The following is a 549,237-nucleotide window of genomic DNA, read 5'->3' as shown; positions in this document are numbered from 1 at the left end:
TCGTAGATGGTTCGCTTTGAACGTGTGTAGGTGTCGGATCTGCGACGGCCAGTTGAATGTTCGACGGTTCTCTGTACAATAAAGAGGTTATGAGTGTCTGAATAGGTGCTAAGGTAGAAGTTTTCGTGGTTGTTATGGCTGGTAAGGCGATCGAACTTCTCCTCGTACTCGAAGAAATCGATGTTGTCAAAGTGTTTTGCACATGCTCGTGACTTGCTACGATAGTAGATGTAACGAACTCCGGAGCCAATCCTATTGGATCTTGTAAGAATCGAAGAATAGCCATGTTGTCTTTGTTTATTGTTTGAAACGATGCGTGTGAAGGCGATGCAGTCAATATGCGATATAGTTAGGTATGCCTCTGTAAATTGAGTTGATAATGCAATGTCTAGTTGTAGATTTGTGATAGTAACAATGCGCAGAATTGAGAAATATCAGTATCCAAATGTGCGGGTTTGTGAGGCAACAAGAGAGAGAAAGGAAAAAGAGATGTAATGCTTGAATTTTAATGCTTGAATATTAGAGGAAAGAGCGATCACGAGCTGAATTGAACTGTCAATGATGAGTTTGGAAGCTGCACCTCATCCTCCGACTGACTGCTGCAGCTTTATCGACACTGCTTTTTTGAATATATCATTTTGGATCTAACGACCTAGCAAAATCTAGATCTTAAAGTTTAATCGCCTCTTTCAAAGTTCTTTCCTAGACTTTCGAACCTAACATTACTTGAGCTTCTTTGGGAGGCGCGATTTCCCAATTTCCAATCCATGCATCCGCGGGGGTTTGGATCTTGCCAGTATTTGAGAGCCGATGTTGTTCAAAAGGCGCACGGCGAGCTCTACTTATACTGACGTATAGCAAATAGTTTCATACTGACATAATCCTTGGGCTTGCTGTAAATACACTACTTCTCTGCCATGGCCAATTGACTATTAGACCAGCGGCAAAACTTGCCGGGCAACTGAAAACAACCATCTCATACAGATCTCAGATCTTGCCAAAAGAGGGCAAGAAAATAACAATAGACCTGAATTCAAGTCGTCGAGAAATTCAAAAAGAGGAAAGCGAACTCAAGATGAGACATCCCTTGAGTTAATCAAGAAAGGGGGAAGCCTCTGCAGTTCTCGCTTACAAGATTCATGACTTTGAGAAGTGGACTGGCAAGGTCAGATAACAAGCATCCATAGGTCATTTCAAGACCATTGAGATGCAATCAGCTATTTAAAAAGGCGAGCTTTCAATCCCCATGTTCTCCGGACACATATTATGTGTGAAGAGCATTTGTAGTCGACTGTACCTAGTGGCTAAGTAGTTTAGGTTGATCTTTCCCCCTTTGTCAATAATTTCCTAAAATCAGTGCTGCTGATGAAATAAAAACTGTCAGTTGACGTTCCCCAGTTCTGGATCAACTAATCCCTTGACATTGTACAACGACTACAACGTTTAAACTATGTTGTCATGTTATTGAAATACAAGAACTTTAAGTGGTTGGCTGACAAAGTTGCTATCTTGGTCAGTAAAGCTACCTATAATAAATTTGGCGCGTCGCGACTTTTCCACTTTAGCACGCGTTACCCCAATTCAATCCGTACATACATAGCAGTGAGGAACATTCTAACTTAGCATTGGGATACAATTTTGAAATAACGACAAAATGATACGTCAAGACCCAAACAGATTCTCCAAGAGACAAAAGCCAGACTATAGGAAAACTCAATTTGCAGAAAAGCCCGCCTACAAAGATCTCAACTACCCGCACCGTTTGAATTTCTACACGATACCTCCTACGGCTGATATAACTCTGGAACAATTTGAGCAATGGGCTATTGATCGCCTGCGAGGTATTTCAGCAACTTAGTCATCCTGCGAATATATAATAACATAGAAAATAGTTCTCGCAGAACTCGAAGCATGTTCCTTCAGAAACAGAACCCCTGCCGAGACAGCAGCCCACATGAAGCCCCTTCTCGATAAATATTTACCACTTTCTGCTTCTTCGTCTGGATCTAGCGCACTACAGGCCGAGAGACAGAAGGATCACTATAGTCATTTTATCCTGCGGCTTGCTTTTGCTTCTACAGAAGACTTACGAAGACGATTTTCTCGTGTGGAGTCTATGTTATTCCGTTTGCGGTTCCAGGCAGACGATTTAAGAGAACGGCAATCATTTGTGGAGGGCCTTAATCTAGATTGGGAGACGGTGAGTGAGGATGAGAAAAGAGACTATTGGGAGCAATTGAAGGGTGCAGCCGGCAGAGATAAGATGAGAATTGAAGAAGAGAGTTGGTTCAAAGTAGACTGGGAGAGAGTGCCGGAATTAGTAGAGAGTCGGAGAGTATTTTTAAAGGGTGGAAAGGCGTATGTTCATTCCAGGGAACAACTATCGATGGTTGTTGCGGAATTTACAGGCAAGCTGGATAAAGCTTTGGAGGTTTGTTTGATTTTTCTAACTCCTTATTACGAATTATTCTAATCGCTCACTCAGATCACATCTCGCGCACTTCCTCGGCTCGATGAAGATGATCGACTAACACCAATCCTCACACATCTTTCTCAAAACTTTACCACACCGGATGCAAATTACTCCAGCTCAGCAACTGCAGTCGATGGAGCTGACATATCCGCCCGTAACATCGATGCACTCTCCTCTTCATTCCCTCTCTGCATGCAAAACCTCCATAAATCCCTCCGCCGGGATGCACATCTCAAGCATTACGGTCGTCTGCAATACACCCTATTCCTCAAGGGTATCGGCTTGAACCTGGAAGAATGTCTCGTATTCTGGCGTTCTGCGTTCAGTAAAATTACAGATGATGTCTTCAATAAAGAATACAGATACAATGTTCGTCACTCGTATGGTGATGTGGGAGGAGATTCGAATCGCAGAGGCAATGGGTATTCTCCGTTTAGTTGCCAGAAGATATTGACGGAGCATCCTCCGGGACCAGGAGAATCACACGGTTGTCCTTATAGACATTTTAGTGTGGACAACCTAACTTCATTATTGCGCGCCGTGGGCGTGAACGACCATGAGGTTTTGAGGGGAGTAAAAGAAGACAAAGAGAAGCAGAAGTTCCATCTTGCTTGCAATAGGTATGTTATGCAAGAAATGCTCCTTTGACAGCTGCTAACAGGTAATGTCTAGAGTCTTCGAGTACGCACATAAGCAGGAGATTAAGAAAGTAAAAGATGATGGTACATGGGGCGCAGCACAATTAGAAACCATTGTACACCCCAATGAGTACTTTAAACGAAGTTATCTACTCAAAAATATGGGCAAAAACCCTGCTGTAGGGGAGGATGTCAAAATGGATGGTTAAGTAATGTATGAATTATATATGACATAGGTTAGTACTGGCGTTACTGGTTGGGAGTAGAGAGTGTCTTTTACGTCCTGTATGATAAGATACCATAATCAAGACTCAATGTCCTCTTGTTTTAGTGAGGCAAGCAATGCATACATCAAGAGTACACCTTGACTCTAATCACACTTCTTTCTTCTGAGCCTTCTCGTTCATTTTACACTCGTCTATTCTTCCTGAACACATAATGTTCGCACGAATTTTCCGACGATACTCCGTCTCTGCTGCTGTTTCCTGGCACTTTCTTCGACCTTTTTGGTTAACCAGACACTGACTTGCTCCGATAGCTTCAAGAAATGGCCAAAGAATCAATCTTCCCCCTTGCTGGTTTCTAGACAATGTGCATTCTAGATATTTTAGTAATCGGTATATTTGGCCAAGGATTCGCACCACAAAGTCAGTCATCTCTCGCTATTCACTCTATTCAAGTGCCCCACTCCACATTACGATTTATATCAAACAGCAACTTTGCGCTAACACTTTGTGAAGCACTCACTCACGCACAAACAGTGCACCAAAAAACACTCAACTACTACCCATCTATCCAAATCTCGAAATCAAACAGTCCTCGCCCTTTCAAATAAATGATTTCAAGCTGAAATGGCTGCCAATTTACACACGGAGTCTGCTATAAGCCGAGAAGGATACACACCCTCAGAGCTTCCAATGCTAGCCTTTGGTTTTGGTTTGGGTGCCATCTTGGGATTTGTCGCTTGGTACATCATGTATTTCTACATGCTTAATTTTGTATTCCCTCGAATTGATGGAGTGTCGGCTCAAAGGATTCTCCAGAGAGATCGTAGGATCTCTGGAGTCGATGATTAGGGACGAGATCTGTTGATGTAGATGGTGTGAGTCAGTGGAGACTGTGAGAGTACCATCGCGCAACGAGGTATACCTCTTAACGACGAAGGTGGTATGATATCGGTGTTTGAGACTTGAGGAAGAGCTGCGGGTTGAGCTGAGTCAGGTCGATCTATGTTGGAAACTATACACACCATGGCACACTCAGCTTCAACAATTTCGAGTTCCATCACCGGAAAACGACGACAATCAATAAATCAACACAGTAAATCCTTCTAGCCGCAATTGATACTCTACACTTTATGAATTTTTCTTCAGTGGATGCTGAGAGAAGATTATTGGTGCTTGGAGTCAGAAGCTATATGGATTTTCTTCCTCAGCAAGTACGGACGATCCTCCAACCTCCAACCTACCGCCCTCACTAGCTAATTTGATTATTTGACAGACTATAGAATTTATATCGCGCTCACTACCCTACCTGTGACGAATGCGGATTTCACACATTCCCATTCCGGTGGTTAATCTCTTGGGGCGTTGTGTTTTAGATTAACTAAATCTATTTGATTGCAAACATCGATTAATAATTTCACTTAAGTTGCCATGATAAAATGTTTTCGTTTCGTATTCAATTTCAAAACGTAAATACGCAAAGAATTCTCACGTTTATTTTCCTCATTCGAATCGTCAAGTGCAATTCTGCCCCCCAAAATAGCCGAAAACGGCAATTTCCACATCATTTCCCAATTAAGCTTTTCGTACACTTTTTCTCAACCTCCTTCTATATTCACTTACTTCCAATAAATAATACATGATGCTCGTATTTTTTGCTTTACAAGATTTTCAAAACTTTAGATAATGGGAAGAACATATAACTTACACGGGTCAAGAAATAAGAATATGTTAGATCTCCACCATCTCAACGCAGCGACTGTCGTGTGTGGATTGTTTCTGGGAGTTATGTTGGCGCTAATCTTTTTCATTGTTACATTTAGGGTGGCGGTGGATCATATGCAGGAATTGGAGGGACCAGGGATTGTCTAAGGGGGGATGGGGGCAAGAATCGAAAAAGATGCTTCTGAGTTGGAGATGCGTATGAGAGATCAAGCTAGGCCTGTGAACAATGCAGAGAGGATGAAATATCTACTTTGGGAGACTCTGCGTAGATCTATTACTAGCCTTCGAGGGGGGGTGGCGTGGGGTGAAGGTAGAGACAAGGTCTACAGGACCATGAGTATAGGTATGAAAACCCTGGAGTTGTGAGTATGGTATTTAAGATGGTCCAGATAGTTCCTTTGGCTAGATACTAATGGGAACATTCATATATCTAGATTACACAATTTACATGGCAATATTCAGATTCACCGCTATAGTGGCATCATACAATCAGAGACTATTAATCTTATTTGGCTTGTTATTTATCATATTCACTTTCGGCGAAAGACTAGTACGGATGGCAGATTGCAAGGCTGTAGCTTGCTCTGTAATTGCTATTTATACTCCTCCAACATGTCGACAACATCAAGGCATAATTTCATTATCGATACAATCGTCAAAATCTGTACGTACCAGTCTCTCTGTTTCCCCTTGCTGCAGCTAATTATCACCGGCCAGATCATCCAATTTTGCGATCTGGTTTCGTAGCAGAAGACATCATAATCGAAGGTCAAAGACATTGAGGAACAGAGGACTAGTCATTGACAGATACTCTTTGCATATTATCATCGTGGTTCCACAAACCCCTTCGACTACAGCCTCGATCTAGATCCGTAGATATTTCCCAGATACACGTCATAGAAATCAAGATCCGAAAGCTTCCAGCAATAACATAACATCAACGACACAACACCGTTTAGAGATCCAATCAACGTAAGCAAAGAATCGAATATTGAAACTATGGAAAACCTGTCTCTTTTCTCAGAATTTGAGCATTCTGGAAGTGTCAATGTTAGCGAACGGGCTGTCGACAAGACTGCAGCAATCGTGATGTTCGTTATCGGGATGTTGTTAGGACTATCCTTCTTTATAGTTACACTACGACTTTTCGATGAAACCATCCGACCAAAATACTTCCCATCACTCCCAAGCTTTCGCAGTTCCACAGAAAGAGTTACTACAAGCTCAGGTGGCACAGCTATCACACCGTTAGAGAGATATGGGGGATTGATTTAGGTGTGGGTTGAAGGATTGTATGTTGGAGCTGTGTGGGTGGATTCGAGTTGATTGAATTGGGAAATATCGATTCTGTTGACAGAAATCATGGGTGGCGCGACTGGTTCAAGCTTTCGGGGTTAATCATGTGGTCATATATATCCCCTTTGCGCATTTCGAAATTAGGCAATGGTAAATAAAGAGCCCCGGTCTCATATTTTGGTATATACTGTGTCTTTCTTATTCGTTAACTGATTGAATATTTTTCTAATGTCTTTGTTATGCATCTTTGTTGTGTATGGCTCGCGATTGATATAAAGAAATGCGGAAAGATACTGGATTATATTGTTTGTACTTATTTATTTTCAATCACTATCTTCATATTTTGGTCGAAATATTTTCTGTTACTAATCATGGCAACGCGAGAAACGCCCTTTGCAGGGAAATATGGACATCCTCGAGGCCCAGGTCACGAACTACTCAAGGAGTGGCTCCCTTTGAAGAAAAGTGGATTGACACCGGCCTCACCAAGTGTAGTCGATTGGAGAAAGCTAGTGTCAGCAGATAGCCATAAGGCATTAGAGAATTACCAGAGAACGAGATTTTGGGGTAAGTGATCAGTTATTTCATGGAGTAGCCAAAGCTAACTTGTGACAGGGTTCACTGCTCGTGAATTAGAACAAATTGGAGCACTGGCAGATACCAGGCCAGGTAAATGGGATTCAGATTCAACGACTGGACGAGCCGACCTTGACACAATTCCGATACACCCTATCTTTGAGAGGAAACACTGGGAAAGAGAAGATGTGATCCCATTACATTTTCCTAAACATCCATATGGAGATGGCAACAAACTCTGGGAGGTAAGTGTAGGACTATCAGGTTGCAGGAATTGGATTTACCAGTGGAACTAGATCAAAGGCAACGACGAAATATGGGAGGCATTACAGCCCGCTCTCAAAATTGTTACTCTTGTGTTGTCAAACTTTGCTACTTGGCAGTGGTACCACTCTCGATTTTATCTATTGTCGTGTTACTTTGCTGACAGAAGAAGGTTCGATGCACTACTCAATGGCATGTACGAGAAAATACCTGATGATGAACTACCTGCAGAAATCAGAGGGTCTGATTACTGGCGTTTTTATCCTTCAGAATCTCTCAACCATCAGGAGCGAACAACTGCGTTCGGTGAATTCTTGAATGAAATAGTAGGTTCAATAAGTTGGGGCTTCGGAGTAGGACAAGTCTCCTTGGAATGTTTTCCCCAAGATGGGTATGTAAACGAATTACACCCTTTGGTGTCTTTCACATGAAACTCTGTATCCCAAGCTCAAGTCTTATCCTCTATTTGTCTCATGAACATCCAATGTAATTCCTAATTTAGCTTTCATTTCTTATTTTCCCCGAAACTATTCTTGCACGGGGAACACTGACTCCCCTGGCATGAACAGGACCTATACGAACGGTATAACAGTTGGCCCTAGAAACTCACTATTAAATCTCAAGGGTACTGCCTTCATTTTAATTGCTCATGATTTAGTCGAACCGCTGTTGAATCCAAACTTGCTGCCGGAAGATAGAGCACTAGACACCTTTCAAATCGTCTCTGTGGTACTACACGAACTCACGGTTCGTGACTCTTCACTATTTTGGATGAAAAAGTTTCATTGCTGACTCGAAAAGCATGCAATGGTTACCTATCTATCGGCGAAAATGAAAGATACAGATTCGAGATATGACGGGGAGCCTTATTTCATGGACGAGCCGATTGCTGAGACGTGAGCATCCAATTGAGCTCACTTGTTGAATCCAACTAACGTATATATCTCAAGTGGATTCTCCATGCAGACATCCGTATGTTGTAATACAACTTTGTGTATTGAATACTAATGTTATTCAGGTATTTGGAGGAATCGACATACCACTAGTCAGCGGTCTGGATCTCCCGGGCAAGTCTTGTGGAGGAATGGTTCAGTAAGTGATTGTTGTGTCTTACATCTGGCTAGCAATGCTCACTCGGAATTCAGATTTAATTTCCCCAGTGTGTGGTTTGGTGGAGTCTCAGGAGGTCCTGTGCTTTCTCCGTCAGAAACTCAGAAACTGTGGGATATCAGAGCGTCATATCCAGTACCTGTGGATTGGTTTATGGGGCTACATGATCAAAACTTCTGGAGTTTTTACTTACGAGCGTAAGTACCATGAACATATCACACAATAGACTTTCAGGGCTACGATCTAAATCATTCATTATAGTTTCGGTCCCAAGGCCACACACATGGGTCCAAAGATTGTTGGGCAATGGAATTTTAAAAGCGATCAACTATATGCAACAGCTCCTAGAGGCGATGAAGACATCACTTCTATCGATGTGCCATTGTTAGCACGAGAATCTGAGATGGTATCGGTTTATATAGAAAATGCGCGTCGGAGAAGAGTTGGAAGGATCATGGAGAGGGCTCAGAATATAAATCCAAAGCAACCAGGGCATTATCGCTATTCGCAACGAGTAGCCCTGAAAGATAAAGCTCCGTACTCAGGTCAAGCTGTGGGCATACTTTGTTCTTTAATCCTGCATCTTCTTTACTCAAGGATACTCTCATCATATGTGTTTTTTCTCCCACCAGTTCACAAGAAATTTTTTATGGAAGATTTTCTCTTATTTCATTACATGGCCAGATACTGACTCGCTATTACTCTAGTGTCCAAGATACGACGAGATTAAGAAATATTTTGAGGATAACAAAACCGCTTTGGGACTAGGAGCCATGAAATTTATCATACCTTCACCCTTATTACGAAGTTATGTTATACGCCACGGTGGAATCAGCCTCACAAATTCAGAATGGACCAACTTTTTTGTAGTAGCGAATGGTCATAAGGAAATGTTCACGTAAGGATCCCTCTCATATATCTAAGGCGTTTTTAAACGGCATGATATACTTATAGACGAACAGATATAGTCACGCCGCACATGGAATGATTGGCTTACTCAAAGATGGCTGGAGGAGACCGGAAATCCCAATAGGACCTGTACGTCAACCATCACTACTGCGTCGAGTATCAACTAGACTTCAACCTTCTGCTTCAACGCCCAAGCGTGATCAACCGCAGCCGCCAAGCGATAAACTAGCAAAAGTATTCGCAATTGTGTGCTCTGCTGTACTTAAGAAGGTTGATCCCCTAGAAGCAACATTAGATTTCTGTAAGAACAATTTTCGGAAAACGTTTAATGTTGCCTGGGGTTTAAACAGGGATCTCCTCCAGAAACAGGGTTATGAGATCTCGGATATGCCGGATGGATTTCCAGAGGATTCAAAACATCTTGATAGATGCATATATTACTCGGAATTGTTTGATAATGAGGCTCCAAAAGGAATGGTTAGAAGAATGAGATTTGAGGCACCAGCGCTTATAGAGCCAGAACTACGTGGCAGTAAAAAGTTGCGGAAGAAGTGTGTGTTTCAAAGTCAGGCTGTCAGGTGAAATTATTAAGATTGAGATGTGGGATTTTATGTTTACCTCTGTATCTATTTGTTTACTTGTCCTCCGTTTTTTTCATCACTAGTATCAACTCTCGGCCTTTATAGGATTTAAAAATCAACTATAGAGAAATAGGCGCCCCCAGATTATTATTCTAACAGCACATTGCTGTTGAAGAGACCGATGCGTTGATATGCACATCATATAGGATGAGGCGTTTGATGAGTATGGGCAACCTGAGGTAAATTCATTATCCAGTTCTGTAACACTGCGTCGCAAGTATACATTATGTGATTTGCATTCATTTCATAATCAAAGTAGTATATTTGAGAATGAAGGGGCGGTTTGTGAACTCTAGGCTGGTTGTATGGCAATCGTGTTTCCTATTTCTGGCAATAGACTTGTTTCTGTAGCCTATTCCTCTAATCGCAAGCCAATAGCCTTGTTAGTTTCATATTCAATGGCATACTACTTGCTTCCAACTTGAACAATCTCTTGCTCCCTCTCTAGAGCCTGTAATCACATCTTGGCCTCCTCAAATCCGTGTCCTCCAAGATACTTCTTCAAGCAAGCGACTATTCTCCTTGCAACCCTGCTCTATCCTTTTCGAAATCACACACATGATATATTATCTTCCATTGTCATACACATCCGGCAAGTGTACATGCTGATACCCCTTGAAAAAGACATAGCTCTGCACTATCTAATTTCCAACAACGTCCTCGTTATCAAGTATTCTGATCAATTTTGTCGCCCATAAAGCGGGTATAGCCTTCTCATTCGTCCACTCCGTACACTTCCAGAACTTTGGTACTTCCTCCTCATCTCTATACGGCGTCCCATCTACTTTACAAGCTTCCATCTTCATGCTTTTCGGATTAAACCATCTTTGTCTTGGAGGCGGTGGAATACTCTTCAGAACTCCTGTTACTTCCTCTAAATCAGACACAGCGACTTCGCCCAAAAGAGTTCTTTGATAGAATGACTCGAAAGACTCTGGTGGTGGTGAAGGGAATTTTAAGTAACTCATTCCGCTAGCTAAGACAATATCTCCGTTGACTTCATAGATTGTACCAGAGCCATCTGGGGAGGTTTCAATAAAAATATTGGTGTGGTAGCGTATAGCTTGAGGCATGAGAGGATCTTGCATCGCGAGATGCCACTGGATTTTGTAGATTTTGTAGGTTTGTAAAGCCATCTTTTCGTGCTGATATTGAGTAAGCATCAAAGAGTTGTCGTCAAGAATTGGTGGGGGAAACCTGGAAATCAATCTATTGGCTAATCCTGATGCATACGGGGCTGAGGCTGATTTGCTGTAATTCAAACATCAAACTACTGGTTATGTACGCAGTATATTGGGTGAATAGCGCTAGCTCAAGGACTTAAGACAATAGTCGTCCAAATTAGCACGAAGGGTCACATCCTCAAAACCTATTCGAGAAAAGGTAAAAGGAATAAGAAGATGAAGACTACAACAACCAAGCACAATGTTGCAGCTATAGTGAAGAATCGACGAATCGCATCGTGTTCATATCTCTGTCGCGGGGGGCCAACCGTAACTGTCGTAATCAACGGAGTACGTTCGTTGCTCTCCATCATTTCATCGAGGAGTCCTTATTAAGTTCTACCGAAGCTGGAGTCATCTAGACGATGAAGTTCAACCGAGAGATTTTGACTAAGTATATTGAATCGAGTTTCATACGCGTCATGGTATGTGGGACAGAAATATAAATCTATTGAGCATTTCGTCTTATTGTCATGTCATCGCCGACGTCGACTTATTGTTATTCGTAGCGGGGTGTCAATAACACGCTAAACACACTCCCGCGGCCGCAATTCCGAAAATGCGGGGAGATTGCGACAGCTCTACAATAATAAGTCGCTTTCACAACTCCAATATTTCTTATGTTTCGAACAATTGTCCCCTATCGTTTGATGAAATGTCCCCTAGATTAATGTATCTTCCAAGACGACTGTTCATAAGTCTGCGAAGTCCCATATCAAAACGTTTCGAAACAACAATAACGCGCCAACCAGATGCCACTTCAGATTCACGATGGCTGGGTACGATCAAAGCTAGGATTGGAAAATGTATAATGTTTGGAATGAGTCGGGAACAAGCACGAGATGCAGGAAAAATACTCGAGGTACTGGGGCGAGATTGGAGGGAGTTGTTAGCTGGAAGACATGGTTATTTGGTGGATAAAAAGAGAGCTGGTCTAAGTCGACATAAGGTTGTCTGGGGGAGATGGACTGCATGGTATATTCCCCTTCTGGGCAGAAGGAATGGAGAATTGTACCTTCCTGGACGCATTTTGAGGTTAGTCAGGTAGCTAATTTGTAATGTACTACAGAAACATGTTAACAACGTCATGTACATACGATATGCAGAGAGTGCAAGAGTAAATTGGGCTCAGAATTATGCTGTCCATATCGATCCCCAGAACCAAGAAAAATGGAGACAAATGTGTACGCCAGAGGGCTACGGAATGATAATGAGAAGCATAAAGACGATGTATCTTTTTGTGAGTCTTTTTTGTATTACATTGCCCAATCAGATCGTTCGTATATTGTTACATTTTTACTAACAAACATTAGCCTATGACATGGCCAGATCACATTTCCGTATATCACAAACTCACCCATAAACCCAAAAGTAAAGACGAATTCTCTTTCAAATTGGATGTCTTAATCGTATCGGAATTACACCAGCGGGTAGCTGCAAGATGCGAGGAAGATATTGTGACGTATGATTATGTAAAAGGAAAGAAAGAGGGCTTACAACCATGGCTTTTGGATGCGTTCTCGAAGACTTGGGACGAGCAAAATGCGGCGATGAATAATGCACTGAAAAAGATCAAGGATATAGAAGAGAAGGTTAGGAAGTTGGAGGTTGATACCTGGGATAGGGCAGACGCGGTAGAGGATATGGGAACCCCGAAAAAGACTTGAAAGGCGAGAGCTAAGGCACCAAAAGTGATTGATATCGATAGTTCAGCACATTTGCAAGGGCGGTAATCAGCTCTAGCTACCGAGGTATGCCAAAATGTGTGCCGCAATTGGCATAACTGGCTCACCAGTACTGACTCGGCAGCAGAACGAGAAGTCATCCGCGTCTGTAGATTTGGATAGTAGAGTAAGGCTTTTACTGGGAGATTAATATTGCATAGAACGTCAATAATGAATGATAAAAGGATATGTAATTGCGTATAAAAATCTTCCGGACGACAAAACACGTGCCCCAGTGCATGCGGTGGATACAGCCATCTCTCGACTTACAAAAACCATTGAAACAGAGTTGTTGAGATCTCCGTAAGCAACTAATCTCAATCCCAACCATCTGCCTCTTCCCTCCTTAAATGAACCATCATTCATCCGGACCAATTCAAGCTCTCTGCCTTGCGTTCTCTTAACTCATCTTCTGCAAGATCTCAGTAGACAGTCCAGCATCCACTCTCATCACTATCAATGTCAAAACCATCTTTCATTCCCCGTCAACCTATGCAGATACACTAGCGAATTGAGATCAAGGAAGTAGAAACTATTCTTTTCTGCATGGTGGGAGTGAAAAGAGGGCATAGATTCAATGGCTGGGCACGTTTGTGTCCTTCTAACTTTATCGAACTCACAGCAATATCAATTTTTGGGGGCCATTTTTCACATGCGAATCATTCATCCATGAGTCGAATCGGCGCCTTCGTCCCATATCAGTGAGATGGGATTGTTCATTTCTCACATTCTCGCGAGGAAAGTTCTCCGAAATATTCTAGTCCCAAACGCCAACAACGTTTCCGGGGACCTATCCTATCTCTACTAAGATTCTAATTCAAGACACAACCAAGCTCAATCAAGATTTCTTCTCATCCTCACACTGAGCACAATAAGAACCCCAATACATCTCAATAAGCAGCCCCACAATTTCCCACCACCCCAGCTGCACATCTCCCCTCTTCCTCCCTGGACACGCGTAATGAAAATCTTTCACCATTTCCCAAACTCCCGGCCCCAAAGTCAAACTTGGCTGATATCCCCATTCCGTCCCGGTTTTCGTCTTCCTCTCCACCAGATACCACACCGTCCCATCTTCCTCTTCCTTAGAACCCCAGACTGCTTCTATCTTTCCCAAGCTCCCCCCGTTTGTCCCGAAATTAACCGGCCAGAATACATTGACAAAAAGGGTTTTCACGCATCGCAAGACGATATCGAGATAAACAAGCCCTGGTATCGGTGCTTTCAGTACAATCCGTCCCCACCACGATAGAGTCTTCGCGTGCCGTTTTGCTTCTACATCTCCCATATCGTAAATATCTCCGGGAATACCAGTCGGACCGGGAAGTTTATGCCAAGCCATAGGTGTATACCATCCATACATTGGCTTCTCTATCTCTTTCTTGTTTCCTTCCGCCGATTCTGGTTCCGGATCAGGCCGCCAGTAAAATTCATAATTCATCGATATTTCACTCATGCGCAATTCAGTAGCTTCTCTAATATCCAGTTTCCATCTAGAATCCCTGAGCTCGGTAAAGGTAAGAGAAGTGATGTCGACGAGGGGTCCAAGTTTGCGACTCTTTACCGTGTTGAGAAAGCGTCTGAACACTCGTTGAGTGCTGTATTCATGTCAGCATAAACAAGAATATACATCCTCTCATCTCCACTTCCAACTTCCAACTTTCAAGGAGAACAAACTCACCCTCTCCCATAATTCTCCCAATACCCATTAACCTGCAACGGTGCGCTCACCATTAAGCCTGGCACCACCAACTCTAACAACCCCCTATGCCAAAATTTGACATGTTTACTCGTTGCAAATAGAAATGTGTCCGGCGTCACCACATTTTTCAATTCGTGGTAATATCGCACGATGTTACTTTTATATCCCAATCCCTGCATGAAGAGTGCTTCGATTCTGCTCAGCCCGCGCGGAAAATAGAATGCTATGGCGGTGTTGGGGAGTGCGAAATCTTCTCCTGAGTTGCGTGTTAGTTTTCGTAGAGCTATATACGATGAATAAAACATCACATATGATAATTGAATCTAGCTATAAGCAGAACCAAGCCCCCTAGAAGCACCGAAAGTAAACAGAAAACACTTACTCAAAATCTCCACCCAACATTGAAACATAACCAATTGACACAATCCCTTCAATCCCTTCGCACCATATTCCACATCCAACTTCCATTCCTCTCCTTTCTCATTCCTCCTCTCCTCTCCTCTCACCCGCCACCCATCCATTTTCCCAATCCCAACACAAACCGCCTTGGAAACCATCAAATACCCCAACGGTAAAATCTCACTCCGTATAAAACCCACCTGCTCCGCATACAGCTCCGACGCTTTCCAATGAGCCTTCAATTTATGCCATACCGCAATCATCTGACGCATACGTAGCAGATCCTCCTCAGGCGGGATATTGCGACGTGGAATTGGATTTTTGACAGCAGGTTCCGACATCTTGGGCATCTAACCAAAACTCTCTCGCGTGTCAAAATCAAGTTGCAAATTTGCAAGATAGGCGGGTATCAGAATAAAATATGAACCTAGGTACTTATATTTTGCAAACTTTAAATGCGCTGACATTCATAAACAAAGCGGAATCTAAGAACACACAGCCCAATGCAGATTGTTGCCAACCATGCATATATGCATATCGCACTTCTTTGTCAACAAAACTCTAGGAAGGTCATGCAAGACCGAAAATTAGGCACGCACAAGGAACTAGATGAAAACAGAAACGAACAATCCAAACAAGAGATATCTACCTAGTAGATCACACGAAAAACGCTCAAGTTCCGGGCGAAGAGTAAGTTAACTGATTGATGGTACCAGTACCAAAGAAACAGTGATTAGTCACAGCCTTGAGTGACTGTATGCCATATAAATATCGATAGTTTGTTTATGCTGTATTGTAGTAGTATCGTATGAACATCACTCGCAATAAGATCTTGTTCAATATCCAAATACCTATGTATGTCATCATTCACCAAATCAATCAAAGTAGTGGAAATGAATTTGAAAAGGGGCAAAACAAGTGTATCATGTTGTTCTATACACTAACATGTATCTTGTTTTGCTTGCATATATCTCATCTCATCTCACCCTCGCATACCCATATTCATCCCTTCCCATCTCCCACGCTTTGCCCGGTCAGATCTCACCCTGACACGGTCACACCATCCACCTCTGAAACCTAATCATTACATGAAAACAAAACCCGATAAGAAGACCGCAAAAGAGAGTGTGAAAAAAGTCGGTTCGAAAATGCATACAACGCTCCACGCCTGCCAGTAGCCTGCCAAACCACCAATTTCCAAGCCCATGGAATAAACACAAGAAAGAAAAATAAACTCCTCCCCTTTCCGTTCATTGAAATCCATCCTTCTAGCCATTGAGCTTAGAAGTTGAAGCTTATGCTTTTGCTCCATGTATATTCTAATCTCTTCGTCGATCATGGTGACTCGACGGACCGAAATCAGGTGGATCTTGATGGGGTTTCTTGGTTTTTGGCATCTTGACATTGAATCGGGCTAAGAGTGCTAGATGATCACTAGGGAAATGGTAGTGTGGTAAACCGGGCACTGTTCTCATGTACTCTTCATCTACAGGCCCCAACAAATCGGTATTTTCGAGTGCGTTAGTCGAGTACCAGATATGATCAATGTGATCAGTGAAACCGGGTGTATAATTGGTCCATGTTAATTCTTGTGGACCGTCAGCTAAGTTAGTATAGGCAGAACGAAGGGAGAAAGGGTGTTCAATTCCGTCTCTCGTGAAATTTCCATATTGATAGTTGCCAAGGTCTGGATGATCTGGAGCAACTCTTCCAGTAGCTAACAATTCGTAGACGCTGGAATCTGAAGTAGAATTTAAATCACCACAAACAATAAGCGGTATTTGTGTCTTATTCGTATATTCCATGGACGGGGCAGGTTCTGGAGCAACTTCCACAGGGGCATCAGGATCTGAATCGTCCGTAATAGTATACGCTTTTTTATCTTTGCATGCTGGGTGTCGTTGATATTTCTCAGCAAACTTGCTGATGCTCTCCATTAGAATTGCAATTTGGATTAGTTTGACATCAGCATACGCTGGATCCCAGAATATGTGTGCATTGGCAACAATAACGCGTGATCCAGTGAGGCGGTTCTCGAAGAAAGCCAACACTGCAATGTGGTCCCTAGGCATGACACGATTGAAAATGTCATGTTGATTTTTCATATCAGGTCTGTTAATTGCGATGTTTGCAAAATCGATAAGTTGCTTATCGAGCAGAATGTATTTGTTGTTCTTATAGAAGGTTGCGCAGCCATCGACAGCCTTTGCGGCTGACTCTGACATAGTCTTGGCTCGTGATTTTGGCCACCATACACCTTTATAATCTTTGTATGCAAGTTTCACACTGAAAAATTCGCGGAAGTTTTCAGCATCAACTTCTTGGAGACATACAAAGTCCGCATCTCGTTCTTCGATTTCGCGTAGTATCTCGTGCCTTCGATGCTCCCAATCCAATGCTTTAGACGGAACGTAACCGTATTGACCGGGTCCCACATAATTATCACATAAAATGTTGTAAGAGAAAACAGTGAACCGCTCGACGTCAGGGGCAACCGTTGTGCCATTCAGTAGATCAATCATTTCTCTAGGGGCGGGAGGAGGAGGTACTTGGACCAATTAGTCACGAGATAGAAATTGTAGACTTATGAACTCACCTGGAGCTTCTTCTTTAAGAGTATGGATAAGAGCTTTAGTTCCCTTCTCCATGATTTCACTTCTAATGGCAGGATCCATTTGTTTATTGCCTTCAATGCCTAACATCTCGAGTTGATAGAGTGATCCAAATGATTGTGGTAATGACGTAAGTTGATTATCGAACAGTAGTAAATTCTTCAGATATACACACATGCCTAATTCGGGGGGTAGAGTCTGCAATGCATTGTTTGAGGCATCAAGATGACGGAGGTGTCGCAATTGACCAATGGCTGAAGGTATAGATGTGAGGGCGTTGGATGCCACGTATAACTCTTGGAGGAAAGTATAGTGGAATACTTCAATTGATAATGCTCGTAGTCCAAGTCCGCTCATATCCATATTATGCCAATCTTGACGCTTAATAGTATCCGTATTCGAGGGCCTGTTTCGACTCGCATTCTCTGATTCTTCCTCGGTTGATATCGTTGTGGCTTTATCAACAGTATTTTCCCCTGCTTTGGATCTAGCAAAATAATGCGCACCACTCTGTTTTGCCTTCTTTCCTTCCGCATACAAATCCAATTGTTTCTGCCAGTGTTCATTCATTACCTGAGCCTGAGCACTATGTGCGTTTGTCGTATGTCCATTTTGTAGGTTTGGAGTGAAAGTGGAAGCCGAATTCTGCATGCCAACAGAGGGGAAGTTCGCATGATGGTTCACCCCGTTGGAATTGTGTGCATTATGGTCTTGCTGAATATTGGCGTGGTGTTGATTGTGCTGAGACTGATGTGTGGGAAAGTGAGGATATGGCATCATGCTTGCCATAGCGCCTCGTCCTGCGCCATTGACACGCCCATGCTGCCCTTGCTGATGGTTAAACATACCGTAAAGACCGTGAGCGGGAGATTGAGGATCGGGGGTTCGACTTGGGGATGGAGTATTCGTGTTAAAGGCAGACCGAATGTTATTTGGAGGTGTCCCAGTGCGTATCAAATGTCTTGGATGGTGTGTAGTTTGAGGGTAATAATAGTTCCCAGCGCTCTGCTGTGAAAATCTGTAACCATCTGCCATTAAAACCACCGCAGATAGAGATCTAGCGGAGGCGTCGGCTCAGCTTTGTGAGCGCAAGCCGTTGAAGGAGATGGGATAAACCGAGGACCGGTTAGACTGGTGGTTTCGAAGCTGGAGATCGGTTTCTTCTTCGTTGGCACATAGGTCCCTCGAAAATATCTTCTGGAATATACCACGATATCAAAGTTACCAGTGGTGGGGTGCGCTACTGTGCGCGAAGCAATCGATGTTGGAATCAGATGGATATGTATGTTTTCAAAGTTTCGGTACGGTGAATTGCGTGCGGCGCGTATTCGGAGTATTTAATCGACCTTTGGGCTTTCGTGAATGATCTCGCAGATGTAAAGAGTGAACCGTTCAAGTTGTAAGTGTCGGGTCTATTATCTTGTAACTGGTAAGTGGCTATCTTGAGATGTGAACACTGTTGAAAGAAAAAGAATTTGTTCTTCCACTTAAGAAGCAAAAGAAATAGTACTACCTTGGAATCAAGATGAAAACCTTCTCATACGTTAAACACTGCGAGGAAAAGAGGATCTTGTAAGATTGAATTCGCTGTATTGATGTTATCGTCAACTTCCTGCTTAAGATGTGGTTCACCCACTAAAGCTCCAACTAGGACTGAGCCGAACCTCAACATGGATGAGAGCTTAGCGCCAAAAAGTGAAATCACGTGAATCTCAAGCGAGTGACTCTTGGGCTTCAATTCAAAGTTCTCGATGGTATAGGATTGTCAATTCTTAGACGAACTGAAACTATATGTTTTGTCTTTGACTTTTTAACAAACGTTATTGAAATCATATGATAGTATTACCTCCTCAATACACTTCAGGTTCTATGAAATGGGCTCGGCTATCCCATTTAAAGCATTGAGGTCTTGTTCCAGGTATAAACAATAAGTACTGCTAGATAGGTACGTACTTGGTATGTATGACAAGACGGTACTTGGTTGTCTTCTTACATCAATTAACTTTGCTCTTGGAACGTTTTCAGTCTACCTTGTTTCATGTTTCGAATCCATTGACCTATAAGATGTTACTTGAAATCTATTCGAAACAAGTAAATACTCCCAATCTTTCATGCTCCTGTCCAACTCGGTTCTGATGAGGTAACATCCGTCCTTATCTAGGACGACTAGAAACTGTGCTATATGGCATATGGAAAACATTTGTCCCATGTTATATATGCAAGAAGCCTTTTGTCCTATCTTTTGCTGCATTTTAGATTCTCGAGTCCCAACATCCTGCAAGACTTTATTTGGTCTGGAATTCTAGATTCATCCAATCATCAATATTTCATTTAACACGATTAAATTCATCCTTTCAACATAATCTCACAAGTTGCGGGCGGTTGGTAAAGTCGATAGGATTTTTACGCACAACTCCGGATCAAACAGTTGCTTTTCAGACGGTCCGGAGAAGTCACTATGTCTGTCTGAAGGAGCAGCCACGAATCCGAAAAGAACACTGTTTAGTTGTTAAACGACTACTCGTGTGTGAAACCTGGGGTACGACGACACGGGGGTATAACTCAAACTGGTTGAAAGCTAACCCAACCAACATTAATCTCGGGAAAACTTTCAAAGGTACAAGTTTGTATCACCAATCGGATCATGATTTAGGTTGGGTGGTGATTGGAACTTCCCATTAAGCAGGGTACATCTGCGAGTGAGCGCGGGGAAAACTACCAATGCTGAAGTTAACCCTCCGAGCCCTCCAGGAAATGCTCGCTTCCAATGTATTGGACGTGGAGTTATAGGTCTTACTGCATACTCAATATTTTCAATTTCCCTCAATGAATCGATCTTTTCTTGAACCCCCGGCATTGGGAAATATGAATACGACCGTAGATATGACTTCCCTTAGTTGTAAGATGTATGATCACTCCCAACGAATTAGTTGTCTAATTTGATGTTCAAAGTGATCTGATGAATGCATGATTTGTCTAGACTTAGCTTTTTTATATCATAATATAAGGCTAGAATTTCCCCCTCCTTTTCCCCGGATTTTCACAATAAGGAATTGATACTCCGCCAAAATCGATATTCATAACAATTTAAATGAATGTAGTTAAATATCATTATCAGCATCCGCATCACAACATTACGAGATATCAATTTAGAATCCTCGAGATCTTCGAAAGTCCTCGCATCATTGGTCTATAGGATACGGAAGTACTCGTACAATATTAGAAAACCCTTGACGCCCAAATGCCACTGGGTCGCTCAATCCGATCGATTTCTAGGATTTGCTTGTCTTTCTACCTGGTTTCCCGCTTGGATTTAATGCATAGGAAGGACTTTTCCACGATTCCACGTGCTATCAATCTGTCACTCGAACATACGAAGCTATATAGTTTCCAGCCTGATACGTATTAATCTGACTACTCGCCTTACTATCTTACTGCTTCTGTACATGGTCAAGAGATCACCTGCAATGCGGAGAATTACACAAACTCTACTCGTACCTACTTAAATACTTCATCAAGCACTGCATTCACGAGTCACAAACATCTAACAGCGTCACATTACCGATACATACATATCTACTACTTTCATCAAATTCTTACCCCCAGCTTCCCCATTTTAACACAGAAGGCCATTCGTTGTCTGGAACGCGAATACTTCAAAGTTCATCACGATACCAAAAGTTGGAGGGGGTTTTCAATTAGGCAAAAATATCAACGGATTTCCTTGGGTACTGGACCGAAACCTATAGCCATTATACTCCAGGAACTCGTCACCTATAACGATGATTTATTAGTTTTTAACTTGTTCGCCAATGAGGCCTATTCGAATAACATAAAATTCAAGGAAAAGAGCATCATCATATTCACTCATCATGTCTGAAGCAGGCTTCTTTTATAATACCACGGTCCAAAAACCTGATCGTTCCAAACCGCCGTCAGCACATACAAATATCTCAGTACATTCACAAGCACAACCCGTGAGACTATTTTCCAAAAGCAGATCCCGATCCCAATCCAAATCCAATTCACAGAGAAATGAATTGTCATTACAATTAGATTCGGATCATCCAGTTCCACCACTAAATCTGCAACAAATTCGCTCCTCTCCTCCCACTCTTGTTGGAACTCCTACATCTAGAGGCGATAATCATAAGAATAACGATCCATTTTCCGAGGTATTGATCAACACGAATACTGCAACTAGCCTGACTTCAACTTCGGGTGTTGTGGGTGTGGGTATGCTATCGACCCCTTTACTCGATTACAAACACTCCGCAAATCAAACCAACAAAGCCCGGGCCGCTTCAGAAGCGAAAGCAAAGCGCAAATCATCATCGACTTCGGGTCATTCTTCTCACAGCATCAAAAATGCAAGCGGAGTGGAACGGTATGCCTCCACCAATTCCGCCGTCCACCAGCAGAGAGGAGCTTCCGATTCCGTAGGAAGATCTAATAGCATTTCAAGTACCACTGGTTCGAGTTCCATTTCGAAAATAAATTCATTGGAGAGGGATCGTGATCGTGATCGTGATCCATTTGGATCATCATCACCAGAAGCTTTCATGGCACAACCATTTACGAAACGAAATGGTCGCCGATACCTACGGGATCCTTCATTGGCATATCCTCTACCATGCGATCTTCCAGAAATCCATCGGCAGACTCTACGGACTATGTTGTTGTGTCAAGTCTTCAACGGCCCTACATGTTCATCAGCTTTCAACAATCGTCCTCCCAAACGAGTACTCGAAATTGCTTGCGGCACAGGCTTTTGGAGTGTAATGTGCCACAAGCATTTTTCGCACAAAGGCCATTCTTCGATACAATTCACGGGTATTGATATCGCACCGCTAGCTCCTCGTATGGATGCAGACGATGATATGAATTGGCGATTCGTTCAGCACGACTTGAGAAAGACGCCTCTCCCTTTTCGCGACGAAGAATTCTCCCTCATTATGGTCAAGGATTTCAGCATGGCACAATCTACTAAAGACAATCCGCAACCCTTAATGGATGAATATTTACGAATCTTAAAACCTGGAGGTGTACTAGAAATATGGGACGGCGATCATACTATCCGAATGCTCTTATCACACGCACCACCAGCTGCAAAGGACAAAGATAACTCTGTTCAAGCTCACAAACAAATACACACTAATGCGATGGGCGCATATACCATAACACCACAAACCCCATTAGCAGCACCACAAAATCAATATCTCATAGACTACAATACATGGATATCCAAGGCCCTCGACACCCGAGATTTACCTACCATGCCATGTACCAGTATTCGACCCATGCTTCTCCAAGAAGCTGCAGTCCTCGAACAAATCGAAAGTCGAAGATTAGCAATTCCCCTTGGTGAAGTACGTTGGGAACGTGAAGGAGTCGGCGGATCTGCCACCTCCCTCAACGGACTCAATGGATCGAAAGGGAAAGCTAAAGAAATTGATCGCAAACACCTTACGCCGGGACAAGCGGCTCTTCGCAGAACAGCATTAATGAGCATTATACAAATGATTGAGAGTTTAGAACCATTATTGAAAGAAGCGAGTGGGAAAAGTATGGATGAATGGGATCGTTGGTGTGGGAATCTGATGACGGATTTATTGAAGAACAATGGAACGTCTTGGGGAGAGTGCTTGGAAGTCGGTGCTTGGTGGGCAAAGAAAAAGGATCCAAAGTCTGATTCGAATACTTGAGAGGTGATCTACTGCCTTCGAATCTATCTGCTCTTTCTCCTCCAATCTTCTCTTCTTCGTATGTTTATATTGCCTATTACCATTTCGATTATCTCCTCGGCTCGCCTCCACTATATCATATCTCCTATCATACATCTCGCGTATGCGAATAGATTTTCCACTTCTTCCTCGTCCTAAGATGTCTCGATTCCGGAACAGATATCCCTTCTCATCCTAAAACATCTCGACCCCGAAATAATCCTCTCGATATCGAAGTATAAATCCTATTGGACATATTACCAATATCATATGTTTTCCGCAAGGTTTGTATATCTCCCACACCTGTATCTACGCCTGCATTTGCATCGGCGTATGCTATTCATGATTGGATATGATCGTCATCCTTCTTTGTATCTTTGGCGCAGCGCTCGATACCTTTTAAGATAGTACCTGGATATACCCAATATGTATTTAATCAGCTTATGTTTCTACGTGTGTAAATTTGATACTTGTATTCTTGTGTGAACCTCCCACTTTCATCTTCTCGTGCTCTCACAATGGATAATTGAGTTGCGAAGAGGGTATTTGGTGATGTGATAATGTGATAATGTGATAATGTGGTAATGTGGTAATGTGGTAATGTGGTAATGTGGTAATGTGGTAATGTGGTAATGTGGTAATGTGGTAATGTGGTAATGTGGTAATGTGGTAATGTGGTAATGTGGTAATGTAAGTGATGTGATGTGATGGATGGATGTAACGTACAATGCTTCAATCTCTACTCTCCCCAAAACCATAGAATCATTAGCATATATATTCAAAAAAAAAAATTACCCGCGTTTGTCTTCTTTCTCCTCCTCCCCTCTCTTCTCCTCTTCTCCTCCCCTCCTCCCCCCATCCCCTCTCTCCCCCAATCCCCATCCCCATCCCCATCCCATCCCCTAAAATCTCAATTGCACCAAAAGAAAAGATCAAAAAAACAAACAAACAAAAACAAACAAACAAAAACAAACAAACAATAAAACACAGAATAAAACAGGCACCTACCCTTCCTCACAAACTCCGCCCGTTCAATCCCCGCGCGTATCTCCGCCACAGTCGTCAAATGCGCATTACTCATGAAGGCGCGGTGTAAGCGGCTGCGGAAATAGGTGTAACCGAGGGGGTAGGAGTGGCCGAGGTGGAGGAGTTCTAGGAGGGGGGAGGGGTGTTAGTTGGGGATGAGGGGGGGATGAGGGGGGGATGAGGGGGGGATGAGGGGGGGATGAGGGGATGAGGGTAAAGGGAAGAGAAGAGAAGAGGAAATACATACCTTTATAAAGTCCAATTACCTCTCGCCTTAGACTTGTTGAAGAAGACATTGTGTAGGTGGGTAGATATCTAGATAGATACCTATTATATATGAAGGTAGGTAAGGTATGTGTGTAGGTAGGTATAGCACCTAACTATTTCCTTTCCTTTCCTTCTTTGCCTTCTTTGCCTTCCTTTGCCTTCCTTTCCTTTCCTTCTTCGCCTTCTTCGCCTTGCCTTCTCTCCCTTCCTTTCTTCGCCTTCTCTAATTCAAGCTACCCTACCCTACCCTACTCTACCCAACTCAACCCAACCCAACCCTACCAAAACATTAGCTCATCAGCCTATTCCTTTTCCTTTTCTATCGTCACCACCATCGTCACCACCATCGTCACCACCATCGTACCCACCATCCCCATCACAATCTCTCCTTCAATCCACATCAAGAGTACGTGTGTGCAGGTGATACTCACAATACGTGATTAAATCGATATACAATCGAACAATCGAACAAGTGAACAAGTGAACAAGTGAACAAGTGAATAACCACTTAACAGTAATCAATCGGTTCAGATACCCAGGTCCCAGGTGCGTCGTCAAGAATTTCGTTCGTGTCTTAACTTCACTTACTTACATTCCTGGGTAACAAGCGAACAAGCAATCAATGACGATATCTTATCCATCGAATTTCTGTTGTCATGCCGAGGGATAAGAAGATAGGCGCTCGTCTAATTTTTAATGTAAGATCTTACGTAGTCTACGCTCTAATGTACCTACCGAGCAGCCGAGCTACCTAATAATACAAACACTCTCTTGAAATTCTCTACCAAATCACTAATCGCATAATTCATCAAGCTCAATTATTTCATTCTCGTTCTCATTCTCATTCTCATTAACGTACACTCATTCATATAAAAATGCCAATCATACCATCCATCGTATCGTACCATTCACAAACATGTATACTTCTCTCTCGTCCAAATAACGCCTGCCTGTGAATCCCCCCTCCTTCCCCTTTCCACCCTCGAAACCTAAACAACAAATCTCTTGCTTCCCTCCACCAACCCATCCATCAATTTAACAATACTTGTCCAATCAGGACTAAACCTCCTCGCTTCATCCAACGCAGGAATGACTCCCCTCTTATTAGCATCACTCCACAAACAAACTACTCTTCCTGTTCTACCCTCCTCACCCGGTTTCATATCTTCTCCTACCGCCCATTCCACATCTACCTTCCATTCTTTATTCCAATCTCGACTCCACAACTTGATTTGATCACTTCCACTATCCGGTACATCATCCCATCTCTCTTCCGTTTTCGCTCCACCATGAACTTTGAACTCCGAGAATGGATCGTCAAATCTCAGAATGCAAGCGCGAGTTTCCAGACCCGAGATATGGAATGTAGCTTTATTTTCGTTTGGAACTCTGGTAACATTATACGTGAGCCAATCTGCATATCCCTTCTCAGGTGGGACACCATCCACAACGTTATCAACCACTTTAGGAGCAATGCCTTCGTAAGAGCAAAATGAAAGTCCAGAACGAATTCGAGGATTTTCTTCACAGTTGATAGTTTGACCTGCTGCGCTTGGTATAGAGGCAATGATTTCGCGAATATATTCTTCGATTCCTACAAGCGTAACTTTATGAAGGCCAGTATCAAGGTCGACGGTTTGTTGGAAATAAGCTTTGTATCGATTATTGGGCGAAAAAGGGAAGGCGACAAGATTATAAATGAGAGTTCCAATGAAGACCAGGAAAAAGAATGTTGGCAGATGATGTGTAAGTCGATGAATGAAGGGTGTTACTGGAAGTAATAATAGAATGGAGAACACAGCAACAACAAGGTATGGTAAAAGAAGTGGACTACCATCAGTTCCCGTTTGATGCAGAGCAGCTACTAAGAATAGACCAACTTGTCCAACAACAATTAGTATGAATGGACCAACAAGGAGATATTGAATCAGCCATGTCCATATAGGTAATTTGGCAGACCAGTCCTGTTCACCCCCATAAGGATGTTTCTTATGACCTTTTTTATCGTGATGATCAGCTGGCCCATCATAAGCTTCTGGGACAACATGTCGGTATCGGTTAGCAAAAGTGGTGCTAACTGAAGAGCGCTGAGTAGGTGCTCCACCTCCAATAAGTGGAGTTGTCTCATGAGGAATTGCCAATCCGTTCACACTATCTTCTGAGTCTTCTTCTGGTCCCACTCCGTGGTCAGCATTAGCTTCATCGGCCCCATTAGCCCCATCATTACCCATTACGGCTTGATGATGAGAATCTTGATTGCCGTCATGGTCATGTTGAGCATTCTCAACGTATGTAGATTTTTTAGGCAACGCAAATTGTTCACCAATGGCGATCAAGGTAGCAAGGAAAATTGCAGCTTCGTAAAACACGAACAAATAACCACCGCTTATTTTGAAGCGATCTTCATATACTGTAGCAGCCACAAGAATAATCCAACCAAATACGAACAACCACATGAAGGCATAACCTCTTTGAAGTGCGGAAGGTCTAACAAAATTGCAACCAGCCATGATGAACCAGAATATCGAGAAGAACAAACTCGCAGACATACTCCATACAGAGTAGGGAGAAGAGTAGACAATCATAGGATTGATTTTGTTAATCAGCGATGCACAACCAAAGGTAATGGTACCGGTAATGATCAGAGTGATAGGGTAGCGAAAGGCGCCGCGCCATCCACCAAGAGAAATGGGTTCGTCTTCAGGATTCTTAGCCTTGATGGATCCAGCAAAGAAGTAGAATTTTTCCTGTCGATTAAGAAGATATGAAACGGCGAAGAGCATCAACGGGGCTGCAATGAGTAGAGTGAGTGACCAAGCAAAGAGAGTTCTCAGCTTAAACACTGCAAAAACGGTGCCAAATATATCGAACCAAACACCATCAGAGCCTTTTCCATTGCTGACTTTTCCGATTTTATCGTCACCACGTGGTCCCAAAAATGTATTACTAGTATCCTTGGTAAGAGATCGAGTAGTAGCAACAGATGCTGATAACATGTGCCATAATGAGTCTATCGATGTGTGTTTAGCATCATCTTGATCGGTATGGTATTGAGATCTTGGTTGCCAAAAAGCAACGTCCAATCCACGATAACCTTCTGCTCGGAAAACAACATAATCGGTTTCACTTCTCACATATCCTAAGGAAAATCCGTCCGAACTAACAACTGTCCCAAAAGGATGTTTGGCGTGTGCATAAGCTCGAGTGACCTCGGAATCTGTACTCCGGAACAAGGTAGCTCTACCACCAGCCCCAGCGCCTTCCAGATTCAAGAAAGTATGAACAAATTTTGCCATTGGATGCGACAAAAATGCTTTCGCACCATATAAACCATCCTCCTCACCATTATTAAACAGGGCAACAAAGCCTTTCTGTGGTCTATTTTCCGGTGTCGTGAAATAGCGGATCAATTGAAGTGCTGTAACAACTCCTACACCATCGTCTGTAGCTCCAAAGCCCGTCGAGACACTATCAAAATGGGCATTGACCATAACACCGCCCTTGCCATGAATTTTTCCTTTGGAATTAACGGATCCAGTCTTCCACCACTCTCCCTCTTCATCATCACTACCTCGGATATAACATATGATATTATTTCCTTCAAAGTATGTGCTTATCCCAAGCTTCCGTCCTTTAACTCCAATACTGGTGAGAGCATTGCTGGAATAATTTGAACGTAAATCATTGAATACAGTAACCGCAGGCGATTCTTTACGTGTTCGCAGATCCTCATGGTAATATTCTGCAGAATCGTCATTGGGATTACTGGGACTCGATACCGACTCGGGAGCTTCTGCGTCGAAATCGGACTTGATCTGAGTTTCAGAGATAGTGGCGCTGTCGGTTTCGGTAGTATACTGAATCTGATTGTGATGAAGTATCTCATCAATCCTCTTCAATAACCAATCTCGCACATCGTCATTCTTGCGACTATTGAAAGGATGATAGCCATCACTCAAGCTTTGAAGATCGAGCCATGCTTCCGTAAGATTTAAGCCATTGTAAAGAGTGGGATCATCAGGAGCTGAAGGTACCGTCTCTTGAATGATGAGGAGAGGTATGAAAACACCGAGATAAATTATGACGGTTACCAATGTAACCGCCATGGGAACAAACGCAGATGGGTTGTAGCATTTCATGGTGAGTCGCACAGAGAAGAAGAATGATAGGTTTCCAGGTATTGTTTTCGCTCGAATTAAGAATTAATTAGAACCAGTCAAAAAGCCATCTTAGGGTATCGCAATTGAGAGATTGGATTGTAGGTATGTAAATCTTACAAGACCTTGTAATTTGATGTACAATGTAATGTAGAGAAGTCGTGAAGAGTGGGAATGATAGAACGATGGAAATGATGAAATGATGGGAATTGATAGAATTGATTCGTTACAAGCTTAAAGCTTTGGCTATCTAGGTAGGTACTAGCTATGTATGGTAGGCGCGGGGTGTAACGGACCAGAGTTTGACCGGCGTATCACACTGATGGCATCTAGGTTGTTAGGAACTCTTACTAAAAAATTTATACGAAGATCGATAGCCCTTATATATACATCAATGTAGCTTTTACAGTCCTCGTATATGGCGACTTCTAAAAGTATAGATATTGTCATATATGTATAACTCTAATAAAGCTACTAGGTAGGTGATAGCGTTTCAAAATAACCCTCACAATAGATTCTAGAACGATGAGAAGAGAAGGATATAGTATTCATTACCTTTGATATCACAAACATCACAAGTACAAGTTATTGAAACTTTGATTGAATGATTCTTTGCTTGGTTATTTTGCTCGCGCTTTAATACAAAGCAAAGCATTAAAATGAGTTGGATTGAAAATTTAATCTACTTTCCTTCATTCTTCCATTTCTTTTCCTCAATCCCTATCATCTTCCCACATCAGAATAATGTACTCGACGTGACTTTCACGCGTGCCACTACCTTCCTCTCTTTCGCAAAGAATCCAAATAGAATCCCTTCTCATCCATATCTACCCCATCAGAAAAAAAGAATACCCCAAGCCTAGCTCCAAACCATACTTAAAATTCCCATCCCCAGATGTATTACCATCCATCCCATCCTATATTCTTCCCCCCTGGCCTAGAAGCCCAAAAGTCTAACCTGCCTACCAACTTGGATATAAACCGTCGTTTCCTCTTCTCCCCCGTCTCCCCTTCCTCCCAATTTCCCCAATAGCAATCAGCATCCGTTCATGCAAACATGCATCCAGCAAGCACCAAACCAACCATCCATTAACATAAATAAATAAAAGAGTCGAACGCCATCCACACCTTTCAAATCGATCTGGAGGATTTGAAACCCATCCATCTTCCATCCCCGTGCCAGAAGAAGAAGAAGAAGAAGAAGAAGGTGAAAAGAAAAGGAAAGAAAAGTTAAAACGCCAATCCCGTCTTTGTTTTGAAGAAACCCATAAACACAGAGGTATTTTATTCCTCGTTTACCCTTTGAGGTGGCAAGATTCGAAAGAAATACCTCCAAAACAAATGACCACATCGTGTACAATGTACAGAAACAAATAAAATAATCATACAAACAAGAACCTGAACAAAACATCCCCGATTGCCGTACCAAAATCTTAATCTCATCTCAAAACATTATCGTCAGTGAATTCGTCGAGTTGTGTATTTCATTCTCGTGTTACTCCTTTTCTTACTTCGCGTCAACCCGCAGTCCCGTCAGACTCCTGCTTATCCGGCATCCCGGCTGGCATTGGTGGATTACCATTTTTCCTCTTCCAGAAATGTAATCCGTTCATTCTGAACCGACTGGGTTTCTTTTTCAAATTTCTCCCCGTCTCCGCCAAGACTTTAAGATCCGAACTCGCTTCGGGCAAACTCGATCCATCGTTTGTAGAGTGATTTGATTTATCATAGCCTGTGGAAGAATGACTCGAACTATTAATTAGTGGGGATGCATGAGTAGGTGTGACCGCTCTATCATTATTCGAATCTTCGCTCGCGAAGCTCGTCGCTTGAGTGCTAGGTGAAAAGGGGCTTTTGTTGTTCGTTGTTGCACCTGCAGACCATTCTCCAGCGGAACCTGAGTTGCTACCCTCAGTTGTAGTTTCACTAATTCTTTGGTTTGACGGGATGAATTCTTTCGGCGTAGGTGGATCTACCACTACCACATCCGTAGAAAGGGATGGTTGAACTAGTACGCCATTGATTTGTCGATCTCCATTGGCAAAGATTTCTACGTCCTGGCTAGGGTGATCGAGAAGTCCTGGTGCACTTGCGGTTGCGTAACTCAGTTGAAGGTAACTGGGTTTGGATGATCTTCGATCAGGCAAGGTCGCTGACTGGGGAAGTTCTATTGTTCCCTGTTTCGTACCTTTGGGCGATTCATCATTTGAATATTGTCGAAATGGGCCTTTGTTAAGCATTGCTTGGACACGAATGTTTGAGGGTTCGCCTGATCTCGAGGTGACATCTTGGCTAGCAGATTCATCTTGAGATGGCTGGGCAATACTCATCGTGCGGGGAGAGCGCATGCCTGAGTGCATACTGTCAGGAGGCCCTAAGAACCCGTCTTCTTGTCTCATTCTCTCTTGTTCTAAAGCTATCCTGCTCTCCCAGGCAGCTTTATTTCTCTCCAATTCCTCAACACAAAATGCCATACCAGGCATGACATCAGTCACACCACCAAACAATGGTATGGCAAACATATTCATAAAACCTATTTGAGATTTGCCAAGTTCAATGACTTCTCGAACAGGAGCCGCATACAGGGCCGTTGGTATACCCAAATCTTGTTCCATAGATGCTTGACGAGCGAACTCATCAGTCAATATTTCGGTCCATCGAGTTGCGGTATCAAATTTTCGTGCCTGCACTCATGTCAATGATTGAGTTTCTTTGGTAGTGTCCATTTAACATACCACGTTACTTATGTCTGCACATTTGATTAGTAAAGAGCAGGCGAGTGTTCGTTGGTCTTCGATCGTTCGACCGTTCCAACCGTCAGTCACACCACCATTTTCATGTAGCTTTTCCTGGAGATAGCCAAGCTTCTTCATGTAATCGAAGTGCAAACCCATATCTGTTGCCAAGATTGTGCTTATCATGAGATGTCGCATGTCACGCTCCTCGAAAGCCGCGAGCCAATGACGACGCAATATTTGAGAGTAAGCTGCGCAATGGAATGATTCAAGGACGGATCGATCATTGTAAAGTTGAGCGAGTGGTGCATTCAGATGTACAAGAAATGCATTGTTGACGCCAGGGTGACCTACATCGTGGCCAATGGCAGTAATCATCAAGGTAAGAGCATCAAATGGTCTAATGAGTTCGGCAATTGGCGATGATTTTTGACTGGTCATCCCATCTGGGCTGGGTGGATATTCTGGAAGGTTACCTAACCGGACGAGAAAGTGAAATATGGCTTGAAGAACATCGACGACATGACGGAAATTATGATATGGCACAAAACTATTGTATGCTTCTCGGCTGGTGATGAGAAATGCGGTCAGGTTTTCTGCAACGGATGTCAGCATGGCCGGGGCCGGTTATCACCCGAATCATTTGTTCTGAAACGCACCTGTAGATATCCGCCACCTCTCCAATTCTGGTACAGAGAGTGCATGCTGGAACATTAGTGATGATGCGTAAAGAAGTTCATCGTCCTCAAAATCATGAGCCGAAAAGTGCCAAGAACTAATGGCCTGGGCTATCAATTCTCTCCGATCTAATGAAACCGTCACTCTCCATTGGCCATATTCTTCTACTTCTTCACTATTAAGCGTGCAAATTCCTTCCATCAATCTAGATACCATTTCTTCTCTTAAATATGCATAAGGTTTTTGATCCTCAACACCAACCCATGAGCGTTTCCTTCCCCTCTTCTTTTCCAGCAACACCCTCTGATCCTTGGATGCATCTTTGTGCGCGCGATACGCATGTACCGCCAAACTGGGCAATCGTTCTAGTAAAAGGGGACTGGTTATGACATCCAAAGCTCCGATGTCTAAAAGTTTCATGGTCCTCCTCTGATCTAATGGAATATAGATGCCGGTCGATTTTCGATTTGGTTTGCCCATATCATATCCGGTTGCAGGAGCGGGTTCCGACCTCGAACTCATACGATTTTTTGCCGAGCCTATTGAAAGACTTGGCTCCGACGAGGAAACCACGGCGACCGGGACAACGAGCTTCGAGAAGCGATGTTGTTGAATTTCGGATGCGACCCATTGTAATAATTGTATTCCATACACCTCCCCAAAATCATCATCCAGCATTCCATCATTCTGTTGCTTGGAACTGGGCGATGGTGTCCGAACATCCCTCGCAGGTCGCTCATTCACTTGATCATCATGCGGAATCTCTATTAAAACGAGGGTAGGGATTAAATCCACGGTCGATTCGCGATTCAGGTCGGAAACTTTCGACATGCAGGACTTGCCCGAGGTACACACGTGAACTATATTTTGTCAATTCCATCATCAATTGCAGTCCAACCCAGGACCAATTGAAGCACCCGTCTCAATTAAATTGAACCTACCTTCAGTGAAAGAAGTCAATAAAATGTTCACATTATTATCAACCGGATTGATCGCTCGTGGTGTCGTCGCGCCATCCGTGGTCGGGGCCGAATTTTCCAAGGTCGAGACATTGGACACCACATCCTCTCTTCGCACCACTTTGTCCTCGAGAGCTCTGCGATCCACGTAGACAATGTTGCATGCGGCGTAGTCCATTACTGCCACTGTCTTTCGCACACCACAACACCAAATCTATATACCCGCTCACCACCAATATCCGCGGGCTTTTTGACCAATATTAAATGGTAATATAGGCAGTAAAAAGCAAAGGAAAGAAAAAAAGGCAATGGATTGAGCTCGACAGCCCAATTACCGTGTCGCACGGGGGCAAGCTGGCTCGAGCGCAGCGCCTTTTTCTTTTGGATCGCCCGAGTCTCGTTTTGAAAATCAATCCCTTGTTTTCCCCTTCTGTTCAATGTCTTTGTTTCGGATGTCGGTTTCTCTTACGAAAAGTCGATGACGATATTTTTATTCGCGCGACGATTTTGGTATGAAAGGACCGAGGGAATTTCGAAATTGGTATGAAAGAAAATGCAACCGAACTTCGTAAAAGGAATAAAGTAGATTGGAAGTGTTTCGCAATGACAGGGAAGCCCTGTACGTGTAATAGAGAATCGAGGTAGTTCTGGACTCTGTAGTGTAACGGAAGTGGAAATTCGACTAATTGGAGTTCAGATGGATGGTGATGAATGTGGAATGAGTTTCGGAGAGTGGATATGATTGAAAAGAGGGGCTTTTGGTTGAGTTTGAATTTGAATTTGAATGTGATCTTGATCTTGATCCTAATCCTGATTTTGGTATTGGTAATGGTATTGGTATTGGCATGGAGTCTTGAGTTTTGAGTACTGAGTCTTGTTTTTGATTTGGCTGTTTTGAGTCTTTCAAAGACAGAAGCAGCAGTACATGTATCTTGTGCGTGTTGGGTTATTGTGTAGTATGGTATTATACAGAATGTAGGTAGGTATAGGTTAAGAAGTATGAACTTCTCATCCCTCCTTCTCACAAATTTCTTTCAAATAAAAAAAGTGGTCAATTCGATTCGTTCGAGTACATACGAATACTCGTTACGGTGATTTTGTATATGTGTGTGTGTGGGTGTGGGTGTGGGTGTGGGTGTGTGGGAGAACAATGCCGTAGGGGAGGGAGGGGGAGAGAAGGGAAATAGGAAATCAAAAGAAGGACATTATTTTGATTGTATTTCGTTGTCGCAATGGAGATATAGAATAGAGAATAGAGAATATAGAATGTGATATACGCTATACGCTCCACAACAATAGAAGAAGAAGAAAAGATCTCAAGATGATATTGAAAAAAAAAAGTTATAAAGGATTGACAGGTGTGTGTCTTTTTTGGAGGGGAGGGGAAGCTCTTCAGGGAAAGTCCTTGGGTTTTGATTCGAGTTCGAGTCCAGTTAGTGTTGTGGTTGTGGTTGTGGTTGTGGTTGTGGTTTGTCGCCGGTGGATTTATTTATTTTGTACTTTTGTTTCGCGCGTTCGTTCGTTTGTCGATATGGAAGAAAAGACTGATTGAAGTTTGATGTATCATTAGTTGTGGAAGATACGTTCAACTGTGCGACATGCTAGGTAGGTAGAAGTCGATATACAATATGAGAAAGAATTTGGAAGGGAGATAGATACGTTCAGAGACGAGGGAGGGAGAGGGAGAGGGAGAAGGTAGAAGGTAGAAGATGGAAGGAATACCCTGTTTTTTAGGTGAGAAAGAAATGGAACATGCCCCCGAAAAAAGGGAAGGGGGAAGAGAGAGAGAGATTTAGGATGTGAAATTGAGAAGTTGAAAGAGAGTTTGAATTTAGCTATCTGGACGAATGAAGAATTATGATTGGATCAATTTGGAATTTTGCTCAATCAGGCTAAGATCTAGAAGGATGGATGGAAGTTATGGAAGTTATGGAAGGAATTTAAGAAGAAATCAGGAGGGAGGGAGCAGGTAAAAGAAAGAGTGGGAAAAGCCATAAGCCATGAGCCAGCCGTAGACTGTGGACCATGAGATGAGAGCCATGAGCCATGAGCCATGAGCCATGAGCCATCAGCCATCAGCCATCCGCCTTCAGCCATACCTGGTAAGCCATACCCAGCTAGGTATTTTGCTATTGACTCTCAACCCCAGGGAAATGGACAATGGAGAATGAATAATCATGGATGATGGAAGGGAAGAGTAGAGACCCTACCTCGTCAATTAGTCAGTATCTAGTATCTCTAGTATCTATCGTAATTCGTAAAGGAAGGAAGAGTGGATAAATTGATTGGTCCGATTTACATGATTGGATGAGAAATTATGGATTCCTTTTTCTTACTTTCAGGTCTAGATGTGATATAATTGATTTCATTGGGTGCATGTGGAAAGGCGTCAATTTGGTTTAAAATTTAAATGCCGGATGAGGGATGGTAAGTGGTAAGTGGTAAGTGGTATGTATGTATGTGAATGTATGTATGTGAATGTATGTATGTGAATGTATGTATGTGAATGTATGTATGTGAATGTATGTATAATTGAATGTATGTATAATTGAATGTATGTATAATTGAATGTATAGTTGAATGTGCTCAAGTAGGTAGGTGCGAGATGCTACATACTACATACTACATACTACATACTAGACACTAGACACTAGACACTAGATATTAGATATTCAATGCTAAATACTACACAGGTAGGATATATACAAAACGCGGGTGAGTGATCTATCTACGTATTACACTCTAGAACCTGTAGATATGAAGACTACACCCTGAATACCTCGAAAGATATAACACAAAAGCAACAAGCCCAACAGTTGAGGAAAAGCTTCAATGCAAAGAATCCCTAGATACCTTACTACACCTGCACCTGCACCTGCACCTGTGCCTGCACCCATCTAAAGAAAAAGCAAAGAAGGAATTTTAGAACATTTTCCTTCTTCCATACGGAGTAGAAGTACATGCCAGGTAGGTAGGTACTCTCCGTCCGCTCCGTCCTCGCACCCACTAAGTAAAAGAAACAGCCATACACCTACATCCTTACCCACCACTCATCAACATGACATCTACCTCGTTAACGGTAGGCAGGCGGGTAGCCAACGGTAGATACCGCTAACCTATCACCACTCCTCAAATCCCCATTCGCAGGCAAGTCGAAGCGAGAAAGAACATGACGATGACAATGACAATGACAATGACAATGACAATGAAAATGAAACGATGGACTAGACAAACGATGGAAGATCAAGTGAGAGAAGCCTTGGGAAATGTTCTAGAAAAAGGATCTCCTATCAAGATCATCTGGGGATGGGGAAGGAATGTAAGGACAACGAGTGATTATTTTGAGTTTGCGTTTGATCATCCGCATCCATCATTTTTGGGTCACATTGATTTTCCTTATTCCAATTCCATCTTTCGACCGAATATCATTGGCCCATTCTGACCTGCTCCATCTTATCTACCTCCGAGATCTACATCAGCATTGATGAATGCGTGTTCGAGTACCGGTACTCATGTAGGTATGCTGTTGTTGCTACGGTATGTATGAATGATTAAGAGAGGGAAGAAACCTTAACAATTGCTGCTGCACATCAAAGTTAAACACGATTTCCATCAAAGAACTATTTGTTTTTGACTTCATCTTAACCAAATGCTTCGATACATGTGTACTTATCCTCCTCGGAAGAGAGGACTTTGCGGAGGTTATTGTTGTTCCATACGATGATGGTGATCTCTGTGATTGTGCTAAAAGTATGATATGACCATCCATCCCTATATCACCAACGATATAACATTCGAATCCAACACCAACGATCCAATACCAACGCAACTTCAAAGTTCATCCGCTCCCTCCACCACCCAAATCAAGAGATTCATCCATCTTCATCTCCCAGCCACACCTCACGCCCACCAAATCCCCCTCATCCCAATCCAACGTAGGTAGTCAAGATAGGCTTTATCTTTAGTTTCCTTAGACTCTTTTCCTCTCCAAGACATTTAAGCAAACCCCAACTCTAAATAAATAAGATCCAAGACAAGAAGATGAACTCTCCTCTGGATGAAATGAGAATGGGTGTGAAAACGTAAACATCTACATCTGTTTACCCTTGATGATTAATCATCCACGTCTTGATTTCTTCACCTCACTTACCACCTTCCTTTTTGTTTCCCTTATCATGATTGATCATCTAGGGCTGGGAGTTTCTTTCTTTCTTTCTTTCTTTCTTTCTCTCTTTCTATATTGCCCTTTAAGCTTCAAGGTTCACCTCCGCATCTCATCTGGTCTCATTTCATCTCATCTGATCCAATCTGTGCACTTTTTAAATTATCTAGATTTTAATGAATGGCGTGTACGAATGTGTATGTATAGGTGTATGTAAGTATATACCTACCACCTACCTACCACCTACCTACCACCTACCTAACACAACAAGTCTCAAACTCTTCCTATCCCCCCGCCAAAAAAAAGACCCATCTCCCCAAGTCTACACACCTACACACCTCCACACCTCCATACACATACCCATCAACCCACCAAACTCCAATCACCCCCTCTCCCAAACCATCCAATCAACCCATCCAAACCCCTTCCCCTCACAACAACACGTTTCAGCTTCTTTTCATCCCTATCCTATTGGCCATCAAAATCACCAGGTACACTACCTAGCACTTACATCCCCATCACGACATGACCGTATCACCTTCCTAAATGTGTTTGAGGTGCTTGGCTTATGTATCTATAGTATAATATAATATAGTGAATGTATAATGTATTATATTAGAGGTAGTGGATATAGGTATTTTTCTGTAAGCGCTCTTCCATATGCATGTTTATATTTGTTATGAATACTCATCCGTAATATGTAAATAATAAATGAAGGGTATGTATTCATACCTACCTGTATATCTACCTGTATACCTACCTATACACCTACCTACCTAGTGAAGGTACCAGGACTCTCTATACAAAATACAAAGTATAGAATACTGCAGTGCAGTACTGGAAAATGATATGGTATGGTATGGTATGGTATGGTATGATATGATAGTACGCCATTAAGGAAAAGTACCAAGTATGTAGGTATATATGCATTATTATACTACAGTACACTACACTATACTACTCCATTCGAGCACAATACATCCAACAATAAATTCTATATGAATCAAGAAAGATATTCTTCTCATCATGTAATACTCTCAAAGAATTCAATACTTCATCCATAGTATGATATGAACATGTGCAAAATCCGCATCATCTAAAGTACCAATCATCTAAAGTACCAATCATCTAAAGTACCAACCATCTATTATCCAATGACATTATTCATTTTCGATTCCCCTCAGGATATATAGCTAGGTAGTAGGTATTTCGTTTTCTCATCTACAGAATACATATTAGTTATCTAATAATGTATCTCTATCTGCTCTTCTATTTATCCATTCATTCATACATACACACTCGAGTACATGTGAGATCCAGTAATACTATCCTCAGCCAGCTCTCTTCATGCCATCGCTTCCCTTCGCGAAATGTAAGGGGGATACCCGAACCCTTTTCTTTCTCTCCTCCTCTAAAAAACATAATACAACACCATACATCCAATCCCCCTTCATCAAAACCTAACTCTCAAATCTCCACACAAAGCTCTCCTCCGAGATCTGATCTCGGATCGAATTCCCTTTTATATTCTTTCATATATCTGTCTTATATTTTATATTTCACAGCTGATAAAAATATCATCTACCTACCTACCTACCTACCTACTTCTTTCTGCTTTATAGATTTCATGTCATGTCTAATCTGATATAGTGGATTTGCGTTTGGGATTGGGATTTGGGATTGGGAGAATGAGAATGAGAATAATGAAGACAAAGGGTTTGTGAGGTTTGTGAGGTTTGAGATTGAGATTGAGATTGAGATTTGGAAATGTGGGATTTTTTTTCTATTTCTATTTCTGTTTCTGTTGGTGGAGTCTTGTTTCTGTGGTTTATGGAGAGGGTGAGTGTATAAGGTTTCAGTGATGTAATATAATATAATATAATTTAATGTATTCATCTACCGATAATTCAGTACTAGTGGAGGTCACAAGTGATATGTATATATACTTACTTAGATATATGTATAATAAGTAGTAAAAGAATCATGTACATGTAAGATCTTACAAGCACACTCTATATCTACTTCAAGGTAGAGAGTAAGTAAGTAAGTAGATATGCGGAGAGAATAATTGTTATTTATTTATTTACTTATTCGACACTTACCTACTCCGTTAGTATCGGTCATAAACCTCCACTCTTCCTCTGTTCTGTCTTTAATTCTTCTACATTCCGATTCTATTGCGTTGTATCGAACCTTGACTGCGATCTCAACTTCAGCCTCACACGTAAGATGCTTGGAACAAGTACTCTTTTCGCATGTTACTAGTAGTACCTCGTATACATATACATTCTTCGCGTGGGAAAAGACGAGATAGGACATCAGAAGTCAAGCAGCCGCGAGTTCGGACTCCTATCGTGTAATAGCTTTTTTGGATGTAGGAAATGGGAGAGGATGGAAGGGGAGCGCGGATGAATATGCTTGGGGGGTGTACATGAAGTAAGGAGGAGATATTTTTGTGTCTATGTGTGTGAGTGAGAGAGATTGCGTATCGGTTGTCGTGGATCTACTCTGATCTGCTATGATAAATGTTTCTTGATTCTATATCTTTGATAGGGGTGTGGAGTTTGATGTGGCGAGGTATGATATTGTCTAATCTAATCCAGATATATTTGAGGAATGAGGGACGTACAAAGATCCAGCTATATGGAGTGGTAAAGGCTCGAGAAATGAAATGTGTGGGTATTGGATGAGCGCGCTTGCTTGAGTGTTTGTTGATTGGTTTTATGGTTTTATGTGTTTTTCGATGGAGAAGTTGGGAGAAGTTGGGAGAAGTTGGGATGGAATGGAATGGGATGGTTATTTTGTGGTGATGTAGATTGATAGGTATCAATTATATTGCATAATAATATGTGCAAAAGCTGGAATTTTGACATAGGGTAAACGGGATATAGATGTATGGTTAGGGAAGGTCTTTTCCTTTCTATCTTGCCTTATGAATGAATGAATGATGTGAGTTGGAGAACGGAGTGACAAAGAGCGGGCGCCTGAGAGGAGTGTGAGGAGTGGATTTCTCATAATGTACTTCTTATATCTACTATAGTCTGTCTCTATGCTGTTCTTTATGCACCAACGTCCTTCATTTTTGTAGAATGGCTTTATCAAGTCTGACCACTAGGTTATCAATGTACTCACCACACATCGAACACCATCAGACCAGACTAGACCATCCACACATCATTACATACTAGATATCAGATACTCTCCAATGTAAACCCACCCTCGTCAATACCACAGCATTTATCCATTTGGGTCGACTCAGTGCACACAAAATGAAAGATTTGCTCAAAGGTTGTATCATGATAGATCGATCATCCCTTTGCTGGTTCTTAGATGATTGGTCATATATACAGTTCTCTTTGAAGCGAATTTGAAGAGCGACGGAAAGGCTTATATCTATGGTCTACTCTTGGTATGGCAACTCAAAGAAATGGATAGACCCATAGCTACCTAGCCATTGTTGCTTAGGTTCTAGTATCCATAGAATTCGCTTGATATTCAGAAGCCAGAAAACATTTTGAAATTGGGCAGTTTGACTTGACTGCACATGAGATGATGCATTTCCATATGTGTGCCTACCATTAATCACTTGAATTCAGAGATATAGTAGATGATGAAAGCTATCATGAAGATCTTGCCATTTCGACTGCTTTAGAATGGAATTATGATGTTTGTTTGTGTTGAAGTTGGGCATAAGGTTAAAATTGGCGGGGCTGCGCTTAAGACATCTTTCACATACCGTAATTCTCTCGGTAGACAGCTTACCTAGGTATTGGACTTCTGCAACTTTTTAGATTGCTTCGTCAAGTAGAATCTCTGATTCGTTTACTGCATCCAATTTCACATTGTGGAGCTGGCTCACTACCCAAAGAGTCGAGGTACTGCAGACTGAGTCGAGATGCTTATTCTCATTGGATGTCTTCGTTTTATTGACGAATTCATTCCCTGATGAGTATCTCGAATGGCGTGCGAACCAGGTAATGGGTGAGATAAGATATGCTGCTACTGCATGCCATTGTTACGATGTAGGACTTCACACTTTATAAATTATACGTGTTTACTCCCAGCTGTGATATCGATATCCTAGCTGGAAGAGTTTATTATGATCAACATGATATCCGAATGTGGAGTGTCCTCTATGACATTTCTTGTTATTGTAGCATGTATCATACTATCTACAATTTTTTGGCGAACCTTCTTCAAGAAATCACGATATCCATTTCCACCAAGTCCTCCAGGCGAACCAATATTAGGACATATCCGATTAGTTCCCACGGACGATCCGCACTTGTACTATCAAAAGTTGTCACAACAGTACAGTAAGTAAACTATATCTAATGTATTCCTCTTCAATATGCTAACATACCAAAAGACACAGATATACTATATTTCAAACAATTTCTTACTCCAGTTGTAGTCTTGAATACTGTGAAAGCTGCAGATGAACTTCTTTCTAGGAGAGGAGCTAATTATTGTGACCGACCTCGATTTGTTCTATTTGAGGTGTAAGTGATATCTTTTCTCTCGAGCTTACATTGCTGATCGAAAATAGTATGGGATGGGGTAGAACCTTGACATTTCTTCCATGGGGATCACGTTTCAAGGCACACAGAACACATTTACAGACGGCCTTTACGAAGTCCAGTGTCGTACGGTATCGAGAAGTACAAGAATATGAAGCACGTCAGGCTCTGCATACTATTACTCAACGGCCGGATGACTGGGAAATTGCCTTAAGGAGGTAAAGTAATGCGAGGGGTATCTCAGTTTCTTGAATAGCCATGCTTACTTTCGATAGGTTTGCTTCTGCTATTGTATTGAGAGTATCGTTTGGAATCACTTTAAAGAATGATGATGACGAGTACATCAAAATTGCAGCGGATGCAATCAATGCTACGGGAAGTGGTGGATCACCAGGAGCTACTGTCATTGATTATTTTCCTTTCCTCGGCAACCTTCCTCACTGGCTCGTTCCTTCGAAAGCCATAACTCATGCGAAGAATTGGGGATCCGCGATAAAACGTCTTCATGATGTTCCATTTGCTGCTGCACGCAAGGACTTTGTATGTTGTCATAGCCTCTGTGAATCATTGAACATTTCTAATCCAGAACAGAATAAAGGGGCAGCTCAAAACTCTTCGTACGTATATCCTCTGCTTGAAAGATATGAGAAAAATGAGTCCCATAATCTACCGAATGACTTTGCCATGGAAGATATCAATGGTTCCGCTGCCGCTATATTTATTGCAGGATCAGACACCACCTTTGCAACGACTTTAGTGGGAATTTTAAATTTATTACTCAATCCTACTATTTTTCACAAAGCAAGAAGTCTGCTCGATCGGACTATCGGACTAGATCGTCTTCCTTCATTAAAGGACAGAGAACACCCAGATCTTCTCTATATCGAACATATTGTTCAAGAAATAGTTAGATGGCGACCTTTATCTCCTCTCGGCGTCCCACACAAAAGTCTCAACGATGACATCTACAACGAGATGTTCATTCCCCAGGGTACGAATGTATTTTTCAATACATGGGCGATGAGTCGCGATGAGACGGTTTACAACAATCCCGATTTATTCAATCCAGACCGATATCTTCCAGTCGAGCAAGGTGGAGCTGGGGAACCGTATCTCAAAGGACCGTTTGGGTTTGGCCGCAGAATATGTGTAGGTCGTCATCTGGCATTGGGGAGTGTGTGGATTGTGTTGGCTACTTTGATATCTACGGTTGATATTTCGAAGGCGGTGGATTCGAAGGGGGAGGATGTTGAGCCGGTGGTGGGCTTTACGACGGGTCTATCGAGGTATGGATATCTTTTTGAAATTTGAAATATCCTGTTTCTGGGAGACTGCTTACTGATTGTTGTTGGTTTAGCCATCCTCTGCATTTCGATTGCAGATTTACTCCACGTTCGGAAGGAATGGCTTCTTTGTTGGATTCTTCTTTGTTGTAGATTGTTGCAAATACAATTTAGGACATCAACAGTAGCTAAGATTTATAGTCGGTCTTCAGTAGATGCATGGACTGCCTGTGGTTGTAGCTGTAGTTACATAACGCGAATATTCTCATACCTCCAACACTATTGATGTTTAGATTAAATAATTGAGAATCTCACTGCAAATCTGCACCATCAAATCGAATCCAATAATGCGATAACTACACCTCTAGCGTAGACGTTCCAAAAGCTTCTCTCTAGGGATCCTCGCTTCCCGGATTGAAATCAGGAGTCAAGAGGTTGCGACATCGATGACTAGGTAGCTATAAGCGATATGCCATTCATTATATCATCATCTATAATAGACGAAGTATAATCTATTACTCCAACATCTCAATTTAGCCTACTCTATACTATGTTATATCCTTTACCGTTTCCGTCCTTCCTTCACACTATCTATCCCAGCACTCCTTCCATTTCAAATTTCATCTTAAACATCGTATCCGTCTCAGAGTGTCAAACATATCTTATCAAGGTAAAACAACACCACGAACTCAATTATCCTCTTTTTTTTCTACCGCAGATTTCTAGACACAGTCCAGTCCAGTCCTTCATTTCAGTGTACTCCTCCCGCATTCTTCTAGCTACAAGTAACAGCATGAGTATTAGTAGTGATGAGTCCGATACGGATGCGAGGGAAATATACATACATAGCGCTCAGTTCGAATTTTTAGATATGTATCTTTCGAGGAGTTTCATGGATGATGGGGGAGGAATGATTCTTAATATTGATATCGATATCGATATTCTTTTTGGATCTCGGGATTCGAATTTGGACTTGGGGGTTTGGAATTTGAAATCTTTGGTTGCAGATTCCTGATCAGCGAAAGTAGGTTTGTAATTTAAGGAAGCGGGAGGGTAATGCTCGGAGGTTGGTTGGTAGAAAGTTTCTTATGTATTTGATTAATGTGTTTTGTTGAAAATGGGTGGATGGATGAATGTTCTTTTTGTAACTTGTGAGGCATGAACTTTTGGGGATTTATGTAAGTGTGCAGGTGTGTAACTATGAAAGATGGATAGGGGTAATGGAATTGCTAAGTCTGGAGTTAAGGTTGAGATCGTTGTGGATGTGGATGAGTGTGTTAACGACTTAGCTGTTACTTTACTTCCAGAGGAGTGTGTTCAATTTCAACATTCGGTCTAGAGTCTTATCGAGAGAAATCATTGTGATTTGGAGAATGATCGAAAGGTAATATAGACGTAGTATTTAGGGGCGAGGAGCTGATGAGATCTCTGGCGTTGAGTGGTTGCATAGTATATAGTGAGTGTTTTCTATGTCGAGCGAATCGGATGTATGGATGTTGTGATTATGATGTAATAATGATGCTGTTCTTTTCTGTTTGAAGAATTTCTGTGAGCTCTCTTTCATTTTTGACAGACGGGGTCAAGAAAAGTCGTAGTGATAGGAGTACACCCTCGGGTAGTGTTTGAGAGGATTGAGTCGGTATCTTGATCATAGGTCCTTATTCCTGTCAGTGTCAAGTGAATGATATTTTGAGGGGATTGTAGTGGCCTATTACTTTTAGATCAAAGGGGAGAATAATAGAGAAGTCTTGGTTGTATGAGAGTTAGCTACATATAAAGGATTGAGATATTGAAAAGTCCTAGATGACAATGAACACTCACGTGCATTCATGGCCTGCTTCACTATTTTCCTTCATCTCCAAATACAGAAATGGTAATGGAAGAGACACTTTCACTAGATGGTTCATGCGAAATGTCGCGGAGATGGGAGGTGGGTAAACAGCTCATGACTTTCAAATGAGATTTGCGAATTGCATCTTACATATCCAATATTTCAGATCGTTTATATATCTCTTTGATCTACTTCAGAACTTATGTATTTAGCCAATGGACTAACCTTATCTTCTCTATTCCCAAATGTAATCCTACTAAACGTTGACCACCGCCAAAAAGGCTTCATAAACTTCATTTCTTCGTTCTATCAATTCATCATCCCATATTACATCCATACACATCCAGTCCCACCAGCTTCCTCATGCGCAATTATTGAGATCCTCCTCACAATACACAGCTTGCAACTGAATCGCATAACAACCACTGGGAACTTTCGCTCCAGCCGTCGTATAAAAGACTCCAATAACACCAGTGCTAAAATCTGTATTTGTCAAACAAGCTAGATGATCACACATTAGCAACCAAGCCCTATCAATCTCCACAGACTCGTCATAAATCTCCTCTGATGAAAAACAAACCTACCATAAAAAGCTCCCGCGCCATCAACCAACAAATTTCCACTCTTATCTAAACTATACCCCTTCTGTGGACTCGCCCACACATCCAACTGCACCCAGCTCCCTGCCGCGCCGTGGATGAAATACGCCGGGATAGCATCATCTGATGGATCCATCCCGATGAATGAGAGTACACCGTTGGTTATTGTTCCTCCGACGGGAAGAGTCTGGAGGGGTTGGAGACCGGCGACGAGGGTTCCGGATACGGAACCGACGGATCCAAAATGCACGTTGTTGTAGGGGGTGTAGGTGGATTTGGAGAGGAGGGAGAATTTGGCAGTTGTGGCGGCGGTGATGAGAGGGAGGAGAGTGCTGAGGGAGAGAAGGGTGATGGGGAATTTCATGGTTGTGGTTGTGGTTTGAAGAGTTCGTTCTGGGGCGGTGTTGGTTGGTTGGGCAATGGAGATTGGATGCTGGATGCTGGATGTCGAATAGATAGATGGATGGGTAGATAATAACTAGTAATCAGGAAGTCGGGAGACACTCAAACAGAATAGACAATCCAACTACTTTATAGGTATAAAAGCCACCCCCCTCATCTCACCACCTACCAGTCTGCACTTGCAGGCTTGCGACAGCATGACAACTTCAATGGCATCTTCATCTCATCCCTTACATCCCACCAATTTTCCACAAATGAAGAACTGCTGTTCTTCATCGCCAAGAGAGAAAAAGACGCACGGTAATCATGTATAGTAAATCCTTCATCCCATCTCCGTCCCAGACTCTTTCACGAGTCTGATGTAAATACATACATACGTATGCTTACTATCAGCACTTCTCCCCTCACCTCACCCATCCCTTCCACACAAAACAGGCAGGCAAAGAGACAGACAGACAGACAAGCAAGAAAGCAAGCGGTCAACCGCCCCAAGCTTGGCACCGGGAGGAAGCCGCCCGAGAACCGGACCCATATGTCCAGATCTTCTGCCCTGCCCAGAAGCTACCTAATCAATCATCCACGCGAGAATCTCAGCGTCCGGGGTACACAGTATTCTAAACTTGCACATTCACATTCATAAACCACCATACGTCCGTACGCTGAAGAAAAATTTCCCTATTCACCCGTACACCCCGAAGAATGGACCCGGACCCAGACTACCACCTTGAATATCCATCTCTACTATCGATGCCAAGAATGCAAGTCTACAATAAGCATAATAGATGCAGACGATGTGCATAAGCGAGAAAGCTCGTATTGGAGACCTCGTGCATGCCTGTTCGCTTCGGAGATCATGTATGCAAGGCAAGTACGTACCTCGGGTGCCAAGATTTTGCTGTTGGTCAGCTTGGTCGGAGAGATTCTGGACTTTCTTTTAGTGATGGATTCGGGAGCGAAAAATGTAAGATGAGGGATGTGAGATGAGTGGAGACGCTTTGAGGAAGTATTGAGCGTTGTTTGCTTCGAGTGTAGAGATTGTCGCTCGTGCAAGTTAGCATCGTGCCGACAGAGGAAAGCAAGTCTTTTATTTTTCGCTGTGAATAAGTGATTTTATTATTTATGCAATTCCCCCTTCGTTTATATCATTGAATTAAGTAATTAACTAGGCGTCTTTTGAGAGAGATGGATATAGTACAAAAGTTACCGAAGCTGACCGCCACCATTCATACATTTTTCACATATACAATTATAGACACAACATATCATCCACCCATTACCCCTAAGTTCTCGCTTCCATTCCGTGTGAAAAATGAAGCATGCCCAAACGCCACGCCCATGTATTACTATCTCCAAATCGTTTCAATCATTACCCATGTTGCCCAGTAACCGGGTTTTTGCTATCGTATTTGTCCAACTCACTTCCATCCCCGGAGTATCCTATCCTATCTCGATTGTCATCGATAATACGGGCGTATTCGATTAGAAGTCTGAAGAGATAGATCTGTTTCCAGGCTGGGTTAGCACAACCCATGTACAATGTCTGTAATTTAATTCGGGAACAAACTCACCTCAATATCCTCCTTTCTCAAAACCTTGTTGGCCCATTCGCTTCCCTGTCTCCCCAACTTTCTTGCCTCGAAATCGTGTCTTTGTACATACGGCTTTCCATCTCTTCCTTTCGAGTCTGCATCTCCTAATCCAATGAAATACGTAAGGATACTATACAACTCATCATACCGATTATCCAATGGGACGAAATGTCTCCATTGAAACAATCGACTGTCGTGCCATTCCCTGAAGATAGTGCTTTTGATACCCAGACCCTTACTTTTGAGAAAGGCATGCCAACGTCCGGAGAACGAATGGCCGTCGACATCGATGAGATATTTACTTTTGAATTGGTCGGTGAGTTCTACAGATGGCTTGTAGGTCCAGACATCATCGTAGAAGCTACAGTTTGGTACACAGGAAGCAGCTTCCGTGAATCCAGCATCCGTATGTTTAGTGGCGAATTCGCTAGGTTGGAAGTGATCATAAGGTTTATATGTACCAGGAGTATGGGGATCCATGGCCATGATATTCACATTGGTATCTTTCATAACGGTGCCATTGGTAAGTAGAACTAATCTTTGACGATGCATCCTCTTCCAAGTCTCTGCAGTGTTAGTTCCACCAGAAGTGACACCTCTCCAAATCATGTTGTCCGCCTTGTCATCCCATCCAACGTCACCTGCTGAATTGTAGGCGTATCGAGCATCATCATACTCGTAGTATTTGTTTGCAGGGAATAGAATATCATTGTTGATATTGACTTTACATTCTCCAAATACGGGTAATGGCAGCTTGCTGGCCGTTACTGTACTGCTTGCATATAGAAATCCATGTAAATCTTGAATTTCAGGACCGGCTGTACAAAGATCCGAAGAAAGGTTGAAATTTGTAATAAATCCTCCGTCTGGACTTTTATAGGTGGCTTCTGCATCAGATTTAGACATTGAGTCTCTGGCATGAGATTCCGGAGGGCAGGCTTCTTTTGCGATCAACATATATTGTCGACCAGGTGCTCTAAACCACTCTGGGTCCTTCAATAAAGGTTCAGTCTCCCCATCTTGAAGAAGAGTTGCTCCCTTTTGCCACAATCCAGACATATTTGTAGTGAATTCGGCTACAGCTTCTGGCAACATAATTCTGTTAGCCGTTTCGTTAGCAAGGAGAGCTTGAAGATCATCCCATGGTATCGCTAGACGTGGCTGATCTAGCCTGTTCATGGCAATATCCATGTCCGGTAAAAACTTGACGAAGGGTTCAATCATTTCTTTCATAGTTTCTGCTCTCCAGTTTTCATTGCTCAACTTCCAAACTTTCCCAGATCGTATGTGAATCCCAGAGATACCATCGTCGTGATTAGCATGAAGATGCGCCGCTTGGGATCGAATGATGGCGGGATCGACTCCCCAGAATGGCCGTAGATCATCCATAACTTGTTCAAAGTCGTCGATATTGTAAACGTTCTTGTCTCGAGCATATTTATACCAGTCCCTGAATTTTGGCGGCGGATGCCTTCCATATTTCTTTCTATACTTTGACACAGTTTCTTTGAAAGTTTTTGATCTGCTTTCATCATATATTCGAAATGCTTCATCCGCTTCTTTCATAAGCGCAGCTATAGGGTGTTGGTCTGCAATATCACCCACCACTTCTTGGTCTTGATGCGACGTCGGCGATTTTGAGGACTATAAAAAATCCAAGATTAATAGGCAACCCCAGGTCAAGAGGCGAAGACAGTACTAACATCTGAATCGGGCTTGTTTTTCAAACCTGGCAAAGGGATCTTCTTCACTTTTGATCGCACATCCGCGCCAGAGAGCATGGAAAGATTGAAAAGAAGTATTACAAGACCAGTAATGGCTAGAAAGAGAAAAAACCGACGTTGACCGCGATCAAGTCCCATGATGCCGGCTTGACGTATTCACTCCCTCAACTATATCGTCTCTTTATAAAGTTATGCGCGCATGCGAGTGAGTGTTGGAAGGAAGATTCTTTGGTGTCATAAAAGAGTTCGGGATGATAGTAGCATTGAACAGTCCATTAGGAGGGGATCTTGTATACTGTATACTGTAGTTTTGTAACTTGTAGATGGTATTGGGTTACAATATAAAGAAGAATAATTGTCGATTCCCTTTTTTTTGGTCGAATTGCTCTCATGTATGATGGATTGGGTTGATTGGCCTGTTGGTTGGTCTATTCTGTATTCTGTATTCTGCAGCTGCCTACTCCGTCCCTGGGGACTGTCTGATAAGGTTCTTTTCTGCCCCTGATCTGATCTACAGAGGATTAAAAGTGGAAAATCTAGTTAATTACTGCTTAGGAACACTGAAAGAGGCTTAAAATTACGGAGCTTTTCTCTGTGTTCAGGCTACATACAAGGATTCTAGAAGCCTAGAACTTCACTAAAATCCCTGGGGAAAACGAAAAATCCGGGAACACAATCGGATATTGAGCATTCTTAAAGCGGCAGCAATTTTTAGATAACCAAATAAACCAATCAGCAAACAGATCAACAATTTTAATTCTGAACCTCTTTGTGAGGCTCAATATTGACAAAGACCTCTCAATTTACCCCCTCTTCCCCCTCCTTCAACACAATATGCCTCCACGATTACCAGCGCTCACTTCTTATTGTCGCTCGGCGCCAACTTTGGCCACACCTTTGGCTGCATTCCTTGCACCATTGATGCAAACCCGGAACGCCTCGATTCTTTCATCTTTGTCGGACAACTCTGGGGCATATAATAAACGTATACGAAGAGGTCGAGGTCCATCTTCGGGAAAGGGAAAGACATCAGGACGTGGTCATAAGGGTCAGAAGCAGCATGGAAAAGTACCAGCACGATTCCAAGGTGGTCAAACACCACAAGATGTTGTTCACGGTGTGAGAGGATTTGAGAATCAGTATGAATTCCAAAGTTTTTCTACACTCAATTGAGATTCAAAGTTCTTTTTGAGAGATCTTCGTGTCGAACGATAGCTAATAAACTTATCAGTTTCTCCGTTGATATGTCCCCAATAAATCTTAATCGCATACAAGAATGGATTGACCAAGGTCGGCTTGATCCCACCCGGCCCATCACTTTGAAGGAATTGGCCGATTCTCGATGTTTACACGGAGTAAAGGATGGAGTAAAGCTATTAGCGAGAGGCAAGGAGGAGTTGAAGACGCCTATTAATATTCTGGTATCTCGCGCTTCGGCGACGGCAATCGAGGCAGTGGAGGCGCTTGGAGGAACAGTCACAACTAGATTCTATACAAAACCAGCGATTAAGAGACTTTTGGCAGGGGAATCTGTCTCTAGTTCTGTCCCACTTTCAGCAATCGATGCCCAGTTGGTTAGCGACTCTCCTATCCTTACAGCCGCCGCTGCCGCGTCACCATTCTCGTACCGCCTGCCAGATCCCACAAGTCGTAAAGACATCGAATACTACAGAGATCCGGCGCACAGGGGCTACTTAAGTCATACCGTGGAGGAGGGTCAAGGGCCAAGTTTGTTCTTTAGGGCTCCACGAACTGGAAATTTCCAAAAGAAATCGAAGAAGACAGGTACAGGTGCTGCAGCGAGTGCCAACAGGATATGGTAAATGTTGCCATTGTATATTAAATATAAGGAATGTCTATGAGGTATTTCGATACGGATCGAGCAAGAGTTTCGCAATTTTTTGATGACAGAACGCCATTCTTTGAATCATCAACGCACAAAACTGGAGGCAACAGATGGTGTTGATTCGTTCCGGCCATTGCAAATATTCTTATCTCTTCATGAGTATATCATACTCTGATTCAGCGAGGAAGAAATATAGAGCCAGGTGCTCGTGTCTCATTTTGCTCTGGTGTGGTTTAAAGCTTTGCAGCTAGGTCACATTTGACCAAGAAATGGAAGTTTACATGTGTAATGAACCCTCAAATACTACACCGCAGACCGAACGTATCAGTGATCGAGCATCAAACGTTTTGTGTAAAGACAATTTGTAGGTTTATATTTGCTTATCCTGCAGCCTACTCTTGGATCTAAAATACCCGATGTTTAATCTCACAATGATTACCTATGATATTCCCATGCACCAAGGCTTCTTAAAGACGAGAAATTTAAGTATCGAAGAAATTAATAACACCTGGATATTGTACATGAATTAAAGGGGCCTACATGTTTAGACGATATCATTCATTGTGACTACGGAAACGTGACTTATCCCAAACATAGATGACGATATTAATAATTATTGAGTATTTCATAAAATGTAGTAGACCATATCAAAATAATTCTAAATATCACCAAGATTCTAAATCGATCTCTCAATTTGAGTTTCCTATTTCTTGGATCCATACCTCCTCCACAGTCCCACCTAGGTAGTGTACTAAAATATGCGCGGTTACATGGTGAGAAAGCATGTCCAAGCTTTCCCGCGTCTAGAGCTTCCAAGCTTCCAAAATACCCAAAACAATTACTATGATAACGACGTTACGATACAAAATTACTCAATTCTGTCTTACTGTACATAATTATACATCCTAGAGGATATTAGGAATATAATGTCTCTATTCGGAGATGACGACGAGCCTGTTGGCGCAACAATCCCGTCAAAGTCGCGATTATCCCTCTTCGACGACGAGCCAAGTTCGACCCCAGGATCCAAATCTTCATTATTCGCAGATGATGACGATGTTTCGGGAGGCTCGCCATGGGGTACATCACTGCCAAAGAAGCTAGACCGGGGAGCTTTACTAAAAACTCTTCTTCCTACATCCGACGTGCCCGAGAGTTATATTGACATCTTTGATGATATACTCAAGGATGGCAATGAATCCAATGGAAAACTTAGTAGGACCGGCGTGACAAAACTTTTAGATGCTGCAGATTTGGGTCCCGAGAAGTCGAGCTGGATCATGAAAATTATTGCCCCTACTTCACAACCACAAGATCTAGAACGGAGCGAGGTCAATGTACTATTGGCTTTGATTGGGTTGGCTCAGGAAGAAGAGGATGTCCATGACGTTACACTTGATGGTGTAGATGAGCGACGAAGGAGTCAGTGTCTTTTAATATTCACTTTCGCTTGTTCTAATCTGATAAATGCGTAGATCTCCCAGTGCCAAAGCTTGCAAGCTTGACAAACTTAGCAACCGCAAACTTAGAATCCTCTGCGACCGATGAATCAACTGCGAAGCCTGCTCAGCGACCTGCAACCCCACCATCTGTACCATCCATACATAACTCATTGTCCCCCCACAATCTAGAATGTTACGAAAAGACTCCCTGGAATTTCCCGAGGCTGATCCATGGGGAAGCCCGGCTCTTCACAAAGGTCATAATCATGCTAGTCCCAGATCGAATGGAGCCCCGACAAATGGAGCACGCGAACCTGTGAGAACCGTAAGTGGCTTTACAAATACTTCTACAGGACCATCAAATGAAGATCGACGTCAGCAGTCTAGAAGTGCTCCTATAGAGCCTGCGAGTGGAGGATGGGGCTCCTATGATGCGAATCCAAATTTTAACAACTCAGCAACACCACCAATTGGTGGTAGTGGTGGATTCGGTGGCGATGGTGGAGAAGGGGAACGGCCAGAGGAAGCTGCTCCGCCAGCCCGCACATTTGGCGGTGGCCGTGTGACTAGTAATGGAGCAGAAGAGAATATAGTCGTCACTTTGTTAGCTGAGAAAGAGGGAATGTTCTTATTCCAACATCATAACTATCAAGTTTCTTCTGTTCGCAGAGGAAGTAAGGTTGTGAGAAGATATAGTGATTTCGTCTGGTTGCTAGATTGCTTACAAAAGCGATTCCCTTTCAGACAATTGCCACTCCTGCCCCAAAGAGAGTCGCAGGTATGTTTGACTTGCCCACCAAATTTTCATTGCTGACCTGAGGGATTCTTAGTAAATGGAAATCATCTGGCTGCAGAAAGCTCATTTATGGAGAAACGCAGAAGAGGATTAGCACGGTTTTCCAATGCACTTGTCCGACACCCTGTTCTTAGTCAAGAACAATTGGTCATAATGTTTTTGACTGTTCCAACAGTAAGTCCTCACTTCTCTTACATCTCACATATTGTTACTAAGTATAGGCTAATCAGCATCAGGAGCTTGCTGTTTGGCGAAAGCAGGCTACTATATCTGTTCAGGAGGAATTTGTTGGACGACCACTACCACCGGGACTAGAAGACTCCCTTCCCCCTACTCTGAACGATCTCTTCGCCCAGACTCGAACTGGTATCCGACGATCTGCAGAAGCCTATGTTAACATGTGCAATCTTATGGACCGCCTAGCAAAACGCAATGAAGGACTTGCTGCAGATCATTTACGCATGGCGCTTTGCTTACAGTCGCTCACTGATGTCTCTCAAGACACCTACGCTATCGATACCAATGATGTGCCACTGCTGAACGAGGGTCTTCATTCTACTGCCAAGCATCTTTCTAATAGTCAAAACATTCTCGAAGATGAGGCTAAGGCCTGGGATCAAGGCGTTCTAGAAGACTTAAAGAAGCAACGAGACTCTCTTGTCAGCATGAGAGATATGTTTGAGCGTCGGGATCGCTATGACAAAGACAATATTCCATATTTAGAACGCAGGATTGAAAACAACGAGAATAAATTGGTGACAATACGATCAAAGCCTGAAAACATGGTTAAGCCAGGAGAAATTGAAAAGGTTACAGAAGCCATTATCAAAGTAAGCTCTACAAAGCAGAAATTGAAGCTTACGAGAACTAACGTTTCATAGGATAAGGAGTCTATTGTAGCTCAGCATGCACGAGGGATATTTATTAAAGAGTGCATAAGAGATGAGCTCATCTACTTCCAATCAACACAATATAACATCAGTCGACTAAGTCAAGACTGGGCACAAGAACGTGTGAAGTACTCCGAGCTTCAAGCCCATAACTGGAGACAACTGGAAGAGGAGCTTGAGAGTATGCCACTTGGGGATTAGGAGGAACTATATGCCGGCTGCTTTTCATTGCGTTCTTTTCAAAACTCAAATTAGATACCATTAGCAGCATTCATTTTCGGGGGGTTCATTTATTCGAGCGTCTGTCATACTTGTATACATAAATATTGTTTGGGATGGACAGTGATTTGGTGTGTGGGTGAGGCCTATGACGGTGATTAGGACCAGTAATAATGATACAAAGCAATCATACTAATTCTTGTTTAATTTGAATAATCTCCTGCAGTTCTTTAATTGGTGGATTTAGCACATTTTAAGAAGAAAGCAGCTTCAGGATTGTTTCCTTCTGGTCATTCCATATATAATACAATACTAATCAAATACTGCTTCAAACTTTTGAGTAGACATCTCTCCTTTTTGTCGAAAGCTATCATTCTCGTCTAAGACTCGACCTGAAACAAATATCGCTTATGATAAACTAAACCATCTTTCTTATCTTAATACAACACCCATAACTTTATTTTTTGCGCTAGGCTGCGGGACTAAGGCCGGACCAAAAGCCCATGTTCTTAAATTCACAACCCCGCCATCTCCTCCTCCAGACTTTCAATAAACACCAAATATAGAGGAACTTTTTTCAAGATGCCTCCAAATGGGCAACAACGTTCTATGCTCAATGAGTTCATGCAAATTACTGGGGTTTCAGAAAGAAATGCTATGAAAGTAAGTAAACTGGTATAAGCCTGTTGCCTTGAGCTCTTCCACCCAAGATGTCAAAACATAAACCATTTACTGATAGATCTTGTTTCGCAGATTCTTAAAGCGACAGGATGGAAACTAGAATCAGCATGTGATAGGTGAGCAAATGTTCTAATTCCTAGAACTCGAGCTGCGGGAAAGAATATGGGAAAATGTGGACTACGATTCGACACACGACACACACGATCGCCTCGATGTTTGATATGACTTCGAACTACGACGGCATGCTTAAGAAATGATCGGGATACGCAACGAAAGTCAAAATCGTTCTCGTGTATGGAGTTTTATCAGCAAAAATACATGAGACGTTAGAAAATACTGAAGGGTGCCTGTCTACACTCACTGTTGTGGACACCCCAAATCGTTATTTTGACTGGAGGATTGCCAATTTACGACTATGTTCAGCTCAGAACCCATCACTATTCTACTTTGCTATCTCTACTTTGCTCTAGATATACGCTGTTCAGTTTCATCCACCGCAGTGAGATGTTGTACGGTTTATTCGCAGTCCACATTTAAGACAGCAGACGTCTTGCATGGCTCCCGTTACCGATCATGAGTACAGATACTATCAGTTATCAGTCAACAGCTCGCCAGTTTATGCACTTATTCAAACTTCCACAATATGTACTAATAATCTAATTACAATAGCTTCTTCCAAGGAAATGGTACCCCTGCCCAAACAAAAGAAAAGGAATCTTTGACGCAGCTTTTCGAGAGCTACCGCAGTATGTATCTCGAATAATATCTCTTCAAGGCGGTTGAATATAGAAGAAGCTGAACAATGGTGATCTAGCTTCCAATGATGATGTCGACATGGTTGGTGTTGACGGTACTATGAAGTATTTTGGGGATGATTTGGGCATCAATCTTGAAGGTGTTGAGTTTCTAATCCCCTGCGAAATCATTCAAGTACCATCAATAGGAGAGATGACCAAAGATGGCTTTGTCGAAGGATGGAAAAAATTGGGGTAACACTGTCCCCACAATGTTTACCTTCAGTTACTAACACTTTTGAACAGCCTTGATACATTGCCCAAGCAAAAGTCATACATTTCAGAGGCCAAAGATTCGTTGTCGACCGACGCGGACTTGTTCAAGAGAGTATATAAACACACTTTTGTCTGTGCTCGTGAGAAGGGACAAAAGGCTCTCTCGTTAGAACTTGCCAGTGTATACTGGGAGCTCTTGTTCAACTCTCCAGGGAAGGAATGGAAGACCGCCTCGACTGATTGGATCAAACTATGGCTGGAGTTCCTCGGACAGAATTGGAAGAAGAGCGTCAACAAGGATTTATGGAACCAGACATATCAATTTCATGCAAAGACAATGGAGGATGAGAGTCTGAGCTTCTGGACTGAAGATTCAGCATGGCCAAGCGTGATTGATGAATTTGTTGCATGGGTAAAGAAGAACAGGGGAGATTCGGAGGAAGCTGGAGAGACAATGGAGACTGATTGAGAAGGCATGATAATGAACTAGAAGGGATGCATTTTGATTTCTTTTTACCTGCAGCGAAGCATACTCCTGGTTGCGCAATGGCGTTCTAGGTAGCAGACTGGCGTTTGAAACACCATACAAGAATGTGAGGTGGAAATACCAATCCCTCAATTCCATAATGTAAAATCGTCCTCTATACCCTGGCATGGAAATGTTGATCGCATTTTCCTTCTGACGCCTACTAATACAACACACAAATGACACCATGCTACCACTCATTTCTCCTTTGTATGTTCCTCCATCGTCCAAGGAATAGTCGAGCCAATCTTACTCAAACTTTCCAATGTGCCATCTCCCAACTTCACTGAACTGAACTTTATCATCCGTGGATCTAATCCGAGAGTTGTTCGTACGTTATCTTGCGTCTTGCTCGAGGCGTCGTATCTCATAACAAAGTAATGTCCTTCGTGATATTGTGCTTGATGTTTGCGTGTTCGCTTTGGTAGACTGGATACTCCCCAGTTGCGTATGCCGCGGATGGTACCGCCGGATCTGAGTATGAGGGAGCCAGCTGTGCGGGCAATTCTGTAGGTGAGGAATGAGTTATTAGTCTCGATTATTGAGGTGAGTAGGAGGGGAAATTGAAAGGCAATTTACTCTTTGACCTCGACGAGGTTGCCGGGTCGAACCTAGAGATTGGTTAGATTGTCCATTCTCTTTTTAAATATTCTATTTGAGAAAGACTTACAATTGCGACGAGCTCATACAACATCTTGGTGGCTACATTCAAACTCTGATACTATTGGCATCGACTCAAGATTGTTCAGGAATCCATCGGAGTTTAACCTCAGATTACCCGACGCTAAAAAATAATTTTGAATTGCGATTGTGACGATAAGAAAACCCCCACAATCTATCAATTATTTTTTCTGAGGGGTCGCAAACTGTCTAACAAATTATCTACAACACGCATATACAAAATGTCGAAACGTCCAGCTGAAGATGAGAACATGGATCTGTCCTTGAAGGCAGGAGAGAGGCCAGAAAAGCCAGAATTGGATGATGGGGTGGGAGAGTTCGAAGACGAATTCGAAGATGAATATGAGAGCGAAGATGAGATTTTGGAGGCAGGTGTTGATGGAAGACCTGACGCCGAGAGAGAGGCTGAAGAAGCAGGTTAGTAGAAGCAGTTATGAAGCTCTTGCGAGTGCGCATTTATGGGAAGTTTACTAATGCGCTTATAGAGGCCATGGAAGTCGATCAACAAACTTTCATAGTTGGTAGGAATAAACTGGAACCAGGACAGACATTATCCCCTGATCTTACTACATACGAAATGCTTCACGCTCTTAGTACCCCTTGGCCTTGTCTTTCTTTCGATATACTTAAGGATGGTTTGGGCGACAATCGAAAAACATACCCTGCTACTATGTATGCAGTTGCAGGAACACAAGCTGAACATAAACGGGAAAAGGAAAATCAATTGATGGTTATGAAGTTTAGTGGATTGAGTAGAATGGAGAGAGAACAGGGTGAAGACGAATCTGATGAAGATGAAGATGAAGACTCGGATCCTATCCTTGAATCGGCTTCGATACCTCTCACTGCTACAACAAACAGAATACGTTCGCATCAAATACCCGCTTCAGACTCTTCGCGGCCTCCAACTACCCTTACCGCTTCAATGAGCGAATCTGGCCAGGTTCTCATTCACGATATTACTCCTCATCTATCCTCTTTTGATACCCCAGGCACTGTTATCACTCCGCAACAAAATAAAGCTTTAGCTACTCTTAAAATGCACAAATCGGAAGGCTATGCCGTTGATTGGTCGCCTTTGATATCTACTGGAAAGTTGGTGACAGGAGATAACGATGGCAAAATTTACGTCTCTACAAGAACTGCTGGGGAGAGTTGGTCAGCCGATGCACGCCCATTCACAGGCCATACTGGAAGTATCGAGGAATTGCAATGGAGTCCTTCGGAAAAGAACGTTTTCGCATCCGCGTCCAGCGATGGAACAATCAAAGTCTGGGACATCCGAAGTAAATCTCGAACCGCAGCACTTACAGTTCAGGTTTCCGAAACAGATGTAAACGTCATGTCCTGGTCACACCAAACTTCTCATCTTCTTGCCTCCGGCGCCGACGACGGAGTCTGGGCAGTTTGGGATCTACGAAATTGGAAAGCTTCAAAGACTTCTGAACCGTCTAAACCGTCTCCAGTCGCTTCTTTCAATTTCCACAAAGAGCAAATTACAAGTGTAGAATGGCATCCTACTGATGACAGCATTGTTGCGGTTGCAGCTGGTGATGACACACTAACGCTGTGGGATTTGGCAGTCGAGTTGGATGATGAGGAAAGTAAGGACACTGGTGGAGTTAATGACGTTCCTCCACAATTGCTATTTGTGCATTATATGGCGAAGGTTAAGGAGTGTCATTGGCATCCACAGATTCCAGGAGCACTTGTGGGAACTGGAGAGAACTTCAACGTTTTTAAGACGATTAGTGTTTAAAACGCTGAGGCTCATGGCTCTTGAAATAAATAAATAAACGAAAAACAAAACGGCCTAAAAGTACAATGAGAAAAAAAGTTTAACATCTACTATCTGTGGTTCGAATTTGGAGTTGTGATGATGAGCCATATGTGCAAATTGTAGGCAACAGTTAATCCTCTGAGTGGTCGTGAGGGAGTATCGGCTAGCTCCGGGAATATCCCAGATTTACCTACCTAGATATACTCCCCTGAGAAACTATTCTTCACTCTTGGAATTTTCTTGGGTTACATCGGTTCGTGAGAAAATCTGGAGTTTCCTAATCTATTCTAGCGGATTCCCGCCACTTTCTACGTGCAGGGAATAATAGCTGTCTATCTCCAAGCAAGGGTTAGATCGACAGACGTGGTACTCTTTTCGTATGTATGGAGCCCCCGCATTCTGGCGCGAGGGGCGGTTTCTGGTTAATGGTGGGTGGGAGATGAGTTTGAGATGACAGATGGTCTGGGTCTGGGTCTGGATTTAGGATCAGGAGAGTTCTGGAAATGTGATGGAGGCTAAAAATTTAATTAGGTAGAAGCGAGAAGCTGGAAGCTAGAGGTTCAATGTAGGAGCTTACTAGTATAACGAACTATTGAAGCTTGGAATGGATGGTTGGATGGATGGATGGATGGGTTTGTGTAAGGAAGCTAGAAGATGAGGCCCGGAGGGAAGGGTGGAATATGATACTTGTTTAGCTGAAGAAGATGGAGATGAGTAAGTAGAGTAGTGTGAGGGTTAGGAAAGCAAAGTAAAGTTAGGCATGAAGATCTTTGCAGCTAACTTGCTCTAGAACAGATAATTCGACATTCGGGATTCGAGATTCGAGAAGGGACTTTGTGTGATCTCGTCTGTCTAGATATTGAATTCTGTCATATTCTTTTCTCGATCTATCGATCCTATATCTTTTCTTTCCTTTGTTTTGCTCTGCTACGCTTTACGTTCCTTCCTTTTCTTTCGTTCGTGTTTCTTGGTATTGGAATATCGCGCATGGTATGATTTCTCTCTCGCATCGACGATGCCAGCATGCAGGCCTCCTCGTGATCTAGTCAGCAACAGGGTTTCTTCCAACCCCGTAAGCCTCTCGAGGAGCTAGAAGATGTATTGGCGGCTAGGCGTAAGGATGACCTTTCCCCGCAAATTCCGCAAAGGTGGTGGAACGCACGCATGTTGTACAGACTACTGGTGAGCTGTGGAAAAGTGTTGTGAGAATGATATGGGGTGATGGTGGCTCTTTTTTCTGTGTTTATTTTTTGTTTTGTTTGTGCTAAGAAGCTTTATTGTATTTTGTTTTGGAGAATTTAAAATCAATTGCTCGCTTGACCGATCTAGATGCGGTATTAACGATACAACCTCAAGTGATGTAAAGTTGATCATCATTACCGGAAGAAGAATATACCAAATGAGTATTCCAGATCCCATCTATTACTTTGCTTTATCATTGAGGAAATGAGATGAAGATACTTCTATAACCACCTCTTTCGGTCCACTTCATTGCTCAAATTGGCAAACACACACTAAATAGAACCGAATGTGGACATGGTACCACTGCACCATACTACTTCCACTACACTCGGCGTTCAAACCCAAATCCAAACTCAAATCTCAGAGGCCATATCTCCTTCCTTCCAATTCGGCCCCCTCAACCCCAACAAACCCAATGCCTCTTTCAAATTCACCTTCTCGTCTATCTCTCCCTCTCCATGTCTTCCCTATCGCTCCAAGCGTACACGCCCCCTCTCAGACGTCGATGGAAACTTGAACGCAAATACCGTGAATGAAGGAGCAGGACGAAAAAAAAGAAGATTGCGTCTTCATCTTATTACCTCGCGATTGAGTAGACCGTTTTCGGTGCCCGCAAGTTATAAACATGCTAGAATATTTGGCATTAAAGAAGTATGTGTGAAGGGTGTTGGAGGGAAGAAAGGAATTGGAATTGGACGGAATGTGCTGCGGAAGGTGGCGATTTTCAATCGAATCAGATTGCAGATGCGGATGCATGGGGCAAGGGAGGCAATGTTTCGTGAGCGAAAGCAACAGACATTGTTGGATGTGGATATGCATCTAAGGGAGATTCTCGAGGAAAAACAGAACAAAAGGTGGAATGAATTTGTGTTGCCTCCGAGTCCACTTGGAAGGTCGAACTATGATGTTTTAGATTCAGAAGATGAGATGCTGATGGATGAATTGGAGGATGGGTGTGAGAAGATGATCTATAGCGACTTCAATGTCATGTGTTCTTCGGAAGAGGGAGAAGATGAGTATGAGTACCTTGATACGCTTGATGGACTTTCTCCAGAGGATTTGCACGAGCAGCCACTGAGTCCGCCCGAAGACGGGAGAATTGTGGAGATGCTGAAGGAGGAGGAGAGATTGCATGATAGCTATTTTGTGTGTGTTGGAGGTGCGGAGATGGGGTTTCGGTAGGGTAACCGGCCGTGAGATGAAGAAACTTGATAATCGACTGGAATTAACAATGGAGGCAATCTCAGAGGGAAAATTGGGGGCTATCTATTATGACAGATGAGATTCTTTGCCGGGGGCTCTGTAGAGGTCCTCAAATCTAAATTGAAAGCTATACAGAACAATTTGGAAGGGGGGCGGATCGAAATCATGGCATTTGCATGGGTATGTGTTCACAAATGTCCAAAAACGTATAAACGCATAAATAGTTGGATATATTGGAGGTCAAGTGTTTTTATAATGCTTTTTGTAGCTTGGTGGCGCGGTCTACTGCAATATCACACATAGCCTGCATTGGAGTTAGCTATATAAAAAATCATGATTAAATCTCGAATACAGCGTACCTGAATAGCCTCTTTCCTCTCGAGTCCAATATCTCCTCTTGATATTCTTCTTCTCATATCTTCAAAAATGATAGGTCTTGATCTTCCATTTACGAAAACACTAACATTATAGTCAGCACTTGCTTGTCCACTATAGGGGATAGGCATCTTCATACACATATCTCAAGCCTGGGAAAGTCTTCTCATATTCTTCATTGAGAGCCTTTAACTTTTCAGCCTCTTCTGTAGGTCCAGTATTCAATTGAGCTTGCTCGGCTTTAGATTGTACACTTTCTACTTTCTTCTCGCCTAATCTAGGATGGGAACCAAGAATCTTGTCTAGCCACTCTCTATCACTTGGTAATGTACTTTCTGACAGATCAACAAGTTGGGTACCGACACTTGCGATAAGATCATTGTACGACTCGAAAGTTGTTGTATGAAGTAAATCCATAGAGAGTGTATGGAGGGCAGTACATGGCTCGAATAGGGCGTCGAGGACACCGGATCTTTCCACAGTGGATAGGGAGGGAATTCCAGCGATTGGAGGTATGATAGTCATCGTTTCTGATATAGGTAGAAAAGGTCTTGGGGAGAATGAGAAGATTCGATGGACAAATGTTTATATATCTCGAAAAATATATAAAATACCTAATAAGCATTTAATAATATGTATTACTCCATATATATCCCAAAGTGTGATGAAGTCACTTAAAGGATATGAAATTCCCCACACAAGGCCGGCGCCGGGAGCTTCAAATCCACGAACTAAGCCGTAGATAGGTTAGCGTCATTATGGATTGATCGCGACCTCAAAATATCTTTTTATTTGTCGGATCACGGCGCGAGTTTAGAGCTTCAAATCTCATATCAACGCGAATCAATATGTTGTGCTCAAGTAAGTTTTGAAAGCCCCTAAATTTATTTGGTACTTGCCATTGACTTTTTATAGTATCTGGAGAAGCCCCACAGCATCCAGTTGCTTCATCGAAATCAGGTAAGTTGTGTAAACAAGGTATCTATTCAGTGAGCTTAAGAATAACAGTTTTCAGGCAACGTTTTCGAAAAACGACTTATCGAATCATATATTTCAGAGAATCATAAGGATCCAGTTACGGGAGAAGACCTCGAAATCGCAGATCTAATCGACCTCAAATCCGCCAAAATTGTTACTCCTAGACCTCCAACTCTCACATCGATTCCTTCTCTCCTTTCCACTTTCCAAAATGAATGGGATGCATTAGCATTGGAAAGTTTCACAATAAGACAACAATTACATCAGACGCGACAGGAGCTGTCGACAGCATTGTATCAACATGATGCAGCTGTAAGAGTTATTGCGCGGTTGACAAAGGAGAGAGACGAGGCTAGAGATGCGTTGAGCAAGGTTTCAATTGGTGCAGGAAATGCAGGAAATGGCGACGCTATGCAGGTTGATACTCAAGGTCTTCCAGAAAATTTGGCGAATCTGGTTGACACTACACAAGCCGAGTACGAGACTTGACGAGACCCGAGTTATGAAATCGATTGCTAATGAATACACAGACTTTCCAAAAGCCGCCGAAAGCGACCCGTTCCAAAAGGATGGGCTACCACTGAAGATATTGGCCAATTCACGATCACTTCTACTTCAGAACCTTTATACCCTGGGTGTGTTTCACTCGCCCAGACCGAAGATCAGTTAATTGTCGGTGGATCGAAAGGAGAGGCAGGTATCTATTCTTTGGCTGAACAAAAGATTATAAAGTCATTTGAAGCCGGAGGACCAGTCACGGGAGCTGCTTTCTATAAAAGCACACCTATTGTGTCTACTGCAAAGGGAGAGGTGAAGGTGCTTGGAGATGAAGAGCATACATTTACATCGCATGCTGGAGCGGTGAATGCTCTTGCATTACATCCAAGTGGTGAAATTTTAGCCTCTGTTGGTATCGACAAGAGCTTTGTTTTCTATGATTTGGCTGAGAAAGCGGCAATCACACAGATTTATGCAGATTCAGGTATGTCAATTTTGTAAATAGGAACCTGTCTGGCGCAAGCCTCGTTAACATCTTCTAGAACTTAAAACGGCAGCTTTCCATCCAGATGGTCATCTCTTTGCGGCTGGTGGCGCTGATGGACAGATTAAGTTATTCCATGTCAAGACAGGAGAAAGCGCTGGTGTAAATTTCGAGATTGACGGACCAGTTCAGGATGTCGCCTTTTCTGAGAACGGTATATGGTTTGCGGCAGTTGCCAAAGGATCTACCAGTGTTGTAATTTTCGATATCCGAAAAGAAGGAAAGGCTGCAGAGGCAAAGATTTTAGAAATCGGTGGACCAGTTGATGCTATCCAATGGGATTACACTGGTCAATTTTTGGCAGCTTCCGGACCAAGAGGGCTTACCATCTCCCAGTACACCAAATCTACAAAATCCTGGTCGGATGCTTTGAGCGTAGCTGTTCCAGCAACTGCAGTACAATGGGGTGAGGAAGCGAAGAGTTTGATCACTGTTGATAGTGAAGGGGTTGTGAATGTCCTTGGTGTGGCGTCTGCATAATGGAATTTGCACGATAGGGGGTCAAAGGAAACAGAAATGGGACGTGAATATCATGGAGTTTGGTGATTCGAAGATGTGAAATGGAATAAGATCTAGGGATAGGGCCCCTTTTCACATGTCACTGTAATGTTAGGGGAGCAGCATCTTTGAGATGCCAAAAATGAACAATAGTGGCGGCACAGACCAGCCAGCACTGAAACAAGAACACAAGAGTCTCAGGTTGATAAAGTGGTGAAAATAGAGAAATGATAGTAATACGTTGTTAAAGTATCTTGAGATGTGATGGGAATAGACATTGAATAGTGAATACAATTCGAATTTGTATTTATTATTGTATTGTATTGCACTGAATGCTTGCAGCAGCCGTACATTGATGAAGGGTGATGAAGGGTCTTCCGAGGTTGGACATTGTAAATACATATCTAGTACATCATACTACCTAGATAATGTTCAAGGAGGCAGATGCAGTATCTTCATTTATACTTTAAGTGGCAACTAGGTAAAGAATTTCAATTCGGATCAAAGATTATAAATCACCTGGGTGTAAAATCTTTCACAAATTCTACTGCACTCCATATATGACTCTGGTTCAATTATGAAATCTAATACACCCAGTAGTACGATAGATTGTGTTCGCTTACTCATATCAGTTTCTCATAATCGTCACTAGTTCTATATCAAATTGGGTCCGACTGGAACAACTTCGACTTCTTATTGCAACAACACACAACACCCCCACCACAAAAGAGACACATTCGAGCACCTACATACCATCGACTTATTGAGCAAAAGGACCTTTGTTCACCTCCTGATTTTTGTCAAGCGTTGTTACTTTCCTTTTCAATTCATAAAGTAACAAAACTCCGAGCGCATATACTGGTGAGTTCTATCAACCATGGAGAATGAATGGTTAGGAAGTCGGGAAAGTCGTAAGGTAGGAAGCAAATGTTTACTTTTTTCTTTGAATAAAAGGTATATTTGGTTGGTCCTTTCTTTACTAACGAATTCCGTTTAAAGCGATCTCTTGCAGAGATGTCCCAATCACATCCAAGAATTTCATCGTCGCCAGAATTGTTTCGAGAAAGTACCTCAAACTTGGGTAACTCCTCTTCAAGAATTGCACCACCTAATGTCGCCACATCTCCTCTCCGAGAACGACAAAGACGACGATCACCAAACCCCAATAATAATTCTGGACAATCTAGTCTGCGCAGTCGGCGTGCAGGTGGGCATACACAACCAGCAGGGGAAGCCGGAACAATGGAAGCATCATCTCGGCGCCACCGCCCGGTAGTAAACTCAGAAAATGTTATTGATTTAACATCCGATCAAGATGACGATCCTTCACCCCAAGTTCGAATTAATCCTGCAGCTGTTCGTAGGGCAGCCAACAGTCGAAGACACAACACACCTTCACCCTCACCCTCAGGTTCGCCTTTTCCTGCAGGCCGTATGTCAGCTCATAATCGGAATCCTACTGCCTCGAGACCACCACCGAGATTAGGGAGAAGTGAAGCAAGATTAGAGCAGTTTGTGGATCTCACAGGAGATGACGACGATGAGGAGGACGACACTATTATCATAACTCATTCGCGAGAACGTTCTGTACCTCTACCTCCCCGTGCCCCACCATTACCACCAATGCATGCTAGACTTGGAGTGTTCGAACGTTTGCAGAGACAGAGGAATGGAAGAGCTACCCCGCCTGGATTTGTAGCCGGACATTTCGGTGGCAATCCAATGAGTCCACAAAGACCAACGCCAGCAGGTGCCAACGGTGAACTTGCGTTTGGTGGATTGAGAAATATGTACGACAACGGTGCGGGTATTATTATGGACGTCCATAATTTTTTGGGTTTTGGGGGTCGAGATGTAGGAGTTCATTTATTTGCAGATTTTCCAGCTATGCCCAACGGTATGGATTATGGAAGAGTGGCTCTACAAGAGAACAAACCCGAACATGTTGCGCCTCCAGCAGTTCCCGCTGGATTTACGAGGTCGCCCACGGAGAGTGATACTGCGATTTGCCCGAGTTGCGAAGAAGAATTGATTCATAGAAAGGACGGTGAGGAGCCAGTAGCAAAGAAATCTCGTGGGGCACCGAGTAAAAAGGATAGAGAAGAACATCCTTTCTGGGTCGTTAAGGATTGTGGTCATGTAAGTTCAATTTATTTCACTTCTATCTACCATCATTAACATCGACTAGGTCTTCTGCAATAAGTGTTTTCAAAACCGTACAAACGACAAAATATCCTCCTTCCGCGGAGCCAAGACAGTTCTTTGCGCAGTTGATGAATGCGAATCGATTGTTAAAAACAAGGATAGATGGGTGGGCATTTTCTTGTAACTTCACAATTTCGAGCCTACAATTCTAGGATGCTAGGCATTCTCAATCTTTTTTTTTTCTTTGTGTCCAAATCAATAGGATACTATTTCACGAATCATCATCATACGATTTCCCTAGTTTCAAGGAGTTTTAGCATCATTGGTATCATTTACAGGATGGAGTACAAGGGCACTGGGGCGAATCCCAGTTGATTAACATAGGGCGGGCTTGGGCTTGGCTTATATTATTGTTTTCTCCACACCGGGGCGTTTTTGAGGGGAAGGGAAGGAGTGGAATGGGAAAGGAAGGGAGTAATTTCAAGTGCATAGACGGAGGAATCTATGTCCTTGAGACTCGGAAAACTAATTGAAAATAATGTTCGTGGGGATTTGTGGTGTGGGTGGAGGAATTGAGCAAGTGAATAGGAAACATGCTCTGATATTCCAGCGATGAAATACTAATAGGTATCTCACATCTTCTTCTCTTCTGATGATAGCGGGGGAAGCATGTATATTAGGGGGGGGGGGGGGGGCAGCATAGCGAATACAAAGTAATTGCGTTAGCATATTTGAAATGGTTATGTTTTGTGGTTATGCTTTTGGGAGCTGTGAGCCTGAGTGATGTAGTGTGAATGATTTTGGTGAAGAGAAAGCGGCTGGAAAGAAGCGGGAGAGTAGGGGGAGGATGGGGATGGTGGAAATGATGGAAGGGAAGGAGAGTGGGTTGAAAATGCGTGGTAGTAATCTGCTCTTCTGTATTACGTCTACTGGTGTGTCTATCTATCTGGTAATCCTTTTTCTCCATTCCCTGAGAACCTATTTTTCCACCCGGAAGCCTTACTTCTCACTCTTTTTCCTGAAAGCATTTTTTGACGTCTACTTGATAGTCTGTCTTTCCTTCCTCTCTCTTTCTTTAATGATATTTCATGGTTCTTCATGAAAATCTGTCCAAATACCCAGGTATGTAATATATCCCGCAATGATTCCTTATTACTCTTGCTTTTCTTTGCTGCTATTATTATTTTCTGCAATGGTTTGTATAGTCTACCTCCTTTGCTTGACCCATAACTGAGATGCACAGATGAAGGTCTCTGGGGTAAGTAGTAGTGCCTAGTGGGTATGTATAGAAGATTGGGAGAACGCGAGGAGAGATGGTGGATAGGACGATGAACTAGGATATTGAAATAGAGCATTTGAATTGGATGTAGGGGGACTGCATTTTTGTATATTCTGGGCTGCCGAGAGAGCTTTGCGGGTTGCGGTTTTCAGGAGGGGAACGGGGATGGAGATGTATGTAAGTGCGTTTTATAATGAGGGAAGTCTTTTCCATAAAATGTTTGATGATATCCCAATTCAAAACCCGTTCTCAAAAGATCTACATTTGTTGCATACCTAATACCTCTAGGATTGAAATTGGAAAGGTAAATATGTCCCTTACAAGTACCTATAGCATGGTTTCAACGATGCGTCTATTATTTTGAATATCACAGCTGAATACTCTTACACTAGCTACACATCCCAGTTGTATTCTTCAGGACTACCGGGAATAGTTTTGCTGTACCCTTTATGTGTATAACTCTCAATTTAGAGTGCATCCTGACAAGCATGCTCACAAGCGTCTACGAAGTAAGCATACCACGAATAATCTACACGGTAGTCTCCGGTGGCTCTAAATTCGTCCACTACTAACTACCATATGATTACTCCAATTAAATTCTACAAGCTGGAAGAAATGGGTCTGTTGCATGTTTATACCCCTTCACATACAAGGTGGTTCCTAATAAGCATCCTGAAAAGCGTATCAAAGGCTGAGTGCTAGAGATATTCTAGATGGTAGTGTCTGTTAAGCCCAAATTTGTCAATTCTACGTGGCGTTTGCGGGGATACTTACTTACCTGGCAAATCTCGATTCTAGTTGTTAGTTAGTTGAAATCTATGGTGCGTGTGAAATCGAATATAAGTGTACGCTGCGCGGTCTCTCGAAGCTCGGTGGTATGATCAACTTCTTGGTTCAATTTCCATCCGCTTTGTAGAAGATGGAGTAGGTCGGACTTGACGCGAATAGGTGTATGTACAGGTATTCCTGCTTTTAGTTTCGAATTCCATTCCTTCTCGCTATGTTGTTGGATGGGAAAATAGAGAAATGAAGAATAGGGGTGTGGTGATTGTTGATCTGTTCACTCTCACCTGTGAGTTAGGAGTCGAGGATCAAGGGTTCAAGGTCTAAAGATTGAACGTTCACATGGTTATTTTGTGTTATGATATTTTTGAAAAATTCTTTCATACATTCGCTAGGTAGTCATCACATGCTGGATATCTCTCATTTTTTATACTGTCCAACAATCGGATCGCAGTATCAATTCACCACTATACCCACTCCTCATTTCGCAATCCCTAGACACAAAGATGGGTTTTGAAAACCTCAACTGATCTCCTCGAAAAGGGTGGATTTGAATGAGAGAAACAAAGTTCTGGTGAGCCTTTTGTTGCAGAGACCAGCTAGTATGTATATGCCATTTCATCTGATGATGATATCGATCAGAGCTGAATTGAACTTGTCATACATGGATGGATGATAGGTAAATGTCTCCAAAGAGACCTTTTGTAGTTGGCCACACTCTCCTCTAAATTTACAATACCTAATACCTTTTGTAAAGAGGATGCAATAACGAGAGAATATTGGGTAAGAGCAAAATTATAGTTTCTTACTTAGAGATGTGATGGTCGTTAAATGAAGGATCAGTGTCAAATTTGATCTGAACTTTGAGACAGGAAGAATTAGCGTGAAAGTAATAGAGGCATGAAAGCGACCGAGTCGAGAGGTATTTCACAAGTAGGCAAGTGAGTTGAAAAAGTGTATCGAGCATGCGGACTCGAGCAATGAGAAATAGAGAAATGAAAGATCATACATAGTGAGATGATACATGGATTATCGCTTCTACCAGTATCAGGCTTACAAAATCGTTAATTTCATTTCGTCTAGTGATGACAGATGCCGGAAAGTGAGAATTTGATACCTCTCCGTAGGCTCGTACTCAGCCGTGTCAAACTATTGTACATAATACTTTGGTACTATAATCAAAGCAATATCATGGTAGTAAGACTTTCCATGATGGAAGGATATCTTACATTAGATTTGCAGATGTGCGGATGTGCAGGTATCGTCACGCCACCAGCTGACTACACAGAGAGCGTTGTAAGACTGTCTCCCCTCTATCTTCACAATCCATCAATTCTGAGTCTAGGAATTCTGTAAACAGACTTCCCCTGACACCAGCACAGGCAGTAGCAACAATGTACTTCACCACAAAATAAACTAACTTGTGGAAATATAGAAATTGCAAAGATCATCGGTCCCTGAAAGCTATCGACATGTACCGATCGACATATCCACGCGTATCAACGCCGATCACTTCGGCATGGGGAGAATGATGCAGCCGCGCCTGCGAACGAGTACCTAACTTGTAATTGATTTACGGATCCTGAATTTTCCGTGCGGCAAGATAAGCGACGCTCAATGTCTCGAGGTGCAAGTCTTGATGGGATGTACGATGCTAACAGCCTGGTGGAGATGGATATAGACTTGAAATGGGTGAGAGAACTATCTGGATAGTTGACTATACAGATCAGAGTGAAAGGAAGGATGAATGGATGGATGGATAGTATTATTAAATGAAATGAGATCAGAGAAAGGAGGTTGTAGTTCTGAATGATACATTTTCCGTATCGTACCACATCGTTCACATAATTTTATGGTATAGTATAATGTGGAAATGTATGAGAAAAATGCCGAACGCGCGCTTATTCCAACTTTGAATTGCAAGAATTTTGTCTAATTTGATATAATCTTCGTCACTGAACGATTTCATGGTACAAGAAAGGAGAACAGAGCAGAGCATTGATGCTCGCCATTCACTAGGATGTAATTGTAAATCCAGTGAGTAATTGAGACTATGATTCTGGATCATAGTCTGCGCAGACTTCTTCGCAGGGGGGAGTATATCTAGATATGTGCAAGTTTCGCTTCCAACACCGATGCCAATATCAATCAATAATGATAATGATAAATAGTGATAAATAATAATAGATAATGCGCCACGGAACCTAAAGATGCGGTTGGTTAGTTTTTCATCGTATGTACACTTACGAATTTCATGAAGGCTACTACCGATGTATTGAATGCAGATCTTGATGTGATCGACAAAACTTTTCGAATTCTACAGTTCCTAATGAGGAAAAGAAAGGCAGGATACTTACTTCCTTCGTGGATTTAGTAAGCGAGTTTTAGCAAGCTAGTTTTATCCTAGAATGGTAATGTATCTCGTACTCGATAAGGTTCGGTGGGTAGGTTGCCGCTGTAGACACTGGATAGTTGGAGTGAGTATATTGAGATTCCCACCTAGACTACTCATCGAAGATATTATTTGTTTCAGGATTTAGCGAGTCTTCTCCACATTCCATCTGTTACTTACACAAGACTCTCATAAACTAATTCCCCAAAACTCGGCATTATGTATGTTTTCCAAAGTCCGACGAAAGGATCGTAGTATGAATCCACTATTTGGGATGGCCAAGCGTTGGATATATCCCGAGCAAACTACAAGCCAAAGCTAATATTTGTATTAGCAGAAAAGGAAGCATGAGATGAATTGGGGGTCTGATTCCTTTACGCCATTGCTTCTTAGTGGGAGAATTGAGTAATGTAGCTTAACACCCATATGCATCTTGACGTTTTGAAAAATACTCGCATGCGGGCTGCATTTGTATATCCTATGGCATCTATCAGACGTGATAGTCGATCCTTCATGATTGGTATACACACACATTTTTGATGGGTTTACTGCAGTGTCACCTCTCTGCATCTTAATTTAAATCTCTGGTACCTTTCTTCCCTTTTTCCTCTCAAAGCCAGACTAGATATATGCGCAGGAAGTCAGCAGGTCCTAAAATTAAGTTAAATTCATGCGACGACTAGGGTGCTGAACAGGGGTACAGATGTTACTAGCGAAGCTCCCTGGCCGCATACCCAGTCCAAATAGACGTGCCGTTTTCCCAAATGGTGATTCTGGGGTAAAGTTGTTGGACGGAGGTGAGGTTCGGCAACGGGTGAATCTCGGATTTGCGCAGGTAGTTCATGGGGGTTATGTAGGCTTTTCCATAGGTGCGTGATATTGCGTAGAGGGTGTGATTTTCATTCTTAGCTTGTGAGTGAGAGGTAAGGAAAAGGCACAAGAAATCTAGAAGGGTGAAGATGCAGAAAGCCTTCTTCTGTTAAAGCCTCATACATACTCTCCACCGTTGTAAGAACGAGAGGAATCATGAGCTTATCCTTGTGTGATCCATGTCATGGAAATGCAACACGATCGTGAATTCGTAATGGACGGCTGAAGTATGCAGAACCTGGTAAATTATATCTTAGCAATTTCTTAACAACGTCTCAAATGCTCATGGGTATTGAATTAGCAAGTCAAAACAAAGTTTCGGGATTGAAGAGATTGAAGAGTACCATGAAGTTGCTTTTGTTGGTATGCTGGGTAGGCATGTATAAAAATGTTTCCCCAGACTTTCGGAGGTATGGAGATTTTGTCTACTCCAGAATATCAGAACTCCAGAGCTTGATTGTTGGTGTTGGGCTTGGTGAAGAATGGTTGTAGTGTTCTGTTCGTGTATAGTTTCCATAGCCGAACAGCTCTGTCTGTACTTACCGAGTTAACTTGAGTAACTGGTAGTACCATCAACATGTCAAGCTATCTAATCCGATCAATTCATTCCAATCAAAACTATCTTGGCACTGCAGGACCTAGAATTGATGGAATATGCCGCTCGCCGAGGCTGAGGGTATGCAATTCTTTAAGTCTGGGTCACAAAGGGGAGTTCGCGGGTGTGGGTGGACTGTTAGCGCATTTTATCCCAATCAATGAACAGCTGGGTTGGAAAGTACTAGGTAGTCACTACCTACGTTATATTACATCTGGATATACCTGCACAGTTCGGATAGTATTAACACTTTGGTTGGTTTCGCTAGGGAAAGAGTTTTGGGTTGAACATATTGACATATCGTCCCGTCCATTCATTTGCGACCAGAGAATAAGAAAGCTGGGGAAACAAGGGTAAATTCATTCTCGATTGTATTTCCAACAAGGCCTCACAGCATCTGGACTTCTTTCCCAAGTCCCACTAGGTATATTATTCGATCAAAAAGACAAGGTGTTGCCATGTTTCCTTGAGGATGGTGGCGGCGTATACCCTCACATATGTCTAACGTCTTCAACCCTTATTTGCATTGCATGGCATTGCATCCATGGTTAGCATGACATAGGGTATGTATATTTGACGATTAATATCATTTTGCCGGCTTCCGAGTGGATATCGAGCTTGTTTTCCAAGGGAGATCCAACGAATATGAGGTGAGTATTGAAAGTTTGGGGTGGCAATGGGAAGAACGAGTATGGGCGTTCGTTTATAGAAAATTTTGCCGTTCCGCAACATGGTTTCGAGATTGATGTTTCCATAGAAATCAATGGAAAACATGATATGATCATAATCAAGATCGAAATCAACGGATGAGAAAGTTGAATATCCAAGAACTTTCCCTGAACCTTTATCATCATACCGGTACGTAAGGTACGCACACTCTCAAAATAGGTCTAGATGAAGAGGAATACGGCAAACTCTACCCACGCAGCTGGACAGCTAGTTCCTGTGATACCGTCCTCAATATCTTTAAAGCATCATTTTGATATCTTATCGTTGTTGGACAAACAAGCTTGGATCACTTCATGGTCTTTTGATGATATAGGATAGGCTTTTGATATGTACCCGTCCGGGGTCTGGAGAAGCACGAGTTGAATATGTAGGGATGATTGTGGAGATGACGGATCATTGATCGTGTTTCGAAGTAAAATATACGGATCGGTAGATTTTCACAGCCTTTTGGTGTATCGTATCGTTGGCTCATTGATATTGAGGTGTACAAATAATTGAAATAGATGAAGCTATATTCGACTTGTTCAAGGCGATGCACCCGTGTGCCCTCAATTGGGAAAAGTAGAAGTAGAAGCGGAATTAGTACAGGCTTATTGCGAGTGGTACGAGGCATTTTTAATTTCTGCACAGTGGTTTTTCATCAGCATTTGTGGATTAGGGGCGGACCTCTCGGTTAAGAGCGGCGAGGTGTAATGATGGATGGTGGGGCCTCAGAAAGAACTCAAAACGCACCCGGCACAGTAATGAAATGTAAGTAAAGTTCTGGATATGCTCTTTTTTGCTTCCGGAGATTCCAGCTCTTGTTTCTGTCATATGTCGTACGATGCAGGAAGTGCTTTGAAGTTGGGTTTAGCTTGCAACTGGATGTCATAATCTAACGGCCCGGTTCACTGATTGATAGATAACCCGATATGTGCGGTACGTACTATCTAGGCATTCCGAAACATTCTGGACCATGAAATCTGGATTCTTTTACGTAGCTATCTAGATACGATGGTACATGCTACTGCGGATAGGGTCGATAATTATGGACTAGCTGTCGTGCTACATGCAGCAGTTTGATGGTTGAGAGCCGAGAGCTAATCTGCTTCTTTACCAAGGCTTAAAACTTTCGAGGGAGGTTAATGGTTAGGAAGAACCAAATTGCTATTCATCGTGACCCAATTTTTACCATTGCTATTGATCATATACGAATCGCCGGAGTTTAATGTTTGGCGTTTGTGTGAGTTCAGATGCGATAGAATGAGTCTGAGGCGAACAACTCCCTGGACAATCGAACTAGATGCATAAATTTTGAGGGTGAGCAGGATAAATATTGAACGTTTTCATCATCATGCTTCGGCCAAATTGCCGAATTCGTTTACCATCTCCCACCCTTTCCTTTGTGCTTGTGATGCCTCTACATGATGACGGCGGTGAAAATGTTATGAATCATTTAGAAATGCTTGGAAAAGTTTGATGACGAATGAGGGAAAGAATTCTTTGTATACCAAGTGACTGTGCAGTAACTTGTTAGAGGATTTGCCTAGGTGCCTGACAGAATCTGCTGTAGCTATATGGCACAGATGTAGAGCTTCAATACTTTGATCTATTGCAGAGAAGCTCTCCTTGAATCGCTTGGTGCTCATGTGCTTTGATGAGGCGATATGAAATACTTCTATTCCTTCCCAAAGACCCAAATTCTTCAAAGGAAAGTCTATCTATGATGTATTATGAATGTATGAATTTGTAATCCAGGAGATTTACTAACACTTCCAAACCTATGAGGGTAGCATGAATTCATCAGCCCATTCATCCATTCATTCCTTCGTTCATTCTTGTCATAATCAATCAAGTTAGCCAACCATTCAACTCAATAGATGCTCGATTAATAAAGAAGTCATTAATGACTAATAATCCTATTGGACAATATCGAATAGTAGGTCATTTTGAGTCTCTCTGATGTATTAGCTATCTATCTACTTCAACTGTTGTCTGCATCGTGATCAATGATACTTATTAGTACCAATATCTCATCTGTCCTCTGGATATTCTTCCCAACTACTTCCCCTTTCTACTCAAATATCAATTGAAGAAAGCAATCGAGGTATCTACCTACCTACCTACCTACCTAGGTAATAGGGATCTAATTCACCAATTGTCCCTATTGTGGATTGATTAGTTTTCCTCTGCTCTCATCAATCTCTAGGAATCAACATCACATTGAACCTCTTTCTGATAGTTCTTCGAAACATTCATTCACTTATATCAGAACTCCATAACTCCAGAACTCATGAACTCTCTTTTTATTTTTAAAACAGCAAGAAATCATTAATCCACTAGGTAATTGGTTAAACCATCTCCGTCTCCACCAAGAGATCCATTCACCACCCCATCATCCTGTACCTGGTAGACAAAAGCCGTCTCATTTTATGTGGATGTGACCAATGACTGCTCTTGAATATATTAATATATACTCAATCAATCTACATTATTGGTCATATAGGAAAGGTCCCAAGTCAAGGTCAAGGTCAGTATCATTCACCATCCTGTTCCTAGTTCTCCACCAAAAGAACTCTCATATATTTTCCCTGTCATAACGGGGCAAAGACAAGAATAACATATCGATACGGCTTATCCAAAACCATCTCGCCGTTTCTGAAGATATCTACGACTTTAGAAACAAATGCTCAATTGACTACCTTTTTTCCCTCCTCCTCTCTCTCTCTTTCTCAACAAATATTCAATATTAGTTCAATGGAAACAAGATTTAGTAGACAATTCACTGATCTCTTATCTGGTTTTAGTTTTATAGATAATAAGTTAGAAGAGGAAGACAATAGTTTAGTTGGTACAGTTAGCATTCTAGCATTCTAGCATTCTAGCATTCCCTCCGCACAGAGCGCGCACAGAAGATATTCTCTACTAGTACCATCTACCTACCACCTACTACCACCTACCTAGGTATTAGAACCTCACAGACCTCGCAGCCTTTCCCCGGATCTCAACTACCTACCTACCTACTACACGACATCCCATCCCATCCTACATCCATTTCACTCCAAAGCACAACAACCACAGACCACACAACTACAATCATTTTAATCACCGTTTGTTTGTATTCGGATACATAGTTGGGTACTTGACTACAGCATTTCTTATTTCTCATCGGACTTTGGAATATTCAAACGATTCTTGCCGGAAACCCAATAATACTTCATATTCCCTACCATCGAATTCTAAGTTCCAAGAAATATACCAACCTACCTACCTACCTACATACATACAGCCGGGAAAAGGCCTGCAGATATTCACTCCATTTACTGGTCAAAGGAAGAATTACCTACACCAACTCTTCATTTACTGGTCTGCAGAAACGAGAAAGCAGTGAAGGGTCGGGTCGGCTAAAGATTACAACGGCCGAAGGTTGCAACAACGGAAAAAGGCTTGGGCGCTTTTATTGCGGCATCGCTGCATCAAGAACTGCAAGTCCCCAGTAAAGAGCCCGCCAGGTTTCGATTTATTGGGAAAGTCCGTAAGTCTGAACGTCCATTCATCGTACCTTTGCCACGAACGATCACTCTCCACACACTGGAACGAATGGAATATTGAACAGTCTCTAGCATGTACAAACCTTCGTAGGAAGTCATTCTCATATATCTTAGCCTCGTCTTGGTGCCTTCCTCAATGATGGGGGATAATTCAGCAATCAAACAAGAGCAATCGCCCAACATGTCTGAGACGACGTCATCTAACGGCGCTGAATCAAATGGTGGGATGAATGGTGAGGAGAATAGTAAGTAGCAATCATATCTCAAATACAACTCGGTCATAAATCACCCGTTCAATCAAAGATATCACTTCTGTCTTCTTCCTGGAGAGGCTTTAATTGACTTTTTACATTAGCCGTAGCATCGACAGCATCTGCAACGACGACTGCTCCCAAATCTCCTAACGGCTTTCCATCAAAAACCGACAAGCCTAAACCTCATGGTTGCAGCACATGTGGTAGACATTTCGCACGTCTGGAACATCTGAAAAGACACGAAAGATCACACACAAAAGAAAAGCCATTCGAATGCCACGAGTGCAAGAGATGCTTTGCGCGGAGTGACCTTTTGTTAAGACACCAGCAGAAGCTGCACACAAACATAACACCGCCTGCGAGACCAAGAAATCGACGAAGCAGTACTATGAGCAATGTATCCGGAGTTGGCAAACCAAATCTCAACAGGGTACGAAAGCACTCTATTGTCAATCCAGTGGGCCCGAGACCAAGGGCAAATACAATCACAAATCCAGAAAGTGCTTATATGCAAATGGCTCTGGGTCAAGATGAATCTTATGCAGTGAGGAACCAAAACCATACAATTCATCCTTCAAATCATGGCCATGGTCATAGTCGTCACGCTAGTCTCGCGAATCTACCAATGCACAACTCTGATTACAGTGGAATGCACGGGATGAGTCCGATGAGTGGAATGTCCTCTGTAATGAACAACCGCAATATGTCTCATGGGTTGCCGAGGATTGAAACACATCACTCTATGGTGCTTAATGGACTGCGGACTGCGCCGGTAGCTGGAGGATTTCAAAACCATGACTTTACCTTCTCACCAGGCTTCTCATTTCCGAATGGAAATAGTCCTAGCCCGACGATAGACCCTAGTGCCTTGTTCAATCACTCACCAGAACCAATGATCACATCAGACTCAATGATTGCACCGGATTCGATGGTCCTTGATTCCAATGACACGTCACTTTTCACTTTCCCAGACTACTCGGGAAACTCGGGTATGGATGATTCTTATGGTTTCAATGGGTTGATTAATCCTTTTAGCCAGCATATGACATTTGATGAGAATGCTATAATAGACGGTTCATCTCCTTCTGCGATCAGTACTGCCAGTCAAAGTGGGATCAGTGACGGTATTATGCTGGATGGATCCAATAATATAGCTGTAAGCTCACCATCCATGTGGCACCAACCTGTGACGGGACAACCTCTGATGACACCAAACTTTTTGGATCATGGTAACCAAAATTTTGGAAATTTCTCCAATGGGAATCCTATGTCACCGCATAGTGTGCCTCAGAATCATGCAAACTTCTCCACTGGAAACGGTATATCACCACATATTCTAGCCCAGAGTCATGATCATTTTTCAAACGGAAACCCTATTTCACCTCACAGCCTACCGCTGAATAATCTTCCATACTTTGCTACTCCACCTCCATTGAGTTCTTTGGACCATTCTGTAATGCCCGGAATGAACAACACACAAGGTTTCCAACCCCCCATGACTCTTGCCCCGGAGACCCCCAATTCCACGACCGGCAATATCCACGGAAGCTTACCTTTGTCCACAGTTACAGACTCTACCCGTTCGGCCCTTGCGAATGCCCTGGCCCATAATACATCCTTCGGTGGACGAAAGTTTTCCGTTCCTTCTGCAAGCTCGCCATCACCTCACTCACCTCGACCTCTAATCCGAGCCAGTAGTGTTAGCGAAGGCATTAGGTTTCACCTCCCCAGCACATCCGATCTCAAAAAGTATATTGGCGCTTACATACAGTACTTTCATCCACACTTACCATTTTTGCACATCCCTACACTTAACTTCGATTTTTCGACTCCTATAAATGATGCCCGAGGTGCTGCTACTTCTGTTGAAGGACCTGGATGCCTTACACTTTCAATGGCTGCTATTGGTGCATTATATGCAGGCGATCATCAACAATCGAAGATGCTATTTGAATCAGCGAAGAAAATGCTACAGCTATACATAGAGGCCCGGCGCAAAGCTGATGTTCGTAGAGCGGACCACCGTTCAAGAGCCCCAGATAATTCCACACACACACCAGTATTTCTTGCACAGGCTATGCTGTTGAACATTATCTATGGTTTCAATTCTGGCGACAAAGTAGCAGGCGAAAGTGCTCTCATTCACTGTGCTACCTTGGTTAGCCTTGCCAATGCCGTCATCAAACCAGCATCGTCTTCTCAAAGCGGATCATCACAACAGGATGGACGGATGACAAATGGCGATGATGCAATGAATGGCTTCATCAAATCCGAAAATCTAGATGATGAACAGGAGTGGCACCAGTGGAAAACCGCCGAGGAGAGGAAACGAACTTTATACGCGATCTTTATACTCTCTAGCATGCTTGTGTCGGCCATCAATCATGTTCCTTTCTTAACCAACTCTGAGATCGAGTCTGACTTACCTTGCAACGAAGAGTTCTGGTCGGCTGAATCCGCCGAAAGCTTCAATGCGCTGGGTGGTTCCAAAATGGCCAATTACAATCAAACCACGTTTAAGGCTGCTTTGGGCGAGCTACTACAAGCCGGCAATAGACAGCAATATCAGCAAGCACAAGCTCAACATTTCGGAAATGGGCACAATGTTCAAGACTTGCCCCAAAGTGATTTAAAGCCAAGTACTTTCGGATGTCTGATTCTAATCAATGCGCTGCATAATTACATTGTATGTTGATTCAACTTGTAGGTCCTCAAGTAAGAAAATACTGACAAGAGTGTAGTGGGAAACCCGACAAAGACATGTCGACAGGAGGTGGGGGACTGAGGAAACTGAAAAGATGTATCGCCACATTGAACCTGCCCTAAAAGCATGGCAATTAGCATGGCAACGCACTCGAGAGCACAGTGTGCAACGCCCCAATCCATTTGGGCTGGGGCCGCTATCGGCCGACAGTGTTCCTCTCCTCGACTTGGCATATGTTCGCCTGTTCGTGAACATGTCAGCTTCAAAAGAAATGTTCTGGAAACGTAACTTCGATGACATGGCAACCGAACTTGCCGGAGGAAAAGACACCACGCAGCATGCGGGACACTCCCCAACTCCAATACAGATTCTACGGAATTTTCAAGCGGTTCAGCTGCAAGCTCTGTGTTCGTCGATTCTCCTACGACATCAAACTCTCCTCCTGACGTTCAATCTTCTAGTGCTTTCCAAACCTCTCCCTCCAACCAACCAGAGGGCCCTTCCGATCGCGAACGTTTACTTAGAAAGGCAGCTTATTATGCAACAGATTTCCTGGTGATGTCAAATAAGTTCGGCATTACTTTTGCAGACTTTACCTCCCGGGAGCTCCCACTGCAGGCTGCCATGTGCGCATTTGATTGTGCACAAGTAGTAGCCGAATGGATAAGCTTAGTGCAGGAACGCTTAGGACGCTATATCGGAATTCTGGGTCATGCGGATGTCGATTTCAGCAGCGTGCCTGCTATTATATATCTTGAAGATGAAGATGTCAGGCTTTTGGAAAGAATTAAAGAGGTTGTCAACATCACTGAAGCAAAGATGCAACATGAACTGGCAAACAATATTCATAATCAGATAAATGCCGGTCAGACAAACGCCGTTCAGATGAATGCTGGTCAAAGATCTCCTGTTCTAGATAATTGTGGATTTGGAAGCAAGATCTTAAGATTGACTGCTTATCAGCTTGACAGAGCTGCAGTGTGGCAAGGTTTGTGTTCCTCGTCCCCGATTCAACTTTCAATGACACTAACTCAAGTCACAGTAACACGTCTCATGGCACGTGCTTTAGAGACGCAAGCTGTTCACATGCAAACACGAGCAGAACGCTCTAATAAACTAAAAGACAATCTCTTGTGATGTAAAGGTCAGGAAACGCCCTTGATCGCGCACATACAACAAAAGCAGTTTCCTATTATTGTCCTATTTTTTTCCTACCAAAAAAATGAAAAAGGCTAAGACTTGGGCAAGTCTTTTTGCTTTAATCCTGCGGTACATATGGGGATGGAAGGCTGCTTGCTGCACATACATACACACAAAATTATGGCTATGGTACATTCATTCAGAGCTTTCTAGGGGGGGGCTTCATGGGAAGACACGATACTCTATTTATGGAACAAAAGTTCCCCTTCGCATTTAATTGTGTTTCTAACGCGTGCTTGACGATACCACGCTTTGGTTACTTTTTGCTTATATTCACATTAGGTTGGATTCATATCTTCGGGAGTTTGTTTCTTTGGCTGGTTCAAATGGGTATAGGTGTTCATTTATGGGCTGGAGTGGGATTAACGGTTTCGCGTTGCATATGGGGTTGTTTAATGCAATGTCAAGGTTGCTTCAATGATATGACGGAATGCTTGATGATGTTGATGATTCGAATGGAGAGGACGATTATCTTGTTTTTTTTTCGAGTTCAGCAGTTGATACATTATGAGATGCACATAATGGATGGCTTTGAGTGTGGGATGGAGGCGTTTTCTTGAGCAGTGCTTGCGAAGGTTGAGCATAGGCGGGGTTTTGGCTGGGGTGCATGAAGTGGTGAGGGGATATTTGAAGAGAGCTTGGGGCAGGAGCAAAAGGCAAATGCAGAGATTAAAAAGTGCAAAACATGGCAGGCGAGGTTTGTTTTCGGATGAATGATAGGTGGTTGATATGGGAATGACGTTTAATCGGCATGGTATTGAATGAAAGGAAGAAAATTGGTGGGCTTTGAATTGGGATGGATGGATGGAATTGGGACAAAGGATCGGCTTCGGGATACTAAGGATACCTACCAGACTATCTAGGCTGAGGTAAATGGCAACGTAAGATAAAATGCATGATGCAAATAAAAATTATTAAATAAACTTGGATGATTGCGAAAAACTGTGAAATATGGCGAAGATGGTGAGGATGAAATCTCAACCAGTAGCGCTTTTGATAGTTGAGATGAGACTTGTATTGAATTGTAAAGGAAGGACCGAAAGGGGAGAAGAGGTTCAGTAATTTAAAATAAGAAGGTGGATGAATTGATGAATTTTGAAGATTCGTGAGTGATAATAAGAGGAGATGAAGTTGAAGAAGCGTAAGAGAGGGATTGAGTAGGAGAGGAGAGCACATTATCGGGTATGTAGGTAGGGATGTACAAAAGTAGACATGACTCTCATTCTATCATCTAGCTCATCTTCAACTGATCAACTTGAAAGTTGAAGCTTGACAGCCTGACTTCTGGTAGAAACGGAATGTCAAATATCAACTATAAGAATAGTATGATGGATTGATAAATTGATAAATTGATCTGGTGCATGTATGTATGTATGTATCTTATCTCTCCTTTTTTAACTTTTATCGGTTCCTCTATAACATCATTCTCTCGGCATACGTTCTCCTGCTGGGTTGTGAGATATGAGGGGGCGGGTTGATCTAGCATGTAAAAGAAAGATAGAAGATAGATACCTCCCAATCGCATCGCCATCGCCATCACCATCACCATCAAGCCCAAGCCCAAGCAAGTATCCTCTGCCCATCCATATTAGCTGTACATATATTCATCTGTAGGGAAGCGAGCGGATGGTCAGTCATGTCGAGACGAATCAGGTAAATCATAACTTGGCTTCCCTTGCTCATTCTTTTCTTCTCCTTCACACTGCAGGTCATAGATCCGGGGTGACGCAAGAGTAAGGTATAGAAGAGTAACTTGTAATATACATGTGCACATATCATACATATGAAAGATACACGGTACTGGCTCTTGAGATCATTTTGATTGCAAATACTATTTTATCAATACTAAATTGCGAAGAAGGGAAGTCAAGATTAAGGAACCTGCATGAATCAACTTCCCTCTCTAGTTCTTTATCCACATTCTGAAAGTGGCGTCTAGATCGGTCCACCTCGACCTAAACAGTTGAAACCCTATCAGCTAAGAAAGTGTCATGTTCTCTGCAGACGAGTGCACCGCCCTAGAAGTCACTTTATTACGTTCGTTTCATTACGGAATTTCTTAGCACACTATCTCACAGTTAGAGATCTGGAGTTGTGATCGTGGAGGCTCTTGTATTTTTTCTTTTAAAACCCAACAAACAATTATTGCATCACCAAGCCCTGTTAAAGATTTGTAATTAAACCCACGGGTATAGCAATCATTCATCCGTTGCGCAACCATCAGATTGTTCTCGGCTATCAAAAAATTCCGACAAAAGAATGAAGCTGAGAGAAGCTAGAGGTGAAGAGAGCCTATGTGGAACAAAGCAGATGGGTGCACGCCAGTAGGTACCAAATCAGCACATATTGATGTGCGTAAGATTGCTGGAAATTAATCCACGTGCCCGTGAAGTCGAAAAAACTACTTCCATTCTTGGTGCTTTCTCTCTCTGTCTTGCTGCCATTGACAGGTTGTCGGAATCTGCACCCTACACAGAGATCGACTTGGTCGGGAAAAAAAGGAGCAAAAAAATTGAAAATGGACCGGCCTACATAAATCTGTAATAAAAAATAGTAACAATTTGAGGGGTTTGGCAATACTCGTTTGACGTATACCCTTGATCAAGGACCAATGTATCTTGAATCTTGCTCAAGGGTATTAACCTCGCAAAGTCTGGTTGGGGAATGTAGCATTGTGTAAAGATATAATGCTGACAAAGCAGGAAGAATTCCATGGCTAAATATTCGTGAAGAATACGGTGTAACTGACTGGGAATATCGAAATGGCTTACAAGCATAAGCCCTTCTTACCAATTATCATATTCATGAAGAACTTTCCTAACCCGCCACAATCCGGGAGCTATGCATTGAATGCATTCAAATCCATATGGAGAACGGAAACTGCTCAACGCTCGTCACCCCAGCATTAAACCAAAAATATGCTGCACGAGATGATTATTGTACATCTCAGCCCCACTCTTGAAGCACACGCTCATTCCGCCATATTCGACGCTCGAGACGGGGAATATGGAGGACAATTTTGATGCTAGAGATTGCTTTGAATAGGGTTGAGCTTTTGGTCGTTGTACTAGGGCACGTGGTCATTAATATTGGGCATCAATCCAAAACTTTACATCACAGCACTCCTATTGGTTTTGGTACCCATGGCCCTTCCCAGCGCGACCAGCCTTTCTCCGTACTGTTCGCAGAAGATTTGTCGTCTTTAGGTGTTTGTATGGATGCAGCGGCAGTGTCTAAATCGTGTTCCATTTTCACCATTCCCGCTCGGATATCGTTAAGATCTTGGGCGGTTGTATTGGGAACAGTTATGCAGTTCCTTTTGGGAGATTTGGATTCTTCCCAATCAGATATCTTTTGTCGGAAATTGTGCGCTTGTAATATCGTCATTGGGTCTTCTAGAGTTTCTTCCAGTTCACCCAGCGCACGAAGAAGTTCGTCTATCCCGTAGGCTTCAAGTCGATCCTTTATCATATTCAGATTGATTCCTTGGCCATTTTGCTCTAGAACCTCTCGTACGAATATCTTGCAATCATCATCCTTTTCATCGATTGATAAATCTGCCCAGTAAAAATCCCAAATCCACTTCAATGCTTTGCGCGCAGCTATTCGAAGTTTAGGAAGTGATGGGAGTTCTTCATGAGTAGCCTGATGCCGAAGTTCGACGTATGTAGCTGGTAGACCAATAGTTTTCGCAATTGAGTACATACTTAATTTGCGACGTTTATCTTGATGACTATCGAGGAGACCCGTAACGAAACTAATGACCAAGCATAAAATGAATAAGTCGGATATCACAAGAGAATAGATTATGAGAAGACTTCAACGTACCGACAGAAAGCAGCAGAATAAGCAGCTCTCACGCAATAGGATGAATTTCCAGGAACATCGTTTAAAATAGCTGAAGTGATAATCGCAGAGGACTCCACGAGATGCGGACAATTTCCTCGTTGCATCCATACGGATATGAGGCATACGGCTTGTCGACGATAAGAATCATTAGGAGGGCTTGTCTCGGTATTTTGGTAAAGCTTTTCGCGCACTTGGAGAAGCTCGCGGCGCGTTCGCCAAGGCGTAATTACGAATTGAACCATAGTTTGTTCGTATTTAGAAACTAGGTGGAGAAGGACGATGTTTGGGAGGAATACGTCGGAGAAGGGTGGAGTCGTTGTGTTGACTTGCGATTGTATGAGAAATGTTTGAAGTTTATCCAAAATATTAATCAGAGCGGAATTGCTTGAGAAGATGCCTCAGGATCTCAAGGAAAAGTCTTAAGGCTGCTATCCCCTTGTGATTTGAAAGCCGAAGTTTTAGCGTTGAGACTAATAGTTATTAATAAGCTTACAACACCAATTGAAGTGATAGCACGTGTATTGATGAATATTCAAGTATTCACCAGCACTATTTAATGAGGATCAAAGAATCTTATCTTGTCTGTTCAATCCGAAAATTCATTCGGGGGTATTGATATTGTGTAAAGCTATCTATATACATATACATATCAACCTCTTGGGTAGGTACTTCACCTGTTGATATTGTTGAATACAAGTGCCCAACAGGAATTTGTCATATCCCATCCCAATATTGAGCCTGTGCTCATTCCAGTCATTGCTGACATGATCCTATAGTTTCCAATGCTCCAATGTAGCTAATCCCAATACCCAATCCAATCCAACTCCATCGCTAAATTTCAAAGTCATAAAGTTTTTCCCATCCAAAGTTCCATGCTCCTTTCGATCAGATCCAGCCTGCATAATTCATTGCGTAACTTCCGTCGAAGTCAGGGAAGGGCTGTGTGGTGCCCATCATATAAGTGGTAGTGTCAACCAGTTGTGTAGGTTTCTCGGCTACAACTTCCTCCTCTTCTTCATCTTCCCCTTCACCATCCTCCTCGTCATCTTTGTCGTCGTCCTTTTCAGCGGGTGGTTGCCATGTCTCCTCCAGCTTCAAGCCTTTACCAGCTCCTTCGGGTCGACGATAACTGTTGCCTAGAAGCTGTGACGACATCATTCGGTAGTTGTCAAGTTGAGGATCTGACAATGACATCTTGCTATTGTCTGGAGTATCGTACAATCCCATGCCAATCAACTCCTCACCCTCTGGTTCATCATCAGACAGTGGGTGATATGGTATCGATTCCTCTGGAGTGAAGGTGGGTTCAGGATGTTGAATAGGTAGAAAGTTATCTGGTGTGGGTGGGGCGGTACCATCCTCGAATCCATTTGTGGCAAAGTTGTTCCAATCAAAATGTGAATACATCGTTGGATCTTGGTTGTCGTTTGTGTATGGAGCCTGAACAGACATCACATGATTTTCTAATGGTGTAAGCTCTGGGGTGTATGCCTGGTCGAGTGGGTATGAGGTAGGTACGGTATCGAATGGGTATGAGTCTTGATGATCTTCTGTGTAAGGCATTGATACAGGAGAAAAGCTGGAGTCTGGTGATCCGTATCCTGAGTAGACAGCTGGTGTTGAGGCATCAAAGTTGTAATACTCCTGGGAATATGGGTATCCATTGGTAGATTGTACTGGTTGGTACATCTGTTGTTGTGTGGATGGATGCCAACTAACAGGACGATTAGATTTCATTGACATCTGTGTTGGAAGTCCATTGTTCGATTCCCATTCGTTAGTCGCCATCATTTGTTGCTGTTGCTGTTGTTGATTGAGCATCATCATCTGTCGTTGGTATGAGCCATCCGACATGAGAGTCCTACGTCGGTTTTGCTTGATGGAGCATCGTGGGCTATTGTTGGTACTGTTTGGTTTGATAACTCGCATTGGTCCCATATTTCTCTGTCCATTCGACAAAGATAATCGATTTCGAGACTGTGAAGGTTGTGCCATTTGCCTCGAAACGTTTTCCAGAAACATCTGAACATTGTTATCATAACCCATCATGTTCGTTCCGTATGCTGAAGTAGCATAAGCTGAATCCATTTTGTGATATCGTATAAGAGAGAAGGTAGTATGAAAGAGAATGTTTGCAAGTTGAGGAGGGGTTGGTGGAGGTGTATAAGGTAGTATATGAACTAACGTCAACTGGACGTTAGTAGTCGAAATTTCATAGCCTTGATATGAATCGAACTAGAGAATACTAAACTTAAATTAAGAAAGGAATCTACCCAATCTTCCATGTGAGGATTAAATATCGGCAGTACAAATTTGAAAGACCAATATGCAAGTGACTTACCGTAAGGTTGCGGTATGTCGTCTGTGTCATCTGGCTGATCCACGAATGTGTAAGGATTAAATCATAGGGAATTTACCGGGTCTGAGCTTCTTCTGGGGATGCTAGACACCAGGGCTTTGTTGGCGGTCAAAAGTCAAAGCCCCTGGCTTGCAACATGCGCAGATTCGAAAAGCCAGCGGTACAAAGGAAGACAAGGGGGTAAGCTACATCCCGCGGCTGGATACATATCGCGTACGAGGCTCCTTCGCCCCAGGTGTGTGGGAATCAAAAGGGTGCGTGTCAAACGATGAATCAACTTCCTAAACAGGAGAAACTTGCTTTGCGAGGAAGAAGGGCGAGAAAAGGCGGTCAGGTTGTATCAGCACAAGGGTGGGATGAATTTCCATTTTTCAGGGGTGTATATATCAAGTAGCCGACGGGGTCCAAAAATGCCAGATGCCACTCTTCTTGATGTGCTTTGCATGGGTGCGATGAACCTCTAGCATAATTAGTATATCAATCTAAGCCAAATATGTGGCCTTCCCGTACTGACGCAGCGCCTTTGGAAATTTTTAGATGTGGATATTTTCGATACTGTCGTTAGTGCACATGTTAAATTGTGGAATTTAGTCAAATTCTCGGCCCCATCGATGGTCCATCACAAAACGTGGGTAAGCTGGGCAAGCATTTCAATGGCTCAACCTAAACTCCGTTCTCCGTACATGAAGAACCCCTCGGTCATTTAGTTTATGAGGAGGGTCATTCCATTGGGAAGCCTCGAAGGTTCACTGGTACTAATCTTGTGCTAACCAACTATTAAAAAGACGGCCCAGGTAATAGTAGCCTAATTAAGAGTACGAATTGCAGGTCAATACGATTAGGTAGAACCGCACAGGACTGGCAAAGCAGCACAATAGTACGAACAAATGAAATGCAGTGCTACCGACCGACTGCAATGTATCTAGACCTGGCATGGTCATGATACTTAGGTAGGTATCATGAAGCATCTAAGTGGCAAACGCGACTCATTCTACATACCCCATATTGTATCTAATACATACACACTACAAATTGAATCTTGGCTAATAGGACTTTCCGAGCTCACCGCGTATTAATTTTTCTTTCTCAAGATGTGTATGGCATGAGCAATCAAATGAGCGAGCATATGGTCAAACAATTCTGTCAGATACTCCATATATTAAAATTCTGATGAAATGCAGATGGGGTAACGCACATTATTCTTTTTGCCTTATTGTATAACACACACGCTTTGTACGCTATATTCGAAATTGGGAAAGAAGGCGAGACTTTTGACGGCGGAGAGAGTGGGGCAGCGGTAACGCGAGTAGCAGCAGCTAACTAAACTTATTTTGAGTACAGTCATAATTTGGGAATGGGATGATGCAGAAATAAATCACCGACCGTTCAACATCCTTGAGATCCAGGTTTGCGTAGAAAAACTTCACATGTATTAGTCTATACTAAGGCTCGCTAAGCAAGGATGATGGAGTTGATGTGGATGCCGATGGATCTTGCTAGGGGATTGCGAACAATCCATGAACCAGCCACCATAAAAGAAAAAGTGCTAATTACGAAACATCCAATGATATGCATCTATCAGCATCGAAAAAGCCTCTTTCTGAAACTATGAGCCACAGTTCCATTAGTGTGATAAGTAAGAAAACTTAAAAAGACTCGGATGGAACCACTTAAGAAACGAAATGATAATTTCAGGTGCGTCAAGAATTGTCAATCGTTATCCCATCGTCACAAAAGCATGATGATCTCAAAATATTGGTCATTGCCATTCTTGTTAGACGGCGTTTCTAAGTTTGAGACCAAGGCGCCCAAATTATAGATGTGTGTGTGGAAATATATGCTAAATCACAGCGGTAGATTTTCTCTGATATCACTTTTCCATGATCCATGGACTTCACGGGCTTATGGTTATCACATAATGCAAATGCACTATGCATATCGAGGCCTAATCAGCAGCCAGAAGGCAAAGCAATCATTAATGCGCAGATTCAGCAACTTCATTGATTGAGCATGAACCCGCGGCGAGGTACAAGCAAGACGCACAAGTACAAATTGCATGCATGTGCAATAATAACTAAGACCGGCATGTAGTAAGCAGATCATCCATAATAATGAGAAGTAAAAACGTCTTAGACCCATGTTGGCGTGCATTGGTCGGAAGCAGTCTCGATGAGGTTTTGTTTGGTCATCGAAGGCCCTAAGAAGGGCGCTTGAATTCCAAGGTTGTGTTTGTTTGTCTCAATCGCCCCTTACCCCCTCGTTACAACCTGTCCGTGCTTCTAGGATTCTTCAAAATGAAGCTGCCAAGCGTTGAATTATTCGATACGTTCCCTACCTTCACGGAGCTTATATCGATTCGAAATACACTAAACACTAAATATGTTTCGCAAGGGGCATGACATTGAAAAAGCAAAGCATAATAATGCTACAACATCCAGGCGGTGAAACTGATTAGGCGTTAATATGGCATGTATAATAGCCATCCAAGTAATTGATTGCTTTTACCGTATCAAACCACAATTCACGATGATCTATTTGTTCATTAGACAACACGCACGGAAATGGCGGCGAGAAGATAGTGCTTGCTACCTACCTAGCTTTCAACCTCAACCTACATCGATACCCTCCCTCATGTGGGGAGTCAACAAATCAACAATTAGATAAAAATTTCTCTTGAATATTTTTCCTTTCGAGCTTTAAGCCAAAAGGGGTCATAACCGGAAATTCTTTGTCTAGTGTATCGTACACTGTGTATGCTTGTACAACCACCCCGCAATAATCCCAGCTCACCAGTATATGAGCCGGGCCCTTGGAAACTTGTACTATTGCGAGAAAAAGGCTAGTACGAAATGAATCAGTATTATCTTGTCTGCAGCATCTATAGTGCTAAGCCAAATGACGCGTAAAACGACAAAAATTCATGATGATGCCGATGACTTTATTCGATAGGAGACTATTTCATTAGTCGCTAAAGTAGATCTCACCCATGTGTCACTTTCTTCTAATTCCCACAGTTTCCCCTTGCTTTTCCCCTCTATTGTCGATCGTGTTTCTCTTACCCGTGCCACGAATTTCATATCCATATCTCCAAGGATGAAGATATTTGGAGATGACAGAATCTAGGATCTAGAAGTTTAGAACGGACCATTCTTGCGCAAGCAAGGGTCTGCTTACTTTACCACACTTTTTTTTTGGGATCTTAAACGCTCGAGACATCATCATAGCACATTGTGTGTGTATCCCATGCCGCATCCCTCGCTTCGCTCCGAATAGCGATTCAGCAAGAGAGATATGCCCGTCAGAAAAATTTGCATCCCGGTCGACAAGGCTGGGACTGGGACCGGCCTTCCTTTTTGGTTTTCTTACTACACCTACCTTTTCCCTGAAGAGAGGCAGCGGGTGTAAGCTCGGGTTGCTGAAAAGGAATTGAGACCCTGGCGAATTTTTGAGGGATCGCTGGATTTGCTAGTCGACCGACCATCCTCTATACTAACGCTGCCCTTCATGTAAGCTTCAATCTCAATATAGCCAGGCGAGCTAGTAATCCTTTATACTCCTTGAATGCCCAAACTAAATTCAGCATATTGACCGATATACCATCTCAAAGACCAGAACCAATAGTTGAAAGCTATATAGTTTGAATCTACGATGACTTAGTAAGACGGATGCTCTAAATGAATCAAAAACGAGCATTATTTGAGCATCATCTCACTGATCAGCCATCATAATTTGATCCGATCTATTGTGTTAGACCTGGTAGGTTTAAAAACTTTCAAACTCGTAACCCACTCTCAAGTTAATCAATTCCCGCTCTGGTCATCGCACCCTTATGCGAGCCCTTTTCGAAACCTTCAATTCCAACATACATCCATACATCTTGATCCTCGTTCGCCGTGGCCGATGGAGATGCTGCGTAACCAGTACCAGCCGATCTCTCTATTATTGCAACACCTTTGTCAATTATAGATGGTCTCGGCTTTCGCACCGTTGCAGACGCTTGCATTCTATCTCGGCCCAAACTCCTTTCGCTGGACCAGGGCGAAGCACACAGTAACAGAATGAGTAAGTTCGGAAAGTAAAACAGGGTAAGGTAAGCCAAGTTATGACTGGCTTTATTAAGTGATGTGTTTGGAACGACTCCATCGTGTTACATTGGAGAGTAAACAAGTGAGTTTATTGTGCCCACCTGATAGGCAATCTAATACAGAGATGCCGGCGCGAGTGATGGAAATTACCCTAAAGAGCTTGTGGAACCTATGGCTGATTGACGGTCGATTACACACAGAGGTCAAAGAGAAACACGATGGTGATTTGTATTTACGGTGTTCGAACCTGCGTTGAACTTTCGTATTCTCTTCTTTTGCATTGATGAAACCTAACAGTTAGATTTCGATAGCTTTTGGGTTTCTCATCTAGATTGTGCTCGGGGCGTTTTGTATAGTACTGAAGGACAAAATAGAATTCTAGTCAAATGGTTACAAGCATCGCGAGAATCATCACCACCCCAGTACTGAAGTTATCACAGCAGAACAGCGTAATCAAAATTGATTGATGTGATACAACCTCATCATGTGAAAGAAGGGCTCAGGGTTTTGTTTTGTGTTTCTGTTTATGGCGCGTGTTCCGCTCAGCACACTCAGCATGAAGTGTACGAACAGCACGGATACAAGACATTTTCAGCTCTTGATGAATCTCCATGGATACAAGTGAAATGCAAACAACGGTCGGATGGAATGCAGCACACCAGCATTGATCGGAGACGAGATTTTTGTACCTGGTATCGTAGCAATCCATAGTAGCATCTCCATATCGAGATTCATAGGTAGGTTCAAGGGTAGGATTGTGGATAAGAGGGAATACGGTACAAAAAGTAACGAATGGTATCTAGCTCGCGAGGCTAGGTGTGGAAAAGTTGGAGACCCTTGTTTTAACTTCTACGTACGCAGTAGACTAAAGTTCCGCAGTAAGTTCCGCAAGCACTCTCCGAAGTTAATTAGATGCGTGAGTTTTGTGTAGCTAAAGCGGAATATCATGGCGAGCATGGTTTGATGCTTATTTACCAACAGATCACGACGAATGAATCATGTCTCGTGGATCTACAATCATGATGAAATTGTCCATGCTATCAATAGTCGAAATCGTCAAAACCCCTTCATTACCACTCACTATTATTGGCCTATGTAATTGTCTAAAACTTTGAAAACCAACAATTATCGCAAGGATAAATTCCGGGCCCGCGTGAAACTTAATGGAACCCGGTTGTCATGATGAACCTTACTTTATTAACCAAATCTAAATCCAGGAGATCTCTCGGTGCTCATGTATTCCCCACCATTAAATATTCATGGCAAGGAACTTGAAGGAAGGGATAGAAGTATCGAAGCCTAGGAAAGAGGGAGAGGGGCAGTGACAATGCAGCAATATCGAATGAATGGATTAGTGATTGACCAATTTCGACTTTTTTTTCCCCGATGAATACCTAGATGAGAGCCATCTAAGCGTTTCGACACATGAGCCTCACGCACACAGCTGAAGCAATCCTAATCCTATACTTCGTACTCCATGGACCATAGTATGACAGAATGATGGACATTTGCTTGCTAAATTACTAGCCTATGATTTTAGTTTATCTAAAACCATTGTGTAATGATAGCCATTAATAGTTACGGTACCTACCGGTCCCACGGTAGTGTAGCGTCTGCTGTATGTGGAGGTCATATCCTGGAGGTCTCGAACTTCTTTCGGTGATACTCGAGTACGAAAGTTACGAGCCTACAAGTTGAGATGAGCACAATTTACGAACATACGTGGTAGTGGACCAACAACATCACGAGCTTGGGTGGTGGCGGAGGTTGCGGTTCGTAATTCATATCATATTCGATGAGGGGATTTCGGCTTGACAGGCTCAACAGCTTCGACAGGGAATAAGATTTCGATACTGTAATTTATAATGTGGTATTTTCACGGCAACGGCAAGGCAAGTACCATTGGATTTAGATTGATGTACACCACCACGAAAACACCAAGAACTCAGCCACACAACGTTTTGACTCATGAACTGGATTCGAGATTGTTCGGTCTTTCTTGGTAGGCTCGGTATGTTTACATGAATGGTATGGATGGATGTGCTTGATATGCCGTATGGGATAGTGAGTGTAAATTAACATCGGATGAACGGTATGCCATGGCATGACTAAATTTTGGTATACGCGTTCTGCAGCTTGTATAGCCTCTTTTCCCGTGAAATGACATTCGTGTTTATTGATTGAGTGAGTGAGTGTAAGGGTATCGCCTTGTAAGATACGATGGAGCATATGTGAGAAAATCCATGGATGGGCGTGTTCGGAAATGCTGATGGTTCCGAACTTCGGGATAAATGGCTGAATTTGATGCTGAAATGAACTCAATGTTACGATGTTATTGGAAATGGTTCAATGAAAGCAAGCAAGCGAGCGGCATCCTAACACTTTTCGTACGGTGTATGGTCAATTAGACTGGTTGGTGACTGGGCGCTTTTACTAAAAAGGTTTTGTTCTCACCGAGATTGATAGGATGGTCGATCGTCTCACTCAACTTTCTGTATGGATCGAGTTGGCATCTTACGGAAACGAAGGAAGGTAGGGCGGTAGTATGGCAGTGCATGATCCGACGGGAGACGTTTCCAGTCGAGTAAATGGGTATGGCACAAGGTGTCCTGTTGGTATTGATCTCGTACTTTCTCTGCATCTCCCTGGAAGAAAGGAATTGGATTTGTGTCATAGAGTCGGAAGTGGGTTGGTTGTCCCTAAGGGTGGGTGATTTTCCTACCTTTCTTTCGGTTGGTGAAAGGGTGCGAAGGATGGGCGTTGGAGCGTTTTTGGTGCTGTACAACGCATCCGCATCCAAGATTTCAAGTGTGGGCGCATTGGGCTATTATCGGTGTAGGCATCAAAGGTTAAGGTTGCTTGAATAGTTAGGTCGATGTAATCCAGGGGGAAAAAACTAGCAAGGCACGAGATCATGAGATTCTCTCTGTACAGGTGTGGGTTGCGTGGGAAGGGAAATAAATGGAATAACGTGCTCATTACTTCTTTTAACCATGTTTGCTTTGAAAATTAGATGAAAAGCATCCAGATCCAGATAACGTAAATGCAAGGTCCAACTCCACATATACAGGCATACGCATACTTATACGGTATACACAGCTGTAACAACGATTTCATGGTTAGGATGTATGTGAATGAAGCCGATGTGTACGAACTTACGAAGTACTTACTTCCGAACGGAGTAGGCGATAAGTCAATCTATTTGATCATCGCCATCCTTCGTAGCTTCAATCTAGGATCCCCTTCCATTTTCATTTGTACTCGGGGCGATGAATGGATGAGACATGGTTTTGATACAGTCATCTAACTACGTATTGCAGTGCTGCAATGCTGCGTCGTTTGCATTGTTAGCATTGCCGTTGAACTGTACTAGACATATGTATTTGGCTGAGGGAGGGGTGAAGCGACGATGAAGGGGTAAGGGAAGAATATCTAATTGATGATACTCTGACATGAAAACAGGAAAGCTTGCGTAGTATGCATAGAGGTTAATATATATGAAATACCCATATCAAATAGGTGATCCTAATTTTAAAGAATTCCAATAACATACTCGTCCCTTTCTCCTGCATTCATGTATTGAAGAGACATAGTAATATTTATCGATGTCATTTCATTGTTCCTTATCGATAATACTGACACTGGTGGGTGTGGGGTCACAGGTAGCCTTAGGTATTGGACAACAGGCTCGACAGGTACACCAATGGTATCAATCGAAAGCCTAAATGCCGATGTTCATTGTAGTGAGGTAATCAATGACATGCATTTTGAAACTTCATGAATTGGATTGAATCGATTTGACAATCATGAATTCAAAATTTCAGAGAGAACTATCACGGATAATACAAGTCAGAGGGAGCCGAACCCTTAGGAAGAATCCCAAATAGACCTTTACCATAGTGAATTTTCTCATAGAAATTCCATGAAAGAGGACCCTCTGAATTCGTACATTCCTCAGTAACTTCTGAGCTTATGAGGGGTAGGTAGCTGTTAGAGCGTCATTGCCAAATTATTAATATTCCAGCTTCTAATCTCTATTGTTCCATGATAATTGATCCAAAGACAACACAATACAATTGAAAGAATAAGAATTGATAATCATCGAACAGATGGCCAATTCAGCACCACAACACATATCTCTTCCAAGTAGGGATCAATTTGATGCTCATGAGGAAGTATGACATAGCAATTTGAGAGCTTGCAAGTTCAAGATTGATTCCGCACTAAACTAACATTGGCAGGGCCATTCAAGTGCAAGTGATTCAGAGTATCAACATGCGCTGGAGGTAAATCCATCTCTCATTTTCTCTCCCATCTGCGAAATCATTTGAGCTTACGAGACACCCTCTTTCCACAGGTAGTTTTCGATGCTCAAAATGCGCATCGTAGGAAATCTTCTCTCGTAACAGCCGATACACCCGCAGCCACTTTCCAGCGAAGAAAGAACACAGAATGTTATGTACACGCATTACTCGAAAGTCAGAGAAAAAGCGGGAGGGCATCAAATAGTGGTTTGGAGGGAATAGCAGAAACTCTGGCTTCACGCAGAATCGCAAGTGGAAAGGATGAAACTGATGATAAAGAAGATGCAGTGGTCGATAAAAAAATGCACAACCATAATGAAGAGGAGGATTGCGGGCAGTTTGATGAAACGTCTTGGAGAGATACTTTCAAAGCGAAAGATGCAACACAGCCGGTTGAAGATGATGCAAGTGGGAAGGTGCAATTACAACCCGATGGTATGGATGCGGGCGCGACGCACAGTAGACTTCTTACAAAGAAACAACTTTCGGATATGGCTTGGGGAGTGAGGGAATTAAGTAAGAGGCTGGGGAGTATCAGGTTGAAGCTGAAAGTTAGAACGGTTTTCATCCTTACAAAGGTGCATGATGAGAGCCTGATTGCAAATACCAGGGAGGTTACCAGATGGCTTTTGAGTCCAGAAAGACAGGTCAGATACACGGTGTTCGTGGAGGAAAACCTACGGGATAGTAAGAAGTTCGACGCGAAAGGGTTACTGGATGAGTTGGAGGAGGCTGAAGAAGGAAAGATTAATGGTGATAAACATAAGAGGTTGAGATACTGGTCATCAAATATGTGCAGGACGAGGCCGCATACATTTGATTTTATCATTACCTTGGGCGGTGATGGAACAGTTCTCTATGCGAGCTGGCTGTTCCAAAGAATTGTACCTCCAGTTTTAAGTTTTGCACTGGGAAGTCTAGGATTCCTAACCAAGTTCGATTTTGGAGATTTCGAGAAACAATTAACCACTGCATTTAGAGATGGAGTCACTATCAGTCTCAGATTAAGGTTCGAAGGTACGGTAATGAGGAGCCAGACGAGAAAACCCAAGGCCGTTACGGATGGCGAGAATGGTGATGAGGACACAATCCCGGAACGAGACTTAGTGGAGGAGTTAGTGGGCGAGGAAATGGGAGATGAGAGAACTCATCGACCAGATGGGACATATGAGATTCTCAATGATATCGTGGTTGATCGAGGACCAAATCCTAGTAAGTAAATATCCCATGACAGTGAATAATTTTGGTCAGCAAGTACTTACACGCAAAAGCCATGTCTTCCATCGAGATATTCGGCGACGATGAACACTTCACCTCCGTCCAAGCGGATGGTGTCTGCGTTGCCACACCCACTGGCTCCACAGCCTACAATCTCGCTGCCGGCGGCTCCCTCTGCCATCCTGAAAACCCCGTCATCCTCGTATCAGCCATCTGCGCACATACTCTCTCGTTCCGTCCCATCATCCTCCCAGATACTATTGTACTTCGTCTGGGTGTTCCGTATGATGCAAGAACGAGTAGTTGGGCGAGTTTTGATGGGAGAGAAAGGGTGGAATTGAACCCGGGCGATTATGTGACGATTAGTGCTAGTCGCTATCCGTTCGCTAATGTGATGCCTCAAGGGAGGAGGAGTGAAGATTGGGTTAATAGTATCAGTGGGAAGTTAGGATGGAATACGAGACAGAGGCAGAAGGGGTATAAGGAGTGGTCTACGTGAGGATTGGTAGAATTGTTTGTGGTGCATGGGGGTGGGGGTTGATATTGGGTGGAGAAATTGAAAAGGGGAAAAGATGAGAACGGGCTATATGATACACAAGACACGATGAAAGTTGGCGATGGTAGTAGCAATGACAATGGAAAAATCCAAGGTTGAGTTTAGTGTTGTTGTGAGATGTTTGCACCAGTTGAGACATCGTCAATAGTTGCTCCTTTTTGTACATTCTTCTCATGGGCGCATAAAACGACGATCCACACCAGTCATGAATCTAGAAATACAAACCAGTATTTGGTAACTTCACCGCTGTATAGCTTTGAACCTGTAGCAATCTGATCTTGTACAAGTGGTCTGATCCAAGTATGGTCCGCTCAGCTTCTATTCTCGATGTGTATAAATATCTATCTCAGCATGATCTCTTTACATATACTTATCTCGAGAGATATGCAAGCACAATAAGGTCCGCAATAATCCAATCTTCTAGTATTGCAAAAATCATGGAGATTACCTATGGGATAAAAAGATGGATAACCATTGTGTAATTGATCTTAATCTGTATGCTAATATATGCAATCTCAATACTCAAAAGATGACTTTGTTTTGTAGTTCTGCATGAAATCCTTCGGCGGTCAAATCTTGATCTTTTATGGGGTTGGCTCTGGTGTTCAGAGATCTTGTACTATCACCCCTTAATATCTACAATTTATATCGCATCGTTTCAAAAAGATCAAATAAACAAATCCAGAGCCGAAATTTCTCGTAAAAGCATAAAAGCATGCTTAAAAACTGGAGCGAATGTCATTTTCGAATGGTGAGATGGGCTATAAAGGGGTTCTCGTGTATGCCGGTACGCTATCATCTAATGGGATCGTATTTGCCCCACATTTCTTTTTGGCAACCATTAAATGCTCGTGTTGGTACGTGATGGAATAAAAAAATATATATAAACGGGAGTGTTCGTGATGTTCTAGATGGTTTTGAGATCAACATTCACCCGCTTTACTCAGTCATTGTCCAGAGTTCGGACAATATGAGTGCTTTTACTTTACTTGCCTTAACGGCTGCTGCTTCAGCAGCTGTTTTGGAGTTGCCAGTTCATATCCAAGATACATATGTATGTTACACTACTTTGACGTCAAACTGAATACTAACAAGACATTCTTCTAGTCCTCGGTAGAATTTGAAATTGGCACTCCGGCAAAACCATACAGGTTGATGTTCGATACCGGATCCACCACTTCCTGGGTCACCGGACGCAATTGCACAGATACTTCATGTCCCAGCCTGAGCGCATTCGTCCGAACTCTATATGATGAGTCGGATTCGTCTACTTCTGTTGATGTAGATCAGTATGCCAGTATCCCATATATTGACAGTGATCTTCTCGCCGGCTATGTATTCTCTGATGTATTTTCAGATGAAAAGGGAACGTTGAGCTGGAACCAAACTTTCATAGCTGCAGAGCAAAGTAGTTGGCGATGGATCACCGCCGATGGATTTCTCGGCTTAGGATTCTCCTCCATTGCGGAGAATCAGACGAGTTCGCTTGTGGAGACTCTTCTCTGGGAGGACAAACTTGATGAAACGCGTTTTGCTCTTTTCTATGGAACGAATCTCAACAACACAGGTGTTCAAGATGGCGTTTTGACTATTGGCGGAAGTCATGAAGATGTCTATGTGGATGGAGAAGTAGTTTATATGCCTCTCCGCGTGGAAACCCCATATCAACTCTGGCGCGCACCTCTCCGCTCCATCAATGTTCTTGCCGCTCGCGAAAATCAAACCGTTACTGTACATAACGGTAAACTTCCATCGACAAATGCACCTGCAAATACCTATCCTAAAGCTAATACTACCTGGCCCATTTACGGTCAAGGGACTGCCGTCTTCGATACCGGCGCCGGACGCATCTCGATTCCCTCATCCATGATCGGCGCCTTCTATTTCAATCTCGGTTGGAATCTCACGAAATTGTACAATGGAGAAGAGAGAATGCAATGTGAACATATGAATAGCACATGGGCCATTTCTTTCACATTCGGAGAAAGTGATGATCAGAGTAACGATGTGACGTTTTCGGTTAGGGGCGATGAGTTTTTGACACCGGGTGAACAGTGTATGCCACCTGTTGATGACAGTGGTGGAAGCAGCTTTTCTCTTCTCGGTGCTGATTTCTTGAGAAGACATTACTCTGTCTTTGATTTCGGTGGAAATAGAGTGGAAGATTATCAGCCTCGAATCGGATTCGGAAAACTTAAGGAAGAGTACGATTATCTTAAGTAGTATATATCGCCATGTAATTTGTTTGAAAATAGTAATTAGTCAGCGTAAGGAAATGGACATGTATCTTTTATAACGAAATGTTAAATGATATGAAATATTCAACCGCATTTATGTGTCATCTTTCAATGGAACAAGCCTATATATGACATAACTTACTGCCTCCTTGTAGCTTCAGTTTCTGCAACAGCGCAACCTTCTATACAGACAAATGAGATACCGAGTCAATTTAATCTAAGCTTCTCTATCTATGTCCTTCCTCTCCAGTTTCTGAGATCTCTTCAACTACGCTCTAATAGCTATCTGGTTCTAGTAGAGGACAGCGAAATAACAGCAAGCCTACCCAGCTTACATTAAACCATGCCTCTCAGAACACAATACATTCTTGAACAATCTATTCATTCAAAACACCCATCCAACATCCATACAAAGCTCTCACACCCTCCACCCCTTCCCCCCAAATCGAACCCCTTCTCACCTCACAAACCCGAGCATTCAACCGCACACAATCATAAAAATATAATCCAAACTTCAACATCCAGAATCATCACCACCATCAATGGCCAAAAACATACAAACATCATTCTCCTGATCTCTTCTAACCCTAATATCCTCCAAAAACACTCAAGCCCATTCCTCGGTACTTCCCTATTGATCCAAGCACTCAGAAGCGAGGAATAGTAACTGCAGCACAGCTAATAGTAAGAAGACTAAAAATTTGATACTCGTAAGTATAGTAGCAATCGCCAACTACAGTTGATTGATAGACCACCGAGGAAGTCTGAAGAAGCTTGACACTCGATGAGCGGTACTAGATCTCTTTCTCTGGGGAGATAACATGTATGTCACAAGACATCTACAAAGGTATGTACATGTGTAGACCATTGCAGACTAGATTGGGAGGATTTGGGTATGCGCTCTAGATATAACCTAACTCTTGTGGATTGATGCCTTGCATGATGCAGTATTTACCCAACTTCGGATGCGGGCAAGATGAGGTAAAGATGAGGGCGTCCAGAGTTACGCATGGAAGTGACAACGAACAGTGAGGCATTGGGGATAACATGATTCATAAGAAGTTGCGGATTTGACATCATATCAAGTGATGAAATTTAGTGGTTCTTGGTGTACATTCATTTAAGATTTCGCTATGTTTCGCGATTTGCTCGCTAACTTACCTCACAAGATATGTGAATCTTTACTTACTTTATTCAAGTATGGCGCCAAACTCCATTTCCTGCAGAATTTCAATCTCTTCCCACGACAGCCCCTTTCCAGTCATTGGCCTATAATTCCCCCTTCGCACCATTTTCCACCTCTTCTCCATCCGCACCCTCCCCCTTCAAAACCTTCATGAAGTCCTTTACCAACTTCTCATGACTCTCCTGCAAGGTCGTCTTTATAAATCCCATCAACATTCTACTCGCTCTCACAACCCCCTTCTCCTCGAGCACCAATCGCCCCTCCCCAAGCATTAACGAACTTTCCCCCGGCCCCGCTTCCCTCACAATCCACGTCGTCACACTGTGTACCCCCATTGGCGCATGCGTAACACTAACTAATCCATCTTCGCGATCTTGGAGACTCGATGTATAAGTGATTTTATCGGGGACAAACCGTTTTGCCCAGCCGCCTCGCCATCCTCCTCCATTGTCTCCTTCCACGGCGGACATATCATCTGTTATTTCCCAGATTTCACAGGGACACGAAGTGCTTGGTTGGAGGGATGGGGGCTCGGTTTTGAAGAAATCGACGGCAAGGATATGCGTGGGTGGGAGGAGAGTATGGGCTGTGACTAGGGGGTTCAAGCTTATCATTTTCGAATGATTGTGTAGTAGGGCAAGCACCTGGGTCTTGGGGATATGAGGAGGAATAGGGGTGAGAGTGAGGGTTTGGTGGGTTGTTGTGAGAACTGTTCGGTGATGTTAGTTGATAAGGGGTTTGTGGCGGAAGGGAGAAGTGATACTTACAAGACATTATGCCACACTGAAATGGTATTATATTAGGGTTGGGATTAGTAAATTCAATGGTTTATCGTTCGAGCTGGACTAGAAGCTCAAATGAATTGTGTTGCTATTGAGATGTGGTTGAAATTGACATTTCAGGGTCGATCAAGCTGTTCGTGTTCGCAACGCGGATTGTTTCAAAAGCTAAAGCTAGAGAGGGCCACCTCGCTGACGAGGATGAACCGAGACAGGTTTTGGGAAGAAAGTTTTACTTACAGTATTGGAATGGTTGAATATATTGTGAAAATGATTTACCTCTGATGTTTGACTCTGAAAAGATATTGGAAAAGAGCCATCCGGATATGTTCGTCGTGTTCTAACTCGAGTAATCAATAGCTCTCAGGCATGCTGTTGACTTCATTTTGGAAAAAATTCGTGTACAGAAACTGCACAAACACCTTAAAATTTCGAGCTTTGGAGTCGAGAAGAAGGAAGTAGTCGCGATTTAGAATTCAGAGTTGAATCAGAGTACATACTCTCATTCTTCTTATGGCAGTTAAGAGTCGTGAGATTATATAGGCGACGCTCTACTTTTATAAAAGTAAAAATATCAGTTCCATCTCTTCTTCTCAAGATTCCCAAAATTCATGATAAAGCACGGAGTAATACTTTACCAATGACCGACCATCACGAGTCACGAGACATTGATTCACCCACTTTCCCACTCCCACTTTATCCCCCAGGTGGAGTCCCCACAACATAACACGAGCTTTTTCAGCTTTGCATATTGTTATGGAGCTGAGTATCTGCCAACGACCTGACATGGAAATTCTATGGTAAAAGTTCTACATTGTCTGTGAAGCTCCATTTACATGTAACGTTGCCCCAGTCGCATTTCTTGCACTATCGAGAGAAGCAAGTAATGATCAGCTGCAATGTGCTGTGCTTGAGCCTCGAGTATCACGACTCTCGAGTACTTGCTTAGGACTCAGGAGCTTGACTAGCCAACGATGATCGACGCAAACCTTCCTTCCAACAAATGTACCTGTTGCCGCGGTGCCCCTGTTGTGTACGGGTACAAACCGAACAATCTCCTGATGTAAAAAAGAAAAGAAGAGCATATCTAATATCTCTCTCGTCAAGAGCCACCACTCGATCCACTACTCGGAATCATCTCCGAAGTGAGGGAATCGAGACTTCTTCTACTTGTACGGACGTAACTAGACGAGTAAATTTCGATCATCCTGCTGACAAGAAGGTCGTCCAATTTTTCAAATGAAGCAATCACAGTATCTTAAAGGTACCATAAAACTACAATCAATTACCGTTGCCGCAACCATCTCTCGTATCCACCACGGAATAGACTACCCAAAACAGCACACCTCTGTATTTCTGTCCTCTCACGCCCATACCTCGGCTTTCCTCGAAATTTGCATCATCTCACCGTCTTCAGGATCTTATTCATGATTCGCCGTTTTTCTCCCATTCTTTATATTCAATACCAACCTAGACACTTTAGCGAAACAAAGTACGAGGACCCACCACCCCTTCATTCGACGGAAAAACTTTCTCCAGGAATTTAGAATTTCGAAGAACGGATATCATGACACAACTTACAAGCTTTATTATTACTTGTTGACCTGGATTGAATCGTTAGATCTGAAAATTCTCTAGGCCTCCGGGTATGGCTTGTGAGGCTTTAAGTTAAACGCCAGGAATAATAAGCCACTGCCGTCATTAAGTGTTTTGATGGAGATCTTTGGGATTCTTGTAATGCTCGTTTCCCTATGGTCTTATGTCTCTCACTACTCCCCCGAAAAGGTAGAACATATAGGCTATAAGCATGATACCAATAGAAAATCTACAACTGTTCCGGAAAAGAACTTTACAGAAACGACATAGTTGTTTCGGGCCATGTGTTCGGGTAGAGTAGCTCGAATACCAAGTAAACAACTGACAAGCTTTAAAAACTAGTCTTCCCCGAATCCCCAATCTCTCCATAAAAATGGAAGGATCCACCAACATAATTTTCGGACCAATTTTTCAAAACAACAAAATCAGTCGACAAGTTGGCGCGCAGATGAGATACTCTGACAAGCGCCGATCAGAGTCCACTCTAGGTGGAAGGTGTTGTATTGCTTATGCACTCCCATGCCTAGAGATCGTCGTTCATACCGCATACCTCGTGTGAGACCGATGGGGCCCTGGAAAGGCGTTATGCCTGCATCCCATTTGATGATACCCAAAGGAATCTTACTGATGATCAGTACCATTGTCGTCAATCTTGAAGACGGCAAGCTTCACTCTTCGAATCATGTCAAGTTTATATAATTGAGAAATAATGGTAGCAAGTGATAGCTCGATCAGCTGTCAAATGGCGGGGAAAGAACAACCCCAAAGTCTTTCCAACCCATCAAACCCATTTGGCAAGGACATTCCCCGGGATGATTGACATTCAAAGGTAAAACTTGGGAGGATCCATAACTAGAATTCGGCCCTTCTCTTTCAATCCACTTGCTATATCTCCAGATTCCATTATTCCAACAGTTTTCGTGCTCCATTATTACCCCAACCCTACACTTTCTTTTTCTATATAAGTCTTTGTGTCGATCACCAAGACACTCCCTTTTCCTTTCTTCCCTATTAATTTCTGTTCTGCCTTGAAGAAGGTCGACTTCTATTTCACAGTGTACTACACCTCTGCTGTCAACACAAGAACAGGTTTAGTTACCTGATCACCAATTTACAAGATGATCATCGGTAACGTCTACTTCATCGCGGCGGTGGCCGTGGTGGGTGGTGCTCTATTCGGTTTTGATATCTCGTCTATGTCGGCTATCATCTCAACTGAGGCATATTTGTGCTACTTTGATCAAGGAGGAATCGTTAATGGAAAATGTACTGGTCCATCCCCAGATGTTCAAGGTATGAAAAGATCCCAATTATTGCCATGACAATGAAGACTAATTTGATACAGGTGGTATCACCGCTTCTATGCCCGCTGGAAGTTGGCTTGGAGCTTTATTGTCCGGTTATATCTCAGATATGCTTGGTAGAAAGAGATCCATTCAAATTGGTTCTGTCATCTGGTAAATATTCCTAATTCTTACATCTTACATGAATAGCTTGCCTAACAAGCATCCGCAGGATTCTTGGCTCAATCATCGTCTGCGCTGCCCAAAACATTCCTATGCTTATCGTCGGACGTATCATCAACGGTATCTCGGTTGGAATCTGCTCCGCTCAAGTTCCCGTCTATATCACCGAGATTGCACCACCATCTAAGCGTGGAAGACTCGTCGGTTGCCAACAATGGGCTATCACTTGGGGTATTCTCATCATGTTCTACATTTGCTACGGATGCTCCTTCCTCAAAGGAAACGCTGCTTTCCGTATCCCATGGGGTCTTCAAATGATTCCAGCTGTCTTCCTTTTCTTCGCTCTTTTCTTCTTGCCAGAATCCCCACGTTGGCTCGCTAGAAAAGACAGATGGGAAGAAGCTCACCAAGTTTTGTCTCTTGTCCATGGACATGGTGACGCCAACTCCCCCTTCGTCGCTAAGGAATTGGCCGAAATTAGAGAAGTCGTTGAGTTCGAGAGAGCCAACGCTGACGTTACTTATATGGAGTTGTTCAAGCCCGATATGATCAACCGAACACACATTGGTATCTTTACTCAAATCTGGTCTCAACTTACCGGCATGAACGTCATGATGTACTACATTACTTACATTTTTACCATGGCTGGTTTGGGTAGCAACGTTCTCTTGCCATCCTCGATTCAATTCATCATCAATGTCGTCATGACAATTCCTGGATTGATCTGGGTTGACAAATTAGGTCGTCGTCCTGTCCTTTTGTTCGGATCCATCTTGATGATGATTTGGCTTTTCATCAACGCTGGTCTCTTGGCTACTTACGGAACCGTTCCATACGAGGGACAATTCGCCAGTGCCGCTGAATCCATCTCTATTACCGGAGCACCATCCAAGGCTGTCATTGCTTGCACATACCTTTTCGTCGCATCATATGCACCAACATGGGGTCCAGTCTCCTGGATTTATCCACCTGAGCTTTACCCTCTCCGTATTCGTGGAAAGGCTGTCGCTCTTTCTACTTCTGCTAACTGGGCTTTCAACTTCGCTCTTGCATACTTCGTCCCACCTGCCTTTGCCAACATTAGATGGAAGGTTTATATTGTTTTTGGAATCTTCTGTGTTGCTATGACCCTTCATGTTTTCTTCGTCTTCCCAGAAACTAGTCAGAAGCCTCTTGAGGAGGTCGAGGAGATCTTCGATTACTCAAAGCCTGGAAGCATCAGGTTCTTGGGTACTCCAGCCTGGAAGACAGGTGTCGATAAGAGAGCAGGCCGTTTGGAGAGAGGAGAGTTTGATGCCGAGGATAAACTCGGTCCTACTGTTGCTCATCATGACGGTGTTACAGCTGTTGATGAGACTTCCAAGTCTGAGCTGTAGACTGGACTTGAATAGAACGGAATAGAATAGGTGGATGAAACAAATGGAAGAGAGGGCGAGTTTGGAGGTGCTAGCCGAAATAAGGCATGATTTAATGATGGTGTAAAATTCATAAATGGATGTATGGGCATCGGTGGATCCGCCACCTTTGCTTGCTAATTGAGAATCACGTGGATTGATGGATGTATGAAAATGAAAAGACGGATGTTAATGATGGGATTTTATGTAAAGGAAAAGATGAATAGGAGGATCATTGATACCCAGATATATATGAATATAAATATCAGAAGATTTTTCTTGATACTTTTTGATGTTCTTTGGTGCAATTGTAGATATTTGATGAGAGTGAATGAATTTAGCTGCCAGATGTTTAGATTGAGTTTGGCAGAGGAGGATTGAAGTCAGAAAGGAGAAATAGATCAAGCTGGGTAGTGGTGAATGTAGTGAATCCATTCTTCTATTGTTTCTATTCTTTCCTTGAAAGAGATGAGTGAACGAAGGATATCACCCAGTCTAGATTCTTTCCAAGGAATGAACTTAAGTAGCTCGCGTAGCTACCTCTATAAAGTACATCTAGCATATAACGAACACATCCATCGAGAACTCAACTAATTGCACTTAACTTGATTAGAATTGGGATGAGAAAGAAGGATATCAGAAAGAAGAATGTGAGAAAGCAAAAGAAAGACAACGGTATCATGGCGATTTTCCTACAAGATTTTGAATATAGAAATGGAATGGAGAGGGTGTTCATTTCTGTTTTACCTTTCGTGTTCGAGTTCGGGTTTGGGTTGAAGATGGAGAATTATTCTAGCTAGCTGGACTATGGAAGATCTGGATGAGTTGAGGAAGTAGGTTTATGGGGTTGAATTGATTAATGGGGGTTTGCATGGTGAGAAATTGGGGATAGGTACGGATGGATTTGGATGTTGGATGTTGGATGTAAGAAGCGGGGATGTGTTTCTATGAGAGACATATCTAGGACTGTGTGAATGAGTCGGTTTATTTGGTTAATTGGGTTCTGAGGAGTGATGTTTTTTAGTTTGGAAATAGGTTAGTGAGTGTATCCATGTGATATTGAGGATTTGAAGGTATTGTGTGGAAAGTATTTCTTGACGTTTGAGCTGTTTTTTCAGTGCTTCTTGCCTATTGTTCATATCCTCCCGATATGGTTGAAATGATTCACCATCCTACATGTACACTAATCCAGCATTGGTTATTAATAAGAGATGTATCTTCTCCTGATTCCATAGTCTTTACACGATCAATAGTCATTACAATGCAAGCCTCTGTATACCTACAATAAATATCAGAAATCGGATTCTAAGCAAAGACTCGGCTAATATAACATGAGTAAAATCACGAATGTGTTCATGAAAAAGCTTAAATTTACTATTTTAGAATCTTGACTTCGGCAGATATCGATATGGATATTCATCAAATACAATGGTTTACTATATCAAAATCGCTTAGGGTGTGTTCGAATCATTTACTTCTATTGCTGAAGAAGTGATTGAGATGGTGAAGATATGAGATATTGGAGCTTATGTGAATTAAGGTATATTTGGGTGAAGCCAATATGTTTGGAGTAACGCTGAGATGTGTAGGATTGGGCTGGAAATTGAAGGTGTCGATTTTTTCCAAATATATTGGTTAATAACACCTAAAAATTGTTATTGATGGTTGTATGGAATAAAGTGTAATCATTTGCTATTCTAGTATATTAGACAAAAAGTTTTATTAGACCCAATAGCATATTCAATACATGCATGTATTGAATTGAGTTAATGTATATTCCCTTCAGTATTGCATTCGGGTAAACACAACATTAGATCTCCTATCTTCAATGTATCGAATCTACCCGATCAAAAAACTCGATCCGAACGTACCCTCGTTAAATTGATCATATCTGGTGGGCTATGCGATTGACTCACAGTAACTTACCTAAAGATTCTATGAACATCTGCTACTCCTTGTTGATGAACACTTACATCTTACCCAAACCAAGAAAGCTGGTATGGGAAATACTGACCAACTGCGATTTGAGGAACATTCCCACCTTCGGAACCTTAGCAAGATCACAAGGCCAGATTGTAGTCTCATACCCGAAAATTTTCAATTTGCGAAGCTAGTTATAGCATCTAGTGAATGAATGTTGCACATCTGATATGCCCTTCAAGTAATGAGCGTCGAAAACTCAAGATTTGACTGGAAAGAGCTAGCTACTTAGATATCATATGAACAGTACATGATTTAGAACGTATATACTCCGATAATTTCCGATACCTAGAGTTCAGATGGGATCACTTGTATGGTTGTTAATATGATTGTGGGCAGCTAAGGACAAACTGTCGATGGACATGATCTGGACTACGAATCGACAGTATGGTTATCCCACAACTCTTCAATAAGTTTGAGATGATTCATTCGTTTTGAACACTATAATGCTTGCAGAAATCGGGAGCTTGTATCCAGTCTATCGGTTCGGATTTTGAATCTCCTCAATCGTCAAACATACTTGGACAGAATTGCTTTACCCTTTACAAACAAACGCCTTCAGTATCCGATTGCACCGATCGTCTTTTTCACGCAGATAAAACATGAAAACTCCTAGTTAAAGTCGCTCCATCTATCGTTTCCCATCTAGACTACTACAAAGCCAAGAAAAGAATTTTCAAATGTTGAAACGTTAATACCACGTCATTCATAAGATTACATTCCACATGTGTCCAATTGCAGGTAGAAAATTGTCCTCAATGAGGACAACCAGGACGAAACTTTTCGAGGTAGAAGATTAGTTCCAGACTAGCTCGATACTAAAATTCAGAATGCTGTGAATGCTAACCATTTTGGGTTACAAAGATCTACAAAGCTACCCGATGTGTACCCCTAAGTCTCGCTTAGCGTCTTGTAGTCTTCTCCCCCGCGTTCTTCATGACAGCAGTTCAAAAAAAATTCAGTGGAAAACTAGACCACAATTTAGGCACATAAATTCTGATATTTCCTCAACTCATGGATTCTTTTTTCTTTCCAGACATATCACATTTCACATAGGATGACTTTAGAACATAACTTCAAGCTTCTCTTCTCAATCTATTTGACCAAGATCCCTCCAAGACATTTATACTTTGAAGATTATCTTCGCCGCCTTATTATTCTCAATCAACTTTATTGAGAACCTCCCCTTTCAAACGCCACACAGAAATCATGCCGCATAAGAACAGGAAAAACAGAAACCAGAAAATTAAAAACCAGAAAAACTACAAAATGTCGGTCAAATCGGATACCACCACCTTGTCCATAGAAATGGCAAATCTTTCGATATCACCAAGTATTCAACCAACCCCCGAAAGCACCAAACAAGGTGTCAACGATTCCGAACCCGTCATCGACGACTGTCCTATCTGTTGCGATAAAATGGACGAACCGGAAAATAACATACGAATGGAACATTGTTGCAAACGGACTTTCCATGGGGCATGTCTTCGATTGTGGGCAAATGAACAAACATCGATGTATCGAGAAGGCACTTGCCCAATGTGTCGAGGTGAATGGCCAGTCGAATTCGTCGAACAGCTATTTGAAGGATACGAAGAAGAACATGTGCAGTATGAGTGTTCATGTAACGAGGATTCTTACATGGGCTTGCTCGCTCCAAATATTTTGCAGGGGTTGTCTGAAGAGCAGAAGAGTAGCCTTCGTGAACTCATCGAGATGATCGAGTGGCAGTACCAGCATAACGAGGGCTATCCGGATCCAACGCAACGCCTCCTCATTGTCTTCATGATGTGCCCCGAAGACCCTCTGGACATTGATCCTGAAGAATCATCCGCGGATCGCCAGTACGAAGTAATGAAAATATTGTTGGAGTGGGCTTTAGACCACCTTGAAGAATATGTAGCTCCGACTTCACATTCGAACTTCGGATTGTTTCCTCGCCCGTCCAATTACGACCACTTTGGCCCTGAGCCCTATCTCGTCGAGCTCTCCGGGCCCTAGTCCCAACGCTGATATTTGAACCAGTTAAATTGTCCATGGGGAGAGCAACTCAGATGACGATGGTTGATGAGGTTGGAATTACTACATAACTGTGTTGTAATATGTCAAGCGCTTGTTATTTTGTGTATACAGTCGCTGCGCACAGCTGTTTGTCGATTCCAAAAATCACACCAAAAACAGTCATTTTGTCCTATTTATAATTATAAAAAATAAATATTCAAAATCATTAAAATCAATTAAAATTCTAGATATAGATTTATTAAATATTCAGAAATCCAGAACTCAATTTTTTAGAATTTTAAAATATAAGAATATTATTATATATAAGATTGAATTAACATAAAAAGAAAAGTTCTTAATTTTCGCTTATTTTATTAGTAAATTTCAATATTTTGGATTTACACTAACTTTCTATATAGATTTTATAATGAATAAAGATCCTAAAAATAAATGATCTTATTTTTATTAAAATTTAATTAAAAATAAAGAGACTAATATGAAATTTATTATATATAAACTATATTATTATTGAAAAATAAGTTAATGATTTGTATAACTTTTGGTGTGATTTCGGTGTTCGGCAAATAGTTGTGCTTTAGTACTGTATATCGAATTTGGTATATGGAGTATGTGCGTTGGATACAGGATTTAGAATTTGACAAAATTGAGCGAGGTGTCAAGTATGGAATCATTCTTTGTGTTGGCCATTGAATACGAAGAACTTCCAGTTGATTAGTAGAGTGATTGGGCACGAATGGCATAGACAAAACAACAAAATAGCTCAAGGAAACCTTCCTACCTTACAAAGGAAAGTGCACCTTTGATATTCATAGAGCTAGCTCTTAAAATATCATCATTAGAACGTGACTACCACATCAGAGTTTATGTGCAATGGAATATAGATTCTATGGACATTTTCCTTGCATGGGCAAGAACCTCAATGAAATTCAACCAATAGCTCACTCGAAGTTGATATAAACATCTCACGAATTTCAGTACTTCACATTGCTTTTAAAATGGCACTTTTGGCAAGCACAAGTTTCCTAGGCGAATCATTGTTTTATTCTATGTCTTGATAATATGTGGCATGTTTGAAGGAATCAGAAGGGCAAAAAGATTTGGGCTATACTCCTGTTATTAGAGGAACGTAGGAGCAGAATTGTGATTTCGGCCAGACATGTATGTAGACGGACCTTTCGTCCTCGGTAGATGGATGAGAATCGTTGATACCCCAAAAATGAGGATATATGAGGATTTTGGGGCCGCGTTCATGATCGTAGATGGAGACAGAATTGTGGATTCGACCAGGCGGGTTCGATTTGGGCCATGCGTATTAGCCTATCGAGTCCTCACTCACTAAATTGGGGCCAATAAAAGGCCACTTGACCTTCCACCCTACCTAGAATCTCCTATGTTTATGATATAATCATTCACTCAGTTCAAAAAGCACAATCCGAGTAATCCATAATATCTCAAGGAAAACGACCTGATATATTCCGAGAAAGCTACTTCCTAGCCGAAGCCAAATGAACACGAGCTCAAATGACCCTAGGAAAAAAAACCATCTCCATTCCAGATCAATGCAGTTGGAAAGGTGTCATAACCTTGAGAACAATCCATCGCAGAGCTGCCTCAGCACACGAGTGTCCATAAGCGTTCCTCCCTTCATTTGAAAATGCCCTCTAAAGTCTGACCATAAATGTCCTCTTTCGTATCCTTTTTCCTGCAAAAGCCCAGAACTCCATGCCATGTTAATTTGATTCTCTCCACAAACCCATCGTGGTCGTATCGTTCCGTTTTCGATGAGTAAATTTTCAAGGTGTGGTGAATTTAACGGTGCTGCAAGTTTTGTTAGTGGTCATTCCATCCAGTTTTGATGATCGAAGGATTTGTTGGTGTAAAGTGAGATGGTGCGTAGATTCTTCAGCGAGCGTACCTTGACGAATCCAATATCGGCTGCCTTCTCTCTGAAGCATTGTCTGCAGATGTTAAGACCGTACTTGCGGATCAAACCGGCCTTGTGGGTGCAAACGCGACTGTTAAGTATGTTAGAAATGAATTTACTCAATTCAGATCATTGGTGATCCTTGACGAAATCGCAAAATGCGATTGATTCTCCACATACCATTCGCGGGATCCCTTTCCGTAGGTACGGGGTCTGGACATCCAAACTGATTCGTGAGACATGTTGTCTGATTTTGGCGAGGACTTTTGTCGGCGGTGTTGGAGTGCTTGGAGTTTGCGAGAATCGTTGTTGTCGTAGAGTTCGTAATGTTCAAATTGACTGGAAGGGCTTGTTGAACTCTAAGCGAAATTTCGCACAAATGATGTTTTTAGTCTGGAGCCCGAAATTTAAGGCATGAGTCGAGAGCCACGGAATAAATAAATTCCGAAGTAGAGTTCCGCTTACTTTGTGTAGCCTTGCAGATAAGACGGACAAACAGCCTTGCATGAAGTTATAGCCTTGTATTGACTTATCCCTTATCATCGAGTAGTGAGGAGAGAGTAAACAAAACAATTGCAATAACAGACCTTCCATTTACTATTTCACTTCACTCTACAAAATTCAAAAATGGTAGGAATCCATAGAAAATCACCCATGATCGACTCTTTTATATTCAAAATATCACTTCTTACTAACAATGATACAGTCCAAAGATTCAAATCACACCTATGTCCATTTCACACTATCCCGCACAGCGGATCTTTTCGAAGACTTCTGCAAAGACAAACTCCCCGACGATGATATCTACGTACCACCACACAATCAACCAGTAAACCCCGAAGACGAAGACGATGTTGTTCCAGATCAACATGCAGCATTTGGGATTCAGAGGGCGACACAAAAGACAAAAGAGCCAGCTTGGAAAGATTTAGGATTAGCAGAATTGATGAGGAAAGGTCCAGGTGGTAAAAGTGGAAGTGAAGGAGGAAACTACAAGGGCATAAGAAGTCTTCCAAGGTGAACAAATGTGAAGGGATTGGGACTTAAATGGGCGTACAATCTAATGGGAACTAATGTCGGACTTTGGCACTCCACGATTGTTTGAGAGAGTAAGGTTGAAGGGATTCTAGGGACTGAGAGCGATATATTACTGGCACAGAGATTGGACTGGCATGTTCAACTTAAAGGATATCATCAAATTGTGTCAATACCCAGAGAGAAATCCCATGAACTTTATATCGTTCATAAAGAGGCCTAAACAAGAAGCATTGGGATGCTGGTGACTCTGGTGTCGCATGATTCTGCTTCTAGAGATACAGGCGTAAGGAAGACGGCATAGAGACGCTCTAAACGACTCTTCGATTTGATTAATCTGCTCATCTAGTGCCAATTGGTGGTTATAAGTCTCTGTTTTATCATCTGTGCCCTACTCTCTGGGGTTGGGACAGAGGTTTGTGGAATGGACCTTGACAGACGCCTGCCCAAATCACATCGTCCTTTCGAGTCATAAATATTGGAGACCGAGCCATGTGATATGAAGGCACGATTGCAATCTTGCTTTGTGAACAAGCAGAGGAAGTGCAATTTAGTTCCGAACTGAAAAGCAATGTGTTGGTAGAAAAGTCAAATAGATGGATGGTGACAAGCATATGTGCTCTTCCATGTCGTATCTAGTCGAGTAAGACGACTGCGGGTCAGAAGATAGACCCAAATATTAATCATAAACTCCATCCCAATGATACTCCTTTACGCCCAGCGTATGACCGTGGATACGTTGCAAGGTCCAAATGACATAATTTCACTTCTCTTCAACCTAACTCTTCCCCAAAAATGCCTCTCTTTCTACCACCTCTTCCTGAAACTTGACCAAAAACACCGTCTTTCCCGGCCACAACTCTCCTTCCTCTCCCCTTCCCACACTGTGCGCCGTAACCCTAGCCGGAAACCCTGCGCCATCACAAACACCCTCAATAATACCCGCGACAAACGCCGCACAATTCAATTGATTCATCTCTTTAGGCACACTAATATATTGATTGACAAGAGGTTCATTATCGGATATCATGTATTCCTCAGGCGTATCAGGGTTTGAAGATTTCTCGAGTGCATCTGCAGGGCGGGAAAAGAGGTGACGCCAGAGAACAGTGGTTATGAATTGGAGAAGGGCGATGATATTAAGGGGTCGGGTTTGGGTACGTGGTGGCTCGCGGTAGAGCAGGAGATCGAGGAGCTTGAGGCCGATGGGGTGGCCTTGAACATTTAGTCTAGTGTTTTGATTAGAGCGGTACTTTTTGGTAATGCAGGTCGTTTGTTTAAACTCGACATGTAGTGAAGGAAATCTTACCGCTTCTCGAGATCTTGAATACCGGTAACCCGTCGTTGTGCATAACTAACCATCTCCCCGAATAGATATGCAAAGCTGGCTTGACTTAGCTCCTGCGTCTTACTGCGATTCAATGGTCTATGGTATATCGTTTTGCCGGTGGAAGGATATCGCAGCCCTGACTGGGAGCCTCGTTGAGTATGAGAAACTTGGCCGGTCAACGGCGGTTTCACGGGTTGGGAAGACATTTAATTGATTAATTGTTGGTCGCGCGTAGTTGGATGTACTATTTGATATGACGTTGTAAGATAATTACGAACTTTGTGATTTGCGTGAAGTTGGATGTAGGTATGATTTGGGGGGTTGTCGCAAGGCTGCTGAAATTGAGGGCGAGGTCGATTGCCAAGCGAGGGGGTAGCATCATTGTCCAAGTTCTTCAGAAACATTGTCTGATAGCACATAAAAAATTCAGATGTCGTTAGAATTATTATTTGGTTCATTTATTAATATCTAGTCTATTCTATCCTATTGCAAACAAATCATTTGTACAGTCTTTCCTATTGACTTCATGCCGCATCATTCTTCTCAGATTTTCCGTTGATGTCTCCTGATATTTCAGACAATGTCCCGAGTGTTTTCGGTTCAACGGCATGGCCATTTGATGGCATTTCCTCAGTGGTACCACCGCTGATGCTAGGGACATTTGCACCCTTCAAATAAACTTCACTTTCTCCAATATGCTTCCCCGCCTTGACCCAACGCTCAAAAGCACTCTGTTGACGTCCCTCACATTGTTTGATTAACTCCGGCCAATAGGTTGCGTGATCATACTCGAATGCAAGCTCTCCATCAAACTCAGCCCAGAGTTGTTGAGGAGGTACGTGTTGTTTCATATCATCATTGAACTTCAACTTTGCTTTAGTCAAGGGATCAATGAATGGGGTGATGAGTTTGAAAAAGCCGTTCACCATCCAAGGAACTTATAAGGAATTAGCAAGGAATTTGTCCGTCAATAAGGAGACTTACCGTTGATAATCAAAGCTCTCCCAAGTCGTTCAGGGTAATGAGTTTGAAGAATGTTCAAGACTTCTCTAGCTTGCCCAATTCCAGGCGCTGTGTTCGATCTGCTCTTACTGGACTTGAAGTTGATCAACAATGCGAGCGTGGACTGGCCTGGAATCGTCAAGTCGATACATCGCTCGAGCATGAATACCAAATGTTGTACTTGCTTGGGATTTGGTTCCGTATTTTGTCTTCCAGGATTCAAGTATTGACATGGACGCCCTTCGTTATCATAACCCAAGATGAACTGCTTGCCGGTTTCGTTCTCGATGGAAAGGTCATCGCCACTAAGATCGCTCACACCATACTCCCGCCTCCAAGTCAACGTCCCTAATAGTCGTTTTGGTGCTTCCGTAGCGGACCATTTTGTTGCTCGCAAGTATCGGCATAAACATTCTCTTGTTAACCATAACTTTTCACTTTCTGTGATAGGCCCCCCTTTTGAATCTTTAGCTGGAATTTCTGTCCATGACTTGACAGTTTCTAACAGCGCATCGTAGTTCCTCTGTTGTTCTTCAGTGAGTTCTGGCGAAGGTGGAGGCTTCGAAGACTCGAGAGGGTTGAGAAATGGTGGCTTAAGAGGACTTGGTCCTTTTCCCTCAATTGAAGCTGAAGATGTCTGCCCATTAGTAGGACCTCCTAGATTAACACCGGCCATCTCTTTTTCGATGCCTGCGACTTCCATTTGCTTCTCTGTTGACATTTTAAATAGTAGAATAGATGTTTGATTGCAAAATGGTATACCCCGAATTCAATCACAGTCAACTCTCGAAGACAAGAAGACACAGAATCCAAGGGGTAATTAGTAGCTTATGTCCTGACACCGACTTCTTGCAATCTAAAAATGTGGTGCTAGCTCAGCCTTATGAGTGTTCCATTGGTGAATTCTTATTTTGTTACCACTTCTCAATTGAGTGTACCTACTGTTTTGAAACAATTGCCAAGAGAGATAGGTTGTAATTGCCGGAGAAATTATGACAGAAACACATTCTGTTACGAGTATAATCCATTAAGTTGAGCTTTTGAAAAAGGGTTTGTTGAATCATTTGATGAATTGTGGCTCGTTCGTGGCGCAAACTCGTGAAAATCAATTTAGTTTTATAGTATTAAAGCGCGTCAAAACGCGTCTCCCCAAATATCTCTTCCAAAATCAAACCTGACCGAACTCAACAAAATCAACGATTTTTCTAGACAACAGCCTCAAAATGTCGGAAAACGATAGCGAGCTGAATGACTTGTTTTCATCTGCGACTGCTTCAAGTGGACCCTTGAGCCAGATATACTCACAGAATTGCATTCAATTATGCGACTGCATTCAATACCCCCGCAAGAGCTTTTCTACAAATGGGAATCATATAGCATTAAGATGGGACAGGATGATATGAAATTGGATATCGATACTGTTAGAGCGCTCAAGCAAAGTGTGCAAGACGGGTTGGAAAAGGAGAATCGAAAAACTAAGGCTCAAACGTCAAATAAAAGAGTGGGAGCTACGCCTCGAAATGCAGGAAACAGTAATGATGTTTTTGGAATGTGAGCAGGTTCTTGAATTATCAAATTGATCTTTACTCATAGTAACGTAGGTTAGATATCGCGCCAAATACCCCCGAAGTGGGATGAGTTCGCGGCCGAAACGCAAAATAGAGACACCTTCTATGTCAAGAGTGAAAGCAGAACCGGCTAGTAGTCCCCCCGACTTCAGGACATCGAAAACCCTGAGGGAGAATGATACTGGTGGTGAATCTGGAGTCGGCTCTTCATATGCCCCGTATGGTATCACGATCTTCTGAAATCGCCAAATACTGACAGAACATAGAACTTCATTCAACGATAGAAGGTTCGCCGGCCAAACTGTAGAAGTTCTGAATGACCACCTCGAGCTACCAGAGCCTCCAATTGCTCCTTATCCAGAATCAAGAATCAAACTTACAGCCAACTCAGATATGAAGAAATTATCTTACAAGACAATGGCCATGAAATCATCAGAAGCGTCAGAAATATTGGATGACCGTATAGACGAGTTCATGCTTCTCATGCAAGCACATCATAAGCTAGATGACTCAGACTTCGGTAGTGCAGCAAGTCAAAGTACGAATGAGATAGTATCTGTTGGGAGGATTGCATGCGACTCTGCCGAAGGAAAGCTTAATCCATCTTCAATCGTACTTGAAACCTCGCGAAGGATGGGTGCTGGATTACGAATACCACTCAAAGTTGATAAGATGAGTGGATTCCAATTCTTCCCTGGGCAGATAGTTGCACTGAAGGGAATAAATGCTTCTGGAGAAGATTTTACAGTGAGCGAGATTCTTGAGCCACCTCTTCTAGGCGTTGCTGCATCCACGCCTGCTGGCCTTGATGAACATGTTCAAAGACTTCGAGGAGGTCCAGATGCAATGGATGAAGACTCTGACCCTGCACCTCTAAACATTATTATTGGAAGTGGTCCCTTTACAGCAGATGACAATCTAGACTTCGAACCTCTACATGCAATTTGTAGCCAAGCAGCGGATACCTACGCTGATGTACTAATTTTGACTGGGCCATTTCTTGATATCGATCATCCTTTAATTGCAAGTGGAGATTTTGATCTCCCTGAGGAAGCTCTAGCTGATCCGGACGCCGCCACCATGTCGGCCATCTTCAAACATCTTATTACTCCAGCTTTTACCCAACTCACTTCCACTCACCCCCGAATTACTATACTCCTTATTCCTTCAGTCAAAGATGCTATCGATAAACATGCTGCCTGGCCTCAAGAACCCTTTTCAAAAAAAGACGTTGGACTTCCCAAAGCTGTTCGTGTCATCGGTAATCCCATGACTATTGCCCTGAACGAAATCGTCATGGGTATCTCCTCCCAAGATATCTTGTATGAACTGCGGCATGAAGAAATCATTGGCGGGAAGCCACAGGATCCTACCTTGCTCGCTCGATTACCCAAGTATTTAATTGAGCAACGTCATTTTTTCCCCCTATTTCCGCCGGTCCAGAGAACTCAATTGCCGAAAACTGGGACGGAGGATGGGGTTCCCGTGGGAGCCATGCTAGATACGAGTTTCTTAAAGTTGGGGGAGATGATCAATGTGAGGCCGGATATGTTGGTGGTCCCAAGTTCACTACCCCCTTTGCCAAGGTATGTGATCTTTACAAATCCCTTGTTTAGATTAATCAAGGACGTTCATTATGAAACAAAATTACTAAGATTGAGACATGTAGGTTGTAGAAAGTGTGCTAGTTATCAACCCAGGATATTTATCCAAAAGAAGAGGAGCGGGGACATATGCGAAGTTGACAGTATACCCAGCATCGATGACGCAGCAAGAGAGAACGCAGGGAACTATGATCGGTCATAAGTTGTTTGAGCGGGCTCGAGTAGATATTATACGGATATGATAATAGAACTTCTAAAGAGCTAAGTCATTAGGGGTAGAAGATATCTAGCTGAAAGCTCTTGTCCCGAAGCTCATTAATATTCTAGAGGTCGCGAGGTATCCACTACCCATCATTCAGCAGGAGAAACATGGATTTATAACGATGCCTATCGTGACGACTCTGACCCCATTAAGACCATCTAGCCTCTTACGTAGTACATAGTAGCTGAGAAATAAAAGAGTCTAATATCTCAATTGAATCAAATTCAGGGTCTTCAAGTGGCATCACGACCCCTGACTTCATTTACCAGAGCCGAAATCTGATGCCCCGCGTTTCGCTTACTAAGGTTGATCCGCACCACACTTTTTTTTGCAGGGATAAAATAACGCTACTGTAATCTTTAGCTCTTCAGCCTTTCGAACAATATTAATATCAGTACATACAACTCGAATCATCAAACAAAAACAGTGAATTATTTCGATCCTCCAGGTTCAAACCCATTTTCAACTATACCGTCCCAAAACATACTCAGAATAAACCATTATTGAAGACTTCATTCCTCTCCAGCTTGACGATCTACGAATTCGCAAGAAAGTGACTCATTTTCGGATTAACTGCGACCACCTTCAAACCCCCACCATCTCAAACTACGAAATATCGTCGCAACAGATCAAAACGCAGAAAATTAAAGACTATAGCAACGGAGTTGTTTCGCGTTGGTCTTAGGCCTAGTCTTTGGTTTATAAGCTCAAGTGCTCCATTTTTTATATCAAGGACCGCAATGTCTGCCGAAGACTCACCTACGGCCACAAGCCCCGCAAATGCTGTCAAATCGAAGGCAGGAAGTACTGAATCTACACCTTCTTCAGCGCAAGGAAAATCTCCCAGTGCGAAATCAGGAAATGCAAAGGAAAATGCGAAACCTACACCCGATGGAGGAAAGTTATCAGCTGCAGAACTGAAAAAGAAGGCAAAGGAAGAGAAGGCCGCACGCAGAGCTGCAGCAGTACAGAGCAAAGCAACGACTGAAAATCCGACTCCTGCCGCAGCTGCACCAGGACAGAAAAGTGAGTCCGCGAAAGGAGGAAAAACCCAGCCTAAAAAAGGCGCAGAAGTACGAAATTTGCCAGTTAGAGGAGGGCCGACGAAAATCACTCCAGTTGTAGAAGTCCCAAAGGTAGAAGATAAGACCGTTGATCTCTTCAGACATTTATATAAGCCACGGACAACTACAATTGCTGAGGCAAACAAAGATGTACACCCCGCAGTGCTTGCTCTTGGGCTGCAAATGAGCAATTACACAATATGCGGCAGTTGCGCAAGACTTGTGGCAACACTGCAAGCATTTAAAAGAGTAAGTTTAATTTTGGGGATTCACTTCATCTATGCATTTATTCTCTCCTCCCCTCTCCCTCTTCAAATGACCGTGATCTCATTATAACTTTCTTACATTTTTCCAGGTTGTCGAATCTTACAAAACCCCTGTAGGGGCAAGTCTCACACGTCATTTCATACCACATGTGCTCTCTCCTCAAATTGAATACTTAGCTTCTTGTCGACCTCTTTCGGTATCCATGGGTAATGCTATTCGTCATCTTAAGCTGGAAATATCAAAAACGGACCCAGATCTGTCGGAAGCCGATGCGAAGGAGAGCGTTTGCGATGCCATCGATGTCTTTATGCGCGAGAGAATCACTTTTGCTGATAAAGTTATTGCCGATACTACTGCTGAGAAGATTAGAGATGGTGATGTCATATTGACTTACGGCAAGAGCAGTCTGGTGCAAAAAGCGTTAGTGAGAGCCCACGAGATGGGCAAGAAGTTTAGAGTCATTGTGGTTGACTCGAGACCTCTACATGAGGGAAAGCATTTAGCATCGGCACTAGTCAGTCTAGGTATCGAAGTCAAGTACTGTTTGATTCATGGACTAAGTCATAACATCCAAGATGTAACAAAAGTTCTATTAGGTGCTCACGCAATGATGAATAATGGCCGATTATATTCAAGGATAGGAACAGCTTTGGTTGCCATGGAAGCTTCATCCGCTGACAAGCCAGTCATCGTTCTTTGCGAGACCATCAAATTCACTGATCGAGTAGCTTTGGACTCAATTGTTCTTAATGAGATTGCACCAGCCAACGAGCTCGTGATTGCTGGAGGACCATTAGAGAATTGGATGGATGTTAAGAAACTCCAACTTTGCAACCCTATGTATGATGTTACTCCGGCCGAGTATATTCAGATGGTTGTTACGGAGTCAGGAAGTATACCTACAACTTCTGTACCGGTTCTTCATAGATTAGTAAATGAAGCTCAATAGAGCGTTGCGATATCTAGAGAGCTCAAAGAGAAGCATAAGTTCATTGAGCAGGTTTTGGATGGCGTTCAAAAAGAATCTTGATGATATCAAAAGAATCACATCTGATGTATGATAGTGTAATGGTTGGATAAAATGAAATGCAATGTCCAGACTTCCTTACTTCAAATCCATGTGAACATCTACGCCAAATTGAGACATCCCTGATGTTTGTCTTCATGTTGAGGTATTTGAGCAATTTCTTTCTCATTGGCCAATTGCCCGCAAAACTTTGTACAATTTCCATAACTCTTCTTGGTTTCTTGTCATCCCCTGCTCATTCTGATTCAGAAGCCCCCGGTTTTTAATTCCCCAGCGCTCTTCCAATAAATAATTTATGACTCCTCAACAGCTTCCTCCCTCTCCTTCCTCCTCGCTCTCTTCTCCAAAATAGCTGTTCGTCTAGCTCCGAGGATAGCCTGTTGCCGACTCTCAACTCCCTGCATCCAATATCCAAACGAAGCACCGACGCCGCCGAAAACGGGGTAGACCCAGAGAGATTGTCTGTTGAAGAAAGGTCGCATTTCGAGGCCGAGTTGCCAGGCGCGGACAGCGAGGCCTAGTGAGATTGCGTGTTAGTAAAATGAAAGGGGAAGAGGGAAAGATGCGGGGAATTAGCTGGTAAGAGGAGGGGCAGATGGAAGAGGGGAACATACCAAAGCCAGTCCAGAAGAGAACTTTGTGAACCATATTTTTGTTTATGTTATGAGAAGTGAGGTTTGGGTGGATAATTATGGGCTTGACTTTGGCGTGAACTGCACAATCAGAATTGAAGATTTGCAGATGCGTATGATGGGTTGTGTAGTCGCTACTACGGCTTCTACTCCAGGATTCACTCGGATGGTTGTTGAAGGTCACTTTAGATCGCACTAGCGCGATTGGCTGATCGATATGCAACACGTGACTCGCGTCTATTGAATTGAATTCCATGCGCGGACAACTTACCTAGAGATTCCTCGTTCCAACGTTATTTGTTTATCTTTTTCAACTTTTCACAAGGTTGGTAACATCTTTCTACTGCAATATGAAGTAAAGTTCGGGAACGCTTTGAATAATTCAATTCAGCACCACAAGGAAAGAATGGCGACGATGGCATCTACCTACAAGAAAGATGGTGGTCATTCTGGACCTCCACCGCGAAAGAAAGTGAAGACTTCAGAGTTACCACTTGCATCTGCGACTAGAGCGGCCATTGAAGGATTGGCTCATACATACAAGAAGAAGGGTACTTATGACGAGTTGAGAACCAAAATTTGGCAAGAATTGGAGAAAGGTGTATGTATTTCCAAATTATTTCAATGTGCTTTTGCGCCGCGAGATTTCTGGGAAAAGGATTGGGCTCTTTGAAACAATTGTTTGGGTGCTAATTAAGAGTGGTCACTATAGGATTTTGAGGATGAATTTACGAGTTCATTATTGAGTGTTGCGGAAGAGCAATTAGAGAAGGACCCCAGACAGCTACTCCGGTTGGATCGCAGTAAGGCTACATTGCTTATCGAGGGAGCTGTGGATCGCGCGGGTATCTACCAATCTGCTGAGGCGACAATCGATAAATTAATCCAGGCATACATTCCAGAAATTGAAGAAGGGGTTCGCACAATTCGCAAAAGTGACATTGGGGAAGAGGCAGCTGAGAAGGAGTTCTTGAGAGGAGGTAAAACAGATGAGCAGTATGCAGAAGAAGCTGCAAAGAAGAAAGCCGCCAGGGAAAAAGTTAGGGAGGAACTGAGAGAGAAGGAAAAGGCTATTGCGGATGAGAAGAGAAAGCAAGAGAAGTTGAAGAGGAGAGAAGAAGAGAAGAGAATTGAGGCCGATCAGGAGAGAAAGAGAGAGGCTAGGAAGAAGGCTGAGTTGGAAGCGGAAGAAGAGAGGGAGAAAGAACGGGAGAAGGAAGATAAGGAGAGGAGGGAGAGGAGGGAGAGGGATCGCGCTAGGGATCGAGATCGTGATCGAGACCGTGATCGCGAGAGAGAACGGGACCGGGATCGGGATAGAGGAGATAGGGATAGGGGCCGGGATAGGGATAGGGATAGGGACGATCGAAGAAGAAGATATGACGACGATAGACGCAGAGATTCCCTCGGTGTTCGAACGCCTATCTCGAAGCCAGAATTATCCAAGGAAGAAATTGAACGTCTCGAACAAGAGGCTCTTAATGATCTTCTGAAAGAAGGCAAAAAGGTTGCTAATCGATCTAGACATTTACTAGAAATGGAGGTTGATGAGACCTTGGCACCACCTCCTCGAAAAGCAATGCCCGCCTCAGCCATAAAACCAATATCTCGAGATACACCTATTAAAACGATTGAGCATAAGAAAACTACAGTTGCGAAGCTCAAGGAAGAATCCGGTTCGAAAACGCCTCAACTCGCCGATACGAAATTGATGGTAGACAAGGCGAATGAGTCCAGCCATGACAAAGAAGGTAGTCAACGAGCTAAAAGTCCTGAATCAAGCAGGGATACTACCAAGGTTAAGGATGAGACAAAGACTAATGAGGAATCTAAAGCTACAGAAGTAAACCACGATGGTCGCAAAGACAAGGATGAACGCTCTCGCCGTGGAAGTCGAGATCGGGATGATAGACGACGACGAGACAGCAGAGATAGGGATCGCGACCGAGATAGAAGGGATAGTAGAGATCGGGATCGAAGTGACTATCGACGACGTAGGTCAAGTAGAGATCGTGATGATAGGCGTGATAGAGATCGTATTCGATCAAGATCTCGCGACCGACGAAGAAGTTACAGATCACGAAGCCGTGAGCGTATAGGGGACCGTGACACAAGACGTGCAGAGAGCAGTGTGACTAGGACAAGCGCCTCGAATCTCGATACGGAATCATACAAAGTTGCTGCGGCACAAGCAAGAGCCGAGGAAGCTAGAAAGTGGAACGAAGAACGAAAGAATCAACCACAATTACCTAGTTTATCAACCAAAATGGAAGAGGTCATCGCTGCCACACCTAGAGCAAAGGATGATGCTAGAATGAGCAGTCCTGTCTCGGCAAGAAAAAGAGAAATTTCTCGCGATAGGGAAAGTCATAGGAGAGAATCTCGCGCAAGAAGTAGGTCACCTACTGCGAGACGAAGTAGTCGGATCGAGAGAAGCACTAGTCCGATCAATATTGACCGATATGTTCCAGGTGCCACTGAACGAAGGGAAAGTATAGTTGCGAGAAGTTCCCCAAGGAAGAGGGACAGAAGTAGGGATAGGGACAAGGAGAGGAGATCAAGAGATGATGATAGGCCGAGGAGGAGGAGCCGATCGCCCGATGATAGGAGAGATAGAGACAGAGATGGGCATTCTAGGAGGTATAGAAGTCGAAGTAGAGACAGGGATAGGAGGAGGGAGAGGAGTAGGAGTAGAGATAGGGAGAGAGATAAGGATAGGGATAGGAGGGATAGGGATCGAGATCGCGACAGAGTCAGAGACAAAGATCGTGATAGAAAAAGAGATAGAAGTAGAGAGTCGAGGAGGGAATCGAGGAGATAAGTGTATCTGCCCTTGTAAGATAGGAGCCGAAAGAAGGGGAAAGGAGACCGTGGTCTAGGTATTCATAATAGCGTCCCGTACGCGATCACAGAATTTCGGTAACTTTGAGTGTAATTTTACCTCGCTCGCCACGTCAATTGAGCGGCGGATGAACGGATGTGGTTACTTACGTCTGCAACCTGGAGTAACGGTGTTAGGAAGTGTTGGTTGTTTGTACGATAAGTTGCAGAACTGGGATAATGCTAGGGGATGTTGATTCATAATTGAGAACACCCAAATAATGCAAGCGAAGAGTTTGAGGAATTTAAGACTTGATTAATAAACTTTTCATAACATTGGTCTCTAGTGACGACATTCTCCATTGTCTCAGAAAGTAATAGATTACCCGAATTGATGAGAATTGAATTGGCTCCAGACTAAAGAAATGTCAACTACAAGGATGATTGACACTGTTGGTGAAACAATGGGACCTTATAGTCTAATGTCTTCTTCCAGACAAGCTCGCTCGCCTCTGCCACGCTAAAAGACACCAAATTCTTCAAATTCAACTCCTCTGTCTTCAAGCCCTTAGCATGAATAAATTCCGCTTTAGAAACCAATTTCTTGCCCTCCCCGAAAGCAACAATAGCCTCAGCCCAATCAGCAAAAATCTTTCTCGTCTGCGGTGCTTTGCCAAATACCCAGAAGAATGTATGAGGCATACCCTCGTATTCCTGAAGCACAACTGGAACGCCCTGTGAAAAAGCAGTTTGAGCAACCAGTCGAGAGCCATCCACAATTTGTTCCTGTCCCGATGCAAACCATAGAGGACAAGAGCCAGACCAATCAAAGGAAGCAACGGGACTTGCTAGCGGGTGAGCAAGCATCCCGGCCTCGCAGTATAAATTTCCTCGTGCGGGCTTGGTTGGCCAGATCGAACAGGTAGGAAAGTTACTCTCTAGGTAGGGAAGTTTCTCGATGGGAAAGGGAAATATATCATACATTTTGAATCTACTAAGCTCAATTTATTGAACGGGATCGAAGCTATGCATTACGTCACCATTTTTAGCTCGCCTACTTGCCCGATCTCTTCCAAGTTGTCGTCTCCTTGAAATACGTATTGCACTGGTGGAGTTTCCTGTCCCTCTACTTTCATGACGTGCTGAATGTTGACTTCCTGCCATGTATCAAGTCTGGCGATAGCTTTATTGGGCGAATGCGCAATTGGTGCAACGATGAGGGGCAAATTGTGAATGAACTTCATTTCTCCAGTCATGTTGTAGCCTTGGCGACAGGTATGTACCACTTTTTTCCAAAGATCTCCGAATTCCAGTACACGAGGGGGGAGTCCCTCTATCCATGCATTTGGTAGGGCTAATTGAATGATCAGCGCAGGTGATGTGTTGACCCGTCTTCTGATGTATTGTCGATAGCGATCCGCAACCTGGTAGTCAGGTGTAAAGTAGAGTGCAGCGCCGTAGCCTCGAAAATCAGTCGCTGCTTTGCTCACTAGAGAGCCAACATGAATCTTGCCACCCTTGTATCCCAGCCTCTCTGTCGAGATGGCTTTGAATAAGATTTGAAGGCTCGGCACTGTTGAGTATCGCGGTACCCCAGTACTTGCTATACTAGGATTGAAAACATGATTATTCCTTGTCCTCTGATCACTTTCCCTCCTGATCCTTTCCAAACTTAGGTACCTTATCTCAATAGTGTCGGTTACCCAATGCTGAGCTGACTTCGTGCATCTTACGTCGGTAAATTCAACATCCATTATCGCATCGATAAGCTCATCGCTGATTCCCCAACACCTCATGTGCTCCTCCCAGTCGCTGGAACTATCCTCGAAATTCCGGCGAGGAATATGTCCTAAAGCTTGTTGTAGAAAATCGACTTCGAAGATTGTTCCCTGTTCCTGCTCTGTCTCTTGTATTACCTTCCACTTGTTCCATATCTCAGCAGCTTTTGTGGGATTCCAGCCAAGCCATTCGATAGTCTCCTCACTCTCGAGAAACTCGGGTATCATAGTGAAGTCTTTCGTGTCGACTCCTGAGTCCTCTGATAGACCAGAATCGGATGAGGAGAGTGATACAGACTGTGAAATAGACGATGAAACCAATCGTCTTCTGTGTAAAGCAGGTTTGAGAAGGTTTCTTTGCATTAAAAATGCATCATCGGGCGCAGTAAAGATAGGTTTTGCTGCCATGGTGGGAGAATGTAGCCTGAAGAGATGGACTATGATGAATTTGTTATAGAGTGAGATTGTATTCGGAGTTGTCTAACAGATTTGATATAGAGGAGATTAAGTTGTATTGCACAGAAATGGGAGCAATACAGTACATTTATAGTAGAGATAATCATATGAGTAAACTAGAGTTGGATCCACAAATCTGTGATTCATAGTCATTCAATCTGATTTGAAATGATTTGATATAGTTACAAAAAATTTGACAGTAGTTCAAACTAATTTGATAGTCGTGTAAACTAATTTGATAGTAGTTTAAACTAATTTGACAGTCGTTCAGACTAATTTGATAGTAGTTTGAACTAATTTGACAGTAGTTCAAACTAGTTGATGAGAAGTGAAAATAGCTGATAGTAGCTCAAATTGGTTTGTGTTGGTTTGAGAAGAGTACAGATAACATAGTACCTATGATGTAGGTCCTACTGAATGATCCGCGGCTTAGTAATTAGAGAACTCTTATATTTGAAGATCTACAGGCTTAGTCTAGTACTAAGGGATATCTATAATTCCATAAAAAGGAATCCTCACATCATAGAACACCCCGCTGGACTCGTACACCATTCGAAGGCAAGCTTTGTGCCTTCATGCCGCTCTTTATCTGTGTAGAAACTCCCGTCATATGGATCTTATCACCATTGCTATCCCCCATCCTGTAATAGTATACGGTAGGATTAGTATGCGATTCGGAAGCGGTTTTAGTCGTACTTTTGTTGGAATTTGCGGGAAAATGGTTGGTCTGAATCGAAGTGCCTATAATCAAGAAGTATAGTGGGAAATTGAAACATTTCCCTTTGACTTCTGGATTCAAAAATGTAGCCATGGGTATGCAGTAGAGTAGATCACCAATGATGGTAAAGACAATCAAACTATACATATCTCCATTATAATGTAATTGTTTCTCAAGAAGCTATCGGTGGTGAAAATGCGACGATAGAAGAATAGGATCGAAAGTTTGATGGTAGTGACATTGATAGCATAAAGTGGAGGGATAACATACTCGCTCTTGAAATACTGTTGCGACTTAAGAGGCGAGTACAAGGGGGTCGGTATACGTCTGTCCGCTGCCGATAGTATAGACACCGACCAGCACATTAGCACAGAATGGAAAGAACAAAACGACACTGGCAATGAGAAGCCAGTCGTCAATACCAAACTTGGCCCTCTTTACTACCCTAGTCCAGACGCAGAGCGCAGCCACTAAGGTAGATAATGCCATAAAGAATATGAAAATTACTAGAGTCGTATATCCCACGTGATTCAATCCCAGCTTATAGGGGCGGAGGAAGCAGGAGTAGTCATGTTGTATTGATAAGATAGAAGGCAGAGTTGAGATAGTGAAAGAGAAAGTCTGACAAAGGGCTCCAGTAAGGCAGTGCCGTAGAATTAGAGTAAGCGTAGAGATACTTACGTTATATGTTTTAAGGAGAGGAAAATAGAGGATAGCATTTGAAGTCAACGAAACACGACGGGCAATGTCGAGTATCAGAAGAGGGTTCTGGTTGTGCCTAACTCTCAACTAGAGTGTTGTTGTAGTACCTACAGGTGTGTGAATAGAGCTTGAGGATATCCATAGGACCGTCACGTCTTCGAACTACGGCTGCCGTTAACCCTAATGTCTAAGGAGGGGTCAGAGATCCCTATACTTTTCAGACGAGGGCTTTGAACAGGGCCTCATTCTATGGCTGCAGTCACGGTTGCGTTTCTTTAAAAGATCCCTCTTGTAAAGTCAATTATTGTGAAGCTTTCCTAGTGACAATCACAAACAATGGGAATGCACCTTTTTTGAAATGCTAGGGATCCTGACAAAGAAAAACATTTAGCGAGTAGAACTTTTAATTGATATATTCTAGTCGAATTAAAATATGATATGTTCTATTGCAAACGCATTGTTTCTGAGATGTGATAAGGTTGGTGACGGCAAACGGCAGAAGAGGTCTCGCAGATCCATGCTGGAAGAAATGCTGCAAGGAATCTACAATTAGCGAATTCTTAATTGTCACTCCTTTTCGATTTATTGAAATCTGCCACCCCCCTTTCCCTCGTTTTTCTTCCAAGCAAGCTGCAGATTTGTTTCCCACAAATTAGCAATTTAAGTCACAACAAGTCTGACTCACGAAGGCTTCAATTTTTAAATTGACCTACAAACGAGGAGAAAAACATATGCCAAGTTTTGAACATTGCCGTAGAACCCCAATAATAATAGGAAAGGGGGGTGAGTCTACTTTGAATTGGCTTTGAGTAATGCAACCTAATCTTTATTTCCTCAGGATTACCGGCGGGATTACGAACCTACTAGTCTGACCGGCCATTCCCATCTGTTGAGTCGATTCGGCATATTTTGAGTCTTACATGCATATTTGCAAGCATTCCGCATTATCAACAAGACATCCATCCAGAACGAAACAACCGGTCGCACCAAAACTCGCCAAAATCTAAATACTTCTAGAAACACTATGGCTTTGAAGGTAGGCAATAATATGAGAAAGTGACATGAATCTATAAAAGTGATAAACTAATTGTAGATTATAAGTATTTTAACATTTTCTTAACTTGATTTATTTGATAACCAGGAGTTTTGATAGTCTGATGTAAAGGAGAATACCAGAAATGGTGTGGTCTTTTGGTCTATCGAGTTTCTCGTCCTAATGGAGCGGATATCCCTATTCGTTGAACTCTTGCGATTGCAGGCACCCTCCAGTCGACGGCGAGACATGCCCTTCTCCAATCGCGGACTATATATTTATGTAGCCTCATCAAAATATCTTTAGTGTGGAGGCTTAACAGATTGCTACTTAGCTAGTAAGTCAGCAATTGCTAGGAGAGAAATATGCTTCAATCAGAATCGCCGCAAGCGAGCTAGTAGTGTTTCACTGAGGCTTTTCACAAAATCATTGGACAACTTATAACTATTGAGATTGTTTTCCCGATTAATTAATGTGCGATATTGCACTAATTGGCTCAATCTGTCTCTCTCAATTTAACCAATATACCAGGGATGTCTCTCGCCTGGGCGCCTAGAATGTAGTCTCGGCTAGCATCTATACCACGCGCTCGGTTAACTTGTGAAACATCGAAATCAAACCGTCGATACACAGAAGATAAAATCAAATAGAGCTCTGCACGAGCGAGATTGATACCTAAGCAGGATCTGGTCCCGCGATTGAAGGGGACAAGGTACCGCTCGAGCTTTTTGTCCTCGTTTCCCAGCCATCTTTCGGGCTTGAAAGCCATAGATTCCGGGAAGATGTTTTTATTTTGATGCGCGGGTAAGGTTGTCGTGCTAACTATTGTTCCGGTTGGAATCTTTTCACCATGGAAAATAAAGGGTTTTCTGGAAACTGTCGGCCAATACGGTGGGTAACTTGATCGGCAAGACGAAGCCCTTCTTGGATGACAGCTGTCAAGTACGGCAGTTTTTCTAATTCTAATAGTGAAAGAGGTTTTGAAGGGTTTGGGATGGCAGATTTCAGCTCCTTGTGAAGTCTCTGAGTAACCCCAGGGTTGGCCGAGATGTGATATGAGGTTCCTCTGAGGAAATGTGCTTTGAGGATACAAAAATAGTAAGCAGTTATTTGCAAGATTTTCTACAGAGACTACTCCCGTTGTACCAGAACCTGCTGTGACTAGGCTAAGAGCTTCATCACGTAGTCTGTCTCGCTCCATTTCTTGGAGTTGTAACTTGCTCTCCAGTAGTTCATGAAAGACAGCCTTATCGACAAGTTTCCTTGATTTGGGCACTTCGTGCTCATGTCGAATGGACTCTACTTGTTTCGAGAGATCCTAAACTTGGACAAGGATTGATCGAGTCAGGATAAATTGTTAAGATTCACCTTGCGGCAATCAAGGATATCTGCCATGGCAGGAGCCAAGATTTTGTTCCCGTTGTTCTATAGATGTCAGCATCATCGGAAATCAGAGGCCGAAAAGGACTAGAGATACCGGAAGAGAATAACTAAATCTCATCAAGTATGGGATATGAATGTTCTTAAAAGTTAGTGTCTATTCCAATCGATTGACCTTTCACGTACCAAAAGACTAATAACCAAGAAGTTGTCCACATCGTCAAAAGACTTACGACCAAAGTCTTCCCTCAAAAGTTTATCTGGTTGCCTCGAGAAACAGTAGTCATTGATGATATCCAGCGTCACCGCTGCATACAAATACTTCACATTGAGAGTTATCCCAGATTTACTTGCCTCCTAAAGTCGATCGCAAAGGCGAGGATAGGACGTTGGATTCTTGAGACGATGTCGTTGATTGATAAAGACAGAGATGTACCGCTGGATATGGACCGAATGCTTCAGCAACATTTAGAGGTTTTTGCGTTCGGCCGTTTGATTGATTAAACACCTCTTCGAAGAAATAAGGATCGTCAATATGGATCTCATTCGGGTTGATTCTAATGATAGGACCTCGAGGAATATATCAGTGATGTCAATGTTACGACAGAAGACTCGAAAGCATACCATACTGCTTGTGCAGCTTTTTGAGATGAAATGTGTGTTGACCACTGAGGTACAAATCGTAGTATCATTGGTAGAGGTAAGTCGATATAGCAAGTGGATATCCGGGAATATGTGCAAGAGGGTGGAATTGAAACCGATAAGTCAGTAATCCAGCTCCGTAAGCAATGAACAAGGCTAGTAGTAAGGTTTGTATCTCCATGATTTCTGATCTCAATGGGACCAAAAATGAGAAGATGCTGTGGTTTTGCGACACTTAGATAAAAAGCAAGAAGTTCTATCTAACCAGTGTATTAGGGTACGATTGTTCTAAGCTTTGCCAAGACCGAAATGATCAATACGACTGTAACTAACCACACGCCTTATTAAGCCACTTTGTGAAACCTCGTCCGCATCGTATCATATCTGACACCCTTGTACGCCACCAACACGTAAGTAGCTACCCCGCTATCTGTGCCGCATGATATATTATATTCTTCGGCAATGCAAGAAATTACAGCCTTCGCAGGCTGTCGTTTTTTCCAGGGTGTTGGTAGGAGTTGTGACTGCAATATCGATATCAAAATAACAATGCAAGGCCTAGCTCTAACAAAAATCGAAAGCAGCTATTCTATTCGAACATTATACTTTCAAGAATTACATCCATTGTTGACCAAAACTGATGAATCAGTGAATTCTGGCTACGTGCACCACCCAGCTGGAGAATATTTCTCGGCCCGCATGCTGTAACACCCCCAAAAATGTCGGCCTTCGTTAACACGGGGCTTCTCTCGGTCGGCATATGTATAAAACCCAAAAAGAAAGGTTAACACTGCGAGTCTCAGTAAACCTCGAGTGAGAATCATGTAGCCAGCTTTTAGCTCTAGCCGAAAAACTTACAGCCAGTGGTCATAACCAGAATTTGCAGCGAGGATCTGCCTAATATAGTATTGATGGCACGGCCGCTTCCCAGGAAGAAGAAAACAGTCGAATGAAGAACCATAACTTGCTATTCTTTTATTGCAAAACCCAGTGGTTGAAGATAGAAAAAGAAGTCTAACTTTCTGTGGTATTTGCAGTAGCTTTTAAAACAAGATTTTGACTTCCTCGTTGTCAATTCCAACCATGGAAAACTCCGAGCATGAAGTCATCAGCACGGATCTCTATTCGTGATACTTATGGAGAGCATTCCCATATTTACTATCCCATCATCATCATTGGAACTGGACCTTCAGGCACAGCCATGGGCTGTCAGTCAAAAAGCAAGCTTCATTTTGACCAGTTCAAAATATTTGATGGCCACGAGGAGCCTGGAGGTGAGCTTTAAATCTCTGGTCTTATTTTGGAAAGATCAAAGCAAAGCAAAGCTGACGAGAATAGCCATTAGGCACATGGTGGGCGAACACATATCCCAGAATCGTGAGTGTCTCAACATTCCACCTCTATACTATCTTTTAATTGGTACATTTGTCTAAACTTATGATGTGTAAGTTGAGCATTCATTGGACTTAAAGTGCTTTCTTACTGGGCTTACTTAGACAAAGCTTGTTCTACTCATTTTCCTTCGCCCCGAATTACACTTCACCGACCGCATTCCCTTCAGGTTGTGACTGTATGACGTATCTCAATCAGGTCGCAGAGGTATCTGAGATGATGGACAAGATCAATTTGAACACGGAGTTCAAGAGCTTGAGATGGAAAGAGGAGGAAGAAGAAAAGTGGGAAATAGAGATTTGTCAATTTTCCCCAAAGGCCAAACCCATAACTCATAGTCGACTCGAGACAATCCGGGCCAAAGTCGTTATTAGTGGTGCCGGCATTCTTACCAATCCTGATGGTTGGCCAGAAACTGTCTCTGGAAGGAACACGTTCAGCGGTGAGATTTTGCACTCTGCTCGATGGCCGAGGAATGACAATCTTAAAGGAAAAGACGTGGTGCTTATAAGCTCAGGCTGCACCACCGCTCAGATTGCACCCTCAATTCTTCGAACCCAGCTCGAGTTATTGACGCACATTATACGGAATCCACCGTGGTGTGTTCCTCGTATTGAAGAACCGGGAGGTAAAGAAGTTTACGCAAAATTCGCACCTACGATTCACGGCTCCGTACCGATTTTGGACTTTCTCGTTCGGTTCATTATTTGCTGCATGTCTGAGTTGCTACGGTACGCTACATACAAACGAAACAATTGAAGCTTCGAAAAAGCCATCCCTGGATCGTATAAAAAAGCTGGCTCCTCAAAAGTGCCATTCGATATTAACGACTCGGTATATTCTTGACTGTATGGGCCGCGTCTTCGACGATGGTTGGCTCCAGAGTATGAGCGATACTCGCTATACTCCAACTACACAGCTTTGAATAGGTATGAGAGACAATGAAGTAACCGTCGGGAGTTCCGAATCAAACTCCAACCTCGCTGGACTGATCAGAAGGTGACCTTTAAGCAAAGCGCTTGCTGTTCCTCTTGAGAATTTGAATTTCTCGCGCCCTATGCATATGTATGGGGTCGACTCACCAATCGCTGTTGAGTTAAGAAATTGGTTTAACCAAAAGCTCGACGCCGAGGTCGCAGTATTTGAGATCTTAGGAGAGATAGCATTCCAGGACATAGGTATCCTAGTTGCGCGGAAAAGTAAGCTGGTAAAGGCACTCTTGGCAGGGGCTTGAAAGTGGGAGCTGTTGAGTTAATGTATGAACGTGGGTGAATAACCTTAAGTTATTAGGCTACTGTAGTACACTGAGCTAGAGGGCCAGCCTCAAGCATATAAGGATGCCTCTTCCTATACATAGCTAGCTCTCTAGAAAGAATACAATATTGAAAATCAGGACCTACCATCGTAGATGCTACATCATCTGTACCCTTCTCAAACCAACAGTTAAGAAATCCATTTACCTAAACCTCCAAACCTCCAAACCCCAAGATTCGAGATCCTAAAAATATAACATTCCAGAACATTAGTATCCTGTCCTGTCCTAATCGCAAGCAAAAGTAAAAGTAAGCTACCTCCCTACCTAGGTAGTAGAGACAATTTTAGCCGAGACATAAAACTCTGAATAATCCAGAGTACTACAGTACTCTCCTATCATATCCTACAATCCAATATTATCTTTACATCCTACAAGACTTGATGTTTTCATCCATGCATACACTAATCAACAAACGCATTCCCTTTCCAAACATCCAAATACCACCCTTCACACAACACCTCCTTCTGAGATATCAAGAAATACATAGGTACGTGAGTTATCAATATATTCAGAAATCCAGAAATTTATTCCAAGATCTCATCTCATCTCCAATCGATCAAGCAAGCCACTATGTAGTACTCTACAACTAACTTCCGCCACCTCATCCATTCCCGACCTATCATCCTACTTGCTTTGCTACACTAAATACGGATACTTCTTAACTACAGTATGAAAAAGGTAATAAATAGAAGAAGAGAAAAGAGCATTCAACCATGCATCCACATACACACATTAAAAAGAAATGCCCTCAACCTCGCCAGCAGACAGACAGGCAGATAGATAGATAAACATCTGAGACGAACTCGAGAACCAAGATTCCAAAAAGAAGAGAGATAAAAATTCAAGCGCAGAAAGATAAGACTAGACGAACAAAATATCAGACCCATTTCATCTCATCCATCTTACTCCTCCCCAAAAACTCCCAGTCATCCCTATCCGAAACCCAGTCCCATCCCATTCCAATCCCATCCCATCCCATCCCATCCAAACAATCCCGTTCAAGCAATAACCATCCATCAACTTTTTGTTTATGGCCTCCCAACCAAGCCGGCCCAATAATATTAATGCCAATGCCAGTACTTATTCCAACGCCTATAAATCAATATGTACCCGAGCAAACCCAACTCTTCCATGCGAATTCGTCACACATATCTGTACATATGTAATAGCACCCCATTATCATTTCATTCCAGTATATCTTCTGTGGCATGGGCTTCTGCATACACTCGCCACCCAATCAGGTCCGTTACAACCAAGACCGTTATCAAAGATTTTGATTTGGTGATAAATGTTATCACGCTTGGGGAGATTTCACACCAGCTCCATTTCTACTTTCCTCACTCGTGCGGCCCAGCCCACCAAATTTCCTCTTTTTCACCGAGCCGGCCCCAGGAGTCTCAGCTTCCGCCTCAACATCCGTGTCTCCGTCTTTCTCCTTCGAAATCCTTTCTCTTTCCCTCTCCAGCCACTTCTCTTTCAAAACGTTATAAATCATCACAAACTGCGCAACTCTATGCACCATCAACATTCTCTGATCCCTCAGTCTCTTTACTGTTTCATAGACCGGATCTTTTTCTTTCGACAATCCATCCAGATGGCCCATTTCTAGTTCCCTCAGAAGGTGATCTAGCGCGATGAATGTGCCAGTACGACCAACACCTGCCGAACAATGAATTATACGAGGAGTGGTTGAATGATTGTTGGCTGCGCGTGAGACGTCGAGGAGGGAGAGGAGGGCATGTATATCGGCTGGTGATTGAGGGATGTCGTTATCGGGCCAAGATTCGAAGAGGAAATGGTGGATTGTACGTTCTTCAACTTCAGCCTCCGCTTCTGCTTCTGCTTCTTCCTCTTGTAATTCCTCCGTTGTATTTTCTGATTCCTTTTCTGTTCCAGGGTTATCCTCTGCTATTGTTTCAATCGTCTCGACCGTTCCATTCCCAACACTCGCACTGCTTTTTGTGCTCACACTACTCGCCGCTCTCTTTACTCTCTTGACTTTTAATGTCCTCCGAACGGTGCCCCCCTCTTCTTCCTTTCCCACACATCTAACCTCCCAACCTCCAATCGTCTTAATCTCGTCCACATCCTCCGCATAATAAACACCACATTTTTCCTTTCCCTCTTCAACCGGTCTCGTCAGCATAACCACCACCTCTGCATTCTCCTGCCAACACATTTCCCAAAACAATCCCCCATCATTTCCATTATCCCTTGGTCCTTGCGTCGCAATATAATTTTCCTGCTCCTCTCCACTTCCATTCGCAGTGCGAAGTGCGATGGGCGATGCATTTATATAACCAAATTGTAGTGAATGGAGATTAATTCGATGATGTTCCCATGGATAGACATCGCTATATCTATTGCGCGATACTACAACAGGGTGATGTATTAATGTATTTGGTATAGTTCTGAGCGTTTGTTCATGATTTCTCAGAGCTATGAATTTGCTCATCAATACGTTCGATGAGTAGTTGAGGAAATGTGGAATCGCATTCTTCTGTTTCGGCGATGCAAAATCCGTTTTGACTGAGAGACTTGTAATCATGGGGGACATGAAAGATTGTCGTTTGGAAGGAGATAGTTTCGCGGACGAGGTTGAGACGGATAGTGATGGTTTGTCTGAAGTACTTGGTCTCCTCTCAAATATTGAGTTTGGGGGTTTATTCGGTAATTCGGTAATTCGCGTTTGTGGTTGTGATTGTGATCTCTCTAGTGAAGACGAGAGTTCATCACCGCTACCGCTATTACTAAGACTGCCACTGCCACTACCACCACCAGCCTCAGCACCATCGACGTCGTTGTTATCGATCGTGTTCATATTGCCGTTTTCTCGATGGTGATTTCGATGGAGATGTACCGGAGAATGTTGACGAATGCAAATTCGAATTCGTTGAGAAAGAGGAACTTTGTCTGTTACCACTCTAGGTGTATGATTTGAATGTCGCAAGATACCCATGACAGAACACCCCTCAAGGAATTCTATTTATCTGGTATGACGTATAATATATTTTTGGAAAAGAGGCGTGAGTTTAATTCTTATTTCGTTGGATGATATTGCTTCAAGATCCGAGCGAGTCTGAGAGCAGATGCAACAAGGTTGAGAGGTCCAAAATTAGATATTATAAGATCTTCATGAAATATAAGCAATGGAATGTCTGCCAGTAAGAAAGGAAATGGTAGTAACGATAGGAAGTATGTAGAAGGAACTAGCAGTATGATAGAATAGTACTTCTGAATATTATAACAAGAGAGAGAAGTAAAGTAAAGGGAAGAGAAGAGAAGAGAAGCCAAAGTATATATTCAAGTGAAGTGTATGAGATTCCTTTGACCAACAAATCGACTAAAATGAGACCTTTGGAAATATCGAAATGGGAAGATTACCTAGGTAAAAAGTGCCCACCTAGGTATAATCGAGATATTGATATAGAATTATAAACGGAGTTGTAAATCATTTTTATTATTCAAAGTCATAGTAATAGTCATGGTCATATAATATAAACCTTCGACCTCACAGTATTCGGTTGTTTAGACCTGAGAGAAAGTACCGATACACACATCGTAGATATTAGGTAGTGGAGATATTAACAAACATATGAGAAACGGGTTATCGGTACATACAGCTTAACACCGATTTTGCAGATGAAAATCTGGGGTTGGGATCACTTCCTACCTTGGGAAATTGGTTCAGACTCCATTTGCCCGTATAGACGTATAGAATCCTGATAATGGAAGACGATGGGGCAAATTGGGTGGATGGGTGGGTTGCTTGATGGTGCCGACCGGTGAGACTACTTTCATACCATAACTCCGTTTCAGCTGGGAATGGGATCATTCATTAGACTTAAAACTAGTTTGTTGCTTGTTTGAAGTTTTTACTATGAACTACGTAGCATCTGTCCATTCTAAGATTGTACGTATTCCATCTCGCTCGAATCATGGCTCACTCTATCGAAGAAGGATTGTCATTCTCCTATTCGATTTCATTGATATACACTGTATACCCAACCTATATTACTACACATCGCTACTTTCTAGATTGTTTCAGATCCTTCCATTGCATGTACCTTCCCAAAGCAATAGATAAGCTTTTTGCTGCCTGCAACAAGCTATTGAAGATCCTTAGGATCTCATTAACTCTTTAAGGCTTCATCAAATAAATCTACCTAGGTGTTTTCAAGTACTCCAAGCATTCTCAAAAGCTAATCGTCACTCCACGTCTCAATGTTAGGAACCATGAACGCTACCAACTATTTCAACATTCCAGGTTTAATGTTCATACCTATTCCATACTTCCTATTCGTACCTAGATAGATATCTCCAACAACTTCCTACTCCTTACGAAACCCTCCTCTTCCTCATCCTCATTCCCAAAATTTCCCATCCACCATCCCCTGTCCAAAACCCTCCGGAGTCCATAGGGAGTGAAAAGTTTCATCCCGAGCGCCCCATCTCGCCCATTCAGCCCCATCATCGGAAATCAGTTTTTTGAATCCGTGATATATTCCCTATCCTCTTATGATTAATCCCTACCCAGCTATTTACTTACCAGGTCCTCAGCTCACATAAATAGAGTTTCCCAATCTCCAAAAACGTCCGAGCGATACCCGTTTTGCTTCCAAGATTGCTCGGTAGCTAAGCGATGCCTAACGATTTTGTACTTTGCTCCGAGATGTTAATAAAGTACCGGGAACTCCTGTGATTGCCATCAAATTGAAAGCATGGAGTCTTGTTATCGGAAGTATTTAAAGTACCGATAAAATCGGCATTATGCCAAAAGATAGTACAAAAATGAGATCATCCGAGACCTTAAGAATACGTGCGTCGTAATCTCAATCAACATTTCATCATTGTTAAGATATCAAAAATGCTAGGAGTGCTGGCAGGAAATACAAGATCACCTTCGTCACCATTTGAGGGTAATCAAGATACTCTGTAAGTGGATTCAATGATATGAATCTATTTTATCCTAACTTCGGAGTTAACCTATACTTGTGCTGTACTCGGATGCGCCGAGGTAAAAAAAACCTCATGTGTAGTCCGGCATCGACTGGTATTGAACCAAGCTTCCACCCAATGCCATCAAACCCTTCGAACCCACAGAATCCAATTCAAACGCCACGCTATGCATACAAATTAACAAATACAGCATCCTCTTCCTCCTAAAGTTCCCCTTGTTACCCAGCTTATACCATAAGCAATCCCCCCATATTATTCTCTCTCGTCCCTTCACTGCTATCCCTCCCACCTTTGCTTTTACTTGTACGCATGTAGGGTTGAGGGATCAGTATAGCTTTAGTTGGAGTATACTTCGCTTCCATTTTTTGCTTAGTATCTTTGTCCCCATCTGAGCCTTCTGAGGCAGTGATTTCTTTGTTATCATGACTTTCGTTACTCGTAAACTGCGTGTCTACGTCTGATAAATTAGAAGATGACGAAGATCTTGATATAACGTGGTCTGTGTCATCGGCCTCAGTGAGAGGTGTAGTTTTTGTTGAGTTTGAGATCGCCTCACGAGACATGAAAGGAGTGGTTTCATCATGAGAGCCGCATGCCGATTTTTCTATACCAGTATCTTGCATCGATATATCGATAACGGGGTCTGGGGCTGATAGATGAATAGCAGATTCTATCTGATCATAAAAGAGCATAAATACCCCTCCTTGCGCTAAGACATTATCTTCACTGACTTTCATGACATGATCATCACTTAAACGCCACCATTGATCTTGTTTACTACCATTCTCATCAGTTTTGTTTTTTGAAACTGGATGTCTTCGGTAGCAAATATAGTGACCATTATCATGCCTCCCAGAATGGGTAACAACTGCCCGTAATTCGTACACTGGTCCCTGTATCCGAGATTTCCTTTGTGTTCCCGCAACCATAGAGTCATATGGGGCTAAGAGCCATTCTTCGCTATCATCTTCATCGTCATTGTGACCGGCACTACCTAGACAGTACGGGCCAAGATCGAGATGTTTGGGAAAGCGAATGGCGGCTGTCTTCTTACTCAACTCTCCATCAGGCCCATAAGTGCTTCGATTAAGATGAAGGGCCAAAGATTTTGGAGGCCGAGCAATTATATCTTGTTTTGATTTGGTAACTGATACCCAATTTTCTATAGGTATTTTGCACTTATCTTTAAGTGTCTTTTCCGCAAAATCATCATTTTCTAGTGCTTCTGTGACGGCCCGTAGTCGTTCCGATGTATTTATGCGAATTCGATTATCTTCCGGTTCAGCCTCAAGTCGCTCCATCAAAGTAGAAAGTAAATGCTGACTTTTTTGTAATGTACATCTCTCACAGTATACACCATTAACAAATTCTAGCTTTGTACCTTCGTGAAGCAATTGAGAGAGGTCATATTCCCAGCCTTCCCCAACAATCAAAGGCTGACAAAGAGAAGGCGTCGTTTTCAAGCCTTCGGAGTAACCACATTTGGTGCACACAACCCTAGTAGCGGTAAGTCCAGTCAAAGGATTCGGGAATAAAGCTTGCGTGTGTGATGGTTGCTGACTCGAAACTTTCAGAATATTGAGCTGCTCCAATCCCGATACCCCGCCCAACTTTGTCGTTGTTCCATACTCTTTGTCTATTGCGCCAAGAAGACGAGAAAAGTATTCTTGCGCATCTTGTTGTTGCCAACTACTCATGTTTTTCAATGCCGCCGGTGTCCAAATCCTCCTCCCATTATTCGATTTGTCCTTTAGAGTAGCAATCAACTCCTTCAAAGCATTGGCCATTTTGATATCTTCGGATCTCGAACCCTCCCGCTGTAGAGCTTCATCATTTTGGAAACTTTCTAGGAAGTCTGGCAGTGAGTCTAACGATGCTAGTCCTTGTAAAATGCTATTTTGATAGCAGGAATTATCCCAATTTCCTAATCCTGCAGGTGTTTCATCGTCTCCCACAACCCCCAAGCCACCGATGAGAGGGAGAGTTGATAGTCTTCTCCTCCCAGCACTTGCGACGGAATCTATAATCCCACCAGGAGTGTCCAAGCCAAATAGACGGCGCATCATCTCACTTTTTTGCGCATGTGTTCGCGGGTATGTCATCGCGTTGGGATTTCGTATTGGCAGAGGATTGGAATAATGGTCGGCGTAATCGAGTAGTGCAGAAGGCGTCAGGTAAACTAGAGCGTTCCAAGCTAATTGTGAGGGAGGTAGGAGGTCATAATCGAAATTGATGAGCCCTTGATAGACTAATGCGATGACAATAGCTGATACCGACAAGATGGTTCCTATTCCAATACGTTCCTTCTGATATAATCCTTCAGTAAAGTCTTGATGATAATCATCTGCTGTAAACTGATCTCTATCAAAGAGATCATACGTTTGGCCGTTTTGAGGATTCATGCTTGGGTGGGTGAATAAAGGTGGATGGATAGTATGGAATGGTTGAGTTTCTGTTGAAAGATTGTAGATGAAGAATGCGAAGGCGAAGGCGAATGCGACAAAGTTCGAATATCACATTAAGGCGGACGTGAATGATTAAGTACCATTACTAGATAGATATTTAGTTCTGGAGTAAGAAGTCAGAAGCAGATGTCACGGTATTGCATTTAGAGATGTAAAAAGTTTGTAAAGATTTTGAGAATCATGTTATTATGCCGTAGGAACTCCATGTGGTTGGTGGTTTGCATACCTAGCAGCCTACCTAGTAGGTGTGGTAAACATCTTGAAAGGCTAAGTTGGTACTTGAATAGGTAGTAATAATAATAATAACAGTGTAAATGTGTGCTAAGTAAACATGTGAGTGCACCTCGTGTGCCTATGCGGATGAGGTTTAGTGTTATGTCTGTTAAGTCTGTTAAGTCTTTAGTGGATGGGAAGCGTCGGGATCCCTAGTAAATACTGAGTAATTACCCCACAACGAAATAATTAATATCTGCAGATTCAAAGGTTCAAAAGAAAAAGAAAAAGAGAGAGAAACAAGAAACCACAAAAACAAAACAAAAGAAAAAGACCTCCAAGAATTATCTTTATTGTTCATCTATCACAATGGGTAAAACCGCACCTCTTAAGAATAAGGCTTGTAAGTGAAACATGGAATCTTCTCTTCTTCTTCTTCTTCTTCAAAACTTGAGTACTAATAAATCCATCAGCTACCTCAGTACGTTCTCGCGCAGCAAAACGTGCATCATCTCCAAGTATCGACACCGATAAGTCTCTCAAAAATGTCAAGGCCCCAGCAGAAACAGTATACAACCCACAAATCCTATCTCCACATCAAGGTGCTGGTGTGTCTAAGAAGAAGAGTGGAAAACAATTGAGTTCAAAGGCAAAGAAGCGACAAAACAAGGGAATGGATCGAGCAGAAGCTGTAATGGATAGAACGTCCACGAAAATCGAGAAGAGCAAATACAGAGGAAGAAATGTTCAAGAAAGAGCAAAGACGTGGGAAGCTTTAAACAAAAAGGCACAGGAAGCTGTTCAAGCAGCAATGGACAAGGAGAACGAGGTCTCTGAGGAAGAGGGGGATGTCGACGTCGAGGATGATCAATCGCAAGGAGAAATTGAGATGGATGGTACTTCAGTTGCTCCAGTTGCTCCTGCTGCGCTCCAATCGGCTCCATTACCTACACCAGTGGAGGATGAAGAAGAGATTCTATGAATTTAAGAGGGAAATCTTATATTTGCATGGCGAACTGGCGTACCAAAGGAAGGGAAAAGGATGTTTCACGTTCAAAATTATGACTTTGATACCAATAAATCATGAAGGGTTGATTTGATAGAAATATGGGACGATCGAAGTCCAACCAAGTTCTGAGAGTAGAAATTTTGTAGGATGGTAAAACCATATAGCTGCAGAGCTCTGCATGGTGGAAAGGAAGCCATTCACAGATACGGTTCTGCGGTCTATGGAACTTTACAGTATGAGCGTACAATCTATGCACTCAAGATTTGACTGCAATGTCAAATGTAAGGCGCAGGTTTCCTCGAAAAGAATATCACCCCATTGTATTTGGCTCCCAAAACACATAATGCAAACTATATATGAATTAGCATTATATTCCGAGAAGGTAACAACATTTCACTGTCGACTGATCAATATTGATGTGAAATTTTACGATAAATAAGATTTTGATAAGTCATTGCACTCCCACCCACCGTTATCTTAGCGCAAAATTCTGGTCCCATGAATTCTTTTGCAGGGGTAAGTGCAGCAAGGCAGCCTAAGAATTGCTCTATTTCAGCCTCGTGAAACTTCCCAAGCTCTATCTATACGGTACATCGCAATTCAATTTATCAACCCGATTTCCTTAGCATCATTCACATATTCAATCTCAATCATGTCGGGGAAACGTATGACCGCGAATCCAATTAAACCATCACGATACCGACCGGGCAAAGCACATCTCGAAGAAGATGATTCTTCTGATTCTGGAAGTGATGCAGAAGAGACACCTACAATTGCGCCGCCCCCAAAAGCTTCAACCGCAATTGGAATTTCTAGCAGTTCAATCAAAGGTGACATAAACGAGAGGAGGAAAGTCGCAGCAGCCAAAGAAAATGCGCGAATTCAAGAAGAAAAGGCCTTGAAGGCTGCAGAAGAAGAGGGATTTGTGACGGAAGAAGAAAGTGAAGAAGGTGAAGAAGGTAGCGAGGAGGGAAGTGAAGAAGATAGCGAAGAGGAGGAGAGTAGTGAAGAAGAGGCGCCTAGGAAGGTTATGATGAGGCCGATATTCATCAAGAAGGATAAGCGGAACAATTTACCTGGGGCTTCTAACACCGATACCAAAACGGAAGAGGAATTGGCTGCGGCTGAGGAAGAACGAAGGAAAAAGATGGCAGATGAAATTGTCGAGGAGCAAATTAGAAAAGACATCGCTGCGAGAGAGGCGGGAAAGAAGAACTGGGATGATGAGGAAGAGGAGAATGAGGTGGACGATACCGACGATATTGATCCAGAGGCGGAGCTTGCAGCATGGAAATTGAGAGAGCTCAAAAGAATCAAGAGAGATAGGGAGGCAATTGAAGAGCGAGAAAAGGAATTGGAAGAAGTCGAGAGGAGGAGGAATTTGACAGAAGAAGAGAGGAAGAAAGAAGATGACGAATATATTGCGAAGCAGAAGGAGGAGAGGGAAGGAAGAGGAAAAATGGCAACAATGCAGAAGTACTATCATAAGGGTGCCTTCTATTCAGATGCATTGGCTGCTGAAGGTCTAGACAAAAGAGACATCATGGGTTCTAGATATGCGGATGATGTACAAAATCGAGAGCTGCTTCCAAAAGCATTGCAAATGAGGGACATGACGAAGTTAGGAAAGAAAGGAGCGACAAAGTATAAAGATTTGAAGTCGGAAGATACGGGGAGATGGGGGAACTTTGATGACAGAGGTCCGAAGAGGGGTGGAGGGGGGATGGGTGGATCTACGGAGGATGAAAGATTCATGCCAGATAGAGATAGAGGAGGTGCCAGCGGTGCTAATAATGTTCCTGTGGGTGATGAAAATCGTCGAAAGCGTCAAAGATATGATTAGGTACCTAGTTAATAATCTCGAAGAGTTTCTTCGTGTTAATATCTATAGATGGCGTTGGCATTCGGCTTGGATATTGAAAGAATCGGACATTCTCAAACTAAGCATCCAGTTCACATAGACTTATCAGAAAGTTCTTCTCATATTCAAATTCGAGATCGAACTTCATAGTCGAGACTTGGGATGGTATTCACATATCTCGTAGTTTTGTTCTTCTGAGCAGCCTGGGAGGCTGGGAGTAAAGATTCGCAACATCGAAGCTTTCTAGAATTATTATTCATACATACCTACGCGGTCAATCAACGAATTTCATTCTCTCATTTCAAAGTATCCAACGTTGACCATAGATGTGTCTCTTCGCATTAATATTATAAGTCTTGCCCATTGTTCCATATCTAGCGACGGTCTGGTAGACGTTTGCTACTATGCTCTTCGACATAAGAAAGATACTTGGTAGTTCCTTCATCAACTCGCTTTAACATACCAATTACCAGTACCTAACCACAGCTTATCACTCAAGAAGATCATCTAAAGTCTAGGAAATAAATGTCGGTTTCGTACAGTATACAGATATGCTCACTGATTTGCACAGTATTGTGTAGAAGCACTGTGTACATCTGAGAAGAAACAGGCTGGATGGAAGTGATGGACTGTTAGCGAAACGAGACGAGACGAAACGAAACGAAACGAAACTTTTAAGAATCGAATTGGATTATTGTCTGCGGATTTATGGATATAAAAATGATGTTTAGGAAATGATGTGAAGAGATTGAGATGAATAGGAGTTTTATTTGATATTATTAATTATTGTTAGAGATGAAGATGTGGTTGATTTAATGTAGAATTTTATTGTTGACATGGGAGGAAGGTAGTCAGTCCAGTCTGTTTTTGGTCAGATGTCGAGAGAAGTAAACACTGGGTACTGCGGCTGTGTCTGCATCTCGAGTTCTAGGATGTTTGAATTTCTTCCATTACAACACGTCCACTACAACCTTGGAATGCAATCGTTGCAATGAGGTAACGTACAGAAACTTGCTCTCGATCGTGGAATACGTATTGAGCATTGCCTTTTGGATGTCACCCTTTATCGAGGGTTGAAAGGTTTGATTGGTGGGAATGCATTGTATCTTCAGATATACTGCAAATACCTAGGGAGTGATGAGATGGCGAGTAGATCTCACCGGGCACATCTCCTAAGACGTGTTTACTCAAACTTTTATTACACTTCATCTATTATTATTTTCCTACTTCCTCTCTACTGACCAACTTTCACTCCAATTTACAATCCTCACCCCGCAAAGACTCGAAACTTTAAGAATCACTTTCCCCACAAACTCCACCCCTGGGGCCCCGAAGTTGGTGCGGTAACTAAATATGCAGACAGCCCATGCAAATCTGAAAGTGGAAAAAGAAGGACCTGCAAGGACTTGCATCGCTCGCGAAAACTTTGATGCGCATCAATAGGAAGTCTCCTTTCATGTCTATCAATGCCGTAAGCTTGCGAAATGCGGAGAGATGTTGTCGGCATTCGATCGCTTAGGAAATAGCTTCATTTTGGCATGTTTTCTGCAATTGCCACGATTGACATCCGATTGCAGATATTCGGGTCAATATCTACCTATAGCTACTTGTGGGTCGATGTCCTATGTTATTCCGAGATGCATGGGGAAGAATCATACGTGAAGTCTTGGGAAATCGTAATTCCGAGGTATATATAGTACTGGGAACTTCATGCTATGTGACATTTTTTCATCATTGCTATGAGGTTGCATTCAGTTTCAATCTCGAGCTTCCAAAATGTTATATTCTAGTCTTTCTGTTTTACCGGTGCTTGCTGGCATTGCCAGTGCCATCAATATCACTGCATCCGCAAGTGGTGGGAATGCTTCTTCTCCATTAGCATATGGTCTCATGTTTGAGGACATCAACCATTCTGGTGATGGTGGAATCTATGCCGAAATGATTCAAAATCGAGCATTTCAAGGAAACCGAGAATATGCATCTACTTTGGAGCCATGGACAGCAATTGGAAGTTCAGTCTTGACCTTACAAAATACATCGATACCATTATCATCAGCATTGCCTACATCAGTCAATGTTCGTGCATCATCCAATGGCACATATGCAAATAGCACAGGGACAATTGGACTCTCCAATCCCGGATGGTGGGGATTCAGTGTCCAGCCCCAAAAATATACCGGAAGTTTTTGGGTTCTGGGTGCATACACTGGAAACTTCACGGCAAGCTTGGTCGGTGCAGCTTCTGGAACCGTTTTTGCAAGTGTCGATATACCATCCAACTCCACCTCTGAAGAATGGACTGAATTTCCATTTACTCTCGAGCCTACCACTGCAGCTCCAGATGTCAACAACAACTTCACCATCGAGTTTGAAAGTGGACATTCCCTCAACTTCAATCTCATCAGTCTTTTCCCACCAACTCACAATGACAGACCAAATGGTCTTCGACCAGAGCTTGTGCAAGCCATGATAGATTTGAACCCAAGTTTCTTCAGAATTCCAGGAGGAAATAACATGTACGTATTTTTTGTTGTCCCATTTCTTGTAGGCATTGCTAATTGTTGTTGAAATTAGTGAGGGAGACCCTTACGGTTACCGATGGGCATGGAATGAGACAATCGGCCCTCTCAAAGATCGTCCAGGAAGACCAGGTATATATTGAGCAACCCGAATTCAATCTACTCACGAATGTATTGACTAACGCTTCAATAGGAAACTGGGGTTACCAAAAGTGAGCATTATGGCTTTTATTACAAACATGTCTTGACCTATCCATCTCTTGATACTAATTTGTGACAATCTAGCACTGATGGACTTGGTTTGATTGAGTACATGAACGTGAGCTTTCATTCCCACTCCGAACCAAACAGATACTCCAGCTAACCTCTTCAAGTGGTGCACCGATCTCAATGTCGAGCCAGTCTTAGGAGTCTGGGCCGGTCTTTACCTCAATAACTACGAGACACCAGTATTGGTTGTACCTGAAGCAGAACTGCAACCATATGTTGATGATGTTATGAACGAACTTGAGTTCCTCATGGGCGATACCAGCACAACATACGGAGCTCTTCGCGCTTCCCTTGGTTACCCCGAGCCATGGAAAATCAACTTTGTGGAAGTAGGCAACGAAGACAACCTCGGTGGAGGAGAACCCTCATATATTGCCTACCGCTGGCCCATGTTTTTCAACGCCATCCATGCTAAGTATCCAGATATCCTGGTCATCTCTTCTGCTCAAGATCTTCTCTCTGTTGGCCCTCCTCATACATCTGGAACCGATTTCCATCAATATCTCAGACCAGATGATTTCGCAGTTCAATTCGAACTCTTCGATAACGCAAATCGATCTTACCCCATCTTACTAGGCGAGTATGCCGTCATCCAACCAAACGCAAATGGTGTACCTGTCGACTGGACCGCCGCCAAATTAGACTACGGAACCTGGGTAGGTGCAGTCGGTGAAGCCATCTACCTTCTCGGCATGGAAAGAAATGGGGACATCGTCCTCGGAGCCTCGTATGCTCCTGGATTCCAAAACATAAATTCATTCCAATGGACCGTAAGTGATTCTTGATCCCAAACTACCATTCAGATAAACAACTCATACTAACAATCCTCCCCCCCCAAAAGCCCGATCTCATAACCTTCAGCGCCGACCCTGCCGAAACCGTCCTCAGCTGTTCCTGGCACCAACTCAAACTCCTCTCCACCAACCGCTTCAACGCCACCGTTCCCCTCAGCGTCTCCAACTCCGGTAATGGCACCTCCCCCTTCGGTCCCGCTTTCTACGTCATCGGCGTCAATGATCCCGGGGAATACGTCTTCAAAGCTGCAATCTACAATACCACCGCTCCGGTACCCTTCTCGATTGATTTTGAAGGTGTGGATGCTGGTGCGGTGGGGACCCTTACGGTGTTGAATGCGCCGGAGGGGAATGCGATGAATGTTTACGGGGGGGAGGATGTGGTGGTTAAGACGGTGAAGAATGTTACGGCGGGGGCGGGGGGAAAGTTTGAGTTTGAGTTGAAGGAGTATGATGTTGCTGTTTTTACTACGTAGATTGTTGATAGGGAGGGAAGGTTGGACATGGTAATTGAAATGAAAGTATTGATTGAACACCGATAAGATAGGGTTTAATATTTCTGTGATTATGTTTTGGGAGGGATCCGTGGAATTAACTTATCAAGACCGTGATATGGATGTCTGGAAAATACAAACAGATGCATCGACATCTTTATAGTCCAAGGGGAAACGATTCAACAATTCAACATTTCAACGAAAGGTTCCAAGCAATTTTTAAATTTCAAATCAAGCAATGGTAAACAAAGTTTGATCTTTGGAATCAGAGCTATACTATATATACTATACAGCTTGACAGGATTATGACTTTACACAAAGCGAACAGCTGGGCTAGGCTGGAAATCCTTGAATGTTTATATAACAGCAGCTTTTATACTTGGGAATGCTCGCTCTGAATCACCAATTTGCGGTATGGTGTTTTCATTCTGTGCTAGGGATGTGAGAATGATGGATCAACCGCTTATTTTTCGATTTATAAGACGAAAGAGATGAATTGGAAGAATTCCCCGCTTGGTAGTGTCTGGCAAATATCTTATTGGGACCGTTCTCGTCTTGTACCGTAGCTCGTTGTCAATAGTGGTTTGTGGATGGGAATGATTCGTGTATCTCGGTTGGCATTTGAAATTGGCCTGCATCTTTTGAAAAAGGCTAAGAGGATCGAATTGTTCGCATTCATAGTTGTGTGAGTTTTATTTTAAGTAAAGACACTAGTCTTAAACCTTTTGAATAATATATGCTGCAGTGCCTATTATACTGAGAGCGTGCACATAGGAACAACATCCTACCTCTAGATATGAAGATGGAAGATATGGTGTCACAAACTTAAGCAGGTGGGATTCCAGCATAACATTCTAATCTTGGCTTTGTTTGCTGTGTCTTTACATTCAGACTGGTGTATGCCGTAGTATGTATGGCCTTTGAAGAGTACCGTCAAGGCATGTGATTTACAAATGATTGGGCGAATGAAAGTTCCGGCACGGAGATGAAAGTAGAATCTTATAGGAAAGCAGCCAAATGGATACTACAAAGTGACTCTTGCTAACCCTTTCCATGGGTTTCAAGGCCATTTTGTTCCCGCAGGATCTTGACCAGTGTGGGGATAAATCTTCGTCCTGTATGTGTGTAGTAGGCGTGGCTATATTGCAATCATGGTGAATGGAGTAAGTTTTCGAAAGGTAGAGGCTGGTTGAAGGAATGATGTCGTTTTTGGGATGGTGTGGATGGAGACTGGGCTTGATTCGAGGGTTCGAAGTCTGCTAGCTTGTGTGTCGTTTGTAGTTGAAATGAGGTTTGGGAAGTTAGCAGTGAGCAGTGAGTAGTGAGCGGTATGATGATAACAATGTCCGCGTATCTCTAAACTTGACGGTCGCATGTAGATTTGCCAATTCTGATACTGGAGTCTACCTAGATCGACAAGATTGATTGCAAAACATCATGGAGAAGTTGCGCTTCTGTACCTGTCGTCTCTGCGATGATCATGATAAATATAAAGATAAATTTGTTGTGAGTTGTCTCATCTAAAGGGGGTTTATTTATACCTTACCTACCGCTTTCAAGCAGAGAGAAAAGATAGTTGAGACATTGAAGTTATTCACAAGCCATTCATCCATTCATTCAATCGACACATCCGATGATGTAATACCGTAGTCCGATAAAAAACTCAAGATTAAGGGTATTTAAAAGGACACTTCCTATTGGCCCAATCACGATCTTATCGCAGAATCTGCAAATCGCCCGGAAAATCCATTTGTACTACCTCAGACAAAAACATTTTCTTTCATTCACCCAATCATATCATCCTCAAATTTTCTTATTCCGTGATTTCAATTGAGACATTGACCAAGTGATATCAATAACAATATTTACTCTCGAATACTCGAATTCTCGAGTTCTCGTCATTCATATTTATCTATCGTCTTTATCATCAATATCATCAATATCATCGATGCCCTCAAACTATATTCAACCCGAAAATATAAAGATATAATTTATAGACATCATGATGTCGTTATTGACCTTATCAAACGATTTATCCGTACAAGAAGCGTTATCGGGCATCTTTGGAAGTATCAGTTTAGCAACTTGGATCTTTTTGTTGGTTCGTCAAACCTCTGTATCCAGTTTTGAATCCCTCATGCCCAACCAAAGAATGGAGGGTTTATGGTATTGTGTCATGAATTCTTATATTGATGTGATTCGATCATTCTAGGTACCACAACTTATTTTGAACTATCGGTCACAGAGTGCCGATGGAGTATCATTGGCTTTCTTGTCAGTTTGGTTTATTGGCGATGTTGCGAATCTTGCTGGTAAGTTAGATGATGGATTCTGAGGACGGTCGCACGATCTGAACAATCATGCCGTGGCCCTCAAACCATGATATTGATATTGATGACTCTTGTTCCAACCTACCAACTTGTCTATCAAAGATCTCAGTCTTTCATTGTCACGTGCGTACATTGACTCGTCTTCAGGTGCAATTTGGGCAGATCTTGTCCCGACAGTAACTGTTCTCGCCATCTATTTCTGCATTGCGGACTTTGTACTTATCTCACAATGTTTATACTACAACAAAATCAATGCTCAGAAACGCCAAGAAACGGAATCCATTGCCCCAACTGAGGAAGATCCTCTTCTGGCCCGTCGACGAAGTAACAGTAATATTGGACTTCCAGGATCGCATAGAAGACGCTCCTCAGCGATGAGTGGAAGTCAACGTCATGAAGATACCTTGACCAAGATTTTGGAAGAGGATGATTCACCAGATGCAAATGCGTGGGTTAAGAATATTGTTAGCATTTTATTGGTTATTGCTGCTGGAACAGCTGGATGGGCTATTGCTTGGAGAAGTGGTGTCTGGACACCTACACCAGAGAATGGAGGGGATGTTCCTAAGACGAACGAAGTTGCTGTTGGCGCAGAGGTACTTGGATACTTTAGTGCAATTTGCTACCTTGGGTGAGTTATTTCCCGAGAAAAGAAAGTTGAAGGACGCGGGCTAATCCGATCATCTATCAAGCGCTCGAATTCCTCAAATCTTGAAGAACTACAAGGAAAAGTCTTGTGACGGTATGCGATTTTATTTGGCCCTCCCACATTACCTCAAGCTAATAATCACAGGTCTCGCACTTCTTTTCTTCCTTCTCTCATTGATGGGAAACTTAACATATGGTGCTGGTATTCTCTTCCACTCATTAGAGAAAGAATATCTCATCATTAATACCCCATGGCTCATCGGATCTCTGGGAACGATTGTTGAAGACGCAGTTATCTTCCTTCAATTTAGGATGTATGCACCAAAGCCAACTTCAACAACTGCTGTTGAATAGACGAGACATATGATGAACGAGTACAAATTGCATTGGGGGGGATCTCATATTTAGTATCGAACCTGTACAATACAACACTACTGAGAGCAGAGGATGGGCGTTTTTGACTTGTTATCTTTCCTACATGCATGGAAGAGGAATTGGACAGGTAGATTGAACCACGGAAGATGAACATTGGATATACTAATGATAATTTAAGTTTGAAAATGTTTGATATCTTTCTTACCAAGATCGCCCCCTTTCATTATCATTTCATTTTACATCTCATGTTTCTCATCTCGTGTTTCTTCAATGCCAAGCGCTCTTGTAGCAATAATAATAATAATAACCCCGCCAAGCCATCCAATCTCTTCACTCAATCCTTTCCGGCAAAGCGTAAAATCCCCCTTGATACTGTACGACCTCAAATCTCAATTAACTTTCTCATACAATTTATCAACCGACCTCACTCACCTCACCATCTATTTTGCCATTGCAATTGCCACTCCTTAAGTGTTTGAACAGTCCATGAATTATCAGTCGATTTAATTCGCAAGTCATTCTTTTATTTACTTTCCCTTTGCATACACACGTAAACAAACAGCAAACGCGCATTCCCTCCATCTCCACACCCCACAGTCCTTTTAACCTTAACTCACAACCTTAAACTACAATGCGCTCCCTCGCAACTCTTCTTCCACTCGCTGGAGTTCTTTCCACTGCTACTGCAGCAGGTACATTGGGATTTGCTCTTGGTGACAAGAAGACAGATGGTACATGTAAATTTACAGCCGATTACGAAGCGGATTTCGACACGATTTCTAAAGGGAGCACTGCTAGGATCGTGAGAGGATATGCAGCAAGCGATTGCGATACTGCGAAGGAAATCTTGCCGGCTGCGAAGTCGAAGGGCTTCAAGGTTGTTTTGGGTATTTGGTATGCCGATGTGATGAAAAATGGATGTACGGACGTAGGATGCGCAGCTAACATTGTGAATAAGGCCAGATACCGATGAATCCTTCGCCGCGGATAAAGCAGCAGTAGTCAAGTATGCGCCTCAATATAGCGATCAGGTTTACGCCATCACTGTCGGTTCGGAATCTCTCTATCGTGGAAACTTCACTGGTGAACAACTTCTCGAGAAGATTCAGGATGTCAAGAAGGCATTGAATGGAGACTTTAAAGTTGGAACGGCAGATAGTTGGAATAAATATATGGATGGTACAGCCGATGATGTTATCAAGGGCGGTGCGGATATCTTGTTGTGCAATGCTTTCAGTTATTGGCAGGGACAAGAATTGAAGAATGCAACGCATAGTTTCTTTGATGATATTATGCAAGCTTTTGGTCACATTCAGGATGTTGCTGGATCTGCTACTGATGGACCTGAACTTTGGGTTGGAGAGACTGGTATGATATATATTTCTTTGCATCTACTTTCGAGTTCACAGTATCCGAAGTTGTCCTAGGCATGACGCTTTCAACGCCATGGTCTATTTCCATTCTCAAATCCTACCTATATGCTAACATGATTTCTCAATAGGTTGGCCAACAGCAGGTTCAAAATACCAAAACGCCGTCCCAGGCACATCGTCTGCACAAACTTTCTGGAGTGAAGCAATCTGTGGCATAATGGATTGGGGTGTAAATGTTTTCTCCTTCGAGGCATTCGATGAGCCATGGAAGCCAGTATCTACCGGTTCCGACGGATCCGTCGCGGATGAAACTCATTGGGGAGTCTGGAACAGTGACCGAAGCAGTAAATACTCCTTGAGCTGTTAGATTCGGAGCTCCGAAATTATCGCCTGGGTCTGCATCAAGAAAGGGGAAAGTTTGTGGAAATATGGGGGATCGTTCGCTCGCATATTGATTTGATATTGAAGTGAGGGAAGAATATGACTGTGAATTTGCGATTAGATTGTTAGCTTTGGATTTCGAGATACCATTTGTTTTATCTTCTTCCTTCTCCGCTCTTTTGCAATGCCATGCTGGCTTGGCAACGCCTTTTGTGCATCTCTGATCTCATCTACTGCCCTAGGGGAATTTTCTCATGCAAGGGACGAAGATTTATCTCCATGTTTGCGCATATATTTGAATTTACCATTGAAGCTTTTATCATGAATGCCCCTCTCTCGTCCCTCATCTTCGTCTAATGGATTATGGTGAAAAATGGAACAATGTGGCTCTTGAACCGAGACCACGCATATGGCGTACTTTTTGCGGGTCGGACCGTTAGCTGTGGTGTTAGTTGGTAGTTGTTAGCTGTCTGTAGCTGTCCGTGAAAAGACCCTGAACTAATGGGATAGCTCCACGTTTTACTTGGCCATGATTACCCGGGAGAGATTGTAAGACTTCCGAGGTTGATGGGTGAGATTTATTTTGCTTGAAGATATATTGCTTATTTATTTGTTTGTTTTTTTGAATCCTGTGATATTTGGGTATTATGATTGAATTGATTGAAATATTCTGCCTCCACGGCAGTGGCTCCCGGAGGGCCAGCGGAGCGTCTTGCCAATTGATTGATATAGTGATGATTATTGTTATGGTTGTCTTCTTCAATGTATTGGCTCGCTCCTTGTGCTCGAACCTAAGAAGACTAAGAAATATTAATCAAAAGCCCCCTTTACTGCTGTCAATGCATTCATTCATTATTGATTGATTCTTCTGGGATTTTGCAACATACTAAATCTATTTTGAAGAACTATTTGATGTAGGGACTCAGAGTCGTACTTGTAATCCTAGGTAGGTAAGGAAGGGTATCACGTCTCTTTCCAATATACCTCTTTCGTTGGCCGTTGGTTGTTAGATGTTCCATTTCCTTTCCCCTGTACGATTGCAATTCTTCTTGTACTGTATGTACGGTTACTATCAATAAAAGTTGCCAGCAAGACTCTTTCCCATTCTCCTTCTTTATCCAATTCCTGATTCTTAACATCTTGATTGTCATGTCATGGGAATCATAAGATACTGAATCGAATACTCCTCTTTCGACTACAAGACAACTTCCCTCTCTTGCTTCTCGACCTTACCTACAACTCGAAGTACACCTTTGCTATTTTATATGGTATAATTTGTACTCAGTTCCCCCAGTTCCCCCAATTCCCTGTCAGCCAACCAACCCCAAGGGACCCAGACGCTTTACTCGCTCCATTCATTTTTTAATTACCGAACGCGTCGCGACAATTCTACGGTAAATGGTACATAATACCTACTACAATGTACTCTATCTCTACAGTATGGTAATGGACGCAGTGAAGAAGTGAAATGAAGGCCGAATTTGTATTTACATTCAATTCACTCTTATCAACAAACACAAACCAAATACCCAACAACATATAATACAAGAGGTCCGAGTGAAGAAAGGCATCTCACATAATTTAATAATAGGTACTTGACAATTGTTGATTTTCTTTTAAAATCAAAAGGAAGGAAGAGATACAGTGACAGACGAATATAAAATCGTCTGCCCTGTTCTCTAAAACTTTTGGTGAGTTGTTCCTTTTTTAAATACTTTTATTTTCTTATTATTCCTGTTATCCGCCTGCATCCTCATTTCTCATTCCCTCATTCGGCAAAATACTGGAGATTTGGAATTTCTATTCCTATGACCTTATGAATTTTATTAATCCGCTCATTTCCTTCTTTTCGTAGTCAATATTCAATCATTGATTTCAACACCTCCTCGTACGACGACAGCAGAGGCAGGATTCGAACTACAATATCCTGATCCATCGAAATCTCCTGCGTTGTCAACTACTTCAACTGCTGAGGGTGGAGGGTCGTCTCCTATTCTTCCACCTCTACCAGAACCAACAATATACGGTCATACCATCGATCTTTTTGGAACTCCGCCTTCACGCCCTCCATCAGAACCTCGAACAGACACAAGTGCATTCTTTACAGCTAGTTGGGGATCTCCGTATCAGCACCCAGTAGGATCTTCGGTGGGAAGTCGTTCACTCTATCGAAGTGCATATAGTGAAGCTTCAGAAGACTCGGAAGATCTGCCAATTCGTCATCTTGAGTTGCACACGCCGTTCTTGCGTCCTCCTCCAGCTTTCACAAGGTCTCAGACAGAACCGGATTTTGTGTCCCACGACGGTCTCATCAGCGCAGCCGTACTAGCCAACCGAGCTCGACGTCCAGCACATCGATTGACCGAAGATTGGATACGTCAACATACAGGAGGCGGATCAACAGAAAGGAACAACTGGCTCAGTGACGATCCTGGAGAAAGTGAGAACTCTTCATTGAGCGGATCAATCTCAGGGGGCGCAGCGAATTCTTCGGCTTTAGAATCCGATCCCAGAACTCCCACGTTACAAAGACATTCACAACCGAGTCACGAACCAAGGTGGGATTTTGGAAGTGGTCATAGACGAAAGGATACCGGGGAAACTTTGACACAAGCAGATATTGCCTCTTCAGTACGCGACGAATCCTCCAATATGTCTGTCAGAAATGAAAATGGCTTGCAGAGAACTTCGGCAAATCATACACCAGTAGATGAAAAACCTCTTCCTCCTCCACCTTTGATGGCACAATGGGCAGCCAAAGCTCTGCCTAATCCGACGCCATCTCCCACTACCCCGCTAGCGCCACGATTGAAGAAGAAAGTCCCATGGAAGGGCAAAAATATCTTGGTTTTACTTCCTTGGGATGAAGATCGCGGCAAGAGGGGAGGGGCACCAAAACCGATGACACAAAAAGATGTGGTTGGCATGCTGAAAGATTGGGAGGAGTTGGGTTATGATACCAGTGGATTCAACCTTGGCTCTGATGATGGAGGTGAAGGAGGTCCCGGTCAGAGCCGAAATGGTTGGCCCCTTATGGCGGATGTAGATGCTGAGAGAGATCAGAGAAATTTCAGAGTCAGCATTCCTGACAAGAGAGGTAAGATAGAGGGTTTATTTGTCATTTGTTTTCTTGAAATTGAAAGGAAGAGGGCCAGATGTAGTGGAAAAAACCATCCCTTCATACCAATCCGTGGCGTTCTCCCTTCCATTCCTTCATTGCTTATTTGAACCACGCGAGATAATTTTGCGCCAAGTATGAAATAGGGAGCATGCATGTTTATGTGGTCATTTTCATATTACTTTTAATAATCAGGTACTAATGGATTGGATTAATGTAGAATGGGACGCTTATGTCGAAGAGTTGAAAGAAGCCAAATTACGAGCGCTAGGTGTTTCTTTAGGAGATGAGGACCCGATCCCTATAATATCTCCAGCGATAGCAAGTTTGAGTCGTCGCACTTCGATGCAATACCCACCATTGCCATTTTCACCTCCCATACCAACTTCGTCGGCAGCGAGTAGCCATATGGCTCATAATTCCAATCTTCCTTTCTCTCCTGCTTTGATGCCCGGAAATGGTCTATCTACAAGTCAAAGCTCCAATCAAGGCTCTATTCCTTCTCCTGCTTCAATGCATGCGCACTTGCATGGAAAACTTGGTGGTATGAGACACAATTCGGTGTCGTTTGGAAATGGGGATCATCCTTTTGGCTCGCCTTTTCAATATCCACAACCAACCTCATCGCCAGGTGTTTGGTCTCCACAGCAAATGCTATACCAACATGGACATAGAAGTGGATCTCCTTCGATGCATAATTTGGGCTCTATTAGATCTCCCGCTTCACCTCTTTCTCAGGATGGTTACTTTCCACAAGGCCCTGGTGATGCCATGTCACGACAAGTTTTCATGCAAAACCAGTTGTTAGCAGGTGCTCGTGCTCGCGCATCCCCAAGTCTTCAAGAAGTCCGTGAAAGCGAAGATGAGCAAACAGTGGAAGTGCCCATTCCAAGCAAGAGTCCATCCAAGACACCAACATTGGAAGCTAAACCAAACATCAAGCATAATGCGAGCGCAAGCTTACAGAGAGAGATTGATGACGCTGAATATCATCTCGAGGAACAGTTTCAAAGACAGCTTGACGGTGATGATTACAGTCCTCACTCGGATCATGGGGAAATGGATAAGCAATTTGAGAACAAACCTGTACCTCACATGAGGAATACTTCAATTGTTGGTGGTGGACTCGGATCCTCCCGATTTACGATAGAAACAACTGAAGAGGGACCAGTCCTTCACCACCCACAACCTCACAGTCGCGGCCATTCCCTATCTCAACGCCCATTCCAGGATTCTGAGCAAGACACGTCAAGTGGAGAATCGAAGACTCCGTTACGCGGTATGAAGGATAATGCGAAATACGACTTGTCTGATGTTGAGACTAATCCTAGCAATATGGGCACGCCGACTTTACAAAATCGTGCACCTGCATTTGGTCATGATAGGGATATTTCTATGTCTACCAATCCATGGCTTGATGCTGCATCTACTCAATCGAAGATTAACCAACCTGTTCATCGCGCCAACAAGCAATCTATGTCAACATTAAATGTTGCAGCACGCCCTTTCAATTTCAATCCAGCTAGCTCTTTCCAACCGAATCAATTCTCTTTCACTAGTGGTAACTTTCAACCAGCACACACAGCTGTTAATTATGTGCCATTTGCTCATCAGGGACCTTTACCTGGTGTACCTGAACTTTCTGGTAATCACACTTTGAAGAATTCATTCGGTAAAATTCATGCCCCAGCGCAAGTATTTTCTCCCAACATGCCGGGATTTGTACCAGGACACAGCGAATTCAACTTCCAGGGACCAAGCTTCAGACCTGATGCACCAACATTTACTCCAAGCTTTTCAAGCTCTATCACTTCTACGGGTGAAGCGTCTGGAAATGAAGATCCCCAGAACCCCATCTTTGGTGGCCTCGACCTGAACTCTCTTAGCACTTCGAAACCTTCCAAAAAGTCGAAAGCGATTCCTATTGTTCGTCCTGATAGTAGTCACTCGAAAGAGACCGAGGAAACGATGGAAGGTAAAGATGGTCGCCCGATGCAAAATCCAAACAATATCAAGAGGATGCGTAGAGACAATGATAATAGAGATTCAGTGCCTCTGTTCGCTGAGCCAACTGTACCTCTTCAGGAAACTACCCGAGAACAGTCAGGTCCAAAAGTGTCCAATGTTTCTTCTATTGATGATGATAAAGAAAACTTTGCACCTTCGTATGAAAGCGCAGATGACTTACCTACTGCCAATGTGAACGGAAAGCCGCCCAGTGGCGCGGACTTTTCGCCATTTGAATTTCAACAGCAAAAGCAAGCAGAAGATTTCAATGCTGCAATTCCATTTACCGCACAAAGATATGAATCTGGTCTTCCTGGATATGGAGTCGATATTGCCAACTCAGAAGATGATACGGAAGCTGCTGATGAGACTGCACCCAAACAAGACTCACACTCGCAAACAGCATCGAATGCGAGCGGAAGTCAACGTGGCCACAGGAAAATGTCATCATCTCTTTCTGCGACCGCCGAGCCTTTCGAAAATCAACCGAAGGAAAACTTTGCTTTTACTTTCGGTGGAAGTCAAGCTCCGGTACTTGCGCCAGCTTCACCAGTTCTTCCAAAGATTGGTGGCCTCGCAACCTCGAGATATGCTGATAGCCCATCACCACCTCGGGTATCCGATACAGAATCGCCAGCCTTACGACCTCATGAAGTGAATGATTTCCAAAATGCTTTACCAGGACCTCAAAGTCCACCGCAATACGATGTAGACTCCGAATTGGAGGAGGGTGAGATTCGAGAGGATCAAGATCCAACATTCGAGGAGATTGATGCTGTTATGAGACATCTCAATTCAACGGAACGGTCACCAGCCACAGTCTCTAATGGAGATGATACTCCAAGATGGCATGAAACTAGTCCCCGAAGACATATACAGATTCCTTCGATGTCATCTCCGATTCGTCTTCATCCCAACCTTATGCGCAGCGATGCTCCAAGTCCAAGCCCAGGTCTAAGACGATATGCAGATGATAGTCAATTTGGTGATATGTCTCCTGGCAGAGTATACTCTCACATGGGAACCGAAGATGATCCATTTGCGGATCCTCATTCTACTGTTGCATTCGGATCACCCATTCATCGGCTTAATACTGGACATAGTCTTCCGGTTAGCGATTGGGATGATGTTCTCAGTGAGGGCGAGGAAATTAAACTTCATGAAAGAATTGGCTTCTTTGATAATCGTGTTAACGATATCGTTGGTTCGTTGTTGGCTGACAGATTGGATCCAATCGAAAGGATTCTGGAGGGTATTACAGATTCTTTGCATGCGTTACCTTATACCGTCAAAACTGAATCACATCGCAGAGAGCAACGCAGCATGTCTGGTGCACTTAGCGATGCTGATGATGAAGATGATGAAGAGCCTGGAAGATCTGCTAGTCCAAGAAGGAACGCAAAGTTGGAGAAAATAAGAATGGTCGTATTGGAGGCTCTGAATACTCATTCATCAAGACCTCAAACTGCCATTACCCCAACAACTGCATCGATGTTGCCTGATTCGCGCAATGTTCTTCAAGCTTTGGATGAAATGAAGCAACATTTTACTCAATCCTCACGATCAGCTTTCAATGTGGAAGATCTCAAGAAGACTGTTGAAGAAGTTGTTGAAAGGAGATTACCTGATTCAGTCAAGAATGATGATGTCTCTGCTATTCAACTAGCCGAGGCTGAAGCAAAAATCGCTGCTCTTGAGCAGCAAGCCCACTCTAGGTACATTGAGATGGAAGAGAGTACTCGAGCTAGAATCTCTGAGCTGGAGGAAAAGCTTCATCGGGCTGATGATTGGGTTGAGGAAGAAATTAAGAAGCGCAGAGCTGCTGAAGATTCCAAGGCTATGACAGAAAGACTTTTGGCAAGTTCTTTGGAAGAAGAAACTCGATTAAGACAAATTGTCGATGAAAAGAATTCAAAGGTCGAGATTGAATTTGTCAATCGACGAAAGGCTGAAGATCGTCTGGCTGAAGCTCAACGTCTACTTCGTGTCTCATCCGAGGAGGAAGATCGACTTCGTGACGCCATGTTGGAAAAGGATGCGAAGATGCGACAGATTGCGGAAGATCGTGATCACAAGGTAAGAGGCATTGAAGAGTCGAGAAATAAGACAACTATGCGCATCGCTCTTCTGGAAGCGGCTCAGGAGAACTCTCACAAGACCGAAGCAGATCTTACTGCCACGATCCACATGGCCGAGTCAGAATTACGAGAATCACGTTCGTTAGCACACAGATGGCAACTGGAAGCCGAAGGAGCCATGGAAGCCGCCAAGAGACATAGCGAGGATGCGGAACAAGCCAATGAAACCAATAGGAACCTTAGGAGGACCATTGAGACCTTGAAGAACCAGATGGAGGAAAGTATCCGAGTCCGCGAATCCATGAGATCGAAATTAATGGATTTGCAGGAGGATATGGCCACCGCTGCCCGAAACATTTCACAAGAAAATTCTCATCGTGCCAAGAAGGAACAGGAATTACTTGCCAGACAGGAAGTCCTTGACGCTAAACTCCATGCCGAAGCTAGGACAAGGGAACGACTCGAACTGGAAATTGAACGATTAGAAAGTGGCGAGAGACAAGGTATGAGAGCCGTCAATGAGTGCAAGAGGTTGGAAGCTCTCGTTATCGAACTCCGAAATGAAAATCATGCTGCTCATAAAGATGTTATGAGATACAAGAGAGAATTTGAGGAGGCTCGTGAATCTGGCTTGGGTGAAGTTGCACGCACCAGAAAGTACATGCAAGTCGAGGTTGAGACCGCCAATAATGAGGTCAATGTTGTCAGAGAAGAACTTGAGAATCAAATCTCCAGACTTCAAGCTGAGATCGATCTTGTCAAATTGGATGCCGAGACTGCAAAGGAACAACACGATATGCTTTTAGAAGCTGCCCAAACTGCCAAGAAAGACATGTTTGATGACATCACAAGAAAGCACCAAGATCAACTTGAGGATCTACAAGATAAATTGAAGCGACAACTTGAGAATACTATTGTGGATGCTCAAAGATCAGAGCAACATCTTTTGGAGCGATTGAGTTTGAGCACGGCCAAAACAGAACATCTTCAAGATCGCGTTAGTCATTTAGAGGATAAGTTAGAGGTTGCTAGGTCTGCTGCACAAGCCGCCGCTACTCATGCTAAAGCTGCAAGATCTGCAAGTGTAGCTGGATCCTTACCATCGCCATCACTACAAAAAGTATCTACACGTGGATTGGATGTGCCAGAGAAAATTTCACCACAAGCACTTCGAGAATCTATCATGGTTCTACAAGATCAATTACAAGATCGTGAACTGAAGATTGAAGATCTCGAACAGAAGTTGATGGATGTGGACCCTGAAGCGTCAACAAAGATTAGCAAACGTGATGATGAGATTAGCTGGCTACGAGAACTTCTATCTGTACGCAAGAGTGATCTCCAGGATATTGTGCAGGCCTTGTCTAAAGGAACATATAATCCAGACAATGTTCGCGATGCCGCTATTCGATTGAGTGCCAATCTTCAGATGGAGGAACAAGAGCGTGAAAGAGCTATGAATGGTGGCTCAGCTATCAATCTTCCCAATATTGCGGCTTCTATTGCAGCTAGTCCACGAGTTGCACAAGTTGCAAATGCCGTAGGACCACTTGCCGCAGCTTGGGGAAATTGGAGAAATAAGAATCAAGCAAAGGATTCAAGTGCTCTCATGAGTGGGGGCAATGGCAATATTACCTCAAGCGGTCGCTCAACACCATCTAAAGCTGGAAGTTCATCTGGATTTCTGAATGGATTAATGACACCACCCGCTAGTAGTGCCAGACAGTTCCCTAGTACTCCTGGAGCACCTCCACCAGTCATTATAAGTAGGGAACCAACCACTTTCGCCAGGGATAATGCACTAAGTGCTTTCAACGCTACAAGTCAACGATTCGCTGCTAGACAAGGTGGACTTGGTTCAAGAACTTCAACACCCAGACGTGCAGATAAAGTTCCAGTTAGAAGAGAAGCACCAGCGACTCCACCGATGATGTCGAGAAGCAGCTATGATACCGATGCTGTAGTGTCGAATCATGAGGAGTTGGGTAATGGAAGTAGACGTGGAAGTTCACTTGGGCAACCAAGTTTGGGAATGAGCTTAGGTGAAGAGCTTGGGGATTTTGGAAGTGAGGAAGGTTTCTATGATGATGATGAAAGTACAGTGGATGAGATGGCGGGAATCTATAGTGGAGGATTTGGACGTTGATTAGAAAAATTTCCTTTGTCATTTCTTTTTATTTACAATTTCTATTGCGATTTGAATTTTGACCTTTGAGTTTGAGAATATTTTAGGGGAGAGGGGAAAGATGGAGCTCAAAAATTCTTATACCATTACCGCTGATATTTAGAGTGGTTCTTTTACATACATACATATTCTTTAATAGTTCTAGAATGATACCCGGAGCGCGAGTAGGGAGAGTGGTAGGAGGGAGGGGGAAGGGAGAAGGTGGATATTGGATATTGGATATTAGTTTCCTTTGTTAATGTGGATGAATACTTTGGTAGTAGAATGAACATATATCACGTGTAACTGTGTGTATACCTAGTAGATGCTGAGAAGTGATTGATGGTGGTTGTGAGTTATGTTTGTAAGTTGGCTGGGTAGGTAGGTAGGTATTGATGTCGGATTCTTTTGGTTCGGCTCGTAACCACACGTACCTTGAGGGATTTATTACAAGAGAAATTTTTTCTTTACTCAGTGAGCTGGGGATATTTCATGGGGGGTTTTCTCCTCTACTTTCTCTTTCAGTTTCTTAAGTTCGTAGGATTGAGGATTTTTTATTCTCTACTTTTTTATGAGTTCATGCACTTCTTGTTCTTCTTGATTGTTTGCCATTTGTTACACCGCATTCCCTCTTTTCTCGTTTCTCTCTCCTTGTTCGTTTCTCTCTTGATTTTTTGATATTGGTGGGGTTTGGGATTGTTGATGTGGGAAGCGGAGGAGTGAGTGGACAAGTGGACAAGTGGAGAATTTGAGGAGCTGAGGATCTGAGGAGCTTGGTGATGATGGTTTGGGAGGTAGGGGGTGGGGGGTGTGGGGAATCTAATTTTTTTTAATTTTTTTTTATTTTTTAAAAAAAAGGTACAGAGGAGCTGCGGAGCTGCGGAGCTGAGAAATCAAGGTGTCGAGGTGTTGAGGAATTGAGAAATTAAGCGAGCGAGAATTGAGGAGTGAGGGGTGTGAAATAAGAAATGATGGATTAGATGATGGAGAATAGAGAAGTGGAGCGACGGGAAGTGGGGAGTGAGGAGTGAAGAATTGGGGAATTGCGAAAGTGGAAGTTAGAGGAGCTGAGTGGCTGAGTGGCTGAGTGATCAGGTAGGGAGTTGAGAAGTGAGGGAGTTGAGGAGTGAGGGAGTTGAGAAGTGAGAGAATAGAGAAGTGAGGGAATAGAGAGGGTGGGGGATCGGGGATTCGAAAGCTAGAAGGTATAGGAGTTGAATTGATGATGAGAGGTGAGGAGTGAGGAGTGAGGAGTGAGGAACTAAGAACGCAGGAAATTGATAAGAGTATTTGGATGGGGTGAGTGTTGAATTCGACTTGAATACCTATCCAAAGTGTTTCCGTGAATTTAGATTGTTGTTCCCAAGGTTCACATTCTCGGAGCGATTGAATGAATATGATGAGATTACTAAATTTAGGTTGAATATTCGAATGGTTTGGACTCTTGGGGGCGTATTGACCGTTTGAATAATCAGAGTGATTCAATGTGATTAGGTAGAATAACCAACTAATTCCCAAAGATAGATTTACTGTGCATATTTGAATGGTTCATATTGCTGGATGTGAGAAGAGTTAAGATGGGTTGGATTTCTGAATTCAGTTAAACTACCTAGGTATCGAATTCGATTAGAAGATTCAAATGGTCCAAACTATGAATACACTTCGATTGCTCAAAAACTTTGAGTCGCTGAGTTCTTTTCGAATATTGGAACTGGAATGACCTGATTCATAACGAAGTGATAAAACGAAATAGGTGTAAATAAGGATGATCTATCTTAGAATCTCCGCTTCCCCTACCACTGTTCCCCTTGTCATCACTCCTTTTCACTCGCTTATATTTCTCTATTTTCGTGTCGTAACGCGCTTGTCACTATTTATGGTGTTTTCTGGGTGGTTGCTAGAACTATGTAGAGTGCTTTAAGGAAAACATATTTTGTTTGTGTTAGTTTGGGAATTTGTAAACTGGATTCAATTGTTGGCAATCATGTTGGGATTTTTCAATTGCTTCTTTTGGAGCGCTCGTCAGTATCTTTGGCACACTCTTCATTGGGGGATTTGTCAGAGTTTATGTGTAGGGTTTCGTGGGCTTTTGCTGCTTGATCTTGTTATATTTGACGGAGCTTGCGGTAGATTACTTAACAGCATTTACTCCATTCAATACTTCATTCTGATTGGTAGACTCCTCACAGAGTCTGCAATACAGTTCACAACAGGAGTCTTTTCATAGAATAATTCATCCTATTCCTATTACTCATAAAACTCCTCCTTCACTAGCACATCAGCATTCTTAAGGTTCTTATTAATATAATTCCAGAATGGAAAGATCAGGTTGAGTAAGATCTCGGAATTCTGTCGCTTTCTCGACCAGGTATGTCAGGTTAGAAATGTTCCAACGGAACTGGTGAATGGATTCTCTTGCGCCCATGATTCTTAAGTCTTGATATTTTTATTTTTTCTTCTTTTTTCGCGTCAGGGGTTAGTTTGGTTGTTGTTTTTGAGATTTGAGTACTCGGAGCTCGGAGCTTGGAAATGGATATTGGGGGGGTTATGTATATGGAAGGATGGATGAATTTGGAAAGGGCACTCGATTGGTGCTTGGTGGTGTGATTTCCGATATATCTATATTCCTTAGTTGGGGAGGAGGATAAGCGATGTCATAAACTTGGAAGTTTTTGCACAGTGTATTCAGATGCGCGATGCTCAAAAAGCATCGCTAATGGTTACTACTGTTGTGTGTTTCAATTTTTGCTGGCCATATATGCTGGGTAGTGAGGATCTCCTCCGTAGGGTGATATTTTCGATTCGGCATCTCTATGAAAATGTTATATTTCACGTCTCTTGCTGTTCTTGATAGTAGTCTTAGATGTGCGTCCCCAATGCTGCTCATTGTTTTATTCGATGAAGCATTACTACTCGCAAATACCTGATTCTAGTATGAAGGATGTGATATCTTCTTAACAGTCATTTTAAGTAACAATTGAGGAAAGTTTTGTTATACTTCTCACTGAATATTCTGAGAATTCCGTGAGCTAATACCGCTTCGTAACCTGCGGTTTATTTCCCATACCACATGTCTTGATCGATACTTGTAGTTTTTGATGTATGTGTGTCAGTATGAAGTTGGTTCTTCGGTGCAACGGACCTGCTTATCCACGCGTCAGATCAAGAATTGGTTTGTATATGGGGATTATTTCCCTTAGTGTTTGAGGGGAAACGTCGAATGTTGTTGTCTGTTGTTTTGTAGGTAGTTTGCAACCTTTCTCTGATTTTGTGGTCTCATGTTGGCAGTAAGCTTCTCAGCAAGTAAGATTACATTTGTAGTATTTTTTACAGTATTTTCGGGTACAATCTTAGTAGGGCACAGATGTGAAGTTAAATAACCTATTGTATCTTGATGTTGGAGTGCTTGTGCACTCAGCTGACTGGTATTGGTGACTCTTTGGGTTGCAAGCTCGGCGAAGATATTCGGGGTTTTAATATGAGAAGAAGCGTATTATGGTCGTTCTCTTTATGTATAGGAAGGAACCTCTAGCGAATAAGCTCACAGGGTGAGCTTTCAATATAGATAATACAAATTTTGACCCGTCTGGCGATAATTAAATTGGCCTTGGAGATATAGATCAAAAGGCTTAATTTGAAGGCAATAGAGCCGAGACGTCATGATGGAATAGAAAGTGATTTCAATGGGTATCAAATTTGAACTAAATTCTTATACAGAGCCCTCACTGTAATTATATCGTATTCACTGCATGTACTGGAACTTTCAGATAATGATCAGTCAATGAACAGTAGTATATCCTTAAGCTTTCAACATTTGCAGTACTCTGCACCTGCAACATCATTTCTACAAAGATATCCAACACTGTCCCTTTTCCTAGAAACTCCTCTTTCGTTAATCACCACTTCTCATTGAGTTTGAAAGCTCCAATAAACTTTTCAAATACTCGAACATCGACATCACAAATCTCTTAAAATGTCACGACGCATGAGTTTTTGTTATCCCATGGGTGATCCGGGATGCAAAAAACAAACTCAACTCCCACCTGCCGATGAAGAAGCGCGTAGGAATATCATACCAGTTGGAAAATTACTACTTCCCAAATTTCCTGCGAAACTTGACCTGAAAGAATTGTTATAAACGTTGTATCCAGAAGTGGAACGCAGCACTAAAATGAAAAAAGCTATTCTTAATCAGTTGAAACCAGATAGTAAGTCGGGGAGAACGGGCACCACATGCTACATCGAACTTCAGAATGATCATGAAAGATGGTTGTCGTAATTACCTTTCACGGTCAACGGCGTACTGTACTGTTACAACATTGGTGAGTATTCTGACCGATTCTGAAATGACACTACTAATAATCATCCGTATTTAGAAGATATCTATTATTTTCATGATAAAGCAAACTGCTGGAGCTCAAAATCTTACCTCGCCCAAAAAGGTAATCCTAAATTGTCATTCAGAGGTCCTTTCTATCCCGGAGCTTTTCGTCCACTTAAAGACGTCGATCAAATCTCAAATGAGATTGAGGAAATTCGAAAATTGTTAGGCACCCATCAAAGCGGGCCTGGATGGAATCTTCCGAGAACTCATCGGTTCCATATTTCCAATTTTCCAAATGGTATGTTCCCGACCCTACTTCAGAAAGCTCTAATCTCTAATCTAGACCAGAAATTTTGAAGAGGATCTTCGCCTACACACTTGTTGCTACAGGCGGAGCGTTTGTTACCCCGACAGTAATAACTTCCAATTTTTGTGAACCATACTTTGAAGCAGATTATCGAATTTCTTTCCCAAACTCTCCTTGTTATAACGGCTACAAGTCTTTCGAGAGTGGCTCGGATGTGATCCTTCGCAAGAACGTATGTCTTAGACCAGACATTCCTGACTCAGCTCCGTACGTTGAGCTTACAAGAGTTCTTCGTCCTCTTATAGATGCAACATGTTTACGTACTTGCAAGCAACTATGGGAGCTTGGATCACAAATATTATATGCAGATAATGCATACAGCTTCAAGATGAAGGGCAACAGCATCATGCTTTATGACAGTCCATCTTCTTTGTTATTCGAGGACAGCAACTACCACTGGCCAAGTCCCGATAAACCTACCTTATCCCAAGAGGGTATCTCCAGCGGTCTCACGGTCAAAAAATTGTCGGCTAGACAATATAAATCCAAAATCAAACGTGTCATGAATCAGATTGAGAGGGGTGTCCCAATTCTTAAGTTGGAGGGCTGGGCTTATTACGATCCATTCATCCGATTTCTCTACACAATCGGACCTAGAAGTAAACCTTCAATTCACACTTTACGATTCACAGGCTCTCCAAAAACCCATGAGCGGGAACCCCTGGGGTGCCATTGTCACGGCGTAGATCTGTTACTCAACTTGCGCATATACATCCCCTTTATCAACAAATTTTGTACAGGCGTAAGAAAACTTGTATTAGATACGGATATGGATGTTTGCAAAACTACGAGTAGTTTGGAAAATGTTGTCAGAAGCTTCGATGAAGTCTTGATACCGTTTCTGGGTGAACTCGAGAAACTTCAAAGAGTTCGCACTCTGGTGATGAGACGGTGAGTATCTCCAAAGGACGAGTCTTATAGAAGAATGCTCATGAGGATATTGGCTATGCCAAAGATACGATCAATTCTCTTAGGAGTAGGGTCAAAAATAATGTATGAGTTGGCGAATTTGAGGAATGAGGATGCATCGTTGGGGACGGTGGTTGAGGTTCATATTAGGGGGTGCATTATTTTAGGAGATTTTGTCGCTGACATGAAGGAGCGATGAGATGTGGTGTAGTCAGCTCATGTGGTTATCGCCAATAATTTCTTAAAATCGATGATAAAAATTCAACTACCTATCTTTCAATTAGTTCCTAGATGTCGTGAAAGTTGTGAGGTTGAATAGTTGCAATGCTGAGTCAGCGAATTGAAGCCTTCAGTAGGTGCACGGACTGACTCATCACTTACAAAATTCGTACTTAGCAGCAATGATTTGATTCCAAGTTGAATACCTCATTCTTTTTTTATCTTAAATCAATTGATAGACAAATTTAGAGAATAAATGAATAAACGTCGAAAGAGGCTGGCTTGCAGAATCCAAACTCATCTATGTTCCATGAGCCCATATAGCATGTGGCTCTCAGCCTTGTACAACGAAAACGTATCAAGATATCGCAATTCATCTCTTGGATTGCGATACCTACTAATTTGGCATCGCGCTCATCATCATGACCTCCATTCTTGGACAAGGCTACCTGCAATGAGATGTATCTTCGTTTCCACACTTGATCAGCAGTAATTCAAGATGCGATTCATAAGTTGATAACTTCCACAACCTCATTCAATAACTGCGAGATGAAAATGGATGGCATAGAACAGATGAGAATTATCCAGATGGCATTACAGTCAAGCATTGTCTACACGAATTGTTTTAATCCATGTCAGACGTCTGATATGGCAGATCGAAACTGTTATGTCCTTGATGGTAGTCCCTAAATAAGACGAGCAAGAAGATGGAAATCCTGTCGTCTTCATCCTCCGCCATCATTTATCTTGTGCATCTTCGCGAAGTCAAATTGCTGTCGTGAATAATGTCGATCTCAATCTGACCGCACGAAGTCTCGACAGGTAGTCACCTTCCACTTGAGCTCAATCATCTCAGGTGATAAATTCTCATTTCTGTTTTTTTAGAATAACTTCTATTTTGGGTGTGGCCTAGCAAGTGCTTTCAAACTCTCATTTTATCGTCACATCGGGTGGAGAATGTCTCTCAAAACTTGCCCCAAGATACCAATTCTAGATTTGTCTACTCCGCTTAGGATTATGCATATCTTCGCATCAATACTTCCGTTGGGGATATTGCTTCACATGGTCTTCTTCAAGTTCAAAATGCCTCGGGACTCATTTCTGCTAGTATGGAAATGATTTCCACGATCCATCTGAACCCTCAAATTTCTATAGATTCCAGTTTACATGGGGTTTCGCGCGTGATTGGTGTATAATTCGTTCGTTGTCTATTCATATTACATACATTATGCTTGCTGGATAAATGTAAGTGATCATTGGTGTCGACTTTCCAAATGAATAGCATAGTCTGTATTTCTATCCAACAATTTGCTAGAGAGCTTTGAAGTTCCGATAGCTCCCCGGCTTAGACTTCAATATAATGACGTTGTGAGTTATCGGGGCCGATCTATTCTCCAAGGTTAGGTGCCATTTGAATTCACGACTTTCATCGGATGAAGCCTTCAGATGTGGTCGAAACTTCCAGGTTATTATAAATTTGCAAAGGATTCATTACTAGGAACCCTGAGCATGTCACATCCCGCAAAAATCACCGGCGAAAGATTGACATAACATTATACCAGAATAAGAACTGAAGGAAGGTACCTTGTGACCTTCTTACCATGATTGTACTTGTAGCCTAATCTACATATTGTTCAAGTGCGGATAGATGCCGATACGGTAGGAGTCATGTCAAAACCTCGCTCTTGTTCAAAGATGGAAGGTTTATTCAGAACTCGGGGAAGGCACCTAACTATGGTGATATCTCATCTTGGTTCCCTGCGAATAGCCTGACAAAGCCATGCCTTCGAACTTTACTGTCTTGCAAGTAACCAATCACTGCCAGTACGTAGCGCCGTCAACATATCTCATGTGCAAACCCATTAATGGCGGGGTATTTGAAGGTTGAGCCAATTTGGACAATCTGACCACCTATCCCACCATCCAGCTATCCACAATCAGCAAGTGGTGATAAATAAAATCCGCAGTATTTCTGAAAGTTAGAATCTTTGGACAAGGGTTCAAGCTTCCCTGTTGATCTTACACATACAATCGTATTACTCGCTATGTTAATATGTATGACTATGCACGACTGTTAGCATTGGGAAGCTCCTTAATGCGATTTCAATCGGCTGAAAGTTTGTTCCGTCACTTCGAGTCGTATAAGCCATCTAATCCTGGTCTGTGAGTATTTCACATGCTGGAATCTTCAATGAAACATGTGAGTACCGAGGAAAATCTCCTTGAGGCCCCTCATTATATGTCCCTTTCAGGAACAGAATTATGGGGGCTGTTATAGTTCAGGGATTCCCCGCATCCGCAACAGCTAATGCATACCCCCGGTTAAATGCACCAGGAACTCCGCACTTTCACGTCTAGGATCCCTTTCCGTTTGATGCCAAGATTTGGATTTCCTGTGCTCGCAGAGCTTGCTCACTGCTAATGACTCGGGGAAGTCAGACCATGATATAAAAAAAGAATTATAAAAGGGTTGGAAATTCCACCTTGATCATCTGTTATTGCGCAATCCTAAAAGTATAATCATACAACAGCATCATCATTCACCACATAAATCTTCTTTGCAAATCAGAATCATGAAGTTCTCATACGCTGCTATTGTTCTCGGAGCTGCCTCCGTCGTATCAGCTCAAAGTGCTGCTTGTACAGCAGCTGTGGCCGCTGTGCCTGCTTGCGGCGTAAGTCATCTCTTTCCTTACTTTAGATATATTGACCTCTGCAATATCGCCCCTTCGCTCAAATCTATCTGATGAATTTTCTCGCTTGATTTTCTGTGTCGATCCTCAATTCACCATCTAACATTTATCATAGGCTCCTTGCATCACTTCAGCCGCTGCAACATATTGCACGGGAACCGACTACGCTTGTGAATGCGAAGCTGCCACCTTTTCCAAGATCGAGACTGATGCTACCAATTGTGTTATTGCCGCTTGTGGAGCTACCGTCGCACTTGAAGTCTTGAGCGCTGTCAATGCTGTTTGTACCGCCTGTGCTTAAGCTTGCACTTTTGTGGCCTATGGGTCATCCGAAGTCCTTGTTTGGGTTTAGAGGATATGGTGCTTTTTGATTTGAGATGGAGCGATGTATGGTTTGGCTGTGGTTTGGATGGAATGGCAATCAATGATTGGCCCTGGTGATTGGATGATTTTTGTCCGATAAAAATGGAATTTGAAGTGTCTGAAAACCAGAAACAACTGAGATCCCGCTGCCGTGAACTTGCCAGAATCATAATCACTCAAAACGATCTAGCAATAGAGAATTCCTCACACTTACTTGGCCTATGACACATACAATAATTTTTGAGGTGACGCTAGACCCTTTGAGCGTGATAGACCTAGCGTAAGTATAGCCCTAATCACTAATAACTCACACTTCTTTTCATGACATCATAACCTATAGATCGAAATTTTACTATTGCTAAGTCAGCTAATGGTTGTAACAACATCATTATATTTAGAAGAATGAGCACCGACGAGAAGAGGAAGAAAAGCATCTTATACTCGCATTGTGTGAAATATTAACCTTCTTTTTATCGACCTGCCATCGACGTATCTTATTTAATGTAAACTTTGAAAGAGACTTAAAAGACGTTATTTCTCAAATGAACATCGGTATTGACATCGATACTAATGAAAGTTATTACATTGAGGTTGAAAGACTTCGCTGAGGGTGGGCGCTAAATCAGGGTTTATGAGCTAAAAATTTAGGCTACTCCCGCGTTTGTAACACTAAAATTTGAGAATAGCAATTTCACAACGACTGCCCATCTTCATCATCATAATCTCATCGCCATCATCGTCGCCATTGTTATCGCCATTTTCATCATTTAATCTCTTTACTTTGGATCACGATAGCTTCCAAGCTTGTCACCATGTAATATGGTCCCTTATTCCGCCAAGCAAATAATGTCCATGAATTGATTGTTTACGATTGGAGCTAGGTATTCAGAGTTTTATGAGACGACAACGCGCTGTAAACGCAAATTGTCTCCATATACTCAGTAGTCCAAAGTCATGAAGATGAATGCTAATCGCAATTGCTCATGGAGCGATACTTGGTACTATTTCTGGTCGTCATGTTTTGATATGCATTTTCCCAATACTATTTCAGCTTCTGCCAATGTTTTCACATTGCATTTTACCGTGTTTTATTCAGATCGATCACCATGCATGTTTTTCTTTACCGGAAATCTTCAATGGAGTTATAATTCAATTGCGACATTAATAGTCCTTCCGTCCCAATCAGAATTTACCCAATAAGTAAGCTTTCGGTATAGTTTTGTTGCGGGAACCGTATTTCGCCATTGAGCCACGGAGAATTTGGGAAATTTGCGGGGTATCGTTGTAGTTGACGATGGGGCCCAGATTTGTGAAGATACTTTATCACACATCTTCACCCGTTTTTTGTTCATAAGGTTGTTATTATTTGCTCTCTCATACTACAGTTTGAGCCATGTTACCTCAATATTTGTTCGTCGTTCCTCTATTGGTTGATAGCTGTATAGCTTTCCCTTTCCTGAACTCCTTTTCGCCTAGACAAGCAACAGGAACCAAATATCTTTTTTCCTTGTAAGAGTAATCCAACTTTATTTGGGGGACAGTATTAATAAATATTGCTAGCGGTGACTCGTATACACGAACACTCTTCTCGATAACTGGCACGAAGCCTTCTGCAGACAATCCTATCGGAAACCCTCCGTTTCCGGGCACTACAACAGACGCGGGTCTCAATTGGATTGATTATTTGGTCACCGCATATAATACCTCCTTGACACTATCGTATAATTTTGCTGTTGGAGGCTCAACAGTGGATAACAATGTCGTTCCTTCCATTACAAATGGTGCTAAATCACTTGTCGAACAAACCGCAATCTTCACTGCTAATCTTGCACCGAAACCTTCATATGCCCCATGGACTTCGGCAAATACACTCTTCGCTGTATGGTTTGGTATCAATGATATTGATCTCAGTTATACATATTCTAATGAGAGTACACTCTTCACGGAGATCTTCGATACCTACTGGAAGCAGCTTGACATAATGTATTACTATGGAGGTAGAAATTTTGCATTGCTGACAGTCCCACGTAAGTCTCTATCCTGGTGTTTGATTCAACGATTTTGGTTCGAGAACTGACTAGAGTGAATAGCTACCAACAAAACCCCCAGAGTTCTAGCATTGAATAGTACTTCACAAGCGGCGTACGCTTCAAGCATTGCAGCGTGGAATACTCTTGTCAAAAACACGGCCACTCAGTTCCAATCCGAAAGATCTGGGACTACTGTCAAAGTGATTGATACTTCAGTACGTCAAGATTCCAAGCTTATTTGACGTACCAAACTCACAAATCTTCACAGATTCCCTTCAACACTGCTCTCAGTAACCCAACAGCTTATGGTTCTCCAAATGCAGTTTGTTATAACACCAATGGAGTGAGTTGTTTGTGGTGGAACAGTTTTCATCCTGGTCAGGCGGTTCAAAAGTTGGTTGCTGCAGCATTCGCAGGAGCTTACAGTGGTACATTCTTTTGATCAACGATCATCGTTGGAGGTCTCAATGAGTATACGTTTGCCACGCACTAGGATAGAAGGAGGCCTTCCTACCTTTAGTATACGACATATGAGAAGCGAGACGATCAAAGTAATGAAACGAAGTTTGGTGTACATATGTTTTTCATGATTCTAGTAGATTCTTCATATGATGATGCGCATTCATATGAGCGTCTAGACTCCAGTTCCTTTTCTCTTTCCATGGTTTGCAAGACCAGATCATAACCGAAGTACCGAGATGTAAGCCTTTCGGGGGCTAGGTAGCTCAGTAAGCTCGTATCCAAGACTTTCGTAACCATTGGTCGGGTTCCCTGTCATCGGATAGTTTGTCATCATTTCGCTATTACTGTACCGCATTTTAGCAGAATCATCAAGCACGTTGGACGTTGAAGAAAATTGGTAGTAAAACTTTTTTAAGCTCTCTGCAAAGGCTTGATGTTTTTCAGTTGATGTCTTTTCTCGGCTTTGTTAACTTACGTTCAATTTCTGACGCGTGGGACTGCTTAATTGAGTCTATACTGATTCTATCTTCCTAAATCTGAGGAACATGAGAATAAACGTCATCAGGAAGTCAAATACTTCATGTAGTTTATAATGGTTTCAAGAAAGATCTGACATCATTCTAAATTTCCGCAGTTTTCTCTCGTACTATGGGTTCTTATCTCAACTTGGGGACCTGTTCGTCGCTAAGCCCATGTAAACTCACACATTTCCACATAAGGATTGTAAGCAGCAGTATAAATATGGTCTTACGAGCCGCAAAAACGTGGCGAGTGATTTTGTAACCATGATGGTGGTGTGATTAGTTGTATCCGTCAATTGTTGGATTAACTTGAATCTGCAATCTCAAACCAACAGTAATTACAAGACCATTTGGCCCCTTGGATTGTTCGTATGTTCATGAAGTTTGCCCTGCTCGTAGATGATGTACATGATTTGTTCGCGTTGGCGCACCCGTGTCTTCTTTATCTACGCCTCCTGAGGTCAGCATTGTATAAACAGACTAGGTTACAGAGTTTTGTAAAGTGCTATATAAAGAGCCTAATGCTTCATCCCACAATTCTCCCTTTACATTTCCAATCTCACTATCCAACGCTCAATATCTATAAAAGCGACATCATTACCTCAGCAATGCATTCCAAAACTCTAGTCTTGACATCCCTCTTCCTTAGCCTCGCCGCCACCGCCGCCCTCCCAACCACTGCAATAATTTCAGAAAGTCAACTCAATCTCTGGAACGACTCTGCATGTTCCGTTCCTTATGAAGAGATAACTCTACCCACAGACGGAACATGCACTAACCTTCCTTTACCTGGCGCACAATCAGTTTCTGCAGCTATTACTGTTCCTGGATGCATTTCTACTAGTACGTACATGTGTATTTGATGTTTGTATTTGACTTGAGTGCTGATATGGTGGTTGAATAGTTTATGGATTTACTTCTTTTGATTGTGGGGGTGATAGTATTGTGGTTAGTAGTCCGATATGGACGGGGTGTCTGTTTGAGGGGAATCATTGGTTTTTGTCTTTCAGGGTTGAGATCAGTTGTACTGTTGAGTAATTTGGAGAGGTACATTAGACACTTGGTAGAAGCTGAGGTTCATGCGTACTTGATTCTGAAGATCAAGGAGATGGCTCACAAGATACAAAGTAGACCCAGCTCTGATATATAACCAGTATTTTATGATCTGTACTGGTCGGAGCATTTACCTGATGTCTCGATCCATCTCCTTAGATAGCATGAATGGAAGGGAACAGCTGTGATTGTTGAATCTTGAATACAGCAAAGAATCCTAATTTTATCCATCACTTCTTCAAGCCAGTGAATACGTAAATCATACAAGTGTTCTGGCGCCGGTGCGTATTTTCTATAGTGTGCTACATGATGTTGAAAGTTCGAAGACTATTTTTTCCACGATACACTAAGCCTGATCTATATATTACTGTTCACTTACTGTTAAAATTACATCACAGTAGTTAAATGGTTCATGGGTGAAGTAATTTAATTGTGCTATCGTACTGCCAATTCCTGCTGTCGCACTGTCTTTCCTTTCACAGCAAGCAGGCATATTGCTGTTTTCTCACCCAGTTCCTACTAGCCGAATGCGACTTTAATATGGATGTATATCAAGACTCATGTTCGACTCTCTAGCATGTATTTCATCAAGCTTTGGCAATGATGTTTCTGCTCGTCCCTTCATCTCCCTATGTCCTTTCGCAGTTTGTCTTCAACGACCATCGACTGCATTCATGATTTACTTCTAAGGTAATCTTGGCGTGCATTCTCCAAGATTCTCTGACAGCTAGGTCCGATAACAACCTTTATGAACAATGATTCGTCCGCCGGAGCTTTAAAAGGCGCTCCTGTATCTCGTTCTACACTTCTTACATATGTCGAATATGTTCGAAGTAGATATTTAAGATAATCATAGTGTATAAGTCTTGGAGCCAGAGGGTGATTGTAGCTTTCGAATTCTTGTAAGATTTCAGCAAATCCCCGACGCAAAACTGAAACTGCGTCTTCAAGACAGATTGGCTCAAAAAAAGTCAGATTGTCGTCATCATTTTGTCCAGAGTAGTCATAATATACTACGGTAAATTGCTTCAGACCAGTGAAATAACAGAAATTAATCGATAAGAATATTTGGAAGTCGATGTCCGATCCGGTTTCTCGACCCACTCCTGTAAAATAGTCAACCGGGAGTTCTATGGCTAAGAATTTGACCTTTTCCCAATCTTTCCGTCTCCCACCATCTAGCCCGTAAATCAGTGATCTGGCGAACATCAGATCTTTGTAGGCAATGTGAATGTCTGAATAACGGAGAAATAGAGTATCTATCTCAAAATTAAAGAATACCATTGGCTTTGCAATTCAACAAGCAAAGGAATATTCCTTCTCCACGAGTTTTCTCAAATCGTGATTCACTGACAATAGTGCAGCAATATTAGGGGGTAGAGACTGTGGCAAATACATGCCGATTAAATTCTCATCCAGATCTCTTTACGGTTCTTTCATATGGCAGTTCAATCCGCGATCAAGCGTTCTCTGTTCGAGGGGAGGTATCATGGCATCAGAATTGATATTTCGAAAAGGCTCCATAGCTCGTGACAAGGGGTCTGTAATCGATTGAGAATCTTCATTAATCTCCTGCCATCGCCGAATGGTCTGCTGTAATTTCCGCTGCATGACCTTGATGATGCGACCCTCTGTGAGATTCTCAATCTCTTCGTCAATCTTGTATTTCGGTTGGAAAATCTTTGAAGCGATGAAATGTTTTGGGACTGTGTAACGCGACAGACATGCTGTAAAATTGGCTATGAATCGGTGAGGTGTTTGTTGTTTAGAAGTTTGAGGTAGATACAATATCGAAGTTGCTATGTAATAGAGGTAAATGTAGGTCTAGAGAATCTGAATGAGAGAGAAAGAGAGAGTTTATAACATGCACGAAGAGGAATATACAATACAACTAGCCAGCTAATCAGGATGGAAGCTGTATCGATGGGTTACGCTAGCGGCTAGGGTCGTAAACTTCGATTATAAGCTCCATTATTGGACAGATTTGGCACGTGCGCTTGGGCTACATATATATGACATCACTCCCACTTCGATCTTAGATTTTAGCTTTAGACAATTCAATCTACATAGTCAATAATACATGTATTCCACTGGCCTGGGTCCTCTATAGTCAAAATCTATGTAATTATTCATCGTGTCCTTCGGTACGGCCGATGGTCGTCATCTCTCGAGTTATGAGTACGGCATCACTATGCGACGTACAAGATGTAGACGTACATGTCATTAACTAAATACTCGAGAAACTCTTCTATTCGCCCACCCTCTTTCTCAAACCATTAGTGAAGGCGTGGAGCTTCATTTTTTGCCATCGCTTCATCATACAAAGCCATCGTTCACACATTCGTTCAAACCTTGTTTCTTCCTGATATCTCGTTGATTAGACGCAAATATCGTCGTTGTTAATTCTTACCGTGCGTGAAGACTCTCCATAATTCACCCTTGGGACAAGTTGCCTCGGACATAAGTAGTCGATTACAACTTGCAAGTGTCTGCTCATAAACTTCATATCTTGAATTTTTACAGACAATTGATGCATAGTACAGTTTCGATAGTCATAATGACACGGCACAGCAAATCAAAGCCTCATGCGTGTATAGCATCATGTCTTAGCTTCGATGCGTCCAATCTCAATCTATATAAGACCCAAAGAGCTAGCAAAGTAGTCGGAAGTACGAGTAGATGGTGCATTAACAAGAACAAATGAAAGCTTTCAGTATATTTTCGAATGTTGTCGTAGCAGCTTGGAGCTAAGGCGTTGATTCATTGTACTGTATTTTGAGTTCGGGGAGATTTGTAAACCGTTTGTTGATTGATGTTACTGGAAGGAGAATCTTTTGATCTGCGGGATATTATCCATTTCATATCATCACACCATGACCTATATAGCAAAATTTCCAACCACAACTGCCTTGATCACCACAAATCATGACTTACTGATCAATTACAACATTAAACACGCTACTGCTAGAATAGTCTCCGCTGCCATGTCACGCGCGTTTTGATGCACGTCATCAGTTACCCTAATCTCCAGCTTTCGGTACTTCTTCCACATTTTATATGATTGCCGAGCCTCTAGAACCACTGAAGAAGGATGATGGAGCTTCAAGCAACTTCCAAGTTTTCTAGCGTGGTGGGTGCTCTGTTAGCATAGAGCTAAGAGCTTAGTAGCAATTTGATCTACAGACTACAAGATAGCTAGACTAGGGGAACTGGGGTAGGCGGGGATTTACATGCTCTCAGGATGGAATATTGGAACTTCGGGGGAAAATAGGCTTTCTGGAATATTACTAGAAGGTTGATGTGCCGGTAATAACAAACTATTGTGCTTGAAATAAGAGTTATGTTCTCATAAGTCTCTTGGTAAGATACTGATAAGAAGTTTAGGAAGATGTAGTCTTTCCTATATCCTCTCTATGATATGGATATAACGATACCAAGAAAGCCGAATAGTTCCTTAGGAAGCTCTTGTTTTGACAGCGTCTTGGTATGATAGAAGAGGATCCGATTGTTGAGTCTCATGTATATGGTTGGTATATTCCCCAATCATTTCAGAGGAGTAAGTGCACTTCGAGCTATGCGAATTTTAATAGACACATAAATTCTCATGTCAAAGCATATTACTGCCATTTCTTAACGAAACCAATTGCTACATTCGCAACTCCATAGAGCAAACATCACACACAAAGCTCCATCCAGTAAAACTCTTTCTTACTCAACGAAGACGAAATCCACTCTACCTCAAGAAATGGCACCCGTACCCCGTGCAGTGGCAGCTCTCCTCACCTTAGCCGCCCTCTCTTCCTCTTCCTCCTCCTGGTCCGGCCCCCCTTATTCTCACGGTCCAACAACCCCCATAACCACCAGCACAGTTACCAGAATTCTCGAGCGCTGTTCCCTCACTTCTATTACCAACGTTTCTGATTCTAATGCTGCCCCGATGCTGCACTGTTTGGCCGCGCTCTCAGAAGCCGCTATCAATAAGCATTACAAAAGGCCGTTTCTTGCGCAGCCTTTTACCAAGAGCCCAGTCATGACTATTTTCTTGATTGTTTCTCTGGGAGGATTTGCGCTAATAGCGCTTCTGTTCTCTGTGTGTTCTTGTGCTGAACGACATCGTGGAGCCAACAAGAGAGAGGAGATAGCGTTGGCGAGCGCGAGAATCAACAAAAGGAATACATGGGGTAGTTAGGCGGTATAATTTGTGAGAGAGTTGTTGATGAGATTGAGATCGGTGTTTGGACTAAATTTTTAGATGAAAAGTTGATAGAACTGGCGTATATTAGGGGCCCTTCGTTGTGTAATTTTGGATGATCGTTCAAATCACCATTGACTCGTTGTTATGTATAGAGGCGAATACAAATTTCGTAATAACCACAGTTAAACAATCCCTCTTTCTTTCCACTTTGACTGACAAATGGAAGTTTTCTGGGATATAAAATCCGAAGAGCAAAAAACACACTTTCCTATGGGATGCATTGTCGCATGAAATTTCCTGTGTTTAGTCATATTACAATCACATCATCCTTCATCTCATTCATTTTGCGTGTCTTTGCTGCATTGACGACAGGTAGTATGAGATGAGGTTGAGTGAGTTTCAAGCCACTGAAACAATGATAAAAATGTTTGGATAGCAAATGGGGAGGAGTAGAGTTTGGAGGAAAGAGGCTGTGGTGTTTCGAGAGGCTATTCAGTTTCGCAACTTGCGAGCAATGAATACTCTTTGAACTAACGTAATAATGAAATCTCCAAACCTTTTAGGTCTCACGTCCGTTTGTTTGTCAATCTGCAAATCTTGGTAATGTGAAGCTACATATCTTAAGAACACGTTTGAGTTGGTGATTATCTAGCCACACTGGCGGCCTTTCCTCATAAATTCAGACGAGAGAAATGGTAACGTTTTGCGAGTACCTAGTTGGTCGATCGATCTCATCAATTACCTCCAAGCAATCTGATCCCTCACTCTTTCTAATCTGTTGTTAGATAGAGATCGATGATATTTGACTCTTCGTCATCACACCTCGTGAAGTATTCTCAGCTGACGTGGAGTATAAATTGAAGTCTAAGTGTGATACCCGCGCGCAGCTAAGTTCTGACATGAGATTGAAGTCGTTAGTTGGTGTCATCATATGATGACTTTGACGTAATCATTGAAAGATACTCCTGCAAAGCTTCCAAACTATTGAGAGTTGAAAAGGGCCCTCGACAGCCCGGACTGCAGTCCGAATTTAAAAGTAACAAATGCATGATTATCTGTGAAGTCTTGAGCGTAATCTAGCTTAGAAAATAGAAACAGGTTTGCCATAGAGTTTGGTTTCTCTGAAGGGTTCAATTCGGAAGTAAATCAAAGTAGGATATAACTTCAGGAACATTGGTTTGTGCATGTGAAATCCAAATTGTTAGCAGCTGAATTTTGACTTTGGGATGATAGGAAATCGTGATTGCTCATTCGTTAGTCGGACTTGCGTCCATTCTGAGCATCAGATGCATGGTACTGAGATAAGCACTATGCATCAAGTATCCTCGTAAGTACCCAAAAGGACATCTTTGACTTCACTCGCTGTTGCGAATGGAAATCATCCCATAACAAACAAATCAATAAGACGGTGAACAACATGCACACTACGGTTGTGAAAATATCCAATATTCAAGTAATCAAAGATAAAAACCACACAAAAGTGACGTCGAAGCAGGTGGAGAACATTCATGGATCTACTAAACTTGGCCCCGCACCTACCATTGATCGCCTTCTTTAACGGTCTCGCCTCATATCGTGCATGCTGCACTTTAATTAATCTTTCAATCGCCTAGCGATCTCGCTGCGGCTCGGATATCCAAATCAAGTTTCGAGTCTGGTGGAATCCACACGGAAGTTTCCGACAAGCTGACATTTACAATGACGATGCATATCGTTGGAGTAAACCCTTTTCAATTGTGGATTGTTCAAATCCGAGATTGAGGAAGTTCTTTATCTCTAGGTGGGTTATGTAATTGTATGCCGGGCACTTACCCATGTATGTATGCATGTTATCCAGATTCTCGTAATCGACTGATGCCAAGAATTCGCTGTAAATGCATTGCAGCGATTTGATGCATACGCCGTTCACAACGGAGCTGAGACGCAACCCGATGAAAGGGGAAGGCACTACTGATATGAGATATTATGGGTGGCAATGTATATGAGAAAGAATATTATAAATACTCGTGATACTACAATATTGAAAATACAGATCAACAACACGAGGTCAAAAACAGCATCAGGATACCTACCAATTTTACGAGACACCTCTCATATTCAGAAACGAACCCAAAAGGCCATCAACATGCAATTCTCAGCCATCTTTGCCATCTTCGCCGGCCTCACTCTTGTCGCTGCACGTCCAACGATTCCTGCTGCACTTCAAGTTCGCGTGGAGGAATGCAGTTGTTCTGATGCGCAAGGCGCTTATGCTGTCTGTTTGTTGGAGAGTTGTGGCCATGGTTGCACAGATGAAGATGTCGCACCTTGTGTCGCCAGTGTTGGTACGTCACTACTTAGATGATATGAGATGTGTAACAATGCTGACTGTTTGCAGAGGCTGAATGTATCACGGATTGGACTACTTGCCCATTGCCACCTGCATAGAGGCAAATGGAGTTGATCGTGAAGGGATGATGAGATGAAATGCAATTGGATGATATTTATGATTTATGATGGAATGATGATCTGGGACTGCGAAGGATTCTGCGGCAATTCTCTGACACTTTGAGGGCCCGTATTAGAAATGCTTCTGATTTGTACGAGTTTCCCGTCTTCAGCGGTGGAATCTCAGGATTATTTAATGATATGAAAAGAAAGCATGGGCCAAAATAATTGAGTGGAGAATTACCTGAATAATCATGTGTGACATTTAAACCAATATCAAATCTATGACCGAGAAACCAGCTTCACCTTAGTCAATATCATCTAACCGGTTGGGCTTGAGGCTATCAAAAGCAACCTTAGTAATCTCGAAGAAAGATAGCATCGTGCCAACTGTACCATAGAAAAACACCCACTAAGAGCAACTTCTTCCCGAACGTATAAATCAACGACTTCATTGCTCAGGTGGCGCACGAGGTCTCCAATCGAAAACTCTTGTAAGGACAATAGTAAAGATGTAAACATTGTATATCAGGCTCGTTTGAGTTTTCTTGTCCTCGACGCTTCGCGTAACTCATTAAGGAATAGCCTGAATGGACAACTCCACCGTCATCGTGAGAGGCCACCGTTGGACCATGTCAAGGTCTACTATATAATTGGGAGAAGAATAGCGTTCAAGCAACGATTTTCAGCCTTCTTTCCCAAGAGATTCATGTTCATTGGTGGAGATGCCCTCCTTCTTTGCGTCTTTGCATCTTTGAATGCTTTCGAGGAAGCATGGGGGAGGGATTCCAGGGTTGATTTAGCTTCATCAAACGAGCAAGATCTCGATGTAGAATTTCTACTATAGAGTGATTAGATATGACTATGATGTTGTTGGATATTTACCCACGGTAAGGTACACGAGAAGTTAGCTTTCTTTGGGTTCGGAATAGCCGCGGCTCTATATGAAAGTCTTTTGAATAAGCCTTGCTGGCTGATGGGGAGGTCTGGCACAGTTATTGATAGGTAGCTAATGCAAGATACTTGAGAGATTCTAACATCCTCGAGATTGAAAGAAGTTAGAAATAAGATACAGATTGAAAAGATTGTGTGTTATGCAGCTTGTCGCCCTAGCGGGAGCACATTTTGCTTTGACTGAATGGCTGGAAAGAGACAAGTTTTGGGCAGCAAAAGGCCATACAATCATCCTCAGACAGCAAGAATGAACATTAGTCTGACTTGAGATCTTCAAAAATCAGTTTCCTATATGTCAAAAATAGTAGAATTGTTTCTTGTGATGTTGAGGGATTCTTTGACCGAAAATGTTCCGCGCGCGTGGAATTCTCAAATAAGAGCCTGAACGCCCTAATAATACTAGCGTCAAAACCCTGAATCATCATCACTTGTCAAAACCTCAAACTTTACCACAAAAATTTCTAATTCCGAGTACCTTCTTAGGTACCACCTACAACATTCAAAATTTTCAGATGGGAACTTCTGAGGCATACATACCAACTGTGCAATTCTTTACAAAGATGATTGGAAGCTGCAAGTGTGCATCCATTGAAAGAGAATGAATGATTTTGTTTGTGCTACCATTTTTCCTCAATGGCTCCAAGGCTTATCATGGAGTAACCTACATGTGGTATCAGATCCGATGGCCAACCTTAATTCGGAGATCTTTCTTCATTCGCGCTGTACATGCATATCATCTCAAAAAATTGTCAGATCACGGCTCATGGTGCCCCAGGCCCCCGTTTGGCTTGGGCAATCAAATGAGTGCTTTAGCTTGAATCTGTCAGCCGCAGCTTTATAAACACTGCTCACCATTTAACCCAAAATTCACGGTCAAATAATCTTGCAATCAATATACATGGGGCTCCCTTTCGGTGGACGATTTACCTCGTACTTTTGAGGGAAAAGAATGCAGACGTGGTAGAATGAGATACCAGCGAAATGGTCGATCAGTCATCGCCAGTTGCTTTACGAAATACCATAGTATCACCATCTCGGAAAAGTAATATGGGCTCCAAATAAATACACCACACACAAGCCAAGATTCGATTTTTACAGCTCATTTAACTGACTAGGCATGTGAGTACATGATATGCAACAGATAAGCCTCCACGTAAAGATAGGTGACAGTAGATCTTCAACAGGTGATGAATAAATACATAACCCCCAAAAGTCATAAAGCGAGGAGGGAACACCAACATTTTCTAAAGTTTCGACCAACCTTTTTGCATGCTCGTTTTCATTCATCACGACAAAACATGTTCAAGAGACCTTTTTACTTTTCTCTCGCGGCAGCTTTTGCCTACATAGCATATTTATATGCCGGAACGTCAACACAGAGCGAAGAAAATCACGTCGCTAAAAAGATTGGAAAATAGCGTGGAAAGAATAACACTGTTTTGTTTGTCACAAATAGTGAACATGGATTCGCAAATGTCTTCTTGGCAACTAGTCATGCTTTACTCACGGAATTCAATGATCTTGATATTCATTTCGCAACCTTTGACAAGCTAAAGGATGATATTACTTCCATCTCTAATTTCGCACTAAATACAGGAAGTGAAAGAACTATTACTTTCCACGAACTGAAAGGGCCATCATTCAAGAAATCTTTGAACGGGGGTGGCTTCAAAGTTGATTCGGCGATCAACTCACCATCACTCGCCGATTTCAACAGATTCTGCAGCAATCTGGAAAAAATGGTGATGCCATGGACAGCTCCCGCTTATCTTGATATCTACAAAGAGATCTCTGATATATTGGATACCGTAGATCCGGTTATTGTGGCTGTGGATCCAGTGTTTGGTCCTGGCGTTGATGCTGTGAGAGCTCAGGGACGTAATCATGTTATTATCTCACCAAACACTCTGAAAGATAGTTTTGCAAAGTATCAACCTTGGGGAGCTGTACTTTGGAAATATCCAGTGTAAGCGATTCGAACTTTCTGACACAAATTGTACTCACAATTCTTAGTTTAAGTTCCGCATTCTCCTATCCAGTGCCCTGGCACCTCATCCCTTCAAACATATACAGGAACCTGCGTCTCGCATACAGCGTGCTACTCGCTCCAACTACCGCTGCTAAGCGCGCATATCTCAAAGAAAATGGAATCGCAAACCCCTTGGATTTTTTCACCGTCTATCACAAAGACTATCCATGGATATCCCAAAGTTCTCAAGAACTCGAATATCCTCTCGACATCATTCCCGAGAATGTAGTCCAATGTGGACCTATCTTTCTTTCCACAGCAACGGCCGCAGAACAAGATCCAGAATTATCTGAATGGCTTAAGAATTCCCCAACGGTATTGATAAACCTAGGAAGTGTAGTAGACTACGACCTCAATGCCGCAACGGAAATGGCAAAAGCGATCAGGATTCTGCTTGATAACACTACCGTCCAGGTACTTTGGAAATTTAACAAACGCCACCCATTCACCGATGAATTCCTCGATATACTCTCTCCGGATCTCGAATCAGGACGTATAAGGATGTCCAAATGGATAAAAGTCGATCCGGCCGTATTGTTAGAGACAGGAAATATCATTGCTTCGGTTCATCATGGAGGAGCAAATTGTTTCTACGAAGCTATTGGGACGGGAATTCCTCAAGTTGTATTACCACTGTGGGTCGATCTTTATGATTATGCAGTGAAGGCTGAGTATTTGGGTGTGGGGGTTTGGGGTAGTAGGAAGGCGGCTCCTTATGTGAGTATTCTTTTCCAAGTCACGTTATGTCTCGCTGTTTCTAATACCAGAGCAGTGGAAAGCGGACGAATTAAGCACTGCATTTTTGCAAGTCGTAGGGGATAGCGAAGAAGCGATTTCGATGCGCAAAAAAGCAAGGGAATTAAGTTTACCATACAAGGCAAAACCAGGTCGCATAACCGCGGCTCACGAACTGGCAAAATTAGCACGATCCCCGGGCTCGTCACTATGATTTAGAATCCGAGAGCGGAATCCATGACCAATCGTATCATACATGTACCAATAAGTTATGAATAAGAATTTTTTATGAATTCCATTTCCTTCAAACAAGTTGAAATAACCTTGGAAATAACAGTCTAGACACTTCCTAAATATAGTGGCGCAGATCGGCTTGGTTCCTGTCGCTCCCGCCACCTCCGCTTCCCCGCTAAGACATTGCATCGTCATAGACGCTAGGGATATCCCTTGGCACATAGCTACCTACATAATAAGGATGGAGAGGTACCCTTTTGCTTTCTTGTACTCTTAAATAAACATTTAATTTCAAAATTCGATCAATCTAATACAATCCAATCCATCAATCCATCAATCAATCAATCAAACATCAACAATAACCAAAAAATGTATCTCCCAAATGCCCAAAGTATTTTGACCGCAGGTCTCGCTATGACCGGCACCCTCACCAAACGTAAGTTTTCCCCTACCTCTCCATCCCTTGCCACTCCCTCTCCCAAACCCTACTAACCCTCCTCAGCAAAAGAAGTAGCCTCCGGACACGTCCTCGACTACGCTGTCGAAAGCTGTCTCGATAGCGACCACAACCAACGCTGCACGGCCCCCTTCCTCGTGACGGGCGATTCCTGCTACAAAATCGAATGGAGCACCGACGGGGTACTCTCTCACACTACTGTCGAAGTACGCGACGCGGGGAGTGACAAGATTGTGTATTATCGCGATACGAATGGTGAGTGGGAGAGTAAGAAGGGAGAATTGGTTTATTTGGATTTTAAACCAAAGGTGCCGGGACAGGGAAACAATACGGTGGATTGGAGTGTTAGTACTTGTAAATAGGTACGGGGTGGGATTTGTATGGGTGGGTAAATGGGTTGGAGGGGGTATTGGCGTATCAGGTGGTATTGGTGTGTAATAGGACGGGTGTAATGTACGATATTTAATGCAAAGTTGATGTATTCTTATTGCTGTGAAATTCTATGACATGAAATCAGAGATTGCTTAAATTGTATTTTGTAGATCAAAATCTTGTTGCAACTTCAGTATGTCTCTATGAAAGTAGGTAAGCCCCTTCCAACACACACGGCTCTTTTGTGCTCTTGCCACAAGATCGCCCCAACAATTATGGTAGACTAAGGAAGAGCTCCAACAATTTTGGATAATTAGGTGTTCCAAGCCCAGTAACAGGATCCCATCTACAGCACCATTATGTTAGCAAGCTGCTCACCAACAATCACTCCCCAAGAAGAGGAAACATACCCAGACACGGCACTAAACCCAGCAGTACCGCAATTCGGATTACTTCCATTGGTGATATCATTCAATACATGTGGATTTGCATAAAGAACTGGATTAATAAATCCTACAGTGGACTTTCCGACGGCGAGTCGTTCCTCGTTGATCTACGACTCGTAAGTATATGTAAGTGGAGCGAAAGGATAGAAAAGACAAATTCTCGTACCAAATTAATGACGGAAGAGAAAATGGGTGTGCCTAGAAGTCTTTAGCAAGAATGAAGGAAGATGTTGGATCAAAGAAGACATACTCGCACTAGTACCCCCATTCAAAGTGAAGTTTCCTCTGAGGAATGTAGCAATGTTATCTCCATTTGCAGAAACGTCTGGAATACCTCTTCCAGCACGATTGTATACTCCGCCATTAGCCCCTATACTAATATTGCTACCGGTAGTGGCTTCGTAGTATGGATAAGAAGGGTTATGATTTTTGAAATATCTGTAACGGCTGGTCAGAATAGAGTTTTATTATCGTGAAGGGGGAAATTACGATGCTACAGCCTCTTTTTGGTACGAGGGGATTCCATAAACATTACTAAATCCTCCCCCAGAAGAGTATGCACTATTGTATGGTTGGCCTTTCAGATCGTTGGCGGCACTTTCGGGCTCGAAAACTGTATGACCTGGGTAAACTTTCGTGGCACCAACCGCTGTGACATATGGGCAACTGCCAAGTGTTAGTTTTGAATTATATGCTGATTATTGAAAGAATTCCGAATATGAACAACTGAAGATACGTACTTGACAGGAAATTGAGGATTAAAAATTGTTGAATCCGAACCCAAACATCCACTTTCTGAAGCATCACCAGGAAATCCACCAACACCGAAATCTCCTGAAGAATATAGGAATGTATGTCCCTGAAGTCCAAGTTTCATGTACCTATCTTAATGTAAGTATCTCATCACTCGATATATGATAAGCCTACACACTCATTGCATTGTCTCTTCTGGTAATATTCCGGAAGATCTATTTCTGCTTCACCGTAGGATGTCGAGACTACATTTGTGGGCTTGTAGACACCACACATTAGTTTTCCTTTGTACCCATCAACAGCGGAATCCGGATAGATAGGGTCAAGAACAGGATCATTGCCAGTTTCCCCATAAGCTGAGTATGTACAGTATGACTGAAAAGATCATCAGTAACACATCTTGAAGTTTGAGGAATAAGTAAACATACTCCATCAATAGCATCGAGAAATACATTGAATGCGCCCACAGTGGGGTTCTCAGTGGAGTAGTTAATATCATCCGTTTGATAGAGTACCAGTTTTTGAGGATATAATAACGGATATGCCAATTCAAAATCTAAAGTACTTTCTCCACCTCCTTCCTCGACAGAGACTGGAGCCACAGCACCATCCACAAAATTTGGGATTGGATGTGTGCCCTTGGGAATATATGGATTGTAATTAGCAAAGAATAAATCCAAGTCTTCTTGATCATAGAAGTCTCCTTCTTCCCAAATACCCATTGCATTGTTGGGATTCGCTTTGCTGGCAAGAGGTATACGATAGAGGGCTCTGATACATTCTGGGGTGATAACCTCATCACAAGTCGCTAATGAACTCGAGTTGTGATTTGAATAGCCTCCGGATGAACTTTTTGGTCTTCTTAAGGGTTCATGGTCTTTACCTTTACTTCCACCAAGAATGCTACGTTTTGAGGCTGGTTTCTTTTTCGTGGAGATTAATTTAACACCGGGAGTAATGTAATCCACGTGTGATTGAACACGAGCTGGAAGGTGGTATCTATGGGATTTTGTTTAGCAGGTTTCACGAGCAGGTTTCAATGCTGATCGCTGCTGTATACGAAGCAATAAAAATGGTGTCTCACTCATCACATGCAGCAGCTATTTCGTCAGTTGAAGAATGCTCATATGCATAGTACTGAGTATTGAGTAAATTCTCGAGTTCGCTCGTCGTCGCGTCGAATGCATACCATCCCTTTGTATCGGAGTGAACAATTCGACTAGCCGCAATTCCTGAGTCGACTAGCCAATTTCGTACAGTATTGATTGTCTCCTCTGAAGGGGCAAACATTTCATGTACCTGCTCGGCCGTCCAATGCTTTCCATAATTTGAGGACTTTGGATGCGAACTTTCAAGTAATTAGCATAATGGAGTGATAAAACATATAACCCTCATATTCGTTTCATCGTGAACTACTTACACATCCATAAGAAAGTCATGTCCCTTCTCGAGGTTACCCTGGGATAACCCAATACGCACAGGAAGTAAAGTCGTGCTCGCAATCCGGTCACGTTTCATCCATTGTGTATGAGGTGTATTTCGCTTCTCATGGGAAACAAATGATGAACGAGTGGAACGAATGTCAGAGTTCGGAAGAACAGCAGCAATAATTCCAGGAACGGATAATACAATTGAGGTACAATGATGGAAACGCATTTTGATTGAACGAACGAACAAACGAGCTTGGCAAACATCAGGGGCAAGACCTACAGACAAAAGCTTATGTACTTTTCTAAGCTCTTGTGAAGATATGAGGGGCATTGCCCAAACGATGGACAGGTATTACGAACCCTGCAACACTTGTTGTCAATCCGGAAGGTAACCTGACATGCTCAACGCTGGTACCATGCAGTACTTATGTATCCTTCTGAATTGGGAAGTTATCTCAAGTTCCTGACCATCTTGCATCATTGAACCAAACTTTGATTAAGCAGATTCGAAATTTCATTCGCTCCCACCCGCTATCAATAGATAACGGTATTTTCGTGGTAATCACCAAAAGATTGTTCCAGATTCAGTAGATCATCACCTGGATGAAAGAAACTCGTGTTATCGTCGCCATTCAACTGCAATTCCGAGGGTCAAAAGCTTGTGTTTATCTGCCAGTCAATACCCATCTGAAGGATATGGATATTGACTATATATATACCATCCATGCTTGACTGTCGCTCACCGTGGTCCCTCGGATATTTTCGATGTTTTAATAGCAAGAACTTGGTACCTGATTTTTGGAGATGGTTTGAAAATATTTGTGACGACAAAACTAATCAACGTTTGATGAAGTTCAGTAATTAAATGTGAACGGCGATGGCGAGGTTTCCGGTGAGGTTTCCTCGTCATCGTTAGAACGAGTGAGTGATGATGATTCAGCCCCACCATGATGCAATCAAGGTGATGTAAGGGTACGGTGTACCTCAATTACTTTCAGCGCAGAATTGTATCTCAACTTCCCCCACCATAGCAAAATATAGTACTCAGTGAGTAAACATAGAAAGAGCAAAAATACAATTATTGCCACTACGACGAGATGAAGCAAAGATTTTCTTCTATCGACGTGAAGGTAAGTCAAATAAAGCTTTAACAGACCTCTCCCGCTCTTGCAATACCTTCTAACTTTCTCAGGTCATCGCCCATGAACTTTCAAATGCATTGGTTACTTTGCGCGTTTCCAATATTTACGACTTGTCGTCGAAGATTTTCTTGATTAAATTTGCGAAACCGGACAATAAACAGCAGATCCTCATAGATTCTGGCTTTCGATGTCATCTCACCGATTTCTCTCGAGCGACTGCAGCCGCTCCTAGTATATTTGTACAAAGATTAAGGAAATACTTGAAGACAAGACGAGTCACACAGGTTTCTCAAATTGGAACAGATCGCATAATCGAATTTCAATTCAGTGATGGACAATACAGGTTATATTTGGAGTTTTATGCGGGAGGCAATATCATTCTTACGGATAAGGAGCTTAACATCCTAACCTTACTTCGAGTGGTCGATCCGGGAGAGGCTCAAGAAGAATTACGAGTTGGACTTAAATACTCTCTGGATAATCGTCAGAATTATGGAGGAATACCTGATTTGACGAAAGAACGACTTCAAGAAGCTTTACAAAAAGGGGTGGATAAGGGAGAGGATGATTCTGGAAAGAAGAAGAAGAAGCCTGGAGATGCATTACGAAAGGCATTGGCTGTGTCCATCACAGAATTTCCACCGATGCTAGTGGACCATGCAATGCGCATCACAAATTTCAATTCCTCTCTAAAACCGGCCGAAGTTTTGCAGAGTGAAGATCTCTTGGATCATTTGATGAAATCACTCCAAGAAGCTCAACGAGTTGTTCAAGAAATAACTAGTTCCGAAACTGCAAAGGGCTACATTGTAGCGAAGAAGAAGGACCCTCAGGCTCCATCGGATGAAGATCAGACAGAGATTCGCAAAGGTTTACTTTATGATGATTTTCATCCATTTAAACCAAAGCAATTCCAGGACGATCCTTCCTTGGTCTTTTTAGAGTTCGAAGGTTTCAACAAAACTGTTGATGAGTTCTTCTCTTCAATTGAGGGGCAGAAGCTCGAGTCAAAACTCGAGGAGAGAGAAAAGCAGGCCCAAAAGAAAATCCAGGCGGCACGAAATGAACAGGCCAAACGTTTAGGCGGATTACAAGAGATTCAGGCACTAAATGAACGTAAAGCCGGTGCTTTACAAGCTAATATTGAGCGGGTTCAAGAAGTAACAGATGCTGTTAATGGCTTGATCGCGCAAGGCATGGATTGGTTTGAAATTGGACGCCTAATCGAAAGAGAACAAAAGTTCAATAATCCGGTAGCTTCGATGATTAAATTGCCCCTAAAATTGGAAGAGAATACAGTAACAATTTTATTGAATGAGGAGGCGTTTGACGAAGACGAAGATTCTACTTACGAGACTGACAGTGATGTCTCCGAAAGTGAAGACGAGGATAACATCGCTAAGACCAATAAGAAAAAGGAGAAGGTTTCGGACACCCGGATTCCTATTGACATTGATCTTGCATTGTCACCTTGGGCTAATGCGCGTAATTACTTTGATCAAAAACGTTCCGCAGCGTCAAAAGAGGACAAAACCTTGCAATCATCTTCCAAGGCGTTGAAGAGTACTGAGGCGAAAATAGCTCAGGATCTAAAGAAGGGCTTAAAGCAAGAGAAGGCGATCTTACGACCTGTACGAAAACAGATGTGGTTCGAGAAATTCATTTGGTTTATATCTAGTGATGGATATCTAGTACTTGCAGGAAAGGATGCACAACAAAGCGAAATTCTTTATAAGAGATATCTTAAGAAAGGCGATATATATTTGCATGCAGATATACGAGGTGCAGCATCCGTCATTGTTAGAAACAATCCAAAAACACCGGATGCCCCAATTCCTCCACAAACTCTAAGCCAAGCGGGAACCTTGGTAGTTGTTACATCGAGTGCTTGGGATTCAAAAGCTGGTATGTCTGCTTGGTGGGTGACTGCAGATCAAGTATCAAAATCTGCCCCTACCGGCGAATTTCTTCCCGCTGGTAGCTTCAATACCCATGGGAAGAAGAATTTCTTACCTCCTGCTCAGCTCCTGCTTGGTTTTGGGGTCCTTTTCCAAATCAGCGATGAGAGCAAAGCTAGACATGTGAAGCACAGACTTCAAGATGATTCGCCATCGAGTGGCACAACTACAGATGCTCCTCCGGCAGGTGATTCACTTCTTGACGATGAAGGTTCCGGGGACGAACTAAACCAATCTGATGAAGATGAGCCAAGTCCCACCAAAGAAGTTGAGGCTGATCATCAAGACGTGGATGATTCGGACGATGAAGATGCCGATTCGAAGCCTAACCCTCTACAGGGTGAAGTAGAACAACCTGATGAAGTTGCCACACAAGAGAAGCTTGAAACCCTTCAAATCGATGACAAGAAGCCTCAGCCATCAGGATCTGAACCACAAGTGGAGGAATCAGACGAAGATTCGGTCGAGGAGTTACAATCACAGTCTATCTCCACTGGCAAAAAAGCAACACCCGCTCAGAACCCACCCAAAAAGGGTCCTGCACCAGCTAAGCGAGGCAAGAAAGGAAAGGCCAAGAAAATCGCACAGAAATACAAAGACCAAGATGAAGAAGATCGTATCGCTGCTCAAGAAATCATCGGAGCTGCAGCCGGTCAAGAAAAAGCAGAAGCAGAAGCTAAAGCTAAAGCAGCTCGAGAAGCCGAATTGGCATTCCAAAAAGAACGTCGACGAGCTCAACATCAACGTACGCAGAAAGAAACAGCCGAGCATGAAGAGATGCGCAAATTGATGCTGGAAGATGGTATCGATACTCATGAAGATAATGAGATTGAAACCATGACATTGTTAGACTCCTTTGTCGGTCTCCCTTTACCGGGCGATGAAATCCTCGAGGCGATACCGGTTTGTGCACCTTGGGCTGCGATGGGAAAATACAAATATAAAGCGAAAATTCAGCCGGGCGCGCAGAAGAAGGGTAAAGCGGTGAGAGAAATTCTTGGGAAGTGGATGGCGGCAAGTGCGGCGAAGGGAGTCCTTGATGAATCGAGTATGGATGTGGAAAGAATCTGGCCGAGAGAAATGGATTTAATCAAAGGGTGGAAACCGGAGGAAACGACGAATGTTGTGCCCGTGGGGAAAGTGCGGGTTATGATGGGAGGGGGCTCCGCGGCCGCGAAGGCAAAGGGGGATAAGGGAAAGAGTAGTGGGGGGAGAGGCGGGAGGGGAAGTAAGAAGAAGTAGGGGCGTAAAAAAAATGAGTTCATAGATAGGTTCATATAGCATAGCATAGTATAGCGAAAATTACCACCTACACACCTCCACACCTACATATCTATCTATAGAAAATATCACAAAAGATTTACTCACCCACTCACCCACTCACTCGCCCACTCACTTACTTACCCATTCATTCATTCAATCAAAAGCTGTATTCTCATTCCCATTCCCATTTCCATTTTCATTTATAACGAATTTTCGAATCCGAATCTGATACCATAGCTCTCTACCCACATAGCTAGGTATCTTTACCCAGTTTCACATTTCACATCTCAAATTCCATCATCTCCTCATCAATCATCACATCACATCAGTCTATAACCTAATCATCTCATTTATAAACTATACTAGACTACACTACCCAAGCATCCATGTATCCAAGCATCCAAGCACCCAAGCATCCAAATATCCAAACACTCTATAACCCTGAAAATTCAAACACAAAGTCAAAGACAAACTCAAACTCAAGTTCAAATACCAACACAAATACAGAGTCAAAAGAAAAGTAAAAGCAAAACAAAAGATTATCTCATAATATATCATATCATATCAAATCAAGCTATCCCAAGCTACATAGGTATCTATCTATCTATTTGTTTATCCACCCACCCACCCATCTATCTTATCATCATCATCATAATTACCGTCTCCCAAAAAAATGCCACGCTCCGTTAATGCAAACAAACTCGCACGCTCACTGTCCACTTCTCCCATCCTGATATTGAGCCTCCTCAGATCCAGCCAGCCAGTAGCAAATCCATACATATCCATAGCCATTAAAAAGTATTCCCATCTATATACTACAAAATTCCACTTTCTTACACACATCTCTCTGCTATCATTATTTGAATAAATGATTCCACTACCCTCCATTCCTGTATTTTCCTTTCCGTGCCGATTCATTCCCATTGCCGTAATCCCTGAAACCAAAATTCTATTCGTTGAAATCGAAGATCAAATGTCGTGATAACATACCGCTCTGTGAACGCTGCCAACAATGATCGCTAATGGTGCTTCACTTCAATCACTTCATCATTTCATCATCTCCCAACCTCAACCCTATCTCTCTCACCAAGTCCACCACTCATCTGTGCATCATCACCAAAAACAGGTCTCTTGTTAGAACCAGGAGGAGCCTGTTCCAACATTCTTGGTCTATCATCTTCATAGGATTCAGAAGTATCCGATTCGCTATAATGTTGACGGCTTCTACCATGGTCTTCTCGTTTACGATTACGTCTTTCGCGGGCTTCGCGTCTTGCGCGGCGGCGCTCACGAGCTGCCTCTTCTTCTCTTTCTTCTCTAGCGGCTGTAAAGTTGGTTAGCCATTTAATCATTCTATTGATGCATGGGATGGAACATACCTCGAATTTGTTGAGTGGCAGTCGCGTAAGCTTGAATTTCTTCGCGACTCAACACTCTAAGCACAATCACGAAATCATCCCGAGCTTCGAATCGTTCTTTTCCAACCTCTAGAGCGGCAGGGTTTACCAATTTCCTGGCAATCTTGGTCCAACGTGCATCAGGAGGGACACCATCCTTTTTGGCATCTTTCAAAGGAGCGACGCCTTCACGAATTGGAGAAGGATCCTCTGGAAACTTTTCACGTGGTTGACGTAAAATACCCTTAATGGCAGGCTTCTCAGGCTTCTCTTCAACCTTCTCTCTTGGTGGTGAAACAACTCGTGCTTGTTTGGCTTCACCTGTGGTAGGTGCTGATGATTCACGGCGACCTCGCTCTTCACGGTTGAGTTCGGCTCTCAATTCAGCGACCTCACCCATATCTTTGGTGATAGACTTTCTACCAAGTGGCTTGTTCGATGGTGCTAGTGTAGGTTCCTGAGCAGATTGTTTAGGTGCTAGTACTGGCACAGGCTCTTTATCAGCAGGTGCATCCTGATCGGCCAATGCAGCTTTCAATGCTTTCAGATCCATGGTATCTCTTGGATTGAATGGTGCAGCCGCGGCTCCAGAAATACGTCTAGGTCTGCGATGGCGGTTTGTTGCTTCATCTGACGTGTCTGAATTATTATCGTTGGTAGCACCAGTGGTTGCTGCGTCGCTACGAGGACGATCATCTGGCGAGGATAATCTTTCCTTGGGATTCCGACCACTCAAGTCAACAAAGTCGTTATCCGGAGAACGTCTGTCTCTGTCATCTCTAGCAACATCACGTGGAGCTGATGGCATTTCTTCTCGGCTTCTTTCTTTCCTCGAATCAGGCATATCATCCTCTTCGCGGCGTCGAGGAGGTAATGGTGGTGTGACTTCACCTCTGTCTCTGTGGTGTCTCTCCTTGGGTTCTCTACCGACCGATTCGGTAGAATCTCTCTCGTTGCGATGACTTCTTTCCCTTCTTTCCTTGCGATCTGGTCTGTCGGATTCAGATGAGTCCCGGGAGTCAGTGTGGCGACGTTCATTTGAGGCATCCACCATCTCCTTGTCGCCACGCTCACGTCTCCTGCGTGAATCATCACCATGATCCTTACGTCTTCTTTCGTCATCTCTATCATCACGATCATCAGGCTTCATGGTATTTGCCATAGCTCCAAGACCAAGAGCGGCAGAGGCAATACTAAGTCCCGTTGCAAGCTTCTCATGCGTGCTAGACTTCTTCTCGCGACGATCATCCTCACGTTCATTTCTTGGGGATCTATCGTGTCTATCGGACCGTTCATGTCTCTCAACTCTCTCAGGTCTTTCTGGTCTTTCTGCTCTACTAGCCGGTCTCTCTGATCTCTCGGCACGACTAGCAGGCCTTTCTTGTCTTTCTGTTCTCTCAGGGCGCAATCCAAAGCCACGCTGTTCAACAGAATCATCATATCTCTCTTGTCGGTGATGTGGTTTTCGTTCTCGCATTTCTTCCTCCCTTGGGGTATAGTATTCATCTCTAGGGACGTGCCTGGTGATATCTCTATCTTGGTACATAGAAACAGGTCGCCTGGTCGAAGTTCGTCTTTGAGGTCCATCGCTCTCATAACCCGCGGGTGGATCCATACGTACTGGACGTTGAATTGGTTCAATAGGTGTGACATGGGGAACGGGAATTCTGGCGGAAGCTGGTTGAGGGTCCCATGTTTGAATTCTGTCAAAACCACGTGTAGATGGGGGTGGGCCGCGCTCTCGGGTATCATAAGATCTTGGAGATTGAACAGCTTCTCCAAATCCAAGAGGGTTGGTCAGGCTAGCACTAGCGGGTCTTGTTCTACTGTCGATACTATCCCTACGCGTATGCCTTGGATGACTGTTGTTCAAATCATACGTAACCAAATCTTTGGGATTTGTATAACCATAACCATCCTCTCCATAATCGTCTGCAACTGTATCTGGATGACGTACTAGATTGGCTGTGTGTACTGGCCCACGAGGTTTGGTAGTAGTAGTTGTTGTCGTAGCGTACGACGGAGTAGATACCGGAGTCGAGTACGATGCAGTGATTGGAGTAGGTATGTATGATGAGGCAGTTGATGGGGTAGGAATATAACCTGGGATGTCTCTGCTACCAGGAATACCAATTCGAAGATGGCTCGGCTCTCTGTGCCCGTGGGAGTCTCTAGAGGATCTGTTCATATCGGCGTTATCCAAAGAAGCATATCTGCTGTGGTGATGAGAACTTCGAGATGAAGCTGGAATTGTGTAATATTCTTCCTGGCTAGCGCGATATGGGTTCTTGATGGATGGACTGGCAGGTCTCACAACGGAAGTATGAACAACCGTTGGATGCTTTGGAATTGATGTGAATACGGTATGTGCATTGGGTCGAGAATCAACCGTGTTGCTGCGAGTGCGGCTGGCAGTACGATGGTCAGGTTTGACCTTGTATGTTGTTGTAGTAATGGGAACATGAGCAGAATTAAAGCTTGAGCTGCTACTTCGAGGGTTTTCGTGTCGAGATAAAGGTACGACATGATGATGGGTGTGTGATCCCGAAGAATGATTATTGTATGACAAATCGACTGGGAGACTTGCTCGCGCAGGATTGTAGGTTGGTGACCTTGGTCGTGTGTGTCTGCTGTATCGGTCACTCATATTGAGTATGTTTGTGTTCAACGTATTATTATGGTGTGGAGTTGTTTAACTTTTGAGGTACTTGAAGAGTTGATGTATGTAGCGAATGATGAGAGTAGAAAGTGGAGGAATGATGACTCGAACTTCGCCGCAATGTAATTTTGGACTCGATCTCGATATTGTCAGCTTTTTTTGTGGAAAGTTTTCGTTCTAGCGAAAATCAGAGAAATCGTTAGCAATCAAGTGATTATCAATGCCGTCGCCTGCTCAAATTTTCACGATGTGAGAGTTGTACACACGGCGGGATTGGTGGGTAACAAACAATAAAATCTTCAATAAAAAGCCCGAACTCGAGTATGCAGATACTTGGTACTGTAAGGCTACCAATAATCCAGGTGTAGACGGATAGTTGCAGAAATGGATCTCTGACCGCAGTAAATTTTTGAAATTATGTTTTGCAGATGATTGATTGCGATATTTGAGTGGTATAATGAGAATGAGGTAACAGAGGCAATAACCCAAGTAGGGAGATATGGGGTAATCGGTCGTGAGATTTAAGTCGAGGGGGGGGGGGGGGGGGGGGTGAGAATGTGGTGTGGCGCTTCTGTTGCCTGCCTGGTGTTTTGAGTTGTTCTGAAAAGATTAACCCCGCTGGGTGGGTGGACTGTAAGACATATGCGATTGGATTGGAAGATTGGGTCGACGTCGTACACACAAAAATTAATTTTTGCTACGAATGCGGGAATGCAGAAGGTGCGAAGATGATAAGCAAGAAAAGAAGGACGACGAGGTTGTGCTGGAAGAGAAAGTAAACGGCGAAATGAATGGAGAAGCAAGGGAAGGGGAGTATCAAGAGTGTGACTGGATTTGGATTTCCGATTTCCAAGGTTCTGGTTCTAAGTTTGCCTTCTTTTTTCCTTTATTGCTTGCTTAGTATTCCTCCTGTTTACTCGAGAGTGAAGAGATATACATGCGATACAATAGGTGAGGAGAAAAAGAAGGCTTTAGAGAAGTTGGGAGGATGTATACATGTATGTGTATTTTTGTTCTTCTGCTTTATCGTCGTCGTCGTCGTAGTTGAGTCGGATAGGATAATAGGTTTTGTTATATTTTAAGAGAAATAAAAAAAAGTACACGGGGAAATAATGCGACTAGAGTTTTAGTGTTCCAAGATGTGGATTCCTTTGCTATCTCTTCTTTTGTGATATTGGATGGATGGATGGATGGATGGGTGAGTAGATGAATATTAGACTAGTGAGCCCAAGTGAGGTCGTATGGATGAATGTATGGATGTATGGATGTATGTATGGATGTATGGATGTACTTTGTATGGACGGATTGGTGTTGTGAAATTCGATGCGTGGAGGGAGGGAGTGTGGCATGTAGGTAGTGTGGATTCTGTGTGTGTGCGCGTGTGTACCTAATACCAGAGTCTATGGATTGATTGAGTATGTATGATGGGTCCTCTGTTCTGTTTTTTTCCCTCTTTGAATGGAGATTATACGGACAGAGTGTACGCACAGATGCATAGATTACAAGAGATTGAGATTCGCTGAACCCTTGACCATGACGTTTTGGACAGACCTTCGTACACGGATAGAAAAAAAGAACCGAAAATGGACCCATGTCTTTTGGTATCCATGTTTAATGTTTATGGGTCATGGTTGAGTGAAGAGTGAAGAGGGAAGAGTGAAGAGTGAAGTGTGAAGAGTGAAGAGTGAAGAGTGAAGTGTGAAGTGTGAAGTGTGAAGTGTGAAGAGTGAAGAGTGAAGTGTGAAATGTGAAATGTGAAGTGTGATGTGTGATGTGAAATGAAGTGAAGTCAAGTCAAGTCAAGTAAAGTGTAACATAACAAAGGGGAAACATTCAACTGGTATGATGAGTACCAAAATAGTCAACGGTTGATAGTACCTAGTACCTCCTCCCTAGTGAGGGTTGAATTAATTCTCTATTAAAAAGCCATGCTCGAGTATATTGCTTGTTGAGAAGCGACTTTCTTTTATGGGTGACTCCTCTATCATATAAATCACAAAAGATATTACCTAGTACCTCCATTATATAATTCATAGAATATACCTAGTATCCCCATCATATACATAATAATACTCTCCTCTCTACCTAGTACCTAGCATTCTCTCAAAGCCCTTCCTGTCTCCCATGCCCACTTCATCCAAACCACACTTCACTCAAATTGGAAAATATACCTCATGTCATATAGCCACATTTGGAACTCCTTCTCGCTTCAGACATCACCTTCTTCTCCTTCTCCATCCCTTTTCTTTCTTAGTGCCAAGTAAAGTTTCCCCTTTGATGCGTTGCCAAAATCGCAGCTTCCTGTCGTTCTTCCCCCAAACTCTATGCATAGGTACCATTTTGGTGATCAGGCACAAACAAGCACCTAGGTATGGAGATCTCAGAGAGATAGATTGGGAAAGCTATCACCCATAGCTATAGCTACTTACTTCCCGCCATCAATTATCATTACCGTCCCGTCGCGCTCCAAGGGGTTTGTAATTTCATGCAGGGCTCAGTTCATTGGGCTGCAGAAGATTCTCCACTATTCTGATGCCTTACGAGCCATTGTTGCGGCAGTGTACGCGCAGTACGAGGTAGGCATCATTCCCGATATCCTCGGAATTGTGAAACGAACGAGACTTACGATTCTAAAGTCGTCTTCCTGCCCTGCCAGTATCCTGTCACCGAGTACCTTTACACTGCAGGAACTATTCTTTGCATCTTTTTCCTTTTTGGCTGAGCTTGGTGACCATCCAATAACATGTTCTTCTTTCGTGGCGTGGGGCAACTAAAACACTCCCGTCTTTTGATCTTGAGACCACTGGTGGACCAATTGCAAATATCGCCTATAGCCGTCTCAAAGTGTGGTTGAGGCATGTTTTTCACGTTTTTGACCCTTCTTTTATTTTTCCTTCCTTTCTCCCTGGCTCGTTACAAATTTCATTCTTCTCCCCCAGACCTGACTGAGCACATGACATCATTTCCTGTCATTTTCTTCCTCCTAATCGAAAAAAAAAACCTAACGTGGCTTATATATCCCCATACCCTATATCAAAATGTGTGCGAGCTTTCCCAATCCCAAGGAGATCCCTAGAATTTCACACACGGAACGATCCATTCTATCCACTCTCAACGTTCGACGTTCCTCACCACAGAAACCGGCGCCAAAACTAATAAGTATACCAGCCAATGCTTGTATGCCGAGTATAAAAGCTCTAATGTATAATCCTCGGCCCATCTTTTTTCATTCTCCTGCTCGCCCAGTCTGAGCCAGTTGCTTTCTAGTGCCCCAGATCTCCACTGCAGTGCAAGGATTATCCAAAGATCATCGTTCTAGCTTTCGGAAGTGCCCTTTCATCTGCGAGATTGCTAACGCCCAATTCTAATATAATCATCTTTGGGCAATGAGGGATCATCCATATGGAGAGGACATCAAGATACCCGAGTTACGAAACAGGACTCGATCATCGGATGGAAATGGAAATCACCCAGATCGTTTGCTTGCATCACGTGGTCATTCGATCCATCGACCGAGCTGTACGATCGTACCATGAGTGACACGGAGACGACCTAGGTAACTAATGGCCGGAGCTCCCTCCAGCTAGCCTTCCATATGTTTCATCTCAAATCGAGCTTTCTCAAGCTTGAGCCGCTCCTACTTCTATTTCGCATCGTGAACATTCTTCTTCACTTACGAACTTTACCTTCCCAAGTGGATCCCGGGCCGTTACAGCCCGATTTTGTCTAAGAATTGATTTGCTGAGCAAAGTTATTGAAGGCTCAGACTCAGCAGATATATGCATTTCACTAGTAAACACGATGATCTAGGTTGCGTAGTCCTCTATAGTTTCTGCTGTGGGAACACGAAAGGGGGCTTCTGAATGACATGGTTATGAATTCAATCTTGATCTTTTGTACCTAGCTAGGCAATTTACACTTTTCATTATGATGATGTATATACCCATTACACTCGTACCATAATTATGCAAGCGAAAAAATATCCAATGCATCTTTTGAGAAACACGGCTCGCTCATGGATGGGGTCTGGAAACATCGCAAAACCGATCAAGAGAGATCCACCATCAGAAAATTCAATGCCAGCTTCGATCCATCCATTACTAATCTCGCTCACTTCCGTTCAGCCTCACGATTTGCAGTTCCCAAATTCATATCGCGTCTGATTATCGCTTGATGAACTTCTCTAATCGCCTTTTCGTTGGGGTCTTTGTATCCGAAAATTCATGTCAGAGTTGATATCTTTCTATGACATGAACTCGCCGTGGTTGGTGGAGAAGATTTCTTTCTTTCTTTCTTTCTTTTTCAGGATCTCAATACTTTCCACACCATGTCATACCACACGACACCAAAGCATGCAAGATGGAGATGAGAGCCTCTTCTCCTTGGCTTGGCTTGGCTATATGTATACAGTAGTCTGAATAGATACTCGGCGTAGTAGTCTATCGGGCGTTATCCATCTCTCACACTGCCATCCATGCTTTGTCAAACGTATGCACATTTCCCCAGCACGTGTTTTGCTTCTTTTCCTTTCTTGCCTTGTACTTCTATTGGTTGATGAGAGATTCTTCTAGCATTGGATCTTTGTACGGAGTTTGGGTGGGATGAGGTCATGATGTCATGAATGCGTTGTTCCGTCTTGAAGCTGTCTGTCTACGGATCTGTTCGTTGGGCTGTGAGAATGGGTCGGCTTTGTAGGTATCCTCATTCGTATTGCGAATGTTCGCGAGTGCGTATGCGTTTTCCTTTGTGTGTTCTGTTATGTTGTGTTTGAATTGAGAGGGGGAATGGTTTGGTAGTATATGGGTCCGATGTACATGCACCACATACTTTGTAGTTATGAGATGTAACAACATAAGGCTGAATGAATTATAAATACCACGAACAAGGCCGAATGATCATTCGGGAGAAACCATCACTCGGGAGAAACCATCACTCGGGAGAAACCATCACTAGGAAGGACACCAGTAGGTGTGGAGACTAAGTTCTAACACACCAGGATCCTTCTGACTTTTGAAAGTTTTCAGAAAATTTGTTTTGCGATTGTTTGATATTGGGTTTTGTCTTTTCATTGTTTGATTTCACTCCTAGTTATTTATTGGAAGAAGTCGTAAGATGTAATTATCGACATTTCAGTCTCGTGTATTCACTGGTGCTAAGTATCCTTTCCTTTCCTTTTCCACACATCATATCATCACTTTAAAGTTTACGCAGCGTAGCTACTTTATTCCTCACTCTTCACACTAAAATGAGAGCTTGAGGATGTAGCGGTAGGTACTACCTATGCGTTGGGATGGGGTTTTGAGTTTATTGATCAGCTGTGTGTGATATTTTGCGTGTGAGTGAGAGATACCCGTGGTCTGTTGTATTAGGGATATTGTTGATAAGAATGGTGCTGGTACCGGGAGACTGGATCTGGGCATGATGAGTATGATTTGTGGGTTATGGGTGAGTTGTAGTAGTACAGCGGGTTGAAGAACTGATCCATGCTTTGGGGAAAGGAGAGGAAAGGAAAGGATTCTCCAAAGTCCTAGATATCATTCTGACGAGGTGAGATAAACCACTTTCTTTTGGGAAGATGGATATGAGGTTCTGGAAATGCGTGGTACTTACGATCGAGATGAGATCATCCATGTATGTATAATTTCCGGAGGAAAATACGGTATCTGCATTTGTGATCACTGATGAATGAGACTTTGAGAAGTAAGTCGAGAAGATTTGTACGGACTGGGAAGGACTAGGATTGAGGATTTGGGTGTGGATGTGGATGTGGATGTGTAGATGTAGATGTAGATGTAGATGTAGATGTGGATGGATTACTTGGTTGTTCATGAGCTGAGTGGAGTATGGGTTTGTGGAATTTGGATTCTAGGGGTGCAGAAGAGCTTGGTGTTGGGAGGGGAGAGGGGAGAGGGGAGAGGGGAGAGGGGAACGGGTTGGTTTGGAGGTGGTGTGTGTTTGTATATGTTTGTTGTTTATCGATTATTGAGATGAAGAGAGAAGAGTTAACTGGAGTTTTGCCTCCTGAGTGCGTTTCTTTATTTCTTTATTTGGAGTGAATAAATCATTAGTCTATTTATTACATCTAGAGGAGTGTATACCTAGTGCTCACTATTCGTTTGGATTCGGAGCGCATACATTGTGATACTAGTGGGTGGGATGGGAACAGGTATGTTCTCTATGCTTTGATTGTTTTGTTTGCATCTTGTAGAAATACGATACGATGGTCTCTGTTTTGATGGGTTGGAGTTATGGATTAAGATACAAACTTGTATAGTTATGAATGTTATGGATGGAGTTAGTATATCCTGGGCGAGTGGGGGTGGGAGGCTTTTCTCTCTCCTTTGTGTATAAATGGGCTTGGTACGAACGAACTTGCGTGTCTGTCAACCTTCAATCACTTTTTCAATATTCTTTTCCGAAAATAAGATTGACGTGTTGGAATCACAATCGTTGATGTATATTTCAATTTTTGTTATGTTGAAGCAGTAATGTATTATCGTTATTTGATATTCTAAAAGAAGTGGGTTTGAAGAATCTCTGATTTCAGTTGTTGGGTAGGTAGGTGTACGTATAATTTCGTTTCCATCGAGGGAGGTAGAAGGAAGGGTTGAAGTAGAATATAGTTCTATCAGATTCACGATACGAAGAATAAAGATAAAGTACTTGTGAAATAGGGTATCAAAATTCATAATATGAAAAGAGAACGCAAGGTACTTGAGATTTCATATAATACATATTTTCATATTCACAAAACATCACACCCCGAAAAATGCACATCGTTATTCGCCGTAATCTCAATCTCAATCTCACTCTTAATCGTCTCCTATCATCTCTCGCTCCTCTCACATAAACACGTTTGATAAACAACACCGTGCACATCTTCGGCTTCACATCAAACATCTGCGTCGCCTCATTTTCGGTAGAAGCAGTAAACGAATTGCTCGTGCTAGAGGTGAATGGGTAGTTGAGTGCGGTGCTCCATTCGGCGAGTTTGAAGCTGCGGGACGCAGGTACTACGATGTCGACGCTGTGCGTCATTTCTTGCGTTTGCGTTTTGGAAACACCGTTTTGGATCGGTGTTCGTGGGTGTAGGTGCTGGAAGACTTGTTTGGGTGGATGGGGGCGGGAAGAGATATTTCCTATGCTTTGTGTGTAGGTAGATAAAGAGAAGGGTTGAAGTAGAGGATAGATGGGAGGAGGTAGAAGGAAATGAAAGGGTGCATTTCCGTTATACTTCGTGTGTATGTAAAGAGGAGGATTGAGGTAGGGTATAGTTATGTTGTATTTATAATGAGAAGATAGAGATAAAGGTTTAGTCTTTCAAAGGTTTATATATCGAGTGTGTATATTCTATATGGTTGAAATACAATTCTTTTATTAATTTAATACTATGTATTAATAAATCTATTCTTGTTTGAGAAGGATGAGAAGGATGAGGAGGTTTTGATAATCCGATATCCGGAATAGCTTTGTACTTGAATCATGAGTATTGAAGTTATTATACTAGTGTACAATATAATACATGGCTATTCTCAATGAGCGAGATGAAAGAAACCTCCCCTAAACCATGCACTTCCCTGAATAATACCTCATACACAAATTCGATACTCTTATCCGGGAATTTGTGATGATATTCTCATCGCTTCGCTTCGCATCCCTCGAGCGGTTCTCCTCGGCTGAGTTACTTCGCTTCGAAGCATGGTATATCTACGTCTGGAACATCTACATCTGAAACATCTACATCTGAAACATCTACATCACAGAATTCTATATCTCGAATGCAAATCACAATTCTTGTATACATAACATACAACATCAGATCTCATAAATCCCACCCGACTCGATTATCTTCTGCGCCCGATACAGAGATCTTGAATCGGTGTTCTGTTCTCGGGTAGTATATCCATTCATTCATCATTTATTCGTTCATTCGGCCGGTGCAGTGCAGTTTTCCAGACTGAGCTAAGCTGAGCTGAACTGGACATATCGCATCTGCAGGCACTGTACTTTCTTCCATACTAGATAACTCTCCAAACAGTAACATTGTTACTGTCTTGCACTTCCCTCCTTGTCCGAAACGAAAATAATTCATATTTTTTTTTTCTTTTTCTTTCTTTTTTTCTAATACGCTCTGCGCCTCGGGGTGTACATCAATTCATATCTTTCGGGATTGTCTACGACCTACGACCTACTTGTTACCTGCACGAATAATCTTCGAATCCATCCCCAACGTACTAGAGTAAAACTCTCCATGTTTGAATATATGAATGATGAATTAACTCCTCGTTTCTGATATATGGGAAAGATTCCTCTACTTGAATATTGATGGGGAAGTGGATTTCAATGCTTTTGTTGTGGAGATGGGGATGTGATGACTGGGATTTGGGATATGGCATGCTGGGTTGTGCGTGTTTCTAGAATGCGAGAGGGGTTGGATTGCGGTCTGTGGTGAGAGATATAAAATGCATGCAAACGGTGCACAGGGCGTGCTGTAGTGATTGTGGCTATGGAGATGAGGAGTCGGGATATTGAGATGTGGAAGGTTGTTTGGGGAGGGGCTTGGACTTGGGAGATTGTGGGCTGGTATTTGATCTGTGGGTTTGGATTGTGGAGAGTTAGGAGGCTTTGGCTTGCACTGCATCTTTTGGATAGGGATATATATTGAGCATGGGATTATGGTAGATTTGGTGTATGGGATGGGGAGGGATCTTGTAGAGATCGGACGGAATGGAGGCTGTAGGGCATGATGATGTGGCGGAATTGCTATAGAAACACTTTGAAATCTGAACGATAAAGAATGAAGAATGGGGTTTGTATTGATTTTATAAGATCCAACAAATAGTATAGGAAAATCTCATATCGATGTAGCAGAGACTGGAGGGTATGAAGATGCGGTGGAATTCCCACCAAAACCACAGTTACTGAAACTCGGAAAAATATTCAATCTCAACATACATACTAACCAGAAAGTTGAAAGAAACTTTTTGCTTGAATAAATTCTGGAATCTCATCCATCCTCTTTGGCGCAATATCTCATAGCCACCCGAACACCAATCTGAACCCCCCTTCAAAAATTCAAAATCATACTTCCCAAGTACTCACTCATGACTTACAAACAAATTCTTCTTTATTTCATCTCATCTCATCTTCACATCCACCAATCGGATCATGATATCCCGCCAAATAAGTAACATAGTATAGCGTTCAATGATCCCGTACTCTCACTCACTCAATTCATCTACTTCCCCGTTTCATCTCCTCCCCATTTCACCTATCCATACATCATCCGACCCATCTTCCCACGAATCCATCAAAATTCCATACACAGAACCAACAAACCCTACGAAGTTGCAAGACCAGTAACAATCAATTTCCTATTATCACTACTCACATCTTGATAATAGAATCTTAAATCATGCAGATACCAGTCTGTACATAAGCGACCGATGCCAGCATTTCTTTTCTATGCCCTTCAGGCACTTATTTTTCAAAACTGTCCTTCGTTTGTTTTGTCGATGGATAATGAATGAGATAGCTTGCTTCTACATTTCTGATATTCACAAGGATGAAAAAGATTTTTGTTTATAACAAGTGCCAAGTAGCAATATCATGAATTCATACGATTTCCTTCGTTTTCTAATGTACAAGTATCGAGATACCTACTCAAATCTCACATCATGAATTTATCATCTCCGGGCCTCCGGCTCGATGAAAAAAGAAAACGAGATAATACAACGTACACGGTGAGCACGAGATTTAAGGTGCTAGAATCGACATAGATGTGAAGTTTAATTACCTTTTCTCCTTATATCACATCAAATCCCACTAGCTACCTACGAAGAGAAATATTGTATGGAGAGGTTGAGTTAACTTGCTAGGTGAGAAGATCGCGGAAGATGAGATGAGCACTGGCTCGGTAGTTTTTGGTTCACTCGGATTGATGAGAGTGTGAGATATCGGAGCTAGCGATAGAGTCTTATAAGCACATTGTTATGTTCTATCCCAGGTCAAACATTAAGATGGGTGGTTTCCAACTCAATCATAGCCTCTTCAAACGCCCTATAAATCCCACAAGATACTTCAAATCCGTACCTATATACACCTATCCAGCCGAGCCAACAACAAACGCACACATACACAAACCATCCCATCCCATCTTCCCTCCTCCCCCTCAAATCCCCCCCTCATCCCCCCAACACAAAGCCACCCCCACCTCGCACACTCCCTATACCTCTCCGCCACGTCCCACATCCCCACATCCTCAAAAACCTCCCCCGCTTTCTCATACAAATCAATATGCCACCACGAATGCAATATACTATCCTGTGCTGGTGTTTCCGGAGTCCCAGGACCAGGTAGTCCCATCGGATGAAAAAGGTGAAGTGTTAACGAAAGAAGACGAACAGAAAAGAGTTGGAGGAGGGGAGAAGAGGTTGTGGTGTGGGACAGCCTGGGGGAGGGTTAGTCTTGAGATGAGATGAGATGAGGGATTGGGGATGGAAACAAACCAGAATCCATTTTTCAACAATTCCGCAAATTCCATCCCGTCACTTTCAAGGTTTGGGAATGTGAGGAAAAATGCACAGAGAGATAATGTGTCACCGATTAATTCATACGTATCCCCATGCGAATTTAATGGTACCTTCTCTCCATTTTTTCTCTGCGCTGAATTTGGATTCGAAGAAGAGAACTCCGAGTATCGAGACGTGAGTAATGTGAGTTCGGAGTTAAAGCAGGATTGAAGTGTGTGGATTGGGAGGGAAGACTGTGTAAGAGTGGTATGGAGACGGGTATTGATTGTTTCTGTTTCTGCGTCTGTATCTTCAGAAGATGAGTTTATCTTTTTCACGGGTTTGGCTTGTGGAGGTGCCGGAAGTGCCGGAAGTGCTTCAGTTAATCGTAAGAATGAATTCTTTTCTGGCTTTGCATCTGAGTTAGAGTATGATTGCCGTTCCTGAGTTTTCGCATCTTCGTCTTCATCATCACTATCATATGGGAACTTGGTATATGAATCGTGGCGTTTGTGAAGAAAGGATTGCCATTCAATTTCATTGGTTTCAGGATTTTCTCTATGTTTGAAGATTAGAATTCAAAGAACAATGAGATATGGAAAATGGGGAATGGAGACACTAACGGTCTTTCAAAAGCGAGAAGGGCGCGAATCTCTTCGCATCTTTGCACCATGTTTAAATCTGCTGGTATTGTCATATTGGAGCTTTTAATGGATCAATCTCCTATTTGTTGGATTGTCTAGAGAATGGGTATATCGAATCAAGAAACACGAATATGTAACTTCAGTTTAGAGATTTGGGGAAAAAAATCTCTTTTCTAAATGCAAACGAAGGGCTAGAAACAAGAGCAAAATTGCAATGGATCATTGGTATAAAGAAACTAAATAATATTTCTCCAACATCGAAACAACCTGGCCGCCTGATATATAACCTATCAATTCTGCGCCTCGAATCCTCTGGGTCGATTGTTGGAATAGGCCCTGAGCTTGGCCATCGATATGCTCATAAGCTGGCCGGTGAGAATCCTTGACTCCGCAACTTTGTACTCAGCATCTAATAAGTAGAGTTTGGGAAATTGAAATAAATAGTGGTTCGGTAGGTTGGGTGATATCTAGCCTTAAACCGGCCCAAGCCAACTTTTCTATGTCCTAAATGTGACAGCGATAGAATTTTTTTGATTGAATCGTCTGGATGCGAACCCACCCCCACCTCAATGCTGCAAATTTCTTGCAGTAGCTTTAGACTTGCAGACTGAAACTATGGCCGATATTTGCGTAAGCTTGAACGATGTCGATGCAGGCCCGACCTCTTTCCCATATATCTCTGATATTGTGATCTATGAGGTGAAAGGTGAGCAAGTGCTCACCTTTCCATGATTAATTTGCAGATTCGAATGAATCATCTGTCCCTTCGTCGTCGCATTTATTGTCACCCATCTCAATATCAGAACCTCCGAATACACCCCCATCGGTAGACCCATCAGAAAATGTTTTCCAGTCGTATTCACATATCCTAGCTCCTCCAGTCACAAGAAGCTCTTCGATCAAGTGATCATTCTCGCTACTATCCTCACTGGAATCAGATGGTATAGCAGGATCTTTCATACCCGACACTAGAATTTTCAAGGGGCTATAACGAGCGAATGATGTAGTATCAAATAGATCACCCACACAAAAATTCACATCTGCCCCCCGTTCTATCAATACAGATATGCCAGCTCTCCATCTCATGTACACTGCTTGCTGAAGAAGATGTTTTCTGCCGTCTGTATTCAAAAACCATGATTTGCAATAAAGGAGATCAGGATGCATGCCAATGTCAAGGAGTAGTTTCAAAACCACCTCATCTCTTTTCCTAAATACATCAAATATGATGTACTCGCATAAATCTGTTTCAGTAAGATCGTGAGCCACCGCTCGCTCTAAAATGAAGCGAAGTTTCGCTTCGTTATCACATCGTGCGAAAGCTGCCAGAGATGAGATGAGGTGGTAATTGGGGCAACCGAAGGTTTGGATATGATAGAACAAGAGTTGAAATCTTTCCATTGAGTCCATTCTTATAGCAACTGCAAGGAGGATCAATTCTATTTCTGTGGGAAAATCTCCGGGCTTCATGGGCCATTCCGACTGTATTCCAAGTTCACTCCTGACAAAGAACGCTGACGTTTTCTGGTGAGGATGTAAAAGCGCATAAGAGAAAGGTTTCCACCAGACATGAACATCGTCTTTTAGTATTAAATCGCATTTGTTTGCGATCAGCTCTAGATGATCGAGGAAATTGGCTCCCATCAAGAGGCCACTTTTCCCACCTAATCTGAGGATTTCCATGAGAACCATCAATAAAAAGTTACCACCTTTTTCTATTGCAAGCTCCAAAGCAATATGACAGCTTTTAAGGTACTTTTGTCCATCTTCAACTATATGAATAAAGTGGCGCACAAGTGCCGCGTTCTCAAAATGAATAGCAACGCAGAGAGGAGGACATTCTCCAACTTCCAGAGGTACGTCAACAGTCGCGTTGTATTCATCAATGAGTAGTCTTTCCACATGTTCCAGCTTCAGAAAAGTTGCGTAATAAATCGTTGTGCCAGGACCATTCGCATTCTCCCATTTGTCATTCGAAAAGTTGGTACCAAAAGAATCACCACAGCCTCGTTGGCCAAACCAGGCCTCTCTCCAATGGTACGAGTCCAGATATGAGACAATATATCTCGCTGTTTCCATGCCGTTTTGATATGAACAACCTCTCGCGTGAGATAGCCAGTGGTTGAAAGGGTACTTCCATATAATTTCATGGATGTTCTGTGCAGTGAGCCCATCGATGTAATTTAGGCAGCATTCAAGAGCAAATAGGTGTAGAGAGGGTTCACCAAAGCCATTCATATATGTGACATTCAGATGAGTTGATGTCAGATACTCGCGAACTGAGAAGTGAGACAATTGGACATATTCTCTGTGGTGAGTATCAGTGACCTCCGAAAGGTGATATAAAAACTCATCATGTCTACCGTCGTCGTTATTGAGGGTAACCAAACTCCCTAAAATTTCAAGGAGTTCGTCTGGATTTCCGAATCGATTATTGATGTTGAACGAAGATTTCGAATCAATTCCTGCCGCTACAGCTTCAGCTAATTCGCGGATCGTTAGTTTCTCGTGACAAATCACCAGCCACTTCAGTGCAGCAACGACTATGTCTGTGTAATCTTCATGGATATTTGAAAGCATCCTTTCGTATGTAGCATGTAGAGTTCGAGGCAGGCTCTTTAGAGTCTTTCGTAACATAGCTGGAGTGGGGCACCTTTTTAGGGCATCGAGCTGACAAGTCACCCACAGGAACCTACCACAAGGTAAGATTCTAAAACAGATAGGACTGTCTAGGGGATAAAAACTCACATTCCATTAGCACTGTCTCCCAATGTTATTGCTATCTCAGTCTTAATCTCAGGTGACCACTTTCTTAATTTTGTGTCGTTTTCCAACTGTGTTTTGACGTATTGGCATGTGTCCGAGTTGACATTTTCATTTCTGATAAGAAAAGTTGAGAGTTTGGGTATCTCATCTATAATTTTTTTGATGTCCGCTTCCTTCCGACTGGTCATGAATATATGTAAACTTTTGTAGGCCCATGAGGATACCTCTCGCAGTAATTCACAGACAACCTGTCGATTACCTTCTTCGTAACCTCTAGGACATTCGTCCACTGCATCTAAGATTAGGTAAAAGGTTCCAGGCATCGAAAATACGGCTTTTAGCATGGCTTTCAGCGTCTCTAGGTGCGGAACGGTGGATTGATTGTCGTTGTAGATGGCTAAAGCATCGTCGAGCGCGGCGTCATATTTGACGAGGAATTGTGTGAGAATTGAGCGCAGTAAATTATTGGCATTTTGTTTTTCGGTTTCGTTGAAAGAGAAGTAGTAGTATGCGATGAAACAGTCAGAATTATTGGCACAATAATCGGTCATATCCTGAACAACTGTTGAGCTGTATGTCTGTTAGCACACGAGCATAAGCTTCTTAATGTTGATGGAGGGCTGTCCGCACCACAGAATTGTTTTACCGCAACCTGATAGACCCTGAACCCAAAGAAAAGAATCATCGTTCGTCTTCCAACTGCGGTAATTATTGCTTTGAAGAAACCATGACCCGGTGCCAGGTTCAAAGCGTTTTCGCGCCAAGTCATGGTTTGTTTTCGGGTCTGCGGTCGACAACCATTGAAGAACCTCCTTTTTCTTAGATTCTGTTGTCACTGATCAGTAATTTCTAGGAGTTATGCATAGATTTTTTTTATTTTACCTCGGGCTTTCATCTTTTCATGAGACTCGAAATCCAAACTTTGCTGAGTGATTGTGCATTTTATATCCTGCATGCTATCTTTAACATCTCGAGTATGTTGGACGATGTTTGTATGATTTGTATTGATGCTCTGATTAAAAAGACTGATATCATGTCTAATATCGCGAGCATCGTCTTTAAGATCTCGGATATGGTCTTCGATTCTCTGCGCATTTTTCTTGATATCTCGAGTGTCGCACAGAGCCTGCTGGGCGTATTTCTCGACTGCTGCAATGATTTGTCTGTAGTCAGACTCAGCACGGCTTCAATTTCCAATAGGTAATCTAGACCGCTTACAGTTGATCAGACTGAATTGCAATATCAAACTGCTCCCTGATATCATCAAACCTTGACAAACATTTGTTGATTTTCATATCCCAAGAACTCCCTCTAACCCATCGATTAAACAAATTCTTCTCCTCTAATCTTTGTTGGACTTCGTTGATGATTTCCCGACATTCTTTTCAGGGCTGTTCAGCTTGTTCAACGAGGCAGAATCGCCCTTCACTTTCATCAATCGCAGCTATATTCTTCAAACCTTGGTATGAGGCAAGGAATCTCCGCAATGTCTTTAGCATACGCTCTAGATCAGTTCGATTATGTTCAGATAGTCCAACTTTTTTAGACAAAGCTTGGGCTAATTGGATACAAGCAATGATGCTGGCTGTGAGCCCGAGAATGCTGACTGGGCCCATCTTGGTGGTCCCCCTTTTGAGCCTTGTCGGAGATCAGAAAACGAAGTATCCTCAATAGCTAAATAACACTGATTGCGCAAGATCCAAAGTATCTGTGATTGTGTTAAAAAACGATACTGCTGTTAGCAGACACGGATCAAAACCGAGGATGAGAAGTGCAGTTCCTGAAAATCTTGTTTCCTGCCAAGGTTGGCGAAAGGTAAGATAAGATGTAAGATAGCCTGTATTTTTTGCATGCTCTGTCGATAGGTTACATAAGCATAGCCTCAAGAATCATGTTGTGTAACTAGCTGAGCCACCACACTCTGGATAGACACGTCTAACGAAGCAGCCAAACTACTAGGGTTGATTGAACCCATACTCTCGAGTTGTAGACCCAAAAGACCGCAGAGTGTATTCATTCATTGTCATTTAGAAGAGGAATTTGCAACAGCTCGACTTGAGTTAACGAGACGAGATGATTTCCGAACAAAACAGGGCACAGCAAAGGGCGTATTCTTCCATCGTGTTGGCAATGATGTTGTTACAAAAACGGCTCCCACCAGTAATTTGCTCTTTCCTCTTGGTGAAAGGTCGAACCACCCCCAAGATCAATTACCTTGAAAAGTAGAAGACTCAACGTGAAAAGGATCGCAAATTATAGCAAAACCATTGCTGGCCAAAGCAAGAGCGGAGTAAAGGTTGAAATGACAGGTAGAGAATGACATGTCAGACATCCATTAAAACCATCAATAACATGATATGACCGTATTTAACGGCTCAGGTATCGGAGTTGACGAGCAGACTTTCAAAGCTCCTGGAATGACAACATTGGATGGTTCTGGTCTTGAAGAGCCATGCTGGAACTTTCTCTCATGCAGCCAAAGCTGATGAGTTTGTTTTGTGCATCCTGAGCATCCCCAGAAACAACCACGTGAACACTTTTTTGCCTTTCTCCAATTTATAGATTTGTTTTGTCCCCAAAATGACCATGTACACAGAAATATAAGACTCCATGATATTGCCCAGCTTAAGAGTTTGTCAACGTGGCTAGGTGGGGGGAGATTTCCATGAAGTTGATAGGATTTTGCGAACGTATATTTTGATACGTTGCTGGCCGCTATGATAACTGGCATATTAGTCAATGTAAACACACACAAATGTGTAGGTCCAGCATGATGATAGCAAAGTAAACAACGGTTCATTTGGTGATGTCAACATGCCTCGGTTTAATTATCAAACAGAAGCTCCCTCTGAGTTGTTTTCACAGCAAAGACAAATGCGTCAGTGATGAAGTCTCTCCAAGAACGGGTCTCAAGAGTACTCCACCGCCACGCCCAGCAAGGTACGACGACGTGTTTTATGGACCTTTCGGGTATCTCTCCGACATCGTGCAGCTCTTGCGGCTCGGTCAACAAATAGTGGTACCGCACACTGGGTAACATGATTGTGGCCGTGAGATATATTGCCACGAACGGTGACGGATCTTAACACGGTGAGTAAAATAGAGATGGCTGTGGATAGCAAAACGAATACGTGCAGATGAAGCTATGGTATGGGGACAGCCCCAGCTTGTATTGCATATTCAAACCGAACCACTCTTTGAAAAGGGCGGGGTTGGGGTTACAAGTTGCTACGCCGCTGTTTTCTATTGATGAAGAAAGACGAAAAAAGGAAAGTGAGAGGAGGGAGAGAGAGTGCATTTCATCCGTGATACTAATGCAGACCTGCACTGCCTTCTTTCAATTGCCGGACAAGACGACGACTTATGACTTATGGAGACTTTCCTGCCACCTCCTGAGTTTTGAAGTTCCGGTACGTGTCAATGGATGGCAGAGCTGACGAAGAAAAGAATGGCTGGAGATTACGCTCGGTCGCAATAGAAGAAAAAGAATGAAATGAGTATTTTCAGCAGTTCCACTTCGAAACTTCCGCTGGCTGGCTCACAGAAAAAAACATCAAAGGTTTCTCAACTTTTGCCAAGACTTTGCGGAGGGTGAGGTAACTTTTGGCGCTAATGGATAAAGCAATCTCGGACGGGAGTCGGAAGCGGCGCAGTGTGAGAGTGTCTGGAAAAAAGGCTGGGAAATTAAAATGAGTTCGAGCAAGGGTCGAGAAACCTTAACAGGGTTTGCTATGGCAACCAATAGGATTAGCGTCTGATCTCAACGGAAAGACCCTTGACTAATACTTGAAGCTTGGGTAGTGTGAAGTGTGAAGTCAGTCAGTGTCAGTGAAGTGTGAGGGAAAAAAGAGGAGAACCGAGGTGCAGAGACAAGATCGTCAAATGAGCCCGATTGCGTGTTTTCTTCTTATCAATTCGGATCAATTGTTTTCGAGAGGACATGCGTTTGAAAGCTGACAAGTGTAGCTGCCTTCATACAATTAATTGATCCTATCAAAATTCAATTGATCGATTGATGAAGCTCTAGATTTACACAATGTCTTTTCTGCAGAGTACCGAGATGTGATTCGACTTCTTTTCCATGTGAAGCTCGGGTAGAGCTCTGCTGAGCTTACAAGTTACACTCCTCCATCGATCTTATCCTATCATCCAATCAATTCGTTCCACGATACGAGTCAACGTCAGGGGTCTCTCGAATGTGAGGAGCTGAAGCTTAAGGAAATTGAATTTATTTCTCACGGCGTGCAAACTTGCACTTATCCACATTCGACATGGTCTATGGAAGACGGCCAATTGTGAGGCTACCTAGATTCCGGTTTGGGATCATTGATTGATGGTCGTTGGTTTTCATTTGCAGAGATTCGAAAGGACATCCAACCGGAGCATGTCTTCTATCGGAAACTCACACGGGAAAGTAAAATGTTGCGATGGCTGGGGGCCGAGAACACATGAACACGAAGATCCACTGATGCTTCATACCACATCGAGAAGGAAAGTGGAGTCAAGGAATAGTGGAGAGCTACCCATATGGAAGGACCAGAGAAGATGAAGACGAGGCCGATTACAGCAGAACCAAACAGATTTCATGTGAAGGCTTGGAGTGGGAGATCTAGTTCGACGCCACAAATATAGATAAATGAAATTGCCGATGATATGCTTTGAACATGATATTGGTAAGGACCTCGGAGAGTCAATAGTCGGGGATCGATCAAACAGTAGTGTCCAGCGTCGCATCGAGGTGGTTGAGTGGTTTGTTTACATGGCATCCTATCTGGGCCATATTTTGGTCGATAGGACACTCTGGGGTAGCTAAGCTTGAGGTCCCTTGTTATGGCGTACCCTGAGACTGAGAGAAGTTTAACAGAGAGAGAGAGAGAGGAAAGAAAGTGAAAGGCACAGGGTCCAGAGGAAATTAGAGTTACCTAGACACATGTATTCGAACCATACTGCAGTCAGTTTCATCATTCAATAGAGGGAATCATGGGATGGAAATGACTAGGTCGGTGGTGGTCGAGTAGCTCAAGAAAAGACGGTACCACGATGACCATTGGGTCATGTCTTATTTCCGTCTTCTCATCCATCACACATATGTCACTCTCATCACCCTTCCATTCATCATCCATCCATCACTGTGCCCATCATCCATCCATCATCCATCATCCATCATCCATCACCCGTCACCCGTCATCCGTCATCCATCACCTTGTCCGTCACCCTGTCCCTCCACTGCCCCCATCAATCATAAAAGCAGACCGTCTTCCCTACCACTTTTCATCGCTCTCTGCATTGCAACTCGGCTTCCTACAATGCAACCGTTCACGATGGTAATTCTTAGGTAATTACTTGATGCGGTTAGTCACAAACAATATCCGCTGCCACATGTCCCAATATCCCAATAAACTGAATGTAAACAAACAAATAATACGGCCTAGGTATACCTAATAAAAAAATCATGATGGCTGTACGTATAATTTAAAATTGAATGACCCTGCTGGCTGCTTCGATGGAAAAAGTGAATATCCAACCACCTTGATTTCTCTAAACTTGCTCCCACCACCCTTCATTCACCCTTTGCAAATCTCTCTCCACCATCTTCTTTCCCTCTTTCAAACCTCCCACCCCACATCAACACAAATACAACCTCAAAATCGCATCCCCAATCAATTTTGTACACACACACTCTTCATACCTACCTGCCTACCTTCTCCATTGCACTTTCGCAATAACAACACACTCTTGCTATTCTTTGTTCATCTTGAAAGACCTCAAAATATTTTTTGAAATCTGAAAGACGAGTCAAGAAACGTTACCCGTAAACGTTTTCTTCCCTCTTCCTTCTACCTCAAGAAGTAGAGATCCTTCTTGTGATATCCTTTCGGTACGCTGAAAGGTATTCGAGAAGTGTTCTCGCATTGAAAGGTCGTCAACCTGGACTTTGACGCACGAGTACCGATCCCCTTCAGCATCTTCCCGTCGTCGTATAGAAGCGACGTCGCTGCCCAACCCATTCAGACCACCGAGACTCACGTCGAAGGTGAAATCACTCTACATCATCATCACGAGCGCGTCGGACGGGAAGGTCAAGAAGAGGACGCTCAATCTCTTTACTCTCAACACCAACATCAACATCAACACGAACACGAACATCAACACGAGCACCAACACCAACACGAACACGAACAACAACATCACCTTCCTCCCCCTCCTCAACGACAAGAGTTTATAGAGGAAGAGCTTCACATCACCCGTGAAGAAGATCGCCGCTCTGAATACCGTCCGAGCAGCCGAAGAGAAGAAGAAGTTTATATTCGTGAAGAACGCAGGTTAGTAACTAAAAACAAAAAAAAAACAGTCCATTTCTTTTACAGTCTCAAAAACTCTCCTTTCTACAAAATCCACTATCCATCAAAAATTGCATCAAAACAAACGAGACACAAATCATCATACCAGACCGACCAGCTGGAGCAAAAATAACATCCACAATACTTGTTTTCCCTTCACCTCCATTTTCACCTCTCTTTTGGCCCTTTCCCAATTTTTGCACCAATTCCCAATTTTTCTTTCTTTTCTCGTTATACAACATTAATCAAAAAGATCTGGCCATATCGGAAGAAGCAGTACCCAATTAACAATTAATTGGGTCCCTTCTGAGACAAATTTGCCAGCTTTCTTGTTTTTTATTATTACGACGCACAGTCCAACGATCTTCGGTTTAGTCCCAGCCACCCCCCTTACCCCAAAAATAACATGGGCTTTCTTTTTTTCTTTTAGTGTTGACACAGTAACGCTCACCGTTTAATTTTCTTCATTAACTGACACTTTTGTTTTCTCTACCCTTCTTTTAGACCCGAACACAAACACAAACACCACTCTGCTTCCTTCGATATCAACACCCCACATCACCACAGACACTTCGAAGCTTCTTTTGAAAGAGACAGTGATCGTCACCACAAACACTCTGAAGTTAATATCGAACTTCCCCGTCGTGAACATCATCATCACCATCATCAACGCCGTCAATCCTCTGAAGTAGACTTTCAACTTGAACGTCAACGTCAACCTCGTCACTACGAACCATCTGAAGTTGATACTCAATTCTCTGCTCCTCAAAAGAGTCCTACCGAGACCAACATCGACTTCGTTGAACGTCAATACCGTTCCCGAACCCAACCAAGTTACAAGGAAGACACTGTCATCGTCGACCCTCCCAAATCCCGTGTATCTGAACCAAGATACATTGAAGAGACCCGTGTAACTGAGACTACTATCGTCCCAGCTCCCCGTTCCACTCACTCTCACAAACCCAAGTCAACCTTCCACGAAGAAAAGTTCGAGGAAGAAGTTCGCGTCAAGCAACCTCGCACACCAGCCAGATCTACTTTCACCGAAGAAGTTCGTGAAAGAGAACTCGTCAAGTACACTCCCCCCGCACCTAAATCAACCACTTCAACTTTCAAACCAGTCAATCTCGAAATGGGTTACTACGATGATGAAGGTAAGCTTCCTGTTTGTTTTTTCTCTAACCCCCCACCATGTACCCTAAGCATTCAATATCAGGGAACTATCACTCCCTTCGTGGAGGTTACTACCATGGACACGGGAAAACTTTGAACCAGGACCCAATTGACTCTCTCGATTTAGCCGGCGCCCCAGCCGTTGCTGCTCCAAAGCAACCTGCCAACACCGTTACCATCCCTTGCCACCACATCCGTATGGGTGACCTCTTGATGCTCCAAGGACGTCCCTGCCAGGTTATCCGTATCACCACCTCCGCTGCCACTGGCCAACACCGTTACTTGGGTGTTGACCTCTTCACCAGACAATTGAATGAAGAGTCCTCTTTCATCGCCAACCCAAGCCCAAGTGTCGTCGTCCAAACTATGTTGGGACCAGTCTTCAAGCAATACCGTGTTCTTGATCTCCAGGACCACTCTGGTAAGTTTTATGTCTTGTCTTCCTCATGAGTATCTCACACTAACGTGAACACAGTTGTTGCCATGACCGAGACCGGTGATGTCAAGCAAGCCATTCCCGTTTTGGACCAATCCAACCTCTGGACCCGTCTTAAGGAGGCCTTCGAAGGTGGACGTGGTAGCATCCGCATCATGGTCGTTGCCGATGGTGGTCGTGAGATCGCCGTTGACATGAAGACTGTCCACGGATCCCGTCTGTAGATTTCCTGTACCAAACACCATGGCGTCCAACCGGCAATAATCCATTGGCCTTTCCTCGATGGAGTTTCCTTTTTGTTTTCATGATTTTTTAGTGCATTTTCGGAGGGAAAATTTGAAACGTATGATGGGGTAGATATGGATTCAGATTGATTAATGAGGGATGAAATTTGGACGATCGGGTTTTCTATCTGATCTATCGGATTCTTTTAGTTTAACGAAGTATTCAAGTAGGTCCTCGATACCATCTATGGTGATACTACTTTGGTGGTTTTGACATAGTGGTAGAGAGAGTCCTTGATGCTGCGATCTTTTTCTACTTTGTAATTGTGTAATTAGGAAAAGATCCAGAATGAAAACACGCTGCTTGTCTATTACTCTATCTCGTTTTACCTTGATTAACTGAATTCCAACTTGTGACTGGTTCATTATCTTCAGGAATGTATGGTGTTGAAGAATGTTACTTGACCAACTTCCCCAGCCATGATGATTAGATCTGTCCGATTCCCACTTTTGGCCGAGGGATCAACCTCAAATTGCCGTATATAATCCGAGTGGGGGTCTGGCATCTTCAAGTCTTTGATTTCGTAAGAAGTACTCAAGCCAAGTAAGGGTACCTTGATGGCTCAATACGGGCTCGAGTACCTGTCTATCTAGAATTGCGTGCACATGATACCACTTTCCTATATTCCCCGCCATTCACATAGCTTTTGAAGATAAGCTCAGCAGATAAGATAATCACAACATCCCGAGTCCTGTCATTGAATCGGTCAACCATTTATCCAAACCTTAATACGTACCATCCGCTCTTCTCCTATCTTTCAGCTTTTGTCTTCACCTGTAACCTCGTTATCCAAACCTTCAAATTCTCTTGGATTTTCTCTCATCTACACTGATCCCTATCTAAGTTCTCCTCTTCATCCCGTCCATACATACACAACATTCACAGGTTATATAAACCATGGGTTCATCGCAATCAACCCCAGGTTCCACTTCTCCCGCAGAAGCCCAACGCATCCTTCTGGAGAAGATTCAGAATATGCAGCTTCAAACTGAGGAAGACGATTATATACATGTAAATGAGAAGGGTGCTGCTTATCAAGCTACTTCGCGAGCTCAGTGGACTCCTTTGAGTGCTGCGAGAGTCGAAAAGTGGGAGGAGGAACTCTTGAGTGATCCCAAGAATCGGTACGTGTGATTACTGTGCATTGCAGCTGCATTGTACTAATATCAAGCTCTCTCTAGTCTAGCTCTTAGTGCTCTCAGCAGCGCCGATCCACGAACAGTCCTCACATCCCGTACCACCCTCAACCAAGACCAACAAATCTTCTCCGTCAAAATACCTTTCGAGGGAGCTCCAATAACTAATCAGCGACAATCAGGACGATGTTGGTTGTTTGCCTCCACCAATGTCTTTCGCGTCGCATTGATGAAGAGACATAATCTCAAAGAATTCGAACTCTCCCAAGCTTATTTGTTCTTTTGGGATAAATTAGAGAAGGCAAATTGGTTTTTGGAGCAAATCCTTGATACGGTCGGAGAAGATTTGGATGGGAGATTGGTACAAAGATTGATGGAGAGTCCTGTCAGTGATGGAGGACAGTGGGATATGTAGGTTTTACTCTGCATGACATGAACTCTTGACACTCGAATTCTAACAACTTGGATATAGGGTTTACAACATTGTCCATAAATATGGTCTCGTGCCCCAAGTTCTCTACCCAGATAGCTTCAACGCCCAAACATCTTCAGTGATCAATAGTATCATCACAACCAAGCTCCGAGAAGATGCTCTCAAATTACGCGCTGCAGCTACTACAAAATCCGCATCTACTCTTAACAGTCTAAAAGAGCACATGGTTCGCCAAATCCATCTCATCCTAACTCTTGCTTTGGGTCCACCACCTGCCTCTGATACAGCTTTCACATGGCAATATCTAGACAAAGACGACAAAGCTCAAGAATTGAAAGTCACCCCTATTCAATTCGCCAAGGAATTGAACACACCAAAATCAATCAGAATCACCAACTCCACAGTCCACGATATGTTCTCACTAGTCAACGATCCTAGAAATGAATACAATACTCTCTTAACTGTCGATCGTCTCGGTAATATCGTAGGCGGTCGTCCAATCACATATGTGAATGTTTCCATGCCCGTCATGAAAGCTGCCTGTGTTTCCATGTTAAAAGCTGGTCTCCCAATATTTTTCGGCTCAGACGTCGGTAAATACAGTAACTCCAAATCCGGAGTTATGGATCTCCATCTCATCGATTATGAATTAGGATTCAATATCAAGCTTGGAATGAGTAAAGCACAACGTTTGATGACGGGAGAAAGCGCAATGACTCATGCAATGGTTCTTACAGCTGTACATTTGAATGAAGAGGGAAAGAGTGTTAGATGGAGAGTTCAGAATAGTTGGGGAGAGGGAGCAGGAACGGATGGCTGGTTTGTAATGAGTGATGCGTGGATGGATGAATTTGTATATCAGGCGGTTGTGGAACCGAGGTTCGTAGCAAAGAGTGTTAGGGATGTGCTTGGAGGTGAAGCAAAGGTTTTGAACTTGTGGGATCCGATGGGTGCTTTGGCTTAAAGGGGTATCGTGATGGAGTGAGTGATGGTATGTTATGATATGACCTTTTGGTTTGAAAGCAGACGATAGCTGCAGTTGTGACATTGAGAAACATGGGAATAGGAAAGGGGAGTTATGGGTTTTGAACGATGGGATTAGGGATGGTAGTTATGATATCAATATGCGAGTCAAGACTCAACAATGCAAATAGCTCTAGCATAGTTCAAAGCCAAAGATCAGATACGGCGATTGTAAATCTTTTTTGATACACCTCATTTCCTTTTCTTCTCCTTCTATTTGTTGTTTTTACACTCGTCTAGCTTCCCCTTTCCAAATCCCAATCATTCTTATCGTTTTATAGCATGTTATGTCATACACAGTACGTAGCCCTACGCACTATAATCCCATACTAGGTAGGTATCTTGATTGTTATTGTTATTTTCATTGTCATTTTTATTGTCGTTATCAAAGTTGATTTGATATTGATTTGATTGAGATATTAACATTATATTGATATTATATTGACATCATATAAGAAGAAGATGAGATGAAAATTTTGAATTTTGAATTATGGGAGATTGGAGATTGGAGATTCGTTTTTTTGTTGGGAGAGGCAGGGAGAGATGGAGATGGAGATGGGTAGGTGGAGATGGATAGATGGGTAGTAAGAGGGAGAGGGAGAGGGGGAAATGATGTGTTGGGTTTGGATGAGTGGGGGAAGTTGGGTGGGTTGGTAGAGAGGGATATGGATGTTTGCGATTGGATCACAGAAGTGAGTGTGATGGATGGTGGATAGTGGTTAGTGGTTAGTGAGTTGATGGAGATATGAGTGTGGTGGAATTTGGGGTTGGGGTTGGGTTGGGGTGAGGTTAAGGTTGTGTATATGCTATGGATTCTTTCCTTTTGTCTTTTTTTGGGATGATGATGATGATGATGATGATGATGATGATGGATGGAAAGCTGGAATGGAGAAGAGAGGAGAGAAGAAGGCAAGGGGAAATGTGATAAGGATTTGAGAGTTGATTTTCTCCTGGGAATTTGGGATTTGGAACTGTTGACGAACACAGTTCGGTTGGGATGTGATGGAACGAGATGGGGATGATAAATTGTGTTTTATGAGGATGGATGAATGGATGAGTATATATGTGTGTTGTCATTGCAGTCTGTGATAAGATACAACGTCATGAGAGTGAGAATTTGAAAAGCTGAATGTCAGATGAGATGTTATATATAGTAGCGAGAATTCGAACGTATGAGTTCCTGAAAGTATAATATGTGATTTGGGGTATTCTATATGAGTGTGCTAAATTACTTCATCGATAAAGGGGTATCATTGGATTCTGAGGTGTTCAAAGTTATATTGTGAGGTGTGAGGTGTTATTATGACGCGAGAATGATGTGGAAGAATTGTCTGTGTTCTACAATTTGTATGCACTAGAAAGAAGTTTGATAGTGATGGATATGGATACCTGGGAGAGTGCTTTTGCCTATTTTCCAAACGCGGATTATGTGTGATTATTCAAAATCAAAATCGAATGATACTGTTGGTATCGACTTGGTTGATAAGTGTAAAGTACTTTATTCTATTATGGCTGTATTCGTTCTTGATCATTATTGACTATGGGAAGCTAGTAACTCATATAGACAGACGCTAGCGCCTCGCTAGCTAATACAGTGCCCTTTATGATCACATGATCGATATCCCGACAAATACAAAACCCGATCTACACACTTCACTACTCGTAACACACGCAATCATTCAAAGCCATTCCAATATCCATATATCCACCACTAACCTCATTCTAATAAGAAAACCCCCAGCAAAAAAATTCACAACGCAACATCCGCGAGATTCCAAAACCCATCATCCGCACTGGGAAACGCCAGCCAAAAATTATCATCCAAACTCATCAAAAACTCATCTTGTAAATAACTTTCCGGTATCAGAAGTGGTGCAGTGGCCGATTCATATTGTTGGTTAAAGGGCTGAGGGATTTCTTCTTCGGGCTCGGGACTTGAGTTGGAGGGATGCGGGTGGAGACTTGCTTCGTACCAGCTTTTGATGCGGAGGAGTTGGCGGGAAAAGCGGATGAATATATCTTTTTCTGGGGTGGTGGTGATGGATGGTTGGGATTGGGATTGGGATTGTAGTTGTTCTGGACTTCTACCTCGAATAGATATTATTATCTTGAGTTTTTCAATCAGGAAATCAATTGTGTGTTGGATGCTTAGGGCTGAACGGGCGTACTCTCGATCCCAACCGTCGGCTTTACAGGTGCATAGTTTGAGGGCGACTAGAATGCCATAGCCGACTTGGACCCAGGTGGTATAGGCAGCTCCGATGGAGAAATCAATCCATTGAGTAACTTTGTCATCGAGAAAGGACTTGACGGATATCAAGCAGGAGTTGAGGATACTTAGTCGCTCGAGACTATCTGAAGGTGTGAAGTCGGTATCATTTAATCCCGCTTCGTATAAGTTGATTTCGGCAATGCTGTGGTTGATTGATACGAGGACTATTTCGGGGGTTGTTAATAAGAAATAGCGGACACTGGAAGCGGACGAACTAACAATGAGACTTTAGATTTTCGGGTAGCTCATGTTTGAAACTTTCTAGTTCCCTCTGCAATAAATCCATACACATCTTTCGCGGAACGATACGAGGACCGAATCCTGCTTCGAGATTGAAGAATGTGTGTTTGATTTTCCTCGTAACTTGTTGCAGCTTTACTAGATGGAAGAGAAGTATGTCGCTCTGGAATCCTCCTGCTTCGGCTACCGTTTTGCATGCTTCTTCGAGCTGGACAGTATATCTCATGCTTTCCACGCTACTGCCTGGTGGCATCCTAGTGAGAATCATTAGTTAAAGAATATCCATTTCGAAGTCCGGGTTGTAAATTTACATTGATGTGGCATAGAAACATCCAGCGTAAGCCCGAAGCTCCTCGAGTCTCCGACTACTTAATTTACCTTTATTGGCTTGCCGAGCACCTGGCAGAATGTTAGAACAAAAAAGAAAAAAGACCGTAGTCTTGTAATATCAGTTTGTGAAGTCAAATACGCACTTACCATCAACCGGTATTTTCTCCGTAGCTGCACCCAACTTTAATGATCTTTGAAGACCAAGCGTCGTCACCATTGACTTCACAAGGTAGATCAAATTGATTGTTTGGTTGTTTATGATAGATTGATAATGAAACCTATCAGCATTAGTGAACTTCTATTTGATACTACAGTAGAGGGAACATTGGAATACCATCCAAGATGAACAAGCAAAGCTTGCAATTTGTCTAGACTAGCAGTCTGACCTCTTAAGAGCAATTCGGTTATAAAATTCTCGAAAGAGCGAATTCCAAAAGCATCCTGAAAAGTTGGATTTCGGTGAGATGCAGCTGTAATAATTGCTTTCCATAAAAATGGTCTCTCTGCTTGGAATTGGCGAGGTGGGATATTGGGTGGTATGAGTACGAAGGGACAGTATGGAGCCATGTCGCTTTTGAAAATGGCTAACAATGCATGTGCATAATCATCATCGAGGTCGATTACGGGGGGTATCGTTGACGACGATGAATATGAATCTGTATTTGCGCGGTTGCTAGTGAATGGGGTCTTGAGATTGTCACCAAAACACATTGACGTCTCGTCGTTTGGGATCTGTTCAGTAACATGGTCTAGCAAGTGTGGTGGATCAATAGATTTAATATCCGTTGGGATATCACTTTGGTATTGTAAGTGTGGTGGATCAATGGACTTGATATTTGTCGGGATGTCATCCTGACGTTGTACAATTGATGCTTTTGGTACATGATTCGAAGTACTCAGAATGGTAACGATATCGTCTAATTTCTTCTCGAGTCCAGCCACGGAGCTAGATGGAATTAGTATAGAGCGTTGAGCTAAGCTTATCATAATACTTACGCAGTTTTAAGTCGTTTTTTCGGTTTATTTGGAGCTTCACATTCCTTTCGAAGTCGCTGACAACTGGACATCAATAATTTAGCGAAAGTAGATATTGAGGATTGAGAAAACCAACCGATAGCATTTGTTGCCAACGGGATCAGACGGTATGCATTTCACCTTTGCTTTAGCACATGTTCCACATGCATTATTTTGCAGTCCATAGGCCCTTTTTGGGTGTTCAACAACTGGAGCTTCCATTCCTGGAGGTGGTGGTGGTGATGATCACGTGTTAATTCTCCCGCGTCTCCGAGTCTTGGAGAGATACTTTCGGAACAGCTAGGTTTTGGACTCTGAAAATGGCACTCTCAAGAATTCAATAGGAAAATCTACGAGACCTGAAACTTTGAAGGTTACTATTCTTCAGACGGCAAGTCGTTGAGCTCTCTCCTCAAAGGGAAGATGACGAACGGGAACGGCTTCCGTCTCCGCTCCAGAGCACGTGATCTAACAATGTATTGTTTCATCTCGATTTCATGAGAGGATCCGATTTTGCATATCATGGCGCAGGAAATAACGAAGCCAAAGAAAAATTTCATACTGTGTTTCAATATTTGATATGGCTCGATCTTCTTTTGTAAAGAAAGACTCCTTCACGTGCACGGGATAGTCGTCCGAGTGCACAGATTCTCGGATCTCGGAATCAATTTTGTACGTTGTGAGTATGGCAGCATTCACATCTATCAATCGTTCTCGTGCTTCTGTTCGGCCTATTTTCTCTAATCGAAAACCCGTTGGATGATCTGATCTATAGTGCTGACACTTTCACGGTAATCTAGTTTGCTTTTTTATAAAAAAAGCTACAAGAACCGATGCACGAGCAGCTGCTAGTTTGAGATCTGCACTCATTGTCCTTGGCAATGACCCTCTTCTTTCCTTGACCAACTTCCACGATCTACTGTGTACAGCGGTTTAATGATGGATATTATCTGTGTCAAGACTTGTCAAGCACAATAGATGGTTGAATCGAGGCTATTGGAAAGTTCCAACTGCTATATGGATCGTGATGAACAAAGTTTTTATGTTAGTTTTATTCCCTCAAAGCACTAGAAGAATCATGAAGATATCTGAAGTTGCTATCTCGCGAATAGTTGAAAGATATGCGAACACTAGGAACTTTTTTGATATCGGGTTGCCCCGGAATTTTCAGGGACATGGCACATCTGCCGTTAGCCTTCAGATTTCAGCTCGATCTAGTGACGGCTCGACCTAGAATCGTTATGAAGGACCGATTTGATCGTCTTCTGATGCTAAAAAGTTACATGGAATTGAGCGGTATAACGTCCATATAGTTACTCTCGGAAGCGGGGTTTTGTGTGGGACAACGAGCTGGAGTAGCACGACCGAGGGTGTAGTTGCCTTTACACATTTGTTTAGGCTGTCCAAAGGCGCGCTCGCGGAAAGAGTATGTGTGAAAAGATATCTTGGAGTCATCGAAGTTACTTCGGAGAATCGATTGCGAAATAGAATTGTGTCACTGTTCAATCGGCGATCTTTACCTGGTAGTACCACATTCATGTATAAATACCCCAGTATACCACCCTGGAAGATGGATTCAATCATTGCATACTCATTTCTTCATCTCAACATCTAAAAAACTTGTTCTCCAATCCTCCTACTTTCTTGTCTAATTCAAACCTACAAAATGGTTGCCATCAAGAATATTTTCTGCTTCATCACAGCAGTTACTGCTGCCACTATTTACCAGCGTACACCGGCGACTATTCTCACAGATATAACCACCATCGATACAAACGTCAAAGCACTTACGACTGCAGTAGACAACTACAACGGCGGATTCTTTAACCTGCTTACAGTGAGCAGTACTGAATCAACTTTGGAAACTTGTAAGTTCTAATTTTAAGTTGTCATATAACTCACACTAATCATTCACCTTAGCTATCAAGAACGCTGCCAAAGATGCCGCCAACACATCTCAATTGTCCTCAGCCGACTCCAACAGTGTTCTCGATGAAATCAATCATCTGATCCCCGATATCCAAGAGGCACTCAATGCACTTGTAGCAAAGAAGTCTACATTCGCTAACGCAGGGGTTGCTTCAACTGTTGAGAGTGACTTGGCGAATTTGAAACAAGAAACTGATGCTTTTGGAAAGAATCTTCTTGCCATTTCCTCGTCTGATGTAGAGCCAAAATTATCTGCGGCTTTGAGTACGATTGATAACGATTTCACCAATGCCCAGACTGCGTTTTCAGGCGGTTCATAAATTTCACAACGGCATTGTATAGGAATGTGGAAGTTAATGGCGGGGGAGAATTGATTAGATTGAATCGGAATTTGGGACGACTGATAGCTTTGAATGAAGTTAGTTGGGATGGAAAGAGGTTGTTTGGAATCTGACATTAGTTGAATGCAAAAATAATACTCTATAAAAATCATGCAACCATTTCCTTGCACATGTGAATACCTAGCACTGCAAGCCAAAGTTTCCCGAATTTTCACCCACATCTCTGAACAAGCGGTCATGATCTGATATTCATTTCAATGCTCGAATCATTTTCTAGATTATTTCCGGACTTGAGAAGGCTGCTTAAATGTTGGAGAGTACTAATTAGGGACTTGGGGAAGAAACAGGCACTCAGCTGTAAACTGAAAATTTACTACCTGCAAATGACGAAATACAAAAACCAAGTTTCAACTAATATATCTGTGAAATATCAAAACTCTGGTGAATTATATATGTATGTAATGTGATCACTATCAAATCTAAAACATGCATCGTATTTATTATTTAAGGGGTCCAGTTGGTGTAATGTTATTGGCTTAACTGTGTTACATAAGCCGAGGCTGATGACATCGGAACTTGAGACTTGATGTCCCTCAACTCGAATGAATTCCAAAGAACAAAACTTCTATGATTTAAGCTGTATTACCAGCAGATACCATGAACCATGTTCAATTTCTCAAGCTTTGTGCAAAAGGCTCAATCATTCATTGACCCAACTCAAGCTCTCAATATTTCTGCTTCTGATCGCAATCCTGCTAAATCTACTCTCTTCCGCAATCAATTCCGATTACCAGATTCCCAAACCCCTCTACAAGAGATCACTGCAGAACTTACTATAGCCCCACCAAATCAATACTCACCGAATGCTACACAAGGAGAGAAGGATAGAGATAGAGAGAGAGGGTTTCATTATGCTGGAAAGTTGCACTTGAGTGAAGCATATCTGTGCTTCTCGACACAACCTACAAGTTTCCTTCAAACGGCGAGTACAGGTACATCCTCTGGATTCAATGGACAAACACATGGAGCCGGACCTGGAGGGAATGGATTTACATTGCCTCTATGTGCTATAAGACGAGTAGAGCGACTTCATAGTCAATCCTACCAAGTATGCATCCCTTCTTTACCGCATTATTTATTGCTGACATGGAGTAAAGTTTGCTTTGGCTATTACTACCTGGAATGGAATCACAAATACGTCAGCAATAGATGGCTCAAAACAACCTACATATCAACAAAAAATTACAATAAATCTTGCTGGAACGCGCCAAGCATGCGAACGGTTTTGCGATGGCTTGAAGAAAGGACTAAAATCGGGAGTGGGTGAGGTCGCAAAGATGAAACGTGTTGTGGCAGAGTGTTATTCGGAATATTTGCTACAAGGCGACAGCAAAACAGGAGAAGCTCCAGATGCAGGACTTGGAATGTTATTCAGATATCCGGGCGACCTTCGGAAATTACGAGACAAAAGTAAGATGCGACTATGGGGAGAGTATCTTCGAGAAAATGGGCGGAACGTTACATTAATTCGCCAACCTACATTTCATAAGCTGATTCGAGTTGGATTACCGAATCGATTGCGAGGAGAAATATGGGAGCAAACATCAGGGTCATTGTTTTTACGCTTGGAAAACCCCACGTTATATACAGACACTCTAGCGAAGTTTGAAGGAAGAGATTCTCTTGCGATTGACGAAATTGAGAAGGATCTCAATCGAAGTTTACCGGAATATCCTGGATTTCAAAGTGCGGAAGGTATCGATCGATTGAGACGAGTTCTTACAGCGTATAGTTGGACCAACGAAGAAGTCGGATATTGCCAGGCTATGAATATCGTTGTGGCAGCACTATTAATTTACATGTCTGAAGCCCAAGCTTACTTCTTATTATCCGCGTTATGCGACAGATTACTTCCCGGATACTATTCACAAACCATGTACGGCACTCTGTTGGACCAACGCGTATTTGAGTCTTTAGTAGAGAAGACTATGCCAATACTATGGGATCATCTTGTCAAATCGGACGTTCAGCTTTCAGTCGTTTCTCTGCCTTGGTTTTTGTCACTGTATATTAACTCTATGCCTCTCGTATTTGCATTCCGTGTTTTAGATGTTTTCTTTTTAGAAGGTCCAAAGGTACTCTTTCAAGTTGGTCTCGCTATTTTACGCATAAATGGAGAAGAACTTTTAGATGCCACTGATGATGGAGCTTTTATTTCTGTTCTGAAAGGGTATTTCTCGAAATTGGATGAATCTGCGCATCCAAAATCCGAGAATGCAAAATTACGAGCAGTCACACGATTTCAGGAGTTGATGGTTGTTGCTTTCAAGGAGTTCTCAGGGATCACTCAAAATACCATTGCAGAGCAACGTATGAATCATAAAGATGCTGTTTTGAACAGTATTGAAAGTTTTGCAAAACGAACCTCAATACGAAACTTAGGTCCGGAAAGCAAGAAATTGAGTGTTGACGAATTGGGCGCTTTGTATGATAGGTTCTATGGCGTATTATACGAAAGACAACAAAGAAGTCAAATGATACAAGAGGAAAAAGAAAGAAGAGCAAAAGCCAATAGAGCTAGTGTGATTGCTGGGTTAGGAGAGAACCAAAATATCGAGAAAGGTAGAGTGGGTCTCGGTCCAAGTCCTACTCTGATGGATTACGATTGCTTTCGAGAATTCCTTGCTGGAATGACTAAATGGGCCGTAACAGATTCACCATCTACGCAAGAAAAGGAACTCGAGAAGGAGAAACATTCTTATTTTGGCAATTCTTTGCGACGTCGAGATATTTCCCTTTCTCCTTGGGGTTTTGGTAATCCTGAACCAGCCGATCACGAATTCATGCAACGACTTTTCCGAAGATGGGATGTGGATATGAATTCTGCATTGACTTTACAAAATGTCGTTACAGGATTGGCTCATATCAAGGGCAAAGGGGATATTATGGGAAGTATTACATACTTCTTTGAACTTTATGATGATGATGGAGATGGAAAAGTAGACCGAGAAGGGATTTTAAGGATATCTGAGGCTTTACTGTTCCTTTCTCGAAGAGGTCTAGAAGGATCTCTGACGCCTTCGCCGTCTATGGTCGGACTGAGCGAATATGAAGCTGGCAATCCAGCACAATTCAATAGTCCACATACAACAACACAAGAACGATTTTTGAGTAGCGTTAGTGCATTCATCAGACGTTGTTTTGAGTATGCTGATCCAGATCATCCACAAAATATCGAGGAGGAAGAGGAAGATAATCAGAGTGGAGGAGAAAGTGAAGAGAAAGTTGAAGATGCCTCAAATGATGCAAATGGTCTTGTTGACCCTGACTCATTTGCTATTGGCGATTCGGATGACTCAGATGAAGAAGAAGATCTCTTGGATCTGGGTGCTGACTCAAAGAAAACCAAAAAGGAAATTAATCTTCCAATTATTCCACCACCATCCAACAAACCCAAAAATCTCTCTACGCCTTCTCGAAGTGTCTCAAAAGCACAATCAGAAAGTGCTAACGCAGCTCTTGATCCTTCCAAACCCCTTCACATAACTCTACCTACTTTCCGTATGGTCGTTCTAGCTGACGAACTTCTTGAACAATTCTTTGAATCTTCATTCCCAGCTTCCTTTCGTATTTCGGATAAAATGGCCTCCACCTCCAATACAACAAATTCTTCTCTTACCACATTCACAAATATCGGCAAATCGGCAGCAAGTGCAGCAGCAAATGTTGTTAGTGGTCCTAGTTCTGCTGGTGTGGTACCACCTGGAAAGGGACTTAGAGGTGTCTTGGATAATATTGTTACTGATGGAATGAGAGTTGCTGCGGAAGTTAGAAGAAGAATGGATGAGGCTCAAAAGGAAATGGAGAGAAATGCTGTGCATAGACCGGGTGTACAAGATGAAGATGAGGAGGAAGAAGATGATGGATTAAGAGTTTCAGGTGGTTATGGTGGTGATGCTGAAAGGAGGAGTGTGAGGAGTGAAGATAGAGATTTATTGGAAGGAGCAGATGCTGAAGCAGGTAGTATTAGAAGTGGCATTGAGAAGGTTGAGGGAGTAGGGATATCGGGTAAGATTGGAAGCTTGATGCCAGGTATTTCTGGAGATTCACAGAGAGAAAGAAGTTCCAGTTCGGCAACACAGAAAGTGGTGGAGTTCGAAAGATAGGTGGAGGTTATATGATACCTGTGCTATGGAGAGTGTGTTTCTGACCGATGACTAGATGAGAATATTCAGAAGAAATCAAATGATATGCATTTTTGAGGCGAGTCAAGAGCGAGCGAGTGTTTTGTTTATGGTGGTTAGGGTTAGCAATGAGCGAATGGAATGATTGGAACGGTGGCTACTGTAGGCGTTTGTAGTTTTTTTTCTCCTTCTTCAATTGGGTTTTCATGCTTGTAATTTATTTGAAGTTTTGTGGGTGCGGGTGGGGTGGGCAATATAGGTAGGTAGTCTTTAGGTGAATTAAACAATTGTTGATCCTCAGTAGAGCATAATTTGATTTATTAGTTGGATGATTCACTAATGGGTGTACGAACTGACGGGATACTAGAAAAGTCGACCTGTCAAGATCTTTTGAAATGTTTGTTTCCATATCTTGAGAATTGTTATGATGATTTATTACAGATTGAATAATGAAGTAGTAGATTTTGACATCAAATTGTTAGAAGATGGATTTGTTGATAATCTTATACCAGGTAAGTTGAGAAGTATGATGTTAGTTTATGTATGGAGTGTCCGCTAGTGGATGCGAGATATCGAGTTTGTAGATATCCGAGAGGGGTCAGGGGGGCGGTTCAGGATATAATGATTGAGTGGATTTGTGTAGTAGGTGTTATATTATCGATTCATAATATACTCACGATAGAGATTAGATACTAGGTTCGTATTCGAACTTCTCATGTATTGATTAAAACGAAACATCATTCACAATAAAGGACGCGGGACAGTAGAATGCATGTATTATTGACTATGTAGATTGAATTGCACTAAACTAAAATCTAACTACGAAGTGGAAGTGTTAAGGTTATTTGCAGCGCAAGAGCACCGTGCGTGCTGCATCTTTCTAATAGAGGTTATATTATCAAGATAGATTTTTTATTATACTTGAAATACTGATGTGAGATGTTGATCAATCAAACAATGCCAATACACTCGCTCTAGATGGACATTTTAAATAGATGTAAATATAAATACCGAGGTAAATATTCAAACCTGCCTGGGGCCTGTACTCTCATGAAAGAGATCGAGATGTTATTGGGATATCACAATATAGATACTTCAATCCCATCCTACCCATCCATCTCATAATATATTATTCATTCATTCCTCATCTTCCATATCTCGATAATCTCCCATTATGCATGTACATATCAAGCTCAACATGACATGACATGATATGATATGATAGATGTACTCACTCTGTGATGCTTCACACCCACCCACTTGTTGCTACCCCACTCCGAACACCCATTCACACTCATACACAATCTACCTCACGTTTCTTATCTCGCCTCCCACCCTAACTCGCTAAACCTCACCCGAGAAAAACTCTGCATACCTAGGTATCCACATCCAGATTTTCCCGCAGATCACCGCTTGAATATATTCTTCAACAAGAACTACTCTAATATACAATACAGTAGAAATCATCCGGCATGGTGTAGTGGCTAGCATTTCCGCCTCTCACTAAGTATCAGTATCTGATTACTTTCAAAGGTCGCGGGAGACCGGGGTTCAATTCCCCGTACCGGAATTCTTCTTTTGTTCTTTACATGTTTGTTTCCCGATTTAAATTTTGGGAAGTTTTCGAGGATTTTTTTTCGTCGGTTTGTTTACCTACTTAATTATTACGGGTTTATTTTTAATATCTATCTATATTCAGGGCGTTTCCAGAGGGGTCGATAGAGGATTCGAGGAAAGATTTTAGAGAGGGGGTTAAATTAAGTTGAATGATATTTTTTGAAGAAGAGGGGTATTTATGAGAGGGAGGGATGTTTGATGATTAGATAGATAAGAGAAAGAAAGAACACTATCAAAAATCACACACACACACACACACACACACACACACACACACTCTCTCTCTCTCTCTCTCTCTCTCTCTTAATTTATTCAATCAGTAAGTAAACAAGCAATAGAATGAAGACAGACAGATAAGAATAAAGGGAGAGAGAGAATAAATCTCTCGCTGAGAGAAAGAGTCCAAGAGAGAAAGAAGAAGAAAGAGAAATAGAGATAAGAGAAAGATATATCTATCTACCGACTTCGAGAACTCACACACAGCTCACTCACTCATCACACCAAGGGAATTTTTTTCAAAGGAAATTATTCCATTTTTATTTATTCATTCTCTCATTTGTGTGTTTATTGATTCATGAAACAAAACTACTATTTATTTAAAATTATCATTCTATTTCATACATTCATTCATTCATACATAATACATAATACAAACAACACAACATCTCCTAAGTATCACACCCATCACAAGAGAGAGAAAACAGCTTCAAAAATCACCAAGCAGATAAAAAAACGACACTCAAGAAGAAAGAAAGGAAAGAAGTTTTCCCCAAGTACAAGTACAAGTACAAGTACAAGTACAATATCTACATCTAACTATCCATATCATTCACTAAACAGGGGTCTAGACATGACATGACACTAAGCAATAAATCTCAAGAACCTATATCTACATACACACATACATACATACATACATGATCTCGATCTCCGTCCCTTCAAGCCATCCACGCATTCGCCAATCTCCATCACTTGACCCATCCATCCATCCATCCATCCGTTATTCTTCCTTCATTCTCCCCCTCGCCTACCGCATCTCCCCCTCTTGCGTCCCATCTTCGCCTCCCTCTCCCCCTTCTTTCCCGCATCTTCTCCTCCTCACTTCCTCCCCCTTCCCCTCTCGCTTCGTTTCGCCTAGCTTTCCTACTTCATCATTTCACCACTCCATCATTTCACTATGCCCCTAGTTTCTCATTTTCTCCCATAGTCTATATCATTCATCCAATCCATTATACATTCACTATACGCACTACATACATCATACACCATTCTCTATTCATCATCTATTATCTATCATCGTTACATTCCCTCAACCCACCTTCTTTTCTTTCCCCTCCCTTCCTCTCCCAACTAAACCACCTCAACCAACAAACAAACCATACCAAAACTCAAATCATTAGACAATGAATCTCGAAACAAACATTGATGATTAAAATTTTACATATATTCTACAACCCCTCCCCTCCCCAGAAACCAAACAAACATGCTTTTGTATTTACATGTTTCCCAATCCATATCTCTCCTCCAATCCATCCATCCATCCATCCATCCACCCACAATTCCATTGGTATCTATTCCCTCTCCAATCCATCAATCCCTAACCCGCCAATCCACCAATGAAGTAACAAAGGAAAAATAAAAAAATGAAGAATAATACATATACAACTCTCACATTTCCATTAATTCACCACCTCCTTCTAATCCTCCAACCTAAACATCTTCCTCAAAACTTGAAACTTCTTCTTTTTTCTCGGACTTCCCCCTTGCCCCATAACATCCACATCACTCAACCCCGTAGCCGTAAATCTTCGGTTCCCAACTTCTGGTCTTCCATTCAATTCCGCAACAATTTCTTTATTTTCACCTCCCACAATTCCTGCTCCCGTATCCGCAGAGAAAGGCCTTCCCTCTTCAAAAGGTACTTTGATGCCCGTATCATCAGCCAAAGGCCAAGATCCACTATTTTGTCTCGGATTCTTTTTCAAAACTCTAGGAGAATCAGGTTTACCAAGAGTCTCCGGTCTCTTAATAGCTTCCAGATCCTCCTTACTTCTCTCCAAATGTGTGTCTCTCCTAGCCGGACTTTCTCCATTGTACTTCCTGACTTTACTATTTGGATCTTGTTTTTTCCTAAAAATAGATAAAATACTTCCACGTCGAGCATTCTGTGGTCTAGGAGGAGTAATCGGTGTGATTTGTCCATTGCCGACCTTGATCGTGCCACGACCTGAACCTGATCTCTGTAAATCTCCAGATGCTGCTGTCATATTTCGAGATGATGGTCTATTGCCATTTGCTTTGGGTTTATTTACACTCTTAGCTGTGGCAGGTCGACTCTCATCATCACTATCTGGAAGATCAGAAGAATCTCCATCTTGATACCCTATAGGTTTTGGTATACTTCGAACTGGTGTACCACGTGATGATATTGGTCGTGCGACTATAGGAGCTATAGGTGTAGGTTCATCATCATCACTTGAATCCACAAAACGACTTCTAAATCCAGCACGAGGTTCATCTTCATCACTTGAATCAGCAAATCGACTTGATCGTTGAGTTGACTTTTGTTTTGGAGCTGGTCTAGCTGATGAACTTCTACCGAATCCAGGTATTCTGATTGGAGATTTTGCTCGAGCAGTAGAATCATTAGATCCTCTTAGAGAACTTCGCATTGTTCCTCGCATGGTAACTGCAGGAGGTCCACCAGGTGATGATGATCGAAGACTAAATCGACTTGAGTTCAGAGGAGATTGTTGACGGCCATTTGATGATACATCACTTTCGCGACGCATAGAACGTCTCATACTTATTCCATCTGTTGCAGGTCTAGCACGTTTGAAACTAGTATCGCTATCTCCAGATGATTTACGTCGTAGAGGAGTTGGTGCTACTACTGCACTATTTCTTTGAGAATTAGGCGAAGTAGCAGTGGCAGCGGCCCCCTGGATAAGCCGAAGATGCTGATTTACAGCTTGAGTATTTGCTTGAGTCTTAGCGGGAGGAAGAGAAACAGGCCTTTGTTTCTTTTGTAGTATTCCATTAGGCTGAGCTGTTCCATTCTGGGTCGCTCCCTTTGTCGAACCAGGTCCTCTCATAGATTGCCTGATATGAACATCTGATTCCGCATGAGGAGGTTCCGCTCTCATAGATGATCGCATAGTTGTCTGGCTGTGACCATTGGAGCCTACCTTTGATCCTGGTTGAATCATGTAGCTTCTCTCCGTATTTGATTGCTTTTGAACTTGTGGAAATGGCGATTGTTGCATTGTTTGCATAATAGGAGAGGTAGGCGATTGTATGGTTACCGATTTCTTTTTCGTTTTCTTTGGCTTTGGGGCTGGCGTAACTTCTTCTTTCTCTTCTTCATCTGTCACCTTAAATGCATCTAGCTCCAATTGTTTCTTCCTGTCCACTGACAAATTCTTCCAATATTGCTGAGCTTTCTCCCACCCTTCTTCTGGATCTGGTTCACTCGACTTTCTTTGCAATTGACTTGACATATATGCTCTTTCTTTCGCCAATTTAGTTCTTGGGCTGTCTGGCTCAGATGCTAGTATAGCAGATGCAGATACAGGACTTTCTACCACAGCATCCAAAGACATGAAACCACCATCATCTGGTGCCTCAAACTCTTCAGCTGCATCACTATATATACTGTCATTTTCAGATTCCTCCGACTCTTCAAAAATTGGTGCAGGATGAGCTTCCGAACTTGTTCTGGCACTATCCCCAAATTCCGATAAGTTCGAGGTACCATTTGTTGAATTTGCTTCTTCGGAAGTAGGCGAAATAGCTGTGCTAATAATACCATTCTCAGTAGCAGCATGGACCTCATCCTTGGATCGATCCACATAACTCGAAGTGGAGCTTCCTGAACCCCTATACCCACCAGGCATGTCCAACCATTCTCTTGATTGTGTGCCTTCTGGAGTTGGAGTAGGCATTTGAACAGCAATTTCCGGAATATCTTCATTCAATTCCTGATCCTCAAATTGATCTTTCGTTGGGCTTGCCAATTCTCGATATGTATCAGCATGTCCATCTTCTGGTCCAACTCTTACACTATTACTTCTAGCAATACCGATAGCATTATTATCTAAGCTATACGTACTGCTAGCGTCTGAAATTTCCCCAGTCCCTTCCAAAGATGTTACATCAGGAGGCAGAGGCTCGCGAGATTTCGAAATGTTTGCTGCATTTTTCGAAGTGGCATCATGGGCGAGTAGTGAACCTGCGACATGATCATTTGACTGTCCCATGGGGGATTCCAATACACCTCCCGTATGAGAAGTGAACAATGGTGAAGTAGGCGAAGTGACAGGAGCAATGGTAGTTACCTGCTCTGGTGGTCTGACTAGAACTCGTTCCTCTGTCTCTCGATGAGTTTTTCTTTCCCGCACACTTCCAAAAGATGGAAGAGCTGGTCTTGGTTTCATTACTTCGTCGTCATCTTCATCTGTAGCATGTATGTCCTTCTTCTTCCCACGACCAATATTAAACCAGCTACGCTTTACTTGCGGACTCGGAACCATTGGTGAATCAGAAGCCAAGGTTGTCGATTGACCCAATACAACGTTGTTTCCTTCATCAAAGCTAACTCTGTTTCCTTTCTTTCTTGGCTGTTCCTCGTCATTAGAAACCTCACTAAGTCGAAAGGAACCTCCGTCAGATGGTGACGGTCCTCTAGGTTCAATTGAAGACATGGAAGAATGTTTCAAGGCCGACTTTCGTGGAGATACAGATCTTGGAGGTGGCTGGTGTCTAATCGTCAAGGTCTCGGGGGTTGCCATAAAATGTGGAGTTCTCGCAGGACTCACGGATTGGACACGACCACCACGAGGAGATTCTTCATTTAACGGAGGGGCGGCAACAGATGTCATTGGAGGTTGGCTTGCAGATCTGGTATGCTGGCGTTCTTGCGCATAATTTGCTGACGATTGCGCTCGACCATGTCCCCTGCCAGCAGATGATCGAGGCAAGGGAGATGGTGATATAGTTCTTGTGGGTTCAATGCGATCCTTCAAAAACCCTACATTTCCAGAGCGCAACGGTGAATCATCTTCTTTCTCCTCTCTTTCTCTATCCTCACGCACAACTGATGGCTTTTTCGCCAAGATGGCGCCTGCTCGAGTTTTATAACCATATGATGGTACGTCACTTTCATCAGCAGATGAATTTGGTAGAATTGATGCCTGGTCACTATCAGAATCGGCTATGACAACACGCTTCTTTTTCTTCTTTGGTGGTGATGTCACTGCAAGAGATTTTTGCTGAGTATTTGATTCTGAGATAGGCAATTGGGGATTTTCCCGATAAGTTTCGGTTTGTGCGGGGGTAATTTCGGTGTATTAGTAGGTTTTGGTATAGGCTGTGAAATGGGTTGCTGAGTGGGCTGCGATGCGGGCTGTTGGATAGATTGTGATACAGGTTGTTGGAAAGGTTGTGGTATGGGTTGCTGGGAAGGTTGTGATATCGATTGTTGTGTGGTTGATGTGTTTGATGCCGTTTCCATTGCATCCACCGCAGTTCCCTGTATCCTTCCACCCACCGATCCAGCTGCTAGATGCGTACCTTGAGCAGGCGGATTTCGTTTCTTCTTTTTAACTGGAGCATTAGCAATTCCATTCAATCTTTGCTCGATAGCTAGAATGTCCGCTAGCGGTAAGAAGCGCCTGGTATTTGGATCGTATACTAGATTTTGGTTATGTGGCGAGACAATCCTTGGGCTTGTACTTAAGCTTGGAGAACATGTTAGCCGTCTTTGTTCAGGAGACATTGGCCTTGTACTCGTAGGGTAGGAAAAATTGACGGACCCTCTACTCTCCCCATTCATCTCAGATACACTGGATAAACTTGGGTTTCTTGGACCCGACCCACGCGATGCTGTCGCTGATGGTCCAAGACTCGAACCTCTCCCACCAGTTTTATTTGGAGGTGGCGATGCGATTCTCAATCCAGGTGCATCCATACTTGCAGATCTTCGCGACTTCTTCCCACCAGCCTTTGTGATATTTTGCGGAATTGCCGGTACAGGCGGCGCATCATATGCACTTGGGACTGGTGACGATTCCCGAAAAGTTCGTTCAGTCATCGAACCGGAACTTCCTCTCCTCACAAGGGTCGAACCTGGTGGACCACGTACGGAACCACCTACAGAACTTCCCGCAGAAGAGGTTGAACCGTTTCTCCGAATTGTTCTTTTGGTTTGAATGTCTGCCACCGAGGTAGGTGTTGTTGGTCGGGATCGTAATGCGGCAGCTGCTGCAGCGGAAGACAAGGACGTATTTGATGCTTGAGAAGATAGAAATGCCTGTGCCGCGGCGGTCGCGGCAGATGCGTTGACATTTGAATTTACTGGCTGTAGAATGAAACTTGTTAGCATTGATTACGAATGTGGCTGTATGTACTCTCTATTCCATGAAGAGATCTCCCCGGAAGCCAATTGCGATTGAGCTGTCGCGCAACCTGAAAAAAATTGATGAAATGTTGGAGTGGAATGCAGGACAATGAAATCTCACATACCGGATTCGAAACCGCTCTTCTCCTTCTATTTCCAAACATGTTGATTGTCGTAGGCTTTTAATCGCCTTTTCACCCTCTGCCAACTATGGGCTAATGAGGATATTATCGCATTGAAAAAATAATAATGTAGGGAATGGAAAATGAAGAGATTCCGATGACTATCTTCCCTTTCCGTAAGATAACAATACCAGAATATGACGATCCCGTCACGCCAATTCACTGATTCGATGATGACTGGTGATGTAGGCGAATGAAATTTGGAATGGCAACTGGGATGCTTGGGAATCCCTTGAACACTGTTTGGTTGAATTGAAGTTGTGGCTGATGATGCTTGTGTGCAGAAGAAATAGTGGGTTATGGAGTTTCTCTTTTTGGTTGTTGGTGGTAGATCAGGATCCAAGAACTTTCGAATGGAGTAACTTTGATGCTCGAAAATGGAGTAGATGTTAAAGTAGGTGGATACAATTAAGAAGATGGATGCATCCAAAATGCAAGTGAGTGAGGATCAGATCATTGAAAGGTGGGAGGGATCGATAGCGGTAGGACGTTTGATGGGATTTTGTGTGAGTTGAGGTGAAGTGTGAAACTTTGGAGAGAGACAAGTGAGGTCTAGATAAAGTTATGTACTCAGGAAGCACTCAGAAAGTACTCAGTAGGTATATGTTGGAGAGCCGAAATGAGAATGGTTCCAATCAAATGTAGCTATTTTAATAAAGTGATGCAAATGTGAATTTTGTTCATTAAATTCACAAACGGCAATGCAGAGAGGGGGATGGAGATGGGGATGGAGATGGAGACGGAGATGAGAATAAAGAGAAAAAAAAGACGTGTTGAAGATTTCTCTATTAATTCCAAGTTTACCATCAAAACACCAGCACACAGTAGTGAGTATAGGTCGACCTATATCTCTTCATCATCCATTTCAATCAATCAAATCAAATCATTTAACTTCTTGATCGTGGCAGCTCGAGAGTGAAAAGCCGGATAATGGATGAGTACGAATAAAAGTTTCCCTCGACCGGTGAATTGTGAGTTTGGACGGCAGCGCATGCAATCCAATTCCCACAATTGCCTAGGAATCATAACAAGCACTGGGTAAGTACTCCACTTCCCTTTTCTCACGACCCTTTTGCTGGGAATTGAACGATATCTGTTCGATACACAAGTACTCCTTGATCTTACCAAATGAGTTTTCATCGAGAATATCTGAGTGCGCACTTACATAAGAGAGGTAGGTGGTAGGTATTTACATGATTCGAAGGTTCACAGTTGGAAAGTTTATATACAACTTGGTTCCTTGTTATTTGCCAGGAACTGAATGATTACCAGGTAGGTACTTGAGTATTGAGTTGGGCGAACAAAGCACACACACACACACACACACACACACACACACACACACACACACATACACATATACATATACACACAAGAACAGTGTTAAGGGAACCCAGTAATAAAATCCCTCCTTCGGTACCTAGTAATGTAATTGAAAGCTTTGGGAGAATGTCGCACCAAACACCAGCCAGCCACCGCCTCCCTATGTTTTCAATCGCAAATCAGAAACAGCCATTGCTTGACATAGACACCCTCCCACAATCCCATACAATCCAACACAGTCCCAAGTTTGACTTGAAGTTCAGAACCACGTTCAACGTGCGAAAATGATCTCTTCCCATGAAACAATCCAACAATCCATCACACAGAGTGATAGAGCACCAGATCCCCATTCATCATCCATGGCATTCATCCCTTCAGTTTGTAGATCAATCTAACATCTCCAGCTAAGCCACACTTCGAAAGGACTAGACTTGAGCTATGGGCCCGCTATCTCAAATACCCAGGTACGGAATGTATCATGACGTAGATGCAATACTGATAAGTACCGCGGTACTCGTAGCTTTCAGCATAGAGACAGTAACGTTATTATTGTATTGTGTTTTCGAGTGACAAATTGATTCTCGATGGTTTCCTTCCTTCCAGAGATAAAACTATCTAGTATCTATCGTAATACTCAATTAATTCTCTCCTTTCTTCTATCTCTTATTTATCAAGTATCTACTAAGTAAGTTAACTTGCCCAAATTTTATAACATTACATAATACAAAAGTCACAACATCCTCATCAAGTCGAATCTCATCATCCTAAGCTCAGACCAAACACAACTAAAATCATCCATCCCTACGATATACCGAGGATACATATAGGTACATATACATTTCTCTGTAGATCATTTCTCCGCAATTAATTAATTAATGTACTGTAATAAGTCATAACGTGATTTGAAAATCTGACTTGTGGAGATATGGAGAGAGGGAAATATTGTGAATCGAGGGGCAAGAACCGGGAAGAGTACTTAGTATACATACATGGATGGGTGTGTTGTTTTATATCTCAATTAATCTCTAGATTTCCGCATCCATCACGTCTACTTTCTGACGCCGCAACCACACAATGTCCACCTCCCCCTCTACTTCCCTTCCACCCCTCCCCCTTCCCCCAGGGATAACCTCCCTCTACCTCTCAACCCCCACCCTAACCCATCACCTCCTCGTCTCCGGCTCCCCCTCCCACCCCCTCCTCCTCCTCCTCCACGGCTTCCCCGAACTCTCCTTCTCCTACCGCTACCTCCTCCCCTCCCTCTCCTCCCTCGGCTACCACGTCGTCGCTCCCGATCAACGCGGCGCAGGCCGCACCACCGGCCACGACACCCGTCCCTTCTCCACCGTCGACCTCCACACCACTACTATCTCTCGTCTCGTAACCGATATGGTATTTTTAGTTGACGCCCTGGGCCATAAAGATGTTGCGTGTGTCATAGGTCATGATTTTGGGGCCGTGGTGGCGGGCTGGTGTGCGCTTGTGAGACCGGATTTGTTTAAATCGTATGGCTCCCTGTTTTCTTTGTGTATGTGTGAGGTTCTTGGATGTGATTTGCTCGTTAGGAGCGGGTCTGTAAGTGAGTGAGCAAGTACTTACTTACGTGCTTTGTTTATGGGGGCAAGCCCCCAAACCCCCATAGCTCGCTACGCTCGATAGAAGTGTAATGTTCTGCCTCCACGGCAGTGGCTCCCGGAGGGCCAGCGGAGCGTCATTTCATTGAATGATCTTCACTCTTCTATTTCTTCTTTCTTTATATATCCTCTCTTTCCTCCCTTCTCCCCTATCAACTCGTATTTCTATTCCTCAAAAATAAATATTAACACCCACCCAGCGTCATCCTCCTCTCTCATCCCTTTAAAGGTCCCCCTCTCCTCCCCACTTCCACCCAAACCCCGCCAACTTCAGCTCCCACCGAAGCCATCCACACCTCTCTCTCCCAGCTCTCCACGCCCCTCAAACACTACAAAACCTACTACTCCACCGCCCACGCCTCCTCGGACCTCTCGACCCCTCTCTCCACCCTCCCCTCCTTCCTCCGCGGCTACTTCTATCTCAAATCCGGGCACTGGAGCGGCAACAGTCCTCACCCCTTAACCTCGATTTCCACCTCGGAACTCCAAAACCTCCCTCCCTACTACATCATGCCCCTGCACTCCTCCATGCGCGACGTAATCCAAACGCACATGCAACCCATCCCCCCCACCTCTCTCTCGCAAATGGAAACCTGGCTCCCCGACTCCGACATCGCCGTCTACGCATCCGAATACGCGCGCACGGGATTCCAAGGAATGCTAAATTGGTACCGCGTTGTCACATCACCCTATTACTCTCAAGAACTCGAGCTTTTCGCAGGAAGAACATTAGATGTCCCGATGCTCTTTGTAAGTGGAGAGAAAGATTGGGGAATGTATCAGGAACCGGGGGTGTTGGAACAGATGGGGAAAAGGTGTACGAGGTTTAAGGGGATCAAGGTGGTGCCCGGGGCGGGCCATTGGGTTATGCAGGAGAAACCTGAGGAGGTGCTGGAGATTGTGGAGAGGTTTTTGGGGGAGGTAAAGCGGGAGGGGATGAGTTATTGACTTTGGGGGATGTATAGTTTAGATAGATTTCTTCTCATATATATACACATCTTACATTCATCAAATAAATCCCACTCACACATTCATACACCTAACCAAAACTTGCAAGTTATAAATGAGATCTATTTGACCATTTGATCTCCCAAATCTGTAAACATTTATACATTATATACATTATATACAGCCTAACCCCATCCATATATGTATCTCGGCAAAAAAGAATGTATCATGTGAAATTTTGACTGATATTCATTTATATATCCGGATAGCTATGTAAAAGGTAACTTTTATTCCATTCCCGATATGCAATTTAGGATGTAAGACACTTGAACTCAAGAACTCATTTCACTAACGTAAAATTTGTTTTATCTCCATATCTAATCGAAGCTAGATACTTTTATCTACACCTCGTGGTAATGTAACGATGGATTTTTTGGGTTTGATAGGTGTGTGTATTTGAGAAGCCTATCTACAACCTAAGTAGCTAAACCGTTCAATCCAATCCCGCGGATTTTTCGTGTCCTTGTATCAAGAGATCCCTTGCTAGGTGACTGAGATACTCCAGTGTCGGTTGACAGACTTGATATTTATCCTAGACGGTCTGTGATGTGGGTTGATGGTGATATAGTGATTTATTCAAGGAGGAAACTTCCTATAGAAAATATCAGGAACTTTATAGGCAATGAAGATCCTGTTGTGAGACCTGGATAATCGGGAGACTGGACAAAAAACCAGCTTAAAGATTCATTTCGTAGCTTGATATATCACATCTGTGGATGTGTTTGTATGTTCTGAGAGCGCAGGTTCCATTGTTTCAGCGGAGATGGTAACACTGGAATCATTATAGAGAATCCGTGAGCAGTGTGATCTTATTCTCCTAATGCAATCCCTGTTTCGTGTATCTTCGCATATTCGTGTATTCGTAAAGACTTAAGTGAAGTTTTCTCACGCCTGGTGAATTTTAGACATAAATCTTGATACCGCAGAACTTCCGTTAGAGATAAACCCCATTCTCACCATTCAATCGTATTCGTCTCATCAACCTCCTTCTCATATAATGCACATCTGCACATTCGGTTTACAGTCCGTCCATTGATGAGTCCCATGTTCCACCTCCCACTTCATCATCGAAACATACCACTGACATTGCGCAATCTCTCTATCCATTGTCTGCCCCTCGATTAACATCCTTCCTCCCCATACATCCCTAGTCCTCGCCCTCGTATTATTAGCCTCATCCTCTTCTCCATTATTCAATTCGACATCAGATTTCCTCAAAACGAATGTCAGATTCTTCAGTCCATATAAATATTTAATTTCCGCCAAAGCATCAAATCGAAATAATCGCATAATTTCCCATAAATGTACATCGATATCCACTCTCTCAATCAAATCCTTCTGCGCACAAGTCTTGAAATCCATAGCCAAATCTCCGATAGGTGAACATTCTTCGTGGTCGAAACAAAGTGTATCGAGGGCGAAATTTATGTATATAGTGGAGTTGTAAGAGGGATTTAGGTGGAGGAGAGAATAGTGTTCGAGAAATAGAGTTCGCGTTTCGGAAGAGATAGATAGGAGGACGGAAGTGGGAACAGGAGTGTAATAAGATTTGTGGATTCGAGAGCAGCGGATTGGAAGAGTACGAGGACCGGGAAGAAGGTTGGACCAGATTTTCAGACGTAGTTCGGAAGGAAGAGTAAGAAATGAGGAGGTGGGAGTTGTGGTTGAAAGTGCGGTGGACATCATGATTCTTGACGTATATAAGAATTGCGGAGCTGGGAAGTGTGGGACGGACAAGTTGTAATTCCACAATTCAAGAGTTATTTTGAAGCTGGTGGTTATTGCAGTCTATCGAATACAAATTGCGATTCTTTGTGGTGATTGCAAGTTGTTATTGTAAGTATATATGTTGTGATTGTAATTATTTAGGATCAGATATTCAGTCTTGTTGTCATTCGGGATGATGTCGTGGGTAGGTAGTCAAGGTCATGGTAGTGGCGGGTGCTTTTTAGCGTGAAGTCTAAAAGTTAGCGGCGCATTACCCTGGAAAAAGACTTGGCATTTCTTATCAATACCTATCATCAGTCACATTGAGTATCGTATGAAGCACTACCAGTGATTGTATCTTAATAAATCATTGATCATTTACCTAGGAAGAAACCCTTCATGTTATTGGGATATATACATATATGATTAAGTTGTACGCCTTCTTCTCTTTGTATTCTTATCTCATTAGAACCGCCCCGTGTTCATACGCTAAAACAAGAGTATGATCAACAACAGAACATATGGCTTGATAGAACTCATATAACATGTCCACGGGTACCCGAAATGGATCTCGTATAGATATCGTCTGAACGATGATGTAAACATAGCTAGAATGGTCTCAACTATTGGGGTGAAATATCAGATGCTAGTGCGGGTCATCATGATGCAAGTGACAGCCCCTCGCCTAGCATCAGATGACTTGTTCAGTTATATTTCGTTAGTCACGGGGCAAGATAGGTATCTTTCATTCAAAGATTCTGAAAGACTCCATACTTCCTTTCATGTCTGTCTATTCTTGGATGCTCCGAGTAATACATAAAATTTCTAAACTTCCCAAACATCCCCCCCTCCAAAACCGCGTATCATCAGCTATATGCCAACTGATATTCCAAAACTCCAAAAATCCAATTATGATCCTACTCCAAGACATCATAGACTAACAAATCCCGAAACTAAACTATCTCCACGCGGCCCAAGATATTGTTCCACCCAATCCAGCAGATGCATTTCCTCGACCTCATCGTTATATCTCTCCCGAGAATGCTCAACTCCTTCCCTCTCATTCCTCACTTCTTCCTGCCTCAGTACCGGTAACTTCATCTTCATCCCCAGATATGCAAAGTGGACTTCAACCCACTTTATAGGTTTCAGCAATCGAATCCCTTGACGTGTATATTTACAATCATCCCAAGCTGATGCATCGTTCTCAATGATAATCTCCTTACTTAAATGGTTTCCAGTAGAAGAAAAATCATCCTGATTCTGAAGGCTGCTTACGTGCTCATCAAAAGCTTCACATCTCAATATATCTGCGCCAACAAGTCCCACAGTCTTCGCATCCCAAATTCCTTCTCTTCTTCCTCCAGAATCCTTCAATATCTGTATTGCTTCTCGTCTTATCATTTCATCTGGACACTTGCACACCACGACGAAAAGTTGAGGTAGAATACCACATCCGAAAATAAACGATTTGACAAATGCTGGATGATTGACTATGGCTCTGAAAGTGGTGATAATCTCGGAATACACTGGAATTAAAAGTTTGTGTACTTCTTTATCATTATTCTTATTTGCGAATTGAGAAGATGATTGGATAGCATTTGGAGATGGGGAGTGAAAAGATGAATTGCATGATTCGATGTTCAGTCGAGAATAATATGATGACCAGAAGACGATTTTTAGTGCTAAACATTGACAGCGCAAGATTCCGGCAGGGATAAATTCGCTATGATCTTTTGGGTCTCCATCAATTCGAGATTGAAAAATATCAAAAACTGGTTGGAATGCGGATGTCCAAGATCTCAGTTCTTTTGCAAAAGGAGGCTCCGAGGCTTCTGAGATGGCGTATTGGGAAATGTTTGTCAGTGAGGGCGCAATTGGGCCGGAAACTTTGTCCAGGAATAGTCGTGATATGATGTTGTCCAAAGAAAGTTTCGCTTCCTTCAGGGACGTAAAGGTGGTTGGGATTGGCAAAGCGTCGAAAGAATCTGGGGAGACGAGAGGAATGACATCGCATGAAGACCGGGAAACACCAATCCACTAAAAACAAGCATGTTAGTCGAGCTGGGCCTTTATTTGAGTGATATAGAAGATGAAGGTCGTGTTAGGATGACCCAAGTTATACATACATTTACGAGATGCGCATCAAGACGAGAAAATGCTTCAACCACTTCGTGTTCGAGGATATGCGGTGCGGGACTGAAACCAATATGGGTAGTAGTATTCGTCTGGCTGGAGATCCAATTGTACATGAGATCTATTGTCATCCTGACATTGTTTATGGCAAGTCGAACATCCCCATGAAAATTTTGAAAACAAAAGATGAGTAAAGAGGAAATGAGGGTAGTGCGAATACAAGAGTCGCCTCGAGAGATTACTTTCTGTAATTCTTTGAGCGCCTTTCCGTATTGTTGAAGTGCATGACGATGATGAAAGTCAAAGTCCGAGGGGGAATTCAATGACCTAGATTTACATGCTCTATCCAGAGCAGCGATGGCTATGGCGCAATGAAAGATAGATGGTTCTTCCAGACAAGCATGCCTCACTATTCCATGCCAAAGTGGCGATTTGCGGCCATCTGCGAGGCTATTTATAGTTTCGCATTGGAATGTTTGAAAATATATTGCTTCTTGTTCTCCAAGGAGTGTAATTGGAAATGAAAATGGTAGAGATTTGGGTATCAATATTGTTTGTGATGACTGCTTAGTCTCTATTCGAGGAACAATTCTCCTTGAATTCGTTTGTGGCTGAAAACTAACGCTCTTGCGTTCATCATATCCATCACACATACGGCCAAATTTCTTGCATCTTTGACAGCCTGGCTTTGCTTCATCGCATTTTACACGTCGAATCCTACGTTTGAAGTTTCTGTCAGTTTCCGAGTACTTGTTGAGTGTTGAAACGGAAGTGTAAATTTCTCACTTGACGTTGCATCCAATCCTTGGACCTGATCCAATCATGAAATCAGAATTACAACAAGGTATAATTGCGACGAACTAGTACAATAGATGCTCAATGGATCATTCACTTACTTGCATGTTATGCAGCCGGTACGCGAACGAGATCCAGCGCTTCTAACATTTGTCTTTTCGGGAGTGCGTTTCATGGTAGAATGGGGTGCTCTAAATTAATGTTCGCTGATTGGAGCGTCAAAAAAGATATTTGTGGAAATGAACAAACACAAGGAAAGCCGAACTAAGAATGAAGCTTTCCAAAATACTGGATGTTGAAACTCCAGCTCGATACGAGCACACTTGCTACATACATATTTCAACCATGCTGACATGTCGAATTAATAGCAGTTGGTGCTCACTGTTCACCATCTGAGCTAGAGCCACCAAGTGCTCATAAAGGACGTCCCGTATAACACTAACTGCAAAGGGAAGCGGAGAGCGATTAGGTTGATTGACACAGGCTTTCGAAGTCTGCTCCGCAAACGTAGGAACCGTTAGAACGATCGAGCCCGAGTAATATTTGCCTCATTTTGCTGTATTGACCCGCAATCATGGCTGTAGAGCACTGTATACCTTATTGTATGCATATTATTGGTTAATATAGCAAAAGCTCTCTCTTTACTCAGAGGTTTTCTACGTAACGTGAATCTGACAAAAGAGGATCCTTTGCTTGACGCATTCGCCGTTCTGAGAAAGCTGAACATTCTTTTGGAAGGACTATGTCTTTCTTGAATCGCTAATAGGCTTGACCGTGAGAAGTTGAAGCTTGGACTCTGAAATCGACAGTACTCTTATTTCCCACGCACCTTATCGACCAAAGTTAGCCCGCGCTAAGAAAGATGGGATATGACTTTACCATTTGAAATAGGTCACCCGTGTTAATCCAAAATCTTAGATCAAGAGTACTAGATAGAGCTTTCACGTGGAAGTCAAGGTTAAAATTAAAGACTCTCCATATCAAGTTTCTACATGCCAAAATTAGCTCGAAATCCGGCAGACGCTCCGGTAATTTCAGAGCGGACTTTTCGGGTATTAAAACGACTGAGTTTTATTTCCAGAAAGAATAGCGCTATTGTTCCTCTGATAATTTTGGAGACTTTGGCCCATTATTGACAGTCTGGCAAGAGTTGCCTTGGAATAAGCAAGCTTCGCTCAAGTCATCATGAGCTTCACACATGAAGGAATGCCATAGTCATCAAAAAATCACAAAGTTGTTTTCGTCTCAAGTGGAGAATCGGGGCTTGAAACGGTCGGTGAGATCCACAAATCCACTTATATACCTGATGCCGACGAGTTCCGGTCTTAAATGTATATATTTATCTTCAAGATAATATAAGCCACCTTTCGAATTTCGATTAGAGTCACTCCTTCAACACAATTTCGTGTAGTTAGGTGAAGCTAAGCGAAAGCAACAACATAGATGCGGCGACGTTTCGTACAGAAGCCATCGAGGGAATCATCCTAGCACCCTCCCCTGTTGCGTGAGAAAATGGTTATATCCCGAAATGTGTTGTTGGCAACGGCCAGAACTACAGATAACGTTGTTTTCACGTCATACCAGGTAACATCAATTTAAATACCATTTCAAACTCTAGGCATCTAGCATGTTTCCTACAGCGATTGGATATCACACAAATAGGTAGCCACTAAGCAATTTCTAAATTCCTTGCAACTATCCTCCGCGGAGAAATATCCAAGCCACGGCTAGGGGTCCACTGCACGGCATCATGAAGATACCACACAGAAGGATTTAACCGTTTTGAAACACAGCTACCCTGGCTACTACCAGAAGTTCTAATCAATTTCCTAAAATAGTTTGACATTGATCTCTTTGGACATGACAACAACGGAAGTAGAGGAGCCTCGACAGTCATCATTAGCCCCAAGTCTTTCCTTCAGATTCATGCTCACTCATGTTCAGGAAAATTTTTTGGCTTCAAAGCTTATATTCAATCAATTGATTCCTATTGGTATTTATACGAAAGCCCTTGTAGTGATGTCCCCTAATAGATGGTCTGATTCTCCACCATCGAGCAATTATGTAATCCCGAAGCTCTGCTCGGTCCCGAAAAGCTCCAACAGGAGGTATCTCGCTAAGCCTTGTCGTAAAGCCCGCGTTTACATCAACGGAAAAACAGGAGGAAGTCATCAAACACAATAACACAGCAACTAAATACGGTGATGAACCAGTGGCATATAAACCATTTCTGTCCAACAACATCAAATGAAATCTAAGTGCCTATTTAGTCAGAAAAAGTGTCAAATTCACTCCGCAATAACATCACGTACAACGTCTAAAGCCCTCATGAGAAGAAAAGCAATGCTTGTATAGATCGACATCAGCTCAGTGAAATCAGCATTGACTATAATCAGCTAACCGCGCCCTTTACATGACTCAATATGATTATCGATTAAGACCGACTTGACTAGTTGCGCGTAGCAGAGGTGGGGTGGAGAGAAATTTCCCGGACATGTCTTCCAAAACAGGAAATCAGATCGTTATCGTGACTCTCATCAAAACCGTAAGTAGTCAGCACCCACAATCCTTGATCCAAGGATTGTTGCTATACACAATTTTTAAAAGTTAGTAGTAATGATATTAATCCTTTCAGTTGTCGGACTGATTAAGTGAGAAGATGCCACAAAAGAGCCTGGTCTACGGCCTGGCTGAGGACTACAGCTTGATTCAAACAGCATAGGAATACGGTCTATTACCTTCTATTCGTTCGAGATCGATCCCACAAATATCTCCACTAGCATATCTATTTGATTCTAGTATTCAACTTTTGGGACCTCGTGGACGATGCTTTTTAGTCCTAATCAGGGTATTGAAATACCAATGTAGCACTTGGCTCTACAGTATGTGAAGGTTATCATCGAAGCAATTCTAAAGTAGATGCTGAGATCATAAGCTTGCTTTTTGAGGTTTGAGATGTTGGCTTTCCCGGAGACAGTGTAGTAAGTATAGTGGTGAAGGCAAAATAAGACAGTAAGAGCCAATGACTCTGTACCACTACCTACCTACTATTGTTGTTTGATTCTTGACAGTATGATGGAACATTTGACCAACTTTGGTGATCTACTTGAAGAATCTCTCAGAGACAAGTATATCGATGTCGGCCAATGTGCCGGTATCGGATTTTAAGTCGGAAGTGTCAGGTAGAAATTGTTGGGTGTGAATCGAGGCACCTATGATGCTAGCAGTCTGACATTACATGGTTTTTTTCTAGGCCAAACTTTGATAGACGTGTAATTTTGAGACTCTAACTCCTGGCTTCAAGTACTTCCCTGAGGACTTTGATATTGATTTGTGGACCATAAGTCCAATTTTTCTATATAGATTCTGAAAATTCCCGTTCCTTCGGCCGGGCTGATCATTCATCAAAGCCAATACTATAATTCCTTTTTGACGGAGAAGAAGCCTGAGATAAAATAATAAAAAGCACATTGTATCGATTTTACTCATAGTCTGCCAACGGTCTCGCTCTCTGCAACGACACCAAGTTATAATCTTCTGAATCAATCTCCGAAGCAAGGTCTTCGGTTTCTTCTCTTTGGTTCCTCTCCCTCACAAACCTTCCATCTCGCTTTCTCTCCCACAAATACCACAATCCCAGAATGATCAGCGTGACCGGAACTGTGATAACCCAGTAAATCCAAAAGCTTGGAGAAACTGCTGCACGAAGACTAGATGCATTCTGGAAATCAAAAAAAGTGGTGGATAGTATTGACTCGAGGTTATTGTTTAGCAAAAATTCTCATGTTCATGGGTATGGAGAATATCTTACAGCAACAAATGTCCCAGGGAGAAATAAAATACCTAGTATAGCGATAGTCTTCATGGCAGAAGAGTCCCTTTTGCTGGCTAGAGCCATTTCGTACTGTAGCTTGCCCATGTCGTACTGCAGCTTGCTGTCGCGTTGAGCGAGCACAATTGTGGACTAGATACCAAGATTAGTGATGAATAGAATGATTTCCCTATGTGTAGGGGTTACTTGCAAGACTTCTTTCATTCTCCAGTCTCTTGAGGGTTGTGTTCGCATAAATCTCTACCCCCTGTTGTTTGACCTTGTAGAGGTTTAATACCGGAATAAGTTTGTCATGTATTTCCTGGAGTTTGAACTGCTTTAATCCGGTTAAAGGGATATATTGCTTGAATAAATCCATGGTCTCCAGAAAAGACTCTATGGCGCGGATGTAAGCTAAAGGGGAGGCCCACAGTGTTTCGGCATAGCACCTGTTGATATTTATGCTGATTAAGTCAAGTGGCAGTGTTTGACCTGTTACTGGAGTTCTGCTGTGTCCTGTGTGATCCGCAACCGCCAGTTCCAGCATGCGTAGCCAGTCTCTAGTACGCTTTTGCTTCAACTCTGTCCCGTAGGATATTTTCTCACTTAGAATTAAAAACGGGAGAAGCATCGGATGTGAAGTCTCCGAAATGCATGCTCTTAACGCTCGTAAACTCTCGAAGATCTCAGTCGTTGCAGTTCCTTTGCAGAAGCCTCGTGTGATGCCAGCTTTTATCTCGTGGCTTAAGATCAGCTCCCAACCTCGAGTGACCCCCTTCTTTCGTACGTCCCCCTTCCGGAAAATTATTTCTGCACACATATGGGTTAACGATCGCGATATCAATATAAAACATCCAAGTGTATTTAAAACGCACTTAAATGTGGGTTTCCTCCAGTATCTTCTACAGAGGACCAAAACAGCACGCTAAGAGCATTGGAGCATTCAATAGCTCTAAGTGGCAATTTCCACGATTCGACCATGGTCACATAATCTTCATGCCGGAGACTTATAGTATTCCCTCCCATTGTATCCGGATGCTTGGCATTCTGTTGAAGGCTATTAAAAGTCAGCTTCAATGGATGATATTTCACATACATGCAAACACGTCAATTTACACTAATCGTACGCCCGATAATTGAGTAGCCCCTGCTGGTAGTGGAGGTGGTTCGAAAGTTTCCTGGATCGAAAATTCCATCAGCCTTCTCAAGAATCATAAATAGGCTGGAGAAGTTGGAATATCTACCCGTTGATGAATGAAATCATCAAATTGATCCATTTTCAATGGACATTGCTCTATTGTATCAAGAGCAGGGTCCTAATCAGGTTAACGATACATTCAACTACTGCTATCATTTTAAACGGAGTGGAATTCAATTCTTACTGAATAGCATGATATATCCAGATATTGAGTTTCTTCAAAGATGACACTGTGACGGCTGACATGTTTCCGAAACATGTAGCTGTCCATGTTCAGAGGTGAAATGGTATATTTTAGTAATTGGACAATGTAGTGGAATGGGTACGTTTATATAGTAGATTTGAGTTAAAGCTAGCTCGTAGATGCCAGATCCGTATCGTCACATAAGTGAGTGTATGAGTGGAATTGGGAATTTTGAGTGGATTATTACAGAAACGCGGAGAACTCTGACGAGGTCACATCGTGATTATCTAGCATACCCCCTGCCCACATTTCAAGCCGGCTGTCTATCTCATGTCACACAACCGAGCCGACACAGGCTCCCGAGCTATTTTATTCTATCCTATGATACACCAATGGGATATGCATTCTTAAACACCCAAATATCTCTTTTCAAGCTCTGCATCATTGATTGAATTCAGAAATGCAAACACCACACGTGAAATGAGGAGATTCTGGTCAAGGGTTGGTGAACGGGACGACGAGCTGACTACCCGTCAATAGAATCGGTACCGATGCACTTCCATAAGTCGCCAGGTTTAAAAAGAATTATGCAAATGTGAATATTCAAGCTTTATCCTCAGCGCATAACTCAACGAAGTAAGGTTCACACGTATCTCATTGTTTTACTCTGTCATTTACATTTGATCCATCTAATTTCCAAAAATTTCAGAATCTTTGACGATATTTTGCACATTGTTGAAATCGACGTTGTTGAGAATCTGATAATTTTGAGGTCACTTAAGGCCTGGTAACTGTCAACTCGTCTACCATATGAAATACTGTAATGATCTTCCCACTTTACAAACCAATCCATCCGCAAAAAGCCTCCCTATCTAGTGTCATCCTGACTTGTGCTAATCATTGGCAAGTACTGTTAATTCATGAGATATCTTCCTGTTTCTTCGACTTTGAAGCAGCTTCTCTTTGCCAAACAGCAAATTTCTTTTTGTATCGCTGCATGTTCCGATGTAAATTTGCTTTAATCTTCGCGGGAAGGACAATCTTGAATTGTATCTCTGGCAGATCCCACAGCAATTTACCAGCTTTAATATGCTCTTCTCTGAGAACTCCCATCATGTGTTGGGTCAACTTTCTGATATGGCTCTGTGCGAAATAAGAGGCATTGGGTTTTGGTTTTATCCACTTTCTTTTTTCATCCTCGAGAATCGGACGATCGGGGTGGTAGAAACGGCAAGCATCCTGGACATCGATCAATTTATCCATATATACAAGATCTGCTCTATCTTCTTTCGACATCTTCACGCCCTGCGTTTCTCTCCAGCGAGGCGATAGAACATGTTGATCGACCACAATGATAAGCGTCTTGAGGTTGCGAAATCCACGCTCCAGACATCTGGCCAGCCACTCCGAATAGGCGTCCCAGTACAAAATCCAATAATCGGAAGTCAATTGGATAGCAAGGTTCTCAATTTTTAAAAAATCTGGATCATACACCAGCCTGGAAACCCCTGGTATGATTGGTCCCGGAACTCCCGCGCGATTATCGAGGTATCGCGATACTTCGTCATTTTCAGCATTGTATCTGGGACGAAACGTTTCGGGCGTGATGAAGAGTGTATCTTCTTCAAAATTGAAGTACGTCTGTGGGAGTGAGACTGAACCTAGTCCTTGGATAGCGGGAGGGAATCGCAATATTTGCGGGTTGTCAGCATAGCATTGAAATACTCGCGGATACCACTTCGATGCGACTCCATGCGACTCACGGCACGCGAGTAGGAGTGCTGGAATTGAAGCGTTGGATTTAAAGCCCCATAATCTGTTGTATCTGATCGGGTTTTCGTCACCGTTCTCGGCGTGGTCAGACTGATCCGAAGCTTGGGGAAATCGATCCAAGTTCCATTCTTCTTTGATAGTAGATCTTTCAAGTAGATTAAGTTCGATGATTCGACCAGCTGGCTTTGCCAATCCCCAAATCATAAGGCGGAGCTCGAGTGGGAGTTTTCGAAAGGGTGTGAATGTTTTGCCGATTTTGGTAGACATCGTAAGAATTTCTGGAAGTTAAGTTGATTGATTTGTCAATGAAGTTGATATTTATGATGGTGAGATATCAAGATCAGATGTATATGGAATAGAGGATTGATGGGAAGCAGAGACCTTTATATGTAAAAAGAGAAATGTATGCCGTATAACTTCCGGAAATCAATTAGCCGTAGGCTGAAGTATCAAAATAGCGGATATGAACATGAGAACGTATGAACTGTACGGGCCACAGCAGCCTCAGAAAATTGATGTCTGTCTGTATTGTATCACCCACAGCTCAGCCAAAAATCAACCAAGGCCAAGACAGAACCTGGTCATGATACAGATGATACAACACTTATCATGATCAAAGCAGATTTATAAAATTAATTCCACACTTGCCTACAGCTAATGTTTAGCCTCTTACCCTTCATGTAACCCCTCCATCGTTCATACTCTTTTGGTTCTTTCCCTTCCTCCGTAGATCCCACAGGCCATGTTTCCAAACAAGGTGGACAAGTGCCTGCAATGATCTTGGGCATAGCATGCCAAGCCCATCTTGTCTCTCCACCCATTTGTATCACATCACCACTCCTGACCCGTATACAAACCAAGTCTTGTTCCCTGTTATCGATGTGTTCCTCTCCTTTTCTTACATCTCTACTAATAACAAATAGCCCATCGCATCCAAGCGTGAAGCTCGCTAGCCCCCTCTCACACTCCTCAGAACATCTCTATGCACCGGCATGAAATCTTTAGTCGAGTACATTAGGACAACCCCTGATTCTGGAGTAAAGGCATTTTGAAATAATGTGGTAACAAGACGAGAAACATCGATTGGGAATGAAGTTGGAGAAGAAGATGGGTAAGCTCGGGTGTTCCAATCATATTGAGAACCCAGTGTTAGCCACCTGAATTTCTTTTGGAGAGCTTGTGCAGCATTAAGTGGTTTGTATTTTGAATTTGGATCTTTAGGAGCAAAAACTTGGTTCTTGGCTTGGTGAGGATAAGTGAAGAAGGAAGAGTCAAGTGGAGGGTAGGGTATATCATAATCATCGTGAAAGTTCGTCTTGTGTAGAGGATTCGACAGCTCACGGTGGAGGAGTCGGGACACAAATAGAGATTGTGTCTCCGGTGGAAGAAGTGCAGGAAACAATCTCAATCCTGTATAATAGTTAGCTAGTTATTTTGCACAAGCGTTTGAGTCAAGTATACCCGGGAATCCGCTGTGTTCATAAATAGTGCATGGCGCAGGAAAGCCAGAATCATTTTCGGCTCCAGTATTCATGAATTCCTTTTGCGCTTTAGCAATTAATTCCGAGGGAACTATACCCACCGGACTCAACTCCTCCTGCTGCTCGGGAGTCAAGCCACGAGTGAAATCAACGATCTCGAGATCATCGTTCACTGCCACATCACTCATCCTCTGATACTTTTTGTAAGCATCACAAATTGCCTGCGGGGCATAGCATGTGTATCATGACCATGATGACCCTACTAGAGTGTTAGAGCCATCAAGCAAATTCCAGGCCAGACCTACATGACTTGGACCATCCATAGTCACGTGCGGGGTAGTCCTTTCTCTCGATCGGTACAGCTGGCCACTACAAGTTTTGCTCTTTGTAAAACTGCCTATTCTCAAGGCCTTTCTTGCTGGAGCAACTTTTCGGCAAATATTCATGGGCTGTCTCCTGTTTTGATATGATGCTTCTTTCTATATCGAAAGGGGAAAAAATCTTTGATATTCCCGTGTCAAACGGTGCGGCCGCTAGCCTTAAACTAGGCCATTTCAAGTAAGCGGCTTCTCACATAATTCACTTCAGTCTCTCCTCGTTGTCTCTATCAAGTGTCAATACCCCGTGATTGCGGTTTCAATCTGGATATTCCCTATGAGTAATGTTTCTCTTCAATCCTGCAAATATCTATGTTGTATTGAGTTTAACAACAACAATTATTTTACTTCTATCAAGATATATCATTTTTCTCAGCGGAGTCAATGGCATATCCATTGAAATATCATCGGCAATATGGTTATCTGAGATATTCTACATATATATCTGGCATAATGATGTGATACTCCATCCAACTCAAATTACACCATATTCCCCTTACCCCCGTATCTGATCAGTTTTGCTCGTTCTTCCATCCCTTCAATTCCCAGCCGGATTCTTTCCATTTCCCCCTGATGATTAACCCGGGGTGAAATATCGTCATAATCGTGGTAGCCGATATCATAACTGCACTCTCGAGTATCATAAAAGGAATCTCTTCATTGGCAAGCTTCGACTGAAATCCTTTAGCAAGTTCGGCAACACGGAATATTGAACGAATAAGGATGAGGACAGTTGCCACAGTAAGACCTGCAAGCACATTAGGTCGTAATGTTAGTCCATTCTAAGGCAGAGATTTGAAGACGATTTGTGAGGGAACTGTAAGTCGAAAGTTCGAGACGATGTAGATGATGAAATATCAAAGTGATTAAGGAACGGAAATTGGAATCCAACATACCATAGCAGAGATACCTCATCTTTCTTTCGCTTGCCCCCATTTTACTCTCACCTGCCGCCCAGCTTGCTGCTTGTCTTCGAGTTCTCTCCCCTCTTACTTTGAAGGAATACTCTACAGCTACCATCATGAATAGGATCAAGCCAAATACTTGAAAGCTCAGCCCTGCAACCAATATATCTGTCCCACTTTTCATCCCGGCTTCTGTCGCAGCGGTGTCTGTAATCGCCCCGCCAGCTGCTTGGAGGATAAGCGCGATCCAGTCGGCAGCCATGAAAGTGACAGAGATGGCCTTGGGGCTAAACCTCGACAAATGTGGCCCAAAGTGGAGAAGTACACGAGAATAGGTTATATATATTGATGCTGTAAAGAAAACGGGCGCGATCGTTACGCATATCAAGTATCTATTTGATAGTCAGCAAGATGCACCCTGTGGTTATGACTGGAAGACGCATATCAAAAATGGATTCGAAGCAAAAGGATCATAATGCATCTGAACTCTGCCAAAATAACCAACTACTCCGAGAACAAGTCCAAGAAGTATACAGCACGAAAAACTCCATGCTTTCCAACGCCATAGCTGGATGATATGAATCATGAGGAGAGCAGCAAATATGCCGAGGTAAAATACATTTCCAAACAGAGTAGGCTGGTAATGCACCATTCCATATTCGAGTGGACAAGTTCCGAGTTTACAGACATTTGCAACAGGCATAACGAGTTGATTCTGGGGCCTTGTGGCAAGAGGTTATGACTGGCAAGTATGTTTCAATATTTGGTAAAGAGGTTGAAGATGTAAACGCAAATATGGTGTGTATAGTTTCTTGATTGCAACACCTAAACTAAGAAGTTCTTTATATATGATTCACCACGATTTGTTAACATCCAGTAGAGCTGTGATGTGAATCTTTTATCTCCGAGTTCACAACGAATAAATATGATGAGGTATGTGACAAAGCGCCACATTATTGGTTGTTTGGATGGTTCGGAGACTTCTCACGAATCAAATATCCTGATTTCACTTTCGGTTAGAGATTGTTGTATTACGATAACCCAGATCAATGGTTTCTGGCACACGACAGGGTCTCTACGAGCGACATGGGCGGTAGGGCCCTTACGATCAATTAGATTAGCGATGCACCATGTAACCCACCGTACCCTTAACGACAAACTATCCTCACGAACTATGAAACAAAATATCGTCACATATGCTATTAGCGTGAATACAAAGTATGTTTCTGTTGTTATGCGTTTCTACCGACGCTAGGATATCTTGCCACGAAACAGGGGGCTCAAATAGCTTACCCATGTATGTAATTCGGACATACCTGTCAGAAACCCAACGATTTAGTCTCAAAATCCTGTCCCTTGGCGATAATGCAAATACAGAGCGACCTTATTCCATTCTCCCATTCCTCTACATTCCCTCGAACCATCCTCGCTCAAGTCTCTTATCCCAACGCCAACGACTAACGTCATCATGATCCATAACCTCCTCCTCTCTGCACGACTCCCTAAGATACTACACAACCGCCGGCACTGTTCTTCTTCTCTTTCTTCTTTGCTTCTTTCTCCTTTTTCTTCTCACAGCTCTTGCACTTATCATCTTTCTTTGGTTTAGACACATCGGTCTTGATCATATCAGCTTTTGGATGACTCAAAATTTTATCATCGACTTTGTATCCCCAATTCATCGGGTTAGGGTCGCCTTTTCTCCTAATAAAACCCTTCACGTTTGCAGATTTATCAGTTCGCCAATCTGCAGGCATTTTGGGCTTTTCGGTGCGTTTGTCTGATTAATATTTCGGTTGGAGTTGGGACAGGTTCTCTCGGTTGAATGTGATTCGTCAACTTTAATTTTCGGATGTAGTTCTCGTTCTTGTTTGATGTGAGTTGATTTATTACTGAACTGATGTTGTAATTTCACGTCTTTCGTTTCTCTGCTTAGTGTTTTGAGAGGTTACCTGTTGTGTTGGATGGCTTTATAGTTTATGTTATGTTTGAGAAGACCGTGGGTATCTGTGAATCAAATCAAGTCCATGCTATGTACATGCCATTCTCAAACTTGGCTGCAGAGCGTATATTGGTAATATTACCGTACCGGGCTTGATTCAGAAAGCCGTACACATAGGTCTACCATATTTCACTGGATACTGTCTTTGTGAATGTGCACTTCCAGTGAAGTGACTATGAATAATAGTTTTTGGTTATGGTCCGAAAGGTTAGGATTGCATACGATCCTGTGTACCGAAACCTGCCCCTGGTCTCTATAGAATTCCTAGTGTTCTCGAGATACTTTGAATGGTCTTCTTATCTATCACACTATTATCTTAGATGAGCCCGGCGGGTTATACAATTCTCGTCACCGAATGATAATTCACTGCGCTTAGATGACTGGCGCTTGTATATCGTCTTTTTACGCAGAACGTCTCTTTCTGGTTTGTTATTTATTATCTGTTCTTATAGAATTTTTAAAGAAATTCAATCATATTCAAGGAAGTTATATATTGCTGAAATCATTGAATTTGGTATAAATATAACTATCGACTAATTGTAAGTACAGGGGTGCGATACAACACCCTCATAGTCACTATCCGATAAAATGATGATTCCAATGATGAGAGTGAAAAGAATAGGAACCTGTACAGCCTATCTTAAGGAAATATCGGCCACTGTAGGAGGAAAAAAGAATTAAATTTCAAAGTGTATTTTATGACAGGAATTTGCTTTAATGGTTTAGAATTCCATCAATCTGCCGACATGATTTTTTCGAATCACTTTAAGGGGATTCCGGGGATTATTCTGAATGTTTGATAAAAATTGAAATCCTCTGCTACAGTCTTTGAAAGCTTCCTGTCAATTTCCCATTACTTGGATTTTGAAGATTAGGCAATGAATCTGGAGCATGTTGTTTCTTGGTGAGAGGTGAGAGAGTTTGAGCTCGGGGATATTCTGAGTCATCTTGGGCCGAGATAAACCCTCCTAAAACTGGAAGTTATTCACTAGGTAAATTAAATGAAGTTAAAGGAAAGATGCCAATTGACGCTTCTGTGAAATGTGTGAATCCAATTCTAGTGCACACTTTGGTGGTTATACCTTTTCAGCTTTAGCTAAATTGATCAAAGCGGCAGTCAAGAGCCTTGATGATGTGTTTATTAATATAGTCATGTCTATGAGTCCCAAGGTTCAAAGAAAATCTAAGGTGAGCTTGACAGTAGATTTCAATTCAGACATGTGGAGTAGAAGCAAATGTGGGTTGAGAAAGTTGAGAGTTCCTGGTAAAGCATCAAACAACAATCTTATAGCAAACAGAAAACTCAGTTGTGAAGAGGTAGAACTAAATTCATAGCATTAATTGGTTCAACTGCAGAACAGCTACTATCTTTCACTTATAGACAAACTTCTTTACAGAGAATTGCCCAAGGAACAATTAAGCAAGCAAAAGAATGAAGACTTTGACAAACCAAGGTCAACTATTTCATCTCGAAGAATGTGTTGGTCTATTCTCTAAATACAAGGATTCTATAGTAAACATGCGTTAGCAGTGTTTTAGCAGTGTATTAACAGTGTGAAAAGCGTGATCAAGCAGGAACAAAATGCCGATGACACTGATCCAACTTTTAAGTATTTTCGTGATACAACATGCAAGTTTACAAGGAAAAACAGAAGGTGTTGGGAGGAAAGACGTTGTGTTAATTCTGAGAAGTTGTCAACGATCGAGAGCTAAATACTACTATTAGTGATAATGCATCGCAATCTTCAGAAGACTTGTCACATTTATTTTGCACATATTAAATCTTGAAATGAGTGATCATTGGTCACGGATCTGTGTATAATGTTATCTGGAATTCTATAGCTCTTCCATGATCCTAGAAACTAACTAAACAACAAGTTATAACCCTTGATTGTGGACTTTCCATGTCCCAGATATTTTCATAGAGACAATCCCAAATCTCAATCTGACATATCCATTTCAAACATTATTTCTTCCAGTTGCCACCTGGCGTATCTCAACATCTCTCTGCCCATTTTTAAAATTGATCCCGAAAATGCTCTTCAGTTCAAACTTTCACTTCAAATTCTCCATTTATCCCTCCCAATGAGTAATCTCCCATTATTCATTGGCCATTCCTCCGATGATTTTCTATACAGCCCTTTCCTCCCAAATCGTATCCCACTACCTAATTAGTAGTCTTCCTTCGCTTTCCTCCCTGATCTCCCTCGACAGCTTCCTCATCCTCTTGACTACGCTTCTTCGTAATCCAAGATGATGGACCCGTCCTATTGTTTGTATGGACGGCCCCATACTGGGTTCCCTCAACTCGATGCATTTCCTCGAGACGTGCTGCAAAGGATTGCAAATTCTGGCCCTGGACGAATCTGATGAGCTCAAGTGGTGGGGACGACTTAGTTTTTAAGTCATCGTGAAGATCAACGATGTTTCGGGCTAATAACACAGCGGGCCATGAATCGTTCAGTTGAGTATTTGAAGACAGAAAGTCATGCGCAGACTGGTAGCTCTGTTTTATAATGGGCCAGATACGATAGGTCAATGGCGCATATCGATCGGCGTCAAAAACTGCCTCGGTCGTAAAGAATGCCACAGGGAATCCCAGAACCCTGACACCAGGAGACAAGTTTCTCAAAAACTGGAGTCGCTCTTCGAACAACAAGCCACAGAGATCTTGGCGCTGAGAGAGTATTTGTACAAATGCCCAAGACTGTAAGCAGACAGTATCGAATCGATTTCCTTCATCCATGCTGTGGATAGTAACTGCTACCTGGTCTAACAACATACTTTTTCGGATAAGTTCGCAACATCCGAATGAGTTGGTGGCATATTTTGGAATATGCTCAATCAAAATATCAAGGGCCTTTACCACTGCAGCATCAAGAGGATTATTTGTTCTGGGGTATGAAGGCCCCACACGATGCTGAACGATGGCATCATCGACAGTGCACAAAGCATGCCAGACAACGCGATATTGAGCGTATGAGCAACAATCGTCATGGGGAGAGTTCTCGCAGCCCATACAGTTCTCTGTAGCGCATTCTGGGCATCGGACGATCTGCGGATGCGTATTCTCATTTGGAATTCGGAAAGACCTTGGCGCGGTGCGTTTATAGCCAGGCACCCATAAAGATGCTCGCGAATAATCAAAAGCGACGCCGCACTGTCGGCAATCGATGAAATTGCTTCCTCGAGTCTCTTCGCGCTCAAGTCTCATCATAACGGGCTCATAGTCTTCGACCATGCCCTGACTTTCAGTCTCTTCTTCCGTACCGTCATTGAATTCCTGCATAACCGTCAGCAAGAGCACTATTGTTTTTAATACAAAGGACAAGAACTTACAGTTTCGAAATCCATGTCGGCGTCAGTATCAGCTTCAGAGAAACGAGAATAAAAGTCGGGAGGTGCCAATGGATACTGAAGTGGCTTGTGTGGATCATCAAGGGTTTCTGGATTCTTTAGACGGATTGCCAAGTTGAATGATAATCCTGGAGCCCGAAGATTTGGTGAATTGGATCTGGAGGCAACACTCGTGTTGATCATGGCGGATGAGTTCATCGAATTGTTTGAAGTACCAAAATCATTTGAATAGTTCATTGTCGCGTGTTAATGATTGGTAGTTGAGAGTATTTGTTTGGTTTGAGATTAAGACGGGGATATCGAGTATCATTTATGGAATCAATGATTGGTCTTGCGATTTGATTTGTTTGTAGAAGAAGTGTTCTGCTGGAAGAGAAAAAGAGAGAGAGAGAAAGGGAATTTCTTAGTTTAAGTAGGAATGAAAGTACTTACGGCGTTGTCGCTGTCGTTGTTCATGGCTGTATCATTCACGATTACCAAGCTTAGCAGAGACTGATCTATGTTCTTGATATCGCGCTCATATATATGGCTCCCAATTTATAAGTTCAGATGAGTATATAATTTTCGATTTCGACAATAATAGCGTGAAAATGGCAGTGCTGGATTTAAGCGACAATTTCAGTAGACGCTAGTCTTCTTCATTTTGTCATCAGATCGCGCATACGGCAGTAAAATTGCCGTGAAGTCAATCTGTAAAAGCCGTACCTTCGAGTTTGAGATGATTATTGTCTACAAATGCAACCGTACCAAACTCTTAGTGTCACTGTTAAGGCTGTATCTTTAATGTATTGCATGACTAATCATGATGCACGACAGCCCGCGAATTCAAAGTACGGGAGCGACCTTGCCTAGCTTCAACTTTTTTGTGATAGCACAATTGTAGCAGACTATGCATAGAAGTTTTTGCTGGAAAATACTCACAGGTTATCGTCTCTACTCGAGTTAGTCGAAACTAACGACTGGAATTTGTTAGGTTGAAAGCTATGAGCGAAGCGAGACATAAAGTAAGGGGCTAGGAGCAAGATTAGGACATGATGCTCTGAGTTTCAACAATATACCGGGGATGAGATATTTATTAGATTAGTATGTGAAAAACTTGAGTTATTATTTAAGTGGAAGGAAGTTTCATTGTAAGGAGTATATATTGACCTATCAGCGAGATTTTGGGTGCATTAAAGGTTTATGTCATATTCATCCTTGGTTCTGCGTATATGAGCCTTAGAGCTTTTGAGGCTGAGAACTACAGTCAAATCTCCAAATGTGTTAAGATTATATAAACAGCCCCTTTATTCGAGTTGTGTAACATTACATGGTATCTTCTACCACACATGACATACGTTGCCACGACATTGATAACTTCCCAGTTCTACATGAACAAAACACTTAGACGGCCCACTTCACATCTATATACCTGAAATTCACAATTTAAATTACAAAAAATTCTTCTACTTTGAGGTTTTAATATATCCGATGCTTCCATTCGACATAATTAACAGGCTTTTGCCAACCGCTCAACAATGGAGATGGTACGCTGTTGGTGCCATGTCTCTCAAGATGTATGGAAGACGTAGAGTATGGCTACTACAGGCACAAATCATTGGCTAATTACAAGACGAAGACGTATTAGCATTCAAAAAGATGGCATGCGATGAATGTACCATGATCGCCGTAGCTGTGAGTTGAGCCCGACGCCAAGTCTTCCAAGTACTGACAAAAAAAAGGCTGCAATTGTTGCCCAAATCGCCATTACAGGATTATCGTTGGACTCTTTGAACAAGACTCATTGGACAGCAAAATCTTGTTTTGTACTGAGTCTAACCTTTGCTTTGGTATCGGCATACTATTCTGTTACTCAGCAAAGAATTCTAGGTCGATTGATCAAAGCAAAAGATGTCCGTGATTGGATACGAGGGAGGAAACAGACAGTCAACTCAATCCTTTCGGTGAGTATTGGGTTCAAGTTTGATCCTTGTGATCCTGACGACTACTCACTAGCGGACTTGGATATTGGTGATTTCAAGATGGATTTTGAGAGAAGATGTTTTCTCCCAAGCCCTATATCCGTCGTCTCCCTTTCTGCTTCGCAGATCTTGCTCACTAGCTCTCCTACTCTGCTTCTTATCGGCCTGGGGATATATCTAGGTCAATTCTGGGTTCGTGAGCTGGATCCTGATAAACCAGCTACCGATTCGAGAAATGTCTTCATATTGTTCTTTATTGGGCTGTACTTCTCAGGCGGTATGTATGCGATTCTAGGGGAGTTCGATGGCAAGGATACGCGTTTGGAGTCCAAAATCATAGACGAATATATGAGCATATACTTATCTAGTCACCCTGATGTGTTGGCACGATGGAATGTTGACCGTTATTGGTGTCTTCAGAATGGGACTCTGAAGCCGATTTCTAGCTCAGAAATCGAGGAATCTTCCACTGTCGTGCAGAATGGGATGGAGGGGATAAATAACGTCTAAAAGATTTGTGTATGAAAATTGGGACAAGAAGGCTGTGTGGGGACTCATTTAGAATAGGAACAATACAAAAACTAAATTGACTTCAGAAAAACGGATGATATTCTGCGGCTACACGTGCGTTCAAGAAAAGAGCTGATTTCACGCGCTGGCATGTGTTTGATCAGACAAACTTCTCCAGGTTTACGCCGGCATTTTATCTGAGTTCTTGCTGTTATCCAGACGTGCGATTCAAACATTGGCAGAGATATATTGCTGAAATCAAAAGCGTAATCATCAAATGAGTAATCTGCCTCACTCAAACAACACTGGTTTGGTTGATATTCAAATCGAACGTGTAAACGTTTCTAAAGCCATAGATCGGCAAACAAAATGCATATTCTTCAATCTGCCACGGTATGCCACTCATAATGATAATACTTTGTGTATCACCCATCTCGGAAATCGGAATTTAAGCGATAAAAGATTGCCATTTTTTCAAACAAACAATCGTATTCAAAATACAATACCGAGATCGTTAGCTATGTTTCCATACACACCTGTGACCAATAATGGCAAAGCGAGAGCATAGCATTGTGGAAAACGACTTCACAATGCTTGCGATAATTCTTTGGACATGAAGCATACAGGTATTACATGTAGGGGAAGTCTTGACCCTCCCCGTCGATCTAATTGCATTAATTGATTTTACCTTTCATTCAAAAGGTGAAAGATGTTTCAACTCTCAGGAATATCTCCTTCCATCGGTACAGTGAGTTGGTTCCGAAGTGCTGCGGTCTTAAGTAATCCGCACTGCTCTCAAAATTTTGTTCATCGCACTGTATCTTTTGCCAGCGAGATTTATCTTGACGCTTTCAGATATAATGTGGCGCTACATGAATAGAGTCCAGCAATCATTCAAGTGGTATGGACCCTCTGCCATTCCGCTGTTTATTTTCGGTAGCCGCACTACTTGGTGTATGCAGGCAAAAGTTCTTGGTGAGCTAAAAGAGGGACAAAATAGACTTGATAACTCAAGGGCTATTTGATTCAAAAGTTCGACACTCGCAGAATGTAACATGGTTGCTGTGGCTGTTAGTCTCCCAAATTCTTTCTACAATAATTCCAATGCTAACACTAAGTAGGCTTCTGTTGTTGCTCAAATAGCCATGACTGGGCTATTACTGGAGCTTTCAAATCAGAAAAATTGTCTAACAAAGGCCTCTTTTGTCCTGAGCTTGATATTTGCCATCCTAGCTGTGTTTACTGCCAGCTGTCTGCAGCGTAGATTTAATCGTCAATCTCAGGACCCGACAGTTCAGCTGCGGTTCTTGCAGGTATTACTTAAGACTATTCCCCGTTTGCCGTAAGTTTTTGCATCAATCATCCGGGTGAGCATTTTGGTTCAATTTCCGATATGTATCTAGACTTCGTTCAACGAGTATTACTAAGAATGCATTTACACTGTCTCGATATGCCTTCAAATGATCGTGAAATTAGCTACTGAATCCCACTAAGAAGTTCACACACAAATCCAAACAGATGTACGAAGAGATTCTGTCTATCTATTCTCCCCAGTATATTTATAGCTACAAAATATATCTAAACCCTCTATTATCAATCTCCGTCATATCCATCATACCCTTCTCCACAGCTTCTCTTTCTTCTTCTTCACTTATTTCTCCTCTTGCCGCCTGCTCTGCATCTCTTTTCTTGTTGCTTAAATACATGTAAACGTACAAGACAACAACCATTGCTAGCTTGACCGAATAACCTACTAGCATCGCTATGTACGCTGAGTGATACCCGGCTTTAAACATGTTAGTTCATCAACTCAAGAGACAGAAACCAAATTTGAGAGAGGGACAGCAAAGAAGAAGACTAGGAACACTCACGAGCTTCACTTTTAATAAAAGTCTGCGGGCCAACAATATTCCCGACACAATATCCCGTAAACAGGATCGCCCCCGTCAACTGTTTCTTCGTATACCCCGCAATATTACTACTCACCATAGTGAGACTCATACTAAACCCCAATCCCTGGAAATAGCATAACCAAAGCGCTACTAATCGTCCCCATTTATTACTACTTGGAAGACCAACCAATAATCCCGAACCGAGAATGCAGATCGTGTTGGCGACTATCATAGTAATGCATCTTGAATTCCGAGGGAATTTCGTGCATATGTATCCACCCACCATTAACGCGAGAAATTGCACTGCTCCGCCTGGAATTTGTAGGTATTGAGTGCCGAGGGTATCGAAACCGAATGTTCCCACAATGATAGATGTGAAAGATGTAAGAGCGGAGTTGGGAACTTGTGCGCCGACAGCCATGACGAATAGGATCCACGTTTTTGGATCTTTGACCGTTTGCCATGCTTGATAGGTTTGGAAATGATGATTTTTTACTCCTTGACGATTAGATGCTACACGGGAAACGGCAATGAGACGTTCGTGGGGCGTCAGAAATTTGGCTGTGGAAGGGAGATCCGGGAGGAAAACGAGAGAGATTACACCCCAGAAGATAGAGATGGCTCCAAAGATTAGGAAGACGTACATCCATTTTGGGAGACCGGTGGTGATATGTCCAACAGCGTAGCCGATGAGACCTCCGAACATGGTTGCGATGCCGTTAGTGCAGTAGTAGGTTTCAAGACGGAGAGGTTGTTCGGCGGAGGTGTACCACATAGACATTAGGAGAACGAAACCAGGGTTTATGGTTGCTTCGACAGCGCCGAGGAGGAATCGATTGGTTGCTATGCCACCAAATGAGACGCATGCTGGAGTTGTGATGAGAATTACTCCCCATGCGATAGTGGTCAAAGAGAGAAATTTTCCAATAGGAAGGCGTTGGAGAAAGTAGCCTGATGGAAATTGAAAGAATAGGTAGCCGAAGTAGAAGATTGAGCTAGATACATTGTTAGCATGGCCTGAAAAGTATCATGAAGGAACAATGCATATCGATGATCTCACCTCAGCCAGGAATACTGTTGTCCTTTCAGATGAGTACCGTTTTGCAATCCATACACACTTGAGAAGTTGATGGAATTCTTGTCTAGATATTGCAACATATATGTGATGAAAAGAATGGGCATGAGCCGCATATCAATCTTTCGAAGAACTCTCTTCGCTTCTTGAGGATCGACCTCGATATCCCTAGCATCTTGAAATAAAGCATAGTTATCATCCAGATGAGCTGCAGCAGCTGATGATGAACTATTCACGGCTTCACTTTTTGATTGTGCAGGAGTAGACGTCACATGCTTCTCATCATCAATTGAAGTTGCCATTTTGATATTGAGTTATTGCGAGTACAAACTCCAGCAAATCATTCTCCTGGATCTCAAGACTTTAAAGAACAACCATTACAGAGACTTCACAGTGAAAAGATTCAACATAAAACCATTGCTGATAAGATCCACCTCCAAACCCCCAATATTCGCACACCAAATCCACAACATTTAATGGCCAAATACCTGGTTCCCCCTCACTTGAGATAGGGAACCAACCACACATCACCATATTCAGAATTTCATCACTCAAAATCAAGCAGAGAGACCGAATACCACATCGATTGATGCGTATCAGAGGTCGCTTCACGGTTTATCTTTGGACGCGAAGATGGTGTGACACGGAAATTTCCTATTCTGGCGGATGTCGTGATAATTAGCTTGTTTGCGCGATTGGGAAACATCATAGGTACTTGATCAAACCCACGCGTGCGATGGGGACAATGATGTATATCGTATTTGATATATCTAATCCTAGATTCACGACAGAACTCGCGACATGAAAATGATTTCACGACTCAAAAGCTTCAACCAGACTACGACCTCAAATACTGTACAATGTGAACCACGACATGGAGATATATCACGTGGTAAACACGATCCCGACAATTCAAATCAACCATGTCTCCAGGCATAACAAGCGTAACACGAGCCCAAGTTCTCCAACTCTGGACCCAAAAGAAGGGACCGCCCATGAAAGAAACGAAGAAGATCAAGAATCTTCGTCAATGGCACCGTACCCCTAGAAAAAACGAAACCCCAGAAACGCTTTTTCATTTCCAGGTCCCCATGAAAAGCAAGCAGAGTCGGCACCCCCAAACACCCAGCCCAGCAGCCCAGTCGCCGATTCACCCATCCCACCAAACGGCTTCCTGCATCCCGTCTCGATAAATAACATGTGCTGTAACTTCACAACATCTGGAGTGCCACTGTACCAGAATTTGGGTTACCGATTACATTACTCAACTACTGTATTTCACTACATGTTCACGACATTTCTATTGCATTTTGCATTTCCAGTGCATTTCGTTTCTGGATCTGTGATCCGTGTGCGTAACTGTCTCCATCTGATCTTCTCAGCTTTTCAATATACCTACCTACATACATACATACATACATATCCCGACTTTCCCAAATAATGACTTTGCAGACATGTAACGAGGTTCCAAGAATTGAATTCCAAGGTCTTATTTTTAGAGATTTCCTAATTATATCATGCTTGCATTCAATATGCTAAGAGTAGCTCACACAACATTCCTACCGCATAATTTGTATTCTTCTTCCATTAGCGTGCAGTGTGAATGCATGCTTCACCGATTATTATTTCATGATATCTACCTGAACCTACATGCGAATGATTGTGTGATTGATTGATTGATAATTTGTTTGATAAACCGACAGATAACTAACTATTGGTACTGTTTACGAGGAAGATATTCTACAACCACATACCTAAAGCGGTGAAGGATGCGAAAGGGGAATGCGATACGAATTCGAGATTATGATTTGTAGATGGCTTTCTCCTCGTTTGATGATGATTACCAACAATTCGGAAGACTTGGAGAGATTGGATGCAGGAAGAGGAACACTGCAGTCAAAACTCGCTGCATTAGCAGTTTCCAAACACGGTCAACGGAATGACTTTTTGTTGTTTGACTTGGTTTCTGGTTTGAATTTCTTTTTCTGTCAAACTAGTTACCGGTAACTTATCCCCAGCCAGTAGTACCTTCTGCTACAATACCTACCCTCCGTACTTTCGTAAAGGGATAATGTTTCCAATTTTCTGAATGGTTTGATTTCCAGAGTGAGTAATGTTTCCATCAAATATTATATTGTGGCTTGCTCGGTCCTGCGGGTCACGAATCCTTCCGTGTCAGCACATGCATGCTGCAGGAGAAAGGGAAGGCAGAGTAGGATTTCATTACGCTGCGCACTATCCTCATTATTTGCCCAGTTGCTAATCCCAATGTCCGGGGACCCAAAGCTGAGAGAGAGAAGGGCAAAATATCTCATGCGGAGGAGAGGCACAGCACGTGGCGTAATCCTTTTAGGCTTGTAACTGCAAGATTGGGGAGTGCGATACGTAGTGTGGTGGTATGCTATTCATGTCGAGTACCAGTGACTGTACCATTCTGTACTGGACGGTACAAAAACGCGATAAGCTGCAGCCAAGATGGTGTTACCTTTGATCATATTGATATCGTAATACGTGTATATCGGCATCATCTATTTTTCAGCAGATATGCGACCAGAAGATGCTCATTCGTCCAAGTCGTTTCATCGCAGGTGTGCTGAGATCGGGACTTGCTCGTTATGGAGGGTATATCAGGAACGACATATAAGGCTGTACTTGTGTTTCATTGGTGCGCGGAAGTTGGCCGTTGCCATATTGGAGTGTCAGATCATGTGAGTTTACATTGCTGCTTTTTGAGTTTTCTATTCAATTTGAACCAGTAGGATCTATTACCCGGATGTCTCGGAGCAACTCTCGACGTGGCAGTGTTTTTTCCTTTTTTCCCTCATTCAAAGGAAATGTATCTTTGAAATCGTCGTGAAAGCTATCACCAGAATGGTAACAATTCATTTCATCGTTCTAATCGTTTTTTTGATATTGTCCCGTGTGGACTTTCTTATGCATGAAGCATTGGAATTAGATTAATAAATAATTTTGTTTACCGAATCAAGCGTAACTGCCGCCTTGTGACTCCTTAGGGAGCTGTTGCAGACAAAATATATCGTAAAAAGATAGGTCTAGAACTATTGTATGTGGGAATGTATGTGTGGGGGTGGAAATTCAGGGAGCACTCAAAATTGAGCCCCGTTTGTTGCTCTGTAAGTAGATTTGATTATCACTGTAGATAGGGAAGTGGTGGAGTCTTAATCCTCAGACCGTGCCAGTTCATTGGTGCTTTGATGAGAGGTGAAGATTGGTATCTTGATTCAGATGAAGCGGGTAAGATAATAAGGTATGCATCAAGGGCTCTCGTAAGTTCTTCCGTAAAGCCTGAGAGTTACATTCGGATCAGCTTCCTCCTCAAGCGAGTGTCTAGGATTCAGTATCGGAAATATCTCAAGTGCCCTACGTAAGATATGGTAGAGTAGGATTGAGGAAAAGCTATTGACGATGTCTTCAATCTTGGATAAGCTACATGTCCGTAAGTGAGAATTTATGCCGCGAATCATGCGGACGTTGAGAGTTAGTTTGGGCGGTCTCGAGGGCGCTTTACTTTAGGCTCTTTCAAACGTCGTCAGAGTCTTCTTTTTGGTTTCGCGACATATTCCGATCTGGCGCTGATCACAATCTATTTGCTCTTGTGCTCTTGTGGAGTTTTGGGTCGAAAGACTCAAAACGATTATCCCGCAACTTGGAATGGAGCTGTTTGATCTTCAATCAATCTATTAGCCATTTCCAAAACACCAAAAATAGCTTCGTGTTTAGACGTGTTCCAACTTATGTTCTACGGCTAAAGTACTAATGCAGTATGATACGATGTTTCTCAAATGGCCATACTCTATCGAGGTATATTCCGTTAGATAAGTCATCGTGTTGCTCATCTCGGTCTCTCTTTATCAGAGATTGAAGGACTTCGGAAGCACTAAAAATAAGGGAATTAGAGAAGAGATATGTTGCAAATAATATGTCGAGTAATGCATTGAGGTAACCAAGAGTCTATTCGCCACGGGACTTGCCATAAATTCATAATTCCTATCTAGTTACTCGGGTCTCGTGGCGACCCGACTTTTCGTTTGAACGGCTAGATACAGAATGCGTTTCCCGTGGCCCAGGTAGCAGGTTACTTGTACTTGGGGAAAATTCTATTAATCATTATCGTAACTCAAAATATGATGGAAAATTCACATGATTTTTGTTCGCTGTAAGGTACAAGTGTGTCCCATCATCCCATGCACATTTGCCATGAGGTTGATATTGACATTCTCCCATGTGGGAACTAATCTAAGTGCAAGCAAGCATTAATGTCGACAAGGAATTACAAGCTGTCAAACAGGGGCTGGTAGGCAAAAAATGAAAGTGTGCAACGGTTTGTTTTTAGGTGTCTTAACACGCATAACAGGGGATGGATTCAAGGAAACTTTTCAGGGTGTTGTGGCGTCTTCCACCGACAAGCCCAGCAGCTTCCTCAATCCTTGTGATAAATTTCCATGCAAGCGCACAAACCAAATCGTCGTTTAATCGTACAATGGAGTAGGGATATGCAATCAGAATAGGCGTTGAAGAAATGACGGGATGTTTTCCTTCTTAGTAGGAACTTTTGCCGTTGAGTTTCGGGGAATGCGCGACTTCTTTGCCTGCTTTCTTTATTGCTATTGGCTCTATTGTTAACTGAGTCAAAACGTTACTTCGTGTGTGCCACCAGGGTGCATATGAAATTTACCTCGGTGGCATGATGGCATCGGACCTGAGTCCCAAAAGCTCATTATGAATGGTTGATCATGAAGAGGCTATCAGCGTAGTTGCGGCGATAATGTTTAGTCCATATCCGACAGAAAAAATGTAAGCTATAATGGTGATTGTGTAGAGGATGCTTGAAAATCAAGATTCAAGATCGTCATTCCCCAAAAGAAGTGTACCGTGGCCCCCCTTCCCTCCCGCTCTGACATGTCATGTTGGTGTGAGATGACAATCCTCGAGGGGAGCTCATTTTTACCACGGTCTAATTCTCCGAGGCAGCAGGGCAAAAGGACAGCGTGCAAGGCTTTTGAAGGACCTTGAGGGTCTACAACCCCAACGCAAGCACCCCACGAATGGTTCACGATGCCGGTACTGGGCTCTTTCAGCCTGGGAATCTACCATGGATTAGAATAAACTTAATAGCTCTCAAGATCCATCTTTCCAACGTCACTTGGTGCGAGCCTCAACATCTATCACTTATGTCGTGAACTCAGATTCTATCATGACTCCGCGTACAGACAGACTTTCAGAATCAAGTGAAGGAGGCAGAGGAGATTATTTTGCGCTGCCCGGGTAAAACGGTTATGACTAGGATATTGATTGGTCATGAAGGTGGTCTGGTCCGGAAGCTGGAAGGCATCTCCACACGAAGTTGAAAAAGAGATTCCAAGAAGGAAAGAAAAGGAGATATTGGAGTGGGTGCAAATGCGAGAAGATAGCAAGCGAATTGAATAGCCAGTCTTATTGGTAGACGGCGAGACCGAATTTTGTGATAAAATTGCACTCCCCCTTCATCATATCTAAACTTTCGGCATTTCAGTGAGCGGGTGAGAATCAGACGTTGCATGATTACTGTACCAGCTCACCGTCATTTTGTACATACGGAATTTTCCTTTGCTCATTTCTTTTCCATTTGCATAATGACGGAATTTGATGATGAATTGAAGACAGATATCGGTCTCCGGACTTTTTAGGTATTAGAAACCAACGGTCGAACACTAACTTCTCCGACCAACATTAGATTAAACCCTTTCCAGTCTACGTGATGTTTGAGTAGATTCCTAATCAGAACTAAGGCTTTAGTGCCGTGTAAAGTAGGCGGGCCATATGGAGACTTATGAAAGATGGAAATTGAAAATTTCTCACTGCTAGAATTCCTTCCTTTTCATTGTGACTTTATACAATCACACCTGAAAAGAGTAAACCATCGGCACAACGAATCATCACATGCTCTGAAGCGATTATACGTGATTCATACGGACGAATATCATCATGAAACTTATTGCCAAAGGCTCCTCCTCACGAACCGAAACAGACCAAATGTCACCACGGTATGCCAAGGAAGCAATTCCAACATTTTCATGCCATCTCGTACCACTCTATCCACAACGATTAGCCTTTCAAATCCTACCGGTGTTGATCACGTCTCTCGAATGACCGAATAGGGAATATCTCCGATGCAAAGTTGCGCGGCCTTTTGGTGGAAGAATCGAGCCGCTGGACAATCAACATGATTGTTTCGGATAGTGATATTGTGGCTTTTTTGTAATTGGAGTCTGCAGTTCACACTGCAATCGTTCGTGCTTATCACCGGTTTTATTTCGAGGAGCTTTTGCACTTCTGATGGTCGAGTGATCGAAATGTTTGCTTTGATACTATAAGAGGTTTAGCTTTGGATGTTGGTGTCATGCACTCATACTAATATGTACTCGGTAGAAACTTTATCGAAAAGCCTTTCCTTTCTCACGGGTTAATAGATTGCCATGGTAATAGATTGTCATCGATGACAACCATTGATTGGATGACGCCTCTCAACTTTTCAAGAGTAACAGGACTCGATTTCAGATTGATCGATTGTGTCGGCATACTTTGATTTCACAGATTCTGACCGTCTTTTGTCTCTCGAGTCTCGCTCGACAGGACCGGACAAGTTTACTTGATGTACCGTAGATGGTAGGAGTAAGTTGTAACGCTAATTGGAAAGAGTAAAAACTTTCGGCGAAAGTTTATATTGTAACAGTTTGTGAGCGTGTTGATAGCGAATTGCCCCTAATACGATTTCCTTGCAATGTGCTGGATGTGACTCTTCGTCCTTTCGCACTCACGCACTCTCGCACTCACTCACTCACTCACTTCCTTCTTGATTCCACTCCCCTTGTCGACCAATTTCCTCCAAAGTTTATCACAACCCATGATCCTGACACCGTTCATCTCCATTTTCATTCAAGGTTGAAGCTGCAAACACTCCACAGTTTTACACTATTACCTCTAGTGAAGCGAGCACTTCTTCATCGTCTCTATCCATCCCTACGTCTTCCCCTCAAATTTCAGCCCTCTTTGCTTTGAGCCCTTGACCTTGCTGGCCTTATAACTTTAAACCCAAATATCTGGACAACTATCCATCATCCCAGTTTCTAAGCAAAAGCCCTGCACTGCACTTGTCATTTGTTGACAGCTACAACAACCCAGCCGTGTAAGTCAAGCTTTTTTCTGCAATCGACGACAAGGATCTCCATCACAAACGGGTGTAATTGCAATCCTTGCTTCCGCAGAGAACCATTTGGCAGAAAAATAAATTACTGATCACCGCCTTTTTGGAACAGCAAAATTGAAGCTATTCGGAACGAATTGATATTGAGAATTTGCTTCGTTGCGATTGTTAGAAGTTGTGGAATTTGATGTATTCGAGAGAAGTTTGAATTGTGAGTAACTTCAATCATTCATTCGCTTTTGAATACGAACATGTTAGCTTTATAGTTTTGACTGATGGTGATTCAGTACTGGGAGAAATACCAAATACCAACATAGGGAATAAATCATAAGGGCATTAAGTACCTACCTCCTCAATCGAACTCGTACCTTCTCTCCTGTATTCTTGATGTAAGTTCTCCAGACTGATGAAAGGCTACAAAGCTGCTGAAACAAGATTTTCTCATGACAATGGCAATCACTTCAACAACTAACAATATTCTAACTTACTATTAGGTCACAAAGAGTGAGGTCATTGCACTCTGTACTTTGACACCGATATCAATAGTTTTATTCACACACGGTCTCGATCTCCAAATTTCACCGTACAACAGTTTTATTAATTATATCGAAAGGTGAGATGCAATTCATTATTCCTATTCTCCTACCGAATCTCTGGAATTCTTTAAGTGAAGTGAATTTGTCGACCACCTCCACATTTGGTAAGAAGCGCGTCGCGGGCACCCACAGCTTTGTCTTATCTAGCGATTCTTACCGGTAAACTTCTTGTATACCATCACCTCGACCTCGCGATATTTTCATCCTTGTGCAATGTGCTCAGGTTACAATAGAGTCGTCAACTGTACAACTCATCAACGTGGTATCTCGTACAAAAGAGAAGACGCGCCGTTTCGAACCATAGCGCAGAGGTGACTTTTCTTGACCGCAATTTATCAAGCAAGATTTGACTTCAACAAAAACAAACTCTTCAACAAAACACCTTTCCAGCTAGACTTTTGCGATCGTTGGTACCAATTCTTTCAGCTAGCTAGCTGCATGCGAACTTCGCACAAATGCTAACCTTTCGTGTTACCCAGACTCGATCTACCAAACATTCCCAAAGATTAAGATACCCCAGTCGACTACTACATACCCGCCCACGATCTTCAGCGGCAGCCATCCACCCCCGAGATACTCGACGAGCATAAACTGTAACCATTCACCTGGAACTTCGGTCTGCGTCTGCAAGTTCGGCTAGACCTTTGATTTTATTGGGACTTTTTCCAACATAAATCGAAACCATCGAGAGTAGGAAATCGGAAATCGGAAGATCGAGAATATAAAAACAATCATTGGGAAGAGCTAAACGTGGGAATCATTGCACGGCGCATTGCACACACACATCTACCTATATCCGCAATTAAATCCCGTAAGTCGATTTCAATTTATCTTCCATCAAGGCATCCATTTCAAGTACAAGTCATCATTGAATTGCCGTCGGGAAGTCTTCAATTATTTCGAAGATCTCTTACCGCCACAAATCAATATTCAATATTTCATAGCTATTTCGAGGACTGTTTTGCGATAAGAAAATCCATCGAATTCTTATCGGTGAATGAGCAGGGCTTCCCTCTTTCAAGGGTATTATTTTACATGGGATAGCTTTCTAACTAAAATCCTACAGTAAAAAGGAAACCAACCATCCACCATCTACAGCTCTACACCCCAGCGGTGCACATTGGCGGACCTTCATAGTCACCAGAATTCTTTCGATAGGACATCCTACAAGTAAGTGTTCTAGATTGAACTCTTTTCATTTTCTCCACCCCACGATGTACTGTTATTGAACCATTACTGCGAGGTGCTTCTCATCCTTGCCTCTCTATCCACCACCACCACATATTTAGGCGAAGTGTCATCCGCTTGCAAGGCTTGTTGCAGATGACCAGCTTTATGGCCCTTGTATGGGTTGCAACCTTTTCCATATTTCTAATCACGATGTTGAATTTGGTCGTCTTTTGTTTACCAATCGATCTACCCATGTTTCTATAATATATCTGTCCATCCGCTCGCTCTTAGAAGACCTGGCATTTTACTACGGTTATCGCTGTGCCTTGTCCTTCCGCTATCAGCCTCACTCATATCGTTGCGTCATTATCAGATTTCTGGTTCATCCGTACTTTAGTATTGTGTTGTATGCATGTAATTCATTTGTTCGCAGGCTTTCTACTATCAATATTTCTTGGAATATAACTAACATGAGAATCAGGCCCTTAATTCATCACCGACTTTTACTGTCCTACCTTCACCCTTCATTAACATTGTAAGTTCCAAACATAGCCTTTATGTTTTCAGCATCAAACTATCTCTCCTATGGTCCAGTGACTACTAGATGGATAAGGCCCCTCGCGTACCCCAGGAAGCGTACCCTGCCAGGAAAATGTCTAAGTTGCGCCACCAAAACCCTGCCCCGTCTGAATCCTCTATCCACACCAGCGATCTTGGGACGGACATCGTCGGTCCGGCCCATATCGTATTACAGAACAGGCGCATCAGCTGCTCAGATGTATTTTGGGCTTCTATCGAATTGCCTAGTGTTCGCCAGCCTTGCCAGCTCCAAAGACTCAACAGGAACAGAGAATTAATTGATTCCATTCAATCCTTGGTTTGAAGGTCAACTGAATCAATTATTGGTACCCACTTGTACTGATCGTATCATCCTTTTCTGCATCCATAACCTATTAGGTTCATCACAACTGGATCTACGTACTCGGGGAATTCACAATGGGGCAGCTTGACGTTTCTCTTCCTTGCATAGCCTCGCACTCTTTCGACGATCGCATTGAAGTGGCATGAGACAATTTGAAATAAGGATAAAAGCTAATATAGAAACTTGCAAAAATAGCGATCTACACCATACACGGAACTCGTTTCATATCCCACCCGTCGAACGCGTCAACAAACCTTCGAAACTTCAAACCGAATCGTCCGTTACCCGTTAACTGTAAGTTGGACCCTTTTTCACGATATTGCATGGCATCGCATGGCATGAATACATTGTTATTCCTTGCTTTACATGAACAACCATTTCCTAGTATTGTTTTTCAACGGTTGTCTCTAGGTGGCTGGTATTTTTGTGGTTATCGATCAAATGCTAACTAGATTAGACATCACCCGCCAAAATGTCCCATCGTCAATATAAGGAAGAACCTGGCAATGCAGTGAACAATGAACACGTAAGTACACAATTTACTGTGACTTTGACATCCGATGATCGATCATATTAAAGTTAAGATTTATGCGCTGCCTTGTTTTTTCCTCTTGATATCTTTCCAGATTTCGCAAGTTGCACTTCTTCAGATAATATTACATGGATAAGCCTCCTCGCTCACGGAAGCAAGTAAGGAAGTATGGCTTCCATAATTTTTCCAGAACATAAATTTAGCAGGACTCGAGTAAATTGTGGATTCGTAGGCTCGTTTCACAATAAACAAGGGATCTCATTTTCAGCTACCCAATCTCACGCGAAGAAGGCGAAAAAAGTTTAGTTGGTGGTCGAGTCTGTGTACATTTTCTGCACGGCCTTTAAGCCATTCGCTTGACGGTTAAGATCAGCAAAAGACAAGGTGCTTTTAATCTCTGACTATTATTTTGGGTTGGTGGGTGGAACCAACCAAGTCCTCATTTTTGATTGGTCGACTTAGTCTGAATGGAGACTGTAATGTTGCGCACGTATGCAGCTAAAAGTTTGTGTAGATCAAAAGATTGGTGTGTACAAGCGGCACCTGATGGTTTCTGAATTTCTCTAGTGTGATCTTTCATCAGCCTCTGAAGTCAATTCTCAAGATGGTTGTATGATCGATTGGATGCGAGGATTCGTTCTTTTCATCTCTTATATCGTATTGGTTCAAGTTGGCCGACGCAAAAACAATCACTAGAAGGAGGATTACGAAAGCATAAGCAGGATATTCATGCTAGGCTGCAGGAAGTCTTAAGGAGACTTTGTTATAGTGGCTTGCCAAGGTTACAACGCCGCATCAACAACGGATGGTGTCTTTTTATGCTTCCCTCTTCCATTCCACCTTAAACCTTCTAGTAATATTCTGACACACGAACTAAGAAAGGAAAGTGCCTTTTAGCTTTTTAGCTTCTTAATCGTGAGTCGTAATCGTTTATTATTATTCGGTAGTAAGATTTTATTCTTTTCATTTCCTCCATGCAATTTGCACATACTATACATAACAATTTTCCCTACACTACTCGCCACATTCTCCTAAATGGGTCAAGTAAATTGGTTTTAGAAAATTATTATTATTTATTTTCGTATAGTACTGCGCAAGTTCATGTGGCTGGCCCCACTTTCAATTCTCAAGCTCAAGCCCAACATCCTTTGAAAATAGACTAGCTGCCTCCACTCACACACACCGCTGTCTTTTCAGGGCCAAACGAACCGAACCTGGCCCGGACCATTTTTATTTCAATTTTTTCTTTCCTTGTGCACTTAAAAAAGATGTTATAAACTGTAAACATCAATCCCCCCACCTCCTTGCCCCTGGCTACTTTCTCTTCCCTAAATTCCATACCCCATCTGGTCTCAATACCTTGCAACGTCCGCGCACCTTTTTACATTTTCATGCGATATTACCCTTGTCGCGTTTATACCATGCGTTGTCCTTGGTTCCACTGAATAACTTACATTTCCGTTCCCCTTGCCCTCTTCCACATTTCTTTTGATCATTATCAAATCCATCTCATCCATCCATTCGAAGCCCTTGTTCTTCAAGCTTAATCTTCCCCATTTCAGACCACTCAAATTACCCTGCCTATCTCCGGTCCTGCTTGTTACAATCATCTATCTCATCAAAAGCTACTTACCCTCGTACGTTATCCTCGCTCAGATCAATCTTCTACCTACCCCATTCTGTTATTATTCTCCGGCTCCTTCGAGTCTTTATTCTTGCTCATCTCATAAGCTTTTCACCCTCGTCAGATCCACTACTTAAAAACTGGATCCTCGGACATTGCCTTCATCGCTTGTGGTCCTTGTCCACTCATCTGAAAAATTTCGTAATAGAAGCAAGGCATCTGTTATACTGAGGTACACCCTCGTTCTATTCCCTTGTCCCAGTCCCGCATCTAAAGATTTCTTGCTGTTTTTCTACCACTATTACTCTGCGCCGCCTGTCCTGTCAGAAGATCTCATTCCAGGTACCGCGCTGCTGCACTTGACCCTCGTCATCAAGGATCGACCACCACTTTTCATACATCTAAAGTCTCAAAAAACACATCGCGACGCGACTGGTTTTTCTCAATGGTCTCTACATTTTTGACGTTACATATATCATAAAAGTTGAAGAAACCATAACTAACAAATGGCATCAATGCAGCATCATCCCCACCACGCGCCGCAAGGTCAAGGTCCTCCACCTTCGCACCATCTTCAACAACAACAACCGCGACCTTCAAGTATTGTGCATCAGCACCATCAGCAAGCTCCTCCACCACCACAACATCCAAACGCGTATCCTTCTGGACACGCTTTACCTCAATATCCACAAACTGCGACAGGGCCTGGTGGTCAACATCAAGAACTGCCATATTACCCAACTCACGCAAGTCCTTACAGTACTCCAAGCGCATCGGGTACATATTCATCCGCAGGTGTGTAAACGCGCTTTTTTTGACGCGTTATACCTCAATTATAGACTAAATACTAATTTTCGCATAGGTCCAGAAACTCCAGACATCATGGCGGCCACTCAACATATGACTCGAGCTCCATATCCACCAATTTACCAAACCCCTCAATCCAACTCCCCAGCCTCCGTTGCATCGCCTGCACATGAGAACAGAATGTATGCGTCATCTTCACAATTGCAGCAAAGCCAGCAGATGTACTATCCGGGGCCACCTCAGCAGCAATATCCTCCTCCTATGGCTCCTGGAGGACCTTCTCCGTATGCGCAACCACCACCACCCCCACAGCAGCAACAGCACCATCATCAGCAATCCATGACTTCACAGCCAACATTGCTCATGTCACACCAGACAAATCAGCACCAGATGCAACCACATCCTAATCAGCATCAACAGCCTGGTATGACTGGAAGTCCACGAACAAAGATGGAGCCACACGTTCCACAAATTGCTAGACCAAATCCACCTTTAGGGGCTCAGCATTCTGCGAACGGTACACCTCAAATGCAGCCCAACAATCCGCCTGGAAGTGGCGGCAGCGGTGTCAATCCCAATGCCGCACCGGGTCCAATTCCAGCAACTACCCCACTCGTTGTGCGACAAGATAATAACGGAGTTCAATGGATTGCATTCGAATATTCGCGCGATCGTGTTAAGATGGAATATACAATCAGATGCGATGTCGAGTCTATAAACGTTGAAAACCTAGGCCCGGAATTTAAAACGGAGAATTGTGTTTACCCGAGGGCGTGCTGCAGCAAGGATCAATACAGGGGAAATCGATTGGTATACGAAACGGAGTGCAATACTGTCGGGTGGGCCTTGGCAGAATTGAATCCTTGCCTACGTGGCAAACGTGGATTAATACAAAGAGCGGTCGATAGTTGGAGAAACAGTAACCAAGATCCAAGATTGAGAAGTCGTCGAGTTCGAAGAATGGCTAAAATCAACAACCGTAAAGCGGTTCAAGCGGCTACAAGTCATAACCCTCACATGACTGGTCCAAGTCCTACAGGGATGCCACCTTCTGCGAACATGGGCCCTGGCGGTGCGGGAAGCATGGGCAAACCTAACCTTAGCGGTATGGGTGGTCCCCAGCTTCATCACCACCACGCCCATCCTGATGGAAGTAACCAAGGAGGAGAAGAAGTCGGTATGTTTCACCAGATGTGATGTGCGATTATTATTATTTTGTTATGATACCATTCTTGCGAATATACCTATTGATTGGGGGAAATTTGGGGCCTTAAAGTGACTAGTCACAAAAGCACTTTCATGTATAATACAACATTGCACTTTGCTTTCTGCCTTCTGCGATACCTACCCATTACCCCGCGTTATGTCTTTGTATTATTGTATTGCTCCACATTGCTTGCTTTGTATTGTTATTGCTTTGCTTCCCGGATAAACCTGAGAGGCTAATCAATAAACCCATGTGTAGGTGACGACGAATATATGGATGAGAACACTCACCATCACCATCAAGCTCCAGTTGGGCAATCTGCCAATTCGGGAGACGATGTACGACAAAACCAAGCCTTCCCAGGTTTCAACAATAACTACCCTTCGAGTTCAGTAGGCGGAGCTTCCATGATTCCTGGTGCTCACGATGCACGTCCTTTACCCCGCGGGTCCCACCCAATTGCCGCACAATCAAAAGATGATGAGGATGGCGTCGATGTTTTCGGTAATGTTCCAGAAGCAAAGAAGCGCAAGTTTATCTTGGTTGAGGATCCCGTTAAGCAAAGTCGTGTTCGTGTCCGCGTTACTTTGGATACGGTCGATATCAACGAGATTCCAGATTCATACCGAAAGATTAACTCTGTCTACTCACGATCTTGGTTCCCTCTGCAAATGCAATCGCCTCCTCCATTGGCAAACGGCAGCGACTTCTTTCAAGATGATGATAGCGATGATGAAGTTGAAGGCCGAGGTCGTTCTCGACGTGGCAGGAAAATGTTTCCTGTCCATTTGCCAAATGGTGATGAGGCCGAAATCCCTATTCCAAGAATGCGCAAGTCTCAGAGAGCATTGGAAGTCAAGCTTAATGATTTGGGTTATAGAATGACTTGGCATCAAAGCAGAACCTTCGCAAACAAGTCGGTTTTCTTACAAAAAGCTCGTGAGTCATATCCCAGTCCTTTATATCGGCCGGTTGAAAAATTGACACTAATTAATTATAACAGTTGATGCATGGCGAAACAAAGTCAAGGAAAACATCGGTAATGCAGGAAGAGATGTCACTTCCATTCCTCATTTCGATACTCGCTCCGGCAAGCGACGCTGGTTAGAGAGCACCAAAAAGCGCGAGCAACAAGACACCGACCCTTAAACGAGTAGTCACAGGGTTCTAAATCCTCAGCGGTACATAGTACAATTCCAATCCATGGCACCTCTCTTCCCGATGAAATCCTTGGTTAGGGAGGAAAAGATCTGCAAAGAATCAAAGTACCCTCTCAACACAATCCGCAACTGCTCTTTCGAGGAGGTTGGTGCTTTGATACACGCACTGCTCCGGAGTATGAATCTATTGCGTTGCTTTTAGTTATTTGTTATTTGATTTTTGCTTTTTCGTATCATCAATGAGTCAGTGGATAACTGGGTGGATGGATGGGTGGGTGGTTGTTTGTTTTTTTGTTTCGGAATCCGGCAAATTAGTAGTAAAATGAATATATTGGTTCGATTGCCGCGGGGTGAAATGAATGATCTGGGAAGGAAGGAAACGTTTGGTGCACGCATTACTTTTATGACATTGATATTTGGTTTTGGGGACGTGGGTAAATAGATAGGATGGAACGGATTGTTTGGGGAGATGCGAGACTGATCTCGAAAATGAGGAATGGGAAAAGGGTGGAGGCGGGCCTTGTAATTATGCATATTGAGTACACATATAGATTAGGAATGAGCACTCTCATTATATCGGGGCAGCTCGATGAGAGTGTTCGCTTGTTTGTAGAGTTCACGAAAACAAGAGGAAAAATTGAGAAAAACACATGAAAATATGTTGAACACTTTGGGTTTCTCGAAGTGTATATATAAAGTCTCTTTGTGTGGGATGTGGGTTTGGGTGACAAGTTTGACTTGTGTCCATGAGTATATAGGACTTTATTGTGAGAGACTAATTTAATGGGCTGAGAGAAGTATTGCGGCGGTGGTGGGGTGGAAGTGGCTATGTAATCTCTATAAATGGGGTTTCTCCTATTGTGGTTTTTGGTTGTGGGTGGAAGGATAGTGTATCGTGCGGTTGGTTTTGAGAGTCTGAAAGTTTGAGGGTTTGGGGGTTGGGGGAAAGAAGGAATGAGAGAATAAGGAGATGAGGAGAAAAAAGTGAAGTGAAGTGCAGTACAGTGCAGTTGGGGGTAAGGCGATTGAGATTGTGGGAAGAGGAAAAAGAGGAAAATGGGGTGTGTGGGATGAGGGTTAAAGGTTGAGAGAGGGTGATGAAAGAGTGGTGGTTATGGAGAAGCGAGGGGAGAGAGAGGGAGGGTTATTGGATGCGGTGAGTATGGAGTTGAGATCTACGTGGTGGATAGATGGATAGATTGCAGGGCTGTTTGTTTGCTAGGGTATAGGTATACGCAGAGTAGAAGCTTGGTTTGGGGATGGTGAGATTTTGTGTTGTGTTCTCTTGTATCATGTAGAGCATGAGAGGTTGTCTATTGATGGAATGTAGTGATAAGACTAATCGAGCTGAGGGATTAAAGGGGATGGGAATTGGGAATGCTGAGGAGTATGTATGAGGTTATTAGTTTGGGAATGAATATTTCGGGAGAGGGGGCATGGGATGGAATGGTGAAACTACTACATGGATTCGAGAGGGTGGGATATGACATGGGCAGCCTAAATCATTCCTTTGAAAGATTGGTGGAGGGAAATTAGGAAAGTGTGGATGAGATTGGTGGATAATGAAACAATATCCAGTATGCTGTGCTAAACATCTAGAGCCATATTTGCTTTGGAAACATCACCATGTCTTTGTGGTTTGGTAATCTTACTGATTTGACTTTGGAGAGTTTGTGAAATAGCAAGTGTGCTATAGCAGCAATAAGTTATGCAAAGCGCTCTCTATGGAATCAATTCCGATTTTGACTTGTGGTTGTTCATATCGTTTATTCTTGTGCGGGAGGCGAAGGATTGATTGTTCTTGGGAGTTTGGGCAACTTCTTGCTTGCTTTGTGGTTATTTCAGAACTGTTTTCAGTATTGATTGGTGCGGTTATCTAGACGACTGGTGTATCTTGGTGGCATGTAGTGATATGCTAGCATGTAACTTTACATGGTGACTTTGATTGAAAGTTTTATTTTCTCTCAGATGGAAACATTATTACCACCGAAGAAAGAACTTAGATAGTGCTATAGGTGAAGATTGAATAACAACTTCTTCATAAAGTTTATAGAATGTTAGCCCTTAGCTGTAAGGTGTTTGTTCTTTTGATCATCTCGAGAGGTCGATCTCAAGGTGGATTGCTCCTACATACTATGTGACTGGTTTGCTAAAATGGTCATTTATATTTCCCTCTCAAGTCAAGTGAGAACAGGGCATCTCATGTCAAAAATCTACCCGATCAAAACATCAAACAAAGTAAGATAAGACCGACATAGGTATATAAAACTATAATACAGCAGCTCCCTTTTGTGGGATTTCCTGGCATACCAAAATCACTTCTTTGTCAGATTTCTTGAATTAATGATATAATTCACTTTTTATAGATAAATACCCGAAGTAGTGACCACAATAAACCAGAAAAATTCAATCATTTCGGAAGTGAACTCACCGAGTATAGCCGAGCTGTATGGGAGTCAACTTTACAAGCTGTCAAGTTATAATTAGTGAATAGATGGCGACCTCGGAACACATGTTCAAATTATCAAAGTTGCTGAAAGTGAATATACTCGGTTCAGTAAATAAAATAAGCCGGTATCAGGCAATACAGTTCAAGAAGGGCTCGTCTCGATCTACAGAGTCCTCGAATTCCTACTCTTTCACATCTGCAATTATTGAATTTTCTAGACTATTTACCTCTATAACATCAGACAAAGCAACAACAAGATCTTAATAATGTCTTCTCCAGTCGAATTCAATTATTCCCTTCCAATCCAGAGAGACGATGGCAATATTTGCCACATGCCAAACTTCACAAGCGACTTATGGCTAGCAAGAGCTAGAAATTCAGAAGTCCCGGACCTGATACATGATGCCATTGGGTATCTAACGGCAGAGGAAGATCGATCAATCCAGATGAATCGAATTTCACCCAATCGAAAAGTCTTCGTCAACGAGAATGAGAATGCTTCTTTCACAGCTCAGCAGGTTGACTCGAAGACGATCCAAGAGGAACTATCTAGCTTCGTTATGGAAGGTATCTTGAAGCTACGAAAGATGTTCCTTCGTCGCGGAGAAGGAAAAGACTCTGAGAAGTGTAGGTTTGAACAGATTCTTAGATCTGGAAAGGGAGAAAAGAGTCGCACCTACACCATGGGATGGTCTATTCCACCTAACGCGGATAGTGGCGGCGTTGCAACCGCAACGAAGGGCCACTTCAAGCATTGCGATGAGCTTGCAGAAGCTGCTCAGTTGATCGCCAAGGTTTCACAGGCTATCATCCGATACGTCACTCCTGCAGAAGAACTGAGAGTGCTTGAGCTACAATCGGAAATTGATGTAGCGTATACAGTTGGCGACGAGGAGAATAAAAATTTCTGTAAGTTCTGATCCACTAACTTTATATTTTGAACCACCTGCATTTCTGACACATGTGCCAGCAACCGTACAGGTTAACTACTCCAATGTGAACACAGTCTCCCTGTCCGTCGAGATGGGAAAGTCTGGATCGTTACACATAGATGCGAAGGATGATCCAGCGCGGATGTCGGTGCTCCTTAACTTGTCTAATCTTGTTGAAGGATGCTGGCCTGGGACATTCACAATAATGTCACTTCGTGACTACTGGGTATTTGCACCATGTGATGCCCTAGTCTTCAGAGCAAGACATCCTCATTTCGGTATTCCCCCAAGAATGATGGGAGGCTCGCCAAGGAAACCATACGTTGCACCGATTCCGGAATTGGCTTGGATGGATCCAGAGTTATACAATTATTCGAGACTCGTCCTCGTCGCCTACCCACAGAAATATTTGATGAATCGTGCGCCATCTTTAAAGAGGTATAAAATGCCCGATCATTATCAACAAGACAATCCATTGGCTATTACATTTCCTCATGGGGAAGCTTTCGCACTTGCAGCATGGGGAACACTTAGACATCAGCACGAGAAAATCGCAATGCAAGACGCTTGGTGTCTTGCTCACCGTCACAACAGTGGGTCATTAGCTGTGTTACCATCCGCGAAATCAATTGCAAAGAGGGAGGTGTGGAAGGACAAAGACGGGAATATTGTTCTACCTCGAGTAGCAAGAATTCAAACGGTTTTGGATGGAAATACCGCACAGTCTCGAGACTCTGATCAAGCGAAGGCATTCGCTAGACTCAGAGAAATTACAAAACTATCACTTTCTCATGACTATTTCGAGCATCGGTCGACACACATAGACGCCCAATATGTCAGTGTATTGGGCTCTTCGCTGATTAAGCCGCCAGATGTTGCACCCGAGAAGAAACTCACGAGAGCTGCTACTCATGCAATGTTTGGAGAAAAACCATATCAGTGTCCACTTTGTGAAAAGAGAGTTCCGGATCCCTTCGCTTTGAGAGTCCACTTCAAAACTTACCACAAGAATGACCGTATCGAAGATTTTGAAGATGTCTTGCCGACAAGAGATCCAAACCATCTCAAGTATCTACAAGAGGTGGCGGCTTCAAGTGTGGCAGAGAGCTCCAAGAAGGGTGGTAAGCGTCGGAGAATTTCTGATTCGGAAAATGATGAACCGCCAGCACAGAAGATCAAGGCCGAGGATCTAAAGGATGCCATCGCGATCTCTGACGATGAGGAGATTGAGGACTTTGCAGCTCCGTCTATGCAGCACAGGAAGAGGGATTAAAATTTCCTGGAATCTGAGTCGTATTAAACGAATTGTGTCATGAGTATGTAGATATTGCCTGAGCCGTAAATTATTCAAGTAGATAGTGTATCAAATCATTCGAATTTTTCTCTTCAGACTTGTCTTTTTTTAAAGTTAATATGAGAAGGTTCTTGTAGAACCTACGGTGACTCTCACTTCTTTTCTTTTCTCCTTCTACATCTCCTTCTTCTCCAGCTATTGCCATTTCGAACTGGTTTGTATTTATAGTAGAAGGTTAACTAGACACACTGCCACATCATGTAAAATTTAGGGACATAAATACACTCCTCACTATTCATATCATCATTTGATGTTACTATTGGTGACGTAGTTGTATTGACACTATCGGAGCACCGGCTTCTCCAATCTTCATTAGCTAGTCCATTTGAAGTCATACAGAAAGGTCATACTATAGAATTATATTAACTTTATATAAACAGTGATACTGATGTATATCCTCTCTATCAGTTTCAAGCTATCTTTGATTTCATTTGAAAATCATGAGACTAGAACTCACAATTACTTGCGATTTATTAGAATCAAGTATGTATAGTATCTGTTTTACTTAGATGTCACTAGTAATCTTCAGTAACTTCACGAATACAAATGAATGTCGATACTAGAGTCAGTAACATCAGACGATGTCGTTCAAGTACTATATGATTACTAATCATATAATTACTTCAGCTGATTTATTTAGATTATATCTAATAGACACTGAATTGAAGCTAGAGTAAAGGACTCTATGTCTGAGACCTATGTTTTCAGTCTTCTTAATACTTTGCGAGTAAGATCAAGTTTCATTAATGAGATTTCAAGCTATAGTATGTTAATGTTACGTATTCGCTAATAATTAGTCCCTTTAATATTCGACATTGTTAGCTAATAACGCACTATGCCCGTGGGGTGTTGATAAGATGATTTCGTAGAACTGATCTTGTGAGATTATATCTCCCGGAATAATTTCGTAACTCTCTAATTAGATATATATGATACATAATATTCTCAAGCTAGTATATCATAGTATTCATTTCGAACCTGAAAATCGTTTAAGTAACTGACGCTAGTATAGGCGGTTTCTCTTTGTTTACACAAATCTTCAGAATGATTTAGCCGAAAATGCCTACTTCGCTTGATTCTATCGGATCATAGTTTTCTGAGAAATTTATATCTACTTCCAGAAAAGACAAATCTCAATATATCCTTTTGATCTCAAATATTCTAAAATCTCAAGAGAAGTAGAACGCTATATACATACCAACTAATTTTCTCAGACAAGAGACTTCTATGTTATTAGAATCTAATTATAATAGAGTCGTCTAATCAATTTAAATACTCAGAATACTTCGAAATAATCGAAAGTAAAGGAATTCATCAACTAGTCCTATTAGCTACAAACTATTGATGCTTGCATCTGAGTATACTACGTCGAAAATTAGAATCTAATTGAAGAGTTCCAAGATCAAGATCTTGTAATGAAACAAGACAACTGAATAAATATATATTTCCAGTCGTTCCGCTATGTGAATACTACGAAATGAACTCAGTTAGCCATAAAATAATCTTGCTCATTGACTAAAGGCTGTGATCTTAGAATTAGCTAGATATCACGAAATGGGTTTCGTGTTTAGAGATGCAAATACTTTTCGCAGATTATTTCAAGAATGATGGCTCGGAGTACATGTCACCTCTAATCCTAAGTAATCACTGACCCAGAATTTCAGCCAAGTGCACTTCGTCTGAAAGTAATTCTTCGCCGAGGAGCTTTCATAATTTCGAAAGTTGTTCAGATATCGAGAAGCAGAGACAAATTCTGTTTCATTCACTCAGAATCAAGGATCGTTCCTTAATCTGAGTTTTCAAGATACCGAACACACAATTCTGTCCAGATCCACAAATGAACTACTCAACGATGTACCATTTGTGAAATTTCACTCTTCAGTCTCCTTTTCAGGAATGATGAATCTCATGTCAGAGTTGTCCGAGCAGAATTGACTGTGTATGACTGGCTGCCATCCCATCTCGACGAATTGACCGCATCTAGTTCACGCAAATCTATTGAACATTATGTTTATAAGCAACACAATTCAAACTCTCAACTTGACTGTATACAATCGACGCTAGTCGATCTGATACAAGATATTAGTAATAAAAACAGCCTAGTGTCTCGCCTGTAGCTCTACCTAAATCGCGCTTAACAAGAATTCAGAGATCAATAAGCGAGATCTCTGCCGTATTGCAAATTTAACTCTATTTAAGTCGATTGCCTAGTAGTATAACAAACAATATCAGTAAGCAAGATGGTCGCCTTGCTCTCAGCACTCGCGATATATAAAACTAATGGATCTAATACAGGATATTGGTAATCAAAGTAGTCTAGTCTCATGTGCAGCTCTCGCGATATCTCACGCTAATGAATCTCATATAGGATATTAGTAATCAAAACAGCCTAGTCTCTCGCTTGTAGCCGTATTGAAGTCTCGGTTAACTTGAATTGAGAGACTGTTAAGCGAGAACACCACCGTATTGCAGGATTTGGCTGTAATAGAGCCTGCTGCCTAGCAGTGTGTCAAACAATATCAGTAAGCAAGACAGCTACCTTGCTCTGAACACTCACAATCTCTCGCACGCGCTGACTCATTTTGTTCAAAAGTATGCCGCATCGCTACCGTACTTGACGCGCTGATGTATTCTAACGCGCGGTAAATCACCGTGACAAGAAAAATGAGAATTTACTGCCGTACTTTACAAGTCAAACATACCAAAGGTCACGCTAAACAGTGAAAAATGGTATACACACATCAAAAACCATGACCGTAAACCGTATATGCCTAGAACTGATTATCTAACCTTGAGAACCGTAAACATTTGCTAAGACAGCGACTGTTTTGATGTCTCAGATACCGATTCTCATTTGCTTATAAGGGCTTTTTATTCCCACTCAAAATTTCTCTTTCTTTTTCTCGTTCTCAAACACTCTCGAGAAGTGTTAGTTCACTCTTCAACAAATCAACAAACAACAGATCTGATGACTGAACACACCACACCACACCCACTCTCCAGTGCCCACTCCTTGCTTTAAGTTCATCAGCCACGGGCAATTTCAACATCAATGCGACTGCGGCTATTTTCTTCCTTTACTCCAAATTCTCAATCTCATAAGTACCTCGAGTTCTCCCAACTTTCCAACGGCATCGACTTTGAATTCCATCAAAACAACTCAAATTCCATCAACCAAAACACCTACGAACCATCCAAGAAACATCTCCGAATCATCATTCAAGATGTCAGGTTCATTCCCTGTCGATTTTGCTGCCACCCAATTCACGTTCAACATGACAGCACCCACTACCAAGCAGACCAGCGCTCCAGGCAAAGTCCCTACACCTGCACAGTCGGTTCTGAAATCAGCCGATCCCCTTTCTTCCAAGCTTAGAAATTTGCAGTTGGATCCAGAGCAATATGCACAGTCGGTTATGAGCAACTTCGGGGGTTTGCATTTGGATGGACAGCAACGGGCTCCTCTGACTACCGCATGGTCGCGCATTAGCTCTCACGATGCTAATGAATTCGACGAAGACTTCGAAGAAGCCTGGGAGGAGCAAACTTCCAACATCAACGATGAGAGCACCTCACAACAAGGCCCTCGCTTGCCGGATATCCAACTTGCAATGCAACAAGGTATGAGAGTTAAATGCATCAAGTGCAGAATCTCAAACACATACAAGGTATCGCAAGTTTGGTTGCCCAATCCGAGTCAGCCAGAACTTATTGCACCCAATTCGGCAAACACAAAAAGCCATTTGCACATTGCCGCGTGTGCCAAGTGCTCTTTCGGAACTTGTTTGGGTTGTGGTCTAGCTCCCCATTTGAAGGAATGCACCTTTTCAGATACTCGGGCAGCTTGGGAGGCCATGTGCGCTGTGGACGATGCTGCCATTAACTTCCGTCATGAGTCACCACATCTCCCTTTGACTCATGCAACCAGAGAAGTTCTTCCTGCTCTCCTTCAATGCCTAAAAACTCTCAACACCACGGTTGCTAGAAACGGAGCACACACTTTCGGATTTGACCAACTTCTTCGTAAGAGTGTGCTTCTGGATCTGGTTGCGGATTTCATGCGAGACATGACCGTGCAGAATATGGAACTAACTCCACTCCTAATTCAAGTATTGGAGTTCTTGCATATGTTGGCTGAAAACACGGGAACCCGAAATTTGTTCTTCGAAAAGCGACAAGTTTTGAAGGCATCATCACCTGGTCTGCGGACATTGGCCTTCCCTTTGGTTCTTCTTCCAGTTCAGCAAGTCTCTGCTTTCAACTGGGACGATCGCGAAGCCAAAACCTACGCCCTTTGGCCATTAATGCAAAGGAGCCTCAAGGTCGCACAGCAATACATGCATGCGAATCACGATGATGTCTGGTCTGCGGCTCTGGTTTCTCTGGTTCAGAGAATTCCTGATGTGTATGCATTGGTGGCAAGCTCAGTTCCACCAAAGCCTCTGAAGCTCACGTATACGCATTATACGCAACACGAGTTGGGATACGCGATCGGCTTGAAAGAACTGTTCGCCGTTGCGGTAGCCAAGAAGTCGGAAGCCAAGAAGGCAGCTACGACTCAAGAAGATCCCAGCAAGATGGAGGTTGATCCACCTCTGAAGAAGCGTGGTCGTGCTCGTGCTCGGGCCGGAGCTCAGGACGAGGATCAAGACGAGGCCAGCAGGGCAGGAAAAAGAAGAACTGCCGGCAAGAGATAGTGGGTCATTACCACAGGGACTCTCTTGCGAAGTGGAAGTTAAGGGGTGGAGAAAGATGGCTGGCCACAAAGCAGTGTGTGGTGATAGTCACCGGAATTGTTAAAAACATTGTTATGTATTTGTTCGAAATAAGGGTGGCTTGTTAGGGAATGACTGCCAGATATATACTTCACGTTGAAACTTATCACTGCTCAGCACTCTGAGTGGATGACATAGTATTTCTAGAGACTATGTAGGAATTTACACCAAAAAACTCCTCAAAATAGTATAAATGCAAATGAAATGTGACTAAGTGAATGTGATCAAACAAACTGCTGATACCCTAAATGATTATGAATGAAGTGAAAATACTATGAATTGAAATCTTGATGTTATTGTGGAGGTAAAGTAAAGCTTGCTTGATGAGAGAAGATTTAATCGCTAAAGTCATCAAACTACCGAAGTTTTCCCATTATGTCATGTCGCTAACTTCGACCTAGGACAAACCAGCATTTAATCGTGGAAACTAAGAAGGGTCATTGGCTAAACACTAATTCATATACTATACTACCCGGACTAGTAAGTAGATTAAAGCTCTGTGTTGCATGTCTAGTACCGTTGCCGATATTATTGGAATTTCGAGACATGAAACAACATGGTAATAATGAAAGCTACTGAGTAGTTATGATTACGTGGAAGTGCCGAGACCATTCAGAGATGCGAGCAAAACGAGGACCTAAAGTCTATGGCAGTTACGAATTATCGAATATAAAATTAAAATCAAGAACATAAGTTGGTCAAAAGTGGCAAAATCCTCAGACTCATGATACAGTAATAGAGTGATGAGCGAAAGCTACTCAGGGGTGCCAAGGATTCGAATGTGCAATCAGAGATGATAAATCGAACTAGCTACTATACCTGCGATCGCAGTGTTCATATGATCTAGACTGGATTCATAGGGATCCTATGATTTACAAAGACAGCGCTTCTCTCACAAAGCATTTGTAGGGTCATGCGTCCGAGACCATATTGAACTTCTGAGTGGAGATTTCGATGTTATTTTCTCTGAACAAATATTTGCATCAGCCCTTGAATAACAGTTATCAAGGTATCAATTCACGATAACATTTTTTACTATTAATTCTTCCCTCACAAATCACATCCCCCCTGCTAGTCTAGATCTGGATACCCTCAAGTAATGTTGAAAAAAATGACTTGTTGATTCTTCGCTATACATCATAACAGAAATGCTGAGGGGCAAAAAAGCAAGAAAAAGTCCACTACTATCATGCGCAGCAGCCCAAACAAACAAAAATTCAAGATTCAAATCCCATGAACCATAGAAACCAGACCTATGTGTTGCTCTTTTAAGCGAGTGATGCGTACCTTCCAAAATGGTCTAGTGCTACATTTAATTTATGTACACCTAGACAGCATAACAGTACAAGAAAAACGCAATTTCTCGCCAGCGTCCGCGAGACCATTAGCGCCGATAGGAGATGAATAAATTTTAGAGTAAAGATGTTAAGAAAATTGATTGGATTCTTGAAAGTGATTGTAACCCTTGTCTTGGTATGTAAGGATGATGTTCTCTACGTAGCTCCCCGGAAATCATTGGAAAATTGAAACGGATAATCTCCTGAAAAAATGACTTCGACTGCACTTAATTTATCAACTGCCGCACCGAGGACATGGCTGGTAAGAAAGTTGAAAGACTGTATTGCGTTATTCTCTAGGACGACTGAAGACAGTAAGTGCAACAAACAGATGAAATCACAGAAAGTCATAATTAGCGATAAAAAATTCACCAAGGAAAGGTAATAGGCCTACTAAAGCTATCCCCAGATCCCAATGTATACTGTCTTGATGAATTCTGCCGCAGATGACAGCATGCTGACCACAGATATTCTGATATTCGCCAAAGCAAACACTGAGGCTGTAGACAATGAGAGGTATGTACTATATAAATTGTAGAAGAAAAGCCGAACATTATGCAATGACTGCACACTTATTTACTTCTAGCGCTAAACTCAAAGAGGCAAAACTCAGGAAGCAAATTTCAATTCACAAGTACGAGCTACATACTCGGATCTATCATTGAATCATTCTTTGACTCCCCGTCGCTGTTTTTCTTTTCCTACAAGAGATCGTGCCATTGGAGACAACCAGATGTCTGGCCCCTGAACGTCCACAGAGCCTCTGTTTGCTTCTATCGTGGCCTCAATTTCTTTAGCAACAACACGATTGCTGCTAATTGTTGTCAATCCAGATGCCCATCCGTACAGAAACACGGACTGATTAACACCGGTCAGAACTTTTGAGACGTCATAAACGACGTTAGGAAGCTCGGACTTGATAATGGAAACATCCACATCAACTATGGAAATTGGTAATTGCCATTCCAGAGGAATGCTATACTCGGAGAGCTTTTGAAATTCCTCCACCAGCTTGTCTCTTGTCGACTCATGATTGAACCCGAAAACCAGTTCCATTCTTTTCTTTTCGGTGTCTGTTCCAATTGTATCTATGATCTCTTGGGCTCTTGCGACTGCCTCACGAGTACATATGAGCTTTCTAGCACCGCATGCAGGCCAGACAAGACTAGGTAAGAGTTGATCTTCGCTTTCCATTTCCATTTGTTTAATCAAAAACCGATGATGCCAGTCTTTTGATTCAACTTGGCCATGTGAAAGACTGAATTTCGCGTAATTAGCAAACAGGGAAATAACCTACCATTTTTTCGGATAAATGGGTGCACCCATCACGGGACACCATATTTTTTACTTACTCACTAATAAATGCGAATATCATCGTACAATCAACGTTGAGTGTTTCGGAGAATTTCTCAAATGGGTCTGCTACCATACGCTGGAGAACTGTCGATATCTCAAGGCTTGTAGGAATATCTTCAAATATCTGCACTGTAACTCCCAATGCCCGGATCTCTTGTAAAACACTAGCCACCTGCTTGGGACAATCTCGTGTGATTCTAGGAAGTACCATACGTACCGATGGGTACCGGTATTTGGTTCTGGCCAGTTTAGAAGCTTCTACGAGCAACCTGGCTTGCTTTAAAAGACCTTCTGGCTCATCGTCTGGGTCTGATTGAGCGAAATCCTCACCCTCATCATCAGTTGAATCATCTTCGGCCCATCCAGCCTTGGCTAGATCAAATATCATCCTTCGAGCAGTAATTGTATTGACTTTGACCCATTCAAGATTCTCTCCAGCTACAACATCGACCTCCACACTTTTAATATTGCTCTGCGCCGAGAGGTCACCTCGTTTAGATTTGAGCAGAGTTTGACCAGTAGTCCAAAAGAAACGTTTTCTCAGAGCTGTAATGCCCTTGCAACCCTTTGCTGTATTCCAAACAGCGGAATAGAATGGAAAATTCGAAGAGCTAACTGTATGGGCCACCTTTTCATCTTCAGGGTCTAAATTCGCAAGTCTTGTTAGAGATTTGATCTCAGATTGGAGGTTTGTCGAGAAGTGTCTTAGTTCAACTGTCTTGTCTTGCTTTCGCTCTTTCAAAAGAGCCTTGAATTGTTCGAGTTCCATCATCAGATTTTGAGATTTTTGAAGTAAATCTTTCACTGATCTCTCCGAGTTGGGCTCAGGATCTAACAATCTCAAAGCGTCCATACTTTCGGCGATATTCTTGCCATTCAACGTAGCCATGGTGGTAAGATCCTCCGTGAAGAGGTGCTTACAGACGAAGGCAATTTCTAAAGAGCGTCACGTGCACTGGTTTCATGAAGCCATAAAAGTAAGAGGCGTATGATACAACGAGGTGGACTCAACGGTCTGAGTTTCCTTGTCAAAAGATATGTATTGCAGTGGAGTAGTATATTTATGCATGTTCAACCGGTGAATGACTCTTCTCAAAAGAGATTGTCAAGACCAACCGGTTAAGTATCGGGTAAATTATCCTCATAGCCTCGCTCTAGCCTTACCAAATCTCCAAAAAGTCCGTCATCAAATCTACAAAAATTACAACCACAATTTCTACAATAACAAAATCCACCAATACTTTTCGAATTTCCCTTCCCCATCCCAGAGAAGTATATTACAACGCCACAGTAGATCCAATTTCAATTTTACTCTTCAAAAATAAAATCGCGATGCCCTCCGACGACTTGACGAAATGGATAACCTCCGAAGTCGACTTTTACACGCTCCTAGGCATCACTCCCGAATCTTTCAGTGTCTCAGAACTCCGTCGCGCATATCGTAAAACGGCCTTGCTCTACCATCCGGACAAACTAGGAGATGCCTTCGACCCAGATAAATACGAACAATTCCAAGCCGCGCATGATGTACTTGCAGAGCCAGAATTAAAACAAAAGTATGACAACTATCGCAATGCGCGCGTGCAGAAACAAAAGGCTGCTGCGTTATTTGAGGGCAAGAGAAGGAGTATGAAAGAGGATTTGGAGGCGAGGGAACGAGGGGGAAGCCTGGGGAAGAGAAGTAGAGAGGATGAGGAGATGGATGCGGAAATCAAAAGGCTGGCTGAGGAGGGCAGGAAGAGGAGAGCGAAGAGGCAAAGTATGCCTGTGCAGAGGGAAAATACGCCTCCGCAGAAGGAGAGTATACCCAAAGAATCAGACGATGATAAAATAGCACGCCTTGAACAACAAATCGCCGCCGCGAAAGCAAAGCGTAAAGCCGAGAAAAAAGTTAAATGTTCGACGCCAAATAAGACATTTAATGATAAGAAATCCGGCGATTTTGAGTATTCGACTCCACAACCGAAATTCAGAAACTCCAAGTCGACATCTACTCCATCTACAGCTCCACCTAAATATTCCTTTTCGTCCGTTGGGTCAAAAAAGGTGGGAAATGATTTCGCGTCTACCATGGAGATGTTAAGAGAAGCGGGGAAGAGGGGAGTGGAGGGGCCCAAATCAGATATGCAGTCCGCTCTGGACACTTAATCGACTTCAAACATTCTACGGCGTTCAGATATTTAACGGCGTTCAGACATCGCAAGGCGGAGAATTTTCTTTTTGAATTTAGCATGGCGTTGAGGATAATTATATAGTAATGTTAATAAAGTAATGCTTATAATACATCTACGTCTCAATCCAAGCGGGAGGGAAAGCTCTGACCCTAATATTCCTCGTATCTCCCTCTTCCTCATTCTTCGCCTCTACCACAAACTCCTCCCCGGCATCCCCCTCCTTCCCACCTCCCTCCATCATCCACTTACCCATCTCATCCAACCTTGCCAATCCCAAACCTACGTTTCCCACTCCACTCAACCATTTCCCTACCGGTCTCTTTCCACCCACCTTCTTGATATTTTCACTCCCTCTCAAATAACCTGCCAAATTGCCTCCTTTGTACTCCAGTTCTCCTATTCCAGGCAAGGCTTCTCCTTCGGGAACCAACATCATAGGTATAATCCTCTTTCTTATCACACCTGTATGATGCGTCCTAATCGTCAATTCCTGACCGACATAACATCCCTTCCCATAATCAATACCTCCCATAACATCCACATTGCTTTCTTGCGGTAGCGCACTCTCCCTCAATATCTCATCCTGGCCTTCGGGGACTCCAATCAGATATCTCCGAACTCTGTATATTTCCTCCTCTTGTATCTTCACTTCCTCATCTATACCCTCCAAATCCCGTTGTAAATCCCATCCCTTATCCGCCACAATTCTCTTTCCCATCTCGGGTGCCCGATGATCCGCGACCATAATACCAGTGCCCTCTCTCATTTTAACCCCCTCTTCAACTCCCCAACAACTATAAATCCCCATCTCTTCCTCGCTCACAACTTCAACCTCAAACTTCGCACGCATCCTATACCTCTTGATATGTTTCGCCAATACCTCCACTTCCTTTGCATCAACTTCAATCAGCCAATTTTCTCCTTCTTTTCCCGTTTCCCCATATTTCCCTCGGTCCGCATACAGATCCTTATAGATCCAAACATCATTTAATACCCTTCCCTTCGCATTCAAAAACGCAGAATAGAACCCCTTCTTATCCGAATTTAACCCCTCTTTATAAATATCATTCGTGATGACTCCCTGCAGGTATTTCATCGAGTCTGGTCCTCTCAAGGATATAAGTCTACGAGTCGAGAGACGCGTGACGCCTTTTCTGGCTAATTTATGGAAACTAGATTGGGCTTGGGATTGTGGTTGTGTTGAACTTTTAGTTGAAGCGGGAAGGGAGCTTGCAGATGAGGTAGGAGTAGAAGAGTATTTGCGAGTCCTCGGTATCGCACGGGCGGAGCAGAAGGTACATATATATGATGTTGCAGGAACAGTAATTGTTCTTTTAGACATGAGTTTTGATATCGGTTTCATGATGAATTTCTGTGGGATTGTGTTTTCAAATTATTGAGGTATAGCTTGGAGTTTGGCAATAATGTAATGAAGCTTCAATTCTCGTTGATGTTGATGACGTAATAACGAGTTATCTATACGCTGTTGGTGATTGGCTGAAACTTACAGCATTATTATATCTGGTGAGGTGAGGGGCAATTACTCGCATAATCAATGTCACTATATTACAGCCAAACGTTACAGTTACAGTGAACACGTTCAATCACTTCATATTCACATATTCAGGTAAAATGTAGAAACTAATTATGATTTTACTAATAAAGCAAGCAACCACATAGCTTTGGCAAATCTGGGTATTTGGATATCACCGAACGAATGCTCCGAATGCTACCAAATCCAAACTCCCATTGAAATGCCAAAACCATGCAAAACAAAAGGAAAAAAAAATGATACAACCTTAAATGACCTCCTTCAATAACCCTACTAGCAACTGCGTCTAAGTAATTCAATAAGAAGCCTTTGTCGGCTGGAGATATTGGTGCTTGGCTTCCACGGCGTGACGAGCCCTCGCCGTTTCCTGATGCCAGACTTCCAACTCTAGATCTGGATGCAGCACTTCTCGTGGCATCTATGAGATGGTTAGAAGAAGGTCCATCATGCGAAGATGTTCTAGACATTGAACTAGAAGCTGCCATTGGTGATTTCCCGAATACCGAACTGGCAGCGGGGGTAGGAGATTTCCCGAACAATGACAAAAGAGCATGCTTTTGTTCGGTTGACTGGGGAGCTTGGGAGGTAAAGGATAGTGGAGATGTCGATGGGCCGGCCAGATTAGATGGTGCAAGGTTCGGCGAATAAGCAGCAATGGTGGAAGCTCCAAGAAGTGGGGAAGCTTTGACTGTATTCGCTTGTGGCCTTTTGAGGATTTGTGGTTGAAATGATTTCTCTGATGAAGACCCCTTGCTACTGTTGGGCATCTCCGATCTAGTGGCCGGTTTCTTGGACAAACTCCCATATGATTTAGTATCTTTATTCCCATTGGCTGGACGAGCGAGGATTGAAGTGGCTCGAAATGGAAGGTTTAATTCAGGGTTCATTTCTGGAATCTCGTGACTAGCTCTGCCAATTGGAGTATTTTCTTTGGTAGCTGCTTGTCGAAGAACTTCGGGTGGCGAAACAACTTCTACTGCGCTCAATTCCACCGCTGAAGGCGATTTGGATGGTAGAACTGCAGCAGCTGGTGCCGCAGCCAGCGTTGCCGGTTGAGCTGCAGGACTTTTGAACATACCCAATAACATTGATCGTTGGTTTTCACTGACGGGGGGACGAGCTGTTTGACTCTGACTAGCCGTACTAGGAATACCTCCTTTTATACTGGGATGAGACTTTGATGATTGAGCTGCCTCTGTAGGAATAGGAACAGGAATAGAGCGAGAACTTTCTCCTGGAAGCTCAAGAGCTTCAGGCAGCGTAGTATTCGGGTGCGGCTGAGTCGGGCCTTCAGAAATCAAAGAGTTGGAAGTGATATTTACATTTACTTCGTCGCGAGTCTTGAACGCGTTTAAAAGTAACAATGAATGACTAGTGAGTGCAGCAGCAGCCGGTGCCTCCTTTGGCTGCGGCAGAACCATGGTAGAATGTACATTGGGAAATTGAGGAGGAGGCATAGGGCCAGAAGTCGTAAAATTGGGATGTGGAGGTTGCTGCTGAATATGCTGTGGCACTATTGTTGAATGTACCGGACCTCCGGTAAACAACACTTTCTGGGCATTGGGAGGGAGTGGCTGAGGATGAATCAAAGTGGGTTGATATGGATGACGTTCTCGCTGCTGTGGAAGTTGTGGTTGCATATGCTGCGGGATCTGCTGAGACATATGTTGCGAAGCTTGCTGTAACATGTGCTGTGGCGGTTGCTGGGAGATCTGCGCTGAGAATTGATGTGACATTTGAGGTGGCATTTGAGCTGGCATTTGAGCTGGCATTCGTTGCCGGATTTGCTGTGGTATCTGCTGCGGCATCTGATGGCGATATTGCATATTGGGAATAGATCTTTGATCGGAACGAACTTGGGGATCGGGTTGCTGGAAGGAATAATTCTGCATTGGACGTTGCTCTTGCTGTTGTTGTAGTGGGAAAGTAGGTGGAGGTGGTTGATTTGAGATGTGTGAAGGATGAGGTACCTGATGATGAGGAGTTTTAGGAAATGGTATTTGAGTAAAAGTATTTTCTAAAGGTGTTTGCGGATATGGTTGAGTTGGCGGTGGTTGATCCGCAGGAGGTTTACTATGTAAAAGAGCAAGCAATTGCTGCCCTGAGCTATGCGAAGCTTGTGATTGAGTAGGGTTAATGGCATTGGGTTGTAGTCCCTGAGTCGATGGTTGGACTTGCATTATAGCAGAAAGAGCTAGGTCGGCAGCATTGCGTCTAGTCCGTTCAGCATCATGCGACACAGGTGCATTATAATTCATGCTTGCTTCAACCAGTTGATCATCCTCAGTGATACCTTCATCGTGGCTGATATTTCCTGCTGCCTCCAAGTGCTGGTTATTAGCTGCCGTCCTTGCATCCTTTTTCTTTTGATCTAAAATCCACTTCTTAAGTGGAGGTAGGAATGGTGCCACCATGTAGAATTTGTTGGCATTGGCGGCAGCCTCTGGTTGATTTTGTTGCTGCCCTTTCTTTCGATAAGCTGGAAGATCAGATAACCTCCACCAATCAATTTTACTAATTTCTTTACGAGTTTGTGCCTCAAAATAGGTTTCCCTGGGAACGTTTCTGAAAACGTATAATCTGATCTGTTGGCCATGTCCCGTAACATCGATGCCTTTAACTAGACTTCGATCTTTGGGAACAAGCCCTGACTGTTCAAGGTCATAACCAGTCTCTTCGTATGCTTCACGTATAGCACATGTAAGGTCGTCCTCATCTTTATTAATCTTTCCACGGGGAAAGCTCCAATTTGCACCCTTCTTCCAACCCTTTACAAGAACGACTTCATCCATATCCGCGCTCAACAGAATCACACCCCTCACTGGAACTCGGGTCTTGTATAGAAGAAACTCCTCAAAAGCTCGCATATGTATACTTTCTGAAAAGTTTGAAAGTAAAGGGCAATGTAAAAATATCTTGAGGCAAAAGTTGCGAAGGGTCATCGAAGGTAGGCTTGGGTCCAGAGGCCGGATAAAATCTTCGTAGTACCATTGCGCTTCTTCGACTTGAAAGCATATTCGAGGAACGTGTGATAGATCAGCCGCAGGAATATTGATTATGAATCGAACACAAAGGTCGTCCAGCCCTGGAGATTTGGTATCTGGTCAGTCAAAGTATTTGGAAATGAATACCAACATTGTTGAGGCTGTACTTGAGAACAAGGCGAGAGGGTTCTCGGAATGGGAAAGATAGGAAATGATAGAAGAATCTACTTGATAAGCTATCTTCAATACTTACAGTCTTCTAGCTGCAATTTTCTGTCTGTCATGTTGTCTTCGCGTCACAAGCATATCCACGACTCGAGTTTCTTTTCGGGGCGGGGGACGCGCAGAAACGCTTAGGCCAAAACAACCTAAAACCAAAATGATACAAATATGAAGACTTTGTGGCAAATACAAAGTAAATGGAATAATCTATCTGATAAGAAAGCTTGCGAATCTTATTCCAGTAGATACGGCAATCACAAACTAACGTGAGCTTACTACTGTTGTTGAAGGTAGTGAAATGTGGAGTTGTGAGTGGATGAGTTGGTTGTTGATATGGTTGGGGATAACTAATGAGGCTGAGTCAAGAGCTTGACTTCAAGCTTGAAACCCAAATAGGGAGCTGGAAAGCCACATTTTCATTTGTACCCAACGCCACATATCCTCAGCCACCATCACACGTGACTATGGCCACGATATCTGAAGATAGCTAGATCAAAACAGGTAAAGCTTGAACTCGACAAAATAAGGTTTACTCTTCACTCTTCACCGGTGGTCCCTCAGATCTGCAGTTCTAGGTGTCGGATGACGTTATTTTGATACAACAATACAGGGGCGCAGTCGAATCTTGGACAAAAAAGTTGCCAGCATGAAAGATAAATGCAAATCAAGCTTTATTGCAAGCTTGTAAGAAAGAGTTTATGGGTAAGTAATTTAAAGTGACAGTATTTCTCTTAAAGACATTTTCTATTTCTATTTACTATTCATTGAAATCCAAAGACATTCATATTCATGCGTCAAACTGGGACAATCCAAAAATAGTTGTTATCAAGCGCTTTCTGAAACGACTCATAATCGACAACCACCAACGAAACGAAGGACAAACAAAACTTACAGAAAACCCCTAATACAACGGATAAGACGTTTAACGGCTCTGGGTTTTGAAATAACTTCTTAAAGAGAAGAATATCCTTCTCGAAAATTAATCAATTCTGCATTATAGCCACACTTATCCACACAATACAATTATGGCTTCATTTGCAGCAAAATTCATCAGTAAAAAATTCCTGGGGGAATCAGTCTCAAACAAGTTCGGATCAGAGGTAAAATACCAGTTCACAAAACTTCCATCTCTCGAAGAAATAATTTACTGACAGCTTTTCAGGACTTGTACTTCGAAACTGTTCCTGCTTCTCGCTTGGATGGTGTGCCATCAAAAAAGAAGACACAAAAGAGAAGAAAAGCCATACCTGCTGGCATATCAGAAAAAGATGCAAAGATTCTTACCAAAGTCAAGCGCCGAGCTTATAGACTAGACATGAGTCTATTCAATTGTTGTGGAATTAGATTTGGATGGAGTAGTGTAATCGGTCTCGTTCCTGCGTAAGTTCTTTCCCTGCCCATGAAAAGCTTTACTGATTTAAAACAGCATTGGAGATGTTATTGATTTGTTCATGGCGCTTATGGTATTTCGAACATGCAGTCAGGTCGATGGCGGACTTCCAAACAGTGTCAGATCTAAAATGATGTTCAATATCGCGCTCGATTTTGCCGTTGGTCTCATACCATTCGCAGGAGATCTTGTCGATGCAGTTTTCCGCGCTAATACTAGAAATGCGCTCGAGCTTGAAAGACATTTGCGTGACAAAGGTGCGAAAATATTGAAGGCAAGAGGCGAAAGATTACCTGCCGTTGACGTTACCGATCCGCATGAATTCGATCTTTATGATCAGGAACTCTCAGATGAAGAACCTCCACGATATACATCCAGAGCAAACACGGAGACTGTCAGTCCTCGTGAGCCAGGTGGACGTAATCGTCACAGTTGGTTCGGATATGGCAGTAGCGCACCCGTAGAGCGAACAACACAACCTGATCCCGAACAAGGACGTCGTGTCAAGAGATCAGAGCGAACAAGACAACCTGATGTCGATCAGAGTCGACGCGATAGAACAGACGCGCAAGACCCTCCACTTCCAGCTCGCCCTCAGAAGGTTAGGAAGAGTGGTAGACGTTAGAGAAATTGTGATTGCTATTTTGAGTTTGAAGGATGTTCTAGGAACGTTCCATATTTGAAGGGTTCCGGAAAGGTTCTAGGATGGATCGATTTTTTAATGCCGACACGATTCCCTTTGTTTGTTCAGTAATTGATGACGCCTTGGTTTGTAAGTAACAAGAAAACAGATTTGGTTTAGGCGCGGGGCTTTAGATGTAATATAAGATACCATACCATAGATGCAAATTAATGAAAGTGGAATTCCATTCAATCTGGTAAACATCTTAATCTCCACATCGTATTCCATTGAAGCCTATTCAAATCCAGATGTACTGATTTCTGAATCATCATGACTGATTTTACTCCACCCATTATCAAGACTTTCACCAATACTTCACGCGTTACCGTGGTTTCCTATTGATCTTCAGGGATTAAGATCTGATAAGTTTGCTTGGCATTAGGTGGAACTCAGTTGAATGAGCTGAATGGTTGATTATGTGGAATAAGTGGTTCAGTGATCAATGTACATTGCGTTGCAAATTTCCCAGCCTTTTTTTCGACGCGAACGCGAAACTTAGCGCGTTAATTATTTAGACACGTGACGCGTACCGAAAAGCTCTTAAGAACGCGGTTTCTCTTGTTCATCCTCGGACTCATTCACACATACACATACATACTTTCTATTCAATACAACATATAAAGTCAAACAACTTCTCGACCTCTTTCTTCTTTACATATTCTACCTACCAATAATCAAAGCCTTCTTTACGTTCAATTTATTAAATCACAATGAGTCTCCAAGAAACTCCCTCAAAGACTGTACGTTTTCACGCGCCACCCCTCCATCCGTTGTTTCCCCTCAATTCATTTATTTTACGCGTCAACATTATACTGACTCGAAACTTGTACAGGCTGCCTCTGGCATCGAAAACATGAAGATGGAATCACCTGTCAAGAAGATTAACTTTGCCGGAAAAGAGAACTCAGCATTTGATGCTGACGCGCCAATTGTCGAAGAAGTTAAGAAGCCAATTGTCGAAGAACAAAAGATTGTTGCAGTTGCTCCAGGAATCAAGCCAGAAGAAGCAGATGAGCCTCTTCTCCAAGAAAACCCAAACCGTTTCGTCCTCTTCCCCATTAAGTACCATGAGGTAAGTCGCGTCTATCTCTTCACGTGTCAACGCGTACAGTGCTAACATATCATTGCGAACAGATCTGGCAAATGTACAAGAAGGCAGAGGCATCTTTCTGGACCGCAGAAGAGATTGATTTATCAAAGGATCTTCACGACTGGAATGAGAGACTCAATGACGACGAGCGTTACTTCATTTCCCACGTCCTCGCATTCTTCGCAGCATCCGATGGAATTGTCAACGAGAACTTGGTCGAGAGATTCAGTGGTGAAGTTCAAATCCCAGAGGCTAGATGCTTCTACGGTTTCCAAATCATGATGGAGAACATCCACTCCGAAACATACTCCCTTCTCATCGACACATATATCAAGGAGCAATCCCAAAAGACATATCTTTTCAATGCTATTGAGACCAGTAAGTTACAGCCGTTACCACTTCACATGTGGTATTTCATCTAACATACTCGATAGTTCCTTGTATTAAGAAGAAGGCCGACTGGGCTGTCAAGTGGATTCAAGACAAGAATTCCACCTTTGCTCAACGTCTCGTCGCTTTCGCTGCTGTTGAGGGTATCTTCTTCTCTGGATCTTTCGCTTCCATCTTCTGGCTCAAGAAGCGAGGTCTCATGGCCGGTCTCACCTTCTCTAACGAACTTATCTCCCGTGATGAAGGTCTTCACACCGATTTCGCATGCCTCCTTTTCTCCCATCTCAAGCACCGCCCATCTAAGCAAGCCGTCCAAGACGTCATCACCGAAGCTGTCGAGATTGAACAAGAGTTCTTGACCGAGGCTCTTCCTTGTGCTCTCTTGGGAATGAACTCCAACCTCATGAAGCAATACATCGAGTTCGTTGCTGATCGTCTTCTCCTTTCTTTGGGTAACGATAAGTACTACAAATCTGCCAACCCATTCGACTTCATGGAGAACATCTCCTTGGCAGGAAAGACCAACTTCTTCGAGAAGAGAGTTGGAGATTACCAAAAGGCTGGTGTCATGGCCGGTACTCAAAAGAAACACGAGGATACTGAGGCACAAACTGAGGCCAAGGCAGAGAACGGCGGTGACTTCAACTTTGACGAAGACTTCTAGATATTGTCTTCAAAGTTACCTCTATTTTTCTTTATCTTTTTATGTCAAGATGATTGGCTTCGCGTTTAACTTTGTACAACTCTTCACTTCTACACGGGGCCTGCATACATAGATGTGTTGCGGGTTGGTGGTTTGTACAAATAGTTCTTTATCATGAAGGAGTTGTGGTGTTGGGAAAACTTTGGGTTGGCGGCGGGCATGAATATGAATTTTTACAACAAATGTCATTTGGACATAGATGAGGGATCGATCGGGATATTATGGTGGGAGTATACCATGATGGGATGGATGGATAGGATAATTGATGATATAACTAGTTAGCGTTAACGAATACAATTTTTTCCCTCACATGAGGATCTCATTTGCGCTTGCTGCGATTGAACTGTGATTGATTCTCACCGGCTTTGCATCTGACTGGCTCTTGTTTGAATTTCCTGGATAGCTTTTGGAATATCTTGAGATATATCGAAAAGAGGCGCATGTATATCTTCTATGACCATAACTCCACTGCCATCCTAGCCATGCAAACTTCCATAGTATACCTACTGTCCGCACTAGCACAACTAAATCCATATTATATACAGGTTTCCACCTCGAACCTCTAAAGTTCACCAAAGAGCAAGGAAGGATCCATTGACGATATGGTGATAACTGTTGTGACGCAATGCATAGATTTTATCTCTGTCGAGAAGGTGCAAAAGGAATGCGCAGACCTTTTGCTGAATCCGCCAATTACACATCAATCTTGTGCCTCTTCCTCTTCTCCCTCACTCCCCCCTGAACGATGTGATCCCTCAGTCAACAATTCATTTCTTCCCCTTCTTCTTCTTTCCCTTTCCACCTTGTGGTTGCGTCTGTGTTTGCGCTTGACCCTTTCCAGCATCCTTCTTCTCATCCACTTCCTCCTCTGCCGGCGCCTCAGCCATATTAATCTCCCCCAACCCCTCTTTCTCCTCCGTCTCGGGTAATCCGCACATGAGCTTTCCGAGTCGTCCCATAATTTGTATGAGGCGCGATACTTCTGCAGCTTTGTTGGTGGTGTATTTGAGGTTTACGCCGGAGTGGGGGTTGAAGGTTGTGAGGGTGAGGGTACCGCGGGGTTGAGATTCTGGTTTTGCGGAGGTGGAGGGTTGGGGGGTGGAGGTCGGTTTGGGTAGGCGTGGTTTGGTGGCTGTGGAGTGTGTGGTGGAGGGAGCATGGGGGATGAAGGTGCGTGCAGAAGGGTGTACTTGGTTGTTATGCGGGTCTGCAAGAGAAGGAGAGGGTTAGCTTAGTTGCTTTGATTGGGAGGGGGAGAGTTGCAAGAAAGAGGGGGGACACGTACGGTACTAGGATGTGCTTTCAACAACAGCGAAGATTGTGTGAGCCATTCTTGGGCAGTATCTAAATGTGGCATTTTGTTTTTTCTTTGCGGTCGATGGACGCTGAGATCGAATGTATGTATTTGTGGTTGATTCAATAATTGGTTGGTGGATGATGAACCTTGGTGGATTGGCGCAAGTTGAGACAAAGTCGTAGGAGCTTGAAATTGATGAGCGAATCTTAATTGATCAGATGTTAAGTTCAGTTCAGGTGTTCCTTAGCGTGAATGCGGGGTCAAGCGAGGATGTGAGGCTCTGCGGGCCGGAGATTTACCGATGGCATTCTCAAATTTGGTGTGTATGTTTTATGAGACTTCACTCGAGGGAATCTGGGGTTTAGAGAAAAGATATTACACTGGTATTTCTAAGTGGAAATATTAGGTATCTGGGGAGACGCATGGAGTAATGCAATCTTCATGTTATGCCAAAACTTCAAATCGGAAGTTCAATTGCTTGATAAAGTCATCATTGGGGCATAGGCAAGCACCCAGGTAGCTCCTATAAAGATCTTCTAGTAGATCTCGGGGTAGATTATTCTGTAGTTTTAGGGTCAAGATACATCCTTATCTGTACAGAAGACCTCTAGAAGCCGTCTCAATGTGCACACTTTTATTGCATGCAGAAACTTTTCATTGCTGAACACTCAGTCAAAAAGACAATAGATAATAAATAAAGTAAAATAACGAAACATGATACCAATTTCGATGTATCTTATTACGGACTAAGTGCTGGGTTCACCTTCTCAAATTTTCATCCACAAAAGTCACGGGGCAGCTCCTTCCTGTTTGAGGACAAAATGCTCTTTCCCAAAATGACCAAGGCAGTGAAAGCATCTTGATGTCGCACTTTTCATCTTGCACCATCACTCCTATAGACATGCATTGTATCTTCTCTGTTTTTCTGTTCATGTTCTCCTCTTTTGCAAATACTTTTTAGAAACACACATAGTACAGCGTTAGGCGGACCGTTCTCCTGTTCACACTGCAAAATCGTCACTTACTTATCTTCATTTATTTTATGAACTTAACCTCTCTTCATCACTTTCAACTGTTATAGACATGCCTACAGCAAAGAAAGCAAAAGTTTCGAAGTTGAATGGTGAGGAGAAGCCAAAATTTGACGTTCCAAAAGGCAACAAATCGGCGCAGGAAACACCGGATGCCAGTTCTGCCATTGAACCTAATGCACAAATAGAAGTGTCTTCCGCACTTCCTGAGGTGCATCAACTCCTTCAAAGCTTTTCCGAAGAACAAATCGCACTGGTGTTATCAATCTTGAAAGCAAAGCCAGATGGAATATCAGTGAAAGGTACGACCAACAACTTTCCATCATAGATTATACTAAATCAGCTTAGATTATTTGAATGAGTTCCGAGAATCGATCATACTCGAAGAATCACGAAGTAATCGCATGGTAGATTCAGGAGAGTATTGGAAACGGCAGTTCGAAAGCCAATGTATTCGTACACATGAACTTCAGACTCGCGTCAGAAGTCTACAGAAGAGCCTACAACGCTGTCGTATGTCATCTATAAGATCTGAAGATTCTGAAGAAGAGGAAATCCCGAGTATCGCCCGGCGCTTCTCTGAGTCTCATAAGGACCAACCTTTGGAACCCGGCAAAAAGAAGAAAAGAAGAAGAAATGAAAGTCTAGATACTATCCCGAATGAAGACGATGAAATAGGAACCGATATATTGGGACATAATCATGATCATATGATGGTTGCTACTTATCGTAAGTCACAATACTTTCTCCTCTTGCTTTGTTGTGTCAAGTCGTCTAGTTACTTACACAAATTCCTGCAGTATATGAAATCAATAAATTTCGTCGATCTCTTCACGCTGAATCAGCGATCACCTCGTGCCGTGAGCTGATAGTATTGAGTTGGAAGGCAATCTCCGACTGCATTCCCAAATATATCAATGTCAGAGGAACAAATTACCATACAAAAGACATCAAATGCCTAGCGCATCTTATGAGCGAGATTGTTGAGTGCCAGAAGAGCTGCGTTGGGGTTTCAACTGAGCATTACAAAACTATCGCGGGAAGAGAGTTGGTGAGGAAATCGAATATTACATATTTCATGTGCTCTTTCTTCGATAAAGCTTTGAACGAGATGCACAGGCTGTGCATTACGAAAGCCAAACTTCCAATTCGTTCAGACAATTCGGCATCAGACCGCGTCGAAGTTTCTGCGGATAACAATGAACCCTTGATGATACGATTTTTAGCCAACCTTTTAATCAGCATTCTTCGAAACATCAGTTGGCAACAGAAGAATGACCTGCATAAACAGACATTTGAAGGCATGCTCGCAATCATACTCGATCACACCGGTAAAATGCTTTCCGAAATCATATTCAAGGAAGACGTTGCCAGTTCCAGATTACCGGGAAACGTTAGTTCTGGAGAACCCTTCCTTCGTCTATCTCCAAACGAGTCTACATTAAAGTCCAAATACCTTATTTACATACTTGAGATGGCACTCAAAATCCAAAAGGAAAATATGGGTACTGGACCAACAGAAGAACTTCTAAAGGTAGCCAAAAAAAAAATCCAGAATACACTTAAGAATAGTATAATTGGAGGAAACTTATCGGGGTTGAAGGTGCCGGACCAAATTGTGGAGGAACCAGTTGATATTCCGGAATTGGAAGGATTAGAGATGTATGGGGAAGAGTGGACCATACAATGTGTGTTTACGATGATCGAAATGGATGAAGATGAGGATAGTGAGGAGGTAGGAGGTAGTGGGGAGGCAGTTGTGGGTTGAGATGGTGCAGGGTGAGATCTTGAAGTCGGGAGCTGGATTTGCTGAGATTTAGATGAATAAATTGTGGAGACTGGGATTGGTAATATAGGAGAAAATCTAAATAACAAGAGCTGGATTTAGAAATGGATGTTCGGATTGCGTGTTTGTGCTGGGCTATATATAGGTTGAGTCTAAGATATCACACAGAGACTTGTGAATTATATCTTGCTAATACTGTGGAACATTTGGGGGGATAATCTAGTTCATGATAGTTTGGCGAATCATTCGAGAAAATTCTGAATAGATTTGAATGAACATGATGTAGTGCTGTGCTGTGATATCGTTGTGTGCAATGTACGAATGAACATGTATTGCATCGATTGAGTCATAAATGATAGATAAATAAAAACCATATGCATATTTATCTGATGAATGAGCTAGAAAAAATCTCCCCGAAACCCAACCTACTCGCCAGCACTCCCGAGCTCATCTAGACCCCATTACGTAGCGCAGCGCAAACCCCATCCAATCCAACCATAACCTATCCAGTCCAGTCCATTGCATTGCCGTGTATTGATTGTCCTTCCCAGTATTGCATTTCCCCTTGCAATCCGAAAGCTCCTAGAATTCGTCGATGCGTGTCATATCATATCATATTACGCAATAAACAAGATTCGTTCCGGTCCGATCCATCCTATCCATCCATGTCCCTACCCATTCTGGTATACCCCAGCCCAATCCATGTCCGTTGTATCCTAACTCCTCAAAAGAAACGCCTCAATTCCCAGTCCACCCAGCTCTCTTAGCAGCATCTCTAGCTTCTTTCTTTGCTATCCTGGCAGCTTGTCTAGCTTCTTTCTTTGCAACTTTCTCCTCCTTTCTCAAGGCCATTTTCTCCTTCCACGACTGAATTCTTGTCTTCTCTGGCTTCTGCGCAAGTTTAGCTTCAAGCTTTTGTGTCACTGCAGCTTTCTTACTCATAGCCACTGCAGCTTTACGTTCATATTCCTCTGCCTCTGCACTCTTTCCTTGCATCTTCAACCACAGAGACTTAGATCTGATTTGTGCCTTTAGAATTCCCTCATCTAATGGGTTTCCCATGTTTTGTAAAGAGTGCAATTGATCCGCAATAGTCTTCTCCACACCTGCAAATTGCGAACCAAGTTCAACTGTAATGCGAGCACTGCGTTTGGCGGCCTCAAGAGTCATATCTCTAGCTGCATTGGTAAGCTGAGCAGTGATTGATGACGCTCGCTCGAGAGCTTGACGTTTGGCTTCGTCGATATTGGCTAGTTTCGACTGGGAAGATTGGCGTACATCTTTGAGAACCTTCTCAGCCGCGGCGCGAACATCTGCAAGAGTTTGACCATCGGCGATAACAGTGTCCTCCTTGAAGAATGTGTAAAATCTGTCCAAAACTTCTTGCATGGCTTGAAGAGAATTGGTTCCAAAATCGACTTGGAAGGTCTCGCTGATGCGTGGCTTCTTGGTGGTAATAATCGAAATGTTGAGAATTCCATGAGCCTCCTTCTTGGGAATTAATAATACAATCCCATCGCTTGAACTAAAGGCACGCTCCGTATCGACTGTAGTATTACCCCTAGTGATGTTGATCGACATTGCCAATTTGGTGAGCCAGTTAAGCTTCATTGCCCGGGGAATTCGAATCAAAACTTCTCTGTCCCCCATGATTTCCGCCACACAGGAACTACACTTGCTTTCTGATTTGGACTTCTGTTGTTGGGCATGTGTAAGTTTCGAAAAGTCTACTTGAGGTTTTGAAAGTCCGTTCGGGGGCGACGACTGTACAACGGAAGGTGTTGAAGTAATGGTGGCTTGGGTTGCAGAAAGATTCGTCGCAAATGGTACTGATGTTGGAGTTATCGGGCCCGCTGACATGGTTTTGCTGTTGATAGAGATTGCCGGTTGGTTATAAAATGGGTAGGGCGAAAGGCTGGACGTGAAAATGGCAGTTAGTACGCTCAGGACGAGCAAGCCAAATGGAAGTAAAGATCTCCACTCCGCTAAGTAACGGGACCATTCTTTATTGACGGGTTTCTCTCGATTCGCAGGGATTGTATAGGAACCGAGATTCTTAATCACATTAGAGGAACTTGCAGGCTCGTGAAGACCGGTCAAGTAGGCAAGATTTCTGTTCATCTGCCTAGCATCGATGTTCAAGAAAGACGTAAGATCTATTGGTAAACGTTGATGGATGATGCTTCCTCTGCCATTTGTCTCCCGGGATTCTAAGCACATATGAATAGAATGTTGATCTAAAGACATACACGGAGCTTTGTTCAGTAATTGCTTGTGTGAAATAACAATCGATGGTATGGTATGACGACTCATGAACTTTCTGGCAATGGTTCTTGTGCGTCGTGCTTGTACATCGTCACTATCAGAACAGTAGAATATTGCCACATGTGGTAACTCCCATTCTGGCTCAACAATAAAGTGATCTCTCTCTGGGACCGAATGGTAGCTGTAGTGATCCTCGAGATTTAACTTTATGACATCTGGCTTTTGTGGTTGATCCTCGAATTCAAGGGTTTGAGCAGACAAACAATCATCAACCTTAATCTGGTAACCAGACGAGTGCATGAGTTCGATTTCCGGCGTCTTCTCGGAGCCAAAAGCAGATACAGGCACAACATTGTATATTTGAGATGAGTTTCGACTTGAACGCTCCTGGCCTTCGACAGAAGCAGTGACAGAGCTTGCGATCTTGTGTATGATATCTTGTTTTGCAGAGTGGCTGCCTACATAGAGGATGCGGAGTGGGTCTTTAGTCGATAAACCATGCTTGGTCATCGTTTGTCGAATTGTCAGAATTAATTGACTTGGTGGATTTTGCATGCTCAAATCTCTCACGGAAGCGGCAGTTTGTTCTTCGGTGAACTCTGCCACTGTATGTTTGACTGATACATTCTCGGCTCCAAGGCTACCAAATGGTTCTTCAAATTCGATGGATTGTGAGAGCGGGGTATCGGAATCGTCATGCAAGACAGCAGAATTTCGACCGATGGTAGGATTATTGAAAGAGTTATTGATCGAGTTATCCAAACCAAAAGCGGGGATGGAGGAATTGTGTGTGTATTGATCCCCACTTTCATCACTATTCTCAGTATCTGCAAGGCTCTGCATATCGTCAGGACGACCAAATTCCACTGAAGCTATCGACTCGGTGGCGTTCTCATCATGGCTCTCATCATCTGTATCGACAAACTCATAAGTAGATTCGGAGAGGTGACTTTCATCAGATGGGGACTCGCTGAGGGTCGACATGTTGTTGTTAGAAGTTTGGGTTTCGACCCAAGTAGTTATTCTCGTATCGATGGACGGAGTAGGAAATCGAAAATCGTTGGAATGCTCTTCAGGATTTGGAGATGTCAAATCTAGAGGCGGGAGTCCGCTGGATGACTCCATGTCATTAGCTTTTACGATATTATACCGGAACACAAATCTCGAGCAAATGGTATGTGAAAGAAGTGAAATGTGAATGAACGTGAGGGAGGTCGAGTGAGTAGCTTTCAAGGACACGGGTAAATAACAAAGTCGACACGAAGAAGAGGAAGCGGACGAGGAAGAAAGAAAGAAAGAAAGAGGGAAGGTCCTACTTCTTATTAATCTGACCTTGATTAAGGTAGAGGATCCCCGAATTTAAATTTCTATGGAGAAAGTACACCGAGTGCCGTAGAATAATAATGGGGAGCAAGAAAGTGGGAGGAGTTAATTAACTTAGTACTTGCCGAATCGTTTGCCTATTGGCAAATCGAGGTAGCCCGGGCTTTTGGTTGACCGTAGAGATAGGCAAGGTGATAAGTTTACCTTTGGAATACTGAAATACTGTCAATATGGTATCAAGAATATTGTATGGTGGGAAAATTCATGAAGAATCTCGTGTTGCACCTCGTACCAAATACGCAAGATGTCTTTCTGAAGGAGTCTCTCTTTTTTGCTGTAATGGTTGTTGTGTTTGAAATACAAGACGCAGGCGGCAGGTTTATCTCGTTATGATGGATTTTGGACTGATTAGGTGAGACCCACTAGTGTCAATGCGGGGTACCCTTATATCCTTATTCCAGCTTTACATACTTCCGTACCTATATGTGTGCTAGGCATGTACGGCATGGCATGTGTGATATGTGCCCAAGCGTTTTGGGTGGTTATCGTAAACTGGGTTACGATAAGCAGAATTTAGGAGGTAAATCGTAAATCCGTATAATACAAACATGTCAACGGCATAGAGTGAAGTATTATATGAGAATCATATTTATTCATCATGTTGTCTCTCTATGAACCATCTATCCTTCCTGACCTCACTTCACATCCATTTGTGCGGCTACAATATGTTACATTACCCATCACATCACATCACGTCACATCACAAACACACGTCATCTAGCCTAGCTGGAGATGCTATCTAGGTATCGATATTCTATTCACATCCACTCTTGATGCATCAAAATCTCACCTACATGATAGAAGGGGGGAAGGATAATGAGAGCATCGATGGTCATAGAGACATAAAACACCTACCTACTGCACACGTATGTATCAAAAGAGACCAGCACTACCTGTACCTAAACACCTACTCGTCGATACGTTTACTCTACCACAACGTCAGCACAAGTAAATCTTCCAAGATTCCCTCTTTCCCAACTACCCTCCTTCCGCTACCCACCCTCCTCGAGCCAGTCATCCTCAACTACAACCTGCTAGCCTCCTACATATCAGTGGGTCCTGTGGAACATACATGAACTCACATTCATCATCTGATTCATATTCCAACCCCTAATAGTGATTGATCCATAGATTACGCATCTATCGCCCTCTAAGGATATCAAGAATATATTAATTTCTTATCGTGCGAACTTGCGAGCGTGACTTCAGACCAATACCTATCAACCTCAACTCAAGAAATCATCTCTCCAGGACCTTCCTTTTGGGGTATTCAATAGTACTCCTAGTATCTCCAAAATCTCCAAAATCTCCATCTATAAACAAAAGTTCAGTAGTATCCATCGTTGCTAGCTATTCCTTCCATCACACAAACTTCTCTCCTTCCTTCTACCTCTCCCCAGATAATTATCAGATCCTCAGGTTGCATACAATCATTCATTCGCAAGACCCCTTCCCTCCTTCTACCCCACTATGCATCAGCCCCACCATAATCTATTCTATTCTTAAATGATTTTCGCTGCACGGACCCAAGTCTGAACTTACCTAGGGGTAGGTATTAGCATTATTTCCAAAAATGTATTAGAGAAAATCATAATCTACTTCATCGCTAACATCATCGCAATTGAGTGAATAGAAATTCACAAGACCTACGAAAAGCCGGCCATGCTCCCTCCTCTCTCTCTCCTCTCGAGTCAATCAAATATATGACATCAAGAATGATCACCAAGCTGGCTTCAGTCTGAGCTTTGAGGAGGATATGGATAAGTTTCCTGTGTAGGTATGTTGCCATGGGATTATATCATCCGTTGTGTGGACGACATACTTTGATGTTTGGTAGGTTCCCTGATTGATCCGAGCTCTATGGTAAATGGAAGCTACCTCCTCCGATGATGGCTGTGGAAAGATTGGCGGCTGGATGCTGTCATTATGAATTCCACTTCTCATCTCTTGCTTCCAAATAAATGGGTAGAGATTGACTTGCCCGATTCATATGCACTGGGTCTGATCTGACCTTGCAATTCTTCAAGAACTCCACTATGAATGTTGAGCATAATTATGCCAGTGGCAAACATCGGGGCGCTGGTGTACACGTTTTTGAGTAATTGCTTAGGGGCTTGCTACCAAAGATCAATCACACAGGATCCTCACTCCCATTGTAACATTCTGCTTACTCCGAGCCTGTCATTTTCAAAGATTGTGCTTCGAGGCATGACTTGGAAGCGGGAATCAAAGCTGCGTGTGTATTGCCATGGAAGAAGTCGTATCCACTTTTTCGATGTTCTTAAGAATCCCCCAGGCGGTTGATCATTACGAGGCTTGCATCTTTCAGGATTCCATATTTCTGTATCATCACTCTTTCATGTACACGATTTTACAAATTCTTCTCGAGTGTTTGGCCTAGACCGATAAAAGCTCGCGAACAGCCTAATGTCTCGAAGACCTCAACCATATAAGTAGTTATGGAATGGGATTTCCGTGGATAAATTTGAGAATGAACCCCAGTTTGCTTTGACGAACTTGCACACCGCGCACAATCATTCTTCACTCTTGCGAAGCACCTCAAGATATCATAGAGAAAGACATTATCCTGCGAAGCTTTCCCTCTTGAGGAGAACCTTATTGTGTATTTGGAGATTTTCTCGGTCTTTCTGATTCCTCACGATCGTAACTGGGGTCCAGAAACGAATTTTTGGCAGTTCTTGGTTTGGTTCCGTTTCCAAGAGTTCTCCGAAAGTGAGCTTCGCCTGGTTGAAGTTTACTGAACCACCAATTCGTTCTTGATGTCGGATTGTACCTCCACATCAATGAATGAGTCGATTTCTGCTTCGTTGGGATCTAGACACCAAGGCATGAATTCTGGGAGAAGTAAATGCTTCGAAAGTGATTTTTCAAGGCGCTCTGCATAGCTTCTATGAGCAGGCACAGTTTGGGATTTGAAAAATGGTCCTTCACAATCTGGAAACATCGTCTCAGATTTCTTGAAGTTGTCGGAAAAGTAACCATGGCCATTTAATGAAGACTCACTATTATTCACGCTCACCCCATGCAAGTATTCTGACCACGAAATGATAGTGGTAAACGATTTGAAAGTATCTAGCGAAATGCTAACACCGAGTTCCTTTTTGGTGTCCATCAGTACCTCGCTTGTCAATAAGTATTCTATCCCGAAATCTTGTAGATGCAATGGCTTCTTATCTCTCGAGCTGATATACCCAGCAATATGCCCAATCCTCTCACATCTCAAAGGTTATAACCAATTCCATCGGCTGGTGAGCTGGATCCTTAATATATACTCCTTCCGACACGGTCTCGGCCACTGTATGCGTGAATCCTACATATACTCGACAGTCTGAATTAGATTCATCACAATCTATTCTCGGTATACACTGCAACATCGTGCCGCTTGAAAAAGAATGAAATTCTTCAGGATCATAACTGTTTGAACCTACCTCCACATCTGTCTCCATTCTTCTGATTCACGATCGGTAAAAGATTTTAATGATTTGAGTGTCTAGAGTTGATGTTGCTCTGATGCTTATGATTCTATCTCTGTGTACATATATTGCTATTCTGTATAGTCGAAAATATGGGCTTGTTAAGATCACGAGTTTGATGTTGGAGAGAGGTACTAAGGGGTAAGTACCAAGTCCCACGTCGTGACGTGTGTTAAATACTCGTCCATTTCAATCATCGCTTCAGATGGGAGTAACGCTTTCCACTATATATATGATTCACAAGTGTAGCAGGGCGGGTCTTTCTTGGAGGTTCTCTCATATTGTGATATATCGCATGGGATATTGGGGATGCGTTCTTCGAGTAGTATCTCTTAGCTCGGCTGGGTAGTCTGTGGTTTATCTGGGTTGCTTTGTTTCTTAACTCGATAATTTGTGGGACATTGGCTCGAATGACTTGCGAACGTTAGCTTGGTAATTGAGCGCATTGAGAACCGTAGCTTGATAATTGAATGGATCAGAACCTTAGCTCTGCAATTTCCTCTACAGAAGTTCTGCGCTAACTCTCATCTTTCGTTCTACACGCGCGCTCGTCGCAGTGATAACTACGCTCACGAATAACCAATGGGGAAAAAGTTTGTGAGGGTAAAAAGAACAAATATGTTATTTAGGATCAAGACATAAAAGTGCACTATGTTACAGACTACTACTAAAAGAAACATGAGATATGGGTTCGAACTTCACACTTTGAGCTTCGTAGAGTACTATATATGCCAAGGTCGTTTGAGGGCTTAGAGAAGGGACTCGTGAATCTCAATCTAAAAGCAAGCTCCTATTTTAATTTGCGTATTTCGTCATTGTGTCGGGATCTCTTTTGACGCGTGCTCTATTGGTTTGTGGTCAAATTGTGTGTTCTTTGGAATGTACTATTAGGGAAGTAGGTATTCTAGCAAACACGAAATTCTTTGACAGTGGGCAGAATGAGAAGATGTATATGTTCTGAACATCTTAGAACTGAACTTTGAGATTGTACGTCGTATCTTGTATTGTCCCCAACTCTGGTGTGTTTCAAGAAATCTTTGAAGGACTCTACTTGATCTCAGAAGCTGGCGCAAGGTGCGAGAGGGAAGCTGTCAATCCTTTGCAGGTTCTGGTCCCTCATCACTTTCATCATCATCACCGACATCACTTCTCAACTAAAGATTACACATTAACATTCTCTCTCCCCTCCGTCTACAGCTTCAACTACCACCAGCGAATACTATCGAGTCTCGACCCTCCCAAGTTCCAACTTTCTTTTGAAGATCCGTCTAGATATTCCCGCTCCAATTCGTCATGAACGAGATCATTTCGTCGCGCTTCCAATCATCATTCTGAGGATGCAATAGCTCAGCAGGCGATAGCAACATAAGTCAAACACCCATGGTAAACCCGACCAGTCCTTAAGACTAGCACAATAATTCAGACACCACCTCGAAAATTTTCCTGTTTACGAGATATGTACAACTAGAGAGATGAGATCTAAACCTAGAAAGAACCCCAAATTAAGAAAGGATGACCCCTAGCTCAGCTTACAGGATACCTGGTAGTTCCTCTCGCTGATAAATAATCACTTCTTCCCTCAAATCCCCCTCCTTCCTCTTCACTTCATTTTAATCGATATTTTGAAACGGAGAAGAGAGACACGACTAAGATTGTAACATCGATCAATTCAAATCTCGGGTCATCTCCACGTAAACAAGTATTTATTATCTATAACCAGCAATCCAGAGCATGTGAGCTTAAAACAATCCGCAAGATCGCATTCACCATTTTGCGCGCGCGGTACCTAGGTACTTAAGTAGGTAGAGTAATAAAACAAATGGTCCGAGTCTATCCACCTCCCTCTCGCTTCGCCAAACATCAACCCCGCAATACATTCACGCACCAAAAACAAGCATGCCGCCCCTTCATCAATAAATGTTCCGCTCCGCCGCACACCAACCAAAAATAATGGGTAACCCCTTCTTTCCAAATACAAACTTACAATCCCGAATATTCCCGTCCGTCTTGGTGATTTTTGTACGCTTGCTATAGATGGAGGTGGACAAGAAAGTTATACACACTAAATGATCAAATCAATTGGTAATATTCATTAATGTGATATGCGTTGACTTGTTTTATCTTTGCACACAGATGTTTTTCTATACGCTATCGTGTGCTGATCGATCTAGCATAAGTACATACAGATCCGATAAATATACCTACTATATATATCTTTGTATTTCCCATCCTTTCATCTACATCCCATCTACATCTCACCATCCTTTCCTCACTCACCATTAATAAAATAAAATACAAAAACGAAAAACCCCATCCTATCCAAATAACACTATAGTCCCTCCCCATCTCACACCAAAACAACACTCCCTCCAAATCCCCCACCACCACCACCACCACAAAAAACCCTCAAACCAAAAAATAGAATCACGGAGCAATTGAAGCTCCCTAGCCGGTTCGAACGACTGACCTGACGATAATAGCGAAACGTAAGAAACACCACTGCAATCGTCCGCTCTACCACTGAGCTAAGGAAGCGATTCTTGTTCTTGGCGTTCCCGTTGAAATGCAGTTTTATAAACTGTGTATTTTCACAGCACACTGGTTATTGATCATTTGAATCTAGATGTTGATATTGTAACACATGTGTGGATTTAAGCAGGGTTGTCTACTGTTCTCTGTTCAGCACCATACCATCTCATCCTTTCCTACTCTCTAATCCCAAGTGACTACCATCTCAATCATGTATTCATTCATCCATTCATTCCCACCCCAAACCCCCCAAACCCCACTTCCTCCCCCAGATCAAGGAATCTTCAAAATGTGAATCTTGCCCCTCCTCTCTACTACATTCCTCGGTTTGACACACATTTCATTTGATCCATCCACTTTTATCTTCAAATGGTCCTCTCACTCCAAAAGCGAAGCTGTTGACAAAGATACCTTCTCTTCTTTCTTCCCTCTCAACTTATATTCCCGAGTACACAGGTATGCAAAAGCAGTAACGACATATCGTACGAAAGGTAAAGAGAGAGTAAGGTCAAATCAGGGATCGAAGGTAAAGTCCAAGGAATATACATGACATGTGTACAGACAGTATAAGCTGGAAGATACATGGAACAGAGACAGAGACAGAGACACAGAGAGAGGCAGACATGTAGATATACATAGAGGTAAAGCTGGATAAAATAGATAGAATTCATAAAGATAGATATTCCACCATAAATGTAAATACAACTACAAATAAATATAACATAAGGTATCAATCATACCATTTCTGGTATATTTAAAAATATCAGAAAAGGGTTCAAGCTGCCAAGCTCAAGCTCAAGCCTAACAAGCTCCATGAATTTTGACCACGCCAAATCAATCAACCCGACCTCTAAACCCCATACCGAACCCAATAGACCAAAAGATAAAAGCAAACATATAAAGGAAGGAGTAAGGTGACTCCTTCCTCTCATCCAAACGCCATCCATCCGATTCCCTAACCCGAGTTCTCGTCCTATTCATACAGTGTGAGTATTCATCTCTTCTCTGCTCTCAGAGCGAGATCATTTGACCCTCTTGAATCAATCCCGCGACGTCCGTCTATATATAATGTATAGAATGTAAGAATGTCTTTTGCAATGCAATGATACGATGTGACAATCGATGTCATGTATGCTAGTGATGCCAATACAACAAAAGATAACCCCTCTCAGTACCATAAATAGGTACAAGAAGAGAAGTATCCTCAAATCATCTTTCCTCAGATTGGAAACAGACACCCATCGTCTAAAGAACCTGATGTCTAACCAAAACATCTTTCAAAGCTTTCGTATCAAAAATCGTATCATCCGGAATCTGATCAATGATATATGTCAAATTCGCAAAAAGGTCTCCTTGGTTTTTGTAAGCCAGTATAGCCGGTACACCTGCATTATCGAATTCTATGTCTTCGTAATGAACGCGCACGAAGTGTACTGTTGGATTTGCGGCGACGAGGGGGAGAAGTGCTGAGTTGATTACTTGCGAGACGTCGCACTATGGAATTGTTAGTATGTGTATGAAAGTAGAGACGGGATTATAGATGTAGGAGAACAAACCTCAGGATCATAAACGAAAACAACAACGACGGTTTCTCTTCCAACCTTTTCAATGGCGTCAAGATACCCAAGCGCATCCACCTCATCGAATCTTCCATAACGACGTACACTAGGACTCGTCCTCCTGTTTCTAATATCTTTCCCTTCACTCTGCATTTCTACTCGTCGTTGTTGTCTCCACCTCTCCAAGAACTCTTCATCGTCACTCAGCCCCGCCTCACTCCCCGAACCATCTTTAGTGAACGTTGCCCTCTTATCCTCCTTTGTAATTGTATTTCCCCTCAGCTTATTTCTCCAACCTCCCGTCTTCCTCGCCTCTTCATAACTCCTCGCATCAGCAATCACCCCCTTAACTCCCGTCGTCCTCCCACTATCAAAATCTCTATGCGGCAACCTCAATGGTTCACTGAGTCCCCCCATTCCTCCCGAATTCGATCTGTCAAACAAAGGCATCTTCATTGTTTCTTCTATATTGCGATTGTGATGTTCCTCTTCTTCGTCCACGTCACTGTTCCTATCAAAGCTATAGTCCTTTTCGTCGTCCGGATGTTCGTGATTTTCGTTTGCAGAAGCTTTTGCAATGATGTTGTCAAATTCTTCTTGCGCCGCCGTTTTGCCAGCCATCTTTCAAAGATTTATAATGAAGCAAGGGAGCCACGAGGTCTTGTAGTAAGTGAGAAGCTTGGGGATGCTTAGGGCGCTTGAAGGATGTGCAAGAAGGATCGAGTGGAAAGGTAAGGCGTTGGTATGGATTAGACTTCTAGAAGCGGGTAGACCCTAGTGATTCCCAGCCAAGTATGAGACGGCAAGCTCGTGTTTTCGGAGACACAGATGTTTTTTTTTTTGCCTTCTCGCCTGTTTGGCGCTGATGATGTAGGCTTGGTTAAGCTGAAATTTGATGGTGCGGTGGGCTTGTAAGAGATTCTTGTGCAAGGGCCTCGCGGTAGGGAAAGGCTGGGGAAAGTATGACTGAGACCTGAGACCTGATTTTCGAAAATGGTTGCATCAGGCAGAGAAGATCATGTAAGGTATTGTTTCAAAAATAATCTTACGATAATATGCTTTTTTTTTGGTGGTATCTCCCGTCGTTGTCTGTGTTTGTGTCTGATCTCACTGCTTTTCTTAGCTTAGGGAAACTTTTTGGCTTACGTTGTTTCGAAGGATGCACGCCAAAAAGAGGGATAGAATAGACTCTAGATGCCCTTTATAGAGATACTTATTAGACATCGGGATATACTTGAACATTTTCCTTTCTTCTTCTTACTTCCATTCTCAGCACAGCCTCTTTTTCGTAAATGAATAACTGAACTATATTTGATCCAATACCAGGAAAAGGGCATATGATGGCTATTGCGTTCTTTCTAACAGTATTCTTTTTCGGCGTTCGCGATGATTTTTAAGGGTTATGATGATCGAATTTGGAAGTAGATTTTCTTTGATACTGCTGGGATAAGGCACAGCAAGGTCCGTCCCCAGCAAAACTAATGTGCGTCCCTAGCACCAGCTACTCGTTAGGTTGGGTGTGTCCCGACGAGTTTACGTGGGTCAGGGGTTCGACATTCAATTGACAAGGTCTACTGACTACTCTCGGCTTGTCTAGTTGACTGGGTTGATACCGTAGTCTTTTCTTCTGTTGCATTATTCATGGAACAAGTGCGGGAGAAGGAGAGGAGAGGGGAAAGAAGACAAGCTCGAGAGAGGACTGGCCCCATATCCCATTGATTCAAACGAGAACCATAGATATTCGCATCTAAGATCATGTGTTGAGATAGTAACCTTGAGTCTCGAATCCTATCTTACCGCCACCATACCCTTCCCATCAAATGATTGTCGCCACGATAGCCTCATACAGAAAGTGACGAGGGAGGCATTTCCTGTACGCAGTGTATAAACTATTAATAGCCATCCTCAAGGATTCTGTGTCTTAATGCCATGAGCTTCTTAGTAATATCGAGGAAACGGGAATATGCAACTCAACATACCCACCCAGCTCAACCCAACATCTCAAGCATGAACGTACTTCCTCGGGTTTTCTGGAAGTCAATCTTCGTCTAGCATCCCCATCCTTCTCAGCATGAATCTACCTTCCACCTTCCTTGGACTTTCTGGAAGCAAACATTCATCTAGCATATCAATCCTTCTCAACGAAATACAAGGAATGAAACAAGAAACAAACTCATGTCGGGTCTCCATCCCATCCATCTCTCATGGTTTATGGCTATAACTCTTGCATAGTCATGATCCACACTGTTAAGAAAATCAGACGTTTCATAAGTCGATACGTTCGCAACACCTGACCTGACCTTAATATTCCTAACAATCATCCACTGCATCCGCATTAACAATCACAACATCATCATCATCATTATCATCTACTCATACTTTTCCGTCCTCCGTATCGTCTTTCTCAAACCTTGAATCTCGAATATCAGGTAAGTATCAATCTACAGTCTAACCAACAACCGCCATATCCGATTTGCAAAACACACTTACACTAGGGCCTACAAAATTTAGTCCCAGGCTACTGTATCACACACAAGTCTACAGCACCAATGTAGTTCCCCCCAATGCATCTGTCGCGTCGGCTCTTAGCACATCCAGTCTCCAGAAACCACCAAAGTTCGAGCTTTGACTGGCTTCAACTATACTTTGCAACTTTGACAGGTCTGACCTCCATCACATACGCACACGCACACACATATACACATACGCATACACATACACACATACATCAAACTCACAGCTCTTGCCACAATCCAACCTCCAACATCCAACATTCGTTCATCTTATCTTATTCTCCCTCATCGGCGATCCCGTTATCAAACTATGATGGTAATTGTAAATTCCAAGACCAGCGTCCAGACTCTCGGACTAATTCTCCGTACATCAATATCAATGTCCACATCCACAATTATCGTCAAAGCCCATTGCTATGATCTCACTCACACAACATTCACCACACCTCATCACACCTCCCTTCCCCTCATCCGTTCCTTTCCCGCGATTTCCACTTCCACTCTCTTTCCTATGCATCAGAAAACCAACGATAAATCCAAACAAGCCATCCTCCAACCCATCTCCAAAAACTAACACTACATTCAACTCTCGGAAAATGCCATAATCCCATCTCCATCTCACCTAAACCTCCTAACAATTAGCCGCATACTCCATACACACCAACCCAACCCGCCCCATAAATTCCATTTAGCCTACCCAGCCCATCGGTATTCCCTCTCGCGCGCATAATCGATTCGGCATTGCCGATTACACTGCTGCCAGTCATATCAACCTAGTATTCCCTCTACTCTAGTAACTTACTCTACTCTAATCTACATCCATTACTTTTTCTCTTTTTCTCGCCATCCTGGCCATCCAAATCAATCACCATCAAACATCCCTTTCTCTCATCTAGACAATTCATCTCATAAATTAAACCACACCACCAGTTTCACATTCCATCTGCATAAATAACACACTGATTTGACATCACCAGCTCAACAAACTCAAACACAATCCAATTTTCCTTCGATTTCTTCTACGTGTTACCAATGACTATGAATTGTATATGCATCTAGATCTATACTTCTCCTCTCACTCACTCACTCACTCACTCCCCCACCTACAAAACTTAGCCTATCCATCAATCCTCATGATTCCCATATGAAGATATCCTATCCATAAAGACGACATAGAAACCGACTCATTGAAATCCAATCTCTATATTTTCAAACTCCTTTACCAAATCCAATCTTCAATATTTTAGATTGCAAGTCGAATCCAAACATTCCTCTTCTAATCTAGAGAACTGATATTTCTCATATCAAAATCTTAATACCTTGTCTAATATTATTCAATCTCAAAATAGTAATATTATCAAATGAATATGCCTAGTTTTTGTCCTCCACGTGTCGGCTATCTATAACTCACATCATCATATGCATTGAAACGAACTAGAATTTTCTCTTTTCTTCTCCTATAATTATGTTGTGTATTTATTTACTTGCCTCTGTGGCTGTCCAACTCTAAACATGAACATGAACATGTATATGAATACAAGGTCATCTAAAATGCAACATCCAGCATTCATCCACCAACCAACCAACTCTCTCTTCCCTCGACATATCACTCTAACTTGCGTGACTACCTCTACATTCATCCAACTTACCTAATCATCTATTATATCTGATTTTCCCATCCCAATCCCCAATCTTCATATACACAATACCCCCAATCCTCAACACAATTCCCAAGTATTCCAGTGCCCAAGTTCCCAATCCACCTGATTCCACAAAATCATTCACTAATTCATCTACTCACACATCTCTCTTTCACATTCTCATCCCCATCCCCTTTCCTCTCATTTCTCCCATTCCTCCCACCCCTCCCCCAAATCCCCATAAATTCTAAAAATTCTAAAAAAATCCCTCCCAAACAACCACTACTACCATCTTCCCATCTCCCCACCTCCATACCATACCAAGCTAATTACCTTACCTATCATCCCTCTCAACCCCCTTCTCAAGAACCACGTTCTATATCTAAGCGAGTATCCTCATTTCTTCCCTACCCACAACACTTATACTACAGTACTCCCATCACTCCATCACTCCATCGCCATCTACTCATTCATTCATTCCAATACTCCAACATACCCAAAATCCCCCAACCAATACTCTGAATCTTAATCTCAACTTCAACTTCAAATCTCAAACATAAACATAAACATAAACACCCCCCTACAATCAACTCTCCATCCATTCACATAAAACACAAACACAGATAGAAACACGTAACCGCTCACTCATCCATCACAACTATCTACCCACCTATCCATTTCTCTCTCCCTCCTTACCTCTCTTCCTCTCTCCCCCCTCCCTATCCATCTACCTACCTCTCCCCCTCCCCCCTCCCGCCTCAAAACCAACCAAACCCAATCAAAACAACAAATCTCAAGATTCTCAAGATTCTCAATTGTCTAAATTCTCACCAACCACCAACCATCAACTCATACACAAACCTCCCCCTCTCTTTCCCCCCTCCTCTCTTTTCTCCCCCCCCCTCTTCTCCCTCTTCTCCCCCCTCCTCTCTTTTCTCCCCCCCCCCCCCTCTTCTCCCTCTTCTCCCTCTTCTCCCCCCTCCTCTCTTTTCTCCCCCCCCCCTCTTCTCCCTCTTCTCCCACCTCACTCAACCCCTCTTCCCAGAATCTAAAAGTAAAATCACAAAACCCATAAAGATCAACACTCCCAACACTGCACAGTCTCGTAACAACCATTATTATATCTTGATTCAATCTGATTCAATTCAGTCAATTCAATTCTTCACCTAACATACTATTCTACAAAAACTTTTCCAAAAAAGACTTGATTAACATAACACCACTTCAACAACCAATTCCCCTTTCAAATATCAGTTCGGTTCCATCCAGACTCCCTATTCTCCAGTCCTACACCAAGCTCCGGCAAAAAAAAAAGACACTTCATCACCATGCAAAGAGAAGAAAGAAAAAGGAATGAAAAAGACATATCTATCAAGGGCATTATTAGACTATAATACAAGCTTTGTATGGAACCGACGCCAGATTCGATAATTGTTAAACTTATGCTGCAGTGGTACTTCACATGCCGATGCATTACAGAGCCTAGTTATGAGTCCTGTCCCCCCCTTGGAAACTCCTCTCTTCATCTTCCATCCTGACCAACTTTAACAATTGCATATACCAAATGTATGATCTGGAGGTTCACTTTCGAGATACCAGCCCAGTTTATCAGATACCACACACAAAATAGTTGTGAGAAACTTTCTGTCGACTTCGCAATTCGTCACCCACCCCCCCCCCTTGTATTTAATCTCCTCCTGTTCCCCCACCGCAATCATATAACTGCCCCTCGGAGATTTTGATAAAAGTAAAAAAAAAAAGAAAAGACACGGAAGAAAATTGGAAGATGTCGTGTGTTGAGAGTGTGAAGTTAAAAAACAAGTGTCTCTGCAGGATATCGTCGCAAAGTCCCAGTGCTTAAGAACGCTGATGAAAAAGCAATGCAATAGGACCTCCCATAGAAACAAGAACATCGAAATGAAGAATTATTGTGCACAGAATCTTATATGCGCAACTGGTTGGGCCCGCTGTTTTACTGTATCGGAAGTAATCGATCGGGAAGGGCAATCTGTCGCTGAAGTATGATGGATACTGCTGTAAAGACTTCGACCAATCTATGCCGAAAGCCATGAATATTAAGAAGTCGTATTTGGGAGGGCGATTAAGTAAAAATGGGATTGCCAAATGAAAAATGACACCGCATGCGACGAAAATTCGTTATCGTCGAAATAATAGACCAGATCTACATGGCCCAAACCTTGAGCTGAAGTGGAGTAAAATAGTGTAAGTTATGTGGACCAGAGTTTGAGCTGAAGGGAGAAATGGAAAAGTTAGTTTGAGATAATGGGAAGGGAAAAAGAACAGAAAGCTATCGCGACTTACCAATGAATCCCATGATCCAGTGCACAAACTCATTCCATCATTACTAACACCCAGACAACTGACACGGTTGTCATGTCCAACCAATGATCCGACCTTCTCGGCGCGAGTGATGTCCCATACCTAGGCAAGAGGTTAACATCAAACTTCTCTTTGACAATGGTTACGTTGATAATAGCTTACCTTGCACTCAAAATCATCATAACCAGCGAATAAAAGCCTGCCAGATACAGAGCAGGCCACAGATGTGATACCACAGAGAATAGATTCATGCTAGATGTTGTTAGTGACAAGTTCAGGACATCTAGAAGGTAAAAACGTACTCCATATTGATTAAGCTCTCTATCAGCACGGATATCAAAAAGTCTGCAGGTAGCATCATCGGAACCGGTGACGAAGGAGTGTCCATCTGGGAAGAACTGAATGGCGTTGATGTCTGATTCATGTCCTGCGAAAGTTTGAACAGCCTTGCCTGCACGAACGTCCCAAAGTTTCGCAAAGGCATCGCAAGCGCCTGAAACGAATGTGTTTTGGTTAGTTGGATTGATACTGATGCTCATAACATCACCCAAATGGTCTGCAAACTCGGTGACTTTTGATCCTGTTTCGACATCCCACTTCATACAAGTCATGTCTCCTGAAGACGTAAGGATACTTCGGTCATTGATGAATCGACAACAAGAAAGGTAACCGGAATGTCCAGAAAGTTCCCGAGCAACTCTTGTAGGTCCGTCACGGTTTGAGTTTAGGTTGTAGATAGAACAAATGTTATCCAATCCACCACAGGCGACGTAATTACCACTTGGTGCATAGGCACAGGTCATGACCCACGAAGATCGTAGAGGAATAGCATGGACCTTGTTGGTTGTGTATGCATCCCAAATAATTAATTTACCGTCTTGCGATGCTGATACCAAATGTCTTCTATCAGTTGACCAGTGCATTGCATAAATCTTTGCGAGATGTCCTTTTAATGTCTTTCGAGTCTTCATCATTTGATTCTTTGGTAAAGCTTCTTGTTGAGCCCTCGCAAGGTTCATCACTGTAACATTATTAATGAGTATGCAATCGCAGAGATCAACAACATCAAAGTGATGAGTATGAATATTGTTGTAAGAGCTGAAAGACAATTGTTACTTACGCGTTGCATCTGCCAAATCATCCTTCTTGCGCTTTATCCTATCTTTTAATGACTCTGCTTCACGACGAGCTTGTTGAATACGCGACTGCATCGCCTCTGGCGATACATCGTTCGAGTTTGACGACATCTCGGTCGGATTGATGGATGGGTGAGTTATGAATTCAATTGAATCTCAGCTGGATAATTATCGTTATTGTTTCAATTGTTGATGAGGCTGTAGGGGGTTGCGACCAGATGGATGATAGCTTCTTCCCGAATTTGTTGGTTGACTGAGATTTGGAATTGGCTGAATGTAAGCAATTCAGCTATCGGAGGTATTAAGGAATCTTTCGCTGATTTGGATGGGATTGGATTGGATTGGTATAGTATGGTATAGATCGAATGGTGCTGTTTTGAGAGAGTGATTGTTTATGGCAATTGCCGGGTATTAGTGTAAAGATCTTTCTCTTCTTTGTTGAAATGATTAAAATGAAGTATATCAAAGTGCAATAAGACCAAGTCTGTCTTCTCCTTCTTCAATTGTGGAACAAGGCTTGAGTGGAAGAGTTTCCTTTCGCTCAGATCTGATGAGTTGAAGAAAGTTGAGGCAATCTTGACGGAATGGAGAAGGATGATTGATTGATTTAGAAGGTACAGTAGTGCAGTGCAAGTAACATCCAGTTATTTTGCGTTGCTGCTTGCTTTTTCTCGGCTAATTGGCCGAGATGGGATTAGTTTTACTGGGCTGTAGCTCTCTTTTAGGTCTGGGCTAAAATCGGAGGGGAGAAGGAAGCCGGTGGGAAATGGTAAGATTTGGATTTAGTGGAAATCAAATTTAATAACGGGCGAGGAAGGGGGAAAGAAGAGAGCGAGAGAGAGAGGGAGAGAGAGAGAGAGAGAGAGAGCGAGCGAGGGAGAAAGAGAGAAAGAGTCTGAGAGGAATTTATTACCATTAGTAATAGTAGTAGTAGTATCTTTGAGGAGAAAGAAGAACAGGAGAGGAGCAGTATGTGCGTAGGTAGATGGAGAGGAGATAAGTACCTAGATAGGTATGAGGATGAATGTGAGGCGCTCGAGTGATTATCAGTGATTGCCAGAGATTGTCAGGTCAGTGAATATAGAAAATTAGCCCCCTCGTTTGATGAATTATGTGAGGAAAAGTAAGATAAAAGCAAGCAGGCTCGCCAGGTCAAGCCTCAACTTTCACGAGATCAAAGCAAAGGCAATTAACTTCTTTCTCTCCTGAATAATAAACCAATCAAGGTTGTAGATCGAATCCATCGCAAGCTACCCACTAGGTAGGTAGTGTTGAAGGATATCAATTCAATTCACGGACTCTCAGATTCCTCTACGAGAATTTTTACATACATCACGATTGGTATTCTGCAAGTAACAACTATCTGTTGGGTAACATAAAAAAAGAAAAGGAGAATGGGGAAATTAAATAACGACTACCTAGGCATCTCTTTCCTTGAAAATACAGTACTTATTCACTCTCTGTCTTATTAATACAGTAATTACTCACTCTCTGTCAGTGTGTGTTGATACAGAGTGGATTGAATGAATAAAGGAAGGATGATATAATTTCAAAATAAGCTGCAAGAACGCCGAGGTAGGCAATTAAAACTAGGTAAAACTAGGTAAAACTAGGTAATACTAGGTAGGGAATAATCATACCTAGCTGAGCACTCTCCCCCCTTCTTTCAGCATAAAGGTGGAGGATGCGCAAGTATTATGGCGAAGATGATTGTTCAAATATGTACAGAGTACCGGTACGGGCTACTGCCACTCGTACACTGTACACCACTAGATTGCTTGGACTGACTTGTACCTGCTTCCACTACCGTCCTATCTGCTTGCAGCGGCATTCCGTAAAAAATAGTTGGAACTGGGAAGATCCACCACCTTCTTATCATTATCTCGCTCGACCTACCCATCTCGCATATGGATGGAGATATGGATAGCACACGCAACTCTCATATCGATATCACTTCTTGTTATTGTTATCGCTCTTACCTCTCAAGCACAAGAAAGAGCATTATATATCGTTTGTTAGGCCACTTTCTAAGCCACCTCCTCTTGGTCTTGGATTGTATCGTGTACAATGTCCAATCCGCGCGAAGAGAAGTTGAAGAAGGGGCAGAAGAAAGAGGATCTTAACTTTCCCTTTACGGTATTATCTTGCTTGCATCCTGCACGTCGCAACATGGTTCTATCGGTGGGACTTTTTTCTTTTCTACAAATTACAGATGCATATTGATCAGCAGGGCACAAAATGGTAAATTGCTTCTAGTCGTGTGTACATAAAAATTATCTATTCGGCCTCCAATTTGCTTAGCCTGCTGTCAATTCATAAGAAAGGTTGGCCTATAAGATGAAGAGCGCACATGAAGATGCATTATTTGTCGTATCTACTACACCATCCCATATTATTGTTTCCTTCTTTTCTTCTTCTCTCAATTGCATCGATATATCGAATATTGATATTGATATTGATATTGATATTGATATTGATTTCAATGATTGGTAACAGGTCACTGGCTTTACACGCCAGTCCGCAAACTTGGCTCTCGATTGCATACCTACGACCAACTACTCCGTACCAAGTACGACCTGCGCCGTGGGGAATCCCTTTGGTTCCCGTTTCTTTAAATTTCGACCGGGATAAATATCGGGGACTTGATTTCAAAATGGATCAAGCATCAGAAGAATCAGGGTCGGGTATTTTACTATTGGGATCGACGGGGATTTGGGGGCAGGCTGAGGCAGCTTCTACTCCGTCTTTAATAATATATCCCTACTTCTTTTCAAATGACTGTCGATAGGTAATCACATCATCTTCTCTTTTGGTCGTTTGTTAACTTTTAAGCGTTCTTTGGAATCCCACAGATCCCGTCAAAATATATAAGGAGTCCCTTTTTGTTTGGCCCACGAGCAGGAAAGGCGTTCCGGTAATCTGATCCATTATATTTCTCTTTATCATCGTATCCATCTATCCATTTTTCCCATCTTTACATCAAATTTCATGGTACGATATCGCGCAATTGAGTCTGGTACCCCTTCATCTGCCGCGATACTGCACGGGGACCACGACGACCTCAAGGCTCAAGATCATTTCGAGACCCGGTTATTGAAGATTAATCAAGCTCTGTCGAGCTCTTGCAGCTGTAAGCTCTGTGAAGCAAGCAAGTGGTCATCGCCGCTCTTGGTTTCTACCATGTACGGACTACCCAGCAGGTATCTTTTTGCTTGAGCTTTTACCAGGAATTATTCATAAAAGAACGGATGAAACGTTTTCCGTCATTCCTATTGGTAGAAGATCCAGTCCACAATTCTTTCACGATATCCATTTGGAGTACTTTCCCATTATGCAAAGTGGAGTGGGGAGTTCATACGCACGAATTCAGTATCTACCGTTTCTCAGATTGGAAGATCTCCCGAAGTTAAGTTTGACAGTCATTGATGGAATTTGATTCGTCAGAAATAAGATTGGTCATCAAGGAATCCTACCACTTTCAACGTTAGCACCCACCATTAAATTATTGCTGCATGAGAAAAGTGCATGCAGCAACCAACTGTTCCAGATTCAAGGGAAACAAACATCCGCAGGACCAGGACAACACAAACACTGTATCGAAGAAGTCAAAACTAGATTGTTTCTCTACGCAGTACGCAGTAGTTTCATCTTCTTCATTCATTCGAGACACTTTATCAAGGAGCCACTCTCGCGCAATGGATTCATCAAGCTCGGAGGTTGTTGATTTCATATCCTTGCCAAAAATTGAAGTAAGTCTTAAAGGTTACATGCATATTCATACTGTACATACATATGATTTAATGTCCGTCAAATCTCCACTGGATTTTGTTACCCTAACGGCTGCATGAATGATATCGATATAAGGCTGAAAGATACTTCTTACATAGTTACATGCTCATCTCAGTGGAAGTATCAGCCGACAATGTCTTCATGAAGTATGGCTTCAGAAATGGGAAAAGGGTGAGACTACAACGCAAGATCCATTGGTTGAGATGCCAGTTGGTAAATTTGATTATGATCTTGAAACGTGAGTTGTTTTCCATTCTGTTTGTAACTTTCCGCCTTGAGTATACTGGGACAAACAAACCATTGCTTTTATGAGCAATCAAGAATTTGTTGACACCGTACACGCAGGCCATAGTAGTAGCCTTACAGTTTGACGATATTCCGGATTGCTATCTAGCCATGGTTTTGTTATTATTTTTGCGTTTGACTGAAATTTCGAATCTTCCGAGGTGTTGGAATGATTCGAAGTGTTGAATCCATTTGCCACAGCAAAACCATTCAGATGACAAAATAGTTCTTGGAATTTTTTAGCTTTTCAAGCACTACGAGCCATTCAATCATCAGAAGGTTGGATTCAATTCATTAATTCGAGCCATGAATACTTTACTTTTTAACCTCGTGCAACCCTTCCATATCTCATATCATGTCTTTCTAGATTCTTTCCGTTATTCTCCAAATATATCTACGCTCTCGTCAACGACCTTGCCTCCTTGATCTATACCACGAACTCCGTTCTTTCAGACTTTCAAGCAGATGGCGTCATCTATCTTGAGCTCCGTACCACACCTCGAGCTATTCCTTCCGCAGGTATCACCAAAGAGATCTACGTTCAAACAATCCTCGACTGCGTCGCCCAACACAACAACTCCAATGGTTCCATGAAAACAAACCTGATCCTCTCTATCGACCGCCGAAATGATGCTCAAACAGCTATGGATGTCGTGGAACTAGCATACAAATACCACGGCAAAGGAGTCGTAGGAATCGATCTTTGTGGCGACCCATCTGTAGGCGATGTATCCATCTTCGAACCCGCTTTCCTCCTAGCTCAAAAATACAACCTCAAAATCACAATCCATTTTGCAGAAGTGGCGCAAGCACCTACCAGTACGGAACTAGAAACACTTCTGTCGTATAAACCGCATAGAATAGGACATGTAATCCATGTACCAGAAAATCTCAAACCGGAAATTGAAAGGATGGGATTGGGATTGGAACTTTGCTTGAGTTGTAATGTTCATGCGAAAATGATCGTAGGCACGTATGAAGATCATCATTTTGGGGAGTGGTGGGGAAAAGGCGCGAAAGTGATTTTATGTGTATGTGTTTATTTTTCCTCTGCTGTCCTCTTTCTCTTTCTCTTTCTCTTTCTCTTTCTCTTTCTCTTTCTCTTTCTCTTTCTCTTTCTCTTTCTCTTTCTCTTTCTCTTTCTCTTTCTCTTTCTCTTTCTCTTTCTCTTTCTCTTTCTCTTTCTCTTTCTCTTTCTCTTTCTCTTTCTCTTTCTCTTTCTCTTTCTCTTTCTCTTTCTCTTTCTCTTTCTCTTTCTCTTTCTCTTTCTCTTTTGATTATTTCGCTTTATTTTACTTTATCCAACGGTTTCTAGGACCAAGGGGGCGTAGAGAGCCGGTCTAAGTAGTATGGGATGGGGTGGGAAGTATCATATTAGAAACCTCGAAGAAAAGTTTCTATCTCCTACAGAAAACCACTAACGGAAACCCAATCTCACAGACCGACGACGTAGGAGTCTTCGGAAGTAAACTTTCAGATGAATATGCACTTGTAGCAAAACATTTTCACCTCGACAGAAATGCGATTTGTAAGCTCGCGAGAAGTGGGATTGATTCGATTTTTGGTGGGGAGGAGGATAGAGAGAGGTTGAGGGGGATTATGTGGAGGGAGTAGTAGTGGAGATTGTGGTTGTGATTGTGGTTGTGAGTGAGGACAGGGATGGGAACTGAGCGAGAAGAGGTGGGTAGAGGCTTTGAATTGAGAGGAGGGGGGTGAGTGATGATGTGGATATTGGTGTATATTGAGATAGAGATAGAGATAGAGATAGAGATAGAGATAGAGATAGAGATAGAGATAGAGATAGAGATAGAAACACCTTTGAAATGTGGAATGTGGAACATACTTTCATCTATTGAATTGCCTCACTTTGCTTGCTTTTGAGCAATTGACCTTGACTACCTCGATATAGCGTAGCTTATCTCTGTAGAGAAGTGTGAGATGCACGGGAAAAGTAGAATGTGTGAGGCAATTCTGCGTTTTGAAAACTTCAAAATGTACTTTTATTTTTGTATACTACGCTATGCTAAACTATGCTATGACCTTTTAATATGTGATATATTGATGTACGATATGCGATGCTAATCCTTGCCGAGATACCCTACCCAGACGCATTCAAATTCAACCCAAAAAGTCGAATCGCATTACCTCCCAAAATAGCTTTTTCCTCCTCGCTTCCCGCGCCACACGCGCTACGTATCGCATCTTTATTCATCGAAACACTTAGCCATTGCTTGGCTTCTTCTCCCTTTCCCTCTTCCTCCTCATCCAACGGTGGGAAAAACGGCGCATCGGTTCCAAACATTACTCTGTCTGCACCACTCACACCAACTGCTCCTCGCACTCCTACATCTCCATAAACTACCGCGTCTAACCAGATATTCTTCTTCAAGATTTCCCAGATAGTTTTCCTCCCCTTGGCTAATTTTCCTTCAGCCTTTAGATGCGCATCATGCAAGACGCAACTTTCTATTCTCCCTGCCAAGAATGGAAGGGTACCACCGCTATGCGCTAGAATTACTTGCAGATCCGGTACAGAAGTAAATACCGAGGAGAGAATCATGCGGGTGACAGCGATGGTGGTTTCCATGGGGAAACCAAGAGCGAGAGGAAGAACATGACCGTAATCATTTCCCCTGGGGCCGAAAACCGAGGTTGGGAGTCCGTAGTGCGGATGCAGAAAGATGGGGAAGTTGTTGGCGGCTAATTCTTTGAAGATGGGGAGGAGAGCGGGATCGTCGAGACCGGAGCCCAGTCCGCTGGTTCCGAGGATGATACCGCGACAGTAGGCGAGGGTTTTAAGGTGGGTGATGCTTTCGAGGATGGAGGATGGAGGGGCGGATAGGGGGAGCGTGCCGAAGAAATAGAGGCGCGTTGGGTGGAGGGCGCAGAGAGAGTTGATTTCGGTGTTGATTGATAGGGCGGTTTGGAGGGCGGTGGTAGAGGGAAGCCAGTCGAGCCAGGGGTTTGCGAGGGAGATTATCGAGGTACGGATGGAGTGGGTGTTCATGAAGGCAATTCTTTCGGAAATGTCATAGCTAGAGGTTTAGAGGATAAGTTTGAATATTTGAAAGTTTGAATGCAGATATCGATGAAAGGTAGGGAGGACAAGAGGTAGTGGAGATTCTTGAAGAGTCTTTCTCGTGTATAGACTACCAAGAAGTGGATATAGAATCGATTGCTTGTTCATTATGGAGTTCAATACTTTGAATTTACATAGCTGAGTATGTCATTTGGGAAGGCTGGTCACTTGATCCTCGCTATCTTGATGATTTTTCCTCTACCATAAAACACACATTCCTCATCTCACTCATCCTCACCAATCCATCTTTTTCCCTCCCTTTTCTCTGATTTTACTCTTATAATATCTCAAAATAGCAAAATGTATAAAATGAAACACTCCAACTTACTATTCAGACCCAATCGGTCGTCCCCTACTTGTACTCGGTGTATCCTCTGCTGGTAAGATAACCAATCGATGTTCTTTCGCCGGAGGAAATTGTCTTATATAAGGGATTTCATCGCGCGATTTGAGAAGCTCAATATAAGATGGCGGGTAGATATGAGTGTGAATATCTACTATCGGGACCGAGGAGGACATTCTGAGGGTCGTTTTTGAGCAATCTTCGGCGTAGAGGAAGCGGTGGAACAGACGAAAGGAAGAGGAATAGAATACAGGACAAATTCACGAAAAGAGCTTGTAGAAGATTTTAAACATGAAAAAAAGAGAAGTTCATTCCTCATGAGAACACATATTTCGAAATCACTTGATTAATCATACAATGGCAATTCAATCTCGTATGTAATAAAATGCATGACAATATCAAGATAGCTAGAGATCAACCTACCCCGCACTAGTACTCCCTTGTCAAGCAGCCCCACCTCCTATTTAAATCCCGATCATAACCCTATCTTATCATTTAATCGTAAATGCTTATCATAACTCTTACCTTTTGAATCACTGACCTGCCCGTTTTGGAGAGTAGATGCATACTATCTTGCATTGGACCGAATGCGGAGAGCGGCTTTGGCCGCGTGCGGCGTTTTTAAGTGAGGGGTTTGGGTGATATAAACTTTCTTAGTAGAAACGTAATTTTGTCTGGCTTTATTTTGGTAACGACGACGATATTGTGAATATTGAAGAGCAGCATCAGACAAGATGTCGATAGAAGTAACAAAAGCTGTGGATGTCGATAATCTCGTCATTCCTGTAAATCTCCCGTCATTTCGATCCGCTTTCCCCTCTTCTCCTCATCTCGACACATATCTACACTTACTTTTATACTAACAATACTCCATCACAGATAATAAACTTCTCTCACTTCCTAACTGGCACTCCCTCACAACGTCTCCAAACCGCTCAATCCATTCTCCACGGTTTCCGCACCGCAGGATTTATCTACCTTTCCCACCACCCTATTCCCCCACCCATCCTATCCCATACCTTTTCCACATCCGCCAAATTCTTCGCTCGTCCCTCTTCTGAAAAGGATCCATTAGCCTGGACCACACCACTCGCAAACCGCGGATATGTAGCTCATGGTCGCGAGAAAACCACCACACTCACAGACAAAGAAGAGGTTGAGAAATTGAAAGCCCAAGCGCCAGATTTGAAAGAGAGTTTTGAGATTGGACGAGAAGGTCAAGAACAACTACCTAATAACTGGCCGGCTATTACTCCCTCAGACCCTGATGCCAAAGAGTTTAAAGAGACGATGTTGAAGTTCCATGATTTGTGCAAGGAGCTTCATATAAATGTCATGCGAGCCATTGCTCTTGGAATGTCGCTTCCCGAATCCTATTTCGATGGATTCACAAGTGCGGGGGATAATACACTTCGCTTACTACATTATCCACCTGCGAAAGCAAGTGTATTCAAGGAAAATAAATTGCAAGTTAGAGCTGGGGAGCATACAGATTATGGGAGTATCACACTTCTTTTCCAAGATGATAGAGGAGGACTTCAAGTAAAGAGTCCCAAAGGAACATTTGTTGATGCGACACCGGTGCCGGGAACCGTGGTAGTTAATGCAGGAGATTTATTGGCGAGGTGGAGTAATGATTTTATTAGGAGTACATTGCATAGGGTTGTAGAACCGCCTCCTAAGGAGGGGCAAGAGGTTCCGGAAGAGGGTGTCTATCCGGCGAGATATAGTATTGCGTACTTTTGCAATCCAAATTTCGATCGGATGATTGAGGCAATTGAGGGGACGTATGGAGGGGAGCTTGGGGAGAGAAAATATGAGGGGATTAATTCGGGAGAGTATCTGGTACAGAGATTGGCTGCTACTTATTAAGTTCTAGTTGAATTTATGTAGTTGTATACACATTGTAAATTGAATAGTTGAGATTCCGTGTAATGGTTCTCTGTTTGAAGTAATTGTGTGTGGTCAATACAAGATTAGAAGAGCACATTCTTCAATGTAGGCTCAGAGCCCATGCCCATAAGTCTATCTTACCGGACAATTGGAAAACGTGCACAAAGAAGCTCGTTAGGGGTTAAAACTCGCTAGTTATCGGAAGTCTTGGATCTGTGGGATCGTAAGTGCAGTCAGAATGCTCCAAGCTTTTCTGGATTGGAGGAGCAGATATCAGCACTTAAGATCATCACCTTATTATAACACGGATCAAATATATGGCACTGCACGTATGTTTGACCTGGATCTCTTCCTCCGTACCGTCACCGAATCCGAAGTGATACGTTCCTACGTTGTTGGTGCTTCTATTACTTATCGACCAGATCAAGAAGAATCTGTATTTTCCGTAGTCCAGCTTCTGCGACCCTCTCTTGCATATCTTCATCTAAAGTGCGCATTGGACACAATGTTCCGAAACAGAGCACTCATATTTCTTGCCACCTGCTTGGAAGTTGAAATATCAGAAAGACATGACATCGATAACCAAACAAGAGATCTTCAAAATGTTACGTACAAGGAATTAATCCTTTCATCTTTTGGTTTCCCTGACATGAAACTACTCGCTCTATCTGGCGTTCAAGATTGGGATTTATTCATGAAGAATAGCCCCCCCCTCGCGATAGATCGAGTGCCTCAAAAATTACATCCTTATCCCTCACCAACACTATGCCAGCAGATCGAGGCTTGACGAAGCTTTTATCGTAGCCAAAGGCTCTAAAGTCTCTCCGTTACGAGCTCGCGCTTTCCGAGATTAGTAATTATCGGCGGCTCGAAAGTTCTCCTCGCCCAGATAGATTCGTTTTATCAGCGAAAGAATTCAGCGACGCTCTGTAACCGCATGAACATAGCCTTGAAGAACTCTTCATCGAAGGCCGCACCACTAGTGATGAGCCTAGCTTTGATCCAAGGTAGCCCATTGACTTTCATTCATTCGCCAATTTAAGATACATTGGGCTCCCACTTAATTTTCTGTTCACCTCTCAGTCAGACGCGGCCTATTATGGTATCTCCTATTCCGCCACGGCAATCTCGAAATTCTTCTGCCTGCTCTTGAGAAACTGCGCATTGAGATGAATTACGAATATGATTGGCTGAAATTCTTCTCTTTTATCCCTGTTTATGAGAGAAATTTTGGCACTTTCAATGATGATACAGATCTTGAACTAGAGGAGCTGAGCGATTTCATCTGTGAAATTGTGAAGAATAAAGATACACAATGCATAGGACTACGTTCAATTGTATTTGGGTAGTCTGTGGCTTGATGCAACAAGGAAATCCATAATTTCGAAGGTGAGGAACGCTGTGCTGAGGTATTTGAGGCTTGCAAAGCAGCCAATGTCCACATTTCTTATAATGGCCATGGCACGGCGCCATGATTATGATCATAAAAGGCAGAACTGTGATGACTTAAATTGTGCAGCAACTGTCAGAAAGATAAGTTTATCATGAGCATGATGGAGGTAATTGGCTAGAAAGCTGGCGGCAATAATGAAAATGATGGTTTGAAAGTTATGGGTTAGAAAAAACTGAATTCGGATTAAAGAGAATAAATAACTTACAATTTCAACACATTTTGAAACTGGCAGCACGACAATTCTGCTCCCGTAAAAACTATACACGCACCAAAACACTTTTGAGAGACTTTTAGTATATTGCCACAACTGGCTCCAGTAAATGGATGCAATAATGGAGCTCCGACTGTTTGTATTTGGGCTCCTCATCAACAGAGTATCAGAGATGGTCTCTTCTTAAACACCAATAAGAAGAGCAAACGCCTCATGGTCACCGATGATAGATAGATTAAACATTGCAGAACGTTGCGTATGGAGGTTCATCTGCTCTATACTAGAAGCTTCTGAAAAATATGCATTCAAATTTCGTACTTCACAGGCTACACTTTGGAGCGATCCAACTGAAAAGCTAGCCCCCTCCCCCGAAGGTACGAGATCTTTTGGGATTTGAATGCGCGCAGGAGGGACACTCGTCCCATAGTTGTAATGACTGAGAATGTAAATGTTTTATCCCACTTTGGGACCTTGTATTTAGACATTCAATGTCTCACAGCAGGATGGATCAATCACAACCACGTGAGGGCCAGAAATGTACAAGATATCATTGCTTATATATTTCGCAATTCCTATCTGCAAATTTCCCCCATTCATCACACACAATCAAGCTCCCCCCCGAAGCGACTGATCTATAAACATCAAAGCAAAATATAAACCATATGAGCAACCATCTATTGATCCATTCATTCATGAGTCCCAATCCCCTCCTGGCGGTTGAAGCCAAAGAACCCTCTATATATTTGTGTAGTCTTAAACGCCTTATGCATCCCAAGTCATGATCACATCACATCATATCATAATACATGATAGATAGATACCCACAACTCCTCCCAATGTTGAATTATTCATGTTGAAATTCCTTTTGACATTAACCTTTCCTTTCCCACCCGAAAGAAAAAGTTAACCATATGCTCGCTAAATGTTAAAATGTGCAAAACAAAATGCTAAAATGCTATTATGTAGGTTGTGGAGCCGAAACACCGGTGATGCCGTTTTCAGCATCTTCAGTTGCTTCCACGGGTCCGCATGTACAGAAGAGATTGGTATCACCGTAGGCTAAGGTATGTTAGTAAATGAAATGTTAGATGAATGTAGAGAAGCTTACCATCATCAAGTCTGGTAACGGATGGCCAGAATTTCTTCTCCTTGAGATAAGGCAATGGGTATGCAGCCTGCTCTCGAGTGTATGGGCGATTCCATTCTCCGATAAGAAGATCTTTCTGAGTATGTGGCGAATTCTTCAAGACGTTGCCTGCCTTTGGAATAGTGCCATCTTCCACGGCTTGGATTTCTTTGCGGATTGATATCAATGCATCAATGAAGCGGTCAAGTTCTTCCTTGCTTTCAGACTCAGTGGGCTCGATCATAAGGGTATTAGCGACTGGCCAACTCATAGTTGGAGCATGGAAACCATAATCCTGAAGACGCTTGGCAATATCAATAGCTTCAACACCTGCCGACTCTTTGAAACCACGGACATCGAGGATGAACTCGTGAGCACATCGAGAATTTGCGTTAGTGTACAGGATTGGGTAATGAGGTCGGAGACGAGACATGATATAGTTGGCATTCAAAAGAGTGATCTTGGTAGCATGAGTCAATCCTCTACCGCCCATCATCTTCACATAAGCCCAACTAATTGGCAAGATACTAGCACTTCCGAAAGGAGCCCCGCTGACTGGGGCAATGGCATTCTCACCACCAGTCTTTACCAATGGATGCCCAGGTAGGAATGGTGCCAAATGAGATTTAACACCAATTGGACCAACGCCTGGACCACCACCGCCGTGAGGAATACAGAATGTCTTGTGGAGATTAAGATGGCATACATCGGCACCGATCTCTCCAGGTGAACACAATCCAATTTGAGCATTCATATTGGCGCCGTCCATGTATACTTGACCTCCATGTTGATGGACAATATCACATGCAGCCTTGATTTCTGGCTCAAAAACACCAAAAGTACTTGGATATGTGATCATGATAGCCCCAAGTTCTTCGCTATATTTCTCACATTTTGCTTTGAGATCTGCCATGTCGAGGTTACCAGACTTGATGTCACATTTCACAGTAACAACGCGCATACCTGCCATAGCAGCTGATGCAGGGTTGGTACCATGGGCAGAAACAGGAATCAAGCAAATATCACGCTTCTTCCCAGGCTGTTGTTCTTGGAACTTGCGAATCACACGTAACCCAGTAAATTCTCCTTGTGCACCTGAATTTGGTTGCAGAGATACTGCATCAAATCCAGTGATAGTAGCCAGATCGGCCTCAAGCTCATCGATCATAGTCTTGTAACCAGTTGCCTGATTAGTAGGAACAAATGGATGAATTGAAGAGAATTCCGGCCATGTAACTGGAGCCATTTCGGTGGTAGCATTGAGCTTCATTGTGCAGGAGCCCAGTGGTATCATGGAATGTGTAAGGGACAAATCCTTTGATTGGAGGTGGTGGATGTAACGGAGAATCTCGGTTTCGGAGTGGTGTGTGTTGAAAACTGGATGAGTGAGGTATTGCGATGATCTCTTCAATTCTGCAGGAATCGAACTATCAAAAGAGGCTTGCAACTCAGTAGTGTTCTTGAAAGATCCAGATCCTGTCTTGGAAAATTTGGCAAACACAGATATGATGTCTTCAAGGTCCTTGATGTCAACCGTTTCGTCAATAGTGATACCAAGTCGGCTATCATCGAACTTTCTTAGATTAATCTTGAAAGTCTCGGTGGCATAGTTGAGGACTTCATCAGATTTACCCTGTCCAACATCAACCACGACCGTGTCAAAGAGAACTTTTCCGTCGGAGCCCGTTCCTCTGGAGTTGGTCTCAAATCCAAGGCTCTTGAGTCCATCCTGAACAAATCGAGCTCCTTGAATAGCTCTCTCAGCAATAGCCTTGAGACCTTCTGGTCCATGGTAGACTGCATAGAATGCACTCATGTTGGCCAATAATGCTTGAGCCGTGCAAACATTGCTAGTAGCCTTTTCTCTGCGGATATGCTGTTCTCTAGTTTGTAAAGCCAATCTCATTGCCTTGTCCCCTAGCCTATCTTTCGATACACCAATGAGACGTCCAGGAATCTTTCTCTTATATTTGTCACTGACTGCGAAGAAAGCGGCATGTGGGCCACCATAACCAAATGGGACACCAAAACGCTGAGCATTTCCGAAAGCAATATCAGCACCAAACTCACCAGGCGGTGTGAGAACAGTAAGAGCTAAAAGATCAGTAGCAACACTGAAAGTTGCGCCTTGAGCATGAATGACATCTGCTAGACCACGGAAGTCTTCTACGCCACCCTCGGTATCAGGATATTGTACCAAAGCTCCAATGAGATCATTGCCAAGTTCCTTGAGGCGAGCTCCACCATCTGCAAGGACATCTCCAACTTCAATCTTTATATCAAATCCATCTGCTCGGCTTTGTAAAACTGCTAGTGTCTGTGGGTGGACTAGATGGCTGACAAAAAATGTCTTATTTTTGCTCTTCTGTCTAGCAAGTGGAAGGGCATTCATTGACAAGGTCATAGCTTCAGCAGCGGCGGTGGATTCATCGAGTAGCGAGGCATTGGAAATCGGTAAAGCCGTCAAATCGGAGACAAGTGTTTGGAAATTTAAAAGCGATTCTAACCGACCTTGACTAATCTCAGGTTGATATGGCGTGTAGCTTGTATACCATCCTGGACTTTCCAACACATTTCTCTTGATAACCTCCGGAACTCGGGTTCCGGCATATCCACATCCAATATAACTTCGCATAATCGTATTTTCGGACGCAATCGACTTTAGTCTCGCAAGCAATTGAGATTCCGTGAACCCTTCTTGTGACGATTCCGATTTGGCGTCGATTTTGAGATCTTTAGAAGACAATATGTCGCGAGGTAAAACTTGCTCCACAAACTCGTCCAAACTCTTGACTGGCGGATCCAAAGCTTTCAACATTTGTTCTGTAGAATCCGCATCAGGGCCAATATGTCGGCGCGCAAAGGTATCCAAAGGAGCATACACTCCCCTGGAACTTAAAGTCGAAGGCGAATTGATTGTCTCATCCTTTGCAGAGCTTTTGAAGAAAGTTCGTCGCCCAATTGGCTTCAAAACCGTAGCAGAACATGGAGTTTGACCAGAGCTCCATGGTCGTGTGATGGTTGAGCTTCTCAAAGAAGCACTTCTCGATTGAAGCGCCACTCGAGCAAATCTCGCACGAAGTGCAAGACTTGAGGCAACCATTGTTCTTGAGTTTGCAGAAATCCGCGAAGCTCTTGAACCTGAAGTTTTGGTTGCGAAACTTATCAAGAGAGAGAGTCGGTGAATTTAGGAGTGAGCTGTACGAGAAAGTTGAATTCTGGGGAGGGGTCCGGAAGTATTAGGAACAACTAGGATTGTGGGTGCACCGAGTGTCATAAACCCCACATTCAGATAAGATGATAGAGATGGTATCAGATATGAGATTTATGAAATAATAAAGGAAAACGACAGTGAGTATAGATAAATGAAAAGATGAGAGATGAGTCTATTTTATATGAAATCTAAAGATTATCCAACTAGTAACTTTTTTTTCTAATATGATAGAACTAGAGGCGGGATAAGGATTCATGACAAGATAAGTTCAGTCAAGCCGAAAAAAAGATTCACTCAAAACAGTGATTGATGAGCCACGAAACCGTTTTCAGTTTAGTGTACCAAGAAACCTTAAATGTGCTAATTACGCACATGGAAGTAGTAAGCAAATGTGACGGGAAGAAAGATTAAAATTCATAATTGTAGTGTGTAAACATCAACTCATCGTCGACCTCAATACTTCAACACATCTACAGTTTTATACCACAAAAATGTTCGGAGGACGTAGGTGACATCTCTAAATCATATCTGCGAACTTTCCTAACTTCAATTCTAGCACCACCACCACCATCCGCTGCCGAGCTTAAGGCTCAAGAGGAAGAAGCTACCCTCACCGTGCAACGAGTCATTACATGGTCTATTCTTCTTTATCTTTGTATGTTTTACTCTTTTCTATGGGTACCCTATCTGTACTGACTTTACTATAGCACCTTTCGCCGTCAAGAGCATTCAAAACCTCATCTAGGATTGCAAACGAATAATGCATCATGACCTGTACAACATAAGCGCATGAGAAGATCGAGGAGGTGTACAATAGGATGGGAATACGCATGGATATAATGTACAAGCGCTGCATATATGAATTGCTGGCATTGTCACTTATATTTCTTTCGTGCTAGAGAGTAAAAGTTTCGAGGATCGAGAGGGGATCATAAATATACTCTATAAAGAGCTCTAGAAGCGTAACTCTACTCTTCAAGGCATCGCAGCCAAAGACGAGAGAGGTTATCAAAACGGGTTTACACATGAACGAAAACACATTTTGTAATATCCGGAATGCTGCTACTACATACGTCATACAAGATCATGTTTCTGTGAATCTATCAAATCAAGTCTATATGAAACAGAAATTTTCGCTCTCTTATGCCCTTCTCCCACCAGTCTCGCCCCGCCTCCCATAGACTTTCTAGTCAAACTTCTTCAGCAATTCCCCCCTGATCTCCTCCACTTTCCTTTTCTGCCCCCCCTTCTCATCAAAATTCTCCGCCTTCAACCACTCCACTAGCGCCTCTCTGACCCCCTCCCACTCATCCAAAATCACACTCCCATACCAACTATCCCTCCTCCGTCCCCTCACGACCATGTGTCTCCTGAAAAGCCCCTCCGCTACAAACCCCAATCTCTCCGCCGCCCTCTTACTTCCCATATTCTCCGCATTACATTTCCACTCCACCCTCTCATACCCCAACTTAAAACAATACTCCATCAAAACAAAGCAAGCTTCCGTTGCCTCTGTAGTTCTCTGCAGTATCTTTGAGAATAACACATGGCCAACCTCAATTCTCCTCTGATCTGGTACAATATTCAACAGACTTATAATTCCCACTGCTTCTCCACTTGGTAAGATGATTGCCCAATTGATGAAGCTAAATTCAGAGTAATTAATAAGCCACGTGAGATATGCTGTGAAGTCTTCAATGGTGTTAAAGGGTCCGCTGGGCATATATTTGTAGAGCATGTAATTTTCCGCTCCGCCGACGTGTTTCCAGAGGTCCGGGATGTGGTCTGCAGAGAGTGGAACGAGGGAAATGCGATTTGTGGCATGGGAGAGAGGGGTTAGAGAGGGGAAGGGAGGGAAATTTGGGGAGACGGTAGGGAAGGATGTCTCGAAGTCGGCGGGGTAGAGGGATACGGGTGGGATCGGGGGTGGTGACATGTTGAATGAAAGGTTTGCGGAAATCAGTTGGTCGCTTGAAAGTACAGATGAAGTGTTTTGAATTTCGACATCAAATGAGATTTCTTATCTTTATAGGAGATTGGTCTTAGGCTATGAGTCACTTGGCCCCAAGGAGAGAAATGATAAGGGCGTAATTATGACATGTGCATAAGCCTAACCTTCAAAATCAATATATTATAGACAGTGATTTGCGATCGATTTGAAGTGAAAGAGAAATTACTACTATTAGTCTGTAATTAAGCTTCCATATTATACAATGCCTATCCTTTTTTACATCCCAACCAACTCCATGAAGTCTAAAGCACTTCCGATTAAATTAACCATGGGTATTTCGCATCAATCATCGGCCAAATCTTGTCCTCGCTGCTATTTGTGGTGGCTGCTCTTTTTCCCATTCGACATAATCCTTGTGGACCCTATCCAACTCCTTTTTCAAATGTGCTAATTGAGTTTGATAGTCTTCAAGAATCTAATTTGTGAGTCAGCATCATATCATTACTTCGGTAGAATCTGTAACAATTACCTTCTTGCATCGCGCGGTCATGGTGTCGTCCAAAATCTCTCCATTTTCTTGCCCAACCTTCTCCAGCTCCGTCCTCAATAGCCGACCTCGCTCTTGGACGTTGATCATTCGAGCCCAAATCTCTTCTGCTCTGGCACCCAGTGCCGGATCACTAGCCCCCTTTTCTATCTTAATAAGTTTAGCCTTCAGGTCCTCCTCGTCTCCACTAAGCGCATAGCCTCTGTTTCTTAGGACCTGCACTTTGGTTGCCAATGCTATGCATCGTTGTTTCAAGACGACATGTTTCCTCCTCGCATCCATTGCCCGTATACTCGTTCTCGTGTCGTGATTTTGAAGTAGGTTCGACAAACTAGCATTGATATCATGTAACCGAATATTGAATGCTGCAAGATGATTTTGCTGAGCTTTGATCCTGTCGCCCATCATTTGGAAACCGATACATGCGACTGGAATATATCCAGGTCCTGGCTTTTTCGAAAGGGCTTCTTCCCAAGCTCTTGGGTCTTCGTTGGGTTGTGGCTGGTAGAATGGTGCTTCGTCCACGCCAACGTTATTATAGAAGAAATATTGGAAGGCACAGTCCTTGCTTCCTGTATCCCATTTACCCACAACTGTTTCAATCTGGTCTATCACACTCTTTTCTCCTACATCAAAATTAGTTCGCGCTTTGAATGAGTCTCGATAGGTACGTACGAGGTTTCAGTCCACTTGTATTTGTAAACAAAGAATTTCCAAATTGTCCTTGTGACTGGCCCAAAGCTTGCGACGATTGCGTCTGCCCAAATAAACCAGTCTGTTGCTGTGATCCTCCCAGGATTGTATTCTGCTGCTGCTGGGCCGCTTGCTGCTGCGCTCCCATAGTCTGTCCAGAGAATAATCCTCCCGGTTGCTGCTGCTGCGGCTGTTGTGCATTTGCTCCAAATAATCCTCCCGCTTGAGGCTGGTTCTGTTGAGTGCTTGTTCCTAGTCCTCCACCAAAAAGTCCGCCAGTCTGTTGTTGATTTTGTTGAGTATTTTGCCCTGCGCCGCCGAAGAGCCCTCCTCCCTGATTTTGAGCTCCTGTGGTTGTAGTCGAGCCAAATAATCCTCCTGGCTTTTGCGCGGTATTTGTAGATCCAAATAAACCACCTGAAGGTTGTGCGGTATTTGTTGACCCGAACAAACCTCCGCCAGCTGGCTGGCTTTGACCGAAAGTACTTCCAAACATAGCTGTTCTTCTATGCGTCCGGGATTATAGAAGTGCCGAAATAGAATCACTGAAGGAAGATGCAAGCAGCCTCGAGGAGATTGTAGTACAATGGATAATTGCAGCTAGTTAAGAAAATGTTGACCTTGCGAACGCGCTTGATGATATATTATTGGGACTGTAATAATTTATCGGATATACGTTGCGGCAATTTAGATTTTCTAAGCTAAAACATGAACAATAGAATTAATTGGCGAGATACTGTTCAATGTTGAAGCTGATACAATATTTTTCACAGGGTGAAAGGTATAGGTAGTGAATTGAATTCTTATTTTGCTGGAACATAAATTCGTTGTCGGGACGAAGCTCTTTTGATCGGTCGCGACTGCTGAGAGGTCGGCTGATGAGCCAATCAACTTCCGCGTTTTTGACTTGACCTTAAAGCTTCATACTGCATTGAACCTCCAAAACACTCAATTACGGGCTTTGCGAACCCAGTATCTCCTCACAACATATCTCAAAATGGCTGCCCGTCAACCTAGGTACGTTTTTAGGCTTGCACATTACCATCCTTCTACTTGATGCTAACCGCGATCACAGATTCAATCAGCAAGTCTTGATTGACACTACCCCATTACCTGCTGATATTCCACCCGTCACAGAAATTGGTAGCAGTTCGGCGCCATTATTGTCCGCGAGTTTCTTTATCGGCGCAAGATGCAGACCTTACAATGATGATTTCATGCAATGCAAGAACGACAATCCTGGAAAGGGAGAGATTGATTGTTTGAAGGAGGGCCGAAGAGTTACCAGGTGTGCGAGGAGCGTGTAAGTGCTACTCCTTATGAGGTTGCGGATGTGGAGCTTCAAACATCGATGAACAGGCTTGCGATTTGGAGCAAACCCTGACTGGATACTTGGACTTTTACCAGTAGAACTCTAGGCTAATCCCCAATCATAGAATTGAAGATGTGAACAAACACTGTCTTGAGGAGTTCAGGAAACACTGGTAAGTTACGAATCCGGATGTGATGGAATCAACCGCATCTAATAATGTTGTAGGAAATGCCTCGACAATAACAACCAACAACTATGGCAATGTCGACCACAAGAGTGGAAGCTTAACAAATGTGTCTTTGACAATCTGGTATGTCATTTCTCCCAATCTACAATGAAGAACAGCTACTAATCATATGGGCTGTGCATAGAAAATCGAGAAGGTTATTCCAGATACCCCCGCAGGCGAAACCCCTGTGCATCTACGTAAACGACAAATTTACGCACACTACGGCCCATGATCTATCTATATGGCATCATAGTTCGGTAGTGGTGAGGTGCCATTAAGGAATGCATGTACATAGTGTTGAAGAATTAAATGCATCTGATAGTGGTTGATAAGTGACCGAATGGGGAGATCATATATTTCTCTTTGAGTCTATAACCAAGTCATCCCTATGGCAAGGTCTGAAAAACGCCTTGCATGTCCTCGTCACAGCAAATCCTGCTATTTGCGGAGGTATGGCTGTTGCTTGATTTTTCCCTGCATCAGGAGTGCCGTTTTGCTTTTTATTTACTACCTGGGTACCCCGCACTTGCACTAAAGTGCTTCTCCCCATCAGTATCTAAGTATTCACAATTATTTTGAACCTTCAGTTTGATGCTCCAATCTATCACTATAAGTGCTATGGATTCATGAGCTGCCTCAATCCGAATTGAAGTGAATTTTACCCATCCCGTACTTCGGAACTTTCGCTTTCAGCCCGACCTTCTCTGTTTTCTTGCTCGCATAGCATTAACATCTGTTCAGCTTCAAAGTCAACCTTTAAGATTGGACCGCCCCACCTTTATCTTCACATTTTGTTCGTATATTCTATTTAGTACTTGATCTCTCAACTTCCCTCTCCCTTCTTTTTATCACTCACAACCCCATTTCAAGCCAATACTGAATCGCCCCGGCGATCACAGGGTTCTTAATTCGTTCTGCTCTGTGAATATCCTGGAATCAGTCTTCAAATTTAACTCAAAAGAAGCTCAGAAGCTTAACCGTGATGGCAGCCAAATCTGTCAAAGATGAGCCTGGCGCATCTCCATCTTCCGACGACGAGTCTCTGTTTGTCACCGACAGAAAGAAGCCAACTCCTGAAGTCCCACTGAGGAAGCAGATCAGCTTCATGACTGCAGCCCGTAAAGCGACTTCAGAATCCAAGTCCAGCAAGCCATTAGCAGAGCTGTCATTGCGGGGAACCTTGAAGCCAGCATCAATGTCTAGACCGAAAGTTTTATGGCAGAGCGATCTCTCCGAGGAAGATCTTGTACAGAAAGTAAATATTCAGGAAGAGGCTGCCGAACATGCCAATACCTTCATGATTGCAGCTACAGACTGTTTGGAGGCTGCTCGCTTCAGTATTCCAACCGTCAAGCACAGGATAGATAGGCACAGTAAGTTTATTGAGTTCTCAATTTTCTGCATTTTTTTATGGTCTGTGACTGATACAAGACACAGTGCAAGTTTACAAAGAAAAGAGGGAATGTCGAATGCACATTGGGTTCCTTGGTGGCAGTGGAACTGGCAAATCATCTGTGATCAATGCACTTCTCGGCGAAAGGTATCTATTACCTGTCAGTGATGAAGAAGCTTCAACGGCTGTTATCGTTGAAGTTTCGTACAATCATAGTGACGCACCTGACTGCTCATATCGTGCCTCTATTGAAGGAGTCAGCGAGTCCGAAATTAGAAAAGAGCTCGAAGAGCTTTATGAAGACAAAGCAAAATGGGACTCGGATATTGATCGGGGAGAGGATAGGGACGCGGAGATCATGCGAAGAATGCAAAATACTGTTAAAAAGTTCAAGTGTGTGTTTCCTGAGCTCGAATCTCTCAACGACTGGGCCAAAACTTCAGTCGATAAGCTTTTAGTTAGAGACTGTCCCCGATATCTAATGGACAAGAAACGCATCATTGAAGCTGGAGATCTCAAACAATTTTCTAGTAAGATCAAGCCATACATTGACACCAGCAAAAAAAAAGATGGCACTGTCAGTATTTCATGTTGGCCATTCGTCAAGGTCGTGAGACTTTTTACCAAGTCATCTATTCTCAAGGGTGGCATTGTATTTGTCGACCTCCCAGGCGTTCACGACACTAGCGCAGCTAGGAATGCCATTTCTCGCAAACATATGAAAAATCTGAACATCTCCTGTGTTCTCGCGCCTGGCGTAAGAGCTGCGACTGATGAAGGCGCTATTGAGATTCTCGATTCCGTACACAAGAGAAGCATGCAGTTTGATGTATGTCATTTTCTCAGAATCTACGCATATTTACTGATCTTTTACAGGGGATTTTCAATGCAAACTCACTTTTTTTTGTCATCTCCAAAATCGATCATTCCTTGGATGTGAATTATTACATCGACACTCATGAAGAACTGAAACTCAGATTGGCCCAAGATCTTGAGCACCGACAAAATAGAGATAAACGCCTGAAAGAAATCGACATTGAATTGGATGAACTCACTTCACAAATCGCAAAGGGAATTAAGAATCTAAAGAAATTAGATGATAAGCTTCAAGCAATGACTGACACAGAAGAAGCCAGTCAAAAACGCAAACGTGATGTGAATGATGGTATGTTTCTAAGTCTCTCATTTTGTGAACTCATAGCAACCATTAACACAACCCTCTCACAGAACCTACACCGACGATGACAACACTTTCTCAAGTCAAAAATGCTCGAATCTATGTGGAAAAAGAACACAATAAAGTTCTGAAAAAACACTGGAAAGCCCAAACTATCAAGGAGACCATCGGAAAGGATTTGGCAAACACTGACTGCCGAATCAAGGCTGAGTGTATCAAGAATAGATGCCAAGTCCAGATCCAAAAAGTCACCGAGGAATATCAATCTGGTATGCGAGAACTTGGGGACGAAGAGGCTACAACCCCGTTGCGAATTTTTTGTGTCTCTGCGCAAGGATTTCGACATCTGAATGATGGCTACCAAGCCAAGGCACTTGAGAGTGGATTTTTCACGAAAAATGATACTGGCATTCCTAAATTTCGTGATGCTCTGATTGCCACTACATGGGAAACTCGTTTGAAAAATGCTTGTACATTCAACGAAGAGGTTGCAAATGCAGCGAGATTGCTTGACGTGTGGTCAGCTGATACAATCGCTGACTTCAAGATGTTAGCTCATGAGCGAGCTATTGTCGAAACGAAGCTTGATAGTCTATATGGAGCTTTAGAAAAAGTAAGTGGCTTTCATTCTCTATCGCGTACTCCTTGACTTGTCAATTCTAACACCGGTATCCTAGGAATTTGAGAAGCTCAATCTAGAAACCTGCAGTGCTGTCGAGAAGCTTTTTGTAGATGAATTCTACACTCACTTTGATGATCTCGCGAAAAAGGCATATGCTGAACAGAGAATTTTAGTCCTCGATACGTGGCTAGATCAAACACCCTGGAATACTTACAGAGCAATCAACAAGAGGCAGGGAGTATGGCTTCGACGTGGTAAAAAGACATTGGATTGGAATGAAGATATGTATGTTAAACTTGTCGGTGCCTGTGTTAGATACTAACAATGAACAGGAATAAGGTGTTTTTACAACCTTTCACGAAACTATGGGAAGAAGTTGTTCACCAAAAGCTGCCAGCATTTAACAAGCCTTATCACGATAGAGTCGAAAGTCTCATCACAGATTTCGTCGAGCTGGCTTTAGGTGCAGCTGATGATATCTCTTTTGCCATTCGGGACAGTTTTGAGAATATCAAGGATGGTGTTCTAGCACACCGACGCCGACTCAAGCGGGGTGCCGATGACACATTTGATGGTATCGATGCTTCTTCCAAAGATATCTGGAGACTTGTTAAATCAGAGTGTGGAGAAACATGTAAGTTGATGCTAAATTTTGCCCGATATGAAACCTAATATCAGACAGGGGAAGAAGTCTACGAAACATGTGGTAATGAATCAGGTATGTAGTCAACCTCACTCATAGAACGCACATCACTGATTCTACACAAGGACCTGGTCTCTTTCAACGCAGCAAAAATGCTCATCTGGCCCACCTCGAAGGTGACGGTGGTCTTGCAATGTACAACAATGCATCTTCTAAAATGAAAAAGGCTTTCGAGAAAGCTTTCGGAGAGGCCTCTACTAAACTCGAGAAAAATTTCGTCAACAGCCTAGATGCGATTAAGAAAGAATTCAATGACGTTCTTGAACACCACACAGCCGCAGGAACTCGTCATAATTCAAGAAGAGTTACCTCAACTATGAAGGTCAAGTTGCGCCATGCTCTCGAACCCCATTTCAAACAGCTTTACAAGGCCTGGGAGGCTAAGCCAGAAGTTGCAGCTCAGAAGCAGCCAGCTCCAGTCGAAGATGAGCCTTCAGACGGCGAGCTTTCAGATGACATGGCCGACTTGTTGAGGCTGGGAACTCAAGAACCTGACGGCGAAATTCTAAAATCTGAGGATCAAGACTTTTTCTAGTATCTTCCCATTGCTCAGTCTCGCCATGGTAGCGGCCTTGTATCCCGTCCTACACGGTTATCGTTCCGCAAATTCCTCACTCGATCATCTTCTTGCATTTTCAGTCCTCGAAACCACGCAATCTCGCTTCTTTTGCTTCAGCAAGTTTACGCAGTTCATGCAATACACTTCATTTATCTCAATCCCCACTTTTCAAGAGGGAACCCTCTCTCTCAAAAAAGCTACCAGTCGCTCTCCACATCGTCATCCCCTCGAGTTTTCCTTTTCTCAGTCTACGAATTCATGACGATGGTCGAAAGTATCTATTATGCTCACAATCAATGTTTACCATTTCTTTCTCATGATTTACGAATTCACGACGTTATAACAGGCCCAAGGTATATCTAGGCATCAGATTGGCAGTAAGTGGAATGGTCATATTCAGCTACATTCATTACATCTTAGTTATCGATTTGACCGAAATGGGTGATGGGCAGGATAAAGTCGCTCGCTCGCTTGCTACTTTTCTTTATTCCCTTGGTTCTTTAGTTATCTAGCTGCTAATCGAAAATTGATAAACGTCAATCTTGTTGCCTATGTGGACTTTGATTGTGATACACGCAATACGATGTGATGTGAAGCAAGGTTACGCATGATGTAGACGCCACTATATGAATGCGAAGGAATTTCGGGAAGAGAGAAATATGATTTAGAGGAAAGTGATGAAATGGGAGTGTGTTGTGCATCTGGTATTAATCAAAAAAGGGAGAGAAAGGGGGATGTTCCCAGAAATCTCATTCAAAATATTAGTGTAAGCTGGTACTACAACGATGTCAAGATTATAGAAGTAGCTCGCTCGGTTGATTAGCCCCTGGATGCGAATTTGTAAAATGTATAACACGTAGGAGCACATAGAAACACACGAGATAAGTCAAGAATCGCTAGAAAGGTCATGAAGTTTCATTCTATATCTAATTATTTCTACCACTACGCCCCATCATGTACAAGTACAAGATTCACCCAAACTTAAGCAAGGTTCTTGGCCTCACCCTCCTTGAGCTTACCAGCACCAACCAATCTCTTGACCTCCTCGCTCCAGACATTCTTGATTTCATCAGCGATCTTCAAGCCGTTGAGCTTGCCAGCCAAAGCAGCACACTCATCAGGATCGATCTTGCCTTGGACCAACTCAACATCGTTCAAGACACCATCGATAGCAGATGCTGGTGCATCTCCACTTCCGACAAAGTAGTTGGCATCCTTGACACTTCCCTTCAAGATACGTCTGTTCTTCTTAACAGCTGCCTTAGCGGCTTCCTTGGCCTTCTTTCCCTGCTCCTTGTCGGCCTTAGCCTTCTCCTCAGCTTCCTTGGCTTCCTTCTCGGCGGCCAATTTTTGTGCTTCCTTCTCAGCCTTGGCCTTGGCCTCAGCTTCCTCTCTCTCGAACTTCTTCTTATTCTTCTCCTTGCTTGCTTCTTGTCTGAAACGCTTGATACGCTCATCGGCAGCGGAAGCATCATCCAACAACTTTCTTAGACGAGCAGAATCCTCGGTCTTCTTCTTCTTACGTGCGTTGTTGTTCTTACGCTCCATATGACGTTTTTGATCACGGTTCTCGTTGTCATCTGGAACATCCTCATCTTGGTATTCAAACGATCTCCATGAATCGAAGTTGTAGAAGAAGTTGTAGAAATTCTCGACCTCCTCCTTGGTGCTGTTGATATCACCAAACTTGGGGACTGGCTGAGCCTTGGAGAAACGACCCTCGGCCTTGAAACATGAGTTCCACTTCTTGTAAAAGAGTTTCTGGTCCTTTTGGTCTTTCTTGGATGGCGGGGCAACATCGGCGGCTTCATCAACGGAATCGAATTGGCGACGCTTGACGGGATCGAGGAGGAGATCGGTGGCCTTTTGAATGCACTTGAAGAAGTTGTCATCTTCGGTGGCACCGGTGGCAGCTCTCTTATCAGGGTGATGCTTCAAGACCTTCTTTCTGTGTGCCTTCTTGATTTGATCTTCTGTAGCCTTGTATCTGTATTTGCTGAGACCGAGAACAGCATAGTGATCTTGGTTCTATTAATCGAGTATTAGCAAAAGTATAGTGGGGTTGGCAGATATTTGAATTTACCTTCCAGTCCTTAGCATCTCTGGACAACATCATTGGGTCCTCAGCTTCGCTGATCTCTCCAAGGTCATCATCTTCGACTTTCTTGACGTTGTTCTGGGCTTCGAGACGGTCATCCTCAGAGAAGGTACGCTTGTGACGAGCTCTGCGGGCGTGAGCGAGAAAGTGAGGACCAACAGGCTCAAGGCTTCGTTGAGTTGCAGCAGAAACGCTACCAACGGCGTTGAAATCCTTCTCGGCGGACCATCCTTCTGGGAGGACAGGGAGAGGTAAAGCGACTTGAGTATGGGACGCCATTTTTAATTATTGAATGCTTTATTTACAAGTTGGAGGGGAGAAAGAAAAGGCTAGAATGCTAGGATCGAAAAAATTGTTCGCTAAATTCACCGCCCTCATTTTATGCCGCGCAGCCGCTTGTAGATAACACTTACTCCAATAATGTAAGATCTTTACATTCAACAACCAAGTAGAACCCAGAATTAGATCTTAAATCATTCCCATGAAAATTTGGTGTTATTGTCTAAAAAGCCATACCTACTCAGCTTGTTTCCCAATGTGTGTCAATTTTTCGGACTTATTTCATTGCTCTAGATGTGCGAATGGAAGTTTACAAATTTGGTGTACATTATTGGCTACGGCAGAGGGCGCTCAACCAGCAACTTCAATGTCAAACTACATGTTACTCTCAGATCTCAGATTAAAAAGAATTTGAAAAATTGACTTGATTGATTGTATTGTAAACCATATAGACTGTTTGAATATCACACTCTGCGTTGAGTATTCAATGCCACTTCAAAAGGCCTGATGGGCTAAAAAAAAAGGATGCTTAGCTAAGCAGACCAAAGTCTTTCACTCAGAGGTCTTTAATAATGTGCTTGAACGGAATTCCTGCGCTGTGTCGAGATCACGCTGCATCACTTTCCTTGCGATTATTAACAGAGATTCCAGTCTTTTCATCTTCCTCACAGTGTTCGAATTTAGTCTCCCATTTTCATAGAAGATAATTCTTGTTGAGGCCAATCTTTTGAGTCTCCCGCTAGTATTTGATCAACCTCAGTTCTCTCCTCGCTCTCGTTTGTAGCCGTAGGCTCTATTTAACGAACTTCCGCCAGAAATTTTAAGGTGCGTGGTTTAGCTCAGGTCTCTTCTCCTCCTCCTCCAGCTTTTCGTTTCCGCTTGTTATTTTCACTCTCTTCAAGTTTTTTTAAAAGTTTTTTTGAGACTCTATTCACGAGACATTTCCTCAATACTTGCCAGGGGCTTGTTGGAATGTGAAACATGGGAACATATCCCCACTTGCAAACATATGTCTTCTTTTTGTGATGTGTGTTCAGATACCAAGATCTGAGCTGCAGCTTTCCTGTCCAGTCGCATCCTCATGTTTCTACTGATACGTTTTCGGGCGCGATTTGGACAGACTTCTTCATCAAGGCCTGCCCAGGTTGTGGAGGGTATGGCTTGGGGCTCTCTAGTAGCCATAGTTGGACTGGATTTCTCAAAACGTTCGACTTCTGCTGAGCAGCTCAGTGTTGTTTGGCAATCCATTGGGGAACACGATTTAGTTTTGTTGTGTTCTTCAACGAGTTCGCACTCTGTTGGTGGAGTTAGGCTTCTTGAATCCAAACTTGGACTTTCAGATGAAGGATTTGAGCAAGTTGTGCATGTGCCTTCGTTTTTCTCGCGTCATGCCGTGGTGTGGGAGGCCTGAGAGACCAGGCTGGACGCCGTAGATGTGAATACCTGCTCTTTAAGGTCGTTGGACGTCCTTTTCGGGCTCATATAAAGTCTACATATAGCCTCAAACATAGCTTTTTCTTGGACGGACGGTGTTGTAGACGAGTTGTCTCTTGTGCTAAAAGTTCGGCGGTTGCCTTGCCTTTGATCCCCACTGTCTATCGTGTCGCTGTTCCATGCCATGGGTAATGTGAAAAGCCCTGGGGAAGTTGCAGTCCCGCCGCAACCTGTATAGTCTGGATATACCCATGTAGTTGGAAATTTTCCTCTTTTGTTCTTAATGACTTGGCTATGTGCCTCGTATATCTTTCCAAAGCATCTCCTAACCTCCGTGGTTTCGAAGGCTGCACTATAGTCTGCATCGGGTAGTCCTGTTGACCTCCTTTCATCTATATCTTCTGATCCATAGATAGAAGTCGCAAGATGCCTGCTTTTCGACACAAAGCAGGGCGTGGCACAGTTCCACTTGAAATTGTTCTTTGGGGTAGTCATCATCGCCTAAAAGGAAGACTGAAAAAAAATGAATCGCTGTCGTTTAATTTTGTCAAAGGATAGAAGTATACTGACCAAAATATGCTATGTAGTTTTACAGACATCAAAAGTCATGGCGTTAGCAGCCTACAGACATCTTCTCCGTGCGACTAGAGTCGCATTCAATGGTTCGTGCTTTCCTGTCCATCTCACAACGAGAGTTTCAAGAGCAGCCAGTATCTAACCCCCTAGTAGAAGACATCGCGGTCCTCACTTCCGCGCGCAAACAAGCCCGTAGCACTTTCCTTGCCAACCGATCTCTCGCTCCCGAATCACCAGAATCTATAGCTGCCATTGCGCATGCAGAAGATGTTGCGCAATTCTTGAGGCGAAATGTGGTGCAGGGGCAGAAAGCAGAGGGGGATGAGAAGTATAGTAGGTCAAAATCTTCACATGATGGAGAGATCAAAATCAAGCTAACAGATCACAGAGTTAAACATTCACGAAGATACGGAACGGGGAGATAATGATACGATCAAGATGCCGAATGGCAAGAACGTTACCATTGATGGAAAGACATGTAAGGACTAGGGTGCCTGGGGATGCATTGGATTTTGAGAACGAGAATTTAGGGGCAGAAGAATGGATATACAAATGTAGGATATCGAGGACAGTATTGAGAGGTTCAAAGGGGTGACATGCATAACGAGGACGTTTCGAAGACAGATTGACACAGAGCAAGATGGGTATATGTCGTGACCATAAATGCCACGATTGTCATTATATTCAATGTATTTCTAGACATACAAAGAGCACCCCACTTCCCAAACCCTTTGGCATCCCAACTCCCAAACACCCGAAGAAACAATTTCCATTCATCAAACCCCTTAATTACCGGCCAAACTAGCATATTGCACATCGCCTGCACCAGGAGGAGCAGGGACTGCCGACATACTAGCCAAATCATCCCGAGGAGCTGCAACTTGTGAAGCACCACCCTCAATCGCTCTTCGCTGTGAGCCCGAACCCGAACTCGAAAATGCGGATCGTCCTTCCCTGCCGGTAGCTATGCGCTCATCCTTATCCATGGTACCAATGGGTCTGGGTCTTCCCCACTGTACTCTCAAGGGGCAACCTGCAATTATAGCTTTTCCTTGTAAGGCTTCTGCTGCAGCTTCAGCTCCTTCTCTTGTCGCATAATTAATGAATGCGCAATGTGACATGTGCGAACAGACCAATGACCTTAATTTCCCATATGGCGAAAAGAAATCCCTGATCTTATATTCTGGCAAGTCGTCTTCAACACCAGTAATAAAAAGCGAAGTTACTGATTTGTCGGAAGGTGGTAAGATATCTTGAGGCCCTGGTGGTAATTGCGCCGCACTAGGGAAAGCTCTCCCTCCTCTGGCCCCGCCTCTACCACCCCGACCAGCACCCCTGCTCGGTTGTCCATCTCGTGTTCGGATCGGCCCTGGTCCCTTGGTTGCCAATGCTATTCCCTTCTCACTTTGACTTCCATTTGCAGCACCGCTACCACTACCTTCCCCATCCGTAATCATCTTTCTCCCCTTTCTGAAATAAGGCTGACTATTCGCCAACCTCCTCAAAAGTTCTCTAGCCTTCTCGTCCGTCTTCTCATACTCTTCCATTCCCTTCCCCTCCTCAATTTCCTTCTCATGATTCTGCGCATAGTATTCCCTATTGACCTCACTCTGTGGTCCCGGCGCAATCATCTTCAACGCCGCATCTCTAACCACTATCGGCAATCCAAAACTCAAATCTAACATACAGCATTGACAACAATTCTTCAATCGCGCGCATGTGAGGCAGATATTGGTGCGTTTACTACGAGCTGTACGATCGGCCTTCCATTGGAAGACAGTGAAAGGTCGTGTGCAAAGTTTGCATTCTTCGCCGTGGTCTTGTTTAATCATTTGTACGAAAGGGTTATCGGGAAGACAATTTTCGCAGACGGAGGGGAAGTCGGTGGTTTCCCAACCGGAGCGATTGAGATCTTGTTTGATTTGTGGTGGCATGATTCAAGAATTTATATGTTATTATGATATTTGAAGGAAAATGGTGTCGATATTGTGTGATTTAGAGTGTCTTTTGCGACAAAGTGACGTTAATATTTTGATGGCTTGATGATAGAAGCTAGGAAAGGCTGAAGAAGAGGCGAAGAAATTCGAAATCAGGAAATTGACTAATGCAGTTGGACATGGATACACGTGATAAGGCTGATGAATAGCCTTACAAATCAAAACATTGGACATCTTTGCCTTTTCCTACCCAGCAAATATAATCTTTCCAATCCTCTCAATGATGTATACTTTCCAATCGATTTCTCAGTCTTGTTACATGTGAATGCTTTGAAGGGTTCCGAGACCTCGATCTACCATGTCAGAAATCCTCACTCTGACCCTTCATTCACCGTTTCTTTTCACTACCGGTGTATCCAAAAATGCCAACGATTTTATTGCCCAGCCTTTCGAGTCTAATCTGCACAATTTGCTGTCCCGCCGCCTATCGAAAATTCCCCATTCATGGTTGAGGCTCAATGACCAATTAGAGGCTTGAGACCCCTTACATTTATCACTTTGGGCCTAGTACACGAATACGATTCGCTATACGACTAGGGGTAACTAAATTACCCTGGCCATAATTTCAATGGTGTTGATAAATATCTATCAGAAATTCCCCTTTCTTCAATGTTCTAAACCTTCAACCATTCCACTTAACTTTACTCTACCTTCATTTAATTCTTCAAAATTCGATCAACTCGAATACCGCTTTCTTTAAAACAATACGTCTTCTAATTTACGAATTCATTGAACATTTACAATGGCTCCAACCAAACTTGAGAACGAGGATCACTCCCGCGATGCTGCTTTCAACAAAGCTATGCATAAGGATTCATCCAATGCTGAGGGTGGTTTCCGTGCTATGATGCAGAAGGACTCTTCAGCTCAAAAGGCTGCTGTTGATGAATACTTCAAGCATTGGGATAATAAGGCTGCTAAGAACGAGACCAAAGATGACAGAGATGCACGCGTTGCAGAATATGCTACTTTGACCAGACAGTCAGTTATCCCATTGACCTCAAGTAAGACTCAATGCTAATATATGTATAGTTACTACAATCTCGCAACCGATCTCTACGAATATGGATGGGGACAATCTTTCCATTTCTGTCGTTTCGCATACGGGGAACCATTTTACCAAGCCATTGCCCGTCACGAACATTACCTCGCAGCCAAAATTGGTATCAAGGATGGTGACAAAGTTTTGGACGTTGGATGCGGTGTCGGTGGACCAGCAAGAGAGATTGCCAAGTTCACTGGAGCACACATCACCGGTTTGAACAACAACGATTATCAAATTGAGCGTGCGACCCGATATGCGGCAAAGGAGAGTATGTCTGATCAACTGAAGTTTGTCAAGGGAGATTTCATGGTATGTTCATTCTTTCTTAATTTCAAGCCACGGAGATTTGTGGAGTCTATATGATGCTACGCAATCTTAAAGTATTTGCTACTTCAGAGCTTGAGAGATCAAGCCATGAGACAATTTTCACCATATGCACTGATAAAGACTTCGCATATCTTCATTGGCAACCCCTTCTCTCATCTGGGCCATAACTAATAGTTTTTTATAGCAAATGTCTTTCCCAGAAAACTCTTTCGATGCTGTTTATGCAATTGAAGCAACTGTTCACGCCCCATCCCTCGAGGGTGTTTACTCCCAAATTTTCAAAGTTCTCAAGCCAGGTGGAACTTTCGGTGTTTATGAATGGCTCATGACCGATAACTACGATAATGACAATGAACATCACCGTGAGATTCGTCTCGGTATTGAGCAAGGTGACGGAATCTCCAACATGGTCAAGATTTCCGAGGGTATCGCCGCTATCAAAGCCGCTGGTTTTGAACTCGTACTCCATGAGGATTTGGCCAAGAGACCAGATGCTACCCCATGGTATTATCCTTTGGCTGGTGAATTCAAGCACATGGGTACCATTGGAGATTTCTTCACTATTGCCCGTATGACCAAGATTGGTCGAGGATTAACACATAAATTTGTTGGTGCTTTGGAGTACTTGAAGTTGGCACCACAAGGAACACAAAAGACAGCTGATTCATTGGCGTTGGCTGCTGATTGTTTGGTCGCTGGTGCTAGGGAAGATTTGTTCACCCCTATGTATTTGATGGTTGCAAGAAAGCCTTTGGCATAAGGTTGGGGCGTTTATTTGGATTTGGGATGGGGTTGACTGATCATGAACTAACGCGTTTGTGATCCCTCATACGAGTCACTGGTCATATATAAAACATATATTGACTGAAGCTTTTCTCTTACTACGGCACTGGACTTGATGTTTGGGATGAGGATATCTTGATCCAAAATGAATGCTGGAACGATACCTAGCATGTGCATATTATAGAACGATTGTAATACTTATGAAGAATATAAAGATAATAATACAATACTCAATGTTCTCTTCGAATGTGAATGAAGTATCCTGTGCAGCTCGCCTTCTCTCGGCTTCTGAACTGCTCGGGATGATGTGTTAAATGATAAGGGGGGCATATATTGCATGCTGTTATTCTGGATACCCTTTCTAAGAGGAGAGGGGGAATGTATCCTTTTGTATTTTCAATTGGGTATGTGTTGTATTCCTTCTGAAAGGGGGTTGAGGATGTTGTTTAGGGTTAAAGGATAGATAACAGATATGGAAGTGTGGTTTTGCTGAAGGTTGTTTAAGATTGGGAGATAAAGTGAGAGATTGAAAGTTTGAGCGGTGGATTTGTAGATATGGAGGAGTGTAGAAGGGAGGTAGAAAAGGGGGGAAGGGGTGGGATACATGATAGGTGATCATTTGAGATGCAGTTGGATAATGAGAGAGGGTTTGTAGAACTGAAATGGATCTGAGATGTTGCATTTGAGTAAATGTAATCATGTTTTCCATCGTTAGCACCTCATTTTGAGGGAAGATGAAGCTCACATTGATTTTCTGCATGATCTGAACAAAGTGGGAAGAGATCAAGTGGTTTGTCACTGTTGTAGGTTTAGCACAGGCATTCAGCTTTCCGTTTTGCGATTCGAGTGAGCTTCCTTCTTCTTTGCAAAAGCACAGAAATGAGAGTATTGAGTGGATTGCAACGCGGATATGTCGAGAGAGAAACAAATTTAGAAAGGTTCTTCGCCCTGTAGCCAGTGGCAAAGCTTCTACCGAATTTCTTGGTGGGCAGTTGTGGATTTGTTGTTTCTAAAGAGGTATCGATACATTCTCGCTTTAGGCACTAGTACTATAGACGAGAAATGGAATGTTTGGGCATATCAAAACTTGTCATGAATGCGTTAGTCGATACTCTGAAAAACGTGTATTCGAGAGATCTCGGCATACTTGCGTAGCTGCGAAATGAGTAGGAACTCTGATGGTAGTGGCATGAAGATTTGATTGTCATTTGCGCAAAAACCATTGGGTGATACAGTCTATCTGGGTTGCTTGACGAAGATGTTGTTGACGAGAAATAAAGACTGAGGATAGGCAGAGGAAATTCATTTGTTCATCTGTATGCAGGATTCCATAAGTCTATGAGTCCATGACTCTACGGTATCATGGCCTCACGAAAAATGATGATTCGTGGAGCAATTCTGTTTGGAGTTCATCGCTCACTGTCTGGTTTCGTGATATGCTTGATAGATGGTTCTTCATATACAACCGCTAGTTTAGGTTTAACCTCTACCATCCATTTTCAGTGTTCAAATCTAGCTCAAATATCTCACCACATATTCACTCCAACTTGCACGGTCGAGGTGATGAAGTAGCCTCACACTCCGAAGTGTCAAATTAGCAGATAGACTAGACGTGGAAGCTCACGAAGCCATAACTCTCTGAATATAGATCAACAAGTTACTAGATTCAAAAGTTTGCATTGATTGAGATCTTCCAAGAAATCTAATCATTCAAGATGAATGCGCATTCCCAGTAAACTGGACGTCCCAAATATGTTTAGATATTAAGAATCTCCTACTGTTGCACTGTAATATAGACCATTAAAACCACCGCAGATCATCGATGGGAGAAATACTCATGCTCAGTAACTATTTCAGGGGAATTTCTCAGTCTATCAACCTCGTTTTGGATCTTATATTCTTTCGCTTGTTGAGAGTACAGAGCTAGAAAGGCAATCTAAATCTAAATCGGCACTAGCCTTCACTGACTTCATCACCGAACATCACGTTCGATTACTGAAATCCTATAATCTCAAGTGACATATAACAAGTACCATAACAACAAAAGGAGAATCTTCCAATAGCTCTTAAAGAGGAGAGCGCTTGTTTGGAGCACGATCTGAATATTTGGATCCCAAAAAAACAACAAACACAAGGAAGTCATCATCTCGTCCTGTGGGAGAGAGAATCTTGATTCTGTATAACTTTCTGATACAACATTTTCTTTCTCAGAGATAACGAGCTCAACGCTATTGCTTTTATACACTTCGCTTACCACACCTCTCAAACCAATTAGAAAGTTCTCTCGCTCCTTGAATACCAAACTCCCTCCAAGTCCCCTCCAATCTGAAGTTAGAAAAACGAGAACACACACACTATCATCCCACAAATAAACATAAAAAAGTGAATCGCAACCCACCTAGTCCTAACCCCTAGCACCCCAACAACCCATTTGTTGCATATCTGCCCCATCTCGAAATTGACGTCACAATCCACAAAACCAATAGATTTCCTCGCGCAAAGAAATTCGATTCCAATCCGAACTACACAACAAACTAGTGTATTCACTTTACAATATTAAATAGGAACTAGTATTCCCGCACCCTAGTATAAGTGAATCCGGGCGGATCAAGAGCACATTAAGAGTCCCAACTGCAATTTGTTACATATCTGAACGATCTCGAAATTGACGTCATATTGTTATGGGAACCAATGAGATGGCGAGCGCAAAGGATCTCTGAGGTTTAGGGAGCTAGTTATTAGGAGGGTGCGCTAGTATTGATTAGACGATACTAGTTGTTGTGAAAGTGAATTGTCGGGTTGCTCTCAGCCTTAAGGGGAAGGCTAATGTTGAGTATGACACGAAGAGTATGACATGATGATTACTAAAAATATCTCCAATCGCTTAAGCTGATATTTAACATTTACACAGCAAGAAATTAGGAGACTGGAAAAGCGCTCACAAGTATATGGCATATGTACGGAACTATCTCCAGAATGAATATTTTTCATTGGTCATGGAGCTAGAATCTATGCCATGGATGAATTCCCAATCTCTAGCATGGTAGTCAAACACCATTTTCACACTCCCTCATCTACAGTATTATTAATTACCTCTTCCAAGGAAATCAAACTTTCCAACCGGTACGCCTTCCTTTCTATACACACATCAGCGTTAGCTTATTTTCCAAACCTCTTGTCCGAATTCCTCCGCCTAGTCATCTTTCTATCTTCAGGGAAAATAGATATATTGAAACATACCTCAAAATGTTATAAGCAGTAACGACATGGAAGTAGAAGTTTGGAATTGCAAAGTTAAGAACATAGTCCTTAGCAGTGAATTTTAGGTCTCCGCTTGGGAGCTTCAATACTACCTCCGTATCTTCCTTTCCATCTGTAGAGGTAGAGGGAAGGGCTTCGAGAATCTCGATTGTGCGGTTGATGCGGGTATAGAGACCGGCGAACTGTAGAGGTCGTCAGAATGATAAAATCTTGTATGGTGGAGAATTTAAGGAATAGACAAAATAAAGTCAATAGAAAAAATGAAATGCGGCAGATAAAAGGCAAGGGGCTTTGTGAGTGGAGGCCATGTGCATACACAAGCTCTTCTACCTCGAACCGTGGATTTGCCGAATGCCAGATATCAAATGATATACTTCGACCTAGATATAGGTGACTACAAAGATGCATATTCATCACTCGATGAACTACTTTGTTTCCTGCAAGCCCAATTACCCTCATTTCTACTCCAAACGAAGGAAAAGAAACCCAAACTCAAACTCACATCCTTCTCATTGTCCTCCAAAGCAACACTTTCCGCACCAGCGACTCGGACTGCCAATCCCTTAGCAGAGTCAGAAACTCTTTGGACTTGGAAAATCAAATCTCCCATATCATCAATCAATTTTGCGTTGATAATTTTAGATTCATCTTCAAAGTGTGCTTGTCCTTTTGCGAGGAGTTCTGGAGACGCTGTTAATCAATGTACAAAGTGAAATGGAAGGAGAGATAAATCGAATGAGATAGGCAAGACTGACTTGATAATGTCTTGAGGCTCTTGATGAAAGGGACAACTGAGATATCGTAGAGTGAGACAGCCATTTTAGATGAATAATTGAATGTACGTTTGTGAGTGTGAGTACTGTGTAACTTGGAATTGGAGTTGTTTGTAAAAGAGAAGAGAGGAGTGAAGAAGATTAATTAGTGAAAGTTTAAATATTGCATGTCACTGAAGGTAGCTCATTCCTTTTATAGATACCAAGGTGGGTGGATGATAACACAGGTACAGCAAGTGTCTCCACATTGCTACCTGTGCTTCATTTTCAAGTCCGTCCCCGTCTTCAGTTCTCACTTGTATTTTGCATTCTATCTTCTTCCATGCCAATCAGATTATTACCAATCTATCCATGATGGGCACATGTTCACCCCTTTTCAGCCGCCAAAGCTGCAACGTTGTGTTAAGTAACAAGCTAAAACAGTTGAATTTGTAATCAACCTTCTCATCGCCCCACCACAGAGTGTTTATGATGTTGGTAATCACGTGTTACACAAGTGTTCAATGCGTTGTAACTCCACAAGTGGATTGATTTCAACAGCTGGATTGCTTTGAGTGCTACTAGGTAGGTAGATTGATGGCACTTAAGAATAGAAAGTAAAAAATAGATCGAAACATCCAACGTCAGCTGTAGATAAAAAAGACTTGGGTAGATGCACAATTCGGCCGAGTTGTGCGATATATAGGGATGGAGAAATATCCGCTGCGTAAATAAAATCAAACCCGCTGACTCGCCGGCGAAATCAATTCAAGTGAAGATGCGACAAAGAAAAGAGAAATGTATCAAATAAACCCTAGAATAGTGTAAATTTCGCTAGCTTAAAATCCTGAAACCATAGCTGTTCATTCATCCATATCTTTTATGTCCTGTTTTATACTCCTTGGTAATAGAGAAGTGTCCCTTTTCCCAATCCATGTACTAATCACGCAGCTGCATTTCCCACAAACCTGAGCCATAAGAAACAGAGAGATGGGAAGCGCAGGTAAATTGCACGCAAATATCCTGTGCTTCGAGCGCGACACGTTGAACCCATTGCAGAGATAAGAAAGAAAGAGGACAATATACACCCATTCTATCCCATGCTAAACCCAAAATCATAGAACATAGGAAATATCATTACGTCAAGTGGCGTGAGAGGAGCGTAAATTTGAAGAAGTTTGGTGATGTGAATCATCAGTCGTGATCATTGTTGTTCCCTAGGACCTACGGCTAACGATCATTGTGCGTTGCATGTAATTTTCGTCGAGGTGCGGAACCCATTAACTCATGAAACATTCGCATATATCAAGACAGGAATTACTCTTTGGCCGTATTGGGGTTTTAGGGGTGTAAGAGTATGAAGAGGACAGCGACGCTGTAAACACAACAATCGTTAGAACCTCTTCTTTAAGCTAAAGGAATATCTCGGTAGTCATCGGCACTTACCATTTTGCATCGTTTAGCTTTGCGAGTAGAATGAACACGTCTCGTAGCCCAACTTGTAGCAAAAGATATCAGGAATCCTATGAATCCTAGAGTCGGGATACTGGGTAGAAACCGATCGATTTTCGAGATGGTAGACATAATACAAGGGAAGAGATGGAAGCCAGTTAAGATAAGTATCAGGGAAAGTAATACATATATCAAAATCTTTTGACGCTTCGAGATTTGGCTGAACTTCATCACACGATAGGGAATAGGAGTTTCAGTAGCCTTCTTTGCTCCCAGAGTCAATGCCCATGCATATCCATTATGTCGATTCCCACCGGGTTGTGTGGAATCGTAATTATAGGAACCATACGTGGAGGAATTAGGACTTGGGTACATATTACTGCCATTACCATAAAAGATGCTGTTAGTGTCACTGTCGAAGTTCTGAGTCTCGTTAGTATGAAAGCCAAGCCCTTGTCCGAAAGCTGTATTTGTATAAGAATCGTCTGAAAATATTGTGGGTGTATTGAATCCAGTATAGGAATAGGATGTTCTGGGCGGTGGTTCGGGTGGATATTGTCCAGTTGGTATGTAATTCCCACAGATGAACAGTTTCACTGTACCACCACAGCCGCAAGCGTGAGAGGTGGTTACAAAAAAGCATTCAGTGCAAATCAATCTAAGACAAGGATCAATGCGGGTAAACTCGAAGTGGCTGTCCTCAAAATGTGCTTGTAAAGATTCTTCATCAACGAAGGAGTGTCGACATTCGCCATCAAGAAAGTAACATTTATAAGTCGAACAATCCCAGACGCCAAGAGGGAATTGACCACCATGTTGGAAGGGGGAATAGTGGGTCGCAACACGGGTCTCAAGACTTATGGAGGTCGATAAGCTGTTTTCATTTTGGCTTTGGCTAGTCTCCAGATCAATTATGGGTGAAAAGATCAAATCGTGATCGAGGGATAAGTCGGGCGCGACATCAAACTTCTCACCAATACCCTGCAATTCATATTTTACTTGCGAAGTGACTGGTGTAGCTTGCCCAGAAGGGGTGTTCACAATTTGAAACTCGTTTATAGGGGAAGTCGAGTTGTAGTACTGTGAGTCGGATTCTTGTTTGCTGGGACTTGGTTGGAGGGCGCGGTCTAGGCTTTCGATGTCGTGATGTTTTAAGGGACACTAAAACGCGGAATCAGACAAAATATCATCAAAAACAAAAAGAGGCTGCTACCACATACTTTGACATTACGATCTCTACATTTCTCGCAAGCCCCTAGATGTCGGATTAGGGCCGTTTCGGCTTTCTTCACAGGGCCGAACTTCTTCCTTTTCCGTTGTGATACTGCGTTGCCTTGATAAGAGATTGCTTTATTCTTTGCTCCAGATTTGATCGAATGCTGACTGCTGGTATCGAATGATATCACCGAAGACCAATCTGAAGGGGCTGCATCAAACGAATATGCAGTTTTAGATTGGGATGACCGAGAGGCATTGGTGAGAGGTCCAAGTGCACCAAATGACACAATGCTACTTGGCGATGTTGCGTTTGGGTCCGGAGAGCGTTGCGCCAATCCTTCTTTCATCCGGAACTCGCTATATAGCTTCAAAGCACTTTTAAACTTCTTTGGAGGTATAGGTTTCTTTTCGAGACTGGTAGCATGTGTAGATGAAGAGGGAGACGATGCCTGGCTTGATGAGGTGTTCCCCGATACTCTTTGCTGATGAGATCGAGGCCCAGGCGAAGGTGGCCGCAGATATGGGTATGATGGTGATCTTCCACGAAGCATTTTGGTAGGTTAGTCCGGAGTAAATATTTTCAACAGTTGGTTGTGACTCTTAGATGGTAAATGTTGAATAGAAGTAAGGCTGAAGCCTAAAAGATTGGATCGAAAAAAAACACAGAACAGAACAGTACACAAGGATATTCTGTGCTAGTAACTGTATTCTATGAAGGAGTCGCCAACTAATGAATGAAGAAATTGACAGGAGGCAGTTCGCAAATGAAAAGAAATCTATACTCGGCCGTTGATAGAAGGGGGGTGCATGCCTGATATGTATTCCATGTGAGATGAGGCTGGCCACACGTACTCAGTTGATCGCGCGCCCCAAGCATGTTAAACGAACCTATAAACTGCTACAGGGATGTCGGTGAAGTGGGCGACATGAACGCTAGTAAGTGAAGAGGATATTGACATTGAACATAAAGACATTGTCCGAATCAATCAAATGATGTCGAAGTTTGAAAAACAATGGGTCGAGCTGCCAAGAGACGGTGAAAGCTTGCTTCACAAATGAAGGCGGTGCAAGTGACTTGCTCGTTCTGATTACCAGCGAAATTGGAGTGGAGATAAGAGATGTTCTGGAAGTGTGGCTGGTTCAATCTGCACTTTGAGAGACAAGGTATATTCTGCTATCATTGTGAAAACAGTAATTATTTGGTACACCAAAAACCTCCTTTTACAATTAAACTGTAGGATAGCCAAGTATCAGTTCGATTCCTAGGTATGGGGCAGCATTACGATACTTGCTACATGTTGCAATTATTTCAAAAAGCGGCGACGACTACTTGTGTGGCGAAGTAATTAATTATTTTGTGGTGGAGAGACACGATTCTACAATCTGAAACGTAGAAGCCCGCCCTATCAACGCCCTTAAAGCGCCAGTGCCCAAGAGTTCCCAAGTAATACGAGCTTTTGCGACTTTCTCGGCTCTTCACGGCTGGAGGTAATCTCTTGAATGCGGTTGGCAGATAGGAGCTCATAGCTTTATAAAGACTGTTCTAATTTGACAATCGGAACTTGACGTCAGGATGAAGTGGCTACTCCATGGGTTCATTAGATAATTAGATAATCCTAATAGTCTAGTGGGGCGAGCGATAAGGTGCGGATAGCACAGTTCTTCACGACTGTTGTGTAGGAGGCCTCCACGATCCAAACAAATCAAAGGACTCTCTGCTCCATGGTCCTTTAAGGTCTCTCTCATTCCCTAAATTCCCTGAAATGTCGTTTGTCGTGTTCCTTCCGCTTCCGAGGCCTCCAAGAATGGCCGCGGGTGGACCCATTAGATTGACAGGTGGAGAAAGTGCGTGCAGGGTTCTCTTGGCAGTCTTTTGAATTGACATTCCACGAGTTGCGGGGTTAATGATTCTAGGCCGTGAAGGGCCCTGGTCTCCAGAAGTGGAGGCCTCTGAAGTGCGATATTGTGTTTCTTTCTCTACTATCTGATTTGCTGACATGAATCCACTAGTTTCATCATCTCTCGTTTCTTCGACGGAAAGAATGCCTGGAATTGAGCTTGGTGACTGCTTAATTTCGACATTTTTGGGAGATTGTGCCGCTGTGAGGGAAGCCGCAGTCTGGTCGATCAGACTGGAACTCGTCTTGATCAGGGATCTCTCCACTTGATGCTGATTTCGTGTCGGTAACAATTTGGACATGAAGCGGCCAGTCGCATTAAAGGTTGAACTATTAGATGTCATGCCTGCCAAGATCTTATCTGAGTCGATAACGTTCGAGTGCATACCAGGTGCAACAGCAGCATTCGGTGATACTGTGACTGTGTTTGGTGCCAAAACATTGGACTCGTCTCTGCTCGCAATGTCGGAATTGGGATATGTCATAGTTTTTGGAACTGCCAAGTTTTGTTGGAGGGCGCATGATGCAGAGGTTATCATTTTTGCAGGGTGTGGTATTATAAGAGAATAGGTATCAGGGGGATCAGGCTTGTAGATAGAGTTAGCAATTGCTGTCGTGTCAGTTCCTGTAACTAAAGGTGGTACATTGGATTCTAGACGCGTCTCGACATTTCGAGTAGTTGAGGCCCGGTCCGAAGCAACGCTCTTATGCAAGCCAATAGAATTTCCGGATTGTTCCTGGGTAGTTCTTAACGTCTCGACTAGATACTCAGGTGACATTTGTAGAATGGGTTCACGTTCTTGAGTTTTCTGTTCGACCGCCTGAGAAATCTTCTTATTCAAGGTCGAGAGATATTCTAAGCCAGACTGTCCGGACCTCTCTTCAATATTCTCCGAGTGGCATTGCTGTTTAAATACTGGATATTCTTGATCTTCTCTCGTGGCTGGCGCGACTGTAAGTCTAGATTTCTGAGCCTCTAGCGGACGACTACGACACAGAATTGCATCTATTGTTTGATGATTGATACCAATGCTTCCTGGAGAGGACGGAGGCTCTTCGAGATCACTATACCTTAGACTGTCCGGAAATCCTGACATTTGCGGTCCGTCGATTTCATCATCATTGACCGAATTGTTATCTAAATCATTATCAATCGACGGCCTGCGAGGCGAAGATGGTTTCACTATTGGCAAGGCATCCTCTAGCTCGGTAGATCTGATGACCTCTTGTTCTAGTGCCAATTGAATAGATTGGGCGCTGGAAGATGGTATCGCTGGACGAATCACAGGATCTAACTTGATTGATCCGCTGGCTCCCTGTGATTCTGATGGAGAAGATCGAGACCTGAGTTGATCTATACACATCAACATCTTATTGCGTGGGCGAGACTTGATACGTAGAGAAGAATGAGATCTTTCCTGTGGCTTGTTCAGTGATGAAGCATTGTTCTGAGACTCTAGCCTTGTACTCGATACTTTGACTGCTTCTTTAGGTACTGGTATAATTGCTGATGGCGGGGATGGTAATTGCGGTGTCTGCTCAGATATGTTGGGTGGAGATTTCTTCTTCTTCCGGGCAACTTCCCTCGGTTTTGTTACTGGAACTGGGCGGCCATCTTCATCAGAGCTTGTGTCTATTGACAAGTCGATTGTTTTTGGTTGTTTCTTCTGCATGACTAAATTTCTTTCTACGTTTCTGGGCGTGGCTTCACGAAAAGACGAAAGCGATAGAGACGCTCCAGTAAGGTTGCTGGCATATCCACTTCTCTCGGGCTTATCTCTCTTTCTTGCTTGTATTCGACTTTTAGAGGAATGCATATCCCTAGTGATATGACTTGCCAAACCTTGTCTTCCGTTTGACAAAATGTCTTCACCATGGTCTCCATTTGCTTTAGTATCGTTGATATCTGGTCGTTGGACTGTCTTCAGTTTTAAAGACTCGTATCTTATAGGCCCGGTGCTCGATGGCGTCGGCGTAAACGACAAAGTAGCCCCCATAAGATTTTGCGCAAATCCATTTTTGGGTGGCGGCTCATTTACCTTTCTTCTTTTCGTGGGCCTAGGACTTTCGGTTTCGCCGGCATTTCTAGCGTTTAACATCTGCCGTTGTTCAAATGGAGACGTTTTTGACACACTTGCCTTTCCGTAATGACCGGAAGGTGTGCCAAGTATAGAGTTGAGTGGTTTCGGCTTTAGATGAGCTGCAGCAATAGTTTGCGACCGAATGACAGATGCTGCGGATCGTGCTGGTGATGAGTCTCCGTTTCTTGCAATAAATCTCTCCTCCCTTTCTTTAACTCTTTTGTCAATGAGCTCGGTAAGATCTTGGTCCTTCTTCTCCATAAATTCCGATACTTCGACCAGTATCCCATTTCTTTCTAATTCCAACTCGGCCCCTTCGTCAAGTGGAGCTTTTTCGCGCCAATGTGCATCTCCTACCAAATTCGATCTTTCGTCGAACACCATAACACGCTTATTGAAAGTGTGATATTTGAGTCGCCCATCTTGCCAACGCTTTTGTTTTCGACGGGTATCAGCTGTATAGAGGCAACGGAATTCGAGGACTGGAGCTGTATTTTGATCTGGGGGAACGTCCATGGACATGGCAACATTGGCGGAGGCCGTCATCTTTAAAGCGTTGCGAATAATCGATATGACTCATAGCGTCAAGGGGATTGTCAAGCAGCAGGCAACTTTCAAGGGAGAAGTCTCTGTCGTGCCTGAAAATCAATCGTGGGATTTCGTTGCTTCCTTACGTGACGCGAAACTTAGCAGTGACACTCTGATCTAACGCGCCGACTCCCCGCTAACACGTGCTGATAACTATGGTTCCCGATAACGGATTTGTTATATTGGTGTCAGCCATTGAACCAAATTTTGCAGATTATATAACTGGTGACTAGGTGTAAACATCAAGCCTTGAAAATAAGCATCAATAATTGGATTGGGAGATGGGGATGTTGTATCCAAATAACGACAATCTAAGAAGGAGAACCTATTCTAAACTATAGCTCTATCGACACGATCAGAAGAGGGCAAAACGATGAAAACCATAAATGTGTATTAGAATTTCATTGTTTAAGATTGAATTGATTAAAATCTGGAAATCTTAGATTGAGTTGAATATTGAAGCTTGTGCATTTCATGAGCGGCGATGAATCTCGGAGTGAAAATCATGGGCTATTCCCCTGGATGATATCTTCATGTCGGCACCGAATTCTCGGACTGTGCGTACTATCTACCCAGTCGTTTTATTGCCACGCGTTTTCACTGCCATTCAAGGTATTGAATGGTCCACAATTTAAATTGTAGGAGAGTTAATTAAATGTACTTAAGTCCAGAGACTCCCTGGATAAAAGTTTGGTCAATTACTTAAAATTCTATCACTGATCTATACTTTCATTATGTTGACCCCTTTTGCCTCGTCGCTTATGCTGCTCCTGCCAGCTCTGGCAACCGCTCGCGTGGCACATCAATCTCGAGCTCTTGTCAATAGCACTGCATGTGCTCCAATCCATTTGATCATCGCTCGTGGAACGACTGAGGGCTATCCCGGGACTCTCGAGAGCTTGGCCGGGTTGATTATCGATGCTAATCCAGGCACTGATTACGAAAGTGTTATCTATCCTGCTACGGACGAGACTTCCACAAACAGCTATGCTGAAGGGCTTGTGGCTGCCAAGGACCAGTTTACTGCTTATACGGAGTCATGTGAAGATTCGAAAATTATCTTTCTAGCCTACTCTCAAGTGCGTTGTCTTTCTATGATATGTTAAATCTAGGCTAATTCGAACAGGGTGCTATGGTTGTTGGAGACATGCTAGCTGGTGGAGGTGGAGATGAGATTCTCGGTGCTGGAAATGGATCACTCCCCATTAACTCGAAAGTTGGGGACCGCATGACAGCTCTAGTCTTGTATGGAGACCCAAGACACATCCCCAACGAGAGCTTTGATGTCGGGAACAACAATGTAACTGGCGTAAGTAATGCTGACAGAGCCACAACATATCATGGTCTAGAAGCTGGACAAAATATGACCCAAAAAAATACTGACCGATTCCTAGAAATATCCAAGAACTGCTTCACAAATTTCGGTCATCGAAAACCAATATGCATCAAAGATTGCAGACTTCTGCAATGTTGAAGATCCAGTATGTGCTAGCGGTACTAATCTTACAGCTCATCTTGTATATCCTCAAAATTGGGATATCACTGCTGCTGCTTGGGTTCAGACTATGTTAAAAGGATAATCGATACCTTACTGCTTGTCTTCCAACATGTAAAACCCTAAGGAAAAGCCGGACCAAGGACGTTCGATGTAGATAGAACATTCACTAAGCAACCGACTAATAAATAGTCGTTGGATGGGGATAGATCCGAAAAATGGTGCCCACTAGCTTATATAATAATAGCCCCCTAATCCACTAATCCATGGTTCAAAAATATGACGGGTCGTTCCAGACTAGTATTGTCGCTTCACTATGTTTCGACCGGAACATTGTGAGAGTTTGTGACTTTGATACGAGATGTTTATAGATCCATTTTAGACACGCCTAGGTATGCACTTGCTAGAAAAGGAAGGAAGAATCTTTAACAAATTGCTAGTTTCATGGATCAATTAAGATATCTGACGTGATCTAGAAGGCTCATTGTGCTTGAAACAAGAAATACAGCAAGCCGCTTTTACATTCAACAGGGCTGAAATGGAGATTCTCATTCGAAGTTCAGATGAGAGTCGAACATTGAGATATTGAACTTTAAATACCGTATGGGGATAAGGATTGAAGATTGGTCTCGCAATCTCAATCACTCTGGCAAAGACACCCCTATAAACACGTACCCATATCATTATTATAACGTAAACGTACCGTAATTACATTCGTATGACTACCTGGTAGGTGAGTACTATTATCTGGGCAACCAAATTATGTCACTCCAAGTCGGGAGGCTGGTTTCTGTTTAAGGAGGCACAGGCCATTCATCTCAACCCCGCGAACCGGTTTGAGTTTCAGTACATCTGTTTGGTGCTGCTTGCTTACCTGGGTAGGATTTTCCGAATGAAATCCTACAATACAACTCCAAAGAAGATAATTGTTAAAGACACTCACTCCACTAAACTTTCTTTAATCCATTAACGGGGCTGTGTTTGAATGTTGGAAGTCGTATCAATTGATTTATTGACAGCTGTCCCTACTGCGAGGTATCAACATTGAACATCCTCTTAATCATCTGGAAATCAACTACGTGGAACTCATTCATTTCTCTATCTTGTGGGGATAAGCGGCACACATTGACAACTACTATCTCATTGATACATTCTTTCACAAACAAAATGAATTCTATGCACCGGCAGATTGGCAAGATCAGGCACAAAGGTCCTGGTGATACTGCCAAAGTATCTGTACTTTTGAGCGATTACGAAGATGCGAATAAGATGCTCAATATGGTAAGCTGCCTGAACATCGCGCTATATGCTATCGCTATGTAGTACATTACTGATATACATAAGTAGATAATTGAAGCTTCGAAAGCATGGAGAGACGCATGGGTGTCTATACTTTCCTCTCAATTAAATACAGCTCTAAGTTTCGAGGAGTTATATCAGCCCATTGTAGGCACCAGCGATGCTCATCGAGACAATCCGGCAGTTACCCCTCGCCAACAAATGGAGCGAACTATCAAATTGAAGGAAACATATACGGAGCTAAAAACAGATTTATTGGAAGAAGTTATGATGATGGATTCTCGAGTTACAAAACCGGCTACGGAAGCAAAGGAGTTTCTACAACCCATTCGAAAAACGATCAAGAAACGAGAAAATAAAAGATTAGACTGGGAAAGATATATAGACAAGGTCAATAAAGGGTCGGCTAAGATGAAGAGAACTGATCGAGAAAACGCTGCTTTGGCAAAGGCTGAAGAGGAACAAGGCAGGGCAGCAGAGGTTGGTACCTGAATAACCCTTCCATCGCCGGAGGGACAGTTTTTTGAGGCTTCAAATCTGCATCTACACCATTATAACACCAACACTTAAGAATGGATCCTCAAGAGAATTGGCCCTCCCGACTGTGGCAGGGACATCGTCAACGAATGAGAGTAGTACTAATTGATATCCAGGCATTCAAAGATGCAGACGCTCATCTCCGAGAAACGTTACCACCTATAATCGCTGCAGCTTTTTCGATCTTACCACATTTACTCGCCGTACAAATTATGATTCAGAATACGCTGCTCGCCCAATACTACACAGCATTGCACAACTACTGCGAAGATGTAGGCCTCCCTTCTCCTCCACCCCCAATGGAAGACGTCATCGCAGTCTGGAATCAAGACTATCACCCCATAAAACAAGAAGTCGAACTCATAGATTGTATCCGCCGCGGTAGAGCCGTTCACCAACCCATGAACGTCAGCGACGAAAGTGCAAACCCAAGCTCGAATTCAAAATCCATAACCGGTCTCAATGTCCGCAATGGATTTTCCCGTCGTCCCTCGAACCAATCTATGAGCACAAACCGCGACCCCTCTCCAAATCCAAGCATCTCAACCACATATTCCGACGCGCGATCTCCTAGGCCCGATCGTCCACCTCCTATTCGTTCTGCCTCTCGTCCTCGCATTCCCTCAACCCAACACACAGTCCCCGTTTTCTCACCCCCTACAACCTCAGACAATGACTACAATGAACCCCTTCCAACTCCAACTCCCAGCGACTACTCCAACCATCTCACCCCTGTCTCTACGCATTCTTCCTCTTATGCACCCGCAGGCCCAGCTCTGGATTATTTCCAGCGCGGGTCAACCAATGAAGGCGTAGCAGTCAATTCCGCAATCGGAAAAAAGAAACCTCCTCCGCCTCCCCCAAAGAGATTGGGTTCTTCTCATGGAGGCGTTTTTGTGGTTGCGCTTTATGATTTTGAGGGCCAAGGAGAAGGAGATTTGAGTTTCAAAGAGGGCGATAGGATTAGGGTTACAAAGAAAACGGGAAGTACGGATGATTGGTGGGATGGAGAAATAAGGGGGGTGAAAGGGAGCTTTCCAGCCAATTATTGTAAGAGTGCTTAGATGGCTTGGGCAGGAAGTGGGAGTGCATATTCGGGCTGAGTAGCTGGAGCGCGTAGTATTCATGGCGAGAACTGCCTGAAAGAAGGGCGGTATATTTGCCAATTGCTATGTTATAAGGTAAACACAGATATCTACGAACCTAGCTCAAAAATATATGGACGGAGTTTGGTCTCCTGGATGGAAGAAATGGATGGACAAATCGATTCAATAAACCTTTCTATACTACCTACCTATATTATACTAATGATCACTACAATTTGACGACAATAAATGAGAATGAACCTCCGAGTGAGATTGCAATGGAACGAATGGGACGTTTAGCCATCACACACATCTACATCAATATAGCGAAGAAACCATGCTTCCGTAAAAGAAAAAAAATAGTTCAATTCAAAGGGTATACTATGCTTTCGCTATGCCCATTTGTTCGCCATGCCTGCGATACCTGTAAGACCATGCTATGCCCAAATTCCCCACAGGTATATCCGAATACGCTGCATGACGCTACGCTATTTTATGCTATGCTATGCTACATCTATATTTGTCTGCACGCACCACCAGTTCAATGTGAATGCGAGAACTTTCGAATCAAGCGTTTTGTTTCTGTTCCATTGACAAAAGAAATCTTGTAAAGGGGGTATCTTTCCATCCATGCGATCGATCATCCGTATAAGTATCTTCCCGCTGCAACCATGCTAGGAGTCCTGTCCATTCTGTTCGGCTATGTTGCATTATCCGGCATCTGCCAATGGTGCTTGAGGGGTGAGTTTGATGCGGGTTCTCCATCCATCCAATCTTGGGGTTCGGGTTTGAGTTTGACTTTCATCGGATCGGATCCCACCCGGCCGCCAAAGACGTCGAATTTCGCCAAATGAGAGAGATGAAAGGGGCAGTTTCCAATTTTTGAGGCTCCTGAAATCATACCATTCGACTATACAAATGTGAATTCGATCCTAATATCTGACACCAGTAGAGTAGGAAGAAAAAAGCAAACAGAAAAATCTTATCCACTGTCAAAATCCGACGATAAAATCATCTCTGTCCCATTGGTCTTCCAAAATTCATACTCGGCTTCATTTTCAACAGAACTGGTCCCGGTTCATCATCCTCATCCTCATCCTCACAATCATGTCCTTCTCCTTCCATACCCCTCCCATCATCACCTCCACCACCAATCGACCTATTCCTCGCTTTTTTCATCTCCAAGACCGGGCTCGAGGTGCCTGCGCTACCGGTAGGGCTAACCTCCTTACTACCCGGTCTTGAGTTTTTGACTTCCTCCAATTTCTCTGTAAGTGCTTCAAGGAAGAGTTCATCTCTGGCTGGAACATTCGTAAGACACAATGGACCTGTTAAAGGGCGATCATGAACATCTTCATCGTCTTCATCCGGTAGTAGTCTATCGAGCGCAATTCTTTCGTCTTCATCCGGAATTGGCGCTAGGGAACCCCGATGAACAAGTCCATCAAAACCTCTTGGTGTTTCATCCCCTTCCGCCTCTTGAGACTCTTTGACCAAATCGGAAAAGCGTGAAATGGAATGATTAGGTGTGTGACCCGCATACATCGTTAATCTCTTATTTTCTGGTTCCAAATGTGGTTTTCCTAAATTCGAACCGACATCTCTTCCTGGTGGCTTGACATTTGGACTTAATCTCGGGCTAGCAGACCTAGGACTCAAAACATGTGCGACGAATACTGGATCTACGGCGCTGGCTTTGATGGGTACACCTTCGAGATGTGGAGCAATTTTTGATATATCTATACTATCAGCTCCTATGATATCACCATTATTACTTTCGGCCTTCTCCCAATGTACAGCAGAATGATGTGGATGTAAGAGTTCCGGTGATGCATATTGAGAGGATCCAACAAAATCAGACGGAGTCAACTCCTGAATAACTTGAATTGGTGTTTGTCTGGGCGCATGAATATCTTCCACTCTCAGAGCTTCTGATTCTGCTGAAAATGTTCTCGTGGGGTTTTGTGGTGCTGGTGCGTAAAATGGAGACCCATCTGCATTTCTTCCTGTCTCTTGTTTTATTTCTGGGTGGCCGTGCGACGATTTTTTCGATTCTGTACTTCCACTTCCTGGAGATGCCGTTGCTTTCGTAGGTCCTTTAATGATCGGTACACCATTTGGACTAGTGAATACGTTCGCTGCTGGGCTGAACCCTAAATTTGCCAATTCCAAATTGAAGATTCCAGCTGGTGATACGACATCCCCTTTTTCTTTCAATCTTGCCTCGAGTTCTCGAATTCGAGCAATCAAGATTCCTCTCTCCTTATCCCATAATTCTCGTTCTTCTGCTATAACTTCAATTGCACGCTGCCTATCCGCCAAGATGTGCGCTCGTTCCCCTTCGAATTGTTCTCTCAAGTTGTGCGAATATCTCCTGAAGTCTTCGACTAACTCGGCAGCAGTATTTTCTGCCGAAGCGGATCGGGTATGAGGAGGAGAAATCGGACCACCGCTGGGCGATGAGTGATATTTGTATTGTGCTGGAGAAGAGGTATTGGGAGGAAAGAAGGAGGTGGGAGCTTGACCAAGGTGATGTAGATGACCGGCCATTGGCGAATTGACTGTAGAGCCGGAATGAGAGAGTGGTAATCGAATTAAATGTGCCATATTTACAGCACTTGTTGCAGCAGAGACGGAACGAAAGAATTGGTAGGTTGTTTCTAGAGTTGAACTGTATGTTGTTTGTTTAATTTGGGGATGGTTGTGTTGTAGGTATGGTAAGGTATGGTATGTATGGTATGTATGATATGATATGATGTGATATGGTATTGTATAATGTTATTAGATGGGTTACGAATAAGGTCATACCCAGGAAATTTCTTGTGGTGGAATCGTTTGAAAGAATGGATTGAATGGATTGGATGGATTAGATGGATTTCAAATGGAGCAAATGGTCCTCCAATATAGTAGCTACCTAAGTACAGGTATAGATGGTTGTAACTTATTAGTTATGAGTCCATGTAAAACTTGTCGCAAGCTGATATCAAATTCTAATACTGGCTCAGGCTGATCATTTTCTGGTGCAGGTGTGTGTGGGTGGATGGATGTGTGGGTGTATGGGTGTCTGGGTGTATGGATGTCTGGGTGTCTGGGTGTGGTATGGGTGTGAGTATGGGTGTGTGTGTGACTTGAGTAAGGTAGCAATTGGCAATCAGCAATTATCCTCGGGACGGAATTATGACGGAAGAGCACGATCCACTTCCTAATCAAGTCAGAACGAAGTAGGAAAAACGAAAGAGATTTCTTCTTTCTTTCTTTTATGTCTTTCTTATCTGATCATCACCCTATCACTTGAACTTGAACTGGAGAAGCAAAGTCATGGATAGATTTCTCTCTTAATTAATAAACAAACAACAAATAAGTATAAACCACCATAATATATCCAAGTTCTTATACACTCTGCTCTCCTTTCCATCTACCTATCTACCTATCTACTACCTTGTATTTACTCATCTGCCATCCCATCCATACCGGTACACATTCTGGTGTGTTGTCATTATACATCAAATTTAATTTGCCCTTGCTGTCTCCCGCCCAATTTATTCTCAAGCATATGCAAATAATGCTGTTACTGCATAAAATTCATTATTCCGGCACTCCATTCGGCTTTGATCCATCAAATGTGTCAAATTGATTGGTTCCCTGGGTACCAATGATGAGTGACGGATCGGTCCGTGAATTATAATTGCTTGAATTAAGGGTCTTTATGAAACAGGTCCTGATATTTTGATGATATTTTGATGATTTTGGTTCTTTTTTCTGTCTTCTCTTCCTTTTTGCCTCCCTTTCTCCCTCTCTCCCTCTCTCCCTCTCTCCCTTTCTCCATATCCTTTCTCCATATTTCCCCTTTTTCTCCATTCTCCCCATCCTCCCCTCCTTTTTCTTCTCATCACAAGATCGATGGATCCTACACACACATGATACTTTAATATATCTACCGGAAGATCTCCTTTTGCCATTTACCATTTACGAGGTAGCTATTTCCAGAGATCAGACATCAGACATCCAATTTCAAATAATAAATCCGTCAATCCTATTTTTCCCCATCTCGCCCATGTCCCATCCACGTCCCATCCCATCCGTGTCCTGCAATCCCTAACCCTTAAAGTGATCAAAGACCCAAAGAGGAAGAAAGGATTTTCAGGGCTCTGCCTTAGCTTCTTTTCACTCTTCACTATGACCCAAAGAATTCCCAAGGAAATCTCCCCTGAACACGTCACAAGCGATCCATCTCTTTTCTATCGAGGCGCACGAGCGAGAATCAGATTTGCCCGTCGTCTCCATAACTTCTTCGTTCCTTTCTCCATTTTTCTCTTAATAAGGCTGTATGAATGCCTGAGTACACATTCTATCAAAGCCGAAGTAGAAAGAAAAGCCGATAGGTACAGAGTACACAATTATTTTCCCGCCCCCGAATTTACGAACGTGTTGCCAATCGTTCCGAATTCTTTCACATCCATATTTTATATCCTTCTGATTGAATGACAATCGTACGGTGTACAGCCATCCGATGGACGAGAGATCTATATCAAATGGAAATCAATGAGGCGAGAAAAATAAATTACTTTACATCCTCGTGAACAAGGTGGGTATGTTCATAAATGGAAAGGTCTAGGAGGGTCAAATTGCCAGCGAAGTCGCCAGTAATAGAATTGAGTAATTGGGAGAAGGGGCCACAGCAGTTTGGGCAGAGATACGCCTCCAAAAGAACCAAACGAAACGAACGGTGAATAGTCACGTTTCCATGATCTTCTAAATAGAGCCTCAATGTCTTGGTTTTGGATCCTCCTCTCTTGAAAAAGTGATAGAGATGATGAAGTTATTACGATGGTAACATGGAGATTTTCAACTCGGTGGGCGATGAGTGTTATATAGTTTCTCGAGTTTTAAAGGTCCAGAAAGTTCTCCTTTCTCTGTTCAATCATTTTCATTTTCGTGTTGCTCTGTATGTATTTGAATTGGTTGATATTTGTCAATCCACATCTCTTCAATTAAGTGTTTTCTACTTGCTCACTTGCCAACGGTTGACTTGACTTGCATATTCCTTATCTTTTATATTCGATTTTTCACTGCGTGGCCACCTCATACATTTTTAATTCAATCACATCTCTTGTTAAAGACCAATCCACACCGCAACAACGATCTTCCTTACATACAGCCAGCGCCTCTACCAGACAATCCATTCGATACCTCAGACATCCAGGCTTAAGCCAATCATCAATGTCACCACCACCATCACTTTATGTCTACCCAGAACGTAAACGCGAACGTAGACGCACACGTACACAGACCCATCATGATTCCTCTACCCGCAGCCCTTCAACAGCATCCACCCTCCACTCCCCAATCTCCAATGGTAGCGTCGATTCCTTAGGCAAACCTCGACTCGCTGACCAAACCCAACATCAATCCCATCGATCCCGCCACGTCCGTCCTCCTTCCCACTCCACAAACAATACATCCAATGAACGTGTATCGCACTCCCGCTCCCCCGCTGCTTTCCCCTCTACCATAGCCCTTCCTACCCCTCAAGCTTCAGCTCCTACCCGTCTCCCACCTTCTCCTCCATACACCATTTCACACCCAGCAACTCTCTCGAGCGCCTCCACACTCATTTCGACTCAAGCACCTCCCATTGCACTCGAATTCCTCAATTTCTTAGATGACCTGGGAATTTTGATGCTATGCAAACCGCTTCTAGAATTATGTAATGTGGAATGGATTTCACTGTTTGATGATATGGGAATTTTTTACTTGTGTGAGCCGATTGGAGCGATTAGGAGGATTTTGCGCAAATTGAAAATTGGGAGGGTGGATAGGGATCGGGGGGTGGAAGTTGTTTGGGAAGTAAGGAGAGGGATACGGCGTCGTGGATTTCGAGTCTAAGCAGTATAGCGAGTGAGGTGAGGAGTGTTAGTGAGAGGAGTAGGGAGAAGAGACGTTCTGCTAGTAGCGGAAAGAGTAAGGGGAATGAGGGGTTGAAGCCGAGGGGGAAGAGGGAGAGTCCGAGGGGCATGAGAGAGACTGGGAAGCAGGCTGAGAGTATTAGCGGTATTGGAAGTGGGAGTGAAAGGATTAGTGGTGCGAATAGAAGAAGGAGTGAGAGGGCGGCTAGTAGTATTGCCGCGAGTCACTTGGGACAGAGCTTGAGAGGGGCCGCACCTAAATAAAAGGTCGACGATTGAAGAAAAAGACAATGGGAGATGTAGTGTTTGCCCACTTTGCGAACTGGGAAACAGGCCTGTTTGCAAGGCGACTGTTTGGGGGAACTCTAAAATTGAGTCAGGATTAATGGAATTGCTATTCTTCCTCTTCTTCATCCCGTCATCGAGATTTGAAACAAAATCAATTCGGCGGATTCTTCTTATTTAATAGCGATATATATCTCTCTCGCGGTCATACCATGGTTCTACTCGCAAGCAGAGAGAGAGAAAGTACGGCAGAACTACCTACGGGCCCTAATAATCTTTTTGATTCTTCAACCTCTCTCGAACACAATTCACGTCCTTCGGCCTTCTCCTGTACGAATTGATCTCTTCTGATAATTTTTTTCTTTTTCTTTTTTTCTTTGCATCCTTTTCTTTATTCTTCCATGTTCAATCTTTCTCTTTCTGTTGATTCAGTGTACATTGAGTGTATACTTAATACTTAATGGGGAATTTCTCGAGGGGATTGTTTGTTTATCTATTTGTTTGTGGGCTTGGATTTGTTTCGATGGGGATGGGGTTTGGAGCGATGCTGGGAGAGAGAAGGAAAGAGAGATTATGGATTTAATATTTAATGAGAGGGTTCTGGTATACTTAGTATGCGTAGTTTATAGGGGGTTTGTATGGGGAAGCGGGTGGAGGAGAAAGGAGGAAGGGGAATATATTGCTGTGGCGAGGAACGAAGCGGGTAACGGATGGAATGAATGGAAGCGATGAAGGAAAAGAGGAAGGATAATGTTGATAAGACAGATTTGCTTTGGCGATGTATGATTTGGATGTAGTTTTGGTTTTGATTTCGGTTTCGGTTTCGGTTTCGATTGCAGCTGGATATGTATATACAGTTTCACGGATGTGAACTTTGAAGATTTGGGACTTTGAGAGGGATTTTGCGGAGCGGGGATGAGGATGGGGATGAGGATGGAGATGGATATGATGATGTGCGGGTTTTGGGTTGGTTTGGTTTGGTCTGGCTCACTCTGATAGGGTATGGTGTGGACTGGGAATGACATGGAAATGACATGGGATGATGTTTGTGTATGTATGTATGATGTTGGAATGATATAGGGATAATATGGAAATAATGTTATGAATAAAGAGAAATAAAGAGAGACAAATTAAGATGGAGTAAGGTGAGGTGGGATTGAGCATTATGAAGTAGAATTTATGTGTATATATATATTAAATATTTAAGTTTAATATATACTATAATTATGATTATGAATTTGACTACTCCCTCTCTTCTTCTTGTTCTTGCGATGCAATGTGATATGATAATGTCATCTCGAGAGAGATTCTACGATCTTGCTCTCGTTCTTATTCCTATACTGTATACCTTAATTTCCATGTGGTAGAATCACTCAATTACTATTCGCATTCATATCCACATTCACATTCACATCCGTCTCACTAATAAAAACACCATTTTCATCTTTGACCTTTAACTTTTATATCTCACAAAGGGGTCTAGTACCTGAGTATCTGAATAGTAATATGGTATAGGTAGTCTATGGAAACAAATCTAATTTAGTTCATCATCTTTGGGTTGATGGCTGTTGGGTATGCTTTGTGTGTTACTTACTTGGATTACTCGGATTTGGTGTTTTCGGTGTCTTTGTCATAGTCGTTGTAGATGTTACGTTGTGTTTTTTTAGGGGGTGTTGAGGTGAGGGGAGGTGATGTGAGGGGAGGTGATGTGAGGGGAGGTGATGTGAAGGGAGGTGATGTGAGGGGAGGTGATGTAGAGTGAGGTGAGGGGAGGTGAGGTGAAGTGGAAGTACTCATATGTGATTATGAGGTTACGATTGTAATCTACTGCCCAAGTTCTTTAGATGTTAGTTGTTTAGGAAGTGTAGAGGTGTGGTGAGGTGAGGTGTAGATCTGAGTGGATGAATAATGAGGTAGATAGTGGCCTGGCTATACACAATACAACATCCATCTATCCATCCATCCGTCCATCCATTAATCTCGAACCTTTAAGAAATTTTCTCGAGATTTTGAGAGGTTTAATTTGCGAGTTTGGGAGCTCATCACCCAAATCCCCCAGTCCCCAAAACTCTGATCTGAGACTCTGAATAACTAGAGAATGAGAATGAGAGATTCATCGCTAGTTTTCAATTGGTATGTAGATAGGAATCGAGATGTATGTAAAATTGTATGGGACCAAGGGGAGGAATAGAGTGGAAAAGGAACGAAGAGGGAGTGAAGAGAAAGGAAAACAAAGTAAGGAGGAAAAAAGTAAAACACAACCTCTCATTAATATTTCCAAGAGATTGTATTTAGATTTACGAATCTCCAAATCACAACAGAGTACTATCTGTTTATTTCAATACACATGTCATCAACTCATTGATCTCATGCCTTTCTCCTTTCCCTTATAACTTCCCTCTCCTTCCATCCTCCATCTTCTAACCCCGTAGTAAATCGCAATACTAACTCCCTCCTTTCACTTCATTTAATCTATTAATCAATCTATCAATCTATCTATCAATCTATCAATAAATCCCTCCTCTTCACATTTCACTTCTGAAATATTGATAAGTAAATATAAATAAATCTCAATTCCATTTGCAATCTTCAATTCCTAGTATTCCTTCCTCTTTCTTATAAAAAATCCATTTTATCTATCAGTAGAAGCTTTAACAATTATTATCTCAGGTAGGTAGTAATTTTTATTTTTCATTTTCATTTCCATTTTCATTTATATAAAGTATGAATATGAAGTATATGAAGTACATACCAGTACAAATATATATATACACACATGCATCCAGTCCATACATATCGCTTCCCAACCAAACACATATCACACACCACACTACACTACACTACACTACACTACACTACACTACACTACACTACACTACACTACACTACACTACACTACACTACACTACACTACACTACTCTACATTCATCTCCCTTCCTAAGCGGCTCCAAGTGGGTCAAAAGGGGGGCGGACGGACACCTCAATACCCCTACCCTTACCCTTACCCTTACCCTTACGACTTACAAGCCTTATCCAACCTATCCAACCCAACCCACAATTCCAGTCCTCTCCCACCAAAAATAAAATTCTCCGACCCTCTCCACCCGCCACTCCACCAACGAAACCCACCGACGCGGCAAAAAAAAACCTTTTTTCCATATTTATTTACTCCATTTTCCACTACCCCAAATCTCTACAATATAGTTTTACATAAAATTCCCCGCCGCATCAATCACAATAAGTCTTCGTGGCTCAGTTGGTTAGAGCGTTGGTCTCATATTTCTATGTGAGGTAGTTGATAACAATTACTGTGCCATCCAAAGGTCGAGAGTTCGAGTCTCTCCGAGGACAGGATTGATTTTTTGGTGGGGGCCTTGTCTTTTGGAGAAAGGGGAGAGAGGACGAGAGACGGAGAGGGTTCATTTTGTTTCATGATTGAGTTAGTAAGTGGGTTGATGATGTTTTGATTTATCTATCTGGGCTGTTTGATTTTTTGCGTATAGTATTGAATGGGCAGGATAGAATAGTTTAGGAATGAATACTCTCTGATGGATTGAGGTCTGGAGAAAAAGAAGAAGAAAAAGATATGAATAGATCAATGAATAAAAGATCTCCATTCATTAGATAGGAAGAGAGAGAGAGAGAGAATTAAGGTGAAGGGAAAAGAAAGGAATGTTCAAGAAGATTTCGAAAGGTAGAAATGAAGAATGGAAAAGGGGGAGGGTTTATCAGTATCCATATCATCTGTTCACCATCCTTACCTAGCGAACCGCATTACAAATTGAATAATCCATGTAAAGTTTTCTAATATATTCGGACAAAGGAACGAAGAATCAGAGGTCGATGGTAATTTATATTTTAATATGATATAGCAACGCAAGGAGACACATGAATGGAGTGAGATAAGATGCGGGGCAATTTGGAAAATTCAAGAGACACAATCATTCTTTACAACAACACACTTGATAAAATAGAGTAAACACTTAATTCATTCTGTTTCGATACTCAGTGTAATCAAAACAGTTGGCTACAATTATAAATATAAAAGGTGAAGCTTGTGAGTGCTGTGTGGATCAGAAGCCTCATAGCTGTTTTGAGTATCTCACAATCACTGAACATGGATCAAGTTATTGTATCATCAAAATACTTCCGGTACAGTAATTGTTAACATAGTGCTTAGCACATACTCCCAATGAATGTTAAGAGTTCTGATACACAATAATCCTTTTTTGAAGAACGAAATCGAAGTCAACGACGTCTCTCCTAAAGCCATGGGTACCATCCTTAAGGAGAACTTGATAGACATGACGTAGCACTGTGAAGCTCTCAATCCTTCTTCACTAATATGAATATTCAAAATCTTAGAAGATAATTTGGTATTTTGTGAGGTGAATCAAACGTAAAAAGTGAGGGAATCATACGTGTTATTGAATATTCAAACATGCAACAAGATTAAAAATTGTCAAAACTTACAGGAATATTGAATTTCTTGCTAGTGAAGATATCAAGGTGGGTAAACAAAACATGAGATAAGAACTAGAACAACTGATGTGAACGCGCATACTAATAAATATTGGTAAAAGTGATCGTGTGATTGAGGAACTACGTCGTTTCAATGCTTCTTCAAAGGAGGATCCTCACCGAATATTCCAATTACATGAGGGATGTTGTTGAATGTTGAGATGCGCATAAACATACAGAGACATAAAAGAAACAAACAAAGATGCTGTACGTATATACCGACATGCCGATAGATCAACAACACTTTGATGGATGTGAAAAATCGCAAGTAATAGAATATCTCAATACTTAAACACCCACTCTCACCCCCACGCATCAACCTGAGATGAATCTTGCATCTCAAGCCCAGCCTTATCCATGTTTCACAAACCTGATAACATGCTACAAAGAACAACGCATATAGATAGAAACGACAAAAGCAGGTGCATATACATCAAGCAATCATATATGAAACTATAAGCATAGGAACAACGATCCGAGGTCCGTTAATAATACCCACGAGTATCCTGCAACTGCCCGATCTCGGCTCAATGCAGATCATCTAGCAGAAAGGAACTTTCCATACCGATAGATCCCTCAAAATAGGTAAAATACGGAAGTGCAAAGGTAAGAGGTTCAATTTTCAAGCCCGATCAATAATTCTTCCCTGACAAAGAATTGTGAAATTTTTTCACCACATGAAAAGTCTGCTACCAAGATTTTCCCTACATACATTCTTGACCACAAGATCAGATGATTGTTAGTTCGGTCATACCGAGTCACCCAAATATGTTTTGGCACGCGACTTATGCGCATGAAGCTGCATAAACTTTATGCATCTCTCTCTCGCGCTCCGGGAAGGTGGATTCCGGATAGGCTTAAGGGATTTACCATCAGCCTAAGGTGTGTTAATTGAAATAACCAGTGGAGATGGATTAGATAATACGGGAAGGTATGGCTAGCAACATTAACTACACTGGAAAACGTGGTCGGCTTAAATGCCTCACGGAAGGATTTGGATACGCGTTGACCTTTTCCTTATTGGATATAAGAGATTTTGCTTGCGACATTTGTGGCGTAAATTGAGGTTTCTAGGCCAGGTTACTCCGGTTGACCGCTTCTTGATAACTTTCTTGAGGCTTTCAAACCGAGTATGGATGAAGTGTCGTAAAGACATTGGATAATGTAAGAGCTACTTACTGTACGTTAACGAGCTGAGAATTAATAGATTGAGACCTAGATACTTTTAATATAAGTACGCAATTGTGGAGATGCTCGTATTCTGATTGTCTTGAGTGATGCTGAGAGCTACGGGTGTAGTAAAATAAGATTCCAATACTCCCCGTTGACTTTGCATGCACGATATGACCACATTCAGATACATGCATAATCGTGCAGGTACAGTATTTAGAGTGTCTGGATTCTTCTGGAGAAGAAAGCTTGTTTGGAAGAATAAGGAATTGATAGGAAAGCCAAGAATAAAATATATGACGGAAGAATTCGATGAGTGCTGAATTGATTTTGAGCGATGGATGTGGCTGTCATCGCTCTAGAAATGGAAGAATTCCCAAGGTTCGGGAAAAGACGTCGGTTAAAATTCGAATGGTGGTTGTACATGACAAGCCATCGGCGTCAGGATTTGATCACAATGCTAAGCATAGGCATTGAAGATTGAAGATCATGACAGGACAGGACATAAATTCAAATTGTATTGAATTATAGACGTTGTTCAATCGCCTTGTAGATTGCCTAGGTAATATGGATGCCCACGAGCTTCAATGATTGCTCCGGAATGAAAGCTGACAAGTCATAAGAAAAGGCGCGTGGTGTTCAAAGTGTCGAGTTGTGCGGTAATCAATCTATTGGATGACATCTGGCGAAGGCTCCAAGGTTCTCCTCCAAGATCCAGCCCCATCTCATATTTGGCATGTGTATCCCAAAGGTCTTAAATTCAAAGCTCCATGTTTCCATTTGACGTTCCCTTTCACTCACTACCAGTTGGCAGTTGGCAACGCTACAGTACAGCTGGTGGGGTCAATACCCCGCCATGGTACGTGCATACTTTAGTGGGTTGTCGGCGGTACTCAAGGATGTTTGACAATCAACTAATCCCAATTGAGGTCTAAAGTCTAACTGTCGCCCCATCACATTTGTGGAGACGGGTCCTTTAGACTGGAGGATGAACGTTTGTGCAAGTATCGTGAGATCCAAAAACCACATACCTCCCAAGACTCATTAGATTAGCACAACTAGATATTGATTAAAGAGAATGTGTAAGGGGCAAGGGGCAAAATGATGATCACTTGGCATAGAAGCACTTTGTGATACCTCATTTGACCTACTTGCGGGTCTTGGGATCTTGCCATCATCGCCAAAATGTGATTTGAAGTCAAATACATAACTGCAAATAACTGTCGGTTTCCATAGAAGTATCATAGTGTACTCTACATAGGAGCGACCGACTTTTGCTTAATTTTAACCTTGATGGTCCCGTGTTGTGACAACGAATGAGGCTTACATTTGAGCGATTTTCGAACCCACTAATGTTGTGAATCAGTTGCACCCGTTGTCTGTTGTAAAAACAGAGTAGGAGGATTAGGATTGTTGAAAAGAAGAGCGATTTTCGAACCCACTAATGTTGTGAATCAGTTGCACCCGTTGTCTGTTGTAAAAACAGAGTAGGAGGATTAGGATTGTTGAAAAGAAGAGCGATTTCGGTATCACAATAATTATAGCCACCCCATGCGCAAGGTCTCTTGGCCGAATATAACTTTAACAAAGTCAAGTAGTGACTTGTTGAGATATCTGAGAAGCGGAATCTTTCAAGGATACTGATGCAGGCGTCAAGATATATGAATCATAAAGATCTCAAAACATATAGTGACCAGATTTTTGCCTGCTCCGTCTGCCTTATGAGAGGTTGTTCAATGGATATGATATTGTTCCATGCCTGTCTGGACACAACCTTTCCATTTCTCCTAGAGTACAGGCGCTGGCTGACAAGTAAGCTCGGTGGTAACTCGTTGAGTTACTGTGATTTCACGACATTGTGAAGCACCTGTGACTCCCTCAAAGACCGAGCAATGAAAATGATCAACAGCGTATTTTCTTCTTCGGGTGACTCGGATCTAGAAGCAGACATGACGACGGACATCAAAAGGCTAGAAACCTATTGCATGCACATCATGCATGAAAAGATCCCTAGTTCCTCCTAGACGATAGAACAATTTGGTGACCCCCAACTTTTCTAGCGTTTCTCATTTCTTCTACCTCATACACACAACATCTTCTCAGCATAACATCTAATGTAGATAATTCTTCCGTATGGTTGGACTGTTTCGGTGGGGAGGTCTAGATGTGCTCGGTACCGTTTAAAAGTAACATTGGAAACCAGTTGCCAGGAAGATGGATTGACTGTTTGTTCAAAGTGCAGATAGTAACTAATGTATCATCACTTGGACAATTCTATCTGCAGAGACAGACCCTTTTCGTGATAATATCGTCTGCTCCATTTCTGATATCCGTTTGATGACAATAAAGCCTTGGCAAAGGTATACAAGGCGTCCCTCAATCCGCTGTTCATTCCGTGCAATGCAATACCGACGGTTACTTTTCTCTTGGCTTTCATATTAAGAGACAGATTGGAGATCTATTATCGAAGATTACCTGCCTTGGCGATTCAACAATTCAACGTCCAGCAAAATATGAAAGTCAATTGTACCATAAGCCTCGAAAACGAGAAGTGCCATTCGTGTACTGTACTATTAAGTGTTGTACTTTGGCTTGGCTCATACAATGTAGTATCGAGGTAATATTCTTCCCAATGTAACCAGCCTTCAGAGAAAGATAACTGTACTCGGAAAGAAGGTCGGTGAGGTAAGTGACAGTGTTGTAATAATTAAAAGCTGCAAGAGTTGTAGGGTTCATTGCGCGGGATATAGAGGAATTGATTGGAATAACTTCATATTTGAGTATATGTAGTTTTGAAAGGATGAGATAAGATATTGGTAGTATGCATGTAATGTAACAATTAATAAGTAGGTAGGGACCTACATATTGGAGGGCGGAATCACGGTGGAATGGAAGGAAAGAAACGAAAGCAAAGGAAATAAGCGAAGAGGTGTTCTGAAATGGTCTCGATTCATCGATAACAATGACAATAAAAATATGAATATCAACATCAACATCAAATCCAGACATCTTTCAGCTCAATCAGCTGTACGTTTTGGCATTCTCTGCATGCATTATGTAGCATTCAATTCCCCCCTTCGTACCATGAGAAAATTGACAGAGAGGTTAGAAGAAACCCCTTTTGAACCATTCCTCGACGAAGTCCATGGGCCAATCTCTCGGCATGGAGTTGCCGTTTTCTTGTCTCTTCTCATTGAAGAGGAATTGAATATTGACACTCCATTATTGACGAATTATATTCAACTCAATGAAAGATCCCTTTGTTCTTACTTCGGAGATATAATTGATAAGAAGAATAAAAATAAAAATAAGTAATTTCAACAGTAGAATCACGTCTTTCCGTCGATTTATATCCGGTAGAGACAAGTCAATACGTAAGTACCGGTCGGGAGGTAGATGGATATCTCTATTAGACCGATACATAATTTCAAAGGCAAATGAGAAATATAAATATTGATACGGCATTTAATATCAAAACGGAAGTTAAAAGTGGAAGAATCATAAGCCAAAAGCCAAAAAGCCAACCCAAAGTCATCGTCGTCGTTATCTAGCACGGGAGAAAGGCAACGCAACCAAAAACCATTTTGTTCGCAAAACAACATTCTTCTATTCTTCTTGTATGACCCCGAGACAGCAAGCATTATTATTTTGCGATCAGCCCGCATATTTTCACAGTACTAGGTATTACTATTACTTATTACTATTTTATACGTACGCCTGCACATGCAAAGCCACCCCTGCCTACCTTTCTTTACCTTTGCCTTTGCCTTTGCCTCTGCTTTTGCCTTTCAATCAAGGTATCACGAATCCATATTTCGCCATTCACCTCCTCCTGCTCCGCATCAACCAAGATCTTCTCCAAAGCTCTATTCGTTCAGATGTAAGATACATAGATCACTTTTTAATTGTTTCTCACCCCGCACCCTTCTCTTAATTCTCAACAACAAGTTTGCAGGTTTATTGCTTCTACCAAGCCTTCTATGCATCAAGCCTCGTCTTTGCAATTAACAAGAACCTATTAGATCCATTTCCCTCCCCTCCTTTGACTGCGGTCAACGGCCTCTTCCTAAGAATTCATCCAGTCCTTGGATTTGAACTACATCATTGCTACTTTTCTCTCTCATCAGCGAGATTATTCCGATCCTTTTTATTATGTTTCTTTTCTTTTAATTTATATTCAATCCCCCCGGAGAGAAAGCGAAATCAGTCAATCCTATCGCATTATTCACACTTTCGAGAAGATACACTTCACAAAGATACTGCAATACAATTGAAGCAGATTAGAAGTTCTAGATCTACAGAACTACTAGCGAACGATTACAAGACATTTAAACGGTCTCACGGATACTGCATTTCCCCATTGACCAGACCAAAACCAGACCTAGTCCTTTCAAGAGAAACTTTATACTACTCCTCTTAGCACGCTACTCGATTCAACTAGCTCATGAGTTAACTTACTACATTATACTAGTAATTGGATTACTGGCACAAACTTTCAAAATTCAAAATTCAGAACCGTCAAACTTTTACTCGTCATTCGCACTTTCCTGACTCTTTCGTTGATTTGTCTCAAAGTACAGTGTCAGCTCACCAGATTAGCAATCATGGCGACCACTACTTTACCACTTACTCACCCTACATTGTCTTCCGCTTTTCCTAATATCTCGAATCAATTACCTCATCCTCCTCAAATTGAATCAAACTCTGCTTCTGCAGAATCGAGTCGACCTTCCTCGATAGATTCTCGTCAAGTCGATTCCATTCCCGAAGAATACGAGTACGAGACCAGCAGTGAAGCTATTAATGAGCCAGTAACTCCTACAGAGTTCCAAAATCCTCACCAAAATCCTAAAGTACTCACTGGCGGTGAGATTACTCACGATCTTATTCGTAAGCTTCCGCCATCTTCAATTCAACTTCCTACAGTAGTCAATACTATTGCGACTCCTCCACCTCGATCGAACGCGCAGACATCATTCTCCTCTCCACAATCCATCAGAGGAAACACAGACCCACCTTCTACTACAGCTCCGCTTTCGAAAAGGCCAACATTCCCTACAAAAGACTCGGGTTTGAGAGGTAAAGTTTCGAAGTTGTTCAAGAGGTCAAATTCTCAAATTGGAACTTTAAGTACAACTGTCTTGAATGACCAGACCAATCTTACAAACCCCACTACCCTTAAAAATAATAATGGTTCCGATCCAATGTTAGGCAAAGAGCATCGCCGAATGTCGATCGGACGAGCGTCAACTTCTACCACAGCATTTACCTCCCGTACGAATACACCACCTTCACCCAGCACTCCATCAGAAACGCAATTATCGCAAGAAAACTTGTTCTCAAATATACGACCAAGCGAGAACCTCAATATGACTAAGAAACAAAGATCTTCGACGGGTCTAAGCATGACCCTGATGAATGTGTTTCAGAATCATGGACCCAAGATTGCTTTTGATACATCGGCAATAGAAGATAAATCCAAAGCCCCTCAACGTGCCACAAGCGTTGATTGGGATTTGAATAATGGCTTTGCCACGGAAGGGGTGCAGCAGATGTTGCGAGAGCCTTGGGCCATGCCGGCCGAGACTGGAATTGGTTTGAAATCAAGACGTATGAGCATGAGTCTACCAGATGACCTCCTTGTTGATGTCGTAGAATTGGATGAAGAATACCATCAGCAAACTACATTCATAGGACGTCGTGGAAAACAGGTCGGTAAAGGTGCCACAGCCCATGTGAAACTTGTCGTCAAGAATGACACAAGCAATATATTTGCTGTGAAAGAATTCCGTGGTAAGTCTACAACGGAAAAGGAAGAAGACTATGAAAAGAAAGTTAAATCGGAATACTCGATCGCAAAAGCTGCCCGTCACCCAAACATCGTACAGACCTTTCGACTTTGTACACATAACGGTCGGTGGAATCATGTGATGGAGTACTGCGAACAAGGAGATCTATTCAGTCTCATCAATCAGAAGTACCTCAACAAGGAGGACCATCTAAAGGATCGTCAATGTTTATTCAAGCAACTTATTCAAGGCATTCAATTTCTTCATAGTAACGGAATCGCTCATCGAGATATCAAACCTGAGAATTTATTGATAACCAAGGATAGCAAGCTCAAGATCACCGACTTTGGTGTTTCCGAAGTCTTTGCTGGTATTCATCCTGGTTTCAGGGCTGCCAGAGGTGAATGTGGAAAGGATATGACTGAAATCAGACTTTGCGCTCCTGGCATCTGTGGCAGTCCCCCCTATATTGCCCCAGAGGTTCTTGAGAAACAAGGTATGTGACACGCATCTTACTCTACGTCATCTCCCATATTAACAACCTCACTAGGTGAATACGACCCAAGACCTCTAGATGTATGGAGTGCTGCCATTGTTATGCTCTGTATGACCGCCAGCGGCTGTCTTTGGGAAAGAGCCAAGCCCAACACTTCCCCTCATTACGACGAACTCGTCCGGGGCTGGGACAAATGGAATGGCAAACATAACGACTGTTCCATAACAGACTCTGATTATCCTCATGTTTCATTCTTCGACAAACATGTTAATCCACCCGCTCTTCGTCGCATACTTCTTACAATGCTCAATCCTGACCCTAAACAAAGAGCGACTATTGCTGATGTTGCAAAGAATCGTTGGATGAAGAACGTTGAGTGCTGTCAGATTGATAGCTACGATGAACCCACTACAATCATCGATGCGAGTAAATGCTCAGGCTTAGGGAATAGGAGTTTGAATAGAGTGGTCGGACATAATCATTTACCGCCTAAAGAACACCATGGGCATAAATTGGTCAGGTTACCCGGTAGTACGGATATGTAATGTGGCATTGGTATGTGCAAACATTCCAATGGGAGTTGGGAAGTACTGAGATACAGAGTCACCGGTCAACGAATCTTGACTTTTTAGCTGGATTACATGTCAAGGGAGTGGTTGTCAAGCGAATGTTCAAACGGAAGAACTGCAATCTGGGGAGCGGGAGTTGGGTATTCATTATATGACTATGCTTCGACGACTTTCCTATGTCATTCGTGGGCTGGCTTGGCCAGATTTTCGCCGGGATGGCGTTTCTTTGACATACATACTAATGAGTCGATGATAATGCGTTTCGAAGAAGAAGTGTTGGGGATGGTATTAGGGAATTTGATTTTATACGAAATTTGAGATTTGAGATCTGAGATTCGGTAATTATGGAAGATGGATGGAGCGGAGTTCTGTCATTAATGTGGTATGTGATGGAGTGGTCGCGTGTGTATATTTTGGAGGCGGAGAATTGATTATGGGGTTTGGTCTTGCAGTTTGGATAGGATGGGCTGAGCTTATAGAAGGATGGCCTGGGGTGGATTTTTGTGGAAGTTGAAGATTAAGATTACTATATTTGATGGGAGGGTGGGATATACATTGGAAGGGAGTTGAGGTGGTGAATAAGGGATGGAGAAGGGAGAATGAAGAATCAGAGTGTGCATACATTGCATTTTACGAGATGATACGGAATAATACGGATTCGGTACTCTGTCATTTTCATGTGGAGAACTAGTACTGGGGGAGAGAAGAAAAGAGCCTTCGTTTGAGATGGAGGATGCAGGAGGGAGCGGCGGGAGGAGGAGTTAAATCAGATTGAAATGGAATGAAATGAAATGAGAGATACATGAGTTGTTTGTTAATTACCTAGAACTATGTAGATGGTGACCACTTTAATAAGAATGAGAGCAGGTGTTACATCAACTTAATTTAGCTTAGCACTTCTATTTTTCTTCTTTTCAGGGGGTGAGGTGGTGTTGTAGTGATGTAGTATGTTTATTGGGGGTTTGTGAGGCTTGTGAGGTTTGTATGTGTATGTGCGCTTAGTAGATAAATGATATAGTTATTTGATTCTTAGAGGTGGATGAGTGATGGAACAATGTGATGATAGGGGAGTGATAGGTAGAAGGTAAGTTACAAAAGATTGTTCCGAGTAGGTACTTAATTTCTGTTGAGATGGAGTGAAATTAGATGGGTTCAGATTGTAGAGGAAGAGATAGTAGGAAAGGGGATGAGATGAGAAGAGCGCGGTGCAATGGGGTAGGAGTGGGTATTTAATGGATAGATAGATAGATGAATGGATGAATGAATAGACAGGATTGAATTTAAAGATTTTATAGCAGGTGTCTTGAGTTCGTTTGACTTGATGGGTTTTTGAAAGCTAGGTTGGTATTTGGGCATCTAGGTATGTATGCCATGTATGCCATGTATACCATTTATGCTGTAGTGTGAAATGACAAGACATCAGGCAGGTCTCAGGTATCAGGTGTGGATTGCAGATACAGATATAGATATAGATATATATTACAGCTTCTTCACATCCACATCTACATCCACATCAAAAAACACAATTATCTAACCTCTACCTCACCAAGCACCAAAAATTCCCTACCCCAACCTCTTCATTCTTTCCTCCGCGGCTCTCGCCCTCCTCTCCCTCTCAACCCTCATCTTCATCTCCGGCGTCATATCTCTCATTTCCTGCTCTCTCTTTTCCTGTCCACTAGCCTGTACTCCTGCTCCTACAATCTTTCCCTTTCCACCCCTACTACTAAATTTTCCTCCTCCTTTAAGATTCCTCTCTCTCTCCCTCTCTTCTTCTTCTTTCGCTAATCTCTCATCATCTATCCTCTTTTCTTCCATTTTCTTCTTATTCTCCTCTTCCTTTTCTCTCGCATCTCTCTTCCCCGCTTCTTCTCTACTTAATCCTGAAGGAACATTTGAGTTTTCCCAAGTATATCCTTTAGGAGAAGGTAGTTCGTATCTACAAACTCGGAAAGCATCTCTCGTACTTCTCTCTCCACACAATTCGAAAGCCGTTTTTCCATCTCCGTTTTTAATCGTTGGGTCTGCATTACCTTTTAACAGTAATCCCTCGACTAATAATTTAGAATTTAAACTCGCGGCTAAATGCAAGGGGGTGGGAGCATGATAATTTTGTTCTTCGGGTTGGAAATGGAAGTTTGGAGATACAGAATTTGTTTGGAGGTAAGATAACAGAGCAGGAAGTTTTGAGCGACGGATTAGGGATTGCAGTTGTGATGTATGTAGAAGTGCTGTTTCTTCTTCTTCTGTTAGCCTTTTGGCTTGAGATTTTGATGCTGCTGCTGCTTCTTTTTTGGCGGCGAGGGATTGTTGTGCTGAGAGAATGGCGGCGCGTTTAGCTGCGAGGGCTTCTTCGTCTACTTCAAGAATTTTGACGCGTGTGAGTTCAACGAAGGAGCGCATAAGTTCGTTTTGCGTGGCTCTTTTCGTGCTGAATGGAAATCCACGAATTCGAGGATCGTTTTGTTTTAATACTTGGTCGTCATAAGGTCCGAATAGAGTACGCCGATTAGTGGTACCAGTGGCACGAATGAAAAGTAATTCGGATGTATCTATCATGCCTTTCCATGAAGTGAGAAGCTGACGTACTTCATCTTGTAGAGCTTGTTCGTTGTAACGACGAAGACTAGATCCAGCACTATGAGCGGCTCCTTTTGCGGAATCGTTGGCAGATTGAGCTCCTCCTTGTTTGCGACGGGTAGTGTATCGATGAAAGGTTTTATGAGCGAGTACAACTGCTTCTTTAGTCAATGGACCAGTCGTTGCCTGTGGATTCTTGACTTGTTTAGGGGCAAGAGATACGACCATGGCAGCAAAATGACCACCTCCTATCATACACATAAAAATATGAGGACCTTTGTAAGATTCTGGTAACGGAACTCCTTCACTACTGACGGGTACTTTGATCTGAGGTTTCGGAGAGAGTTGCTTTCGCTGAACAATTTCGTGCATTGGGGTTTCCTTTTCTAACTCTTCATTTGTAAAAATCGCCCGGTAAATCCCAAGGTAAGTGTTCTTCGGCATCGTAGGTGTTGTAAACCATATCATCGGAGCCTTTCCAGAACCTCTCGTCCTTTTCCTTAACCCGGGATTATCGTCAAATTCATTGCTCGTGGATGCTATAACAGCTTGCTTCTTGAGTAATGAGCTCAGTGTCGTTTCTTTGCGCCCTCCGTCCTCTTCATCTTCTTCGGTATCCGACGAATCGGACCCTGAGAGACTCTCGTCGAGGTCTCCTACCAACTTCTCGAACTCAATTTCCGTAACAGCTTTTGCCCCTCGAATCTTTTGCTTTAAATTATAGTTGTGGAAATCCGATCGTACATGACTCTTTTGGTCGCCCACAGTATAAAACGTTACACCGCATAGCGAACAGGACTTTGATCCCACATCTCCGGGTTTGGTTTGTATAACTCGCTCGGTCGTGTCTGTAGGTGGATTGGTATCTGCTTGGTAGGTGTCGTCATTGGAGTCGTTGGAATCGTCTTTGCGCGCAAGTGTTGATAAAATATCTTGTGGAAGGTCATAGACTATTGCTTGTTAGCTTGGAAATTCGCGCCAAAAAATTGTATTCCTACCGTATAATGGCCTTCTTGTTATATCCTCCTTTCGTTGTTCCATTTTGACGATGCGAAAGCCGTTCGTTTGTGTGAGGTGGGGTGGATGGATGACTGTTTGAAGTTGAGATTGTGCGCTTTACTGCTGATTGAGTATTTCGTTGATAGTTTTATCCAGTGTTGGTTGACTCGTATAGGTGTATATGCCGCTGAATAGCAAAGAAACAAAAAGCCGAGAAGAATATTTTGGTATGACGACAGTACGTATTCGAAAATTAAAAATGTTCGCCGGTAAGGTACCTACGTGCGATCTCAATCTCATCTGAGCCAACTCCTTATCTCCACGTGACTTTCCAGCTAGCCCGGTCTTTAGTTTATCCTAGCGCCAACGATCCATGACATCAACCATCTTTGATGACGTAGATCAGACTAGGCCCCAGCCTCAGTTGGCTAAGGAGAAGAGGCGTTATCGGCATTTATTGTCAAACAACAAAAACAACAAAAGCAAGGAAAGGTGTCTCGGGAGTATTTGCTCCCTCAAGTTCTGACACATAATTATCAATTAAAGGAATACAAATCAAGATAGTAATCCTTTCTAACCAATTGCAGTTATTGAGTAACTGTGGAGTTGATCTACATTGTATGCAGCTTGATCCCGTCGACAATCCGATTCTTCAAATTCCCATATTCTCCTCAGACTCCAGACCCCTTCAATCTCAAAGATCCACCTTCGATTCTCCACAATCACCATCACCATATCCCAAAATGTCTTCATGTTTTGGCTCAAGAAAATCAAAAGGTGATGATACTCGTCCGCTATTGCCTCAATATGAGGATGATACTTCATTGCAGAGAACGGTTCACCAGAAATTGCATACGTATCAGATGATTAGAGCTTTATCCAAGGGATTTATGCCATCCACTGAACAAGCAATAATCAATTTGAGAACTTTATTGGCATCAGATGTTTTGAATCCGGACAATCCAGAATTGACAGATAGTGGAAGACGATTGATTAAATTCTCGAAGCAATGGCTTACGGAATTCATTGAATTGTTACGAAATAAGAATGATGGAGATCAGATTCAAGACTTTATATGGTTCTTGATACACTCAAGAATCTCTGTCAACACATCAGATCTTATTGAAAGAGCCACAAGCACAAGAGCAAAGGCAGATGCCTCAGCTGGTAAGTATTGTCTATTATATATACAGTCTCCTGATATCTGACCAGTCGCAGCATACGCAAGTATCAAAACTGTTGGTAGTCTTCTATTGACAAACTCTGATTTTCGAATATTCCTCTCAGACCTCAATACCATTGGTCGACAGGTCTTTGCAGATACAGCAAAGACGGTATCAGATGTTGCAGAAGATGCTGCGAATAAAATCGAGCCATCGGATGTCGAAAATGAAGCAATGAAGAAGCCAGGAGAGGAGCGAAGCGAGCCTATTCCCAAAGAAGACCTCCAAGCTGAAGCAAGTGAGATAGGCGAAGTCGTCACAAATGGCTTCAAAAAGGCAGGTAGACAAGCAGGTGAAAGTTTGAAGGAAAACATTTCTGGAGAGCAGAGAGAGACCTTACGATATCGCTTAAAAGAAGCGGTTACCAAATTGACAAAACGAAATGATTATTCGGATTCGGTCAACACAATTGGTCTTCTCATTCAAAGATACGCCAAAGCTTATTCCAGAGCTGTGGATGAATCTATCAGCGCTGTTCAGGATGATGTTGAACCGAACCCAGCCCTTGATCGTGCAGTGAAGAATGGTTGGTCTTTAATGAGTTCTTTTGGTGACAAGGATGCATGGAAAGAACTTGAGAAGCGATTCAACAAAGTTATGGAGCACTCTCAAAAAGATCCCGAATTCGAAAACCTCATGGGAGAATTGGCAAAATCAATTCAACAAATGCTTTCCGATCCAGAATTCTTCGATGCTGCCGCCAATAAGATCGAGGAATTGAAAGAAAAAACCAAGGAAGTGGGCACCGAATCTCCTCTGCGAAAGGATATTGATAATTTGCTCAAACAAGCACGCACAACATTCGATTCAGTGATGAATGATCAAGACGTTTCTAAACTGATCCACACAACGTTGAAAATATGGAACATTCTCAACCCACTCAATAAAACCTCCAACACCGAGCTCTTCACTGATCTCTCTACCGTATTAATACCCATGTTCATATCCGCCATTCAATATGTACCAATTCCTCGTCTCGAGATATCCGTCCCAGAAATTGATCTTCTTCTTGAGAATCTCATCCTCGAACCCGGTAGAACTATTAATCATACCAGTTTTCTACCATATCGGCTCAAGATCCAAACCTATAATGATCTCTCAATTCAAAAAGCTCGATTCCGTACCTTTTCAACGGTGACTTCTGTGGTAACAGTCAAGATTCAAGGACTGTCGATCAAAGCAGATGAAGTTGGATTCTGGCTCCGAGCACACAAAAGTTTGTTTTGGTTAGCCGATGAAGGAATCGCTTCTTTCGAGCTTGATGATAGGGGTATCGACATCGAGTTCGATGTTGAAATCGGCCACAACAAACTTGAGAAAATACTCACTTTGAAAGATACACGTGTTAAGATCCATCATCTTTCATACAAACTCAGCAAATCAAAGTTCGCTTGCTTGGCCTGGTACGTTCTCTTTCATATTTAATCACTCATTGATATACTAACTCAGACCCCAGGATTTTCAAACCCCTCCTTCGTCCTATCCTCCGCAAAACTCTAGAATACCAACTTTCCACCGCCTTGGCCGATTTCTTCCATGCTGCCAATCGCGAACTCCTCTATGCACGTGAACGTCTCCGTGCAACTAGAATATCATCTCCAGATGATATTCAAACCTTTATTAAAGCAATCATCACGAGATTGAAGCCAGAAGAAGATCCGGATCTGTATCTAAATGTGGGAGTTCAAGGGGGTGCAAAGAGTAAAGGAAATGTTTTCAAGGGCGTTTATGCGCCAGGTAGTGTTGTCAAAGTTTGGGAGAGGGAGGGCAGGGGCGCAGAGGAGATCGTGGAGGGAGAGGCAGAAAATAACGGCGGTTGGAGAAATGCAGTATTTGACGTTGGAGGACAGGGACAAGGGGTTATGGGTTGGTAGGGAGGGACATGTGGAACGACGCTATGGATATCGCAAAGGCAAGGTAAAGCCAGGGAGGAATAAAATTGTAAGATATATGACCACAGTTCCCATGTGGACTCGGTTTCCGGCGATTAATCTTTTCTTTTTTTCTTTTTTCTTGACTTACTGACATCGTACGCATCATGGGATTTGGACGGCATGGAAGGTACACAATTGATATTAGCAGGGTATGGTATCATAATATTGTGGGAAGGCGCAGGCGCGGAATTCTTTATTTCAAACAGAAAACACAATGAAAATCAATTTCAACCATGTTCCAAGTCTAGCCAAAGGAATGCATGAATGTGGAAAGTGAGCTGGCTAAGTTGCTACTCTCACACAGATTAATGGCCAACATATAACATGAACTTGAATTCGGAAATTGTCTGGTTCTACTACTTCGAACAACAAATTCTCCAAAGGCAGTTATAAACAGTCGCAACATTGAAGAATTCCTGAACTTAATCTTTACTTTATAAAATGTTCATTGGCTTCATTCGCTTCAACGCACATTCTGAAAACCATCTACCATGGTAGCCTGTCCTTTTTCAATCAATTCTTCTTTCAACTTTGAGCCACCCAAAATTTATCGCCAGACTGACAGCAGTGTCGTATCCTAGCATCAGTTCCTTCTAACATCTCCTTCCATGGTAGTAGCGCAAAATTCTCAACTCTATATCCCACCTTCCAATCCCTTTCTCAAAGCAGTTTTGAACCCATAAATCTGCACTTTATCCCAATCCCACACACCACTGTTGGTATATTCATCCTGACGCAGCTGCTCCAACACTTTTTCCTTACTCTCCGCATAGGCTAGAAGCACTGTTCCTTTTACTTGAGGCGTCTCCCCATCTGGAGGTAGATCATCAAAGAATGCGCCTCCGAAAAGAATGGCTCCAGCTTCGGCTAGCGGCTTTACGCCGGCGAGATGCTGGGGACGGGCTTCGAGAAGTTTTTGGAGCACGTCTTTGTGGTCGGGGAGAATAACTAGCCATTCGTGTTTGCTGGGTGATGGAGTGGGAGTGGGGGTGGTCATGATTTTTGGGATTTATGCTGTGGGGTTCGGTTGTAGGATGAAGGTATGAAGAGATAAAAGTAAGAAGGATGATGAAAGGTGTTGTAGTTCGTTTTATACTCCGTCTGAGATTTGGTGCAAAGGTTGTGGCATATGCGGCACAGAGAATGTATTTGTCATGTCCCCTTACCCGGTACCTTGCCTGATTGACTACATGCAATACAATAGCAGAACTTGACCAGGATGGATGCGGACTCCAAATTCTGGCACAAGGCCTAGAATTACATTCTTCCAGCGGAAATTTGCGGGATTGACAAGTGTTATTGCCTTTGCTAAAATAGACCTCCCTAGGTCTCCAGGCTACTTGTTGTGATGTACTTAACTTCTTCATCTTAAATTCTTCTCTCATCCAGTTAATAGTGCAGAGACATAGTTTGCTGTTATACTACCATGACTATACAGTGTATAATGCGGCGCTGAACGGGTAGCAGGTTTACCAGCTCTTCTCCCTATGGTCTTCCCGAGTGAAATCTCTCTTCGCTGTTGCGGTTCCAGGAACAGGATGGAGTTCTTGTCGAGAGTTGGTGCTCGAGGATTTCCTGGCCACTGTTACTTCTCTTGTGCCAGCCGGTTTGCAATTTGCAAGGTAGAAGTTATCCACATTGCTATCTTCGATTTTGGTTGTTCCTTTCCGGCTAGCATTAGATGATCGAGTGACTCGAGTCCAAGATACGCCCACTAGGCTCACGCAATCCCGAAAATGTCTCAGAGGCTTGACAAGTGGTGAATAGATCGGCATACATGCCACAAAGCAGCCTACGGCAGGATCTATCACCGTCCATGAAAATTTGCTTGTAAACCCTGTGAATGCAAGTCAGCGACAGCTACTTGAAAGATTTGCAGATGTGAAGCTCACAAGTGACGTCTGGCAAAGTTAGGCCGTATTCCAATACTTCGCTCGAGATAACAGCAAGACGGATAATCGCGATGATTATAGTACTTTATCAACGGCTAACCCGGATCACAAAATATATGACAGATAGAGTGACTTACAATGCACCGACTGCAAAGATTGCCATCACACCTATTCTCTTGCGAAGCGAAAGGTGAAGCTTATAAACAGCATTTATTGGGAGTGTTTAAAATCCATACATCGAAGGCAACGTTGAAGGCTTGAGCACCCAAGACAAGGTCGATAAAATCGAGACATTCGCCCGGGGCGGTTTTGATCTAGGCTTTCCAGACAGGCCTGCGCATGGTTATAGAGATTCGGAAACTCCATGTTATGAAAATGCGATGTTACAAATAAGAATGGAAATCTCTGTAGCGATATCATATATGATCCTTTAAAACTACTTATGTGACTTAGGTTGATCGGTGCCAAACGGTCGTCGCCTCCTTCTTATCATGAGATGACACACAAGCTGGCCATGTAATCAATGGTACGGATACTCTAAACTATGTATACTGAATCTAGTGGGCATTACATCCATGTAGCTTTGCCAGTCTACTTCAATCAAGTATTTCTTGGTTGCGAGACAAGGCGGGTCGCAGTGTGTTGATATCGTGTGCCAATAATTCGGCTACGCTGCTTCGGATGAAATAACCGAGTTTTCACGATCTTTTCGAAGTGTCTCCACACGTATTGCAGTCATGAAAAAAAAATGCAGGTGGAACTTTCGTATACATTCTTAAATAAGGAATTTCATAAAGCTCAGTATAATATCTAGGGTTTATCCAGATAAAACTTATTTCATCTGCAACACATGTATCAATGATTGCCATTTCAGACCACTGCGTTGCGCAACAATTTAAGTGAGAGATGCCCCGCTTCCAACGGTTGGTCAGTACTGTTAACGACTCCCTCCTACCGTATCATATTCGTGCCATGTAAGCGCAGATAAGGATTGATTTCCCTGTTCTCTTATGCGGCGCAAGTCTCATCTTTCTTCCTGACCCAAATATAAAATACTCTTGCAACACTTTCCTTTTCTTTCCCAGTCTCGTTTTTGCAATTCAAAGTACTAGCACAGTACTACATCCGAAATATCATTCTCTATTATGTTCCCAATAAAATACGAGTGGAACGTTATTATTCTACACCCTCGTGAAGCTTTTCAAAAGTGTTTCGAAGTGTTCCCTCAGTATTTTTCTGGTATCAAACTTTTAATTGAAGTGGAAATCTTCTGTTTGATGGTGCATTTTTTTTTGATTCAGTTGATATATTGACAAACGAGCAGGCGCAGATCAAAGGAATAGTGCTTTTGGTATGTGCGGAGAGTAAAGAGGAAGTATTGGAACAATTGAAGAAAAATGTATGTATGGAAAGTAGGGTAGAGAATCAGAAGAAGATGTAGATTTGGGGGTTTAAGACAGCGATGAGGAAGGGACTGGGAGGGAAGGCATAGATTTGGGGATTGCAGTAGATTTTGGACTTCCAGATCACAGGAACCTTCACTGGATAGCTTGGTTATAGGATTGGCAGTAAATTTGACCGGTGTAAGTCGGCAATTTTGTTGCGGGACGAAATAATGCTAATAAAAGAATTTAGGATTTTGAGTAAAGGAAGTAGTATTCTATATTATGCAACCATCGATAGGAACTAAAGGGGGGGAAATTATGTGACAAAATGCGTATCCATAATCCTGACAGAAAACGAGATCATCGATCTGTCTTTTTATCTGAACAGAGACCTTGAAATACAAGACAAGCCAAATGCCTAATTTGCGATTCGTATACTTCGCTGCGTTTATTTTTATGCTCTCTTCGCTCCCCTTAGGTGATGTGCAGTTTAGCACCAGACAGTAGACCTTCTTCCCCAGAATCCATATCAACAAACTTTGTGACCACCTTTCTTACAAATAGCTTAAACCCATGCTTTGCAGGATTGAAAGATTATATCATGGCTTGCTTAAACACTTGATTGGAAGATCAAGTATATAATGAAGGCTTTGCATATCTCTTTTCTCGAGCGACTGATGCAGTGTAGAAGCATTTTGAGAAGGCCCTACAAAACCTAATCCGGAGGATAACATCGACCAGTTCGATTGTATGCCTGTTGCGAATCTTTTTTGTATAGATTTAATAGGCTGAATATAGGTGACCCTGGTACAAGCATCAATGACTCCGTCCAACAGAGACCTTGATTTACTTCTTTTGTAATACAAGAGATTATCCAGATTGCTTGGCCAAGGAAACAAAATCTTCTTGGTGATTTCCCGAAACTTTTCCGTAAATATTGCAGCGACAGGGAAATTTAACAGAGATTGCTCCAATACCTCTGTAGTAAGTCTAACAGCTTCTTCATCATTTCTTCCCAGTTCTCTATTGATCTTGGGGGAAAACCGAACGACGATATCTGTCAGGTTCAGTATAGCGAATACTTGTAAGACAGGCTGGTAGGCACAACTGTAGTGAGCACGATAGCTATCAACGACAGCAAGACCTTGTTGTGCGTGTTGCCAAACGATTGAACTTAGGCAAGAGGTATCGAACAGTCCGAAGTCTAGAAGCGGATAGAGGAGCTGGACAACGGCTGTAGCGTATAACAAACTGATCTTTTAGTGAGTGTGAAATTGTATTAGGAAGTCTTTTGAGTCTTACTGAAGCGAAAGCACATGGGGTAACATCTGCGTGTCTTTGTTGTCTGTCTTACTGATGATACTTGGCAGAAATTTACGCCAAGCTACCAATTTACCATAGAGATGCAGAATGTCTGAGGCCGCTATTCGAGAACTGTCGGTATTATACATCAGAATATTAGCAGTCCGAATTATGGCCATAAGACTCATTTTCTCTCGATTGGTTGTTGCAATGAGGCAGTGGCAATTCGTGACGGTATCATCATCCTTAGGATATCTATACATTCCCCATATCATATTATCAATTTCGGCTTCGTTTTTTTGGCTTTCCTCGATGGATTTCGTTTCAGGAACCTCTACAATGAGAGCCGCTGGCATCCTGAAAGTTACCTGAGCCCACTCACTAAAATTGTTAGTTATGATAACATACATGCTCAATTGTTGAAAAGTCATTAACTTACATATTTAAGTTATTAATGCCAACGACGGTGTCACGCCAAACTTGCCGGTACGCCTCACTGACAAGGCCGATTTGTTCCAGATTCATTAATGAGTTACTTGCGACTTCCAAGTATGCTGAGGCATTCATCCCATATCCTTGCGCGCAGTCTATCAAGAAGAGAATTGCAAAAGCTTGTATAGTCATGAGACTCATATCTTCGGCATCGATATTGTGCTTTACCATATCAGCAAATTTCTGGCCTAGCTCCTTGTAATTCGTCTTGTCGCTTTCCAAGATTGTATGCAAATAGCATGCCATTGTGCAGATAGCATTGAATAGAAGGGGCGAGCAAAACTCATCTGAATTGTTCTGCATGCTATTTACAAAATGCTGCTCATTGAATAGGGAATGAGAAGGGTGGACCCAAGTAAAATATAAGGAGAATAAGTGATGGAGAACATCTTCATCTGCAGTCACTGTTGTCCAATGGAAATCTGATGTCTCTAGACCATCAACTTCATTGTCATTAATTCGCAACGTAGATAGCTGCTCTTTGACATCGACAGTGGTTTCTAGCCATTTTGCTATATCTTGAATAGAGTCTCTGTTCCTTATTCGATTAAGGATTTCGCGTTCATCATCCGCTACTGCAAGGCTTTCAAACACCTGTTCTGCCATGCGGTTGATTGCATGGCTCTCTTTGAGTGATTCGACTAGTTTCTCCTTCACAATTTTGGTATGAGTTTCATAGAAGCATTCTCCAGCTTGTAATTTCTTGATACAACGACTGCAAGGCTGCTCGCCATTACACTGAACAGAACTGTCAGTAGATTAAACTTTGGGCTGTAGTATTTTCGCTCCTCCAATGCTGCAGACTATATACCTTTGATCGGGCTATTTTACAACTGTTGCATGCATTTGACGTTATCAAACATCCTCTTTTACGTTTAGAAACCTTCTTTCCCTCACTATGGATACCGGCGGATGGTTGTGTGTTGGCTGAGCTTTCATCCTGACCGTTGGATATATCCTCGTTTTTGGAACGCGGAAGAGAGCTGAGCAGCATTTTCAGGATTTTGGAATATTGCTTTCAGTCGAAGTATGCGACGACCGTCTGGCAATGGTGTGAAAACATAGTTTGCTATCATTTTGGGGTTTGAGTTCTCCGGACAAGAACCTCTGTGTAAGATCTGGCTGCCCTTGTGTAATTTTCCGTTAATCATCGATTTTAGCCATGTATCACCATTCTTTCTATTACAGCTGTACCGACGTACTTGGCAGGTATTATGAATCCACTTGCGAGCCTGCCAAATGAATACATCTGTCAATCGAACGATCTAACCTGTCTAAGCGAGAACTCTAATAGATCATGTCACTATGAATACCTATCAGAACAGCGTTGTTAAAGCAGCGAGTGCTGTTTATGTGGCAGGTGCGTAGGGTAGATATTTATTGTTATGGATTAGAATTACATATCGTATATGAAGTGGGCAATAGCTAAGTAGGTATCTAATAAACAAAGGTCGAAGCGCCAGTCAGATGTTGATTTTACCGATTGAAGTCTGCTTTCTTTTTTACGTCGATGTATAAAATCGTGGAAAGAGCTTCCGAAGGCCCTAGTGTTACCACTAAGAAACACTACTTCCCACTTTACCAAGCACGATACAATACAAAAATTGAACCGAATACAGTTTTTGGCATCTTTCATACTACAGCATACCATGATTGGAAGATTAGGAAAATCTTCGTACGGTACGCTGCTTCAGTGCTCTCGAAGTAGTGTCCCAGCTCTTACCACGAAACCAATGACCTTAAGCCACCGTCACATTCACATGTCACCCTCACCATCGCTCAAATCATCATCGACCACACCGCCCATTCCCCTCGTTGGTCTTGGAGTATTTATCATCCATCCTACTCACCCGCTTTCCACGCGCGAGAATCCTATGTATCTCCTCGGCGAACGCATTAATTCGACTGCAGCCAACACGTGGGGTCTTCCAGGCGGACACTTAGAATTCGGCGAAACTTTTGAAGAAGGTGCATCCAGAGAGGTTTTGGAAGAAACCGGGTTATGTATTCCACCCAAAGAACTGAAGTTTTTTCGCTGTAGAAACCTGATAATGAAGGAGGAAAAAAGACATTTCGTGTCAGTTTTTATGGTAGGAGTTTGGGATGGGAAGGGGGAAGGACCAAAAGTGATGGAGAAGGAAAAGTGTAGAGGGTGGGAGTGGGTGAGTTGGGAAGAAACGAAAGAGTGGGTTGAGCTGAAGAATGCTGGAAGGAAGCTATTTCCAGGGATGGGGAGCTTGATTAAAGAACTGAACGGCGTGGCTCCTCCATCGTGACATGGGGTTTATAGAGGCCATTTGAGCATTTGGGAACCCGAAGTCGTACAGGCTGTATTCAGGCTTATGCAACACTTTCAAGTATTCTCGGTACGATGTCCAAATGCGTAGTGTACACAGCATATAAGACTACGTCGAGAAAGTCATACCATTTCTACCTCAAGGCAAGCGTGCCTGAATTTTAATCGTGCTCTTCGAAGTTGTCAGCACCAGGCTATCCACTATTAATCAAGATTATTGCAAAGATTCTCTGAGTGATGAGTAAATATTATCAAGATGTCCTGGTGGTCTAATTATTCCGATAAATTTCAGTACGACGACCTCTCAGAGGCTGATTCGATTCGACTTTTACTCCTCCACCCAGGCACACTAGGATCCCCAATTCAAAGTGATCTCATTCACACATCATTAAGTGAATGTCGCTGCGACATCCATGGGAATTGCACAGCTCTTTCCTATGTTTGGGGCGATGCAAATGATACAATCCACATTTTTGTTAATGGATTTCGATTTGTTGTTACCGCGAATCTCGCCGCAGCTTTACATGATTTGTGCGATGAGAAGCGACAGCTACGGCTATGGGCCGATGCTGTTTGTATCAACCAGAAGAACAATGTTGAATGCAGTCAGCAAGTTGGCTTGACGAAGGAAATATATAGCTATGCTCAGAACACAGTGGTTTATTTAGGAGCTTTGGTAGAACGGACGAAGTGTTTATTTGAGCTCATGCACTAACGAGATCCGGACAGAACCAAGTTTTTAATAATGGCTGATGACGCACTTAATGATATCGTGTCAAGACCATGGTTTACTAGGGTCCGGGTGTATCAAGAACTAGTTCTTTCAAATATGGTATTTGTGCAACTTGGACGAATGTGAGTTCCTTGGGATTATCTCTGCGAGGTTTTGTTGGACAGATATAGAGACCCGAGAGAGCGAAATAATCCTCCCAAGAATAGAACAATATTATCAACGCCCACGTTGGATGTATGCCACGACAAAGACTTAGATATATATCCGATCCCATCCGAAGACCTGTCTTTATCTCCCGAAATGACTGTGATAAGTTGGTTATCCGAGTTCATACGAGATCCGATGAATACTTTCGACTCTTTCAGAGGCTTTTTTACTGTATACCATTGCACATATCTTGGCAAAGCATGGGTTGACCATTCATTAATATCGAGAACCATAGAAGTGTGTATTGGAAATACATCACACCTGTATAGCACAACCAATGGTCCTAGTTTCAATGATAAGTGCATCGCCTTGGATATCATTTGCCATTTACTCTAATCTCTGAACCAAAGATCCCCAATTCGAACTCTAGACTTCTTGTTTTCTCATCAAATACCATCTGTTCCTCAAAACAACCCTCCGACTCTCATTTACCTCCGTAAATCCGAACAATAAACACCTCAATGACCCTCTACTAAAAACTCTCCACCTTTCACCCATCCGCTCTTTGTTCCTCAATACCCCCTCATGACTTTTCATCTCACTTCACAGACCTCAAACACAAACCACGAATCATACGCCAACAGTTCACTCCGCAAGACTTTCCACCCTAATCAATGTAAACTCCTCACTATCTGCCCATCTCTCTCGCCCATTAACCCTCATCTCTATACACAATTTTGCACAAACATACATCTCCCCTCAAATCTCTCCTCTCCTCACATCCCACATCTCATCTCTAAACCACTTATCCATCTATTCATTCCAACATAATCATCTGTATAGCTACCTTCTATCTTCTCATCCAGTAACAAACCATCCCACAACATGGCATCTACCAAAGTAACCACTGCTCTTATTCTTCTCCTCCTCTTGTATAGAAGAACACACAACAAACCCCAGAAACTCCCAGAAATCCGAGATCCATCCTCCTGACAAGCGCACAGCTACTCACTTGCAGCTACCAGCTACCAGATACCAACTACATCACTGCACCCAAAGACAGAGAAAAGAATAACAAACTGCGTATAAACCACAACACCCGAAATGACTCCAAGATGTATATCTGCATAACCTTGTATATCCACAAGAATTCAGAGATCTGTAAATGATCGAATAATTAGGTAATGAGACGGAACTACTAGATACATTTCATTTCCACGCCTGGGCATTCAAAATTCAATAGATGTGAAAGATATGCATTCGCCTAACCATCTGACAATCCTCTCTCGTCTCCCCTCTCCCCTCTCACCTCTATCTCATCACTCCATCCATTTCCCATTTCCTGTCTTCCAAACCATGAGATGCAAACCACAATAAACCGAGTGTATACGTGTATCATGAACACAACTGTGTATTCACCCATCACTCATCACCCCCCCACCATATATCCATGCACGTATCGACTTGACAGTCCATATCTCCATCTACCCTCCTTCTCCTCCATACTCTCAATACTGTGATTAATTGGACAGACATACACATTTTATATCCATCCCATTTCCAAAACCTAAAGTACCTATTTGATCTATACATGATATTCACGAATCAACACTTAGGCAAGGAACCGAGGAATCACAATATCACAACACCACCACATCACCAAATCAAACAATCAAACAATCATTAAAAAATTACTTTCAACAATATATTCATCCATCCACAATTCCATCCACAATTCCAACGCATTCCAATGCTCCTCCTTCTTTCCCTTCAAATCAATAATCATTCAAGATACAGATCAACTCACTCTTTTATCCATGTACTTCACTCCACTTCACTTCACTTCTTCTCATTTCATAACTTCCCTTCCTATCCCATCTCCTAATCTCAATCTACATCCGCTCTGCTCTACTATTTTTCACCCTGTTCTACCCCAACCTCCCCTTTCGCTTCCATTCTCGCTTCGTCATCCACCAACACATTTTTCTCCATCCCCTCTTCCCACCTCAAGCTCTCCTTCAAAAAAGACTAAAAGAAAATCCTCTCAAAGAAAGTTCCATCGACACTTCACCCACACCCCAAACGCCAGTCGTCCCACCGTCTCACGGCATGTGTATATTTTGAGCTCCATCCCATTATATTCCGAACCCAAAACGCTTAGTCCACAGCCCTCAACCCAAAATTCTGTGAACAAACGAAAAAGTAAAACTTCCTCCCTCCAAGTAATGCTACTACAAATGAAAAATGGAACAAAAGAAAATCCTGTCATGCTAAATGCCAGTGCCATGTCTGTGTAAAAACCAAGTATCCACCTGTTCCGCGACCCCATAAATAAATTATCTCTTCAAATCCTCCCAATCACCCAACAACAGCCTCCCCTTCTACTCGTCCACCTCCCTGACCCAACAAATTCAATTTCGAACTACTTCCCCCTGACCCCCTAATCCTCCCAAACTACCCATTGAGTTTCTGTTCTTCTTCTTCGCCTTCACAACGCTCTGAGCATCCTTCTTCTTCGCATCGGCAGAATCTTTTTCCGCTGCTTGTTGTGAACTAAAATCTTTCCATTTGCGCCAACCATCAAAATCGATCAATGCTTGCATGCATCCCCATTCCATAACTTTACGTTCGAGCCACACGAAGTTGACGGGCTGTGCAAAAGTGTGTTAGTACATCATTCAATAGATTATATATGTAAACGAATTACGATGGAATAAACAAACCTTTGTCAAGAAATCATTACAACCCGCCGCCAACGCCTCATGTCTATCACTCTGCAACGAACTAGCCGTCAAAGCCACAATAATGACCGGACTCTTGAATAATACTGTACTTGGCAATCTATCACTTTCCTCTGGTTCCTCTTCCGCCGATGTTTTTTCGCTAGGTGCACTGCTACTTGCACTACTGCTAAAAACTCCAATACTATTGAGCCTCTCCAGTCTGCGGATTTCCTTCGTGGCCTCGAGTCCGGACATGATGGGAAGTTGGATATCCATGAGTACTAAATGGAAACCACCGCCTCTCCACTTATTCACGGCTTCGCGACCGTTCATTGCAGTTTGCCAGCGGACTTTAAGACGTTTCATGAAAGCTTCCAGAAGTTTCAAATTGATAATGTTATCTTCAACGATGAGAACATTGATTGGGGGGACGGCACCATTGAGCATGCCTGCTGGTAAAGAAGGATGATCGACACCAACTTTCTTTCTAGTTCTTTTTTGTGGCCGAGGGGACGATACTCTGGGAGGAGGTGTAGCGACTCGTTGTGGTGCAAGTTCCTGGTTTGGAGCAGGTGGTGTTGGAAGTGGTGGGGGAGGGGGAATTGCGGATTTTTCTGAGGCACTTGAGTGAGTTCTTGATCTTGGGCCACGTTGAAATTGCGTACCATTATTTGTAACAGGAGGTTGAGTGTGTCCACTGATAACTGTAGGAGAAGAAGTATGAGTTCGTCCTATCCTTGGTCTCGAGCTATGATGTCTTCTTTGAGCCGACGGAGAAGGTAAGGCCGGTACATGACCAGTTGTAAGTACGGACATAGCGTGTGCTATCAAGGGCGCTGTATTCTGGTTTCCATTAGGGACCGGGATACTGTGCGATAAGCCTGGAGAGGGAACCGGTAATGGCATAGGTGGGAAGTAGTCAGATCCAGCTTCAGTAGGCCGTGCTTCTTCATAATATACCGGATGTCCATTGGGCCTAGGAGATGGTTTTGGTGTTCTTCTAACGGGTACATCAATTACTAACGCTTCATCCACTGTTTGACCACCAGGAAAATATGCATCGAGTGTTCGGCTCATCGGCTCTTCTGGTCCTAAAATTCTTTCCTGCCTCTGTTGCTCTCTTGGTATAATCCTTAATGTAACATCCGGCGCATCAAAACTTCTTCCTAACGAATTCGCATATTTCTTCAATATCATATCTCGCACATCATCGACCAAATCATCCTCATGTATTGTAACTAATGTCGCAGAAGCACCGGGCCTTTTAACCCATATCTTTCGAGTAACCATCGCTGCGCTTATCGTTAAAGCTCCGTGATTGGAAAAATAATCAGCACCAAGAAATCCTCCCGTTGGTATGCTGTTGTTGACTTGAGGTCGTGCCGGTAATTCTGCTTCTAACAAAGTCTTAATTAATTTTGTTTGTTGATGGGGAAGTAAACTTTGTCGTCTAGATAATTCGGGTTTTCGAGGCGTAGGTTGATGAGTAGTGCTGTTTGAACTGATAGGGCTTTGCGGTATCGAATTACCAAATTTCACGTCTTTAGGTTCTGGATGCGGCTCGTCCTGAATTTCATCCTTTGCTTCTGCTTCCTCCTCTTCGTCTTCTTCCAACACCCGCGGTATATCTGTATTCGGAGTTAGAAAATCTGTTGACGTGGAAAAACTATCGTGTTTATTATTCTCTTCTTCGATAATCAATTTTGAATTGGCGAAAGGTTGTTGTTTGAAATTTGGTGTTGATGGTGAAGTTGTCTGTGAATGTTGATGAAGTTGTTGTTGCAGATCGCTACTCATACTATTTTGAAAGTTTAACCTTAGTTCGGCGCCAATTCCATCTCCCTGTTGGTAGCCTTCTCCTCCTCCTCCTCCCCCTCCCCTTTCCCCTCCGTCCCCTCCGCTTCCTTCGATACCGATATTATCATTATCGTGAACTTCAACCTGAATTATTTCTTCAAACCTTGACGTTTCTTTTGGACTTTGATTACGACTTTCAACCATACTATTCCGATTACCAGAACCTGTACCCGTACCATTCCTTGACGACCCATTTGTTGAACCTCCATATATCGATGTTCGATGCAATCTGAAACTCGCTTTTTCTCGTAAAGTTCGAGTTATCGATTGTTGATTCTTTTCTTCTTCTCCCTCTCGAGAAGGATTCTTTTCGTCATCATTATTCGCGGACCCTACCGAGGAAGCATGTGAATGTCGTCGTTGAAATTTCGCTCGCAATCGTGTTTTTAAATCTCCTATCGTCATTTGGAATCGTTGAATGTGATTCTTCTTCTCAGGCCTAATAGCCTTATGAGATGGTAAAGCCGTCAAATCCTTCCGTTTGTTTTTGAGATTGAACCGAATATTGCTCTTTTGTGATGAGTGAAACTTTCTCAACAAAGCTATTGGATGCGCGCGAGGTCGTTGAGGGATCAAATATAATGCTGTACAATGATTACACGCGACATTCGGAAGTTTTTGATTGAAGGGTAGAAGGGTAAAAGGGTAGAAGGGTAGGTACAGCGATGGCGTTGATTTCGTGGATTGGTTGCGTTGTGTCCCTACTCGGTATCGCGGGTGAAGTAAATAAAGTTGTCGTCGCAATGTAAATATTTATGTATGTATTTATTTATTTATTATTATTGGGGAGGAGGGAAAGAGGTCCAGTTCAAAACACAAATCAAGAATCAAGTACAGACAGAGTGAATCTCGTCGACGAATGAAAACGAAATTGTAGACCAAGTAGTAAGTAGTAAATACATATTATATAGCTATCTACCTTACTCATTACCTTCCCTTACCTAGGTACTCTTTCCATCCCATTCCCATCTTCGTCATCGTAACTTACCATGCAAATCTCAATATTCCGTACCACCTAATAACCACCTAATAATTAATCACTGCTAATCTCGCCTTTCGCCCACGCCAGCACATTATCAGAAATCTAATTTCACTGGTCTATGCCCATTTGTTTACTCCATAAAAGCAAAAGAACCGAATCGGACCAGCTAGATAGAACATGACCCCGGCAGAAGAAGAAGAAGAAGCAATGGCACATCATTTCCCCCTGCTCTTTTTTCCTTTTTGCCTATTACAGTTGCTGCTCTCTCAAGCCAAAGTCTCTCTCTCCTCTTCTTCGCCTCGGGCTCTAGCCACAGATCTACAATTCCCCAACTTTCTCAGAGAGGACGTTCTACTCCCACCTTTCTTCCAATCGAAAGCCTCAATCAGCTATCAAACCCTCACCAAGCCCTGCGAAACCACAACTAGGATCCTTTCCATCCACGCCAGAAAGCGGAAGCATCGCACTGCACTACACTAACCAACCCCATAGCGCAGCAGCACCCATCCATCCCATCTCCTCGCACGCCCCAACTCTCCTCCCTCAAATCCAGCAACCGATCCTCACCCACTCATCCATCCTTCTACAAGCACCACCCGACCATCTAGAACCTCCCCCAACGACGATCCCCCAACGTGGAAGACGCACATCATATCATATCAAACCTCTCCCTGATCTCTGCGCCCTATCTCACAGACACAATATCCCATTTCCTCCTACACTACACCTCCCAACCCGGTATCGTGCATACACTACTACCGAGTACCTCCAAAACATCCCTCCTAAAAAATCGTATGATGTCTCTCTCGACTCCCCAACCACATCTCAACCACATCTCGCCCACCTCTCATTAGGTACCGTAACTCCCAAATCAATGTTTCACTCCCATCACATCACATTACATCACACCTACACTCCCCATACCAGTACCTATATTTACAATTTCCATCCTTCCATCTCCAACCATCGCCCCGTAGACGTGTGTAATTGAGTTTCGTTGGGTACCTACACTTAACCCTATTTCGTCACTGCATTCCCCATAAAAATCCGTGAACAGTGAAACCGAGCGAGCATGCCGCGCAGTATCGAAAACGCAGTATCAAAACTACCTGCATAGAATCTCGATCCCCATACCAAGCATGCCATGTGCCTAGTGTATATAAGAATCCAGAGATGTCGATCGCAAAGCCATCGCGTGAGTCAACGGGTCATTCGAACAGAAGTAAAAAGAAGGACTCAGTAGAAGAATCTAATTCTGAGCGTGACACACTCTTCAAGTCTACCTATATTTACAATTTACTCTCATCACATCGCTAACACTCATAAATTCACTCCATCTGGATCAATCTTCGAACGTTGAACTGCATTTATGATAAATTAGATACTTATAAATGTATACCAAATTGTGTTCCATTCGCATTAATTTGTCGTCTGTATATAACCCATCCATTTATTGTACCCAGCCTGATGGCCTGCCCTATCCTATTGATCCATCTCCTCCTCATTCACGTCAATATCATTACCCATTTCCCCAATACGCAAACATCCTAGTTACAAACTCCTCTCCCATTCCTCCCCTCTCCCTCGATAAACCCTACGAAAAGGACAATCCTTATTCCATCAATACCAGCCCCATGCCATCCCACGTCATGCCTCAGACCCAACCCTACAAGATATCACAGCAGAACGCTCTCACGCAAGACCCGAACCATAAGCGAGCGAAGGAAATCAAAGAAATCTCACGCGCACACAGCACACAGCACACAACAAGAAAGGCAAAAGCGCTCATCCCCAATGATTCGAGAGACTTTTAATTCCATTCCATTTCATTCCCAAAATCATCAAATTCCATCCCACTATTCCATTTGTTGTTTAATTTTTACTCCCTCCTTGATATAGTTTTCCCACCTCGAAACGTAACACCCCATGTGTAGGAAACGAAAAGCAAACACCCATACCAAAATCCTCGCATAATATCAAACCGCACTTCAAGACCCCCAGATTGTTGTTTCGCCGTAAATGCCAGGAGACAAAAACAAAACAGCAAAATCCATGCCTACCCGTTATTACCATTTGAACATCCGAGAGAGAAAAAAACAGTAACAGACTCCTCCCTTGTTGCCGTTGCCGAGATTCAATTAGACCCCCGCAATATGTGCTGAAAGCAAAGCATGATAGCAAGGTGGTCAAAAACTCGCTCCCCTCCGTCCAGAACCTGCCTTCCGATAAATTCTGCAAAGGTTCCATACGCCTGCCATGCCAAGCTTATTATCGATATTCTTTTTGTCCATTCCCACCCACCACGCGCAAACATATGCAGATATCAATCAATCATACCCCTGTCCTTTCGCGCCTGTTTTCTATGTTCATTCATGTTCCCAAACCCAATTTATCCCCATACCGAAGCCTGTACACCAAGATTCTTGTTACCCCAAACACCGCTCTTAGATCCCCAGCCTAATCCACTTTCAGTCTGCCCTTGTGGGTTGGGGTTTGACGCCGCGGAAGTCGTTCTTGCATCCTTGGATTCAGTAGTTGAATCATTGGCAGCAAAGCCATAGCTTAGTGGAGATGGCAAAGGGGTAGTGGATCGCTTATTTAAAGCTGGATTAGCAGCTTGACCACTAGGTCTAGTGCCAATTGGAGCCACGCCGCTAGCGGGAGCCTTTCCTCCTTGGCGTGGTGGGGACCCACCGGGGGAGGAAGTCGAAGTTCGACTAGACTGTTGGGCAGCAGATTCGAATAAGCTAAAGCTGGTAGGGTTGGACGATGGAGAGGATGTGCTGTTAGCACGAGATCGTTGTTGACCTGGAGCCTGTGCTGTTGCGGCGGATTGAGACTCGGTAGCATTTTGCTGATTTGAATTTTCCGCCTGGCTAGCTTGAGAATTGAAGTGCTCAAAAGCAAGAGGTGAGTGTCCTCTAATAGCACCTGGTGCAGCATTAAGGGTCTGCGAGGTGGACCCCTGATTGGTTGGGCGCGGGGTACCATTTTCATCGAAATTGCCATTTTCGGCAGTGAAGGCTGGACCTTCTCCATAGAGAGCACTTCGCTGGCGGGCAATCAACTCACGACGTTCTTCCTCGCTCATACCGCTACCTGGGCTTGCGATACGGTCTGGTTTGCCTCCCAAGATTTCAGCTGTAACGCCTTATTCCAGTCAGTAAATGCGCATAATAGATCTCAAAGATAAACAACAAAGACAGTTTTTTCTTTCAATTTCACACAGGACAGTTGTAGGCGAGATGAAAAGAGTCATGAAAAAAGTCATGTACAAGATTTTGACAGATAAAAACGAACCACTGGGTAAGAGCCGCTGGGTACAGGGTATTTGACAAATAGGACTTTTATACATTGGAAGAGGGTGGCCTACTTCGATTATATTGCTGCTCTTGATGATAGTTGCGCAATTCTCTCTCACGCTGAGCCGCCATTCTCCTCTTCGCCTGCATCACTTGTTCGGCTTCATTTGCGCCTCTCGATGGTTGGTGTCGCTGGTTGGCATAGAAATTCTGAAGATTGGATCCCGAGAAAGACCGAGCATCACCGAAATCGCTAACCGAATGGTGTCGTGGAGGACCAGCAGTCATTCGAGGATCTAAAATCAATAGTTAGGGCTAAAGAGTTCCAAGTTGTCGTCTCTGAAGGTGAAGCATACCGAATTGTTCCGGAAAGGTTCTCGAAGCACCAACCATTGGCATGGAATCACGACGACCACCAGCTGGTAGGTTGAACATTTTTCCACTCTTGACTAGATTGTCAATGGCACGGTCGACCTCTATATTTTTAGACTCATCAGCTTCTTGATCATGAACTTCCTAGCACATTCATCGAGACCATGTAAGGATATAGATCAATCCCATCATAACCCAAACACCAAAATCCTATCCTGCGCAAGACAAAAAAGGCGAATAGACCAATTGCTACGACCAGTGTATTTCATTGAACGTACCCTCGATTTGTGTGCTGAAAGCAGTGGAGTCCTCACGCGGAACAACTGAGCTGGCGCCTGTAACACCCGTTAATTGACACTCTGGCGATAACATCAAGAGTTTCCAGACATACCAGAGCGAGCAGGTGGGGTTTGTTGCTCCCAAGAAGGTTGCCCAGAGGCAGACCATTGCTGATTATCGTAATAAGACATTTTTGGTAGATTTGTCGATTCGAATAGATGTTTCGAAAGAACTGAGGGCCAGCAGGGTGCTCGATCTGATTGAAAGGAACGTATACGACTAAGATTGTCGTGAGTATGGAATTCTATATAATGATTTCTTGCAATTAGTAATGATCGATTGAAGGAAAGGCAATATCCTCCAGATATGATACTTGGAGGCAAAATCCCTCGAAGATTGGAGCGCATACTAGGAGAAAAAAGGCTTTAAAGCAAGTAGCCGAGGATTGAAAAATGATATTGTAATAGCAGCGAAAGCGGCGTGTGGATGGTTTGGAGGAGGGGAAAGAAAAAGCGAAGCAAGAGAAAATTTGTGTCTCACTACTAGATTTTTTTTTATGAGGGAAAAAAAGTTCAACTCACCAAGAAATGAAAATCCAGCAACCACAACAACAATGAATGAGACTGAACACCTTATGGAATACAGCAACAAGTATTCGACCAGGAGAAAGGAACAACCAAAACTACTCCGAATGGCAAATGTTTATATATGTATATATATATATATAGTATCGCTGGATAACGTATTCTAATGAATATCGTTATTTCTTTCGTTGATGTCGAGAGATAGGAGTTCGAAAAGAGGTCGGAAAGAGGTTCAAAATCGTGTTGTTAGGTAAGTGACGATAATGAGGGAGGGAAAGAAAAAAGAGGATGGAAAGAGATTAATCTTTTTTTTCTCTGGTGGATGTACGATAGATACTAAGGTAGGAGGTATGTTTAACGGTTAGTAGTAATAAGTGGTAAGTACCTGGGTAGTCAAATAATGAAATTTGGAATCGTAATCTAGGGTACAAGAGAATACGATATCGTAACTGAATCGAACTGAACTGGGTGGAAGGAAATATAGCCAAGAAGGAATTTATTACCAGTTTACCAGTTTGCCAGTTTACCACTTTACCACTTTACATACAATCTTTCACTAGTCGATTTTCATACGTTTCCTCTTCCCTTTCGCTTTCCCTTCCCCCTAGTTGGTCCATGAACAGGTTAATAATGTCCCTCTTCTTCTCTAATCATCTAATAAGAATTCCTTTGGTCACTTGATGAGCGGGTGGTTCAATCAAAAATGGCGAATGGTTACCCTTTTCGGTGGGGAGAGCCGGTATGAGGGAATCGAGGATGATCCAATTCTGACTACTAGCGAAATCTCTTTTTGGTAGATCCGTGAGTTGGGAGTGGTGGAAATCTTGCGATAATTTTATTACTTCGGGTGGTGGTGCAGTAGTGTGTATTTGATGAGGAGTGGATGCGTATTCTGCTGACAAGGGAAGAGCAGAGGGGAAAGAGAGGAACGAAGGAGGGAGATGAGAGGTGAGAGATGAGTGATGAGTGATGGATGAGGAATGAATCCGAATGATTGCTCTTACCAACAGCCAACAGAAATTCGATAAAGTTATATTCGATGCAGAGATTCATACCTACATCATCGTCTTTTCTCCATGGCTCTGTGAAGATGAATGGCCAGTCATTGTAGCACTGTGTTCTGTTTCTATGTTTCAACGTCTTTTGTCTATATAAAGCTGCTCTCTATTCGTTGTATAACTGTCTTGTTAAGGATGTGTACAATCTAGCTGTCTCCTCCTACCGCTACCACTTACCTACTGATGTCGCGTTCTACACATTCGTCAGACACTTAAATCGTACAGTCACGGTTCTCTAGCTGTCCCTCTTCCTGTAGACCCATTCCCCCCATTCATTTTCTTCCTAAGTATTATCGTTGTGTCAGTGCTTCCTTCCTAACTATTTGTAGTACTAGTTTTATTTATATATCAAAAGGTACCAAACCACTACCCGGTACTTAGGTATTCTCCGTAACATAAGAACTATATTAGCCCAGCAAAAAGTATCATATCTACTTTCCTCTTCCATCCTTCATTTCCAACTCATTTCCCTGATCGTGTTCTCGACACCTATCAAACATTGATATTGATATCGGTACGCGGTTATGGAGCTTGGTACGGAGATAGGAGAGTTGCATCATCACTCGGGATAACAGAAACTTTGATTTGATTTTGGTCACTGTGTCCATCAAACGAATCGGATCAAGGCAAGAGGGGGTGGTTATACCACACTTTGTCCCCTCGTCCCTCTTTACATGAAGATGGGTTTGTGCAGGAAAAGCCGTTGATAAGGATCATGATGACCTACCTTGACCATCTATTTCCATGTGTAAGGCTGATTTCTCATTTATTCAGGATTAATGGTGGTGACAGTGTATCACTCACTTGGCTCATCATGAGATATCATTTCTATTCAGCCTCATGGTTAAGTCTTGGTCGGAAGTTCTAGATGTTGTTCCATCTCTTCCCAAGTTCTCAGACATTCATCCCATTTATCCCTCAAATTGATGAATCCGTCCTCGGAGCTTCAATATTGATTGATTGATGCTAGCACACCTCCCTCTTCAATCTTTACTACTCGGCCCTAATCTTTTCTAAAATGACCTCCACAAAACTACACGGACAGAACAGACTATCCAAACCTTCAAAGTGCATCAAATTCGTTATTTAGCGATAGCTTCTTTCGCTACACCCCACATTCATCTTTTGGTCTCTCCACTATTCTCTGGATCTCTGAGAGTTTCCGCTCTTCTATCGAACAACTTTCCTCAATGGAACACACCTAGAGCCCTAGACCGTACGATAACCCGCCAAAGTGTGCACGTTATGTCTTTGATTTCACACAGTCCGAAAGTGTAACTTTGAACCCTCTGGATTTTGACTGACAAACAATATTCATAGAAGGAAATGTTCTTCTCTTACCTTCTGTTCTTCATCAAGCACCTAGCGAATGTATCCATCGAATCACTCCATCGCTCCACCACCAATTCCAATGGACGTGCAACCAACAGGGGACTACAATTTCGCTGAGCGCGATATGCGGATAATCCTTGTACAATTTGTTTTCTGGAGGTCAATGATCAAGCCACAGACGACAACCTTTGAATAAGTCTCGGGTTATCTGGATGAAGTTGTCTGGTTCCGAGGTTTCTCGTGGGGTTCACAAGAGAGAGAGAAAGTTGAAGATCTCATTCATCAATTTTACCCCTATTCGAAATGGGATGAATATGATTCCATGGCGAAACAAAGCCTTCGCGTACCGGTATTGACGGATGAGTTGAAAATCCTTTAGTGAGAAGGTCTTGCTTGATATATCGAACGTTTACAGGGAGCCATTCATCCTTCAATATAATATTCCAATAAAAATGAAAATATCTTGTTCCTTATCGCACTCACGCACTACACGCACTACACTCCTTTTACAAGGATCCTCGCCCTATCTGTCTTGCTGCTTTATCATTCGCACAACTCCGAACACCTTTCTTGCATGCATCATCAAAATTCAACAGCCGAGCCGAAATCTAGAGGAATAGCAAAGCACAGACAAGGAAAGATGCAGAAACTTTACACTCCCGTTATTGCAAAACATGTTCATGAAAAACAGCTCTTCTATTGAATATGGCCAATCTATGAGTACAGTGCTGGATTTCAATCATTCTACAGTAAAACATTTCCCATGCCGGTAAGCCGGTTAAATATTGCTTCTAATAAAAGCATCACCTGGCAATCATACCTACCCACACGCACTGGAAATTCCCGCCGGAAACCGAACCACAGAAGGGGGAACAAACAACAAAATCTGTAAGGTGGCCCAACGGAACTGCAGAATATATGCATCCCACAGCTGGGCCATCAATCACACCCAACTCCATACCGGTCTCTTGATGCAGTGCACGCCACGCATCTGCAGATTGTAATACCTTCGCCAAGTTCACCCCACCATTGGTCAAAATGGGTTGGTTTGGTTTGTTGTACTATGTATGGAAACTTTGATGCAACTTCCCCCTCATTCACACGGCTCTTCCCACAGCAAAATGTAGTCACACTTTTGCTCTTCATATAAAAAGGCTACATCTAACCGTCAGTTCGGAATGAAGTAGGTTACAAATACTGAAGCTTTCGAATTCCCGATTCCATGTTCGATCGGTGATGAGTGAAGTTGCGTACCATGCAGCTTTTTCACAACCAGGATATCGTCAAAGGAAAGAAAAAACAATTCTAGCTTATGATCAGATGCGAGAGCTTCATACGCAAAAGCAAGAGGAATCAAGATGGCAACGTGCCTCTCAAATGATTAGTTTTCACCATCCATATATGAATTCAGTATTGAAGTTTCGGGATTGATTCCGGATTGCCTACCAGTGAGGTATATACTTGAATTCTTGACACGATGGATGTTATCCACATTCGTCTCCCACCAGTTCATGACTCCTTATCATCACGAGGGAACACAAATCTTTACTTATCGGACTATTACCCCACCATGAATTTAACCATCCAGTGGGGTTTACGAGCGGTGAATTCTTCATCACGATGTGTGAACATCTTGCTTTGAAGTCGATGTGAGCTTCCTGAGTTTCTTGGACGCTACTTGGGTATATCTTATTTCGGATCATATGCTTTCTTCCCAACTAAGAAACCAGCTCCCATATGTTCACGAATCTCTCTCTTTTCTCTCTTCCCACTCTTCTCCAACTTTCTAGTTTCCATGGAGTTCTCGCCATGAACACAAACCACATCAATGATATGTCAGTACACGGCGACCATATCAAAGAACCCCAAAACCAAGTCCACAACTTCTAAAAACTACACACACTCTAGATACTTTCGGGCTTCAAGTGGTCTATGCCATTCGACACGGCTCAAAGTTAGACAATCGAAATATGCACAGAAGTTAAGTCCGAAGATGTATCTTATCTTTTCTATTCTCCAGTCTCTCTTTCCTTCTCTTCCCTTCCCTTCTAGATCCCATGATCCTCTCCTCTCATCTCATCTCATCTTATGATTCTCATCTCACAATCCATTCATCACCATACTCATTGTCTACTTGGTTCTCTCTTTTTTCTTAACACTTCTCCTTCTCCCTTCTTTTCACTACAATCAGAACTCATCTAATCCTCTCTCCTCTCCCCCCCTCTCCCATTCAAACCCACCCAACCACCCACCCACATTCACAAACTTCCCTACTTCTTATCTATCTGTATATGCAGAAAGCGAGAGAATAACAGCCTAGATAGATAGGTGTGTACACAAATCATCCATCTCATCTCATCTCAATTCATTCCAATTCATTCCAATTCATCCCAGTTCACTTTATTTTCTCAAAAAACTTAAAATCAGCACTAGTACTAGTACTAGTCCTACCATACCATATCAAAGAAGAAGAAAAAATCTGTGAAATACAAATCATGGATGAATCAAAACCCGATGAGGAATTACCGTTACCGTGCGGGTCCGTACCGCACCATACCATTAATCAGTCCTTCTGTGCTAAACGCCCGGTAGTGTCGAGGGGGTACGCACGTACCTATCTTCTGTCGTGAATATACTATGTGTGTATGTATTTTTTTGGATGTCAGAGACCCGATGCAGATGGTACATTCATTCATTCATTCATTCATTCATTCATTCATTCATTCATTTCATTACTCGAGTACCTCCTCGAATACAAATCTTGGTATATCCAATGATTTCAATTGTTCCACATAGTATAATTCCAGTATATACAATTCTTCGTGCAGTATTACGCTTCCTCTTCTCTTTCTCTTTCTTCCTCTTCTTCCCCAATGGTATCGGTAGTAATGGTATCTAATGAGCCCCCTATCCCCATATTCATATTCATATTTATGCTTCATGCTTCATACTTCATACTTCATACTTCATGCGTGCTTTATGCTTCCTCCAATGAAATTGATATATACAGGCCCAATTATGGCAATCCAAAGTTCGCTTCGTATCTCGTTCATCATCCATCTACAGACTTGTTCCAATCCACCACCTTTCGTATAATACAATTTCGTTATTTCTTGTTCATGTCGCTTTGTCTCGTTGGACTGCTTGCTTCATATTCGTGGGAGATGTACTCCTTGGGTATGTGAATGGAGATTCCCACCTCATGTAGTCTCCTCCTGTTGCCACTCCCTCAATCACTTCAATCACTGCCATCATTTAAAAGTATTCCCTGTCCTCCACAATCGGCGTCATCCTCCTAAACTCTTCACCCCTCTCCCTTTCCAACACCAAAAGCGGCCTAAAACCCTCCCTCTCCACCACCTTCACCTTCTCCCCTCTCTCTACGTCCCCTCTCTCTCTTTCTCTATCCCCCATCTCCCTTTCCCATTCCCCATCATTTCCCATCTCCTCATTCACAAACAACCCCCTCGCATAATCCCTCACACAAAGCGCGCCCAAAACCTGCAGTCCCATAGCTGCCATAATCCCCGCAATCAACGTTATATAGCCCAACGTAATAATCCTCCTACACCCACTCTCGGTCCATCCATCGTCTCCTCCCGTCTTACCCACAAAATCCGCAAAAGAAGCGATGTGCGATGATGCGGGGATACTGGTCGAGATGGTGTAGGAAGCGAGACTTATTTCCTGCGCACTTTGCGATAGCGCGGGAGGTTGGGTGACGGTGGAGAAATCGAGAGAGGTGGTTGAGGAGGGGGTGCAGAGGATAGAAGAGGAGTTGGAGAGGAGGGTTAGGAGGAGGAGACGGGGGATTGCGCTGAGGAGTGTGTCGAGGAGGAGATAGTTTGAGAAACAGAGGATGGAGAGGGAGTGTTTCTGAGGGGGTTGTTAGTTTTTTTCATCTTTTTATAATTGTTATATATATCCAGTGATATCGATATCGATTCTCGATTTTTTTTTAAAAAAAATGGAGAGGAATTCAGGCCTGGGAAAAGGAAGAAAGAAATATACATACCCTCAAAGCCCCAATGACCCCAAAAACACTCATCACATTTGCAAAATGTGAATACAATCCGTAGTTAACCGCGAGGTGGAACGGCTCGTCGGGCAGTTGGCTGAAAAAGATGGAAGAGAGGGTGTTGGATGTTAGAGAAAGGAAGGCGATTAGGAGGGTCGTGGAGCGGGATGAGGTGAGTGAGCTTCTGGGTGGTGTTAGCTAGGTGTGGGGGAAGATTGAGATGGGGGAGGGGGGTGTGGATGGATTAGAGTAGATGAAATAGGGAAGTAAGGAAGATAAAGGAAAAGATCATCCATACCTTGATAGTAATCGTGTCATTGCTGGTGTAGGTATATAAATCAATCACCAAAATTAATGAAATGAAATGAAATAAGATATAAGAGTATCCCCAATCCTCAATTCCCAATGCGGATTCAAGTCCGATTTCAATTTCAATCCCAATTCGAAATTCGATGTCGATATCGATCCTACTACACTCTAGAAAAGATCTTGAATAGAAGAATGTGAATGAATAAGGGGAATCCTAATCCCAATTTGATAGCGAAAGAAGTTTATTTTGGCAGTAGGTAGTAGTAGTCGTCGTTGTAGAAAATACACGTATGTAGCTCAGTATATGTATGTACCTATGTATCTCCCGAAATACACAACAAAGAACAGCTAGGCAAGCAAAGCAATCCTCACACCTTTTTCTCCGGGCAGAAGAATGAAAAAGAAAAAATAGAATCCGTTTTCACACAAGCTGGCGCTTTTCTTTTTTCCTCGAACTCGAACTCGATTTGATTCGGTACTTGGATGTGATATGCTAGGTAGGTATGTAGTGAGGAGGGAGATAAAGCGGATATAAGAATATTGCGATTGCTCAGAGAAATCCTTAGGATAATTTAATTTATGTATATATTTCTTGTATGTATGTATTTAATTTGATATTCAATGTGATGATGCGAGATGAAGAAATTGGTAAAATAGTAGATTCGTAGTAAGTAGACAAGGAAGGAAATAACTTTCTTTCTCTGTCTTTCTCTGTTTTTCTTTGCTTTTAAGAGATGAGGTGTGCTTGATTGACTGTATGCTTTGAAATAAATGAATGGGTTGGAAATGGAGAAATGGACAAAAGTGACAATTCCGTGGATTCCGAGAGCGAGAGTGAGAGCTGTGGGAGGGAGGGGTTGGTAGCCGGGGACCTAGTAGGTTGGAGCTGGGATTTTGGCGGGTTTGCGGGTTTGGCTTGGTAGAGAGTTTGGGAAAGATGATTTTGAGATGATGAGATAGATGATGAGAGGTGAGAGAGTATGATGAGATAGATGAGGAGGACACGGAAATATACATATATATATATATTATTATTGTGTGTAAGTATTGATGGATCAACCTTCGTGTGCACGTACGATACGACACGATGAATGTTGATTTCTAATTATGCATTAAGTTCTAAAACCTTAATTCGAGTTTCCAATGACGTTCTTCATTCAGTCCTAGAGGCAAAGACGGGAGGAGATGCATACATTCTATCGAGATCTTAAGTAAACATCCGGGAGTGTGTGCCGATTGGATGTTAGGAGGCTGTTCTAGACAGGTCCTAGGTATTTGAAGGGTTAGAGTGTCAAGAATTTCTTGCTTGAGAATTTCGGTTTGGTACAAAGGGCCTTTTAGGAACGAGATAGATGGAAGAGAAGGATGAAAATGCGGAAGGGCCGGGTATAGGTTTTAGTTCGGAGTTTAGAAATTTGGTAAAAGATGGTCAGATCATTAAGTCGAGGTAAGGTTAAGTGGGCTGGTGCTTTTTGGGAATAACCTTATATCGGGTCGTCTGAGTCTTTCGGAGTGTGAAAAAGGGAACATCCATCCAATAGGGTTGATTGTGTAAGGAATCTACAAGATCGGATGAAGATGAAAGAAACGGTTGTATTGGAACAAAGCACCAAGCTGACAGCCTGATACTTTTCTTTCCTTTCTTCAATGGTCCCTGGCGAAACGAGGTCCAGATCAAAGTTGGTGCTTTGTTGTACGAGTCCTTCGTACAGACAGAGTAGATGAGGTAGTTGGGCTCCGCAATTAAGGCGGAAGAGCAGGCTGCCCCATATGTGTACGAAGTATTGAGCTGATGGGTTTAAGCGGCTTCTAGACAATTCAAGGCGCGATGCCTATGAGAAGATGTTACCTCATTGTTTGGATGCCAAGGACCATCGGGCGTATGAATCGAGATGTAAGTATTTCTTTTGGGATGAGAATATGGAGTAAAAATTGGTTGGTGGACAAGAAATCGTGATCGAGATACAAGAAACGTTGATTAGTGAGCGTGCGTGAGCTTGAGCAAGAGCAGTGAGGAAAGAAAAAGCAAAGAATGTCCCCCAAAATTGCCAAGAAAATGACTTCATGATTCGGAGGGTTTGGCAGACTGTTTTGAATGTACCCTGGTATTCTTCAATAAGTGGTACGATACTGTATGACTTATAAGGCGGAATGGGATAGAGTGGATGAATCAAGTCTTTGTTTTCTTGACAAGGAAAAAGACGAGGAGAGGAGAGAGTGAGAGTGAGAGTGAGGTATGGAATATTCGAAAGAAGATGATAAAGATGATAAAGAAGATGATAAAGAAGCAATCGTGTTGATCAAGTCGACATAGCGTAATCCCAATAAGAAGTTATTCAAGACTGGTCTCGGAAAGGCTGTAGGTTAGTATTAATACAAATTTGAATGGCCATTTGGAGTTCACATGACAAGAAGTCTCCGGTAAATATGTTGAATCCTGCTTCCCTACATGAGCATATGTCGGCACTTCAAGGTTGGATATGGAGTGGATGCATTTGCAATTGTAGAGAAACAAAAAAAGGGATCGGTCGGGAGAAATCTGTTCATTGCCGCGGGAGATCCCTAAGATTCTTCAACCCCCAAAACTCAAAACACGACAGAACCTCAAGGTCTTGTTAATCCCTTCACGGCTGTGGCGTAACGTGAATTCTTTTCGACGCCTCAGCGGTTAAGCAGGGCTAACAAATTACCGAATGCAGGGAGAATATATGTCACTAATATCCAAATGAAAAGAATAGATGAAGAATGTATCAATATGATTGGTATATTGGAGAACATGTGGAAAAAAGGTCATTGTGTGCCGCCTTTCCCCAGATTTCTCTTTCCTGGACTTGGTGGATTGGACTCGGTGGATTGGACTTGGTGGATCGGTTGAATTGGATGAAAGGATTCATTATTGATTTATAATTGATTATTCAAAGAAAGGAATAATGAGTGTTTTCTCTGGGAAGACGTCGGGGATTTGATAAATCGTATATCGGAATTCTGGAGATTCAAGGAGATTCAAGGAGATTAAATTTAAACGGAGAGCAACAGGAGGACCCTGATGAACCCCTCCCTCAATTAACCAGAATACATCTTGGTAGGATCTTCTGAGACTTGGAAGGAAATTCTTCTTGTTCCTTTTTTGTTTCCACATTTGGAGAATGTTACTGGGGTAGGTAGGCATTTGAGTGAGGATACTTTTCAAGGCAGGCACACACACTGTCTACCTGCTAATCAACCTGGTTCTCATGTTTCTCATGTTTCTCATTGTCTTTTGGATTATTCCAGAATCCGCCAAGGTTAATAAGGTTTGATCTCGGATTTAAGGGGTAAGGAAGTAAACCATTCTTGACATTGATTGATATTGATATTGATATTGATATTGATATTGATATTGATATTGATATTGATATCGAGGTTTGGCTATTCCCACCGGCTTCCTAGAATGATTCCATGTCATTAATGATCCTGGAAATGTAATGAATAACTTCAAGTCCCTTGGTAGTTATAAATTATGGATAGATGGATAGATATATATCCATCAATGAAATGCTTCCTTGGGAGAAACATAAACCAATAAATTGAATCGAGGAATCGGAATGTCGAAGAAAGGTTCAGAGACTAGACTGTAGAAAGGTCGAAGCTTGAACCCCTTCGTCTCAGAAATAGGAATTTGACTTTGATGTATTAAGGATTGTGGTTGAGCCCTGCAGGCGGGGTTCTTCTAAGAATGAACGATTCGAGAAGGAAACAAACCGTCTTGGACTTAGGACTAGCTAGCTTAGTTCATAAAAGCTTGCATACTCCGTTGCTTTACTTTACATAGATTTGTTCCGTCCGTGTTCGTACTGTCGGATTCCCTCTACGTTTCCCTTCCACTGACTATGCTTCGTGGCTTCACTTTGGGCTTATCTTCTGGTAAGCTGTACTGTAAGTCTGCAAGTTTCCCCTCCTGTCAGATTGGCGATTGCTTGGAGAGAGGAGTAAAGTATGATATGAGTATCCCGAAGATTGCCATCTTGCTTGCAAGTGCCCAAACAGGCACAGGCTCACTGCACTGCACCGGACTAGGACCTAAAACTGTCCCGTTATGCAATCCACACACACACACACCGCATGCACATGGATAACTAGTACGAGGTACCGCGGTCACGTCGAGATTCTACAAGATGGGGAATTGTGATGGAGCTTTTAGATACAGGAGCTGAATACACACTCGCCCCCCAGAGGAATGAGACTCTCTCCAGGGCTGAAACTTATACATTTGAGTGACCAACCAACTCGTTATTCATGATCATTTTCTTCCAATTGCTTGGCTTCCTTGGTGTGTACTCTGTGAAAATATATGGTACCAGCGAAGAAGAAACGGTGGAAGAGCTGGAAACTTCTCTGTACCCAAGTCTAGATGTGCGGAGATATTTCATGCTAGACTGGGGATTTGTGATGCAATTTGGGTGGGCACACACTATCCATATTGATATTGAGGTCACACAGTCACACAGTCACACTCGGTGTTACATGAAATGTGAATGGCTGAATGGTTAGGCAAAAGGAATAGGCTCACAAAGGAAATGCACTTATATTTTCCGAAGTTCTGACTGGCACGAGGGATGTAGCAAAAAAGTAAAGTTTGAGTAGTTGGGACCAGAGGAGAGTAGAGAGGACTTGGCTATTGGAGACTGTCGCTTTGGCCGTTGTTATTACTCGTATCATATATACATACATATGGAACTCTCCAGGTTCTCTCATGGGTACGGCCAGCCAGTACATGGAATTGGAGGAGGTAGATCTACGCATGTTGGGTTATGAACAAATCTACCAGGAGTCCAGTAGTTTTATGAGTAAATGCTCAATAGTTGCACAATCTAGGAGTGGCCCGTATGATGGGAGAGGGGTGAGTGAAGAGTGAAGAGTGAAATGGATGGAGGATTGTACATGTGAATATATGAATACGTGAATAAAAGTAGGCACAATCTCTTTTTCTTCCGTTCCCCCAATGCTATGATATTCAATTCTTCCACTCTCCAGTTCTCCAATTATAGTTTCTATTTATGAAGTCCAGATCCATACCATACAGTTCGAACTAGTAGCTACAGATACCTACCTGCCTACCTACCTACCTACCTATACCTACCTAGGGAGTTACGAATCATATGGAACCATTGAGATAGGAGAATATTGAATGAAAAGAAGGGAAAGGGCACTTTTCATCTTTTAAGCAGCAATTGTTTTAAGCAGCAATTTACCTCCTGCTAGCGCTTCTTATTAACTTCTCCTTCTTGACTACTTCCTACTTCCCCCTTCCTCCTTCCTACTTCCTACTTCTTACCTTTGATCTCCTACCTCTCACCTCACCCTGTTGTTGCTTTGCTGGGACTATAACCATGCTTAGCGTTCCTTTTTAAATCGAGGAAAGTCCAATACTCACGTTCCTACCACACACGCCCCGAGAAAGTGCTGCTTTACTCCGTACATTTAATTACTACCACTCACTATACTAAAGTAATAAAGTACGGACAGTATCAGGTACACTCACTCTATTGTATGAAAGTGCGTGGAAGTGTGATACAACTGTGGAAGAACAAAGCCCTCCCAAAATAAATCTTTCCCCCCCCCCCCCAATTCTCTTTCTGCCAACCAGATTCCAATTTCTCACTCGTCCAAGAAAACAATTGATCAATTTCATTCTCTTGTCATAATTAAAAGACCGCGGAGGAATAATTCTTCTCTTATGTTTATCTTCCCACAGCACAGCGGAAACCCGTAAAAGATACCCTCGATTTTTCCAAAGCAACGAGTTCCCTTTTTTTCTCCACTCTTCAATTTCGATACGAATTTCTATGGTCCGGAATTAAAAAAATAGCGAGGGACCAATACATAGAACCACACTCACAACTCAATATCAGAAGGGGGCAATCTCGAAAGAAGGAAAATCAACCTCCGACAACCTCTCCTTCTTTGAATCCACGAATTACGACCACAACCACGACGTTTGTTTACGGAGCACAATTACATATCCTTCCTATATTGGGGAGACTCTTTTATTCCCTTTCTTTTTTTTCATAGCTGCGTGGCTACCTCCATCGTCTTTACTCTTACCAAGATCCGTTTGTCTTTGCTTCGATTTCCCCGTCTGTCGTTTAGAGTCGAGACATTCTCGACACATCGTCAAGAAGAACGACAATCCCTCGCCCACAACAGAAGGAATTTATAAGTTTGATGGAGGGCCAGCCTTCTACAGGTAATTCTAAATATCAATATCAATCTGCACAGTGGTCGCGACTCGTGCGGCGTAACACCCACGCCGATTCAAATTCCAGCTCCTCGCCGAGGGTTCCTGGTTTCCCTCAGCTTCCAACCCAATTCATTCCCATTTTACTTCCCCAACAGCCCTCATTTCACCAACAACAACTTGAACAGTACAACAAGCTCATTTCTTCAGGCGGAAACACTAGACTGCAAACTGCACCACTTCCCCCACTACTTTCAGCACAACATATTCAGGCTGTGCCCGGACAAAGATCCAGCTCAAGTGGCGTTACCACAGAACGAAAACCAAAACCTGCTGCGAGGGGCGGTCATGGGAATAGGGACGTACGAAAATTTAATAAAAGCGAGCGCGCGCTCATAACAGAGAAGGAGACATCAACAGCGATGCCGGGCAAGAAATTTGAGTTAACAGCTCAACTCCCCCCACGACCAGTTGCACAACATCAAAATTCCACATTGTCTCGAGAATCGAATTCTGTACCTTCTACACCACATCAACATCCGAGGAAGTTCTCTTTCGACGAGTCGAGAGAACCTTCACCGAATGCCCCTGGCAGCCATTCCCCTAGATCGGCATACTCCGAATCAAATATAACTCTACCTTCGAGACCACCTCCTGCCCAACGAAGAGGATGTCAATACGAAACGGCCATGGCCTCCATAAGGCGGCGCATGCCTTATAGTCTTGGGGCTGATCGATTGGAGCAATTGAAGGATTCTGATCTGAAAAGCAAATTGTCAGATGAAGAAGAGAGAAAATTGTCCACAGATATGCGCGAGTTATATGATCGTTTATTGCCAACGGCAGAGACCGACGAGAGAAGGAGGAAGCTGGTGTCGAAGCTGGAAGACATGTTTAACAAAGAATGGCCTGGGCACGATATACGGGTTTATGTTTTCGGTTCATCGGGCAATTTGCTTTGTACTGATGCGTCAGATGGTAAGTTGAAAAGGTGCTAAAGTCTGAAAGCTCTACTGATAATTTTAGTCGATATTTGCATAACGACCGACTGGAAGGTGATGGAGGGTGTATGCATGATTGCAGAATTACTCGCAAAGAGTGAGTATCCTGACCCCAGCCAGCGACAACATAACTGACATTCTCTAGATGGTATGCAAAAGGTGATTTGTGTATCGACTGCTAAGGTTCCAATCGTCAAGATATTTGATCCGGAGCTTGAGTTGCCTTGCGACATGAATGTCAACAATACCCAGGCTCTAGAGAATACTCGAATGATAAAAACGTACATCGAGATTGATCCTCGTGTGAGGCCCTTGGCTATGATAATCAAGCATTGGACAAAGTCAAGGGCGATCAATGATGCTGGTAAGAATAGGAAACTCCTTGGCATGACTATTTTCACTCACATTTTTTAGTTGGTGGCACATTGAGCTCATATACATGGATATGCATGATCATCAATTTTCTACAGAGTCGGGAGCCTCCTGTGTTACCATCACTACATCAACGGCCTCACCTTAGGTTACCAACGAAGGAAGGGGGTGAAAGCAGCTTCGCAGACGATATTGACGCTTTGAGGGGGTTTGGTCAGAAGAATAAATCAACCTTGGGAGAACTTTTGTTCCAATTCTTTCGATTTTACGGGCACGAATTCGATTATGATAAGCAGGTAGTTTCGGTCCGAATGGGAAAGCAAATCTCGAAGCAGGAGAAGAAATGGTCAATAGCAACAAACAACATGTTGTGCGTGGAGGAACCTTTTAATACCGAACGGAATCTTGGAAATACCGCAGATGATTTCTCCTTTCGTGGACTTCACTTGGAAATGAGGAGGGCATTCGAGCTGATATCTGGCGGCAAACTGGATGAGTGTTGTGAAGAATATATATTTCCAAAAGAGCAGGAGCGAGTTTGGGAAAAGCCACCCCCGTCTAAGAAGCCAACATTGACTGCTAGTCATCCCCCGCATAGAAATGGCAGAGGAGGTCACCGTGGCGGTCGTAACAACCATTCTAATCGCAATTCGTCAAATGGCAGCCGCAAATCCTCAAATAGCAATTACGATAACCACATGTACCCACAGCATGGGATACCGTCGAATATTTCTACACAAGATCAATGGGCTGCCCAGCAACAAGCGCAATCACAGTTGCACAACCACCTCTACGCCACGTATTCGGTCTTACAGGCACAAGAAAATACTTTAAGGATGCAATTGGTCCAGCAAACGTACATGGAACAGGCTCACGCTCATGCTCAGGCTCATGCTCAGGCTCAAGCATATGCACAGTCTCATGGTCGCATACAAGGCGGCGGCATGCCAATCAAGCAACAAGCCACTGATCGAAATCGAACCTCTTCGTTTGATCAAGGGCCATTAACAGCACCTATACGACCAGACGGTATGTATTTCTATCCTCTTCAATACAATGGGCAACCAATGTATGCATACCCAACTTCGAATACGAATCCCTCATCGCCGCAATTGAGTGCTGTTGTCCCAGAGATGAGGAGAGGTATTCATCGGTCCACTGTTACAAATGGCTCGAGTTCCAACATGGTTCAATCGAATGGGTCTATTAGGTCGCATTCACAACCCGGGACTCGTACTGCTCCTTCCCCTCTTTTATTGCAAGGAAATGGGCACCCTGCTCATGGTACCAATGGAATTGGGGTATACCAACCTTTGCGACCACAGGGCAACGGTGTTCCCATCCCAAATTTTATTCCAGACGAGTCCACTGAGCAAGGATATGAGTCGAGGCGAACGGCCACTACTCCACCAGAGCTTAGTACGCCAAAGGAGTATGTTGGGTATTACGTCAATGAGCCGACTCAACCATATACTCGCAGAGATTTGCCTTTAGCGATACCTTCGTTTGGAGACATTTCTGGAAATAGACGACGATTATCGACTGATCAGTTGCCACAGTCGATTCGTGACAGGATTAAGCGTAATCCTTCACGATCGCCGTCTCCACTGGGTAACGATAGACGCTTCTCGCTGGCTCAATCTGCTCCAGCTCAACATGCGATGTCCAGTTCCAATCTTCGTACCCTGCATACCAATGGACCATTGGTAGTAAACGGTTCTTCTGCTGTAGGAGGCCCTAATTCTGTTCCGACAAGTGAGGGGCCAGTCTTTGAAAATAAGATTTCCCACGCAAGAGGATCTGTTGGATCAATATCCCAAGCATCTCTTACTGAGAGTGATATCTCATTGGGGGAAGACCTTTCTGGGCAACGTACACCTAAATTTACACGAAGTGGTCTAAGCGAGGTTTCTCCTTTGATTGCTAATGGATCTAGTCCTAACCCGACTCCCCCAAATGGCTCTAATAGCCATCAATCAATCGCAAACGGATTGTCATCTGCAGAGGGCCTTGATGGGTATTCACGGTTGTCTCCTAATTCAAGGAATATTGCCGTCCGCAATGTCCCAAATGGCGGCATTCCACTCCTCAACATTGCGAGTGGTCATAATGACATCCTCTCAAATGAGCTTTCTCATCTTTCACCCGTATACGAAACGCACACACCCTCACCGACGATCAGTAAAAAACTCGAGAATCTGAAGTTGAATGGGCCTGCTGTCATTGAGAAAAATAAAATTGATCATTCAAGGCCAATCCCAAAGCAATCAGTAGGAATTGAGCAGCCGGTCAAGCAATCTCCATCTAATTTGAAACAAAATGGACATACCAGATCTGCTAAGAGTGAGGGTGGTGGACCCGGACTATCTTCTGGAAAATGGCAACAAACTCGTAAAAAGGGTCGTATTCCTACTGAGGCTAAGAATGCTAATGGTGGTCATTCGCATGGCGAAAAGCTCCCTGTCAACGAAAGCGATCGTAAAGGTGGGTAAATTGTTGGTAGCTGGAGATGAAGGTCTACTTGATCAAGTGAAAGCCAAGCTGAGAGTCGCTCAAAGGATCGATGGGTGCTCGACGTTCCAGGGAAAGGCTTCTCGCAACTAATTGTGGACGTATTAAAAGGCAAGCGGCTTACCTTGCGCATCTTGAATGGAGTTAAAAGGTTGCACACATCTGCATATGAACTTGCGATATTTGCAACAAAAAGTGGAGGACAGGTCAAAGGGAAAGTTTGTTTGCATATCAGATCTCCTTGGCTATTATCAAATAAGCGTGTTTTACGACTATTATAGATTTCCTCTCCATGTCTGTCGACACATGGTCAACTAATGGAGGCGAAAAGAAGAAAAATTAAAAAAGAGTTTCTCGAAAACTCATTCATTCAGATGGATACTTTGTTATGGTTTTCTATCTATGCATTTGCAAAGCGATATGGTTCTGGGTTCCGGTCCGGGCGACTTTTTCTGGTTTGGGATTGTTTTCGATTCTTTCTATGCTTTTCGATTTTAAGTTTTGCTATTGTTTTGGTCAGAGGGTTCATAAACTTGCACAATGGGTTTCGACTGGTCGGGTTGTTCTTTGATATACAATTGGCATGCATACACATAGGGAAAGCTCAAAAATGCGATACTTCATGCAAAGTACTTGTTTTGATGGCGCGAGGCGACGTGGGGGTGGTCGGTCAGCAAGGCATTAAGCGGGAGTGGGGTTTGTGAATTTGTTTTTGTTTTTGTTTTTGTTTTTTTTTAAGTCATTCGGATTGGGCGGGATGGTATGAATGGATGGTAAATGAGACCAGCGAGGAAAGGGAAGCAGCGTATGATAAGGAAGAAACGGAATGGTCTCGTGTGTATGTTTATAGTATGGATGTGCAAGAACTGAGCGAGCATAGCAAGCGATGAATATGAGAGCGTGGATGAGGAAATTCCCTACTGGGTAGAGGATTTTACATACCCAGTGAATGTGCGGAGCAGAGCGAATACTGACGCAGCAAGCGATGCACAGTGGAAGATACATGAAATGAAATGAAAGAATAAAAAAATTGTCAAAATGAAATGTTTGGATAGATGAGGGTGTGACTTGCGAATGTGAATGTGAATATGAATGCAAGTTGCTGAATAGGATATCAATCATTGTGGCAGTCGTGGAAGTGATTGCCATCTTATCTAGTGCTCCAAAAGTTAGAAGTCTTTCTTAATGCTGTGGAAAATTGTGCATCTATCCTTTTATTCATTCATTCATTCTGGGATTCAGTATATATTTACAAAATGGTAAATCAAGATCAGGTTATTATCTCTTTTATATATAAGTATGTATGTAGATGGCATTATAGGGTGTTATTATGATACATATCTATATTCCTAGGTAGGTAGTAGGTAGGTAGGTAGCTGGGTTCCTATTTTCTATTTTCTACTCTGTAATTCATGTTCCGTTTGCGAAGGCTCGGATCAATACTGAGTATTAACTCGAAAGGTTTAAAGTTGAAAATTGAAAAAGATGAGTGGAAGTTGTCGGATTGGATTGGATTGGATTGGATTGGATTGGGCGGGGGTGGTGTGCTGTGTCTTTCTTTGTCTTTTTATGGTGGGTTTTTGTGTTTAATATTGAAAGGGTGTGGGGAGTAGGGATGTAGTGGGATGGGATGGAATGGGATTGAGTTGATTGCAGTGGTGAGTTGGTGGGTATGGATATGGGTATGTGTGATGAAGTTTCTTGGGGCATGTGAAGAGAGAGGGAAGTGTCTTTTGAGAGAAGGGGATTATGGTATTGGGGCTCGAGAGGATTTTGGGACTGGGTTTGGAATTTGGAGGGATTTTTGAGGGTTCTAGATGTGTTTAAGCGATGTGTTTGCGACAAAGAGGGGAGGGAGAAGGGGGGCGAAGGGAGTTGTGGATTGGACTACTGGATGTATATTTGGGACGGGGGGTCGTGTCCAAGTAGCGGCTAGAAGTTGGTTATGATTAACAGCCAAGGGCGAGGTTCAAGTATACCGATATGGACCTGATGCAGTAACGACGTTACTGGCTAGTACAGTAGTGAGAATGGCTAACTCCAGATTGCCAAATGTGCATTTGAATGATACTCTGATGGAATCAACCACTGGTGTGTGATGCATTCGAGTTCTTCAACACCGATGTAGAAATGCGACAGAACTGCAGCCTAGATTCTTCTCCCCCGAAGCTTTAAAATGGCTCACGTAACACAATTACAAAATGTCGGTTAACTATCTGGTTGACTGGATAAGACTCGTCGAGGAAAACGGTTCTTTGAAATAGAACATTGATTTGGCTCCTCATGATCTCGACATCTCCCGATTCAATCGCTCAACAAAATATGTAGCTTTTCCATTTTCATGGGTGTCTTGCATGCTATTCTGACGGTCATTCACATGCAAATTAAGCATAGAAATCTCGCATTGTAAGCCGGATCGAAACATGATTGACGTTCAAATCGGAAGATTCAGGGTCCCTATTGGTCTCGCCCTAACAATTATCCGACTTCGGGTTGAAGAATTAGTGTGTCCGTCCCGTCCCGTATACCTAGCCGATTATGACCCCCATTCCCCCTATCTGACCTCAAGGTAATTCTCCAATAAGATGAATTGAGCGAAGAGTCATCTGTGCACTCCAAAGTGATGCACCGAGTAGGAACGATGTGAAGCATGTCAAATGATGTTGGCCTTGCCCCATATATTATTTGTTCTACTCCATTCGTACAGTAAAGAGATCTAGAGTATCAAAGGATCGCAGTTCCATTTGCAAAATAGGCACGGAATGTGAGTCATCTGCCGTATACTACCAAATGATAAAACGACATTCTAGATCTGCATGAAACTAGATCCATTGGTGCGTCACTCTTGAGAGATCTATATATATTAGCCAGCATGCCCGCCCTCGAAATTTCCGATATCATGTAGGGGGAACTTGTGATGAGTGACGGATAAGTGATGTGTGAATGCAATTGATCAATCATATCTGTCCATTAGAAAGTTCTGCCTGCCTGTCTAATTGCTACGCGAAGGAAATCATGGGGAATTGAGAATGACGCTTTTCCTGATTCTGTTGGCCGAAAAGGCTGTGCTAGTCAATGATCATGGGAACCAATCATGTTGATCTGACCAGATCCACATTGACTCGCCGGTACAAAATAGGTTTAGTTGGCTGACAGGGAGTCATTGGAGTCATTGCGACCTGCTTTGATTACTTTGAGTGAGATGAACCTCGAAAAAGTCATATTAGATACAGTTTTTTCCTTTCAGGCTTCCAAAACTTTTCGTCTCTTCCGTAAGATTCATCGATACTGATTCTAACTCGAATTCCAATTCCAACTGTTCATTCAATACTCCTCGTCGTTAATTCTCTTCTGTGAGTTCAACGGCAAGTAGAGTCACCCCGGAACAAACACAATTACCTACCCCTCTTACAAATCATCATCTAATCGATAAGGCTGTACGAGTAGTCAATTGATCAACAATGTCTACAGGAAATCAAATGCCTACTTTCAACACTTTCACAATCACTCAACCCTTCTTGGGTGCACCTCTTCAATTCCAACCTGCTCTTGGATCAAGAGAGCTTGAGGAACTGATTGATGCTTACGTTGTTGGAGATGCTTGTAAACAAGACAAGCTTTCCACCGTGACAATCGATTTCTATAACCATGCAACCGTCGATATCAACACCGGTTCCCTGGTCCGTCGATACGATGTTATGCCATGGACCTTTGGGCAAAGTCCTTCTCAATCACAATCTTCGGGATTGAGCCCACCAATTTTCACTCCTAGCCCTGCCTCCTCAGCTATCTTTGCCGACTCGGCTTATAGCTCAATGAGCACCCCACCCAATCGCACTAGGGGGTCACGAGTCACAAAAAAGACGAAGAAGGATACCACCAAGAAGTCTGCGGAAGTCAGACTACCTGGCTTCTCAATCATGACTAAGGATGGTATCGATGTTACAAATTCCGCTGGCCGTGGAACTAAAACGAAAGAACAGAGAGAGCATGCACATCTGATGAGAATCATTAAAGCTTGCGATGAGTGCAAGCGAAAGAAGATCAGAGTGCGTATCTCTCAGTTTTACTCTTTGGTCGAATCTTTACTAATTGAATTATAGTGTGACCCATCTCATAGACGTGCTTCTCACACAAACACGCCCAGAACATCTACGTCAAGCAGGCCTTCTCCTCCTTCACAATCAAACCCAAGTCCTGCTGCATCAACGCCTTCATTATCTAGAGAAACTACACAAGGTTCTGAACAAAGCAGTCCTCCTGTTGATTCGTTCTCAATTGAAGATTTTGTGCTTTTTCCAGAGGATGAACTCAACCAATGGAACCCAGAGATGGCTATCCCAGATTTTGATACCCAATACAACGACTTCAGCATGACTAATTACGAAAACTTCCCTGATTTCGATACTGGTTTCTCAACAATGAATGATAATATATCATTCGACTTCCCAGTATACGACCAATCCTCGTCTTTTAGTCCTCAGCTATTGAATAACACTAGTCACTTACTAAATTACCACAACACACAACCATTGGGTTCAACAGATGTCAACTCGCAATATATCTCTCAAACTCAACCACAACCCGATCTAGATTTCTTCGAATCATTTAGCAATATCCCGAACTTCTCGCCAACCCATACTCAACAAGCTCATCCACAAGGCTTGCCAAATGAAGATCCTGGGAAGATTGATAGTTATGTACATGCTCCAACTGCGAGATCTCAAACTCACAACATCTCATCGGTATTATCGACTGCGAATACCCAGACCAGTGGCGCAAATATCCTAAATGACCTCTCTACAACCTTCGGCTTCTCCCCAACTGATAGTTCTTACCAATCACAAGGCTCAGAAAACGGCTTCGTAAGCACCGGCCCAGATAATGCATATGATTCTGCTACTGGCTCGGGTGTCGACTCGGGCATTGAACAATCACCACGATCTGAATCAAGTGAAAGCGGCCATGAGACGGTATCCAGTACCGAGAAGAGACGCAGTCGCAGCCAACGCCACAGACACCAAGTACTCTTAGCGCGTGAATGCCAGCGTATTGATAATCACGGCCGCCAGCTTATGAAGGTTCTCCTATCCAACAATGGCAAGTCTCATGTTCCTGGTGCTTCCACCAAACAACCAGTTTCAAGCCCGAACGTTTCACACGGCGGCGACGGCTTCGTAATGACCACAAAAACTTCCAAGAGCTTCGCTTCTAGTAGTATGCCCGTTCATGAAGAAACCCCATGGAGCTTTGAATCAACCCTCTCTTCATCGGCTAGATGTAGACCGGAAGTGCCACAAAATGCGATGGAAAGCGGCCGCGCCCAAGGCGTATCTGTTGTTGTGAAACCTCACGAAAACCCTGACGGCTTTGCAAGATCGAACAACTCGACGATTATTGATGCCTCTCTAAGTCGTGATGTACGACTTGCTGGCGATCATATCTCGTCTCGCCTCGCAAACTTTGCCACGGTCAGCTCGGACAGAAAGATACTAAGTATCGGCACCGACCTTGTATCTACACACCTAGCTACAAGGGCGACAATGTCAAGTCTAAAATCCAAGGTTGCAGTAGAAAGCGCGTCAACAGTATCATCCAATGTAGTTTCTGCCGGAACTCTAGTTGTACTGGGCCAAGTCGGCGTTGTTTCTTCTCCTGGTTTTGTAATTGCGAAAAAGCTTTCAAAGGCATCATCTGGTTCTTCCGGAAAGGTCAACAGTGACTCTTTGGATTACAACGGCGTTGAGACAATTGTTCAAAAAGCCCAGGGTACTTCGGCTGTACAGCTATCAAGCCCAAGCTTGAGCCTCCAAACTTCGGGATCCGCCTCCACGCTTTTCAAGAATGGCACGGAAGCAATAAATACACCGGCAACAACCACGCTCGGCACGGTTTCTACCCTCGCAACACTAGTAGCACTTGGTCTTGCCACCACCGTGGCAGTATTCAGGCATGCTGAGACAGCCGCGATGGTATTGGCTATTTGTCTACTTGCATCTGTATTCTGTGATACTCGATCGGTCATTCCTGAGTCTGGAAAGGGGTTCATGAACATCTCTCTCGGTGCATCAATGTGGAACTTTTGGTCCGACATGATACTCAAGATAGATTGCAAACGTCAATGTGTAAGTTTTTCTGAGCGATACCCTATACTGTATCTAGGCCTGGAGAATATTTACTAATTTGTTTTCAATAGGTATCGAATGAAAAGAACAATGGACTGTTTGGTGCGGTTGGAGAGATGGCGAAGAAGTTTTCCTCGAGAATCTTAATCTAGATGTTGGCATTCGTGCTAGATATGATTGGAGATTTGAGGAGACGACACTTCACCTTTTTTATGGATGTGTTGCTATTTGGTGAATGGTATATCGGTTGCGGCATGATGCTTTCTGGCATTGCACTTTTTAAAGATGAGAGACACAGGGAAAGGCATCGGTGTGTAGAACTTGATTCGACAAGGTTTGAAAAGCACATTGGAGTATGGTTTGTTTTCATGGCGCATAAATACGGCATGGTATATGTTGTTTTTAATAAATGTATGTATGTATACGTAGGTATATCCTAGATGGCGATATAGAAATAATAATTCTTCTGCCGATCCTTCATCGTGGTGGAAAGCTGATCTGTGTGATTTTGGCTATGAAGCTTTGTTCGGGTGGATCAATCCCCGTTCGTATCTTGTTGTGTTCGCTTCTGTATATGTTCCTCTCTTCCCCCTCCATATCCCAATCATCTTATCTTTGCTTCGCTGAAACTCCGAACCAACTATTCCGTATCATCTCTTTCGTTTTCGTTCCTCCCGTCTTAACCATCATATTGATTCCATTACTTTCGTTTCATCTCAGCCCAGCTTATTACCTTCTCTCATCCACACTACTCCGCCCACACAAATCACCAAAACATAAACCACAACAGAAATGAAAAAGAAGAAGAATTAGAAATAGAACGAGAATATAGACATGGACATAAACAGGAACAAACAACTAAATGAATGAATGAATGAACGAATGAGTATCTCATCATTCCAGAAGACTCAAATAACACGAATAACATTTTTGAAAATGATCATATGTTAATAGACGGAAGGAAGGTATGAATACCCAACTCGGGATGCTGTGCAGGGAAAATGTATAAAGAGGAAAGAAAGAAAGAAAGAAGGAGAAGAAGAAGAAGAAAAAAAACATGGAGGTATGGATGGTATAGAGAAATACAAATATAGAGTGGCAGATGTGATATATCGCATGGTGAGAATTAAATCCGCCATAGCATTTTTCTTCTTGCTTTGGGAAAGGTAGGAGAATCTCTCTTCGTGCTGGAATATTAGGATGTATATAGTCTTGAGCGAGTTATGTGGAGGAATGGGAGAGAGGAAGGCTTGAGATGGTGTTTCTATCTAGACTGGTTGATCGAGTGATTACTTGTGATGCGAGATATTTTGAAGAGTGATTAGGTAGATGAGTAGATGAGTAGTGGGGTACCCAGTAGATGGATAGGATATATCGATACCCACCCTGGATGGAGAATGGATAAGTATATAAGCGGCCTTCAAGGAGGAGGTGATATCTTGTTCTACTCGGGATGGATGGGATGAAAATACGATCCTGCGGAATATGTTCTCCGATTTGTTAAATATTTTCAAATCCTATTTCATTCCAATTCGCACCCTCTATTGTGTGAAATTTCAGATCAGACTACGTGGGTAGGTATGTATGTATGTATGCATGCAAATCTGTGTGTTCCATCCATCCATCCATCATCCATCATGCCCAACACGCAATTCATTTCTCATCCGCTGCTCTCCTCCACCATTCCCCAGCAATACCCCGGCGTTATCCAGAACGAGGAAGTATCAAAGTACCAATGGATAAAATATGCTTTCGATTTCGAAATTTCGATCAAGGAAAAGAAACGAGTACCTTCGATACTTAATAATACAAATACAAATGACAAGTTGACCAAGCGGATCCATCCGCGAATGCAAGCTCGCTTTCCGAGTGAACGAGTAGACACCGCACCGTGGTTGTTAGTGTCAAGTTCCATTTCGCTCTAGTCATGGCGAAAGTAGAAAGTTGCTAGTACTGCAGCATCGAGCAAGACAAGAGAGATTGATTGTAAAGAACAAGGGAGAAAATAATCAAAGGTGATAGTAGTACGTAGGAAGGATAGAAGTTTGATCGCGTGGAAGGTCTCCTTGAGACGTCTGAAACTTTAGGCACTGCTGTTACAGCATCAGTCACGTATATATCAAAAGCGAAAAGATAAGATTTGACTTACAAATTCCTAGGCAGTCGGGAAATAGGTCGACGATGCATTTTTCGATGTCGTCTAGAAGAGAACGAAGAACCATAAATTTGTTTTATGCAAATTATAGTCCAACGTATCAAGGAATTGTCTTGCACCCATGGGACCTAAATGAAAACCCAAGCAAAAGCTTAACTAATCATTTATCGGTAAAGGAGTCTTTGAATAGCGTCCCGTTCTTTTTTTTAAAAAAAAAATCTCAGCAAATGTCTTTTTTCTAATTGCGCATCGAAGAGCATGGGTAGGTAGCCTCACAAATAATCTCTCTCGAATTCCGCATCCAGATGAACGGGTACCCTATCGTGATCCTCAGAGTCATTCCTCTTATCTCTTTCTCTCTCCTTGTCCTTGTCTTCGGACTTGTTTGCTAATAATTGCAACAGCAATTTATTATTTTGTGAAACGATAAATTCAATTTTATCGACTTTGCTTTCTAATGCCCTTAGTCTTGAATCATTGCCCATTATATCGCGCCAGTCTTCTTTGCTCAATTGGCCTTCTACTACGACGCGTCGAGGTGGAGATGTGGGATGAGGAGGCGCGAGTCGATATTCTGGGGCGTAGGCAACCATTGGTTCTGGGTGAGCTTGAGGTGGTAGATGGTGTTCGTTATTCGTAGTTCTTCTTCTTTTGTGGGGACGAAATCCGTTCGCATCGCCAAACTCTCCATTTGGGGCTGATTGGTATACCATTTCTTGGCCAGGAGGAGGAGGAGGAGGATGTTGAGGTTGAGGTTGAGGTTGAGGTTGATTTTGTCCCATGTCTGCGATCGGCTGCGGGGGAGCTGGACCGGCGACAATTCGCACACCTGGGCTTTGGCTTTGCATTGAGCTCTCCTGCGCAATCACTTGTTTTCTAGCTTCTTTCCTTGATTCCTCTACCCTTCTCCTCGCATCCACCTGTCGTTGCCTCTCGGCCTCCGCGTCCGAATCCTCCACCTTTAAAAATTCAATCCATTCATCCAACAATGTATTTAGTTCACCACCCGGCTTATCAGGAATAACACCATTTTCCCAATCGCACACTTGTCTCCTACGGGCTTCTACCAATCTTGCGACAGTCGCGCTCATTTGCGCCAGAACTTTATTAGTAGACTCATGAAACTGTGCATTAACTCCATTCCAAAATTGACTCTTTGTTCCTTCCTTGAAATTGTGTTTTTGAGCGATACAAGCTTTCAATGCTTGAATCTGATCGCGCTCATCCAAATTCTGCCTGGGTTTGCGCGTCGCACTTCCACCTCCAATACTACTCGCGACGGAACTTTCTCTTAATTCTCTAGCCGGAGTCATCAAACTTCGTGGGATACTAGGAGGATGCATGCGCGATTCACTGCTTGGAGTTGTCATGGTGGGAGTTTGAGTTTGTGGTTGTGTTGAAGCTGGGGTTGAAAGATTGGGCGATGGACGCGAATTTGCTGGGGTGGATGGAGGTAGAATGGGAGCGGGATGTGGCGCGGATGATAGCGATTGTCGGGAAGAAGCGTTTTGCGCCATTGCTGGAACGAGCTTAAATGTGTGAAACGCTGATGGCATAGGTAAGTTGAAGTTGAAGTTGGATCAATATCTGAAGATGTGGGAGAAGTTTTTAGATTTGGTGCAGGGCAGGGTGCGAATTTGAAGCCAGAGCGGATTCATGGTTCGAGATGAGGCTAATTTTAGAAACTAGTCTCGATGAGGAATAGCTTACCTGCTACAGTTTGATCAGTTGCAACCGGTGGTAAACGACCCGTGAAGACCATTATTGCTTATTTTGGTCAAAACTATTGATTCCTTGGTTCAAGGTCTGGGAAAGTTCCGAAAATAAATCTCTAATTTCTGGAGTATCAAAGAGATTATTAATGCTGAAAGATCGGTCCCTTTGCTTATAATCTATCTACCTCTTTCTCCCCCTCGCAATCACTTTTAGCTTCCTAATTCACTATATTCAAGGAGATTTCTCGCCTTTCCCCAAAAAATATCAATGACACTGCCCCCTTCAAATCTTAAATAATTAAGTGAAACATTTCTTATTCGTGATAAAGTCTATTCGACTACACTAGATTATAATAATTCATCGATTAGACAAACATTGGTAACAAGTTAGAGGTACCAAAGACCTGTGCTAATGTTAACCATTTCCTCTCCCCAAATTCTAAATATGGTACTCAAAATCCAACTCTCCATCCCCAGTCTTTACTTTCCTACTATCCTCAATCTCTCCCTTTCCAATCTTCTCCTTCATTCTATTCTGACTTTTCACATACCAAATCTTTACTACAATCAATACTTGAGCAAGACATAAAGTTCCCAAGGAGAAACTATTCCCAAGAACATAAGGAGAGGTTCGATATATCTGGCCTGCTACTATTCCGGCCGTGTTGGCAATAGATTGCTGAACACCGATTGCTGTTGCGCGCCTGTAATGTGGTGCTACGTTGACGTTTAGCCAGGTTATGTTGAGTCCAGGACCTGTATAGACCGCGATAGCACAGAGGAAGGTTGCGAAGAATTTTACCCCTGAGATAGCGGTTAGTTTTTCGTTGATAAATATTCTGAGGAGTGTAATCTACCTTCAGCCTTCACTGTAAGCAATAAAATATACCCAACTATTCCGAAGATGTTGGCAAAAAATAAAATCTAGAATCTTGGTTAATCTTCGCCTTGACTAGAAAATCCAAGAATGACTTACAGGTCCACGCATACTAATCTTGTCTGATACCCAAGCCAAAAACAAAAAGCTAATCGCACCCCACATATACACTGGTATAGTAAGATAGTTTGCTTGAAGTGTGTCGTAGTTCATTGCTTTTAAAATGGAGGGTAAGAATGTGCTAAACCCATACAGCAAGCAGTCTTGCATGAATTGTATGGCAGCACTTGAATGTTGGTTAGCTCAAAGCTCAATTAGACTTAAAACTTCTGTTCGTACCTGATATAAAGCTTGGGGTCTTTGAGCTCGATTCGAAATTCTTCCCATGAGAACTTTTCGGAGCCTACGTATAACGATGAGCTGAGAATTCATCAATGTGAAGAGAACCGATTACACACCCATATACTTCTGCCTCTGTATAGCCCTCAGTCTCATCATCTCTCTTTCTTCTGCGTTTAGAAACCATGCATTGCCAGGGTCTGTCGGAAGACCAAACCAAACGACTACAGCGACTACGACACTGAACAGTCCCTCGATGATATATACCCATCTGAAACTGTTAGCTCCTTTCAATTCATTTTTTCAAGAAATCAGAACAAACCTCCAGCCCGCAACTCCTGATACGCCATCCATCTGGAGAATTCCATAAGCTAAAAGACCTCCAAATGCGCCGGACAAAGCAGCGCAGCTGAATAAATATCCAACTCGCTTAGCCTGCTCTTCTCGACGATACACCATCGTCAAATACAAATTGAGACAGGGAAATAGACCTGCTTCACAACATCCAAGAATCAATCTTGTAGCATAGAGACCTCCAATATTTTGAACAAATCCGGTAAAAATGGTAGTGAGGGACCATACAGCGCAAAGTGTAGATAAAATCACGCGAGGAGTGATTTTCTTCATCAATACCGCTGCTGGTGTCTCAAAGGTCACATAAGTTGCGTAAAAGATTGATACAGCGGTAGAAAACTGCTGATCTGTAGCACGTATGTCTGTCAACATACCAGCCACTTTCACGTTGCCTAATAATCGTAAGTTCCTAATCACTTCCATGATAAATCGTGCTTACCTATGTTGGAACGATCTAAGAAACAAGACAAATATACCAACATTATCACTGGAGTGAAGGCAAGATCGAGTTTTGCGAGTAGTTTGACTTCTTTTGCTGGATCAATGTAGACATCGATATCTGAGTCGTCTGTATGGCCTAGAACCCCAGGCTTCTCGTGAAGCGACTCCATCTTCTCACTATGAGGTTGCTCCATCCTGACTGATTCGTGTTAGGTGTGGCGAAAATTGTTCAGATCAACTTCAGCACGAGGAATAGTCGATATTGACATATATCGATGGCATCATAAATTTAGACGATACCCTTATTATTATATGTATAAACATAGTGTCGAACATGGCCAGGGAAATATGATGTTACCCTGTTCACGGTCTTGCAGTCCCGCGCGCGGGGTTGGCCCGATAAGACACCTATCAGGAGGATTTATGCAAGATCGTCCTGCTATCTGCACTTATCTGTACCCATCCGTGCGAACAATGATTAATCTTCGTAAACGTAGCCGTTCAGCTAGTGGCATGTATGCAAGGATTCAGAGTTACTTCGCGTGACCGATAATGCACCCGACGGTGGAGGAACTCCGCTGTGCCATGCGGTCCCACATTTTACCAACCCCATAAATGATGTTTATCTTGTCGGGGAGATAACTGAATAATGTTAATACATGAAGAGACTAATTCTAATGCTCATCAAAGCCCATACATTGACTTTCGATATGTTTATCGGTTTTTATATATGAAATCCAAATGAATGAAGGGGATTTTTCATAGATAGTAGCCGAAACAAATAAATCTGAGGCCCTTTAGACTACCTAGTATTCAAAACAAGATACCCATGTATGACTTCAAATTTTGAGAGATAAATCACATTCATATATGCGAACCTAATCCATCGGACCATGTTGAATAATCAACTGTAGGGTCGCTGCCCATTAAGAGGTCAAACTCAATATCGTTCGTAGCAAGACTATCCCAGTCAACATTGTCTGAAGAAATGGTGGTGCCAGCTCCAGAATCGAGAAGACCCATCATGAGATCAAAATTCCCCGGAGAGGTCTTTTGGAGATCTTCTGTCGATGGTTCTCTTATAGCAGCTGTAATGGCATCTCGGACTTGTTTTGCGCATGCCCATGTTAACGATACACCATTGATAGCTTCTAATATTTGATCCAAGGGCCTTGAAACTGTGGGTTCTTTCCAAGAAGAGCTTTCGATAGATCTTTTCATCAATATGATACTCGCAGCTGATGCGAGGGTATGAACAAATGTAATAGGAAGGTGACTATAAGGATAGTTTTGAAGGTTGTTAGAGTGCATTCGAAGAAGTTTCATGATGATATCCAATGACTCGTAGCATATCTGCATATCCTCGGTTTCGCCAATTCCTGGTTCTTTAAAAGCAGCCCTTGGTGGGCGGTGAAGAAGTATCATTGCTGTATGATATTGCATGCTTAATAGTGTTAGTAAATCTCAAAATCGCAGGCATCTAAGCTTACTGTAGATGGAGTACGAAAGGAGGTACATTGCCTGCAGTCCATTTTGTCCAGTGAAGTTTCGCTGGCAAGTTCTTTAGCCATTTTGTCAAGGCCACATCCACTTCTCTAATTGAGGTCTCCAATATCGTTGGATCGGTATTTACGTTTCTATTTTCGAAGACTTTCGTAATCATAAGATGTAGTATTTTGCAAAGCTCGATTTGATGAACCCATGAAGCGACTAACGCAAGACCATCCTCATATGCAGCCTCGGAAGTGCCCTCCATTATGTATTTATTGAGAAGAGATTTCCATTCTGGCGGATAAGGTATTCGTACAGTGTCATGAACATCTGATTCCGCAGGATAAAGAGCGGGTGGTCTTCCAAAATAGAGACTCAACTGCTTATCCGCTATAAAAGCAGCCCAATACGCTCTCCGTAAGATTTCTCTGTCGATCCAGGAATCATTAGAACCTTTCCAATTGGTAGGATCGAGATGTAATCCCATCTCATGAGCAATTCGAAAAGCCATGCCGGAAAATAACCATCCCTTGGAAGTCTTTCCATGTCCAATTTCCCGATGACCAAGAAGCAAAAGGGCTTGTAAAGTTGTAAGGTTTGGAGATTCGAGTGCACTTCCATATAGGATTTCTTGAGCACGATTGGAGAATATATCGGATAGTTCTCTCTGCGTTTTACTCTCACTAGCAAGAGCACCCATTGAACAGACGGCATACATGAGAAGATCTGAGTAGTATGGCCCGGTACCAGCATCGAAGTCTCGGAGAAAATATTCCCTATACAAGCACATGTGGTATTGGTACTGTTTTTGAAAGAATATTCTCATAAGACATTTGCAGATATCACTTCGAGGAGAAAAAGCTAAATGCTCTTCCATCAATCCACCTGGTATATCTAGGGGTTGGGTAGTAACTGGCTGCTTGACTTCAAGCTGCGGTAGTATGATAGATGGAGAAGTATCATCTGGATCCTCTAACGGGCTAATCTGGAAAAAGCTAGTTGCACCATAGAATTCGGCCGAATTACCGTCTTTGAGTTTCCTGAGGTGACCGGTCCTTGATCGTACAGGAATTCTCTGGGTTTCTGGTGGACTGGGCTCTGGAAAAGCGGAAGATTGCTTTGACTGTCGCACCAGATGATTCGTGGAAGCACTGAAATCAGCTAACATTTCGTCTCGCTTGGAAGCATCTGCGGCAATGAGTTTGGTAATAAATAGTTCTAGAGAGGCAATTTGGCCTTCGAGGGCTTGTACATATCCTTTTGGCACAGGCCTAGACTCGAGTAAGGAAATGAGCAGGAGGCACTTTACTCAATGACATGCATATAAGCATACCTAGATTTTTCCGATTGCAGATAAACACATTCATGATTTCCTTTCCGACATGCAGGACACGGCTGCGTACGGTCACATTTGATCTAAATCATATCGTCAAACACACATTTTTTATAAGGACATATCCGCTGAAATTACTTACCCGCCTATATCGGCATCTCTCACATCTGTAAAGTAGACATTATTAGTACTTCCACGTGACCAAATCGACAATTAAAACCTACGAAACCTTTGATGCTTTCTGTTCAGGCGATTTACCTCCTGAATGACTCATTGCGGGGATATATACTGCGACAACTTATGTCTTCTCGTAGGGCTGAGGTTTCGATGCAGCACAAGCGTGTAGACTAAGGCAGTCACGAAGATCCGATATCACTAAACTCAAAAAGATGAAGACTAACGTGTTAGTTTATGAGGGAAGCCGACCCAAGTGTATCAAAATTGTATCTGTAGCGTTAACGTTCTATTGTATTCATATTCAGGTGAGGGTGGTGATGATGTGTGAGGATTCGCCTGATTCTACTCAGCTTGAGCTCCGATACGCCCGCCTAGGCCCGAGCTAATGGTTAATGTGTTTATCTCGTTTTATGATAGACAGGCTCGCTCTGCCATCCAACTGCCCAACACAGTCAATTATGAGAGAACTAGGTAGCCACGAGTTGAAAGCTTTACAATGCTTTTACTCAATTTACATATTCTTTAGACTTCACGTTGAACGACTCCAATACCATTCGGAATCGAAACTATCACTAGGTAAAAATACAATTGAGCACCGAAAGTCGAACTAGAAATTCTATTTGGCTATCGATCTTCGACTCCGGAAAGTGGAATAAGGCCAAATACTTGATTTATGAAATGTACATTGGAACCATTAAAGAAGGTTATTGGGTCTTTGAGCCCTGGGAATTAATTGACTGAAATCTATATTGGGACGTTCAAGAGTCTTACGAGGATGCATTTCTAGTCAGACAAACCTCTATATCAACTCAATTCTTAACAAGATCACCGTCTCTGCAGTCTAATACTAGCATGTGGCCCGGTGCATGACCCATGACGGTTCCCTCCAAGCCAGCGCTGACAACAGCGTACTGCGGGGTAACACCACATCCCCAAAACACCGGAACCATTTCGTCGTCTAGAATCAGTGGGCTCCCATTATCATTGACAGAAGCATCGCCCCAATCTGGTTTTGCAATGTCACGAATTCCCAATTTCTCAACGGCATCCCACCCCCAAGCAATTGGTTCCCCGTGAGTTGCTAGAAACGGTCTTGTGATTTCTCTAACTTTCTCGATATCATCCTTTCTGTATGGCCGCATAGATACCACGAATGTGCCCCGGTCAAAGACTCCAGCAGGACACAACGATATGTTGGTCCTGTACATCGGTACATTTCGATGGTGTCTGATGTGTGATGGCGTTAATCCACCATCAACAAGAGCGCCTTCAAAACTGTACGAGCATCCAATTAAGAAAGCTACATGATCGTCTGTCCAGTGCGCCTTTATGTCATCAATATGATCGCCCAAGAGCTCGCCATTCTCGTAGACCATATATTTTGGAATGTCGGTTCGGATATCGATATTTGCAGCCAGATCTTCATCTGCCACTCCCTCTATCCATGATTCGAGAGAATTATAGGATCCTACTGTAGCAGATTTGGCGATTAAAGGGCATGGTACTGGATTTCTCTTGCAGAATCGCTCAAAGTCGCCAGCGTAGCGCGAAGGGAGAACGATAAGATTAGCTTGGAGATGGGATGGCGCAAGAGCTGAGGTCTGTCCTATCTCGCATTTGCGTGCCGATTCTCGAACACTTGCGCCGGACATTGTTAATGTAAGATGCTATGTGTAACAATGGAAATTGTGTTAACGTGTGGAGGTTGATGAAAGGTTGACGTAGTATTTTCATCAATAGCTAACAAATATATGAAGAGTACATGAGAAGGAGAAAATTGGAATATACCTACCTAAATACCCACCCAAATATTTGGTTCTGATGACTTTTCTCGAGCTGAGAAAGGCACATTTATGAAGACGGAGTTCAATCTGCGCTTCAAGCAAAAAGAACATTCTGCCACATGCGGGTAAAGGCGGTAAGATCGGCCTGCTATTTTTCTTATCATCGACTGCAAGCTATGCAGTCTTTTCCCATGTAACAATCAAACGTGAAGCTATCATAATCCAGGAGGGAAAAAATCGGGTTTTGTATTGAATCTATCGTCATAGAATTAGTCATCTATCTACGGCAACTAAAGGCTCTGTTTTGAAATCAGTCAAGGACTCCCGAGGTCCTGATGGTTGATTCCTCGTGATCATTTCGGTTTTTGGATGGAGAGAATGCTACTAGACTTTGTACTCAGTCGAGTTTCGGAAATCTACAAGCAGGACTGTTTATCAAAGCCAGGAGACACAATGTGTTCATATGAACTGCAGCTATAGGTTTAGCTGATGGTGTAGCAATTTTTATGTGAAGGATAAAGATGTTGACAAATACCACAGGAGGTCCTGTACAGCCGGCTACTGATGGGAGTTGAAGTTTGGGCGACCAGAGGAGTATAGTCAATGTGAGGTGCCTGTTGAATATGTATAGTCTGCATACCAACAAGAAACCATTTCTTGAGGATATATATATACTGCCTATCTACACACAAATATGTCTGCGGTTGACAAACGAAGACTGGTGGGCGTTTCGATTGTCTCTTTAAGAGGGTTTTCTGTTTTTGTTATTTTATGCCTAAGGAAGTCTCAATATTCTATCTTCCCAATTTTTCCTTCTGGTGCGAATTTGAGATCAAACAGCGACATGATGGATACTGCAACAATTTTTTGAGAAGCGGATGGCCTCTTGGGGGTATTCTTTGCCACTGTCGATAATCTTAAGCAGCGACAGCGCAAGGTATTTTTGAGCATGAGTACGGAAAGGCAAATGCTCTCGTTTCCCGCCTTGATTGTACAAAGGGTATATTGAAACGAAAGGAGGCATGGAAGTTGGCTTTCTCCAAGGCAGAACAATCATCAAGAAAAAGCCATTCGTCCAAGCTCTAGCTTTTGAGACCTTTGTCCTTATTATTGGTCGTAATCCTGATCTGGTTCAAATGAGTCTTTGTTATGGACGAGTTCACTCAGCTTGGAGAGTGAAAGGCGATGAGATGATGACATTGCCTCCTCTGGGATTTCTGGTGGCCAAGTTCACAGATTGATAGCATTCAAAAATATACCATGAATGCTTTTATTGTATTTGCTACATATGTCTTCTTATCTATTCTACTAAGAATCTCAGATCCTCTATATATCCGAATCCAAACACCATAATGTTGTACAACACAACTGGTGTACAGCCTGTACCCGAAGTTTTCAAATACAAAGTCCGAATATTTCGTGTGATATTCCCTGGTAATTACCGCTCGCACAAATCCTATTGAACCCCAAACTCCTTCCAAGGTATCACTAAGGGAAATAACCAACTGATTCCTGAACAAGTCTACAAACAAACGCACCAATTCGCATTCCCCTCACTGCATATTCCACTCGCGAGGCTTCCACTCATCATCCATCGTGACTCCACTTTTGATCAACCCACACTCCAGCGTTCCCCATTTCTCGAGATAAACTCCTCTTCCTAATGTGATAGTCATTTGAACGGCCTTTTCAAATCCATCTGCATTGCGATAATAAGGTTCGCCTTGACCTCCGGATTGTTGATGTTGCCATGTATTCCGACCATCGCCGCCTTGGGAGTACTTGGCCCCTACCATGTCGTTGACGACTTGGAGGAGTTGAAAATACGCCGGGGAACCGGGCTGGTCGGTTATCCATTTCGAGTTTGAAGATGTGGATGGAGAAGACGCCGTTGATGCAGTTGGACTTTTTGAGGCTGGCTTTGAGGTGGCGTCATGATGGAGATCCGCTAATGATTTTATTTGGGTATTTGCTAACGAATCTTCCAGATCTCGCTTTCTATACTCGCCCACATTTGAGTGGGTAGTTGAGGAACTGGATTCTTTCTCCTCTTTTTCCTTTTCTTGTCGCAATTCTTGCTGTCTATCTGAGGACCCTTTTACCTCAGCATTGTCGCTTTCATATCCTTTACTGGCATCGGCATCAGTTTTTGGGTGATCCATAACATGACCTTCATTCTGGGCCTTTTCCTCCTGTTTTTTTATCTCTTCGGCTTTATTGTCAAGTGTAGCTTGCTCTCTCATTGCCTGAGCTTTCACCTGTTCTTGCATTGCTTTTGCATGCGCTTGCGCATTCTCGTCATCAATCGCAGCCTGTTTTTTGTTTTCTTCGGCCTTTCTCCGGGCCTCTTCTTGCTCTTGAGCTTCCTTTTCCATCTTCAGCTGCTCCTCGTTATGCTTGCGTGCTGCTTCAATATCTTCCGGTCTGGTCTGGTCCGTAAAACTGGCTTCTACAGTATTCTTCTTCCGGTATAGAACGATCAAATCGTCAATGCTATTCGCAACATCATAAATATATCCACGTCCAGCTCTATCTAATCCGTCAAAGTCATCCCCAACTGTTGTCATTAAGTGGCGTGGCTCGTTCATCTCATATCCAGCCATGATCAATCGATCGTACATATCACAATCAGTATGATAGAAAGGAATAGTAGTATCGAATCCACCGACCGATTCAAAAGCCGCTCTGTTTACCAAGGTTAAGTAATCAAATGCAAAGAATCTCATTGCCCATGGCTTGCTTCGATCTGAGGAATTCGGGTCCGGTCCAGGTGATTGTGCCGATTTCAGAACTTCGATAGCATGTTGGTAGATAGTTTTGTGCCCAGAGTAATCATCAGATACGGAGATGTCCTCTTCGAAAGTGATAGGAACGATATCCATATGACTCCAGAAATATGTCTCGAGGTCCTTTTCGATAGCGGTCCAGAGAAAGAAATTCTGTAACTGAGCAAATGTGTAAAGAGTAGGTGTAACTATGACATTCACACCTAACATATGAAGTCGAGTGTGATTTAGGAAAAAAGGATTTTGGAGGGAAAGACGGCCAAATTCGTTAGATCTCATCGTACCGGTGTTTTCAACGACATATATATCTTCGGCTGGCCAACCTGAAGTTATCCAAGAGACAACCGTTTGTTGGAGTAATGGCCAGTTCCTAGTGAAAGCAATGAAGAGGGGCGTTTTCTCTTTTACGTGAGGGGTCGGAGGTTTGTTCCATGGGGGGATGGGAGGTAAGTCGGCGGCGGAGCGAGCGTTCATTGCTAATGGGAAATTATCTTTGATCTTCGGATTGAATTCTTGCTGTTGCTGGACCTCTTGAGATGAACTACTATGCTGTTCATTACTTTCTGCTTTTGGAGCTTGTGTCTGCTCCGAGGAAAAATGTTGTCTTGATTCCGAGGCCTCATTTTGAGCCATCTGGGATTTGGATGGCTCGGCTACTTCATGTGGCGTATATGTTGGTATTGGTGAAGGCGTCAATACCGTTCGTGAATCTGTCACTACCACTACTTCAGGTATCGTCGATGTCTTGATTTCTTCCACCGTACTCGTCGTCGAACCCGTCGTCGAACTCGTCGTCGTCACCCGTTCCCTCTCAACCTCGTTATCGTGCAAAATCTCGTTGTTTTTCTTAACTTGTTCCCAAACATCCTGCGGTATGATCATCTCCTCCCCATAAACCACACTTTTTGGATTTCTCGGCAGGAAGAATTTCCATGTGTAACAAAACAACAAAATAACCCCAAACAACACTAAGGTCCTCAATCTTTGAACCACCATTTTCCTAAATCTTTCTTCCTCCAAATCTCTCTTCTATAACACGCCACGAATAATTAGAAAAGAATGAAAATATTATGCAATCCGATGTCAAAATGAAGATATCGAAATTGGGATTGGAAAGTCATCGTTCTATAGAAACCAAGGTTGGTTTCCTTTAATACACAGCATGAGGTTGGGAAAGTCTACCCCGTACATTTTGCGCGGAACAAAACACCGGATCCACCTGTGTCGGAGAGTGGAGTATTTGTAGTCGTACTACTTGCACGATATACAGACGGATAGATTGCTCGCCGAAGTAATAAGCGCTTTAAGCCCATCTTTTCGTCATTGTCTAACCTGCTCCTCCAAAATTCAATTAGGACAAGTATCCAGGTAGCGATATAAAATCTACGGTGTGTGCAACGAGTAAACATCGCGCATCCAAGATTTACATCATCAATAACAAGGAGATTACGATAGGCATCACCCAATAAAGTCTATCAGGACCTGCACATGCAAGATTTCGTTCCCATAGAATCATTTACATCCAACTGTAGTTCTAGGTCCTTCCAGGCTAGCACCCTACAAAGTCTAGGTTCAGTACCTGGCGCTAAGCGAGCCACGCAATCGCAACTCGCAAGCCCCTGGCGCCCCTCTAATTTTCAGGGTCACGAAACTGCCGCGAATATGTGGATACCATGCCCTAAAACTCCCTAAGATATCAAGCCTATGACATGCGATGGCAGGCTTGGCATAATATATGTGAGAAGCAATTCACGCTACTTTGTACCAATGCAACAGATGCAAGTGAAAAAAGCAAGGTGAATCACTGAAGATATGCTCCACCTCTAGGAAAATTTGAAGCCCAAATTAGATTTTTTTGATGTGCGACTCTGTGATATGTGCTAGTGTGTGATCGTCGCTGGTTTGATTTTCATTGCGGTGTTGATCGATTGTTGGGATGAAACAGAGTGTTTATTTGCGACAGGTGGATTGACGTTAGGAGAGAAAAGATAGACTGATTACGACATAGGTCTGTTTGTTTCAAACTGTAAAAGTAATTATCGCGGGGATCATCCATTGAAATCTAGAAATTTGATTACTTTTTCGTTTCCTTCCGGGATGGGGAAATGGTATCTTCGCTGCGCTATGCTATGATGTTCTGCTAATCTATCCCTTTCAAACTTTCTTCTAAAATTATAACTGTATATCCAATCAACAATTTACAAGCAAAGATTAATAGCTCTACAACTCCACTGCTACCAGTACGCACTTCAAACATGATTCCTCTTTATTGTCATCTGAAAATTATTGACTCTCCTTCCACCTTCGATATGTCTCATCCTCACCCTTCTTTGCGGGCTTCATCTTCCTCAACCTAACACCCCATCTCTTTCTCCACTTGTTCCCCGCCCGCTTTATCCTCTTTCGCGGATAATTAACAGGACTTTCACCACCCGCAAAGATCGCAGCATCATATAAGAATGCCCCGAAGATAGCACCCAGAATTGGCGCACACCAATTTCCCCATATCCAATATACATCAGTGAAGAGGTCTTCTCCATAGCCAAGTGCTAGGAGCGCAAGTCTTGGACCAAGATCTCGAGAGGGGTTCAAAGCAGCGCCAGTATTGTAACCAAAAGCCATACTGAGAACGACGATCACGAGTCCCATCACAAAGGCTGACATACCAGCTCCTGGAGGCGCGTTCATGTCGTCTCCTAGTGCTAGGACTGCGACTGCTAGGATGGCGGTTCCGACGAATTCGGTGAAGAATGATGTACTAGCGTTAATCCAGGCATACCTGGGGTATGTAATAAAAGCTCCCATGGTATCGCCGGTTTTCAGGTTGGTCCCTCCATATTCGACGATGTTGGTTTGGTAGAGACCGAATGCAATCAACGCTGCGATGAACGCTCCTAGTATCTGTGCAAGAATATACATTGGTACTTTGCGGAGAGGAAAACCTCGATATATCCAGAGCATTATGGAAATGGCAGGGTTAAGATGAGCTCCGGAAATACCACCAGCAATGTAGATACCAAGCATTGATGCCAAACCCCAAGCCCAATCGGTAGTAGCTTCGTTTCCTGCAGGTGATGAATTTTTGCCTGATGTTACCACCACTAGATCCGCACAAAACCCGAGTGTAAGTTGGCAAGTGACCTAGAAACTTGTCAGCAGGGAAAAGAGTTTGTTTTAAATGAAGAAGTACTCACGGCCAACAACTCCGCAAGTGGTTCTCGAAATCGTAATCGTATAACGGACCAGTGTGTATGAAGATTGTGAATCTCATCATCGTAATTAGGATCGTATGCGACCAACGGTATCTCTTGGCTAACCCATTCTCCATCTAGGTCATCCGGGCCCGCAACTTCCGTTGTTACAGACCCTTGATCATCATGGTCCGAAAGATTAGGGAAAGGCTCATTCTGTGAGTGTTGCGAATTCTGCGAAGGTCGACCATCAAAAGAGAGGGGAGGGCGTGTTGGAGGACGTTCTGGAGATGCCGTGTCTGTGTTTGTCGGTTTATCGGCTAGATCCTCTTCTTCAATAACCTGTGACGGAGCAGTCAATGGCTGCTGCTGCGATGTCGTACTTTGTAAATTTGTCGGCGAAACCAACCCATGTGCTTCCATGAGGTTGTTTTCACGTTGTTGTCTAGCATTTTGAAGTGCGGTTGAGATTCTGGACAATTTGAGGGTTGGTTCGATCCTACCTTGTTCTAAATCTAAATCCGCCTGGGTTTGAGGCTGCTGCTGCTGCTGCTGCTGCTGGGCCATGTTGATTTCCGTGCGTGACGGAATCATACCTGGACGTACCACACGGGGTAAAGGCTTGGCCAAACCCCATACTGGCCTTACATTCTCGGGTTGAACATAAGCAGGGTTTAGATGGGCGTACCCTGGATCAACGTAGGGCTGGTTCTGCATCATGGTTTCGATTGGTGCAGGCCCAGCCAATGTAAAGTTATCTCCGCCTCCAACATCGGCCCCTGAGGTTACGGCTTCTAATGCAACAGTTGGTCTTCTTCGGATGGAGGCTCCTCGTTGACGACTTGTCGTGCTCCTGCGTGGACGGAGACCTGAAGCTTGAGTGCGATCGGAAACGCCGCTAGGACGAGGTTCTCTCTCCGTAGTAGGAGGAACGGCTCCTCGTTCAGGAATGGAACGCATTCTATCTCCACTTTCTCCAGAAAGAATCGAGGTCCCTCTCCTTAAAACTTGTCTCCTTGAAGATAGATCATTATTTTGAGGCACCTGGCCAGTCAGAGTTCGTCCGCGTCTTCGGGTATCTGGTGAAAGTTGATTCCGCCGTGTGGGTAGTGTATCGAATCTTTTCAGAGGCTTGACCCCCTGTTCGCCTGTAGATTGTGCTCGACTGGATCCAGCTACTGGACTCAACTCACGTGGCGTCTCCTCTCTCGTACTAGGTAGATTTGGCAGACTAGTCATTCCATGCTCATGTTCATTATTTCGTCCTCCACCAGCCTCTATGCTGCTCGTGGGCTTAATCTCTTCGTCCGCCATGGCCTATTACTAATCAAGCTCACCACAGATGAAATTTCAACGTAAGGGGTGATTATGCTGTGGCACTCGACTAATGCCGTAAATCGCAAACAAATAGAGTTTTATAACAATAACATTACTAATGAATGCAAAAAACAGAAGAAAAGAGGAAATCAAAAGAATGCAGATCTGGAGATTGTACGAACCATATGATATCCCAATTCTGCACCGCGGACAGATTTTGGACCGGCATTTAAACTTTTCACCAAGCTTTTCTGACGCCTCAGCGAGGATCCGCCGTAAATCCACAACTTTGTAGACCGAAAGGGCCTCGAGTGCTGTGAGAAAGGGGTCAAGCATCATCGCGAGCGATATTATTCCATGTGAAATTCCACTTTTCTGAGTATTTATGGAACGTTTATGAGCGAAATGTCGGGAGATTCAAGGAATACTGATGTTGTGAGGTGGTAGGTGGAGCTTTTATTTCGTCAGTTCATCAAAACCAAAATGTTCTAGGTCATATGTGGAATGGTATTGTCAGGGGATTAGACAAAAATTGTCGAATCACGTGTTGAGATGTTATCTATCTTCGAGATTTGATCGGGAATTCGGAACTTTTGTAGGGGCTCAAGGATTCAAAAAGCATCCAAAAGAAAATTTCAGATCTCAACGTCATTTTGTTAGTGCTGAGAGTACTATCTATCTCGTTTCTACCCAGAGACGGGAATATTCTTTTAGCCCTCATTGTCCTAAAAGAAAAAAACATGTTTGGCGCGTCTTCTACAGACAATTCCTTCGTTTCCGAACTGTCCGAACTGGCGAGCAACCGACTGGCTAACAACTCGTTGGTGACCTAAATGTAGATTGTGCATATTGTGAAACATTGGACCTGCATTAAACAATCCATCTTCGATCCAATCCAAGGCCAAATACCTCGTTACTCGTAACCTGTAGGATCGTCGCTCTATTTCCTCGTATTCCCGCCCGATAGAGCTCTTCAAGTCAAACCAACCGAGTCGCCAAATTTTCTCGACATTAATTGCGCCCCATAACTCCACGATCAAAACTCCATGGCCTACATCATAGATATCCTCCAAGTTTTCACGAAACACCCACACTCTTACAGGCCTCTGCCAAATCGGGTATCTCGTCAGCACTCTTACTCGCACCACCCCATTTAATGGTCCCCATCTCATCTGTGGCCCAGCTTCCACCCACCACCCATCGATTCCCACTCGGATCAACCTCTCTTCCCCAATTCCCCTCCTGTTTCCCCAGTTTCTGTCGTGCAATCTCGGTCCATGGATTCAGCAAATGCCACGTCGTGCTTACTCCCAATCCCCAATTGGCATAGATTTCCCGATCTTCATCGACGACTACTTGAACTGACCATGCTCCCCCAACTTGCTGCACCCATTTATCCGTTGCTTCCTTGGAGTTGTGAGATATGGCGATGAAGTGTAAGTTCTGATGTTTATTGGCTAAGCGACGGAGTTCGATGAAGGTCTTTTCTGCAACTGAATGGGAAAGGGTTAGCCTTGAGACCAGTCTGATTCTCCAAATTTTTATTGACGAGAACGGGTAACACGGCTCATAAATCACAATACGACGACTAATCAGCAAACTCACAAGCACATCCACAGCACCTCAAAAACACGAGCACGCAAGCCTTCCCATCCCCCATGGGTAAGATCAATTTCCCTGTGTTTGGCGCCTTCGTTCCCACTATCGGTGCAGGGGCAACTTCTACTATCGCCGGTGGTGGATTTCCCCATGATTTCCAACTCTTTGGGACATTGACCTCTGAAGTCATATTTGAGAAAGTGTCTCCCCACGTGGCATTGCTGTTTCCAGACTTAGGGTTGATGGATTTCTGGTCGCCATTATCGAGATTTGTGATTGAAAAGTTGGAGAGAGTGTTTGATGGGAGACCAGCTTTGCGAAGGGCAATCTTGGTGGTGAGTTTACTGAACATAGTTTAGATTGATGAAGAGGAGGCTGTGGTTGGGTGTCGTATAGTGGCTCACGACACTATCGTGGTGGGACAAAAATGATACAAACTGGACTGGAAATTACAAGTCAAGAATTGCATGAGGTAGATATACATCCATCCATACGTCTCGGTCAAATACAGACAAGTGCAAAGTACTCCTTCGTACAAACTCTCAGGCTTGCATGAAACTCCAAGTTGTCGCAGGTCCGCTCAGACCTGGGCGTGTTTGCGTTGCTATGATATCACGTGAGACAAGCACGTTTTTTCGTTCATTCAAACTTGTTTATCGTTACCAGTATCGATTTATTATGCTTGGCTAGTCAAGAACCAACGTATAGCAGGGGTTTTGACGAAAGCGGTTTTGTCAGAATCGAGAGAGATCACTTAAGTCGTAAGTCCATTGCATGGAAAGCGGTTTCTCTCCCCTTTCCGAGAATGATCACTTTCGACAATAAATCTAAAGTATGTGGTCCGCCCATAAAGCTTGGAACAGAGAGCGGAGACTCTGCAGAAGGTGTGGTGGTGACACTGTCAATATCAACAGAATGGATCAGAAGTTACGAGTAGTATGATGTTGATTAGTTGGCAGGATAGGGCACGAGCGTGCCCTCTCCCTATCCCAGGACTCCTCATCAGTTCGAAACGGCTTCATGATATCATACCATAGCTGCATACTTATATGATGCATGATGCAATGATACTCAAAAAGCTGACCGCTGTATTACATATTGGAATAGAAATGACTTCTTGATTGGTGACTAGTGTCCAGAAGCTCTTCACTGCCATTTGTGGTAGTTCGTACCTCAGTATTACCACAGTGCTTCAGACTTGAGGAATTTCTATGCTTCGATGTTTACTCTTATCAGATTGTCTTCTGATGTATGGTCTTTCGTTTATGTATGGCCAGGTTGTGTAAATCGTGAGGAGATCTGGGCTGATACGCAGTGAAACATGAAGAAACAGGTAAGCCAATATCAGGCGGCTTAACGGTGTGTGAGGTTGAGCAACAGGAAATAAGTATTTGAGCAGCCGCCCCTTCCTCGGGCTTAGCTTTGCTATACATACAAGTAGGACAACCATCATTACTGCATTGGTGTGGTCAGAGACAGTGATTATATTGAGGCGGGCGAAGTTCTCAAATGGGTAGCAGATTCTCACGCCTGAAGTCTCAAAGTTTACTTCCTTCTTTCAACTCTAAATAAAGATCAAAAAGGCATCATTTCGCAATCCTGAGATCACGATCAAAGGGAAAAAAATATGCCACAGTCACCAGATAGTGCTTGTGTTTCTGGCTGCTTGAATCATGATGGTAACAATAACATACGTGCGAAACTCGTTGCATGACCAAGATCGCCAACAGCGGTACATCATCAAGCGCCTGTTTTTGATATTTCATCCCGAGCCTTTCTATCACACCAACACCCTTAGACCTACCTAAATGGCCAACCAGTCCTCAAGCTGCAACTTCTTTCTCACTAGCTACTATATTTCATATATTGTTAGATGTAATATTATTAGCACTGTCCACGTTGTTTCTTCTTTTTGGACTTATAATTTACCATGAGGATCAAGTTCCTATCGCCGAGTTCCCGCGCGAGACCGACGCAATCATATTATATGGTTTTAACTGGCAGTATGCCTTTCCTGCAGTTTCTACCTATCATATCGTGGTTTTCTATCGTGAACGCAATATTCATGTCATCCGTCATGGGTCCGCCGACTACCAAATCTGGCCCTGCTGATATATGGGGTAATGTCAAGATTCCTTATGTCGAGAGGTATGAAAATGGCTCAACGCCTGACAGTAAAGGATGGTTTTCAGTCAACTCCGCCAACAGCATTTACTCATCACTGGCGGGAGTACCAATTTCTGGTCTAGATTCCTTATCTGTCGACTCAAGTTACACTATGAACTTAGAATCAACATCTCTATACCTTGATTGTCCAGTGCTACACGACTCATCCCAGAGGATGCCTAGCAATGTAGCGCGCTTTGCTCACAGCGGACTGGATGACCATGTTTCGTTCCGAGGACTTCTCGGCCCCTTGCCTAATGTCGTCGATCCAGTCGGGGCAACGGAGAGCGGCGCTCCGATTTGGTCCTTTGACAATAACATTGAGAGAGTCAATCTGGACCCGACTTATCTTACTCCACGAGCGTTTACTTATTTCTCATGGGGACCCACCGCTGGTTCCAACTGCACCATCACATCTACATACGTTGAAGTAGCTGTTACATGTCGCTCATCATAAACCTGTGTGATCACCAAAATACGCCGCTCCAGACTCTCACGTCCGCCTCCTGCTTACTCGCTTCTCGAAACCAAGATGAAGCCGTTTCTCAATCCATCGGGAACGAACAATAACTGGTGGCTGTTCTCTGCCCATTTCGTCAACTCAATAAATGACTACGGAGTATCCGACACTACTGCTATTCAGGGTTACCTTCTCAATCCGGGTGATCCTCTGTCGTCTTCCATGGGCATTAATGGAGTGCATTTTAAGCCGCCGATTGTTACCAATGATGTCTATGCCGAGCGGCTTGGTCAATTAATGAACACTTACTGGGCTTGTATGAATGGATTACGTGCGATTTCCAGTGGCATGACTGACTACAACGACCGCTGTCATGCCAGGTGCAAACTTGAGTGACGAGAATGTTGTCCGGGTCAACTCCTCCTCGGCCGATGTTGTCCGTAGCGGAAGTATCGAAGTGATCAATGCCACATCGGCCGGGTGATAGCTCTATTAGCCGCATCCACGGTACTAATTCTAGCCTCTCTAGTAAACCCCATCATCCGATTTTTCCTCGCCCAAGGCCCGGACATTGATTCGAATATTAGCAGTTTGGCAACAAGGAACAATCCATGCATTACGCTACCAATGGGAAATCTCTAGGTGCATCAGAGAGATCAAGGTTGTTAAGAGATATGAGGGTTATGTTTGGGGAAGTGAATGGCACTAGAGAAATTGGGAAATTGGCGATAGCTAGTTGTGGGAATGGCGAGGGGCTACAACCACGAGCTATGCGTGCCAAAAAAGGGAGGCTCTATAGAGAGGCCGAATCAAAAACCATGATTTCACTCCCGATTAGTCAATCAACTTAAATATTCGTCCTTCTTATTGCCATTTTTTCTGTCACAGCTTTACTTCAACTCCTTACTCTCTTCTACTCTTGCTTTCCATAATATATACCTCCCAGCCACTCTATAGAGATACCGGATAGCTACACACACACTCGTGATCTTCATACAGTATTCTATTGCATCCAAAAATTTCAGCGGCAAACTGGTATATAGCAATCCTCCATCATTGATAAGATTTCCATAAACAACGACATGAGCCAGAGCTTCCAAGCAAAACCTTCAAATCGATATACCTCAAATTAGCGACCTCAATCTGGCAGCATATAGGATGATCTGATCACTTACACTCCTCCAATGACAAACATGGTTGAAGCAATTCCAAACTTCCTTTTCCTCTCCATCTTCAAACCCCGCGAGCTCCAAATTGCGGCCCCCCAAAGCATGAATTCGTTCAAAAACACAAATATTGTCGAGGTAGCAAGCCAAATGTTCCAATACGAAGAACTTATTGACCCAATACATCTATCAGAAGTTGGCATAAATGTGCAATTCGCTTCCCCATCTTTGTTCATTAGACATGGCTTGCATATAACATCAAGCGTCGAATAGATTGCCAATAAGAGGAATTGATTCAACATATAGATCAAGAAGGAGAGGAAGGTTCAAAGTTTGAGTGGAAGATTTATACTGTCGAAATTGTGCACATAGTGGATGTAGAGAAGAAATTTCAAGCCGAATATTTGACTAGTGATTGTTGTTACATAGCTCGCATGCTTCATCTGGTATTAGCACATAAGAACGATCATTTCTGAGTAACCAGTACTGGTCCAGGGACTGAAACTCTCTCTTGAAATAGATTGCAAGACGAATGCAAGTATTAAAAAATTGTTTGGGCGTTTGGCTTACCAGATTCCGGCTACTCATATGCTGTTCCTCACTGGTGAGATCTCCAAGTCAAATAAAGTGTATATTTCTGGACGAACCCATTACTATGGACATGAGGAACATCAACCATACCAGTAAATACAGCAATTTATCTTGCCAATATGAATATATGTTAGAAAATTTCCATTTACATGCCATCAGCGGGGTCAAACGAGGGAAACATACAGTCGCCTGACCCCATGAATATATAGTTGCATTCACTAGGAAAGCAAGCATAAAGAATCAAGCTAGACAATATAATGATTGAAGGCGCTGCATGTCCAATTATCTTTATAATTTGTTGATTCATTGTCATTTGGAAGGCTGGGGGTGCTGAAGTGATATAGAAATGGCGAAAGATTTGAGCCTGACGTATGTCCAGGAAATTATATTTGGGTTGGTGGGTGAGAAATGGGGGAAAAGATAGTAGGAAAGTTCATTGTCTTCTGGGAACCTCAAGGATTAAGTGAAAGATGCGAGGATGATAATATATGCAAATGATGTAGTGATAGTGATCTAATTGGCCACTCTCTCCGGTATATGCATGTAATATCGAAACAGGATTCACTCAAAAAAAGATCGTAATATTCAGAACCCCCGTGCGGCTCCGCCTAGTTGTGGCATACCAAATTGACTTTCAATCCTTTCTAACATGAAGTAAAGATAAAGAACATATCGTTCGAGATTTCATGAATTGTTATTTGAGAATTTAATGCTTTAAAGTCCGCCATTCTAGTTTGAACAATTATAAATCATTAGTTGATTGTAGACACAGATTTGTTTGGTGTATTCTGAAAAGTGCTACGACTAAACGGAGCCGCAAGCCATTATTCTTTCCATGGAAAAATCATTCATAATTTCAAACAAATTATCCGTATATTTAAACCTTATATACTCTAATAAATTCTACCCTAAAATTAAAAATTAAACTCAATAAACATTCAGTGCCTCTCTCAGATTCGCCATCCACATATATGGCTGAGATAGTCCATCACTACTCCCCGCATCAAAGTACTCCCATCCATTAACACCTCCAAAATTGGGATATTTATTTCTCAAACTTTTGATCGTGTTCTTAAGCGTATTGATCGGAACCCATCCACTTGCGTCATTTCTTGCAGCCGAAGCTAGCATTACTACTCTCGAGGGATCCCAGCCAGCGCCGATAATAGCGTCATAATCATTAGTGTTTCCTGTAGAACCCCAACCATTGGTGAATTGAGCGTTGTAAAACGATATCATCGGTGTGCCGGTGTCTGGATCTCGTGCTTGGGCGTCGAGATCAGAATAGGAAAACCCCGAGAGACTTCCGCCATGAGATAGAGCTGAAGCTACTGGTGACATCGTTATGTCAAAGTCGGGACCCATGTCGCTGTAAAGCTGTTTGATTAGACGAAGAGCTACAGTGATATCCACGAATTGCTCAACGTCAATGTCTATACCATTGAGATTGTATTTCCTGATGAAATTATTGAGGAGAGGGTCGTAGTATTGGTGGAACTTGAGAAGTATCAGCAATGCATATAAGACAAAGATTATGGAGTGTCAAGCTACATCGTCGTCATCTCCAGTAAAATAGTTCCAAGTTCCCGGAGCAGCGCCACCCATCATACACGATACCTTTATCCCTGCTGCTTGAAGAGCCTCTACCTGATCCCATAACTCATCGTACATTGGAGCATCGGGAGAATCGTCATTCAAATGAATGTCCCCTGGTGTACTCATGACATGCAAGGCAGCAAGGATGACGTGAGTTGGTAGGATATCTTCACCTAATAGAGGTAAGAGAGATAGATTTGTATCTTTATTGTATTCGTCGTGATAAGTTTGAACGTACACAGCTAGCCGTGGAGTTGTGGCTACATCACTGGTAGAGTTATGAGCAGCTTGTGGGACGATTGGAATCGCTTGAATTAGGGGCAGGAGTGAAACAGAAAGGAGTTTAAGAAACTTCATCTTGAAGGATGGGTGATATCATGTCAAGCCATTCGATCAATTGAGGAAAACTTCAACCTTTAAGAATACCTTCACATTTACCAAGTGATACTTTTTGCAAACATGTTGGTCTAATTCCACAGTAACATTGAAAAAGGCTCGTGAGTGACCCCTGTGACTGAAACCATTCATTGGTATCTGTACATCGCCGCCTCTATCATTGTATAAGCGCGCAAGAAAACAGAAAGAAATCCATCCCCTCCATCGATAGAATGAAATGTTAAATATGAAAATCATCAAATGACTTTCAAAGGATACTTTCTATAGATTAAATCGCACAAATGGAGATTTAAATTCAGCCATGAGGAGGGAACCAGGTGTCACCAAGTCTTCTCTTGGTCATCAAAGATTGCACCCGATATCCAAACATCGAGGCATGAACACTGAATAAAGCAAACGAACTGAACAGCATGACTGACTAAGCCGAGCTATTTTCACAAGACCCGCCGAGACTAATAAGCATGTGTGAGATGAGGTTTCATTTTCGGGGTTTGGGGCTCTATTTAAGGCCAGCGCTTGCTAGATGGATACTACCTTGCCCCTCCTTACTCTTTTGGGACAGTATGGAAAGTTCACGCTTGAGAAAAATGCACGAGAGTGCACAAACTAGTCTCATGCTTCTGTCGCATGTTGGAGATCACTCGTTGAAAAAGACTGTTTTTGATAGGGCTTTGACAGTTGCACCGCCTGATATACACCCTTAGGAAGAATGATCGCTTTTTCGGGATGTACTATCATAGAAAATGCTTGGCAAGGCGCTCATGTGTTGCCTTTATCTCCTGTTGCAACGACACTAGGGCACAAATCCAACTTAGTAGCACAAAAACGAAATAATGGAAAGATTTACCACGTTAGTTTTGGGTAAAAGATACCAGAGCAAACAGTTGCTAGAATGGGAGAACTTGAGCTTGATGAGACCAAAGTTGTCGCCAAAGAGGCTTTTATTGGGGATAGGGGAGTTGCTCATCATCAGAACTTTCAGAAACTGCAACCATCTGCTAATGTGATGGATGAATGAAGTTCATCTTGATTGCTCGAATGAACCGTAAGTTGACAATGAAAGGTGCCAACACATTTCATCTTGTCTCGCAAATACCGTCCGATAATTGCTACAACCAACAGTGACAACACAACAAAAATGGTCCCTCTCATTGTACGAGTCTGCCATGGACAACTTGGTAGATTCTCAGAAAGAATAAATTGCATGAACATGAGATTTTATTCTTTGGTAGGTGAAAATGGTGAAGAGGAAGAAAGAGAAAAAGAATGATCTCCGTAAACTACCCAACGCTAAAGCTTCGACCAAGCTTCCCGCATCACAACCACAATCGACTACGTCAAGATCTACATTAGGACTTTTATATCAAAAAGTATTTGATCCAAGACCACCTCCAATTTTTGATTTTGGACTTTTCAATCCTGCATATTTACCTTTAGTTCCTGAACACCATATCAAAATGTCAATTGATAACGCAAAAGTTTTGAAAACAGAGCCATTGGTAGGGTATTCTCTTCATGCACCCTGAATGACCAGAACCATTTGAAATACTGACTCCATAGCAGGACCCTGCCAAGGCAAAATGGACAAAACTTGTGTTGTAGGTGTTGATATGCTTAATCTAAGCTGCCAAAATCATTGCAGCTGATACATTTGCGAACATTCAGATCAACGTATCGCGATCCCCGAGGAAAAGTTCGTGATTGGGAACATGCGGAACGATCTACTCGACCGAAGTCATCTGAGATAGACGGTGTTGGAATTGTTGCCATAATACAAAAAGAGACCGGTATGCAAGGATATCTGGATCAAACTACACTTGGGCCCAAATAATGTTAATACCAGTGGAACTCAGGCCCGGAATTAGTTTTACAGAAGCAATACCGACCACCGTTAGATAAAGTAGTGATCGAAGTACCCGCCGGACTTATTGATGAGGGGGAAACTGCAGAGGAAGCAGCTTTAAGAGAATTGAAAGAAGAGACTGGTTATGTTGGAGTCTTGAGTGAGAGTACACCCATAATGTTTAATGGTAACCTCCTCTCATTTTGCTTTCACTCACATAGAAACTTCCACTAATACATGTCCTCACAGATCCAGGATTTTGCAATACGAACCTCAAAATGGTACATGTTACGATCGATATGTCTGATTCAGCCAACCAGAATCTAGTGCCCGAACTCGAAGAGAACGAATTTATTGAAGTATTCACTTTACCTCTAAAGGATTTATGGGAGACGTGTAAAAAATGGGAGAAAGAAGGATATGCGATCGATGCCCGAGTAGGAACTTTGGCTGAGGGCATTGAAGTTGCTAGGACACTGAATTTATTCTCAAAATAAGGCACGAGCAAGATGGTACGATAGATAGATGAATATAATAATAATATACGGTAAATGTAGTGTAGATACATATGTAGGAATGCTGCTTAGGTATTCAAGGTGATATCGTTGAATTCAGAAGCTATCATTTCGTGCATGTGATTCTAAAGTTTCATAGCTTTCCTGTTCGCTTCAACCCGTCATAGAGAGCCCAAGCAGTCAAAGCCTTACTGTCCCTCGCGCCCTCCTTCCACAAATCCTCCAGTTTCACTAGTTTTAGTGTAATCTTTTCACCCTCATCCCTCAACCCCGTAAGCTTCCCTGTAGTCTTCTTCAACTCCCCCCTTGAGATCTTCTTCTCATGCAAGAAGACTTGGATATACTCATCACAACCCCCGGCACTAGGAAACATTGCCCTCGGTAACACTTCTCCCTCTTTATCCGCTCCGTCACCAATGGCCAGTTCGCTCAAGTTCGTCAATTGATCTGCCGGTATTGTCCAGCCCAGCTCCTCTTCAATTTCCTTTGCAGCTGCACCTTTGAATGTTCCATTATCAACCATACCGGCTGGTAACTCAATAAATGCCAAACTCCCTGAAGCAGGTCGAGGTTGAACAGTCATCACAACCCATCTTTCCTCGTCAGGTTTCTTGGCGTCTTCGGGTTGAACAATGACCAACATTCCAACACTTGGGCCTCGGAGGAAGATATCCCCGGGCAGAGACTCGCCTGCTTCATTTATGATTTTACTGCTGATCTTGATAAAACCGATGCGCTTGCCCCAGCGGTCGAGTGATTGAATTTTAACAGAGCGGAGCTGATAGGGATCGGAATGAAAGGGGTGATCAGAGGATTTGCCTTGTAGAGCGAGAGATTCGGTTAGGCGATGATGCCATGACTGTGAAGGAAGACCATGTTAGTAAATATCTCAGAGAGGGGTAATGGAAAGAGGGGGGCAGTGATGTATACTTTAAAGGCTGGAAAATTTAATAATTCATCCTTGGTGATACCTTCACAAAGTGTAACCTCTACATTACTATCTTTGATTTGGAAAGTAGACATTCTGATAGCAGTAGTTTGGTATCCTCTCTGATGGAAGCTAGAGAATGATGGAAAGAGCCTTCTGAAGATGAGTGATGTAATTGAGGATTTCAAGGTGATTTTATGCATACGGAGTACAACCTTTGTACTTTATAGCTACCAGTAGTTTGGAGGTAAACCGATCCATTACTACGAAATCTGCCGAACATATTGAGTGGAATGTAATGATCGATGACGCCCAAGCAAGGAAAGAGGTAGGTGGTAGGTAGCCTTGCAGCCTCCCCATGCGCCACCGAGGCTGTGGCTGTGCCGCAACCTAACATGATCCTCTTCAATTGATATTTTACCTCCAAAGTACCTATAGCTATACATCATTTCCATATCATATTAATATTATTTTGTGTCTTAAAGTGCTATCACATTGATACCAGGACTCAGAATATACAGCAAGAATAGATTCAATAGTGGTTGAAAAATCATCGCCTCCCTCATACCTACACGCAATGTGAAAATTCTATAGCTTCTCAATGCATCCAACTATTGGGCCTCGCCTCTTTCATCATGAGGTCAGAGTATGGCCAAATCCAACGATGAAGGGGTGGCCTTCGCTAATATTACCTCAGTGCCATAGTTGGCTACTTGTTGGTTTAGTATTGTTGCTGCGTGGGCCAACATAAATTCCTATTATCATAGTAGTTGCTTAGCTTTTTGTCAGCCAATTTCGAGAGCTCAAGCGCGGAATCCAGATGATATGTTGTAGTTCAGGTTTGATTTAGGACCGGAGGATTGAATTTTCTGTAATTTGAGGCTGAAGCTCCCAACAAGACAGCAGTTGCTGATGTTGGTGTATCGCAATGTAGGTTTGAAGGCGGCATAGGCGGTGCAAGCTTCTCATCGTATCATAAACGCACCGTATTTCCATTCTCTTTCTTTCTTTTATTGGGTTTGGTAATTTTATTCATTTTCATCTAGCAAATTTGCTGTATTTCATAATGGCTGCATCAAAGACTTTAAAGTCACGAGCAGTATCATTGATTTTAGCCTCCCTCTTTATTCCTCTTGCATCAGCAGGTTCTAATGCAATATCTCTTCAATGGTCAAACAGAAGTTACGGCCCTGACGGACCGTGGCAAGCAGTTTCTATTGATATCGGCACACCTACTCAAGCTATTGACCTACTTCCAGGTGGGACATGGACAGCTAATATCCTAAGCACTTCAATTTGTTCTAATTCTTCAGGTTGCTCAGCATCGAAAGCTGGACTTTTTGATAGGCATGCTTCCACTTCTTATACTCAAATCAATAATACTGGTGTCATTGCCAATACTACATTCGCAAACCGGGCCGGTGCATTACCCATTTTATCAGGCGCCGCTTACATAGGACTTGATACCTTGACAATTTCCAATGGAATTGATAGTGACACTATCGATAATTTTGAACTTCTTGTCATTGAGAATGCTGTCCAAACTTTATCAAACGGAACAGCATACGCACCTCAAGTCGGAACCCTTGCTCTAGGTGCCCCAGACATTAATCAGACATTCTCTTCAAATCTTACCGGGCAGTTCCTCTCATCTGGCTTATACTCCCATGCTAGGATTCCGTCGAATTCATTTGGCTTGCATATTGGTTCTGCTTCGATGGGTATTCCTGGAAGTTTGGTACTTGGAGGATACGATCAATCTCGAGTTTTGACGCCCGTCACTACGCAAAAGGGCTACAATGGTACATTCCCCATGTCACTAGTTGACATTTCAATCGATACTATTGATGGATACTCTCCTTTGAACTTCAATACCACTAAATCTGGACTTCTTTTCAATAATTCAACTTCCGCCGCATCTAATGGCTTACTAGCGGTGAACGTCGATCCTTCAGTTCCATATCTCTACCTCCCAACATCAGCTTGCGACATACTTGCCTCTTTCCTCCCCATAACATACAACGAAAATCTAGATCTCTACCTCTGGAACACTACATCTCCACTCTACAAACCTATCATCTCATCGCCCACCTACCTCGCCTTCACATTCTCTAACCCAGACTCAGAAAATCAGAATACTCAAACCTCAATCAAAATTCCCTTCTCCCTCCTTTCACTTTCGTTAACAAACCCCCTATCTAACGCTTCTGATTCTGTTCCCTATTTCCCCTGCCAACCATCCCCACTCCCCTCCGGCTCTTGGGCTCTCGGCCGTGCGTTTCTTCAAGCTGCTTTTTTGGGAACCGTCTGGACTGGTTCATCAAATATCACTTCTTCCCAAGGCATTGCATTTTTCCTAGCTCAAGCGCCGGGTCCTGGTATCCCCGATGAGAAACTAGTTGACCTTCAACCTGAATCTACTTCCCTCAATGCCTCAACCACCATATGGAAAGACACCTGGTCGTCTCATTGGACGCCCCTCACTACCCCTCTAGATCTTTTCTCGTCATCGTTCCCCTCGTCTCAATTCTCCGCCCCATCTTCTTCATCTTCGTCTTCCAACACTGGTTTACCTACTGCACAAATGGTAGGAATCTCCGTCGGTAGCGCCACAGCTTTTATATTTCTTTTGGCAGTGATTTTCTGGATTTGCAGACGCAAAGCCAACATAGCACGAGCAAATAAAGAAAAAGAAAAGGAAGAAGCGATTTCACGCGAAATGGAAAAGAAGGAGAGGGAGAGACAGGGTATCGATCTGGGTTGGATTAAGTTGGAAGATGATCCTTAATTTATGTGATGATCTTGTATGAGGAAATATAATGGAAATACAATGGGAGTTTTAGGTTTAGCGTTGGGATTACATTACTGTCACTATAATAAAGCTGGTTTGTATTTAACTGCAGGCCAAACTTCTCAGCTGTTCAGTTGCATGAAAATAAATGTGTGGTGCTAGCCAAAATAGAACTTATGAGATGTAGAGAACTTTGTTTGCATGGTTGGCGACACGTTTCGTCCTTGAAGGAATGTAATTTTGCATTTTGTAAGACATCCATCTTCCCATCCATGTCTCACCTCTCGATATTGGATAGAGCATCCCAGCTACGAATGCTTGATACAACTTACCACGGCACAGCCTTTGGTCCCGTAACATCCCGCCACTGCCCATCCGTCTTCACTTGTTCTTTCCTCGTCTCCTTATTCTCTCTCTCAAGCCTATCCGCCTCCTCTTCAACTTTCCTTTCCCACCTCTTCCCCATCTTCGTCTTACTAAACCCCCATTTCCCTACCCACCACAAACTACTCATGCCCAAAACTCCTATGATTCCCGTAGGCGCAACAACCCATCCTATTCCCGTCGCAAAACTTCCAATGGTAGTAGCAGATAGCGCTGCGACGATAGAACCCACAACTGCGTACTTGGCATATCGGATAACACGCCAGAATATAAAGACAGTTATCGAGTGAAGTGCCCGGAGAAGAGCGCGTGTACGAAATCGAACGGGTTTTGGAGAGGTAGGGGAACTGGGAGAGACAAGGTATTGTATATTTTGGGTGATAGAAGTGAGAGCGCTGGAACTGCGGAGTTGAGCGGTTCGTTCTGTTGCAGTGAGGGACTGTGATTGAGGTGAGGTAGATGGGGGTGTGGGTTCGTCAATCGTATTACCCCTTGAAGGCGACATGCTTGCGGTTATATTGTAAAGGGGAGTTTTTTTGGTGATTGTATTTGCATTGAAAATGCAGCCTTTTGTCGTACAAATGAATTATTTGTGATACGTCATTGATGGTTAAGCTGATGGTCTGTGCGTTCGCGACTTCCTTTCTAAACCTCACCTCCAATCCCTCTTACTCTACATGCTCCTTGCGATATTAATTTCATAAGTATCAGGATCTGTTTATTGATCCACATGATAGCAATCCTCTAAAAATGCAAGCAAGACTGATCATCACGTATCAGTGCGAGTGCGGGCTGGAATATTGTTCAAATCCGAGAGTCTATAGATAGGAAGATGAGATTCCAGCTGCGATCAACGATGGAAATGGCGGGAATCTATTTGAGCTACGCGGCGTGTAGAGTACCAAGTAAAGTAAAACATGGTTGCTATCATACTGCCTGTACTTCACGGCGAATGCAGGTTAGAATAGACTGGGCGGTTGATAAATCGCCATCTACTTGCTTTTATGAGCTTTGAAGAGCGCTGCATTAACTTCCAGTTGATTCTTGCAAATATTATTGAGCTGCAATATGCAAATTTCCGGACTTTCGAACTCTGCAAAGCTCTAGACCATTGTGAAACCTACACGATCGCATACATCAGACGAAAGGGGGGCGAGAATCAAGACATGCAGAGTATTGACAAGAAGAAGGCTGATGGTAGAACTTGATGAAAGACGGACTACTTGTCCATCGAATGTTTTGACAAACAATGAGAAACGGGGCATTCTTGCTCGGCATGAGACTTCGAGTTTGAGAAACTGCATCTCTCTTTATGCTCTTGTTTTCGTGTGGTCTCATGCGAACACAGAATTGCGAGAAAACTATTCACGGATTATAGTTGGACTGCGGCCATGACTGCATTCTCGACAATACGGTTATTGGTTGACATTACGACCGTTGCAGTACGGTTCATGACACCAAGGCTACATAATCATCTTTTTGACTTTCAGGATATCCTACTTAAATCACATGCAAAGTGCAATGAAAGATATTATTCTTGTCAGAACAAAGATGTTTGAAGCCGATCATCCAAACCGCAGGCCACAGCGAAACTCAGAGCATACCAACAAAAACACAGGCTCGGACGCCTCACAAATGCCTCCAAGGAATGATTGTATACATCGACTAACCCAAAGCTCACAGCCAAGCGAACAATTTCTCTTGAGGTCCCGGGAGCGTGAAGTCGAACAAGTCCATGAGGAAAATTCGACAGGGTGCTTGTGCCTCGTTCTCGCAAAATTTCCGCATTTTCATTGGTCAAAGTATTAATTTCTGGTTCTCTATCCATGCATTTGCTAAATTTTGCAAGAAAAAAAGAACGACGGTTGGCGGGGGATCAATTTGCATACGATCTCTGGCACAAACCACGGGAGGAACTCGACGAATCACCTGTAAAAAAGGGATGTCCCTGTTGTAAAAGTTTTTGCAAATGTCCTGGGGCATGGAGCCGGTGGCTTGGATGGGGAGGCACTTGAGAATTCCAGCTGGTTATAGTACCTACTTGTACTGTTTCCAATAGCACGGTAAATCACAAAGCAACTACTTGAGATTGAGCTTGAGAGGCGGAGCGGCGGGGCGGAAAAGCGTGCGCTGCGCGGAACAGCTACGTACTTGAGGATTAGTCCAAGCAATGCCCTCGGAAGAAATTGCCAAATACACATTCAATGCTCGTCTAACTTGAGCGTCATATATTGTGTGAATACAGTTTATTCCTAAATTTAGTACTCCTGTATGATAGATTGATAGTTGATAGAAATCAACTATGTGGAAAAAGATGATCGGAGATCAACCGTCAGGTGAACGCAGTCAAAATAATTTGAAACCTGTACCCTGTGCGTTGTTGTTTGTACAGCACGCATATAATTCATATCTCATCAGGAGCCAATTAACGGCTCGGTCCCCAAGTCTTTTTATACTCTAGTCCAATCACCGTTTACCCACTGGGTCCCTTTCTTTAGCGAGTGGACCACGTATATAAACAGCATCCCCTTGCAACAAAATCGTCTAGAAAACTGAAACTGTGCAACAACAATTTCGACACAATGCATTCTTCTCAGCTGTCCAAAGTTAATCTCTCGAGTGTTAAATCATGACGCATACACTTCATAAATTCCACAATGTTCGCTCTCAGATTCAGAAGTGCGGGGAAAGAACACCTGACAGGCAAGGGATGCACGGAACTTACTCACAAGTTTTCCCCGCACATGATTTACCATCACCTTGACAATCCACTCATCCCATGGGCATGATTCCAGGAGTCAACCATTTTGCGACAGCAACGACGACGACGATATGGCAAAATCATGACACGAGGATGGGATTCAAGGAGCTCCGGAGAGCATCGCCATGTTCATCGCTACGCCAGCTATATATCGAATCTCAGCGCGGGAACTGCGGAGATAGGTATACGCCAACTTTACGTCGTGTCAAGAGTTTTTACAATCCACCTAAGGACTTTGCACTTGTTTTCGCAATGTCGTTTTTGAATCATAAAGATTCGATGGTCGAGGTAAAAATTGATACGTCAAATTTCGTGATTACAGTTGAGGTCCCATTGCGAATACATAATCCTTACCAGTCAGTGCCGATGGGGAAAATTCTAGAAAGGAGGAATTAGAGTGTCCGGAATGCGGTAGAGAGTTTATGGGGGAGTACGGAGTGGAGGATCTGGCATGGCATTTCAATAATGTGCATTGGAAGAGGAGGGTTGAGAGAAAAAAATGCTTGAGTATGGGTTAGGAAACTGATAAAACGAATCGACTATTTCAAAAAAAAATATGGAAACATGAATTCCAGAATACCTTGGATCGAGATTGGCATTGGTAATCAGCGGTTCTTTACGATTTTCACTATCCGAAACCATGACTTGTGGAGTCTACTTCCCCCCACAGGAATAGAAGGCACGAATCTTCGTCCTTCACACCTGTTATCAGTGAAAGTACTACAGAAACGCTGATTTTCCGCCTTAAATCCAATCACTCTTACACCAGCTTACGCGCATACATATTAATACATTAATATAGTTTCAATAGTTTGAGCTCCATTGTATTACTTTTGATGTCGAATATTGAACAGTGTATCTTTTCTTACACAAAAACACCGCATCTTGAGAGACTTGGATCTTGCAGAAGACGGGCCATTTACGACCATGGGCGGGAATGCCGCATCTACTCTCGCTGAAAATAAAATGCAGTATCGGTCAAATTCGGGTAAAATGATGGATGATATTGCGGGTGAGGATAGGCTAGATGAAGGTGTCTCTGAAAAACGATGTGGCCGTTCAGGCTGTCCCAATCGATTCAAAAAAGATGGTTTCAGTTGCAAGGAATGCCAGTCGAAGATGTACTGCAGTATGTATTTCCGTGATTAGCCAGACACCGAAGCTGAACATCTTTAGGTAAAGTATGCGCAGAGAGACATTGGCCGGAACACAAACTTACTTGCGAGCATCTTAACTATGTTCTGAGCATCGACATGTATCTCCAGAGACATCACGACAATCGGCCTGGTCGTATCATGTCCTGTCCAGCAAGAGCCACCTTTGAGGACTTTTACCAAGCACTCAGCCTCTCCGTGCCTTGTTTTCAACCTATATACCGCTTTGACATTTTTGACAGGAGCCAGATGAATGGTCCAATTAACCATTATCCACGACCTGAAAAGATTATCACGGGACCGAACCTGAACTCTAATATATCAGATCGTCACCATGATCTACTACCATTACTAGAAGACAGTCGACGGATATCCCTTATTGATATTTTATGCGAACGCCCATATGAACAGAGCCAAAAGATTATTCATTACACATGTCGAGACCCCAGGAGTCAGAAATACTGGCAGTATATGATCTTATTCATGGAAAGAGCACCAATCTCTCCATTTCTGATTATTTGGAGTGGTGCTTCTCGATGTATAGAGGATTATGGTAAAGGCCAAAATTGTGTGACCTTGAGACTTGCATATGAAGCCTCTGAGCCGACGGAAGAACAGAGAAAGTTGCTGTCTTGGTACGAATCAATCGAAGACTCGAAGGCTAGCAGAGAAGGAACCAACCAAGCTCTGAGCCGTATCCGAACTTCCATGCGTCCCTCCAATATCCATTCTTCCTATAACGAAGCAGAAAGCTTTCCCTAGTTGCAAATCATTATTCGATCCAGAAAAAATGGAAGAGAAGTATTCATATTTCATTTTAATTCGGCGAAAAGGGAGTGAGAGAAAGACCATGCAAGTCAAACCTGTGACGGTGATAAGTACAAGGCCTATGATGTATATACAGGATATGCAAACTTCAAAGGAGTAAGAGCATTGAGTATGAGTCAATATACACAGCTCAATAAAATCATTCCATCCCATTATTACGTCTTGCTTTAGATCTTGCCTCGAAAGTGGATTGCTGGTTGTTTGATTGTCCAATTGGTAATTCAGAATCGCCAAATCTCATCAGAGCTGTAGAGCGAGGTTGGTGAAGACGGTGCATATCCTAAAAGCGGGGTAAGATTTACTGCAAAACCACGTGGACGTCAAGTTCAAATTCAAGTTCAATCCTCCACATGGACACCTTGAAATTCTCAGATATGGTCATTGCTTTGCACTCATAAATCATCACCAACATGCTTCGAGAGGGTCTCGAGTATGATAAACGATGACAAGAAACGGAAATAATTTTGAATTGAATCTTTAACCTCTGATTTGCGAATGGGATTTCCGTTCTGAGTACCTGATCAAACTGGAATCTCGATGGTATCATTCTCAACATAGTCCTCCATTCGACTTTTCTTCCACTCTTCGATCATGTCAGAAGCTTGTTTCCAATCATCAATATTGAACTTTTTTAAATCGTAGGGTTAGTATTATCTACCAAAGGGAGATCTCGCAATCCTAATCATCTACGTTGATTGGAGGAAGAGGAAGAGAAAATATGAGGTTTCATATTTGCGAAAAAAGCAAATGATGATGTTTGATTGACCTCTGAAGTGAAAATTTAAGAATGAGAGTATCAGAGTATTGTTTGTTTGCAGAAATCAATCTTCAAGTTGGAAAATCCACCATTTATATTCACGTTCAATGTACCATCCAATGAAAGAAAAATTGATGGTAATTGCCCACGCAGCTGGACACCAGACTAGTTAGGAGTGGTGGCTGCAATTCATAGCTGAACAGTGCATAGCAAACAGAAAAGCTTAGTGTTACTCAGCCAACAAGTATTGAATGTTGTGCTACATACTGGATTCTCAAAATGAGGGGTAGGTCCAATTGAAATTAACCACATGAAGTTCTCATTACTCGAATATGTTTTTGATGAGGGGCTGGCTGATATTCTGACGAATTCTTCATGAAAGCTAAGCAAAACTCATGTTGTTCGCAATTCAACATCAATTCAGTCTTAACTGAAAATCCCATCAGAGATCGCTGCTGATAATAACTTTCTAGATTGAATTTTGATCTTTCTTCTCAGAACCTTTTCTCAGAAATTTTGATGACTTCCTCATTCAAAACATGTCTGGAAGTATATCTGATCTGCATCGATACTTGGCATTAATCAGATTCCAGAAGAAGGCTGAGATTTATGAGTATACATATGCATGACATGCATGAAATTTCTGGCAAAATGTGGGGGTTAGCTATGTTGTGAGACCCCGTAATCTATACAATCTTGATCTTATTTAAGAATGAGGGGCGCTAGTTTTCAGCTGCGGGATTCAGGATTCCGACACGACCGTCATATCGGATGTCGAATTCCTCAAACCGTGGTTGACATTGCATGATTGATATGGCGTTTGTTCATTATATGATTTCATAAGGTGACACTTAGAAATGGTAATGGGAACTCTAGCGGGATCTTTCTGCTGAACACAACGATTCAAACAGGAATAAGTTAATAGGCTATCATGCTGAATCTTCCGAACCTCCATATACCTGATTTTTCACGCGGACAACTTGATGCAGTGTACTCGCACTATATCAATTCTCCATTAATGAATATGACATTGGGGGAAGATCCTTGCTCGGAGAGAATGGCTAGGCTCCTTCTACATTCAAGTATTCATTTAATCTTTAATGCGCTAATATGCCACAGGCAGAGAGAAAGGGGGTTTGGCGGTATCTTGGTTTAGACTATTCAATGTACAATTCTAATCTGCAACTACAGCTCTGTCGGCATGCATGGTGGAACGTACACAATAGAAATTAGATTGAAATCCCAGGAGGTTGCCAAACACAAGCGCTGCACTGAAGATAAATAAATTCCCTACAAGATTCAAGCCTTCCCAATCTCCGTTCATCGAACAGGCTGGCTGCTACGGAATCCGGATTACTTTAATACAAACATCTCATTAGAGCCAGAACTCCCCCTGGAGTGTTCCCTGGCAGTAAAGAGAGATCATACGAAAAGACCAAAAAGGTTGTCAAGCAAGCACTAAGTTACAACGATATTCAATCTGTCTGCCTCGTCAGCCAAATTATCAAAGATTAGAGAGAGCGTATGCTAGACAATCCCAATGCAAACGATTGTCGTGCCTCCACCAGGGTGGTAACATGGCACACGAAAAGGTCAACAAAAGCGACTTGTCTCAGGGCGAATCATTGGACGCCGGCTTCGAACGCAGTTCATATCGAGCAAGTCTCTTTGATTTTTTTGCTTCTGGTTCCTCATGGTAAGCCCTCATATTTGGATTGGGGGGGAAACTAACAATCTTTCCAGATTTGTGGATGATGGCGGCGAAGAAGCCAACTGCCAAAATATCCATTTGTCACCAACTATCATGACGGTGAAGCGATTTTGCAGAAAGAGATCTATAAGATTCTACCAAATTTCACTTATGCAGACGGCGTACCGGAAAGATTTGAGGGAACTGCCGAGACTATTGCTGAGATCTTCACCATCACCAGGGAGTCAGACCCTGCCACTAAGCGGTTCTAGGATCACCAATGTGAGAGATAGAGATGTTATCTTCGACTCAGTGCGTATTCAACCACCGGTCCTTGCCCTTAACCACTCTAACGGCTTCCCAGTTCTCGAGGCCTATCAATCTGTATTTGACGTGTACTGTTTAGACTCGGAATCGTTAGATCGGCATGTGTACTACTTGTACCCTTACTGCCACATGTACTGAAATCTATCATTGGGACCTGAGAGTTACGATTTGAAATTTCGAAAAACGACAATGCTTGCCACTGACAAACAACAGGCAGCGTGATGTTAGCAGTATAGAGTAGCCAGGTGCCAAGACTAATCGACTAGAGAAAGGTTTGGCACGGTTTGAGATTCAAGATAGACTCCATTAAACCAATAAAAGAGTGAATATTTAATCAGATGGATCCCATATTCAATAAACTCCTGTATAAACTGGTTACAGGACGAGATACTACCCCACTGTAGTCAGATAGTCAGATAGCATACCATAGTTATTAGCTAGAAAGAGATGACGTTATGGATGAGATGATCTTATAGATATTGGACGTGCTAAGAAAGTTTATGAAAGTACAAAAATCCCGGAAGCTTTTTTGAGATTCAGGGTGGTCTTCAGAAGCAATGTATTACGAAAGATTCTCTTTGATCAAAGCTTTGAAACAAAAGTGATTTTGGGCGAATTAGAATGGGTCTCTTTTTTTGGAGGCGAGAATCAAAAGCAAGGACTCGGATACAACGAGTTCCGATTCGTTAGAAATACGAAGTGTCAAACGAGGTCTGGCCAGCAAAAATGTAAGCGACGTTCCGATCTAAGCACGTGTTGATCAGAACGTCTCGGGTTCGTTTACCGAGCTTGCTGATAGGTTGAGATAAGAAAAAGAACGGATACTTGGAGCCGCTCAGATGTGAGAAATGAAATTTGCTGGCCGAGCTGCCTAGCAAGCCCGACAAGGCGAAACTTGAAGTTTTCATTTTGATCTATGCCTTATAGCGTTGTATAACGATTGATTTTTGGAAGAGCAGAATAGCTTTACAATACCTGATCATCAGCTTTGCGAAACTGCTAAACATCATTTTAGCTGAGATTTTCTTCAAATCCGAACGAAAGAAGACTGCCATTCCAACAAAAAACAGATACGGAGTAGATGCCGCTATTCCCATTGCGCTAGTCAGTACTGAGTAAAACTTGACGATCGGACCCATGCTTACTCCGAAATCCCATCTCATTCCTCCACTTACAAACATGGGCTTGTTCCCCAACAAAGTGACTGCAGTGCTGTCTACAATCCAATTAGTATATAGACAATGCTGACAATTCCCACGTAAGGTTCTTCTCTCTTTTACCCTCTTTCTGCCAATTTAAGGTAAATCCGTCTCTTTCACGTATCCAATATCATTTTTGCCCACAAACGGAAACGGGAATCGTTTTCACGCCGTGTAAGATTTTCCTACTTGTCCTTTTCGCCGCACCCTTACGTTTTGCTCTTTTCTCGTATATCGATATTTTCAAGCCTTTTACTTGTTGAGTCAGTCCCCGGACACTCTCTATCGTCTGGCTTTCTATCATCCCATAAACTGAGGGACAACCTTCATCGACATTTTATCCTCGCACCATCGCCACCATGAATTCCCTTCTTATGCTTTTCCCTCGAAACAAACTCGATAGATTTGCGGATTGCACAGTCGACACATGTCCGATCTCTACATCCTATTATTTCTATCGTGTTTCAATCGGCGCAAATGCCGCTTTTCTCGCCCTTTTCAGCATTTCGTTCCTTGGATTTGTCTTTACATATGCATTCACCCGTCGCGCAACCGCCTTTACATTCGCCATGTGCGCCGGTGTTATACTTGAAGTAATCGGCTATGCGGGTCGTATCATGAGTTGGGAGAATCAATGGAAACAAGATGGATTTTTAATGCAGATTGTTTGCTTGACAATCGCACCGGCATTTATGGCGGGAGGGATTTATTTGTGCTTGAGAAGAATCGTATATGCTTTTGGACCGGAAAATTCAAGGATTAGCCCTGAAGCTTATACCAGAATTGTATGTTCTTGACACATTTTCACCATTCGTCTTTTCATATCAGCCTAATACTAATCATTCCATAGTTCATTCCATGTGATCTTATGTCACTTCTCCTGCAAGCTGCAGGTGGTGGTTTGGCATCCGCAGCCTCCCACTCAGGCAAATCCCCAGATACTGGTGATAACATCATGGTAGCTGGTCTCGCATTCCAGGTTGTCACGCTATTCATTTTCATAATCCTCTGCGTCGACTTTGCATTGCGCACACGTTCCCGATACCGCTCCCTCGGTAACGCCGCATTCGATCAAAATCCCGCTTTCATAACACTTCGCTCTTCTAAAGGCTTTAAGGGGTTTTTAATCGCTCTTGCCCTTGCTACGATTTGTATCTTCTGGAGATCTGTATACAGAGTCGCGGAATTGGCAGAAGGATGGACTGGGAATCTTATCAAGAAACAAAATCTATTCATCGGATTTGAAGGGGTTATGGTTATTGTGGCTTGTTTCGCGCTAAACCTGTTTAATCCTGCCATTACCTTCAAGGAAGCAATGACTGGGTTGGGTGGTTTAGGTACGAAGAAGAAGATGAAGAAGTCAGGAGAAAAGACTAGCGATGGGGTTAGTGCCAGTAACAGCGATCTTGAGGCTGTGAAGGTAGCTCCTGTTTAGATTGTGTGTGCGACTTGGCTTAGCAAAGATTTTGGAAACGGATTCACGAATGTCATCTCATAGCGTTTAATCGGCGTTTGTAGTGTTCTTTTAGATACCATATATATATAAATATATATCAGAAATATATTCATATCTATTTAGGGTTTTAGTCTTTTGGCAATGCATTGATGATTTTGCATAGCTGTGGTCAAGTCGACTGCTTGCCCCGCGCCTGTTTTTTCAACGTAATGGAGAGAGACTGACAATCCCCTTTCTGTGAGCTTTTACACCATCTAATTCACTAGCTGCATTCAAAATGAATGTATTTCACCGGCGTTTCTGTCCCTTGAGGATCCGTGAATCTTCTTGCTAGCCTATTGGCTTTTTGTTGATGTTATTCACTACGGTCAAGCAAGCTATTGATTAATTTTTCCTGCGGGGATCACAGACTTTGCTTTTCTACAGCAAAAAGCTACGACATGAAGTTGAAAACTGTCTTATGAGAGACAAATACAAGCTAACTTAAAGCTTCATCGAATCTATCTCTTGTTGCTGAGAGCTATCGTGAGATTTTTCTCCCTCAGGTAATGTATCATTCGATCAACTCGCTTTGTTTCTGATTATACTTCCAACAAAAACTTCTTTTCCGGGCGTTCCTTGATTATATTACCTGCCATAGAATGCTCTCGGCGACCCCTGAAGATATACCCATGTTGGCCGTTTCGAAAAATTCCATGATCTCAAAGGCCATCCCTTACAAAGCCATGGATTACGGCTTTCACGGATCTTGTTCCATCCCAGCAGCCGCCGTTCCAGAGACTCGCGGATCTGTTCAACGAGGTGTTTCCTGGCACAAACATCCTACTTATATGGTTCTCTTCGCCCTTCTCGGAATCGCCTTAGCATGCACTCATCATGGTTATTATTCATATCTGGATGGCAAACAAAAAACCCACAATTTTCAAAAACGGTTTTCGATAACACTTAGAAGTCTTCTTGCTTTTTCTGTGGTATCGTCTTTTCTTGCAGCAAATTGTGCTGCTTATCCACAATATCTTTGGATGTCAATACGAAAAAAAGCATTCACGTTAAGTACATTGGATAAGATGTTTGCATTGACGTCGGATCCGATAAGATTTATAAGCGTAGAAATATGCAGACATGCACCAGTTGTGACCCTTCTAGCATTGGTCTATTGGTAAATGATATGAAAATTCGTCCCAACATACAAGCTTGCTGACTACCTGTATTTAGGGCGATGAGTCTTGCGGCAATACTATCTCCTGGTACATTGATCATTGTTAATGGCCTTATGAATAAAACCTCTGACGTTTCCATGCCTGCCATCAATTGGTCTAGTGTCAACGCTTTCCAATAAGATAACGTCTCTACTTTACCTGGCACTGTTGTTATAAATATTGGCACAAAAGCTGCCGAGAGCTCCGATATTGTTCCAATTGGAGGGCCAGCGCCTAATTCATCTTACTCTATCGACATTAGAGGTCCTTATGTTCAATGTATGGCACCTAAGGATACCGAGCAAATTTACTTTGATCAATATATAGAGGATCTCGCTCAGAACAACGTCTTTACTTCGACCAGCTGGATCACGCATTACCAAAATGCGTCCAACCTTTCCGACTCTCTTGTTTCTCCTTGGCCGTCTATGGTCTATCTATCTGCTTTTGATCCGTGGATGTATCCCGATAACGACAGCTTGGGATGGTTGGCAATCGGTGAACTGGATACCTCATCTCCCGATCAATTTAATAATTGGGATGTCAGTATCAGACAAAACATATCGGCAGATCTCAGTAACACCAACAACACATTCTTTTCGGTCCAACCTAAACTATGGGGTTTGACAGCTAATGATAGTTTTTTATGCGAGCTCGTCAACGGCACAAGAAACGTCCATTTTGATTTTATCGATGGCACACAGCATATAAGCTATGGCATGCTTTATGATGTGGAAGATATCGACAAGCTATGGACGAATGTTCCAGGCTACCCTAGAGCTTTGAGCAACACGCGTCATCGTGACATCGCACCCCATATATCCCTCTATCAATCCATGATTTCAATGCTAAGTGAGAACATCACAGCTCAAATTGGTACCTCTGATATGAGCTCTTTAGCTCTGAAAACTGCGATTCGGGCTAACAAGTCGTGTTCTTTCCACTGGCTTAGCTGGTTGTGATGACTTCCTTAACGCATATTGGAATGATAATCCTCAGGTAGGAAATGCAGATTGCTTGCCGGCTGTGAGTGGAACCACAGGGTATTGCGCGTGGCTTAATGCATACACGGCTTTCAATGTTAGCCGAGCGTCCAATATCTATAATTCGATAGAATTCTTTACGAAACCTGCGTCAGCTTGTCGTAATCATAGTCTGGCGAGAGGTATAGAAGATTTGGCTGCGAATACTATCATCAGCTTATTCAGCGAGCCCAAACTTCTGTAAGTTCGCCGCGACGTCAAGTACACGCAAAATCAAATGTCTCAGAACTAACGTTTACTCTAGCAAGCAAAACGCATCCATTGTCCCAGTTATTTTCACGCATTCTATCAACGTCTTTTCGTACTCCCCGAAATATCTCTACCTCCCGTACGGTATCGCAATCTTCTTTACTTGTTTTAGTACAATCCTCGGTTTATACGCCTTCTACGCCAACGGTGTTGTTCACAGTACAGCACTATCAGCTATTATAGCCACGTCGAGGAACCCGTATCTCGATGTTCTTGCTGGTGAGAATTTGGTAGCTAACACATCATTGAGTAAGGATATTAGAAATGTAAAGTTAAGGTTGGGCATGATGAGGGGGGAAAGACCAGGGGAGGAGAGAGTCGCGTTGGGTAGACCCGAAGAAGTGAGGGAGTTGGAGAAGGGATGGCTTTGAGACCTGGGTGGGCGACTTGCGTGAAATTTGTCGTAGATGGCATTTCTTTTTATTATACCGATAGTCTTGGGCACCGAAAGTAGGTCTGTGTTTGAGATTTATCGAATGGAGTTCTTTTCCCAAACTTAGGTAAATTATAACCTGCAATGCGGCTCATTCATGTGTTACACGATAGTAAGAAGATTTGAAGGGCATGCATATTCCTCATAATAGAACAGGCAAAGATGATTGATTTCGCGATAGTTGTGTGATAACCCGAAATTTGAGCATGGCATAAGAGTCTATCACTGGCGGCTACGTCCAAATATGGAAGAGCAGAAAGATCTGATACTTTATTGCCTTTCCTAATATATCTTGAAGCAAGAGTCAATTCTTTAATTTCCAAGTCGATCTCCAAAATGATGTATCTATCAGATTGGTGCGAGCAATATAGTCAGTACCACTAATCTCACAGAAAATGATTTACTCTATGCAAATGGCTTTCACGATGGATGTATCTATATATTTTGGCTCGGTCAATTACCATTTGAAAAACAATTTTCCATGCAAATAACAACGGGAAATAATAATTGTTCTCATTAGAGGCCTTTATTTTCATTGTCCAAATTCACTTCCAGCAATCTATCAGACTAAGTTCCTGCTGATGAAGTATAATTCTGCATCTACAACGTTGTCCCATGTCTCGTGACAAATACGAATTTTTTTCGCAGATCAAGGATCACCTTAGCTTTGGCGTCAGGTTTTACCTCACAACGAGGTTGAGAGTAGGAAGTTTATTAGATATTGAAATCCTTTATGCTCACCGGATGAAATTCTAAGAGGAAGATGGATCATGCAACGCATTTCGAACAGCATAAGTCTCAATGAGTTGTATTAAGTTTTACACCTAGATAGTCAAGCAGAAGGCTATTTTAGGAGTATATAGAGTTTTCGAAATATCAAATCTGTTACAATAATTATCCATATGATCAAGACGCATGGAACATCTTTTGCCGTCCCTCTCAAATCGGTTCTTACACCACTATACGAATGTCCTCTCCATTCAGAAATGCCCCAGTAAGTTAGGGAAAGCATCGAAGGGGCTTGCTCGAAGCAATGAAGAGTTCAAGTAGGCTAGGAAAACATCGTGATGATTGGCATCGATGCGAAGGAATAAAAGGCTGACATATGAAAGTGGATTAAGTTTTTTGTCAACTGTAAAGTTTTTCTGGGGACGATTATCAAACTATCGACAATGGCAGCATGGAAAGAGAAAGATTGAAACATGGCATCAACAATTTATAGAGCTCAAGGTAAAAACGTTATATTTTTCTCTTATTTTCATGACATCAAGTTAGGCTGCCTTGCAAATACTAATCGTGCAATACATTAGGTATTGAGGGCAACCTCAAATTTGAAGAACCAGTAGCCTGTAGATAAAGAGCATATAAGAGCAATAATTATCATTTTTACTCCATAACCCCATTCATCCAAAGCAGCGATATTGATGAATTGGAATGTAGACTCCATGTCTTTCAGCCGAGGATTTCGTTGCCAAATATTACTAACAACCAAAAGACAATGCTAAGCTGATAATTTGCTGCGATAGGCTAGTTCAAGGAGGTAATGTGTTTGTATCCACCCATTTTGCTGAAGCTAGCTATGTGCAACCGCTCCCCATTGCAATAGAGGTGGTAGAGCGATATGGAAATAAGAGAAAGCGAGAAGTCTCTCATTGCTTTGTGGCTTTCTGATTTCCAGTACCAAGAATATCACCTTGTTCTTCGCTTCCATTCTTGGCCCGATCTATCCTCTCTTGAGTCGTCTTGAATAATCGTGGCACACCAGTCTTCTCGAACGGTACATCTTCTGAGACCATCTTGGCAACAGCTTTACCAGAAAGCCAAATGACTGGCATACCATGACCGTTGAACCCGGCAATTACAAACTGATTGGGTTTTCCAGGTATCTCACCAACGTGAGGGTTTGAGTCATAAGAATATCCCATAACTCCAGTCCAGATATTATCAACTTTAGCACCAGAGTCTTCCCAGCCATTATAAGTTTCCTGCATATAATTTTCGTAATAATCTTTTGCTGACTCGATGAGAACACTGTCATCAACATTATTGTACCATTGATCTTTATGAGGTCTGAATTTTGACCCAGCACCACCGACTATAATGCTGCCATCTGCTCTGGGTATAAGATATGAAAGTGTGTTATCTTCTGTTCGGTTGATATAAGTGTTGTTGAGAAGTGGTGCCGTCTTGCCTTCAGGTACAGTTATACGGCAACAGATACCTTTGCAAGGAACTATGTTTTGATCGTATTCAGGAAGAAGCGCAGAGATGTATGCATTGTTGGCGTATATTATCTTGCTAGCATGTGTGTTTCCTCTGCTTGTCGCAACGGTAAAGCCTCCACTGGCTACACTGGTTACACTAGTCACTGGTGTGTTGGTCTGCAAGTTAACTTTTCCGGTTGGCAAAATTATTTCGAGAAGCCCCAGAATAAACTTATAAGGCCACATACTCCCAGCTGTGTATGAAGCACAAGCCTTCGCACCCTTAACTCCACAAATCTAAGAGAAAGTTAGAGATGGGTCACTCTGATGTATTGGAATCTCACTCACGCCCTCAACTTCTTTTCCGGTATGGAAGATGACATCATCCATATACTCAAAGTCGTTCTTGACCATTTGATCATATACTGCCTTGGCTTTCTTTGCCATCTCCTCATTACACCATACATCAACTGTGCGGCAGAGGCTAAAGTCACAATCTATCTTCTCTTTTTCGATAAGCTTCTTGATCTCCTTGACGTGAGCAATCTCAAACTCGGCAATCTCAGCTCCTGCACGTGGTCCACCTCGCTCAACATAAGTTGGAATATGACCATACAAATCTGGCCTCAAATGTCCTCCATTTCTACCAGTTGCACCCGAACATGCACCTCGTGCCTCTATAATAGTGATTGACTTGATCGAGTCACCGGCCTCCTTAACTAGATGATATGCGGTGCTAACCCCGGCGTACCCCGCACCGACAATGGCTACATCGCTGTGCGTTGGGAGATCTTCTGTAGAGCGGTGGTCATGTAACCTATGCTTTTCAGATTGCCAGAAACACTCTCCTGGGTTAGAAACTGGTAGACACTTAGATACTATCGAGTTTGATTTTGATGGTGCGACCGAAATCGAGAGGTCATTCAAGGTTTCGGAAACAGTCTTCATGGTCTCGATAGTGTTCTCCTTCTCTCAGCTTTGACTTGGGGGCTCGGATGGAACACCGGTATGCGTATATATAATTTTAAGTAAATCTTTCGATCGTTAAGCGGTATGATAATGTTTTATATTTTTGCTGTGTGTGATTCCGCAAGTGGTTGTCCAAATACTATATAAAAGTGAATTACCGGGACACTTTCTAGTGACACGATGGTAATTGACTGATTGTGAAAGTGATTGACAGCTTGCAGTACCCGTAAATGCAAGCTTATAGTACTAAGAGGGTGTCTTAATAATGAAACGTGACATCTCCTGATCTCTCCACGTTCTTATCAGATGTCAGCATCGCTCGGCCCCTGTCCTTCAACCTTGCCATTGGGCCCTTCACAATCTTATCATCCCACTATAACCAACGATATTTATCTAGGCAATTTCATTTAGTCAACGCGGTTTTCAACCTTCTCGAATCGGGTAGATTTCAAGTTCTTTGACATGGTGGTATTATGATGTGATGCCTTTCATATCTAAATCAGACGTTTCAAGCATACGAAGTACGGCCAAGAATTCCGCGGCAATTGCAGACGGAGATTGTAACCTTACAAGCTTATGTAGTAAAGTGGCGCAAATGAACTAGCCGCCCCAATTTTGAATCCTTCCGCCGTCCCGAATGGGGATTCCGAAAAAGTACTTCTGTATCTGGTTCTTTTGTCCAAATGAACTCAAATACTACCCAGCTACCCTACAGGCAGTATATTCCAGATCTGACTGAGCTCAAAGCCATTGGTCAATCGCAAGGACGAGCATTACGACGTATCCCACAGCATTTACTTGTTTCTAACGGCTGTTCTATAATCTGACCTAGCAAACAGATTGGAACAAGATCATCTTCACCTGTGATTCATCACCTCGTAAAAGAAATGGACAGGCTACTATTTTGCTAAATGGCCATTTGGATGAACTACGAGGAGGCCATGCTTTAAGGTGTGAAGGAGGTGATTCCAACGTGAGTTTTATATAATGTCAAAAATCCAACATACCATTCAATACAAAACATCATCTGAAGTATGTAAAGAGTGCGTACAAGGATTTCATGCTTATCAGCTCTGCGGGTAGAGGACCCTGGAAGCTTAGCACGCAATTAGACAATTCATAGCTTCAACAAGTTGGTTTGGCTGAAGGGATGTTATCATTACGTGGGTTAAGCAGGGGACAGAGCCGGAGGGTCATTTGGGTATCGTTGACTTAGCGGGGTAGCATCCAATTGCGGATATACCCTTTCTCGGTCATGGCAAAAGCTATGATGGAAACTGCTTCGAGGTGAGCGCGAGATAACTGTTATCATGATAAGAAACTTCTACTTGATATACTTTATCTACAGCTAGCTCAATGTGGCTTTCCTACCAATGCAGGGTAGAGAATTCCGTGATCTGAAAGAGTACAAGATAGACCGAAAATACGCTGTGTCAAGATCTATCATTCTTACACAGGAGAAATTGTCTTTCATTCCTCTTGATTGATATTGGTATCTTTTAAATATGTCCTTAGATCATGAATCAGAAGACTACGAGCTCGGCCATGGAGGCTCCAAAAACGAGGCTATCGGACAAGGGGATATCGAAGTTCGCTCTGGTCAATATGAGAACGCAACGGCAGTAGAATTTCAGGAGGTGAAAGCTTTTAAGCAAGGCCTTCATCAACGCCATATCCAGATGATCGCGCTTGCCGGAACAATTGGTACTGGTCTATTCCTTGGTTCTGGCCGAGCAATTGTAAGATCCGGTCCTCTGGGCGCATTTCTTGGTTATTCGGTGGTTGGCCTCGCTGTTTCCAGTGTAGTGTTTGCTGTTGGAGAAATGGGAGCCCTAATTCCTCTCACTGGAGGACAAGTTCGTTATGCTCAGCACTTCTTCGACCCTGCCATGTCTTTCGCCAATGGCTGGAACCAAGTCTACTCATACATGGTCTCTATTCCCTCCGAAATTGTCGCCGCTGCAGTTTTGGTAGAATTCTGGACGACAATCAACAATGCAGTTTGGATTACAGTTTTTGCTGTTCTCATGATCTTGACCGCAGTCACTTTTGTTAGGGTCTATGGTGAATTGGAGTTTACATTTTCTATGCTGAAGATTATGCTTGTCATCGGAATCAATGTAATGGCTCTCGTTATCACCTGTGGAGGAGGTCCGAACCATGAATCGATAGGCTTTCGTTATTGGAGGGACCCTGGAGCTTTCGTCCAGTACTTGGGTATTGGTGGTAGTTTGGGTCGCTTCCTTGGGTTTTGGACAACACTCAACAATGCTTTATATGCATATTCTGGAATTGAGAATATCACTGTAGCTGCTGCCGAGACGAAAAATCCAAGAAGAGCAATCCCTATGGCCGCTAAGCGCATCTTCATCCGGATCCTTTTGTTCTACATTCTGACCATCTTCATGGTCGGCCTTGTGGTTCCATCCAACGACCCCAATCTTCTTCAGTCTACTGGTACTGCCTCAGAATCACCGTTCGTTATTGCCGCGAAGAATGCCGGTATCAAGGTTATCCCTTCGATCATCAATGCAGTTGTACTCACCTCAGCTTGGTCTTCCGGAAACTCCAGTATGCTCGGCGGAACACGAATTCTCTTTGGTATGGCTATGTATGGACACGCTCCCAAATTCTTCACTAGAGTGAACCGTGCCGGTGTTCCTTATATTGCAGCTGCTTTATATGCTGTTTTCATGTGTTTGGGCTACATGACTTTGTCGAGTACTGCTAGTACAGTTTTTACTTGGCTTCAAGATCTTGTCTCAATCGCAACCTTGGTGAATTGGATATCCATCTTGGTCGTCTACCTTAGATTTCAAGCTGGCTGTAAAAAGCAAGGAATCAATCGCCACACTGAGCTTCCATGGGCCGCACCACTCCAGCCATACACGACGTGGGTCTCTCTGACCCTCTTTGTCATTCTCCTCTTTACCGGAGGATACGTGACTTTCATTCATGGCGAATGGGACACTGAGACATTCATCTCGTCATATCTGAACATTCCTCTCTTCCTAATGTTGTTTTTGGGCTATAAATTTTATGCCAAAACTAAAATGGTTTCTTTGGAGGAAATGCCTATTCGTGGATTCATTGAGATTTACCAGCAAAACCCAGAGCCCGAGGAAGAGCCCAAGAAGGGGCTTGCAAGATTGAATATTTTGTGGTCTTGAGCCTTCCACAGCAATTTTGTCACATAGCATGTTTAGCATTATAATTACATAGTTACTTGATCAAGATTATAATTACAACTTTTTTTTCTTCCGTGTTGTAGATTTAGACTTCTGCTGAACAAGATAGGCATGTGTCGGGGCGTGTATTATTAGTAATATTGCTTATTTATCCATCAACTCTACAATATTTTGACTCTTAGTAAGAACTTTGCCTATCATGAATCTATGAATCCCAGTTTCAGCGCAATTCGACATCGCCACCTGCTCGTCAACAGACGACACAACTTTCGAAATGGCAAGCACTGGCGACGGTCATTCCGAATCTTCCACACCATGGCCAATGAAATTCCAAAATGTCCAAATTCATTTTCAACAGATTTGCATATGACAAGATACCTGGATACAGAGCAATGTAGGGTTTGCGGAAAAGGAACCGCGTAGATAAGTGACATGCCCGAAGCTTATCCGACCCCAACCCCTGAAGCCGACGCATGCAGTCTCGCAAAGTTGCGATAAGAAGCGACCATACATAGATGGAGTATTGTAAATAAGAGATGCTATAATAGGAAGATGCTGCAGATAAGCAGCTGTCTTGAGTGGGATAGCCGTTCTCGGGGTGTTAACTTTAATGCTTGTTTGAAAGCCGAATATGGGGCAAAGAAGGGGGGGTGTGCATCAAAATGAAACCTTCCAGATAAGCCGCCGGCATAAGATAAACTTCAAGAACTACCTGTTCAGTAATCAGGAGATATTGGAACTTCGGGCGAGATCGGACATGTCATTAGATTGCGGTTGTAGTGAGGTTACATACAATATGGAAACGGTGCCAATGCGGGGAATCTATTATTGCGAATCATAACATGTACATCATGGGGCTTCCCGCAATTAGCAATCCGTAGGTGGGATCAAATAGATGTTGAGATAGTATCTCTGTCATCAATTATATCGTATTACGAATGACACATACATTGGTATCACAAAAGTAACAATTGAGTTGGAATCACATATCGCTGGAAGGTAGAGAGCACAAGTTTAGTCATTCAGAGCGCAGAGTAGATCAAACCAATTATTTCACTCTGTACCTCTGTCTTTAAATCAAATCCAATCTCTGCAATATATCATTAAACCCAATTAAACCGTTCAATTTCCATGAGCCAGCAAGCAACTAATCACTAAAATCCAATAACCAAAGCCCAAAAAACACAAAAAATGGGCGGTCAAAAACAAGTCGTCTTCGACATCGTCGGCACCCTCGTCTCATTCGACGAATACCACGCGCAAATCGACCGCGCCATTGGCGAAAAACTCCGCGCCCACAACATCACCGCAAAATTCTTCGGCTACAGCTGGATGACCGCTGCCGAGCTCGAATTCACATTCCTCTCCATTTCCGAGCGATATAAGCCTTACAAAGGCATCCTGGAGTCAACTTTCTACCGCACTTTATGGTTCGCTGGAATCGACGACCCGCGAGCTCTGTGCACTGATGAGGAGCTCAACGCGTGTGTGCAAGGTTACTCTGAGCTACAATTGAGACCTGGCGCCAAGGAGTGTTTTGAGATCTTGCAGAAGGGCGGTTTTAAGGTGTGGTTTTTGACCACGGCCGATTTGAAGCGCGTGCAGGAGTATTTCTCAAAGGGGGGTGTCGAGATGCCTACAGAAAGCTTCATCTCGTGCGATAGCTCTGGAGTTGCCAAGCCGGCTTTGGCAGCGTATAGAACGGCGTTGGAGAAGTTTGCTGCGGATGACGAGACGTGGTTTGCTGCGGCCCATATGTGGGATGTTTCGGCTGCAAAGAAGGTTGGATTCAGGGGTGCTTATTGTGCGGAGTATGAGAAAGAACCGTGTTTGGATATTTTTGATACTGAGCTGGAGGTTATGGCCAATACCTTGCCGGAAATGGCTGAGAAAATTGTGAAAGCTACTTCCTCGTAAGGTACCAAATCATCAACATAGTAATTTTTAGTGATAGCACTGTCATGAACTTCTGTAATTATTCAGTTCTATGCCTATATTCCAGGGAAAAATCCTCATCTCACTAATCATGGAGCAATGGAGGAAGTGTGGTAGCAAGATTAATTCCAAGCAGTAACTCAAAAATATCAATAACAATATCCCTGTGACACAGCCATCATCCCCAATTCATAATGAATCATGAAACTAAACGACAGCAGAAGCATAGATCACCAAGCAGGTGATAAATTCCCACGAGCTAAATGTATTTCACTATTCGTGTTCGTTGAAACAAAGACAAAAAAGACACAGAGTAAAAGTCACCGCTAAATCTATTCGCGTTACCTACTATCAATGATAGTAACCCGGTTTCTCGACCAGTAATATTTACAAGTATCTACACTCCTCGTCGATCAAATATGTACAATCTTTCTTTTCGCTTCTTTCTCAAGGCCCTTTCCTCCATCAATCATGCCCTGTTACATGCGCACCTTCTATTTCCGAATAATGCAATGCAATGCGATATAAAGCAAACCAATTCCACGCTCATTGTGCTGGAAAAAGTAGCCCCCTCCAAAAAAGCAACGAGAAAGAAAAAAACTGGGTATCCATCCGTCATCCAAATGTATTGTATCCCCGAACCCGCCAAAGTCCCCCGAAGCCCCCAATCCAAATGGAATTCCTTACAAAAGAAAAAAGAAAATCGTAGAAAAATAGTAAATGCCGAGTAAACGCCGTTCCGTGTGTATTTTTCGTTGCCTTACCAGGTCCAATCTAATGTCAAGACTTGGTAACTTAAGAATATGTCTGGCAGTGTGTCGTATGAGGTATCATTTGTTCCTCGCTAATGTCAATCAGGTAGAAAGTATGTTGCTCTTTTAGATACCAGCTCCAACTGGCACTCTCTGCATGATAATAGGCACGTCACTAAAATCCAGCCCCCACTGCTTGGACACGTCGACCCCTTTTCTCCCTCCATTATTCATCGTCCCGCTGTTTCTCGTTCCCGCACTCCCGCCTAGACCGTAGCCGGGCTCAAATCCATATCCCAGACCTCCCGCATATCGGTCCAATACTAACATATCCTGTGTTGAGCTCCCCATATCCGGAATTGGCTGAGATTCTTCAAAAGACGGAGTATCATATTCGCTGGCTAGAAATTCACCGGAAAGATCATGAAGATTGGTAGAAGAGCCATACGTGTGATCATAAGCCCCAGCATGAACCTCCCATTCCTTTTCACTATAAAGACTCGCAGCTCTTGAATTGTTCCCAGACTTTTCCTGAACATCAAAACTAAAGTGATGAAGAGGGATAGGTCGATGGTATTGTGTAGCCGGTCTAGCACTCTGAGATCTTATCTTGGACGGTCTATCAGCATGCCCAATTTGAAGTTGTGCAGGGATGATGTGCTCTTTTGAATCAAACCAAAGTTCTTGCCCCGACGCCAGGGATCCCTGACTTGGTACCTCTCGAATGGGAGAGGTTAAGGATCTTGGAGGCGGAGTGACTGATTTTTGATATGAAGAAGTCATTGTTTCTGGTGATAATGGCTGTGAAAGAGGAGATTGTGCCACTGATGTAGATCTCAATTTTGGCAACGCCAATTGCCCTGGAGCAGGAACTGAAACAGATTTTCGCTGATTCTGGAAAGAGACAGGCGGGGGACTATTGACCCTGCTGGTTCTTGCTATGGACAACCTCTTCGTATCCTCCTCAGCCGTTCGTCTCTGCGATGGTAAATCCCGAAGAGTGAATGTGGAGCTTGATGAAGTAGCTCTTGAGCTCGGTCCAGTACTATTATGGTCAAACGGGTTGCCGCCCACAAGCTTATTGTAAGAGTCCTGGCGGCCATTGATATCCGGCCTTGATAGCAGAGGTTCCTCGGACTGAGATCGAATCAAATTGGCGTGTGTAGATTGAAGTTGCGCAGCCGCGCTCTTCATCTTAGGTGCAGGTGCACCCCTTGGTGTACCTCGTGGGGGCGTCCTTTCCATTGCTGTAAGTGCCAAATCATAGGGAGATCCTCCCAAACTATTCTTAATATTGTCAAAAGATGTCAGATGATTTTCAAAATCTGTTTGATCCTCCTGTGGATATGTATTCAGAGAAGCAGGAGCCTGATACGGTTGTAGTGTATATCGATTCTTGGGTGTAGATGGAGTTGATGGAGCATACGAATGTCTTCGTGCGTTTGGTGGTTTCCACCCAGTGTGGTAATCCTCCTCTGGAATGGACGAAGGAATAGGAGGGATTGCATTGTGTAGCCTATTATATGTAGACTCGACTTCCCCGGGCTCCAGAGACGTTATAGTAGTTATGGTCTCTTTCGAACTGACTCTTCGCATTGTTTTGTATTCCATGATTTCATCTACACTGTCGCTATTTTGAAATGAAGCCGCAGTAGGTAAATGCATCTCACTCCGTGATCGAGATTGCGCGGTGAATCTTGGAGCGCCAGGGTAGAAAGATTGTGGGCGTTGTCTCTGCACTCCCCAATGTGAGCCTGAAGTCTCACCAGCAGTGAAATTTTGAGGCTGACGTGGAGCTGCTGGCATGCTCTGTCTGTAAGACATGGGTGTTGGCTGTTGAACTTGAGATTGATAGCTCGAACTTGGCAGAGACACATTGCTCAATCTGGTCATCTTTTGAGATTCTAAGCTAACCATTGGAATCGCATGGTTGGAAAGAGGTGGCGCTTCTGTTGTCCTGAGAGATATCCTTGCCGGTGAAACTCGCGCTGTCGAATTCTTTCTGGATGTAGATGAATTGTATCCACTGTCAGTTGTTGCCAGCTGTTTCGAGACCATGTCTTGTTGACTTTGGATCCGGCCTAAAGTTTGTTGTTCTGGTGTAGCAGGCGATGGGCCGTAGCCAGAGTCAAATGAACGATTGTCATTGCTGTAAGAAGACTCGAGCGTAGGTGTAGTCATTTCAGCCTCAAATAATTCGTCTTCTACAGCAGTGTTCTTGCTGGTAGCTTCTAATGGGGACCCGATGGGACTCGCAACAAAAGAAAATGGACTTAATTGAGGAGGAAGATTCAAAGAATGAGTATTAGTAGGAGACAACGGCGAATTAAAAGTAGATGTAGTACTCGGGATTTTGATGGTTAGAGAATCGTGAGAATCGTTTTCTATGGGGGATTGTGAGAAAGAGGTTGGTGCCCAAGGACGTTTCATGGCTTCTGCGGGAACAGAAATGGTATAGCTTCGATTCGCGATACCTTGAATCCTGGAGCTTGCCTGTAAAGTAGCAATATGTTGATCATTAGATGGGAGACTAGCTCTTCTTTCGTCGGCACTAGGTGTAGGACTTGCCGAACCATTTGTAATTCTCAGCGAACCAAGCTGAAATGAACCAATATGGCCAAGGTCATTAGGAGTAGAAGTACGTGCACCGTGATTTTCATTATCCACATTTGTTCTTAATGTCAAAGGTGCCACAGACCATTTTCCAATATTTTGGTACGAAACTGGTATTTGATTTTGAAAAGACTGAGGATTTGATATGACGCTGTGTCTTGTTGCTACACCATGTTGAAGAAGAGATTTTCGACGGATAGGCGCATATATTGCAGGGTCTGATTGAGTTCTCTGGCAGAATGGGTCTGATAACTGCCAATCCATCTCTCCACCATGTTGTCCAGCCAAATTTGTTGCGACATTTATGGAATCTGGTCTCGGGGAAGGCCTTCTGATACGAGGGAAAGGCGATTATTATTATTTGATGGAAACGGTACATGGGGAAGTGATTTTCGTGAACGGTGGAATGTTGGTCTGGCATTTATGAGCACATACGGTAGATAGGGAGTATTCAAAATGACTTACCTAGGACTAGTAGCAGCCCATGATTTTTCCTCTGTCGCCTCAACAGCAACAGAATTTACAGAATTACTTCTTGTAAACCTGCCAGTATTTATTGGTGGAGAAACACTCGGTACAACATCAACACTGGCGCCCAATTGAGAGTTCTCCGTATCCTTCTTTGAATTCCTTGACCTGAATATACTCATTCTCTTCTTCTTCGTGGGTGTTGGCTCTGGTGCATGTTGAAGAGACTCAGTCTCAAGAACACTGACAAGCTTGCCATGGGGAAGAACTGAAGCTGCAGCGGTTGCAATCCCTTTTCCAGTAACGGAGTTTCGACGACTCGGATTTGGGCTATTGGAGGTCGATAGCGGTGGCCCGGTAGGCTTGGTTTTTGGTTTCGATAATTTCTTGCCTCGTCTTGGGCCCTGTGCTGATTGGCTGTTCCCCATCGTTGATGCAGAAGAATGATAATCGAAAGACGAGAAGGCTGAAGCTTAATTATTATACATCTGGCGATGTATATTATATTGCTTCCATTTCGCTCAGATTATACTTTACCAAAATCTTGAATTAATGAAGATCTTATGGAAAGTATGTAATATAGGGCAGATTGGAAGAGAGAGGTGTAATGTCGGTATATTGGGAGGGGGTGGAGGAGGTGGAGGAGGAAGCAGAGGAGGTCGAGGGTTTCGACATAAATGGTGATATGCCTCTTGTATATATCAATTCTCGATACGAAGGGAAGAGAAGGCGCGATGTTCATTGGAGAGTAGTACAGGGGCTTGGTCAAGGATAAATGTTGGATAGAAGCCTTGACAAGGTTTCGTAGCTCATACCATGTAAATAGAAACGGGGTAGCTTTGAAAGGTATCAAGGATAAGTGAGGAGTTCAGATGCTCCCACTGCCAATGAAAAAGCAGGACAGCGAGGACAATCAGGACAGAAACAGGAAAGAATATGAAAATTGCTCCTTTAGGATTAAGTGAATGTATGAATTATGCGCCATCCAACTTATGCATGGATTTTGTTCAAATGCGCTTGAAAAATGCGCTTGAATGGTGTTTCAAAGGATGCAGAAAAAAAGATGCAACATCACTAATTTGTACAGGAATTTCTTGTACCCGCAGCCCAGAACCATTAGGTGACACTTGCGGTATGGGTAAACTCAGTTATTGTTGGCTTGGTCTACATCACCAAAATGCGTCCAAGCTGACGACGATCCAAGCCGCGGGTTGAAGAAAGAGATCTAACATGTACGTTGGATGATGATGTATTCTTGATTTTTGAGTGGCTGGCGTGAAGGCAAAATGAGTGAGGTTTGGGGATACGATGGTAGATGTCACGGCTCACGATAATGCATCCAAGTTTTACGAGATAATGAAAGCTTTAATAGAAAGGTAGTAAGCATGGGGGGAAACAGACCACTTTCGTTATACGGATGAAACATTATTATATGGTCCTTTATGATATCCAACAAATTAATATTTGCATCATCGTTTTTAATATCAAAGCAGCATGTACCATTCATTGGCATTGCAGCGATATATGCACGGCGATAGCGTAAGCTGTCTATACCAAGCATATAGATAGATAGAAACAGTGCCGTGCCGTACTGCCACTGAATGAAGCCATCACGCCATTTCCTCTCTCTCTCTCTCTTCTTTCTGTCTCTCTTTTCACAATAGCTTTCAAATGGTGACTTGATTGATCTCTATCGGTCTTCCCCAATATCACGAAATCTCCGTAGATCCACGACTCTCATTTGCTTTTTCACCATCCTACCGTCTTCCTTCACCGTCGCCCCTTACTGTCGCCCCTTACCTTTGTCCTTTACCGTCGTCCTTGACCGTCGTCCTTCACCACCCACCCGCACACCAACACTCTCAAACATCAAAGCCTCGTTCTTAAGAGCGGCAAATACTTGGTCGTCGCTCTCAAGGATTCGAGGGCCACGACAGGTTATAGTATGTTAATGTGGAGATAGATATATCCAATTGGAATCTTCCAATCTCCAGACGGATAGAAAAGATCGGCTTGGCTGATGCATTTGCATTAGCGGGCGGCATAAGTCTTGGTGGCATTTTCCTTCTTCAATAATAATGTTTAACTTTCATTCAAGGATTCAAAATAATTAAAGAGGTTGGCCCCGCTTGTAGTGGCTGAGGCTCTAATCATCCTCCATGGCGCGTCAAAATTTATCAAGTGGAGTGCACAACTTCATCTCGGAATTTTATTCGTATGTGCGTGCACAAGTGGAAGAAGTTAATTCATTCCACTTTCAAAAGCTTGAAGACGCTCATTAAAATTGTGATCCGATCCACTAATTTGCTATTTTCAGATTCCCTGATCACGATGAGATCCTTGTGGCGGAGCACCTATCTTGTTTGTTAAATATACTGTTACTTGTTGACTGCCTAGAGATGTTACACTCCTAATCCCTTTTTTATTCTGTCGCGCGCATAGGGTTGTTCCTACTCTTATCGTCTCTAAATCATGATCGGTAAAGAAGAACAAGTCATCCCTCCCCTAACTAATCTCAATACTCACCGTGTAGAACACGAGATGAGACACAAATCGAGTCTCATCAAGAATCTGTTTGAAGGCGAAACTCCATCCATCTTGATACGCATATCATCGCCAGATCTGACGTTCTTCAATAGTACGGAGATCGACTCCGTAGTTGGTATCATAGCACTTGAGCCAGGCCATATTTGAGACTACGCAAGCTTTTGGGCATTTTCCGGGCCAAATGTGGTTCCATGGAACTATGAATGATATACACGATAGATCGACCGTGGCTGGCTGTCAAATGTCGTTCTATGGAACTACAGATGATACACACGATAGATCAACCGTAGTCTTTCTCGACTGTCAAATGATATTCATGGACCTGAATCACTAAAGCTAGGAAGAACATTTGAATACGCAATCGAGAGCATGTTAATGTAAGCCGACAACCAAATTTGTTTAAAATTGACTATGAACCCCTTCATCCTCGTCCTAATCTGCATGAAACTAAGCGAAACCCATTACCTAGAGCCCGAATGTAAACAATAGCCCTCAACAATTCTCGCCGAGCCATATTGAATTATGAATAGAGAGCATTTTTCCATCTACCTCCCTGGTTTTCTTGTATGTTGAAATTGTATCATCAAACACTAGTGCAGATATCTAGCTTGGTTATCCTTAACCCGCCGAATCGACCATTTTGCGACATGAGACGAAAAGCTAAATCATCGGGAAACTTTCTCGAGCCAGAATTAATTTTGATTCTTTAGCAAATCTCAACCATCGCAGACAAGGCAGGGAATCATCAGCTTCCAAATAAATTAAAATTCTATCGGAAACATTAACGTCACGATCTCCACAACTGCGCACAGTGAAGCGACAGCTCAACGGTGTTGCGGCGTTCCGAAACGCGATCTCGAAATACCATCTTAAGAACAACAGCAGCCCAAATCATGACTGAATCAATGATGCACCAATTTGAATTTCAGCTTTCCTTAGTATGTTGTTGTCGTAGGAGCCGCCCTATTTCTAAAAGCAACACGCCACGTTGTTTATGCCAACTATTTAAGCTTGCGTTTGAACCAACATCATGCTCGGTACTGACAACCATTCGGCAACAGCGTACCTGCTAGAGGATCTTGTCAAATCCTAATAACCTGCAGATCCAGCCAGCAGCCATCTTTCCCTGATGAAATTAAACAACCACGACTCCTTCTACCTGGACAAGACTTCAGGCGCGCTCTACCAAGCTGTCGTACCCAAGGGAGTACAAAAATGAAATTTCAGCTCACAAAAAGGATGATCTGGCAGCGGAAGAATATTCACTTCTTGCATGCATAATTTCCACCCAGTATGGACTTGACCACAGCACAAAATAGAAGTACCGTCGAACCAAACCACGCGTTAAGTCACAAGATGTGTATTGGCACTAGAAGCCTACATGATTTGGACCAACTGAGAGCTCGTAGGATTTCGGGAACATAAATGCCTTCAATGCATGAGAACGCATTGCGCTGCAGCGGCACAATGCAACTTTTCCAGACTTTCAGTGTTTCTTACTCCAGGTTATCGCCAGCATTTGTAATCTCAGCTTCTCACGTTACAGTCAGGCGTCGTCTATCGTGTCACCACGACTAATCTTTGCGCATTTGCTATTGAAGATACTTGTCCATCATAAGTATCGTTTCTCTCCGCTGTATTCTTTCTAGTGGGTTTAATGCTTCACGGTATCCTCATCTTTTCTACCATTTGCTTTCACGTCTCACAATTTTCCTTCATGCATATATGACCACTTGGGAAGTTCCGAACGAAATTTATCCGTTCTATAGATAAACGTTCCAGAATCCAGATATTCCCACTAGCTGCGATCACACGAACTCCCCTTCCACCGTTATCAACTTATCTATTCGAACCTCGGAAACCGCCCGCTGCATCAACCTATCAGACTTATCAGCATGACACTACAATACGGATCCCCGTCTAGCCCTACACACTTCTTTTTCAAAATAAAAGATACACAAAGCGGAGGTTATGTAACAGAAAAGAAGAGATTGGACGGTAGATACTATGATAATGATGGATCAATTAACATAGATACGAACTGGATAGAATTGTAAACCTTGAAAGGGTACACGGAACCGGAAAAGCATATGGGATTTACGGTTTCCCTCTATCAAAGCTCTGTACGAACTTCGAAGTATATATGTAGCATGTACCATGTATGAGTGCGAGTAGATGATGAACCTTATTATTAATCAAGAAGCAATCATGTCAACTCTCGAGGTGTTTCTTTTTCCTCACCATGTCCCAAACTTCTTCTCCAATCATCAACGGCAATTCACGTCCGATGGTTACATCTTGGTTGGGTATCACTCGCTATCATATCATCTGCTATTTACCCCTGTAGTGATACGCTACTTCATCCTCTCGGGCGACTTCGCTCGGCTTCTCCACAAACTGACACATCTAACTCACCAATCAAAATAACAATTAATCTATGAGTTCGAATCTTAGATTCTCCTCCACCTTTTTGAAGGAGTCCCAGACTTCCGAATCAACCATGGAATGTATCTCCTATCATATTTTTGAACAACACATCAAGAAGATCATCATCACCAGCAGCAAGATCAGTTGTGGTTGCAGCGAGCTTGATTCCAGATTCCAACTTGATCCCCTTGGGAAATTGTGAATCAATATTCCAATATCACTTTCATATTCACCGATGTATCCTCCTAAGAATTCTTTGAGATGGAGACGATAACAATACCTTCTCCATCGGCATTTCTTTCCTCTCCTGTTCTCAAGCCAGCACCAGAACCACCTCCACCACCTAAAAAACGAAAGCAGTCTACTTCCAAGCCATCCGCTGCTCAATCCTCAAAGAAAGAACATAGTATCAACAAACCTAAGCAATCAAAAAGTCGGAATGGTAAGCTTTGGATACCTTCATTTTCATATCTCTTATCTTCGTGATTGATAAGAGCTTTTGTGCCCCGCATTAAGCTTCACATGCTGATTGAAACTCCTTACAACTTGTTAGGCTGCATAACTTGTAAAGCAAAGCGATTAAAATGCGATGAAACAAAACCTTCTTGTCAGCAATGTCATAAGAGGGGTGTTTCCTGTGGAGGATATAAGAAAGATTTCAAATGGAGGCCATTCGAGGAGGCTACATTTACAAACAAACCGCCACCGCCACCAGCCCCTAAAAAAAGAGGTACTACAATGACTCCAAGCTCTATAGACTGGCTCTAATATCTCTAGGTTCAATAGCACTGGACAAAGCACCAGATCACTCTACAGCTGCAAGTCCAGTAGCTTCTGATGGAACGGCTTCTACCCCCGGCGGTGAGGACACGCAGATGCAAGACTCGTTTTTCAATGCCGCAGTGCCTTCTCCGTCTACTTTTGATGTCTCGACTTCGCTTCCGGAGCTTCATTCGGGATTCTCTCCTATGTTTGATATGAGCACGCCTACTTTTAGTCAGGATGATTCTCAACGCTCTCGGATTGAGCCAGATTCGGTCACAAGCAGTCTAAGTAGTATGTTTGAAGACACCGGTCTAGTCACACCAACAAGATCAAATTTCTCTGGTCAGTCACCAAGATTAACAGCTCTATTACAATCTGGATCGGATCTGAATACAAGACCGCCATCTATGTCCATGGCTTCGTCCATTCCTATGACATCAGCAATGATGGGTATGCCAATATCAAGCCCTAACATGACTCAATTTCAAATGACGAATGATTCATCTCTGGAAGATGATATTGAGGAAATCATTCGAGAGCCTTCCGTGTCTGATGCTGATATGTGGTTGGCCATGAGTCCCTTTCAACCTCAATCAAGATCTCCCAGTGTATCTCCTAGGAGTTTTAGTCCAATGTATCGACAGCCGGATGTGCCGGCTGGTAGCCCAGAGATGCTAATGCTTAGATTTGATAAGCAGACGTGTGGCATTTTATCTGTCAAAGATGGTCCTACAGAGAATCCTTGGAGAACATTAGTTTGGCCTCTTGCACGAGATTCCCCCGCATTATATCATGCTATCGCATCCATGACCGCCTTTCATACATCCAAAGAGAAGCCCGCCCTTCGCGTCGACGGCATGGAACATATGCGTCGCAGCATTCGGTCTCTCGCGACAGGAATTGAAAAAATGCGCACCGATACTGCACTCGCCACAACACTTGTCCTTGCATTTGCTGAATCTTGGGATCAGCATATCTCAACTGGGATCGAACATCTCAGAGGTGCAAAAATATTGGTTAATCAAGCACTCATGAAACACAACAAAAGGAGTCTTGTGGGTGATGATCTGGCCAGATTAAAATTTCTTTGCAACACTTGGGTTTACATGGATGTTATTGCTAGGTTAACATCAATTGATGATGAAGATTCTACAGATTTTGAGAACATTCTTTCGCCGCTTAATAATCTCGCTGCCAATTCCTTCTCCTCTGCTTCTTCTTCTTCTTCTTCTTCTTCAGCCAACGTCACTCCAATGTCAGAAATAGACCCTCTGATGGGTAGTGCAGCAACACTATTTCCTCTAATTGGTCGCGCTGCAAATTTGTGTCGCAAAGTGCAAAAATCAAAATCAAATTCTATAGCCATAGTATCACAAGCCATGGAGCTCAAGCAAGAGATCGAACAATGGCAACCTTCAACCGCATTCTCAACTCCCGAAGATCCAACTTCCGAGATTCAACACGCCCTTCAAACTGCTGAAGCCTATCGTTACGCTACTCTTCTTCATTTACATCAAGCCGTCCCTGAAATCCCATCTTTAACATGTGCAGAACTTGCCAAGAAAGTCCTAGTTTTCCTAGCTACGGTACCGCTTAGCAGCCGCCTCGTTATCGTTCAGATATATCCACTTCTAGCAGCAGGTTGTGAAGCAAAGGATGCCGAAGATAGAGCCTGGGTTAATGAAAGATGGTTAAGTATGGGGAGGAGAATGTGGATTGGTAATATCGATCGCTGTTGGGAAGTCATGCAGGAAGTGTGGAGAAGAAGAGACGAAGTTGCTAGGAAAAAAGAACAAGAATTGATGAGGAAGAATGGTGGTAGAATGGGAATGTCTGGGATGCATGGTGGACCCAGCGATAATATGAGAAGGTTCGAGGAAGGAATGGAGAATGGTATTGGGAATGAAGAGATTTCATTTTCGGATCTGTTGAATCTCAATGAGATGGGAATTAGGGGGCAGAGTAGAAGGGCTTCACCAGTGAGAAACCGACAAAGACATAGCATTTCGGGGCCGTCTCAGGGATCATTTGGGGAACTCATGGCTCAAAGACAAGCCGCGGGTCTTATCACAGAGGAGATGGACCAGGAGTTGACGGTTAGAGGAAAATTGCATTGGGTGGGCGTCATGAAGGATTGGGAGTGGGAGAGTAAGTCTAATTTCTTTCATTTGGTCTATCTATCGTCTTCTTTTACATGTCCACCGTTCGTTCCATACTGGGTATATCTTCATCAAGCTCCCATCCATATTTCCTTCCATCCCCTCCCATATCCATCTTTCAACAAAAGAAATCGTTATCGGTATGATATGTATGAAATAACGCTAATGAATGACATTGAAACGAACAGTCCTACTTGGCTAACCCACAACTCTGCAACCAATTTCTCGTTCCAGCAGCGTCTGATCTTCGGAATCCTTGCTGCCACGCATCGTTTGCTTTGCGCACAGCTCGCTTGTGTCTTTCCCGTCTTTGCTCCTCTTCTAATGCATTTTGCATAAAGGCTTCGTAGGAATCTGGGTGTGGGTGGTTGTTGGCTTGTTGGCTTCTGGGAGGTTGTTGATAGGAAGTTACTTCGTTGAGAAGTGTAGATGTGATGGACCAATTCGTCGCAGAGGAGTTGCGATGACAGGGACAATAACTATTTTGTTCCGAATCGCATTGCTGATATTGTCGCTGAGATTGGGGCGTTCGAGAGGAAGATTGATGACGCTTGTTGCTATTTGATGAAGTATTCTGTTCTCTTTCTCGCCATGACGATGAGGATGAAGCCGAAGACGAAGCAATCTTTCTTTTGATGTTGGAAATCATTGTGTATGAACGAATGGGTAGTATTGAGGAAGTGAGGTTAAGTAGCTGATTTTGGTTTGGGATACTTCTAGGCCCTGTGTCTGTAAAGGGATGTTTTGTACTCGGGTCCTGTGTGGCTTGACCTGTGAATCGCAATGTGATCGATGATAGGGTGTGAAAATATATCCTTTAGCGAGGCGTCTGGGTGGCTTTTTGGGAGTCGAGGAGATAAATGGCGTTTTAGTTGTTGTCGTTGGAAACCGTGACTTTGTCAATTGGCTTTCCCCTATATGGATATCAAGATTGGATTTATATGGTTGCTTTGGACCGATGAAAATGAAGTTCGAGATGAGATATCAATTTAACTTGATATTTACATATATAGAAAGAAATATCAATCAAGCAAGATATGAGATTGATGAATTCCTTGCTACTGGAGCATGCAAACACGTAATGGCTTGTAATGCGTGTAACGAAGAATCTTGATTAGATGGAGTAGAGAAGGGAAGAGAGTAATGTGAATAATATGATGTAGGGAGGTGCTGCGAAAAATCAGAACCTGAAACGAGGTCTTGAAGAACGAAACAGGGCAAAACAAAGATCGAAATTAAGTTGATAGGTTTGTTTTAATCGATTGAGATTCTCGTGTTGAGATGCGTGATTGATGCTTCTTCTAGGATTTCTGTACAATGGTAATCAATGGCAATGATAGTGCGCGTAATGTGTAACACAGAATCGGTGTGCTGTTTGACCGTTAATGGGAATTGGAATTGTGGGAATGCGAGGTGTGGAGCGATAAACGTGATGAGATCTGGAAATTGGAATCAAGGAGGAAGGGACAGTAATGTGAGGTGAAGTGAGGTGATACTGGCTGGAATCAAATTGATATGTATGACCCGTGACTGGTTGAAAGAAGGAATGGAAGAAGGAACTTAGGAGGTGTGCTGATGAAGTTTGGGGAATTGGTGTGTTACAGAGATGAATGGATTGCGATCGATTTTTGATCGGTCGATGCAGAGCAAAGATGAGATGGAGAGAGGCGATTTTATAGGTATATAGATAGAGTGGAGTGGTCGATGGAGTTGTGTGACTTATTTTCGCTTCTATGTCTCGATCGAGAAGGAAGGGGTTAGATTTCTTGATGTTTTTGGATCGCAGACGGATGAGTGATGCGCGTCGGATCAAGTTTGGGAGTTCTTCTCGGGATGCGGGTCTCCGGGTTGATGATGATGGTTTGGATGGGTGGGTGAATGGATGGATGGATGGATAGATGATGGCTGGCCTGGAATGATCGTGTAGAACGTGGGAGATTGATCCGTTTGGTGATATTTGAGAAGTATTCGAATTTCGAATTTCAAGTACCACGGTGTTGAATCTTGTGGATGGAGATCGAAGATCGGAGATCTGATAGATGGCTAGGTGGGTAGGTAGGTGGGTGTCTGGATGAAACGAGAAGTTGTGCTGTGATGGTAATGTGTAAGGTTCAAATTGTGTGTATGTGTATGTGAAGCTAGAATGCGGAGATGGAGTCGGAGAATACAAATGAGGACGTAGGACGGAGAGATGAGAATATTTATCTACGATCGATCATCGAGGGGGAAGGGTATATATACTAGGTTTCACGTGGAGAATATAGATGGGATAGAGCGGGTATTCTGGAGTGGAGTATCAGACGGTGCTAGTCAGAATATATGCGTATGTTTCTGATATAAATTTTGATTGCTCGTCTTACCATTGGATGTTTGTATACACGATTTCCACAGTTTTGTTAAACTTAATAATCGCATCACTAGATCCTTCATTCCTATTCTCTACTCTCTTGGCTCTTACGGACTATGATGATATATTACATCGGTAAACCCTTCTTCGCGAGTAATTACCCCCTTCTTGACAGTCTGCTGGATAAATGAACATATAATTTCAAACGATCACCCCAGATCCGACGCATGATTTGCGCACGCAGTCCCTGATCTGCCAAACCCTTCTCGGGTTTCCTATAAACGTCCGGAAGCTAACTCGATCGAGTATCCCGAAACCTGGGGGATGACGATCTGGGATCTAGGGAGAGAAAACGAGATATGCCGGAATTCGCCCGGTCGTGATTTTCCGGGGTATAATCGGAAAAGTGGACTCGTGGTGGAGGCAAAGAGGATGAGATTTTGAAATGGATGGTGGGGATTCTCTTGGAGGGGTGATAAGATAAGGATAAGAATATTTTTCGAGTCAAGTAAATTGGAGAGATTCATGTCATGACTTATTAAAGAGAAACAATCGGTGTTGCCGACAATTTGGGGACGAAATGGTAGGATTGAGAATGTCTAATCTCAACTCGTACAATCTCTGGTGTAACAAACTAGGTATATCGTTTTTGTACTCTGATGTACAAGTCTTACCATTTCACCCTGCCATGGTTTATGATGTTGCATTCTCAAGTCGTGTTAGCTGAGCTGTCGTTTCCAAGTACCAAGAAACCTGTAGATAAGAACCGTGAGTCCTGAGCCTCGCTCAAGTTGAGAAGTTGGCCGCAATTCACACCTATGGGTTCACATAAATGTTCTTATGAACAACAATATGAATCGTAAATCAGCCTAAAAATCAAAAATCAAAACAAAAATGCTTGGAATGTACATCGGCTTCTCGATGAATGACATTTCATGGAACTGAATAGATATAGTGTGTTGATATATCCAAATAAGAGGAACAAGAATGGTAGCTTTTGATAACGGATTAATTTCTTTTTTCACTGGTGCGCAAGCGTGTTCTGTATCTTGATAGCAGCCAGCTAGAGAGTGTGTGAACATCGCAGATATTCAGATATAAATTCCATGGAGATACATATGTCTTGCAGAAGCTGCGGGCGTTGACTATTTCATATAATAGGCTATCAAATAGATAAGCATACCTACTCAGCGAGACATACTCATGCAAAGCAGCATAATTAAGTGCAGAATGAATGGGCTGAAGGAGCACGCAATATGCACAAAATATTCGACATATTCTGGGGTACAGAATATGGTAAATACATATAGGTTTAACAGACGTGCGAAAAATGACGGATGTTGTGTATGATAAAATCAGACAGATTTAAATTCGCTTTGGTACGATATATTGGCCAAAAAATTCATTTACTAGAAGTTACAAAAAGATATTCTTGATTCAGAATATCGAAAGACTTGACGCGAAAATATGAATCCTAACTCGCAACAAAGTGGGGAATAACAAAATTCAAGCTATGGAAATGGTTTGAGGGTATCTACTGAGGTGAAAAGGGCGCTGGCTAAGAAAAGAGGAATTTGGATATCGTGCGGTCGTAAAATAGCGTTATAGTATGCATCGTCCGTGGCGGATGGAGGCAAATTGAGAGGATAGAGCTTCAAGTTCAAATTTCATACTTGGATGGGGATAGTATGGGTTGTTGGTTGGATTCAAGGTTCGTGAAATCTCTCGTCTTTCTTAATTTCGTATGAGACATGTCCGCCGAGTTGTCCTTGTATTATTCATGGAACAACCAAAGCTAGAATTTGAGGGTGGAGTGGCAGGAAGGGTATGCGTTCTCCTTCCATATTGTATCATGTACTCAGCGAATATGTACTGAGTAATTTCTAGGAAGTTTCGCATATGCGTGTTGTGCCGTCGTTTCCTCCATTTGTTTGTTTGTGTTGTCTTGTCTTCGTGTATCAAGGATTCCGAATAGGCCGGCTTTCTTTTCCTCCATTTCATAAACAGGGTGAGAAGGTGAGTCGAAAACTCATCTTTCTCGTATTTCCCACTTCACATCCTCCTAGCCCACGGGCTTAGATTAACCTCCTTCCTCTTTTCAGCCATCTTCTTCCTCTTTCTTTCCTCTGCCTCTTCTGCCTTTCTACACTTTTCCAAATATTCCCTGAACTCCCGTCCTTCTAGATTCTCATCCATTCCATTATTTATTTTGGATGCCTGTTTGACTTCTGTACATATGCTTGTTTTCCGCGGAGAACTATGGGAACCATTCGTAGAATTGGTTGTGGACGGTGACAGAGGGTTTTTGTGTTCAGAGTTAGGAGTTCTGAGTGATTTGCGACGTTGGTGATGCTTTTTATCATCCTCTGGAGGAGTCTTGGAGTTTAATGGAAAGGAAAAGGATCGAAGCTTCTGCAGAAACATCTTTCGCAGGAGTAAACCCCCGATCAGGCGGGGATATAAAGGTATAGTTATAGATGAATCGTTCGAACAAACTGTTGCAGGTTTGGGAGGATGAATAAGTATTGGCGGCTTTGACGCAGATTGCAATGTTTCGAATATGGACCTGTAGATATTCAAAGTCAGAGGCCCGAGGTCCGAGGACGATTTTGTTTCAATCGTCGAACAGACTGAGTGGATGCTTGGGGTGTTGTTGCTTTTGGATTTGGATTTGGATTTGAATATGAGGATATCAAGGATACTGGCAGATTGAAAGTTTGTTTATCGAGATTCGTTAGAATAATCGAAGGTGCGTTGATAGGTACAGTGAAAAGTTTCTTTGTTTGCAGATTAATTCTCAGTAACGAATTGTAGTTTCTGGATGGTCTCGTGCCTCATCGAGTGGTGGCGCTTCTGGAATCACTGTCTCGATATCAAATTAGTCACAATATTGAATTGTGAGGAGGCGTAAATGTCGGTGTCGTGTGAACCATAAATACTGCTTATCGTTTGCAAATCTGGGGACATATGATGGTGACGGGGTTCGGTGTTGATGCTCCTATCATGCTTTGATACCTTGAAGTTGGAAGACCGTCCAATACTCTTCACACCAGTATATCAAACCCGTTTGTACCTGCGCAAGGTCTCGCTGGAAGGATATCGTCGATATGCTGAATTGCAGCAAAGGTTGGAAATTTAGTTCCAAGATTCTTTGTTCTCCTTGGCCTATTGTCTAGGTGGTTGACGAAAGAACAATCAATTCAATGCTCACGATCTCAGTCCCGATTTCCAATTTGGCTGTAATTCGTTTCTCCTTTCTCGTATCTGTGTGATGTTACAATTCAATCGTTTCTGTTGCTCTTGTTGTACAAATCACTTTGATCAAATGTAACCTCGATGAATGCCCCTTCTTGGCGAAAGTCTCCCCCAGTCCACATAATAAATTTTGACTTGGACCATAAAAGGAAGCTAGAAGGAACCCTGCATTAAGTGGTCTGATTCTTACCCGTTCGGACCCGTCTAGTTGGTTTTGAGTTCCCTTTGAGTTCGGTTGGACTTTTTCAACGCACTAGAAAATGACTAGAAAAACACAAGGCCATCACAAGCCTGATACTCCGCAAATCAGTGGATTCGGGTGGGAATAGTGCACATGTCAACTGTTTTAGCTGCTGACACCTTTCAATTGGTACGATTCAAAGTTTTCTCCAGGACAATGTGGAAGGAGGAAGTGCGGTCGAGAATTTGATAAAAAAATAGAAAATTGATGGTTACACAGGTGGCGATTGGGTGAGTGCAAGAGATATGAAGTGTACTTCGTAAGGTTAATGTAAGATTGAAAAGATAAGAACTTGAGGACTGGCTGAAAGCGGGGTAGGTCTTACTATCATCACGTGTAGGGCAGGAAGAGGTTAGGTAATTATGGGAACGTAGGATCAGTGAGGTGGATGGAGAAGATTATGATACCTTGAACATGTGCACGCATCTTCTTCGTGGCAGCGGCTCGAGAGCGAGCTCAATATTATGCTTTTCTGAGATCTCGCAGTGGCATGCTATACTCCTTCTACCACATATATGCTCATCTCTTTACTCTCGAAACAAGTGAGCTTGGGATTGTACGTGAAGTTATTATCCTTTGAGTTTATAAACCCTAATTATTCATCGTTTTGTATCATCTAATTAACTAGGAAACCTGAAATCTATATCACAGAATTACCCAACGAGGCAACTCCAAGGAGAAGACTCTGAATAATCCTGAATAAATTCCGAGAATTACCTACGAATCTATTATCCCCTATCTTCGGAACTATGTCGAAACGAAACTGTATGTCTATTTCCCTCCAGCCATGAAATAAGCAGCCCTAGAAAACTCCAGATATAAACCTTCGAAAGACTCGACCAATTGACAAGCTCCAACTTCCGAAAAACTCCATATGTGCAGTGAAACCCTTCAAAACCCCCCGATTGCAATGGTCCCCAACTCCGTAGACGATGCATAGTCAAAAATTGCTTGCCCTTCATGCTGGTAACTCTTTAGGTCCGATGGGATCGGCAGGCATCTCATGAACAATTTGATCGGCATGCATCTCATACAGAGGCTGATCAGCATAAGCACTATGCATACTTTGTGCGTCACCCGGTACCATGAAACTCGGACTCATACTTGGACTCATAGCGCTTGGAGTCAGTATTCCACCGGTATGTATACTGCCATTATCAATGTTCGGACTACCAAGTGGACTATCTGTATATCCCGTCGGGACATATCCTTGGCTAGGGCTTCCGGGGGGCTTCGACGACCTGACGGAGTGATGAACAGATTCCGCTTGAGTCGCACTCACTGCATTGGGCAAGTCATGATCTTCAGAGGAAGAATGCCCAGGGTCATATGCAAGTGCTCTGCTGGCTCTTTTCTTTGACTCTCTGCGATGATGAAAGAACCAGGCAAGAAACCCCAAAATTGAGACAGCACCAATTCCACCCAAGATTCCACCAATGATGGCACCCAAGGAGTGATTACTATTAGGAGAATCTGTATCGGCAGCGCTGTTGCCTTCGTCGGTTGGGCTTCCAATTGAGATGGTCAGTGTGCTTGAACTTTTCGATGACATTGTAGTTGTTGGCGTTGCTGACGTTTCTGACTTTTCTGGAGTTATTGTGGTGGTAGAAAAATAGGTGACGAGATCTACTGAGATCGGTGTGACAAAAGTGGCTTCCCAAGTTTGCCAACTTTGTTTATCACTACATAGGATGGATGTATAGACATATGTATCCGATACGAGATACCACATGGCGCAATAATCGTTTCCATCGTTGGTGCCACCGCTGTTAGATTTAGGATGTCAGTATGATTCGCTCCAGAGCCCATTCCAATCCTCCAATCCTTTCTCTTCCAATTCGTCCTTTGGATCTTTCAACTTTGGTCGTGGATTCCATAATTCGGAAATAATAAACCTATAGAAAGCTCACATACCAAGTTGTAACACTTATGTTTGGAACTGATGTTCTTCCACAACTACTTGTACAAGCATGCTTGTCGACACAGACCCCTGGCCAACCACAACTCCTCGGATCCGAAATACCAGCATAGCAAACTCCAAACATTAATCCATATTCGTCGACATCACAACTTTCTCCGGAATATAATTCGAGATCAAAATTTGGAATTTGATAGTTGCCGCATGATTCGACCACTGTTTCTCGTTTGACGACTTGAAATGTCGGAAAATCTACTTTTTGTGGAGGGGTAGTTGGCGCAGGTGCTTTCGTGGAGACTTTGATGCTTGACGAAATGGAGGTTTTGGTTGGAGAAGGACTCTTATACTTGAAGCCAGTAAGCGCAATCTTTTTGGAAGTGACGTTGCTTGCAAAACAAATGGCGATGATGAAAACAAGGATCAAAATATTTCGAGACATCTCTTCAATCTGGGGTTGTGGTGTGGAGATGTTATTCGGACATCTTTAAAGGTCGAGAATGTTGACAAGGTGAAAGAAGGGAAGACGCTACGGTGTAACGGCAATTTCTTGTAGTCGTGGTAACAATTATGCACTTCGAAGAGCTTTCTCATATGTTATTGTTGTGGCTGACCAATAGGCAGATGGGGTTCGAATACCAACAGTTGGTTCGAAGTGATCGGAAATTACACTACCGATGGAGACGAAATTTAGACAAGAACATTCAAAGAATATCTAGATGAGTAGTTAACCTTTTCACGTTATCTAAAGAAATGTTCTCGCTCTTTCGATAACAATCACATTTAGAGCAGAGACTATTAAACCAGATAATACAGCTTCCAACTGATGTCAAACAACAAAGCACAAGTTGGAGAAAGTTCCAGTATACAATCTATCATACTCCTTTCTACCAGGTCACTTCCTATTTGTCTACTTCTACTCATTTCAGGGCGACGAAACTGTGGCTCTGTTGTCAATAGGTAACATTAACTCGAAGAAGAAATGGAGCCTTCATCTCCCCTTGAACATTGGGTGTCTGTGAAGATTCACATTTTTGAATTCACTACTACCCGAAGAACAGAGAAACAAATTTTCAAGCTTTCTAACAAAGATTAATCAATGGTAAAAACAAATACCAAGCTCGTGATCGAAAAAATCTGAGCACAAAAGCAAGAATCAATAGTGAATCAACTTCTAGCAGTCTCCTCTGAGCTTTGAGCTTCTTAGAGTATACACTCATCTCCCATCATTCCTTCTTTCTTTCTTCCAGCTATAATATCAAAAATGAAGAGTTTCCTCTCTATTCTTTAACGCCCGCAATATCTCATGAACAGACAGACCAGGCCCTACATGCTTCCAACTAACAACGACTTCGAGGAATTCAAACGAGCGTCCGCCTTGTTTCATTTCTACAAGTACTGCCTCCTCAAACAATCTTCCAAACAGAGTAGACGCCTTCGTTAAGCTATCTCTCCAGCTCCTCTAATTACACTGCTAATGCATACTATCGAACGCGTTCTCTACGAGCAGACAGAGATGAGTATCTCATCCAAGAAGGAAGCGACTGCAGTAGATTTTAGACGAGACCTGAATCATAAACAGATTAATATGTGACTTCTTCGACAAGGTCCAACTTTACTGCGTTCACGAGTGAGCCAGTTGCACAGTATCGGCGTAATTCTTACAACAACCACGATAAACGTGTATGGATTATGGTACATACCTTTCTATCAACACATGCCCCTCTACAAATACACCCTTTGGTCCGCCGTCACAGCGCCGCAAGTTCAAGCGGTATCTAGAGTAAACGTTCTAGTTTCAGGAAGTAGAATACTTAATACCGGGTTGAACTTTTGATAGCAGCCGTTGGAATATCTCAAGAACCGTAGGAATACGATCTAAGTGTTGGCTTGCACTCGATCGGACGAAATATCGATACGCAATCAGGCAATGTGTGAGGACGACGATCAAGATAACAACTGCGGCAATAAATCGCGATGGCTTGAGAAGCATTTTGGCGGCATCAAACTGGAGATGATAGCGTAAGAACTTCAACAAATTCAGCCTGATATTTGTAGCTGTATTGAAGATGATTGATGCTGGGCGTAGAGTGCGTGATGGAATTTTGACGCATTGCATGAAATGGCGGCTACAGTTGAGACCCGTTTGTGCCGCTCTCAAGCGCAATTAAGACGAGTTATGATTAAAATCCCATAGCGATTTAAATTTTGCAGCGTACACTAACCAATAAATCTCAATCTAAAGTGAGTTTCTGTGACAAGATTGTCCCGGTAGATTGGAACCGAAAAAATAGTTACGTCGTAGGCGCCAGGAGATAATTACTCAATCAAGAACTTTCTCCGACCACGAACTTGAAAATATATTCCTGTTTCATGTGGCTTCTGCAGATAGAAAAACACGATGTCACGAGGATTTCATTTTTCCGAGATCGATAATGGTTACTCTTCCCTTGAACATCAGCTTCCGAAAGGCTCAAGTATCTTATCCAGAGTCAGCAATCCGTTGTGCCTACGGAAGTAGGCATTACATTACACGAAACGTGATCGAAAGACGTTTCAAATGTAACATCAACGGGCTCCCGCATGAATGAGAACATTCTCGCTTCATGGCTGCAGAATCAGGGCTTATCCCTATCCTTCTTTTTTCTGTCGTTGGGTATCTTAAGTTCTGGGCTTTGATTGCACTCCCTGGCGGTCAATAGACAAAAATGATTTCATTGGTTTTTTGGGCTCTGACTGATGGTATCAATGCTTCACTAGTCGTATTACCATCACCTGTTTCGACTACTACACCCAAAGTGCCAATTATATGGGAGAAACGTCAAGCAACCACTTCTGGGGAGACATGTGGGTATGCAAACGGAAACGCAATGTTTCCTCGATCCGCAGCACCTGGATATTTTTGCGGCAAAGACGCTCATAACAGTTTGTGGGGCTTCTGCTCAGACGCTGTCACTGTTGCTGACTGTGGACTATACGGGTACTGTTTTGATAAAGGAGCATGCTCTGCTGGTTGCGGGGTTTCCGGATTAATTTCCACGACTTGGTATGTATTGCTCTTGCACTAGCTATCGGATGATACTGAATTTTCAACTAGCCAGCCTTACTGCTTTTCGGAATTTCTGGTGTCTGATTACCAGACCTATACACATATTACGTGTGCAAATGCTCCAGGCTCAGCTGTTTGGTTTGCGGTTCCCACCATAACTTCTCCCATGCCAGCAACTATATCTTCCTCGTCACGAGCGGCGGTAAGCATATCAACTCTGGAAAGAACAGTAACTGTGTCTTCTTCGTCATTCGCCACGAATCCTAAAGTGCCAACTTCCACACCTGCTATCATATCATCGACCATAACCGACGATCCAGCAGCCACATTCAACACCGGTATAGTTCCAGTCAGTACAGAATACCCATCAAACAGTTCGCCGGTAGGTGCTATCATTGGCGGGGCTCTCGGGGTCTCAGTCTCATTCTTCTTACAACCATCGTGCTCGTCATTTTGAAGAGACGTTACACGTCTACCCCGAGAGTCGTAAAACATGAGCCAGCCAGCGAATTGCCAGGCACAACAGCCAGAGGCGAAATCTTTGAGGTACATGGTGGTCAATTTGATAGGCGTGCCAGTGAGCTTCGGGGCCCGAACATAGTGAGGAAAACAAGTTCTGCTGCTTTTTCAGGAATTTATTGAGAGAACAGCTGATTTTCTGCTCTCTAGCTGATTCAGGATATTGACCTCGCATGATGAGCGATCATCAAGAAAGTGATGTTGATAAGATGTAGAATATTGTGATAAACTGCAGGGCCTCGAATTTCTTATTCAGTAGATTCAAGGGTAGATCGACAACTTGAGATAATTCCAATAACTAGAGGCTCTCCAGCTTCAGTTCCAAAGTATCGTTTGAAGGTAGTGACTTGTAGTTTTGGACCTGCATAATTAGTACCAACTGTTGGGCGGTTGGTGACTATTTTAGCCAAGCACCCAGCTAACCGGTACCACAATAATACCTCTAGCCCTATAGAAAACGCCACTTGCGTTACAGAACTGTGGGCGAGTTTTTTGTTCTTTAATGTGGTAGTAATAGCCGCCGTTGTCGTAAATGGTAATTATCATATTATGAGGGTTCCCTCGTTGCAACAAGTTCGATTTCGGCTTGGACTTTCCGTAATTTTCGCTGGTCGAAATGGACGACATAGCATGGTAGTGTATGTAATTTGTCATTTGAAGATGGATTTATATTTCCTACTTTTCTTCATTTGTATGGGTTCAGATGCCGCACATATTATTACTCCTCGAACAATCATCTCAACTGGCTCCCCTACAGTTCTCAGTTTACAAGCTCGACAGACGACAGCATTCGCTACATCCACTTGTGGTTTTCTGAATGGGAACGCAAATCAGCCACTAGTTGCGAACAGCGGCTCGGAGTGTACCTTTGATTCAACTGCTACGCTATGGGGCCTATGCAGAACTGGGTTAACCCTCACAGATTGTGGATTTGGTGGTTATTGCATCGACGCTGGTCCCTGTTCAACAGGATGCGGGCTAACAGGAACCGATGTAAACACACTGAGTTGGTATGTTCAGCAGCGCTAGATATATTGCAATGCAGTCTCTAACAGAATCTTTAGTGCAAAACAGAAAAGCGCTAGCTTTTGTGTCTCAAGTCTCCTCCTCGTCGGCGCAGATCAAACTTATACACATATGACTTGTGCATCCCGAGCGAACGCGAGCCCACCCGTATTTCTACTTGAGGCAACAACAACTGCTCCAATACCAGCGTCGACTTCTGAACAAAGCTCGTCGGCTGCAACAACAGTAAGCCAATCGAACGTGCAATCAAATCAAGAGTCTGCCACCCCATCCGCATCAGGTTCGGCCACAAACACTGCTAGCAAAGCATCAGCCTCTGATTCGGGTTCGAACTCGATTTCAAAGTCTGTTCCGAACTCGGTCTCTTCTGGTGTCATCGTATCTCGATCATCAGATGCTACATCCTCAAGCGAACCGTCCCCAAGAGAATCCATCTTCACCGTTTCCGGCTCCCTCGTCACCTCATTTTTCGGTCAAACAAATACCGTAGGAGTTACAGTATCAATTACCACCACCGCCAGCGGAGTCTCATCCCCCAGCCCCTCCGATTCTACCGCCCCAGCTCCCGAGAATCCTCCCAAGTATGATCCCAAAGCACTAATCGGCATCGTACTTGGAGTTATCGTCTTTCTCCTCCTCCTAATCTTCACTCTCATCTGGATAGGAAAATATCGACGAGCGCAAAAGAGCAAATCTACTACCCCAACAGCTGAGAGTCCTACAAACTTCTTCTTCAGTAATCTTCCCGAAGTGATGGAGCCGTTTGCAAAAACTGATGGAATTCATGAAATGTATGATGATCACGAAGAGTTGAGAGAATTAGATATTGCAGGGGCAGTTGCTGGAAGAACAGGAAGAGTGAGTGTCAGGGAATTAGCTGCTACGCCTGTGGTGGGTTGGAGACGAAGTGGCAGAAGAAGCGCGAGGGAGATGGAAGGGGATATGGTGTGGGGGAGAGAGAGAATAAGTATTAAGGAATTGGATGGTGGTGTATTTGTGAGGAATGGTCGAAGAGGTGACAGCATGACGCAGGTGTTTGAACTCGATGGACAATCGTACATATGATGAGATATGATTAATGCCATAGTACTTAATTAATGAAAATACGACCAATAAAACAATCCAGAAAGTGATAGGCTTTTATAATCTGCGGCACTAGCCAGAAAATCATATATCAAGGACAAGTAGTATCAGATGAGATCGTCAAGTAGTGCATCATAACTCATGACATTGCTAGTTGTATTTACAAACAGCAGATAGACTCCATAATTCATTATCCCATTATCCAATTCCATTTAACTGATATTCCACTCTTATGCGGTTCCAGTCTGTCAAATAGTTAGTCCTATTCAAGTACGTGAAGCTTTATTGAAGCATACCTTTCTCTGTCCAACAAAGAATCCCAACCCAAAAGTTTCTGTAGTGAAAGTGATCTTGCTTCCCTTTGGAACTAATTCAAGTTAGACTATAAACTTTCAAAGTATTTCTGGTCAACTTACAGTAGAAAACATCGCCCTTGGTGGCATGAACCTTCTGTCCAGTCTCGTCGCTAATATCAAACTCTCCATCAACGATAATCTTCATCTCATGGTATGTATATTCATAGATCAATGGTGTGCCCTTTTCTAATCTGTAGAAGCCAGCTGATAGTGGTGCAGCTTCGTCGGTAGATACCGATACATCACCGAGGAAGGCGTTCTCGTTGGCAATGAGAGGAGGCTTGAACTCGGTTTGAGCATTGGCGTGGTATGTAAATGGGAGAGAAGACATCTTTTCAGTTTTGGATGAGGACTTGGATGATTTAGCTTTACTGATTATAGAACCCATTGTTAGTCTTGATAAATATATAGATCGACGAAGAAGAAGCGTAGATGATATAGTAAGATGTGATAGATGTGATAGAGGTGATATGTGGTGATTGAGAAAATGGGAATATTGAAAATGATCATGGCCGTATTCATACCTTTAGTTCTTATCTTCTCACAGTAACTTGCAAAGTTCTTGAAGAGAGTTGATTCGTGTATATGAAGTTATCGTAAGGTGTGTATTGTGTTCCTGCAGATGATAAGAAGAGTGTGTGTCGAGCTGGAAAGATTCGCTTTCTTCGTCCATGATGCCTTCATCTTATATATCCATCTCTAACTATTAGCTCCCGATGATGCAAAACCACCAAGTTGTTGAGCCATCCCACTGTAGCAAGAACATTTGCCATATGAGGTATTCTCAATGTATTCCATGGACTGTATTGCTGAAATAGGAAATGCGCGGGGTATAATATGCCTTTCTGAGATCTAAGGAGGGGTACACTTGGAGCAGCTCCGGCACAACAAGAAAGCCATACGGGCGGATTTCGGATTCGAATTCAGATTGTATTTTTGATAGGTATCGACATGTCTTAGCTATCGCTCTGGAGATTGCTTGGGAATATGACTATCTGTAGATGGAACGTGCATCGTCGGTATCTTTGTGTCAGAAACCTTAAGAGCTTAACCGGCTGATTGTTTTTAGCTCCCGTAACTGATGGACTCTCATGCAGCGAAAATGGCGAATGTTGAATGAAGGGGTCGTCGTTGATCTTGAGATAAGGAAGCGATGGAAATTTTGCCTGAATGTAGTTAAAATGAAGCTTATTAGTCGCGCCCCATAATTTTTGGTTTGGTGCTTTTTTGTCAACCCGATTTCTAATTCCAAACGCAGGAAACTTTTTACACCAGAATGCCACTCAAGCCCTTCAATATCAATACAAACGAAGTAGATGGGATAATTATGAGAATTATACAGATTTCTCTTTTCCCCTCCAGCAATCTAGCTCGCCAATGAAATTGCTAAAATGTTGTCGGCCCTCGCCCTTTTACCCCCTGACGCCTCGGGCTTTCGCGCCCTTCGCCCTTTTCTTCGCCCTCTCGCCCTCTCGCCCTACGACGTGCAACAAAACTTGAATTGTCACATGGAATAGTTTTCATTGGTTGATCATTATAAACGTTAAGCTACTGATTGGTTTGGTCGGTATTGACCCTGTAGTGTATTGCTGCAACATACCTACTTCGGGCTTCGGATAAAGGCTCATGTTTCAATTACAATACCATCCGCACTGCATCATGGATCCCATGGGTCTTTCGCCCTGGAACCCGTAAGAATATCTGCTTCACCATTCTCTCTCACGACAAAAACATCTTCATGCCTCACGCCAAACTTCTCTTCTAGGTATATTCCAGGCTCTAATGTGAACGCCATGCCTACATTTAGGAGTTCTCCCACATTGCCCTTGTTCAAATAAGGACTCTCATGCGCCTTGATACCAATTCCATGACCAACGCGATGTGTAAATGCTTTCTCGTAGCCGGCATCAGCGATAACATTTCGAGCCGCTATATCTACAGAAGCGCATGATGAATTCGGTTTCAATGCATCTAGTGCTTTGGTTTGTGCTTCGAATACTACGTCCCAAATTGTAATTTTGTGCTGGGCAATTGGTGAAAGTAGCGAAAGATCTTTCGGTTTCGAAAAGAAAGGTGGAAAGAATGTTCGGCAAATGTCTGAAGAATATCCATATAGATGTGAACTTTTGAGATATCACATCAGCTTTAGATACACTCAGGAAGTGAAGTGCTTAGAGCTCACCCAACATCAATTAACACGAGGGTCTCTTCTTCCAGAACTTTACTTCCATTTGGTCCACCATGTGGCATTGCAGCATTCTCATCTATTAGAAGATCAATACTATTCTCCGTTATGTTTTATACTCCCTTCCGCCCAAATGAGAAGTGTGAGATAATTGGTTAACACAAAACTGATGTGCGTCACAAGCCAGTTTTACATGGAGGGAAGGTAGGTTTAAGATAGGAAATACTCGAAGACCATTGTGCGAAAGAACTTGAGAGAATCAATTATTGGCTTACCAAAAAGTACGATATCAAAGAATGGATCCATTCCACCAGCTCGCATTGTACTGTCAAGTCCAAACATGACCTCATTTTCAGTCAAACCCGGCACCATACACTTCCTCATAGCTCGCAATGCTTCAACAGTTCCTGTATTGACAGCCCTGAGGATATTTACTTCACCAACTGTTTTTGTTTGCTTCACTCGTTTCACACTGCCAGCAAGTCCCACCACTTCGAAGCCATTTTCGCCAAGGCCTCTCTGGATGAAGTCTCTCATTTCTTCGTCGACCATCACCTTTGGCACTTGAGTAGACCCTACATCTTTCTTACCGACGACAGTATGCCAATCTTTCAAAAGCGTCAAATAAGGATCCCAGTGTTCCTCCCAAGTAACGATGTACAGCTCCTCTTCGAAAGGCATACCGAGCATTCTTACCCTCCCTTCCTCAAAATGTGGTGCCAGAAATGATGTCTTTGCAACAACTCTCCTCAAACTTGTATCAAAATGAGGTGTAATGATCATGAGAAATGGTCGCTCTTCAGGCTCCCAAACTTCCCAGGCTTTTTGACTAACGTTAGCATAATATTGAAATGTATATCCTGGCTCAACGATAAATGCATCTATTCCATCACTCTCAAGAGCGACAGCTAGATTATCCCTCCGCTGGACGAATTCTGAGAGTGCAATAGGTGACGCAGTTTCTAGCCATGGCAAACCGGTCTCAAGAAATGTATTTACAGAGCATCTCCGAAATTTTTCATATCTGGGCAGACTAATCTCTCCGATAATCAATGGTGGCCAAGACTATTTGCTGTTAGTTAATATTGAATCTATCTTTGAGGCTGTGGCGGACGCTTACCACGAAATTTGGTAGAAGTTGTACGACGAAGATAAGGATAACGAATGCAGTAAAGGCAATAACGTGTCGCTTGGAGAACTGAAGCCAATTCTCTGGGAACTTAAAAGACTGACGCTTTTCCATTTTATGATGAGATACTTCAATGTTGTGTATTTAATTCATGAGATGAACATCATGGCACGGTGCTGATAAGGAATGTTCTTGACATAGCGGGGGCGGGGTATCACCTAGGTGTGTATGGAGTTAAATGCTAATTCCACCCTGATAGCTAAAGACTTCTCCAAGGCTTTCTCTATAAATCTGAAGTCATAACAGCTTTTCGAATAGTAGAGATAGATTCTGAAGATGCTGTTACTAATCTCATGAATATAGTATCTCAAATCAATTCAACAATCAAATATATTTCAATATCTAAAATGATTTCAATGTTTAGAAGGGATTGTATGTTTTAGAGTTTTTGATTGTTGGACTGCAGTTCGGACTATCAGACACTCTTAGTTTGAAATCTGTTTGTATGTTATTGGAGAAGTGTAGCCATTGATACCCTAAAAACTAAACTTTCATGTTTATGACTGTTACCCGGTGTAACTATCTTGGATTCAGGCCCTTCCTCCAAGCTGTTGTTGACACATATCAACTTGCTCTTCCAATAAAGCACTCCTGCATCATTGGACACCTGAAGTGAACTAATGATGCATGTCCCGATGAAAGTAGGTAGTTGTTTACCTACCTTTAGGTATCGAAGCCATGTTCAGATCATTCATATTATGGGGGTAGGAACAAAAATGGCCACACATTCTTATTAGTCAGGATCTCTTGTCGTCGTTGAGCTTCATGGCATGATTGAATTGACAACTAATGAGTCGGTGGTTCACATAGAAAAACACTTGGAGAATATCCGTTCACTGAAATATCAAAATGGATGCTGTCAACATGCGCTTCATTGGATATCTAAACAATGCAATACAGATAAAGAGTTGAAACCCTCATTCAACCCCCTCGAATTAAGTTCTGCTGAATCCTCCAGCAGGAGTGACGACTCTAACATCTGGTGGTGCCATCAAAAACTCGGCTGCCTTGCTATTAGTCTTGTATGATTGGACATGAGCACTCTCCTCATGAGCGTTGAAAGCTGCCTCATCTTTGAATCTGTAAGATCTAGTCAGCTCATAGATCCGGAATATATGAAAGGAAAGAGGAAAGGGGAATGGGGAATGGGTGACGGGCAAGTTACTTACATCATAGCCATGACAACTTGCTCTGGGCCATCACCTGTCAAAGGCTTGGTCTTCGATACTTTGTACATAAGACAGCCTGGCTCGGCATCTTCAACAACTTTGGCGAACTTAGCACATTCGGCGAGAGCCTGTTAAAGTGTTGCGTCAGAGAATGTAAAAAGGTATTCGAAGACGGTAAGAGGATGATTTGGGATTCTATGGAAAGAATGAACTTACTTCCTCGATCTTCTCCGGCTTGGGTGTGAAGGTGACGACTCGGGAAACAGGGCTCATGATTGCGGTTACGAGAGATTTGGATTGTAAGTTGTAAAATGCTGAGGTGGTTGAATGGTTTGATGAGATTCGTCTTGTAGTGATTGTATGTTGTAGAGCAATAAGGTTGGCTTTCTTGTCCTTTATATAATTCGAGGCGGCGAAGATCTCCACATTAGACATCTCTCGATGTCGTACCTGTGATACTAATGCATTGACAACTTGTTAGTAAAAATAGCCTCGGATTATGCATTCTCGAAAGCTGTCCGAATTCAACAATTGCTTGAGAGTCCGAGGAGGTGGTGGAACAGACGTGGCACGGGTCATTGCATGAGCACATTCCCCACAACTCAAGATATCATAGCGGAAACTTCATGGGTTGCCTTTGTTTCGATTCAACCCTTATACAACCACAGCTTCCCATTTGTTGACAGCACAGCCATAGCATGATTTTCGTGTTAAGGTACTCGAATAGTGTTTGATGACTGACTTGTTCTCAAGCACTTATGCTCGGAAGGAAGTTGTGGGGTTCAACACGCTCGAAGATTGGATGATGGATTTCAGCTTCATGTATGAGCGTAAAAAGCAGTAATAGTCGGTCGGTTTTTCAAATGGCCGACTTGTTAACCTTACCTCACTCATCAGTGGGTACATGGATTGAGGGGACACCTCCCGATTTTCAAAATCTTTAACAAATTCATTCTTCAATTATTTGATATTAGAATTCATATTCTGATTGTTCTATCTTTAATAAATGATTACAACAATTCCTAAGATATACAATTTGACGTATCAAGAGATATTCACAAGTCCATTTTGGTAATGTCCTATTAGTCCATACACTCACTGGTGACTCAAGGCCATTAAAGATACCTATGTCACAGAGACTTATAATGATAACAATTTATATGAAAATACAAATAACATAGCATGCATAGTGAATCATGGCTTAATCTATTCAACTTTGACCAAGTACAATGATTGTCTTAAATACTATCAAATATTGCAAAGAGGGTGATCAATAAACATAATAGATTGAGGTGCACGAATATCTCAAGCACGCAGCCTTTGACTATTTTAATCAAGCTCTCTGCACACATATGTTGTTAGTGCTCTACGTAGTTCTTTACGGTCCAACTTGAGCTCAAGTTCTTACTCTTTTTAGTCGATTCAAACTCTCACAACTGATTATTCCACCACGGAAAATGCAATAGGTCTGACCAGACGAAGCACTGGCTGGTGGGACATTCCATAGCCGCAGCTGCGGAAACTTCTACTGCATTTTCCAGTGTGACCAGCATGGCCATTGTTCTTCACGTATTTCTCGATAATATCTTCCTTGGTACCCCAATACAACCACACCATTGACTGACGTCCAGCACCAAGACATATTTCATGCTTACCCTCGATTCCATGGTAGGCAACCTACCGCGGAAGAAATATTGTTGCATTTGACTGTCATAAGCTTTCTTAGTGTAGACTTTGGTTGTGACATCGACGGAAACAGTGAGGTCGGGATAGAGGGTCATCAGATCTTCGTCTACATTGACCTCAACCATCGAGGCTTGAATATGTATTGGGGGGGGCTACCTCTTCCGTCGTCCGTATGGTAAATGTGGAATCCGCTCGATAGTGTCTGGTTCTGGGCGATGAAGCTGCTTTTCTTATCGAACGACAATGGAGAGTCAGACTTCCGAAGCGTCATGTCGAGTCGGACTGTAACAGTAGAACCTTCGGGTAGGGAGCGCGAGATTGGATTTGGTTGAAGTGTACCGACTATCTCGATTTCAGCATCGGCATGGCTCGTGAAGGGCACACTGCTAGTTGTGTCATCTTACATAATATCGTTTTTTATAATAATAAAAATATTGCTAGAACCAGCTGGAATAGGTTCTTCGTGAATCAAATTTGGAGCTTTCCAAACGAAGTTGAGGCAACAGTATTTATTGTTGGTGACGTGGATGATGATTATGATCGAAATAAGGTGCCTATCCTTAAGATACTGATATTCGATCATCCATTGGCTGACAGTGTCATGGAAAGCCTGCCATATCTATCGAACATATCGTCTTTTAGGATGAAGTTGCTCAAGCACATTTGGCCTTACTGCAAAGGAAAGTCCTAACAACTTGTCATTGTCCTGTGATCGCAGAGTGACCAATAGTCCGGACTGCAGTCCAACAACAAAGATTATCAAATCTCCAAACCAATTAGAACATTCAAATGATTGGAGATATTGAATTTGATTGGAGTATTGAACTATTTTCAGATTTCTAATTTCTTTTAGACATTCAAAACCTTATATTCTTGGACTGCACTCCGGACTCTCGGATTCCCTGTGTGGTAGCCATTTCAATCCCAAGAAATCGATTGGTCATTCTCGATGGGTTTCTTACCTGGAGAATTTTGCCTTACGTCAACACGCTCAGTGGCGTTCTCTCTCACGTTGTTCTTTGCGTCTATGTTTGCCTCTCCTGTTATTCGATCCATCTTGTGCGGGAGATACTGAGAAAGACAAATGCGCAGGTAATAAGAAATCTTTCATGGAGCTTTTACACCTCAATGGTAGTGTCACTTGTCTTGTTCTCTTTTGAGTTCAAAATAATCACTCGTATTTTTGGCTCTGGGTTCCCTTTTTGGGTAACCAGTTCTAACTTGGTTTCGTCGTGTAATTACGACTAGAAAATGCTGAAAATATGAAGGTGAAGCGATGGTGATGCCTAGCTCCTCTTTGTGGCTGCTAAATTGGTCAAGCACAACTACCATCACCACCAATATATTCATACATAGTGAGAACCACCTGATGTCCTGGCTTCTTCCTCCTTCAAAATGCTCATTCATAGCGAAGTCCCACCATGCCTAGGTAATATTTACAATTCCTCTTCTCGAGTCCTTCTCCTTCTTCTTCTTTTCTTTCCCTTCAATACCACTCCGGGAAAATAAGAGTTTTTGTAAGTATTACCATTCTTCCTTCGAATGCATCAATCAACTCAACTGGCTTCATTAAGATCATCCATCAATTGACACATCCACCTTAAGGTTTATATGCTGACATTCTGTGATTGCATCCCATATTTTATACTGCAATATGCAACAACTGCTAACAATCTTTCCAAAGTTTCCAAACCCTCATCGAAAATGACCCGCACCAAGAACTTCAACCATCGCAATCGATCAGACCGTGAGAGACAATTGCCCCGAGTAAGTTGACACCCTTCACTTCAATTCATGTATCGTTACTAACCATATATAGAGAGTTATTATTCCTCGAGAGGTTAGCGATAAGCTCGCATCACCCACAATCCTCCCCGCTGTCAAAGTCAAGTAAGTTGTCCTTTTCTCTCGAAAGTTGACACGTGGTTCAGAATTTTAATGTTTTACATAGTTTTTTGAACAGCAGAAACGCAGAATTAGTCGCGTGGAAGACGTTTCAGGAAGCCGTGAGAGCACAAGCAAGAGCGATTGCTGCGTATCAGAACGCCGTCAGTGACTTCAAGTTGGTATGGGAAGAGATTCGAAGTGAGGATGCGGTCATGAAATCTGCAACGGTTTGAGGGTGATTTTTGATGTGTGTAATTGCTATGCACCCCGTTTTTACACTTGATACGTTACTCAAATAGTTGCACTTGCTCAATATGAAATGGAAATGATTTTGCTCTTTGTAACGAAAATGTGTGAGATCGGCTTTCACGATACTATGGTCCCACTATGCTTTCTAAACCAAGCTGCGTTACCTTGAAAAACGACACCTTGTGTGACCGATTCAATGGTCCCAGCTCCGCTTCTCTTAACTGTTTGCACGACCACAAAACCGAGCAGATGGTTGATATAAAAGCACGTTCATCGATTCGCCCAAGAGCAACAACGAGCCAACGAGACCAGCTCGAGAGCTGTACCTGATATCATGACGATCAAATTCTCACACTCATGCTTTCGGCATCTCAACTTTCGATGCTGAGATCATTGCTAAATATGACGCTTGACGCCCATTCCGAACAGATCTATCGAAAGAAACATGCCCACAGTCAGGGCCGGATGGTAGACTTCTATCAATCAAAATGGATCGAGTGCAAATTTTTGGTCGAGATAGGGTACAACTAGTCCGCATCAGAGCAGTTCATCTCTCACATACACCAACCTACGAGAACCTACCAGGATATTGTTCAACCAACCGCCAGTGACTATATATTTTGCTATGCAACTAGACTTGCAATGAAACGCATGGATTGTTTCAGGAAGGTTGCCTGATCATGAGTCAAGAGTCTAACGACTGAGTGAAGGGTTCGCCATCGTTTGGGTGTGTGAGATGACCATAATTTGAGAGGAAGGAGGGAAAAGAAACCCGAAAAAAAAGGCAAGAAGTCGGAAGGGGAAAAAAGAAGAAAGTGAAAAGTCAAAAACGGGAGAAGAATGAAAGAAGGTGGTGAGAAGGCAGGCGTTAATAGGTGCGAGAAGGTTGGGAGAAAGGGGAGAAGGAAGAGAAAGGAAGAGAAAGGGAGATGAGATGGGGATGAGAGGAGAGGAGAGGGGGAGCGAGGGAAAGGGGGATGAGGCGACAAGGGGATATATCTCCGGTATAAAATTTGATACGTTCAGTACTCTCGAGATCGATTCAAGCTTTTGAGAAAGCTTCTCGCGAATTGTTCTTCGCAGGATCGAACAACTCAGGTGGCAGTTGACAACCAGAGAAAAGTTTGCATGGGTTTTAATCGTGTGATTTGGTGTTACAAGGAAGGTAAGCTCAAGATTTTTATTCCCATCACGTTCTAAGCACTGACCGAGAACGAGGTTGATGAGGGAGCTGATGGAAAGTACAAGGACGTTTGCCGCAGCCCCTGAGACAAGACTTCTCTCACTAAAACTCGACCAGATCAATAGCTATAGCCTTAATGCCCTTTTCCAAGATGCCTTTTGACATCCATTCTATCACTGCCGGTAGCAACATGTGGAGATGAAACCTTTCCACTGGTTACATTACCCTGAATTCAGGGTTTGGACTCATGAGTAGAATCAAAGCAAGCGTTCTGAGAGTCTATTTGGCTTTTTCCTTTCCATTTGGTGAATTAGAAGCGGTCCAAATTGCAAGAGATTTAGTCTCTCCGGGCGCTATAACCTCTGCGGTATCTTTTGACTCTTCGATCTGTACGACCACGACTTCATCTTCCTCCTCAAACTCCATTTAGGCCATTTGTCTGGGTATCGAATACTCTTTGTTATCGGTAACCTTCTTTCAAAGAAACAGAATGACTTGTTTTTGAACGCTCAAAAAAAATTCTCCAAGTTTTCCCTGCACTCTTGGGAGCAGACAATTTCCTCAGAGAATTTTCAACGCCTTGTCTTCGCTGCTGTGATATCTTACGTTGAATTCTATAGGGTTATCCAACAGGAGCTCCTTGTTTTGACAGCAGCTGACTCTCGAGTTGATTGAAATGTCATTGCAAAATTTCTCACCGAGAAGGAAATCCAAAGACAATAGAGGGCAAAGGACAATGCTGATGATGGAAATTTCGATGCAAATGGACAAGCGACAGGCTCGGAGAGCCATTTGTCTAAAATCCTCAGGTCCACTCGTCTCCAAAGCACCCACACATACAGACCCACACAACTTGTCAACCCATGGCATGATATCCATACACCATACCTCAATCAACCACCCCCCGACTCCAAATGGAAGTTTTTTCACCCTTCTGGTCAAGCTTATATCCTTCTTCCTTCGTGTTTCTCGAATCTCGAGTCTCCTGCATACCAACAGTAGCTCACGCTTCCGAAACACAATCGAAGTTAGGCAGGCGCGTTTCCTTTGCGCTAGGAGCCCTCATGTCTCTAACTGGTGAATGCCGTTGTCATAGGAGTATGTACTCCGATTCTGGATGCGGATACGAGGAAGTGAAGATGTACCTATCTGAGGTATTGTTGATAGCATGACGTGGACGAAAATTCGAAAATTTGAGGTTGAGGAATTATGCTAGGGGAGAGATGATGATTTAGAAGACTGAAAGGAGAGGTATCTTGATGTGATATTAATAGATTTTATTCTGGGTTGGGCTCATATGCTTCAGGGCCTGTGAAAGAATTGCGGTGCTGAGGTTTCAATTTTCGTAAAATGTTTTAGGGCTAGGTAGTTTGGTTCCGTGCCGAATTTGACAAATGATCCCACATCTTGCAGATCGGATTCTGTAGGTGTTCATTTGGACATAAAAGCCCAGATTTAGCATAATATACCATAATCCAAGTAATTATTTTATTGACCTTTCAACACCTTGAATGTCATCTGTATTCAAGTCCTTGTTTTGAACGAATTTATATGAGGGAACCGGAAAACATAACACTGTCTGTGCTCGCTCTTAACCGGTGTAGTGCTTTTTAAGCTCTCGTAGATTTTATAAGATATAATTAGGCTCGAAAACCTAAAAGTTACGGGAACGACTCTGTATGCTGTGCTCAAATCAAGGTTTCGAAAAGATAGGTAGCTTTAATTGTCAATGTGTATTAACATTTGATTTGAAGCTATTTCCACTTTCTTTGATTCACCTAGCTAGATAGTCACTCAAATCTCTTTGTGCCGTATGTACTCCGCTCCCTCTTCTCACTTTGACGAAGTCTACAGATGAATCCACATCCAAAAGATATAGGTTAAGTAAGCCTTCTTGGAAGTTCTTGTAGGAACTAGTCGGCCGCTCAGGAGCCGACTATTACACCAAAACTTCAAACTTCCTCAAATCTCAACTATTTCCCACAATTTCAACTGCAAAATAACGCTTCAGGGCTCTCGACCTGCAAAAAAAAACTGTTGAGCCCCGCAGGGATCGAACCTGCAATCTTTTGATGGAGAGGACTGTTATTTCTAACAGAAGTCGAAGTCAAACGCGTTGCCATTGCGCCAGAAGCCCGGTTGTTCGGTGGGAAGGCGGCTTTTAATTTGGTATATATTTATGGTATCTGTGCGCCTGAAATTAGCCGAAGGATATCACCTTCCGCAACCAAATTGGGGCAGAATAATATAAAATGTTGGACTGCTTCACGATTGACCTATTCCAATCCACAATTGACAATATACCCTCCAATATTTATTCCCATTCGCTGAACTTTAAACTCAGTACAATGAATGGCGAGATCTGATGTGCCTGGCTCAAGTGGAACCGCTACAGTCGTATCTGGCTTGTTACAACCAAGCTGTGGCTATTCCTAAAATGCTTCCATCTTACTTCCTTAAATCTCACTCATGTATCACGAGAACAATCTCTTGGATCCAATTTCCCCACATTCCGGGCCGCTGCCGCCGACACATATCGGCAGTATTCTTGGCGGCAAATATCCTATATTGAAGAATCATTTTACCCACCCTATCATAGCGATTCCCCTGACATTCGGCAATCTGTCTTAAACCTTCTTCAATTATATTTTCACTTCACTCCCGGGAGCCCCGTACATAATAACCCTTTAATTCACCTCGTGATATCTCTTTCGAGCCATGAAGGGGCGGAAGATCTGTTGCCGAATGTGCGGGGATTATATGCTGAAGTTTTAGTAAATGGATTTTTAATTTACGGACGGATTCCATACTCAGTCTAACAATTCAAGTGAATGCCATGGCCCGACGGGATTGTTATGAAGATTATTTTGAATAGCAATTGCAATATGTGCTAAAGTACTTAAGGTGATATTGTCCCATTGATATTGATCTATTAGAAGTAGTTGTCTCTAATCTCCCTATTTTGATAGAGGTCTCGTTGACGCCATGAAAACTGCTGCAATTTTCAGCGTGCTGTCCTTGGCAGTGGAGTTAGTATACTCCCAGGCTGCAGGATATGCTCAATGTAAATTTCCACCAACATATATTATCATTACTTGATACCTAGTTACTGATTTGAAAATAGGTGGTGGGAGTAGTTGGACTGGGGCAACTACCTGCGTTACTGGATATGTTTGTCAATATCAAAATACGTGTAAGAACCCCATCAAGTTGTAGCTTTACATGACGAAGAAATACTCATTTCTGTAGTTTACTCTCAGTGTATTCCGGGTACTGCTACCACTGCAGTACCGACAACTTTGACTACGACAACGAAGTCCAGTACCACATCCGCCACCTCTGTACCGACAACATCTACAACCTCTAAGCCAATCACATCCACAACTTCATCCTCGAAAACCAGTTCGACGGGAACCTCAACAGTCCAATCGGCATGCACTGCTGCATTCACCCCAATCACTGCTTCCGCCGCATTTGCTGCATTAAACCCAGGGTGGAATCTCGGAAATACATTGGATGCTATCCCAGATGAAGGGTCCTGGAACAATCCTGCTGTCACTGCTGCTACCTTTTCAACGGTGAAAGCTGAGGGATTCAACAGCATCAGAATACCAGGTAACAATCCACTCCAGTCACATCTAATCTATGGTTTCAACAGTACTGACAATATTCATAGTAACTTGGGCATACCACTTTGTGACCTCTTCCCCCAGCTGGACCGTCAATACCACTTGGATGGACCGAGTTGAAACCGTCGTAGATCAAGCCCTTGCTACTGGATTGTACGTCATCCTCAATGTCCATCATGATTCTTGGATTTGGGCAGATGTCTCTGCTAGTGGAGCCAATCTTACCATGATCGAAGAGAAATTCTCCGCCCTTTGGTCTCAAATCGGAACGAGGATGAAGTGCAAATCTAGTAAATTGCTCTTTGAAGCTATCAATGAGCCACCTGGAACAACACAAGAGAACGCGAACGAACTTAACAAACTCAACACTCTCTTCCTTGCGGCAATCAACCAGGCTGGAGGTTACAACCCTCAAAGAGTAGTCACCCTTTCAGGTCTTTTGATGAATACAGTTTATACTCAGCAATGGTTCACCAAACCCACAACTTATACAAGTCAACCTTGGGGTCTTCAATTTCATTATTACTCACCCTACATGTTGATCTTTGACGCCTGGGGAGATACCATCTGGGGCTCTGATGCCGATAAAGCCACCTTGACATCAGACTTCCAGCAATTCGCAGGTAACTTCACGGGCATCCCGACATTGATTGGAGAATGGCAAGCTACACCTCAATTTGTTGAGCCTGCCGCTAGATGGAAGTACACAGACTATTTTGTGAAAACCGCCAAGAGTTTCAATTTTGCTCATTTACTCTGGGACAATGGACTCGATTTCTTAGATCGTACTACAAATACCTGGCTTGATCCTATCTCTATGTCTATACTTTTCAACGGTGTTAAAGGAGTCTCCAACTCACTCGCAGACAGTTCGACCGATTATCTCGCTACATCTTGGAACTCTTCAGCTTATCTCTTCCATAAAGTCGGCGATGCTGTCGTCGCACAATCTGTTCCTTACCTCTTGAACGGAAATACCCTGACATCTATCAAAACCTCCACGGGCACAACACTAGCAACCACCTCGTACAGCATGTCCTCAGCCGGTGTTTTAACCTTCACTCAGGCTTATCTCGCAACCCTCTATTCCGCCACAACAGCCGCCGGCATCAAAGCCACCCTGACTTTGACTTTCTCTGCTGGCGCACCCTCTCAACTACAAATCGTGCAATGGGCTACTCCAACCCTCTCACAAACTTCCTTCACCAAACAAACTACCACAGACCTCACAATTCCAATTAACTATGCGGGACTACCACAAGTCGCAGCTATCAAGGCTTTGAATGCAGATGGGTCATACATGGTTTCTGGTGATGCTTGGACCGTGTATTTGGGACCATTACAGCAAGCTCGATGGACCTGGGGCTCTTGGACGAGTAGTAGTGCTGGACTCACGATTCCTGTTGCGGGATTGACTGCTATCAGTAGCTCATCTCAGAAGGTTGTTTTAACACTTGAAGTAAGTTTGTTCTAAAATTAGTTTGACATATCTCAATTCCCTTTCTATATTACCCCTTCATTTATCTCGCTTCTTGTTTAAGCACACCGAACCCAATACAATACTAATGGCGATATAGTTTTTCCCGAGAATCCAAGGACAGAACAGCGTGAATATTACATTCACATAAGCGTGGGATGACTAAACGGATTGAGGCAATTTGCAGAGTACATTGCGGCGTGTGAATATCTTGAATCATCAAGCTTTGGTGCACATATATATAGTTCCGACCAATAGATTGAGCTTTGTTTATTCATGAATTTAATGCACATATTACTTTCTACCAGAACTTCAAAAATTAATGAAGATTGAAGAAAGATAAAAGAATGACAAGTTTAACCAGAAGTAATTTCCAAACTCATCCTTTCCATTTAGTATCACCATCACCTTGACCTCTATTTACATGTATTGCGCTATCGACATGCAACTTTCAAGAAATATACCAGTGAGACTACATGATTCTACAATCCGTCCTCTTTTTATTTCATCGGCGCCAGAAAATCACCAATAAACATCCACCCCCACCAAATCCACCGCATAATCCACCAATCCTCCCGCCGCATTACTAAATGTCAAAACGTTACTCCCAGCTTTCCACCCACTAGTCAATACCCCAAAGATACCCGTATCCTGCCACCCCTTTGTCCCAAATAATTCCGAACTCTTCCCACTCAGTGGAAATTCTGCGCGTGTCACTACGCCATTAACGCTAACCGTCAAATTTCTTGTATTAGTGCCCGTAGTCCATGAGGTACTGAATGCGATATCGTTATTGCAAAAGTAGACAGAGAGGTATTTTGTAGAAGAAGTAGCAGTAGATGTTGAAGGGGAATTGACGGTAATGGAAGCGGAGCCGCTGGGGGTCAAATAGCCGATTTTGGTTCCGCTAGGTGTACAGTAATTGGTGCTGCATGTTACGTGTGTGGCGGTGCCGGAGATACTCATGCTGGATGAGGAGTAGAATGTTGCGGGAGGAGATGTGATGGTGAGGGAGGATGGGAGGAGAGTGGAGGAGGAAACTACGGATAGGGTGTTTGTGCTGGATGCTGTGAATGAGAGGGAGCCTATGGCGAGAGAATTTGAGCCAGCGGGAAGAGTGTATGTTTTGGAGGCGACAGTAAGGGTCGTTGAAGAGGTGGATGTGGTGTTGAAATGTAGTGTAGCGGTGTAGTTAGAGCTCGAGGTTTGGGCGTAGATTTTGGAAAATGTGACGTTTGAGCTAGTATCAAATTAGTCGTCAAGCACCAATGAAAGAACAAGGAATTATGTTGAATAGACGTACCCAGAAACAGTAGCGTCATTAGCAGCATATGTACCCGCTGCAGTCGTTCCCCCGAGTTCCAGAAGCATCGTTCCATGGGCACCCACAGCCGCAGAATACGAGGTCAGAACATTTGTCGTACTGATACCGGCCCAGACATTCTTGACAGTACTTGCCTTTTGCAGTCCCACATCTGGAAGATTCAAAGTAAGTGTCCTCGCGGTGTTTTGAAGATTGATGACCGCGACAACAGTGCGACTTCCACTCAATGGTCCCGCCCATACTTCGTATCCATCTGTTGTCCACCTCCTTCGGAAACTTGCTGCAACGCCCAAGCTATCCTGGTTATAGCTTATAACGTCTTTGTTACTAAGAATAGCCAAAGAGGCAGAGCTGATACTCGTCAACGGATCCTTCAATGCGGCTCCGATCACCAATGGACTTTTGAGAATCGCCCACAAACTAAAATGAGTTTGTTCCTCAGTAGTGGTGAAGATTTTATTCCCCACCTCTAACATATCAAGATCGAGCCAATGCCCAGGACCGGCGAAAGATGTTTGTGGTACAGCCTGGTTCAAAATTCGTGAAACAGTGGGATAGGATGGGATAATGTCGTTGGTGATGCGCCAGGTATTTCCCATAGCTGGAGCCCACGTGGAAGGAAAATCAACACCCCAATCGCAAATCTGGAAAAGGATGGGTTTACTGAGAGTGGCTAAAGCATCGGTCATGTTCTGATATCTGAGAGATGGAGATGTCGAGGGTGCATAATTGGTGTTTGGAAACCCGGTTGCTGCATCGGAATAGCAGTTATCATCTGAGATTGTTAGCTTGGAACTTCGTTGTGTTGATTTGGATGTGAAGTATACATTTCAGAAGATCTGCTCCCCACGATGCGAAGGTTTGTGCATCTGTCAGTTCGTGATCTTTTGGTTGTCAGCATTCATTTTCCTCACATGAACCTTTCAATTGGGGATATATTCATAGAAGGCTCAGTATTCCCACTGATGCTTTTGGCAATCTCAACCGTAACAATTAGTAATAAACTCACATAAACTGCCCACTTGTGCCGGCGTTCCAGTCATACACATTTGTACCCCAGAATCCGAATATACACCAAAACCCAAGCCCAACCCATGAATGAAAGTTCCCAAAGCTGGATATCCACTTGGAAATAGATCAGGATTCCAAGTTAATGTTCCATCAGAAGCTCTATCAGGCAAAGTCCATCCGCAATCCACAGTCACATAATGGTAGCCGAGAGCAGAGAGACCAAGAGAAACGAGAGCTTGTGCGTTACTATGGATAATAGTTTCATTGGGGGAACAAGAATAATGATTATAAGAGTTCCAACTAATTTTTGGTTAGGAAACTTGAAAATTAAAGTAGGAGAGAAAGGGAGATACCAACCCCATAGGTGGAGTGATAGCTAGGCCATTGTTGATTCGGGGTTTAAGATTTTGTGGAAGCGCAGTAATGGATTGAGAAAGCAAAGAGATAAGTAGCCATTGCTGCCCAGAAAAATCGAGAGAGCGCATTTTTAAAATCAGATCACGATAACTTTAAAAGACCAAGATGGAGATTGCAGTCTGTCGACGATATTTCTAGCATTCATCTACCTCGGACTCTCGTAAGAGTCCCCCACATGCAGCCTGCAGTGTACCATTGAACCTATCTCTAGACTTATAATTTCTCCATCCTAAGACATTTCAACCTTTTGCATCAATCAAATACCAATATCGCAGGATAATATGAGGGGTAAAATGGAGAATGCGGAAAATTCTACAAGTATACCCCGCATCCTCACCGGGACTTGGATGACGAGATGCGCTCCAATCACCTGGTAAAAGGCAATGAACTCCGGCACTCCTATTCTGACATATAGTCTTGGCAGATGTGTAGGCTCTGATGAAGATCATAAAGATATGTTCTTTGGACGTCACCAATTATCCTTCCCCAACATGTCAAGCATTCAGCCGGTATCTAATACTCAGTATGGCTCTCTCGTGAGAAGTCTTCTTGGTACAACACAATTGAATAAACGAACACGAAAATTTCCATATTCTACACTCATCTCAAGCTTTTGATAAGTAGATATTTTCTCTATCACATTTAGCCTTAGAATATCGTAAACCCCTTTTTTTTCCCTTCTCATACCACACTACGACGTAACTCCCACCACGCGGCCCAGCCCTAAATCCTCCACCCGTAATACAACCACTGAAAGCCATGAGCATTACCAATGGATACCTAAGGTTCTTATGACTTCAGCTATTTAATATTATTAATACCATGTCTCATCTTCGTACAGATTTCAGGCTCATGTTGAAGCAACGAGGTTCACGCCCCTGAATGATAATTCCGATTTTTCGTAACCGCTGTTGCTTCGTATTCATGCGTATAGCGGCGAGGGGCACAGCGGCGCGCCCAGAAAGAATGCCCCTGCATCCGTCTGACTTACATGAGATGAATTGTTTCCCCTGCGTCTGACAGATGAAACTCTTACTTTTGATCTCCACTGGTAGTCTGAGCCTGATACTGCATTACACACAGAATGCTTTTCTCAGCCTTATCAGCCACCCTAAGATTCTTTTCACAGTAGGTCGTGATAATGCATAGGAATAATTTGTTGGTGGCTATGGGTTGTACGCTCCAAGGTTTGTGATGTTGTGGAAGTTTGTGGAAGTGAAATTTCCATAGTTTTGTGCTACCAAGAGAAGACTTCATTTCAAGTTATAAAACGAGAGTTGGATTGTAGATTTGCAAACTCACAAGGAGCTGGATATTTAATTACAGTGGAAGGCATACCGAGATAAGAACACATTAATACAAAAGGTAATGGGAATTTGGAAGATTGGTGGCATTTGTATTGAGATTCATCTATACATACCCCTTTCTTTGTCTTTTTGTACTGAATTTAGTCCTCCTCTTTAAAATATATACAAGAAATATGTAACGACATGTTCATCTCCCATGTCTGTATACAATTCGAATTTCTCCGATAACTCATCTCTCCTTGTGTGGTCGATGTTCTTTCTAATCGCCCACCATGAAGTTTAACCATTCATAACCCATCAACGAATCAACTACTCCTACCCGTATCCCGTGCTGAATTACTCTCCCTCCAATCTTAAAATGTGACAAACTACCTGCAATCATGCAATTATGCGATTATTCCTTTCCCCAATAACTTAATCCCAAACGCCAAAACGCAACCCGATGCTTTACATAAGGGTCATTAAGAGAAGAAGAACAGCGATGAGAGTAAAAAGGCGGTAAAGATTGGGCCTAATGACGGTGATGTGTGAGATGAGAGAGATGTGCTGGTGGAGGCATGTGTTTTGTTGACATTCTTCATAGGAGTTGGACAGAGCGTGGTGTTGACCAAAAGGGAGCCCGGTATCCAAACCTATTTTAAAAATTAGCACTCACAAACATTACGCACATGCGTTGGAACTATGCCGACATACCTGTGGCTCTCCGTTTGTCAAGGTGAGGGTGAACGTTCCGCCGACTCCTGCGACAGTGCTATTACAACTCAAGATTTCAATGAGGAGATTTCCTTCGCTGAAATTGGTGTCTTCGATGTAGTAAGGTCCAACAGCCGCTCCCTCGGTACCTACATTGGTGATAGCTGTGACGATCGAATGGACCATCCCTTTCCTAAACACCAATACGTCGTCTGTTTGTTTTATGACCGAGGCTTTGTATGCCCAATAAGGACTCCAATTAGAGTAATTGGTTGCTATCATGTAATTGTTGACGGCATTACGTGCGGTATTCATAGTTTTAATATGTTGATACAGAACTGCGGTAGTATCATACCCAGTTGGATTTAGCCAAAGAGCTCCACGGTTTTGAGGGTCGTTTTCACCGTCAAGGCCTTGCTCGGCTCCGTAATATACAATAGGAATGCCGTCTGTAAAAAAGTCGAATGTGAGGGCATTTTTCCTTTGAGACACGTCACTCGTGTATGATCCAAAACGAGCAACATCATGATTCTCACTAAAAGTACCGAGAAGTGTAGTATCGTAACAGTATCTTTGGGTTTGATCGAATTGGTAGCTTAAACTTCCCATGCCATTGGTCGAATTTGACAGAATAGAAGTGATATAATACCAGGCAGGATAATTGAGGACAGAAGAGAGAGCATCGACAGCCCATTCGCATGCATTGGTAGGAAGCTCGTCAAAGACCTCACCAATAGTGAATGTGTTAGCGGCCTGTTGGAAGGCGGGCCAGAAAGGTTTGTCTACGTGTTTGGCGGCATCGATACGAAGGCCATCAACTAGAGTTTGGGTTTATGTTAGCCCACTCTTGTTGCAATGGATTGTATTGTGCATTAATGTTCCCCAGATTTTCCCCACAGCCAAGACTTCCAGAAAGAGCAAGGGGTAGGTAAGATTCATGATCAGAAGTACATACGAGAATAATTGGCGACCATTTCTGTTACCCAGGTTTCCCATGTCTGCTTAACAAAGTCAGATTCAGTGTCCAGATCTGGCAATGAAACTGTATCGTCTCCCAGCCAACAGTTTTGAAAGTTTGTTGCGTTTGAATAATCGCTAATATAACAGAAAGGATGGAAGTATTCTTCTTTGTTGAACGGAACCAGAGTAGAAAAATCGACTGCGCTCCCTTTCCCTGCGTAGGCCATGTCGTTAATAACCGCATCGATCATCAGATACTGTAGTGCGCACAATTGAATTAGAGCTTATGTTCCATATGATTGAGTTGCGAATGTGAATGCAGCTTACCATGCCACGATCGTGCAAGGTCGACGACAAGAGCTTGAGATCATCTGCTGTTCCAAAATGTTCGTTGATCTTAGTGATATCTTGACTCCAGAATCCATGATAGCCTTGCCCATATTTCGTTGTTTCGTTGATATTCTGTACCACCGGTGAGATCCAGATCTGTGTTTGGCATCAAGTCAGTTCACGATGTCCAGGCTATTGGATTTTCCTATCTTTCGTCGCGACGGTCGTACGAGACACGACAGAGAGAAGGATCGTTCATACGAAGAGCGTAAGGAGAAGCTGAGATGGACAAACTCACAGCCGTAAATCCCATGTCCTGGATGTAATCTAGCTGGTTGATAATTCCTTGAAAGGTCCCACCGCAATACAGTTGTGCTGTATTGTTACACGCATAGGTAGTCGAGCCATCCGTTCTTGCGAATCGATCCGTGATAATTTGATATATAGATTGACTTCTCCAATCGTCTGAAGTGGCAGCGTGAACATCTTTCACGAAAGATGCCAACAACACCACCCACAACATTGACCAAGTAACGAATGCCGTCGAAGTTTTCCTCTCCGACGTGGTCAACATGATTTCAAATCGTAAACTCGTAACGCGATACCACCACTATCTTAAATGTCGCATATAAACAAAGAAGGCTGAACCCCCAAAGAAGAAGCTGATTAGATTGGCGTCGACAATGTAATCAATGTGCTTTCTTTGACGCAGAACACAATAACGAGTGACAATCGACGCAGAAAATTATCAGTGGTCTACTACGACCCGAGATAGAGAGAGATAGGATTTTCTTGGCACGGTGGATGTCCTGACGCTTGTACTTGATGCAGTCTAGTAGATAGGAGATCCTCCAACTGTGCTACCTACCAAACGGGCTGACCTTTCCGGGAACTGATTTGGAAGGATAATGGAATCGGGCTAAAATTGGGAGTGTGGACGGGTAGGAGGTTGTAAAAATAAATTTTGGGGACATGGGAAAGGTATAGTAGGAGGAAGAAGAATCAAGAAGCAGACTGCAGTGCCACCAACATTACTAGGTATTTACTTACAATAATAGCAGGATTAAGGGTAATTATGGCGGGAAATGAACACCCGCGATCTACCCTACTTACCCAGCAAACGCTCTTCTAAGTTCTAAGCTTCTAAACTTCGATTTGATCATGTCAATCCCAAGATCTCCGAAAGTTCTAAATTCCCAATTCAGCAATTTGAACCCAGATTGAGGTGTCATGTGTAAAAGAAAGGTCTTGTTGAACTCGTTGAACGCCGTGGGGGACCTGGCAGGCTGGCACGTCCTTGATGAATTTGACAAATTAGCTGTTCGTATATGAACCACTTCTTAAGCCACTGTACCTATTTCAACGTGGATGGTAAATAGATCCCCGCCTTTGTTAATCTTAAATCCTGCACATAATGACTTGGCG

At 42.8% G+C, this 549,237-nt stretch overlaps 179 protein-coding genes across 179 annotated transcripts in view; 88 read left to right on the top strand and 91 right to left on the bottom strand.

Moving 5' to 3' along the window:
• The window catches only part of Bfra_002150 (uncharacterized protein), a gene marked incomplete at both ends in the record, with an annotated part of 2,442 nt that extends 2,156 nt beyond the window's left edge, over positions 1 to 286 (bottom strand). Inside the window, one exon of the mRNA XM_037332575.1 lies at positions 1 to 286. This exon is cut by the window's left edge and continues 2,156 nt beyond it. Within this exon, the coding sequence (XP_037196729.1) occupies positions 1 to 286 (286 nt within the window).
• Positions 287 to 1,654: 1,368 nt separating this feature from the next.
• On the top strand, positions 1,655 to 3,320 carry Bfra_002149 (putative dna primase large subunit protein; the record flags this gene model as incomplete). The annotated part of the gene is made up of 4 exons (XM_037332574.1): positions 1,655 to 1,841; positions 1,893 to 2,431; positions 2,486 to 3,093; positions 3,146 to 3,320. 4 exons carry the CDS (start codon positions 1,655 to 1,657, stop codon positions 3,318 to 3,320), a joined length of 1,509 nt encoding a protein of 502 aa, XP_037196728.1.
• Positions 3,321 to 5,393: 2,073 nt separating this feature from the next.
• On the top strand, positions 5,394 to 6,055 carry Bfra_002148 (uncharacterized protein; the record flags this gene model as incomplete). Its single annotated transcript, XM_037332573.1, has 3 exons — positions 5,394 to 5,403; positions 5,495 to 5,724; positions 6,020 to 6,055. The coding sequence occupies 3 exons, from the start codon at positions 5,394 to 5,396 to the stop codon at positions 6,053 to 6,055; spliced, it is 276 nt and encodes a 91-aa protein (XP_037196727.1).
• Positions 6,056 to 6,059: 4 nt separating this feature from the next.
• Positions 6,060 to 6,335, top strand: Bfra_002147ob (uncharacterized protein; the record flags this gene model as incomplete). The annotated part of the gene is made up of 1 exon (XM_037332572.1): positions 6,060 to 6,335. One exon carries the CDS (start codon positions 6,060 to 6,062, stop codon positions 6,333 to 6,335), a length of 276 nt encoding a protein of 91 aa, XP_037196726.1.
• A 392-nt stretch (positions 6,336 to 6,727) lies between these two features.
• Bfra_002147oa (uncharacterized protein) lies at positions 6,728 to 9,797 on the top strand (the record flags this gene model as incomplete). The annotated part of the gene is made up of 12 exons (XM_037332571.1): positions 6,728 to 6,923; positions 6,972 to 7,177; positions 7,229 to 7,317; positions 7,369 to 7,587; positions 7,766 to 7,943; positions 7,998 to 8,092; positions 8,147 to 8,168; positions 8,215 to 8,288; positions 8,342 to 8,503; positions 8,568 to 8,859; positions 9,014 to 9,204; positions 9,269 to 9,797. The coding sequence occupies 12 exons, from the start codon at positions 6,728 to 6,730 to the stop codon at positions 9,795 to 9,797; spliced, it is 2,253 nt and encodes a 750-aa protein (XP_037196725.1).
• A 700-nt stretch (positions 9,798 to 10,497) lies between these two features.
• On the bottom strand, positions 10,498 to 10,992 carry Bfra_002146 (uncharacterized protein; the record flags this gene model as incomplete). Its single annotated transcript, XM_037332570.1, has 1 exon — positions 10,498 to 10,992. The coding sequence occupies one exon, from the start codon at positions 10,990 to 10,992 to the stop codon at positions 10,498 to 10,500; it is 495 nt and encodes a 164-aa protein (XP_037196724.1).
• A 742-nt stretch (positions 10,993 to 11,734) lies between these two features.
• Positions 11,735 to 12,746, top strand: Bfra_002145 (uncharacterized protein; the record flags this gene model as incomplete). The annotated part of the gene is made up of 3 exons (XM_037332569.1): positions 11,735 to 12,118; positions 12,149 to 12,319; positions 12,393 to 12,746. 3 exons carry the CDS (start codon positions 11,735 to 11,737, stop codon positions 12,744 to 12,746), a joined length of 909 nt encoding a protein of 302 aa, XP_037196723.1.
• Positions 12,747 to 13,641: 895 nt separating this feature from the next.
• Positions 13,642 to 15,245, bottom strand: Bfra_002144 (uncharacterized protein; the record flags this gene model as incomplete). Its single annotated transcript, XM_037332568.1, has 3 exons — positions 13,642 to 14,401; positions 14,485 to 14,761; positions 14,888 to 15,245. The coding sequence occupies 3 exons, from the start codon at positions 15,243 to 15,245 to the stop codon at positions 13,642 to 13,644; spliced, it is 1,395 nt and encodes a 464-aa protein (XP_037196722.1).
• A 978-nt stretch (positions 15,246 to 16,223) lies between these two features.
• Bfra_002143 (putative glucose-repressible alcohol dehydrogenase transcriptional effector protein) lies at positions 16,224 to 19,188 on the bottom strand (the record flags this gene model as incomplete). Its single annotated transcript, XM_037332567.1, has 3 exons — positions 16,224 to 17,452; positions 17,501 to 18,521; positions 19,060 to 19,188. The coding sequence occupies 3 exons, from the start codon at positions 19,186 to 19,188 to the stop codon at positions 16,224 to 16,226; spliced, it is 2,379 nt and encodes a 792-aa protein (XP_037196721.1).
• A 2,200-nt stretch (positions 19,189 to 21,388) lies between these two features.
• On the top strand, positions 21,389 to 23,221 carry Bfra_002142 (putative sam binding domain-containing protein containing protein; the record flags this gene model as incomplete). Its single annotated transcript, XM_037332566.1, has 1 exon — positions 21,389 to 23,221. One exon carries the CDS (start codon positions 21,389 to 21,391, stop codon positions 23,219 to 23,221), a length of 1,833 nt encoding a protein of 610 aa, XP_037196720.1.
• Positions 23,222 to 25,521: 2,300 nt separating this feature from the next.
• Bfra_002141 (putative peptidase family m28 family protein) lies at positions 25,522 to 28,671 on the bottom strand (the record flags this gene model as incomplete). Its single annotated transcript, XM_037332565.1, has 1 exon — positions 25,522 to 28,671. One exon carries the CDS (start codon positions 28,669 to 28,671, stop codon positions 25,522 to 25,524), a length of 3,150 nt encoding a protein of 1,049 aa, XP_037196719.1.
• A 1,535-nt stretch (positions 28,672 to 30,206) lies between these two features.
• Positions 30,207 to 33,239, bottom strand: Bfra_002140 (putative 3 5 -cyclic nucleotide phosphodiesterase protein; the record flags this gene model as incomplete). Its single annotated transcript, XM_037332564.1, has 4 exons — positions 30,207 to 31,373; positions 31,425 to 32,020; positions 32,084 to 32,962; positions 33,044 to 33,239. The coding sequence occupies 4 exons, from the start codon at positions 33,237 to 33,239 to the stop codon at positions 30,207 to 30,209; spliced, it is 2,838 nt and encodes a 945-aa protein (XP_037196718.1).
• Positions 33,240 to 41,322: 8,083 nt separating this feature from the next.
• Positions 41,323 to 43,179, top strand: Bfra_002139 (putative cytochrome p450 protein; the record flags this gene model as incomplete). Its single annotated transcript, XM_037332563.1, has 6 exons — positions 41,323 to 41,539; positions 41,593 to 41,725; positions 41,773 to 41,961; positions 42,019 to 42,283; positions 42,335 to 43,029; positions 43,074 to 43,179. The coding sequence occupies 6 exons, from the start codon at positions 41,323 to 41,325 to the stop codon at positions 43,177 to 43,179; spliced, it is 1,605 nt and encodes a 534-aa protein (XP_037196717.1).
• Positions 43,180 to 45,218: 2,039 nt separating this feature from the next.
• Positions 45,219 to 45,820, bottom strand: Bfra_002138 (uncharacterized protein; the record flags this gene model as incomplete). The annotated part of the gene is made up of 2 exons (XM_037332562.1): positions 45,219 to 45,358; positions 45,442 to 45,820. The coding sequence occupies 2 exons, from the start codon at positions 45,818 to 45,820 to the stop codon at positions 45,219 to 45,221; spliced, it is 519 nt and encodes a 172-aa protein (XP_037196716.1).
• A 1,404-nt stretch (positions 45,821 to 47,224) lies between these two features.
• Positions 47,225 to 49,309, bottom strand: Bfra_002137 (putative capsular associated protein; the record flags this gene model as incomplete). Its single annotated transcript, XM_037332561.1, has 3 exons — positions 47,225 to 47,359; positions 47,427 to 49,091; positions 49,151 to 49,309. 3 exons carry the CDS (start codon positions 49,307 to 49,309, stop codon positions 47,225 to 47,227), a joined length of 1,959 nt encoding a protein of 652 aa, XP_037196715.1.
• A 696-nt stretch (positions 49,310 to 50,005) lies between these two features.
• On the top strand, positions 50,006 to 50,994 carry Bfra_002136 (putative mitochondrial 54s ribosomal protein 10 18 protein; the record flags this gene model as incomplete). Its single annotated transcript, XM_037332560.1, has 2 exons — positions 50,006 to 50,310; positions 50,403 to 50,994. The coding sequence occupies 2 exons, from the start codon at positions 50,006 to 50,008 to the stop codon at positions 50,992 to 50,994; spliced, it is 897 nt and encodes a 298-aa protein (XP_037196714.1).
• Positions 50,995 to 51,943: 949 nt separating this feature from the next.
• Positions 51,944 to 54,346, top strand: Bfra_002135 (putative sorting nexin mvp1 protein; the record flags this gene model as incomplete). Its single annotated transcript, XM_037332559.1, is given in 7 exon segments — positions 51,944 to 52,439; positions 52,493 to 52,631; positions 52,649 to 53,141; positions 53,204 to 53,237; positions 53,290 to 53,429; positions 53,477 to 54,085; positions 54,137 to 54,346. 7 exon segments carry the CDS (start codon positions 51,944 to 51,946, stop codon positions 54,344 to 54,346), a joined length of 2,121 nt encoding a protein of 706 aa, XP_037196713.1.
• A 600-nt stretch (positions 54,347 to 54,946) lies between these two features.
• Bfra_002134 (putative defective in cullin neddylation protein 1 protein) lies at positions 54,947 to 56,524 on the top strand (the record flags this gene model as incomplete). Its single annotated transcript, XM_037332558.1, has 5 exons — positions 54,947 to 55,027; positions 55,118 to 55,161; positions 55,715 to 55,791; positions 55,860 to 56,034; positions 56,086 to 56,524. The coding sequence occupies 5 exons, from the start codon at positions 54,947 to 54,949 to the stop codon at positions 56,522 to 56,524; spliced, it is 816 nt and encodes a 271-aa protein (XP_037196712.1).
• A 254-nt stretch (positions 56,525 to 56,778) lies between these two features.
• On the bottom strand, positions 56,779 to 57,333 carry Bfra_002133 (putative 37s ribosomal protein mrp17; the record flags this gene model as incomplete). Its single annotated transcript, XM_037332557.1, has 3 exons — positions 57,252 to 57,333; positions 57,161 to 57,192; positions 56,779 to 57,088 (listed from the first exon to the last, which is right to left on the bottom strand). Exons 1-3 carry the CDS (start codon positions 57,273 to 57,275, stop codon positions 56,779 to 56,781), a joined length of 366 nt encoding a protein of 121 aa, XP_037196711.1. The 5' UTR covers positions 57,276 to 57,333.
• Positions 57,334 to 57,483: 150 nt separating this feature from the next.
• Positions 57,484 to 59,021, top strand: Bfra_002132 (putative glutamate-rich wd repeat containing protein 1 protein; the record flags this gene model as incomplete). Its single annotated transcript, XM_037332556.1, has 2 exons — positions 57,484 to 57,679; positions 57,748 to 59,021. The coding sequence occupies 2 exons, from the start codon at positions 57,484 to 57,486 to the stop codon at positions 59,019 to 59,021; spliced, it is 1,470 nt and encodes a 489-aa protein (XP_037196710.1).
• Positions 59,022 to 60,578: 1,557 nt separating this feature from the next.
• On the top strand, positions 60,579 to 61,466 carry Bfra_002131 (uncharacterized protein; the record flags this gene model as incomplete). Its single annotated transcript, XM_037332555.1, has 1 exon — positions 60,579 to 61,466. One exon carries the CDS (start codon positions 60,579 to 60,581, stop codon positions 61,464 to 61,466), a length of 888 nt encoding a protein of 295 aa, XP_037196709.1.
• A 271-nt stretch (positions 61,467 to 61,737) lies between these two features.
• Bfra_002130 (putative ohcu decarboxylase protein) lies at positions 61,738 to 62,387 on the bottom strand (the record flags this gene model as incomplete). Its single annotated transcript, XM_037332554.1, has 3 exons — positions 61,738 to 61,791; positions 61,847 to 61,946; positions 62,002 to 62,387. The coding sequence occupies 3 exons, from the start codon at positions 62,385 to 62,387 to the stop codon at positions 61,738 to 61,740; spliced, it is 540 nt and encodes a 179-aa protein (XP_037196708.1).
• A 323-nt stretch (positions 62,388 to 62,710) lies between these two features.
• On the top strand, positions 62,711 to 64,362 carry Bfra_002129 (putative cell cycle control protein; the record flags this gene model as incomplete). The annotated part of the gene is made up of 5 exons (XM_037332553.1): positions 62,711 to 62,723; positions 62,778 to 62,822; positions 62,878 to 63,316; positions 63,371 to 63,822; positions 63,881 to 64,362. The coding sequence occupies 5 exons, from the start codon at positions 62,711 to 62,713 to the stop codon at positions 64,360 to 64,362; spliced, it is 1,431 nt and encodes a 476-aa protein (XP_037196707.1).
• An 895-nt stretch (positions 64,363 to 65,257) lies between these two features.
• Positions 65,258 to 66,709, top strand: Bfra_002128 (putative cell cycle control protein; the record flags this gene model as incomplete). Its single annotated transcript, XM_037332552.1, has 3 exons — positions 65,258 to 65,296; positions 65,380 to 66,519; positions 66,569 to 66,709. The coding sequence occupies 3 exons, from the start codon at positions 65,258 to 65,260 to the stop codon at positions 66,707 to 66,709; spliced, it is 1,320 nt and encodes a 439-aa protein (XP_037196706.1).
• A 10,133-nt stretch (positions 66,710 to 76,842) lies between these two features.
• On the top strand, positions 76,843 to 80,798 carry Bfra_002127 (putative dna binding regulatory protein; the record flags this gene model as incomplete). Its single annotated transcript, XM_037332551.1, has 5 exons — positions 76,843 to 76,948; positions 77,059 to 79,643; positions 79,699 to 80,066; positions 80,123 to 80,649; positions 80,704 to 80,798. The coding sequence occupies 5 exons, from the start codon at positions 76,843 to 76,845 to the stop codon at positions 80,796 to 80,798; spliced, it is 3,681 nt and encodes a 1,226-aa protein (XP_037196705.1).
• Positions 80,799 to 83,975: 3,177 nt separating this feature from the next.
• Bfra_002126 (putative hydroxyacylglutathione hydrolase protein) lies at positions 83,976 to 84,952 on the bottom strand (the record flags this gene model as incomplete). Its single annotated transcript, XM_037332550.1, has 2 exons — positions 83,976 to 84,618; positions 84,690 to 84,952. 2 exons carry the CDS (start codon positions 84,950 to 84,952, stop codon positions 83,976 to 83,978), a joined length of 906 nt encoding a protein of 301 aa, XP_037196704.1.
• A 643-nt stretch (positions 84,953 to 85,595) lies between these two features.
• Positions 85,596 to 86,798, bottom strand: Bfra_002125 (uncharacterized protein; the record flags this gene model as incomplete). Its single annotated transcript, XM_037332549.1, has 1 exon — positions 85,596 to 86,798. The coding sequence occupies one exon, from the start codon at positions 86,796 to 86,798 to the stop codon at positions 85,596 to 85,598; it is 1,203 nt and encodes a 400-aa protein (XP_037196703.1).
• Positions 86,799 to 89,987: 3,189 nt separating this feature from the next.
• On the bottom strand, positions 89,988 to 90,285 carry Bfra_002124 (uncharacterized protein; the record flags this gene model as incomplete). Its single annotated transcript, XM_037332548.1, has 2 exons — positions 89,988 to 90,188; positions 90,244 to 90,285. 2 exons carry the CDS (start codon positions 90,283 to 90,285, stop codon positions 89,988 to 89,990), a joined length of 243 nt encoding a protein of 80 aa, XP_037196702.1.
• A 580-nt stretch (positions 90,286 to 90,865) lies between these two features.
• Positions 90,866 to 91,072, bottom strand: Bfra_002123 (uncharacterized protein; the record flags this gene model as incomplete). The annotated part of the gene is made up of 1 exon (XM_037332547.1): positions 90,866 to 91,072. One exon carries the CDS (start codon positions 91,070 to 91,072, stop codon positions 90,866 to 90,868), a length of 207 nt encoding a protein of 68 aa, XP_037196701.1.
• A 4,191-nt stretch (positions 91,073 to 95,263) lies between these two features.
• Positions 95,264 to 97,175, top strand: Bfra_002122 (putative atp-nad kinase protein; the record flags this gene model as incomplete). The annotated part of the gene is made up of 4 exons (XM_037332546.1): positions 95,264 to 95,329; positions 95,396 to 95,440; positions 95,512 to 96,670; positions 96,730 to 97,175. 4 exons carry the CDS (start codon positions 95,264 to 95,266, stop codon positions 97,173 to 97,175), a joined length of 1,716 nt encoding a protein of 571 aa, XP_037196700.1.
• Positions 97,176 to 98,202: 1,027 nt separating this feature from the next.
• Bfra_002121 (putative pepsinogen c protein) lies at positions 98,203 to 99,455 on the top strand (the record flags this gene model as incomplete). Its single annotated transcript, XM_037332545.1, has 2 exons — positions 98,203 to 98,286; positions 98,340 to 99,455. 2 exons carry the CDS (start codon positions 98,203 to 98,205, stop codon positions 99,453 to 99,455), a joined length of 1,200 nt encoding a protein of 399 aa, XP_037196699.1.
• A 1,283-nt stretch (positions 99,456 to 100,738) lies between these two features.
• On the bottom strand, positions 100,739 to 101,429 carry Bfra_002120 (uncharacterized protein; the record flags this gene model as incomplete). The annotated part of the gene is made up of 2 exons (XM_037332544.1): positions 100,739 to 101,364; positions 101,423 to 101,429. 2 exons carry the CDS (start codon positions 101,427 to 101,429, stop codon positions 100,739 to 100,741), a joined length of 633 nt encoding a protein of 210 aa, XP_037196698.1.
• A 2,719-nt stretch (positions 101,430 to 104,148) lies between these two features.
• Positions 104,149 to 105,872, top strand: Bfra_002119 (putative sugar transporter protein; the record flags this gene model as incomplete). The annotated part of the gene is made up of 3 exons (XM_037332543.1): positions 104,149 to 104,323; positions 104,376 to 104,487; positions 104,546 to 105,872. 3 exons carry the CDS (start codon positions 104,149 to 104,151, stop codon positions 105,870 to 105,872), a joined length of 1,614 nt encoding a protein of 537 aa, XP_037196697.1.
• A 3,267-nt stretch (positions 105,873 to 109,139) lies between these two features.
• Positions 109,140 to 109,871, top strand: Bfra_002118 (uncharacterized protein; the record flags this gene model as incomplete). Its single annotated transcript, XM_037332542.1, has 1 exon — positions 109,140 to 109,871. One exon carries the CDS (start codon positions 109,140 to 109,142, stop codon positions 109,869 to 109,871), a length of 732 nt encoding a protein of 243 aa, XP_037196696.1.
• Positions 109,872 to 111,346: 1,475 nt separating this feature from the next.
• On the bottom strand, positions 111,347 to 112,114 carry Bfra_002117 (putative 40s ribosomal protein). The gene is made up of 3 exons (XM_037332541.1): positions 111,997 to 112,114; positions 111,808 to 111,907; positions 111,347 to 111,710 (listed from the first exon to the last, which is right to left on the bottom strand). The coding sequence occupies exons 1-3, from the start codon at positions 112,056 to 112,058 to the stop codon at positions 111,702 to 111,704; spliced, it is 171 nt and encodes a 56-aa protein (XP_037196695.1). The 5' UTR covers positions 112,059 to 112,114; the 3' UTR covers positions 111,347 to 111,701.
• Positions 112,115 to 112,513: 399 nt separating this feature from the next.
• Bfra_002116 (putative apc13 domain-containing protein) lies at positions 112,514 to 112,837 on the top strand (the record flags this gene model as incomplete). Its single annotated transcript, XM_037332540.1, has 1 exon — positions 112,514 to 112,837. The coding sequence occupies one exon, from the start codon at positions 112,514 to 112,516 to the stop codon at positions 112,835 to 112,837; it is 324 nt and encodes a 107-aa protein (XP_037196694.1).
• Positions 112,838 to 113,629: 792 nt separating this feature from the next.
• Bfra_002115 (putative trafficking protein particle complex subunit 5 protein) lies at positions 113,630 to 114,387 on the bottom strand (the record flags this gene model as incomplete). Its single annotated transcript, XM_037332539.1, has 2 exons — positions 113,630 to 114,080; positions 114,161 to 114,387. The coding sequence occupies 2 exons, from the start codon at positions 114,385 to 114,387 to the stop codon at positions 113,630 to 113,632; spliced, it is 678 nt and encodes a 225-aa protein (XP_037196693.1).
• A 318-nt stretch (positions 114,388 to 114,705) lies between these two features.
• On the bottom strand, positions 114,706 to 115,904 carry Bfra_002114 (putative cral trio domain-containing protein; the record flags this gene model as incomplete). The annotated part of the gene is made up of 2 exons (XM_037332538.1): positions 114,706 to 115,118; positions 115,166 to 115,904. The coding sequence occupies 2 exons, from the start codon at positions 115,902 to 115,904 to the stop codon at positions 114,706 to 114,708; spliced, it is 1,152 nt and encodes a 383-aa protein (XP_037196692.1).
• Positions 115,905 to 116,504: 600 nt separating this feature from the next.
• Positions 116,505 to 118,557, top strand: Bfra_002113 (putative dna polymerase subunit alpha b protein; the record flags this gene model as incomplete). Its single annotated transcript, XM_037332537.1, has 4 exons — positions 116,505 to 116,734; positions 116,790 to 116,969; positions 117,018 to 118,337; positions 118,509 to 118,557. The coding sequence occupies 4 exons, from the start codon at positions 116,505 to 116,507 to the stop codon at positions 118,555 to 118,557; spliced, it is 1,779 nt and encodes a 592-aa protein (XP_037196691.1).
• An 800-nt stretch (positions 118,558 to 119,357) lies between these two features.
• On the top strand, positions 119,358 to 120,897 carry Bfra_002112 (putative translation initiation factor eif-2b delta subunit protein; the record flags this gene model as incomplete). The annotated part of the gene is made up of 2 exons (XM_037332536.1): positions 119,358 to 119,930; positions 120,037 to 120,897. 2 exons carry the CDS (start codon positions 119,358 to 119,360, stop codon positions 120,895 to 120,897), a joined length of 1,434 nt encoding a protein of 477 aa, XP_037196690.1.
• Positions 120,898 to 121,268: 371 nt separating this feature from the next.
• On the bottom strand, positions 121,269 to 121,623 carry Bfra_002111 (putative nadh-ubiquinone oxidoreductase 14 kda protein; the record flags this gene model as incomplete). The annotated part of the gene is made up of 2 exons (XM_037332535.1): positions 121,269 to 121,492; positions 121,590 to 121,623. 2 exons carry the CDS (start codon positions 121,621 to 121,623, stop codon positions 121,269 to 121,271), a joined length of 258 nt encoding a protein of 85 aa, XP_037196689.1.
• A 390-nt stretch (positions 121,624 to 122,013) lies between these two features.
• Bfra_002110 (putative arginine rich protein) lies at positions 122,014 to 124,428 on the top strand (the record flags this gene model as incomplete). Its single annotated transcript, XM_037332534.1, has 2 exons — positions 122,014 to 122,208; positions 122,320 to 124,428. The coding sequence occupies 2 exons, from the start codon at positions 122,014 to 122,016 to the stop codon at positions 124,426 to 124,428; spliced, it is 2,304 nt and encodes a 767-aa protein (XP_037196688.1).
• Positions 124,429 to 125,458: 1,030 nt separating this feature from the next.
• On the bottom strand, positions 125,459 to 126,613 carry Bfra_002109 (uncharacterized protein; the record flags this gene model as incomplete). Its single annotated transcript, XM_037332533.1, has 1 exon — positions 125,459 to 126,613. The coding sequence occupies one exon, from the start codon at positions 126,611 to 126,613 to the stop codon at positions 125,459 to 125,461; it is 1,155 nt and encodes a 384-aa protein (XP_037196687.1).
• A 2,997-nt stretch (positions 126,614 to 129,610) lies between these two features.
• Bfra_002108 (putative cytochrome p450 protein) lies at positions 129,611 to 132,097 on the bottom strand (the record flags this gene model as incomplete). The annotated part of the gene is made up of 5 exons (XM_037332532.1): positions 129,611 to 130,432; positions 130,483 to 130,539; positions 130,681 to 130,762; positions 130,845 to 131,064; positions 131,995 to 132,097. The coding sequence occupies 5 exons, from the start codon at positions 132,095 to 132,097 to the stop codon at positions 129,611 to 129,613; spliced, it is 1,284 nt and encodes a 427-aa protein (XP_037196686.1).
• Positions 132,098 to 132,235: 138 nt separating this feature from the next.
• On the top strand, positions 132,236 to 133,287 carry Bfra_002107 (putative flavin-binding protein; the record flags this gene model as incomplete). The annotated part of the gene is made up of 3 exons (XM_037332531.1): positions 132,236 to 132,410; positions 132,482 to 132,513; positions 132,727 to 133,287. 3 exons carry the CDS (start codon positions 132,236 to 132,238, stop codon positions 133,285 to 133,287), a joined length of 768 nt encoding a protein of 255 aa, XP_037196685.1.
• A 1,850-nt stretch (positions 133,288 to 135,137) lies between these two features.
• Bfra_002106 (putative protein-tyrosine phosphatase 2 protein) lies at positions 135,138 to 136,664 on the bottom strand (the record flags this gene model as incomplete). The annotated part of the gene is made up of 1 exon (XM_037332530.1): positions 135,138 to 136,664. One exon carries the CDS (start codon positions 136,662 to 136,664, stop codon positions 135,138 to 135,140), a length of 1,527 nt encoding a protein of 508 aa, XP_037196684.1.
• A 2,046-nt stretch (positions 136,665 to 138,710) lies between these two features.
• Bfra_002105 (uncharacterized protein) lies at positions 138,711 to 139,009 on the top strand (the record flags this gene model as incomplete). Its single annotated transcript, XM_037332529.1, has 2 exons — positions 138,711 to 138,778; positions 138,883 to 139,009. The coding sequence occupies 2 exons, from the start codon at positions 138,711 to 138,713 to the stop codon at positions 139,007 to 139,009; spliced, it is 195 nt and encodes a 64-aa protein (XP_037196683.1).
• A 20-nt stretch (positions 139,010 to 139,029) lies between these two features.
• Positions 139,030 to 141,204, bottom strand: Bfra_002104 (putative ubiquitin hydrolase protein; the record flags this gene model as incomplete). Its single annotated transcript, XM_037332528.1, has 1 exon — positions 139,030 to 141,204. The coding sequence occupies one exon, from the start codon at positions 141,202 to 141,204 to the stop codon at positions 139,030 to 139,032; it is 2,175 nt and encodes a 724-aa protein (XP_037196682.1).
• Positions 141,205 to 141,805: 601 nt separating this feature from the next.
• Bfra_002103 (uncharacterized protein) lies at positions 141,806 to 142,462 on the top strand (the record flags this gene model as incomplete). Its single annotated transcript, XM_037332527.1, has 2 exons — positions 141,806 to 141,883; positions 141,954 to 142,462. Exons 1-2 carry the CDS (start codon positions 141,850 to 141,852, stop codon positions 142,460 to 142,462), a joined length of 543 nt encoding a protein of 180 aa, XP_037196681.1. The 5' UTR covers positions 141,806 to 141,849.
• A 679-nt stretch (positions 142,463 to 143,141) lies between these two features.
• Positions 143,142 to 144,332, top strand: Bfra_002102 (putative micro-fibrillar-associated protein 1 protein; the record flags this gene model as incomplete). The annotated part of the gene is made up of 1 exon (XM_037332526.1): positions 143,142 to 144,332. One exon carries the CDS (start codon positions 143,142 to 143,144, stop codon positions 144,330 to 144,332), a length of 1,191 nt encoding a protein of 396 aa, XP_037196680.1.
• Positions 144,333 to 146,126: 1,794 nt separating this feature from the next.
• On the top strand, positions 146,127 to 148,409 carry Bfra_002101 (putative alpha-l-arabinofuranosidase a protein; the record flags this gene model as incomplete). Its single annotated transcript, XM_037332525.1, has 6 exons — positions 146,127 to 146,866; positions 146,925 to 147,001; positions 147,063 to 147,081; positions 147,155 to 147,188; positions 147,244 to 147,909; positions 147,981 to 148,409. 6 exons carry the CDS (start codon positions 146,127 to 146,129, stop codon positions 148,407 to 148,409), a joined length of 1,965 nt encoding a protein of 654 aa, XP_037196679.1.
• Positions 148,410 to 150,432: 2,023 nt separating this feature from the next.
• Bfra_002100 (putative vacuolar membrane pq loop repeat protein) lies at positions 150,433 to 151,759 on the top strand (the record flags this gene model as incomplete). The annotated part of the gene is made up of 5 exons (XM_037332524.1): positions 150,433 to 150,528; positions 150,640 to 150,739; positions 150,905 to 151,388; positions 151,450 to 151,499; positions 151,551 to 151,759. The coding sequence occupies 5 exons, from the start codon at positions 150,433 to 150,435 to the stop codon at positions 151,757 to 151,759; spliced, it is 939 nt and encodes a 312-aa protein (XP_037196678.1).
• Positions 151,760 to 152,411: 652 nt separating this feature from the next.
• Bfra_002099ca (putative glucan -beta-glucosidase protein) lies at positions 152,412 to 153,520 on the top strand (the record flags this gene model as incomplete). Its single annotated transcript, XM_037332523.1, has 3 exons — positions 152,412 to 152,667; positions 152,744 to 153,148; positions 153,282 to 153,520. 3 exons carry the CDS (start codon positions 152,412 to 152,414, stop codon positions 153,518 to 153,520), a joined length of 900 nt encoding a protein of 299 aa, XP_037196677.1.
• A 2,666-nt stretch (positions 153,521 to 156,186) lies between these two features.
• Positions 156,187 to 162,883, top strand: Bfra_002099 (putative myosin class ii heavy chain protein; the record flags this gene model as incomplete). Its single annotated transcript, XM_037332522.1, has 2 exons — positions 156,187 to 156,631; positions 156,873 to 162,883. 2 exons carry the CDS (start codon positions 156,187 to 156,189, stop codon positions 162,881 to 162,883), a joined length of 6,456 nt encoding a protein of 2,151 aa, XP_037196676.1.
• A 4,189-nt stretch (positions 162,884 to 167,072) lies between these two features.
• Bfra_002098 (uncharacterized protein) lies at positions 167,073 to 168,487 on the top strand (the record flags this gene model as incomplete). The annotated part of the gene is made up of 3 exons (XM_037332521.1): positions 167,073 to 167,109; positions 167,278 to 167,523; positions 167,574 to 168,487. The coding sequence occupies 3 exons, from the start codon at positions 167,073 to 167,075 to the stop codon at positions 168,485 to 168,487; spliced, it is 1,197 nt and encodes a 398-aa protein (XP_037196675.1).
• Positions 168,488 to 171,293: 2,806 nt separating this feature from the next.
• Positions 171,294 to 171,714, top strand: Bfra_002097 (uncharacterized protein; the record flags this gene model as incomplete). The annotated part of the gene is made up of 2 exons (XM_037332520.1): positions 171,294 to 171,395; positions 171,529 to 171,714. The coding sequence occupies 2 exons, from the start codon at positions 171,294 to 171,296 to the stop codon at positions 171,712 to 171,714; spliced, it is 288 nt and encodes a 95-aa protein (XP_037196674.1).
• Positions 171,715 to 173,169: 1,455 nt separating this feature from the next.
• Positions 173,170 to 174,248, top strand: Bfra_002096 (putative carbohydrate esterase family 16 protein; the record flags this gene model as incomplete). Its single annotated transcript, XM_037332519.1, has 4 exons — positions 173,170 to 173,285; positions 173,337 to 173,803; positions 173,867 to 174,021; positions 174,075 to 174,248. The coding sequence occupies 4 exons, from the start codon at positions 173,170 to 173,172 to the stop codon at positions 174,246 to 174,248; spliced, it is 912 nt and encodes a 303-aa protein (XP_037196673.1).
• Positions 174,249 to 175,397: 1,149 nt separating this feature from the next.
• Bfra_002095 (uncharacterized protein) lies at positions 175,398 to 175,827 on the top strand (the record flags this gene model as incomplete). Its single annotated transcript, XM_037332518.1, has 2 exons — positions 175,398 to 175,632; positions 175,694 to 175,827. 2 exons carry the CDS (start codon positions 175,398 to 175,400, stop codon positions 175,825 to 175,827), a joined length of 369 nt encoding a protein of 122 aa, XP_037196672.1.
• Positions 175,828 to 176,377: 550 nt separating this feature from the next.
• Positions 176,378 to 177,579, bottom strand: Bfra_002094 (uncharacterized protein; the record flags this gene model as incomplete). The annotated part of the gene is made up of 3 exons (XM_037332517.1): positions 176,378 to 176,478; positions 176,526 to 177,040; positions 177,272 to 177,579. Coding segments are annotated over 3 exons (924 nt in total), but the record flags the coding sequence as incomplete, so codon positions are not given.
• Positions 177,580 to 179,587: 2,008 nt separating this feature from the next.
• Bfra_002093 (uncharacterized protein) lies at positions 179,588 to 180,031 on the top strand (the record flags this gene model as incomplete). The annotated part of the gene is made up of 1 exon (XM_037332516.1): positions 179,588 to 180,031. The coding sequence occupies one exon, from the start codon at positions 179,588 to 179,590 to the stop codon at positions 180,029 to 180,031; it is 444 nt and encodes a 147-aa protein (XP_037196670.1).
• A 2,131-nt stretch (positions 180,032 to 182,162) lies between these two features.
• On the top strand, positions 182,163 to 182,464 carry Bfra_002091 (uncharacterized protein; the record flags this gene model as incomplete). The annotated part of the gene is made up of 2 exons (XM_037332515.1): positions 182,163 to 182,361; positions 182,415 to 182,464. 2 exons carry the CDS (start codon positions 182,163 to 182,165, stop codon positions 182,462 to 182,464), a joined length of 249 nt encoding a protein of 82 aa, XP_037196669.1.
• A 307-nt stretch (positions 182,465 to 182,771) lies between these two features.
• Bfra_002090 (uncharacterized protein) lies at positions 182,772 to 182,986 on the bottom strand (the record flags this gene model as incomplete). Its single annotated transcript, XM_037332514.1, has 2 exons — positions 182,772 to 182,854; positions 182,878 to 182,986. 2 exons carry the CDS (start codon positions 182,984 to 182,986, stop codon positions 182,772 to 182,774), a joined length of 192 nt encoding a protein of 63 aa, XP_037196668.1.
• A 1,730-nt stretch (positions 182,987 to 184,716) lies between these two features.
• Bfra_002089 (putative udp-glucoronosyl and udp-glucosyl transferase family protein) lies at positions 184,717 to 187,242 on the top strand (the record flags this gene model as incomplete). Its single annotated transcript, XM_037332513.1, has 6 exons — positions 184,717 to 184,812; positions 184,837 to 185,384; positions 185,432 to 186,164; positions 186,220 to 186,386; positions 186,809 to 186,852; positions 186,919 to 187,242. The coding sequence occupies 6 exons, from the start codon at positions 184,717 to 184,719 to the stop codon at positions 187,233 to 187,235; spliced, it is 1,905 nt and encodes a 634-aa protein (XP_037196667.1). The 3' UTR covers positions 187,236 to 187,242.
• Positions 187,243 to 187,518: 276 nt separating this feature from the next.
• Bfra_002088 (putative protease s8 tripeptidyl peptidase protein) lies at positions 187,519 to 190,100 on the bottom strand (the record flags this gene model as incomplete). Its single annotated transcript, XM_037332512.1, has 10 exons — positions 187,519 to 187,591; positions 187,656 to 187,798; positions 187,858 to 187,889; positions 187,942 to 188,129; positions 188,181 to 188,357; positions 188,432 to 188,572; positions 188,623 to 188,819; positions 188,873 to 189,443; positions 189,529 to 189,792; positions 189,865 to 190,100. 10 exons carry the CDS (start codon positions 190,098 to 190,100, stop codon positions 187,519 to 187,521), a joined length of 2,022 nt encoding a protein of 673 aa, XP_037196666.1.
• Positions 190,101 to 190,971: 871 nt separating this feature from the next.
• Positions 190,972 to 194,216, top strand: Bfra_002087 (putative serologically defined colon cancer antigen 1 protein; the record flags this gene model as incomplete). The annotated part of the gene is made up of 2 exons (XM_037332511.1): positions 190,972 to 191,004; positions 191,067 to 194,216. 2 exons carry the CDS (start codon positions 190,972 to 190,974, stop codon positions 194,214 to 194,216), a joined length of 3,183 nt encoding a protein of 1,060 aa, XP_037196665.1.
• A 633-nt stretch (positions 194,217 to 194,849) lies between these two features.
• Positions 194,850 to 195,161, bottom strand: Bfra_002086 (uncharacterized protein; the record flags this gene model as incomplete). The annotated part of the gene is made up of 2 exons (XM_037332510.1): positions 194,850 to 195,045; positions 195,079 to 195,161. The coding sequence occupies 2 exons, from the start codon at positions 195,159 to 195,161 to the stop codon at positions 194,850 to 194,852; spliced, it is 279 nt and encodes a 92-aa protein (XP_037196664.1).
• Positions 195,162 to 195,292: 131 nt separating this feature from the next.
• Positions 195,293 to 198,281, bottom strand: Bfra_002085 (putative zinc finger protein dhhc domain containing protein; the record flags this gene model as incomplete). Its single annotated transcript, XM_037332509.1, has 2 exons — positions 195,293 to 195,561; positions 195,617 to 198,281. 2 exons carry the CDS (start codon positions 198,279 to 198,281, stop codon positions 195,293 to 195,295), a joined length of 2,934 nt encoding a protein of 977 aa, XP_037196663.1.
• A 10,330-nt stretch (positions 198,282 to 208,611) lies between these two features.
• Positions 208,612 to 209,501, bottom strand: Bfra_002084 (uncharacterized protein; the record flags this gene model as incomplete). The annotated part of the gene is made up of 3 exons (XM_037332508.1): positions 208,612 to 208,743; positions 208,798 to 209,362; positions 209,428 to 209,501. The coding sequence occupies 3 exons, from the start codon at positions 209,499 to 209,501 to the stop codon at positions 208,612 to 208,614; spliced, it is 771 nt and encodes a 256-aa protein (XP_037196662.1).
• A 679-nt stretch (positions 209,502 to 210,180) lies between these two features.
• Bfra_002082 (uncharacterized protein) lies at positions 210,181 to 213,830 on the bottom strand (the record flags this gene model as incomplete). The annotated part of the gene is made up of 6 exons (XM_037332507.1): positions 210,181 to 212,140; positions 212,197 to 212,784; positions 212,845 to 213,040; positions 213,097 to 213,377; positions 213,433 to 213,595; positions 213,644 to 213,830. 6 exons carry the CDS (start codon positions 213,828 to 213,830, stop codon positions 210,181 to 210,183), a joined length of 3,375 nt encoding a protein of 1,124 aa, XP_037196661.1.
• Positions 213,831 to 215,028: 1,198 nt separating this feature from the next.
• On the top strand, positions 215,029 to 215,251 carry Bfra_002081 (uncharacterized protein; the record flags this gene model as incomplete). The annotated part of the gene is made up of 2 exons (XM_037332506.1): positions 215,029 to 215,036; positions 215,080 to 215,251. 2 exons carry the CDS (start codon positions 215,029 to 215,031, stop codon positions 215,249 to 215,251), a joined length of 180 nt encoding a protein of 59 aa, XP_037196660.1.
• Positions 215,252 to 215,528: 277 nt separating this feature from the next.
• Positions 215,529 to 215,972, top strand: Bfra_002080 (uncharacterized protein; the record flags this gene model as incomplete). The annotated part of the gene is made up of 3 exons (XM_037332505.1): positions 215,529 to 215,624; positions 215,725 to 215,805; positions 215,853 to 215,972. The coding sequence occupies 3 exons, from the start codon at positions 215,529 to 215,531 to the stop codon at positions 215,970 to 215,972; spliced, it is 297 nt and encodes a 98-aa protein (XP_037196659.1).
• A 1,697-nt stretch (positions 215,973 to 217,669) lies between these two features.
• Bfra_002079 (putative woronin body major protein) lies at positions 217,670 to 220,762 on the top strand (the record flags this gene model as incomplete). Its single annotated transcript, XM_037332504.1, has 5 exons — positions 217,670 to 217,675; positions 218,134 to 218,537; positions 219,060 to 219,709; positions 219,772 to 220,149; positions 220,204 to 220,762. 5 exons carry the CDS (start codon positions 217,670 to 217,672, stop codon positions 220,386 to 220,388), a joined length of 1,623 nt encoding a protein of 540 aa, XP_037196658.1. The 3' UTR covers positions 220,389 to 220,762.
• Positions 220,763 to 221,346: 584 nt separating this feature from the next.
• Positions 221,347 to 222,982, top strand: Bfra_002078 (putative bleomycin hydrolase protein; the record flags this gene model as incomplete). The annotated part of the gene is made up of 3 exons (XM_037332503.1): positions 221,347 to 221,573; positions 221,631 to 221,996; positions 222,058 to 222,982. 3 exons carry the CDS (start codon positions 221,347 to 221,349, stop codon positions 222,980 to 222,982), a joined length of 1,518 nt encoding a protein of 505 aa, XP_037196657.1.
• A 1,809-nt stretch (positions 222,983 to 224,791) lies between these two features.
• Positions 224,792 to 227,119, bottom strand: Bfra_002077 (putative transcription factor cys6 protein; the record flags this gene model as incomplete). Its single annotated transcript, XM_037332502.1, has 7 exons — positions 224,792 to 225,477; positions 225,533 to 225,807; positions 225,865 to 225,952; positions 226,031 to 226,161; positions 226,218 to 226,829; positions 226,880 to 226,942; positions 226,995 to 227,119. 7 exons carry the CDS (start codon positions 227,117 to 227,119, stop codon positions 224,792 to 224,794), a joined length of 1,980 nt encoding a protein of 659 aa, XP_037196656.1.
• Positions 227,120 to 228,563: 1,444 nt separating this feature from the next.
• Bfra_002076 (putative hydrophobic surface binding protein a protein) lies at positions 228,564 to 229,146 on the top strand (the record flags this gene model as incomplete). Its single annotated transcript, XM_037332501.1, has 2 exons — positions 228,564 to 228,765; positions 228,818 to 229,146. The coding sequence occupies 2 exons, from the start codon at positions 228,564 to 228,566 to the stop codon at positions 229,144 to 229,146; spliced, it is 531 nt and encodes a 176-aa protein (XP_037196655.1).
• A 685-nt stretch (positions 229,147 to 229,831) lies between these two features.
• On the top strand, positions 229,832 to 233,333 carry Bfra_002075 (putative tbc domain-containing protein; the record flags this gene model as incomplete). The annotated part of the gene is made up of 2 exons (XM_037332500.1): positions 229,832 to 230,275; positions 230,325 to 233,333. The coding sequence occupies 2 exons, from the start codon at positions 229,832 to 229,834 to the stop codon at positions 233,331 to 233,333; spliced, it is 3,453 nt and encodes a 1,150-aa protein (XP_037196654.1).
• Positions 233,334 to 236,665: 3,332 nt separating this feature from the next.
• Bfra_002074 (uncharacterized protein) lies at positions 236,666 to 241,529 on the bottom strand (the record flags this gene model as incomplete). The annotated part of the gene is made up of 3 exons (XM_037332499.1): positions 236,666 to 240,238; positions 240,394 to 241,326; positions 241,491 to 241,529. 3 exons carry the CDS (start codon positions 241,527 to 241,529, stop codon positions 236,666 to 236,668), a joined length of 4,545 nt encoding a protein of 1,514 aa, XP_037196653.1.
• Positions 241,530 to 243,944: 2,415 nt separating this feature from the next.
• Bfra_002073 (putative epoxide hydrolase protein) lies at positions 243,945 to 245,452 on the top strand (the record flags this gene model as incomplete). Its single annotated transcript, XM_037332498.1, has 2 exons — positions 243,945 to 244,375; positions 244,705 to 245,452. 2 exons carry the CDS (start codon positions 243,945 to 243,947, stop codon positions 245,450 to 245,452), a joined length of 1,179 nt encoding a protein of 392 aa, XP_037196652.1.
• A 1,050-nt stretch (positions 245,453 to 246,502) lies between these two features.
• Bfra_002072 (uncharacterized protein) lies at positions 246,503 to 247,195 on the bottom strand (the record flags this gene model as incomplete). The annotated part of the gene is made up of 1 exon (XM_037332497.1): positions 246,503 to 247,195. One exon carries the CDS (start codon positions 247,193 to 247,195, stop codon positions 246,503 to 246,505), a length of 693 nt encoding a protein of 230 aa, XP_037196651.1.
• A 954-nt stretch (positions 247,196 to 248,149) lies between these two features.
• On the bottom strand, positions 248,150 to 250,325 carry Bfra_002071 (putative transcription factor cys6 protein; the record flags this gene model as incomplete). Its single annotated transcript, XM_037332496.1, has 3 exons — positions 248,150 to 249,259; positions 249,349 to 250,072; positions 250,252 to 250,325. 3 exons carry the CDS (start codon positions 250,323 to 250,325, stop codon positions 248,150 to 248,152), a joined length of 1,908 nt encoding a protein of 635 aa, XP_037196650.1.
• Positions 250,326 to 253,631: 3,306 nt separating this feature from the next.
• Bfra_002070 (uncharacterized protein) lies at positions 253,632 to 255,430 on the bottom strand (the record flags this gene model as incomplete). The annotated part of the gene is made up of 7 exons (XM_037332495.1): positions 253,632 to 253,904; positions 253,962 to 254,114; positions 254,173 to 254,771; positions 254,837 to 255,018; positions 255,078 to 255,139; positions 255,206 to 255,277; positions 255,344 to 255,430. The coding sequence occupies 7 exons, from the start codon at positions 255,428 to 255,430 to the stop codon at positions 253,632 to 253,634; spliced, it is 1,428 nt and encodes a 475-aa protein (XP_037196649.1).
• Positions 255,431 to 256,261: 831 nt separating this feature from the next.
• Positions 256,262 to 257,383, bottom strand: Bfra_002069ib (uncharacterized protein; the record flags this gene model as incomplete). Its single annotated transcript, XM_037332494.1, has 1 exon — positions 256,262 to 257,383. The coding sequence occupies one exon, from the start codon at positions 257,381 to 257,383 to the stop codon at positions 256,262 to 256,264; it is 1,122 nt and encodes a 373-aa protein (XP_037196648.1).
• A 682-nt stretch (positions 257,384 to 258,065) lies between these two features.
• Bfra_002069ia (putative 2og-fe oxygenase family protein) lies at positions 258,066 to 258,785 on the bottom strand (the record flags this gene model as incomplete). The annotated part of the gene is made up of 2 exons (XM_037332493.1): positions 258,066 to 258,526; positions 258,578 to 258,785. The coding sequence occupies 2 exons, from the start codon at positions 258,783 to 258,785 to the stop codon at positions 258,066 to 258,068; spliced, it is 669 nt and encodes a 222-aa protein (XP_037196647.1).
• Positions 258,786 to 259,486: 701 nt separating this feature from the next.
• Bfra_002068 (putative rta1 domain protein) lies at positions 259,487 to 260,582 on the bottom strand (the record flags this gene model as incomplete). The annotated part of the gene is made up of 3 exons (XM_037332492.1): positions 259,487 to 259,722; positions 259,871 to 260,271; positions 260,311 to 260,582. 3 exons carry the CDS (start codon positions 260,580 to 260,582, stop codon positions 259,487 to 259,489), a joined length of 909 nt encoding a protein of 302 aa, XP_037196646.1.
• Positions 260,583 to 261,381: 799 nt separating this feature from the next.
• Positions 261,382 to 261,636, bottom strand: Bfra_002067 (uncharacterized protein; the record flags this gene model as incomplete). The annotated part of the gene is made up of 1 exon (XM_037332491.1): positions 261,382 to 261,636. The coding sequence occupies one exon, from the start codon at positions 261,634 to 261,636 to the stop codon at positions 261,382 to 261,384; it is 255 nt and encodes an 84-aa protein (XP_037196645.1).
• Positions 261,637 to 264,048: 2,412 nt separating this feature from the next.
• Bfra_002066 (uncharacterized protein) lies at positions 264,049 to 265,475 on the bottom strand (the record flags this gene model as incomplete). Its single annotated transcript, XM_037332490.1, has 2 exons — positions 264,049 to 265,164; positions 265,221 to 265,475. 2 exons carry the CDS (start codon positions 265,473 to 265,475, stop codon positions 264,049 to 264,051), a joined length of 1,371 nt encoding a protein of 456 aa, XP_037196644.1.
• Positions 265,476 to 266,876: 1,401 nt separating this feature from the next.
• Positions 266,877 to 267,709, top strand: Bfra_002065 (uncharacterized protein; the record flags this gene model as incomplete). Its single annotated transcript, XM_037332489.1, has 2 exons — positions 266,877 to 266,912; positions 266,960 to 267,709. The coding sequence occupies 2 exons, from the start codon at positions 266,877 to 266,879 to the stop codon at positions 267,707 to 267,709; spliced, it is 786 nt and encodes a 261-aa protein (XP_037196643.1).
• Positions 267,710 to 268,569: 860 nt separating this feature from the next.
• On the top strand, positions 268,570 to 268,973 carry Bfra_002064 (uncharacterized protein; the record flags this gene model as incomplete). The annotated part of the gene is made up of 2 exons (XM_037332488.1): positions 268,570 to 268,684; positions 268,831 to 268,973. 2 exons carry the CDS (start codon positions 268,570 to 268,572, stop codon positions 268,971 to 268,973), a joined length of 258 nt encoding a protein of 85 aa, XP_037196642.1.
• Positions 268,974 to 269,274: 301 nt separating this feature from the next.
• Positions 269,275 to 270,978, bottom strand: Bfra_002063 (putative mfs general substrate transporter protein; the record flags this gene model as incomplete). The annotated part of the gene is made up of 3 exons (XM_037332487.1): positions 269,275 to 269,495; positions 269,581 to 270,596; positions 270,662 to 270,978. 3 exons carry the CDS (start codon positions 270,976 to 270,978, stop codon positions 269,275 to 269,277), a joined length of 1,554 nt encoding a protein of 517 aa, XP_037196641.1.
• Positions 270,979 to 275,035: 4,057 nt separating this feature from the next.
• Positions 275,036 to 275,415, bottom strand: Bfra_002062 (uncharacterized protein; the record flags this gene model as incomplete). The annotated part of the gene is given in 3 exon segments (XM_037332486.1): positions 275,036 to 275,235; positions 275,248 to 275,310; positions 275,373 to 275,415. The coding sequence occupies 3 exon segments, from the start codon at positions 275,413 to 275,415 to the stop codon at positions 275,036 to 275,038; spliced, it is 306 nt and encodes a 101-aa protein (XP_037196640.1).
• Positions 275,416 to 283,230: 7,815 nt separating this feature from the next.
• On the top strand, positions 283,231 to 285,887 carry Bfra_002061 (putative ribosomal protein l24e protein; the record flags this gene model as incomplete). The annotated part of the gene is made up of 4 exons (XM_037332485.1): positions 283,231 to 283,519; positions 283,587 to 284,708; positions 284,997 to 285,677; positions 285,742 to 285,887. 4 exons carry the CDS (start codon positions 283,231 to 283,233, stop codon positions 285,885 to 285,887), a joined length of 2,238 nt encoding a protein of 745 aa, XP_037196639.1.
• A 2,726-nt stretch (positions 285,888 to 288,613) lies between these two features.
• On the top strand, positions 288,614 to 290,552 carry Bfra_002060 (putative transcription factor c2h2 protein; the record flags this gene model as incomplete). Its single annotated transcript, XM_037332484.1, has 2 exons — positions 288,614 to 289,256; positions 289,318 to 290,552. The coding sequence occupies 2 exons, from the start codon at positions 288,614 to 288,616 to the stop codon at positions 290,550 to 290,552; spliced, it is 1,878 nt and encodes a 625-aa protein (XP_037196638.1).
• Positions 290,553 to 293,857: 3,305 nt separating this feature from the next.
• On the top strand, positions 293,858 to 295,330 carry Bfra_002059 (uncharacterized protein; the record flags this gene model as incomplete). Its single annotated transcript, XM_037332483.1, has 1 exon — positions 293,858 to 295,330. One exon carries the CDS (start codon positions 293,858 to 293,860, stop codon positions 295,328 to 295,330), a length of 1,473 nt encoding a protein of 490 aa, XP_037196637.1.
• Positions 295,331 to 297,411: 2,081 nt separating this feature from the next.
• Bfra_002058 (uncharacterized protein) lies at positions 297,412 to 298,990 on the bottom strand (the record flags this gene model as incomplete). The annotated part of the gene is made up of 2 exons (XM_037332482.1): positions 297,412 to 298,003; positions 298,098 to 298,990. The coding sequence occupies 2 exons, from the start codon at positions 298,988 to 298,990 to the stop codon at positions 297,412 to 297,414; spliced, it is 1,485 nt and encodes a 494-aa protein (XP_037196636.1).
• Positions 298,991 to 299,433: 443 nt separating this feature from the next.
• On the top strand, positions 299,434 to 300,249 carry Bfra_002057 (putative pre-mrna-splicing factor cwc23 protein; the record flags this gene model as incomplete). The annotated part of the gene is made up of 1 exon (XM_037332481.1): positions 299,434 to 300,249. The coding sequence occupies one exon, from the start codon at positions 299,434 to 299,436 to the stop codon at positions 300,247 to 300,249; it is 816 nt and encodes a 271-aa protein (XP_037196635.1).
• A 138-nt stretch (positions 300,250 to 300,387) lies between these two features.
• On the bottom strand, positions 300,388 to 305,095 carry Bfra_002056 (putative mrna-decapping enzyme 2 protein; the record flags this gene model as incomplete). The annotated part of the gene is made up of 3 exons (XM_037332480.1): positions 300,388 to 301,647; positions 302,097 to 304,912; positions 305,065 to 305,095. The coding sequence occupies 3 exons, from the start codon at positions 305,093 to 305,095 to the stop codon at positions 300,388 to 300,390; spliced, it is 4,107 nt and encodes a 1,368-aa protein (XP_037196634.1).
• A 963-nt stretch (positions 305,096 to 306,058) lies between these two features.
• Positions 306,059 to 307,048, top strand: Bfra_002055 (putative ph domain-containing protein; the record flags this gene model as incomplete). The annotated part of the gene is made up of 3 exons (XM_037332479.1): positions 306,059 to 306,133; positions 306,196 to 306,413; positions 306,460 to 307,048. 3 exons carry the CDS (start codon positions 306,059 to 306,061, stop codon positions 307,046 to 307,048), a joined length of 882 nt encoding a protein of 293 aa, XP_037196633.1.
• Positions 307,049 to 307,815: 767 nt separating this feature from the next.
• Positions 307,816 to 309,249, top strand: Bfra_002054 (putative ribonucleotide reductase small subunit protein; the record flags this gene model as incomplete). Its single annotated transcript, XM_037332478.1, has 4 exons — positions 307,816 to 307,845; positions 307,938 to 308,177; positions 308,240 to 308,573; positions 308,630 to 309,249. The coding sequence occupies 4 exons, from the start codon at positions 307,816 to 307,818 to the stop codon at positions 309,247 to 309,249; spliced, it is 1,224 nt and encodes a 407-aa protein (XP_037196632.1).
• An 806-nt stretch (positions 309,250 to 310,055) lies between these two features.
• Bfra_002053 (putative wd repeat protein) lies at positions 310,056 to 310,645 on the bottom strand (the record flags this gene model as incomplete). Its single annotated transcript, XM_037332477.1, has 2 exons — positions 310,056 to 310,420; positions 310,570 to 310,645. 2 exons carry the CDS (start codon positions 310,643 to 310,645, stop codon positions 310,056 to 310,058), a joined length of 441 nt encoding a protein of 146 aa, XP_037196631.1.
• Positions 310,646 to 311,668: 1,023 nt separating this feature from the next.
• On the top strand, positions 311,669 to 313,384 carry Bfra_002052 (uncharacterized protein; the record flags this gene model as incomplete). The annotated part of the gene is made up of 3 exons (XM_037332476.1): positions 311,669 to 311,918; positions 311,965 to 312,345; positions 312,417 to 313,384. 3 exons carry the CDS (start codon positions 311,669 to 311,671, stop codon positions 313,382 to 313,384), a joined length of 1,599 nt encoding a protein of 532 aa, XP_037196630.1.
• Positions 313,385 to 314,140: 756 nt separating this feature from the next.
• Bfra_002051 (uncharacterized protein) lies at positions 314,141 to 316,792 on the bottom strand (the record flags this gene model as incomplete). The annotated part of the gene is made up of 1 exon (XM_037332475.1): positions 314,141 to 316,792. One exon carries the CDS (start codon positions 316,790 to 316,792, stop codon positions 314,141 to 314,143), a length of 2,652 nt encoding a protein of 883 aa, XP_037196629.1.
• Positions 316,793 to 318,990: 2,198 nt separating this feature from the next.
• On the bottom strand, positions 318,991 to 319,260 carry Bfra_002050 (uncharacterized protein; the record flags this gene model as incomplete). Its single annotated transcript, XM_037332474.1, has 2 exons — positions 318,991 to 319,167; positions 319,222 to 319,260. 2 exons carry the CDS (start codon positions 319,258 to 319,260, stop codon positions 318,991 to 318,993), a joined length of 216 nt encoding a protein of 71 aa, XP_037196628.1.
• A 5,058-nt stretch (positions 319,261 to 324,318) lies between these two features.
• Positions 324,319 to 325,253, bottom strand: Bfra_002049 (putative phosducin protein; the record flags this gene model as incomplete). Its single annotated transcript, XM_037332473.1, has 2 exons — positions 324,319 to 324,567; positions 324,630 to 325,253. The coding sequence occupies 2 exons, from the start codon at positions 325,251 to 325,253 to the stop codon at positions 324,319 to 324,321; spliced, it is 873 nt and encodes a 290-aa protein (XP_037196627.1).
• A 5,714-nt stretch (positions 325,254 to 330,967) lies between these two features.
• Positions 330,968 to 332,372, bottom strand: Bfra_002047 (putative guanine nucleotide-binding protein beta subunit protein; the record flags this gene model as incomplete). The annotated part of the gene is made up of 5 exons (XM_037332472.1): positions 330,968 to 330,988; positions 331,108 to 331,227; positions 331,288 to 331,377; positions 331,428 to 332,146; positions 332,246 to 332,372. The coding sequence occupies 5 exons, from the start codon at positions 332,370 to 332,372 to the stop codon at positions 330,968 to 330,970; spliced, it is 1,077 nt and encodes a 358-aa protein (XP_037196626.1).
• A 3,584-nt stretch (positions 332,373 to 335,956) lies between these two features.
• On the top strand, positions 335,957 to 337,949 carry Bfra_002046 (putative adenosine deaminase protein; the record flags this gene model as incomplete). Its single annotated transcript, XM_037332471.1, has 4 exons — positions 335,957 to 336,010; positions 336,149 to 336,288; positions 336,703 to 337,366; positions 337,776 to 337,949. 4 exons carry the CDS (start codon positions 335,957 to 335,959, stop codon positions 337,947 to 337,949), a joined length of 1,032 nt encoding a protein of 343 aa, XP_037196625.1.
• A 484-nt stretch (positions 337,950 to 338,433) lies between these two features.
• Positions 338,434 to 339,933, bottom strand: Bfra_002045 (putative uracil-5-carboxylate decarboxylase protein; the record flags this gene model as incomplete). Its single annotated transcript, XM_037332470.1, has 2 exons — positions 338,434 to 339,370; positions 339,743 to 339,933. 2 exons carry the CDS (start codon positions 339,931 to 339,933, stop codon positions 338,434 to 338,436), a joined length of 1,128 nt encoding a protein of 375 aa, XP_037196624.1.
• A 558-nt stretch (positions 339,934 to 340,491) lies between these two features.
• Bfra_002044 (putative thymine dioxygenase protein) lies at positions 340,492 to 341,629 on the top strand (the record flags this gene model as incomplete). The annotated part of the gene is made up of 2 exons (XM_037332469.1): positions 340,492 to 340,542; positions 340,637 to 341,629. 2 exons carry the CDS (start codon positions 340,492 to 340,494, stop codon positions 341,627 to 341,629), a joined length of 1,044 nt encoding a protein of 347 aa, XP_037196623.1.
• Positions 341,630 to 341,888: 259 nt separating this feature from the next.
• On the top strand, positions 341,889 to 342,583 carry Bfra_002043 (uncharacterized protein; the record flags this gene model as incomplete). Its single annotated transcript, XM_037332468.1, has 2 exons — positions 341,889 to 342,377; positions 342,455 to 342,583. 2 exons carry the CDS (start codon positions 341,889 to 341,891, stop codon positions 342,581 to 342,583), a joined length of 618 nt encoding a protein of 205 aa, XP_037196622.1.
• A 4-nt stretch (positions 342,584 to 342,587) lies between these two features.
• Bfra_002042 (uncharacterized protein) lies at positions 342,588 to 343,125 on the top strand (the record flags this gene model as incomplete). The annotated part of the gene is made up of 3 exons (XM_037332467.1): positions 342,588 to 342,657; positions 342,734 to 342,979; positions 343,040 to 343,125. The coding sequence occupies 3 exons, from the start codon at positions 342,588 to 342,590 to the stop codon at positions 343,123 to 343,125; spliced, it is 402 nt and encodes a 133-aa protein (XP_037196621.1).
• A 1,147-nt stretch (positions 343,126 to 344,272) lies between these two features.
• Bfra_002041 (putative glycine dehydrogenase protein) lies at positions 344,273 to 347,543 on the bottom strand (the record flags this gene model as incomplete). The annotated part of the gene is made up of 2 exons (XM_037332466.1): positions 344,273 to 344,373; positions 344,423 to 347,543. The coding sequence occupies 2 exons, from the start codon at positions 347,541 to 347,543 to the stop codon at positions 344,273 to 344,275; spliced, it is 3,222 nt and encodes a 1,073-aa protein (XP_037196620.1).
• Positions 347,544 to 348,106: 563 nt separating this feature from the next.
• On the top strand, positions 348,107 to 348,568 carry Bfra_002040 (uncharacterized protein). Its single transcript, XM_037332465.1, has 3 exons — positions 348,107 to 348,158; positions 348,211 to 348,309; positions 348,362 to 348,568. Exons 1-3 carry the CDS (start codon positions 348,146 to 348,148, stop codon positions 348,397 to 348,399), a joined length of 150 nt encoding a protein of 49 aa, XP_037196619.1. The 5' UTR covers positions 348,107 to 348,145; the 3' UTR covers positions 348,400 to 348,568.
• Positions 348,569 to 348,840: 272 nt separating this feature from the next.
• Bfra_002039 (putative gnat family acetyltransferase protein) lies at positions 348,841 to 349,590 on the bottom strand (the record flags this gene model as incomplete). The annotated part of the gene is made up of 1 exon (XM_037332464.1): positions 348,841 to 349,590. The coding sequence occupies one exon, from the start codon at positions 349,588 to 349,590 to the stop codon at positions 348,841 to 348,843; it is 750 nt and encodes a 249-aa protein (XP_037196618.1).
• A 361-nt stretch (positions 349,591 to 349,951) lies between these two features.
• On the bottom strand, positions 349,952 to 351,341 carry Bfra_002038 (putative nucleoporin nup44 protein; the record flags this gene model as incomplete). Its single annotated transcript, XM_037332463.1, has 3 exons — positions 349,952 to 350,080; positions 350,135 to 350,778; positions 350,828 to 351,341. The coding sequence occupies 3 exons, from the start codon at positions 351,339 to 351,341 to the stop codon at positions 349,952 to 349,954; spliced, it is 1,287 nt and encodes a 428-aa protein (XP_037196617.1).
• A 501-nt stretch (positions 351,342 to 351,842) lies between these two features.
• Positions 351,843 to 356,816, top strand: Bfra_002037 (putative tat pathway signal sequence protein; the record flags this gene model as incomplete). The annotated part of the gene is made up of 13 exons (XM_037332462.1): positions 351,843 to 351,862; positions 351,921 to 352,148; positions 352,282 to 352,329; positions 352,383 to 352,467; positions 352,529 to 352,583; positions 353,376 to 353,759; positions 353,824 to 354,608; positions 354,656 to 354,944; positions 355,007 to 355,569; positions 355,634 to 355,863; positions 355,911 to 356,212; positions 356,261 to 356,296; positions 356,347 to 356,816. The coding sequence occupies 13 exons, from the start codon at positions 351,843 to 351,845 to the stop codon at positions 356,814 to 356,816; spliced, it is 3,495 nt and encodes a 1,164-aa protein (XP_037196616.1).
• A 1,005-nt stretch (positions 356,817 to 357,821) lies between these two features.
• Bfra_002036 (uncharacterized protein) lies at positions 357,822 to 359,217 on the bottom strand (the record flags this gene model as incomplete). Its single annotated transcript, XM_037332461.1, has 2 exons — positions 357,822 to 358,868; positions 358,924 to 359,217. The coding sequence occupies 2 exons, from the start codon at positions 359,215 to 359,217 to the stop codon at positions 357,822 to 357,824; spliced, it is 1,341 nt and encodes a 446-aa protein (XP_037196615.1).
• Positions 359,218 to 360,144: 927 nt separating this feature from the next.
• Positions 360,145 to 361,146, bottom strand: Bfra_002035 (uncharacterized protein; the record flags this gene model as incomplete). The annotated part of the gene is made up of 2 exons (XM_037332460.1): positions 360,145 to 360,434; positions 360,711 to 361,146. 2 exons carry the CDS (start codon positions 361,144 to 361,146, stop codon positions 360,145 to 360,147), a joined length of 726 nt encoding a protein of 241 aa, XP_037196614.1.
• A 112-nt stretch (positions 361,147 to 361,258) lies between these two features.
• On the top strand, positions 361,259 to 361,716 carry Bfra_002034 (uncharacterized protein; the record flags this gene model as incomplete). Its single annotated transcript, XM_037332459.1, has 3 exons — positions 361,259 to 361,313; positions 361,378 to 361,560; positions 361,616 to 361,716. The coding sequence occupies 3 exons, from the start codon at positions 361,259 to 361,261 to the stop codon at positions 361,714 to 361,716; spliced, it is 339 nt and encodes a 112-aa protein (XP_037196613.1).
• A 296-nt stretch (positions 361,717 to 362,012) lies between these two features.
• Positions 362,013 to 363,161, bottom strand: Bfra_002033 (putative pre-rna splicing factor protein; the record flags this gene model as incomplete). Its single annotated transcript, XM_037332458.1, has 1 exon — positions 362,013 to 363,161. The coding sequence occupies one exon, from the start codon at positions 363,159 to 363,161 to the stop codon at positions 362,013 to 362,015; it is 1,149 nt and encodes a 382-aa protein (XP_037196612.1).
• Positions 363,162 to 363,966: 805 nt separating this feature from the next.
• Bfra_002032 (putative sterol 24-c-methyltransferase protein) lies at positions 363,967 to 365,356 on the top strand (the record flags this gene model as incomplete). Its single annotated transcript, XM_037332457.1, has 3 exons — positions 363,967 to 364,205; positions 364,257 to 364,578; positions 364,781 to 365,356. The coding sequence occupies 3 exons, from the start codon at positions 363,967 to 363,969 to the stop codon at positions 365,354 to 365,356; spliced, it is 1,137 nt and encodes a 378-aa protein (XP_037196611.1).
• A 3,108-nt stretch (positions 365,357 to 368,464) lies between these two features.
• Bfra_002031 (putative family transcriptional regulator protein) lies at positions 368,465 to 369,459 on the bottom strand (the record flags this gene model as incomplete). The annotated part of the gene is made up of 4 exons (XM_037332456.1): positions 368,465 to 368,516; positions 368,620 to 368,822; positions 369,143 to 369,330; positions 369,396 to 369,459. The coding sequence occupies 4 exons, from the start codon at positions 369,457 to 369,459 to the stop codon at positions 368,465 to 368,467; spliced, it is 507 nt and encodes a 168-aa protein (XP_037196610.1).
• Positions 369,460 to 370,799: 1,340 nt separating this feature from the next.
• Bfra_002030 (putative transcription factor c2h2 protein) lies at positions 370,800 to 372,613 on the bottom strand (the record flags this gene model as incomplete). Its single annotated transcript, XM_037332455.1, has 2 exons — positions 370,800 to 372,005; positions 372,065 to 372,613. The coding sequence occupies 2 exons, from the start codon at positions 372,611 to 372,613 to the stop codon at positions 370,800 to 370,802; spliced, it is 1,755 nt and encodes a 584-aa protein (XP_037196609.1).
• Positions 372,614 to 373,725: 1,112 nt separating this feature from the next.
• Positions 373,726 to 376,587, bottom strand: Bfra_002029 (uncharacterized protein; the record flags this gene model as incomplete). Its single annotated transcript, XM_037332454.1, has 1 exon — positions 373,726 to 376,587. The coding sequence occupies one exon, from the start codon at positions 376,585 to 376,587 to the stop codon at positions 373,726 to 373,728; it is 2,862 nt and encodes a 953-aa protein (XP_037196608.1).
• A 776-nt stretch (positions 376,588 to 377,363) lies between these two features.
• Bfra_002028 (putative carbohydrate esterase family 5 protein) lies at positions 377,364 to 378,209 on the top strand (the record flags this gene model as incomplete). Its single annotated transcript, XM_037332453.1, has 3 exons — positions 377,364 to 377,708; positions 377,756 to 377,938; positions 378,024 to 378,209. 3 exons carry the CDS (start codon positions 377,364 to 377,366, stop codon positions 378,207 to 378,209), a joined length of 714 nt encoding a protein of 237 aa, XP_037196607.1.
• A 1,082-nt stretch (positions 378,210 to 379,291) lies between these two features.
• Positions 379,292 to 381,024, top strand: Bfra_002027 (putative sh3 domain signaling protein; the record flags this gene model as incomplete). The annotated part of the gene is made up of 3 exons (XM_037332452.1): positions 379,292 to 379,405; positions 379,472 to 379,903; positions 380,077 to 381,024. The coding sequence occupies 3 exons, from the start codon at positions 379,292 to 379,294 to the stop codon at positions 381,022 to 381,024; spliced, it is 1,494 nt and encodes a 497-aa protein (XP_037196606.1).
• Positions 381,025 to 382,056: 1,032 nt separating this feature from the next.
• Positions 382,057 to 383,652, bottom strand: Bfra_002026 (uncharacterized protein; the record flags this gene model as incomplete). The annotated part of the gene is made up of 1 exon (XM_037332451.1): positions 382,057 to 383,652. The coding sequence occupies one exon, from the start codon at positions 383,650 to 383,652 to the stop codon at positions 382,057 to 382,059; it is 1,596 nt and encodes a 531-aa protein (XP_037196605.1).
• Positions 383,653 to 386,265: 2,613 nt separating this feature from the next.
• On the top strand, positions 386,266 to 387,215 carry Bfra_002025ia (uncharacterized protein; the record flags this gene model as incomplete). Its single annotated transcript, XM_037332450.1, has 2 exons — positions 386,266 to 386,752; positions 386,941 to 387,215. 2 exons carry the CDS (start codon positions 386,266 to 386,268, stop codon positions 387,213 to 387,215), a joined length of 762 nt encoding a protein of 253 aa, XP_037196604.1.
• A 6,556-nt stretch (positions 387,216 to 393,771) lies between these two features.
• Bfra_002024 (uncharacterized protein) lies at positions 393,772 to 394,136 on the bottom strand (the record flags this gene model as incomplete). Its single annotated transcript, XM_037332449.1, has 2 exons — positions 393,772 to 393,909; positions 394,080 to 394,136. The coding sequence occupies 2 exons, from the start codon at positions 394,134 to 394,136 to the stop codon at positions 393,772 to 393,774; spliced, it is 195 nt and encodes a 64-aa protein (XP_037196603.1).
• A 3,396-nt stretch (positions 394,137 to 397,532) lies between these two features.
• On the top strand, positions 397,533 to 399,758 carry Bfra_002023 (putative kinase domain containing protein; the record flags this gene model as incomplete). Its single annotated transcript, XM_037332448.1, has 2 exons — positions 397,533 to 399,213; positions 399,268 to 399,758. The coding sequence occupies 2 exons, from the start codon at positions 397,533 to 397,535 to the stop codon at positions 399,756 to 399,758; spliced, it is 2,172 nt and encodes a 723-aa protein (XP_037196602.1).
• Positions 399,759 to 401,345: 1,587 nt separating this feature from the next.
• Positions 401,346 to 403,403, bottom strand: Bfra_002022 (putative ankyrin repeat-containing protein; the record flags this gene model as incomplete). Its single annotated transcript, XM_037332447.1, has 2 exons — positions 401,346 to 403,312; positions 403,361 to 403,403. 2 exons carry the CDS (start codon positions 403,401 to 403,403, stop codon positions 401,346 to 401,348), a joined length of 2,010 nt encoding a protein of 669 aa, XP_037196601.1.
• Positions 403,404 to 404,104: 701 nt separating this feature from the next.
• On the top strand, positions 404,105 to 406,458 carry Bfra_002021 (putative bactericidal permeability-increasing protein; the record flags this gene model as incomplete). Its single annotated transcript, XM_037332446.1, has 3 exons — positions 404,105 to 404,528; positions 404,580 to 405,987; positions 406,041 to 406,458. The coding sequence occupies 3 exons, from the start codon at positions 404,105 to 404,107 to the stop codon at positions 406,456 to 406,458; spliced, it is 2,250 nt and encodes a 749-aa protein (XP_037196600.1).
• Positions 406,459 to 407,152: 694 nt separating this feature from the next.
• On the bottom strand, positions 407,153 to 407,515 carry Bfra_002020 (putative ycii-related domain protein; the record flags this gene model as incomplete). Its single annotated transcript, XM_037332445.1, has 1 exon — positions 407,153 to 407,515. One exon carries the CDS (start codon positions 407,513 to 407,515, stop codon positions 407,153 to 407,155), a length of 363 nt encoding a protein of 120 aa, XP_037196599.1.
• A 472-nt stretch (positions 407,516 to 407,987) lies between these two features.
• Bfra_002019 (putative integral membrane protein) lies at positions 407,988 to 408,751 on the bottom strand (the record flags this gene model as incomplete). The annotated part of the gene is given in 5 exon segments (XM_037332444.1): positions 407,988 to 408,355; positions 408,411 to 408,493; positions 408,548 to 408,606; positions 408,647 to 408,724; positions 408,740 to 408,751. 5 exon segments carry the CDS (start codon positions 408,749 to 408,751, stop codon positions 407,988 to 407,990), a joined length of 600 nt encoding a protein of 199 aa, XP_037196598.1.
• Positions 408,752 to 410,394: 1,643 nt separating this feature from the next.
• Positions 410,395 to 412,583, bottom strand: Bfra_002018 (putative c6 transcription protein; the record flags this gene model as incomplete). Its single annotated transcript, XM_037332443.1, has 4 exons — positions 410,395 to 411,046; positions 411,098 to 411,478; positions 411,537 to 412,327; positions 412,401 to 412,583. 4 exons carry the CDS (start codon positions 412,581 to 412,583, stop codon positions 410,395 to 410,397), a joined length of 2,007 nt encoding a protein of 668 aa, XP_037196597.1.
• A 655-nt stretch (positions 412,584 to 413,238) lies between these two features.
• Bfra_002017 (putative nudix protein) lies at positions 413,239 to 414,600 on the top strand (the record flags this gene model as incomplete). Its single annotated transcript, XM_037332442.1, has 2 exons — positions 413,239 to 413,847; positions 414,178 to 414,600. The coding sequence occupies 2 exons, from the start codon at positions 413,239 to 413,241 to the stop codon at positions 414,598 to 414,600; spliced, it is 1,032 nt and encodes a 343-aa protein (XP_037196596.1).
• A 2,576-nt stretch (positions 414,601 to 417,176) lies between these two features.
• Positions 417,177 to 419,750, bottom strand: Bfra_002016 (putative response regulator receiver domain-containing protein; the record flags this gene model as incomplete). Its single annotated transcript, XM_037332441.1, has 2 exons — positions 417,177 to 417,416; positions 417,489 to 419,750. 2 exons carry the CDS (start codon positions 419,748 to 419,750, stop codon positions 417,177 to 417,179), a joined length of 2,502 nt encoding a protein of 833 aa, XP_037196595.1.
• A 2,966-nt stretch (positions 419,751 to 422,716) lies between these two features.
• Positions 422,717 to 424,471, bottom strand: Bfra_002015 (uncharacterized protein; the record flags this gene model as incomplete). Its single annotated transcript, XM_037332440.1, has 5 exons — positions 422,717 to 423,477; positions 423,701 to 423,925; positions 423,986 to 424,105; positions 424,280 to 424,336; positions 424,393 to 424,471. The coding sequence occupies 5 exons, from the start codon at positions 424,469 to 424,471 to the stop codon at positions 422,717 to 422,719; spliced, it is 1,242 nt and encodes a 413-aa protein (XP_037196594.1).
• Positions 424,472 to 430,509: 6,038 nt separating this feature from the next.
• On the bottom strand, positions 430,510 to 432,548 carry Bfra_002014 (uncharacterized protein; the record flags this gene model as incomplete). Its single annotated transcript, XM_037332439.1, has 3 exons — positions 431,571 to 432,548; positions 431,270 to 431,456; positions 430,510 to 431,130 (listed from the first exon to the last, which is right to left on the bottom strand). Exons 1-3 carry the CDS (start codon positions 431,588 to 431,590, stop codon positions 430,510 to 430,512), a joined length of 828 nt encoding a protein of 275 aa, XP_037196593.1. The 5' UTR covers positions 431,591 to 432,548.
• Positions 432,549 to 435,822: 3,274 nt separating this feature from the next.
• On the bottom strand, positions 435,823 to 436,363 carry Bfra_002013 (uncharacterized protein; the record flags this gene model as incomplete). Its single annotated transcript, XM_037332438.1, has 2 exons — positions 435,823 to 435,991; positions 436,131 to 436,363. The coding sequence occupies 2 exons, from the start codon at positions 436,361 to 436,363 to the stop codon at positions 435,823 to 435,825; spliced, it is 402 nt and encodes a 133-aa protein (XP_037196592.1).
• A 1,422-nt stretch (positions 436,364 to 437,785) lies between these two features.
• Positions 437,786 to 441,663, top strand: Bfra_002012 (putative zinc finger protein; the record flags this gene model as incomplete). The annotated part of the gene is made up of 4 exons (XM_037332437.1): positions 437,786 to 438,776; positions 438,825 to 438,896; positions 438,945 to 439,163; positions 439,214 to 441,663. The coding sequence occupies 4 exons, from the start codon at positions 437,786 to 437,788 to the stop codon at positions 441,661 to 441,663; spliced, it is 3,732 nt and encodes a 1,243-aa protein (XP_037196591.1).
• A 3,480-nt stretch (positions 441,664 to 445,143) lies between these two features.
• Bfra_002011 (putative transcription factor cys6 protein) lies at positions 445,144 to 447,959 on the top strand (the record flags this gene model as incomplete). The annotated part of the gene is made up of 3 exons (XM_037332436.1): positions 445,144 to 445,731; positions 445,786 to 447,807; positions 447,879 to 447,959. 3 exons carry the CDS (start codon positions 445,144 to 445,146, stop codon positions 447,957 to 447,959), a joined length of 2,691 nt encoding a protein of 896 aa, XP_037196590.1.
• A 2,159-nt stretch (positions 447,960 to 450,118) lies between these two features.
• Bfra_002010 (uncharacterized protein) lies at positions 450,119 to 451,724 on the bottom strand (the record flags this gene model as incomplete). Its single annotated transcript, XM_037332435.1, has 3 exons — positions 450,119 to 450,161; positions 450,239 to 451,508; positions 451,673 to 451,724. 3 exons carry the CDS (start codon positions 451,722 to 451,724, stop codon positions 450,119 to 450,121), a joined length of 1,365 nt encoding a protein of 454 aa, XP_037196589.1.
• A 392-nt stretch (positions 451,725 to 452,116) lies between these two features.
• Positions 452,117 to 453,882, bottom strand: Bfra_002009 (putative mfs transporter protein; the record flags this gene model as incomplete). Its single annotated transcript, XM_037332434.1, has 7 exons — positions 452,117 to 452,481; positions 452,535 to 452,601; positions 452,654 to 452,840; positions 452,894 to 452,957; positions 453,013 to 453,164; positions 453,216 to 453,639; positions 453,687 to 453,882. 7 exons carry the CDS (start codon positions 453,880 to 453,882, stop codon positions 452,117 to 452,119), a joined length of 1,455 nt encoding a protein of 484 aa, XP_037196588.1.
• A 670-nt stretch (positions 453,883 to 454,552) lies between these two features.
• On the bottom strand, positions 454,553 to 456,786 carry Bfra_002008 (putative transcription factor protein; the record flags this gene model as incomplete). Its single annotated transcript, XM_037332433.1, has 3 exons — positions 454,553 to 455,132; positions 455,179 to 456,450; positions 456,737 to 456,786. The coding sequence occupies 3 exons, from the start codon at positions 456,784 to 456,786 to the stop codon at positions 454,553 to 454,555; spliced, it is 1,902 nt and encodes a 633-aa protein (XP_037196587.1).
• A 712-nt stretch (positions 456,787 to 457,498) lies between these two features.
• Positions 457,499 to 458,341, bottom strand: Bfra_002007 (putative duf1445 domain-containing protein; the record flags this gene model as incomplete). The annotated part of the gene is made up of 1 exon (XM_037332432.1): positions 457,499 to 458,341. One exon carries the CDS (start codon positions 458,339 to 458,341, stop codon positions 457,499 to 457,501), a length of 843 nt encoding a protein of 280 aa, XP_037196586.1.
• Positions 458,342 to 460,026: 1,685 nt separating this feature from the next.
• Bfra_002006 (uncharacterized protein) lies at positions 460,027 to 462,255 on the bottom strand (the record flags this gene model as incomplete). The annotated part of the gene is made up of 1 exon (XM_037332431.1): positions 460,027 to 462,255. The coding sequence occupies one exon, from the start codon at positions 462,253 to 462,255 to the stop codon at positions 460,027 to 460,029; it is 2,229 nt and encodes a 742-aa protein (XP_037196585.1).
• A 1,287-nt stretch (positions 462,256 to 463,542) lies between these two features.
• On the bottom strand, positions 463,543 to 465,764 carry Bfra_002005 (putative mip transporter protein; the record flags this gene model as incomplete). The annotated part of the gene is made up of 2 exons (XM_037332430.1): positions 463,543 to 464,400; positions 464,454 to 465,764. The coding sequence occupies 2 exons, from the start codon at positions 465,762 to 465,764 to the stop codon at positions 463,543 to 463,545; spliced, it is 2,169 nt and encodes a 722-aa protein (XP_037196584.1).
• Positions 465,765 to 466,844: 1,080 nt separating this feature from the next.
• Positions 466,845 to 467,718, bottom strand: Bfra_002004 (putative alkyl hydroperoxide reductase subunit c thiol specific antioxidant protein; the record flags this gene model as incomplete). The annotated part of the gene is made up of 2 exons (XM_037332429.1): positions 466,845 to 467,260; positions 467,373 to 467,718. 2 exons carry the CDS (start codon positions 467,716 to 467,718, stop codon positions 466,845 to 466,847), a joined length of 762 nt encoding a protein of 253 aa, XP_037196583.1.
• A 1,725-nt stretch (positions 467,719 to 469,443) lies between these two features.
• Positions 469,444 to 469,989, top strand: Bfra_002003 (uncharacterized protein; the record flags this gene model as incomplete). The annotated part of the gene is made up of 1 exon (XM_037332428.1): positions 469,444 to 469,989. One exon carries the CDS (start codon positions 469,444 to 469,446, stop codon positions 469,987 to 469,989), a length of 546 nt encoding a protein of 181 aa, XP_037196582.1.
• A 75-nt stretch (positions 469,990 to 470,064) lies between these two features.
• Bfra_002002 (uncharacterized protein) lies at positions 470,065 to 470,476 on the top strand (the record flags this gene model as incomplete). The annotated part of the gene is made up of 2 exons (XM_037332427.1): positions 470,065 to 470,308; positions 470,373 to 470,476. The coding sequence occupies 2 exons, from the start codon at positions 470,065 to 470,067 to the stop codon at positions 470,474 to 470,476; spliced, it is 348 nt and encodes a 115-aa protein (XP_037196581.1).
• A 2,200-nt stretch (positions 470,477 to 472,676) lies between these two features.
• Bfra_002001 (putative class iii protein) lies at positions 472,677 to 473,702 on the bottom strand (the record flags this gene model as incomplete). Its single annotated transcript, XM_037332426.1, has 2 exons — positions 472,677 to 473,246; positions 473,301 to 473,702. The coding sequence occupies 2 exons, from the start codon at positions 473,700 to 473,702 to the stop codon at positions 472,677 to 472,679; spliced, it is 972 nt and encodes a 323-aa protein (XP_037196580.1).
• Positions 473,703 to 474,979: 1,277 nt separating this feature from the next.
• Bfra_002000 (putative adp-ribose pyrophosphatase protein) lies at positions 474,980 to 476,081 on the top strand (the record flags this gene model as incomplete). The annotated part of the gene is made up of 5 exons (XM_037332425.1): positions 474,980 to 475,240; positions 475,305 to 475,339; positions 475,407 to 475,528; positions 475,595 to 475,771; positions 475,834 to 476,081. 5 exons carry the CDS (start codon positions 474,980 to 474,982, stop codon positions 476,079 to 476,081), a joined length of 843 nt encoding a protein of 280 aa, XP_037196579.1.
• Positions 476,082 to 476,232: 151 nt separating this feature from the next.
• Bfra_001999 (putative nudix domain-containing protein) lies at positions 476,233 to 477,122 on the bottom strand (the record flags this gene model as incomplete). Its single annotated transcript, XM_037332424.1, has 2 exons — positions 476,233 to 476,958; positions 477,030 to 477,122. 2 exons carry the CDS (start codon positions 477,120 to 477,122, stop codon positions 476,233 to 476,235), a joined length of 819 nt encoding a protein of 272 aa, XP_037196578.1.
• Positions 477,123 to 478,093: 971 nt separating this feature from the next.
• Bfra_001998 (putative aspartic-type endopeptidase protein) lies at positions 478,094 to 479,815 on the top strand (the record flags this gene model as incomplete). The annotated part of the gene is made up of 1 exon (XM_037332423.1): positions 478,094 to 479,815. One exon carries the CDS (start codon positions 478,094 to 478,096, stop codon positions 479,813 to 479,815), a length of 1,722 nt encoding a protein of 573 aa, XP_037196577.1.
• A 331-nt stretch (positions 479,816 to 480,146) lies between these two features.
• Positions 480,147 to 480,707, bottom strand: Bfra_001997 (uncharacterized protein; the record flags this gene model as incomplete). The annotated part of the gene is made up of 1 exon (XM_037332422.1): positions 480,147 to 480,707. One exon carries the CDS (start codon positions 480,705 to 480,707, stop codon positions 480,147 to 480,149), a length of 561 nt encoding a protein of 186 aa, XP_037196576.1.
• Positions 480,708 to 481,064: 357 nt separating this feature from the next.
• Positions 481,065 to 481,410, top strand: Bfra_001996 (uncharacterized protein; the record flags this gene model as incomplete). The annotated part of the gene is given in 2 exon segments (XM_037332421.1): positions 481,065 to 481,160; positions 481,171 to 481,410. 2 exon segments carry the CDS (start codon positions 481,065 to 481,067, stop codon positions 481,408 to 481,410), a joined length of 336 nt encoding a protein of 111 aa, XP_037196575.1.
• Positions 481,411 to 481,711: 301 nt separating this feature from the next.
• Bfra_001995 (uncharacterized protein) lies at positions 481,712 to 482,217 on the top strand (the record flags this gene model as incomplete). Its single annotated transcript, XM_037332420.1, has 2 exons — positions 481,712 to 482,004; positions 482,052 to 482,217. 2 exons carry the CDS (start codon positions 481,712 to 481,714, stop codon positions 482,215 to 482,217), a joined length of 459 nt encoding a protein of 152 aa, XP_037196574.1.
• Positions 482,218 to 482,981: 764 nt separating this feature from the next.
• Positions 482,982 to 484,879, top strand: Bfra_001994ia (putative u1biquitin-specific peptidase protein; the record flags this gene model as incomplete). Its single annotated transcript, XM_037332419.1, has 3 exons — positions 482,982 to 483,319; positions 483,818 to 484,092; positions 484,140 to 484,879. The coding sequence occupies 3 exons, from the start codon at positions 482,982 to 482,984 to the stop codon at positions 484,877 to 484,879; spliced, it is 1,353 nt and encodes a 450-aa protein (XP_037196573.1).
• Positions 484,880 to 487,279: 2,400 nt separating this feature from the next.
• Bfra_001993 (uncharacterized protein) lies at positions 487,280 to 487,664 on the top strand (the record flags this gene model as incomplete). Its single annotated transcript, XM_037332418.1, has 2 exons — positions 487,280 to 487,398; positions 487,472 to 487,664. The coding sequence occupies 2 exons, from the start codon at positions 487,280 to 487,282 to the stop codon at positions 487,662 to 487,664; spliced, it is 312 nt and encodes a 103-aa protein (XP_037196572.1).
• Positions 487,665 to 488,197: 533 nt separating this feature from the next.
• On the top strand, positions 488,198 to 488,838 carry Bfra_001992 (uncharacterized protein; the record flags this gene model as incomplete). The annotated part of the gene is made up of 3 exons (XM_037332417.1): positions 488,198 to 488,447; positions 488,470 to 488,493; positions 488,735 to 488,838. Coding segments are annotated over 3 exons (378 nt in total), but the record flags the coding sequence as incomplete, so codon positions are not given.
• Positions 488,839 to 489,277: 439 nt separating this feature from the next.
• On the top strand, positions 489,278 to 490,353 carry Bfra_001991 (putative parasitic phase-specific protein psp-1 protein; the record flags this gene model as incomplete). Its single annotated transcript, XM_037332416.1, has 2 exons — positions 489,278 to 489,703; positions 489,769 to 490,353. 2 exons carry the CDS (start codon positions 489,278 to 489,280, stop codon positions 490,351 to 490,353), a joined length of 1,011 nt encoding a protein of 336 aa, XP_037196570.1.
• A 662-nt stretch (positions 490,354 to 491,015) lies between these two features.
• Positions 491,016 to 493,236, top strand: Bfra_001990 (uncharacterized protein; the record flags this gene model as incomplete). The annotated part of the gene is made up of 5 exons (XM_037332415.1): positions 491,016 to 491,533; positions 491,590 to 491,621; positions 491,715 to 492,449; positions 492,526 to 492,796; positions 492,861 to 493,236. The coding sequence occupies 5 exons, from the start codon at positions 491,016 to 491,018 to the stop codon at positions 493,234 to 493,236; spliced, it is 1,932 nt and encodes a 643-aa protein (XP_037196569.1).
• A 1,711-nt stretch (positions 493,237 to 494,947) lies between these two features.
• On the bottom strand, positions 494,948 to 496,450 carry Bfra_001989 (putative fad dependent oxidoreductase superfamily protein; the record flags this gene model as incomplete). Its single annotated transcript, XM_037332414.1, has 2 exons — positions 494,948 to 495,799; positions 495,851 to 496,450. 2 exons carry the CDS (start codon positions 496,448 to 496,450, stop codon positions 494,948 to 494,950), a joined length of 1,452 nt encoding a protein of 483 aa, XP_037196568.1.
• Positions 496,451 to 497,976: 1,526 nt separating this feature from the next.
• Positions 497,977 to 499,641, top strand: Bfra_001988 (putative amino acid transporter protein; the record flags this gene model as incomplete). Its single annotated transcript, XM_037332413.1, has 1 exon — positions 497,977 to 499,641. One exon carries the CDS (start codon positions 497,977 to 497,979, stop codon positions 499,639 to 499,641), a length of 1,665 nt encoding a protein of 554 aa, XP_037196567.1.
• Positions 499,642 to 500,850: 1,209 nt separating this feature from the next.
• Bfra_001987 (putative 2-haloalkanoic acid protein) lies at positions 500,851 to 501,576 on the top strand (the record flags this gene model as incomplete). The annotated part of the gene is made up of 1 exon (XM_037332412.1): positions 500,851 to 501,576. The coding sequence occupies one exon, from the start codon at positions 500,851 to 500,853 to the stop codon at positions 501,574 to 501,576; it is 726 nt and encodes a 241-aa protein (XP_037196566.1).
• An 896-nt stretch (positions 501,577 to 502,472) lies between these two features.
• Bfra_001986 (putative proteophosphoglycan ppg4 protein) lies at positions 502,473 to 505,855 on the bottom strand (the record flags this gene model as incomplete). Its single annotated transcript, XM_037332411.1, has 2 exons — positions 502,473 to 505,287; positions 505,425 to 505,855. 2 exons carry the CDS (start codon positions 505,853 to 505,855, stop codon positions 502,473 to 502,475), a joined length of 3,246 nt encoding a protein of 1,081 aa, XP_037196565.1.
• Positions 505,856 to 510,662: 4,807 nt separating this feature from the next.
• Positions 510,663 to 513,485, top strand: Bfra_001985 (putative c6 finger domain-containing protein; the record flags this gene model as incomplete). The annotated part of the gene is made up of 4 exons (XM_037332410.1): positions 510,663 to 510,843; positions 510,955 to 511,131; positions 511,179 to 513,314; positions 513,454 to 513,485. The coding sequence occupies 4 exons, from the start codon at positions 510,663 to 510,665 to the stop codon at positions 513,483 to 513,485; spliced, it is 2,526 nt and encodes an 841-aa protein (XP_037196564.1).
• Positions 513,486 to 513,515: 30 nt separating this feature from the next.
• Positions 513,516 to 513,974, bottom strand: Bfra_001984 (uncharacterized protein; the record flags this gene model as incomplete). Its single annotated transcript, XM_037332409.1, has 1 exon — positions 513,516 to 513,974. One exon carries the CDS (start codon positions 513,972 to 513,974, stop codon positions 513,516 to 513,518), a length of 459 nt encoding a protein of 152 aa, XP_037196563.1.
• A 3,556-nt stretch (positions 513,975 to 517,530) lies between these two features.
• Positions 517,531 to 518,096, bottom strand: Bfra_001983 (uncharacterized protein; the record flags this gene model as incomplete). The annotated part of the gene is made up of 2 exons (XM_037332408.1): positions 517,531 to 517,656; positions 517,758 to 518,096. The coding sequence occupies 2 exons, from the start codon at positions 518,094 to 518,096 to the stop codon at positions 517,531 to 517,533; spliced, it is 465 nt and encodes a 154-aa protein (XP_037196562.1).
• A 2,030-nt stretch (positions 518,097 to 520,126) lies between these two features.
• Bfra_001982 (uncharacterized protein) lies at positions 520,127 to 521,525 on the bottom strand (the record flags this gene model as incomplete). Its single annotated transcript, XM_037332407.1, has 2 exons — positions 520,127 to 520,934; positions 521,083 to 521,525. 2 exons carry the CDS (start codon positions 521,523 to 521,525, stop codon positions 520,127 to 520,129), a joined length of 1,251 nt encoding a protein of 416 aa, XP_037196561.1.
• A 2,700-nt stretch (positions 521,526 to 524,225) lies between these two features.
• On the bottom strand, positions 524,226 to 524,684 carry Bfra_001981 (uncharacterized protein; the record flags this gene model as incomplete). The annotated part of the gene is made up of 1 exon (XM_037332406.1): positions 524,226 to 524,684. One exon carries the CDS (start codon positions 524,682 to 524,684, stop codon positions 524,226 to 524,228), a length of 459 nt encoding a protein of 152 aa, XP_037196560.1.
• A 597-nt stretch (positions 524,685 to 525,281) lies between these two features.
• On the top strand, positions 525,282 to 526,742 carry Bfra_001980 (uncharacterized protein; the record flags this gene model as incomplete). The annotated part of the gene is made up of 2 exons (XM_037332405.1): positions 525,282 to 525,661; positions 525,716 to 526,742. 2 exons carry the CDS (start codon positions 525,282 to 525,284, stop codon positions 526,740 to 526,742), a joined length of 1,407 nt encoding a protein of 468 aa, XP_037196559.1.
• Positions 526,743 to 526,955: 213 nt separating this feature from the next.
• Bfra_001979 (putative ethanolamine utilization protein) lies at positions 526,956 to 527,504 on the bottom strand (the record flags this gene model as incomplete). The annotated part of the gene is made up of 3 exons (XM_037332404.1): positions 526,956 to 527,005; positions 527,057 to 527,127; positions 527,177 to 527,504. 3 exons carry the CDS (start codon positions 527,502 to 527,504, stop codon positions 526,991 to 526,993), a joined length of 414 nt encoding a protein of 137 aa, XP_037196558.1. The 3' UTR covers positions 526,956 to 526,990.
• Positions 527,505 to 528,773: 1,269 nt separating this feature from the next.
• On the bottom strand, positions 528,774 to 530,544 carry Bfra_001978 (putative xaa-pro dipeptidase protein; the record flags this gene model as incomplete). The annotated part of the gene is made up of 4 exons (XM_037332403.1): positions 528,774 to 529,239; positions 529,299 to 529,380; positions 529,577 to 530,366; positions 530,422 to 530,544. The coding sequence occupies 4 exons, from the start codon at positions 530,542 to 530,544 to the stop codon at positions 528,774 to 528,776; spliced, it is 1,461 nt and encodes a 486-aa protein (XP_037196557.1).
• Positions 530,545 to 531,344: 800 nt separating this feature from the next.
• Bfra_001977 (putative antibiotic biosynthesis monooxygenase protein) lies at positions 531,345 to 532,006 on the bottom strand. The gene is made up of 3 exons (XM_037332402.1): positions 531,876 to 532,006; positions 531,660 to 531,787; positions 531,345 to 531,570 (listed from the first exon to the last, which is right to left on the bottom strand). The coding sequence occupies exons 1-3, from the start codon at positions 531,930 to 531,932 to the stop codon at positions 531,426 to 531,428; spliced, it is 330 nt and encodes a 109-aa protein (XP_037196556.1). The 5' UTR covers positions 531,933 to 532,006; the 3' UTR covers positions 531,345 to 531,425.
• A 1,093-nt stretch (positions 532,007 to 533,099) lies between these two features.
• Positions 533,100 to 533,470, bottom strand: Bfra_001976 (uncharacterized protein; the record flags this gene model as incomplete). Its single annotated transcript, XM_037332401.1, has 2 exons — positions 533,100 to 533,279; positions 533,315 to 533,470. The coding sequence occupies 2 exons, from the start codon at positions 533,468 to 533,470 to the stop codon at positions 533,100 to 533,102; spliced, it is 336 nt and encodes a 111-aa protein (XP_037196555.1).
• A 1,270-nt stretch (positions 533,471 to 534,740) lies between these two features.
• On the top strand, positions 534,741 to 535,465 carry Bfra_001975 (uncharacterized protein; the record flags this gene model as incomplete). Its single annotated transcript, XM_037332400.1, has 4 exons — positions 534,741 to 534,774; positions 535,030 to 535,112; positions 535,165 to 535,235; positions 535,297 to 535,465. 4 exons carry the CDS (start codon positions 534,741 to 534,743, stop codon positions 535,463 to 535,465), a joined length of 357 nt encoding a protein of 118 aa, XP_037196554.1.
• Positions 535,466 to 539,649: 4,184 nt separating this feature from the next.
• Bfra_001974 (putative endoglucanase d precursor protein) lies at positions 539,650 to 541,921 on the top strand (the record flags this gene model as incomplete). The annotated part of the gene is made up of 5 exons (XM_037332399.1): positions 539,650 to 539,728; positions 539,789 to 539,857; positions 539,914 to 540,279; positions 540,341 to 541,752; positions 541,871 to 541,921. The coding sequence occupies 5 exons, from the start codon at positions 539,650 to 539,652 to the stop codon at positions 541,919 to 541,921; spliced, it is 1,977 nt and encodes a 658-aa protein (XP_037196553.1).
• A 371-nt stretch (positions 541,922 to 542,292) lies between these two features.
• On the bottom strand, positions 542,293 to 544,590 carry Bfra_001973 (putative alpha-galactosidase d protein; the record flags this gene model as incomplete). Its single annotated transcript, XM_037332398.1, has 5 exons — positions 542,293 to 543,010; positions 543,074 to 543,869; positions 543,922 to 543,978; positions 544,104 to 544,405; positions 544,463 to 544,590. 5 exons carry the CDS (start codon positions 544,588 to 544,590, stop codon positions 542,293 to 542,295), a joined length of 2,001 nt encoding a protein of 666 aa, XP_037196552.1.
• A 1,700-nt stretch (positions 544,591 to 546,290) lies between these two features.
• On the bottom strand, positions 546,291 to 548,386 carry Bfra_001972 (putative alpha-amylase a type-1 2 protein; the record flags this gene model as incomplete). Its single annotated transcript, XM_037332397.1, has 5 exons — positions 546,291 to 546,461; positions 546,523 to 547,340; positions 547,478 to 547,739; positions 547,810 to 547,968; positions 548,111 to 548,386. The coding sequence occupies 5 exons, from the start codon at positions 548,384 to 548,386 to the stop codon at positions 546,291 to 546,293; spliced, it is 1,686 nt and encodes a 561-aa protein (XP_037196551.1).
• Positions 548,387 to 549,237: the final 851 nt, after the last annotated feature.

Source organism: Botrytis fragariae (genome assembly GCF_013461495.1).
Source record: "Botrytis fragariae strain BVB16 chromosome Unknown tig00000006, whole genome shotgun sequence".
NCBI classification, from domain to species: domain Eukaryota; kingdom Fungi; phylum Ascomycota; class Leotiomycetes; order Helotiales; family Sclerotiniaceae; genus Botrytis; species Botrytis fragariae.
Note: the sequence above shows the minus strand (reverse complement) of the source record. Positions and strands in the feature narration are given on the sequence as shown.

What these genes read in the sequence shown, in the direction of transcription:
- Bfra_002117 (XM_037332541.1), bottom strand. Translation starts at nt 112,058, where the DNA reads ATGTCTCACGAATCAGTTTGGATGTCCAGACCCCGTACCTACGGAAAG. An exon ending in GGAAAGGGATCCCGCGAATG is followed by an intron (nt 111,908 to 111,996) that starts GTATGTGGAGAA and finishes CATACTTAACAG; the next exon opens with TCGCGTTTGCACCCACAAGG.
- Bfra_002040 (XM_037332465.1), top strand. An exon ending in GTCTATTCTTCTTTATCTTT is followed by an intron (nt 348,310 to 348,361) that starts GTATGTTTTACT and finishes ACTTTACTATAG; the next exon opens with CACCTTTCGCCGTCAAGAGC.
- Bfra_001977 (XM_037332402.1), bottom strand. Translation starts at nt 531,932, where the DNA reads ATGAGCCCTGTTTCCCGAGTCGTCACCTTCACACCCAAGCCGGAGAAG. An exon ending in AGCCGGAGAAGATCGAGGAA is followed by an intron (nt 531,788 to 531,875) that starts GTAAGTTCATTC and finishes ACACTTTAACAG; the next exon opens with GCTCTCGCCGAATGTGCTAA. An exon ending in CAAGTTGTCATGGCTATGAT is followed by an intron (nt 531,571 to 531,659) that starts GTAAGTAACTTG and finishes TAGATCTTACAG; the next exon opens with ATTCAAAGATGAGGCAGCTT.